Source organism: Larus michahellis, chromosome 13 (genome assembly GCF_964199755.1).
Source record: "Larus michahellis chromosome 13, bLarMic1.1, whole genome shotgun sequence".
NCBI classification, from domain to species: domain Eukaryota; kingdom Metazoa; phylum Chordata; class Aves; order Charadriiformes; family Laridae; genus Larus; species Larus michahellis.
In genome coordinates, this window is record NC_133908.1 from 8,841,544 (window position 1) to 9,418,259 (window position 576,716).

Here is a 576,716-nt window from a genome sequence, read left to right on the forward strand (position 1 = left end):
AATAGCCTGATGTCTCAGCATGCTATGCTTTTTGGACCTATTAATTTCATAAACAGAAACATCAGTGCTTCTCCTCCCTTCAGGCTTTAAAGGGCATGACTATACTCAGTCTCCATCAGCTGTGGCTGCTAAAGCTGTATCTCTGCTACATCACGCGACTGCTTTAGCTCTCAAATGTTCCTGGGGTTGTTATGATGATATTGGAAAGCAGGTTGAATTTATCCAGAGATTCATGAATAAGAAAGAAATCAAGAGCAATAAAGTACAGAGCTGCCTCTTTAATCAAACGAGTGACCTGCATCGTCCTGTAAGTTGAGGATAAATGGCACCGTGTTATGCCATTATCCTCCTTGGCATTGCTACTGGTGCCCTCCGTTAGGATAAACAAAGCCGTTGTTCTGGGAGGTGATAGGATCCAATGTTTTATTATCTTCCCCCTTGTTTCCTTGGCTTCTCTGCCTAGTTGCAGCCTGCCTGGGGAGGAAAAGGGGAGGCACCTCCTGCAGAGCAGCAGGCCCATGGCTGCCTCTTCCTCAGGAAAAGGAACCAAATACCTTGTGGTTTTTCCCCAGATCATCACCAGAGCTGCCCTGTGACAGTGCTGCTTCTTAGGGCAAACTTGTGTTTCACTGCAGCTTCCCTCCTGATGAAGTAAATTTACTTTCACAGGAAAATGTTTAAAATCTTAATCTCATTTGCCGATGATAGTCTTCTATTCTCTAGAAATGCTTTCAAAAATGAGACTTTCCTATTGAGATCCAATACTTCTCTAATTTTGAGTAGAAGAGGGGAAATACTGCTTTTTGAGAGAGAGATTTTTCAGAGTCAGATGATAATTCAGGAATACAAGAAAAGGGAAATTATTTTCATAATCAAGTTATAAATGAAGACTACGTGATTCTTCTGTGCCATTAGAGCCTGCAGAAAGAAGCAGTGTGTGTGTGCGCGCTCTGGGGAACTGACAAATCAATTATCTTTCTTATTTTTATTTTTTTTTTAACCAACAAAACAAAAAAATAATCTTATAATTTGGGTGTGTACACCAACAAAATCGAGTTAAAACAAATGTTGTGTCCTAAATAACTGGTCGATATCAGAATTCAGGGATGCCAAAGCACCTCTGTACAAAATAGGTAATTTGGATATTTAAGGCAACAGACTTTGCATCATTCTTCCTTAGCTCACTCAATAATAAGCCATTTTCTTTACTTCTTTCATAAAAATATTTCTCAGATTAAGCTGTTGGAACAGGGAGGAAAGGGTGGCTAGGCATCTCAGGGAGACCTGTGGCATCATACTGCATGAAGCTTTGATGCTCCATCCTCTTCCACTCCTGTTTCAGGCCTTTTCTCTCATCACCGTCCAGGTGATGGACGCGGTGCCACTGAGCTGGGTCAGTGTGTGCAGGTCTGGGATTTAAACCGGACAAATCCTGCCACGAAGAGGAGCTCAGGCAGGGCCCTCCCACAGCCGCAGCCTTTGGGCTCCTGCCTGAGCCTCCGGAGCTTTTGCCCGTAGCAGCACGGTGGTCCTGGGGACCCACTGAGAGGCTGCCAGGATGGATCCCGGACTCCTGTCCAGGGCCACATGATAAGCACAGACACACATAAACCACCTCCTTTGCCTGTTCCCAGAGCCCAGCCAGGCTGGTAGCACAGGTCGCACACAACCTTTTCCTTTGTGCCATGCCTGCCCTCCTCTGCTATTTCATCATATTGTCCTGAAATAAATTTAAATCATCATAAATTACTAATCTGTGCTATTAGTATCTCCACTGAGGTGAATAAAGTACTACAAAATTTATTAAGTCTAATTTCTTTGCATATTGGTTCTGTCTATATTCCCAGCTCCTGCAGGGTTTAGTAGAGATGCAAATGAGATGCAAATTATGTTTGCTCCATATTTGGAAGTAAGTTTTAATTATTAATATTGTAATAAAACAATTAAAATAATTTTTGGAGTTGTTAAAGATATTTTAAGTTGATGTCATCTTCCTAACTGTACTGCTGGGTATAAATAAAAGCAGTTATTGCAGTCTCCTGACCTAATGGGAGTAACCTGGCAAGTATTATCACTCCAAAAATTTTTTTCAATCTTTCTTTTTTTGCCATCATCTGAGCAAAGATGGATTTTTCCATAATATCATTATAAAACATTCATAAACAATAATGTTTTCCTTATTGTAAGTGATATGTTTTAAATTACGTTTAAAGCATCTGAAAGTAATTTATCCCAGAGCTACGTGGTGTCACTTGAGAAAAGAAAATCAGAATTGCTTTTGCATTTGCTATGACTTCAGTACTACTTAGAGTGGCAGCTGAAGTTGCTGTTTAGAAAACCGAGTCCATAAGCATCTTGAGGTACAATACTTGGGTCGGGGGGAATGGATGTGTAATTTCCTCAACCTCAAGAGAAGTGCTTTAAAGCTTCACTTTCTCATTCAGGTGTCTCTGATTCCCTTGACCTTCTGAGCATTTTAATGTTGTACTTTCCAAAAATGAGTCTTGCAGCTGCAATTGAACAACTTAATTTGTTTTGAGTGCTGTTTTGCAGTGGCTAATGCTATAAAGCCAAATTAGATAAATTACAATGCATGTTCGTAGAAATTAATTATTCCTAATGATTTGCTGCCCAAATATATTTCTTTTCTATGAATGAAATAGAAAGCTGGTTCTTTGCTCTGGGAAAATGTCCATATGTTTATACAGATCTTAACTTACAATCTTATTATAGTTCTAAATTATACAAAAAGTATTTCTGTTACAATTTTGTGGGTTCTGCTTATTCTTTTCACCCTGACCCTTGTCATCTCCCCGCAGCCTCTGGGTGTGAAGCACTTCACTTGCTGACCACCTACCCAACAGATCTGAAATGAGCTCTTTGAAATTTCAGCTAGTTTACTCTTCTGATCAAGGTTGCTTTGATACTGTAGGAACTGATCTGGTTTTCCTTGTGGCCATAAGGGATCTGTTGGCTGTCTTCAACAGAATAAAGTCTTTCTATCCTTAAATCTCCACTATGCATAACGCTTGTATCTGCAGCTCCAGGTAGACATTACATTTCAGCTCATGAAGTGCTGCAAATGCTGGGCAGCTAGGGATTTCAAATACAAAAGACTTCCTCTGCATCAGGAGACTATAAAATATTATCATTATGGATCTGTTAAAAGAAAGATCCTATCATTCATATAGTGATGATATTTTTCTGGCATCGTAAGGCCTTTGCTCCACATTCTGATAATCACTGAAATCACCATGCAAGCCTGCACCACTTTGTCAGTGTTTGTTTGTTTAAAGAAATGGGGTTTTTGTGGTTGTTTTGGTTTTTGTTGGTTGGTGGTTGTTTGTTTTGTTTTGTGGTTTGTTTGTTTGTTTTTTTTTTAATATAGTGAATATTCTTTGTATTACATTTACTCCAGTTTTTATTTATTTCAGAGTACAGTTTGGTAATTAATGGCCTATTGAGCCAACCTCATTCAAACATTTTTAATGTGATCTCACATCCAAGGAATGAGAAGCAGCAGGCCTTAGACCCATGAGGTGCCACACTAGCAAAGTCACTGCTTCTTCCTAGACAAGGTTAGCATTTTATTAGGTACTATCGGTAGAGAAGGAGACACTTCCAGCTTTGAACTGTCTTTGCCAGTCAGAACCACCTATTCTCCCATTTCAGCTCTTCTCAAAGTGTCAGAAAGCACAGTGGGATGGATATACAGCTGAACATGCTTTAGAGAGAAGCAGAAGGATAGGTCAGGGTCTTTTCAGTATTTTTACACTTAATCTATTTGTTTGCATTTTGTACGTACCGGAGAAGGACTGTTTTTACTAGACAGATAGTCATTTGTTGGTCCAGGTCAGGTTTAAGTGAATTAATATTGTTTCCGTGTCTCACAGAAGATAATGCTGTTAAAAATAAAATGAGGTACATATCCATGAGTCATGGCTTCCTTAACTAGCCTTTAAGGAGCTCAGGTTTCACTCATGGTCTTATTTTATTTTTAAAATATTTTTATTTTGGAATATTAAGATGAGAAGCCAGTCTGGCCTCAATCTTAGAGCAAGTCACTTTGCTCCTCTGCACAGACACTATTAACATCCTTTCTTAAGTGCTTTGAGATGCCTGGTTGAAAAACATTATACAACAGCTTGGAGTCCTGATTTCTTCCAGTAAGAGGTCTTGATTTTAGGAAATTGTTTCTGATGTACCACTTGAATTTTTTCTGCTGATTTTTCCTCTCCTTTATAAATACTTCTGTAAACTCCACAGATAAATTTCTCATATTTTGCAGATATTTATTAATCAGTTGTTGTTATTATTGTAAGAGATACAGATAGAAATTGCCGGTCATTTTTACAGCTGGTTAAGGACACAAACTGTTCTACTGGGCAATTTGGGGGCTGCAAAGAATTTTGAATCTCATAAAACAATTAGACTGGGTTTTTGTGAATCAAGATATCCAAATAAAGAGGAGCTAAAATCTCTTATAGTGTACTTCCATTTAAAAGAACTTTTATATATTGGTTGCTTTGTTGTCAAACAAGTGACAGAAGATCTCAAATGAAAAATAGCAAGGGATGGAAGGGATCATTTAGAGAAAGGTACTTGAGAATAGTGAAGATAAAAAAGATTGTACAAAGGTGAAAGCTGTTAAAAAAAAATGCCCAGCAATCAATAACTAAAGATGCCCGTAAGTAAGTTTAGTATCTAAGACATTATTTAATACCAGTTTGATGAAGTAACGTTACATAGTGAGAGCACTGCTACCTCCTCTGCAGAGTGTTTTTCTACAAGACAGTAGTTAAAAAGCCCTATCTTCTTGGCTGGATAGTCTTTTATTAGATCTTGTGTTATATAAATGTGAAAGCAAGTCGCTAGGTATGGAGTATCTTAGAAAATAAAGGCTTGAAATGGCGGAGGAGTAACGGCAATAAACTTTGTGTCTTTCTCTCAGTGGTACGGAGACCTTGGCAGTGGAGCCTGTGCTTCCTCCCCAAGAGGGAACGCAATCGCTTGGATGGTCTTTCCTTGCAGTGCTCAACCTCACATGCAACCCCGGGGAAACATAAAGGGAGGGACTCAGCAAAACCAAAGGGTTCATTAATGTGAATTCCCAGCAAGAGGAAATATATGTCCTTGAAATAAAAGAGGCGGAGGATGTGCTGCAGTGGTAACTGATGCAGAGAAACAACAGGATCAGCTTTGATTTCATGCTGGGAAAGATGCTGATCTCATGCACTTTGAGGAGGGCTGGCAAGTTCTGAAAAACTTGCTGCGATTGCAGAATGAAGCCTCTGCAAAGTGTTTGATTGTCATGGATAGCATCATCCCTAATGACAGAGCAATCTTGTTTAACCCAGTTTAACCCTTCCCTCATTTAACAACCTCATTCCATTCTTGTTAGCTACCACAGAGAGTTGGTGGTGTGTTACCAAGGGGTATGATTTGTTTTTAAGAAGTTAGCAGAAATCTGATTGCATAAAAAATTAAGCCTTTAAGTGTTTCCCAGTCTAGTGTGTTTGAATTTCTCTCAGTTCTCACCTGTAGCAGGGAATATGGTAAGCACTGAAAGCAGTAGGCATTGTAAAAAAGAAAATGTCCAAGCAAAGATGACAGTGAGTGAATATGTAGAATAATTACAAATAGACAGATGGTGAAACCCAGTAGAAACATCTACGTATTTGGAAACAAAGGTGGTACATTTTAATGATGCTATGAGAATGATCAGCAATCCTTTTGAGAAGATTTAAGTATGCCGAGCAAAGAAAAGGGGCAACCTTTTGTTGAGGCCTCAGTTCAGCAAAACAATTACAGGTTATTTTAACTGCAGTGTTAGTGTAGGTTTGTATTCAAATCTTAATGCCCAAATCTTTTCCATTTATAAAAAAGTTCTCACATCTGTCTTGAATGATACTTTAAACCTGGACTAACAGGGGCAGAGGCTACCGCAAGTCTTAATTTCACTGGTAATTGCAGCCTGCCCAGCCTCTCGTGAGGAGGCGAAATTAATCATTCAGGTCCAGATAGAGACTTGTATCTTCCACCGCAGGAGGAGATAGCTACTCTTCCTACAACAGACTGGGAAACAAATACTGCCGGCAGCACATTACTCTTCTCCATGAAGCGCAGCAATGTCTACATAAATGAGTGAAGCAGGCAGAGAGGAAACGTTGACTTGTGTGTCATTGTGATGTAGCTGCTTACCAACACACAACTGGCAAGGGCAAGACCTTTTTGCTGACCATGTTAACACTGCAGTGAACGTAATCTTGTGTTTGCATGAAGACTCTGCTGAAAATGAGGTGCTCAAACCCAAATCAGGATTCAAGCTGACTCAGGATGGAATATCTCCATTAGTCCCAGTTCCAAATTGCGCAGACATATCAGTGATGCATACCTCTGTCCCTCTAACTCAACATGTTATAAGAGTTTGCACTATGAAGATATGAAAACATTCAAAGACTTCATGTCTTTTCTTCCCATTCTTGTTATGATAGGGGAAAAAAGTTACTCGGATTACTCCCAAAGTTGGAGGATTTGTCATAAGGTCCTCTATCTGTTAGTAGTATAGTCTCAAACTCTTGTGCAAAGAGGTAGACACAAAATATTTTATGTTCTTTGAAGTCACCCATCTGACCTCCTGCCTCACAGACCTGGGGTGGGTATTTGGGAAATACCATGTTGACAGTGTCAGCCCAAGGCATAAATTTTGTAAGAGATTTCTTGGGACCCCTGGCTTCTGGCAGAAGAGTCCGTGCCTGAACCACAAGCTGTATCTTTTTTACAAGCTTATATAATTTCAGAGTGAAGGTTTCCATTTTTCAAATACATAAGCCAGACTGAACTCTAAACATTTATGAGCATATTGGCGATGCTCTCCTTGCTCCTCAGCTGTGTCCACTTATGTTAATTAATGTCACTTTTTTTTAGTGCATTCAGTGTTCACCCCAAAGGGCTGAAAACAAGTATTGCAGTTGGGAAGAGCTGGTAGTGTTGTGTGACTGGCACTGACTCGAAAGGATGTCTGGGGAGACAGAGCCCGACTGCAGCCGCGTAGAACCTGCTGCTCGGGCACCGCAAATGCTGCAGCGTTTCCTTCTCTGTCCCTCACTGCTCCCTGGGGAGAGGCTATTTCCCTTGCTGTTGGTTAAAAATGCATGTTGTTGATAGCCAAATAGATGATCTGGAAACGTCAAATAGGAACTAATTTAAAAACAGAAAACCAGCAAACTGCAAAAAGTTCTGGGCTAAAAAAAAAAAACGTGGCATCAGCTACATTTGGAAGGCAGAGGGAAACCAATTAATAGAAGTGTACTTGAAGGAACATACAAAATGAGGCATAAAAACTTATGTAACAGGTTTTGTTTTGGCAAGAAAAACAGAACAGAGCATGGGAAGAATGATGGAAGTGGATAATAATGGTTTGAATGTTTTAAACAGGTTAGGGTTTGTAATATTTTCCACTTGAAGTTAATGCAGCCTTCATGTGTTGTTATTCAAAGGCTTGGAAGTCTTTTTTCTTTAACCAGGAAAAAGAGTAATAGATGTAGGTCAATCTGCTGGATAGCTGGTTGAATGACAAAAATGAATCCAGCAGGACAGTAAAATACCTTCCCCTGACCCTGCCTCCCCTGCAGTGCTGCAATGCTCTTTGGCGACGATGTTGGTTAGGGCATTTCCCTCCCAATTTTACTTCCACCCAGCAAGTGCCATTCCTCTTGTTCTAGTAATAGTGATTGCAACCCTGTTCTGGTACAATAAGATATACTGATTTATGGAATTATAACAGAGATCATTTTTCATGCTCAAACTAGCAGTTATCAGCGATTTGATGATGTGTTGGAATCCACCTAGCTATAAAAGGCTCTTTCCAGTTAAATAAGTGTTGAAGCTAAGTTGAGGCATTTGCTATTGCAAAAATCACTTTATTAGACTGTTTCATAGCTGTTTTATTCCAGTATAAATCCACTTGCCTTTGCTAGAGAAAATCGTCATCCTCAGCAATTTTAAGTCATTGATGGCATATGTGGCCATAACTTGCCCTAACATCAATCCAAAAAGATAATACTTAGTCATCACACTTAATATTTTTTTTTCTAGAGGGATGCTTATGAGCATGAGTGTACAATGCAGCCTGCTAATGTGGATTGCATGTCTCCATGTCCTCGTTCTGTCAAAACTATCACAATGGTGTAAAATGTTGGCCAAGACAGCTATAATTGGTGATTATATTTTGGCATCCAGGTGCTCTATCCAGCATAGTTTTGACCTGACTTGCTCTTGGTGAAAGGCCAGATCCAGTGCAATCAATCTGGCAACCCTGGGAAAAGTTGAAAGATCATAAAAAGTCTAAAGCAAGTAAAGAATCTATCTAGAATGAAACTAACTCAACTCCTTTTGCTTTATAAGTTACATGAAATTAATTCATATTGTCAAAACTAAATGGCCTTCTCCTAGGTTTGGCAGGAGTCAAAGCATGTACCGTGCAGAGAATGAAACACCTCTGCATAGATCACAATGAGCAGGTCAGCCCGTGGTGGTAGAACCGTCCCAGGGTTCTCCATGGGAGGTAATATATTGCTTTTTCTGATGGCTCTGGGAATCTCTTGCTGACAGTCTCCGGCTCTGTACCACCACACCTAGTCACAAATGGACTTTGAAAAACCATGCAGTAGCACATTATTTTTTCGTCTGTACATGTACCCCAAAAAAAAATTCTTGATTGATAATCAATAATATATGGGCTGCCTCCAAGAATATGTTAATACTAATGTCAACATGAGAAAAAGCACCCAATAAAACAGAATATATGGTTGCACCATTCCTGTCCTTGCATTTCTGGCCATTGCACTGTAATGTTTATGAGCATAAGCTCTGTTCTATATCCTTACAGCAACATGTGCCACCACAATTCATCATTTACTACCCATACAAATACTCTTTGCTAGAAATTAATCTTTTTTTTTTTTTTTTTATACATAGTTAGAGATACAAAGCAAGGAAGAGATGGAGAAGTAGCCAAGCAAAGATGCAAATTTTTTTGACTCCTACTTGAAGCTTTTTGGCAACTTTTCTCTTTATTTTTCCTTCTTTCTTTATTTTTTATTTTCGTTGAGGTTTTTTTGTCAGCAGCTCCTACTGCATAGGTACAATACCCTTCACTGTATTATTCCTTATTTAAGAAAACATTCTAGATACTAATCCCTGCAGAAGACAGTGCAATCCTGACACTGGTTCATGATAACCAGTGATTACTCTTAATTTCAGAAGATTTTCCAAGATACTGTCATTGTGCTGTGGGAATAAGATCAGGCCCAGGATCTCTCCCTTGTCCTTCTACCTCATTTCTTGCTATTATTTGCTGCCTTTCATTCTTAGTCCAGTGTTTGAACTGGGACTACCCATGACAACCATCATCGTTATATTGTCATCTATCTGATCCTGTGGGATGCACTATTATGTGTCTTGCAGACTGTCCTCAAAATTTGTCTTTTACCTCCACTGAAATCCTGTCTATCCAACCTGTTTTGCTGCCTGTTTTTCTATCTAAGAGATTGTCTCAAATCTGATTTTTATAGATAGCTGTCCTCACTCAGTGCCCCCAACACCACTTAGCTTGAGGCCATCTGGCAGTATGAAGAGAGATTTTCGAGTCTCCTTCCTCATCCCAGTGCTGTGAAAAAGCAACAGAAAAGGAGCAGGTAAAGATGCTTCAGGAGGCCGAGGCAGATGATGTCCAGTGGTAAATCAGACAATTAGTCAGCTTAGAAAATACCACAGGGGTATGGTCATGTGGTTTGGCCTGGATGAGTGCATATTGGTCTGGATTAGCCCATTCTGCATGGATGCCAGCAGAACACAGCCTGGGCATATAGCGTCCTCCAACTGAACTGCACAGAGAGTTCTGTTTGTGGACAAAAATGAATTTTGAAACCCAGACTAGACCAGAGACTTTGAAAACAAAGCCTGTGAGGCAAACAGTGAGAAAAGTAGCACTGCACGGATACCACAACCATCTGTGTTCAAGTAGCTGCAGGTGGAAGACCAGTAAGTTCTCTACATCCAGGTCCTCTCCCCAGAAATCCGTCATGCATGGAGTAGAGGAGCTTTCCCATCTTTGTTCGCTTGTCTCCCATTCTTTCCTCCCGTTTGTATGTGAAGTTTTCCTTTCCTTTCCTCACCTTTTTCATTCTCTATCTTCCCATGTGATTCAAGCAACTAAGCATTTGGTGAATTCTCTTGTTGAATTGGAAGGGGAAAGGGAAAGATACTAGAGCTAAAGAAACTATGCCATAGGATATGAGAATCCAGATGATAATAAGTAATCTTTTTTTTTTTTCCCCCTAACTGTCTATGGTATTTCACATAATTGCGATTCTGCTGTTGCTATGGTAATGCCAGCATTTCTCAGTCTCTATATTGTCCTCTTTTCTGTCACTTAGATCTACTCTACTACACGGGCCCGCTTCTACCTAACAGATGAATTGTCCCTCCAGAGAAGTGAGTCTCTAGGGGTTTTTTTCTCCTTTTTTTCAAGCCTCATGCAAGAGACTTTCTTTAAATCTACACAGAACTTAAAAATACATATATGCTTAAAGGCTTTGCTGGACTGGTACCTGTATATCTGTGCAGTATATCTCGCGTGATCAAGGTGCTATGAAAGTGATGGGAGCTCTCTCACTCGTCCCAGAGTGTTTAAAAGACCTCTTAAATTAAGGCCAACATTGTGTCTTGAACTGCTTTAGAAAACTGGCATGAGAAAGACTGAAATTAAGTCTACACTATTTTAGCAACTATAGACCTTCCTCATCTTAGTAGTGTTATGTTTAGAACTTGACTGAAATTGAAAGACTGCAAGAGAATGGAGTGGGGGCTGGCTGCTGAGCATTACTCATCATTTCTAGTGCATAGCACGACATAGTGTATAATTCGGGGACAGGTATTTTCCTTAGTTTGGAAGGCTGTTTCCAATAGAGTTTCACAATCCAAATGAGAGAGTTCACTAATAGTGGGCAGACAATTATAACATAACATCACGTAGAAGAGCGTCATCATTTTTCAGGCATAATGGATACTTCGTTTTTGTCTTCTAGAAAATGAGAGCTGTTGACTTTGCTGGAGAAAAAAAAAGGAATAATGAAGGGCAAATTTTTAAGATAAGATAAGCAACTTTTATGATAAAAATGGTTTATTACTGATTAGCCAGAGTAACCCTACTGTGAATAGGTTTGTCCATAGTAGTGCCATGGAGTAGCATAAGAAGAGTAATCTGGAGGTGTCATTTATAGCCAAAAAAATGGTGCATATACTACATGAGGGAGAAAATTAATCCAATACTTCCTGGACAACAGAGCCTATACTGGTTGAGTTTGTTGCCATTTAAATTGTGATATTTGAAACTAAGTTGGTTTGGCTGCCATCTCAGTACAGAGTGAATGACATCCTAGTTAAACTATCTTTGTGGCTCCTGCTCTGAATATGTTCTTCAGGATCTTTCTATCACTTAGCAGAACATCTGCTGTTTTTTTCCATAGGCAAAGATAACTTTGAATTCAGGATCAAAATATCTGTGCTCCAAAACTGGCCTCTGCCTCTGCAGGATATGTAGGAAAAAGCCCACAATGGACAGATGGTAAGATAGTCTTCTTTCCAATATTATCTTGTCTCAGCCTCTCATTGCCTTAACATCTGCAGCAGATTTTATATTTTCTTGGAGAAAATGAAAACATGAGAAAATGCAAATATTATAACAGGATAGACTGAGCTAACAAAACAAATAATGTTATTTTCTTCCCAATTTTCAGATAAACATTAATCTTGTCTTATCCCATTCATCTGAAAAATACAGTTATTGCTATTGCCAGTCGTTAAGTGACAAGCTCCAACTTGTCTAGAGTTCAGCTGGTATCAGACTGGCAACTGTAGACAATGACTGTAATTTCTCTCCTGCCAGTTTTAGTGTGGTTTTTTAAACTGCTCTCCCATGAGACCCACTCAGTTTTTTAAGCTTGAGCTGTACACAGCGCCGTACCCCTGCAGAAGTCACTGGCCATGGCAATTGCACCTGGGGCTTCAACATTTAAAAGCATGGTCTGGCCAAGTTGATACCCATGGGAGCATCTTGTCTCCTGTGTGTGGCCCAGTCTTCTCAAGGAGAGCAAAGCATTGTATGGTTTGAGTTCATACTACATACAAAATGTCTTTTTAAGGTAGTAAGCAATTGTAACTCACCCACAAATTCACGTGGAGGTAGAAACAAGGCACACCACATACTTTATAGTTTTAATGTAAAAAGAATCACAGTAGTTCAGTTAGCTGCTAAAACTGCATATAAAGCTCCAGAGAAATGCTAATGCAAATTTGGCTCTTCTCTACTTTTTTATTACACATTGTAATGGCATTTATGTATAAACTACTATTTGGGTTTCACTCAGTATGGTTTTTAATGTTTATAATTTTTAATGGTTTAACTGGGATGTCACACTCTGAACTGACTGTATTTTTATCACTGTTTCTTTTGTTATTCATATTATGAGGATGATTATCAAGAAATATAGTTCTTTTAAGCTCTGATTCAAAGTCTACAATGTAAATCTGGCTATTCTTGCATTTACCTTTGGGTCAAACTCATAACGACATTTTAAGCATACATCTCAAACTATATTTCAAAGGAAGCTAGACCTTTACCCACATTTATAGACCAAAAATTAGCAATAAAACTGACATGAACAAATTAGTGTGATTCATTCACATGCTTGTGCAAAAATCCAGCTCTGCTGATCATAGCAGCCTGCTGTGGTCCATACTACAGCAGCAACAGGAAAACGTTCATTACCCGAAACAAGTAACGGACTGTCTTAACATCCTGCTGAGGCCCTCTTTCTCTGTCATACCAGCTGATAATGTTTTATTTTACTTCAGTTTTTTCACATAGTAAAGGTGTGTATTGATGATAAATTGTATTTTTCATTGTAATAAAAAGTAATTACCAGTACTCAACAACTGGTTAAACAGAAAAGATACAAATTTCAATAAGTATAATGTATTAGTGATATGAAGTGTGTGGGTTTTTTAAAAAAATACACCATATTTTGAGACATTTATAAGTTCTGCTAAAGTATCCTTATTTTCCCTGAATATTAGAGTGTCTAATACAGCTGCTTTCTACTCAGTGTTGTTGGTATATTTATTTTTACAGCGAAAGATGGGCTAACATTTAGTAATCTATTTTCATATCCCGGATATGAAACTCAATTTATAAAGAACTTTATGCTTAAGAACTCATAAAGTCAATGTCAAAGTGTGAGCTACAGCCACAGGCTCTTGTGATGTGTTAGGAATTAAATAAGATGATTTGGTAAATCCAGAGAGGGCAAGAAATAGAAGTGTCATTTAAAACAAGAACAACACTAAAAAGCCCCCTTTACCTGAAAAGATATGTTTTTTGTCAGATGCTATTTTGTTTTGAAATTATATGATCAACTAGAGTAAAATGTAAATCCCAACTCCCCAGAGACTTCTGCACATACTGACTCGTATGGGATTACTAATGTGATTCAATACAGGCCTGTCTTCTGCCTGAAGGGACCAGGGGCAGTGTGGGACTGCACTGACGCCTCGGGTTCCTTGGGAGACCAGCAGAACTATTAGTCTTCTGGTGAAAGGATATGGTAAATTTGCAAAGAAATTTATTTGGAGATTTCACTTGAGACTGTGAATTACCTATTGGGAAGAGGCCCTAACACACTTCACACTAGATGGTGTTCAATACTATGATTTTTGTGACCAGGAGGAGGTGGATTCTGACTGGTGATTATATAGAGCAACGTGCCCAGCTGATCAAAATTCCACTTTTCTCTTGGATTTCAAGTAATGTGAATTCATTAAATACTGACTCCAGAAGTTACATAGTCCAAAATTACCAATATTTTTTTTCTCATTCCTTCAGCCTTCACCTTTGAGAGATATTTTCTTTGCCATGTTTTTAGGGGAAGCTAATAGTGATATTTTATTTTTTTTAAGTGAAAGTTTATACAGGGTTAATAATACTTTAATGCAAATAAAACTTCCATTTATGGAGTTTCTAGTAAAATATTAACAAATAGCCATGTAAGTCATAGTACCACAGCTTCCAGTTCCCTTCTTCTGATGGCAGAGGAAAGCATTTCGTCTGTGGAAGAATCCCCCATTAGCGATGGGAGCTTTCAGCTGATCCAAATAAAGCGATGCAAAGCAGGTACTTTACTGGAATTCAGCTGTATCGCACTCTGATTAAGATATCAATTTTTAACAATCACCATTAATACAGGCATAGTGTTTACATGTTCTGGGGGTCAACTTTAATGTTTAGACTTAATGGCTCAATGAATGTAACAGAGATTTCTAGAGACTAAGCTCATACATGTTTTCATTTGTCTTATGGCAAAAAGGCTTATCAGCTACAATACTTTAATACTATTTTCTCCTCATTGTTTCCAAAGGGAATTTGATTATTGCAGAACCTGTATCTAAACTTATTTCTGGTAAGGTATTCTTGGTTTCTCCAAGTGTGTCCAGGTTTGTTTCCTGATGCATACTTATCATATTGTGATGCCAAAGATTTTTTCAAAGACTGGGGCCAGCTCTGCTGGGAACTGTGTATGTGTATCACCATCCCAAAGCATTTACAGTTCTTATGTAAGAAGCAAAAAACAGCAAGGAAGAAGAAGGCTTGTTACCTTTCCTGTACCGTAGTGAAATGAGGTACAGAACAGTTTCATTCCTTGCACGGATCAATATGTGGGATAGTGGGGAAATGATCTCAGATCCCCTGTAGTGCTGAGATATAGGTCTATCTTTCTTGTTCAATTTAATTTAGAATAAGTATCCATTTTTAACTGTGCTTCTGTATAAATCATTTAGTAATAATCCATCCTCTTGAAACCAAAGCTATAACAATCAGCTGGATGTGAATAATAGGTACTAAAAGATAGGTAAAAGTGTCTCTTTCCCTATAAAAATGTCTTCCTTTCTGAATCAATTGAGAATTTTCTCTCTCCTACAGAGGGAAGGATATTCAGATTGTGAAAGGATGGAAGAAGAGTTCTGTTTTCATTAAAAGTTCTTTTTCCAAAGATCAATAAGAAAAGCCCCATCTCTTCATTACATTGAGCATACGAAGAAATGGGTTCCTCCAGCAATTCACAAAACATCTGTAGTGTGTTGTCAGATAGCCTAGGGCAATTACGGTGCCAGGCAGACTTGGATTCATTAGTATTACTAGCTTGAATACTTCTAATAATTAGCCAAGTCCCTCTGGGGAAGGGTAGATAGTCTTTATAACTCTAAAGCCATGTCCCAATTATGTAAAAGAAAGTGAGTTGCTGTTCACATAAGGTACAATAGGTGGTTTGGAAATCTGTTTTCTCTAGATGATTAACAAACTCATCTATCAGAGAGCTTTGTACTTTCTTTTATCTCATCTTATTGCACAAAGAGTTGTTTTTAATTATAATTTCTTTAATTTAGTGGCCCTTTGAATCAAATTTATAATTGGAAAACGTGGAAACGTGTACTGATTTCTCTTTTTTTAATGGAAGGGGAGGTGGTGGTTGGTTTTTCTCTTTTTTCATTTCTTTTTTCTTCTTCTTTTTTTTCTTCTCCCTCCCTTCCCTCCAAGATCCCTTGCCATCCAGGAAGCAATGCATTTATTTCCTCTCCTGTGTCATTTTAGGAAGGAACACTTTTGTAAACCATTAAAGCACTTTGTGGAGAAATTAAATTCAATGAGAACTGGAGATCAGGAGGCCTATTTTCAAGTTCTCTAAGCACATTTTAAAACTAATCATCACCAATAAAGCCGAGGATCCTTAGAGGAACGGTCATAATTCTGTATGCTGGGAAAACAGGTCTCTGTAGGTGTGTGCTGGGGCTTTCTCTTCTCATGCAGCTTCGAGTCTCATTCCATATGGCAAAAAAAGAACAATAGGCCATGAAGGACTTACATTCATGATGAGTTTAATCCTGCTGAAATCAAGGGGAGTTTTGCTAGGAACTTCAGCGGGGCTGAGATTTCACCATTGGTTTTGGAAGAGTTGTTGGCTGCTTCCCAGTTTAATGTGATTTATTCTTCACTTCCTTTTAAGTTCATTCTCTGATTAGCTTTACATTCAGGTTAGAGCTTCTCTCCTTCATCTTACAGAGAGCAGCAGTGACAGCCATGAGCTATCAGCAGGGAGTGGGCAATAGCAGCTTGCGGGGAGGGACAAGGGTAAGGCTCTGGTTTCCAGTCTAACCACCACCACCAGCACGCCTGGATAATCTACAATACGCAGCCATGGAATTTCATTTACACTCATCCAAATCAAAGTGCCATTAGGAGGGTGCAGAAGCCTTTGAAAACATTTACATATAAAGATGGTTTCTAAGATCTTTCTTTCAACTCTAAATGTTTCTTAAGCTGCTGAGGCCAATGAAGCATTTAAGATGTGAGCCGTTCATTGCCTACAGTGCGGACTAGCGTGTGACTGCAGCCCAGTGTGTGCTCCAGGCACCTCCCCGGATCGGGCTCTGGGGCAGGAGGGGGTCGGGGGTGTCGCAGGGGCCCTTTGATTTGATGGAGCTCCTTAGAGGATTCCTACAAGGAGAAAAAATATCATCCAGTCAGTTAAGGGAGGCAGAAGCTGAGGAAAGCTTCGACTCCAAGCCAACCTATATGATATTAAATAGAATGGTTTCTGGTGAATGAGTGTTTCTTACTTAAAAGAGCAAACAAAGTGTGGATTAGAGAAGCTGAAAAAGCCAGGCACGCAAGGGTATTTATTAATATTCTCTATTATTAAGTTTATTCTTTCATGTGGTACTCCTACAAAAGGCAAAGACGTACAAATACCTGACAAGGAGAATAATCAGAAGGATGAATAGATCTGAGATGGATTATTTTGCTGTTCAAAAAAGGTATAAGAGGAATTTAGTACTTCAAAGAAATATTAAAATGGTATGTCATGGAAGTGGAGCTGAAAAGCCTAGATACATTAACAATATCTGTGCTGTTCATTACTCCAGCCATGCAAGCTGGTACGGAGTTTGGCAACTGTAGAGCAGATTTTTGCTGGAACAGAGTAGCTGGTATAAAATGCAGATCCAAGGCCCATACATTAATTTTTAAGCAGATGTATAAGGCCATTGACTTCAAGTATCTTCCACAATTTCCTCTATTAATGCACCATGCTCTAAGATACAGGCTTATCATTTGCATCCTGTCATTGGCTCTTTGCCCTTGTGTACACATTCAGTATCAAAACTTGAAATAAAGAAATGCTCTACCTAAATGAATTTCTGCAAGAAAATCATCCATGCGCGTAATAGCATTGCTAATTGTCTGTCATCTTGACAGATACAATAATTTCTTGTTGATACATTTGATAGTAAGGGGCTTAAATCCTGGCTTCTCCTTATTAGCTACTGACAGTTAGCTAGTCTCAGAAACCTTCATGGTTGTAATTTTTACCTATATTTATATAATATAAGCAGGAAAAAAGCAGGGGAATTGGCAGCAATTTGTATGTTTTGTTTCATATTTGTATTTGAATGTGTGATTAACACCTAGCTGCATTGTAAATCATAGCACTGACTAACTGCTTACATGATCTATGGATCTACGTTTGTCTACTGCACTAAAAATAACAAAGGAGCAATCAGTCTTTGGTGTCACAGATGCTTCAGGCCTGAAACAAAATCAGGACTTGTTTCTTTTCTGTCTCAAATACTGGCACTGCCACATCCAACCACCCCCCATCGAGTTCTCTTGACTTTTAGTTCTGGCTGTAGAACAATTTTATCACATTTTTTTTTTTCTAAATATAGTAGCTGAGAAAAATGCCTATTGGGCGATGCTGTGGGCATCACTGGTTTTCACAAGTACACCATGAAGTCTTTTGAAAGAAGTTTCACCCTGTTCTTTTCTCAGATGGGCAAGGGTTACCTATAAGTATTTGTTTTTCCTTCTACCTATTGCTTAACAGCCTTTAGCAGTTGATTGGTACATCTGTTGATAAATACATATATATACATAGATCATGGTGCAAACACGAGAGCTGGAAATTCAAATTTCTATCAACATAATTTTTACATATATTTTATACAAACCTCTAACAAGCTTGGAATGCAGTTTGACTCATTTGTTCTCATGGAATTTCTGGTCCCACTGTCAATAAGCTGTGTACTATTATTTGGAAACCCACTTTTGATGTCCATTAATTATGCCTAGTTAGTGTCAAAATAGTTAATTTCTTTTCTTCATTTTTTTTTTTAACTTAATAGCATGCTATCATCTGGCAGCTTAATCTTTGCTTTAATGAACAGTAGCAACACATTAAAATGATGTGAAAATTACTACATTAACTTTACAGAAAAAATATCATTAGTACAAGCAGTACATTAAATTCCTCAAGGATACCTCAAGTGCATGAATTTTGAAGTTGATTAGAAGTACTTCTGCAGAAATTGTTATTTTAGGATGTTTGCTACCCTTTTTCCTGATTTGCTATAAGTTACCACTGTATGTCATAGACAGACTTATATATTCTGTACAGATATAATAGAATCTTAATGCATATAAGGATATCTCTGAAGTTATAGGTTATGAGTTAAAATACAAATATTCACAGTTTTTAATTATTTTGGCTGGAGGTCTAGTCATGAACTGTCACAACACCTGTGTTTAAATAGATTTATGTGAAATACTAAGAGTTAATACAGAACTTTTAAGAGGTGCCATTTGTGACACCTCTTGTGACACTGTTTCTGACAAGTTAATGTGAACATTTGGACTTCATAATGGGGTTGATGCAATAATAATTTGTCTGATGTATGTGCAAGTGTACGGCAATATGTGTAATATAATGATTATATAATGTTATAATTTAAGTATATGTATGAATGCTCTTTTATGTGCACCGGTCAACTGTTCTCTTTTCCAGCAAGACTTCACTTGTCTGTTGCAAAAGCATACGAGCTGTTCTAGGTGTTGAATTGCTTTGGTGTATATAACTGAAAACCTTTCAGGGCCATTGTACAACTCACTTCACCACCATGAGTTTTATAAACAGCCAGATTTAGCTGCATTGCTGAACTATTTCAGGCTACTACTGCTACACAGAGCAGTTGTACTTTTGGTGTAGCTCAAAATAATGTAAAGCATCCAGAGCTGTGGGTGAAATTCTAACAGTGTCATGTAAGGTTGTGGGATATATATGTATTTTTGGCCTTCCTCTCCTGCAGGCTCATCACTGGCTTTAGTAGCCAGTTTTCAGGGGTCAGATTTGCAGAGCATTCAAGACCTGAAGGCTCAGATAGGCACTGAGTGACATTTGCCAAGTGCCAAGGTGTGTTACCAGTTGTCTCACTCCTCAGTGACGTTCTGTCGACCTGACTCACCCAGGAACTTCTGCAAACCCAGCTAGACATGTGTGTTCATCTTTAGCTATCCAGAGGTTTGCAAATTTGGCCCTAATCCCATGAAGTGATCTACTTGATTACTGCAGGAAAGTTCATTCAAAAATTGTCTTGCAAAAATGGGAAACTGATAAAAAAGAATCAGGAATGTTTCTGTCCCACTGTTTCTCATTTGAAAATCATCTGTTCTTGATTCTGTCTGAGGAAAATGAACTGAATTGTCTTTTAGAGACCTTTCTGACCCATCTAATATAATTACATAAAAAGCCTGTAGCAGGTTGATCTTTCTCTGTTGTCTCTTCCCATGATTTCCAACCTCTCTTCCCTTTTTACTTCTTTCCTGCATAAGGTCATTAAGTAATATGTTTCCAGCATCAATTCTCGTGGCTAAAACCACTTCATGTGAGTCTTTCTCTGCCATTGCCACCTTTGGGTTGAATTTATTATTCCCTCATAGATTTTCAAGCCTGAAGGGAGCCTGAGATCCCGTGGCCTCAGCCGCTGCAAATCAGGCTATAGAATATCACTCTGTTACTCTTCTATTGAGCCCAGTATCTTGAGTTAGATTAAGTCAGATCTTTCCTCTTGTCATGACTCCGCACCAGAAGGATTCAAGACACGGAGGCCCACTGCCTTTCTCGGTCACTCATCCCTCTCTTCCTCTTGGCTCGCTCCTAACGTGACAGCTGGATGAAGCCACTGCTCCATGTCTGATAGTTATCTAAACTGCAGCACCTCGGCTTGTGGCAAAAGGACTTTGCTCACACTGAGCAAATGCTTCAGTCACCCCACTCCCCACCAGAGTGCCAGAGAGGACCTCTCATCGCACGACTCTGCACTGGGTGGGTGCCGTTGCGTTGCAGCATCACGTCAGCTGGCATATTTAAATGAATCTGTCGTAGATAGATGTTAGCAAGTCTGTCATACCATGTACCATACTGCTTTCTGATCTAATTATAATCATACCTTTAGAAAAGCCATTGTCTGACACATTGTTCATCCTCTTTTTCTACAGACGGAGCAATTTCCCTTGATATTTCACCATCTGGGAATCCTTCTCTTCTCTGAATTTAAATGTTCTGCAGTCTCAGAAGGGCAGCTCTTGTTCTCTTAGTTGTTGGTTGTTCTCATTATCTTGATTCATTTTCTTATGATCAGTATCTTTTCTAATTTTCTTCAACATAAGAAGTGACCTGGACCCTGAGCCTGTGATATTGGAGGTCTGGGCCTGGATTTAGGTTTGGAATTTACTGATATCCCCTCCCTCCCTGGTGGGTTAAGTCGGGATCTTCTGGCTACACCTCCTGCAATTTGCAGAACGTATATGTCACACTTGTATCTACATCTAGTTCCAATTAGCCATTGGCATTGCTTTCCCTCCCCTGGCACTGTCATGTAGGCTATAGCATCTACACATTAATAGTCTCTTCTTTTTACCTACACATTTTTTTTTGCCTAGTTAATATGTCCTTTCTAGTTTTTGAAGATGACTTTCTGTCTTGTCTCTGGAGGAATATGACCTACAATGCAATTCAGTATATTGCTTCAAAGCACCCGGAGTGCTATGACCCTGCATCCCACACCTTAATCTTAATTTCTAAAACCGCGGTGAAATGAAACCTACATATAAGCATATTTTTCATGGAGACCTCAATTCTTTTTTATATTTTCACCTTTCTACTAGTCCATGTTTTCACACCCTGAGTTATTATTGTTTATTTTCAGATCCCCTTTATTTGGGGAAAAAAAAAAAAAAAAAGAGGTCTGTTTTGAGTCCCCTGTCTGTCATTTAGTATGGATTTTTATACTGGTAACAGCAGCAGATTGCCAGATGTACTTTTAACTACTCTGCTTCAGAGATAAGATTGATATTAATCCCATCTTTTTCAGTAATCTACTGAAGTATTTACCTGCCTGGAATCATCTTCTTTATTTTTGGATTCTAAATTCTTTTTTTCAATATCCCTTCTATATGCTTTTCATTTCAGGTTGCTTAGATGAGTCATTACTAGTCTCAGGTAGGGAATGCATTTTCTGTGCCCGCTACTGAATAACAACTTTAGATGGTTTCTTTCCCATAGATGATTTTTATGATTATTATTTTTAATCTTAGCTGTGTCTCCTTTCATGATGTGCTGCTGGGTACTAGCAATAGATCTGACTGTAGTTTGCACTGAAACTCTTCTCTGGCCATTTAAAGGAGCATTAAACTGAGAGTAAATTATTTGCTGCTTTTTTCTGATCCTCTTAAACTGCCAACATAGCGAGAAAGGGATTTTGTGTTTAAGACAGCTATATTCTAAATGTCTCTAAAGAAGTAATACAGAGTTTAGTCCCAAATGGATAAAGGTGAGAATTTTGCCTGTATTTTTTTTAATAAAATATTATATCCTAGAAGACCTAATTTAGAAAGGAATTGTTTGAGTAATTCTCCCATTCTCCCCAAGATTACTTTAGGAGAGGCCAGTTCCAAACCATTACAGAAAGATGATCCTTGTCCCAGCATTCTTCTCTGTTTTGCAGTCATGTAAATCATAATAGACATTAACATTTCCTGTATTTTCATCAGAGGATGGTTTTATGGTACTGCCAGTGTAAGGATGTACCTTTAAACTCCTGGAGTGTCACGGGAGTATAAATATAAATAATACAAAACTTGGAGCAGATTTTGCACGAGGGCAATTCCTTCTCTAATTATTCCCAGATCTCAGGGCATGTCTGCCTTTAGCATTTTTCATTGAAAGACAACTGTTCCTGAATAATTTTGTCTACAGGCTCCCTGGTAGGCTCCATGTCACCTAATTATAAATGTGTGACAATATAGGAGTTTGCATCTGAACTAGTCATCTAAGTAGTCAGCGGCAAGAGGGGCGTTCCTGGTGCGTAATTCTCCTGGCACACCTCAGAGGTCCGTGTGAGGCTCAGATAACAAACACTGGTTTCTTTCCCGTGACCGTAAGGGGAATCTCAGCCACAAATTCTGGTTTCTGCATGGCAGATATTTAAATTCAGGTATGTGCTTCCATGCCCTGTTTCAGAAGTGGACTCAGCTCAAGCAGAATAAAGTGGTCATCGTCCCAAAAAGGAGTGTTGTCATGGGCTTGTTTGGGGATCCCTTTTGCAGTTTAAATTCCTACTCCATCAGAATTCATATATATTATTAGATAAATTCTTGAAGGAAAAAAAAAGGTATGAAAGTGCAATACTCTGTGGCTAAACACTGTTTTCTCAGCTAAGTATACACCCTGCTTGCCAAATACTGAGCAATAGTAAGAAAGGTGTCTTGAACATACAAGGACGGAATACCCTTATCAGTTTATCTTGCATTTGCAATTACTAGGCTTTTTCCCTTCTCTTTCCTTTCTTGTTCCTCTGTTAAAGATGTTGTGTATGCTGGCATTGTGTCAGTCATACAGCAGTAACTGCAGCAACAAAATTTCAACTGTCTTGCCTGGATGAATTTTTTATGATAATGTTCTAAGATGTGTCCACAAGAGCTTAAAGCTTCAAAGTGGCCAGGCTCATAATGCATGAAACTGGACTTTGGCACTTTAGAAGAAGCTAAAGGTATGTTCAAAAGTCTGGAAAGAATGGAAAGTACTAATTAAATTGGTTAGCAACAGTCAAAATTAAATGCCTATAAAGCTGAATCAAAAACTGAAAATATGAGAAATGAAACTTGAGGAAACTTCCAATCCATTTCTTTCTACTGGAACATATAAAACGCAGTTTCCTGGCTATTTCTACTGTCACTACATTTTAGCAATAAAACCGAGAGCCCACCAGATTAATGTGGGCTGCAAATAATTTTGAAACCAAAATGAAGCGTTCCTCAATATAAGGGGATGTTTAACGTAAATTGCATGTAAGTCTTAGAATTTTCTTCCCCCGAGGCAAAAACTGTAGGATAGCTGAAATTATATTTTAAATGTAGGGTTTTTTCTTTATAATGCATACCAATTACTCCCACAGTAAGTAGATCTGTTTTCCTCTGCCTGTTTTAAGACATTACTTGCATTATAAATAAGGGTACAATTCGATGTCCAGCATGGCATTAGCAAAGAAACAATTCCTTGCACCTGAGGGCTCTGCCTGCCATCTGTACAGTTCAGTTTGCCAAATTCAGACATCTGTCTTGGAGACGACCGTCAGCAAAAACTCCTATTCAAAAACATCTTCAAGTTTCCTCAGGGTTTCCCCCTTAGTTTTCATAAGCGATACTTCTCACTCACGCACTCAAAAATTATTTCCCACCTGCTTTGTTCAGAGACTGGGACTTCCAAAATTACCATCCTATAGCTCAAAAGCCTGAGTTTCTTCTGCTAGTGAAGTCAGGAGAATTGCAATGGATCTGAAAGGAAACAACTGGGGAAAAGAAGGGGAAAACTAGTTACAGGAGTTCAGAGAATGGATTTCCACAAAATACATTAAAAATCAGTAGACAAAGCTGTTGTTAAAATGGAAATGACACACAGCCTTTATCACTCATTCTGAATCTACTCTCAGATCAGCTGCTAGACTTTGAAGCACTTGTTGATGAAGTGGGTTAGGATTTATGACTGCTGAAGCATCAACTTCCTTTTGTCTTTAAGTTAGTACATGACAAGAACAAAATCCAGTATGGAAATAAGTAACAGTTTGCTTTCTGTTTTTAATTAAGTTTGGCAAAATAAGGTCAGAAGAGGAGTATTTGAAGTTGCCTGGGGGATTTTTCAGAATTGTTCAGTCAAACTGCTGCTAAAAATATAAAATAAAATATGAGATACAGTTGGAGCATCATTGTCATGACTGTAATTGCTTTAGAATCAGCCTGGTAGTCCCTAAAAGAAATGTGAAAAATTTCTGTTGACATTTTTGGAAAATGGATTGACCCAGTGTTTACTCAGTAAAATAATTTGATGTAATCATGATCCACAGCTGGTTTCTAGCATTTGCTGAAGCCGAAACTTGAAGAGAAAAAAAAAAAAGTAAACGTTGAATGCTGGCACTGATGTGTTAAAGACATTAAATACTTATGTTAAATAATAGGTTTTGCATTTTTCTCTCTGAATTAGCTTAAACATTGTGTATTGGTTACAGGTTTTATTTGTTCTTCTAAACTGTACAAGTCTAGATGCTTTCTAAACTGTTTGACACAGACTTGTTAGAGGCCAGGCATTAAGCTATTAATCTTGCCGGGTTCCTGCAAGGAATAGGCTCAGAGTGGGAATTTATTTAGAAAATTCATAAGGAAGAAGTCCAGTGAAACCCCAGCTGAGAAATACTTGCAGAGTATTAGCCAGTTTTGTGCCTCGTCCAGTCTCTATTCTTTTCCCACACCCTCTTTATTATGTTCAGCGTCTTAGCAGTGGTTCAGTGATCTCAAGCACTGAAGGTTTTCAGTCTAATGCAGGAAAGCATCAGCCTCAGTGAACATTAACCGTGTCCCAAAGGCCTGTGCCGGTCTCAGGTGAGCTGCAATGTGCTAAAAGCTAAGTGTTAGTTTAAGTGCTTCATACAATCAGAGTCACAATCAGTGTTCATAAACCACTTTGGAGGCCAAGAAGATGAAAAGCGCTTTTGAAAGATACGTGAAAATAATTTATCATCATTATATTTGTGTTAAAGCAATGACATATGTAACTCTCTAGTTTTCAGTCCTTACATATTTCAGTAAGGTTAACGTTGCCAAGTTTATTCCCAGCAAGACATGACTTTTCCACCCTTAGAAATTCAGTACACATAAGAGGGCTAACAGCTGTATCTTATCTACACCAGGCAGTGAAGCTGCAGCGCTGGAAGTGATGCACAGAGAACTTAGTCCACTAAGCTCAAGTGCTCTGACACAGAGCAAGTAGAGGTGGTGGATACACAAAGAGCAAAGGCTCTCTTCCCCGTGTACCTCCTTACGCTTTGTTCTGGGGATGGAGAATAGCTCAAGCAAAGACTTTGCTTTGAGGTTTCACTAAGTCTTACAACACAGGGCTGCTTGACACCATGCTGTGTGAATGCCATTTACGCTGCAAAAGAGCTGTGTTACAGGCATACGGGCCTGGTTACTTTGTGCATAATGGGTTATAATATTTTGCCATTTTTTTAATTACGTTGATTTGATGAACTACATTTTGATGACCCTCTCTGTGTTAAAGAAAAGCCATTGGTCCAGACTGGCATTACAGAACTAGGTATCACTTCTCATTAGTCTGGCTTATTGCCAAGCATCATGATGGGAAAGGCTTTAAAATCTCTGGTTTTAAACCTTACCAAAGAACCATTTTTCTTCTCCTCTCTTTTACATCTGCGCTACTATAATTATGAAAAGCAACTCATTTCTACCATCACCTATGGGCAGAAGCTATAAGCTGCCATTTCTTTTCCCGTACAGCTGCCTGGTTCAGTAAATATATCTTTGGGGACTCATTTGCGTTAGTTACCAAGAGATGATGTGCAGCAGTGAATGGTGGTTTGTGCTTTATAATGGGCTTCCTCAGCCCTCACTTTCTAACATGATTATGAGCTCTTCTGTCATTAAGGGAGGAGCGCGGATTCAACACTGTGCAGGAGACCTGAAGGTTAAGACTGAGTAGGCAGGAGGGACATCATCTGGCATTCCCTATAGTACCTTTAGCAGCCTGATGCCAGACTGATGCCAAGGTCCAGCAAGGTTTTGCTTTTTGAGGTCTGACAACTGTTTTTCAGAGTTTCATTACAGTTTGGTATTATGGAGCTTATGAAAGAGAGTAAAGTGCACCATATTAATATTTGTAGTTATCAAAGATGTAAAAGAAGAAAAACAAAGGGGTCTGCAGTTAGGTAATTTCAAAATAATTAACGTGTGGCTGAATTATTTGAAAAATAAGATCAATAAAAACCCAGGAGATAAGGCATTTTGGTTTTAGTGGAAAAAAAAAAAGAAGAGACGCTAACCCCTTCATTGAACAGGGGAGCTTTGTCCCTGAGAGGAATGTGCCGGCAAGACACATCCCTGCGTGCAGGTGACAGTGGGGAAGGGGAAGGAGAGGCATGTTGTTTCTCAGCCAGTCTAACCCCTTGTCTCAAAATTAAAGAGTTCAGAGGAACATTTTGGAATATACTAGATCTGGAGGGAACACGTCCCACTGCTTTTGAAAAACACATTGTGCTCATTTGTTTAGATAATCTGCACAGTTGTAATATCAGGTTTCTTAAGTTTTCGGTAATACACACTAGGGCATTTTATTATAAGCCCATATCATGAAGCATTTCTCCTGGCTGGTCTACAAAAAACCATGATGGCATGAATTTACAGTAACAAGTAAACTCGTTAGCTTCCAGTAGGGGCTCTCTTACTGTGCACTTTGCATATTTTTGTCTTCAGACAGCAAGGGCAGTGGAGTAACTGCTTTGCTTATTGTGTACTGATTTCCCAAATAAAAAAAAAAAATATGTTTTCACTGGATAACATATTTTTCAGATTGATGTATGTTTTGTTGTGATGTAAGTTATTCAGGGTTTCCTCCAGTGCAAATCAGATTGAGTGTGAACTAAGGGCTTTGTCTTGCAAATTTTTAACTTAATGGAAATAGAGTATGATAAAATTAAGTGGAATTTATCAGTGAATATAAATGATGTATCTTATTGGATAACACATGTTCCAGATATCCTTTATTCTATTTTGGAGTGAAGGAAAGGGAAGAAAAGAGAAAAGATGCTGAATTGTAAATATAATTTAAAAATACGATTTGAAGTGGCCATAATAAACACAAATGCCTGTGGTCCAAGTTAAGGGATAGGTTTTTTAAAAAAAATCTGAGAAACTTGATTTTTTTTTTTATCTTCAGTGCTATTCTCTCCAGAATTGTTCAAAACCATATTGATAAACAGAAGGCACCCAGTCCTTTAGGATCAGTTATCTTTAGTTACAGCAGTCTTTCCGCTTTATCAGTTAGTGTTCGCTCTTTCCTTCATTTCTCGTTATGCACCTTCATTTCATATATAATGATTATATCCATCAAAGCCCATTTTAATCAATAGGTTCAGCAGTTTATTCTCAACAGTTAAAACTTTTTCCCCCCAGATCATTTATCAGATATATCTGTCAAAAATACTTCTTGGCTACAACAAATATTATTTTGAAGTCATACTCCAAATGCAAAAAGGACAATCTGTTTGCCACCAGCTAGGACTGTTCTGTGGTTTATCAAAAATGAGGGGGTTGTTGTGAAATAATGGTAGCGGGATAGATGATTGATGTCACTAATTGGAGCCTGTGCTTTTAGGCTAGGTAGACATATCAAAGACTAAATGGACATGAAAGCTGGATTCACCTCTCACTCTTACAAATGAGCTACCTCAGCTGGGCTCGGAGCATGTTGTTTAATCAGTGAGGAGCAGCCTCTGCTGGTACTCCCGATGTTGTTCCTATTTGTCATTAAACGCAGGTCATCAGTCTCCGTGACTCTGCCTTCGACCTTAGTATTAAATTTGCTGTAAAGAAAACAAAAGCACTGATTAGTGAGGCCTGGAGATGTTTGTCAGGGCTACAGGTGCCTTTCTCCGCTGGAGATCAAGTATAAACATAAATCTTTGTAAAATCAAAAGCTTCCATTTATCTTGAAGGGTGGGGGGAGGATTATGGATAACTGAAGGAGGGAGAACAAAATTGCCAGATCCGAAACATAAACACATTGTCTTTTTGTCCATCAGAAAGTTGGTTTTGTTTGCTTTTTTTAGAGATAACAAATTTCTTTCTTCCATATCAGGCAACTTGTAGAAATAAAATTTGCTACTTAAATTATAAAGCAATGCTGAGTGTTTAGCAGCATGTTTTTCATCGCTATATTAGCTTGCAGAGAACTGGGTTTGCTGCCAAATATACAGCCATGGTTCTAGTAAGCCCCTTCCTTCATGCAACATCCAGCTATGCATCTTTCCCGTCCTATGCATATCTCCATAGGGTTTCCCTCTGCTCCGTCAAAATGTAATCACTAACATCTGATCAGAAAATTTCATTTAGATGAACCTTTTATCACTTCTTCATGGGGAAGCCAAATATGAACCAATAATGGTGTCCTGCGAGGTATCATGAGTTTTGCTTTTTTTTCTTTCTTTCTTTCTTTCTTTTTTTTTTTTTCTGAGAATCTGTAAGGAAGAAATACTGTTGATTGCATCTAGTGCCTGAAATGTGAACAGAAACAATTCTGCTCTTTAAATTTACATATGAAAGTCATAAGCCAAGGTTAAATGGCTTCTTTGTACCTGTCGATATGATACCCTGTACCAACAGATACCCTTGAACAGATAGTGCCAATTGCCTCCATCAGGAATGCAGGCTGGGGCTCAAGTCGATTTAATTCTCTACACTGTGGCAGTATTACGCACATTTCAAACAATTTAGAGGTAACCTGCAGCGATGTTTACGTATTGTGTGAGCGTTTTATCCTACTGATTTTTCCAGGGCTCTTGTGGGTAAGTCCTGGTTGTATCTGTTCACAAACTCTTCCCTGACATGCCTGGAAATGTGATGACTTCCTGATTATTTAGGCTAAAATGTGCATTTGGTTGCATAGGTGCCTACACATGCAAATTGGTTAGTTATGTTTTTAAATGAAGAAATACATAGGTTTAACTTAATATAAAATCAGAGACAAAATGAATGCGCTTGATGCTATGCATTTGGGAATAATACAGCTGGGAATAACATTCCTTCCTGTTTTGCAATACATAGAAAAGTGTGTTTCTTGATATTGATCAAATAAAATACATTTTATTACACTATAATTGCAGGTGGAGAGACAGAGGTGAACCCTTATAACTGTGAGAATTAGATTTGGAAGAAAAAGAGCTTTAGGACTGAGAACTAAAAGAATCTGGCTTAGATAACATGATAATGTTCTTTGTAGAAAGCTCTGAACAGATCAGACTGGAACTTACTGAGTACCTCAGTGTGTGATTATAGTCCTTGGCGAATTGTCTGAAAGTGTACTTTGAATTGTCTATAGAATTATTTGCTAATCATAGTAGTTTAAGCAATTTACGTGATCTAGCACATTGCAAGCCTTCACCTACCATCAGATTTTATTTCTTGCTCAGATCATTTTGCCTTGTGTGACTTGAATAAAAATTTTCATAAAACCTGTAGGTTTCTCTTCGAGAGTGCATGTTCACCTCTGGGGAAGTCCACCAGCAGGAGAGACGAGTTCATTGAAGAATTAGCACGGCTATAACTTCTGTGTATGTTTATGACCGTTACCTAAAAGCTGATGGGAAAGTTGCACTGGAGCAGCTTTGGCGCCTGTTCAGATGGGCAGAGTTCAGACAGTTCAAAGGGCTTGTTTGCCACTTATTCTCCTGTGAAGAGCTAACCTCGGGGTTTGCTTACGCTGAATTCAAAAGAATCCACTTACACCAATACTAGCCGGTCTGTACAGCTATTGGCACCACTTTAGATACATAGGTTTAAACTTTACAGATAATCCACAAACTCTGCTTTCTTTGTGAACAAATTCAGTTTGCTGGCTGACTGGGGTGGGAAGAAGCAAAAAATAAAATAGTTAAATAAATTACCTTGTAATAAACACATTGGTTTGCAAGGACAGCTGCTGGGAACAGTCATGGCACCAGGAGGATCTCTTCCAGGTGACTATGCTGTAACTCAAGCTGAGGAGTACCGATGCTACATAAGGGACATGGGGCTTGAAAGAGGACGCTGAGCTGCTCCAACCTTCAAGGATCACAGCAGTCAACGAATCAAACCCTCACCTTGAATGACTAAAAATTCCATTAGAAAATCTGTACGAAATCACAACAGGAGCCCACCAACACCATTCCATAAAATGGATGCTTTAGTAGCTGATGATTACATCGCAAGGATTACCAGCAGCCAGCTAATCATCAGATCAGTGCCCTGCCAGTTTCCCCGTATCTGCATATCCTCATTAGGTATTTATGCTGTCTTGTATGTGATTATGGAGTAATGAGCAGCCAGAATTGTTGTGCTTATTCCAGAATCAACTTATTTTAAATGTTAAATGTTTAAATCTTATGATGTGAGAGTATATACCTTAGATATGAAAATTGATCCATTCTATGAGATAGGAAATCTTTGGGCATCAGCGTAGAATCCCATGCAACGTATGTCTGCTCGGAACGGAGGGTGTAGCAGACTGTCTGTGCCACAGTTAAATCCAATTCAAAACTTCACCAAGTTTAAGTGAGATTTAACTTGGCCGTAAGTGTTGTTCTGGCCTTCTGCAAAGATCTGAAAATTTGCCAGAATTTATACCAGGAATGGGCTTGTTACGATAATTAAAATTAAGACAGGATAACATTTTGTTCTTGCAGGTGGCACAGAGGAACAATAGGAGCTGATCTTGTAGCAAAGAAATTAAAATAAAATGTCAGATAAATTAGTTAAATACGTAGCCTGCACTAATGTGAGATGCTTTAGTGCAGCTTAAGACCTTGGGTTAGAAGGTAAAAGCAGACCCGGTGGTCACAGCAGCCGGTTTGTCTGCAGCCCTTTGCTCTCAGCAGCAGGTAGGATATGGCACCATTCTTTGCATTTGATCATTCTGTTTACTGCTATGCCTATTCACTAGTATTTATAATTATTTTAATTAAATTTACAACCACAGAGGTTTATTAAAATAACATGTAATTGTATACATTTTCCTCTTCCCTCTTGCTCTTCCTCCTGAATTTAGCTATGACTCTGATTTTAGCTACAGTTTTGAAGTTGAGTCTGTGTGAAATATGGACCGGGTGCTATACAAGGCCACAGAATAGTTTCTCTTGCTTCCTGGTAGCTGAAAAACAACAGTTTTGTTCCGGGCCAGCTGATAACAGAGAAGCAACGTGTCCCTCCTGGCCCCACAGCCTTCAGATTATAGGTCCTACTCAGAATTGCAGGTAGACATTGATGTTACATATTTACTTTGGAAGAATCCTTGTTTCTTTGGAAGAATCCTTGTTTCTTTGAGCTAATGAAACCACGAAGTGAATAGATTTGTAAGCATTGAAATAAAAATTGAAGTAGGAAATTTCCAGAAGTCCATGGCATTTGTTGGTGACCTCACAAGAGTCCGGGAACCACGCTAGTAGTTAACTGAGGTAACCTATCTCGGAAGTGTGAACAGGTTGCTCTTCGTAGACAATAACAGATCCAGGGGTTCAAACTCCTGCCTTACTCCCAGTTAGTACCAAACGTATTTCTGTGAGTAGGCTCACTCTTTGGTTGTATTGGAGAACATTTCTGTGTGACACCATGGCTTTTATCACATTATTCTCATTGTATAGTCATTCAGGAGCTGTATTTTATATGAAAATGGACATTGTTGCCTTGAACATAAGAAGATTAGGGTTTTTTCCACATTTTTAACCTCTTTTGAGTTTCCAGTTTGTAACGAATGTTAAATCCAACTCAGTTTTGACTGGGCTGTAGTATGGTTCCCCAGGCTTGTACACTACCTCAAGGACAACAGTTTTACATGTATCATTTAACTTTAATTTCTCTGGTCTGAGCTCTCACCAGTTCCTGGGGGAATTGGTTTTTTTTCATGGTTCCAACACACATCTAATGCATCATTTTTCTGTTCTGAAAACCCAGCATCTGGTTATGCTCACACTGAGCAAAATGAAATAATAGAGGCAATGGCATACCAATTAGATCACTAAAGAAATCACAGTCGGTTGCCATTTCCAGGAACATGTAGTACTTCTGCAAGACAATACTATTATTATCTTACATTTGGAAGTACTGCAAACTCTTTCAACAACTTTCATGGATGTTTGCCTCAGAACTGAATGACTCCAGTTTAATTTAAATGTAAATTAAAAGTACATAGTGTTTAAATGTTTAACAGACACACAGAGGATTTTGCACAGAGCAGAATTATTCATTTACTATGTTCTGTAGTGGTTATTATTCATTTATTGCCACATCTGAATTCCTTAATCAGATCCAGATGATATTCTGCAGATTCCCTCCCTCCCTGCTCCATCTCGATGGCCTTCAGGAAGCCTTCCCAAGAGCTATGCCAGCTTGGCTTCTGCAAGATGCTGCTGGTTTCCTAAATCCTGGCTGGAAAATAGCTTCCATGATTGCAGAGCATAACTAATGCCTTCTAATACTTTCTTCGCAATGAGTAGCAAAATCGAAGCAAATGGCAGGCCTTAGTTCCTGCAGCAATTCTGGGTTCTGGCAGACTCTCTTCAGGAGTTCCTGGCCTCATTTGATTGGAATAAACTGCATGTTTGAAAAGAAGGACAACAGGGAGTCTCTTTAGCTTAAAGCTTGCAGAGGTTTTAAACAGACTTGAAAATCACTGCTACAGACTTAGAGCTAGTAAGAAGGTTTCTTCGTGTCTTCAAAGCCTCTAGTACGTTATACTTCGTACAGCTGTTTATTCACAGGTGTTCACTATACTTGTAATGTCTTTATTGCTGGAAATTTACATATTATTCTGGACATTCCATTTAGCGTCATTATGGGTTTTGATGTACTTCGTGTCTATATAGTATCCAGGCAGTTCTTTTGTAATCAGAAAATGTTATTTTTTTAATAAAAGGTCAAGATATGATCAGGTCAACAGTTCTGTTACACGTACCTATGGTACAACTATGCCTTTCTCCCTGGTATATCTCCTGGATATACCTGAGGACATCAAGGTGGGTAAGCAATAACAGTACAGTTATTTTGACCTCCTTCAGCAATGAGATTTGAACATGTTCAAGTTTCTGATGTGATTTTCTTTTCTATGAAATAGCTTCAAAATTGGGATTGCAAAAAAAAGGGTCATCTTGGCTGTCCGAATTGTTGCAGGTTCTTGTTACAGGTTCTTGTTACAGTCTCTTTATTTAATTCATCTGCCCAAAAAAACCTTTCAATTCTTTATCACCTTCAGCCTTGGCCAGTCTGGAGTTTTCCTTATTTCATATATCTGCTCAAATTAATAAGTGTAGAAATGGGTTTTAGTGACATAACATTAAAAATATTTATATTGATTCCTGCTGAATTTCCCATTATTTTTGATATTCTGAACTTGCATGGATATCCCTAGACTGAGAACTTTTGAGTAGTATCGACAATTCATTCTTTATAGTGATTAAGAGCTATGAATTTAATCCTGTATATGGTAAACTTGTCAGATTAACAGGTTCTTCAGTTTTGTTTTGGCTGCTGCTGGTGGCAAGTAAATAGAGATAGAAGATCCACCTATCTCAGTAGGAACTGGCTCCAACCTTGGACAAGATGTTGCAACCACAAAAGTAGGTGATGGTGACTCTACAGTGAACACTGTCAACCAGGTTTTCTTGGGGGGGACCCTGTGCGATGCTGGGCCTCGGCTTTCCCATGAATGCAAAGCGAACGGGAGCGCTCAGGCTGGTTGCAACACACTTTAGCCAAGTGATGCTGGAGCCAGCATGGAAATAGTAATGCAGAAAGTTCGCCAAGATTTTCTGGCTGGCAAATGAATCCAAGCCACTTTCTGACCTCTCAAATTAAAGCTTAATTTTTTTTCTAATGTAAAATGAAACCTATCCGTACTGGTTTGCAGTGTACTAAATGCAAACAGCTTTATATTTATATATTTGTTCTGCCTAGTTCATGCAAAGAGGAGATGAGTTCATATTAACAGGGGCTGGTCGGTAACTATCACATTCACTCAAAATACTGTACTGAACATAGACTACAATGTACCATAGTGCACTTTATGACAACACAACTCCCCAAGTAAATGTACCCTTTGTAGACTATATTTTAGCAAAAAATAATTATTGAATCTACTCTGCGAGCAACTGTGTGATAAATAATTTCAATCCTTTAGTTATTCACTGTAAAGAAGCTACATAAATAATTACTGATTTACTGACAGCAATTAAGTTGGCCTAAGAACCCAGGATTGATAACACACTTAGTCTGCTCATTCTCTGGAATAGTAACTTGAATGCCATTTCTAAACATCATATATCTTTATCTTGGATTCTGATAACTGTCAGCTCATTCGGACCAAAGGAGCAATGAAAATGTAGCTAAGATGGAGATTTCTTTCACCTCAGTAAATCTCTTTTCCTTAGTGCCTGTTTTTGCAATAGTCAGGATTCTAGTGAGGCAATCTTAATTTATCAGTTTAATGTGAGAAATTAGTTGCTGTAGGTTTCGGTTATACAGAAAAATGGACTATAAAAAACATTTTTATTTGAATGAGATTTCTTTTCCTTTTGCAAGGATTCAAAGAGAATACTGAAAATAATTTGAATATTATTTTTTAGAGACTAAATTCAAATGCAAGAGCATACAAAAATATTACATGAAATCTCTGATAATGGGAAGTTTGTTGCTACCTAGCTATAGCTATATGCAATCATGTAAAGACATAAGATATTGGAAGTTTGAATAAGTGACACCTGTTATGTTAGAAACACCCCTCCCAAACATTAGTATAAATTGCATTTTACAGAAAGGAAAAAGAAAACATTTGTGAAAGGTTCTGGCTGATTTAGAAGTCTAAGTCACATCATTAAAAGACATGGGGCCAAAACCACATCGCTGTATCTTCAAAAACATCCCTTGAAAGTAGAAGTTGAACTATAGTTGCTTTTTGAACATTTTGCTAGGTACCCATTTACATTTGAGGAGTTAAGTATATTTTAATGCCTGTGCCTATGTGATTTAGACTTTAAGGCCTGTTCAATGCCTTTTGCTACTTGGGCTTCCAGCTGCCTAGTCGCTTATGAAAGCAGGATTTAGCTGTTCAAATCCGTTAGACTTTGTGATGCTTAGTGCAATGGCATGAAAAAACTGAACCTGGCTGCCTAAAGATACAGCTAAGTACTCAGCGGCATATCATAAAGTGCCTACACAGGTTAGGCTTGAATTCAGTTTAAGCAAAAATCACAAAAGTGGCCATGCTGTTTATTGAATGGGGCCTAATTAGCATATGGAGATAGCGATCAAATGCCTTTTGTCCTTCTGTCAATGAGGAATGATTCTCTGCTTGTATATTGTGCTGAAATGCGTGTATAATTGCAGGAAAGTACCTTCAGAAAAAATAATCAGGCCAAAAAGATAATGCTCTGTCTTGTGCTGTGTGACAGCTCCTGTGCTCCTGAGCCTGTCCAGTGCCGCCACCTGATAATCTACCCATTCGTGTCTCGTGTAAGAGGCACGAAGAGACTAGCTCTTCATGCTCTTTTGAAGTACACCATTGAGTAGCTTGCAGTGCTTGAGAGCAGATCACCCTGTATCCTACACATTGTGCTCCAACTCTAACTGCCCTGCTATGAGCAGTTACAAGAGTCAGAGCAAGTTCTCCAGCTCATGTTGTTGGTAACAGGTTGCTCCTGCCTACCTGGGAGAAGGGTCTCCAGCCAAAATGTCAGGAAGTGTGGGAGCTGCTTGCTCTTTGCTCCAGTAGTAAATAGATTTTAGATTGTTCTGTTAACATTTGACTGTTTGCAGAGGTTGGCTTTTATTCTAAAGGTTTTTGAGTGGGACTTCACTTGACTTTTTAACTCTAGGTTGCGTCTCAGTATACTTGTGTTTTGCAGCGTAACATACAGTCTTTAGTGCTTTTCCCCCTTCTTTTGTTTAGAATAGAAATGAGAAGCAGGGACCTGTTGAATGAGTTGGGAGAAACTCCACTGCTACTCTTATACTCTGCTTCCCATGGATTGCTCAGGCCTTTTGCAGGGGCTTGAAAGAAAGCAAATAACCATTTGTGACTCAGAGCCACCTGGCTAGTTGGAGGTGTAGGTCACAGTCACCTATTAAAATCTGAGAATCACGCTCTTAATCTGAAAAGAGTTGGATCAGTTTTTAATGCTAGGGGAGTGATCAGTGTTCAATGATTGGATTGAGTTTATTCTAATCTTTCTTCAAGTTTGTCACTATTTGGACAAGGGTTTGATTTTTTTATTGTTTAGATTTAGATAGTCTCTCTCTCTCTCTGCTTGAGTCAGATTTTTAAATGTTGACAATAATCCTGAAGTTTTATGTAAATTGAAATCTAGCCTGAGTGGGTAAATAAACGCATTCCTTTACAGTGTCTGTCAACTAATGCAAGCTGTCAGTAATTCTCTTTCCTTTTAATAAAACATCTGAAATTTAGCTTCTCTGGCACCATCAAAAATTTAACTGAAACCCATCCATTGCTTGAAGCCTATTAAGAGATTAAGGAACTGAATGAATCTCAAAGTGTTAACACAGCTACTTTATCCTTTCTAGATCTTTTGATAATGTCACACACGGGTGCCATAACCTTCAGAAATGCCAGTGTTGTCAGATGGAAGATCCTTAAGCATGGTAAGGAAGGGAAAGGCAAACCATTTGTGACCAAAGAGGAATCTTTTCCAAGCACCTATTACCTTTGTTTTTTCAAAAAAAAAAAAACCCAAACAACCAAACCAAACACTATCTGCTGCTTTCAAGGTTCCTCCACGTCTAAATTCCCTGTGTTCGGAAATGTTCATATCCACTTCAATGGCCCAAGCCTGCGTGCGTGCCTTGGCAGTGTGTTCCTGGCTGGGGCAAGGTTGGCCAAGCGGGTGAGCTGGCGCCCGGCACTTGTGGAGCTGGGGAGGGCACACGGGACAGGGGCAGTGGGGAGCGAAGGGCTGCTTCATGGAAAGCAGCAGACCTGCCTTTCTTGAGACCTGGGCTCAAATCTCAGCTCTACTCTTTTAAGTGTGTGACCCTGAGTAAGGTGGGTTTTCCAAGTTCCTCAGCTGTTAGATGAGACTGCATTTTACAAGACCGTTAGGAGGATAAAACTCCTAAAGTTGACTCAAATATGTGAGCTAGTGTAAAGTTCTTTCTCTTTCTTCTGTTTCCTACCTGATCTGCAGCGGTGATTTTAGGGGAAATTAAGTGACCTATTAAACTGTGGATGAACTACCAATAACAATTATTTCTAGAGATACATTCTTAATGTCATTTTGTAATTATTCCGATATTACGGTTGGCTGTACTATTGTAGTACAATAGCACCACAAGGCACTAAGAAGAATTCTGGATTTGGAGTACAATGTGCATATCGTACATATGCAGAGTAAACATTTGATGCTCTAGCAAAAAGTGCATACTTGCATTTTAAAACTAGGTGCGAGAGAGGGATAAAATTAATAAATATAAGAGAAGGAGGGCAATCTGAAGAATAGTATGTGGCAGACATCATTAAATGTGGCAGTTTGGTTCAATTCCTACTTTTTATAAAAATTATTTTTGCACGCTTGTATCTTATGAGAGACAAAATGTGACCTGTGGATGAATCGCTCTCACTGGGCTCACAAGCCTTGCAGTCGTAGAAGGGCAGACGGGAAATTATTTTCCATGAGGTGTTTCAGTTTAGATTTTTTTGTAACAACATTAGGTACCCACTTTTCCAAAGTTTTTACAGCTCTTGGCTGTAAGCTCTTGGCTTTTTGTTTCAGAATGTCCTGGACTGGGCAAGTCTCCAGTGTGTATTTGTTTCATAACATCTTGCTAGGGTAGTGTGACCAAGGTGGGGTTTTTTTCCAGTTTGCCCTGGAAATAAAGACACTGACAAGTGAGGGTAACTACCACTGAGCATTTGGTCTCTGATGTCTATGTGTATTTTTTTGGACCATGCAAGTCTGAGATAAGTAAAAGCACTCATGTTGATAGAAAACATCTTTTGGATTTGAAAAAAAAAAAAAAAAAAGACAAAATGATGAATTTTACATCTGAATTTGAGCAAATATGGAATGGTACAGTTCATTGACAGAAAATCATCTTTATGCCAGACTGATGCTATTTGTTCGGTTCACTTTGTTTCACATTGAGTTTAGTGAGAACAGAGGGGCAGGAGTGACCTTCTTAATACTACTCTCAGTCCTGCCTTTAAGTCGTACCCTTCATATTTCTATTGGAAACATTTCATTTAAATAGTTCTCCAGACAGATTCCTCAGAGTAGGGTAAATCATTTAACACGGATGGACTGCTGTGTAAGTCATGGGGTTTTTTTAGAAAAAGTTAAGGCTTTGCTCCTGAAGCATAATTTTCTTCAGGATAAAATGCAGTGTGAGGAAGAGGTTGTACTTCAGAGAATATATACCTTGCTGCAAAACATTAGTTTTTTCACCTCAGTATTTCCAGATTGCCTGGTAATGTCCCTAATGTATTCATTAGAGAGTGGATGGATCAGTGTGGCACAGAACCAGAATAAGATTCACACCAGGAGATGTGAAAACACAATATTGAGCTAGAGAAAGGAATTCTTTTCATGTGTGGAATAGAAATACTCTGAAGATACAGTATCTGTGCTTGCTTTCCGCAAATGTTTTCCTTCCTCTTCTTACATTTCCATTAGGAAATTGCATTTCTCTAGAAAGGCCCTGTATTTTTTTTCTTTTTTGAAGTGAAATGGCACGTACTATAAACTGATGTCTTAATAAAGACTTGCTCTAGACTCTTGCTGGTGACTAGTGAACCACAAATATATATACTGAAGTGAACAACAGGAACAAAAATTATCCCATTATTTACATGAATTCAGCAGCAAACTTTGATTGAAGGGTGTCTTGTTTCCCAGGAACATTCAAGTGTTTGACCTAGACACAAAAAGTAGTCATGAAAGTGTGGGGTCAGTTCACTCCAATGTTGGAATTTTTGCCAGAAGCAAAATTTGGTACACATCTTTCTAGTCCATTGCATGTTTTATCAAATGAGGAAACAGACCCAAGAAGTGACTAAATGTTTTCTAGCTGGCACAATGTATATGCTATTGTAGCATTCCATTTTTGTAAGTATTCAATATTTTTGCAATTAGTCATTCCACCTGACTCATACAACTAAAAATGACATGTGAATGGCAAACTATGAACATTTGTGACAGGATTTTAGCAAACAGTCTGAAGAATGATAGTTACTGTGAAGTCGTTAATAAATGTCAGTGTCTCATCCAGTTCCAGAATAAGAAATGACATAAATCCTGCTGACATTGTTGGAAGTCTTTCGACTAATTACTCCATTAGGCTTCAAATTGGAGGATTCATCAACTAAAAGGTGATGATATTCGGTTATTTGTATTATTTGTAGCATATTATTAATATTTTTTTATCTTTGACTAATGTCACAGATTATACTTATTCAAAATGTCTGTAGCCTTTCTATGAGCAGAATCTTTCAATCCCAAAATTCCTCATCCTGTAAACTGCCAGTCAAATTATGACAGTCTTATGACATCCTTTTTTTTTCTGCATCACCTTCTGCTCTTGAACTGGAAGATAAGAGTTACAAGAAAATTTAAAATAAAGCAAATGCAAGATAAGAATTCTAGCCAAGTTTTAGGAGGGTTTTTTTGAGATTTGGGGAGTTCCTCAAATAAGATACCATAACCTCATCATGGTCGTGAGAATATTACCATCAGAATTTCCATGCTGTAGACCATCCAGGAATACCAATACTTCAGAGGAAGAAACACGGTAGATTCCAAGTTCCCTTAATGTGGGAAATATTTATCATTCTCATGTATCTGATTCCAATGTGTGTAAATGCTCATATAAAACCAATTATTTTTAGATCTGTGCTGCTACACAAGAGTAGTATTGGACCCTTGTTGCATTTCTATGACCATTAAAACTGAGTTATGACAGAACAGCTTCTGTCATTCCATTGTAGCTTTCTAACTGACTAGATAGTTTTTGGTATTAGTGCTAAAAATCCTGTCTTGTTTTTTCTACTTTTATTTTGCCCCACAAAAAATCCTGCTCACTTTCAGTGATGATCTTAAATGGTTACACCAGGCATATGCTGCTAATGCAGAAATGAGGTGGAAGCAAACAAGGCCTACACCTTTGTACATTCCAGTTCCTGAAAACAAATGGAGTGGGAGGGTATGTTAAATGGCATTTCTCAGCAGCTAAATTATTCCTCACTCACCTATCAAATGCTCCTTCCTGAATACTTAATTGACCAGTAAACTTCCTAATTAGAACACAAAAGCTAGATAGAGAGTGCTTCTGGTTAAGCAGGGTGAGATGGGTACTGTAAGAGTACTGAATACGCCTAGGTCCACATAGCACAGAGATACATTGGTGCTGGAAAAGTAAACAGAGTAAATTTTCAGATAAAATACTGGCTTTTCACCTCTGGGATAAATGCCCATATTCGTACTAAATGTGAAATTAGCCTTATAATATCTCTACCAGGCTCTTCTGAATAACATTTGGCATCTCAGAAACTTTGTTGTCACTCAGCAGAATGTGGGCCACCTGCCCTTTCTACTCAAGGACTGACGTATCTCAAAGCTGTAGTATCAACTGCCCACAGTTGATAAATTTCTTAGGCTGGGTTCTTTCCACTGCTTCAAAGAAGATCTTACGTGGGCAGCGTCCATGTCCTCAATGCACCAGGATAGCCCTTGCATCTCCAGAGGCAAAAGAGCCGCACTGCTGGTATCACGCAAGGGTATAACCCTCTCAGGGGGAAGCCTTCTTGAGTTCGTTCATAAAAAAGTGTAGTTCTGGCATTGCCTGAATGGGTGCCCATTCTGGTACAAATACTGCCCGGGCTGCCCTGCTGTGGTGTGCTGGTTAATGTGGTTTCTCTTTGGTCGTCAATCGTTCTAAGATTCATTTCTTTGAAAAAGTCACGAATGTCTAAGTACTGGCAGCTTTCATAGGCATCCTGACATTTCAAAGCCACGACTGATCTTCTGGATTTGCAGTCTGCAGCAAGGTTGCAGGTAAAAAATTCTGATATTAGAGCCAAAATAGCTTAGATTTTCAAATCTACAAGTTTAAAGGTCTGTATACATATTGATATATACCTATGTGCATACAGAGATCTCTAAGAATAGCAGACTTGCATCTGACTTATTATTTGACTTATAGTCGGGAAACAGGAGTTCAGATGAAATAGACATCTGAGGTTACATTAACTTAATAAAAAATGTAGGGTCTAACTCAAAAAATACAGCATCTTTTAACAGAAGTCAAGTGATTTTCTCATTTATCTGGCTAGCTTCTCTCAAGTTCATTACTCTTTCTTGATTAAATCTTTTCTAATGATTTCTGCCTGAATGAGAAGCGGAGAAAGGGCAGTCACAAATCACTCCTTAGACAGACTCTGACAGCGATATATATGACTCATTTACGTTCAGCTGGATGTAAGTCTTTAATTCTTCTTCTTAACTGTAAGGAAAAGAGTATCATCAGCAACAAATACCCTAAGGATGTAAATTTTAAGAAGGGAAATTTCTACCATGTTATAGCTGGCAGTAATTAGAAAATTAGAAAAAATGTTGCAAGTTTATCAGGAATAAATATAATAGTGAAAAAAACCCCAGTGTAATAATAATAAACATTTGAGTTATTGCAGTCTATTTATCACATAGAATTTATTTATCTGGTGGAGAAAAAAAAAGGCAACTTTTGCCTCTTTGGTGTATTTCTATAATTGGGTTCTATAAACAGTTTGGTCTGTGGGCTGGACCACTTGAAAATGAGTAATAGGCACCTTTTGGCCTGAGTAGAGTGACTTATATAGAAAGAGTATCCTATCAAAGACCAATAGCTACACAAGCTTTTTGATGCAATCAGATCTTTCAGTGAAAGATATAGGTAGATTTTCACTTTATCCAATGGATACTACTCTTACGTTCTAGCCTCACTACAGGCATAGCATTCCTGCAGGTACCTAAGAGTATGCACTTTGCTTAGCTTTACACATTCAGGTGCTACCAAGCGGTGTGAGAAACTTCTTGCAGTGGGAAGCAGAACCATTTCTTATTCTGGAATAGGCAGGTCTTCATGTTGCATTGAGTGAATGTCTAAACGTCAATTAGATTTAAGTACGTGTTAGAAAATAGAGGTGGATGTTACTCTAGTCTGGATGGTGGAGTTACTTTGCATGTCTCTGTTTCAGCATCACAGTATTCAAAGGATGCGCTCTTTGCCGGGCAGTGATAGTTGGGAGACAGAGAAGGGCTATAGCCTCCTTAGCTCCTCTAGCAAACCTGTGCCTACATAAAATTAAACATATGCTAGGTGCAGAATAGCAGCTTCCTCAGTTTGGCCTTCCAAATAGACAGGAGGGAAAAACAGTCTCTTCCCCCTCAACCACCTTTCGACTGTTATTTTTCTCTTTTATCTACTTTTCCTCATAAGGCTGATTGTAAATATCGCCTTTTCTGACAGAGAACTGGGCTGCTCTGAGCAAGATAAGACACGTGCCTTTTCTCCCACTTTCCTTATATAAAATAACATTTCTTATGCTATTTGCTTTGTTGCCAGCTCTTATCCGTAATTTGGATCGTAAACCAGGACTGTCTTTTTCCAGGAACACTGAATAATATAATGGCTGGTAAATTGTGACAGTATTTTTCTTTTTTTTCATCTTTTGTTCTGAATTTTTTGATGCTTCAAAATAGATTTGGTAACTATTCATATTCTAGAGAAAGAGCGGAAACAAAAGCCTTTTATCCTCTTCGTTTCTGACTGCTATGTCTGGTTGTTTTAACATGTTGTCTTTCCCTTCTTTACTAAAAATTAGAGAGGTATTTTTCAGTGATCCTAGTGTGAGTCAAGGCCTGATCCAAAGCTTACTGCTGTTAGTACCAAAGATTTCTCTCATCTTCCCCCAGTGCTGAATACGGCTGGGAATCTTACTGTGCAGTGAGGAATTCGGTCTTTGGGCAGGATTCCTGGCTTAAGGCTCTTCCTGAAAGCAGCTTCAAAAGAAGATGCTCAAATGTTCCTTCAAGACTGATATTAGCAGGGTCTGAAACAGACTGCGCAGAGAGCTGCTTTGGGCAAAGGATGCTGAGAATGGGGACAGAAAGAAGAGGGCCCCAAATATTAAGCAGGAAAACCTGCATATTAATATCTGTATATAAACCTGTCGCTCACGCCTCCCCGCCCCCCCCCACTCCCGATAAAAACCTCTTTCTTTCAAGCAATATCATTAACATGCTGGATGAAGAAAAGCCTTTCCTCTGTGGGTCTGGATTCCTGTCACCTTTTCCATCTCTTGTGGCAGTGTGAACATCCCTTCAGACTATATTCTCTTGGAAAATGACCCCAAAGTTCAAGAATACATAGAGCCACCAATACCATGGGTCTCTGGTTTTGATTCTGGCCTTTAGACGCTTACATTGTATAAATATTTGCAATTAATAGAAATAGGTTATAGAGCCACTTTCAGCCTCTTCCTAATCACAGTGCCTGCACAAGGAGAAGCAAGTAAATTCAAGGGGAGCTGTATCACAAAAGAAAGCGTTTACAGTTTATTGTTCACTGAGTTTGTGTGCTGCCCTTCCACATCCATCCTACTTACCAGTGAGGAGAACAGCTATTGCTTTGTGTTTATGCAGCCTTGTTTCTTGTTAGCCCCTAAACACTACTGTCATCAACAGTATTATTTGTATTTATAATAATAATAATAATAATGAATTACAAGTAAGCACTGTAAATACCGCACACAAAACTGCTCAAGAGAATACTTTTCACAGATCAGGGCACAGTTTACTTGTCTGTCATTAAATCTCCTGATATCTCCTCAATTGCTAAAGGGAAGTGAGTGAAATTTTGATCGAGATGCGAAGGGTTTTACTGCATTCATCAGCCAGTACATCCATCAAGGCGTTTCTGTCATGCTTATTATTATGGTACCTCAGCTCCTAGAACAGCGAAACTTAATTCCTTATCGACTGGGGTTCACAGAGGACTACGATGAGACCAGGAAAGTCGCAGTCTCTGGTAGCAGTTGGAGGCAATTGAGTCCAACTAGTAGAGGAGGTGGAGTACTGCTGGCCTGGGGCAAGCCGCTAATTAAAAGATGTTTTTCTGGTAGCTTATGTCAGAGGAGCTCTGACATAACCTTCAGTAAGGGGCCTCTTTATTTCTCTTGAATGCCAATGAATTTATTAATAAGATCAATTTTAAGTGCTGCTCCCACTTTGGGTTGCCATGGAGACCACTGACCTGCCAATAGAGCAAGGCAGACTTGGGGAGCAAGCCCTCTGTTCTCACTGGTGTCTGAGCATGTTCTGTGACTTGGATGAAAACGCAGCAAATTGCAGCTGCACATAAGTGAGGCAGTGTAAATCCAGATGTCATGAATCTCAGAATCAATGGTTTTCTGCTTCAGATAAATCCTTTTTCGCTGCACCCTTGCAGACTATGAGATAGCAGAGAGAGAAATTCAGTTGGAGAGTAGTGGCAAGAAGCATCCGAGCAGAGCCTGCCTCAGGTCAAGGATGTAGAACAGGGCCTGGATGAAGCCACATTCCCAGAGTGCTCTGCTGGGTTTTGAACGGTAAAGGGGGAAATAACCATTATGGGAGTCTATTAATCTTCCCTTGCCTGTGCCCATTGCGTGGCACTGAGGATAGCAGAGAACTGGACCCAGTGATCGGCCTTTCTGTGCTCCTGCTTACAAAGGGCTTGAGAAACTTCTGGGGCAAAGCATAATTTTTGCAATATTAATTATTGGTAGAGAACCAGTTTTAATAAATTCAAACCAGCTACTTATAAGTTTGTGCCCTTGATTTATCTGTATGGGAAAAATACCTTCCATAGAAACTGGTATCTTCAGAGGCCCAACACCCATCCTATGCCAAATTCAAACAGAAGAGCGAGTAAGGCACCGAGAGGTGATGTTCAACCAGCAGCTGCCTATCAAAACACCCAGCCAGAGCAGCAGGGAGCAGAGGGGGCAGAAAACAGAGAGCGGAAGTAAGGACCAGAATCAAAGCCCTCAGCAGGGCTGCAGGTTGTTAGCTGCTGGAGAAGTCAGCCGGAGACAGGCCCTCAGGTGGCACGAGTTGCCATAACTTAATTGACAGCAATTCACAGCACTTCAGGATCTACTTCACAGAGCCCTCTGGGCTCATGGAGAGGATGTTTTCAGAAAGCTCTCGGCCAAGTATGGATTTCTGTAAATGAGTGTTTACAAATAAGCCACTTACCACCTGGGGTTTATAGATAGCCACAAATTTCTCTTTATCACATAACCTCAGTCTCCCCAGCCAGGCAGAGCAATGTCAGATGCAAATGTTAAAGGGAAGAAGTGAAATGTAGGCATTGCAGAAATGAACATTTACAGTGTCTGCTGCAAGTACTGGCAAGACCAAGTAAGAAATGCCCAAGAACTTAAATAAACTGAAGAGCTCTTTATGGGAAGGGAAGTCACCAGCTTGAAAGAATTAAAAAGGGAGCAAGACCTGTGAACGTGTTTGATTACCATAAACAGAGACCAGCTGCCTCACACATCCTAGACAAATACAGTTTGACTTGTAATTAAGTTCATTGTATAAAACCCACCATCTGTAAGAAGAAACAGCAGAAGGTAGAAGTGTTCCCTATGCCAGTCTCAAAATTAATACTGCAAAAGCAGCAGTACCTGTAGACCGCGTAAGAGAGAAATGCCGATAGTTGATGACATCTGCTCTGCCTTCACTTGACTAGATTATGCCAGATAAGTGAAACACAAGGGTTTGGGGAGTGACTACAGAAGTGACTAAAAAAAAAAAATATTGTTCTTAAAGCATTGTGGGAGGTGCCTAGTGGTAGTGATGCACTTTAAAAAGAATGTTAATTGCCAAAGAAATGAGATACTGGAATTTGTGAGTTTAAAATATGCTTGTTTTAAAATGTCATGGACTAAAAATAAAATTCAAACTGAAAATGCAGTAAGGATTAAAAAAAAGGTTTGCAACTAATGGTCAGATTAGAAATTCAGGTTTCAAATTTCTCAAACCCAGGGTGCTGTCCCTTTGTGCAATTGAAACAAGGGGCCATAGCTCTGGTCCAGGCCTCGTGCTCTGCAGAGAAATCGGCACAGTAATTCACGTAGCTGTGAGGAACACCGAAGTAACATGGACCACACCAAACCTTTCAGCTTTTCTTACTACAAAGTTTCCTAGTTCCCAGCAACTACCAAGGTACTAGGTCTTTAACAGCACTCGGTCTTGAAAGCTGCTTGAACAAGGGTGGCTTAACATGGGTTGGAACTTTATTGGCACAAAGAGACACCATTTACATATTTTTTTATACTTTTCAACTCACTCAAAGTCAGCAGTGCACAGGATCTCTCCATTTGACTGAAGCTGTATCAATGGTAGAAATAAAATAGGTTTAGAAACAGTTACAGCATGGATGATAGAGTTCTGGCATCATACACAGAAGCAGAGGTCCTGGTTATAGAGATGATGTGTTGTTATGGTTTAGTATCACTGTTATCTATGGGAATTTTATGGTTTTCTGGCAGGAATAACCTGAAAGAGTAATAGTGGTTTTGGCCATGACAGGAGATGACCAACTCTACAGTGGTTTATGGGAATTTCTTATTTAGCAGAAGAGTAAATACTGCTCCCTTTGGCACTCCCCTCCCAGGCAGTAGCTCCGTGCCTGTGAGGATGGGGTCAATGTGCCCCCTGACCCATGAGCAGATCCGCTGCATCCCACCAGTTCTGCAGGAATGTTTCTTGACTGAAATCAGTTATTTTTGGTTGGGGTCCTCCTGTGCTGGGAACCAGGGAGAGTTTGAAGAAGTGCATATCAGAGTGTACTTTGTACATCACTTCTCTAGAACAAAGTGAGTTGCTGTCTATGGCCCTTGGCTCAAACAAAGAATAAGGCTGCAGCCTGCCTTTGTGTTACTCATTTTGCATGGCAGTTTTCTGGGTGGTTGGGGTTTTTTTTTTTTCCCCTTTTTCTCCTTAAACTGCATCTCTAAGTTTTTACTTTCTCATCTTGGAAAGTACAATGTTTCACAAATTATAGTACGCAGAAGGAAACTAGAGTTTAGCTGTTTTCAGCTTCCAATGAGCATTTCTTGTTGTGCCATTACTGAGGCTGTTATCCGAAAAATAGCTCTATTAAATGCAGAGCTTTGATATGTAGGAAGAAAATTATCTGATATTTCTGTCCATGGTAAATTATTGTACTCATGCACATCCAGGAGGGACTGTATTTTTCTTGCAGAAAGACCAGTTAGTTGTTCATAGGACCGAACATTTTCTTGGCGGGAAGACGTTATTAAAAGTTGCTCTATGAAATGGTTTGTTGTTTGTCACTGTGAGCTATGGCTAATGTAACAGTTACAGGGGAAAGACAGACTCTTACTTCACGAAGTTTGCTCTGCACACATGCACAAGCTCTGCAGAAGGATTTCAGCAGTTGAAGGAAGAGGAGGGCAGAGTGGGATACAGGGTGTGGGTGAGCAAGGGATGCTCCAGCACTTGGTGACGCTGGAGGAGAGCAGGCACCTGGCACCGCGTCAGGGCTGGGCAGCCCCTTCGAGGTGGGGGCCTTGCTTCAGCCTGCACACAAGGCTACTATGCTTGCAGCAAACAGGACTAAGGATTTTTTCCTTGCCGCACGCTGTCTTCCATTTGCCTTAGGCAAAGCCCTCTCGGTGTGCCAGCTTTTGCGGGGGGACTTCTGTCAGACATGGAGGCGTTGCTGAGTCTGAGCCCCAGAGCAGAGCTGTAATTGCAGAAGGCAGCGAGTCCTGGACTTCAGGCTTTTCAGTGCCTGGGTTTGTAGCGCCTGCTCCTTTCATGCGTCTAGTCTGTTGATAGTCTAGAAAATAAGTTTGATTTCCAAAGTTCCTTTGATTTCACCTGCTGTGGATTCAAAGAGAAATTACTCATAGAAGTGACTTTCTTGAAGTCATGGCACAAATATTACCCTTTCCTGTCCACTGAAATCCTCCTAAGTGGCCACTTCGAGCCAAATAAGCTCTGCTCTTAAGATGGCAGAGCACAGCACGAGTTATTTTATTTTGCAGCACAAATGTATCCTGTATTGAGTGTCTGAGACAGGCAATTCAGTAAGTGTAAATAATAACTGATTTTGACAGAAATGCGTTGTACACTGGAGACCCTTCAGAGAAGCAGCGAGTGGCTTTCACACATTTTTTCCAGCCATATTGTAAAACAGAATGCAGAAATCCAGATTTGTGACACTCTGGGTGATTTCTGCTCCCCTGCTGGAAAAAAATGAAAGGACTGCACTGCTTCACTGGTGTGGCTTTTTCTCTGTGATAAATGCATTGACATGACTTTTTCAGTGATTATTCATTTTCCTTAATGGGTTTGAGAGATAGAGGAAGTTCCTTGCCAGTATTACGGAAAGAAACAGCAACTACACTGTGGCAGAGAGGAGCTATAAGGCATGTGATCTATCCTGCCTGTGCAGCAGTGCTGTAGAATGAAATGCTGTGCTCTTCCCTGCAAAATGTAAGTGATGGAAATTCCATCTACTGTCCGGCAATCTCTCTTTTTAACTGGGGGAGGGTCTCTCCTGAAGATAAGCAGTGATAGAAATAGGACAATACAGTAAATGTAATACATACCATGCACATACAGTGAATAAAAACGTAGCTCTGCACATGAGCGCACATTTAAGGAGGTAATGATGAAGCATTTCCTGATACAAATGTGGGGGTGTCACCATCTGCCCTTGCCTGTCTGGCCCTGCGTCTCTGTGTGTGCCCACCTGGCAACGCAGCGGCTGCAGCAGCTCACTTCGGGTGCTGCTGAGCCCCGTCCAGCGCTGGCAGCAGGAAGGTCTCGGGGGGGTTTGTGCTGACCTTACAGCAGCTGTGATGCTCAGGGTCTCGCGGTGAGAAACGCGGTGTGGTACCGTGCTGTGCCACACGCTCGCTGGCTCAGGGCACGTGGGAGGTCAGTGGGAATGTCTGCCCTTATACGGGATCTGCTGCCGATGCCTGGGCAGTCGGAGCATCAGAGTGATGCAAGTGGATGCGGGAAGGTATCGCTGGGAGCTGCAGCCACCATCAGGGCCTCCCCAGCTGGCCGGGACAAGCCAAAGCAGCACGATGCTTTCTACAGCAGCCTTTGCTGCAAAGACCCACTGAAGCTAAGGGGTATATCTAGTCAAAACTTTATTCTCTTCAGTAGAGGTTAGTGTGCGTGTATAACCACCATATTCAAAAAATGGAATATTCCAAGGAGATTTGGCTGTCAGTATTCCCAGAGCACCTATCAACTCATTCCGGATGTGAGATCTTCAGAGATGGCTCTTTCACATGAGAATGATTTAGTCAATTATTAGATGCTGGTGTTAACATTTTACTCAAACTATTTTCTTCTCCGCACAATGTACAGTTTCTGCATGGTGATACTTCTCTGTGTACTGTTGGCCCTACACAGAAGTTGTGACATCTTAAATTAACTTTTCTTTTTCAGGCAGTTAATGAACACCATTCCTAACAACTGATGAGCAGTAAAGGCTTAGGCAAACTGCTTAGAGAGTTTCCAACATTAAACTAATTTTTTGCCAAATGATAATCAGCCACTAGCTTTGATATGCCCTTAGTTTGAAGGTATAAGAAACTACTTATAACATCATCAAATAATAGATAGTCTGGCTTTTAAGAACCGATTCTGGGAGACCTCTTGCACGGTGTGTGTTGACTTGCTGTCATTAGCAGGCAACATCGAGCAGTCTTTTGGCCGTATAAAAGCATAAGACTGAAAAATATCCCTACATCATGAGGTTGATAGGTAAACTTGCAGTGTATTCTATTGACTACACATCAGAGATTTTAATGCATAATATACAATCTAAATGCACAATAGTCAGCTCACCAATTGTGAAACATAGTCCACAGATACTTCGTTTTATAATTATGCTCTTTGCTGCTGCTGCAGAAAGCTGTCTGCACCAATATTGACAGATGCTAAGCCTCAGATCCTAATAAAGCCTCCCACCCAGTCGTCAGCAGAGAGTGTGAAAGACCCCATGGGTCAGTACGAGGCCTGAGCTTTGCCCTTTTTCCTCTATGGACACATGCCCATGCAATCCCCCCCTTTTTTTTTCTTTTTCAGAGATGGTAAAATATGACAAATTAGTGACATATGACTGGCTAAGTGAGAAGATGTGCTCACATTTAGTTGACCTGTGCAGAATCTGAAACAAAAATGCCAGAAGGAAACACGCTATAGTCAACATAATATGAATTTTAAGTTGTCAAAATCCTACTGTAAAAGGGCCAGATTTTCTGAGGAGCATTCCGTCTTTGCTGCTTAACTTGAGACAGTTCCGGAGGGTAAAATTTTAGGGTTTTTTTTTTTTATTGTGCATTTTCCTCCAGAATATTATGAGCACAAACTAAAACGTAACGCTTTTGCAGTGACAGGGTTTCTCATTGTGCTTCAATTTTATTTTTTTTTGGCTTGAAGTGTTTTATGCATTATTCCATGTTTGTAAGTAGAGATAAGTAAATTCTTAGCTTGGAGAATGCTTAAAGGAACACATTCAATGCCCAGTCAAGCCTGCTTTTGTACGGTAACAGAAAATAACATGGGGAGAGAAAAATTCAGTTGCCTTTGGCATAGGTAAATTAGGCAGCCTGGAACTGCTCTAGTGGGAATTTGCCTTAGCAAATTAGCAACTGGTGGAGGAAGCTGTTTAGTAAAAAATGCAGTGAACAGTGCTTAAAAGCCACCCTTATGACTCAATATTTCTGTCATGTGTCAGTACCTGGTGAAGATGCTGATGTCAGTGGTACATTTAGTATTGTAATCACCCTTGACAAGATGAAATATGGCCTCTGAATTCCAAGAACATATGGGATTATTGAGAAAGAAAATTGTGTGAACAAGGGCAATTATAGCAATAACTATCTATGACATACTACACTGAGTCATCCAAGCATAACACAGATATAATGAAAATATTTTTAAAGGCAAACATGATCTAAACCAGTGCCAAAATTATCTAATTTATTATTCTGTCATGACTGATAAATGTTAAAAATACCCTCTACGTTTCAGAGAATGGCAAGAAAGCATTCCGTTATGTGTGCTTGCTGCGTGATTTGGAGGGATACAAAGGGATGAAGGTTTCTTTGTAAAGGGTATTGAAAGATGACGAAACACCTTTCTCATCTAAATTCCAATCTTTAATTTTTCAGGATATAATTACTCTAGTTATTCTTCATCACATAATTCCCCTCCTATTTAACTTCCCATCATCACCCCACCACATCTACACAGCTATGCAACATAGAGGAGGCAGCTGGCAGCCCATTAATCATAATAGAAGTAGCTTTAACCTTGAAAACATCATCTACAGGTTTGCATCCCTCTGTTGATACGCTTTTAGAGCTGTTTGTTCTTTGAGATGGTACATTTCTGAATTTACGTTATCATTTTCAGATAAAAGTGAAGTAGTAATGAAGTTTGAATACAATATGCATTAGTTAAAAAAAAAAAAATCACAATTTTTGTAATACACTTTATTATGACCCATTGCCCTGCTATCAAGTGAAACTAGTCCCAGAGCCAAAGCTTCCTCCTCTGAGCCACTGAAGTGAGGCCTGAACCTTGTCCTGTTTTTCTGCCCTGGCTGTACTAAATCCCAAAAGATCTCTTTCTGCTGGTAAGGCTACAAGTTGGCTGTCCTGAAGGGCCAGAGGAATCCCACCTGGCTGATGCAGCTCTGGGGCACCATCAAAGTAATTCCCTGCTGTCGCTCTGATGCAGCGTCCGTGGCAGGTGGAGCTGCTAGCCCTACTTCACATGCAAGGATGCTCCCATGCGTATATTAGACTCTGCAGCTATGATAAGAAGGACGTCTCTGCAGCCGTTAGAAAAAATGGAGAAATCTCTGTCCTAATGCTTTCCATTGTAACAGGGGCCAGCAGAGCACGTAACGCAGTGATTGAGGGGCCAGGGTGAGAGCTAGGGGCCACGCCGTACAATGCTTTTGTCCTCAGCACTGGAGCCAGCTACAGGTGAAGGAATGAAATAACCGTGTAGCATCAGTATTTAATAGTAAATGCTCTGTTTGTCAACTGTGAGTTTCAAAGCACTTAGCAAAGAGGACAGTATCGTCTTCATTTCACTGATGGGATAAACACATACTCAGGAAAAGTTACTTGCTGAAGCTCATGCAGCAGGGTAACAGCAGAGCAATGTCAAAACCCCTGGCATTTCAGAAACACCTTTCTGACCATGCCTGTGCTCCTGGGCATCCAAAGCATGGCTAGTTGGTGGCAGTCGATAGTTGCCACAGCTACTCGGCTGCAGGAGAGTGCAAAGTGCCACGGAACATTAGTTGTTGCATGTGCACCCCTCTTCCATCCAGCAAATTCTCTGGCCCCAACCACAGAATATAGCGGAGAAGAAGATGCTGGTGTGGTGACAGAAAGAGACTTCTGAAAGATGTATTTTTTTCAATATATATATATATATATTTATATATATAAAATAGGTGTGTGTATATATATCTAACTCTAAGTGTGTGTGTACATATATAAATACATACACATACACGACACACACACTCTGCCGTATTCAGACATCTGGTAGAATGCGAAGTTTCCCCTCTAAGTCTGAGACAGAATCTGTTTGTCGTATTCATAAATGTCATTTTTTCACCTAGGAACTGACCTTGACCAGGTTGCTGGAATACTTGGGTTAGAAGAAATGATCTGCAGCAGCTGCTTCATAAAATATACTCCTTTCTTAAAGAGGAGGGAATGACTTTCCTCAGTATATTCTGTGGGTATAAATTTTAACACAAAAATATTTTCTGCACATTACCTAGGCACACCTGACACATATAGTACGACTTCTCATATGAGTAAAGCTCTGCTTGTTTAATCACAACAATAGTACTCATGGGAAGCCATAACTGTTGTGCTGTTATTTATAACCCATGTCAAAAGAATAATTTGAACAAATACAAAGTTCTTTTAGGAAATTAAGATTTCTTATTTATTTGGGGGGAAAAAAACAACAAAACTAAATTGTTTTACTACTTACTGGCAAAGTCATTCTTGCTACATTACCTATTTTAAAACTCACATCTCATTCAATTAAGATTTCATACCGTTGACAAAATGATGCTGTCCTGAAAAAAAATATTGCAAACGCTGCTATATACAAGCCCATAAATAAACTGCAAGATTTTCAGGCTTCAAAAGACTGAGGACAGGAAGAGATCGTTTAAAGATTCATTTGAGCATTTCTTATTCAGTACATTTGCTGCAGTCAGTAACAACAAAAACACATTGAATCAAACAATAGGAATGGACTTAGATGGCAATGGAACACATTTGTACTTTGTGGTTTTTTCACTAGTTTATAAAAAAACAGAAGAAATCCCATCCCCAACCTAATATTATAAATACAGTGTTCTAGCTCCTAACCTCGTGTGACATGAACAACAAGATAAACTGCTTCATCACAAGTACCGTCCAAAAGTTAAAGCATGGGATGTAGGTTATCCACAGTGGATCTCCGTACATGCAGGATAATGAATGTTCCCTCAATGTGTAATATATCTATGGCACATTCTAATGTATAAAACCAAAAACATTTTCATGCTCTTCCTATATTTGGTGAACAATTTTAAAATATGGTATACCTGGATGAAAAACAGATGTAGCCCTTTATACCACTGTCGTTGGTACTCTCATTTGTATGTTGCATGTTTTTCTCAAATGGACCGTGGGTAGTGACATAGGTGACAAATATACATCAACACAGGAGGAAATGCAGGCAATGAAAATTTTGGAGGGGCGAATGTTCTTTAAAATTAAGATTTTTTTTTTAAAAAAAAAGCTTTTATACGTCCTCTAGTTCATTCAGGGAACTGTTTGTGCTATAACACAATGATTAGAAGAGGCTGATCAAGGAGGGTTTCAATCTATATCCATGATCACAGTGTTAAAAAAAAACAACCAACCCACAACAAAACCCACATGCTCCAGTATAAAAAATATGTTTAAATATGTTGTCTGCACGCAATACAAAGACGAACTCTGTTATCACAGTACTGTTCTGTTACAATCTCCTCCATACATTCCAAGGGCTCCTTCTACTGTGTCCTTTGGGGAAAAAATAATCGTTCTCAGGACAAGAGAAGCCCATATATTTGCACAGCTGTAAGACAGTCCAATGTAGAAATGGCTCGGAAAAAGCCATAGACAAAAGCCAAAATAGACATAGCCATTTAGATATTTGGCTTTTACTGCCCCGCCTTTTAGAGTTAGCTGTCAACAACTTGAGTTATTTAGCAATAGGAAATTGAGTAGAAGCTTATATATTTCATGCATGTATATGTGTGATATGCAGTATGTCACAGTCTGCTCTGTTGTAGCTGCATAAAGCCAGCATGTATCTGATGAAACTAGGATAATTTCTGTACAATGCTTTAATTTGTAGCCACAGACAAACTCTGGGGTTTCAGTTTGATGCCCATACCAACAAGTCTTGGCCAGGAAGGGGAGAAGGCACAAGAGGTGGAAAAGATTGGTCCAAACTGAAACAGATCATTTTTTCTTAGTGCAGGAAGGAAACAGGGAGAAAACTTGTTTTGGATCAATCAAAAATGAAATGCATTGATGTTTTCTAAACTTTCAACTCCATTTCTTTTGGATGACACATTTCACTAAATTTAGTCCTAATTGATGAATGGTTCCTGTTCCCTAAAGATCAATTTACTTTTTTTTTTTTTTTTACAAATTTACTATCCAATAAGCAATTTCCACCCTGCACATTAGGATGCAAATACCTTTTCTCTCAGAAATCAATAGCAGATTCACTTCGCAAAAAATGAGATTGAAGATTTGCGTATTTCCCTCCTTTTGTAGCATTTTGATAGCCCACTGTATTAGGAAAGCCAATATAATTCCCTCGGTAATTCCTGCAAACCAGTATACCCAGTGCGTTAGGGAGAGAGGTGCTGCAAAGAGGGAAGAGCTGGGGATGCAAAGCCATGGCTGCAAAGCCACCTGCAAAGAGCGGGGCTCGTCTTTGCAATTGCCCTGGAGGCCCTGGCTGCTGAGAAAATCCAAGAGCAAGGCACACCTCGAGGGGCTTTGACCACTCCAGGGCTCGTATTCTGCTTCACCCCCAGCTGGAACGGTGCAGCCGAGATTGCACCCCCTCGTGCTCCAAACACTGCTTCAAAAGAAAAATTACAGTGGTTTTTTTACTCCTGAAAGATACTTCATGGCAGTACTAAAGCAGAAGCTATTAAGTGCTGAGCACAGTTTAAAACCACAAAAGACTCTGCAGAGGCCTATCTAAAAGATGTCTGTAGGTAACAATACATAGACTTATTTGTAGTCTGGCTGTCTTCACAGTATATCATTGTGTTACATTTTTGTGGTTGGAATTCAGTGTCTCGATTTGACCAGTGAAAGGAGACAGATACGTCACAGTGCCAGGTTTTGATTTCCAAAAGCTACAGCGCGTTTGTGAAATGCACTTGACGGATAGTTGATTGCATCCAAAAGCGTCAGGCAAAGCAATACAAATACTTTGTATTGCGATACGTCACCAGAAACAAATCAGCGACAGGAATCCTGTGGACTGCTATGGGACAACCTTAGCCATTTCTACCTTTTATAGATACGGTGTAAATAGGAATATCCAAAATACTAATAGGTCACATACAGGAGTATTACATGTTACATGTGCTGTTTATGTGCATAGAGACATACGAGTATATTAGCTTTGCTAATTCCACGCCTGTGCTGGGAGCTGAGTAGCTGGAACCTGCTTCTCCCTCAAGTCCTGGCTTCCTTGTAGCATTTAAATTAATCACCACACTATGTATTTTGAATAAGCTTCACTTCAATAAACGGATTCTGTAAGGTAATAAATGTAAACAGAGAGTGCACAGCAAGACCAGAATAGCCCCACGACAACATCACAATGGGAAGCATTTCATTTTAGAGCATAAAAATCCATCTTTCCAGAGGCACGTTGCCTTTCCTCAGTTCTGGGAGCTGGAATGATTCAGATAGCAATACGCCCTTTTTGTGTACCTAGTGTTTTCATCATTGCTGACAAAACCATCCAGTGTATATTTGTGCTAGTTATTTTTGCAGACATTGCTAATAGCCAAGTGGTAGAATGCGTTACAGTCCCGAAGGCAAGCAGATGAGGGCTATTTACTCAACAAAACAATATGGCAATTTCCAATTTATTAGGCAGTGATTAGAAAAGCAGTTTTCTACTGGTATTAACAGTGAGAAAAAAAACTGGTGGACACTGTGTCAGAGGTCCTGGATGTATGGCTTGATTTTCACTGAGAAGCTGGTATTACTGTCAGACCGCTGATAAATCAATGCGGTTGGCTGAATTGGTGCTTTTATCCCAGGTGTTCAGCTTTGTGGGGGTTGCGCCTGGCCTATTCCCAGTCATCTGGAAAACAAAATAATATTGAAAATAGATTTATTTATTTTGCTAAACCACTCATGTCTGGATGAAATAAAAGCCTGAAAGCATCTGTTTACATTACAGTGTTGTCACAGTGTCTTGAGAGCATATGCTATAAAGGATTTTTAAACAGTTATTGCCAGGATCGTAGGTGATTGGCAACGATCACTTAATAATACCTATCACTTCAGAAGTCTGGTTCTTTATAAAAACAAATGTCTTTTGCCTCAAGACAATTTAAGGAGAGCTAGAAAAGCATATTCACTTCTTGATTTATTTAAGATTTTATTCCTCGGGCTTAAATGTAAAAGTGCCCTATCAAAAAGCCATCATCATCAGACAAATACATTGCCAAAATGCTGCTTGAATGCGTAATATGAAGTCCATTACGACTGGTGGGAATAGTCTCATTGAACCATACTCCAGAGTTCATAAACCTTTGTTTACTTTTATTTGATAGTTTACCAGGAAGTAGAATTTTGTCCTTTGCTTTCAAAACAGATATTGTAGCTGCAACTTAATACTTGCTGATTCCACCTGTCTACACCATGCATTAGGGGCGGTACTAAAAATACCCATGTGCCTACTTGTGTCCTGTTCCTTCCAACAGAATTTAATGTGGAACACTTTCAAGTTCAATAGGGAAAAAAAAAAGAGAGGAATACTCACAATGTCTGAATTGAAGGGTTTCACATTGATGTTGCGAGTCGAACTACTGGTAAGGGACCAGACCTTGGTTTTGTGCTTAAAGGCGGCTCTAACCTTTGGGAAAAAGAATGAAACCAGATAGAAGATTTCTTTTGAAAAAGTTGTGTTTATTTTCACAGGTGCAGCCTACGATCATTTCCCCATTATCCTTCTTCCATATTAACATCACTGTACTAAAAAACAACAAACAATCCGCCCCTACATTTTCCTTTGTATTTATGGTCTTATTTTAAAATTTAACTTTACTTTTCAAGTATCCGTACTTTAAATACAAAGCATTGTATAACCTCACTTATGTCTCATTTCATTGGCAACATTTTCATGTTATTCCATCCTCCAAGTCATACCTCCAAGGTCTGACTGCATTACCATTCATCTTGTGAAAAATAAAAAACAATCAAAGCAAAAACCCCAAACTGCAGGGCATAGAAGCATACATCCCCAGTATTTGCAGTCCTGGTTTGAAAGAGTTCATAAGGTGCCATTATAGTGATTTTCACCAGCTCACTAGGACTCTTTCACATTTTCTTACTAAATATTCAGCCCCAGGCTGAACCACAAGCTCCCCCATTCAGGCAGGCTCTCCCTGGAGCTCGTGCAGCCCTGGTGGTATCCAGATGCCATGAGGATGTAAGCCAGCTGCCAGCCTTTTGAAAACTGAAATTCCTTAAACATGCTGGATGAATTTCCCTATAGATGTAGGAAGATTCTGCACCAAGGTGAAAATAATCAGCTGCATAAAGAAAAGATGGTGAGACAGTCATTCTTTAGGCAAGTGGGTGAGATTTATCAAGGATTACTGGCTGGAAGTGATTGGCCAGCGTTACGATGTTGTGATAAAGAACATCTCGTCGGGAGGAGCATAGTCTGCAAAACACACAAAGTAGTATTTCCTCCCTATTCTACACTGGCATGGCCTCAGCTATAGCATTGTGTCTGGCATCCCAGGAAAAACAGGGACCAGCAGGAGTCAGCCCTGGAGAGAGCAGTGAGGATGATCACAGGTCACGCAAACACGTTACGAGAAGCTTAGGTTTAAGCCAAAGAAGAGACTGGGGGAAGACAGGCTAAGTCTTACAGTCTTCCCTGTCCTGTGGAGAGGAAGGGAATTACCTACTCTTTATAAACATAGTAGCTAAAACAGTAAGAAGGACAAAAACTACAATTTAGGAGTGGCAGTAGGGAGGCTAGCAAGGCCCAGAGCCACATTGCTGAGGGAAGCTGAGGGGCTTCGATGACTGAGCTGTCAGGGGTGACACTGGCACGTCGGACGCGTGCTGTGGGACAGGCTGCTCAGGTCCCAGACCCATCCTCCCGCGCTGTGGGAGGAGTGGATGCTGCAAGCTCCAGGCCCAGCAGAGATGGTCTCCACAAGCCCATTTACATCAGCCTTGTCTTGCCTTTACCCCAGTTGCTCTGAGACAGCCTTAATGGAAAAAGACGCCTCTTGGTCCACTATGAAATCCTGAACTTTCTGCCAAGAAAAATACCTGGAATATGTTCTATTGTGTTTGGTTTCCCATTAAGGATTGCACGAGTAACTTCCAAAAGCCTGTTTTGCTGGGGAAAATATTTCTTTTCCTCTCTGGAACTGCAGATGTAACAAAGCCAGAGGTGCCCAACGGGGAGCGCCAGAGCGAGTCCTGCTGCCTCTGTTAAGCATCCTCCCTTAGCAGCACAGCCCGTGCCCTGCGCAGCCCCTCCAGCCCTCAGGAGTGCTTCTTCCCTGAGTCTTGAGCTGCCTTCTCTTCTCTTCTCTCTCTTTTTTTTTTTTAAAAAAAACCTTTCTTATGTTAAATAAAATAAATGTCAAGCATTTGTCAAAATGCCACAAGTCATAAAGTCAGTGACAGTCATGTATTAATTGAAAGAAAAAAGAAATCATTGGCGTAGCAGGCAACTATAATAATAAAGTATTTTCTTGTTTTATACTCATGTTACTTGAATTTGGTAACGTCAAATTTGTTAACCTGATTTGGTTACATACCTCTGAATTCAGAAGACAGTGAAACAGGAACATGAAAAATCCCTGAAAACAAATAAAAGGGAGAAGGGTGAAGACTGACTATGGAGAATGAGACACAATGATGTATTTCTCACAGTATTGTGTAAAGCAGGTATTGAGTAGCTGGAGATCTATAAATACAGAAGAGTAGGCCAAATTGAGCCCCATGTTAAACTGGAGAAACCTGCAGCGTTAGGTTACTATGAGGCTTGTCCGGACCTTTTCCTGTAAAACAGCATCTCCTAAACTTTGGGGTGCTAGAGGAGAAATCCGGCTGAAACGAAGCAGGAGTTCTGTTCTCATGACAACAAGAGAACTATTTCTCTGTGCTTGCAAAGGTAAAGGCAGAGGGAAATGCTCTTTGAGAAACACCAAATCACTATTTTTCACATTAGAAAACCAGGGTATTAGCATTAGGAAAACTTTCACAAAATACGTTTGCTATATTTGGGCTTTTTGTCCAATGGAATGTGAAAAAGTCCCATCCCCTTTCCCTCCAAAAATAAATTTATTTTCTTTTGGGGAGTATTCAGTCAAACTTAGTTTTTTTTATTTTGGATGAAAATTGGAAATTTTCTTATCAGTTCATGGGGAGAACCCTGTTGATATAGATTAATGCCTCTACTGAAACACCTGCTTACAGCTAAGCAGATCCTTACATTCCGCCTTGGATGCAGCTATTTTTCTGGATTGGTGTCTTAAGAAGAGGAGGGTGTAATTGCCTGCAGGCAGGAGTCACATGCTGGTTTCTGCAGAATGCAGAATAGCTCCACTTTTCTCCTTTTGCTGCCCCATTCCCACAAACTTCTTTTTGCTTTCATTTAGTCTCAGTAATGAAGCCTCAAACTGACACTGAAAAACTCTTCTGATATCTCTACTAAAGAATCTTGCCTGTGGTACACGGTGCTGGAAGAATGAATTCCATTTCCCAAGCTCACTGTCTCATTTATTTAATTATTGCTACTGGAAACACTAAGGAGTGGGATAAAAGTTCTGTTCATACAAAGACTAAACAATTGCCAGCACTGTATGGTCAGCACAGACTTAAAAGACAGAGGAAGAAAAATAGAAAAAATCCAGCAGACACAAACATATGAAAACTTTACTAATGATCCGCTTATTGGATCTCAGCAGCAGTTTGGTAGCCATAAACTCTCCCACCAGGTACTTACTTGTAGTGAATTGAAAACAGCAAATATATACTGAAATACTAATGCGTGGGCATTGACAGCCAAAATCCCAAAGATCCACGAGCTTCCCAAGATTGGTAAGAGAACCGCGACGGCTTTAGCTGTTAGTCTGAAAGAAAATGAAAACAGGAAATGTGGTGAGAGAGTTAAACAATTTTCAGCGCCCACACCAGGGAGGATATCGGTTATGTCCTGGCAGCAAGGTGGGGGGTGTATGACTCTCTTTGCCATATAGTTCTTTTAATGGGCGAGTCTTTTAATTACTCATTCCTCGTCTGTGAAAATGGGGATAACAAAACTCCAGTATCACATGGGATAAATACAGATCAAGAGTCAGTAACTGAGGGTGCAGGGCAAGAGATGGAGAGATGGTCCTATCACTTCAGCAGCCAGATCTTCAGTTTACAGTGAAGTATCGTCATTTTGTCAGTGAGGAGTCAAGTGTAAGAGTCAAAAACAGAGGGCAGAAACTGAGAACAAAGGCAGCATCACATGGAAAACTAAAACTACTGTATCTAGTATATCCAAAATACATTTGCTCAGCACTATAGTTGAGTCAAGACAACACAGTATTTCTCTTCTAGACAGCGACTTGGGATTTTTAATCACCACAAATGGGAAGAACCACAATGTACCTCTGCAAAATGCAAACCCTCTAATGCCGTGGTATTATTCTGCCACCACCCTGCTTTGTTCAGAGTTGATTCAGAGAAACGTATGCCAAATATTGAAATAGCTTGTGTTTCTCAGAGGTCCCTGCTGATATATGTTCACTCTGCTTAGCTTGAAGTATTTGGCAGAATTTCAATAAAAGGTGATACGACAGATGAAAAACTAATAGCACTGAGAAAATAAGAGGGATTTTTGGTTTTGCTTTAATGAGCTCTGTACAATACGTTTGTTCTAGTGGTAGATGAAAAGAAATTGTGGTATACTAGAGAATTAAATGATCACGGAAAGTTTTCTGTAACAGCTGAATTCTATGGACCAAATTTTATATAAAGAGTAAACAAAGGGAACCACAGAGAAAACAAAGGCATAGCACTTAGAATTGTAAGATCGCAGTTACGTCTCTTCAGTGTGTTCATAGTCTTCTACATTAAAGACCAAAGAACTTTCCACAAGGAGCTGATTTCCTTCATCTACAACAGGAATTAAGGGCAACCAAACCTCACTGAGCACTTGGAACCCTGCAGAAGAGGCATTGGCAATTCTTGCATCCATTTTCTGCTTTGACATAAGCATTGCTAATATCTCTTTCTGCAATTGAATTCCACTCAACCCTTTCCAAGAAAGACGGGCACAATTGATGAAATTTAATTCACAAAGATTATTGCTTATCCCACACAATTGTCTTCTTATGAAGCCCTGAGAGCATCATCTCTGATTCATGCTAATGAATTGCTCTAAAGAATTGTACTTTTGTGTCTGCATATACCCTGCAATATTGACTTCAAGAGTGTCATAGCAAGAGCCCTACAGACTGTTTCTAGTGTAATCACAGAAAAAATAGGAAGACAACCGGATTAGTCTATGGGAGTCCTTGCCACAGGATGCTATGGACATCTAACAAGGCTCCTGTAAGGTCATGCAAGACAGTTTGTTTGTGGATTGTTAAATGTGGCAATTCAGATGCAGTCGCTTGTGCAAGAAGTCCCTAATCTTTTGTGTGCAGAAAGGTGGGAATATGTATTTGGAGAAGAATCACTCTGCTTGACCTTTGTAGTGGGGATAGAGGGTTGGATGGGCCCCCAGTCCATCTGGTTTAATCCGAGATGGCAGTCCTTCTGTTCTTAGCCTAATCCATCTGTCTTTTGATTAAAACAATAAACACCTCTACAGCTTGTTTTCACATCAATTTAACCCAGTAAAGGCAGGTGAAAAACAGAGAGGGCCAGGTGACCAATAAGGGAGTTAATAAGTCATCACTCTCTTTTTCCCAGTAAGTGCTATACATCTAGTTCCCAGCACTGGGCAACTCAAAAGCATTCCTGATGTCCGTCCCCTCTGTCATCACTCAAACACCCCCATGAATCCCACAGGGCAAAACATTCATGTTGTCAAGAGACTACTAACTAGACAGCCCAGTACAATTTTGCCTGTCAAGGATGAATAGATGTCGAACCTTTGCACGTCCAGGCACCACATTTTCAATGACAGCTATCAAAGGACACACTTGTCCTCCTGGGCAGCCGAGTACAATTTCGGTGGTACAAGACAGAAAGCAGGAAGAAGGGACCTGTCCCCATTTGAAACATCCTGAACCAACACAGCACATACATCTAATCCCTACTTACCACAGCAGTTATAAACACTCCCTTAATTCCTGTTGTAGCTCACAGGATTTAAGCACATGCTTACAATTAAATGTGTGTTTAAAATATTTCAGTGAATTTAAGTCTATGGTACAACTATAGATAAAGAAGCCAAGAGGGCAGTAAATGGAACGGGGTAGTGAGAAACTAAAAGTCGGTCCATGCTCACTAAAGCTACATTTTTCAGAAATTAGCAGATTTCTATTTAGTTGGAAACCTATGCAAGAGAGAGAGTTGTTTTAGGGAGATTAATGTCCTACTTGTGCCTTTCACCCCCTCGTACAGATTAAAGACAGGTTCAGGAGAGAACGCGTAGAGCTGCATGACAAGAGACCGCTTGTAATTACAACAAACATAAAATAAATGAGAATTTTGTACAACACAATTCAATGAAGAAATCTTCTAATTAAACTTAGAGACAAGACATCTTGTTCATTTCGGTGACCTGAGCACACACTTCGTTATATATCCTCGATTAAAAGTGGATGTTGAAGAACTGCATAGGCTTCAGGTTTATAGGGAATCCGGGATGGGGAAGAATCTGGCATCTTCTTTTTTTTTTTCTTCTGTATTGATTCTTATATTTATGTCCTTGGCCATGAATATTTCTGCACAATTCAATTTAATTCTGCAAAAAGTTTTTTCCGTCCATAAAATGAAGGAATACCTTAAAGCTTGAGCTCTCCTATTTAATTCAAAAATGCATTTTAAAAGATACAATTTCAAAACAACGGATACAAGTTTATCTTCATGAACCAAGGATGCTTTGATTAAAGATTAAAGTTCATGACCTCAACTCTAACGTGCTCCACTGGGGAGCTGCCAGCAGACCACCTCTTGCAATCAACTTTGTGCAGAAAGACCCGTGTAATCCTACAGAGCCCTTGTGCCTTCAGGAAAGGGCAGCTGTGCAGGACGCGGGGCAGGCTGGGGGGGAAGGCTGCACAAACACCTGGAAGATGGGTTAGGTACCTTCAGATTCCATGACGGTTTAGATGTCCTCTCTAACCTGATGCAGCAGGTGATTAGCATGCCCAACACAGCTACACTTGTAAAACCGTCTTCATTACAAACCACCCTTTTTTCCTTTTCTCTTTTGTTCTCACGCTTTCAATTTTTATAAAATTTGCAGTTTGGAATATAATTTTCCCCATCTGGTTTGTTGCCAAAAATAAGTTTTGATTATTTCTTTTTGAGTCAGAGCATAAAAAGCTTCATCTATAATTTGTAGTTGGGGGCAGAATAGAGTTAGGTACTCAATTTCATTTGTTTTCAAAGTCATTCTTACCGTTTGGATTTTCAGTAGCCTTTAACATCACAAATGCCTTCTGTATTTTTTAAAATAATGTATTAATAAAGACTGCTCACTATTAAGCACAAGGTTCAGCACATGAGGAGCAGAAATACATAGCTAAAAGTGAAAACAAAATACAGATGTGGGATTTTTCATGCCAACATACTGATGTTTCATGCACATCCATTTAGAAGAGCAGCTGTGTGAGGGTGAAATTCATTTAAGACTAAGGGTCAGCTCTGCATACGTATCAGTTAAATCTCATTATGTCTTTTTTTTTGCCTAATTATTGCGTGGCTTTCTATGCTTGGATGCTCTGGATTTCATCCTATATATGAAATTATTAGTTCAAGGTGTTTATGAGCTTTACTCACCAAGCAAAGGACTCAGGTCTATTGTTCTTGACCCTCTTTTATTTTCTTCCACTTACCCCTTCCCTTCCCATCCTTACTTCATTTTGTCTTTGAACTTTAAAGAAGAAAAATACTAAATGTAAAATGCTGTGTCAGAGCACCATTAAGGTGGCAAGGTTAAAAAAATCTTAGAAATACAAAAGTTAATGTTCCACTAGGCACATTAATTCCAACACACTGCACATACTTTATTTTTTTTATTCCCATTTTTCTTTGCTACATGAATATTTTAGTAGATTAGTTCTAGTACACTAAGATACAGAGCACAATCAAAAATGTGTCATTTTTGGAGAAGGAATACTGCACGACTTAAACTGTCAACCTTAAAAAAAAGTCACTACCATCACTTGAGCTTTTTATTGTCCATGAAATTGGTGACAGGAAGAAGCAATACTTTGGGGCAGGGGCAGGTCTTACTTTGCAGATATTGAGGTCCAGCCCCATCAGGACTTCATAAACCTTGCTAAAATCTTTCTTTGTCCTTGTACCCTAATGTGTCAGAAAACAGAATAGCCACTGCCTTACAAAGGACCCTCTGAATTTCTCCTGTGTGCCCCTTCTCATGCTCTGGCCTTGGAAACTAGAAGCAGCCTGACAGCCTGTTTCTTACATACACTTTTAAAAGCTCAAATATCGTTACTCTTCTGCAGTCTAATAGCATTAAGTTTGGTGAGCTTTTTGTCTCTCTGTCTCTATATACGCTGAATGATTTGTCCTGGAATTCATTCATTTGGAACAAAGCAAAACTAGCACAAAAAAATTCTTTTTTCCGTTCTGTTGTTTCCTTTTGCCAATATATATTTTTTAAAGTATATACCTGTTATTACTTTGCAATATAGACAACTTCTGGAAAATACAAAAATATCTTGAGTCTGATTAAATTTTTATATCCAGTGTATATATTTTTATATCCAGTGGGTGTTGAACTAGATGACCTTTAAAGGTCCCTTCCAACACAAACTATTCTATGGTGTTATATGGACTAGCCTTTGGGATAGCTGTACATAGCCTATCTATCCATTCAGCCTACGGTGGGGGTTGTTGCTCGCTCTGCCCCAGCACTAACAATCTCTTCAGCTGGGCTGCAGAGGCTTCTGGAGCACCCCTCACCAAGAACCACTTCGGCACGGCTTGATTTCCTTTGGATTTGTGTGCTGGGGTATTGCAAAAAGCAAGCGGCAAGGAACTAGCACTGCCCAGCACCACCCCCTCGGCCACCAGCCCCGCAGGGGCTCTGCAGACCGTGCTGGTCCTTATAGGCTCGTGCACAGTCCCAGCACCCCTGGATGAGCGCCCGGCCAGGGGATGGGGTGGAGTCCTTCCAAAATCCTTAGGAAATCTTTCTGATACGCTTCTTGCAAGAACAGCGTTAACTTTATTCATTAATTGTTAATCAAGCTGTCCATTTAACATGCACTCACCCTTTAAATCTCCTGTTGAAAAAAAGCATTTTTCTTCCTTTTTCCTGTTCTTACAGTTTAATTCTAATTCCTGAGGAGTAAACCTTGCTCACCAGAGATCTTCCACTCCAAATTTCTTCAATTGGCTTTGTTTGGCTGCTTTTGGCTGCATTCACTTCAGTGCGGGATTTTGATATTTTCTGTGTATCTTGCTCAGAGACAGCCTGATAGCCAGTGTTTTACACCAGTGGAGATCCTGAAGTGTGCGCCAATCAGTCAATAGAGGAAGGGAAGCTTTTTGAGCTGGATAATTATCAGAGCTGTACTGAAGTCCTGGTGTGCAAAAAGTACAGGTTTCAGGACCTCTGAGGCGTATTTTCATTACCAACAGCATATAAAATCATTGCACTCTTACTGAAGTCACTGGGAACATTTTTCCAAGAGCAGGGTTGGGCCTTACAGTTTTATTGTATTTGCAATTGGTTTGGAACAGCTCTACTCAATTGAGATTGCTCCCTTCCCCTTATTTAATCTCTGCCCTTTTCTGCTGTTGCCCTGAGCACACTGTCGATATCTTACACCGATGCAGAACGACTACACTGACAGCTACAAGAAAGAAATTTCACTGCTTTCAGAAGAGAAACTTTATTACTTCTGTGAAGGGGACCCCTAATTCACAAATCAATTTTATTGGTTATATATGGAGCACTAATCCTTTTAAGACTTCTGACATCCACTTTTCAGTCATGATGCCTGCTGAAGTAAGAACTAAATTCAGACCCATACGCCAAGACTATATAATAATTGGAGGAAACACTGCCTAAAAAAAGTGAAAAATCCTTCACAACAATTCATGAAAATTGTTATCCTCACAAATAGGCCATTTAACTGAATTTCCTCTCTTGTTTCTTAAACTCTTCACTAGCCACTGTCAGCAATATCCTTTATAAATACAATTAAATAAATCCAAAAGTCAGTAACTAGGATTTCAGACTAATGCTGGGACAGGTTGAATTTTGCTCCAGTTTCCCATTTGTTACAAGTAATGTTCACTAACGTCGAAGCTGGAAGCTGGAAAGCTGCTGGGAAAGCACATGCAGCAATTCTGACCGGGAACGAAAACGTTTTCCATTCCAGTTCCGCAGTGCTTCCACCACACACCCCCCGCCGCGCCTGCCCCCTCTGCCCAGCACTCGGGCTGCCCCCCCGGCTGCCGTCAGAGAAAGGGCAGCTCTTCTGCCCCCGGCACTCAGGGGCGCTGCGTGCTGCTCCTCGCTTTGTGACCTGGTTCTCCAAGGAGCAAACCCAATACCAAGTGATTTAGGTGGCGAGTCGCCGCCAACATCAAACAGACAAATGGAAGAATGCTGATAACAGCTCACGTTTTTTAGTGAACTAGGCAGCGAACAGCAATGAAAACATACGCACAGCCTTTGGGGCTGATCCAAAGCCACTGATATTGTTTGGAGTCTTCAGGATCAAACTCCTTTTCACTCCTCGGTAAAGAACAGCCAAGTCTCAGCAGAGAAATGTGCTGTGGGTGGTACCAGCAGCTCGGCAGAGTAGCCAAAGCACAGGCTTCATTCCAATCCCTCAGGGCCCCTTCTAACTTAGCAACCAATTTGCTCTGCACACTGCATGCAAGTGGCATTGAGAGTAGGTGTTTGGGGTTTTTTCGAAATGAAATTAATCTCTGAACTCTGCTAGACATCTTGATCTAACAAGTATAGCTCTCATCTCAGAAAGGAAAGATGTGGATTTTAATTCTGCTCCTGCCACTGAGCAGTAGCTCGTGAACTTCTGCAAATATACATGCACCTTTTTCTCCTCCTACGCTTTGTCTCGGCTATGTAGACAATAAAGCTGATGGCACAAGGAATGTCTTTTAATTAGCACACATACAGTTCCTAGCCTAATCTCGGGTGATTCTAGGCACAACTATAATAAATTTAAAAAAAAAAAAAACAAACCAAAAATGAAACCACTGGTAACTGCAGATGCTATTTCCCATATTCCCAAAAGTTATTTGCCCTTTCAAAGTCATTTTGTGAAATTGCATAAGAAATATTTACAGACACTTCAGATCGTTGCTTTCTGGTGTGTGCCATTTATAATCCAGGGAAGATGCTGCTAGTCAAGAGTATTGTAGCTATGAAAAAAAAAAATCTAGGCTGCAACAGCAAGTAAATTCAGACCGAATTTTATCATGTGGGGGGAGGGGGGGGTGGCGTTACTCCTCTTCCGTTACGCTGAGTGTACAATACCCAGTGCTCTCGCCACAGAGCCTCCTGAGAAGGCAGGTGCTGCCAAAGCTGTGGCACTTCTCATAAGTCTCCCCAAAAGCTAAAGCTGGTGTTAGTAGAATAGTGTTTGCCCAGAGTATAGGAGGTCTGGGCTCAAACCACTCTTCTGCCTAAGGCACCGCAGTTCCCTATTTTCCAGAAGAACATTTTGACTCCCTGCTTGGTGGTCATTCTCACCTATTGACCTGTTCCACTTACATTAAATAATTAAATATTCACTGGGTCAGAGGGAGAAGGTGTACTCCACAGATCAGTCGTGAGGCACTTCCCTGAGAGAGGAGCCCTACCTAATCCTTGCTTTATTAAGATTCCTTATTTTATATTAAATACTCAGTGGTGCAGGGACTGAAATCTAAGTCTCCCTTCAAACCCTCATCAAGCCTGACAAAATAATAACCGTGACCAAAACATGGAGGTACCTTAAGAATTTTAACGCTGAGAAGGCAATTCCGGGGGCTAGCAGCATTGACTTTTGACTTCAGCACCTAACCAGGGATTTAGGAATCCGTGCCTTGCTAAGGCCTCCCACAGATCAAGTCCCATATCACCTCCGTCACTTCCTGATCCTAAAACTACAAAAGAAAAAAAAATACTTCCTAAAAAAAAGTAATAAGTACTTAACTAAAACGTGTACTTCTCATTGTCCTTAATGCAAGCTATTAAAAGAATATAAAGAATTAAAATGCAAGCTGAATTTTCAGTGGTTATGATTTTCCCAGGGAAACTGAATTTGCAGTGGGATTTTTCCATTCTCTTTCTAAAATTCCTCTCTCCAACATTTTTGACACTGCTGCTGAGACAGCATTCTCCGCTTCTCGATCCCCAAGCCCTAAGGTTAGAGCTAATTTTCCACTGAACTTTGCCATTGAGTCATCAGAGAAAACAGTAAGAGCTTATTCTCACAGTAGAAGAATGTTCCACAGCCAACCAAGGAGTATTAATGCTTGGGTTTGGATGAGGAGATACAGTACCTGCACCGAGAGGCTTTGTACCACAGGACACCCAGTTGTACGTGTAATTTCTACGAGACACCCAAAAGCTTGTCTGTTCTTAGTGGAGTCATTTTTAAAAGATGACTGGCAGCCTTTGCTAATGAATGGTCTTGTTGCGTATTTGTGCTTTAATCATCAAAACATTGCGTCTCTCTATGCTTCCTTTCATGCTCTGCTTCTATTGGAGCATCACTTGAAGCTCAGGAACAGCTCCAGTGTAACAGAGTATGTTTTCTCTTTTCCTATAACAACCCCTAAAAGAACATGCAATATAAATATTTCCAGTTAGATGATCACTTAAGATCTGTCGAGTACCATCATAGGCAAGTAATGATACAACCCTTTTGGGTACAATCATAATAAATTCACAATCATAGAATCACAGAATGGTTCGGGTTGGAAGGGACCTTGAAGATCATCTCATTCCACCCCCCTGCCCTGGGCAGGGACACCTCCCACCAGACCAGGTTGCTCCAAGCCCCGTCCAGCCTGGCCTTGAACCCCTCCAGGGATGGGGCAGCCACAACTTTTTGGGCAACCCGGGCCAGTGTCTCACCACCCTCCGAGTAAAGAACTTCTTCCTGATATCTAATCTAAATCTCCCCTCTTTCAGTTTAAAACCGTTCCCCTGTCTCTACACTCCCTGATCCAGAGTCCCTCCCCATCTCTCCTGGAGCCCCTTTAGGGCCTGGAAGGGGCTCTAAGGTCTCCCCGGAGCCTTCTCTTCTCCAGGCTGAACCCCCCCAGCTCTCTCAGCCCATCCTCACGGCAGAGGGGCTCCAGCCCTCCATGCCCCAGTGGTGCATTTCGTTAAAATCTGTGTAGACTAAAGGGTTGATTGTTTGTTGCAGTGACACGTTAAAAAAAAATGTGGCTGCTGAAAAAGTGTTTTGGGAGACTACGGTAATGGGTGACAGAATAAATTTCCCAGCAGGTGGTACTGATCATCTCGGACAGAAGCCAAAATAATCACATTCTCAGAAAACCATGTGGCAAATGAAAGCAACTTAAAAGAAAAAGGAAAACAATAAGCCCTAATTCTTACAATAGTGAAGATTTACAGATTTTGTGAATGCAAGTCATTTGCTTCCCTATTTCTGACAGTGTTTGGTTCTTCCTTAAAAGCTGATTCTGGACTTACTTTAAAAGAACCAAGAGGTGGGGAAGAAGACAACGGGAAAACGCCACTTCCACTTCAGGGCTTCTTTAATACTCTCGCAAAAGCAGATTGACTGGGAAGTACGGAGGGATTAATTTGTTGTTTAAAAAGGAAATAAATCGCAATATTCTAATGGATTAGGTCTTTTTTATACAGCATGCTGTTATTAAGCATCAGTTTGTTTCCAAAAGTGGAACAGCCCTCTTGTTTTTTCAGTTTGCACCTTACAGAGAAAGCACCCAAGAAAACATCAGCATTTTTTTCCTCACAACCAGACAACAAAAACTATGCAGAAGGATTTGGTTTTATCCATAGACAGTTAGCCATGAGCTAGTCCTGGATTGGAAAAGGTTATGGTATTACTTCTGTCTCTAGACCAGACAGAGATATCAAATAATTACTTGCCAAATATGACCATAAAGTTAGTTATAGGAGCAATATATTACTAGGATAATCTAGCCTTGGCTGCTCTGGACGCTCTGCATATGTGAAAACAGATGTTCCTTCAGACTCCCTCCTTCTTCTAACAGGGACCTAGTTCCTAGCTCTGCGTTGGACTCAGCCCAGGAGAAGGAATTTGTTACGACAGCTTATTCCCAGAAAACTCATTACCTGTCTCTTCCAAGGACAAGGCAATGGAAATGTCCCAAAGGGCTAGATCCTGCCTCTAGGTGCCAGATGGACCAGTCTAGATGTCATCTACTTCTTTTCTCCAACATTTGCACGTAATTATTTCTTCCACTACAGTCTCTATTGTTTTATCCATTTTCAAAGCTCCCAATGCAGGACCTCTTCCACCTCGTGACAGCTTTCTGTACGGACTATCCCTAGGTATATTGCCAGTGTGAGGCATGAATCTACATTAGCCCAACACTTACTATTTTTAATTGGCTAAACGTCTGCAAGTCATCTTGAAACGATATACTGAAAATCAGTCTTATCGCACTATTTACAGCCATCTTTATCTTTTTTTATAGTTATTATATCACGCGGCGAAAATCTTTGTTTTCCCAGCAGTAAACCAAGATGACAGACTCAGTGCTAATAAAGAGGGAATGTCAAATTACAGATGTTATGAAAAGAACCTCGTAGTGTTCACTTTTCCTTACATTATGGGAGATTTGAGGGAAGAATTCACATGAGTGGAATACTGATATGAAAGGGCACAGCTTGCTTAGAAAGGACATTCAGGGAAAAAGAAAGGGTATATCAAAAATGTAGACCTGCTCAGAGAGCCATGAACTGTAGGCAGACAGACCTTTCAAAAATTTCTGTGTAAAAATAAAGGCAAAGGAAACGGGAACAGTATGGCAGCATACGCCTATTTTGGCTTGCCAAACAAGAAGGCTAATGTGGATGGGGCTTTTTTATCCCTAAATAACTCAAGTGTTGTCCAAAGCACATGATTAGGTGTTAACATGGAGCTAGCTTCATTTAATTAATGGTAATGATAATGAAATACATTTTATAAAACTGGGGGTTTTTTAAGATTTATAAAACTGCAGCCAGTGATGTAACCCCATTACAACTTTTTTTTTCCCCCCTCACTCTGGGATGTCAAACCAGGAACAACATATGTTAAAAATATGAAGTAGGGCCTACTTTGTGCTCCGTGCTGGTGGTGCCTGAGCTGGAGCATCACATTGGGGTTTGGGTATCAGATTTCAAGAAAAGTGTGGTCCTCTAGAAAGACTGGAAGCAAGCAACAAAAATGATTGGTGATCTATCACCAGTCGTGGCCTGACCAATTGTGAAAATGTGGCCTGTCAAAAATGGGACAAGCTTTGAGTATGTAAGTTTGGAGGGAAAGAAAGAAACTGTTGTCACTGTCCACTGGAGAAGGACAGGCTCCTATTTGTCCTTTCTTAAACTGCCCTTGTAGAAACGTCAAGCTTTTTAAGAGAAGTCATTAGGAAAAAAACTTCTGAGCTAGCTACAGCCTGGAGAGACTCAAATTTCCATCACCAGAGGCTTTTACCGGTGTAAGTGATTGTGCTCTACACACAATTCAAACTGGTCGGGAGCAATTACACAGCCAGTTACCACTGTTCAGCTGACAAGCGGCAATGAACTTCATCGCGTGGTAGTTCTTTATGCCTGGGAACACCCAGCAAAAACAGTCAGAGACAGGGTTTATTGGAAATCTGTAGGTTGGCAAATATTTCTGGCTCTTAGCTTGAAGTCAGTGGGGCCCGTAGTTTAATTTAGGATGACAAAGTAACAGTCACATCAGCCCATACGCAAAATTTCTGTGGAATAATATTCACCCCCTGAGGAGCTGAGCTCTGAAAATGATCTCTTGACCTAAACACTCTCAGTGACCCTTAATTATGCAATGATATCAACAGAAAGATCGTTCTCCCATTTCCATGGCAACGGTGCCAGCGAACAGCAAAGCTATCAAGGTCAGGCGTATAAACTGAGAAAGAAAAGTAATTTTCTGTGTAATGGTTCATATGAGCTTTAACTGCAGTAGTGGCAAATAAATAGCCGTATACTTGCTTGATCGCCTGTCTCAAATGTACATAAGGGGAAAAAAAGAATTGCTGAAGTACAGCTACAATCACGCTGCCTTGCTGTCTGGTTTCTAGAAACTGCTAGTGACTGCTGCTTCAGAGGATAACACAGACTGCAGAGAGGCATTCAGCTGTGCAGTGCTGTAATGTGAGGAACTTGATTCTTATTAAACTGGCATTAAAGAAGCCAGGCGACATACGGCTTTTATCAAGTTTATCAAAGTTAATGTCATAGCCGATGCGGTATCACTTGAAGGAAAGCCCAGTCACAGAAGTTCCAAGAAAATATTTTCTAATTTGTCAAAATCAAAATGTTTTACTAACTGGTTTGTTTCCTGCCTTCTCCCAAGGACCTGCTTTGCAAATGGAAAATATGGAAAAACCTGTGTTCTTCCCTACTAACCTCCTTACAGCACCCAGGCCCTGTCGGGCCAGGCTCTGGCCCCCTCCTCTCTGCCCCCTCAGCCCCTCTTTGCGATACCCGTGGGGTCTCCAGGGGCCGGTTTGGAGGCTGCCTGGTGGGGTAGGGGCTGCTGGGGACCTGCCCAGGGCCAGCGCTTGTGTCTGAGGCCCGCTCAGCTTTTTGGAACCCTCTCAAGCCCTTCGCTTTAGTAACAAACTGCAGTACTGGGTATGGTTGCAGTTCCATATACGTTATGAAAACGAAAAATAGATTCTGTGGTCATCTATTTTGTTGTAATTTCTGAGCTGAGGATTTGCTGATTCTCTTGTGTACAGTGGGCTCAGACAATAGCTCATGACAAGCTCCTTTATGCGGCTCCACACATATTTATGTCTGTCTTATTGCTGCTTACTTTTTTGGACAAGAAACCTGAATTTGAACAAGTAATCTGAATCATTACTATCTCTACTCACATGAGGACACACAAGGTTTCTTTCTTTTGTTACTGTATTCAGATGTTCCCTAGTTTTTTAATATCTTTATTAAAATAAGGCAGATAACTTGGGAGGGTGGCTGGAGAAGCTACATGAGACTCACCGGGGATAATAAACGCAGTGCGGATAAAGAACCTTGCTCTTCATGGGGCGATTACAGCACCTCACTTCGAAAATCTCACTATTCCTGACATTCTCATGCTTTCAATTATCATCTGAGCTAACTGCCTTTTGGATTATTTCTAATATCCTTTTTATTCAGATTCTTTCACTAAAATATATTTTTCTGCCTCACATCTTTTTCAATTGAAAAGAACTGGGCAGAATTTCCAATTTTTGTTTCCAAAACACATGTAACATATCTATAGTTAATGGCGTTTTATTACTTACCTGAAGATAGTACCTAAAAGTTTACAAGGACTTATGATTCTAAAATAGGACCTTTCCTTTATTGTAATTACTCATATTTTTCATTTATTTAATTTTATTTTGAGAGAGCATTGTCGGGAAAATATGTAAATCACACTTAGCTAAGAGCCATGTCAGACTGGGTAGTGATTTACAAGGTCGCCTAGAGCTCTGCACAAGGTGCATGTTTAAATAAGCATTTACTTTATGTGATGGCATAACTATAATATTTGTCTTATTATTCTGCATAAAGCTGACATAGACTTCTACGATTATAAATTGGACCAAGGATGTAAATACAGCAGTTCAAGCAAACTCTTGAAGTTATTGCTGTTCACAGTGAATTGTACCATTTCATGATGAACGACCAGCATTTAATTGTTACTGTGGTACCAGGCATAAAGCTATGACTCATAACACTGTCCTCCTCCTACCGGTATTTTCATGGCTTAAAAGTAGATATTAAATGATTGAAACCTAAAAACAATTAGGGAATTTTTAAAAGAAAAGAACATGAACTTTAAAGCTCTTTTTTGCTGGAGATTTACAAAAGCTGAAACTTTCTCTTGTTATCACTCTAAAGTAAAGACAACATGCTATTCTTTAGACAGCTTTGGTGGAGGTGGGGGCAACACCACACCTGCATTGTTCCCATATGTCACAATATCATATCGCTAACAACCTCTTTGACCCAACTCCTCTGTATGCTGGCACCTTGTATACTGCAAAAGAGTGCTCAGGAATGATCCGACCTTAGGCAGAGAGTTTTGTTCTCATTAATGCCGTATAAATCCCAACTTGACTTAAGGAAGCCCCATCTCAACACAGTGCACCCTCAAGCTCCTGCAGAGAACAGCTTTCACCTGCAGCAACTGCTCGGAGCGTCTATCAGGGACTGTTAGGGTGGAATCAAGAAATCGATTCAACCGTAGATCAACAAGGACAGCATCGGCTCCTAGACCCTGAAGATGAGAAATAGCTGAAGGGTGACTTGATACAGCGCCTTCTCTCATACCCTTCCCTTCCATTACTGATTCTTAGTGCTAAGTGCAACGTTTCATCACAGGAATTTAATAACCAAGTTTTAATAAACCTCATTCTATCCTGACATTCAGATATGAAAATAAACTTTACTAAGCACCTCTAATGAAAAGTATTAGATCTTCCTACTCAGAAAATCCAGCATCTCTTAAATATCAAGTTTTCCTAGTATATTTTGTACCTATACGTTGTGTCTTACTGCCCTTCCTCATACAAGAAAGAAATAGGCACACAAGTATCAGAGCTGCTTGCTCTTTGGAGTCCACAATCAACAGGCCCTGATCACCCTGGAACAGTAAATCTTGTTTAAGGAGAAACAACAAACAGAAAACAATTCCCACAAAGGACAATTTTGGCTCAGAAGGAGACAACTAACAAAAAAATAAGCTGTGGATGGACTCACAATGTCATCTTGTCCAGCTCAGCCAGGAGACAGGCACCAGAATTAGCCCTGAGAGACAATTGTGTAACATTTCTGAAAGCCGTTCAGGCAGAATCTCAGCAGCTCCTCAGGTGATCAACTCCATTGCTTTGACATTCCCCTCCCACTACTGTAAGCTTAAAGATATTTGATTTTTTTCATCAGTTTAAGCCTATAGATATTTGTCCCTTTTCCTGTGGTCTCGCAGAGTAAGCTCCTCTCTCCAGCTATGCTTTACATACTTTTAAGCTTTTATTACTCCTCCCAAAATATGCCTGAAATGCGCCTGAACCATCACAACATGGCCTGGAACCTCTCTCCAGTGCTATGACTCTCAGCATCTGCTGTAAAGAAAGCACTACCATTACTGTCATTATGGTTCCTAAAAGATTAGCACTTCCTCATTAATACTCTCATTGGCAACATTCAAACCCATGTATTCTTAGTCTAAAACCCTGAGTCTAATAAGGAGATACCCAAACTGCATTTGTATTTGTCATATTCAATGGGCCAAAAATTTAATTATGTTGAAGACATTATCATTGGCAGTAGCACTTCAGCTCACTAATTGTCAGTGCTTAATACTTTCATTTTAATTGTTTCCTTTATTGCCAGTCACTCTCCTCCTTCCAAGAGTTTCCATGAGGTACATTGCTCATGCTGTTTGAAGCTGTGTTCAGTGAACATGATTCCTGACACACAATTAGAAATAGTCAATAAAAGAAACTGCTGAAAGCAGATTTGACTTGCCAGACTGCTCTTTCTTACTGATGCCTCTCCTTCAGCAAATGGGAAAAGCTCTTCCCTTTTTCAGCAGAACACACAAAAGCAGGGGCTCGGTGACTCTGAGGGTTGCAGCTGCAGCGTCTGCCACCCAGCAACCCACAGGAAGGATTTTCTAGTGCTATGGATCTTGAATCCGCATGGACTTTCAGAAGAGTTTGACTGCAGATTGTAACTTGCTCCTCACCCCTTGTGGAAGGGGGGGAAAAAAAAAAAATAGAAATTCTCTAATGGTATCACAAAGGGTTAGAATTTAGTTATGGTGCGAGACTACGGTACCTCCTTTGGCAGGAGAGCTCTCATGAGAGCTTCGAGTAGGTGCCGTGATTGACAATTATGTTTGTGAAAATGAACAGCTGCAAATAACCCCTAGAAGGACAAGTCTTTGGACATCAAAGGACAGCAAACTGCAACGGAATCGCAAGAACAAAGTGCAACAAATACACAGTATCTTGCAGAATAACGCCTAATGTCAAAAGCACCAAAGCTATCGGCACTAACGCGGAGGACTGGTATCCGAGACAAAAGGTGACTGGGCTGAAAGGCAGGCGGCATGTTTATAAACAAAGTAAAATACTGATGCAGAGTCATGGCGTGGAATGGATCATTGATTAAACGGATGAGCAATTTGCCACAGTGCATTCAGTGTGCTGCAGGGATATAATAGATGGCTTTGCAAAGTGCTTTGGAACAGTCAATTACACGGTTAAACCATACAGATGTCTGCAGCATCATGAGCTGCTGGAGGACAACCCTCTTGTATTTGTATCTGTCAAAGGGAAAATCTTTCTGTACAGCTTATTTTTTCTTCAAATAACCAAAGTAAGGAATGGATTTGCATTAACCTACATAACCCTGTTTTCAGTTCCATTCCAAAGGTGTTTATGCTACATTAAAAAAATGCGGAACAACCTAACACAACAGCTTACATGACTTGCTTGCCCTGCTGAGCTTTCCTTGAAGCCCTGCTTTACTCCCATACACTGCAGCTACTGCCGTTCGTTCCAATTTTCACTCATTAATTTAACTAAACAAAAAAAATGTTTTTCCTTCACTCAATAGAGCACTAAGAGGCTGTTTTATTATTTTACTGAGTGAAGATCAAGCTTTGAGGGATGAAGGAAATGAGTAAAATGAAAGAAAGAATGGGATAAAAAGCTCAGAAATATTTCTGATTTTGCGTAATTGCATTATCCGTGGATGATTACGATAGCTATCACTTCTGGTCCACCAGCTTCTAAAGTGTACACTTTATAAAAAAGAGATTTTTCCAACTCATTGGACCATTTCAGAGCAAGCAGTGAGAAAGTATTCAGTAAGAATCGGACTTGGCAATTTATTCAAGAAAAGTTAATGAAACTGTCTCTCCTGGACAATACGATACAAAAGTGCACTAGCTGGGGAGGTGCCGCGGTATGGCTAGGCACGGTATCTTTTTATAAAGTTTCTAGACTAAAACTACTATTCCTGCAACAGAGACATGCTTTGCATTTCTTCCTCTGCTGCTATTAGTATTACTCTTAGTGCAAAACTAAGATCTTTGAAAACTGTATCATACTTTAACCCTTGTGAACCCAGAGCCAGGTAACTCGCGTAATCAAACGACTATCTGTGATAAGACTTAATCAGGGAAGAGTTCTCCCCACGGGTAATGAAATGTGAACATTTCTAAAACGCTGTCACATTAGGTATCTTTTCTCACTGCAACAGAGAAGTAACTTCCCAAGTAAACACAGCAACGAGATTTTGAAGGGTTAGAGCAGCAAGAAAAAAGATATTTAGGTCCTAATAAGAGTTATTGAATGCACCGAGTGGAATTAAGACTACATGCAGCAGAAATAAGTAACAAGGAGAGTTCAAATGGTCCATAAGTCAGAAATGCAATCATGTGCCTTTTCAAGCACGTGAGCAATTCCATTAACTAATCTGCTTTAATTGCATTAAGCTTAGAGAGACTACTCATATGCTTAAACTCAAACATATGATTAATTATTTCCCTAAAAGAGGGCCCAGTCAAGAAGAATGGATAATGCAAACAAATGTATGTATGCATTTAAATGTTTCAAGGTATTTGATTCAGCAGTCTATAAACTAAACCATTCAAACTAACTTTTTGGTGGAAAATCTGTTCCCTGGATACAAAACATTCTCAGAAAGCAACATCTGAATTATTACACAAAATTATTTTGCTGAGAGTCAATAAGTAATCATCTACTAAAAGGTTCAAATATAATGAACCACAACTAAGTGAAACAGCTCATATTTTATACATGTGTTTGATATGCATCAAAAATCAATACAAAAAGCATGTTAAGTAAATTCAAGTGATAAATAGGAGCTGATAATATTTTTTTGCTCAGCTCTTACCAGTGAACTGCTCTTGCAGAATTAAAAGTTTCAGATGCTAAAAAAGTGACTATTTCCACACACATACAAAAATTTGTACAACAACCAAATACGTACTGCTCAGACTCTCACAGGAGTCTATTATGCACAATCAGCATCTCTGATCATACACTGATTAATTAATTATATTAATTTTGCCTTCAATTATTGGTTATTTTGCAGTTTATGTATCATATAAACTTACTTTTTATGCTGCTCCTTCAATTTATGATGTATTTTATTTTGGGGGTGCTATTATTATTTACTTTAAACAAACAAACAAAACCACATGTCCACAGTGTCTCTGAAACCAGGGTAAAATGTTCAGCGAGATGCTGTCTGATATCTCCACTGTGACAAGCAACATCTGAACCTGCAGAGGTCAATCAGCCCATAATGTACTGCACTTTATTCTGAGTGAAATGTGAATGGGGAAGACGAAAAATAAATTAATTTTATGATAAAAAAGGAATTTTGTTCACAACTTTCTTTTCTGTTTTGGCTTTTAAACATGAAGTTTGATGGACGCTGCCTTCAGAGCAGGGCACTGGCTCACCCCAGTGCATACTCTGCAGTCACATTTGAGAGGACCTGTTGCCATATGGAAAATCAGGAACAATTACTCTAAATAATTACATCAGTTTATTGCTGTCTGTTGCCAAGAGAAACAAGTCTTGTTGGTAATATCCACTTGCGTTGCCAAGTAACTTAATCTTTAGGGAAACTAAATGCTCTCCAGTACTAGCATTTCTCTAACAATAAATATCCTTTCTAACTGATACCATCATGACTCATAACTGCACCTTTGTTATGACAATTTCCTAAGGTAATCTCTACTCTGTTATGGGTCGATGGCCTCAGAGGTGTGAGTTATCACACCTGGCTTGAGATGTGCACAGAGATGGTATCTGTGTACGAGCTGTGCAGTCTAGGCTACCCTCATAGTATCTGGGGAGAAATCAGAACTTTTCACAGAATCACAGAATAGTTTGGGTTGGAAGGGACCTTAAAGATCATCTCATTCCAACCCCCTGCCCTGGGAAGGGACACCTCCTGCTAGACCACGTTGCTCAAAGCCCCATCCAGCCTGGCCTTGAACGCCTCCAGGGATGGGGCAAAGGCAAGTGATAACAGATGAGATCAACTGCATGGTAGAAACACCCATTTCTCCATTATTCAGGAGTCCAGGTGGAGGTGTTTGCTTTACTGAGATCTAAATCCAGGGGAGATGAATCCAGGGCAGGTGCTCTCCCATCCAGGCTGCCAGCAGAAACGGAAGCCAGTCCTTGTCAGTGCAATTAAACTTTTCCTTTGGCAGCAAAGCCTGGCAAGAGGCGAGCCTGACGACGAGCCTGTTCTGTAAAACCTGTAAACTGGGATTTTCAGACTACAGCGGCCATTTGTATTTGAACGCAACAGCAGCTGCCAGTGTGAGGTCTCGTAGTCCAGTGCTTCAAGGCAGGTAGGAATATTGGCCAGAGTTACCAAGGAAAGGCAAGCTGGCACTGGCTCCTCCCTCGCGCGTCTGCCACAGGCACTTCTGTTATTCTCCAGCCAGTTTTGCTATGCCTTTCAGTTCATTATCACTTGTAAACTTCGAAACCCTGCTGTTTAAGTACTATCATCCAAATTGTTGCAGACAGCAACTTACTGTTTCTCATTGTGCTTTCCACTTAAATTTCATTCCAGCTTGAAAAGACAGCACTGAAATCTATGTTTTTTTCCCTCTCAAGTTTATTGGATTGAGCAGGCTTCCCCTGCACAGCTCCTTGTACTGCAGTTCTCGTTGTCTGTCTTTGGCTTTCTAAAACCATGAACATAGCCCTCAAAAAACCACTTCTGCCGTATGTAGCACTTCACTGCAGCAGACAACTGCAGCATGGTGACAAGGTGCTTTCTTGTCTCATCAAAATCACATTCTGACCTTTTAATTCAGCTCTTTTTTTAAGTGCTTGATAATTTTTTTTCTAACTTGTTCCAATTTCCCCCATAGCTAATATCAAATAAAGGCACTATTCAGATGGATGCCTGACAGGCCTTTTATGTAAGGCTCACATTACACAAAGCTTTTTGCAGTCTTCAGTGATTCCTCCCTAAGCCAAGTGAACTTGTTGGTTCAAAAACTACCCTGTAGCCCTTGCTGGCAGCAACTTGACAGAAACTACAGAGCTTATTGCGTTTTTCTGATCTCTCTGTGCTCTCTGCCACTGATTTCGTTTTGCTTGCTTATCCACTCTCACGCGTTAACAACCTCTAATCAACACCTAGGATCCTTTAGAGGTTGGAGGCGTGTTTCTTTTCACTATGAAAAACATTTCCCATGCAGCTGTCAGAACAGAACCCTTCTTTGTTTTGTTCTTCTTGGGAAAACCGTACCACAGACAGAATGATTTCACACTAGGCATATAAACTTCTCACCTGTATAAGGAAGACTGATGACAAGAAAATGAAATCCGATGTAGGAAAGGCCTTATATTTATCTTTTTTCCGCTAGGCCACTTACTTTCTCCATGACATCCTCTGTAGGTGAAACTCTAATTCATCATGCCTCACCACTATGTTGAATCAGAGTTGAATACTCTCTAAGATCTGATTTGGACAGCTATTTATGACTTTCTCATTTCAAATTTATTCTGGACCCATTTCTGTAATGATATCTACAGAAAATGAGTTATTCTCTATGTTCTGTTTACCTTCAATTATATTTTATTGAATTAATTTATTTCTATAAGGAAAGCTGTTCTGTCAAAGCATATTTCTGATTAACCAATAGTTCAATGATTGAATGCTTCCAGATATGTCTTCCCACTGATAATAATTTTTCTCCACCACCGTCACTTTTGTTAGGTCAAATCCTAAAACTGTGTTTTAAAAATTACTTGGCACAAGGAGCATCTCTTAGCCAGGGTGTCTGGAGAAGTCACATTTTCATTACAGAGCTCCACCATTCCAAACCTACAGCTGATAATATTTGAACTAAGAACATATACTCCTGATTAAATGCATTTAGTCTTATTCCTAGACCAACCATTCATAAATTGTTTTACTTATGTACACACACATAGTTTTCTTTTAAAAAATTAATATATATTAGTGTGCGGGGTACAGTGTGTATTGAATCAATTCTTTGTGATACAAGTAAGGAACTATCTAAGTACACAGAGCAATCTGTGAAGCTCCTCTTCTATTTACGGAGGTTGTTCCTTTGTCTTCATAATTCTAATAGTTTATACAAATTGGCATTGACATTTCTATATTTCCCCTGTATTTCTGAAGGTCACAGGGACTCAGCCAAACCTGAAACAGTCATTTTAATTCCCAGTCTTTTAATTTCACTACAATGTAATTATCTTATAGATTTTTGTGTAGACTTATTTACCGTTTTTTTTTCCTGTTGGATAAGTATACAAGAACTAAACTAACTTCAATTAGGTAACTGTCACCAGTATTTAAAACTTAATGCCATTTTTTAAATTACATAAGTAATCCAAGCATAAAAATTATTCTTTATGATACCATTTCAGAGCAGTGGCACCAAATCCTTATCATACAATAGCCTGTGGCTCAGAAACATTAAACACAAACCATCATCACATTTTTCTTCTACCTAAGTTACGTATTCCTTGAGTTATATACAGTGTCCTTTTTATATTTCGATTAAAGCATCTTTAGGAGATAAAAAACACAAAATGGAATATTCAGCATCTTACTTCCAGTATATTAAATTATCTTCTTAGCTACTCATAGGTGATCCTATAGATTTGAGAAATCAGAATTTGTCCTTGTGTATTCAGATGTAGCCGTGTGTCTACCTTACATTTCCCCTCTACCCTTGCTAGTGCAGTATTTTAAAGACGATGCACTCCCAGAGCGGCCACCATCCCAAGGGGATCAAGGCACCTTAATATAACGACACGCTTGAATTTAAATGTGTGACACGCACACATTTAATTCCAGCATAAGTCTGTGTATTTTGCAGTATCAAACAAGTCTTAAATATAAGCATATGCCTAAATATTATGCTGAACTGGGGCTTATCCTCAAGGTTTATCCTCTGAAGGAGCAGAATAGTTGCAATACACCCCAGTACAGATTAATGATGCTCTGTGAGATTTATCTTTGAATATAACAGGAAGAGGAAAGTCTCCATTAATAAAAGGGAAAATCATGAATCAGCAAATTCTGGAAACCGTAATAAGCAGGAAAACACTTTAGTTCACGCTGAACATTAGGTTTCATCCTGTGTAGCATTCAGCTTTTCATAAAATATAGGTTACCCGGCTACGTTCAAGAGAATGATATACTACCTTTAACATTATTTGCTTTTTACTAAAGAGGAATGACAGCAGTGTTCTGGGAGAAGTCCATGATACATGTCTCTACGATATGATATAACATTGCCAGTGTGAGATTATTAACTTGTGATAATATAGTTTGAATGACAAAAACTTACTTGAAGGCATTGGCATCTCCATGGACCTTATAGTTGTCTGCACTGATTCTTGAGATAACTCTTGTGACAGCAACGAGAATACCAATATTGACCTGAAGAAGGAATGAGACTTGGTCAAGAGAACAAGTACTGACTGCGTCAGAGGTGCAAACAGCCCTAGGAGCGTATAGTAAAAATACAACAGAAAAGAGGAACTTTGCATGTTGTATTTATTTGTCATAAGAGGTTTCCAATTTTGGACTAGTATAGTTTGACCCGTGTCAGTGGATTTTGCTCTCCCCACAGTGGGTCGTTCTCCCTTTGCTCTCTTTCTATAAGGAACAGCCTTTGCTTGTTTAGGATAAATCTGCATCGATACATTGCTTCACAGCTAAAGGAGCGCTCAGGATCCCCACTGTACAAATAAATACCCTAATAATCCACTGCCAGCTGACAAATTAGACAAAAACTTCAGTGAACAGGGGCATGTGTCTGCATGCTCTTCGTTTTTGTGCTTGCCTGTGCACGGACTTCAGAAAGCACCTTTCTCGCTAGACTGCACAGTGTACAATTCCTCTTTCCTACCACAGTCTGCTTGCAATTTAAGCACAAGATTATTTTAAAACAGCAATGAGGAAAATATGTTAAACCTGAACTCTGCTCTTCAAAAGCGTGGCTCTTTTTTATGTCAGGCCCAGCAGAAACATCAATAAAATGACACGAACTCCCAGAAAAGTAGGAAATCTTGAAAAGACTAACACTGAAAATATCTAACAAAAGAGAGTTTGCTCTGGAGTCACAGGTGAAGAAAGAAGGAAATCTTTACCACTTAAAGGAAATGTGGCAAAGACCGCCTTGCTGTGCAAAGACCTTGGGTTTAAAGAGAACAAAAGAAGAGAGAATGTGAAGGTGAAAGATGTATTTCCCCTTTCCTGTCCAAAGTTACACATCAGCTACAAAGCTGATATTTAGCATCAAGTTAAGAACAAGGGTAGAACAAAACTATCCTGAACTATAGAACAAAAAGAAAGAGAAGACTTCAAAATAGTGCCGTTCCTCAGTTAAAACTCAATAATCATACTCTGTTTCAACATAAATATTCTAATTCTGAGGATGAGAGGGTGAATTAAAAAATGTTTGTTTGATGATAATAATTTCCTTGGTATTTTTTAAATCTTCTGACCACTCTTCTGATTTTAGATTTCTAAGGGCAGATCATCACCTGTTGTAAGTAGCAGCACAGCTATGATAGTTCATTCCTGCCATGGCTTTCTAGCTCATCCAAAGAGTGTCCTGTGGAACCTGACTGCTTTTCAATGACAAGTGTACTACTTGTTCAGTCAGCTTTACAGAGATGAGTAAGAGGTGAAATTCAATGGTCTTGGGATCATTTTTCCCATTCCCACCAAATCATATTTTGTAAATATCTCTTACAAATTATTTGAGGTTTTAACCAGCATTTTTGAGAAACCCAATTCTACACTAAATACGCATGTTGACTGAACCAGCAAACAATAAACATGAACAAGTTACACTTTCTCTTCTTTTTCTCCTCCAAACTCTCCAATTATCCACTGCATGTCCACCAAATGATCATCACCATTACTCTAGCTTTTCATGGGAATGCACAGAAAATGCCTCTCTGCACCTTTAACTTCTTTCCAGACACATTATCTTTCAGCAGCCTTTTTAGTCTTGCATCCAAAACATCAGTCTCCCTTTTTGACGCTTCCTTGTGGATGTCTCACTGACAGTTCAAGTTCATCCTGGCAGAGTTGCTCCATGATCCCTTTCTCTGATGACTGCAGACAACAGCACACTGCTGCCAGCCTCACGAGCCCTTAACCCTAATGCTTTCTTCCATTCCTCATTCCTTTAGACACTCCTAGATTTTTGCTTTCTGCATAGCATTTTTAAAAATATATCTAAATATTGTATATTCAAACACTCCCCCTAAAATAATTACATAAAAAAAAAAACTTATTCTTCAAATTCTGAATTTCCTACATCTTACAAAGGTCAGTGAAAATTATGAATGGTAACCACCAACAACTGAATACTCAGAATCTTGCAAACTCTCACTCAAACTGGATATGAACCCTAAGATCTGGTCACGAAGACAGCACAAGAAAGATAATCTCAAAGGAGAAAATTTAGATGGCTTTCTAAAACACAAACTGCTCAACATTTCTAGCTGAATTTTTATTTCTTTATATAAAAGAAATTAAATTGGAAATTAATTTCCTAGGTATTTTGCATGGTCTAAAGCAGAAATTTTAAAAGGCCTTGAGCTTCTCCTCCTGCGCAGTCAGTGTGACTATACCTTGTGCATTAGTAGTATGTTTAAAAGATGAGAAGGAAACACTGTGATCTCACTGCTGATGAAAAGCAAGGTACTTGTAAAATTAGCAATGAACCATTACACTCGAGTCCCAAAGTTCTGTATTTAAATTTCCTGAACCGCTTGAAAAATTGTGCTTTGGTATTTTGAGAAATTAGACTAATCTCATACAGCCTAAACAAACAGATTAGTTACAATTGTCTTCCTTTGCTAATATTTCAGTAAGTAAAGTGTGGAGGTATTTCCATTGCCCTTATGACGGGAAACCAAAATACAGCCACTGAATTGTTCCTCCAGTGATTTTTTCTGGCTTCTGATGTAAATACTTTGCCAATGATCTCAACAGGAGAATGCTTAGTTGATGAAACACTCATTATGCTTTAACCTACATCAGAATGTTCAAACTAGGAAAATAAACATTTAGGAACTGTAGGCCCGATTGTCTGACAGTTGCAGTTATTTTGCCTAAAAATTACACAGGATATTTTTGCTCGCAGGTACTGGCCACACTCTACTTTTCAAGGAAATATAGCTAATAATATTAGCGCTTGTTTCCTCACTCACAGGACTCCTTTCAAGGCAGCTTGTCCAACCCCAGGCACTCACAAGTCTCTGCGAAATCAGCAGGAGCTGCCAGTTCCTATTATTGTAGGCTTGATCCAAAGCCCACCAGAGCCCATGGAAAGATCCCAATGACATCAGGGAGCTCTGGCTCACTCCAGTGACAACTTCATCTGACTAAAAATTGTCAGATCAGGAAGAGCGTTAAATGAGTAAAAAGTACCTCTTTCAATATCTTATCTCATCAAAAATTTGTCAGACCAGATACAGTGAGACAAATTCTTTCCCTCGGGTTTTTTTGCAGAGGTTTCACCTAGACTTCCTGCAAGTCTCATGAGATTTTTGTTTCTTCTCTAGTGCAGTGCAGAAATCCCATGTGTAAAACCCTCTGATGTGGTGTGTTACATCCTAGCCAAGAAAAGGCTTGGCAGCACAGAGGAACTAAAAAAAAAAATAAATGTATAAAACATATTGCCTTAATTAAATCCATTGACCAGCTTTCCTCTAAAACCACAAACTATTTTAGGCTCCACTTCAGTTTCAGGCAATGGTACAGGGAGTTATAACTGACTCTTCCAATCTGAGGTTTACCGTACGCTCTCACGGTGGGGGTTAATTTGATCCTTAGCATGACACCATCGGGAGCACACCAAGGCTGCGCGCGGTTGCAGTTGCAGCCCATTGCTGGGTCACATCAAAAATCATTACTGGGTGTTATGCATTTCCAAAGACAGCTAGTTGATTAAATTAGATCGATGTTGAAATCCAGGAGAATGATTTTGGAAAGCCTGATTCCACCCTTAGCTATCCCAGAGCAACTGCACTTGGAATGGACTGAACTGAGTTATTTTAGACTTCTGTGTACATGACTTCATGCTAATGCATGCAGTATCACACCAGTCAGAGCTGAATATCAGAGCAAAACTGAGAGGTTACAAAGGAAATGCACAACAAACAACAAAAGAAATAATAAATAAAAGGTGTAACAGATCCCTGACTTCTACTCTTTCCTAATAATATCCTTAATTTTTAATTTCTTACAGTCTGTCCCCTTGTTTGAAAAAATGTTGCATGCTTTCCTGTTTGTTAACTAAGAAGAAATTTAATTTTAAAATAATGAAGGAATTTAATTTTAAAACAGTAAAAGTGCTCACAACTGAGTGCTAATAAGAAAAAATGAGAAGCTGAGCAGCTGTGGTCTGTTCATTTGTGCTCTAATCCACCACAGCGCGTAAGTACGTACTTGGTCTCAATGACTCTGAGGAATCCTGCTGTTTCAGGGCCTTTAAACACTATGGGTCCAATTCTGTCACCTTTTCCCATGATGAGTGATGTCTAATAAGGGACACAAATTGTCACTTTTCAATCAGCAGGCCTACCTGCAGAGTAAGATACTATTCAACATACGAAAATGATGCTAATTCTGCACTGGTACATAAAGGTACGAATAAATACCATGAGGCATCAGAACTAAATCATGCATGATCAGCAGGTATAAGGGAAAGAATATTTTTTTTTATACATTGAATATTCATAAGCAAGTACCAAGTGAAGACAGTGATGGCAATCTCAGCCTGGGACCCAGGTTCCACAGAGTACCATCTGAAGACGCTGGTTACAAAGCTGATGTCCCCACAGCACAGAACTGTTAGCAATATGCTAATGAAAATCATTTAGCTCCATAAAAATGTTGTTTATCTCAAAGACTTGTGAAAAATCACTGGGAGAATAACCACTTGCAGGGAGAATAGAAAGGACTTGCCACTACGGCCCAGCATCTCCCCCCCAACGTATTGCTCAGTGTCTGCAGCACACCCACTGCTCCGTGTACACAGATGCTTTCCACAGAATTTCCTTAATTCTGCCATATCTATGGAAACACACCAAGGCAGCAGATGGTTGATAACAAACAAAGCCTTCTGCCAAAAGTTTAATGTCTTGTTCCAAAAATTCAGGTGCTTTGTCAAGTTTTTTTTACTTTGAAGACATGTCCCAGGCCCCCTTTGGCTGAGTTTTGGTTTTCAAATTAATTGCAACATATTTTTTTTTGCAAAGCTGATTTAAGAGGATGCTATAGAGGCTTGGGTGTTGTGGTTTGAGGGGTGGGGAGAGTGATCGTGAAACTTTAAGATGCAGGTAGAAGCCAAAATACCTACGCATCCTTTGACTCAAACCCCAAGAAAATAGCAGTTTGGGTATGGGAACCCAAGTAGGGCTGGGAGGTTCTGTGAATTACTCCCTAGAAAAGTATGTGTGAGTATTTTTTCCCAGTCACACTCCCACCACATCATTCTTTTTTAAGGCTCCGTGATGCCAATATTGCCTGCGAGGCTGTGGCAGGACAAAAGCAGACTGTGTCTGCCTCGTCTCTAGGGAGTGGGAGTTGAAAAGAGCAGTCCCTCTGCCTTCTTCACAGCACAATCCTTTTCCTTGGCAGAGAGAAACTGTGGATGGAAGTAGTCAAAAACTGCTTTTTGAGATGTATTTTCAGGGCTAAACGCTAGTTCATGCAACTAGTGGCTAATTTGTTATTTAAAGAGCACAGGCACGCATGCACACACAAAATAGTGTTTAGCCTTGTTATTTCCCTATAGGCACTAGCACATTTTTCAGCTAGCATATTCAATGCCCAGAGAGAATAATTTATCAGCTAGCTTGCTGCTATTTTGGGCAGAGCTGGGTTTAGACTATTTAACAAATTGCTCTACGTGGATCAACCTTGTGAGCTCATTTTTTCTCTTTCTCAAAATATTTTTATCCCTACAAGAATATAACTTGAGCTGCACAAATATTATATATCATAAGTGAGAGCCAGACAGTTAAAACTGTACTTTCATTGGCAAGCAGCTACGCGTGCAAATTGTTGAAGGCTGTGCTCGCTCAGGTGAGTAAGCGCTTCACTATCTGGCATGTTTTGATTAATAACATCTTTGGACAGCAGCTGGGAAAGATTTGATTTTACTGGTTGCATCTCATTTCCTCCTTTGCTGCTGAACAATGGCCAGCGAGAAAGTGCTAATGTCAGAAGGAGACATTTGAATATTAGTTTATTATTTTAATTGCTCTCCAGTCATCAATATCTACATATCTTTGAATATAAACGCACATACAGAAGCTCCAAGGTACAGGCCAACAAGAAATTAAGTCTGTTGGAACAAAGTCCGGAGCTGTTTCGACAGCTCTAACCCAGTGACCAACATTTCTTATTTACATGTTTATGCTTTCACTTAGGTAAAAGAAATTCTGCCCTTCCTGCACAGGGACTTTACAGTGTTGCCATTAATAATTTGATTAAAATGCTAACATGAGACGATTTCTGCCACATCAATCTAGCAACTGTTGTCATTGTTTTCTTAATATATGTTCATATAGCTTAGTTTTTCAGAGGCTGTGCCTTGGGTGGAAGATGCTGGACTGGGCTGGGCTGCCTATAAGATGTGCTGATTTCACTGTCCCAGGCAAATGGTAGGATGTCCACTCAGCTGCAGTGTAAAATTGCCTGTGATGGAAAAGGTCAGCCAAGGAGCCACCTTCTGCTTGCCAAATAGTTACAGAGATATGCAATGCTGAACACTGGCGGTTCTGTACGTGTAGCTCTCCTTCCTTCCTTTGTGAGCAGGATTTGTGGGGGTTTTGTGTGTGATGAAATTTGGGGAAGTTTCTTTGTGTGTTCCATGGAAATCCTAGTTTTCTTAGAGAAGTACAAGGTACAGTCAGTGGCTCCTTTTGGTACTCGTCCATGCAAGCAGTCAGGATCTTATTTTACCTGACCCTCCTTAAAGACCACAGCAGGCAGACTCTGGTCTAGATTTGGGCTCATGCCTTTAAAATCTAAGTAAAGCTTTAAAGACAACCTGTTTTCGCTAATCAGTGAGTCTATTCCATGTTCATACTGTAACTCTGACATTATAACCTGCAGCAAAAATTGTAGATAACCTGATCAATTAAAGTATTGGAAACAGTGTTGAAAACAATAATCTCCCATTTAATCCCTGCAAACACCCCTGGGTACTTAAGTAATCAGAGTAAGTAAACTACAAGTCACCGTAATTTAATGTGTGAGCATAATTAAACTGCTGCAGAGCATTTGTGTAGCAGCGTCCGAGCCGTGAACCTGCACTCCCCCTGGAAAGATGACACTCATTACAGCTGGCAGCGGCGTCTGCAGCAGCCACCTGAACCCGGCAAACTCCCCTAACAGCCCTGCCTCCATCAGCAAACCGCCGTACCTGATGTCGAATTCCAAAACCAGAGGAATAGCACAAATTCCTTGTCATTGTGAGAAGGCAGGTGCAGCTTGTTACCTTCCCCAGAGCTCACCCAAAGGGTGACAGCTCACGCTGTTGTTTTAACCCATTCCTGCCAGCTGATGACTGCGATGGTCACCTTTAGTGAGGGCACTCAGCTTTACCGGGAACAGTGAGCTCTCTGCAAGCACAACCTTCAAATATCAGTGGGGTGGAATCAGCCTTTCAACTTTTACTGGTGCATATGAAACACAAACCACAGAGTTTGTTCTTTTGGGGGATCTTTCTGAGAATTAAAACTCACAAGATTACTCAATTCTATGCAGTTATTAACAGCCCCAAAAGGGCTGTTTCAGGAGAAGGCTCTCCCGGGATTTGAGGTTGTATTTTTGTCTTGGAAGAGTGAAATGAATGGTGTGAGAATTAACATGCATAAACTAATACACACCCATGTAAAACACAAAAATCGGAGGAGGCACAAAAGAATTCTGGACCCTTTGTCTCTGTTGTTTCACAGGCCTGGCCCAATGTCAGGCATCAGCCAGCTCCGCCCTACGGCTGACACAGACGGGCAATAAGAAAACAGCAGCAGCCGTGGGTTTACCTACCAGAATGACAAACAACGCCGGCGCCACAAAAGCCCAGATTGCTCCATTCTCTAGTGCAAGCCAGCAGCTGCAGGGAAAAATCAGAATGATTTTAGTGAAGCACACGGTCATTTAATTAGTAATGTTCTTAATTAAGAAAGAGACTAGAAGAGAGTGCAAAAAGACTGATGAATTTTAAAAGCAAGGGACCTGATAGAGCATCAATAAGACGCTTCTTTTCCCCTCGCACGTGGGGAATCTGAGGCAGGATCTCATTTTGATTTGTATCTTGCAGAGCGCCAGTGACAGCTGTCTGCCCCAGCACGCCTTCAAATAGCATTAGGGGCGGAAAGATGGGAAGAAAGGAAAGGTTTTATTTGCTATTTGTTGTTCTTCTATCCTGTATCCCAGGCAGTCATTTCGGGGCTGGGAGCACTGTCATTGTAGCAAGAGACAAATTGAAGCCGTCCCTGCCCTGCCTGGCGGGGGGTGAGGAGGCTGGAAGACACGCTGTCAGCTTCACACCTCTCCCCTACAGCCGTGACGATACAAGCTAGTTCACCGCACACAGAAAACAACCCTTCCTCCAAATCTTTCGCTTGCATTGTGGTAGGATTGAATCCTACAGTGTTTTCTCAGGTAACTTTGCTTTTCTTTTTTCCAAATTAGAAAGGGACTTAGTTTTCAAAATTTTCAATGATACCCATTCTAGATACTCAGATGTAGTTTTCTTCAAAAGATTAAATGTCCTTAATCAGAGATTATTCTCATCTTGTTAGAAATGTTTCAGCCCGCGCTTTGCTCTGTGCGTGGGGTAGGCAGGGAGCTCGCCACAGGAGGCCCTGCGCCTCCGCAGCAGAAGGCAAAAACAGGCAAAACATCTCGGGAGCTTTTTGTGCATCATCTCAGCAGCGAAAAGCAAACCTGAGGCTTCTGGGTCTAAGAATATGCCTACACAACAGTTGAGCGTTTTCAGGTTATCTGCCCTACCCCTCAGCAGGATCTTGCAGAACTTCAGCCCTGTTATCAGATCCACGAGTTTTTCTCCCCATCAGATTTTTCATCCTTACTGCACCCAGAGTGAAGACAGTTTCATACTCACTTGCCGCTTTCTCCATAGCTGTCTAGGGACGATGTTGTAGAAATTACACAAATCACCAGTGGGCAGCCTGCAAAAAGGCAAAGCCGGCGGCAGTATTAGTAACAAAAGTATGTCTTCAGTAAACTCTGCAAGTTCAGCTGAATTTCACACGGACAACAGAACAGCTCAGAGTAATTTTAGAATTAAGCCTAACCCGACATCCTCCTGCAGCTGTGTGATACAACATGTTTTATTCAATGACTTTTCAGTAAAGCACTAGTTTAACAGTTAAACTGAGTTAGTGCTAATTTCGTTGAGAACCAGAGTCCTTTTTCATCCTGGTTTTTGTTTATGTAATTTCTGTCTCTTGCTATTCAAGCAGTGATATCCCGTGGAGCAAGAGCAGGCTGATTTTAAACACTTTTCCCCACGTAAGTGCACCTTATTCGAGAATTCAAAACAACCTGGAAAACACAGTTGAGTTTCTCTCAGGGGTACGTGATTAGCAGGCGAGAGGACAGACGTGGCGACATGTCGTTACCTGCAGCATCACGAGAGGCAGTTGCGAACACACAGAAGCAAATGCAGATCCCACTCTGAGGCACCACCGGAGTTACTCTGACATAAATATGTAATAGCTCTACAAGATTTCTGCGTTTAAAGTAGACTATGTTTCCAGATGGGTTTTGACAGTTCCAGTGTGCTGCATCCTGGGAGGCGGAGGAGCACTTTACGGGACCATGCGGCAATTACACAAAGGCAGACGATTACAGTCCTGCTGCCAGGGGGCTGCGTGTCTCCGGCCCCCCAGCACCCCGACGTCCTGCTGTCCCACTTCAGCACAGCCCCCCAGGCCAGCAGCTGGAGAGGAAGCGAGGGTTTTCTTGCCAACAGTTATGAATATAGCAAAGCTTCATCCTTTTAAATATTAAATGATTGTCTGCTAATTCCTGTATGATTTAATAAAATGTGAAGGCTTGGGCCTTTATCATCTTATGGAATTTAATAACCAGGTCCCAGACAGAGTATTAGACATGATAGCTTAAAGTTTCAATTTTCTTTTGGATTCTTCAAGTTTTCTGCATGGGGCTTTTACAAAATTCTCTGACAAGCAATTTCTGCTTAATCTTACTAATATCATCCTCACTAAATTCTGTAAAGTTTTCCTGTACTGGCAGAACTATAAATTCTGGAAGAAGCATTTTCATTCTTTAGTGATTGTGGCTAGAAGTGTCTTGTATTTATAAGTAAGAAAGATACTTGGTAGTTCAGAGGCAGTCGCAGTGTCTACAGGCATTGTTTAGGTCACAGACTTTGAAATCCATTCTTCAGGGTGGAGTTTAATATCCCATGAAATTGATTCTCCTCTCCCAGGCTTGTCCAAATCAGGAATAACCCCTTAAATGTAATATTTGTGTAAGACGTGAGTATAGTCAAGATTTTATTTTACCATCTCGTTTGTCTATTTAAGAAAGGAAAATCCTACACATATTTGAGCAAAGTCAAGAATAATTATATTCAACACAGCAGTTAAGCACAGACATAAGCCTATCTGCTGAAACCTGGTCTGCCGTGATATACCTGGACTGCAGGTCCCACAGGTGTGTTTACACATTCCCAATCACGTCTTTGGTTGCCAAGTAAACGTTGTTTATTGGCACAGTTTGTCTTCTGATGTAGGCTGTCTTCCCACTGCAGGGACTTTGTCACATAAGCAAAAATACCTGTGCCCAACTAACTCTCCTTTATACTTTTAGCTGCCTTTTTTTTCCAAGTCAAATGCTGGATATTCAAAGCATTTAGGATGACTCTTTATCAATTTTAAATGGCAGTGAAGAAGAAAATTAAATACAGGGTTCCTTTTGAAGATAATAAAACTTACGCAGATGAAACATAGAGCAGTCATCTGCATAAAAAGAGCTGTTAAGTCAGTGAGAATAAAATGGTCTACAGCCTATAGTGCAGTGTTTGCCTTTTATTCAAATTAACAAGATATTAAACGGATAATAGCAATGGAGGCAGAATCAAGGTTTTGTTACAGTGAAATTGGAGTATTTTTCCTTTAAGAAACAACCATTCAATAAATTCTATAGAGGTTGAAAAAAAATATATTTAGCCTAAGGGGACTGCAAAATTTGATCTGGGCTGAAGAATTTGTATGGATTATATATTACACACAAAAGTAAGTGTGTTTGCTTAATCTTTTGTCAGTAATGATTACACAGGAGCTGTGAAGTTTAGTCTCCACCCACAACAGGTAACGTTAACGTTGTGCTGGCACCGGTTATCATCCATGAAAGAATTACGGTTATGGTTTTTTACTGTATCTGAATGTTTTCTCAGTTAGCAGGTGCTACAAATATGCTCACCAACCCTAATCCAAATCGCCAAATTTATCATGCGGTAGACCATGCTTTCCAGAGCACAGTATCAGATGAAAATGTTGTAGCACACCTTTCCGGCTGCTGATCTATGGCGCTGGTGTCATCTGTGTCTCTGCAGCCCTAGAGCAATAGAGCAGCACGTTCAAATGGGGTAAGTCAACCCACACGGAGCCCTGTGCTGCTGCAGCTCAACCTCTCCAGGTCCCCAAGCCAGCTAATTTAAAGCTACCTCCCAAACTCGGCATCAAAATACAGCCTGCAGAGCAGGCATAAACTCGTAATACCTGGCACAGGAAGCCCAATAACACAGTCCTTGCTCAGAGAAAATTCTCCCTGAATTCAACCCAAATACAGTCGCTAGGGTGAAGTCTAAAATGAATGTCAGCTAGGCCCTCTTCTTCAGCATTAAACTTCATATCTAATCCATTTGCTTTATGTTTCTGAGGCACTAATGATAAATAAAATGGGAAATGCCTGTAAATCTGTGTGCTGTATTTTGAAAGCTTCTGTGTCTTCTATACATAGCAAAAAAACCCCAGACAGGCTATAGAAACTCTGCAGCAGACAATTTGAAGCAATTTTAGGACATTAATTCTAAAATCTCAATTCTATTGAGAAAGATGAAGCATTAGACACAAATGAAAGAATATTTCCTTCTGACACTGAAAAGGTCTACTTTTCTTGATGGGGAAAAGTCCATTCTCCCATTTATTTATTAGAAGTTAATTTTCTAATATTTCCTTTTTCTTCGGTTATGTTACATCATATCTATGCAGAAGTCTGGGACTACATCAAGCAACAGCAAATAAAGAAATTTAGGTCTTTTGACAGCTTAGAACAAAATCTTCATTCTAAGGCAGCCTATAAAGGAAAGGAAATTGTCTGAAATAGGAAAACGTGTTAAGGCCTAAGTGCCACAGCAAAATCTCCAGTATCACAAACTATCATCAGCATCCTACAAATAGGTGGGTGGGAAAAGTTTTGCTGCAATAATCTGTGTGTTATGCTGAACCACCAAGGCAACAAAGTATTTTTTTTCCTCCCCCAGTCAATCCCAAGGTGGTTTCAAAGGTAGGATATTATCACCTCCCTCAAATTGCTCGTCTTTTGAATTCCTGGCAACTGCAGTCTTTGAGGTAATTTTAGCACCCTTGGGACTAAAGATAATACACAGGAGCTTCAATCAACTCTGCACATTTGGTATCCTGTCTCTCTGATTACTGTTGAATTCATTTTACAGGAGTAATATCTCTCAGAAAACTCAGTAGATGTAAGGAGACCAGTGAGAGTGTAGAGTTCCTTGTCCCTGTCTCCTCTCATTGCCTCAAGTTTCGATTTGTCATTAATTTAGACTTTGCAAACTTTTACACATGTACCTAGCCCAGTATTTCTGCTTAAATGAGAATGACGAGTCTGGGTTTTTAAATTCAGGGCTGAGGTTTGTCATTATTGCAGGAACTACGAGTTTGCAAAAGTCAAATGAATTCACACTTCAATTAAAAGCAAAGAATGAAGAAATGAATTATCTGTTTTGACAAACGTGAGATGAAACATCCTTGTCTTCCACTTCTTTCAATCATCTTTGGCCAGTATAATAGTTAGCTAAGCAAAAGTGTAAAAAAGTGGCCATTTTTATTAGATACTGGAAAGTACGTATGTATTGTGGTCTCAGGATGGCACAAGAATGCTCGACTTCCTTTTGACAGTTGCATTCAATGCAAATTTACCCTCATTTTAAGAGCCAATCAAAATAATTTCAGGACAAAACCTTTTTAGCCTTGTTCCCCAGACTTGCAAGACTTCTGTTTAGATGTGGGAATTTTATAGAATATATATAACTTCTCTCTGGTGTACTTTCATCAAGTTCATGAAGGAACAACCCAAACGCTACCCTGTAGGACACGAGCAGACACTGCTGCTGAAGGCAGTACTGATGCTCGATCTCTAATTAAATATTTCTATTCATATTCAGTGCCAATATGCCAACAAAAGAGAAAGCTGGGAACTGACAGAGCCGGGTGTCCTTTTAAGCATTTAAGTAGTGAACACTGCGATGTGGATTTTCTCTTCAAAAACATCATTCTTCAGCAACATCTATTACCAGCTGAATGAGCATTAGAGTTACACACCAGGCAGTGAGTTGCGACGCTGTTGACTGAATGAAGGTTGCCCTGATCCTTATCGAGAGATAAACAATTTGGAATGCAGTTGCGTAGTTAAATTGCTTCAGGGATGTTTAGACACATTTGCAGCAATGACGTGATGTCAGATATGATTAAGGATATGCAACATTTAATTCAAATGTAAATACTTCGAGCTATACAGAAAAAATAAAGAAGTACGAATTACTTTCCCAGCAACTTGGGAGATGTACTGGATTTCAGAATATATTTTTTTTCCATCTCATTGTAGGAATAATAATTGGAATGTGGTTTCCAAAATCAAACTATTTGTCAAAAAAGGGTTTTTGAAAGGTTTACACAGAGAAACGTGTTACTGTTATATGAATAATGTCTTCCACTATCTATCTCCAACAGCACTTTGCGGCATTGAAGAAACAGAGCTTGCCACTGGGTTTCTTACACAATTCTTGACAAGAAGAACATCGCTAGAAGAACTGATATAGAAACTTCTAATGATGGTGCCTCCTGTATTTTGCTATATACATCTATTTTGATGATAAATGCCTACTCTTGGGCCTGAAGGATTATCCTCCAAAGCTCAAAATACCACTGAAGAGACTTTTTAGTGACCACATTTAACATCCCATCAGGTTATGTACCAATAGGTTATGTACTCATTGTGCTAATTACTACTAATTGAGTGATAGCAATCATATTGCAACAAAATGAGGCAGAATGCAACATTTAGTACTAGTCATATCACAGTCACGTGCCATGTTTATCCTTGTGTCTTCTAAATCACTTTGGAGATCACTGCCATTTTACAATAAATAAACCTTACTCAAAATGCCAGAAAAAAAGGGTAAAGGTGCATTGCAGCACATATAAATCATTAATTTGTTTTCATAAGTTAATTAATGATTGATTGTAAATTGAGTTAATCAACACATCTGCTAGCAAATACCCCAGTGAATTAAAAGCCAGTTCTTAATTATTTTATTAACTGTTGTGGCTTTTTACATAATATTTCTGAAGGAGAAAGTTCTCAGGGGTTTATGAGAACATTTTCTTTGGTTTGATGCGCTTGGATTTGTATTCCATGAGCTCCGGATTAAATAAATACACAAGAAACCTCTCCAACATCAGCAGGTTTCTCTACATTTAGCACTGAATCTGGAAGAATCTATAAATCTTCCATGTCTTCAACTCTCAGCCTGTCTAGGTTCCCTTACTTTTGGGACTATGTGGAAAAAGATTAATTACTCCACTTGAGTTATGAGCCTGTTTTGAGTAGTGGTGGGGTGGGGGGGTCTGCGTGTGTGTGTGTCTGTAAATCTTCTACACAGCTTTCAAACATCTTCAGAAACTGAAGCTCTAAGGTTCATAGTGTTGGCATGCAGGCCCTCCCTTAAGAGAAAAAAAATATTTTAAACATGCAGGATAAGGACACATGTATGTGTTACTTTTAAACCTGTCACAGAGAAAAAATGAGGGCAAAGAAAAAATCTAACCAAACTGCAGTTTGTCCCCTCAATCTAGCGGATATCGTGTTCACCAGAGGACTGTATCAGATGGCCTTTAGACAGAACTGCTAAGGAGAGTTCAAAACGAGTAAGAAATGATGTACAGAATAAAAAGGCCGTAAAATAAAAAAGGACAAGCAGGCGGCTGTTGAAATACATATATATAAGTGAACAGCATTACTATCACCCAGCTATGTGGTGCAATAGGTATCGAATATTCCAATTATGACTGCAGACGGTCTGTATTATTGTTATAATTGGTTTTCATTCACCTTCCAAATGAATTTGTGGGGGGAAAGATAATGCATGTTTTAACATATTTTGAAATTAGTCTGGAATTACATAGGTATTCCTTTGCTATCTTTTTACATCTCTTCTTTTGACTCAATGGATGAGGTTTCTAAATGTGGAGGTTTGTCAAGCATCGTTGTGGTACTTCCAGGACACGGAAAGCAAGGTAGCTTTCATCTGCTGTGAAGAGTCTGGAACAAAATATTCGGTTTCGATTCCTCAATAGGCACACAGATTATGCATTCGTTAGTGCCTTTAAAAACCTGTGAATTGTTATCTGTGAGATTAACATGTCATAGGACTACTTTTTTATTCTTAATATTGAGGTTTTGTGCAACCTTTTGCATCTAAAGATTTCAAGGCACAAAACATCAACTAATGAAGTCTTGTGATACTCCTGTACTACTGTGCCAAATTTTTTATGTATGGATTGCAGAATACGGATAGAATAATCCAGTGTTGTGAGTTAGAACCAAAAAAAGAACATACCTGTGCAGTGACACCTCCCTCCGACACTCCTGCTATTGATTTGGTAATTAAGGATCTGATGTGGCCTAGTGAGGTCATGGAATTCACTGCAGTGGAATTAAATTTAATGGACTATACATTTTAAAGTATGATTACAGTCAGAAAAATTATGCATTTTCTTATCCAACAGACCTACTCTCAGTAAGGCAAACTATGATCATAAGATGACAATTTTACATATGCTTCTGAATATAATCTTGTCCTACAGTGAGGAGACTTAAAGCAAGCAGCTACTAAATGCTTACCCCATCCAATTCCATAATAAAATAAGTGCTTGCTCTCTTCTGACCCAAATACTTTGATCACCATACTGTAAAGATGAAATCCTTCCACCAGCATCCATGCAAAAGCACTCAGGAAGAAAAAATGAAGTAGAATAGCCAAGATCTTGCAAGGCACCTAAATTAAGAACAAAAATTAATACATTACTTCTTTGTGATGCAGTCATATTGGTTTTCCAATTTCTTTTTTATTTCTGAATACATTTACACGCTAAATGCTAAATTGCTGGAGTAAATTAGTCTTAAAAGCAAAGCACTAGAGAATTTAATTTTTCAACAGCATTTTCAGGTATCTTCAAAGTAACAAATCCTCTTACCTTTTAATAAAAAAAATATTCCCAAACATGATGTGGAAATCCAAAGTGATTATTTCTTTATAATAGTAGGAACAATACTCCTACTAAAGTCTACAAAACATTTAAGAATTCAAAACTGAAGGGTTGACATCCTGTTGCTGAGCCTGTAGGAAATACAGGAGAGTCAAAGAAGTGGGGGTACAGGCATTGTCCCGTACTCCCTGCTCCATGACGGTAGAAAAACCAGCATAGTTCATGCCTCATTTTCTATGATGAACTGGTAGAAAGTCAGTGGATCAGTTAAGCTCGGGTGAAACATGGAAATTTTAAAATAAGGTGCAATGTGAAACCTGCTCTTGATTTACACTCTGCCATGTGGCTTTTCTACTTTGCTGCTCTTCATATCAAAAGTAGGGCAATGCACAAATTAAACCACATTGTATTCCAGTGTCTGTCTGTCCTGATTAGAAATCCTGTAAAAGTCTCACATGCTCCTCCATCAGCAGTACTAACATAGACACTGCAAAAAATTATAGCAAGCTATCATTGGCTCTTGAGTCCTAATTGCTCTACGGTGGGCAACTAGATTGCCAGCCTGTTTGAATTCTCAATTGCCCGTAGTCTGACGTACCAGCTGTATATGAAGTCATATTTGACAAGAACACATGTAGAGATTAAGGCAAAGAACCAAAAGTCTTCTCTGTAGGGTGTTTACAGACAACATGAATACTCCTTGATAGGCCTTTATTCACTGCGTGCTATCAAGATTCTGGAAATAGGAGCTAATACGAAATTCAAAGCAACAGAAAAATACCACCTAGAAAGTGAGCCCACCTGCTGTAAACTGGACTATCTGTTTCAATTTAAACTATAATATGTTTTGAAGTGAAACAAATGCTGCCCCAAAAGAGAGGAATGTCATGACTAAGGCAATGCAGCAAGAAGTGAAAACACCCTCTTGAGTCCTGTCTACACCTGCCTCGGTGCTTATGGCCCACTGTGGGCTACAGGAAATGCAGACTGGGCTTAAGACCTGGCTTTTCCTTAAATTGCTCCTCAAAAAGGTCTTTACATTTTTCTCTAAGTCTCCTGTTAGCCTACCTTATGAAAACAAGAAAACATAATCCTTTCTTCTTCCCCACTCCTCACGTATTCACACAGCACATTCTCCTTTCACCACTAATTGCTTTTCGAGGATGTCTCACCACAAGTGGTTTCGCTCATCACACAGTAATTGAACAGATGTGGCTGCCAATGATCTTACCACAAGATAACCTTGTTTGGTTTGCTTTCAGCTAAGGCACATTTTAAACACGGTCTTGGACCAAGTCCCAGCTATATCTCTGCTTTGCATCTTGTAGCATACTGATGATGGTCATTCTGCTCCGTAGTTGAAGCATCCCTTCTGTGACACCTACAGAATTTCAGAGGGGTTGCTTGCATGCAGTCCATGTAAATGAGAAGATCTGGTTTTTTTCTTCTTCAAGTTTCCCTTCCTCACCTGCCGAGTCACAGTAAGGTGTCCGGGCAGGTGGAGCCTGTGTGCTGAGGAAGCATCGCCAGTAGGAACCAGTTTGCTGCCGCAGTGGTCTGCAGATGGTAATCATTAGTTCCCTTTGTTGCATTAGCTTAGTGGCCCTGTGCTGGCATTTTGTTCTTTTTGTTGATGGTTCGGGATTTTGTACACTAATGAAAATTAAAACATTGGGACTGGATAGTATAATGAAAATTGAAGCTTTCCTGTACCTTCTCACTCGTACTCAGCCAGTTCTGTGCTAGTGCAAGGACATTCTAATGCAAATTCACCATGACTAGATGTATTAAAGAGCAATAACTTTAGTTTTAAATCATGTAAGTGAGATCTGTAAGTGTTTTAGTATTTTGCAATGTTTGGTGACATATCACTAAACCAGATTTGCTTATTGACAAAAACTGTAAAAACCGTTCCAGTTAATTTTATCGTAAGGCTATGAAATCCATTTTTATGCCTTTTGATTTCCACCAGATTAGTCCACAAAAATATAAACGCAACATAAAGCTGACTTACAAGCTAGTTCTGTCAAACGGATACTTTCCAATTTTTGAGTAGCCAAACAATATGAATCACAAAACAACAGAAAAATGAGACATAGTGAAGTAGCAGGAGGCTGGTCTGTACAGAATTTTGTACAATACTGAGTTGCAGATTTTTACATAAAATGCATAGTAAAGTTGCTATTCATTCTGCATTTCTGACTTAATTATTACTTTGAAGATACTCTTAAATGACAGAATTGCCTTCCTGAAATAGGCATTGAAAAGCTGACTTTACATGTTAAAAACAAGCAGGCTTCCCTTGCTGTATCACGTGATGCACACGACTTTCCGTAGAATACCTGTAACAAGACAGGTCTCATTACTGTTACTCCTACAGCTGACTAATTGTGAGTCTGTGGAAACAGAAAAATCAGTCCAGCCAGTAGCAAGGCCTATCGTGTTATAGTGATCGAGAAAGTAAAGCAGACTCTCAGAAAATAATAGCCATTTGTTTACTGAGGACAGTCTTAAAACAGATCATAAATTTGCATACATTTTCTAAATTCAACTTGTAATAGTGTTTTCAAGTGGCAATCTTACCACATAATGTAGAACCCTCTGAAAATGTCTTTCCCTGCAATCTATACGCTGCTTTGATACACAGTCTTGAGTTTCTGCAGGTACATATATCATAAACAAAAGTAGCTGGTACCATCTCTCTATTTGGAAGTGTTTCAAGCAATGCCATACACGAGTACTGAGTGAGAACCGGCTCAATACACTGAGTAACTGCAAATAGACACATTAAATTTTCCAACTGTACGGGGAAAAAAACCACTGTACTTCAATTTTCATTTTCGTATGTCTAATTAATATTTAGTTTTCTCCCACAAACACGCTCAGGTCTTTGGAAGGCTTTAGTAGCCTAAAGAAATGTTGATGTTCATTATTTTTAAACCGACACTGCTGTTTGGGATTCTGTTAAGAACAATGGTGCTCTCTAGTCTACAGCAGAGAGTAACTAAGAGCAAACCTCTCTGAAAAAACAAATGTATCTATTGCTGAAAGTCTAAGGGAAGTCATTAGACCGGCATGCAGAAAGCAAAGGTATCTTCGGGACTTGGCAGTATAGGAAGAAAATGCTGTGTGCAAAGATATTTTCTTTCTCTAGAGGAAAGATATCCTGGTTTCAGGAATAATTGCCTTCTGGAATATGCCACGATCATTTAGGGCTACTGTTTTAGCACTAGTGATGTTAGGTATCAAGGACCAGCTTTTAAAAAAATAAATAATTAAAATATGTTCTTGGATGTATTAGAAGATCAAAGTTCTATTCATGGAAATAGTTTTGCGATTAAAAATACTCTTACTCTACAAAAGGGAAATGGCTGTAGTATAAATTTTAAGTGATTAAATAACACATCTGAAATTATCAGGGAAATACTGTGTACCATATCTGGAATCAAAAACAAAATATCCCTAGAGACGGAGTGGGAAGAGGATGGAGCCTAAAGGCAGTCGTGCAAGAAGGTGATGTTTCTACGGTGCCGTTCCCCATCGCACTGTATTTCCTCGAGCAAACTGGTACCACTTGTCCTCTCCAGCAAGGGCACTTACAAACTGTTAAGCACTGGATACACCCATTTCTGGCAGAAGCAGAAGATTAAGAAATTTACATTTTCTAGTGTAAATACTGCCTCCCTCTTTTTGTAAACTACCATTTAGCAGTTCAATTAAAGCAGCAATTAAAGGTATTAAAACTGACGTCAAAGCTAGTGAGAGCAGAGCATGCAGAAGGTAAGGACATGAGACTAATAAAAAGATGAATCACAACACCCCTGATCCCAAGAGGTTCAAACAATAAAAATAAAAGTGTAGCAGATGGTATGTACATCATGCTTTTCAACTTTAAGATCTTTACAGTATTGTGCCCTATAATTACTGCTGTTACAGAGGAGAGAGGGCTGAAATGTGAAAGTGTTTCACTCCAGAAAGCCTGTGGTGTAAAACAGGTCTTGCTTTCTGTGTGCTGTTGTTTCAATTTAGCTAAAGTAAGTTTTGAACAGGTTTAAGAGACATGAAAATATACACCTATTAAACAGCAATTTAAATCTATATGAGTGTTTCAGCAGCTCAGCTACATCTGCTTAACTAAACAAGCAAGACGTCTGCGTGCGGACAAAGCACATTGCAAAGGTGGGTGGACACTGGGACAGGTCTCTGGAGAACACAGGCTCTACCTACATCCAACTAAAACCAGGAAATACAACTAGGATTTCATATTTTTTTAAAAGACTGGAGGTGATGCTGGCCTTGATAAGGTGTAAAGAGGCTTTTACGTGTTCTCTGAAGTGACTCAGTTGCATTGTCTGAAAATCTGGAATGGATGAAAAAGGAAAAACTGTGAGAATAAGACACCCTGTTACGCTGAGTGAACCTTTTATTGCCCTGAAGCCTATGTCCTTTCAGCAGTGTTTTAGCTCTATACTCACTCAGAGAGGATTATTTTAATGCCTGGTTTCCATTGTCTTCAGTTTCAAGTTATGTCTTTTGCTGCTCTCCACCGTCTCCATTGCATTTCCCTTCTACACCATTCCCTACATTTTCTCCCTTGCACATTATTTTACTCCTTCAGGACCTACCTGAATGTTAAATGGCAAGAGAGTATGAACTTAGTTTTACAAAGTGCCTTCGCATCCTCAGGTAATAATAGCCTATGTAAAACCAGACATTATTTTTATTTATAAATTTAACAGAAGTCCAAGGGATCTCATTTGAGCTGAATATAAATTTAAGTAGCTGTTGCATTGGCCAAATAAAGAGTGTGCAAACCTCATATTTACTTGTACTGAGAATAAAAAGAAGAGAAGATTAATAGAAACTGTTCACTGCTCGTCAAAAGTAATATGGAGCAACAGCTGGACACCAAGGTAGCCAAGTTTTGACCATTACAAAACCAGAGCACATTGGAAGACTGTCATAAAATCAGGTTTTGTTTCTGCTTTTTGCAGGTGGGACTTTCCATCAACAGACCTTATGTTACTTTAAATGGCATTTTTTAAACACAACAGTGGAAACAAATTGGTTTTACTGGTATGTGATACTGTTAACTTGGCATGTTCATCTTAATGTATCCCGGACATTTTAGATGCCAGTTTTAATGGTTTAGATCCTGGTAGTCTGCATAAGGAATTCCCAACTCCAGTAGCAGATCCATAAAATCAAACTGTAATTTCAAGGTCTGATCTATGTGATCAGGCAGAAAAAGCCTATGCCTGCATAGAGCTTAAGTACCACATAAGCGATATGAAGAGGTTTGTCATTTACTTAAGTGTTTGCCTTAGGTGCCCAGAGAAGTATATACATGTTTTACTGTACTGAGGATCTTGGATTAAATTGTTACACTGCAATACTTGGAGGTAATGCTTTCTGCCACCTCTGGCTAATAAGGAATAGTTGCTATATCTTTCTCATTGATTATTACTCAGGTCAAATAAACATGAATGACACTAAAAAATCATCTAAGTTTCCAGAATAGAGATCATGATCAATAAATCTGCTGTTCAGAAAAACAGTGTATTCTACCACACAAATAAAACTTTATGAGCAAAAAACAAAGACCACCTGTTCTGCCCTCCAAGAAAGCAGAAGAAATTGCCACAGCTTCATCAGGAAGTATAAAATTACTTTTTAATGCGGGAAAAAAAAGGCAAACTGTACTATAGCAGAGAACAAACAATTAAAAAAAACAACCACCCCCCTCCAAAAAAAGACCCAACCCAAAACCCTAACAGAAATACAAATACCTTACCTAAATACAAAATTCATACCATTTTCTCCAATACAGAATTCCTACCGTTTCCAATACAGAGAATGGATGAGAGAAAGCATTAGCCACGTCAGGCCCAAGGCAGCCATGCCATTTGGACACACAAATGTACTCCAGTAGCAGGGCGATTTTTCCCATTTGATGGGTGCATACCTCTCTCAGTTTTGCAAACGTCCAGACACGGCCGGATACTATGATAACACTATTTGAATGCACCAAAGGCTTTATGCAGTGTCGTAGGAAGTAATTTTTGGCTAAGGCATGGTAAAAATAGGAGATCTCACAGTCAAGACCCTTGCATGTGGCATTCATTCCATGGAGGTGCCTCGCAAAAACCACAATCACTCTTTTTAGTGCTTACCGTCCCAGGGCTGAACTGAAAGCTGGTGACAAGCAGGATCTGAGCCACCAAGACAGCAAAGGACAGATTGGCATGGATATGATAGCGCTGGTTGCGGATGGTGCTGACAGACCTGGCAGAAGATAGAAAGACACATGAATAAAACAGCGTTCCAAGAAGCATGAACGTATATATAATTTATCAGCAAGCATTTTGATTGGCTTTTGGTCATTCGTTTTGATGGGGTTATCATGGTATCTTTTGAGCACTCCTTCCACCAGGACGGAGAGGTACCTTACTGGTTTCTTTTGTATTCTGCTGCCGTCCTGAAGGTAGCAGAAAGACTGATTTGCACATTAACTAGCTCTGCTGATGACTTGTGATAGAATATTAACAAAGGGCCTGATCCTGAATGGTGCTGCGCTGTCAAGGCAGTCAGATCTGCACCTCACAGAAAGCATACTGCACCTTGCACCATCTAGCTCACACTGTGCCACAGAGTTTCTGGTTTTATTTTGTTGGTATTTGCCTGCATTAGAATTGAGGGAACATGAATAGACATTGGTTAGGAATTTTTTATTATTATCAGCTTTTGAGCACAGGAACTATAGCTATTTATATGGATGGGCAGTGCCTATCTTGACAGAGACCTGACCTTGATTACAACATCATTTGAACATATCTCTCTTGGCTTCGCAAAAACCATCTGGAAATCTGACAAGAACATGCTTTCCTGGGAGTCTTCTGACCTCGTGTTTCTGTCCTCATCCAGAAATAGGAAGTAGAAAACAAAAACATTTATCTGAACATTTCAGGCCTTTCGCATAATTGTATTCTTCTCTTTAAAAAAAAAGAACAGTACTAATGATAACAGGATTTCTATTTCAATCCATGCTGCCTGCCAGCCCCTACGCTCAGCTTTAATCATTTCAGGAGACCTGAACTGTTTGGCTATGAGAATGGCAGTGCTTCCGCCACACAACAGGACACACTCCCATCTTTTTGTTGTATCACACTGGATGGTGATGACTTTTGGTGACACATCGTGCGTGTCCCCTGCAGCAGGGTGACACGGGCTGGGCAATGCAGACGACAGCTTGTTGTCAGCCCTGTTCCTCCAGCACTGTTGTAGCCAGGGCTCCATTAGAAGGGAGCAAAGCGGAAGATGACAAGAAGTATCGATGTCCTAAAAGTAATTCGAAGAGACGGGTTGCGCTGCCTGGTGCCAACGACTTTCTAATAAGGAACTTCATGTAGTCGCAAACTGGAACATCGTTACCCAGAAGGCAATCAGGACTGCCCTCCTGGGAAGCGGCCGTTGTTGCCAGCACGTGGAGTATCAAAGAACTTGCCAGATTCCTCTCCACTTACCTCATGGTCATCTAACACTACATTGCAAAATTTCACTTCAGTTGTTTAATGAGGCCTGGCTCTCCAGTGAAAACCTAATAAAATTATTTTTAATTGGCAGTTTGAATGATCCTGTATGTAGGTGGGGTGCTTAACCGTGTGACAGTCAGCTGGGTCCAAGCTCTCTTTAGAAGTCTTCTGTTTGCCTCCAGTTCCTTGAGGAGTTTTCAGCCCCGCTGTAGCAATACCAGCTCCTTTTGCTCCTTTTTCTTTTCTAAACACTGTAACATCCAGTTTTGCATTCAGACAAAAGTGGAGCAGATCATTCCCCTTAGCCTAAACATGCCAACAGTGCAATGCCAGATAGGCAGACGTTGGACTTATTTAGACTAGACTTTGCCATGCGTTACGCACTTAATCCAAGTATGACCAACACAGATCTTGAGACTTGGAAATAATATGGGGTTTGGAACAAACAGACATTGCAATCAGTTTGCTGGGTTTCAGCAAGTCCTTTTTCCTAGAAACTGGTCTCCTAACAGGATGTCCAAAAGACATGCTTAGGCACAGAAATAAAAAACTGAACTCTAGATCAGGAAGAACATGGTTTAGTGTGCAAAAGGAGACAAGAATCCCATCCCTTGCTGTGCTCCCAGTCGTCTGCACAACCTCAGACAAGTTACTTCACCCTTTGTCAGGTTTTCTACTTTTTATTTAGACAGAAAACTCTATGGAATTTTTTTCAGAAATGTTTGTATCAAGCCTAGCGGAGCCTCCAACTCAGTTATCGCTACTGGAATATAAACGGCCATAAAGCCCGTAAGTGCCTCGTGGCAGAAACCTTCCCAGTGCTGAGAGCCCTCAAAGGCGCTGCTGTGTGATAGGCATGGTGCTGCAGAGATCCAGAGGATTTAAACATAAGCCGTGGAGTGAATTTCACAGTGCCTATAGCGTCCCTCATCCTACTAAAGCATCACGTTAGAGAACTAGCCTAACAGATAGTTGAAAATAAATGGGAGTTACGTGATGTAACTGTGCACAAGCTGTACGAAACAGAGACGAGACAACTCATGTTGACCAAACCTTCCTTTCTGGGCACACCTGCTTGGCTTTATAAACACACTGCCTTACAGACAAGACAACTGAAAAGCAGAAAGAAGTATTGTTTGTACTCTCCAGGCAATCCAAAGATGTATGCAGGGGGGAAGAGGCGGCGATCCTGCCAGCCTTGCTCATATTGCACTTGCCTTGAGCTCCAGACCAAGCCCTCCTACAGCCTCATTGCAAGATTCCTGAACTATAGCAAAACATGGACAGTTTTAAAAAAATTTAAAAAATCCCTCGTAGGATGGAAATAGCTTGCTATATAAAGACCACCCCATTTCAGGAAATTAAAGTAATTTAGAAATAACCAACCAACTGTTACAAATAGATGTGCAGAGTCTAATTAAGGAAGGTTGTAGAATTAATAGCCTTTGTTTTATCCTGAGCACCTGAAGGGATCCTTACCAGTGGCCTGAAATGCACTGCTTGGCTTGCTGCATGATAGTTGCTCTGCAGGTATTAAGTTAAAATTACTCACGACAATATAGCAAATGTGACCAGGGTGATCGTCAAGCAGAAGATGGACAGAGCGCAGCCAATGTAAGTGATGGAGGAGAGGGCCACCTGGTGTTCTCTTGTTAGCTGCACACAAAGAAAAAAAAACAACAACAAAACGAAATAAAAACTATTAATTGATTTATTACACTACAGAACCACAGGTCAGCGTCCCTGCACACAGCGTTTCCTCCTCCATCCGCCCGTATGTAAGCTGATGTTCACAATCATTCGCTGCTGTTTCTAATACAGGAAATGAAGAGGTAACTCCAAAGTCTGCCACGTAGCCAGGGCATCCACATTTTAGTTCTCTCTTTTATTTCATAAATCAGTATTTCTTCAGATTAAGTTAGTGTCTCTGGTGCTGTGATATCGTCAAGTCTGAGATTAGAGCAGTTTATTGGGCTGCACAAACAATGTCAGCAATGGGATCTTTCACAGCTCGCAGGGCGCTTTGCTAATGCTCTCACGCTGCAATAATTTACATCACTGTGCAAATACCAGAAGTGCTTCACAGCAGTGAGAACTGACAAACCAAGATGACCCATAAATCACAGGCCATTTATAGCCCACTTGTTTTGTTTAATGTATCACGTTTTCAGTGCTTGTTGAAGGAGCTGGACTGACACTACAGAATGGAAAACCACAGAAAAGACCCAGCACGAGCAGTCAGGGTGTAAGCCTCTCCTCTCAGCCTCTGTTTTTATCTACAGACGCATTTTGTAGAAGTAATTCAGTTTTTATGCACGTTCAATCTGTAACTCCAAAGTGCCCGTCACTAGGATCTACGTTAAACCAGGATAGATTCAATGGGGGAGGGATGGTGTGTTTTGACCATTCATCCTAAATTAATCAGAAAGCGTGCTTTAATTTTCCATGCAAGTTCTCATAAAAGAATGACAAAAGCGCCACACCCAACAAAGGGAGCCAGGCAGTATTAATGTATAATAAGTAGAACAGAACTAGGCAGGAAAAAATTTTCTCATCTCAGAAGAATTTTCAAACATTTTTCCTGACTTGAATCTGGATGGAGTTGACACTTTCATAAACTGAACATTTGAAAAAACAAAAACAATGTAGTCAATCAAAAAGTTTTAATTTTGATGTTTGAAATACTGTGGTTTTATTTCAACATCCATTCACTATAAATTCCTTGCTAAAAACTCATTCAAAATATTTATTCTGAAAAAAAACCCAAAAGGAACAATATATTTACCAATTTTTTCATAGTAACTCTATCTAATAAAAAATAACCCTTTCTCACAGTTTGGGATTTTCTATTAGTTTCCACACACAGAATAAAAACTCACCCCCAAAGTATTTCATCTGAGATTATCAAATCCAACCAGTTCTACCAATAAACTTCCCATTAAAATTCCTTTTAAAGGCAAGAAATAACATGCCATGTGGTTATGAGGGGAAAAAAAATCATTTTAAACACAGACAAAAATGATGTGTTGTATATGAACATTTTTCGTGTAATTATCTGCAAACAGCATCAGCTCATGTGCAGTAAGTTTTACAGCGGAGGAGACGGCGGCTCTCGCAGCAATCTGAGAACTATTAAGTGATGCAGCAGCAGTGGCATTGAAAGACAACTGTTGCTATGGTGTTACAGTTCCTAGGAAATATGATGCAGCTCTTTAGCGTTTCTTTCTCTTTCAGCCAAAGACAGATTTCTTTTTCCTGACTTGGGTAGCATCAATTACAGAAACAAAAGGGTTCTGTGTGCTGGACCAGTTTAAAAGGTCCACATAATTTCTGTAAAAGAGCTCCTATCGTTCCTCATCCCCCGGAGAAGCCACGTGAAGCCATTCTTCACAGATATTCCTGAAACAGGAATAACTTGTGTGGTAAATTGGGCAGTTTGAAAGTGATTTCCTCATCAGGGATATTCATGTCCAAAATGCATGGGCCTTATTTCCTGATTGCTCCAATACACATCCCTTTCTCTAGCTACAGGTGGCTTGCAGTTCTACAGAGGGAGGAGGGGAGCAGAGGAAGCTTTTCCAGCTTCAAGTCACTCTGAAATCAGTATTTCTCAGCAGTTCAAGGCTTTCTTTCACTCCTTTCACTCCCAACACCTGCAGCCAGAAAATCTTCCCTACAGAGGTCAAAGCTGCTCCGTGCTCATTTAGATTTACAGTGGTCTATCACAGGGTTTGCATTGGCAAAGGCGGGTAAGATCTGCCAAGGAAAGGTAATGTCTTACTATCACATCCAAGTACAGAAGATACAGGGGATCCATCTAGTGGAAATGGGCAAAAATCAAAGCCTTTGTTTTTTCCCATAATACATCCAAGAGAAGGTAACGATCACAAAAACATCTTTTGCTAACAAATTTCTACTATAATTAACATGCCTCTAAGGAAGTCTTTCTCTGGGTTTTAGCTCAGTCTTCCTCCAGAAACTCCTGCAGGGCAAGAGAAGACATGAATCAAGTTCTCCCAAGTGGAGGCTGTATTACTTAGAAACGAAAAAGGAAAAAAAAAAAAAAAATCTCTTATCGACAAAATGTAGAAGATTCATTCAGACCTGAAATAACCTACACAGGTCCCCACATCTATGAACTGGAAATTGCTCTTGCTCTGGCAAACGCAACCAAAATCTGATGATGCATTAAAGAATGACGCATCTAAATCAATATCCACATTAGTCTGGTAACAACTATTTCAAAAGCAACATCACTGTAGCTCACATTCTCATCTTGCCTAGTGTGAGGGACAGAAAGCCTGTATGTGGTTTTGAACCATTTTTTGTTTATTAAGGAACAGGCGAAGCCTGCGATAGCTGTTCTCAATCTGAACTGTGGGGTTGGAGGGGTGCAAGAGAGCGGTCCCTGTTCCCAGCGGCTCCAGAGGGTGAAACCAGCTCCTTTCTGTGGGTGATCTGAATTGCAGGGGGAAGGAAACAGCATGAAAAGAAGGCCTGGAATGACTCCCAGGGCGTGGGGCCTCATTTCTAAATACAGGTATATGGTGTGGGAGAGAAGAGAACCTGTATTTAAAATACTAACTTCTCACAACCCAGCTATTACAGCACAGCTCGATGTTGTGTGTCTCTGTTCATATTGTAAGGAATAAGAAGCATACAGATTTTTAGAAATACCTGGATTGTCAAAACATTGTGCATCATCAATTAAGAAACAATGTCCTATAAATTCCCATGCTCTGATACGAGCTGATTTCATCTTACCTTGGCTTGTATTTTTGAAAATGTTTAGACTTCGTGCACGATGTGAAATATAAGACAGTAATTTGGGATGATCTTGTAGTCAGCACAAAAATGGTAATCAGGCTGTAATGCTATTACTAAGGAAAACAGCATTAAAAAGTACCAAATAAAACATTGAGCAATCTGTGAAGTAGTCCCATGAGCCTGATTCTCACACTTGTCCCAATCTACATTAAATTATTCTTTTCTTCTAAAAGGTTTTGCTTCCTTGAGTTTATAAGGTCATTCTCTTACTCTGCAGCAAGCCGAAAAGCTAGGAAAAGTGCTCATGCGGTCATGAATGTTAGTAATCATGAACACAGAGACAGATGTTTCTTAGTTTCAGCTCTCACAAACAGACAAATCAAAAATATAAAACTCCCCCCCCTTTTAGTTTAGGCTGTAACACCTTTTACCTTGCAAGTGTCACTAATAGCATGGACAAAGATGTGACGGTTTCAGTAGTTACTGCAATATTATAGTCTATTGTCTTACCCTTGTTTTCCCACGTAAAAGAAGTCAGTCCATTGCTCGTTATTTTTATTTTGGGAACTCACAGGCAACTGGATGGCCTGAGAAATGATCCTGGAAAGATACCAGTTCAGACTCCAAATATGTATTTTTCCTTTATGATGTTGTTAATAACAAGAAAATGAGCGACATCTAACTCCTCTGTTTAAAACTAACTGCGCAGGACGATGAAAATATATTACTAGAATGGGACGGTACTTTTAATCTCTGGAGTATCTGGAAAATGACAGTTGAGGCTGAAAGACTTATTCAGTAGGCAATGTATGAAAAATGGTTTGATCTGTATCTAGAACAGAAAACCTACTTATTTATGTAACATTAATGATCAACTGTATATACAACACAGCCCAACAACCCATCAAAAAGCTAGATGGGCTACAGGAACAGAAAATAGCAACTGGCCAGATCAGAGCATCTGTCTGGGCAGCACAGGGCTGTCCCTGCTCAGCGTCCCCTTCCAGGTGCCCCCTTCTGTCGTGTGAAATTTGCACTCCTGTCCCTTCTTCTCATTATTCATCTCGCAGGCAACTCGCTGCATGTTTTCGGCTTTGCAAAAGGGATGCTTTTGGCTTTCTCCAGAGAAAGGGACATTTTAGGGAAGTACAAATCTAAAATTTTCTTCTTTACATGCTGCAAAATATCTCTTTATGTCTGCCTTTAGAGGCAATACATCAGACAAAGGGCTGAGTTCAAATGCTTAAAACAAGGTTTGTCATAGCTGATCCTGAAAGGGTTTGTCCATATACCAAATTACAACTTCACAATTTCACCACCGAAAGTAGTAATTTCATTGTCTAAACTACTTTTGAAATCCCCTTTCTGAAAAGCAATTCATCTTCTTCCAAAAAAAGACAAGTTCTTGAACCAAAAAAAGTTTTACAGCCTTAAAAAATGATCCCTGCAATCTAAGGACTATATCATACCTATCATTTGTATTTTGGTGTTACTTACCAGTCGCACACAGAATATGATATTTTTGCATTTGCTTATGTAGTGTATACATTTTATGAAACCAAAGTTATTTGTTTACTGGTGGAAATGTAAGACATGACAACTGTATTTTGCCCTAAGTCCAAACGTAAGAGCAAGTTATATTTTAGTCTCCCTTTTGGTAAGCTTTCCAGCTCGAAAAAAGCATTCCTACCGTGAAGTTACTTACAGTGATGTATGGTTTTTACCCTGTTTATCGAACAGACTGAGATCTGCCATGAGATGATCAGCCTGGGCTGAAATCCACTCTCAAACCCTTCTGCAAAGGCCTGAAACAACATCTTATGAGACATTTCTGGGGGGAGGGAAGGGAGGAGAGGTAGGGGTGAAAAATTAAGGCTCAGCCAACCCTATTGAAGCTGCACCTTTAAAATGCAATCTGAATCCAATTAAGAAAAGGATGAATAATTATCTTTGGCAGCCTGAGTGTTTCAGAGACATTAAAACGCTGGCCTTGGCTGATGAAGCTAATGGTTTTAATTGCCTCCAGAAAGGCTGCTGAAATTCAATTTCAGTCCAGTGAGGGCTTTATTTATATATTAAATAATAATAGCAATACAAATCTCTGTTTTCCTTCAGCTTGCCAAGCACTTTGTTAGGTACATAACATTACGGGGTTTTCAAATTAACATCTGTGTTTGGTTCAGGAGGCTCAGTCTACTCACCGAGACCACAAGAACCATTTTGGTGGGGCCATACCCAATGGCACTGCGCAATCACTACTCGCAGAATAAAAAGGTCTAACTTGATTCAGAGACTTCTTTACTCAAGCCACAACGTATCAGATACCACAAGTTTAGAGAAAAAAGGCCTCCAAGAGTCCTGCTTTGCAGCACAATCATCTTTATCAGCCATTTCCAGCAGAACTGCTTTTGAATTCCCATTCTCTATTAACTCCACAACTCCTGGTGATCAGCAATAAAGTGCTACGAAGGGGGCTTTTCAGGATTAAAGGAATATTTTCCTACAGCCAGCCCAGCCTGGTAGCTGCTTATTTAAAACTTTTCACTGTGACATGAAAAAATTTTCCAAATATCTCTGCCAAGGTATTAATTAGTAATTTTAAAAGCCCACGTCGTCTTTTAAAGTAGTTCTGGGCAAGATGTCATCAAACAGTAGGTAATCTGCTCATTACAAATCTCACACAGAAAGTTTTTACTTCAAATGAAGCCTGAAGGAAGCATGGCAGGGAGCAAGGACTCAAGTTGTGAAGTGGTACCAAATGATAATAAAGTTTGGGGATCAGAAAAGCAGATATTTGCAAGCACTTCCTCTGTTTGTGTAACGCAAAGCAGCGTGTTTTTTCTGCCTTCATTTCAGGCCCAAGGCTTGCAGTGTTTCTCAAGAAACGCTAAATGCTGTATTTACAGCAGATTATCCTCTATGAAACTGAAGGATCTACTTTTTCCCCGCACACCTAAGACTTGTACATCTGGTATTTACTTTCTGTTCTAGCAAGAGCAGACTCATCCTGTTCTCCAATTAACAGAGGAACCAAAGTCCATCAGAAGGCTACAGGCAGAATAAAACCCAGCCCGGATCCCGCAGGCTCTCACAGGCAGAGAAACGATGGTCTCTTGCCAGACCCTGAGTCTGAGTTTTTTCAAAGCAGTTGAGGATAATTAAATACCCAGCTCCCAGTAAAATTCAATGAAAATTAGTATGTCTGCCTCCCTTATCCCAGGCTTGGGCTTTGATTCAGAAACGTCCATTTCGATGCAGGGCTGTGGCTAGCCGTGGCTTGCACCGTGGCCAAGAGCGTCCAGGTACCCAGCCCTGAATTTCCCCTACACCACGCTTTGGGGACAAAGGGCATAAAAAGGCCAGTACAGGAGACAGATTGAACTCAAGGGTACAGAATGAACTAAATTTAAAGACATTCAACAGAGAGCAGTGATGGATAAAGGTGCAGTATCACAGCATTTTTGTACTGCATGGGGAAATCCTTTAGTCAGCAAGAAGACCTAGCTGCCAAATGGCTCGGTGCTTTCGTTTTCACCATAGAAAGGAAGTCTATGTTATTTTGTTAAGTATTCTGATTAAAATAGAGTCCTGTTTCATGCTCCTCAAACAAAAAGGTTCTTTTGACCATTATAGCACTCTTAAATATTTGTGCTTTTCCAAAATAAAAAATCATTTTTTGTTCTCCTCTGCTGAGTGAAATTCAGTAACTGCCAAACAATTCTCTAGGGAATTTGAGGGGTTTAGTATGCTGCAGCATTATTCCAACTTTTTCCGTGCAATTCTATGGGATTAAGGACAGAACCAGAAAGTCTCCCATTTCCTCCCATCAAAATCAACAGAGCTGTACTGGCACAGGAGTGGAATAGCAAAAGAATGAAAAATGGCTCTGAGTTAAAAATCAAGATCAGTGCTCAATTTTCAGGAAAGATGAGCATAAGCATAGTAAGGACAAAAGAAATATGATGCACAATCATTCGTGAACACATCAGCGAGATGTGTTTCTCCACGGGGACAACATTCGCTGCAATAAAATGGAAGGGGAAGCGGAGAGAGTGACAAAGAGCAAAGAAAGTTTACAAAGCAATGCTAGAATAAACACATAGGCTGATTTATCTTTGTTCATCTGATGGGTAAGGGCTGTCTAAACTGTCTGTAGACATCTCTTCAGTTAAATAAACTGTCAATGGTAATAAACAAGGACCAAAAAAATTGCAATGCCTATCCAATTTTTAAATATGCAACACAACAGAAAAATTACTGGACTAAGGCATTATTCTTTTTATGTTCCCATCAATGAAAAGCATGCTGAGAAAAGTAATTATATTAAAATTACAAAACAGCAGAAATAGGAGAATGCCGCATTATTTCCATTTCATTGTCTTATTAGAGTACATAATGTGGACCTCAGCTGGCTGAAAAATTTAAGAAAAAAGGTTATCATTTCAGACTGCTCTTTTAATGCCTCCTGAGGGCAATGTTTGATTAATAACTGCAATATTAGATTTAGGAAAACAGGGCTCCAAACTTATAAATTACACACCTATCCCCCATATTTTTAAAGCATTTCACAATATTAGGACATTTTTAAAACAGCCTTTATAAACGTGAATAGATGTACTTTGTTCTCAGTCAGCCATACATTGTCAAAACTTGCTGTCAAACTCAGCTATAACAGTGAAAAATAAAATAAAAACACACATATTGCCCCAAAGAAGGAATTCAGGATGTCTTGCCTTTTGTAAATAGAACCTCGCAGCCAAATCCCCAAGCCTATTCAAAACCCCGGGCTCCCTAAGGATGCTATGGGTTGTCTCTATAGCTCCAGTTCTAAGATCAGACGTTTTCAAACATTTTCCCCTTTATAAATGCTTCTCTGCTTTCAAGCCCATTGGAGGGCAGCTTGAACTATATTGATTGATCCTCCCTTCTGAATTATGGAACAAGAGCTACAAACGGGATGAAAAATGAAGTCATTTCTAGCTTTAGAAATGCTAAAAACGTGTTTAAAATTTGAACAATTTCTACCACAGATTGTACAGCACTATTACTTTGCTGGAAACGTCCATCCACTTGTGAACTTTATAGTAGTCATTTTTATACCCTCACAGTTGGAGAAGATGGAAAGAGGAAAAAACAGTGGAAAAAAAACCCAATTTAAAAGAATGGTCTAGTAGCCATAAATATTACAGTTGTGTCCTGCATTGGTCACCTGGGGGAGGGCGACCCAACCCTCAAACTCTATTTTGCTGTGGGAGACAGTGATTTCCCCTTTAAAAGGATTTTTGAACTCTGGGTCCCCAGGTGTCCACCATCCTTTTGATGAAATGACATTTATGTGGCAGATGGTACAAATAGCCTGGCATGCTTTGTAGTTGTTGGATCACTATAAAAATAAAAACTGCCAGATGGCTGGCATGTTTCCTGGCAGGAGCATAGGGCCCCACTGACTGATGAGAGGAAGTAAAGCTGCCCAAAATAAAATAATAGCGTCTGAATTTTCTTTGGAGTGCTTTTGAAATGCGGCTTACTCCGTGTTGGGTTTGATTCCTGCTGTCTAGGAAGCACCTTGTGACATCCCTCTGTGTGACTCCGCTCACGTCTCTCCTCCCAGTTTCATCTGTCCCCCCCGGCTCCACCAGCCGTCTCTCCTCTAGCGCGAGGCACCGCTGGGTGCTGGTGCGGGAGGTGGCATTGCAGGTTGAGGTCTCCCCAGGCTCTGCGGCTGCAGAGGATGCCCACTTGAGGGAACATCTCCTCTCCCATCTTCTGCTGTTCCTATCCAGGCTCAAGCCTGCAGCACAGCGGAGCACCATCACACTACGGTACTACAAGAAAGCCACCACAGGGAGCATGTCACCCTGGGTGCCCTCTACTTGGACTTTCTCCAGAAGAAGCAAACATAAACCAGTGTAAACACATCAAACTAAATGGATTATTTTCTTTTTTCTACCGCAGCTATATTAATGCACCATTGTCTCCCTAACCATAACACTGCAGGGCAGCTGGCAGTATGGGTTTGTTCTGACTGCACCAGATGAAGCAAAGGCTGGAACGCTGTTCTGTGGGTCACGGAAGGAGAAAGACAGACAAGAACCCCCAAGAGCACAGCTTTAGCAATGATTTGCTGGGAGGGACTTTTTCACTCTGCCTCAGTTTCCCCCATCAGAAAGAGAAGCTTGATCAGAGCAATGAGTTTCCCAGAGGAGGGGTACATGGATTAGTTAATATCTGCACAGCCTCTCAGAATGTCCCACTGACAGGTTTTGTTGGGGAGATGCAATTGTAAAATTCTCAATCTTACTACCTTGATCAGAGTTGTGAAATGACTTCTCAACAGAGTTTCCAAATTCTGATCATGTGCTGACCTTAATTACATCCGTGCAACTTCAGGAAGGCAATCAAGGGCTGAGCATGTCCCTTCAGGAACATTCTGCACATCTTCGGTCACATTTTACCTTCAATTAACTTATTTATTCATTTAAACCAGTTGATGATCACTAATCTCCAAAACTCCAAATAAATGGTGTCATTCCTCAAGTTAAAACCAATATGATAAATGAATCTCAGCAAGCAAGCATGAATTTGGGCCAGCCATGATACAGACATAACAGCAGAGTGATAAAGACACAAATAATTTCGGCCTTCCACATGGGCCAATTCATCAGCAGGCTAACAGGTCAGTGCCAGGCTGACATCTGAGCACCACATGGTCGTAAGTTTTTCCAAGATGGTTATTTCATTCCTGAAATAAACTTGTTACAACCACTAATCCCCTGCATCACCGAAAGCAGCCAGACTGCATCCATGGACCTCAAGCTAATCAGCAGTATTGTTCGTACCATTCTTTCGCAATCACTGCGACTTTAGTGCATTCAAGCTCTTACTGAAACTAATATAAAAACCGTAGTAGTATTCAACTACACTTGTAATCTGAGCTTGGTTTTAGCTAATTCACAGCATTCAGCATTCTTTTTCTTCACACACTGCTGTATAGCACACATATATCAGAGTGGAAGTTCATTTTGTCACATTTAAGTTAAAATTCCAGAATTGAAAATTTTTCTTTGTGACCTCTCTTTCCATTTCTTTCTCTGAAATATTGGAATAAAAATGCTTTTTCATCTCAGCAGATTTCAGTCTCTGGAGATTACTTCCAGCTGGCACACAGTACAATAGTGACTGAATTAATCTAACCTGTTTTGCGTAAAGATCAAGAAGAAAAATCAAGAACTCGCAGCTTGTTCCTAAGAACTTCCTTGCATTTCTATGCTCCCTGGAAATTAGACCCACCTGGCAGCCTGCTCCATAAACATCTAACAATTTGTCAGCATTCCTCATCTCACAATACTTCAAGTATTCAAGAGAAAGCACCGTCAGATGCAAGGTACCCTACAATTTTGTTCCTATGGACGTCTCACTGAAACAAAATGAAATCCATGTGAGGCATTGCAATTCCTCCCCAAGCCAGGTGCATGAATTATTAACAGAGTTCTGTTCCTTTCTAATAAAATCGCGATGATAAAGAATCTTGAAAATATATAAGCGCATTTATGCCCACAAGAAATGCGCAAGCTCTGTAAATGTATAGAGAGTTCTGCTGGATATTGGGGAAGGTGTGAAAATGAGCTGGACCAGCGCTAGAAGGAAGGGAGGCACAGGGGCAGATTCATGGTGTGTTGAGGCTGACAAGGTCTGGATCATGCTATTGTTCTGGAAGTGGAAAAAGCTAGGCTTTACCATGTGTAGGAACAAAAAGAATGAGTTAAACAAGGAGATTCTTTCTCAAATTTAGCATAACTCAGAAGCAAAAGTCACCATCCTTGACAGATAGTTATCATACAAGCTCAGCTCTCTGGTCATTAGAAATGCTCGCCACAAGTATTCATGTGGCAGGTTACTTCTGAGGAAGGTCACTTATTTTCAGTATTTGTTGCTTAGAGACGCCTTGGCTTTGTCTGAACTCAGAGAGTATGCCGAACTCTCCAGTTGTGAACAGCAAACTCTTTAACAAACTGCAGTGTCTCATTAATGGAAAGCTTATGCTTCTTTTTTATTTTTTCTTCTTTTTTTTTTAAGCAAAAAGAAACTCAGTCTCATGAAGAGGAGCTGGGAGAGTCAGAACGCTTATCGCAGTGAACTCATCTGAAGAGTTCATGGATTTCCACATCAACAGCATTCTCCCTAGGGATCTTCTCCCAGGTCTGAAGCTGCTGCATACATACTGGTCTGTATTGCATCTCTTTAGAATTGTTGATATCCCACTCTTTTTTTTTTTTTCTTTTCTTTTTAAAGTTGTTTTCTGTGCATCTGCCTGCCTTTCTGCAAGGGGTGGTAGAACTATTCATACCTGGTTTTACTGACCTGCTGACTGGTGCATTAGGTTAAAGGCTGTTACGGTGCCCTTGGAGCGGATCTCTGCCTGTTTGTGATACCCTGAGAACTGCATTTATCAGTACAATAGAGAGAAAAGGAAACGATACTTTCCATAGGAGAATGAAAGTATAAAGCACACAAAGTAGAATTCCCGTGAAGAATGAAGTCACTTTTTTGAACCAAAATACAGATTTTGATGAAAACCTCTCCAGTTTTCAAGCAATCCATTTCCAATAATTTATTTACATTTTTCATGAAAAGCAGACCCCTTTTTGTAAGAAACGGAATCTAGCCAAAAAAATAAACAGTCTGTCAAAAATAGTGTTCATGTGGAAAAATTTCATCCAGTTCTATTTATACAGCTACAGATATATAATAGCTATATAAACAGAACTGTTCAAATGTGGGCAATTGCATATTCCCACCCTCACTTTTTCTTGTCTCATATTGTCTGTGAATTCCATTTATGAAAAGCAAAATAAAATATGCAAAAGTTCAAGATCGAACATAACATCATTGCAACAATTTCTTAGAGCATTGACAATCTAGTATTCCAGCGGGTGATTTATACGGGCCCTTTGAACCTTGGCTCACGAATTTCAGAACATGGTGAATAAACATGTATATGTGTTTGAAATCCACAGCATTTTAACATTTACTTAACAGGGTTCCAAGGACGCCTGGGAGAGGTTTCCAATTGCCTAGTTGATTCAGTAGGCGCTATTGCTTAGACATGTGAAGCAAATACTTAGCAAATGTTTTAGGAATTTGTAACTGAGTGTACTCTGCTTGTATAGCTCAAAACCCAGGCAGCTTGTCGTAGCTTGAATCTTAACTTCATGCCAGTTACACAACGAAGATACAAGATTTTTTTCACTGGTTAAGAAAGTTACTACCACAAGATAATCCTAAACAGTCAATTTAAAGGGCATATCTTGGTCAAAGATTTGGGATGAGATCTTCTGATGAACTCTGAGAGAGGGACTATGAAATAGCCAAATGAGAGGAACTGGAATTAAAGCACACTGAGGGTATGACATCCTTCATTGGCTTGTTAGGGGCAGTGTTACCTGAGACCCCCCATGGGCCCACTCGCATTGCCACCTCACCATAGTGTCATGCCCCTGCAGGCGACAGGAGGGCAGGGCAAAGCAGCCGCGCCGAGGCATCATTCAGGTTCATCGCTCTGCAGACCAGTGCACCCACATTTCTCCACGCTGCAGTGCATTTGTAAATTGTGCCAATTGAGGTGCATGCAAAAATTGTTTTTAGGAAAACTTCAAGAGGTTAGAAATGAATGCATATTTTCTACCTAGCCTGCACAATCTTTCATTGAAAGCTGCAGCAAGCATTACGAATTCTCATGGACTGGCACTAGGAACACAAGGACTATATTCTGGAAATACTCCTGTCACCTTTCAGCATTTCACTTTTCCTGCCACAAATCTATAAATTCCCTTCTTTTTTCTGTTTAGAAATGGGATTTTAGGTAGAAGGGGTCAAAATTATGTGAAATAAGTTTCATTAAAAAAAACCCCAAAACTATTTTATACAGACTTTTACAGTACAATGCCACATAGGGAATGTTTTTATCCATCAGAGTGACTTGGTCTGTGTCTCACACGTCCATGTAATGTCTCAGCAGCACTTCCATTTTTGTTTCTAAATTATCATATAGAAAAAAAATCAATGCAAAAACATTCCACACAAACTTTGGCAGATGCAAATGCATTGCACCAAGAAGGAAGAAAATATTAAAAAAAGAACCATTAAATGACTGTGAGGAACTGGACAGTCCATTCATGTCCAGCTTTTCCTAGTTATGATGCTAGTTATTTCAGATCTCTTTAGGAAAACTTGATTCCAAAGACTTTGATATGAAATACCTTTGATCTCCAATTATTAATATTTCATAATATTAGAATTTATTGCAGCATGTCATTAATCATGACAATCTCAAATCTGTTTATTTGAAAGTTAGACCTTTCAGAACTATTCCCCAGTGGAAAATCAACTCATCTTTCACCGGCATTTAATTGATGGACAACCTGTTTAATCCTGGCTCAATCCCTGTATACTGCTCTTTACAACAGGGTTAACAATGGTGCATTTCTCCCATTCTACTCTTGTCTCACTAGATGGGAAGCTCTTCAGGTAAAGCTGCACTTTATTATGAATATGAATAGTTCCTAGAAAAATAATACTTGGAAACCAGCTGGGGTCACCAGGTGCTTTACAAGTAATGAAGATAAAAATATTTAGATAAAAACTGGTTGGCCTGAACAAGACACCCCCATTTTTAAATGGTTAGACTAATACAAAGGACTGTGGGTATTAATTAAGCTCTCTGGATAGCAGAGACCACCTTGTTCTACGCTGTGACCCTGACTTGTTGGCATTACACCATCTAACCAGGATTACCATGTGAATAGTTGTGTTACTGAATCAGGAACTTGTAATAGCAGTCTGAGATGATTCATTCCTTGAAAAGACTTTGGAGCTGCTCCGTGGTATAACCCCAATTACAGTTCCCTTATGCTGCAAGCCCACTTTTGTATATATCTGCAAGAAGCTCTGTGCCGCCCTCAGGAGCACGTGCAGCCCATCCTGCAGCAGTAGCTGTCTCAGCAAAGCTGTCTCAGCAAAACTGTCTAAAAGAGGAGCAAACCCATCATTCAAACCAATTGACAGGACCTGAGACATGGCCATACAGTCAATGCATCCATGCCAACAGGGCTGACGAAACCCCTTTAGCTGTAGCACAGAGGACACCATGCTTGTTAGCAGCACACATAAATATGACATTAGGACTCCTACTATTCTGCTGAAGCTCTTCTTCAGTCTGTTAATTTATATTATTAGGATGGTGTCTGTAGAAAGCTGAGAATGTGCCAGAGATTATAAATTTGTCAGACAATTAGTATACATTTCTTTAAATGTATGGTTTGTAAATTATTTCTATTATACATTCATTATTTATTAACTGAGGGTTGTCTGAGCAGGGCTTCATCACTATCTCCATTGGATCCTCCCTGACAGTAGCACACCCAAATTAAGCAATAAAAACATACTTCTCATGCTCATGGCAGTGCTGTCTGCTAAGATCCAGGATGGGGCTGACCATGCCTGGTGCTGAGTTTTGTAGAGGGAATCCTTCAGCAGGCACAAACCGGTACGTCCCTTTAAAGGAGCAGACACTCTGCCCCATCTCTGAGGAAATCTCAAGGCATCATAAGGTATCATGAAGAGAAGAACATGTCTATTGAGGTGAGCAACACATTTGCCATCAAAGGTTCATCGGAAAACAGTGATGAGTATGGACAGCAAGCATAAGGTCCTGGGTAAACAGGGAAAGTGGCACATTCCAGCTGAAAAGAGGCTTGCTTGATAACTCTTTGGACAAAGGAACTGAGCATAGAGAAAGCTATACATAAGGGGTTCACTCTTCAACTCTAAAGCATTATTTTCTTTCTCACGCTCCTTCTACACGAGCCCCTGTTTGGCAACAAGGTGAAGAAACAGCAGCAGGCAGGGACTTGGAAAGCTGGCAGAGACAGCGGTGGGGGCCAGCTGGCAGCAGAGCTTGCTTCACACAGAGTTCAAGCTCGGCTGTTCATATTCCACAAGTCTAGTTACCCAAACCCTCACACAGCCAAATCTCAGCTGTCTCTGTCTTGAAAATGAATCATAAATGCCAGGGTCATCTGTACAATGTCCTCTAGTGCTTTTCCTGCCTACTACTTTAAGAAATCATGCCAAAAGGGTGAAAATAAGGTAAAGAGAATTCCCACCTACCATAGATGTGTTTCATTTCATGCTCCTTTTCAGTTCCCAGAAGTTTTCGAAAATATAGTCAAGAAGTATTAAAACATCATCCCAGAAAGGAAGATGTGGAATAAATCTGAGTTGGGCAAAAATAAGCCCAGTTCCAATCACCTACTGATGTGGTGTGAGGATGCAACTCATGTATTTATGTATTTATTTTAACAGACAGATTTACTCCTTTGCTTTATCTCACCTTCAGAGGCACCACTTGCATCAGAATGGCGAAGTTAGTGAGGTGGTTACAGAGACACACTGAGTAGTTGAGGTCCCCACTCTCACGCACACAACCTTCATTAGACCAAACACCAGTTCCATCACTGCAAAGCACACAAAAATGGAACATGACCTCTATCAAAATGCGTCTTATCAGGTTAATTTCACATGTATTGAACTATACAGGAGATAAAAAGGTTTGAAAGCCATCTCAGGCCGGAGTATCCACAAATACTGCTAGTGTCTTCTCAATTCCACCATGAAAATAGTTAAGGAAAATATTCACCAGAACAGAGCTCAGATCAGACCCCTACATGAATGTCTCTAGAGATGTCTTCTCAGTTTTACAACCAGTGATCAATAACATTTTTCCTTTACATCGCGCAACCCATTTATGGCACTTCGCCTAGACCCAAATTTGTCTGTTCTGAGAACTATAGTATCAGCCAGGTCAATAAGTTTGCAAAAGTTAAAAAAGTAAGCGTATCATATCTGCTGCCTCTTCCTTGTCCACTGTCCCACTCATCTGGTCAAAGTATGTAATTCAGACTGAGCATGATTTCTAGTGACCCACCCATGCCAACTGGTTGCGCCACTTCATCCCCAGGGGCATCAAGAGCAGCTCCTGCTCCACTGAGGATATGGCCGGGCTGGCTGTGTGGCCCGGTCCCAGGGCTGTGCAGGAAAGTCATCCTCATGAGTTTGCTTCTTCCTGGAGCCAGGGACACCCACAAACCCCTGTGCTATCACAGCCCTGAAGTGGAGTGGGAACATAGAAGCCACAGCCACACATCTCGAGGGGCTCCATGGGCTCAGGCATCGTGGGTCACCCACCCAAACTGCCTGCTTCTTAAGCATTTATTACTTTTGATATTATTCTGGGTCCTGAAGCTAGACTGAGTGATCTATATTTTTCTTGGCTCTTATTTTAAAGATAGGTATTACCTCACCCTTCCTCTGTCCTTTGGGACCTCCTTGAGTTCTCAAAGAGGGTCTGTCACAGGGCAAAAACCAATTGCTTATTTTTTAACTACCATGCACTAGGGAATAAGACCATCTTGACATAAAACTCATTTGGAAGCACAGCTTTCATACTTCGGTTTCTGTCCTGAGGCAAAGCCTCGAGGGCCCAAGCCCCAGTGGAAAACAGTACAGGAACAATGCCCCAACCATATTAATTCGCTTCAGTAAAATCTGTTTCTCATTTACTGTAATTTGTGAGTAACCATAACAACGAGTAACTGCCAACAGCTGGGACAGTTCAACATACTTGTAACAAAACTTCAGTAAAACAATTACAGTGACCTTCCCATGTGCATGCCGGGTAGGAGGGATCCCAGCATTGCAGGCTTACACCGTTACGGCTCAAAAACTGGTAATCCTCATGAAATTAAAAATTCAGTATTTGTATTCGTTGTGAAATGATTCAGTAAGAGCAGCACATTTGGAAATCAAAACCAGAAGAAATATATTCAGAACTAAAAAAAACACCAGCTACTGCTTTTCAATAGATTCTATTTTCTGAGTGAAATTTAAGGTGATATTTGTGCCCCTTTGTTCTCATTTTCATTCAGAGGCATAGTATTTCTTCATTCCATGCATTGTCCAAAATTCACAGCTCTGAAATACTGCTCGCACATGGTGTTGTGACATAGGCACAGGTCCAGTAAAAACAATGGCTCTGCTGGAGGTTTGCCATCTTAAAACATCCAAGCATCTGCCCAAGTGGACATACTTATAAACCAAGATAAGCATGATTTGTATCAGTCCCCAGTTCTGATTCCAAAATTTTTCAGTCTCTCAATTACCTACCTAACATGTGAATAACAAGTCTCCTATTTATGGTAAGAAGCCACCATGAGATTGTGTGTTTTGTAAACCAGTGGCTCCATTTCTTTAACTATTTCCATGAATGAAAGAGAACAAGAAGAATACAGGTAGTATATAGCATCACAAACTGAAGCATAATTTAATTAAAGCAAGTTAAATGATTGGAAATTACATAACATACCTATAGTCCAGAAATGCACAGTAAAGATGAACTCTGTTACTCTTATTTAGTGCTTGGCTGTATTGTCTGGGAGTCTGCAAGAAAGAAAATATAAACACTGAATGAATGTTTAAAAGGACTAAATTCCACTATTCAACTACTTTAAATTCTCGTTGTTATAATAACTTCAATAGATTTATTCTAGATTAACATAGCATAAACTGAAAACAAATTTTGTCAGTCTTCGCGGCTTTAACAAAAACTCCAAACATGAGAAGGCTGGTACTCACTCTTAATTTTGCACACTGGGATTAAACTCGTCACTTTGAGTGAGAGATCCGGGTCCCGTTTAAGTAAATAGCAAACCAGGATTATTTATTGTATATAAGCACAAATATGTGTGTTAATTTTTGCAGAATTGTGGCATTATTCTTCCGCATATATTTGGCTCCATTGTGTTTTTTTCTCACCGGGTAATAAGAATCTCACATTTTAGGATTAATAGCACTGAAATATGTGCATTACAATGACCAGCTCACAGACATTTTTCTTTCCACAATAGTGATTATTTTAAAACATACAGTCAAACTGAAAGAGCAATGCCATAATTCAAGATTTTATTTTAACACACCTTAGCATTATGATGACATTAATTTCTATCTTCTATAAACAGATTCAGCCACTAACTCAATCTTCTCTATTCAGGAAGCTTTAAGAGCCCATTTTCCACTCTGTTACACCAGTTTCTTGACAAAATAATTCAAATTATATTAGAGCAAAAAATAATAGTTTGTTATAGACAAAATATGCAAACTAGCGGATTTCCAGAATCTGTTCAATCCTTTCTAATACATAAATCCCCAAAGTCCACATTGTGTTAGACCCTACCTTAAGGCATTTTTTTAATTACAAGAGCCTTCACCATAAACAAATCGCTGGTGAATTAACAGCCCTCGGATTATTGCAACACAATCCTGCTGTCAAGCTGAAAGATAACCAAGTATTGCTTTCCTTGTTTTAGAGAAAGAAGGAAAAAAACCCCACCGCCTCATCATGCTGAAACTCAACCAAGAACAAGAAGTCCCTGATGCAATTTTCCTTCTCCTCACCCACAAGTCCAACAACCAGCGTCAGGCACAAGGTAGCACAGTTCCCTCCTTACTAGCGATAATAAAGCATTTCTGCTTAACCCAGGACATTCACACATTCGTACTGGATTTCCACATACCACAAGTAGCTATGCTGTAGATAAGGTCATTTACTTCTTAACTTGCATATCTGGATAACATAAATGGAATTTTCTTATCTTTCTAGACAAAATTTCTAGTTCCTCGACTCACCCTGTTTTCCCTAAGCCTTCATCATAGAAACAGCCGAGATTGCAGGTCAGGGACCCACAGGAGCAGACCTCTGTGAAGAGCAAAGACGGACACGTATCTGCCAAGGGTGTCTATTTTCCCCTTTGACTCTGGTGACATCCTGTAGCCTTTTTCCATGAGGGGAGCAAAGCAAATGGTAAAACCTCACACTCTTACAAGTGTGCCACACTGGGAAGTGATAACAGAAAAGATTCATGTCCCCCATCACCAGGAAATATCTCACTGATATAACCCCTAATCTGCTCATACCACTTTCTTTCCAGGAGCGGTGAGAGAGATGTAGTAAAACCAAGTATATGACATTAATTAATAAAGAGGAGTCCTTCCTCACCTGTGAAAGCCCTTCCCCATTGCTGGCTGCCCTGCGAAGGCTCCGTGCAAGGCTTCAGGATCAAACTGGTATGTTCCCTGCTAGATCCATCAATACTGAACCTCCCATTCCTTTCAGAAAGTGCCCCACCATAAGCCTCACCTTTAACAATCGCAGGGGTCCTGCACACCTTCCAAATCACAAACCACCTATGAAATATGGAGTGTCTTTGAGAAACTGCTTCCTTCCCTTAATCCCACCTCTTGCTGCTCAGAGTATTCCTGAAGAGCACTAGCTCAGAAACTGCAGAAGACTGATGATCCATAACCCGCGGCTGGAAAACAGCCTTCTGCAACTTCAGTTAATTTAAAGTTTTGCTGGCAGAGTTCATTCTGGTTTACCGGCAGTAAGGGCATGTAGCGTAATGTTTGCCCATTATCCTGTATAATGTTATGTTCATCATGTCTATAGCTTTCCTGAAGTAAGCAATTTAAGAGAATCCATAGTCAGTTTGTATTACAAATTACTTCACTTGTATGACAGACAAACAGTGGCTAAAAAAAGAGAGAGAGAGAGAGAAAGATCTGCTGTAATAACAGCTAAGATCATACAGTAACTGTCATTTCTGATTTGTAAGATATCTCTAGATAAATCTCAATTCTTAATACACTAAATGGAAAGGGCACTGCAGGGTCAGGTTGGAAGAAGACATAGCACTTCAGTTGTGTATCTTTTTACACAAATAAATCCCAGATGTATGTTTTACCCTCAATTAAGTATCTCTGGCAAGAGACAAATTATTGTTTTTCTCCATCTTTAACTCTAAACACAGAGTCACTCATTTGACAAAGAACTACACCAAGTGAGCCTATACAGTCTCTGAGCTGTCCAGAATTGTATGCGTGCCCACATGAAAAAAAAATAGATAAATAATGCCTATACAAGAAGGGTCCATACCAATTTGCCTAATGACATCTAAAACATCCCATGTTTTAACACACACGACATAGGTCTCCCAAGGCTTTCCAGTGGCATTTGTGGTAACTCCATAAAACACTCATCTTCTCAGACTTCATTGAAGTTCTGCAACAAAACCATCACTAGAATAGAAAGCCCCTGAACATACAAGAAACTGGCTAAAATGAGGAATAAACCCTCTGATCTTGAACAGCTCAACTTCAAAGTACTTTCTAATCTATGAAGAATGAACTGACTGTACCTCAATACTGCATTTCTTAAGTTAAACTGTGTGTGACAGCTTATATGTGATTTGGATCCTGGAGCACGGGGGATATTGATTTAATGACATTGATAACAGAAAGCTTAATATACAAGTAAGCTTTTACACTAAAAGATTAAGTCACTTGAGTGTTTATAAAAGCCTGTGAAAGGACAGTTTATGCAGCTTTCAGTAGTGCAGAGAGGGAAAGCACCAGCACGCTAAGTAGTCTAGGATCCGTGCATAAATTCTCCATAACCTAAGTTCTTTTTATCGGTCCTTCTGCATGGAGAGGGGTACGTGCACCTTCTTCAAAAAAAGAATTACATTAAAAGAGGAAAACAACCTCTTGTCACTGAGAGACAGTGCAAATTCTACGTCTGTCTGATGGAGCAGGTATTTTGGGGCAGGACTGTCTCTGTTCATCCTCCCGTACACTAACCACTGACTCAGTAGATCAGTCAGATTTACAAGCAAACCACAGAAACTCCCTGTATGTGTTGAGAGCATATAGAGGATATGCATGGATGTGTGATGGGAATACGCTACTTGCACTGCTGCGAACCAGGCACAAGGCCATGGTTAGAGGGTGAAGAGGCCAAAACAGAGGGGTAGGGGGCTGAAAGGACTGCTGGAAACCTTCAGAAAAACCTAGTGGCAGGAAATGTCGTGAACACAATTGCAGAAGAAAAACAGTCAGCCAGCTGCTGCTGGGAAGGCTTGCCAAGGGAGAGAAGCCAAAGAGAGGGTGGGGTGAACCTTTTTGTGATTAGCTTGTTTCTCCTCCCCTGAATTTAAAAAGCAAGTATTTAGCTACACGGTGGTGGCCACCAAGGGAGGAGGGTGTGCACCTTCTAATTCAGTATGTATTTTTCTCCAATGTGAAAGACAAATCTGTGGGTCAGATCTGCCATGGATCCAAACTCAGTAGCTCCAAGCCCAATGTACTGGATGTTGGGCTTCCTCTCATCCAAAGTAGATGATAATTTACCCTCTTAATTTCAATATGGTGTTTGCTTGTCTCTGTTTACAAAATACAGCATTTTGTCTAATTCAGAGATTTTGAAGCCCTGTCTTCTCAACCCCCAAAAATACCATGGATTATTTTGAATGTGGCAAGAGAAGGCACTAAGACAAACAAGCCTCTTGTCTGTACGCTTGCATCTTTTGTGTAGTTCACAGCCTCACTGAAATATTCTTACGGGTGTATGAATCAAATGCACTTTTGATTCTGAGTTATGGATTAAATGAGACTAAAATGATGCTTCTAATAGAAGGATTTCCTGTCCTTACAGCACCATCCTGACTGTTAGCATGACCTATCCAGGACCACATGGTTTATTAACTTTCCTTTCCACCTTATACGATCCACTTCTCCTAATTAGCTAGAAAATTAAAACTTTAAGGTACATTCATCTGTTCAGTTCCCTGGAAAAAGACAGACAGAAAGAAAGGGAAAGAAAGAATAATCACCTATTTCTACGGTGGCTATACTGGCTGTTATCTTCCAAGCTGTGAGAAAACTGCATTTCAACAGACCTTGGGCTTAGATCACCCAACTATTTTAATTTAGAGTCTGTTTGACTGATTCACCCTAAGGTGTAACTAGCATATGTAATGAAAAAAATGTTACAAATTGTAAAAAAATGAATTTAGCTTATCAATAGGGAATTATAAAAGCCAAACCTTTAGTTGTTCCATTGTTGTCAACAGAGCTATGCCAACACACACTTAATGAAGCAACGAGCAAAATACTGCAGGCACTCAGGGTCAACATGAAAGCCTGATGAATGCATTTCATAATGGTACAATCGTACAGTTAAAAAATCCATGATATGGCAAAGGGTGGAAGACAACTATATTAAGGAAAAAAACAGTGAAATATCAGAGGCTATAAAAGCAACTGAAATTAGAAAAGGTTATCACATGTAACTGAATATGGATTGGGTTTTATCCTTCCTTTGCCTGAGGATAAAAATAGTTGACGTATTATTTTTCTGCAAAAATATTGTTAATCGAATGCTATACCAATGGCCTTCCCCGGTTCTCAGACTTCTCCATTTAACAGCTGCTGTATTGGGCAAGCAGTGTGAGAACAAAAAAAGTAATGAAAAAAACCATGAGCAACTGACTCAAAAATGTCTTGGCTGCTCTAGTAGATAGCATTTTTATAAAGAGAGAAAGAAAAGGAGGAGGAAATGGATGAGGAAATTGTCCTGGTACTTTTTTTTTTTAATTATTGTGCATAGCAAAAAAATTTGATTACTTCTGAAAGTGTACAGCATCAGAAGATCTTGCTATTTTTCTTAGACTAGCAAGTCCACATCCCTTTCAATAAAAATGCCATCCTCTTAACAGGATCGCATCTCTCTTATGGCACCGAACAAAAGGGGCTTCATCCAACAGCTGCCAAGACATCTGACCACTTGCAGATCTCAGCGCGGGCTGAGATTGCTGAATGTACTCTAGGTGCAATGTCATGACAGTGTTGAAAGCGTAAGAGCTCTTCTCTCTGGTTTTGGGTGCTAAATAGAATAAAAGTCATTTTTTTTACAAACTGCTTAAGGAAGGCTACAATTTTGGCAACAGAAACTGACTGCAACCTTTGAGTTAAAATTATAATCTCCCTCAAAACACATGCACAGCTCCCAAATGGCTTTTCTTCAATTTTACAGCTAAAAAATTCCCACCCTAACACAGAAGTTATATTCACGTAGATCCCTCAGGCAGTTAACACAGCAGAGCACCAGCGGGCCAGCGCTGAGGCCTGGACTCAGGAATTTCTGAGCACAAAGTACCTTGCTCAGCCTCACTAAGCCACGTATCCTCTATGGACTATGCTTTCATACATTCCTCAGTTTCGAAGATCTCAAATATGTTACAATATATGTCTTCCCTTTGTCTTTCTCTTTGGCGCGGGTCCGTATGGGCACGGTGAGTGTTTTGTATGTATTTGTTAAACACTGGGCAGTGACGAGTAGTTGCATGCCACATTCTTTCAGCTTGGAAGCCAAAACTATTGAAGATGCAGTACCGCAGTGTAAAACCATGCCAAACTCCCATTGACTGCAATCTGGATTAGTAATACTCACAATATTGTTGTAAATCATGGTAATAAATGAAAAGCACAGAAAGGCTGAAAAATAGCCACAGAGAGAAGGTGGTTCATTTTCATAAGAGATGCACGGAGCTGATTTCAATGGAAAGGATGTACAAATAGAAACTGCAGGATAAGGACCTTTGAAATTCAATTTGGGCAGCAAGCAAGTTACATCAGTAAATATTTGATGTTTAAAAATTTTAAATGCCAGTCAGTGAGAAATGGGGCTCAGTGTGGCAGCCTTTCCTTATGTGAGCACCAATAAACGCAGGATTGAACTAATGATCTGTATGAAAAGCTGCCTTAATGCTTAAGTGAAAAAATTATTTCTCATGCCCCTTAAAGCACAGTTCTGTTCCACAGAACGACAAAGTGAAAATATTAATATTCTCTCTAGAAATAGCCTTATTTAAGTAATTAGCAATATAGCAGTCAGATGGTTTCGATATGTCCTTACAGTTAAACAGTTATATCCGTACGTAAGAAAGACATTTGTACGTACACAGCCCTCTAAACCTGGGACATGTTTTCTCACTTCTTTGAGTTTTCGCAAGTCAATTCAAACAAGAGAGCAAGCGAGAGCTAGTTCCTTTCCAGCATGTTATTGATAGAATTGTTTATGCAGAGCCAGGGCCATCAAACTTGTTGGGACACTCCACATTGCCTCCAGCCGACTCGGGGCATAACCTCCAACTAGACACTACCTCTCCAAAATTAGTGAATGCAGTCTGGCTCCAAACAGATCTAATTTAAATCAGCTAATTTAAAATGCACGTTATTTCACTCAAGGTGCCCGTGTTGAAGCAGTTACTCATTGCTTAAAAGACCTTATTTTGTTTTAACGTAATGTAGAGCAGCTTTTCTGCTCTCCCCATCTCCCCTCCCACCCAGCACGCACTCTGGGCTACCACAACTTCACACCAGGCAGAAGATGAAACCCAGATTGATTGTCAGGGTTCAAGAAGAGTTTGTCCGACTAGCATATAAATAAATAAAAGGAAATCTATCATTGTTTTCATTGGTAGACCTACCTGAAGTGGAGACTGCTGAGAGGCCATACACACCAAATCCCATGGGGCCCTTCTCCCCTAGCCAAGATCTCATTTATGTCTTTTATGCTCTGGCCTGTTTTAACACATCTGGGTTAGATGGTCCAGGCTGAAAGTAATCTCTGAACACGGATGCAGCAAAGCTAAAAATACAAAACTACCCCAAACCCGGGCATTTGGCCTGGTTCTTCCAGGAGGTAATTCTGTGAGATACAACTTGCCAAGGCTGGCTTTTAATGCAACTGGGTGTTGTGTTCATTCCTTTGGTCCAAGACTGTGTTGCTTTACGCTGCTTCTGCACTCCCAGGCTCCTTGAAAACACTATTTTTAATGCAAATAAAGTCAAATACTTATAAAGTTGTCTGTGCAAAACAGCCACCAGCCTTGCAAAATTCGAGTCACATACACTGCTAGAAGCTTACAGGCCTTTTTGGATACATGAATGAAGTATCTTTTCAGCTTTTCCCCACCCCCCTTATAATCGGCATAATAAAGTAGATTGCTTGGTCATGCGGATCCAAGTTCATGACAACTTTCCAAAACTGCTTAGTGAAATAGATGACAGTGTCTTTTGTTAAGGTTTTTTTCTTTCCTTTTGCTGTGCCTTTTTCTGCTACTCTGCATTATTATATTAAAAATGTATTGCTTTGCTAAAACAAGAAGCAGATGTTCCTCCTATACACCCTTTCTTAATCTCCTCTAATTTTCTTAACTCCTGTGAAAGTACCGCTAAAGGAAAACAATTGGTCTGATTGATATTGAAAAAGCTGTTTAAAATTGAACACGTTTTCTAATCCAACAGAACCATAATGAAAGAGGTAAACAAACCTGGTTTTTTCCACCGTTCACCTACAGTATTTTGACATAGGCAGAAATATTTCCCTTTGCCATACAACTGTCCAGGCCCAATGCAGAGCTCTGTAACAGGAAACAATGTCTAGGCAATGACAAGGGCTGTGACAGGGACCAGAAGGCAGGCTTAAAGCATAATCCCTTAAAGGGATGCACAGAGTAGGATCAGTTTTAGGAATACTTTTCCTATTAGGTAATATTTCCACAATTCTTAGTTTCCAAAACAGTGCTTGGACTTTTCCTCCTGATGGCTCTTTTTTTTTTTTTTTTTTTTTTTTTTTTAAGAGGAGAAACATTTGCATCAGATGTGAACCATTCAAGACACTCAGATTTAACATTTAAACTGCAGTTGTGATTCATAATCCCCACGTTACTGGGGCAGAGAGAATTTAAACCAGAAACAAGAAACTGGGACAACTCAGCACTAGCTGAGGGGTTGGGCACTTTGTCGACAGGCGGTCAGTGTCTGCGAGTGGTTTGCTCCCGTTTCTACAGCACAGCCACCCATATCCCAAACAAGTCATGCCTGGTTTTTGATAACTAGATTTCACAAAGCTCAGCTGAAACTGAAACCCCATAAAACAGAGGTTTGGTACCTACAAATAACAAGCATCAGCAACAGCAAGAAGTTGCACCAAACTAAAAACAACATGAAGCTACAAAGCCCAACAGCAATGGCAAGTCTCACTGGTACTTTCTGGTTTCAGTTTTACACACTACTTTGTCAAAACACAAACGAAGTCTGAAGTACCAAACATCTCTGTTTCTTACACGACTTAAAGTCATAATTAGAAGAAAAATCAATCAATATTCCCTCATACTTACCATGGAGGAGGCTTTAGAGACTATTTAGGCAATTTTTCACACAAGGAGCACATAGTAGTTAGCCCAAGATAGATTTCCAAGTGAAGAATCAGCATGCATTACCTTTTCTAAGTAGACCAATACAAAAAGTACAAAGATGTCCTAATTTTCCCGCACAATGACCAAACAAAGTCTACGTCCTCATTTTTGAAGAGCGCAAGGACTCAGACAGCCTGCAGCAGTGAAATGTTAAAATTTCATGGGCTCTGCATGGTAATAACAGGAATAATGGATTGTTTATGGAATAATTTGGAATAATGCATTTATCTGTTTATAAAGACTTCAGTGCCCTGCACTTCACCTCCAAGGACAAAATTAGCTTCTAGGAATGGATAGCTTTGGGCCTCTGGGAATGCAAGAGGTCCGACATGGCCAAAAACCGCCCATGAAACAGGACAAAGAAAGAGGGCACCATGAGAATAGGAAAATGGCAAGGGGGCCAGGGCTGCTGGTCCTGGGGAAGGTTTCCTGCGCCTCCTTTGGCACCCCAGTTAAGCCAGTGAGGTTCTACCCTGGGCTCCAGAGGAAGCGCAGTCCTGGCTCCCATGTACACACCCGCATAAGCAAGGGCTTTAGCAACCCTTGGTGAGGAGGAACAGAGGTGACAGCAAAGCAACAAGAGCTAAGTGAGCACCCAAGGATTGAGGCCTTCAAGGCACAGGCACAAAAATCCTGTGGTTTTGTGTGTGCACAACTGGAATTTAATGGGACTCTGGTTTATGACATAGGTATGCTAATATGAATAAAATTGTACTCCTGAAGGAAAATACCTCAGTGAGAGTTGAATCAGGTCTGTGTTGCATGCTTTGAAAAAACTAAGATTTTGTAAGATATTCAGTTGGTTCATCATTGTACATTTGTAGAGTCATCTTTGCTAACATCTCTTTCCCAACAAAGGACCATGTTTTAAAGGGTGTTTTGAAGATGTGATTTAGAGAGAGCTTTAGGAGGAGTTTTAATAGTTCATGTCAGAAACAGAGTACCAGGCTTAATGGTAAAAATATTTACCACTCAGTAGGTTTGTTGCTAATATTTTTTTCTAGGACTGGATTTATACGTTAGCAGTTTCCATTCTCATTAAAATCCTGGCTATGCGAATGCTGCCTCTGAAAAGCAATGCCTCACATTCTTTGTGAATTATATGTGGCAGCCTTTGTTTTATATTGACCCTTTCAGCTCTTACATCCCTTGACTAGCTGCTAACCATTTATCCTTTCCCTGACTCTGCTAATCTCCAGGGAGCGGGTGGGACAGGCAGTCAATGGAAGCGATGGAGTATAAATAACAACAGAGTACAATAAACATTCCAGTTGCAACGCCACAGCTTATGACAAAGACTTTCAGAAAGATACAGTGCACAGTCCTTCTATGATAAGACTGTTGTAATCAGACTGGAAAACATTACCAAAAATTTATGCTTGCTGAAGGCCAAGATATTCAGGCCCACTAGGTGAGATAAGGGAATGTTTATTCTGTGTAATCAAAAAAATCACTTGGATTCAGGACACTTAGTCTTATTCCCAAATTCACTTTCCCCATGTGACTTCTCACAGTTTCTTTCCTGTCTCTATGTGTTTCGTTTCACATTCATTATCCTACCTATTTAGTCTGTAATGTTTCCGTCTAAAATATTGCTCCCGTATCTTGTTATGCTTTGCATGGTGGGAATCAAGCTAAAGTCTGCAGACACCATTGTAGACACCTGTGTTCAAACACAGCCTAATACTGCGGCATTTTCTGATAACAGCCGTGGATCATCTGAATACCTCCTTAAGTACCCGGTGAACCCAGGGGCTTTCTGCCCCTGACCTCCCTGCCCAAACTCCAGGTGGGGAGATACATGTCCACTGCTCCACTTATTCCAGTTCTAGCAAATATACAGCCACAGAGTGAAAATGATCTGAAAAAAAGAAAACCTCAACACAAAATACAAATTTTTCTATCACATTAATAAGGTGCAGCTGCTGTCTTAAGCAGTACACTCCATAAATGAGACAAGGAATCCATGACAAGGGAGACAAGGACAGGAGCAAGACTGCTCTGTTTGGATACAACCCAGATCTCCACCCAGCTGGGTCTAACGTTAATCCTCATCTTGAGACAAAAGCACTCCTCTGTAATGCTTCTTGAGCAGCAGAGAGATGGAATACCCCCTCTTGCAAGACTCTATTTCTTAGACCTTAATATCCCATTAAGATATTACACTGGCCTGACAGGATCTTTCTAGGATTAAGCTCATCGGTTTCCATTGCCTTTTTTTTTCCCCCCTCTTTTCATTGTGGGAAAAAAAAAACTTCTCTCAAGAACATTTACATTTTTCTTCTTCTGATTTGAATCTTTACTCCCATTCCTGTACATTTGCCAAACATGAGTTGTCTTTTAGTCTGTTGCATGAATGGGGATGAAATTCACACAACTATTTCGTTTAGTGTCATTTTTCATTCACAGGAAGTGTCAGGGTGCCAGAACTATTTGATTTGTGCATCAGCCACATCCAACAAATTGAGAACCAGTCTGGAATTAGGCCTGGTCCATTAACTCCAGCTACAAAGTTGAGTAATATGAGACTAAGCCATTGAGTTCGTTTTTCAGCCTGGAGAAGAGAAGGCTCTGGGGAGAACATATAGTCCCTTCCAGTCCCTAAAGGGGCTACAGGAAGGATGGGGAGGAACTCTTGACCAGGGAGTGTAGCGACAGGATGAGGGAGAACAGTTCCAAACCGAAAGAGGGGAGATTTAGATTACATATTAGGAAGAAATTCTTTACTCTGGGGGTGGTGAGACACTGGCCCAGGTTGTCCAGAGAAGCTGTGGATGCCCCATCCCTGGAGGTGTTGGATGGGGCTTTGAGCAACCTGGTCTAGTGGGAGGTGTCCCTGGCCAAGGCAGGGGCGTGGAACTAGATGATCTTTAGGTCCCTTCCAACCCAAACCTTTCCGTGATTCTATGAAAATGGAAGTTAGCAGAGCTTTGTGTATGCCTCTAGACATAACAGAGATATTGTTGCTGATGCAGCAGCAACGGAAAAATAGCCAACTGCAAGTAAAGGCAGGGCCCCTGGCTGTGCTGTGACAAGGACAGTGCCAGGAGGCTGCAGCGCTGGCACAGCCACCCGCCCGGCGCCCCATGGACCACAGCGCTCCGCCAGCCACGGAGCTCGTGGGGCTGCAGAGCAACACAAAGGCAACTGCAAGGCTGTGTTTGCAGAAGTGAGATAAACACAGCACTCCTGAGAAGCTAGAGCTCTGAATTTTCAGTATACAGGGATTTTTTTTCAGGATAACCAGGATGAAAGTCTTAAAGTAGGGGTACATTCAATCTTTCAGTCTTTCACCGCTTTGCAAATAACACCAGGTTTTCTGCTTTTTCCTCAGCTGAAAATTTACACGAACATTCCACCAAAATAGTTGTGTGCAGGTGTACAAAAGAGGGGGCGAAGCAAACCCGAAGCGCACTGCAGCAAGCTCAGGAAGAGAAACAAGCGGCCCAATAAGGTATTACTGCCTGCCGGCTGATTCATCTGGGTATATCAAAAAGTGCCACATAAAGGCATCTTCTGCTGTAAATTTGAGTACCTCCATAATTACTCAGCTCCCAGTTTGCACTGTTTGTCTGGAGCTTAGTTTTTCCATGCGATTCCCAAAATCAGCAATGGGTCCCTCTGGAAACTGAGCTAATGGTTTGAGGAATGCAGCTATGGTCATTAGAGCTTCGCAAAAGCTCCAAACTCGCTTGTCAGTTACTTAGTACAACAATTTAAAATGGGCAAGGAATGAGAAATCTTACGTACTCCCTTCAATGGCAATGCTGCTTCACCCCTTTCCTTTCTTGCACTTCAGCGACATTTCACTGTGTGGTAACCTGGATTTTTAAGCATCTCAACAAGATGGTGGGCAGTGGTTAAGCAGCATATCAGAGTGTCACATTGCAGTAAGCTCCTGTGACACAGGCACCCTGTAAATCAATTGGTATCTTTTCTTTCTGTGTTTTTTTTAAGTACGATAGATTACGTAAATAGGGGAAATGCTATTATATCTAATAAAACTATAATCATATGCAAAGAGAGATGGCTGACTGCACAATTTAATTTACTAGGATAATTCTATAGAACTTCAGAAAATTACAACCCAAAAAATCAAAAGCCTTCAGCAAACTGCTGCATGACAGTAGCTTTACAGGTCTCAGAGGCACCCGTTCTGTTCCCACTGAACCTAGTAGGGAAACTCCCAGTGACCTCAGTAGGTACAAGGCACAATATTCCTGTTCTGCTGTGATTAAGAGTTATTAAAAAGGAAGATGGTCTAGTTTTAGGAACACAGTGTCTCAGAACATTACAGCAACTATTTCAGTGTCATCTGAGTGCTAGTTCAGGATGCTTTATGCCATCAAGTACGGAGATTTCTTTCTTTTGCTAAACACATTATTTTTGGAAACATTCTTGCTAGTGTTCATAGGAATATTTCCAATGGGGCAACACTTCCAATTAAGAGCTCCTTTTTATACTCTATAAATACTTTAATAAGTGGCTGACAGCCTTAAAAATAAACGTATTTTTTGAAAAACAGATGATGGTTAACCTGTCACAGAGTGATACACAGTCCAAATAAGTCAAGAGACTGCTTCCAACCATTACTTATAACTTAAGAACTTTTAGTATCCTCATAAACAAAAACGACACATGCTGTGCATATCTATCCCATGTCCATATCATCTACTGCTTATTTAGGAATACTTAAAAAGTGGTTCATTAAAAAAATGCAAAGTCATTTCTTGCATAGATGAGAGGCTCTTTCACAAACTCTTGTGGTAAGTAATTCAAAATCAAGTATTTCTAAAAATGGAGAGCGGGAGAAAGAGGAAAAACAACCTTCCCTGGAGATGTATTTAGAGTCTCTTCAGCACAGTAAGTTATCGGGGCATCAGTGCTATCACTGGAATTCTTGGACTGTCCTGCACACAAAAGGCTTTGCTGCAGTTAATGGGAACATCAGACAAGCACTCCCATAAAACTGTACCATAAGGCTGCAATGTGCCTAGTGGAGACCGTGATCACTGTAGGGGATAGCCCAGGTTGTGCCCACTAATAAATCAGAATTTTAAAGCACCAGAGTGAAACAGCCTTGAGCCTCAGTACAAAGAAAAGGAATAGAATTTAAAGGCAATCTTCTCGTTTATGGCCAGCCTTTCATTATGGTCTCCTCATGCTACACAGAATCAAAAAGCAGAAGAGCCTGGGGAAGGGGAACGGAAAGATGGGAAGAGGGAAGGGAAAACACATCTCTTTCTTTCTCTTGGGCTCAGCCATGCGTACGACGAGTTCGTAATCCATCTAAGAGTACTTCACATTAAAGGAATGAAAGAAAATACAAAATTCAAAAGTAGCAAAACCCCACCTGAAACATTATTTACCAGCAGGATTATCACTGATGCCTCTGCAAACTGTGTTGCACAACAGCCAGCTACCTCTGGTGCTACCCAGTACACGTTAGGTACATTTTAAGTGCACACAGTGGAGGGTGAAGAGGAGCTCAGGGAACCTTCCGAGCACTTGCAGCAGGACCTCAGTAGCACAGCCAGGACTCTTACTACTTTTTTACACAGTAGTGATTCATTTCTGCTTATTTCCCACCAGCAAAATATTGATCCAACCAGACTTTTTTTTTGGAGTTTTGTTCCTACTTCTCTTCTCATTGTTTGCCTCGGCAAACTCTCCTTTCCACATTCAACCTCAGGAGAGCGGGAAGAGCAACAAAATCAAAAGGCCACATCCGATGTCTCATGTGGGTCAGTGTGTTTCAGAAGTATCTAACCTTTAACGTCTGCTGTCTGTAAGAGCAGCTTTTAAGAATCTGGTCATTAAGGATGTTAAGTATGACTTTTTAACGGAAGGGGTTTTAATGTCATTTTATAAAGGCACATGTCATCATTGTGCTTAGCCTCTTTATGTGGCACTGGACCTATAAGGAGCTTCAGGGTGAGCACAGCTGTAACCAAGACTGAGCTGTAACATAAATCAACAAATGTCTATATGTCCAACCCAATCTGCCTACAAAGTGAGCATCATTACAGAATTTATGGCTTGATCCCTAATGGATTTAAGCCAGTTACAGTCTTTGGATTTAAAGGAGTTTTGGATCATTGTCTCCATTATAAGGCCAGCAAAATTCCTCATTAACACCCTCAGAGACTTCAGATTCTGCCAGATTTCATTACTGGAAAGTGCTGCCAGACCAACAAGGGCCTTCCAGCACCAGAGCCCTTTACAGCACAAAGGTGGGGGATGCTTCAATGGTACATTTTACTCTTTTTTTGTTTTTCCAGGTTCCGCTGCTTTCTAGTATTTTGGTTTTGGTTGACCCACGTACAGGTTGTCCTAATGCTTACGAATGTGAGCTGCTGCATTCAAAGGAGAAATTTGTGTAAGGGAATATTCAGGACAGAAAAGCAATTGTTGTATGCAATAGGCCTTCCCACTCCTTGATCTCGTCCGTGGGTTCCAGCTGTACAGCTCTTCCCAAAAGTACAATCTACTTTTCTGTGAAGAGGAGTTTGCAGTCTTGCTGGAGAACATTTCAACTGTCTGCACTGAGCTTTGGCATTGCACATTGCAGAAGAGAAACCTGGGCACTGATCCTGCATCACATAAAGATTTGAGCATCATGCCCACTTGAGTCTCCCAAAGAAAGGAAGAGACTACTCAGGCACCAAAATTATTCAAGTCCCTTGGTCTGCACCACGGTAAGGATCTTCTCATTTGCTGTTAGTAGAAGTATTTAGAGGACGCAACATAACCATCACAAGAGATTGCACAGGAAGAAAAAAAGATAAAACACATGCGGAGACATCTGAAGGCAAAATGTAAACATTCCTGCGTACTGAGTAGCCATTTGACACGATATTGAGGACTATTAGATGTAATCTGTATTGCAGACACATGTCTTATGCTGGAAGAATCGAGGCTATTAAAATACTGTTTTTCCCTAAATCCACATGCCACTTGTACTGCTTTTAGCTCCTCTTTCTTCCCTGCCCTCAAGGACTGAAATCATAACAACAATCGCATTATTTTCTAATTTAATAGAAGGAACAGTGAAACTAATTCCAGCCCTGGGCAGTCCAGACAGCAGTAATCTACTCTCCTCCTTGACGTATTGTATATAAATGAGATTGCAGCAAGATTGCACCTTTTTATCAACCACGCGCTGAAGAATGGGAACGCGGGGCTCCTCTCTGTTCTTTTCACTGAGTGCCTAGCAGTCCCTCTGCCTCAGTGGGAACACAGTAAAATACTGAAATATCTAAAGATAAATTAAAGCATACATAGTAACATAGCCCATGTAACAGAACTGCTGTAGATGGCTGTAGACGTGCAAATTGCAGCATACGACTATGCGGTACATGGATATTATAGGTTACAGCGCTCACTAGACTTGGATTCGTCAACTTCAGCTGACAAAAAGTGACATCCCAAATACCTACTTTCGCTTGCTTCTTCCTAGTAATTAACACAAGCAGCCTTTAATGTATGTTACACCAGGGGACTGCTATCCAACCATTAATAATGCACACAGGGCAGCAAATGTACAACCACGAGACTCTGACAGGGCAGGCTCCAGTTCCCCAGCATCAATTACTAAGACAGCTCCTCTGACACAAGCTATATAAAGCAGTTTGCTGGCGTGCTGAGGGCTGAGGCAAGGTTTAAAATATCTTCAAGAAAACTAACACGTGCAGATTTCCCACAATTAAAAGCAATGCTTTTTTCTATTCATTTTGATTTTAACATTAATAATTTTCTTTCCTTAAAAAAAAAAAAACCAAAAAAAACCAAACTTATTTTATCTCATTGGTTGGTTGTGGCTTTTAAACATACTTTTTTTAGAGGGACATTTGATGAAAACAAAAGAAAATTATTGTTTCCCCACACTCCTCAAGGTCACAAAAATTTCTTTGAGAGAATACTTCCATGTTAGGCTGAAACAGGGTGGATAATATTCAAACAGAACTATTGGCATCTAGTTCTAACCCCATATATCTGTAGTGTTTCTTTTTACTCAGTTCTCAAGCTGAAACATAATGTGTTCGGGCACAGCACGCAACTGCAAACTAAAATACGTTCTCTGGACAATGCCAGCAATATTTTGACTGTGGTGGAAATTACGCAAACACATGGATGAACAGGAGAGGGAGTTTCAGAAAATACATTCTGTTCACGGAGCAAACTCTCTCTGATTAGATTAAATTAGACTCCAGTTTATCTATTAGTAAAAAGGATCACATCCAAAAAAGAGCCACAGCTACAAATGTTGAGTGCATTGAGTGCAAGTGTTGAGGCTGTGCTCAGCCTAGTCAGAAGCTTGATGAAATATCAAATTGCCTATTTGGGAGATTTGGATGTATTTCTCGTACACAGACAGCAAAGAAGAAAAAAATCACATATATGCCTGTCCATGAAATTGTTTTGCAGTGTGAAATTACCCATTGCTGAGTTATTCATCGGACAGAAAACTCAAAGATTCATGGAGAATTGTTTCTTAATTTTCCTGAAATTTTACATGAAACAAATATTCCTCTCCATTTTGTTTGGTTGGGGGGGTAGTTTAAATTTTGTTCAGCTTTTTCATTTTTGCTGTAATGTGGGGCTGGAAAAATAAAATTATCATGGAATTCTAAAATTTAAAATATTGAAGAGTCCTAATTTTCTATACCATCTCCCCCGAGAAATCAATGAGTAATAAAAAATATTGACATTTTCAAAACATTTTGCTGTTTCTCTTCTGGGTCACATTCTCTTGTTTTTCAGCCTGTATATAACACAGCAAATTATTAAATTCAATTATACAAAATCTTTGTCCAGAATACATATCTTGGTATCTCAGAGTTACACATTATCACAGTCCAAAGTTTGACAACATAACTGCTTAACATGTTTCCCCATAGCATATAAGCAAAAAAGCCTGCAGGCATTTTTGTCACCTACATTTCTAGGGACACACGTGTCATTTTTCTTCTTGCACCTTTCCCCTAACTGTTATCCTACTGCTTTATCCAGTATAGGGTTTAGATGATTTTGGCGGCAAGAGGATCAAACCCACCAAATTCATGTATACTACAAGATCAGTCCCACTGGGGTGATGACTTCCAGAGATTTTCATTGAAATAAAAGAGAAACAATGTGTTTGGGGTTGGTTGGTTGGTTGGTTGGGGGGCGGGGGCCGTTGCCAGTTTTTTTTTTAGTTTTAGAGCATGAAAAAGCCTGAAGCCGGTAGTGTCATTTATTTACGTGAGTCCTTATGATGTAAAGGTTTTAAAGAGGTTGCTTTCATTATATGAGAAAAGGCAAGAGGAGGGCAACAACACTGCTTTGAGCTTGTTTCTAGTATTTAAGCTTTTAACTCTGAGGACAACTTCAAGGCCAAACTGTAGACACCTAAAATACAGGGTTTCTGAAGAAAATGCTGACAGCCTATGAACTATAAAAGTTATGGAGAACCCTGTAATAGTAATAATAATATCTTTCATTTATATATAGTGCTTTTTCTCCCAAAACATCTCTTAAACTGTAAGTCAAACAATCTCATCTGTGGCAGTAAAAAGGACTAAAATAAGTAGTATTGTAAACTTCTGGATTGGAGAAAGGTTCCACCCCCGGTTCAGTGGCTGGCTAGGACTTTATTTCCCGTAAAATTGAGTTAAACTAAACAAATTAATTTGGGCAGCTCACCTGGTCACTAATGCCTTCCCTGTGAACTGTTCTGAGTGTCAAAATGAAAGCGGGCACGCAGTAAGATCAGATGTCCAGAGATTCACGTGGTGAAGAAAAAGCATTTCCCACAGGGCTTCGAGATCCGAGCAGCCCGAGTCCCAGACCACAGCACAGGGCTGCTAACTCTGAAACTCCTGCGCTTGAGATTTCTCTCCAGAGAGCTCAAGAAGGAACGAGTCACCACTATAAAAATATAACCAGCTCTTTATCTGGGTAAATAACAGTTGGGAAAGAGAAAAAGAAGATAAATTTTTCCAGCAGAAACTAGTAGGAGTGCAATGGCTTTTCCAGTTTCAGTTAAATCTTTCTGTTGAGGTGGTGATTTCAACAGAAAAATAAATTTTCTCCTGAAATTTCTCCAAGAGACTAAAGTTACAATAAATAATAATAATAAAGTAAAACATATGTGAATCCTATATGAATCACAGAAACTAAACACATAGCCGCTTGAGGAAAATAGAGGCTGCTTCTTTAATGTATGTTATTTCCTATCACATTACATGGTATATAAGAGATCTAGCTAAAAACATGAAATCATTACGAAAATAATTTTAGACAGAACTTAGTGATTTATTTTGCGTAATGGTTTCTTCTCCAAAGATCTACTAGCAAGCTGAATAATAAATGTCTGATTCAAATTCATGATGAGAAATGGACACAAACCAAATAGTAAAATATTTGTGGCATATGGCAACCAGCAACTACATGAGCTGCTCAAGTTGCTTTCAGTTAGCTTTGCTTACTTTTATTGAAAAAAAACCATCTATACATAAACAGCCAACTCCTGGCCTCTTTGAAGTCAGGGAGAACTTCACCATTGATTTAGTGGAACCAGAATGTGGCTTCCTCAGATCTTATCTGAAAGGTGGGGGTCGGAAGTTGTTTGTTTTTTGTTAAATATATGTATTAGAACAGGAAGACTTCTCAAAAACAACATCATAAATTAACTTCCAATTAATTTCAACCAGTGATCCAGCAGCCATATATCCTAAAAATCACTGTTCCAAGTCTTTATGTGTGTTAAGCACCAATATGCCAAGCACTGTGCACACACACAGTTTCAGCTCTGAAGAGCCAAATATCTAAATAGAAAAGTACGGTTATGAAAAAAGTTGAAAGATCACCGTGTCCATTTCACAGATGGGAAAACTGAGGCACTGAATTACTAGGGGATATTTCCCTTCTTGAGATAATTCATCATACTTCCTCTTATTTCATCTAAGTGAACCAACTACATTTAAATACTTTGCTCAAAATTACAGAAGCACATTATGCCAGATTCAGAAATTGATTTTAGGTATCAAATGCTTGGTCAGTGTAAAACTACCTTTTCACTCCCCCTTTGTAATTACAATTATTCATTTTATACAATTGCAGTTGTAATGATCAAGGGTATCACAGGATCCCTAATCAAGGGACCATATATAAGGATTTTAAAGGCAGTAAAAGGATGGAGGAAATATATGAAAATAAGCTTCTTATGCAAATAGAGTCATCTTAATATTTATCCTTGCAGAAAGCAGATTTACATATTCAGAACTGCAATTATGAACATAAGCAATTTATACATTAATTCAGCAACACTCTAGAAAACTGCTTTTGTTTCTAAGAGTTAGAACAAACTAAAGAGACTGAGAAGTTATATGCTTAGTTGGAAAGATACGAAGCATCTGAATTTCCCCCACGGAATCAGAACTTCCAGGTGTCAGGTTTTGTATCACAGGATGAAGACAGATTTTCTGATGGCTCAGCTTGATCCAACTATATCACAAGCCCTATTTAAAATTGGAGCAGGCATATCATAGGAAAGGGATAATAATGAACAGCAGTCCATTGGCAGAAAGATGAACTCTACCAGAACTAGATCATTTCCAGTCTTTTTTCTTATTTTAACTTTAGAAAGCTCAGAAATCTGGGACACTGCTCCAAAACTGCATGGTTTACTTATAGCATATCTGAAACTTGGCCCACAAACGGCTTCTTTTTCAATTTCGTGGGAGTGAGTTGCATGAGATTCCCCCCAGTGCCTGGTTAGCCACAAACCAGAATTGCCACATGAAAAGCTATTTTCATAACATATACGTCCAGTTCAAACACAAATCAAGAAGTGTATAGTCTTACACTGTATTTTTAGGTTAGCAATATGTTTTTGACTGTCATTAAAACTCAGGTACTGTTTGGTTCAGAGTTTGAGCAAAGGTTTACATAGTTTTCATTTTTATTAATTTTATTCAAATTTCCTATGTTCTTACAGTCAGTCCTTCAGGACTGAAGAAGTTGCCTTATTCCACAAAACCTTCAAGGTTTGCTGGTACAGCTGGGTTTAAACTTTACCCTTATAATTTAGCTTGCTGGCCAAATCTTTTGTTTGCTTTAGGTTCTTCTCTATGTATCTTTTTTTGTACCTTTCCGAGCTTTTTAGACAGCCATTTGTACATCAGCTTTTTCCCTGCTCTCAGTGTTCTGGATCACCACAATAGGATGATTTTCTCAAATTAAATACTTTGATTTAAATAGATATCTATTGAAGAGAGGTCTTGTATAACAAAGATTTAATAAAAATCAGGATTAAACAGAAATTTAAAGGGCAGATTTAAAAAAAAAAAAAAGGTTAGGATATTTACAGGACTGAAAATGAACCAAATATTGCAAAGGCACAAATACCCAGAGCCTTTTCTAGTCATTTTTATATGTGCAAGGCCAGCCCCAAATGCTACTGAACAGGAACAGAACTGCACCAGTGGCCACTGTACATGGCTCCACGAAGCGCAAGGCAATGGAATATAAGGTCCATGTTCTCAACTCAGTGTGAGAAATCCAAGTTCTTCTGAATTCAGCATATTTTATAGCAGTTTACGGTCATTGAGAACCTTGGCCCCAGGGCAATTCATCTTGTAAAATACTACAGACCCTTCTTGCTTGGGGATTTTCCCCAGGTGCTTCTATCAATTACCAGTCATCAGGGTAGGAATAAGGGGATTCGGATAAGGGAATTTATCACCACCAGAAAATGAAGAAGGCAGCCTGGCGTAGACACTTTGAGCAATTTACCTTGTGGCTAGGTTCCTGGATACAAAAATTCAATATAGTTTGAAATAGTCAAAGACAAGACAAACCTCATTGTAAATAAGGCTACAGAAACTACGATTAACTTACACATATGCGCTTCTAACATCCACTAGTATAAACTTAAAGCTATGTTCCAAATGCTTTTATTTTTGTCAAAAGCTATTTCAGATTAGCTGAATGACATTTCACGATTAATTATTTTTAAAAATATGGAATGTGAAATGAACATCTATTATTTTCTAAAATAAAAGGAGCTCCACTTTTTAAATCAGTCTAGATCATTCAATCTACTTGAAAGTACAAATTACAGCTTGATTTTAGGCCAATTATTCTGGTGGAGAGCACGTGAATGGCTGTAAATGTATTCTTTCAACAGGCAGTATTTGTTATTTGGACACTGATGTTACTTAATTAAAGGATAAAAAATATCTCAGGTACTTCAGGTCAAAAAATCATTGAAATGGGTGTAGTTTTACATATATGCTGTTGTACTTTTCTAGAATGGGCCTTTCAGCCTTTGGAGTCTGAGTCTCAAAAGTAGTTCTGCTGATGTTCATGGAGCTACACACAGGGAAAAGCACGGAGCCAAGCCCATGGCTGATTTTCTTTCACTGATTTCAGGATGCCAGTGCAGCACCTTGTAACAGCAAGCCCACAGCTACACAGAAAGGTGATATCTTTTGGAAAGGACAACTATGGGGTCTGCAGGTTGAAGCAATTTGATACAGCACAAGTAATTCCTTGATGCACTCATCTGCATGGGTTGTATTTCACTCATACTAAACGGCTCTCAGAAAAGACTCAGTCACAAACTTTCTGAGTTGGCCCCCACAGCTTGGTGCATCAATCACTCCGCTATTATAGCCTAGATTGCAATAAAAAAAAAATACGAGCGTGGAGTTTATATTCCGAACAATAAATTCTCTCTCTCCAGAAATGTTATATCTAAGGAACAGTAATGCAGAACTAATTACCAAGAGCTGATTATGCAGACTGTGAACCATGCTCTTGGTTATTATAATCTGATTAGTATAATAATCTATTTTATCCAGCTCCATGACAGTTCAGTACAGATTATCTTGAATACTTCTGCTGGTTGTGCTAACTCACTGAGAAGTCCTTCCAATTGCACTGGCTAACATTAACTTCAAACGAAAATGTTTACTGTGTTAAAAATAACCCTTTCAGCATTTAGGAGAAAAAAAATCCCTTTATTTGTATTTATCTTCTCATTCTTCACATTTTGAGTCATGTCTCAAGATCAACTAAAAGCAGCCTTATTGTGGTTCCAATGATATAAATCCTTGGAGTTTATGCCAATAATTTTGTCATATTTATTGGAACTGACATTTTTCTGGATTCTGTTCACACTATGACTTACGAGCTTAATTGGGTTTCATTTGTTTTGCTGTTTGAAATAAATTAAGACCAGGGTGTGGGGGATTTAGTCTCCCTCATGATCTTTATTTTCTAATGTTGTGCAATGTGAATTCAACATTCTCGTTGCTATTGAATTATGCCTTCTTATTAGGAAAGACCTGACCTAGCTATTTAAAAGATCCTCTTCGTTTCAGAACTACTATTTCATTTAATTCCTGTAACATAAACCAGGGATCTCATCTAGTTATACTCATGCTAAGGATGAGGAGCTGAAGAAGGAAGACCTAAGGCTAAATTCACAGCTGTGCCTGAGATGCATGCGCAAGGGACTGATGTTCAGTCTCCCTAATGTAGTCTTAGGATGGGTTCTTAAAATGAGCAGCAACAGGGGAACAACTGAGCAAGCTAAGGCTTAGAGGATCTTGGAAGGTCTTAAAGGGAAGAAAAAACACAGTAACAATATAGGATAAATTATGCACTCTAACAGATTTAAGTCACAAAATATCACAATTCATGAAAAAAGTTATTTCCCTCTGATACTGCCAGTGGTGGGAACAGGTGCCACATGTCTAGACTGCAAAATTCTTGCCCTTTCCTGATGGTCCTCTGCAGGCACGAGCTGCCCAACAGAGGCCAAGGAGGAAAGAAGGCCATGGAGATGGATTCTGCATGTGCCTTCCGAAGATCTGAGAAGCTGTACACCATTCAGGGCCCCCCTACCTGAGTACAATCCACTACATTTCTTCTTTGGAATCAAGATTCATCCAAGTCAGCTGCAATACAAACACCTCCGAAGCCAAATCATACATCATAAGGTATTATATTAAATAAAAATAAAATAAGACAATACAATTTTTTTTACGCTGTTACAGTTAGTTCCTGCACTACTTCCTCATATCATTAAATTGCAGTTTTAGTTTTGCCTGACTGAAGCCCAGAAGACTTGTTCTATGTAAGGTTTTATACAAAACTCACTGATGTCCAATGAGTTCTTTCATCAGGGAGAATCCTGTATCCAAGGAGTGAGCCACTGCACCAGAAATGAAAGCACACTTAGAGCATGTGTATTTGAGATAGAGAAAAAAGAAAGACTTGCCTAATCGGAAACGCTGAGAGCAGAAAAGCCTTGCATTCTTGATTCCCAAGGCTCTTCACTGTTTCTTGGAGCACTGTTTGGGTTCTTCTTTGAGGTCAGAACATTTCAGAATCTTGTTGTGTAGGGTTTTGAACACACCCAAACAAGGGCCACTGCCTGCTTCTCATCAAACTTGGACAGTGGATTCAGGAGTCAGCATAACAGCAAAGCACAACAACAGTCATTTCTCTTGCAGAAAAGTACAGATCCAAGAATCTTTCACAGGATATGCAACACTTCCCCCCTAGAAAACTCCAGCCCAACAACAAAAAAACCACAAAAGTCCCTCAAAACCTGAATATTGTGAGCATAGGCTAAATGCTTTTGCTGTGTTTAGGTCTGAAAATCGTTCACTGATAAACCTGACTGAAATGTTTGGCATTTTAGGAGAAAGGGCTCACTGAAAAGTCTCTGATGGCCCTTGCGGAACTCAGGGGTTATAAAGCAGAAAGGCAGAAAATGTGCTTGACAGCCACAGGTACGTTATAATTACCACTGCCCATGCACAATTTGTGCTAAAGTCTTGGACAAGGTGGAAAGGAGTGAAAGAGAATGATAATTAAAAAGGTTAGTTTGGTTATCTTCTTTATGTGGATAAATAAAGCTGATAACCATCCAGACACAGAGAACACCACCTCAATTAAACGAACAACTATTAACAACAGAAATTGTTAGGGGATAGTAGTGATAGCCGGTGCTCTGTTAGCAACCCCCATGTCACACACTTACTCCTACATATGAATTAAAGTCTCAAAGAGGGAACCGAAAGTTAAAAACTCTTGATGATTGCCTGAAAAATTAACAGTTGACATGACCAATTTCTAATGAAAAAAACATTGATGACAATAAGGAAGTGTTGTTTAAAATTAAAGCTATGCTATTAACTGAAGTGTTCATAAGAGGAGACACAAAGCAATTCTGCTGGAGTAATAGCAGGGCGTCTCGGGGATAGATGACACAGACAGAAAAGGAGAAGGTTGATGGGGCCCAGAAAATTGTCAGTAACTGTTCTTTGCTCTTCTTTTAAATCACGTTTCAAAGCAGTTTATGAATCCATATCCATTAAGATACAGAGGAAGAGACAAAACCAACCCCAGCATAATACTTTAAGAGAAACTGGATTATCCCTAGCAAGAAACAGGCCCACTATGTCTTTTACACGAGATTTCTCACCAGCTTTTAATTTCTAAAATAGCCTTCTAAGGGTATGGTCCACATACCTTTACCTGATCTAGCAGGTCACCTTCTATGATAGCCTGCTGTTCTATACACCTTAGGTAGTGCCTAGTTTCTTCCCAGCTTTCAACTTGCCTGGTTTATTCCATCTGCCAGCTCTGATAGACAGTTTTCTTTTCATAAAGTCCTAAATTATTTTACTCCTTAAATATCCACTTAATATTCACCCTTTTATTTATGCATTTAGTAAACAGCAAATTTTTTAGCTTTCATTTTGGTGCCTTAAAACACCTTAGACCTGCTTGTCAGTTCTGGGATGACATCTTAAATATCCTGTTTGCCTCCAAAGGAAGGCATACATACAGGTTTCAGCCTGTTAAAGAGGGTACAGGAAGGTGAATACATTTGAAGTTGCTGACACCTGCAAACTCCAGACAGAAATATGAGAACTGATCCGTGGAAATATATTAAACTGCTGGCCTCCACGTACATTTCTCTTTATTATGTATCTTTTCACAAAGTTTTGGCCTTGTACAGTTGCTGCACCTTACCGGGTTTTATTTTCCATTCTATTATTCTTTCAGTCCTATCCATTTTGTAACTTCATACAGATGGCATTGAATAGATCGATCCACCTCATAGTTAATCAACCTACTCCTTTCTCGACAGCAGGGACTGATTACAATACCCCCTGTTTCTCCTGAATTATCTGGCTTACTTAAATGTTCCCAAAGAATTCTCCCACAACGGAATTGCCACTTTATCCCTCTAACTGTGTAATGGTCTGCTACGTCCAACGAGGACTATAAGACAATAACTGCTCAGTTCATTTAGTTTGCATTCTGAGTGTGGAATCTCTTCTTGCTAGTATGAAATCAGATGTCAAACGTACTTGTCAGACAGAAGAGGGTTAGTATCTTTCTGCGCAAACATTCTAGTAAGATAAACAACTCAGACTGTAGATTTGGTGTATGTCCTACAGAGAGTTATGAACAGACTTTCAGTATTTATGTTCTCACTATTTACCTATATAGATACTGTTTCTATGTTCTGCCTTCTAATTCAAGAATCAAGTTATGTTATACATTTGCCATTGTTGATACAGACTAGATCCTGGTATGCAGTACAGAAACTGAAGTTTGTTTTTCAGAGACCTATTAAGAAAATCAGAAAACACTGATTTTCTATATAGAACAGCAAGAGAGAGAATACAAATAGACTAATTTTGTCTTTTCAAACATGCTGTCCCAGGGTTGACAAGAAGAATTGGAGGTGGATAAAAAATGCTATGGAAACACTTTACTAAACTGTTTGTTTCAGTAGAGCTTTCAGTTAAATTCATCATAATTCCCAGAAAACGGAAGAAAAAAACAGACCCAAAAGTGTCAGAAACTGACAAAGAACACTTCAAAAGTAATCTAAAAAGATACCTACTGAATTTCATCCTTATAAAGTTGGGTATCACAATACAAAACGCACCCTGAAAACTTTGCCCTTCAGAGATGTTTGCCCGCGTTTGGTTTCTAAAGGCAGCAAGCGCTCTCTGGTTGCTACTCATGCAACAAGAAACAGAAAAGTAGCAGGAACTCCTGAAGACCAGTAGAAGGTACCTCAGGCATTGACCAAAGTGTAGCAAGGAGCTGAGGAGTTTGGTTACAGCAATCAAGGTGGCAAACAGGCCGGAGAGTTGTGCTGACATAATCTGGGCTGTCAAAAAAATCCATTTAACAAACGTAACATGTAACAAAACATTTACTCTTGTTTCATCTTTGAAACAGAAAACAATCTGAAAAAATTCAAATTCAATGTCATGTTAAAACGAGAATATATATTCCATGTTTAAATACTGAAATAAAATGTTTCCACCTTAAAAATACTACACAGGTTTACAAATTCTTAGCCAAAGCTGTTCAATACTTTCAGCACATGTGACACCTAATGCAGCCCATCCAAAGTTACGAGTTTAGTGAATAAAGGAGTAGTTAAGGAAAACATTCCTCAGCACACAGCACGGTTAATTCTGCATCACCCTGCCTGTCTCAGGAGCCCTGTGCTGCATGGCCAACCCTGGTCCTGCTGCTTTGACTCCCCTCCCGTGCAAGGTAGCACAGGGCAGTGCAGCACCATCTGGCTCCAAAACCCACCCTCTCAGGTCAGGAATACCATTTCTGTTATTAAAGAGAGGGGACAGGAAAAGATCTCTGGAGTCTGTTAAAACAGTGCAGCTGCAAGTCCACTACTCCTTTAAAAAAATTTTTAAGAAGGCAGCTACTTTCATCTGAGCAACTTAAGTAAGGGATCTTAGTTCAGCCTCAACAGAAACAGAGAAACATAATTCCGGGAGATTTCTTAAATACTTCTGTCAACTACTTCACCCCAGGGGCTTCAGGGCATGAAGAACAGCACAGTAAACACAAATTTGGGGATGACAACTTCATTCACGCTGGAAAGGCTTTGCCAACACGCTGACAGCAGAAGAACTTCTTAGTAGACAAGGGATATCATTTATACCAGCCAAATTATTTGTCAGTCAGGCAAACCCAGGTCCCTGAGTGACATAGACTGTTTTTGCACTGACACAGGCAGGCTTGCCTGCACAAGCGTTATTGTTTGGGGTAAAGAGCAAATGATGGTAGGGGGGTGCTGGCCCAAACATTTCTGAGAACCAAGCACATCTTCTGTGCTCTAGAATTTATTGGAAATGGTCTGTGATTCAGTTAACTTCACACTTTAGTCAGAGCTGGACTTTGGCCAGTTCCACTAACATTTTTGGATAATTCTTAAGGAAGCATTAAAGCGCAATCCAGTTTCTTCGAAAAGAATCAGTCCATGTGAATTAATGCCACGCGTTCATTTTGCTGACTTGCTGTACAGTTTGTACGATGAATTGTGGACTCAGAGGCAAACAGGTATAAAGGGAACGCACCTCTCTCCCCTACAATAAACCTGCATGCTAACTCTACTGTAACTTTCCTGCCAGGGAAGCGGCACAGAGACAGAAGAGCTGGTTACCTGGCTCATACCATTCCCCAGTGACTACTCTCGAATATTTCTCCAGCTTACTTTTTCCAGAGGGAGGAATGGAAGAAAAAACCTCGCATTGTCTGGGGCAGAGACATGGTCCAAATTCTCTACCTTGCACCAAAAAAGAGATTTTCTATATTTGTCAGTAGAAGCCAAATACTGAGAAGAGTCAGACCAGTATAGAACATTTCTGAAAATCTTACTCTACGTGCCATTGTTTACACCTGCAAAAAACAGATGGAGCATTTGCGCAAATCAGGGTACTATGTTTTACATCCCTTCTTCACAAATATAAATGAGTCCTGCAGGCAGTACTGAATTCGGTATTGTGGATTTTTTTTTGTCCTTCTTTATCACTATGTCCACATATGACAACAGGGAAAACAGAAGTTACAAATAGCTAAGTTGTTAGTACACTGAGGTAAAATTCACGAAAGACAAAATATATCATCAATCTCCATCAAAATTGTGCTGCAAAGGTTTTTATGGAAACGCTCTTAATAGAATAAATGTATTCTGGACATAGCAAATTACTTTAGCATAAGCAAGCAACCCCTTTGTCTAAAGAATTGTTCCTAAGAAATACCCTGAAAATATTTATAATTTTTAATGACAGAAACCATCCCCCCCAAAATGTTTTAGCGCATGGAGAGATGTAAAGAAGCAAATATACTTTGCACATGACAGGCTATTGCTCTTCTGAGTAATTTCTTGTCTTTTTGTCTGAAGTATATTTGCTGTTGAGCTCTACACAGCAGGTGCAGATGTAATTGAAAGTGGCTGGTTACATCAAATGAGAAAGATTTCATGAGAAACCTGAAAGAGCTAACCTATAGCTTACTTGGGAGAGCTGAATTCACTCATCTGCAAGAGGACAGTCGCAGGCTGACTGCAGAACAAGAGCGCCCATTTGGCCTTCCTCCACCGCTCCTGATGAAATCATGCTATCCAGGGGCCAGTATAGCTCTGCAGATGTGCTCTGCCTTATAAACAATGAGTGAGGCGCCTTGGGAACAGGCGCTTTAATGTATGAAACAGATTGCATTCTGTTCTGCCACAAGCAAATAGTTGACTGAGTGAACAACTGACATCTTTATTTGCAAATATTTCCAATTCTTTCCTTGCACCGGGCCCGAACACCTTCATCACAAAACCGGTTTCTCCAGTTCCTGGAGCTTGGTCCCACAGCCTCCATGACGGCACATTTTGGGAGATGCAGACAGGCCTTCCTTCCTAAATACTTCTTCTTACCTAAGTGGAAACAGGGACTGGTATTTTGTGAATTTCTGCCACACCTACTTAGATTGTTTTGGCCTGAAGTAAAAGGAAAGATGATGGATGTCCTCCCATCTGCAGGTGAACTAGAGTGGATATATCTGTATATTACACAAAACTGCCAGTTTTTTGGCACCTGGATAAAAAAACCCAAGCAATAAAAGAACTTGGAGTAGAGCCAGTGCCAATTTTACAAAAAGGTGAAGTGCATGCCTGAGTGTCAGATGTTTAAGTTACTGCCAGTCAGGGTGCATTTCTGTGACATCTCAGAGTAATACTTCTTAGGATTTCCTTCTCAAAGAAAGTTGAGAAGTCTCTCATTGCAAGGGCTAGAAAAGGCAGAATTTGGCCAAAATGAAAACAGGCTGAGAAAAACTGCCCTCTTTGTTTTTCTTTCTGACCTGAAGGATGAACAATACAGATGATAAACAAGGAAGCGACAGATGTTTTAGTGCCCATTTGGAAAGTCAAGAGATTCATATACCCTAAGAGACTAACTAACAACTGCAGTACTTATGACTTAATGCTTCCACACCATAATCCAGGCTGCATGCTCCCCCTTATTTTCCCAGGTTCGTATTTTAGCACTTGCCTTCCCTGTCCTTCCTAAACCGATTAAAAAAAAAAATCTTACAATTTTTGTTGCCATCCCACATTCAACCAAGAGCCTCCTGAGACCTAGCATCCTGGAAACAGCCTGCAATGTCTGAACCACTGGAAATCTTAAAATCCTTTGTACCTTTGAGATGATCTCTTGTTACAGTTCAAGCGGGTGGAATATGGAATGGGTAATTATTTAAAATTCAATAATTATCCAGGGGCCTTTTTTTTTCCAGATGTTTTAGCCCAATCTGACTGCAGTTCCAATACACCATCTAAGACTCTCTCTAGCCACAGTGGGTGGTCCAAGAAACCTGTAAAAAGGCAGGATTATATCACAGTGAAAAGTGCTTTGTTTTATAGCTTCATCCCCAGCAAGCCATATCTCTTTGCATAACTAATTGGAAAGACCTAGTTCTCATGCAACCTGTCCACTGCCAAAGTTCATAAGAAGAAAAGCTTTCACCAACCTGCTTTAGGTCACATTAAATTTGGGAAAATACATCTTCATGTTAGAATTGTAATATATCCATGTAAGGTGAGACACAACCATTAATGAGTATCCCTTCAGAAAACAACGTCTGAACTGATCTTTTCTCTAAATTAGGGAAACAATCTAATTTTTAAAGCAGCCAAAAATAGAAAAGAGTTGGAGCTGACCTTGGTCTCCTACTATACCATGGCAAATGACAAACAATAGCTGACATATTTTCTAAGTGGTACCAGAGCACGGCTGCCTGCCTCCACCTCTAGCTGGAGGGAGCAGATTCAGACCATCAGATTCAGGGCTGACTCACCAGTCCGTGTTTACACCTCCTGCTCCAAGAGCATATTTTGATAGCATGCAGCGTATGCTACCACCCGCCACAAAGACAGAACATTCCTGGAAGGGAGTTTCTCTCTCTCTTTTGCAACTGATATAACTTTAAAGGTATTTTTCTGTTTTAGCATCTGCATTTCATTTTTTTTTTTTCCTAAAACAGATTTTACAAGGCTCTTGTTTCTTCACAAGCAACAGCTGTTTGATGAGAAGAGGCTCTGCATTTTATGGAATGTGCCCACAGAACAAAGACCTTCAGCCAATGTTTTGGCCACACACAACCAGAGAAAATCTTCCTGTACCTTGAACAAGAATTTATAGGATTAAGAGCCATTGAGTCTCTCATGCAGTTCTTCTGTTAACATGGAAAACGGATACAGTGAAATGGTCTCTTTACATGGTTGTTCTAAAGTTGGGCTGAAAATACCACCCCATCCACATTTTCAGCCCTATTTCCACCCTCTGCTGTATTTTCCATCAACAAACAGATGGAAATATTTTCCAGCCACAAATATAGTACCCCCAACTTCAGGAAATTTTTTACATGTTTAAGTATATACCTATGTTATTCCTTTTGAGATATTCATTGCTTTTACAAAAGCATCTTATTTCTGTTCACGCTGTATTTTAGGTAAGGCACTTCTTTCAGAAGATCTGGTTTTAATTTACATTTGAGTGACTGCCACTGCACAATGGCCATTCATGATGAACACGTCCAATAAACTTAAGAGCCATATGATGTGCTGTTTCCTGAGATTAGTTCCATTCTATAGCATTTGTAGAAAAAGACATTTTTTTTTTAACTTGCTTTTGTTGTCTAAAAGAAATTTAATGCCAGTTGTACTGGAATATAAAGACTTATTAACAAATCAAGTTCTTGTCTCCTTTGTCAAGTTTTTCTTTGCTTAGAGATTCCGACATAATGGCTTGCAAGAAACATTATATATATATGAATGAAAATAAAGCCAGTTCAGAGCTGTACTCCTCAATCTATTTCTGTCCTTAACTTTCAGAAAGCATGCTAACTGATGTCTGATAGTAGTTACGTTATGTAGATTTCATCTGAAAAAAATCCAACAAACTACCAACTTAGATTTTATCCCCATAAAGAATTATGTACATCCATCTTTAAACAGATGATGCTAAAATTATGCTAGTTCTATTTAAAATTAAACATCATGTATGTCTGACTTGTGATTTTCAGAAGATAAAGGTTACTCAAAGTTTAATTAAAACCAAAGCACAGTATATTACAAGATTTTTCACAAGGACACTCTGCTTTTTCAAATGCCATTAACAGAGAGGAACACTAAGGAGATGTGCGTAACCTGTAATCATCTGTGAGGAATTGACACATACAGTAATAGACAGGAACACTAGCTGCATTATTTGTGTATTGGTCTACTCAAATGACACTGCAAAAGCCCTTTCTTAATTCCATAATCTGTACTATAGTTTACGTATAGATCACAATTCTCTTTCATGGATCTTATTCCCATCAGTTTCCAAAACTATGTATCCATAACAGCTTAAATCAAATCATCTGAAGTCAACCTCAGCCCACCCACCATCTTTGATCAAACCCAGCAGAAGGAATGATATTATTGGTTGGAGCTTGGAATCAAGACCATAACCCTCCAAGGTATCAGTTATCTAGAAGAAATGACATATAGGTAGTTGTAGGCTTTCCGTGTAAAAATTGCTTCTTTATTTGCAATTTTTAATTGTAGGAACAAGCACATCTGTTATTATAATAATATCATAGTAGTTTATTTTTCAGGTGGAAGAGACAGGAAATCACTTAGCAGAATGTTAGAAAAAAAGCTTACAAACACCTTAAAAATATCATAAAATGAGAGCACAAGAGCAAACTTCAAAGCACTATCTGACTGTGGAATCTTAAGAGCAGGCAGATTCCTGTGCTTCTATAACCTCCATGCAGAAAACCTAGAGTTTTCACAAATAGGTTTTACTCTGTTACTCTAGGAAACAAAAAGGATTTCAAAAGAGACTTTCTGTTCATAAAGAAAGTTAAAAATAAACAAAAACAAAAAACAAAAACAACACACCAACCAGGGTACTAAAGGGTTAGATGTGCCAGTATCTTTTGCTGAAGGCGACCATTACTGCGGAATTGCAACAGTTAAGCAGATGTGTGTCGAATAAACGAAACGCAGCTCAAATATCACATCTCCAGTGATAACATTTTCAGGAGACAAATCATCTCCATTGCCCAGTGCTCCATCAAGCACATTCCTTCCCCAGCCTGGCCTGACACGGCACTGCCCGGCACGGTGGTGTTGGAAGGCACTGCCTCATTGCTAACATTTTCTTAAAGTCTGGAGTTTTTGTAGCTGGCATGAGCAGGACAGAATGAACCCTGGAAAATACTTACGCAGATTATACGAAAGGAATGTAGGGCAAGGATTAAATAATAAACTGAAGTGATGTTAAATGAAATAACACAGCAGGTTGTGATGACCATTTGATATGGTCATTTAGGACCTGACTTTCAAGATATGCAGAGGAGTAGGTGGTAGATGTGAAAAAGAGGAGGGGACTCCTGGCCTGGCTGAAGGCTTGTATGATCCCAGGTGGGGTCTACATTCCTCCTCCTTCCATTGCTCCAAACTACCTCTTCTTGACTTGGTGCCTAGAAACTCTGGTCACCTTAATATATAGTTGGCAACATATCAATGTAAGAGTCCACACTGACATCTGAAATTGATCGTTTTACTGCCCACACTGGAGGAATGTTTCCCCGCAGGAATAAGGAATTTTATAAGTGTTATAAAAAGTTACTGGCACTACAACGTATTATCACTGTGGTATAAATTACTGATCTGCATGTCAGCTACGGGTCAGCTAGGATGGCAGCCAGAATCATCTCTCTGCTCTGAAAGAGCTGCATGGGCAACTGCTTCCCTTTGCAACCTTCATCTTCAGTGTCACCTGGGGTGTCCCTCCTCACGAGGGATGGATCCAAAGCAGGAGACAGAGAGGGGCAGAGCAGAAAGCTCTTGCGTCACATATTGATCATAATACAACTGCAGAGGCAGACAATGTTTTGATCACATTTGTCTTGCTGACAATAAGAACAAAAATGTAATGCCATTTTTCATCAGTAGATACCAAAGCCTAGCCAAAGTTAGTTTTGCCTTACTCTCAAGCTTGGAGTAAATTAAGTACAGTATACTTGAATATTCTTAGTTATTAAAAATATGAGATACTTAGATCCTCACCAAGCCATATATTTCAGCTGCATAATTTTCTTTTCAAGCACTCTGAAACTTACTCTTATTTTTAGCCAATGTTTTCCTGAAGTTGGCAGACATTCTGTGACAGAAGGAGATATTGTGTACAAAACGGAAAATACTAATATCTGTACTGTCCCTCGTATTCCTAAACTGAACGTGCCGGAGCCATCTCCCAGCCAAGCTGGTACACAGAAACAGCAGGAGCGTGGGGAGGTGGCACCGGGCAGGGGGCAGAGCCTTCCCCCTCTGCAGGGAGCCGAGGGGTGCGGGCAGGCACATGCCATAAACCCTTAAGATAACACAAACACAATCCGTGCCAACCCACACTCAGCCAGTGCAAAAGGAGAAGCCAATTGAGAGCATAGGTACAGTCTGCTTCCTATCCAGTCCTTTACTTTGGGGGAAAAAAACAGCATCCAAGCCCTGATCCATTCATCAGGAGTTATGTAGCTCAACTAATACCAAATTTTGGATCCTGTAACTCAGAACAAACTACAGCTAGATGATGCATCTTTATCCCCTGTTCAGAAACCCAGCGCTACGAGGCAATGTCGTATAAAGAATACTGTCAGACAAATGAGAAAGACTGCAGCTCAGACTGAAACAATTAATTTGTATGCAGGGGTTGGCATCATTTCCCATTAGTTTGGAAGCTCCAGCCTTGTCAGTGATCCATCAGTGGTTTTTCAAGACACATTTTTATTTTCAGGGCTCTATAGCTCTGGGCGGAAATGTCACATTTGTGGTGTCATCAAAACATATAAAATCTGGTTCAGTCATGCAAGAAAGAATATAAGGAAAAATAAAAGACTTTTATAGTCTCAGTACCTTTTAAATTTTTTTTCTCTATCTTTCCAAATGCATTCATTAGGCTTAAAAATTGCACACTACAGAAAATCCAAAATGGGGCAAGTTCTTCTCAGCAAGAAACTTAGTCTTCAGTCATTACAAATCTAAATCTCCATATCTCATCTGTACAGTCTTTACTAAGCACAAATGGTACCTCTAATTCCTTAATGTGTCTCTGTTGCCCCCCTCACCATATTGCCCACAGCAGGGAACTCCCCGGTGAGTGCTGATCTGATTAACTTTGCAGTGAAGTAAGACACATAGGGTGGGCTTTAGCTAAGCCGCTCTACATGTTTATCCCTCCAGGTTCCCTTCATATCAGTGGAGACAAATAGGAGTAATTCAGCCAATACATTTTAAACAAATACTTTGTCATGAAATGGATCATATCCTGGAAGAACTAACACCTCTTCTGGACTGCACAGATAGTCTGTGCTGGTGAGCAAACATGGAGATGTCAATTATACAGAATCTTAAAATACAAAAGTCTTACTTAAACACACTCAGACCCAGGGCTTCAAATGCAAACAGGGTGTAAGCTTCATTCAAATAGAAGGTAAGTGGATATCCAAATACTCGTATGGATCTAGCCCTGTGCGTTTTGTGAACTGCTAGAGGGACCTGCTGGAATACCAGTCAGTGAACAGTCACGGGATTGTTCTTCCTATCTCTTGACCCTTGCAAGTTCCAATAAGAGTTTTGTCTGCTCTTCATCTGGTGTGAAGGACAGCAAATATACGTCTAACATTTTGGCTTAATATTCTATAATTCAGAAGCTAACTAACCCTTTGCTAGCATTAGGATGCAACACTGCAAAAGTCAGTCCCAAAAAGCTGGGGCATGAAAGTAAAATTCCCTGGTGATCTGAAAGAACATAAGACAAGACATAGAAGCTTAAATATCAAGTAATAATATTATGTTGTACAAGACTTGCACACCAGCAAAGATAGTGATGAAATGTAAGAAAGCATAAGCTAAAAACATCTCTTTTAGAAGTAGCACAGGTACACAGTCACTGTATTGATTAATTGCTTTTATACAACTGATCACTATATGTAATCCAGTAAACCTCTGGGGCTTTTGACATGTTATTAGTGAAGACAGATTCATGCAAATACGTGTAAGACATCAAGAAATAGTAGATACCTAGGAGGAAATGTCACAGCTTGCAAGAAATACAAAATTCAGCATTTCTACTTACTCACAACTTGAAGATGTTACACTGAGTTTAGATATGTGTGGCTACTAGAAAAGCTGCCTTTCGGTAACACATCGTACCTCTGCTTTAAAAAAATACTTATGCATTGGTTAAGAACATTATTATACATAATATCTTTAACACCAGGGGAGAAAATCTTGTTAGACCTCAGACTGAATGAGGAGTCTCCATGGACTCTGATCCCACTGAGACAGAAGATTGCAGGCTGGCAGCATAAGGTCCAAACAACATGAGAGAATTGTGGCTTGGTCAGCCACCACCTTTGATCTTAAGGCATAATAAGAGAACCAATTTGAGATGTTTCATAGACTTTCAAAGAAGCAATGAGCAAGTTACCCAGTAACTCTTTCTTTTTATATTCAGGATTTGGCTAGGTTTTCTGGTATTTTTATTTTTTTTTTACTGTACGGGTTTTCAGAATATACAACTGTTTTGAGAATTTCAGCAGTACCCTTGATGATCCCCAAAGTCATGGATTATTCTTTCTCTCTTTCTTGAGGCAGCACAACATTACATCAAGAGCCACAGTTAAAAATTTGGCTTTTTTCAAGTCTGCCTTCCAGAAACAGTCTGCAGTAACTACTCAAAATTTGCTGCTCTGCTAAATATTCTTGCCAGTACATTTATTTTCTGCTGGCTAGTTGATAGTTGCAGGAAGCAAACTTTATTATTTTTTTTCTTAAGTGGAAGAATATTTATGGATTTATTTTTTTTTTTAATAATATTTACTGAGCTCTAACTTTCCTCCAGAGAAAGCCAAAGAATGAGTTAAAACATGTAAAGTCTGTTGTGGGATATACAAAATATTCATGTTGAGGGAAGTAAAAAGCTAATCAACGGTCTGCAGACTATGCCAGAAGAATGGAAATATACAATAAAGAAAAATACCATGTACTGAAGCTGTGCTTTTCTTCCCTTGGGTACAGGCTTTACCACAATAAAGCACTAAGTCCCTGCAATTCTTTTTATAAATTCTACTGGAAATATTTCTATCGTTCCATCAGGTTTGACGTTCGCAGGATATACGTGGGTTTGATATTTCTGTGGTTCGCTGAGAAACACGTGATTTAAAGCAGCATCACATACTCCAAGGTAGTCAGATAAGTGTGAGGTTACACGTTTCTTAAAATATATAATGAGGTGTAGTAACACATTTATAAGGAGCTTGTTCCCTCCGTGCTGCCTTCAAGGGATTGTGCAGGACTTTTACACTGAATGATTTGCACACAGCATGCCATTTCACGCCTCTCAACTCATCATTCCCATGCTGCTTTTTCATCCCTGTATGCTTTAGTGCTAAAGACAAATCTACAAAAAGACAATAAGGCAGAAAATTCGCTGATAGACAAGTTACGTACCTCTAGCTAGGATTTAAGGGTGGGAATTTCATTGTCAGACCCAGACCTGTGCACACTTGCTCCGACTGCTCCAAGCAGAAACATGCACGTGCCAGGTGGATGGCTGGACGGAGAAGCACCCCCTCGCAGCGCTGTACGAATGCAGCCTGTGTGGGTACAAACCTTCCTTGCTCCTGCCAGCTGAGCTATGAATTCAGTAATAAATGGGCCTTGAGCATCTAAGTGAACCTCACTTAGTAAAAGCTTTGACCCGAAAGATTAAGAGTTAATCTAACCTTATCACATGCCGAGCTCTGAAGTGAATGAGTTGACAGCACTCAGCTGTTTTGCAAGAGAACTCAGTCCCGCAGAGGATGCTGAATTTATGCCTATTTTTCTTACGCTGGCAACTGTTCCCAAGAGCAAAGTAATGCTTCTCTGAAACAGAAATGGTGTTTGTGCTATATTTTCTTCTGCTATCTTAAATTATTCCCTGGATAATTTTCTTCCTTCGCCCACACCTCCTTTACCCCCACTAACACTTTGTCTAACTCTTGGCAGATTTCCAATGTAAATATTTCTGGTCCATGAAGGAATTTAGATAAAGCCCACCTGCTTTGCAAAGGAGAAATGCATGAAGTTGTCACAGCTGCTTGGTGACAGTTTAGGACGACTCAACACTGCATTCTCAGGACCAAGAAAGAGAACATTTTCACCTCCTCTCTAAGTGTGCTCTGCCATTCACCAAACAATGTCAGTTTAAGAGTTAGTTTTAAGTTTCAAAGCTTTTATACGCCACTCTGAAATAATGGTCTGAAACACATTTTTACTAATAGTGTTCAACAGGCTTGTAGTAGTCACATTGGTGCAAATTTTACCAGTTTTTGGAAGTACGATAGCTGTACAATAACGCTCCGGGGGCCACTATGGCTGAGTCTGAAAATGTCTTTCCTGGACGAGATGCCCTAAGTTAGTAGAAACTGGCATCACTTTATTAATGTCTGTGAACGCCTGCTCATTGACTCCATATGAGAACCCGGTCCCACTAAATGTTTAGCCAGTTTCTATAACCATGTTTTCTCCCGAGTTTCACCAACAAACAAGACTAGGACTGGACTAGAAAATAGATCATCACCACATCACAAAAAAGTTTCATATATTGAAATCAATGGAAATCAGGACTTTAACAATGACATAAGTCTAGGGGAAAAGTTTTGTGTGAATCACAACACAACCATTACATAGACAGTGAAACTGAGAAATCAGATTAGAATAAAAATTCAATACTGTTCTAGCTTTTTAATTAGTTGGAGTGCATAATTAATGCCATTACATTGCAAGGCTAACTTTCTTGACAAAGAAAAATCAATCCAGTCCTGAGGGCCTTTAATACTCCTAGAAGAATTATCAGTTGCCTGTCATATGCAAAAATCAAGAAAATTTCTTTTTAGGTTGACGAGAAAAAAACCACCAAAAAACCACACAAATCTTTCTCCCAAATCTGAAATTCCCCAACTTGTTGAGGGCAGAATTGTCATCCCTAATAACAAGTGGAAACCGGTACTATTTCATCAGCATAGCTAAATAATTACAAACATCGCTCAGGAAAACCAGATTCCCTGCTGTGTCTGGTGCTTTCTCCAAATTTATTATTTCGCTGGCTATTCAAGCTGTATTTGACATCAATTATCACAGCAGACAGAAACAAGGAATGAAAATACAGACAGCAGTACTCCTGAAATTATCTCCACTGAAATTATTTAAAACGTCTTTAGGGTAATAAGATGTCTATTGTAAAAATTGTTGCCAAAGAGCAGCACAATTCATGCACAGTCTTACATGGACCAATCAATTTCTTAAGTACCACAGCATATTTTTTCCTTTGTAACTATTAATTAGAAATCTCCTTGAGCATCCAGTTCATACAATTCTCTACCTTATAGCCACAGACTATGAAAGGAAAGCATCCACAGTGCACAGGTGCATTGGAAAAAAACGTTAGATCTTATGGATGCTTTTTGTACCAATCTGTAACTCATGGCATAACAATCTCTCCAATGCACGGAGAATAGGCCTTCTGACGCTTTACACCACCTCTCCCCTTCCTCCTGTTTACACAGAGTGGGAGTCCTGAGGTAGCTCACAGCAGAATCTCCAAACTTTTGGTAGTCTCACCAGTTATTACATCATTACACTGAACAAAAAGATACTCTAGAGGTTTAATTTATTTCACAGCTCTTCGGTTAGCATGAATGCAAAATAATGTAGTTAATGACTTTTCACTAGATGATAAACTGTGCATCTAGGGATTAATTCCACCCTAAATCCTAACATGATCTGTCAAAGTACATTTCATCAGCCTAACCACCTAAGTTCTTTCTACAGTGCACCATATATAATATAAATACAAGGAGTGGTTTAATTCTAGGATGAAAGCATTATATTTCCTTCTAGCAGAGTACTCAGACTTTGTTAAAGCCCCGCATTACCTGGCGCAGCACTCCAGCTCTTGCCTGTTTTTCAGCAATATGGAGTTTAATATTAACATTAAGCATACATATGAATAGCAGGCTATAAGATGACTAAATTATGACAGACATAGATATATAGATACAGATATAGCAAGACAAAAAAATAATTACCAGTTGACCAGATTAGACTTGCTGTAACTAAACCTGAGAATTTATTTCAGCCAATATTGGAAATACTTATCTATTTTCTTTCTCTGAAATCAACCACTAGCTTTTTTACTAAAAATATCTGTGCCTCTGAATATTACTTTCTACACTTGTCTTTATAAGGATTTCCAAACTGATCTCTATATAAAGCATATTCTATAGCCCACTGCGTTAGTTATAAGCAGGAAACATCTCTAGGCTCAACCCTGTAAGAACAAATAAAAGCAAAACATCAAAATCCAATAATCTGAGGAAAATAATTCTCAAAGGAAAAAGTGCTTAGAACATTAAAAACCTGGGGAAAACAGAAGGAAATTAAAGAGGAGAATGTAAGGAATTATTTCTTTTAAAAGAAGAGATTAATATTCTGAATTAGAACTTTAAACTTATCCAACCTTCGTTTACTGCAAATTAATTACATTTCTTTCTATTTCATTTTATTTGTTCATGGGATTTGTTTATTTACAACTTTCACATCTTCTCTCTGTCCTTGCTTAGCACTGTCTAATACCCAACTCCAGCAAAGCACTCAGCTATGTGCTTGATTCAAATCACGAGTAATCCCTGTAAAACACGTTGCTACATTCTTTGCTCTCTCTCCTAACTGTGATGCCCTGGCTATCATACTGGAAGTGTTATCGTATAAGCCCTGCCTTCGTCTGGAGTGCACTTTTCCCTCCAAAGCATATGTTAGTCATTAAATGATAGCTTGAACAGATCAAGATTACTGAAATTTATTGCGAGTTGCTGCAGAGGAGGAAGGTATGCAGAGCCAGCTTCAGGGTGAGTCACTGAAATGCAGTTCCTCTTGGCTGGCCCTGTCCGATAGGAATCTTGTTGCTGACCCAGCTTGTGTTAGCCTCTTAAATTGGGAAGGACTGTTTTTTTTTGTTTAAACAAAAAAAAAAAAAGGGAAAATCCCTCCTTAGCAGCTGCACATTTTCTGCTAGAAAAACAACTCCAAGTTTCTATTACTAGCTGTTAATATCATTATCTACCAGCTCCGTTGCAAAGCAGAAGGAGTCGAGTTAAAACGCTGACTGAAACAAGCAAAACCAGAAATTTACCATCCACAGATTTCTCTAAAGTATGACTCCTCTGTTATTTCCGAGCTAAAATTAACACCGTTTTCTAAGCCAAACTTTTTATTTATATTGTGTGAACCAAATACGAGCATTGTTTTAGAGTGGCAATGTTACTGTAAGAGAGCCTATACTTAGCCATACTGCTGCCCTATAATAAGCACGCTCACAGCCACAACGCGATATCAGGTGACTTCGGGTTTGCTTTAGAAGAAACACCACTGCGGAAAGGCAACGGCAGATCACTCTCACCACTGCTGAGCAGGTGCTTTATTCTTCAGTTGCTGGTTAAATGCAGCAACTCAGGAGCATAATAAAAAGAGCACACTTCCTTCCAAAATCTGTGCATTGATTTCTGTACTAATGCCATTAATCACCAGCAGCAGAGCAATTATCTCTGCCTCTATTAGACTGTATAAGTGGTATCTCTCCCCCAACCTTACCCACGTTTCTATTATGGTTGTAAGGCTCCACTCTGGATGTGGATCATATTCTAGTTTTCCCATTCAGTGGTCCAAGGCAATATTCACAGCATTTTTCTGCAGAAATGCTGGGGGTTGGACTAGATGATCTCCAGAGGTCCCTTCCAACCCTATGATTCTATGATTTGAAGGGAAAAAATTCAATTTGCATGCAGTGGACTTGTAGAGTTTTGCAATTCTTCTTCTTACTAACTATAAATTCATTCTATTTGGAAACTGGTGTTCTGTTTTTCAGAACACCAGAAAAGCTGAAGACAACTTTTCAACCCTTATTATCACAAACTAAGCTCTTTCAGTTCCATAAAACCATACTGAATTCCTTCGCATCGGTAACGTCTGATGTGTGCAATGTGCCAATATGCAGCTTACCAAAATTCCTAGTCAGATCCCTCTTCACTGCAGGCCAACATAGATGAGCTTCATGTTCAAAAGCCTTAAGTGTTCTATGATTTAGAAGTACATCCATATAAATAAGTTACCATCCATGCCCTTCTAGATCTTACGCTCTTTTGGACACACACCCCTCCAAAAAATTTAACAAGTGATTCAAGGGACTGAAAAAAAAATAAATATGGTGTGGTCTTTCCACAGCAATGTTCTAAACCAGAGTACGTGCAGAGACCTTATTCTTTCTAAATCATGTTCCATCTTCACAACAGTTAGCCTTTCATTACCTTATCATTTTCAGTACATTTTTGCATATGTTTCCAAGGCAGCATCAGGAAGACAAAAATAGATTTACTGTATTTACCATTTTCTGGACCATCATTTGTTTATACACATTTAAATATTGGTCATTCATGCCACATAAATCATTCCTTAGAGCTTAAGAGGTTTTACAGAGACATGGGCAGACATGCCAGAAGTCTAAAGAACTCGAATACAAGCATGTGATAATGTCTTGGATTGGCAAGAAAGAAACAAACCCACAATGTAATAGGCAAAAGAGAATAAGCAAAGAGTTCAAACTACACACAATTAATAAAAGTAGCTTAACTCCCAAAATACTTAATGCTAATGTTTTGAAGTCACCACCACTGCAACTGCTACAGCAAAGTATCTCAAGGAGAATGTACAACAGGTTATTCAGATCCCACACTACTGAATGCAATAAAAAAAATAAATTAGATTAAATAAACATAGAGTTGCAGATGGCACTTCAGCTGAAATAACTAGTAAGAAATTTTCTAGTGAACTTTCTACTTGTTATTTACTTAATATAACTGCTGACAGAACTTTGCATTTTCAGAAATTATTTGTACAGAGGGCCTTTGCTGTATTCCTCAAATACAGGCCCACTTAACTGCTAGGATTCATCCCGTGCAACAAGTGGTATCATGGCAATTCTGCCTCTCACATATACACATAGGATGATAGAGACAGAAAACTGGCTTAAGAGCCATTCTCAGCACTTAGGCACATGGTCTATTCTGATTTAATTCCCACCATATGGGAGAATATAGTAAAAATAACAGGATTGCAAGTAGTTTAGGAAAACCTAGGTACTAAAAGCTTGCCAGTGTGAGACTTTCAGTAAGAACCCAGACAATGTACAATGTGACACAGCTGATATGCAAAGGATCAAACTGTAACAAACCAAGGAAAACAGAGAACACATTCCTTAAACTTCTCTCCACCACAGTAACTTATCTGGAACCTAATTACATTGATCTGGAAGACAAACTGAGTTGAACCTGCCTAGGGTTAAGTCAAGGCATCCACAGGATCCGGAAAGTCCTTTCTCTTTTTGCTATTACATGGATTGTTCAATATATTACTAATGGAGAGACAGGAATGCGTTAACATTAGATTTCTACTCACTAAGAAACACTGGCTGTGAGTACAATCAACAGACAAACTACCTGAAACAAATACATTGCTTTCTCTTCAAATTGTTATGAATAACGAAGAATGGAGTTGTACCAGTCTGAACACAACATTAGATCACCGTTAGAGTGAGGACTGAAGGCTTGGCCCAATGGGAGTCAGCAGTTCTACCAAGGATTGTAATTAAACCAGAACCTTACCCTTTGTATTTAATATATCTCTTTACAAAACAGTTTTGAAAACACAGTCTCTCCAAGTATCTGACTCCAATGAATTTGAAATTCTCAAGTCATCAAAACTATTTCTGACCTTTTTTAAAAATAATAATTTCGGCATTTTGAAGCTAAACGCAGCTTTTTGGGATCTCAGATTCTACAGTTTGCCTCTGCCACTTCAAAACAGCTTGACGCCATCAAGAGAGATTTTACAGGATCCATTCTCACAGTGGGGATTAAGGGCTGGTGGTATTACTTTTCTATTTAAAATTTTAAACATCGAGGTTATTAACATCTGCATATTGGCTACTTCCCCTCTGCAGTAACTTTTTTTCATAAAATTTAAATACGTATATATTTGTATTAACATTGTGCAGAGAAACAATGTTTTATAGCAGAAACCCTGACATTTCATTAAATGTAGCACACGCAGCTGGAACTGCTGCAATAAGCCAGCACCACATGCAAGGATGTTTTGAGGATGTAGTCACTGATGAGGAACTTAAACAAGAGGAACTGAATTGAATTTAGAAACTGCGTTCACGGCTGGGACAGAACTCTACATCACTGTACCAGATTTGATCATGTCAAATATAAACCCCGTAATTTTCTCTTCTCCTCCTGTGACAAGTGTTCAATCAAAGGCAGAGTGCAAAGTAGCACAAGATGCCTCAGTTCAGTAAAATAGGATAACTCTGGAATTCAGTTCTGGGTTTATAAGTCAGCAAGATTTTCTCAAAGTTTATTGCATGGTATTGACTGACCTCCAACTGCTGGTGCACTGTCACTTGCAAGCAGAAATTTGAAAGAGAAAAAGCAGAAGCTTTTTGCTGTAGATTGATAACACTTGGTTCCAGTCACCAGTGGTTATTTTCTTTAGGAAAGAGATAATTTTATAGATACTAAGTGGAACCCAACATATAAAGTTACCCACATACCCAAAGAATAAAAGTCAGCAACTAAACTTAAAATTGAAAGCAAACTTTACTTCTACACTTCCAAAAACATTCAACCACTTCATGATACTCTCGGTCCTGTTACAATAGCCACCTCAAAGGCAAAGGACTCATTTATAAAGAGGAATTGTTTCATGACAAATGAGTGATAACACATGGAAAGTATTGTGCCTCCAAAGGCTTAAGTCTGCTCTGACATGGAAATGAAACCTTCTATGAATTACAACTTATTCCAATGAAATCCTGATTCTTACAATTCATAATCGTCAATGGGCTTAATGAAAATCTACATTTATTTTTTTTTTGGTTACTGTGCCTTTCTAGGCTTTTAGAATGGATTTCTATGAGAAAATATGTCCTGGGATGTTTCCATTAATATTAACAATACAGCACTATTGTATTTTTAAGAGAAGCTGTATATCATCTTACTGAATATTGGTATTTTAAGGTTGCCCAGGGTCAAAAAAATTAGCTGCAACTATGTTCATTTCTCATTTGAACTCAATGGATTTTCTGTATTCTTTATAGCAAGGATTTAACTTCCGTAACAAAGTGCAGAACTTTGTATTGATTTTTAAATTACAAGTTTTATTATTATTTTCTCCTTTTGCTTCATTGTGGTGCACTCTGTAAGAGTCACAGCTTTAATTGTATTTTATTCAATTTTTTCTGGCAAAGTCCATCCATCAAAAAATTATACCTTTGTTCTGCAGATGTGGGCAAAAGTCATTGTTTTTCCTCGATCGATATATGAATTAGTCAACACTTAACTTGCCATAAAAATAAATTGGCTCCACATTGATTTGTCTCTCTCATAGTAGCACTAATATTTGTGTACAAATGGAAATTGGTTCTTCTCCCATTTTATTTTCCTATCAGTAATGATGTTAAACAAACCTGGCGATACGGCACACTGCTAGCCAGGCAAAAGACAACAGAGAGAAGGCTGTTGTTTCGGTACCTTTTAGAGGCAAAAGTCCCTTTGCCTCATTAAAAGCTCAATGAAAGTGTTCCTTAACCTTACCTCTATCTGCCTGAACTGCAAGAGAAGCCAGCACTTTTTTATAATGGGAGCACAGTTAAGAGAAGAGGAGGTCCATCTTTTCCCTGTGCGTTACCATCTCCAAAAGGAGTTCCCCAAGAGAGCACTTCCCAGACGCGCAGGATGCACTTACAATAATGAATGCTGAGGCTCTCACATGACTCCTGGTTCTGGAGATTTAAGAAACTCATACAACAGAATACGAGATGGGACCAGTCAACAGTAAGGGATCGACAGAGCAGTGAGCACACTGTGCTCTGATGCATCATCCAGGGTATGAACGTTCCCCTTTCATCTCGTCACCTTAGCCAGTCCTTTACCCTCCCTGCACCAAATATGCCTGGATTTACACCAAGCTGGTATTTCTACGTGCTGAAAGATGGTCAGCTGCCTTGTCAGGAAAGACAAGAATTTATAGCTACATTTTCCCCACAACAGTGACAAAGTGACTTCAGTGTGGTCAAATATCAAGGTACATGCTACATAGCCACATGGATTTTACAAAATATTGGTGCAGTTTTCCACCATTTCTGCCCCATTGCCTCTTCTGACACTTGCCAGGGCATGTTGTGTATGCATTTCAGCCTTGACATTCAGGTCTTCTAAATTTCCACCATGTACTGTAATTTCTTGGATCATATAAGTTCTTCTGTAGTTACTCCTGCTATGAAAAACATCTTGCCAGAAGCAGAATTTTTGTGAGGATAATGATTTTACAAAGCATACCGTTGCTTCATTACAAAACATCTGGACAGGTCACCAAGCTGTAACAGTGAGTATGATGTGCGTAGCTATCCAGTAGGAACATAGCCTTTTCTTTTGGTTCAAGTTCATCAAGGGCTCCCATAAATACCATGCTGTCAGATTCTCAGCCGTAAGACACATTTTCTAGAGATAAGCCATGGTTAACACTATTGATCCTCTTACTGTTTCCTTTATTCTCACTCTGATCCTCCTTGAAGGGCTGGAAGCATTGCAGTCTCCAGACCAATAGAGACTACTACATACTACAACCTGACACAATCAGCAGGCATATCAAGGGAGCTGGTAAGTTTAGAGGAAAATGTGTGTTCACACTGAATGTGCTGCAATTACAGGCAATACTAGCTCTCAATGAACATAATTTTCTTGTATTACAGCCTTTGTCTGATAGTTTTTCAGGTGAGCTATAGAAAGAATAAGTATACAGAGAGCAAGCTCTTCACGTTCTTTGAACATGTGTATGTTGACTGGGAAAACTACATTAGGACAAACATTGAATCAACAGTGTAAAATATTTAATGACATTTAAAATCCCACTATTAATAAAACAGCTTAACAGAGTGGCAATAGATCTGAGTCTACAGTGTCACAAAATACTACTGTTTCTCTCTCATCTTCATCTTATACTCTAAGCAGTGAGAAGGGACAGTCATTAAAAAGATCCATGAATGTAATTCTTCAATATGTAACAAGTCTCAAGAAACGAGGCCCTCAGTGATCCCCAAACATCACTAGAAAGCTATCTTCTATCTACAGAGAAGGAAAATGAGAATTGCTTTTCACTCCTGGCTATGTCACTGTATTATAAAAGTGGACACTGTGGATGGAAAGAGCAGTGGCAGAAAGAGCAGAGCGTCAGAATGGCAGAAAGAATAACACAATCATTTTATGTTCTTATACAAAGAAGTTAATTTTAAGTCCTTGATGAAGTCTTCTTGCAAAGCAATCTTTCTAAAGCTGTTAATATTTTCGTAAGATAAAAGAAAGAGTAACAGAAAGAAACGGTTTCAGGGATTGTACAACCAAAACCGTTATTAGAATAGTGACAAAACAAAAATACTGTAAGTAGTAAAACATACATGTCTATCCTATCCACAGGGAGTATTTACTACTTAAAAAGAATTAAGCAAGTAATATTTGTATCCTGTGAAAAATTGGGATGACTTATTCATCCTGATTCATGAGAATTTCTATTGTAAGTCAGAAAACTATTTTCCACTAACAGGAGCTTGACCAGAAAATTTTCTGCCTGCTCTGTTGGTAGAAAGAATGTCAACCAGCAATATTGGTCCTATAAGAATCCAGCTGCCAGCCTGAACATCAAGATCCAATGGCTGTAATTACTGATGCCCTCTTCTTATGTCCTCTCTGACGGAGGTGAGTCTGCAGTCTAGTCTCCCTAGTCCTTGTACCCATGAAATTAAGAGTGTACGTATATGGGGACTTAACTCCTGTGCTCCACAGCACCAGTTTAGTCTCCAGCCCATCCCCCAGGGCGGGCAGCCATCTCTTCTGTGCCCTCGGTGCCCACTGCCCCATAGTGCTCTCTAGAAAAGGAAGCATTATCACGTCATTTATAAATATTCCCTGCATGCACATATAATTGATTAAATATTAGCATCAGTTTGTATTGTCTTATGTTTCAAAAAGAAAGAGAAATTTAATCATCTCACAAGCTCCTAAAAGCTACATAAAAAATGCAGACAATTCCAGAGAAACCCAGAGAATCCTTGCCTAAGAGAAGATTTAACTAACAGTGACTTCGGCTGTGGAATGAATCAAAACTTCACAGAGCATTTATCAAGAGGTGATATTCAGTTCATAGACATTCTCATTGTAACTATTTCCTAAAATAGACATGTTTTATTTTATTCCCTTTTTTTTCCTGTTGCTCAATGATTGGCATTTTTCCTATGTATGTGAGGAGAAAATGAATTGAAGTTTTATTACGCTGTGACAAGTATCACTACAATCAGTACATGAAATCATATTCTCCTTTCTCACCTCATTTTTCTACTTGTGCAATCCAGTAGATTCCACTGGAGTAGCTACAACTAAATCAGATCAACTGAATGATTCTATGATACTGTGAAAAAATTCAGACTCAAATTTAAATTTTAGAGAAAAACTATTTGTTTGGACGTTTTTTTACTTTTTCTTATTACTTCCCTCTCTGTTAAACTGAGAACATTATGTGGAACAAACAGGCAGCTATAAGAATGAAATTGGTATCCGCTTCAAATGTTTCTCTCATTATTATAAGCCAGCAAGCAGTATTTTAATGGATGAAACAGGTTTCTAAGCCAGATTTTATGCTCTTGGCTTAGTCATTATATTCAATCATAAAGTTACATAAATAGCTTGACTGTTATTCTTTATTTTAAATTACATACTTAACACAGTGATCTTGCAGACAGAAATTCTTACACATTTTAAATTCTGCTTTTATTTCATGAGTGATCATACTCAACCGAATGACAGAGTCAAGTAATACGTAATATCATAGAAAGGACCTGTGCTGCTATCCTATGAAAGGTTTCAGACATGCAGTCATTTCCCGATCTGCTTAAGTAACTTCACTTAAATTTACTTGAGTGAATTTGCTTAAGTAATTTATCTAAATAAATTCACAAGTAAATTGTCTAAATTTATATTGTTTAAAATTATTCCATGGAATTTATTGGAGCCTTTTAAAAATCTACAGCAGTGTAAAAGAGAACACTTTTGGCCCACTGTTGCCTTACCTGTGCTTAACTGGAAGGTATCATCTATCAATCCTTTCCCTGATATAAAACATATCCACTAATTAACAGCCAGAAGAGAAATTATATTCCCAAAGCCATGGGTGCCATAAGCAAGTGAATGTAATGTATATTCCTATCAAATTCAACATATATACCACTTCAGCAGAGCTGCACACATTCAACTCAACTCCTTACTATGCACCTTCCCCACAGACAAATATTCAGTGTATTTCCATCTACACTACATCTTTATTTCTAAAGATTACTCACAGAATTTGGAGTCCATGTATAGGATACCCAGTGTCATTTGTGTTGGTTCTGTTGCTCACTGATTAATAGCTTTTCTTAGCAAATTCAAACCAACAACACAAAAAGTCCAAGAAAGGCAGAGCAGATAACTAGATGTATTCCCCATTGCCCAGATCTCAAGCTAATTCTCTTTACAAACTTTTACACCTATTTCTCCTTTTAAACACTTATTCTGACTCTAGATTACACCCTTCCACTGGGAAAACAATATAAATGAAATATGGCAAACAAAAAATTTCAATAAAAAAAATTTTATCATGCCAAAACAGATTTTCTGATTCCAGAAAGTTTTGGTATTTGAAAGTTTTTAGCATTTACATTTTTTACGTGTGATTTGGAATTTTAAAAGGAAGTTTAGAAGCCAAGGTAGGAGATATACAAACTGCTTCATCATCAGATAATACTGAAATTAGGTTCTGGAAGAAGGATAGAAGTATCTCACACAGTTGAATTGAATTTTGATTTGAAAAACATTGGAGAAATAGGTATTTAGTCCAGCAGGGGGCCAGTTTCTAATTCAAGTCCACAAATTGTTCATGGTTAAAAAACACAATGAGATTATGAATTTTCTAAATATACTTGTAGAGGAAAACTTCATTATATCTCAAACTTCTCAAAGTAACAGGACGGTACCAGTTAATAAGATGTAAAAGCCAGACACAGATTATTACTGGAGCGAGTAACCAAGCGGGTAAAGAGTCTTTTAGCCTTTCAGAGGGCGGCGGCTTGTGCTTTATCCGTCTCCTTTCAGGCTTGTATGGGTAACAGCAAGATCTAGCACATTTATTATCCCAGTACAGTTTAGTGAGCAGAGTTTAAGACCATGCTCACTGCACATTTAGAAATATTTCTAATATTTCCCCCCTTGCAATTAAAATTATCAGCACTTTAAACACAAATGCATTGACGTGTATTTATGGACTGATTTCAGACAGCACTAAGCTACTTTTTCAATGCTGTTAACACAATGGGATAAATTTCCCCATTTCCTGTGAGGATCTGAAAAAATAAAATAAATTAAAAAAAAAACAAACAAAAACACAGACACACACAAAAAAAAATCTCAAACACCGAAACCAAGTCACATCTGAACAGGGGTTAGGAGGATTAGTAAGACCTGAACACTCCCTAAAATAGAAGTAACTGTAAAAATATTATGGTACATAATAGATGGCCAGCTGTGAATGCATTGCCAATTAGCAATAAGAGCTCTGGAAGAGCACAGTATAAAGCACACACTGCTCTAGGTAGAGCCTGAAACTCCCAATCAACCTGTATCTGTCATACAGTATGTTAGACAGATGTGTTCATACCACTTTCTCATGGATTCTGCTAACTGAAACAGAGAGAGAGACAGATGATAAACGTAGAATTTCTATCTGTATACACCAAGATCACAGTGATCTTCACAGTGAAAGTCAACAGGCATAAAGGAAAAGACACAGATTTGTTTAACAGCCTGCTAGTAAATCATCATATTAAAGCATGAGGAGGTACCTGAATAAAGAAAGCAAAGTACATTTTATAAATGATTTACACAAAATATGTTCTTCTAAGAGGCCACTAGGGACATTCAGGAGAGTCCTTAGTTTGAAAAACTGTCAGCAAAACAACACTTTTCATTTCTATGCCTTAGGGTTTTTTCATATATTTGTTTTCTGTAGCCTACTCTATCAGAAGCCCAACAGGAGAAAGATAAACCGGTTTGAAAACAGCCGTTAAAAGAAAAATATGATAAAATATTCAGAAGAACATCTAAGATGTTTTCTAGGAAACCCAACTATTCTCCATTCCACTGACAAGACAGAAAGAGATGCCTTGCCTTTTTCTCCAAGAGCAAACAAAACCAGATATTTTTCCAGTTTCTTCCTGAAATACACCAATTTGGTGAAACTGAAATGTCTTACAGTAATCGATCAATTTGAATAAAACTTGTCTCCAAGTTTTCTCAGATTTTCATATTTCTTGTCTCTTGTTTCTCAGATTCAGAATGCTCTGCTCTCTAGAAAGGGCAGTTCACACTAGGATAGGGATTTGAACCTGCTCCACTCCTACCCCAGAAGATGTTCTGCCCATCGTACTTGTATCTGCCCTTGGAGGAGTTCCTTCTCTGGGTTTTTACATGAGAACATTCAAAACACCTCAGTTATCTCAGTGTGGATTAAGACCAAAAAGCAAAAACCATGAGTGAGTTCTTGTTTTTGACAGCTCTAATGAGAAAGCAGTAATTCATACCATCCTATTCTAGATTGCACAAACACATCCATAGAACAATACATACAGAAATGCCTAAAGCTATACTTGTCATTTCACCTTCTTTTACAACATGTGCACTAATCAGACTTTTGCAGTGATGGAAACAGAAGTCATTGAAGCGTAATGGTTAGAAAAACATAATGTTGTAGTCACAAATGCCATCTGAATTGCTACTAAAAATGCCTACAAAAATTATAAGACAAGCCCAAAGTAGTCATATACGCTGAAGTTCTGAACAGCCCTGACAATAGCCTAAACTGTTCACTTACCAATTTGTGGGTGAGCTGGATAGTAATAAGAGGAGATCCTGACAGATTGTGGGACAACTTGGGCAGAGGTTCCACTTTGATAGAGATAAGATAACTGGTTGCTGAGATCATATAACCTTTGTAGGCAGCAGCTTCAGTAATCCTTGGAAAGAAACAAATATATTAAGGAAGTAGAACAACATTTTTTTGCTTACCCACAACACCCACACCAACAGGAACACAGGAACTCCTTTTGCTATTCAAGTCAATTAATTTCTATAGGGGAGCAAGATCTGGCCCCAAAGGATCCTACAGGACTAGAAACAACAGCTACAAAGTATAGGGACGTTAGGAGACTTGGTATCATAAGTATTCCTTCGTTCTGCTCCTCTTTTGCAAATGTTTATAAACCTTGCTGAAAGTGCTTTAGATAATGAGAATCCTACGAAGTAAGGGATCTAAAAATAAACTAAGCAAAGCAATCTAAGTGAGGAGAAAACTTGGGGGATTTCAGGATGTTTAATTAAACATACATATTAGTGTGTAAGACACAGATATAATGCTATAAAAATATACGTAGGAATATATTTAGAAGTAACTTATAGCTTTACTTTGAAAAATGGATTATGTCCAGTTAGGTTTGTTAGAGACTAACTCAGGTCACAATACAAACAGCTGAACCTGACTAAACGTCTGATTAGTCCAGGTAATTTTTTTTTCTAGGCTGAAGTAACTTTGCAATACCTAAGAACCCTTTTATTTCTGCTTTCAGCTAAAACTTATGACTTTGGCATTTTTACACATTTAGGAGTAACTAAGATCTATTTGGCTGTAGGGTAAAGTTTTTTACACCATCAGTAAGAAACTGCGCAGGAGTGAAATGGTCTCTGTCATCCACCTCTTCACTCTGTGAAAGAATGGCATTCACTGTGAGAAACACGAGCCATGGCAAATTAACCATCAGTGTGGGTTTCCAAACATAGCACACCATTGGAAAGAGCCAATTTACAAAGCACATTAAAAAACCCATCTTATTTACATCTGCCACCTGTTTGCAATGGTTTCTTGTTTTTCTTTCAGGGAAAAGAAAAAAAAGCATCAGACATTAAAATAACTTTGTTCAGTCCCTCAGCAAGGTCAAATAAAACAGAACTCATAGAGCACAAGCCCAAGCACCAGTCCTTAGTGCTAACCATGGAAAAACATCAGTATTGGAGATTACTTCTGCTCCCAGTAACCAGCATGTGATTCGAATTTGTTAATCTTAGGGCGGATTTTGCTACTCTTATATGAAAAGTTTAGAGAAGGACTTGTAACATTAAGACTGCTATCTGACATTTTGAGATTTCTCCTACACAAATTAACAGGATGGACGTTTTTTCCATGCCTATAATCTGCCATTTTAACTTTAAATAGGTAGATTAATTTTGAGGTGTGAAAAAACCTCACCACGAGCAAGAAACAGTGTTTTGTGTTTCGTGCTTGCATACACAAGCCTTTCTTCACTGTGGCCTGGGTGTTAGATGGCAGTGAGTCTGTCAGCCGATTACCTTCAGTGAGATTACTACAGCTTTACACAAACTGTGTATAAGCGGGAGCAGAACTGGGCTCAAAACCTTTTGTTTTGATTTTTTTTTTTTAAAGAATCAAAACTAACTCCCCTTAGAAACTGCTATTTATGTAGTCTGAAAATAGAAGTCATCTGTCTGTACAGCACAAAAGCTCCATGAGTTTTGGTTTTAGGTTTCCACCACAAAGGAAAAAAAAATGCCCTTAAAAAGAAAACGGACAGGCTTCAAATTACAGGTGTTCAAGTATCCCAGTGCTAGAAGGAACATAAAAGAAGGTCTTTAAAACAAACTACTCTGGGAAAGTGCTGTTATTCTACTGAAATATAAGCAAAAAAGTTACAGCAGTACAGCATAAAAAAGAAAACCAAGCAGGAGAGAACTGCATACTTATTTTTAAAACATTTTTTGAATACCTGGGGTTTGATTCCGCAGAGGAAAATCACTAAGCAAGCATTCCTTGTATTACTAGTTTTTTAGATTGCTTTTTGGACAGATCTGCATCTAGAATTTTATAGATGTGATTCTGTAGTGCATTACAGACTGCCAGCAGTTCAAGTAGTTTAGATTAGTTATAGAACTCTACGAGATGTATCTTCTTCAGTGTCTTTGTGTTTCGCATTACAGCAGGGCCAGATCCTCCCTTCTCAAAATCCTTCTCAAGATCCATCCGTCTCAAAAATGAGGGATAAAAATACATACAACTTGGTGGAACAGGAATGAGTCTCCAGGTTTTCCTATTCCACAAAGTTCAGAGAATGTTCACGAAGTTGACATAACTTTTATTTTGCTGTATCAGACTCCTAGAAGCGTGGACTCCATGACAATGCATTAGAACAGTGTTTTGACATGCAGCATCTTTAATCATATTGTGTTTGCTAAACTTTGAACTAAGTCAAGACCACATTAATTCTCATTCTCTCTCCGAGAATTTGAGATTATATCTTATTATCTTAATAAATTGCACTGATCCTCCTGTTTGAAAAACATAAGCTGTCATAAATTATTGCCTCTATTTCTTCATGTCGGTAAGAAATATTGCACATTAATGAGATGGTTCCTTTACAGCCACCTACTAAGTTCCCTTTTTTTGAAAGCAAGGTAAACAACAGTACAAGTTGCTACTTGATTAAAAAAATGCTATTTAATAATAGCTGTGTGAATATCTCAATGTGATTAGTCTGGTCATAAACCATGATTTTTTACCCTGAAGATCACAAGTGAGTTCCTGCAATCATGACCTTCCGTGTAGCTGTATGTAAAGAACGGGAGGCAATCCCTGACATTCACGACAGCTGAGATGCTGCATTTTTCCTTCTGCTGTCATAAACAACACACTGAAAATCAGATTGGAAAAGACTGAGAAAAAGTGTAAATTAATCTATGTACCCCAGTATAGATGAAATAAAAACATAAAGTCATACTAGATTAAAAGGAAAGTGTAATGATTTACGTGAATGGCCTTGCAAAATTCCCTGGGGAACTGTATTGCTGAGAGGAATACAGCTCTGCATTTACTTTATCTTATCTGCTAATGATTTCATTGATGCAGCATATAAAACAAAAAGTCTTTTAAGCATTGCCTTGTCTCCTGTTGTAAAATTACCTTGCTGGTTTCTAGGATTAGGATTCAGATTTTATCTAAAGAGGGATGTTATGTTTTCTTACTTGTTTCATTTAAGCACAAGCTTTATCTTTATATGTGTCAGGAGAAAAGATGTGATTTCCTTTTATGAGAGATTAAAATTATGAAATTTAATACCAGATATGATGAATGGAAAGAGAAGACAAAGAAAGATAAACATGTCGCTACGGAAATCTATTTTACTACAGCATAAAGTAAAACATCTAATGTAAGCTCTAATCTCTCTCTAGTTAATGACTACATGTCCTCAATATTGCAGAATCAGGATTATGGCTCACAATTTATTTACAGTCGATAATGACACGTCTGTGGTAAAGTATATCACTAGGGTAATAAACAAGCTGTTAGAGCATTAGAGGTCCGAGATACTTACTTGGTATCCACAGGGTTGATATTATGAAAGAAATAATGCATGTTATGGTAAAGCAGGCCAACAATGGTAATCCAAGCTGTGAAAAGGGAACAGGAGTTATTGCTCAGAGCAATAGTTGTAAGCAAGAGACACTTCTATCCTAGACTGGAAACTCTGTGTTAATTAAGAGCCTTGACTTCTGTAAACTTTCATTTTTTTGCTTTCACAGATTTCTGATTATTCTTTCAAGTATGTGAAAAAGTATGAACACCTTGCAGTAAGGCACGGGAGACAGATATGAAGAGTAAGGATGCCTGCCCTGTGCACCTGTAGTTCCAAAATAAGTTGTTAAAGTAATCAGTTGTCAGCTATAAATCCCCCACCTAGCATCAGAAAGGGTCATATGACATACCAGAGTCAATATCTCAATGGTAGCTACAGTAATCTCAAGGCTATTTCACCACCTCTGTTAACTGGCAATTTGTGAAACTCCGACACAGGCAACCATTTTCCACTTTGGTTGTCTGTTTGCTGCCTCCATTCCAAGTATTTATGGGTTCTCCATCATCTGAGTGAAGAAAGAGATGTGTATTTTCTAAGTGTCAGCCACACAGATGTCTTTCACTATCCCTTTTGCTGGGTTCCAAGTATTTATAGTGTCAACTGTTTGAGGTGGAATAATAAATTTTTAGGTAAGCTCATTTGGACAGCAACAAGTGTGGCCTGAAGGATGAAATTACTCAGAAGCGAACTTTAGCTGGAAAAAGAGTTAAACATTTAATGGGCTGGATCATTTCAGGATACCAACCATAATAATGTTCTGAAGAAAAAAAAAAAAAACAATCTGCATGGTGAGAGACTTTATAAGTGGGAAAGGAAAAAAAGTCCCCCCACATGCTATTTTTGGCATTATAAGTTGGTTTGCAATTCAGTTATTCAAGCCTCAGAGCACTTGCAGTGAAGTCTCCAGACAGAGCCCCCTGCCAGTGCAAAGAAACAAAGCTGTCACCACAAATCAGGTAGACGGTTCAGTAATTATTAGAGTCTTTCTCACTGCAGGTTATCTGCAGCTGACTTCGCACTTTATGAATAAGGGACCGACCCTCCTTCGACAGAGGTGACTGCGGAAAGGTCTCCAGGTGTGTAAATTCCACAGGTTGCAATTCAGGGCACATAGGTCAGATTTGAAGATGCAGGGAAATGTTTCTGTAAATAGGTTCCTTCAATCCCTGATTAAAACATGGATAATGAACTTCAAACAATGTTATTTTAGAGTCCTGACTAAAGCTTCAGATTTTTGCCGTACCTTGCTTTTGAGATTATTAAAGTTTTAGCCTAGGTATGGATTTCTGAGTTCTGCCTTTTTGCCTTGACTGTAGTTTATATCTTCATTCTGTTTCTGTAGTTGCTATTGCTTAAAACTGACATTTTATAGTTTAATTTCATACAACATTTTAAGAGTTATTTTCCATGAAGGGATAAGTAATACCTGATCTGGCATCCTGGAATTTCTTAAAAATAACCAGTTCACATGATTAAGAATAATTTATGACAGTATGGCTTCTCTGGTATAAAAAGATGTCAAATTTAAATGGCTTCAGTCTCCGTGGCCCAGCTGTATTATTCAAAATTAATTCAAGTAATATGAAAATTCCACCACATTTATCATTTATTAGTACAACAGGACAACTGCTGGTTCTTTAGAGCCAGTACGATCAGTGATGATCAATCTAGTTTCTTGGAAAAATAAAGCAAACCAAAACTGTTTTCAAGCAAAATAATTTTTGGATACCCTGTTTACATGACTCTGCTCCTCCCTTTAAATGTTTTCTTACCTTTTTCATGAAAAGCTTCACTAGGAATGGAAATATAACTCTGTCCTCGAGATGGGAATCGATAGTGGGACAAATTCAGAGTCTGAGGATGCATTTTGACCAAGGTGTAATCTGTGTGATAACCCAAACAAAAATATGATAAAATCCATAGCCTCTACATCCTACTTGACTACGTAACTAGACTTCCCTAATAGCTACTGCAAGTCTCAAGTTTAAAACCCCTGATGTTTGCAGAAAATATAGTAAATTCCCTGAGTATAAAATTGCCTTTTATATCTGACTCCTTACTGCTAGTATACCATGGATCACTTCACCCATGCTCAAATACTGAGCTTACCAGGGCAAGCAAGACAGATTGATAACACACACTTCCACTGACATTTGAAGGCATTATTTCAGACCTCCAGTGCTTTATTTGAGAATGCCAGTGTCCAAGAGAGCACATGCAGTGATTAATGGCACTGGTGACTGCTCACGTTATTTGTCACCTCGCATGGATCTCAAAGCAGAGCAGAATGCCAGAACAGATAAATTACCTTTGCTACCTGTAGCATCCAAAGGCGCAGATGCAATTAGGGTGCTAGGCTGCTAAACAATAGTAAAATAAAATTCTCCTAAAAGGTCAAAACTATTCCTATCATTTGCAATCTCTTGCAAAAACCTTGCAAAATTACGGTTTGTAGCATCCAGAGATCTGCAACTTTAAAGTGCTGCATAAGAGCTTTGTGCCCTTTAACTGCCTATTAGTATAGTATTACTAGATTCATTTCATAGAATTCATATTCTAAAACCTTCTCCAAATAACCTCAGGGAGGTTCAAGTACAGTCAGAGTTGATTACCTCTGAATTAACTGCACAGTCGTCCTTCTACAACTGAAACACTGGTTTGATTTCCTCCATGTTGGCAAAGGAGGGGCTGCAAGCTCAGAAGCATTTAGGACACCCAGACAGTCCAGAAAGAAGATTTCTGCTAAATCCTACCTGCCACAGATGACGTGCCCTCAACAGATAAAGGTAACGAGCTTTCGTCCACATTGCGTGTCATGTGAGCCATCACACTGTCAATAGTTTGAATTAAACTTCCAAATACGTGAGCAGTCTGAGGGAAGAAGAAAGAGAAGGCTCTACAACAAAAGAAATGGCACTTCATAGCACAAAATGCCAAGGTGCCATGTTAAATTCCTGTGTGACTCATCATTCAACTCACCATCGTCCAAAGTCAAATATGACTTTCTCCACAACCTTTTCCACATATAGCGGATAACGTGTTACACAAATTGATGCCACCCAGAGCCTGACCTTATAAAATAAGGTTTTATAGAATGTCTCCAAATGACTCTCTGCTCCCACCAGAATTTGACAGTCAGGATTTGATACTCAGGATTCAGCAGAATGAGGACAAGAACTGAGCAAATAATTTTGACAATATATAAAGACTGGTATCAGATCTTTATCGGAATATAAGCTGAGACACTACTGTTTGGCCTTTCTATCATCTTTATTAAAATGGTCCCGAGTACAAAGCTACTTTCAAAGCATTTATATGTCCCCTGGAAAACAACCCTCCATGTTGAAACTTGATCTATGAAATCTCAGAGTGAATGCATGGTTCAGTGAAAAATGAATCTATTTTATCTGGGATCTATTTTTATCAGAGATCATCAAGGATTTTAGGCTCAAAACTTTAATTAATTAGACATCTTTTTGTCTTAAAGGTTTTTTAGGCTTCAGTGAGACCTTAATTTACTTTAGCCTCTCTTTCTCTCAGTTTTTAAAAGCTTTCTGCTCTGAAATCTGTGCTCCCTTAAGACTTAAAACAAAAATCTTGGCTCCTCCTGCAAGTATTTCTCTGCTCTCTAGAAGGTAGACTATAAGAGAAAGAATATTGATACAGGTTACTTTTCCCTATGTTAGGTTTAATCTCTCTCAAAGCTTCAGTTCACTAAACAGGTAAGCACTACTGCATATTGCATGAGCACTGAAAGACATCAATCTACAAATCAAATATATGCTTTTAAATATCAAAGTTCAGTGCTAAAATGGTAGTGATTAAACACTAACTTTAGTGAAAGTATCTGTTATTTTATAAATACAGTTTTGTCTTATTCATCCTGAAATATGTGGAAATAGCAGCAGATAAAGTTCCCTTATTTTAACCCTAAAAAATACATCCTAAAAGAAAATGACATAATTGTTTTGTCTGTGGATCTTTACTGTAAATATGAAAGTGGCATATGAGAAAGTAAATAGCCATTCTGCCAAAAAGTCCTAACAAGAAGAATAATAGAGGCAACCAGTTTCGTTACTATCTATGTGGAATTATGCAACCAAAGTAATCTTCAAATCTGAGCCCATTTGTCTTACCTCTGGTATATCCATCCAGTTGGGCAATAACAGAAAGTCTTCAATAGCTTTTAAAAATGCCTAAAAGATAAATAACACTATGTTATTTGATTATTTATTAATCAGCTACATCTCCTGGTAAGGATCCAAGGCAGATCTCTGCTACGATTTTCTTAGGTTTATTTTTAGATGACAAGCCCATTTTCATTTGGGTCACAGATTCATCTCTACCTGCCAGCACTCTCATCTTGTTCTGTATGGTGACACTTTAAAGTAATAGTTTGTTTATTAAAAGTAACACCACTGTGAAACTCCTGAAGTGCAATCATTATACTACAGCTGAGGTGAGAGCACTGGAACTAAGACTAGAGTGAACTTATTCTCCCATTTTATCTAAACTCATATGACATTAATACCTCTTTTATTCTTAGATGACAGTATTTCAACAGCACTAAATAAATGTCTGGGTCCCATCACTAGTACCATTTATTATCTGCTTAACTTTTGCGCTTAAATGTTGATTTTGAGGTCAAGATCTGTCATGGTGGGAACTGTTCAAGTTCTCAGCCTGATACAGTCCCTGTCCTAAGGAGTCTTGCTGATAAAGACAAATAGAAGGAGTAGAAAAGGGAGCACAGAAAATTAAAAAACCAAACAAACAAAAACCCAAAACCAAAAAAACCCACATCTCCTGCTCAAACTCCTCTGTTAAAATGCCTTAAAAGCATCAACTGAATACAGAAAAGTTCCACTGAGAAACATGGAAGAAAGCTGCAATACTTTTCTGAGCATAATTTTTCAAGCCATAATACAAAGGGTAATCCCAGAGCTTTGCTATATGACCCTACTTTTGGGTAGCACACACCTCGCAGCCCCTGTCAAACATTCAGTGCAGAATTCTACCTGGCATGCACAGACCTTATCCTAAACCCAGGACCTCACATATGCCCTGAGCGTTCAGCGAGTATCACTTTTCAGGTCACAGCATCACTCCAGAGTTACTCCAAAAAGGATGTGTTAGACTGCTGGAAAAGGATGGAAAGCAGAAATGCTGTAGCTACTGAGCAGAGCAGCATTATAACAGAAAACACAAGTCAGATTTGAGAGAAGCAATGCATTATAAATGCGTGGCAGTAATCAGAAAGTTTATTGCATATCACTTAAATCAAATTTTCTTGTGCTGTGAGGCATGTGACAATCAGGACAGAGATAACTTTACAGAAAATAGTGTGCATGCTCAGTGCCTGTCTCTCAGGGAATTAGCTGCAGACAATACAAAGCTTAATCATCAATCAGACAAATGACAGAGTCTGCATGTATGATCAGGACTCTCTTGTGTTTACTTCCTAAAATAGCTTTGCTAAAGATAATCATGTCCCACATTTCTGTCTGCAAATCACTTTCATGGCACACAAAGCAGCATCAGATAGCATGAATGAGCAACCAAATGGCAACTGAAATGATGTGGGAAACAGGTACAATAGCTGACGGGTTGATGTTCCATTTTCGATTCAGAGCCCACACAAAATTTTCAGGAAAACAAAGAAAATGTTGTATTAGAGCTTTTTAGAAGGGTTTTTGCTACATATTAAAATGTGATTCATGAAATCAAAGCTTTACAGTTTGCAAATGCTAAGCTTTTAACATAAACCACCAATTGCTGTCCATGTAGCTTTCAGAAGCATTTATTTATACTGTTTGTCTGAGTAAATAATCCTTGTCACCCTGGTGTTACCCGTAGGCTTAAAGAAACAATCACTAGCGAGACCAGAGCTGATTACTGTAATAATAGCTTTCTAGCCTGCTGAAATCAGGGAATTAGGTGCCCATCATTTTACAGAAGGCTAACTTTATGTTAGCAGAACGTGACCCCTTGTCTTCAGCTCAGACTGCAGAAGACACCTTTTTTTTTTTTTAATTTGTGGTTTAGCTTAAACAAAAATAAATTACTCTGTTAAACTTTGGACCAGATCTTACCATGAACTGGTTTCAGTGGCAATTTGTGATATGTCTACACAGGAGTCCTGGCTGTGGTTGGAATCCAGTGCAAGATAAAGCTATCAACTCACAAAAGCCAAGGACACCCCTCATCACAGACAGACCCTCTCCCACAGCTTTCTACCTCCCACAGCAGAGTGGGATGTGTGCCTCTGCCACTTCAGAGTCCAGCAAGAATAACCCATAGCACAGCTTACCCTCAGCTTACTACAGGAGCAATAAATGCTAACGAAAGGTCAGGCAGACAGCAGTAATTGATAACCTTGGGCAGGTACTCAGGGCCAGACCCATAGAGCCACAACTAGAGTGCTCCCAGCATCCAAGTTAGTTAGTTTGCTATTAACTCATGCATTTTGCTGCTGTCACTACTCTGATTACAGCATCATCATGTCCTGCACCTGTCAGGTGACTGTCAATCTGTTGCATTTTGAATCAGCTGGGCCATGCAGAGAAATGCTGAAAATTTTTTTTAAGAATTATATATTCTGCATTGGATACACTTGCAGCTGAAAAAATTAACAAATTTTTTTCTCCTACTCTATTTCCTGCTCCACTAAATAATTACTTTTGATGTGTGGTCATGGTTCCAGGTATTTACAATTTATGCATTAAATAATAACCCCAAGAACTAATGAGACCCTTAAACTATTTTCTCTGGTTGAAGCTCACCTTCTGCTACTCTGTAAAATAGCTACTGCGTTTTCCTTATGTATTTTTTGCAATCAGCAAAAGCTTTCAAAGCTACATTCGATATTCCAGCTTCTGGAGAAATTTCAAGGTCATCTGGCTCCCCACACAGATGTGAAGGGTACTTACCTCTGTCAGGCTTAGAGCAGTATTTTCTGACAAGGATTTGTTGGGCAAGCTGGAGGACACGTTCTCCAGGTAGCCCAGCATGGTGTCAGGGGAGTGGAAGTTCCCTCTCTCCTCAGTCAGATTAGTTATGATGGGACGATAGGCGTTTGTAGAGAGCTAAGGAAGAGAGATACAACCCATCAGAAATTATTCCAAACAGCAGTCAATATTTCTTGCTTTAGCCCAGAAGGGAGTTTGAGGCACAGCAGACTGCTGTGGTTACACACAAGAGGCTACAAAAGCCAAGGGAAAAGGAAAGCACATGGACAGATAAATAGCATAAACAGCATATCAGGCACAGCTTCATTTTTCTCATTAGCTATTCAGGTCCTATCTGCCATGGTTTTCTGAAAGTCTCTGTGAACAAGAAAAACTAATAAAACCTTGACACTGCAGATAGCAAGAAAGTGAAAACACACTGCCACAGCTAATGGCATGTAGGCTGACTAAAGCTAATTGTATGTATTCTGCATATGAAAAAGTTATTTTAAACCTTTTTCATTAAGCATTTACTAAAGAGATTAGAACTAGTTTCATTACTGTGGTTGGATTTTTTCTCTAATTTTAAAGGAAACAAGTGGAAAAGTTAGCAAAATGTTTTTAAATGTCCTGCATCTTCAGAGTTCATTGACATATTTCAGAAGTTTCTACATTTTTTTTTCCTTTTTTATAATGTAGAAAATATTTTTATTTAACAATGAATTCCCTTTATCTGTCCTACATTAAGAGTTCTGTAGTATTGTCATCTTCCCATAGTGGTTAAAAATTCTCCCTATGCATATCTGAAAGTTTTTATAATTGGGGCACTAAAATAAGTGCCACCAATGAAAACTCTGAAGTGAGCAGGGTCCGTAACTCTAATATATACACATTCTGGCATTATAGAAAAGAGTTACTGTCTAAAGAGGACTGTCCTACCACAGGTTTTGTGGTGGTTGTCATCACAGACCATGGAAGCGTTGAAGAAAGCAAAACTTGCACACCTGGGGAAAATACATATAAGAATGATAGTGTTAACAAATCTGATATTCCCACTGCAGGTTGAATCCGTTCTAACAAAAAGTAACATATTTGCTGTTCTATGCATTTTACTTATTCACTTACAAGCTACACAGGCTTGTTTAAAGCATTTCATTTACTAATTTTCTCATTGATTTTACTTCATCATCATTAAATACATGAGCCATGCAATTTAGTTTAAGTCTTAAACACTTAAAATTAAGCCTTTGTTTGCAAACAGGAAATTCCAAGTGTTATATCCCAATAAATAAAGGACAACTGTACAATTAAAACATTGGCATCCATTTTCCTTCTGTAGCTCTTCCCCCAGCATTTATGCAAAGCATTTATGGAAAATTTAAAAGAAAATCCTATGTCTTATCAGAAATAAATCAACTGTAGGCACTTCTGACAATTTCATGTATGACCTTGCTGTATTTCTGTATACGTGATAAACTATGACTGGGAACATAAAGACACCGGAAAAAGTGAGACTGAAGTCTCAACTATGATCTCCAAATGCTAATGTTTACTTCTATCTTGAGCCCAAATTGCTTGTGTGCCAAATAAAAATCACACCCATGAAGGCAAATTCAGAAACACTTTTCCATATTAAAAGCCTCTGTAAGAAATATTCACAGCCAATGGAAATACTTTTGTTGCTTGCCGCAAAAATAAGGCATCACCCTCAAATAAAAGAACATCAGTAGAAACGGTGCTATACTAAGGCTTTTGGGACATGCTAGTTTTGCCTAAAACAAATAACAGGGGTTAAAGAGTCAGAACACAGCCTTCATTAGCAGTTTGAGTATACTATAGATAATGCCTCCATTAGCTGTTAGTAAGCTGATCTCAAGCAAAGTGAGGTTGGTATTAATCAGATGGGCTTTACTAATAAGAGTCACCCACTAGCACTGTATCCATTGAAAATTACCGTATGAGCATGTCATAAGTGATTTGTCCAGACAGAAAGAAGAAACTCAATTTTGGATAGTTTCCAGTTGCTCCATTTCAAAAATATTGGTTCCTTTCTGTGCAAGGGGATTTATTGGCCATTTATGATAAAGAAATAACATTTTCCTCTCATCTGTGTCTTACCAAGAATTTATATTTGTGAGGAGTGTGGTATTTCAGCACCATCAAAGAGTACTTGCATACATAGGACACATTTTACACATGGATCCAAAAGGAACATGATTATTCATTCTATTATAAAACAGGCTGTCCTATTAAGTTCTTTACGTCAAACCACATTAGCCCAGCTTCAACCCCTCCAAGGTCAATAAATAGATACCAAGAACAACTTTTGTTTATTATGTTGATTAGCATTGTACTATCCAATATCCTCTGAGAATGTTTAACTTCATCCATCAAAAGCTAGCTACAAATATTAACGTCTAGCAATCAGATATTTTTAACCCCAGTAAGGCTCTTTCCAAACCAAAATATAGAGGAAAGAAGTAGAAACTTAAGTCCTGAACAGGATTTGCATGCATAGAAAGAGCTTTCCACGATGCCTTGATTATTTGTTAGAGTGAAGATGGGAGGGTAGAGGGCTTCAGAGGACAGTTGCTGCGAGTTCACAAGAACTCAAGGGGTTAAAAAAAAAAACCAGAGTTCTCTTTGTATTTATACAAGTCATACTTCTCTGACGGTGAAACAGGGCACACATATAGATGGATCAGGTCAATTTGAAAATCTACTGCTCTTGAGTTTAGCAACATAACATTCTTCTCGAGTTACACCAAATCAAAGAATGTGATTTATGGTAGCTTTGAGCTGGATAGTGTTATAGTAACCCTAGATTGTTGTGAAAGATACAACAGCCAAATACAAAAGCATTTTTCTAACAAGACCAGAACATTATGAAGTTAAACTTTTTAAGATTTTAAAACTATTTTCTGTATCAAATGAAGAGTCTCCCAATCAGAATTTTTGAAGACTTTCTTAAGAGTCATCTTTTAAAATAAGAAGGTTTTACTTTAAAAGAGTTGAGGACAATTACTGTTTTTTGTGTGTCAAAGCAAATAGATTGTTCATTATATACCAGATGGAGAATTTTCTTTTTCAGCTACTTCAATTCTACATAAACTAGTTTATATTTTTCTTTTGATAAAATATATTTTGTATATAGTTGATTCCTATAATCAAACATATACATTCTCATTTCCAGGCATGCATCAGAAGTTCTATGTTATTCACAGAGTTTCCATTGTGAAAGTGGTTCCCATGGGTTTAAAAGCACAAGAAATTATGGGTGTAACTGCTTTAGCTCTCAGTAACCTAGTAAGAATAAATTAAAGCAGGAAAACCGCTGGCAAAGCCAAATATTCCAGGTGCCCCATAGCTTTATTCCCCAAGATGGATGTTTTCTAATTGCTACTTACACACAAGCACTTAATAGCAACAGTCTTTCTTGTAGTGAAAATTTTATTATAAGGATCCATAGAATACCTGACAGGGGTTACTGGCCAGTATTCTAAAGTCTTTGCTCTCATCCTGATTCTTTGCCTTTTATGTTACGTTTCAGCCGCTTATTTTTTGTTAGTTCACAAGCATACATGAGTTAATACGTCATTATCGTTCCAGGAACTGGAGAGATAACCATTATTATCCACATCTGCTGGAATACACTAAGTGACTTGGCTCAAAGTTACACAACAGCCAGAGCGCAAGTTAGAAATCCGGAGTCAGTCTTGCCTAATGCTGTTCTCTGCCTTACGTCTAATTATGTCTTCTCTTGACCCTTCTAGGGGATCTAACAAAGGCTGGATAACTCAGATCTTGGTTAATTTTTTAATGACATTTTTACAGAGCTAGAACCCAGGATGAAAAGACTGCACATCAAAAGACAGCTGAGCATTTTGGTGACATTCATACCTGACTTCTGCCTCTAAAAATGACATTCCATAGCCAAAAGATGTAAAATTAACAAATCCTACACATTAAATATTTTTAAGTCAGCATCTTTACAGAAGATGAATTATGACAACACTGAATATACTCACCAATGGCAGCAGTAAAGTACTGCTCAATTTCATTGGGGGTGAGAGCCCTTTCCCATATAATGAATTCGTCAAATGCCCCATTCACGTAGCGCTTAGTTTGATCTCCCTCTGTCCCAGTCAGTAGATTTGCACTGGGGTCTCCGTAATCATAGAAAACTTTCCCATCTGGATCAGTTGTGTTTAGAGTTCCATTGACATAGACTTTTAGTCCTTCTCTTGATTTCCAAGTAAAGAGAATATGAGTCCAATAAGGACCTGCAAAACATTAAAAGTCATAGCAAAATCCATTAATCAATTCCATTTAGAGTCTTTCCTGTTCAGTAAGTTTTTGCTGACTTGTGCAATGTTATAGAGCTGTATAGGAAGTGCTAAGAGTGAATTATGGAATGCTGATGTCATGTATATTAGTCTTTATACCCATGGGGAAGCCCATACTTTGGCAGAATGCCTGTTAGCTTTTGTCTGAACTCTTCCTTGGGCTCACTGCAGTTTCATATATTACACTTGCCAAGTATTATTGGCCAAGATTTGAAGTCTCTTCAATACTTTCTCAAAACTCAGTTCAGCAAGAACTGCATAAAGACAGCAAGAACTGGAAAACAAGCAAATAGACTAATTAAAAGTTGCCACAGTTCCTTTGTTATACTTGAGAGGCTGAAAAAATAATACTACTTTTCACTTCGATTGGATAATCTACAAATGTATGAATTATTCTTACCATTTAGCAGCTTTTCTCTTAAAATAAGAGTTCTAAACTGATTTATTAAGCTTTATAAAACTCTGCTACTACAAGGTGAGAAAGTCCTATTTTACCAATGTAGAGGTAGTCAAATTAAGGCAGGAAAAGATTTAGTCACTGTCACTACTAAAGACAGGAATTTGTTCCCGTCACTAGGTAATACCTCTCCCCAACAATACACAGTTTAGATAGAAGCAGTAAGATATGTGATATACCAAAATGTTTATTAATACTATGCCATGGCATACAAAACTTGACACTCAACAGATAACAAAATGACCAAAGGACTAAACACCCAGTTAGATAGTTACCAAATAAAGTCTTAATTTAGGAGGCAGCAGAGGACAGCACACATATCCAGTTTTAGAATATACTGAGAACTATCAAGGATTGACCTGCATTCTTCACTTGTGTTTCCATCTAAGCACTCATTAATCTATTGATGTCAATAAGAATTCCACTGCAGAAACAACTGGAAATTGGGTCCAAGGACTGTTACTGAATGACAAGTGTTCTATAATACAGTATCACTGGTTTTTCAGTTCATAGTTTCTCTCTCTCTCCCCCCACATCAAGAGAGTTTTTAAGCACAGAGGTCTGTAGCTATTTTTATATATCCACTTCTCTTTCCTGAAGTTGTTCTCTTACCACTACATCTCTCTGCAAGAATAAAGTAAAATATAACAAATAAATTAATTTTAAAAAATTATAAAATTTACCTGGTGGACTAAAGCTTGCTTTCCACTTCATCATTGCATTCCCCCGGGTGTAAAATTCCACTGAGCCTTCACCTTCATTTGAACAGATTTTGAAACCACTGGAAATTACTTGTCCACCAGAGGCAGGCAGAAACTTAGCCTGCTGGTCTTGAGTCTTCCAGAAAAAGGAAAATGTTACTCCTGATGAAAGCAAGTGAGAGGAGATTTTAATGAAAAAAACCCAAGTGCAATTAAAAATTTCCAATACTGTAGAATACAGAGAGTGGGAATGCTTTTGAGGACAGATCATCTGCTAGCATAAACAAGGACAGCATTTTTAAGATCAACAATGTTGTAACAGTTTAAACCAAATAAACATCTCTTCCTTGGTTTCACATCACACGTGCATACCCAGGCCACAGCAGTAATCATTGCTTCCTGAGCAGCTTCTATCAATTAAAACTAAAGTTCTTTGAGCACCAAATGTAATGAAGCCTTTTTTCTTACAGAGTTTTGCTTCCATTCCCTTGGCCTCATCTCTGCAGCCTCCTCACCCTCCTGTGATGACCCCCTTTTCCTCCTGTGATCCTTGCTTATTTCAAAACACAAGTTGCTCTCATATCTCCATATCCTCCACCAGCATCTACATCTTTTCTTGATGTTCCCTAAATGCCATCAGAGCCAGAAATAGTACATTGACTGCTTCCAAGCAACTGATGTGCTAACTGGCTGCCAGCATGCCCATGCTTATAGAGTAGCGTCCATTGCTAACTACACTTTAATTCTTCTGAGCATGTTACTACCTGTGTTTTCACACTTCAGCACTCCAATAATCGCTGAAAGCAAAGAACCAATGTAAAAGACAGGCATGGCGACATATGCAGAGCCACAGTCAAGATTTTGAGGTCACCACTTAAACAAAAATCAAAGAATTCTTCCCAAAATGCAAGTGCAATCCTGCAAGCAAACACATGATTAACTTTATCCACAAATAATCCTGTTCAATTCACAGTAAAATTTACTATTATACTGTAAAATTGAAGCACTCTTCAGATTGCACATTGGTGAAGAAAGATGGTTTATGTAAGTTGGCTTGTTTCTTTAATAACAGTTACCTCAAAAGGCTTCACTGAAACACAAGTAGCAAATCAAACCTCCCTTGCACTTCAGAAGTTCACAGTGGCTCTGCTGCAGAGGTTCCACAGTCAAAAGCATTTACAAAGACTAAACAGCTCCTAAAAATGTTCATCTCAGAATTTATAGTACAAAGTGCTAACAGTAAAATTTGAGTTCAGAGCAGGTTGAGAAAAAGTTTATGAAGTACAGAAATGGAAGAGGTTTTGCCACAAAGAATCATAATGAATTAAGTTGGCAACGGCCCTGAAGATCACCTTGTCTAAACTGCCTGCTCAAAGCAGGGTCAATTTCAGAGCTAGATCTGGTTGCTCAGAGCTCAAATGAGACTTTACTGTCAGCACAGAAGCAGATTGCACAGCCTCTCTGTGTAAGCCATCCTGGTGCTTGGCCATCCACACTGCAAAAAAACTTTTTTCCTTAGATCTAATCAGTATTTCCTGTGCTATAATGTGCCTGCGCTGCCCGTCGCACTTTCATTGTGCATCTCTAAGACTGTTTATGTATCTGCTTCTATAACTACCCATCAGGTAGTTGAAGACAGCCCTTAACATTCTCTTCATGGTGCAAGGCAGAGCCTCAGCCTCCCCTCCCATGTCACACTGTCCAGTCCCTGGAGTCATCTGCTGGACTTACTCTGGCTTGTCAGCATCTCTTTTGTATCAGGGGACAAAAAAATATAGAATAGATCATAGAACAGTTAGCGTTGGAAGGGACCTTGAAGATCATCTAGTTCCAACTCCCCTGCCATGTGCAGGGACATAGCATGCCAGATAGACTCTCATGAACTCTGAACAGAGGGGAATAATCACTGCCCTTAACCTGCTGACTCTGCTCTTTTGACATGTAGTCAAAATATCTGTTTGGATGATTTTGTAGTTAGCAGTTCTGCAGGCCGCCCAGGCAGCACGAACTTTGCTAATTTGCTACCAGATAGCCCAGCACAAGTTAATGAAGCTCTCAAGCTATTATGTACATTTCTTGTTAAAACCATAGATTAATTTTTTATATGTTTAATCATAAAATTATGAAAGATGGAAAAGCCTCAGACAGGTCACTACAGTTATCAGAAATATTCCCCCCCACTACTCTCCGGAACATATATTTTTATATTTCACATATTCTTTTTGTCATATTAACTTAGAACAAAAGTTAAAAGTTATATTACCACACAATAAATAATTTAACTATGTAGTATCCTCCCATTCAACTGATCTTTCTGTTTATCCTTATGACAGCACCCATCAATTTACATAATCTACACATCATTCCCTAAATGCTTTATACATGATAAAGTAACCACCATGGAAATGATAATCATTTATTGGCCTCTTAGAAATCAATCAGTGTATGAACATCATCAATCTCAGTTTGCTAGATCTTAATGGATACGTGTTTAAAGCTATAAATGCTGTGAACTGCCAACTGAAGAATTTGAGGTCTGTTGTAAGCAAGTTGCAATACCTTCATCAGCAGATAAGCCTGAGTTCATATTTCGGCTTCTTTACCGCACTAGTAACAGGTTGAAACACTGACCCAACCCTCTTTCCAGAAAGCCATGCATTGCCCTTGGATCTGGACACCAATCTTCACCACCCTGGTGAAAGGGCCACCAAGGTTGATCATGTTAATCTGTTACTGCTTTTCATGTGATTCCTCTGTCAAAGTGTCTCACAATCTTTTTCCAGCACTCCACCACACTTCTGAAAGGTATGGAAGTGCTGTTATTCCTTCTTTACAGGCTGAAAGATGAAGTTTGAGTTATGCAGCATGTCTGCAGTGGAGCCGGTTTCCCCTGTCTTTGACTGTCTGTTCTACCCTGTAGCTACTGATCGTCCTGTAGCCACAAGAAAACTGTGGATCTAAGTCCTCTTTATGTACACTTTGGTTCACAAAATGCCGAAACTAAAAATAAAAATTAAAGTAAGGCACATAGAAAACACACAGCTTCATGAAATGTTATGTTGTGCATAGGGCTGCTTTTTATTTTTTTATCTTTTTTTAAATTTTGGCTTCACATGTGTTGACTAAATCCAGCTTCTCCTACTGTGTTCAAACTAACGATTCAGAGAACATTCTCTTGCATCTTTCACAAAGGTTTCTTTTGCCCAAAAATATCACTTTAATGAGCCCAAAACTACTTAGAGAAAACCATCATTTAAAAGTTACTTGAGAAAGAAAGATGGGGGAATTGTTCTAATCAAGTCAAAATAACAGTTCTGAAAAGTTATTCAATTTAGGCTAGGAAAAAATACGGGTATTTTTGTTTCATAGGTTGTAATATTTCATCTGAAAAGATCTCAAGACCCTTTCAGGAATCATTCCCTGCTTAAGCGTACTTAACACCAGTTTCACTCAAATGCAACCAATGAACATCAAGGGATGTTTAAGCAATGGTAGGCCTGAATAAAATCACATCTTATCATTGACACAGGTTTTATCTGATTCAGACAAAAACAAAGTCATTCTCTTTAGATAAAGGAGTGTTGGCTTTTCCCCCCCCCTTTTTTTTTTTATACTTGCTACAGTGATTTAGTATTTATTGTTTATATGATTTCTTCTCTTCACATTTTATCTGCTGAACATTTCAGTGTTTTATGTTTTTAATGTTCTTGTTTGTGAGATACTGGGAGTGCTCTAGTACCATAAAAATAATTTATTCTGATTATTATGTTATGCTATAGATGTAGAAATAATATGACTTACTGATTATTTTTATTTCCCAGTGGTATGAAAAAAGTATGAGAAGATACAGCATGTATCAGAAAATATGCCTACAGTGGGATACTGAATTACTTTTTCCAAAACCCTCAGGTAATAGCCGCATACCATCTGCTCTCCAAGTTTCTCCTACTTTCTTAAAAAGTTAATACGCAGCTTTTGCTATAGCAGCTAAAAAAAAAAAAAAATCCTATTTCAAGTAATGTTACCCATTTGAAGAATGGCCTAAAATCAATAAAAAACAAGAAAAAATTCAATGTTAACAATACTACGTAAGCTTAGAGAGACTGCTGGAGTTTATGCATAGAAAGCCATCCTTTTGACTGATCCTTCCATTTCTACTGAATTTTATATCTCTAGTGAATGTTTTATGCTAGTGACTAGTTGTATGTTTGGTTTGACAGTCATACACAGTTTTAGTCGTCTTCTGTAATCAACACATTATGAAACCTTTTCTCCTGGCATTCCACCTGTCATTTTGTGGCCCTAGCCCAAGAAAAGGAAAGGAAGAGAAATAGAACAAAGAGATTTAAGTACCTATGAGAACAAATGGATTCCAAAACACCAGAAACTTAAAAGTTTTGTTATCACCAAAGATAAATTCAAAATAAAAAAAACCCCACAACACAACAAACAAATCATTCCTGCTAAGGGGCCACACCGAAAAACTGTCTCCTAAATTTGAAACCTGTAGGACAACTTCTTTGTCTGTCGAACTACAGTTCTTGTAGGAATTAATCTTGGTGCCATAGGTAAAATTTTGGGCACTGTAAGCTTATTTCTGTTTTTGTTTGAATTAATTTACTGTAGATCATTGATACGTGCAATTGGGGATTAATTCTAATTTAAATTTCAGTTAGAAAAAGACTAAATTTTCAGCAACACATAATTGTTTTAAAAGTCAATAAAAAAAGTGTCAATCTAGAATTTTAGAGAGTTCATTCCAACGAGGAAAGAAACAATGATTATTGAATTACATAATTTGACAGCAAAAGAAAAGCAAGTAGTAATTAATGAGTTTACTAACCTTCAGGTCCACAAACTTCGGGATTACTAATGCAAGAATTTTGATAGCTTCCAAAGAAGAGAAAGGTAACTCCTTTCTTTTCAGTGACATAAATTCCTTTGTTTACCATTCCTTCTACAATATCTAAACGAAAAGCAAAATATAGTTTAACATTTATGTAAATCAATACTTCCTGAAATGTGATTTTAACAGACTCAGACACCTCATATGTTTATCTTGTCCCAACTATAGGTTTGCTTTTGTTGGGTTTTTTTGTTGTTGTTTTTCTTTTTGGTTTTTATTTGAGTTTGGCAGGGGTTTGTTGGTGGTTTGGGTTTTTGTTTGTGTTTTTTTTTCCTTCCTTTTTTTTTTTTTAAAGAACCATACAATTATATCCATCACTCAGATTCTTGATTAACTAAGACTGTTTGACAGAACCCATATACCCCAAAATTATTATTTCAAAGTCTGAATAAACCTTATGTTTTCCGGAGTTGTCACTCCTCTTAATGTTCATATTGAATATATCTTATTATGTGAGAACTATGCAAATGGTATATAAAGCAGATAAGCAAGGACTGAAGAGAATTAGGGTCATTTGAAGTTCATTATTAATAGAGTTCACATTTGCCAGCATACTTTTACTGTTAGAGAGTAGAAAAATAGCGGGTTTAAGTATTCTAATATAAACCTCCTAGTATATGAGCAGCCCAAATGACAGTTCTACCATTTCCATCTTTCTCCGTAGGTCAGATTTTCCAACAACTAGATATGAGTTAATACCTAATTGTAAAGTGGACAAGAGGTCATATTTCAATTGCACCTACACAAGTATAAATCCTAGTGACTTAAATTAAATGAATTTAAGCTTATGCTGATGTAGATGTAACTAGTTTCCGATCTGTCAGGTTTCCGCCTGGAGAATTGTCATTTTCTGTTCTTCTTTTTATCTCCTGGTGTGTTGATGTAAAAGCAAAACAAAAAAAATCACTAAAGGGACAAATATATGGAGATTTTTGCTTGCTTTAAAGAAAAAAACAAAAAACACACAAACAAACACCAACCTGCCCCACTCCCCCAAAAAACCATGTTAATCAAAGATGTCACGATTGACAGGATCTTACTTCTTCCAGGCTTTGCAAATTTACTTGCAATTTGTCTTAATGTGTCCTTCAAAAATTACTATGAAATGGTGAAAAATAGATGGCTTCTCTTTCCTTTTAGCCTTGAAAGACAAGGAAGAAAAAAACCCAACCTATTTGTTCTTATATATTCTCTGAAATGTCATCTCTGTTTCTTTTAAGCTTAATACAAATATTTTAGGTTTTGGAGGACTGCTGGGGCTCATCCTCCCGCAGGCTGCTTAGCACGGAGATGCCTCTCCCAGTAGTTCAGAGTCATTCAGGTAATATTGTAGGAATACTTTTTCGATGATGTATGCCGGTGTAAGCATAAATAGACCTTTAACACATGACCATTCGAACCAAAACTCAGTGTTAATTTTGAATCCAACGTTACAAGAACCATCCAAGCCTGACAAATGCAGAACAAAAAATATGTAAATCCTCACCTACAGTTGCAGAGAAGTTAGAGTAGGCAGAGTCATTGGTATATACAAAGGTAGAGTTATGGGAAGGAAGCACAGTGAAGTTGTGGATTCTTAGAGCTGGGTGGAACAACAAAAGAAAATAAGCAAATGAGCAAAACAATGAATAAACACAATCAGTAATGAATCGGCCAGTTCATATCTCTCAACATAGCACAAGTCACGGGTGTTGGTCAGCGGCCTTTAAAATTATCACACACCACTTCTCCCAAGGACTTGTATGCAATGTGACTTTTACATTCTTTAACTACAGAAGTACTGTATCACTAAAACATTTTTTTTCCTTACAGTAACTGAGGAGAAAAAACTAAAAAAATACAACTGCAGATAAAGGGCTCTGAAATATAATCATGCTGGTAAGAAACTCCAGAATTATAACAAAAATCATTATAGTGGCGCAAATGTTATGGGCAGTTCAACTGCTACGTACTGAAGAGCCACGGACATACTGGAGCAAGTCCAGCAAAGGCTGGGAACACCGGGACTGCTCAGCCTGGAGAAGAGAGGGCTCAGGGATCTTATCAATATGTATAAACACCCAAGGGGAGGTGTAAAGGTAGTGCCAGACTCTCCGCAGTTGTATCCAGTGAACAGATAAGAGGCAATTGGCACAAATTAAAATTCTCCATCTAAACATAAGATAAAACCTCAACATTTTTTATAGCTGACAACACAATTTTATTCCCTAATTATTTTTTTCTTATTTTGATAATTTACAAGTATCTTGCACATTGTAATTATTTACCCTGGGCAGGCAAATAGAGCTTGATGGAAAGCCCATGAAAGTAAATAGACACACATTGATTTGTGCTTTAGACCAACTGAGCTCACAGAAGGGAAAGGCAAATGCTCAAAAAAAAAAAAAGGCCACATGCACCAAAAACCATGCATGGGGGGCCAGATGACCACTTTTTTTTTTATTTGCTATACTTTAAGTTGATAAGTTGATTGTTTTCCTTCAACATGACTATATTTTTTTTTAATTTGCTGTATTTTAAGTTGATAAGTTGTTTTCCTTCAGTTGCTTCTACTGATGAGGTAACCAAAAAATTAATTTGCTGACACTCTCTTACAACACAAATACATTGAGAGATATAAATCTGGCTTCACACACAATGACTTCAACAAATAAAATGGATTAACATGACGGACAGATTATGATGCTTCAAGGATTTAAGAGGAGAAACATGGAATGAAACTAATTGCATGATATGTTGAGTGGAAAAACAAGAAAGACTCTAGCAATAAACAGAAGAGTTGTGTAATCAGAATGGAATAAAAAACAAGCAGATTGTCACCTGCATTAGATTACCACAATAAAGAAAGCTTTTCTTGTATATCAAGCTCAAATATCAGATAGCTACATAAAACTTCTGCTGGAGGCAGTTGAAATAATATTTGTGTATTGTAAGACACAATACAAGCAACTGAGAAGAATTTGAATTATCCACTACAACATTAAGGAAAGAATTTAACACTGTCAGAATTGCACTGCAGAGAAAAAGACTTTTGGCTATCAACACCATCTGAAAATAATAGTGAGACAAAGCCCTCCAAACTTTTTTCAGCGAAGTCATGCAGCTGTCTCATTTATAGTTATTTAACACAATGTCATAATAGGAGTCAAAGGAGATTGCTCATGTGAGCCAGTCCTATTCCTGTAAGTGAAGCTTTGTAGGATCGGAAACTTTTTATATTCTGCTTTATCTCTTCCAAGATACCACTGAAAAGATTCCTGAATTTTGCTGAAATAATGTAATTTAACATAACTTGAAAAACAATCTAACATCAGTTGTCATTTTTCCAAGAGCTATATTTGATATATCCCTTTCAAAGCACTTTCAAAACAACATCTTTGTAACACGAGTGCCAAAAATGTGCTAGATATGGAATGCTTTAGTCCTCTTGAACCACATAAAGTCCAGTGTCAGAAAATTAACACAGTGTCAGAGAACTCATCTGGTAACTCTTTGTAAGCCAAATTATGATTCTATTGAAGTCAATGGGAATGTTGCCATTAGCCTCTAATAGGAAAGGAACATTGACCATATTTATTTCTGGTCAGCCGATTTCATTCCTTCAAGAAACTGTGGAAAGATGGGTCAAAGTTTAAGCTTAAAATACTTGAACGCCTCTGGAATAAAAGGTTTTATATATTTATGGGTCTTTTTCACAATAGGAACAGAGATTGATGTTGCCGTTTTTGTGTAATAAAGAGCAACAACTTTGCACTTTTGTAACATTTTTCACATAAGGTTGTAAAGGCCTCCAACTCCTAATTTCATCTTCTGCAGTGATCTTGCTGGGTAAAGATAATCCAGTCACCAGTAGGAACACAGCAGCTACCCCTTGCACTAGTACAAAACAGTTGAGCTCAACTGCCAATGTGGTCAGCCGTAGCGAGAGAAGTACTGGGAAATATACAGCAGCCCAACTTGGAATTGGCTAAAGCGTCAGAAGAGAGAAAATTCATGTGAAAATTACTAAGGGACCTTTTGGTCTCAAGGAGGCAGAGTGTAGCTGAAAATTTCATGTCAAAGGAATGGCCCTGCAAGCCCGTGATGCTGCGATGGGATACAGTAGTTCAGTCGAAGCTCCATTAACTACATCACCTGCACATCCCCAGGATGCCCAGTCACCCTTTTTGTTCCTGATGAAAAACGTCAGAACCAGAAAACTGCTGAATCCAATCAGTCTGCCTTTTAATACCATTCCCTCTGGGATCCTACAGTCCTGACAGCTGACTCTTTCAAATCAGTGAGAATTGTGCCTTACCAAACCTTTCTTGGGTTTGCCCAATTGGAAAAAACGTTTGATCTAATGCTGCAATACTGCTTTTTAGGAAATATCGAAAAGCAGATATAAAAATGAGTAAGAAGTAATCAGATAAGAGCTAACACTTCTCTTACTATTGATACTACGGGCAATTTTGAAAAGTGCCTGAAGAACTTGGGCATTTAATTCCTTCCAAAAAGCAAAAAGAAGCAGGCATCTTCACTGCTGGCATAGCCAGAGATGTCAGCCACTGACTGTACTAGTTCATGCTATGCATGTACCAAACCAGCTAATAACAATACAATTTCAATGACTCTTTGGATCATAAACCTTTTCTCTTTATAACCTTAACAATGTGTAGACAGCCCATAAAATAGCTGAGAATACTCTATAAAAATCAGTTCACAAATACAATATCATTTGGACATCGGAGCACTGCAAAAACATTAACTGAGAAAAAAAATATCTTCAACTGCTGTGGTACAAAAGCTAACCCCTTCCACTTCTCCTGTTCCCTTTCTACTTACAGACTGCCACAAATACTTATGTTATTGCCATTGTCAATGAATGCTTTGTCTACCTCCATTTGTATCCCGAAACTCATGAATTCCATCCACATCTTCCAGCGGCCAGTAATGGGAAGCCGATGCGAGAACTTTGAACCCTTTCAAGAAACACAGATGAAAAGGTTAAAGTAAGGACCAAGGAGTGTAACACATTTCCACAGAAGAGAACAATAAAGGAGGTCAAGAGGTTAAGTGAAACAAGATATTTATTGTATGTAAATCGCACACAATCAAGATCATAAATCAAAATGGCAGAGTAGATTAAAGCCATATATCTGATTGACCACTGCAGGAAACCTGTTTTAAATAAACTCAACTGATTTTTATTTTAATTGCACTTAAAATGTGCAACGATCTCTGACTAAATCTCTGCTAGCGTATCAGGCAGCATTCATTGAAGTAACAGCTGATCAGTCATACAAGATTTTAGCAAAATTTTAAATGCACAGTGGATAGTATAAAGCACTGAGAAGGGAATGCATGGGGGAATGTTTAGCCTCTATAGCATACTACTTCTGCTCCTGCCTCCTCCATAGGTAACTCAGCTCTGTGCAGTTAAGGGAGTAGGAGAAGATGCTAAAAAGTTCCCAGGAATCTTATCCTCTCTCCAAAACCCACTGGAAAACAAGTGCAACACCTTCAGGTTATATTAATCCAAGCATTTTTCACCTTTGCTTTTCTATGGAAAGACACTAGCAAGGAGCAGTACTCAACAGTGGAGAAGCTGCAACACGGATGAGAGTATAGGTGCCTGCACGGTTGTTACTGCAGAGTTTAGCCTTCCCAATGTCTCCAGATAACTCTCACCTTAGACTGATACAGCAGAACTTACTTTAACAGAAGGAATTTGATGTTCCTCAAGAGAAGGGGGTCCAGAATATTAAGGAACCTATGGAAAAAGGGTTCACTCCTCCCTATATGGCATTAGCCATTCCTTCAGAACCTTCTCCACTACACTAAAACAAGAACAACACCTTGTGGCTAATGAGAACATTTTGTTTTCCTGAATGTCCTCCTTAGCAAGAGGTGGACAAGCTGACAAAAGCAAAACATCTGCTGGTTTCCATTGGCAGATTTATCTGCACAGACTAAATGATGAGTTTGAACAGATTTTAGATGTGACTATTCAACCTGACTAGAAGTGGGCTGCCCAAAACAATCAAATTTTGCATTAAGATAACAATTCTATTTTCAGGGTAGAGCATTAATAAGTACGAAAACATGAATTGTAATTTATTATCTTGTTAGCCGCAAGAAACCCATTTTTCTCAAAATAATTAATTTAACCAGCTGTGCCGAAATCAATTTATAATCTCCTATATCTAAGAAAGTTTTAGAAGGTTGATACAGATACACAGAAATTTTTCTGTGAACATAAATGAGAACATGTTTTGTTCACCATCACAGCATATCATCCTATTAGAGTTAATCTTTTCTTTTGGGAGTGGGAGGGGAATGGCACAACAGAAAACAGGTACAGAGAGAGCAAGTATTTATATTATACCACATCTGCAGGGCTTTGCCCTAAAATAATTTTTCATTCCCAAGCAATCTTTCAAGAACCTGAGGTGCAAAGCTGATAGAGGTAAGTTTGTTAGAAACCACTTCAGCTGCCATACACCATACAAAAGCTCCCCACACCTAGTGTGCAAATCAAAACAAATCACAAGCAGTATCCTTTGACATGGACAATTTATCCCACACCTTTCTTCACTCTTGAGATCAAAACAGCTTGCCTATTTGATAATTATTCTATCATTTTAATATCCTGCATGGATGAAGGTGCAAAAATTTTATTTGCATCCATAAACTGCCTAGCCCACACTGTGGAGATCAGTTTGATGTCCTCCATCCTCATGGTACAGTTTCAGAGCTGTAACACAGAGAAGATCCTAAGACATTTTTAATAAGAGTGCAAAGCTGGTAAAATTGCTAAGCAGCAAAACAAGCAATGGTAGATTGAGAGCATAGAACTAAAAGCAGGTCTGCATCTTGTGAGGATACATCAACTACTCAAACTTGGTTCCAAACTGAACTATACCAAAGATATCTAACAAATTGTTTACAATTGACCAGGATCTATTATTATTGGCCTGCCTAACTAGAAATGCTTGCAGTCATAGAGGTTTTCCCACAGAAAAATTAGTATAACTAGATAAGATAGGCATGTGTCTAGAGAAATGGATGAGATTCTACGGCAACACGTTTCCTTCGAATATTTGGAAGATACAGAGAAAGGCACAACTGCTAACAGAAGGAGAAAGCTACCGCCAACATAACAGAATAATGACACAGAATAAGCACATACAAAACCCAATCTGAAAGTTCCAGGCAACACAAATTCAACTAAGCTGAGCATGGCAAAGCACGCTGAGGAAACAGGATACAGGGACAAGGTTTTTTGCCTCAGTATGTCCTTAGTTCTATCTTCAAAGAACATATTCTGGCTGCTGCAAAAGAAATGGAAGCTATAAATGTCTATGATATTAAGAGCGTCCACATAGGCTACCTGTGCTAACGTACCTCTATCCAACTCTCATCAAACTACCAGTTCTGTTTTGCAGAGCACGGAACATGCCTGCCGTTTCACCATGTGCTTATATGCAAATATCTTGCGCCCATTAACATCTCCCTTTTGTATCAGGTAAAGAAAAAGGGACTAATGTTAAGAGAGGTGGTAGGAAAAAAAAAAGAGAAAATAGAAAAATCCCAAGAGAAAATTATTTGATGCAAAAACCTGTGTTAAAATGTGGCACAAGTATTTTAGCAGTAGTAGTAGCATCACAACAAAGGCATTGCTATGTCTAGCATCGGACTCATAAGAAGCAGCTATATTCTAAGGAGCTTACATTTAAAAGCTGGGAAGGGGAATAGATATATATCTAAGCGAATTGCCTAGAGCCACGCTGCATGTCAGTGGCTTTACCCAACTCCCAGTTCTGAACTATGTAAAGCCATGCTGTTACCCTACTTCTAGCCAGTCACCCCCGAGAAGAGCTCTGAAAACAAATACCTGTTGCCTAAAATTCAACTTGTAATATCCTTTCAGCAGGTAACTACTCTGCATTTAGAAGAAAGTCACAGGACGTGTTTACAGCCTAGTTCAAATCTGGAAAGCATTGCTTGCAGTTATGCTTCCTCACATACACTGTACTGCAAAATAAATGTTGTGGAACTTGCCCCCTCATTACGGGAGGGTTTTTTTCCCCCCCGTTGTTCCATCAACTAGAAGACAGTCACGCTCATCTATAGGAAATGAGACTGTATTTCTTTATTTTTGAGTGAAGGTAGAACCAAAAAAAAAAAAACTAAACGGGCTGAAGCTACTGCAATAGCAGACAACACGGCTTTTCCACATCACTCTATATTTTATTTTGAAAATAATTACATATGGTTAAAGCTTAAAAGCAAAAGCCATACATGAATTGGTAAAGCACTAAAATTGTGCTTGTACACCACCATGAGGCTTGAGGTTAAACTATTTATATAAATGGAAGAATTCTGCAGTTACACACACAGACTCCAAATAAGCTTTGAGCAAGATTTTTCTACATTGAAAACAGATGAGAGGTCCTTAATATGCTCTATAACTGATTTAAACTTAAGCATGAAGGCTGGGAGGAGGGTAGATCACTTGAAGCCATGCCAAAGTACTACAAAGTATACAAGCTGGCATATCTAACTGTAAATCATTGAACTGAAAATGCTGAACGCTAAGACATCGAGAGAAAAAAAGAAAACAGTCTGTGTAGAGGTCTGATTCAGAAACTCGGGCTCAAAAAAAGTAAAACTAAACAAACTGTGTGTATAGGATTTTTCTATGTATCAAATACAAGCCATTTTTCTCCAGATATATTTCTATGCAGAATATTGAGTAGGTATGTTACTGAAATTAAAGTGACTGGGACAGCCTGACACTTTAGACTTTATTACATTTTTAATACAGAGCTGACATTCAAATGTAGGACCACAGTTTCTTCAGAGCTACTAAGAAAATGAAAAATACGAACTGAAAAAGCAAATAAATATTTAAGCACATGTAAATAGAATATTCCTTACCTGGGTGTTTGGGTAGCTGGGAATAGTTTCCATACACCTGCACATAAAACAGTACAGAATGAGACATAGTGAGGCAAAACTTGCTAAGAGGAATCCAAATATATCTCAATACTGACCATATTCAGAATATTACCTGATATTTGTACTGAAATAAAATCAGCAAAGAATAACGACAACAGAGCAGAGATAATAAATTCTCCATGGTCTATTTAAGGTTAAAAGTACAGCTGAACTCAAATTCCTGTAAGATTTCAATCATAAGTTTTTCTTTGTTACTTTTTATATTAAAAGGGACATATTCCATGCAGATTCAAGAAGTCTGTTCCTTCAGTGATGGCAAAATATCCTTCCAGACCCTTTGAGTAGTATTTGCTTGCTTCACACTTTGATCTCTTCATTTAACTATAAATAAATTACCACGATTGGAGGAAAATTAAAAGAAATGTGCATCAGATCCGAAAGTTGTACTGTTCCATGGAAAGAAGTCAAGTATTTCTGTTACAATCTGTGCCAAAAAGAAAAGATCTTGTTTTCAACTTTCTTCCTATGGTTGTCTTTTCCTTTCAATTACTTTCACGTTGTCAGAGATCTGAAGCCAGTTTTGGTTTTGCTAGCAAAAAAAAAAAGTGCATTTCCTTATAGCACATAGGGCATAAAACTCTCTCTCTTTCTTCAGAAACAGAGCTGAAGAGAGTTGCTAACTCCTTGCTTGTCCAGCTCACGTTTGCACCTCCATCCCAGATCTTTTTGGGTGGAGAGCAAGTCTGAGTGATGTCATGCTTTCTTCTCAAACTTTGTCCCATTCTGGTACTCTATTTATATCACGTTGCTGCTGTCTCTTTTCTGGGTCCTAACACCAGCCAGCTAGGAACAAGTGGAAACAAGTCAACGCGCTTCAGCAAACAGAGAGAAGATATTACTGTTCTCAGCGACCTGCACACTTAAAGAAGAATCAAAGCCAGAACAAGTGTTAATAATTCAAACATTTAAGAAAAATAAAACAGGCTTCAGATAGAAATTTTTGAAGGAAAGCTAAGATCTACTTGTTAAAATAACAGATTTTTTTTTTTAAAGGTCACACTTTTTAGACAGAAATACACTGATTTAAATCACATGGCACTCCAAAGAATTAATTTTACTACCATCCCCTGTCAAAAAGGGGAAACTGAGGCATTAGCTGTTTCACTGATTTGCTCAAAGTTGCACAACAAATCTAGTAAAAGAAATAGGAAGATACTTCTATAGTTGCCACTTCATTTTATAATAAAAAAAAATTACACTTAAGTATTTTTATAAGAGCCTCCCCAATTATTCTCTGAACTACATCACAAATATTAACTACCACTTTTTATATAAAAGACAGACAGCAGCTAGAACTAGTTGATATTCTTCATTTAATCTGCTCCTCTATGGTAAAATCTTGTTTTCAGTTCCCTCCAACTTCTTTTTTGTTTCTGGTGAAATAAATTAAGAGTAATATTTTAAACTAAATTTGATAAGCTCTCTATCCCTGTTTGTCTCTCCACTACATTTCTGGATCAACCCCTTCTTTATCCTCACACAAGCCATTTTAAGGTGATATAGCCAAGATCAGAACCTAAAAAATCAGAATCAGACCATGCTAATATCTCAGCAAAATTCAAATTATTTTGTTTACCTTTTTGTCATGGTTTGGGCTTACCTCAAACAAAACCACTTTTCTTTTGCCAAAAGTTACGTCAATAGATTAGATCTGATTTTCAGCCCCAGATGCTTACTTGTGCAGCAAAGCATTCTCTGCCTAAAAATCAATGGACGCATATAGATACTCATCTATAGAAAAATGATCACGCATTCTTGTTTCCATGCATGCCGCGGTGCCTCTGTGACTTATATTCTGACCTTTAGTTATCCTTCCCTCCCACCCATCCATTCCGTGACTCTTGGCCCCATCTCTTCAGGTACCTATATCAGCCGATTTTCGCCTGGTTCCTTTTCTTAGCTCTACTCCTTCCAGTATTATCAGTCCTCTTACTGGTCTACTTCTTAATCACAGCTTCTGCACCAAACTCTTGGCTAGAGTTGACTAGAACTTTTGGGATGAAACAGTTTTCCACTGACACTTCATACAGAGATTATATAGGTGGAAGCCCGACAAGTTTGGTAGTAGCTGTGGCCCTGATTTACCCAGCTTGCTCCCCAGACGTATGCTGAACTCCCAAAGCTTCTGGTGGTGAATACCTCCTTACAGGTGACTGGTGTAGATGGGACTCCAAGGTCTAAGGACTGAAGAGATCAAAATTAATTTTGGAAACCTTAAGATATTCATACTGCATGAATGCTTCAATGTTACCAGTTTAATATTACAAAATTTCAGTGTTGAAATGAAATGTGTATTTTATTTGTAGCCCTGATTTAGGACCTACAAAAAAATAATTTTAAAAATGTTGAATTTCAGTTCCTACAAAAATTTACCTTCCCACTTAGTTATAACCAGTCTGACTTTTGCTTGTTTCCCTTTAGGATTTTTTTCAGACTCCTTACTTCATTACTCTTAGCCACAAACCCCTCTATATCCTGAAGGAAGAGGAGGAATTCTGTATAAACCCTAGAAATTCTGCATCATGTACTAACAAGTAGAGCCACCCTTACAAATAATAGAGAGCTGCAGCTAAAAATCCTGAGAAAAGCTAAAATGTAAAAAGAGAAAGACAGGAATTTGAAATATTTGCCAAGAGGGGCCTGTCAAGGGAAGGAATATGCTTACCAAAACAATTGTGAGAATCCAAGCAAACACGTTCACTGCCAAAAATTTTTGTGGAAACAGCAAATTGCAAGCAGACATTGGAGATTATTTGCAGAAACAAATTCTGAATTTATTCCTGTGATCCTCTAGAAACCTGATCTAGAAAATCACACTGCTCCCACCGCAGAGCAGAGGCAGCGCGTCTTGTGTGCAGACCCGAGTAACTGACCCAATGCTCAGGACACTGACAGTCACAGGGGATTGCCTTGGAGGACCTGCAGATGAAACAACACTCATTTGAAGTACTTGTCTGTCAATAAAAGCACAAAGGTCTGCAGGCACCGGGTAATCAGGGAGCCCACGCTAAGCCTGCAGAGAGGTTTCTCCCCAGTACAGCACTCCCACCCCGGGACCCTGGGAAGGGAGCAAGGAGGGAAAGACCTGGGACCCCCTGTTACAGAAATGGATGGGCCATGGAAAGCCTGTAGATATTCTCTCCCACCTAAGCAGAGAGGGGAAGAGGCCAGCGGGCAGCTCGGACATTTGCTGACAGGTAGAATGAGTTCCCCAAACAGAACAGAATGCCTGATGATCTGTAGCAACAATCAGAGGCTTGCAATTAGCACTGGGAACTATATGCCCCAGGTTTCTCCCCCCCGGCCCCTCACTTTTTTTTTTTTTTGGCAGAGGGTGATGTAGACTTTTTAAGGCAAAGGTTTAATGAAAAAGAAAGATCAATTGTTATGACACACGTTGGTGAAGGTGGTTGCAACACATTCACAACAACATGAGCATGACCCATCATGCAATAATTAAACTTAACTTTCAGTTTCAGCTTTCCTTGTTCATCTCACATTCATTCAGGATGATTATATTATTGAAACAGAAAAATTAGCAAATGCTGTAGCCAAAGTTACCAGGAAATGAAAAATAACCTGAAGTTAAAAGTCTTTATTGCTAACTGCATAAATATAAGCAGAGAAATCAATCCTTTAAATAATGTTTTACATTGCCGAAGACAAACAATCTCTAATACAGTTTTCTTCCTTTGTTTTCATTGGAATCATTAACTTCCCGCAAGAGAGCTGGTGCATAATTAGGATTGAAATGTTTTTAAAAACATCTTAGAAAGGAGTATTTTAAGAATAAATCTAACAGCTAGATTTTGTAAAACTTTTCTAATACCATAGTCTCTACTAAGACACCAGTAAATATTCTGGATTAAAATGACCCCCTGGTCAAACTATTTCTCTGCCAGTAATAGAAGTTATTCACAAGGTGGTTACTGCTGATATATCACCACCTGTCTGCTTAAATTTATAATTTTAGTGTTAACTTTTCTAGCTTGTCACAGACATGCAAAGTAAGTAGTTGTAGAACTGATTTTATTTAACTTCACTTACACAAAAAAAAAAATCCACAAAAAACCCACCACAGTTTTGTAAACTAATTCAGCTGTCCTTTGCCACAGGGAACAGCCAGGGCAACTCTGCCAGCTCTCTTGGAACTATTCGGGAGTATGTAAGTGCAATTTGATTAGACTTGCACAGCTGCAAGGAACCAAAACAAGATCTTGTGAAAAACATACCACCTTCTCAATACACACCTTTGTACCAGCACAGTTATTTTTGTAATGAGTAGAAGTGGTGAGCCTGTACCAAATGAGTTTTGGGGTTTTTATTTAATCATCACTTCTGTGATGAAAAAGTCATTCCTAAGCCTATGAAGTTGGCCTTGCACAGGAGTATAGTAGTGCGAAGAACTAGCACTAGCTCTCAGACCAAGTTTGATATATTCACCACCAAGGCAGCACGTTGTTGCCTTGCAGAAACTCTTGCAGTGCTTACACTCAACAGGAAGGTCAAAGACTTGGTGAACAGAGTCCTCTCCGTCTAGTAACTGTGCAAGGATGAAACACAATGAGGGACGGGGTGAAGAAGCCGTCCCTGCCAATAACTGCACTCCCAACGTTTGATGGAAAAGCAACCTGTCTGGATTCTGCAGTCACCTTCCTAAACCTCAGCTGCTCCATTAGCCTTTTCCCTCCCTGTTATAAGGTTTAACTGGCTGCAACCAAAGCCACTTCACTGTAGTTTAAACATAAACACCCAGGACCAAGAGTTGAATTGACAGTAGTTTACAGACAAGAAAGGGAGCTTGGAACTCTGATTTCTTTCTGCTAGCTACATCTCACATGTTCAAAGGCGGTGGGTATCAGTACCTGCAATGCAGTCTTAAAGCTGCCTCTTCCAGCGTGCGGCTCATTCCAGCCTTTCAAAGGAGCCATGGCTGGGTCTACACCAGCTCTATCCCATTCACTGAAACTATGGCTTCTTCTCTGGTTTTTAAAAGAAGCTGTCCCCATGTCCTGACAGGCAGAGCCATCTTGCCTTTGGCAGCACTTAAAAACTTTGTAGTTTGAAGGGTTGGGTTTTGGTTTTCTTTTCCAACCACTCATTTCTTCTTTGAGCAAGGGAACTGAAAAGGATCATTAGAGGGAACTGACAGAAAACATTTTTCTCAAAGTAGTTTGTATGTAGGTAATGCCTTTTAGCACTCTAGTTAACTAGCTCTCATTTTTATAGTGTGGGAAATTTATGTTATAAATGAAAGTTTATAAGAGGCAAAAAACATTCGATTTGAAGAGAACTGTTCACCCAGGTGAACTGTTTTTCTAGAACAAAATACTACACATTGGTTAATATTTTGATTAGTGATTACAATACATTTATTGTATTCTCACAAGTTTTGCTTATTTAAAACAGCTACTACTATTGAAGCAGCTTCTGTCAATCTTAGCAAATCTCAGGCATTTAACAACTACACACCCCTTTTAATTGTTATCCCTTACACAACGCACATCAGGGCTGTACTTAACTACCAGTGAAAATCTAGTCTACAATAAATTTTATTTAAACTGAAAAATGCATAGCCTCCTGTGCTTTCATAACTCAAGACTCTGCAACTCTAAAAGCAGGTTGGTTTTTTTTCCATTCTTATTTTGAAAACTGTTTGTGTTTATTCTTGTGCACATGCCTCATCTTATGTTACTGTATAAGCTCTCCATAGACAGTGTTTGCTACAGTCCCTGTAACACTCCTTAAATGGTAAGCCATCCACTGAACTGTGGATGCCTATAAATGAATGAGTTTGAAGTACATTGTACCGATTTTCTCAGAATATTAAAAAAACCCCATCATTTAAATCTCTGGTCCATTTTCTTTTAGCACTTTCCCAACCAAACAGCTAGAAAATTTAACATAAGGGTTTTTTTTGTCTGTAACTTTTCTTTAGGACTGCAAAAATGGGCCAGCAGCATCAGTTGCTTCTCTTTACATTGAAACTTTGAAATTAATAAGTCATGTGAACGGGCATTTTTATTAGAAAAGAAGGCTGTGCAGTTGACATTAAGGATATGTTTTCATAACAACAAAAGTGTGGCTGTAGCCCTTATAGTACCAGAAATACTATTGTGGGTGGCACAGGCCAGCAAACATGATCTATTATGTCCAAGGATCCAATCAGTTTTGATTGCTACGTTATGCCAAAGCTTGCTACAGCTTCAGTTCTATTGCTCTTCGTGCAATACTCCATACATTATTGAGCTACAAAACTCAAATACTTATTTTTGCATTTAGAACTAATATAAAATTCAATTTGATTTCATATCCACCTTAAGTAATCTATTAGAAAGATGTTGGGTTGGGTGGGTTTTTTATTGTTATTGTTTTGTGGGTTTTTTTTTAAATCAGAAATTAACGCACAGGCCTGAAGTTCCCTGGAAAAGCCATCATTTCTAAGGTTCATTCACTGTCTAGACCAATAACAGTCTCTTCTGGGTCTCAAACTTAGGTGCAGCTATCAAAATAGTAAACATGAATGGATGTTCATGTTTACTACAGTCATAACTGTATTACTGTGTTCTGTATTTAAACACAAATAACTCATTACATAAATGCAGGTTAAGAAACAGATGACTACACAGGCTGTTCTTGAGGGGAAAAAAATTGGCGTGTTTAGTGGTGGTCACCAGCAGAAGAGGAGTCAAGAGTGACAAATCAGGAAGTACAGAGGGATTTGGTCATATGAAAAGAACGTGTGAAAAGAATCAGATCTGGATTTCACATTCATTGCAGAGGAGTAAGAGGTAACAAGGTTTGGCATTAGTGTAGAACACATTGCAGGAGGGAAGGACAGAGGGCTGTGCAGTTTCCATTATTGGATGTCTTGAAACAGGCTGGACAAACACTTGTCAGGGATACTATGAAAACAGTCTTACCTTTGCAGCAGGAGAATAAGATAAATTAGTTCTTTTGATCCATTCCAACCGTATTTTGCCACGATTCTGTGACTTATGAGATCATTGATGTATTTCTATGTTCTCCTTTTTCATTTTTTCCTCATAGTTAAACAATATTAATTTCGGCTAGTATCAACACTAAGAGTTTCAATGCAAATCCTGAAATATAATAAATTTGAATTTCCAATACATAGCAAAAAATATCCAAACAAAACCCCTCGAGGCATTATAAAGAACAATTTTAAGTTAAAAAAAACAATAAAAGCAAGACTTTCTAGACCTCATGGGAAAGGATTATGTATAAAGATTTTGTACAGGCTATATAAACCAGTACTGCCTTTGAAAGAATGCATGATATGGGAGGGACATAGAAGTTTTACTAGCATGAGAAAGTTATAAATACATACAGATTTTATTAGCATCTGTATTACTGTGATTAACGGTAGGATGATTCTTGACAGAGTGCAGCTTCTCAGAGTTGTGGCCTTCAAAGGCACAAAGAATGCTGAATGAGCAGCTATCATGTGTGATGGAGCAAGCTACTTCATGAGGACTTAACTGGGCCCCCATCTCTGGTAGGAATCCACCTGCACAAAGATAGCTGCAAATGAGCAACTCAAATGCTTCTTAGATCAGCAAAGGACCACAAAAGCTATGAAAAAAGCTTCATAGGTAGAAGAATTTCAGGCACCACAATTCTTTTTGGACAATGCTATCTAACAAAAGACAATCAAAGCGTGGCAGTGGCCATTGCATGTCTCCGGTCCCTAGGGCATATCAAGTCGTAAATGAAACTTTGTCAAAGTTAGTGAGAAAGTAGACCACACTCCTGAAAATAGTGCATGAAGTTTTCTTTTAGTTGATTATACTGAAAAGGACAAACTGAACAGTTCAGACTGAAGAAAGAGCAAACAAGCAAAAATCCTGGAGCTAATTCAACAAGGCTAACACTATTATAGAAAAAATATTTTTCTAATTAAGAAAATGAGAAGTGGCTGGTTGATGCCAGAAAACAAAAATACAGCATTTTGGCAACACAATATAGGCCAAATCAGATGAAAATACTTTTATCATGCTATATATGCAATGTTAAGCTGCTATAATTTATATATTCTTTCTGAAAACATTAAGAGCCTAATGACTCAAAGACCAAGCAGGTGCATAACATCATACAATAAATTATACATTCAAGTTTTCTTTGGATGAGGTCCCACTTGCTAATTAATAGTCATTAGATGACTCTTTTTATTGTTTACTTACTGCATCATCCTGACTTTTTTTTTGTATTGCGGTAGTGACTTGAACATCTCACTCCATACACTGAAGAAATCATTTGATTTTTGTGAAAATCCCAAAGATTTAATTTAATCAAATCTTTGATTATCTGAGCCTTAACATCAAGCTTACATAAAATTGGATAATTGTATAAATAAAACGTTATAGAAATTTTATGTGAGTAAGCCAAATCTTATTTGCCAAAATGCCCCGGCCTGTAACTACAAGTTTTGGGTATCATTCAGGCAGTTATATTTTCTTAATTACAGAATTATTTCACCATGATAGAGTTTAGCCTTTAGAATTTGTGTCAGTTTTTCTCTGACAGACTTACTTAGTTCTCTCTTGCTCTGCTGGGTAAAAGCAACTCCATGAAAGTTTCATTGAACTGCTTCGTGAAACAAGTTTACTAGCACAAATGGAGAACATACCCAGAAGCCAATCTGCAAATTACTTCTCAGTAAGAACATCTGAGCCTATTATAGATATACATATTAAAGACTTTTAATTCTATGGGGAATAGCAAAGTTCCTGTCTTTTGTAGTTTCTTTCTTTAGATCAAAGTGGCAAAAGCAATGAGAGGGTGGGGACAGAAATGAGAGCGCTGGCTAAAATGTTGGCAGCGGCTTCCAAATCTGTGCTTTTATTAAGATCTGAAGAGTCATCAAATCTGAAATGCAACCCAGTAATTTAAAAGCACGAAAACCAAATTCCAGAATTAAGATCCGGACTAAGCCCCACAGTTTCAGGTACCAGTCTTGCAGTTTTAGCTCTCCATCAATAGAAGAGGGCTAATACATAAGCCGAACCTTAGCATAAGTTCTCTTCCATGCACTCTTGACCACTGTGACTGCTGTAAGTCTGTTCCTCACTGTAATGCTTAATAACCTGACTAGAGAAATCACTTACATCTGTTGACTGCAACAGCCATCCCAAGGATCCTAAAATCACAGGACACACCCTGGAATCATAGAGCTAGCTAAAAGCTTAACATATTTTCAAAACAATAAACAAAAGAAAAAGTCACATTTGTTTCTGCCACTGTTCTTAATGCATACTGCAGAAAAGCAGGCTAAAATAAAATCAATCATTCAAAATGTGATTTTGACTATGAAAATGGATGATACAGAGATAAAGAAAATCCCCTTTTCTTTTTCTACAGGATTTCTCAATCTCATAGTGATTTTCATAGGCTCCTTAAATAACTGTCATTTTCACGTCACTTGCAGGTAAAGGTGACTGATGTGACCTTCTTCAGATCGTTTTTAATTAGTTAGAAATACCGATTTTTCAAGAGATTATTTTAAGTGTTTCCCTGCTTTCTCTTGGGCTCTAAGCCTTTTTTAGCCTATGCAAAGTCAGCTGGGGTGAAGAACAGGAGATATACTCAAAGAAATACCGACCATATCAACATTCACAATAAAAGCGTTATTAAAGGGGATAAAAGCGTTAGCCCTCTGCTAGCAGTAAACAAGTAGTGGCAAGTATCCACTCAGAGGCCAACAGCAACTAAAATACAAATAAATTTTGAAAGCGTAACTAACCCAAGCAGATAGCATTATTTTCTTCTATCATTTTTACAAATACAGATGAGTAGGTTTTATATCTATATGTTTCCATTTTCATTTATTCCGCAAGGCTGATATAGAATATTTACATGAAAAAATAAGAGTATCATTTCACATGTTGTACTGAAGCTTCCAGGTCAGAACATGGTCATATTTGTACAAGGCACTATATACACACGTACCAAGAGGACAGCACCTAGCCTATAACCAAAACACTTCAAGGGCACTTGCAGAAGTAGTCAACTGCAGAAACTGAAAGGAGTAATAAAACACGCAATAGAAAAATGCTTGCCCCAGGGTGTAAGTCTTTCAAACTGCAGCACAGAATATGTTACATGCCTAGATCATATTTATCCTTTACATGTTACTGAAAGTCCCTGCTGTTTACTGAAGTAATGCCTGATCTGGAAAAATCCAAGTTATACACCTACAACGAAGTGGCAAAACACTACCTAACTAAAGTAATCTTCCAAGTTGCAGGGTGTTAAGATAGATTGTTTCGGGCAGCTTTCATTTAAATCACAGAAGTTCTAGCAAAGTCAACTGTCATGTGCACAAAGATTAGTATGGAACAAAGTCAATTATTTTCAGTTAGGTCTATTTCTTCTCTTGAAAGCTTTTATCTATGGTATCCTGTCAGCACCACCTAAAGTGCTTTTCAGCAAAGCACAGGTGCATGATCAGCCTCTCATGTGTGGGTACAGGGAGCTCTTGCAACATGTTGGATACCAAGCTGGTCTTATCTTAAGTTCTCTGTGGTGGAGAACCACCTAGTGAAGTTCTCAGTTGCCAGGAGAGTTTGAGTTCCCCTCCCTCTCCAGCCTGCATCATTCTTTCCCCCTACTGCTTTCCTCTATTTGGTTTGATATTTAATAGCAACTTCTATTAAGTATAATTGCTACTAATTAGTTATGCTTTGGAATGTTGCATTAATCACTATCACATTATTAGCATACGAGCACTTCGCTAAGATGCTAAAAGAAAATTGGTTCTGCTTTACCTCAAACCAGGACAGTTCTCTAGTCATAATTTACATCTCTCCACCTATTCTCCATACCTTTTCTGGTTGCTCAACTTGTATGCATGCTTTCTTCTTCCTGCTTATGAGTTCCCTCATGTTCCTTCTCGCAGGCTCATCCCTTTACAAGAGAGGTGTCATCTCACTGCCTCAGGCAACATTTTGCTTGTTGCTTCATCTTATTGACAGTCTAGGCTACACTTCTGAAGATGCCACATTAGCTTTATGCCACACTGCCCAGGCTTCTCCTGTGCTGCCATGAGTTCCAAGTACCATGTCAGCTAGGGATGTGCCTGTGTAGAGAGTCAGAATTGCTTATTCCACCCTCTGAACCAGGGTCCTCAACTGGAAAAGCACAGATGCAGTTTATCACCTATGAAATATGCAAAGTGCATTTGAGGAACTTGTTAAAGTTGGCATTCACCAGCATAATTAGCTAAAACTGTCACAGAGCAGTTATTCCAGCCATCCTAATTTCAAATCTGAAAGTCTGAGTGGAGAAACATCTTCCTCCCTTATTTACATCTCTCTACAGGAAAATAAGAACTGTAATACTCAGGACACTGATCCTTCAAGCTTTCTGTTCATTTCACTACTCATACAGTACCTTGACTACAAGGTCAAACCATGAATTACATGACACAGTGCTGTACTGGGTAAGACTGCTGCATATTCCTCACCAGATTTTTGTTTTGCATCAAGGTTAGGTGATAGCACTTAATGTATTTTTTCCCCCGGCAAAGTTATACGTTAATTCAATGTCAGTTATCAAGATGCTGACCGGTTCCATATAGTAAACTCCTATTTATTTATTTTTTTTTAACCTAAATTTGCTGAAGAGCAAGACAAAGTTATAAAGTACATGATGGCAGTGCCTAGGCTTTGCTATGCTAACAGCATTAGGATGACACACTTAGTGGATATAACTTAGAGAAAAAATAACCCTATTAGAAGTCTAATTATATTTACCTTATTTTGCAACAAACAGGAATATTGTAGAAAAAAAATAACTCTTACCTGTTTTAAATTTTTTATCAACTAGCACCTGCTACTGCACGTGCAGTATAGCCGTTTCCTACTATGAGTAAACCTAAAATCATGCACGCTGCTTCCTTCTTGAAGACACGACTCTCGTGCAACCCCAGCAGGCGCATTTCAGTCCAACAGCCTCTCCCGGGAGCCCAGCCGCCCCAGCGCGGGCGGTGTGCCCCACCGCGTGGCTGAAACTGGTACCACAAAAGCAGTCATTTTATCTCCCATCGGGGAAGTTTCATTCAAGCCTGGAATTACCCCGTTTCTCAGATGCTACACAGTCTGCTTTCTAGCGAGAGAAAAGAATTGTGCAGTAACTGCTCAGTCTCCGTAACAAAGATTTTTTGTAAGCTGTATCAGACTTGTTCAGCTAAGGAGCTAAGAACTCCTGTTTCACCTGGTTTACGCCTCACATACCTAGCAACAACTTCTGCAGTTCTGACTGGCAGATGATATGTGTCAAACAGCTCTTTTATACACGATCCTCAAGGAATTACTGCAGTCATCTACTATAGTTTGAATTAAGTTTTAGCACTAGGTATCAATTCAGGTATTCAAGTGAAACAAAACATCCAGACATAAATAAGAAATAAAAATACTAGATCCAAAATGAAAATTTAATGAATAATGTCAGAAAATGCAGACAGTGATTTCGTGTTTATTATGACCCACCTTTTTATTTATAAATGGAACAAACCTCTTTGGCTTGAGCTAATTCCCTAAATACTTGCCCTGTGAACCCAACCTGAGATCTGGAAGTTTTAGCACCTTTTTTTAATTATTATTTTATGGTGTAATCCATCAAAAAAGCCCAACGGGGAAGTTAACTTTCTTTTATACTCTCAGTATAAGCAACACACACGTTGCTTCCCTCCAGCACTATTTTCAAGTCACCAATATATGAAAAAGTCATCAGCAAGTTACCACTGGTTTTGTGTAGTGAAAAGCTTATCTCGCAGCAGCAATAGGAGTTGGTATTACAACTGGGAAATCAGACTGCAGTGCTGGCTCATGCAAGCTAACTCTCACCTGCAAAAGAAGGTCAAAGCAAACAAGAACCATTTATATTAGTCACTTGATTTGCTGTCTTTAGCTTAACACTTTGTACAGAAGACTTAAATAGCTGTATAAAGAAAAGATCCTGATGCTTCAGAGTGTAATCAGTGATTTTGTCACTTAGACAATCGTAACAGGAAGGGTACTAGTTAAGTACAACCTTATGAGCTTCCTGTTTATGACTATCTACTTCACACTTTCAGAGATTTTGTTTTAGCTGCCCTTTTCAGACTTTATTAATAAAGTGGCAACTGAGAGTAAACTAAGCTAGTTGCCTCCTAGTAACCTTTATCAATGAAATGCAATTTTGAATGCTTGCATTAAACATTAAAACCATGACTTCAGAAATAGTGGCTCAAACATTAAAACTTTTGGTAGTGTTACATAAAATATGAAATTCTGTTTACAACATTATTTGGGGAAATTTGTACTCATCTTTTCAATTTCTTTCCCCTCAAGCGAGTAATAGAAATATGGGAATCTGATTCTTTTTGTCATAGAATTCCAGAATCACAGCAAGACAGACATCAACTACAACTACTCAAAATAAAATTCTGAAAAAATAAAATAAAAATCAAAGAACCTGCACTGAACTAGTGCTCCAATGTGAACATTGGCCCATTTCAGGGATGTAGCTTGTAGCACACTAAAATTTTGGGGAAGTGTAATCCACTTACTGAACCACCTGTTCACTTTGTGAACTAGAAGAGACTTACCCACACAACCCAATTAGAAGTATTTGTCTTGTACACAGAAATCTGCAACCTAAGAAGATTCAGGCCCTGTGCTATGTAGCATTGGTATAAATAACATGCCTTATGTTTCAACATTCCTACAATTATTCAATAACTAGATCTCTAAAGAGGCGATGGTCTGGCTCATTAGCAAAGTCCCAATAAATCTGTTAAACAGGTTATCATATTAAGCCTTCCTTTCAAGCACAAAATTCCTCCAAGTTTAGTATTACATTGTTTGTCAGGCAGGCAAGTGAGCTCTAAAACAGGAAGAGGAATCAGGTTTTTTTTGCCAGAAAGGCAATCGCTTGCACCACACAAACAGTTACACAGAAGCCAGAGGGCAATGAGGACTCAGAATCACTACAGCAGTGTTATGACCTGGGTGTTCTCTGAAAAAGCTACTGGCCCAGAACAGCATAATCATTCATTTTCTCACAAGTCTCCAGCTGAAAGCATTTCCTCAATTTTGGCCACTTGCAGAGATCATCAAGTGTTAGAAGGCACATGGAAGGAAGAACTCCTTCATGGGTTGCTCATATAGCAGCTTGTGCCAGGAAAAAGATTCTTAAAGGCAGAGTTCATCTCAGCACAAAAAAAAAAAAGAAATCAACACACACACACACCAGCAGCCTATAAATCAATGCACCTATGTGAAAACAAACTGATCAAAGCAGCAGGAGATTTAACTTTTCAATTACTTCTAAGACATTGCTATCAATCCTGGTTTAAAAGGGACAAATCAACTGTTGCCAAGACATGGGTGAGAAAGTGATTAGTACTACCAATCCAGGTCTGGAAAACTACTGGCTTCAATCAAATCATGTATTTGTTCCAGGATGGTGAAGGCAGAAGAACAATTTGTCTCAGCACTGTCTTCTCCACTAGTTCAGACTAAGACAACTATATTAGCAACACAACAGAACCACTTCTAAAGGAAGGAGACATTAATGAGGCATAAGAGAGGCAGACTTCAACCTACTTGGCATACAGATTTCCAGCTGCTGCAGAGAAGTGTTCTCCAATGTTTTGAAACAAGATTTTGTTGAAATCCTGAGAGATCCAAGGGCAACCCTAGCTTTCCTAAGGAGGCCTTTAACACTCCTTCATTGAAAGGTTCAGTAATAAGTAGCAAAACTATTTTGCACATGCACTAGTTTTCCAACAACTCTTCTAATACAACCCTCTGGGCTTGCACACGGAAAAACTCAAGAGCTTTAGCACGGAACTAGGAACAGTAAATGTCCCAGCACCTCCTCCTGCTTTTGAAAGTTAAAGCTCAGCATGGTCTGTAATGACAAGTTACTAAAAATGAATCTGAAACCAGAGATCTTAGTGTGGGAGAACTCACCAAATGGTGTGCAAGAAACAAAAGAACTCCTACAATTAATCTGATCTAACCATACAGCAGTCAGGCAATTAGAACCAAGCACGTATTGCAATAAAGGATTTCGGTCTCATCAATTCAGTCCTAATAATACTAGAGCTCTCACACCGACTGATGTGACTATTTAGTACAGACGTACTTAAAATGCAAGTTTTATTTTCCTCATTACTTGACTAAATAGATAAAGTTATTTTGCCTAAACCAAACTAGTGAAAAGCTTCTTGGAAGTTAAGGAACTTCAACTCAGGAATCTGCAAATGCATATTAAGGACACCTGCATTATTTATAATGAACAATTAACAGGGACTAAATGTGACAAGCAAAGTATATACTGCAACAAGCAGACTTAATTCCACTCCCAAAACATTTCACGTTGAAGAGATTACTTTACAGCAGAACTAGTATTACTGCCTACTTCAGAGATTAAGGTTTTGTGGACTTAGAACACTGAAGACTACAAAACAACACTCATAGCATAGTCTTTCTTTCACTTTCCATAATCTCTTCAGATCTTCTGTAGGAATTCATACCAAGGCTAGTACCTGTGCACAGCAGGCAAGTTGTGAAGATAACACCATACACACACTATAGAACAACACAAATATAACTTCAGTGCTGCTGTTTTTTCTTCTTAGTACATATCACTACTATAGAACTACTGAAGTTTTCTAAATCAATTTGTGTTTAACTAGTGCATTTTCAGAAGTGAGACAGCTTGAAGACAAAAAGCTACTACACTTAGTAAAGCAGTAGCAGATAGCCAAGCGAGCAGTATCAACCAAGATATACACAGGTAAATTAGTGAACACTACTGGCAAAAACCTACAATACAAAGTTAGAGCAAGATGATGCAGCAAGATTCAATGGAATGTTAAGTGGGAGTTTGTCTTTTTACAAATTAAGTGTATGACATTCCTTATTTTTGTTAATGAGCATCAAGTCCTAAATACAACTCAGCTTTTCATTAACTAGCTATAAAGAAGGGAAAAAACCCACACACCCCATGCTACAATTCTAACTTCCCCTAACTTTAAAATGATTCCTTTACACAGCGTTGCAGAATAATCACAGTCCATGCTTTTTGCTGCCATGTACCAGAATAGTTGAATAGTACTCAAGTATTCAAATATTCAAGTAGGAGTTACATACACAAACATGCAAATTAAAAGGAATAAATGAAATGCTCCACTTTATTAAGAAACCAAAAATACAAAACTGAAGAGTTCAAGGCTTCATGTACTCAAACACTACTGAAAAATGGTGTCTTAGTTTTGTTTACTAGCAGTACTAATATTGACCAAGATTAATCTCTACAAGATAGTGTTAAAAGTTGACATTTTCCACCATTTGTGCTGTAATAAGCTAGAGTTTCAAATTAAGAACTTGGTGCAGTTACAGTAGTCTAGATATTTTGTTTTGTAGCCAAGAGCTTTTTAGCTCAAACTACAGCTGTTTTCTAGTTAGTGAAGTTTAAGATGCTTAGAGAGAATTTGTTTAATCAGCTATAGTTCTACTGAATGATGTTCCATGCAAAGATACAGCTTTAGAGTCACCTAACGGACCTAGATGCCATTTGTTTTTGGCTACTAAAAATACAGAGCTCTGTGAAGGCATATTGTACTAAAAGTCAGAGAGTTGAGACTGCATCTAATGGTAGCATATGCAAGCTGAACTACACACTTTTCTCTCAAGACACCCTGCAAACCACAAACATTCCCTCTGCATGGGAATGTTGATCCAGTCACACTTACCAGTCCAGTGTTCTCTGCTTTAGTTTAACCTGGCAAGTTAGTTCAGCTTTCCTCAGGTGCTTTAATTATACGCTTCAGGAAATCAAGGGAAGGTTAACTGTTAGCTCTGATTTAGCAAGAGAAGCATAACATGAGAAGCAGAAGGGAAGAGGAGAACAGAGAATGAGAAAGGCAGTAGACAATCAAGTATTAGCCTCAACTGAAGAGCAAAAGACACTTTGAAGAGTTTTCCTAACAATGCATGAAAGTTCACTTGCTTAGAGATACTTGAAATACAACTTTATTATCTAAACAAAAAAGAATGAGAATGACAGAAACAAGATTTACCACTTAACACTCTGATGTGACTGCAGCAGTCTTATATTTGAAACTCAAAAGGGGAAGTAATTGCAGTCCAAAAAACAGCTAAATATGCAGGTCCAAAATATGAAGTTTTTTGTTTTGGTTTTTTTTTCATTTTGTTTGTTTTTTGTTTTTTTGTTTTTTTTTTAAACTGCCACATTCACTCCGAAGCCCATTCATCTCTTTCAGCATCCCAAAGATTAAGCACATGTTCTGCTCAGCTAGATAATAAAGTGGCAAACACGCTGCACCACTGACATCACAGGACAGTTGCCTATAAAACTAGACTTCTGACGCTGGGCTCCAGCTTCATCCCTCACAGGTCATCATCTTCATCTGGCAGTGCAGTAGTTTGAGCAATCTGGAATAAAGAAGTTACACTTAAGAGCCATTCTTCAGTTATTTGCCCCAAGAGTCCAAACACTAGTTACCTGTTCATCATTTGACCTTTGTGCCCTTTCTCGCTTACCTGTAAGTCTTGCTCATACTGTGCTGCCAGTGCTGGGTCCATAACAACTTCAGGTGGTGCAAGAGCAGGCATGGCAACAAACTCCAAGTTAGGATCTCCAATTAGCTTTCTAGCAAGCCAGAGGAAAGGCTTCTCAAAGTTGTAGTTACTCTTGGCTGAAATGTCATAATACTGCAAAAAAGTACATATTATACATTACTAAAAAAGAGACACCTCTAACTGGTATTTAGGGCAAAGATTAACATGCACATTATTTCTCCACTTCTACCTCTGTACTCTTTTTGACTACATGACTTCTGCTTATGCTTTCAGAAACAGCTATGATCTAAGTGTCTAGAAATGTACAATTTCAGTCAAGTAGGCAAAAACCAATAAATGAAAAGTAGAGTATACAGTCTGATCAAAGATGTAGCTTTCAAGAAGCAATAGTGCATCTTTCTCCTGTGACTTCATCTACTTTAGTCTCACTTCTGTGTCATCTGATAAGATTCTGAGAAGTAAAAGCCAAATGTACACACACTTTTTTTAAGAACTTATCAGAGCTTCTGCTCAAGACCAGTGACGATCATCTTTAACATCATCACTTCCCCCTTCCCTGAAGTTAGGGTCAGGCAGCCAACAGAATGTGAAGTTGAAATGTTATAGCCTGTACTGACAAAGGCAGAACAGTTGATTACTGCACAAAACACAATTGCAGTCAACAGACCCAACAAGTTCCATTCCTACAAACTCATGCCAACATACCTGGAGATTCTTCTTCCTGTGGAAGACAATGGATTTTGCCTTGACTTTTCTGTCCTTAATATCCACTTTATTGCCACACAACACTATAGGGATGTTTTCACATACTCGTACCAGATCTCTGTGCCAGTTAGGTACATTCTTGTAAGTAACTCTTGATGTTACATCAAACATTATTATGGCACACTGAGCTGCAAGAAAAGAATAGTCAAAATTTACATAAGCAAGTGCTTACTTTCCTGATAAGATGGAAAGAGAGAAGAGGTACCCCTAGAAATCCCACGTTAGGGTTAAGTGTTTGCATTAACTTCTCCCTCTCAGCTTTGCCGTTCTGAGATACCACATTCTGTTAACAAGGTCAACACAAGTCCATAGAACTCAGCCCACAGCCACATCACCTCACATCTTTAGTGCCCAATCTTAAACACCAGCTAATTTGATCAATGCAACTGTCCCACTCAGTAACATGGTGTTGCATGGTATGAAAACATACAAGGATTACAAAAGCTAATTTCTGTCAAATATTTGTGTAAATCAAAGTTGACTAACACCTATTTAACTAATCTCAGCCATCCTATTGAGGCTTTCAGGTAGGTTGAGAGCTTGTAGTCCACATCTCAGGATACCCTTGTCCAGAACAGTTTTTCAAAGAACGGAGGGCCTTTACTCAATGCTGATACTCCTAAAGGAAAAGCAATAATGTCAAAATCTAATAATCCCTTGCAAAATTTTAAAGATATACAGGTGACTGAAGTACACACAGAACTCAGCCTGGCCAAGCAGAATTTAAGGGACACTACCAATACTTCTTTAGAAAGACAACTAGACTCTGGCATGGAGATGTACAACTTCATCATCGTATCGAAACCTTTACAGTTTGTGTGCTTCAAGTCCTTGCCTCAGCACAGTACATTAATATAGATGTAAATGTGTACTAACTGAAGCACATACTTTCACCTCTTAAACACTGAATTTCATCAGCAATATCTTGTTGTTTAACATGTACCATTACTCTTAATACCAAAACCTGTAATAGCACACTGAATCTTAGCATACAGTCTTAGAACATTCCCACATCAGCACAAGTTGCTCAGCAAAGGAAATTATCACAACTAGATTAAGAGTTTGAAGACCCAGAAGCCAGCTCATCACTGCAAGCAGTACAGACAGCTTTCAAAATGGCCAATGGGAACAGAATTAAGGATTGAACTGTTAAGTAGTAGAGAGTATTCCCACATATAGACACATCTTACCTTGGATGTAGTAGCCATCTCGCAGGCCACCAAATTTTTCTTGGCCAGCTGTGTCCCATACATTAAATTTAATAGGGCCTCTGTTAGTATGGAACACCAGAGGATGAACTTCAACACCCAGCGTCGCTACAGTAATAAGAAAAAGCAGCACACTTAGCAAGTCATGAATTACACTTCTAATTGTAACATAGTAAGTCTCAAATGTTTCTTCAGACATACCTACATACTTCTTTTCAAATTCACCAGTCAAATGACGTTTTACAAATGTTGTTTTACCAGTGCCACCATCACCAACCAGGACAAGCTGTTGACAGATAGACAAAAAAGTCAGAGCAGTATCTTTCCACAGACATTTATTGGTCATTCTAGTGTAAATACTAGTTATTACTACAAAGACCTTAGTCCTACAAGATACTTTAAAGAAAAGCTTGAACTCCCCATGAAGTGACTCGCTGTCCTGGAACCCCATTCGTTACGCCTACCATTCTAAAACTCTAGTCAGACTTATCTAGTTCTATAGCTGAAACCTACAATGCACTGTGAATAGGGGTCTACTAAATTACAAGTGACTGAATTAAGAATATTTGGGGTTTTCAACCTGAATGTGACCATATTTAGAGAGGAACTCATTTAAGCACCCGAACTGGAGAAACCCACCATAATGTTACAAATAAAAAAGCAAACAAAAAAACAAACACCTGCTCTACTAAGAACTGGATTACTCTAGACAAGTATCATAAGAAACACTAACAACAACCTTTCATGAAGCAGTCTGAAGGAATTCTGGCTGTTATGATAACAAAAGCCACACACAAAACACCAGAAAATTCTGTTCTGAAGCATTTTAACGTTTTTTTTCCCCTAAACAATTAATACAAAACAGAAAACAGACTAGTCTAATTCACTCTAAGGACTTTTTGCTATGAACTTTACCTCTGAAATTAAAAATCATTCTATATGCAAATCATCACTAAAATTTATTACACTAAACTACAAACAGCATCAGATTGGCACAGTGCAAGACTATCTTTTTGTACAAGTTACACATAATATTACAATAAACTAACTGCACCGTTAAGAAAAGACTAGCACTTCGAAACCGAACCTACCATCCACGTTGACACTCGAGTCTCTCGTGCTACTTCTCTAGGGAACGAAAAAAAAAAAGAAACAAAAAATCCCTAAACCACTCCCTTACCTTAAACTGCACTTGGGGCTCTCCTTGGGCGGCCATGCTGGGTCTGCAGGGGAAATGGAAGCATGTGAGCTCACAACAGGCGAGCTGATTCAAGGCCCAGCCGGAAGAGGCCGGCCGTCCTTTTCGGTTCCCGGACGCCTCCCAGGGTGCCTGTTCTCCGCGCCACTCGCCGCCGCCGGCGGAGCCCCCCCAGCCCGCCCCCCCTCCCCCCGCCACTCCGGCCCACGTGGTCCCGGGCCCCCTCACGGGGCACGAAGCGACGCCACCTCTCCCCGTATGCGGCGGGAGCGCGCCGTAATGGCGGCGGCACCTCCCCGCCCACCCCCGGAGCCCCGTAACGGTAGGCTGCCGCCGCCGCACCCCTTCGCCTTTCTGGCCCGGAGGAAGCAAGGCAGAGCCGCGGCCTCCGGCAGACACCTCAGTGGAGGCCGACCCTCGCCTCCCTCCTCCCCAGCCCGCCTGGAGCAGGACGCCACCGCTGCAGAGGGCTCACCTGCTCTTTAGGAGAGCCTGGCGCGAGCCCCCCAGGGCTCCCGGATAGAGCCTCCCCCTGGCCGGGCCTCAGCCCGCCCCCCCCCCCAACCCCACCAACGGGCCTAACGACTCTCCCCGCCATCGGCCACCATGACTGAGCAGCGCGCGCCACCTCCCCTCCCCCGCCGGTCAGGCCGTTGGAGGCCCCACTCCGCTCCGCTCCCCCTCCCTGAATTCACCCGCCCTTTTACCCGGGCCGGAGCGCAGCGCGGCTCCGGCCCCTTCAGCTCCCCCGCTCCGAGGCGTGGGGGGAGAACGGACGCCGCACAGGCCAAGCGCCACAGCTGCAACGCTCGCTCGGGCCCAGCCTCGCGGCAACCCAACCCACCTCCTCCCGCCACGCCTCGGCGGGAGCTAACGGTGACCGCCATCCCCACCGTTCACGCTTCACGCAGCAGCCACACAACCCCCCCATCCGCTCCTGGAAGGCGGAGAAGGGTGCCCCGGCCCCGTTACCTCTCCCGAGGCGTCTCTCCGCGTCGCTCCCCTCAGTGACTGGGCGCTGGGAAGATGGCGGAAGCGCGGTTCAAATACCCGGAGAGCGACGCCGCGCGGCCACGGGGAGGGGGAGGGGCCGCCCATCACGTGGTCAGCGGCGGGCGGGAGAGAGGCTGCTGGGCGCGAGAGTGGTCGTACGTTGCTGGGCCGCTGGCGGCGGCTCTGAGGGCATCCGGCCTCCTCCGCCGCGGGTCCTGGCCTCTGCTGGCCGCCTCGAGGGGTCTATCTTCCGCCGGCCCCAGGTCCGCGTACCTGCCGGGTGTTCGAGACCGGACCGAATGCGCGGTTCTAAGTGGCACCGTCTGCCGTAAGGCCCGAGGTTTGCTGGTGAAGGTCGAGGCAGAGCCTCTGGGCTAGGCTGAGCTGCGCGGGGAGCTCGGCAGTCTCTCTGTTTAATCATTAAAATCGCATCAGAAAGCGTTCTAGTTAGCCGATGATGCTCCTTCTGCAGACAAAGTTTAAAAACTGTGTGTAGTTACTTTGAAAACCTATTGAACTGCCTCCAGCACGGTTTAATAGTCTTCAAAAGCAGCAGGAGAATTTAATTGAACAGCTTTCAGGTAAAAGTGGCTGTGTTCAAAAGGACTTTCCTTAAATGTACCTTATGACCATTCTTTTCAGTTCTTCATACAAACTGATTTGCGTTCACTAGGGAGTGCATTAATGAAAATAAAAGTTGTTTTGGAAGCCCTGGATTTACAGTGTTTTCTCTAAGATCTCAAGTCCAAACTTCAGCGGAACAAAGTTATTCAAAAATTGACTTTCAAAGAACCTAGGTGTTTTGCATAGGTCTATAAATACCAAGTTCATGGGATCACACTGATTTTTAAGGTCTTTGATTTTTTCACTCCAGTATGTTTCAAACAGCTTTCATGAGGTTTGCATGCTGCACCCCATGATCAGAATAAATGCATGATTTCTTAAAATATCTCTGGATTGAATTAACACAGAGAATATTTCATGGCAGGTGATGTATACAAACACAGCTTATTTCTTCTATGGCAATGTACACAGCAAGTTTTACAAGAGTGATTGCATTCTGCTGTAATTTTTGCTTATTTGATAGAGTAATGCAAATCCAAATGTTGCATAAGATTTTCTGTGTTGGAAAAATCACTGGCTTGTTGAACTTGCTTTCGCTTTTTTGGACTAGTTGGGTTTGTGGGTTTTTAAACATTTTTGCTGATGGCCTCTAGGTGTCAGAAAGGATATTTTTCAGAATATGTAACTCAAATTTGTCTCAGCACAATGCTATCTTTATAAAACCCTTGTGAATTCCACCTCTCTTCTTGACAAATAGGCATGCATTTATAAATAGGAGCCCATAAACCCACATTAGTGCAGTTTGGCAGTTTTTAAGAATTTAAACACTTCCAGGGGAAAAAAAGCAATCTGTAACTGTTTATAGAACACTCAGTGTACTTTAGAAACTTCTCAATATTGCTACAAATTCATTAGTAAACCACTTTTGTCCTGAAAACAAAATGGTAATGCTATCTAATACGTTATTTTGGAATAATTAAAATAGATTTCTAATAAAAAAGTCCCCTATCATAGCATTTGAGTGCCTGGCAAATATTTATGTTTTTGTTACTAAGGTAAGTTACTATGTGGAATGTATTTTTTATCACCTGTTTTATCATCATGTGTAAGTGTTCAGTTCAGAAGATCCACAAAACATCTCCATTCAGCAGAGGCAACAATAAACTTTCAAGCACTCATCAGCAGTGTTAGATCACTATCTAAAAGATTAGAGTCAATAAGATATCACCAGGTAATCAGCAGAATAATTACTTTTAAAAGATCTTTATATTTCCTATATCTTGACTCAGGTCACCTGTGAAGAAACTTAGCAACTCACTGATGCAGATAAATGCACAAAGTAAAAGGCAGCCCTTAATAACCAAGTGAAGATGCAAATGAGGAACAGTACAAAAGGTCGTCCTGGAGATAAACACAGTCATAGTGCTAAACAGCACGTTTGAATGTGACTGCTGTATTAGTAGGAAGCAAAATAATTTTGCAAACTGTAAATGAAGGCAACAATATGTCCAGGCAAGCAATGAAAAGGAATGTAATTGTACTTCCCAGTTAAAGCCGTGATTGCGGAAATGTCTCTGGAACATGAGCTCAGGCAGGAATGGAGGTCTGCACGCCGGTGTTCAAGGCAACACAGGAAATTACACTGAAAGATCTGAAGAGGAAATTAGTCACTTTCAGCATGGATAGGTAACATGGATCCTACAGTAGCAAAATTCAAGCAGAATATGTATTCAAAAGACAAACTTTATTCATTTTTTCACCAGGTAAAACATGTCTGACTCTAGGTTTAATTAAGAGACTACCCTTCTGGAAGAGAAGCACTTACTAGGTCAATGATGAAGGGCAGATGTAGATCTAAATTTTTTCAGAAAACAAGAAGTCAGCAATTTACTGTCATTAAAGTGGCATACATTGCTAATTCAGGACCTTTAAATTCCTGATCCATCACGGGAATAAAATTCTTTGACTCTGTGAGGAAAATTATGCATTGGATTATTATGTTCAGTATCCAAAAGTAACATTTTTAGAATTTACAGTTGCTGAACATGTGGTCTAGAAGATAAGTCTATATATGATAGAACTGAGATACTAATAATTACAGGTAATTGACTATAGTCTTAAGGAGTACTTTTTGGCACACACCTAAGAACACAATACCACTGAGGACTCTCTGCCTCCCGTAGTATGTGCATGCTCTATTTCCTAGAAAGCCCCAGGCCTTTAAGACACACCTGTTGTTGTACAGATTTAGGACTTTGCCAAAGTTTTGGTGTTTTTACTAGAGCCCTGAACATCACTAAACAGGCAACATGTGTTAACACGTTTTAGTTGAAGAGCTGAAGCCAGTCAATGGGGCTTCAGAGCAGAGGATGGGATGGGAGTGTGCAGCTTTGTCATGGTTTCCAGTGGCGATACAGGTGGCTCTCGGCCATTCCAAGGGCGAACAGCAGACTGCACGCCATGGCTTAGTGCTGTGAGACAGGACAGGGAAGTGCCTATGGCCTGTGAGAAGCAGAAGTGCCAGCAAAGAGAGGACGCCGCCCGTGCGCTTTTTGGACTAAACATGAATTACATTAAGTCTGGTTGCAGCCTGTCCACACCAGAGAAAAATTAAATAAAATTCAACTAAAAAATAAACATATCACAATTTTTTTACAACTCTTTCTCTCACGACAGCCTCCCCAAACTGTGAGTGTAATAATTTCTCGTTGGACACGGCTCCCTCGGGGCAGGGGTTCCCTCACGGGTACCTGTGGTACCCTTCAGCCTCCTCGGCTCTCCAGCGCTCCCTCTGGCGAAGCGCCCCTCAAACACGTCCGTGGCCACACACTGCTCAGCCATACCTTCCCGCACGCTGCTTCGCCAAGCTCAGCGCGGCCGCCCGCTCCCTCACGGCCTCTCCCGCGCCGCCGCCGCCGGCAAGCGGGGGAATTACCTCAGCAGGGCGGCACCGCCGCGCCCGCCCCAACCGCCGGCCTCGCCGTGACGTCAGCAGCGCCAGGCGGGCTCCCCAAGGGGATAGCTGCCGCGCGCGCCCGCCCCTTTCCCCGCATGCGCGGCGCGGCCGGCGGTTGCCGTGGGGTTGGGCGGGGCTGGGGGCGCGGCCGCCGCCGCGGGCAGGGCGGAAGGGGCGCGGGGGGGCGGTGCGGCCCGTCCGCAGCGGCCGGGACAGCGGGGAGGGAGCCCGGGGGTAGGTGGCCCCGGCGACAGCGGGCTGGGCGCGGGCGGCCCTCGGCGGCGAGCGAGGAGGAGCAGCCGGGGAAGCCTCGGTGAGGCGCGGAGCCGCTGCGGGGATGAAGGACCGGCTGGCCGACCTGGCAGAGGTGAGCGTGGGCTGCCGGGGGACGCGGGCGGCGGGCTGAGGTGGGGAGGAAGGGGAGAGAGGCGGCGAGGTGCCGTGGGCCGTTATCCTCGGCTGAGGTAACGGTCAGCGGCGGGCTGGGCCGGGCCGGCGCCTCGGCCCGCGCCCCGGGCAGGGAGGGCCCCGTCCGCCGCAGGCCGCGTTCCAGCCCCCTCCTCGGGGAGGGGGGCGGCTTCCTCCCGGCGGCCGGGGAGCTGGCGGCGGAGCCCAGGCTGCTCCGGTTTTTATAGATCACCTTCCCCCGCTTCCTCCTGACCTCCAGCGCCTTCCGAACGCGAGCGCGCTGGGCGGCAGCAGATAAACGGGATAATAATTTTGTTTTCGAACTGGCTGTGGTGTAGTTGGGTAGATTTATCTGCTTGGGAACTGTTTGACCAGCAATGCGTCAGTAAAGCTATCTGCAGATTTTATTTTCCGTGTGTTTACAAAATGGTAGCTGGTTATGTTTATACGTTCTTTTCCTTTCCCTTATTTGTGCTTTGAAAACAGTGTCCTAACAGAGAAGGGAGAGTTGGAGGGAGATACCATCGTGTCTGTTTTCAACAAGATATGGCTTGGTTAAAATAAAAGGGTGTTTGACTCTCTTTATTCCTGAAAATAAATGGAAATGGAGAGCGCAGAGAAGTCCTGTGATAGTTCTAGGACTCCCCGCATACGTAGAAGTTGGTCTGTGCTGAGCTACATGCAGGTTTGGGGCTCGTTTGTCTTAAAATTAAGGTCCTATGTTCTGGATCACAAAATGCTTTTCTTCTCGTCATCTTTTCCAAAAGGATGAATTGACATCTGAAAAGTTTTCACATTATTAGATTACAGGGTCTTTACTGGGAAAGATGTTTTGGAGTCATGCCAAAGAAATGTGTCATTTCTTTCAGGTATACTTCTTCCCTTTTCCTGTTTCTAAACATGTCCAATGTTGGGGGAATACGTGCCAAATTTCAGTGATGGTCCACACTTCCTGGAAAGAGGAAGCAGCAAACGGTGATCTGAATTTGCTTTTTAATTTATAATCCTTGACACTTAGATCTCATTCTAACTGAGGGGAAGCAGCAGTGGTCTGTTGTATGTTTTTTTTTAATCTAAAAATAAAACAAACCCTAAACCGTAACACACCCCGTTATATATTGTTAGAAGTTTTTAAAGCAACTGTACATAAGGGTTTTTAAGCCAGCCTTAGTATTTGACACCTGAAAACATTACTGTACTGCAGCAAGCTGGTACTTGAACTGAAACACTGCAGCAAGCTACTACTTTAAACACAATGGTCAGTATTGCTCAAGTGCTTCATATGTTCATCAATGTACTTTTCACTGCTTGTAGGCTTAGCAAATAGCTTAGACACTTAAAATTGAAGGCTTTTCTAATTAGAAGAAAATGTTTAAACATCAAATGACGAAGTTATTGAAGATCCGGTCTATGTTTTATCACTTAAAAGTGTGTAGTTGACACAAAGTTTTGAAAAGTTGCATACCCGAGGGAGATGGCTTTTGTAAAACTTGATTTCCACAGGGAACTCATGGAAGTAGCAACTTCCATCTTCCGTCTTTATCTGAAATACCAAAACGGATTATGTTTTTGTGAAGTGCTTTTTTGCCCTTGCTACTATAAATGCTTTGAACAGTGATCCTTGATCCACATAGGTAAGATTACTTTGAAAAGGAATACATAAGCTGAAGAAACAATGTATTAACAACTATTTGCCTGTTTTTTGAACTGCTTCAGTTTGATTAGTGTAGTTCCATTGTATTTTATTTGTCTAAATCATTAAGTGAAGGGTAGAGCATATACGTTGTGGTTTTGAAACGGGCCTGGGCCTGCAGAATCTTCAGGAATAACTATGCCTTGCATCTTTCCCTTGATATAAGAATGTCATTGTGTATTACTTTGGTTGTACCTGACATGTAAGTTGCATCCACCGCGTTTTCCCCCTAAGACCCAATGTGATACACAAGCAGTTTTAAGAGATCCCAGTATTTTAGCTAGTCTACACTGACTCTTTTTAACTAAATACGGCATTCCCTTTAGCAGAAATGTAAATCTAAGTTTGCGTGTCCTCATTTGTATGTTCCTGGATTTTACTTGACAGCAAGCAAATTATTTTATCATTAAAAGTTGTAACGTTTTCCTAGATTTCCCTTTATCTCTACAAAGAAGAGGGAGAAATGTTACTTATCAATGTTTATGGACCATTAACATCAAATTATTACAACTTTTTGACATGTTTGTTGATAGACTGTATTAAGTCAGTTAAACAGCGCTAAAATAATGGCTGGAGAAATTGTTGAAGACATGCAGATTATATAGCCTTCAGATAATGTTGCTTCCTCTTATTTTCTAGCTAGAAAAAGTCTTGTAAAGTACATGCTTTTTCGGAAGATAGCAACCATAATTGCATTTGTCCACTCCTAGGGGATTATTTTAATGTCATTTCTAAATTATCCCAGGCAGGCCAAAATTCTTTCAGCTGTTTGAACTCTCCTTTAATACGATTAATTGGACAATTGGCCAAAACCCGGTCTGGTTTTAGTTATTTTGAGCACAAATGAGTGTAAGATTAACAATAAAAGGTTCTCTCGTATCCGATATGCTGTTTTGAGCAGCGGTTGATAGTAGTTATGTAGGGAAGAAAAAACAACACGGCAAGTACGTAGCAATGATTGTGTAAAATACTCTGCCAGTCTTCAATGGCTTGCCGTTCACGGTTGCAAGTCCACCTTAAAAATTACTTTAAAAAAGCTGTAGGATCTGTGTTCAGACACTTGATTCAGCAATTCAGCTAGTGTCAGATATTAAAAACAGATGTCCTTTTAAAGGTCTCTTAATAAAATTCAGTCAAACTTTTTTGTTATTGTTGTTAAATCATTTAAGAAAGAGGTAGGATGTAAACCTTCTCTGCTTAAGCGTGATGCTTTAGATCTGAATTTTGGGGTGCATTGTTCATATGGCTCAAAAATTACCATCTTGTTGTGTGCTGAAATGGATGCAGAGCTATCTATTGAAATCCATTTTTCATGCTTGATTGGTGAATCATTTTAAATGCATGATTTTTATATTTCTTTACTCTTGAGTGTTATGGAGGATATCTTAGACATAACCTTTGAAAAATACATTTATATTTGATTGTAGCTTCTTTAAAAAAAAAACAACAAAAACAAACAACAAACAAACAACTGTAACTTGAACAGAACTGCATTGACTTTTTTGCAGACTGCTTCTTGGACATTCACTTGGTGTCCCCAAAACTGTTTAGGAATGAGTGAAGAACCACAAAGTCACAGAAGTTAAAATTGGCACAATTGGGTGGTATGGAAAAAATGCAAAAGGAACCTTTCCAGAAGGAGGGAAACATTACTGAGTGTTTCGTTGTTTTTTTTTTCTCCTGAGTTAATCTCTTACATTAGTCTGTGTTCAAACATGGAATTTTCTGAAGATGAGCTATAAGTTTCCCATGTCATAGCAGCATAAAATAATTTCTTTTAGACAGTTACCAGATGATGTTTTTCTGGTTGTACGGTAACGCTACTAAATGCGTGTTAATGATTGACCTGCCAAAGCTGCCTGACAGATCTCCTTGTCCGTCTGTCACCCTTCTTGGCTACTTTGATATAAAAGAATTTCCTGAAATGCTGATGCTATAAGGAGAAACTCTTAACACTCTCTAACCCACTCTTTGGGTCTGATTCATTGGGATGGTGGTGGTCAGTTGTTATCCTTGCAGTCCACCAGACGAATAGACGTCACCTGGACTGAGGAAAAACTAACCTTGATTGGAATTTCAAGGGCAAGTAATAGTCATGTTTTTATCGGTAATTAATTTGGTAAGACATCTCAAGCTAGCCTTATTTCTCCAATTCTATAAGGTATGGGAAATGTCCCAAAGTTTCATAAGCCATCAGGATACCTCCTACTTGGAGCTGAGAAATGATCCTGTCTGAATAGGTGCAGTCTGTCATATAAACCTTTTTAGGGAACTTGATGTATTTTATAAGTCTATGAATGTTTATGGAGTTGCGTGGCCCAGCCTTTCAGTCCCAAGGTCAAGGTATGAGCTGCAAACAGACTTCATTAGGTTGCTCTTGGCGTTGACGTGAAACTTTTTATAAGTTTTTGTGATACTGCTTATACTGAGGAGGTAAGGTCTAGAAGAAACAATGTGTTTCTGCTAAACTTGATGACAAAAGTGAGTTCATGGTTGAATTGTGTGCTTGTCAAAAGAAGGTGCATCGCTTAAGTTGAAGTTAGCAAATAAGCTGTATTTTGGGTAAGTGATGATTTAAGAATGTAGAGAATAGAGATTGACAAGTCATTAGGTGTCTCAAGTGCCGATGTTCAAGGTAGGCTCCATAAATCCTTCAACAAATCGTAGACAGCAAATTGGTCTGTCAATGGTGTCATTGCAATCAAATGTGAATGTCGAACTGACTGCAGGGTGGGAGACATGATTGCTTCCTTCCAGTCTTGCATCTGCAAACAGGACTTCGGAGTAAGATGTTTGTATCTTTCATCTGTTTAAGATTCACTCAGGTGTTTAATGTTTTACTAAGGTCCTCAAGCTAAAAGCTGACATGCTGAATCTCTTAGCTGATACTATTTTCATTATTTTTGGTTCAACTAACTGAATACAGGATGTGGTTATAAACAGTTAGAAAGTTTATTCTGTACTCAGTAAATGTAAGCAGAAGGTGTTCTTTTACATAGATCATAAAATTAAATGTCTTTAAAGTGTAGCTCACTCTTAATATTTAACTTATAACTTGTAGCTTTGTAGCAGTGCAGTCTCTGGTGTGGGTAAAAGTTGGGTAACTTCATTTGGGCACAGTCTTCCTTGCTTATTTGTATTAAGCAAGACTGTTAGTTGATTACATTCCCTAAGGGCAGATTCTTTAATATTAAGTTCTAGCAATCATCTTCCCAAAATTCTAACTGCAGAAAGTCTTTAATGACACATAGCATTATGAGTGGTTGAAGGGTGGTCCAGGAGAGCAATAGCATCTGAATTCCTTTGTTTCATCTGAGGCGTTATGGTTCCCTTGAGCGTAAAAACCAGATGATTTCTTAGAAAAATATTGTCATAGGGCTTTATGCACTCCCTGAATTTGCAGGAAAATAACTGTCACAAAGTATAAATAATAACTTTCCTTGAAGATTTGGGGCAGTCTTGGTGGATTTTGATGCGTAGGTCATCATTGTGTAATAATAGCAATGTTTGACATTGGATTAAGTTGCAGAATTGTCATGCAAATAACACACATCTCGCCTAATTTAATAAAACTAGAAACAAAGGGCTTACGGGATAGTAGGATCAGGGTTTAGAAGCAGAAAGCGAGTGTTAGAAGGTCAAAGGCAGAGGGGCTTGTAAGAAAAAAGGAGTTTTGAACATGAAAATCCCTTAATTTTACCTATCTTTTAGGGTTTTTTCTAACAGATAACCCATTGACTTTATTGTAGAGTAATAGTTTGTTCTAATTTTGATTCAATGCAGTTCAAACAGTCTGTGCTCTACAGAGGGAACTAGAGAACATGGAAGCTGGAAGTCTTTGCCTTTATATGATGCATGTGAATTCTCTCTTCCTTTGTGCAAATTTGAATCTCGGTTACTTTCAAGACCCATATATTCTGCTGGGCTGACTCAAGGGTTAGGGAAGTGTGACTTGGGAAAGATCTTGGGCTGTGTGCCCTGGAGACCTGTGACAGCCTGTCAGCTTGAGCTTTTGTCTCTTTGCTGTTGTAAGGGTCTATCAATGATGTAATGCGTGTATAGTTTAGTGTACTGCAATTACGTCTAAATTCGTTTGGAATGGCAGCCTTGAAAACACCCAAGGGCAAAACTAGTAAGCAGATGTTGATAGCTTGTTGTTCTAGCTTTCATTGGATATTTAGCTTATTTCATCACAAGTCAGTCATCAGCACCCCTCCTAGTATTTCTTTGATTTACTCAGTAAACCAAATGTTATTTTCAGTTCATATGAGATCACCGTGGAAATATCCTATGCTAGGGGAGAACATTTATATGTAAAATTGTATTCTAATAATTTTTGATAGGTAATGAAAACTGCGACATCACTTACAGACTGGTTCTATCCTGAAGTTGTTTACAGAGGAGTACATGCCTTAGCATTTACAACTGTGTGGGAGTTGGGTGACTTTCTTTGACTTATCTACTTATTTGTTTTTAGGTTACAGTCTTCAGAAGAGGAAAACTTACTCTTTTTGACTTTGCAGACTATTGACAAAAATGTGTATGCAGTAGCAATGCAGAAATAGTCATAGTTGTTTGAGAACAGCGTCCTGAGTTTTATTTCATAGATTTGTTTTGTTGTCTTTTACAGTGTAAAGGAAATGAAGATGGGGAGACGGTTATTGTTGAAAAAGACCATTTTATGGATGACTTTTTCCAACAGGTAAGTTACAGTGTTCGCCATACATTAAAGACTTACAGTTTTCTCTCTGTGCCTTTTAATTTCTGTAATTAGGTTTAACAATTCATCTACACACACACCCCCCCCAATATGCTTTGTGATGGTATGCCAAATCAAATGTTGTTAACACTTTTGCTTGTTTATTTCAGGGTATTTTCTGTCTTGACTGCATAGAAGTGTTTTTAACTCCCTGTCAACAAAGAATCTGCATACAGAATTTTAAAATCTTTTTTATTAAGAATAGTAGCACTTACGTTTTTGGCTATACAGAATATATTTGCTATTAAGACTACCATTTTTTTTCTTAAAAAAAAAAAGTGCAAGCTGTTTAAATGCCAGCATTTCTGCTGGGATTTCTGTCAGATACTTATAAACGTTGCAATGAAATACTTTACAATTTTTATTGCCAAAGATTTATTTTAAAAAAAAAATCTTTACCTGGAATTATTCTAATATTTTCATTCCCATATTTCTCCTCCTATAGGTTGAGGAACTTAGAAATAATATAGCAAAAATAGCACAAAATGTGGAAGAAGTGAAGAAGCAGCACAGCATTATCCTGTCAGCACCAAATCCTGAAGGAAGTGAGTATTGCTTTTTTTAGATTTCAGATATGTGTGGCTAGATATTCTGAACTAATTGTTGTTTGTTTTAGCTCTCTGTAGGAATAGAACTCCAGGTCTTCAGAATGCAAAATGTAACACAACTTACTTATTTAAATATTTCCATATTTAGTATCGAATTAATATTTTTCAATTGCTTATTTTTACCGTTTTAAAGTCTCATTGGAATAAATACATTTTCAGAATATTTGTTGCATCATCCAAACCTTTGCCAGGCCAAAACTCAGATTCATATGGTGTCTTGAAATTGATTGTGTCGTTAGAAACTTAGAACTTGCATTTCTTTTAATAAGTGAAAATGCTGAAGTTGTCAATTGGAGACCATCATATGATAGAGCCATCCTCTTCTCTTTACCCTTCAGTAGGAGGAAGATCCTGTCTAACACTAACACTACAGCCAGCTGCTTCAGTGGTAGTAAGAGTTCCATGCTGGAGCCCTATTTTTAGAGGCTGTGACCCCAAAGCTGAAAGCGCAGATGTGCTTTCTGAACAGAGAACTCAAAGTTTAGGGAACTTACCAACAAACGTGGAACCTTCTCTGTTCTCAACGCTTCTTAAGTCAAGGCATGCCTGGGTTTGTGGGCAGGGTTCAAAGAAAAGGGAAGAAAAGATGCTGAGATGTTTTTGTGGAATGTTGCAACGCTAGCTTAACATTTATCTTCTTGTTGATGAAAACTGAACTTTGGATGTTAGCTTTTCTTTTACCCCTTTTTTTTGTTTATGGATGAGCGTATGTTTGTATTCTTACAAACGATTTTGCAGACTGCTTTTTGTCTTAACAATCGTATACAGTCAGTGAATCTCAGGTTTAATAATGGTTCATCTGAATGTTTAAAATCTGTGGGCTCAGCTCGTTTATCAGCTTGTGTTTGTGCTAAAAATTGCGCTCAGTAATGCATCTGAACTGTGTCAGAACATGACATTGCTTTGTAAGTAATGTATGCTCTTGTGAATCTAGTGTCTTCACTAAGCCCAATAACAGAGATCTAGCTGTGTTCTTCATAAATACTCTGCGTAGTATTCCTCAAAAAATATAGGTAGTGCATGGCACAGTTACATTAATAAGGGTAAAAGCAATGAGTCTGTGATAAACAACAGAGCTAAAAAAAACGTGAGATGAATCTGTATTTTCACTTGACAGACTTCAGTGAACTTTCATTTTGACCAGCAAATGAGTATTACCCTGAAAGTGTTACGTTAAGAAAAAATGTGGCATATTTTATGACCTGGTTTAGTTGGTGATTTGGCAATAACATTTCCCAAGTGTAAGGGCCTGTCATAAGAAGCAGGAATTCGATAGCATGCTGTTATTAAAATCATATTTAAAATACTTAGGAGTAGAATAAACTTATTTTCTGCGTGGTTGTACTAAATACCATCATGAGATTGCAAGGTAGAGTTGTAGATGGTTGCTGGCTTACTATTAGCAATCATTAACAGTTCTAAAAAAAATTATTTTTTTTAAAAAGGAACGAAGGAAGAACTTGAAGAATTAAATGAGGAAATAAAGAAGATTGCTAATAAAATCCGAGCCAGGTTAAAGGGTAAGTTGTGAAGAGAAATAAAGCTGCTGTTGCTTGTAATGATTCAGGACGTTGGCAGTGTTATAAACTTAATGCATTGCAACTGAACCTCTAAACTATACAAGCTCCATTATGTATGTATAAATTGTATTGTACAGCTTGTTTAAAAAAAAAAAAAAAGAGAGAACCACCTCCCTGCCAAACATGTACAGCCCACGTCAGTAACATATCGTCCTCTACTTTATTCCTCCTTGGCAAGCTTCACCCCTGAGAAATACCAGGTCTCAGCACAGCCTAGTTTGTGGAACAGGACAAAGAGCTTGCTTTCAGAAATAATCCAGAAAATTAGAATGCAAAGTAATTCCTCTGTGTAGAAATGTATTCTGCAACTGAAATGCTGGGTTTTGGTCATGATGTTTTGGAAGAAGATTAACTTTAACTGGAAAAAGACAGTCTCCATGGCATAAATGTCTACTTAGGGAATTGCTGTGGAGCACTTACTGTATTTTAAATTTAGACTAGCTAATTTTGCTGTGACTTTACCCTGTCAGTATGTCTTAGTTGTTTAGCATAGGTTTTGAAATATATCCAGTGTTTTAATGTTACTATATTACAAATATTGTATGCTTTTGTCCTTCTGTAAACATTAGGGTATGGTGTTTATTGTTTGAACTGTAGGAGCAGTCCATTTTGTTGTATCTTTTGAAATTTTTCCAGAGTAATAGACGGTAGTGTGACTCTGAGAGTACTGAAGTAGTTTTTATGCTTTAAGATCTGTACCAATTATCAAAATTATTTTAAATTTTTAAAAAATATACATCACTACCAAGCCCCACCTTGCCCTGAAATGTTGAACATGTCTATGGGGATCTTGTACATGGAAAAAAGTAATAATTAATAGTATTTACAAAGTAACTGAGCTACACTATTTAACAATTATACTGAACATTGACTCATAATATTCTTGTATCGTTCTTAGCTATTGAACAAAGTTTTGATCAGGGTGAAAATGCTAATCGGACATCAGTGGACCTCAGGATTAGAAAAACACAGGTATGATCATTTAATAAGCTTAAAGAAATTAAAAGGATTCTAGTAAATCGGAGAAAGAGTTTAACTTTTCTGAAATAGTTTCAGAACTTCCATCTTCTGTTTTGTTGGAATGTAAATACCACTTTCAGTTGTTGTGCAGTAGTATTTGCTGTATCAAAAAAAATAAACATTTTTGTTCCACACTTTTAAATCCTCAAAAAACAGCACTCTGTATTAGCTCACAAGTTTGTGGAGGTCATGACGGAATACAACGAGACCCAAACTCTTTTTCGAGAACGCAGCAAAGGTCGGATACAGAGACAATTAGAGATAAGTAAGTGACCTGAATGCACTTTTTAAAAAAGATTAATTGTATTGTTAGTAGCTCCCTTGTTTCTTATTACTTAAAGATGGTAAAAAGCATCATACATACTGGACGTCTTCTTGAAGCATGTGAGGGAAAAGAAACAATTTTATCATATGACATAAACTCTTTGATACTATTCTTCAGAACAGCTGTAAAGAAAATAGAGAAAACTCACTGGATTGGTTTTTCTATGTTGAAAATTACTGAAGAAAACATCTTTTTCCTTTGCTTCATTTATTTCCAATGTTGCAACTTTCAACGAGACATTAAGAAAAGCTGTGTTCTGAAGATAGCAAGTGGTAGTAAAAGCCATTCCAAAATTAACATGCTAAACAGGACAGCATCTCTTTCTATGCTATGCTATTTTTGTCAATAGGTACATTTGTTAAATACAGCTGACATAAAATCAGTGCTGCCGTTAAACTAACTCTAAACGTTTGTTGACTGAAACACATTTGACTTATTTCATCATTGATTATTATGAGGAGTATTTTGAAAGGTACCTGACTCTACTCTGAACTACAGTATCTACCTCGGAAGGTGTCGTAAAAGAATCCATAACATCTTGTACCTGAAATTAGCCTTTTTGAATATCTCCTGTAAAAGCAAATACATATATTGCTGAAATAGGAAATGCAAACAGAAAAGTGGGCAAATTATAAGAAGACTTTGTTTTTCATGTGCTCCTCAAATTTGTCAGTAGCCTCTCATGCTAATGGTTCAGTTCATCATTTCAGTGAACTTTATTGGGCAAGTTAAATTCTTCTTTACCTATATGTTTGAGGGGAGGGACCTGAACACCTCAGTACGTGGTTCTTTTAAATTAACGTTTTTATGACCCAATTAGATCCTTCAGCTTTTCCTCAGCACTAAAAACTCTAAAGTAGCTTGTTTTGGGTATTAACATTAGAAAGTAATACTCAAACTGTAACTTTCATCTGATAGGATAGAATTATGTAAGTTACTACAGATAGTCAACTTATTTTACGTGGGAAGAAGAGGGATTTGATATGTAGTTTTTAAAACTGTGCAATACAAATCACTTGAATGTATTGTGTAACTCATAACACTTGCATTTGTCAGACCAGTGTGATCAGTAGGATTCAGTTCGCTTAAACATGCAATACTGAACTACATAAATTGTTAGATGTATTATGAAAAGTTGAAGTGAAGGTACTCTGTGGGTAATCATCTTCTCTGTGTGGAATATGAATGTAGTCCTATGTTGGTAAAATCAAATTTACATAAAGACGTTATTGCCCACACAGGGGGGGGGAGTGAGTAAATTAGGTGCCAACATTACATGATTGAATAGGTAAATACTGAATGTCATGTAAGTACTCTGTATCTCAAGTTCTTCCTTATGAAGAACACTCCACTTAACAAGGTTCTTATGTACACTGTAAATGCTTCTGATCAAACTTCATTTGACCAAAAAAAACCTTGAAACCAAACAACAAGACGAAACCCCACCAACCAGGAATTCTTCATTGTAGCTTTGAATCTACATTTGTTTTCTGACTATTACTTTATACTTTCTGTTTTTTTCATATGCAAAAGGGCACTTGGTAATGGCTAAGCACTACATTGTTTTATCCTGAAAAATGCTCAATACAAGAATTTTGTTTGAATTGTCATCCTTCTGGTTTGGTAAGATTTTACATTCAGTAATGAATAAGTGATGTTATGTGACATACTGTTCTTTTTATCCTAGCTGGAAAGACCACCACTGATGAGGAACTGGAAGAAATGTTAGAGAGTGGTAACCCTTCAATTTTCACTTCTGATGTATGTATTTCTGGTCCAGTTATGTCTGTCTCTTATTCTCCTGCTTCTGCAATTTAGAGGTGTTTGGCACATACTTACTCATCTCTCTATCTTTTTTTATTCTCCTGAAGATTATATCAGATTCTCAAATAACTAGGCAAGCTCTGAATGAAATTGAGTCACGTCACAAGGATATTATGAAACTGGAATCTAGCATACGGGAACTACATGAAATGTTTATGGACATGGCAATGTTTGTTGAGACACAGGTAAATGAACTAATTCAAACACGTTTACGTAAGTGGGATTTTTTCCCCCAGTCTTCCTCTTTGAAATATGCAGAAACAATTGCTTATATTCAGATAATACAGACTTACAGTGTTTTTTGAGTGTGATTAGAAAATATGAAAGTCAATCACTATAGGTTTGTTGTTTTGTTTTAGACAAACGTACAATCTATTCATAGTATATGCTATGAATAACTAAGCATACCGTTTCTTTTCAGTTGGTATACTTAATATTTTCTTCAGTGTGCTTATATTGCAATATGCTTGAACATTTTGTACATGTTTAAGTAAGAACAACTCTCCTGGAATGCTGGCTAACATCTTGGGAATCTAGGATTCTCATAGACATGGTAAAGGACTACAGTGGTAGAATAAAATGTGCCTTAGCAAGGTTGTATGCAACTTGCACATAATGCAAAGGTATGATTATCCTTATAATTAACATGAATGTAAAGGGATTGACAAGTCGTTCAAGTCGTCTTTTATATTCATAAGCGTTGTCTTGACATGTATATAAATTTGTTCTATTTGTGGCCTTTATGTACCAATTTTCTTATAAAAATATTTTTAACTTCTTAGAATTCGTTGATTTATGCAGGAAAGTGAAAAGAATAATGGTCAGGAGACAAACTTTCCTGAAAAGGACTAGAAGTCCTGTGTTGCTTTGATATTAAATATATAGCCAAGGCAAATTGGTAGCAGTTTTCTTTTGAATTAGAAATGTACAAAAGTTACTTGTGCATCATTCTTTAATGCTTTGCTGTTTACTGCTGCTGATTATTTCTTCTGATGGACAGAAACACAGGTAACAGACTTACTGTAACTTTTCACCAATCCTCCATTTCATTACGAAATTTCATTCATCATAATTAATTTGAATTTTTTTTATGCGTTAACATTCTAAACCATTAATTCTGAGGAACTTTTGAAGTTGCTATTATACAGGTGTTTTTTTCTTAGATAGCTGTTGAACCTTGTGTCAAAATAGTCGATACCCTTTCCCACTTCCAGGCACAAAGGGATTTCTGATCTCTTTAGATGTCAGTTTTAGTTTGGCTGTTAAAACATACCTCACATTCAAAGGTATGTTTTCAGGTGTTCAGTATTTGTTCCTGCAAAAGGGAGAAATGCCTTCCCTGCCCGTGAATGTTCCTTGTTTGGCTAGAACTTTGAACCTTTCCTTCTCATTCCTTTTTTCCTCTACTCATCAAAGCAAAAAAAAAGTCTGCCATTAACAAGTACATTATTCACTTTTTAAAAATAATCGTTGATGTTCTGTAGCCTTTCTTCTCTTAGGTTCATTAAACAAGGATCCATGGATTACAGTAATAATTTTTTTCTTCAAAATTTCATTTTTAGGGTGAAATGATCAACAACATAGAAAAGAACGTGATGAATGCATCAGATTATGTGGAACATGCAAAAGAAGAGACAAAAAAGGCAGTTAAATATCAAAGTAAAGCACGAAGGGTATGCTATCTATCTGTAATTGTGCTAGTCAGTATTTTAACTTAGCACAGTATGAAGCAACCTTCAGTTTTGATTGATTTTGTTGTTCTATTCAGTCCGTCAAGGTAGAATTAATATATGCATTTTACTTTTTTGTAGTTGTGATATTTAAAATTGGTTTAGAAAAACATTGTTATAAATTAGTGTATGACAGAGGAAGATTTACCAAAGGATTTTACAAACAAAAAAACCCACAACCCATAATCCAGAAGAAATCAGAACATTTCCAATGTGAATTAATTTGTTATAGTTAATATTAAAAATTGATATTACTAGTAGAGAGTATAAACTTCTTGTCCTACAAAAACAGATAAGCAATTCATACACAGCTAAGGCTGTGTTCACAATTTTCCATTTAAAAAGCGGTCATTATGAAGTGTAAAACCGTCCCCCCCCCCAAAAAAAAAAAATTAGTATATTACACTAGTAGATAAATTCACAGATTCTTCTCTTCAACTACCATGATACCTTAAATTATTCAGACTCTAAATAAGCTTAAAGGTTTTTGGATCTCTGTCACTTATAAACTTAACTGGAGTAAAAAAGCAGTAAAAGCAAGCAGGCTTACTTTTTTAGAATTCCATCTGTAGTTATTATTTTTACAGATAACTACTTCTGTACTCTTGTAAAAGTACTAGATTAGGGGGATCTTCCCTCTGGAAAGACATTAAAGCACAACATTCAATCTTGTGAAGGAATTGAGTTCAAAGTGACGTTCAGGCATTTTCCATTGGTATGGAAACTTGTTCTGTGTTTCAGTATCTTTCTTCCCATCAGAAAGCCAAATAATTTATTCTGAAATCAAATTACTAAGTAATTTATTTTTATATTTTGTAACTGTATGATTGCAGAGTGAATGAAGTGTTCCTCTGACATTATAAGTCCCCCTTTTGAGATGTGCAATTTTGTGAGGCTTTTTTGGCAAGTTGGATTTGAGGGAATAATGTATCTTTATATAGACAGACAGATACCTACATATAGGTAACACGTGTGTTACACTTACAAAAAATTACTTAGGTATGTGTCCAAAGAGACCACTTCATGTATTTGTAAATGGTAGTTTTCTCATCTTTCATAATTATATAGGTATTAATCACAGTAGCTTACCTGTAAACACTTTTAAAATGTTTATTCTTATGCATGTAAGAGTATACAAATAAATTTATCTTAATTTGAGAATAATATAGGCTTTAATAAAAATGAGTGTGGATCTAAAAACTGAGTATTTTAAAAATTAAAAATAAATGCAAGTCCTAATGTGCTTAATATTAAAATAATAATACCTTGTTTTTTGACAGAAAATGTGGATAATTATCATTGTGTCATTGGTGTTGATTGCCATAATTGGTCTAATTATTGGTTTGTGTGTTGGTGTTCGGTGATGCTTGGATAACCTCAGCATGCATGACTTCCTGCCAGAGTGGCAGTAGGTAACTAATTAACTAATTTTGCTCCTGTTTTGCTCTGGTAACTTGTATTGTTCTACTAACCCTTAATGTGTACAGTTAGTTTTGGGGGGGGAGGCTTGAAAGGCACTGGTGCATCTTGTCTCTCTCTACATACTATAACAGTGCTGTGCATGTGACTATTGAAAACTGACATCTAGTGGTAAGCTGCTAAATTTACAGAATGCAATCACTACATAAGAGTCATAAATGCAGAAGGAAATGAGACCAAAAAATCCGATTATCATCTCGCAGTCCTTTCAATATTTTTTTTTTAACTGAATGTTCACATCAGCAAACAATTTGCATTAAGATATGGAGTACTAGTTACACTTGGAACTTTATCAAATGGTGTTTTCCATGGTTTTAAGTAGAGCTTTCATAAAAGTAGATTCTACAGCCATGAAGTTGGCTATTGTGCCACGCAGAATATCCTAAAATTTCTTACTTCGAAGCTGTTTATTAATACTAGACTAAATGAAACAGTGGGAAATAATATATTTCTAAAAGGAAGTCTGCAAAGATTCCAACTGGAATTTTAGGATATAATTTTGAGGATTCCTTTACTCTTCATGTTTTTGCTGTACTAATCTACAATTTCTTGTCAAAATAACACCTGGCCAGACTAAGTAGAAAATAGCAGTTAACTCTTCTGAGTCCAATAGAAACTCAACTGTTTACATGTAGTATCTTCAAACTTCTATATGAAGCACTATGAGCAGGATGTCATTTCAGACAGCTAATTTTCTCTACTAACACTCTTTTAATATTGAAGTCTTTGGTTTTGATGTTAACAGTTTCTTCTCAGCTTTGGTTTATGGGCAGATAACAGGATTTACGGTATCATTGCTTTTAGTCAGAAAAACCTGACCTACTGTCAGACTTGGCATTTACATACAATTCATCCCTCCCCCCGGCCTTGCAGCTCTTCTGAGCTAGTACCTACACAATGTTTTTACTGATGTTTTATTGAATTCCACTAAGTGTGCGGTTGTAAAGGTTTGAGCAGGCTACAAATATTTGTGCAAGGAGGGTGGCAGTAAGCAGCGTTACTGTACTTAGACTTCACCTTGATAAGTAAACGTTCACTATTACATCTGTTTCTATACGTAGTGGTATTTACAGAAGTTGGGTATGAGTAATAACAATTACTCTGTGAAGCAAAATACAGAAATGTTACAGAGATAGCTCTATCTTATAACTGTGGTTTTATGTATGTATGTTAGAAAAGAAAGACTAACAATAGGAAATCATAGCAGTAAGTATTCTTCAGAAAGAAAATCCAAACATTCAGATTAGGTATCAGTATTATTAATCTTATATGGCTGTGCATGTGTTTAAACAGTTCTGTATCTGACAAGGTATTTCAGTCTCAACTTTTCTCTCTTTTTTGCAGAAATTGATGTTCATAATTATATGTGTAACTGTATTGCTTCTGATACTTGGAATTATCCTAGCAACAACACTATCATAGCGAGCACATTCCAAGAGTTACGAACCTTCAGAAACTCCAAAATGCGTCTTCAGTAAAACCAAACCTTATTTCATAAATGATGCCTTACACAGTTCCATGATGATGACCTATCACTAATGGTTAAAAATGAAAACAAAATCACTCTTAATGTTTACTCATAAAGGAAGATTAGAATGTATTAGGATATGTATGGATTTTCATCATAAACTATACATTTGTAAGACTGAAACTTGCTCTTAATTGTTTTGAACTAAAGTAACTTAGGGCTATTTTCATATCTCAGTGTTACAAACAATTTACATAGGGAGTTGAGAGACTATTGAGTTTTGACTGTGTGGCTTTTTTTTCCTATTGCTAATAGAATTCTAATCACAAATTTTAGTATGTTACCAGTGCTGTTTTGTTAGCACTCTTGCGAATGTTTTTATGAGATGTAGCCTTGTCTTTAAGTGTATTAATTATTTAGTCACCTTAACCTATCTAAGCTTTATACTTAAATTTTTTTCTCCAACAAGCACTAAAATATTTTATCCTGAAAAGACTCCTTATTTAATTGTCTGCCTATTGCATTACACTTGAGAAGAAAAAAAGAAAAACAAACAAAAAACTTTTTTATAGTTTCCAGTTTTGTTTTGTTTTTTTTTTTTTTTCTTTCAGTGTGACTGAGGTTAATTGCTTTACATATTTCCTTGCCTTTTATAATAAAAAGTTAGTTGCAACATTGCTGGTAAAAGAATGCAGTAATGAAGCACAGGGAATTTCAATTTGAGCAGATAATTTTACAAATAATCCTTGAACAAAGGAAACTGATGGCTCAGTTCAGCCGTATTGTTCATATGAATGTGACAAAAATCACAGTTTCTCTAGAAAGCCAAGTCAAGATTTCTTATTCAGAAGCTTGCTTATGTTGATGTGTGACTATAGCACACAGGGATAAACTCCCTCAGAAAAGTCTGAAACATAATACAAACTAAGACACTGATTTGTTATGAAATGTTTGTGTTCTATAACATATATGAAGTGTTTTAGTATATACATATCTGTTGTAACGCTAGCTTGTGAGACTTGAAAGCTTGAAAGACTTCGTATGTAACCAAATAACTGCATTTAATGTTACAGGTTATTTTTGTATTTTGTGTGTAAAATATTTGTAACATGAATTTTTGACTTCTCATTGTTTAAGGATTTCCATGTAGATATGTAGATATATTTACACTGTAAGAGAATTAGAGGAAAATATAACGTGTGCCTTTTTAAATACAGTGTTTCCAAATACTCAGTTATAATGTTAACTGCAATAACTTGCTCCTAAAAGGTCTAAAAGGTTAGAATCCTTAAACTTACATTTTGTTGAAAGTGTCTGAGATCAAACTTACTCAGTAAACTATAATTCAGTCTGTTGACTTAATGAAATTCAGCAAAGTTTACAATTTATGTTGTATGTATGAATATTCCTGCTTTGCTGTCCAAATACACTGTGAATGTGCTGGAGCTATTCAGATGTCAAACATATTTAAATAAGAAAAAATTATTGGTCTTTTGCAAGTCAGCCATAAAGAAGTCACTTGAAAAAGTTCGGCTTCATTAATGAACAAATTTCTTTACCTCTAAGTCCAGAACACTCACCGATGTTTGTGAGGAAGTTTACGTGCAAAGTAAGGAAAGATTGATTGCCTTAATACTCGTTCTAGGAAAAACGTATTTTTATTCTATAGTTTTCTAGATTTTTATTGGTAAATATTATTTATACAGATAAACAAATTGGATTGGGGGGGGAAAAATCAGTTCTGCTGTTTAACAGCTGGTTACCTAAAACGACCCCCAGAATCGCATCATGTTGAATTTTTTATTTATAACGGAATAATTTGCCCATCAAGACCAGAAATTTGAATAGGCCACTCCACGCTTTTTACTTGTTGTTACATAGCTGCCTGAATGAGTTTGTTTTAAAACAAAACAAAACTTGTTTTTCACATGAACCTCTTTGTTAATATTGGAGGGGAGTAAATCTCTAACCTATGCACTAATAAATTTATCTACACAAGTATCTTGTGGCTATTTTTATATTTATGATGGTATTGTGACCTTTGTGAATATTTCCAGGAAGTGTTTGAATAAGGCTGGCATGGTTTTGATCAAGGATATATGTCAAACAACTGATACCTAGGTCTTGAAGGTCTTAATAGTGTATTTCCTGAAACTTTTTACCAAAAAAGGTGTCGAGATGATCAAAGTAGGTGTAGAGATAATTATGAAGACATTAATGGGACTTATTAAACTATGCCCATGGAATTTTGCTTTAATATTAAACTTGAAAAATACGGGAATTGTTTATTTGAATAAAGGCATTCAAGTATTTTCAAAAATTCCTCATAAAAGCGCCTCTTTCACAATGTCGAATTAAGAGAACAACTTCTTACCTGCCTACCACAGAATTGGAAATTCTGGAATAGATTCAGGGTTCTGATGTGCAGGCGGTAACTGGAGTCATTCTGCCAATTTAGATTTAGTTTAGATTTCTGCTCTGGCAGCTTTTTGGGGTGTTGCGTGGTGGTATCCGAAGCCGTGCCCATCCTCTCTGGGTAACCCGGCTCCCTCTGGCTGCAGCAGCTCTGCACGTCCCTGGTGCTGAGCAGGAGCCGGAGCCTGATGGAGCCGCCACCAGCCTTTGACACGGGCAGGAGCAGTGTCAGCGTGGTGCTGTGCAAGGGGAAAGGTGGGTTGTGCCGCTTTTGTTGCGGGGGGGCTTTTTTTGGTGAAACTTTGAGGAAAGAATGCCCAGGGTTTCGTTTGCTTTCATTTGAGTCACTGCTGTCTTAGTACAGAAATAAACTGTCATTGTAACTTTTGTAACAGTCTAACAGCACTGAGGATAATGCCATGCAGAGCTAATAGCAACGCACCCAGGAGTTAGGAATTGGCCAGTTTATGACTAACTGTGAGATAATTGAGCCATTATGTTTAGTTCAGTATGTATTTGTGGTATTGGGAAAATCAGATAGCAGTGGGAATGCTGAACTTAGCAATTAATAAGGCAAACTTGCCCATAAAGGCAAACCAAGAAAGTAAACTCTTCGTGTAGGGAAAATGTTAAATGTTAATGTTACATTCTTACAAAGATCTGTACAACCAAAATCCCTAAGATTATTTGTAAGTGCGGGTGTGTCTGCTGCTTCTCACAGTGGTGCCGTACCACCTGTGGAGAAAGCACCAAGTCAGAACATAAATGAATTCAATACAATGAATTGAAGCTGTTTCAAAAATTAATCCATCTTTATTCTGCTTCTTTTTGCTCTGTAGTGTAAAACACAGAGCAGACATTTCTAGGCAATGCAGGATTTGTTTAGCATAGCACTATGTGAATTTCGCTGAATACAAGCCTGATAAATAAAATAGAAGACAAAGGGAAATGAGGGAACTGCTGCCTATGAGGAAGGATGTTTATCTGTATACAAATGATATTACTAAAAAACAAACACCAACACCCTTTCAGTTAGTTGTGCTTAACGTGGTTTTGAGAGAATGGTTTGGATGTGGGGTTTTTTTTGTTGGGGAGGGTGGTGGATGGGGGTTTAAAGACTTACGTTACCTAATGTTAAATTTGACTTGATGTGTTCATGTGGCTTGTATGCAACTTCTGAAAATAACCATGGCATTCGTCCTTGCACGCAGCGGGGCAGGCCTTGCACCTGTGGGTCAGCTCAGCCTTCCCCGTCATGTACAGTAATTGGCTCCTCGTTACGTAGCACTGTTTGCAGCCGCTTTTAGCCCCCTCTGTCAAACATGCAAAGTCGTTCTGCCAGTAGTAAAGCACTTACAAATGAGTGTTTTGGAATAAAAAAAGAGCATTCTCTAAGCACTTGTAACTAGGTTCTGAAGAATAAAAGTACTTCTGGAATAAAGGTTTTTATGAAGGAAAATATATGGAAATGGTAAGTAATTACAAAATAATTGTGGTTATGTGTTGTAAAGAACAGATTGCTTTTATTGGCTGCATTTGAATCCATTTTAGTGCAAGGAGGGGGAAAGAAGGATTTTGATGTTCAAGAGTAAATAGTTCTTAGAAAATGGCTAAGCTATGATAGAAATAGCTAATTATAGCAGACTGGGTTGGGAAGAAAACAAGGATTATCTTGCATACAAAATTACATTTCCTATATCCATATTTCAGAAAGAACATGAGACTGTTGGGTGAGGCCATGCTCGTTACTGTCAATTGAAAGTAAACTGAGCTGGACAGCATGAAAGTAACATGGAGCGCAGCTCGGTTTCGAGAATAGGTGAGAATGAATAGGGACTCAGCAGAGGTGCCATTTACGCAACAGCTCACCTTATGGTCCTTTTATGTATTCTTACAGAAAATGGAGAGGCAACTGCAATACATATTTGACAAAGTTATTTGCATTTTTGCATAGAATGGTTAACTTTCTGTAGTTACAAGGTTTTTACTTCTTCGAGTCTGCTATTACATAATTTTCATCAATGTTTTTAACATTGAGCAAGTCTGCTAATTTCTGAAATGAGATGTGGAGGCTGGTAGATGAGAAGGCATGCAAGAATTAACGTGTATAATAATATTGGCAGCTTGTTGTAAAGAAATCTTTGGCTTCTTTCTTAAGCTTTCTGCTTTCCTGAATTGTGACAATAGCCTATAGTGAACATCTATATATCGTAGAATTGGAGAATTACTGGGGTTGGAAGCAATCTCTGCAGGTCATCTCCTGCAGCCTCCCGCTCAAAGCAGCATCATCAGTGAGAACAGACCAGATTCTCATACTCTCAAACACCTTTGGTTTTCATTAGCTGATTCTTTTAAACATAAGCATGGATTTATTTTTTTTAAAACCCAAACTTTCTCTATCATGACTGTTCGTATAGTAGAACAGTATCTCTTGATATTCTGTGGATTAATGGAATTGTTTTTCTATAGGGAGTCCATCAAACAAAATAACATTTTGCTAGTTGAAAAATTCATAGGAAGAGAATCTGGCCTTGAGAAGAATTTTTTCCTTGTCCTGCTTGTGGAACAAATTTCTGTTAATTGAAGGATATAAATGGTTATTTTGAAGGGCATACTCTAGACTCAATATAAGCTTTAGACAAAGGGCTGGGGCGGGGGGGGACTGGCTATGATATTTCTCAACAAACATAACCAGATTGTGTTTTCTTCGTTATGAGTAGTTCTGTACTACCTAAAACACGTGTCTGTCCAGTTGGATATTGCTCAGTAGAAGAGGAATTACAACTATGTGAAAGCCTGGTCAAGGGTTCCCTTGGCTCGCATTTGTAGGTCACTGTAGCATCAAACGCTCATCAGAGCTCTTGCAGAGCTGTTCTGCTTGCGGGTGAAACTGGAAGATTGAGTCCTAGTTTGTCCAAGTCACTGATGTGCTCCTTGTTGGAGCTCGGGCAGGGCCGTGTGGCAGAGCACACTGTTGGTACCTGGCTGCCTCTTTCAGCCTACAGGACTGTTTTTGCCTTTGGGATGTGTGTGAAAGAGTGTTAAAAGAAATGCTCCTACGAGACTTCTAAAAGTTCATGCTATGTGTTTACCGTTACTGTAAAAAAAAATTGAAATGGGATTTATGTTTTGCCAGGCTTCTAGATGAAAACTTCATAAACTTTTTATTTGAAAGAGGCATCTGTATTTTGAGATTATTTTAGCCAGAGGAAGAAAATTACCTGTAAGATTTTATAAGATGAGTAACTCTGCTACAGCTGTGATTTATTTTTTTTCAGAGCTATCTGGCAGTGTTGGATTGCCCAGTTCTTATCTAGAGCACGGTTAAGTAGTGGGTGTCCAAATTGATGAAGACAGCTTTAAAATCTCAAGTTTCAAAGTGCTTTAGAGAAATCCACAACACTATTGTGGCAAACATTGTTTGTACTTTATAGATGTGGGAAATGATTCAGGGAAGAAAGTTGAACTGAAAGAACTAGTATTGACACCTCCATTTTCTGTACGTTTTGTTTTTCAATGTGAAAACTTTGGTCCATGTATAACCCTTTGCAGTCATGACTTCATCCACTGCTATAAATGAGGCCTAAAATTGGTTCCTCATTAAAAGTGTCAAAGGATTCCTGCAGACGAAGAGAAACTGCCATTGCAACTGTGCGCTCTGGCATTGGAAGTAGCCTGGGAGTAAGAGATGCCCTGTCCTCCCTGCGGGAGGGAGCCTTTTCTCTCAGTCGTTATAATCTCACATCAATGGAGCATGCAAAACCCCCGCACTGTTACTCCCACTCATTCAGTGGTCTGGAAGAATGCTATTTCACTTCATAGTTCATCTTCTAAACAATTTTATGCAATTGGTTTAATCTTCTTAATCAGCCTTTCTCTCTGCAGAGCTTTTCACAAGGGTTTTCCAGTAGCACACTTCACGCGCACCTCCAGGAATTTGGCCACAACGTAGATGCTGTGCGTTGGCCAGAACATCGACTGACTCTTGGCAGGTTGACTTGTGTTCTGTCACTGGTCCAAAACAGCAGGCTCCTGGTCGTGAAAGGTGCTGTCTTTTAAAAGTATGACTAAACCCTGTTTTGTTTTTAATTTATTGTTAGGTTTTCTATTGGGCAAGTGGAAAGCAAATCCTTTGAATGCTGACGATGGAGTAGACAAAACCATTTCATTTGGAGCTCCCTCACAACCTGGTATATTTAATGCTGTAAATTTCAGCTGGATAGAAATGCTCTCAGAAAACACAATTAACTCCAGTTTTATTCTTTCAGGCCATTCCCTGGGGTTTCCTATTTAAGCACAGCTAGCAATCTGGACCCAAGTCTAGGGAAAAGACCTGATACCTGGTATCTGTGTAGTGTGAGCAATTCAGCTACGCTGCCTCTGCAAAATCAACCCGAAGCTCGTAAAAACCATTCCCAGAAGCTGCCGCAGCAGAAGCAGGTCTCTTGCCTCGTTGGCCAGACTTACCTGAGAGGCCAGGCTTTGTGGTTGCTGCTGATCTCCTTTTTCAAAATGTCAGTAATTGCCTTTGTGACAATTTATTCTCTTTTCTCAGTTTAAAATTTTGCTGATTTGTCTACTGTGCCCCTTCTACCTAAAGGACTGGATGATTGCTAACATGCTCTGCAGACTTACTGTTTTCCTCTTGCTACTTAATGTCTTTAATGGACTTTTGGCAAAGGCCTTTTAAAATATCCTGACTTGTTAGTATCAGCCTTCTGCAATGCTACAGAGTGACTTGGGACCTGACCAGGAAAATATCTGCCACTTTGTCATGCCATTGCTTTAATTACTGGCGGTGCAGTCAGAATGCTGTGGAAAAAAAACCCAAAACGCTTCCAAATGCAGACTTACTTATCTACTGAGCCATCGAACCGCAGGTCTTAGATTTTTCTGCCCATTCCTTCTCTTGGTCTCTGCTTTCCTTTTGTTTAGGCTGTTGCTTTTAGAGGCATAGTCTCTTCTATTATTGAATCCACCTCATGGCGTTTGTAGTGAAGAAAAATGGCAATAGGTATGTTTAGCTCAGGACAGTCATCCATGATATAGACTAATCTGGTTCTATCCACGCTGCTGTCAGCTATTTTAAATGGATAAATATAGCTGCTAGCAAATGAATCTAACTGCACCAGAAAGCAATCTGAAGAAAAAAACCACATGCGTTATTAAAAATAATAATAAACAAACCCCAACCACTCTTAACCTTCTGAACAATTGCAAAAAACGTTTCAAAACATCCTGGGTTTAAATCAGTTCATACAAGTACACGTTCCATTTCCAGCTCACATACTTGCTCTGCTTTTGATTTTCCCTTTTGGCAATTTATTCAGTGTAGAGTTAGTGGATGGAATCTCAGAGGAGAATAAAAGCCAGTGTTTTGAGAACTAATGAAGTAATTATCTAAAGCATTATTTACAATGATTATTTAGAAGATAATGAGACCCTTTAATTATGTTTGTTCTGCATAGCTAGCCTTTCAATAATTCAGGGTATTGCCGTACAATTTCCTCTATACTCACTTTGCACATTTTTGTTTAGAAAAATGTCGCAGCTGCTTGTAATGCACAAACATGGGCCCTCATTCTGGGTATCATCTGTCCCATGAGAATCACCTGCTCACTGCGGTTGGAGTAGGAGGCTTATAGGTTCAGGCTTGTTCAATGTGATGTCGAACAAAATAAATTATAGGTGAAATAAAGCTGAGCCTATTAAAGGCTGTTATGGCTTTATAGGAGTACTACTATTGCATTAACATATATGCATTAGTCTAGCAATGTTTCTGTTAGCATTTCTGTTAGCACTTATTGGAGATGAAATTTGACTTGCAGTTTATTTTCATTTTGGGAATCGACAGCTTTGTTTCTAACTAAGAGACATACTCACTTGTGTATAAGAAATTCAGAGCATCATTAGCATTTTAGTAGCTAATAAAAATTTCACCAGTATTTTCATACGCATTTGTGAATTTGCTGCTAAAGTAGACAATTCTACTTACACACATCATTAGCAATGCCTAAATAGTATATAGTCCCTGAGGAGACGCATCTTTTGTCACAGGCTGGATCTTCATTTGGTACCCCAATGAAGCATTGCTTCACTGACAGCGGTGGCGCTACTCCAGGTTACAATGGCTGATGATGCAGTCCTTGATGATTTGAAACTGATAAGAAAAACCTTAATCTCAGAGAGGGTCCAAAGGCTTGCAGTTTCTATTGCAATATGGCTGGCCATTTATCTAGAATTGAATCAAATCAACTCCTATGGGAATCTTTCCACTGACTTCAAGAGATGCTACAAAGGGCAGCTGATCTCCTACCTACCTTCTGTTCCTTTGAGGCAAGTAGACAGATGAGGAGTAGATTTTAATTTCACTGAAGTATATTTAAAATATATAACACAGGACCATTCTAGAATGTGGTAGAAGTTAAAAGTTCAACAGGCTAAAAACAATGCATTTAAATTTTGGGGAAGACTGCAAGTAAATATGAATAGACAGCTAAGTGAGCTTCTGAAATACCTGTACACGTACAAATGAGCTGCTCCAGTCTAGTTTCTCTGCTGGACTATTTGTCTGCTGAAGGAGGGACTTCTACAGCCTCTCTCATTGAAATTCGCAGCAACACTCCTGTTAGCTTCAAAGGTTCGTGGCTCAGGCCTACGTGCGAAGTAGACTTAAACCTGTGGTTCACAAGATGAATTTGTGCATTAATCTATTGTGCCAGTAAGCACAATTCTAATTTAAATCTGCTAATTCTCCCCAAATGTTTTCCTTCTGCTAACCACAGAAAGCACATCTTTTGCCCTTCTGAAGTGTGTAATTCAAGTACAGACTGCAGATGAATGCCAGTAAGGGTATTCGCACCATCATTAAACAAGCAATACAAGCATTAGCGAAGTTGCATCTTCAGTCTGAATCTTTTAATTTGTATCCTGTAGACACCAGCTTTTCAGTCCCAGCTGGACAACCCAGAATACACGAGATATAGAAAGCTCTGTGTGGCGCTCAGTAGGAGCAGTCACGCTTTTGATTGCTTTCTCTCTTCAACTGAGGCAGGAAGCTTAGATTGAATTCCTCTCCACAAATGTTGCAAGAATAATTTCTCTTAATGTGGGTTTTAGCTGTTACTGAAATACAAGGATCGTAACTAGACATACATGGCTCAGTGGCTTGGTGTCTGACCTGTCATTTTAGATAAGGGAAGTGATTTTTCTTTTGGAACTGAATCATTGATTCTGTACTGAATGGCAGGAATGTATAGCCATTTTTTCCCCAGGAAAAAGTCCTTGTTTCTTTCTTCTTTTTCAAATCTCAATTTTCCCATGCACTTTCCATTTTATTTTTGTATATGCTTGCACAATAAAAGAACACTGATTCAAAACTCCATGAGTTTTGTATGTTTTGCATGTAGTTTGCAGATATACTTTCCTTTCAATCACTTTTTGATGGATTTTTAAACAGTCTTTTGCAAAATGCTCTTGAAACTAAGCAGTCTATGAATTCACTGCAGTGCAAGCTAGATACTTGCTCCTCAGCATATAAATGCATCCCAACTGATTGGGAGCTGCATATTGTACTCTTCACCCTTGAGCTCTTTCTTAATCAAGGAGAAACAAGATGCTCTGTCTGTAGATATTTCTCCTGAAATCTGTTCTTATCTTTTTCATCTCAAATCGGGGCACTGTGTCTGCAGTTCAGAACAAAACAGAAAGGCAAGTGGAAAGCACCAGCTACTTTTGAGGGCAAAACCTGCAGCCATCAGGCTACCCCATTCTGAAACTGTTTGAAATATCAAGTGCGTGTTTTCAGTAGAAATTTACCTTTAATTTTTAAATATGATTAAACCAAACCCCAGAATATGTTGCTAGGTGTTGATACACAGCATTTTGTTTCACCTGATATAAATCTTTTAGATTGCTGGCCTAAGAAAATGTTATTTACCTCTGTCCCAATTCTGGATGGGAGGAAAATTACTCCCTTTCTAAAACATGGCTGAAACTGTAAGATTCACTCTGTGCATGACTATGCCTTTAGCTGGCACGTGCTGCCTTGTTGTATGGCTATTAGCTGTTTATAAACAGCAAAGTAAGAACAATCTATTACTACTGGGTATAAAACACTTCACTGTTCCCATTGGGTGGAGAATCTCCGAGTGCTGACAGGAAGCCCCTTGCTCTCCAGAAGGAAAGGCTCAGTGCTGCTGCTTTTAAGGAGTTTGACCTGTTGCCTCACAATACCTACCAAGTGTCTGGGAGGCTGTCTTACTGAAAGTACTAGCTTCTAAGGTTCAAAAGCACTTTGGCTGCTCATCTGCAATAAAACTCCTTAGAGGAAAAGGGAAACTTTGAGCCATACTTATTTCTCCTGTGACTATCTTGGTTGTCATTAGAAAAGTCTTGGGAGGAGAAAGGGAAAGGCAGTTTACTTTACAGGTGTGTCGGAATACCTGCCCAGTGTCTCCAAAGCTTGAATTGAAGATGCAAGACAGGCCATGAATGTTTTGGAAAGGAAGAAGACAAAAGCATATAGAAAGGAAAGAAGAAACATCCAAGAAATATGTTCGTTACCTTGAAGTTGTAACTAGCAAAATGGTGCTGGCTGACTTGTAATGAAGTCAGAAGTCCTGTAAGCCAATTTAGGCTTCTCTCTAGGCAGCTGAAATGCTCTCAGCCGCTTTTCCTTCTATTACAGAAGGCTGCTATCGGTCGCATTCGAGATCATGGCTGTTCTGTACTGGATTCCCCCAAGGCAAATCAGTCATTTTCAAAAGTGGATAAGCCCTTGACTAAAGAACAAGAGGAAGACAAAGTGGTGAGTAACCATTTTCAATCCAAGACATGTCAGAATCTGTCTGAAAACTTGCCTGGGTTTTTTTGGGGGGGTGTGGGGTTATAAGCAAGTGTTTAAAATAAGCATTTTTTTTGAAAAATGTTAACATATAGAGGAACTATGTAAAGCCTTGTTAATAAAAAGCTTTATATTGTAGGATATGCCTCTAGTATGCAAAATAATTAATTAAAGAACAAAAATGCTACTATTTGTTAGACAGCTTAGAAAGTAGACATGTTTTTCTTAAGCAGAAAGTGGGTAGATTATGAGCATAACCAGAATGCAGCTCCTTTGTGAGCTCTGAGGTCATAACATTTACACACCTCCTCTGGCTACAAAGATGGGGTATTTTGGTTATGCTGTGGCTGTAATCACGATGCCAATTCTGCCAAAAAAGAGCTGCTCTAGAGCGAAGTGAGTTGCAGATCGAGTTTTTGAAAACTAAGCTCGTAGCCCCAGAAGGCCGTGGCTGTTCTTTCAATCTGTCCCTATTTCTTGCACTTCTGTTGAGGAAATATTTTTTATCCCCACAACAAATAACTCACAAAGAATTGTAGTTTAGTATGTATAAACTAGTCATCTAGTCTAAACCCAGCCTAAACTACGTCTAAGCCCAGCAGTCTCCTGGATTTGCCATGAGGATCATAATAATGGTTTATATGAAAGGATCTCCTAGTCTGTCTTCAACTGTATTACCCACATGTGATATCACCATTCGTGGTGAACTGATGTTTCTTTTCCTCCATGCATACATTTTTAGGCATTCATTGTTAAAATAATTGTAGCTTCTTTTCATGTTTGCCACAAAAAAAAAGTCTCCGCTTCCTAAGCTGCCTACCAAGAGGTACATTTATTTTTAAAGAAAGCAATTTGCTTGTGTAAAAGAGTACGTTTAGTCTACTCCTACAATATAAAGCTATTTCTCACAACGGATTTACACAGTTCCTCAACAGTTACTGATGGCAACATTTTTTAAAAAGTTCAACTAAAATTAGGTTCAGAACCAGTATAGGAACTATCGCAAGTTTCTACAAAAGGCTTTCAAAACGCTCAGCAGAATATTGTGTGATTGGCATTTCTGAAATGAAGTTGGATAGTTGACAGCCTACATATGAATTTAGGAAGCTATTTTTAGGTTACAGTAATCTTGCCCTGTGCCTGAAGACTTGATCCACCCTGGAGAGTCACCCACTCTGTCTGCCAGGACAAGCTGGGAGAAAAGCTCTGATGTTCTGCTCAGACCCAAATTGTGACAGCTGGGCACACTTGTGCTCACTTGACTTTGAAGCTATTTATAAGGCTTTTGTCAGAGTTCCCATTTATACAGTTTCCCTTAGTGTATTTTTGGGTCTGATTTTCCTTCCAATACGAGGCAAATACAACCATGGAACAAATCAGTTTTAGAAAGAAAACAGATAAAATCACAGGATGATAAAATTCAGCAAGTGTTGAAATGTATTTTTAATTACAGCTGATATATATATTTTTTTTAATCCCTAGAAGAACAAAAATTACTGTAAACTTCAAGTGCATTTGAAGAAAATAAAGGCAAAGTCTCTGTTTCCCTGTAATCCAACTGGATTCACATATCAACATACAAGAGTTGGTTTTAGATGATATATTTGCTCTCTACATTTTCTGTCATCTGAGTTGGTTCGTTGCTAAGCTATAGGCAGGCATGTGCCACACAGAATGACTCATAGACTTGTAGGCCAGGATGCTTTTCTTGGTTTTCCATTGAGCCTTCTTTTTATCCTACACAGATATAAATAAGTGCCCTCATTGACTTCCCTATCATTTAGTACTAGGAAAGTAAATCTGAAATTATTTTAATTGCATTAAAATATGTTTTCTGTGATTAAGGGAGAACTGTTTCATTACCATCTGTTATAACCTTACAAGTTCTGTTCTTATATACTGATAGACGTAGGGCCACAACAGAATAGACTAACATATGGAAGAAAAATAAAAACTGAATTGCTGTAAAATAGTGGCTATTTAAAGAAAAAAATGAATATGTATGTAACGTTCTTGTTAAAATGAATGATTCTATTGCCATTTGAGAGAGAGCTGACAGCTTTAGGAGGAAGCAGTGAGGTTTCACAGACTTCATTGGTTTGGAAATGAGAGCTCAGAAGGGAGAATGGTTTTCCCATTTTTTACTCTTGGGAGGTGAGATAGGCTATAGGAACAGAAAAGGGAAAAGGAGGTGTGCGCAAGGCCGGGAAATAGAAGGTCTCTTGGAGCAAATCTTCACTTGTGTTTTTCCTAGGGCTGGTCGTCTGGCATCAGTGCCAGCCACTGCTGCTGTGAAGATTGTTCCCGTTAGCATTAGCAGTATCTCCCTTCTGCCCTCACCATCATCAGTCGCAATGAGCTGTGCCGACTTTATCTCCACCTGGGGCCAGCTCAGGTTCCAGCCAAGAGCTCATTCAGTTTTATTTCTATTTTAATCTGGTTTTGTTATCCAGGTACAGTGGTGAACTAAAGAAAATGTATTCATACTTTCCTGCTGTACCAACTGGGTTTCTATAGAGGATCTTATTCAGGGTCCAGGAATGACAGGTTTTTTTTAAAATGCCTAATTCACATGAAAACACTTTGGATGAACATTTAACGTGTACTAAGTTTCTTTGCATATAGCCTCCTGTGCTCTTCCCTCTCAAGTATGTTTGCATTTGTTGTGTATATTTGCTACCCTCCCAGTTTCAGTGTCTTCTTAGACATGGTGGGTTCCCACCAGTGGAACATCAAATGAAAACAGGAAAAAATCAGAGAATATGGGGGAGGGGACATTGTTTTAATTTTTCAGAAAAGACTTGTAGATTCCTCGCAAGAATCCTGGCCTATAGCAGAAATCACCAAAGCTAAATCTCTGACAGATGGCTGATGTTTGTAGTATGAGCAGTTCTAATGACCACCTTTGGTTCACAAACAGTGACTGCAGAACAGCTACGTAAAAGGTTCCTTTTCAATTCCAAGCAGCTATATGCTTTATTAGAACCAATTCACTTTTGCTTTATCTCTGGTTTGTTTTGTTGCTTTTTCTTCCTATCATCTTCTGCTGGTGGGTAATTAGATAATTTTGAAGGACGGTTGCAGGAAAGAATACATTCTAAACTTCCTTTTCCGAAAACAGCTTCTTGCTTGGTATTGCCAGGTTCAAATTTTCTCGAATGCGAAATCCACACCCCAAATGGTACAAAATGCCAAGTCATGCCAGCCAAATAGAGACAGCCTGACTCACCATCAGCAGAGAAAGGATGAAAATAAGGGTAGTGGTGTTTGGGAAAACAGAGATCTCAGTCACTTCGTTTACTCTCTGGGAGCGGTCTTGGTTATCCAAGATTAAATGTTATGTAAAGTAAAAAAAACAGTTGCTTTGCTGGTGCTTATAGACAGCACACAGAATGAGGGACAAGAGGAAACTCCATTATGAAATTTCCTTTGAACATCAGAGAAGAGAGGAAAAGAGGGCTCAACCTTCTTAAAAGACAGAGTAACAAACTACCTTGAACTGAGCAGTATGGTAGGAGGCCAATTCCCTCGCTGCTGTATGTTGTTTATTTAGGTTTGTAAGTTCTGTGAGACAAGACTGTCTTACATTGAATGTAGCATACTGTAAAACTGGCATGTGATTTCAGCAATACCTTGAAATTTTAAAAAAAAGGAATCGATGCTAAAATGTCTAGCATACTTAAAAGAATATTGCATATTTGTTCTGTACCCTGTCATTCTGTATTGGGTAACAGCGGAAGGAACAAAGGTCCCCCTTTGTGTGCTGCTTTGTCCCACTTAATTCAGGGATGTAGCAGAAAGTGCTCTGTTCTGACTGAGTGATCTGATGAAGCAGGGCCATTTACCATTTAAGTACATGCTACTTATATCCCTGCTGTTTTACCCATCTTTCATATAAACCCCATATGAGATTCTTCCTGAGATTGATGAAGAGACAAAACGCCATGCAATGAACAAATCACTCCTAATAATTTTACTGATTTGGATTGCAGTGGTATCTAGTCTCCCATTCTGCAGCATTAGCACAGTCCACACCACGCCAAGCACTGCCCAGACACAGGACTAGTAACTGGGCTCTGCCCTGGAGGTGTTATGTCCTCTGCTGCTGACCGAACGTCACATCTAACTTGTTCCATTAGCCCTGTTGAGCTTCAAGTCTATACTTTGAAACTTGTGCTTTACCATGCAAGAACAAATTGATTTAAGACCAACAGAATCACTGAAACATTTTAGATGTGTTGTAATATATCTTAATGAGCTATTGATGAATTTTGATCCACAGTCCAAAAAGGGCAACAGGAAAGCCAAACAACCATCTGAAAAGCCTCCACACCGCAGAGCTGAGGGCAGAAGCAAACAGAGAGGTAGCTCAATAACTGTGAAGAAGAGCAAGGTGAGTATTACGTGCTCTAAAATCTCTCAGTGGTTTTACTGCCAATTGCTGAAGCAGCTGTCACGGCATTGACACGAATCAGAAGTGCCTACATGTGGGGTGAAACCACCGTCTGTGCCCTCCCTGGCACCTGATACACTCAGATTTATCTCACATTTTGCTTCCGTGATGTGTAAGTACTTTATTCTTTGCAGTTTTAGGAGTTATGCTATGAATGTTAACCAGTTACAGGACTAAACCACTATGATTTTTTTTTCCTTTTTTGTACTCTTCTAATTGCAGTTATTCACTGCTTTTGTGGTAAGATACCCAATTTAAAATATTGGTCAATTCGAAGTAATCCCCCAATAAAAAAATTACATGCTGAAGTTAAATTCCTTTTGTCACGATTACAGCATATTAGTTTGCACACGAGGCTTGTGAAAAAGTGGGATCAACCCCTTTCCAGATAGGAAATCTGAGATGGGCATAAAAGGAAGTGGTCAGGACAGCCTGAGGATGCTGAGACAGAGCACCCCGCGTATCATCCACAGAGAAACTGCTTTTCCAACGGCACTGGGGTGCATTAGAGATTGGGAACTTTATCTGATGTTTACTCTGATTCATCTTTTCTGTTCCCTAATGGATTCGCTCTCCAGAGCTTTCAGTGTTTCTTCCTTCCGTAGGTAAAAACACGATAAAAAATGCTTTAAAAAAAAATATCAATAAACACTTAAGTGTTTGGCAACTCTCAGAGTTTTTACTGTATCATTTACTCAACAGTTTAATGTTTAATAGAAGAAACTTGCCTGTTATATATTCATGTGTGGATTTAGAAGATATAGCACACCACAGTTCGATTCCATTTTCTACCCCTTTTCATTCATGACAAAATTGTTTTAGAGCATGGAAATTGCATTTGCTGGAGAGTAACACCTATTTTACTTGTTTGAGGTCAGTGTCAGGATCTATTTGTGAGAATCTGCCAGTATTCCAGTTTGGGGCAGTAACGTTTTCATCATTCAAAATTTGGAGCCTTTTTGGAACAGGCTGCCCAGGGAAGTGGTGGAGTCGCCATCCCTGGAGGTATTTAAAAGATGTGGACGTGGTTTAGTGGTAACTTAGCAGTGCTAGGTTAATGGTTGGACTTGATGATCTTAAAGGTCTTTTCCAACCTAAACAATTCTATGATTCTATAAAAACGAAAAGTCAGTTTCAGTCGACCCTGTTTACACAGCTGTATCTCGTTTATGTTATGTCCTGTCCCCCTCACCCTGACAGACCCCTTGCTGTGCTGGGGACATACTCTGATACAGGAGATGAAGAATGCTGACCACTTCAGCAGAGGTTGTCCTCTAACGATTAGTTTGTTGGACTATATTTTATATGCACGTACCGGATGCCTGGGCGCTGGCAGAGGCTGTGGAGGTCGACGCTGTGAGGGGAGGCCGGGGCTGCCCCGCCCGGGCACAGCGGGTTCCAGCTGGTTCCAGCGCAGGGCCTGGCCCAGCCCCGCAGCCAGGCTGGTGGGGCCTTGAGGAAAACGCAGCTAAGGAAGGGCAAAACCGGCACGGAATGAGGAAAAAAGTGTGAAAAAACGCCCTGCGAGCACCCAGGCCAGAGCAGGGGGAGCGGGAGGAGGTGCTGTGGGCGCTGGGGCAGAGTCCCCTGCAGCCATGATGGAGAGACACGGGGGAACAGACATCCATGCTGCAGCCCATGCCAGAGCGGATTCCTCCTGAAAGGGAAGGTGGAGCAGTTGGGAATGAAGGTGCAAAGTTGAGTCTGGGAAAGGTAAGGGGAGAAGGTGGTGTTTTAATTCTTGTCTTTGTTTCTCACTACCCAAACCTATTTTAATTGGCAATAAACTAAATTAATTTTCCTCAAGTTGAGTCTGGTTTGCCTGTGATGGTAAATGGTAAGTGATTTTGCTGTCTTACCTCAACCCATGAGCTTTCTCATCTTATTTTCTCCCCCAAACCTGTTGAGGAGAGAAGGAGAAAGGGTGGGCATCTGGCAGCCAGACAAGGTAAACACATCACCCTGCAGTGGAAAGAATTAATATAAATATTTGAACAACCCAACTTAAAAGATATAATTTGACTGTTGTAGCAGTATTTCAGGGTGCTGTTAAAATATTGGTATTTGCTGATACAACTCGCCTGGGACAGCTGCTGTAAATGTTAGTCTTCCGTTTCCTGAAGTATAAGAGTTGTTGGGAGAGACATACCCATGATCAAATTTTGATCCTGCTGAACTAATCCAAAGTTCATGGAATTTTGTTCAGTATGCTACAAATCTAGATAATATTAAAAATTAATATTCATTTTTTGCTTGAGTATTCACCAAGTTTGGGTATGTTTGTATTAGTGATGTGTGTCTGACAAAGTTATGTTTACAAGGTTCACATTAAGTGAATCAAGATCCATACTTCACACCTCTCTCTCTTATTTTTCACACTTCCAATAGAAAACAAAAAAAAAAAAGACCAGGAAAGACAGATGGTACAATAATGTTAGTAGATACAGCTGTTCATTGGTAATACTGGCTCAGTCAGATCTAATCTTAGAGGTTTCTAATGGTTATTACTTCAAAATTAAGAGAATCCTGTTTGTGTTGGTTTTTTTAATTATTTGAATAGTAGTGTTTGCCATTTTACATGTAAAATATGGCTTGTAATGTTTGCTGTAGTTTAATGACTCTGGTTACTCAGGCTCCTGAACCTCTACCACACCACCGTGCAGTGATGCCCCAGCCATGCCCTTGGGGGGTGTCTCCCAGTCCCCTTGAGGGAGTGGGCAGGGCTGGGTTTTTGGGTGAGCTTCACTGAGCTTCACCACCAAGGAGGAGCCATGTTGTGGGCTAGCTTAGCAAACACTGAGAGAAAGGGAGCTCCTCACTGCGAAGCTGTAGTTCACATCAGCTGAAAGTTTAATTTTGTTTTTTCACCTGGAATCAGTGTCTGGGCCTTTATAAAAATGTGGGTTTGAGAAATATGACATAGAATGTGTGTGTTTCTCTAGCCCAAACAGAGGGGGTGGGGTGGGAAAGAGTGGGGGAGAGAAAACCAGGCAAAACTTGCATAAGGAAAATAAGAAAACATACTTTATAGACTTTGGGGATTGCACATCACAGAATAATGAAGTGAGAATTTAGTTGTCCTCTCTAAAAGTAGTTTGTTCTAAAAGAACAAAATTTAAGAAAAGTGGTAACCAAAAGAATGTTTAACTCTGCTATAAGTAAAACCCTGCACAATCTTAAATTGTAATATCAGATTTCAACCACATTAATATTCTCAACTGAATATAACACAAACTGGGACAATTTGTTATTTCTGTATTAAAGCTACACCAAGCTGGTCTTACAAGTAGACTGTGTTGAAAAATTGGTAACTTGTTCAAATGATGTACTGGTTGTAAGTGGCAATACCAGGCTAGAAGTGGTATTCTTGCAAGCATGTCATAAGAAGTTAGCTTTTGGAATACAGCACCTCAGATGTAACTGGAGCACAGCTTCCAAGTGAGGTGTTCAGCAGCAAGGATAACTTCTTAATTAGCTCTGTCATACAATGCTGAGTGAAGGACCAAAAGTAGTGCGTGAGCAGCAGCACTATGTTGCCATCAAGTGGTAAATATGTTGATATCTATATAGTCAGAGTGCTCATGGCTGGCGGGTATCCACTGAATGAAGAAAAAGAAATATATGAAAACAAACTGTCTCCTTTTCATTTATTTATGTTATCCCTATCTCTTTACTGGTGATTGATCAAATGAGATTGTCACTTGCTCACTTTGTGTTTGAATGAAAGATCTGAAGAAGAAAATTTTCAAATAATGCACTTATGGTATGACTTTTGAAAGAATTTGAATTATACTCTTTCCCTCAGACACAGCTTTACCAAAAATGACATGAAAAATGTGTTTTCTCTTTACTAGGCTGTCAACCCTTCAACTTCATTGACGCTGTCATCCAATAACACTGCTGTCATCACAAAAACAATTACCAGAACACTTCCTCTAAAGCAGAAAATGCACTTTGTCAATGTTAAGGCCCAGCACCTGCAAAATATCAACAAACAATCCAAAAGTATAAAAGATCTGGAGATCCAACTGCTGCAATCGGAGTGTGAAGAACTCAAAAATCAGCTAGGATGCCTGAGGGTAGGTAAAAATCCAGTTCTGTTCTTAATATCTAACTGTGCTGGTAACCAGTTACATTGAAAATAGTTTATTCATAGAGGTATTAAAAACAAGTAGAAAAAAATGTTTTTCTGCTCCGTTTTCATCCAAACAGATAGCTTATTGATATTAAATATTTTGTAAATTATTACATGTAGAAGAGAGCTTGGGTCTGAATTCACGATATTTCTGGTTAATCTTCAAGTTAAGACTTTCACTAAGGATATAAATTTATACTTTGGATTACCAAATGGCATTCCTGTACTTTTTAATTACTACACTAGCATCAAACTTTTCTCAGCATTGTCTTGTACTGATTTTGTGCCCTACCAGCAGCATCTCTAAGCCCTTTGTTACAGCAACATACCATGTAAGAGGAACTTCTTCCAGTTCTCAAAGGTTGGAACTGCCCATGTTAAATTCTACGTCAGCCTACCCTGGCTTGATTAATAGCCAGAGGAAGTTTATTAAGCATGAAGTATTAGGGTACTTGAAGTGTAGGATGTTGTGCTGCTAATGCTATGAAGAGGCATTTCGCTTTTTAGGTGACAGAGAATTATTAAATTGAGCACAAAAAGTCACATGCATAGATATAGATACAGTGCTATAGCAGATGTTCGGATAGAAATTCAACTATGAAAAATGCTACGTTACTATCACCATATATCTGAGAAAACAGAAATGGGAAATCTCCTTTCATGCAGGAAGGGCTGATGAGGCAGAAGCCAGGTGACACGGAGGAGTTACTGAAACAATCTCAGAAAGAGCTGTTGTGGCTTCAGAGACAGCTGTCCTTTATCTCCACAGGAGGCCCCGTGTGTGTTTTGGCAGCTAGCAAGGTGAGGTCCTTTATTGGTTTTTTTTAGTCTATTTCACTGTACAAAGTGGAATTAGGAGGGGAAGGATTTATCATCATTTTGGCTTGTTTTATTGAAACAATGCACTGCAAGATTTATTTTTCATACTAAGGGTACCAAGAGGAAAATTAATCTTTTAGGATGTGTTTTAAATAATTGTTTCATGTAATTCAGAAAGACCAGGAAGAACATGAAAATCATTATGGCATGTGAAAGGTTACATAGTTAAAATGGCATTTCATAGAGCCCTATTGTATACAGAAAGATATTTTACATTCTATCTCTCTTTCTAAAGAAAACTGTCTATCAAAAGGTAGGATCATTATACTGGGATTGTTATTATGGGGGGATTTCTTGGCCTGGCATACAGAGCCGTAATTCCCTTTCTTCTCTCAGCAGCACTGTTATAGATGCATTACTAGTTACCAGCAGCCCATCATCAGCATAGCTACATCCAGCCCTGAACAGGCAAAAATTGCTATCAAGCTATATACTTGATAATATTTGGCTATATAAACTACCGAATTAATAAATTGTTTATGTAACAATGTCCTAACATCTTACAATTCCAGTAAAATGTGAGTTCTCATTTGCTGTGGCATAACAAGTTGAATATGTCAAGTTTTGATGACTCAAGTTTCTAAATGTTTACTTGAGATAAAGAATATGTTTTAAAATCTTCATAGCAGTGAATCTGTGCTGGTAGTTTAAAAAATTAGTTCTATTATATTTTCAGAGTGACTTAATTTAATTTATTCATATAATCTTCCATATCTTTAAAAAGAATTCACAGAAAGTTTATGATAATTTACATATTTTACACATACATACATACACACACACCTATGTACAGATACACACATTTTAAATCCACCTATGAAAAGGAATGAGAAGAGTTGGTTTGGTTCAGTGTAACACATTAATAACGCCATTTTACAGTGATCTGACTTACTTTCAAGTATCAGTTTGGTTTAGCAAATTTTTATTTTGTTTGTACAAGTGCACATAAAGCAACAGACATGTTCATCTAGTCTCCAGCCTAGACAAGACAGGCTTACAAAATGCGCCACCTGGAATCTCCTGGTGTCACTTTGTGTCATATAGTGCAGGTCTGTATTTAGTGCTGAAGCACAGTATGGTAGGTGCTGATACAGTCATAGTCATAAGGAACGTTTGGATTTGAAGCTTGCATGTAGCTCAGCTGAGGGGAAAAAAAAAATCTAACTTGCCAAAATTAGACTTTTAAAATAAAAGTGAAAACAATTTATGCCACAAACTGGTTATAAAAGTAAGAGTGCACTTGCTTGATGATTAAAGCCATAATCTAATCTGGGAAGGAACATATGATCCTGAGTAGGAACAGCTTTTCTCTCCGAAAATACCAGAGTTTTGCTGTTCCTGCTACAGTCGTGAGTAATCCCAGGGAAGGTCATCTGGGGCTGAGATTTGCACAAAAAAAGTGGTCTTGGATACCTTATTTTCAGATGTTGGACTTTCCATTCAGAAAACTGTAGTCTTTCTAGAATGTGCCAAGGTAGACCTTCATGGAAGAATGCACACATTGTCTGTTATCCTTTTCCTTTTTTTTTTTCTTCAATATCACAGAACCAAGAATCAGATTTTTATCTGTTTCATTCGTATAATGAGGGACAGATTTTTCAGAAGCAATCAGTTACTTTGAATATCACACTCTGATACTCTGCACTGTACTTTAATTCTAAGCCTCTGAAGAGAAATGCTTTTAATCCAAGTGACAGTGGTGGTACTTGGCATTGCTAGAAGCTTTGGGGGTAACGATCTTTATAAGGTACTCAAATAGATTGATGTTTGGGAAATGGAATATCCTGAAATATAGGCAATGACATTTTGGAAGGATTCCTTAGCTAAGCATCATGCTTCAAGGCTGAGATTTATCATGGACTGGAAATACGGATAAGACAAAACTTGAGAAAGAGATGATGTGACGAGTCCCTCTTCTGTGGCTCTTAATACCTTCCAGTGAAGCATTTGATGCTGACAGTTCCTGGAAATCAGGGTACTCTTCATGCATTTCAACTTCAGAAAGAACTATTAGGCTTTGGGGGAAATCTGGTTCCTTCTGTTAATGCCAGACTTTTCTGAAAATTCTCCTCCTCTTCCTCCTTATGCCTGTTAGTAGAGCTGTGGGGGGAAGACTGATATTTGAAAAGGAGCTGTAAACTAATGTAGAGAGACATTATTAAACGGAGAGATGTGTTTCTGCAGATACTTTAACAGAAATCAATAAAATAGTACCTTGAGAGTGCAATATTTCCTTCCCCTGTTAATTATTGAAAGGAAAATACAGATGTTCCACTCAATATAACTTCATATGCTTTCTTGATAATTTAACCTTCATCAGCCTTGAGAATTCAGTTACATCATAGTGAATGCACTCCCAAAGTAGTCAGATTCTGTGAGACAGATCACCTGCGCTGGGGCGGGGCGGGGGGCAGGGGGAAAAAAAAAAAAAGAAGGGGAAGAAAAGATTGAAGCTAGATTTTTAAAAATGGATTTATTTAAAATCTTTCCTTGTATCCCCTTACAGTGTCTCCCTCTAGCTGCTGGGGAGATGGGCATTGCATACTTAGAAGTTTTTTGTGAATATTGTATACAGTTTTCTTGAGAAGGGGAAAGACAGAATGGTTAGGATGCTCCAGGTAATCTGTCTTAATACCCTTCTGCATTTGAGTTTCTAAGCCTTCCATTGGGCAGGCTTGGGAGCGAAAAAAAAATTGCAGCTCACATTTACAGTTCATTGGTTCGTGCCAGTAGGCCACAGATGACCTACTGAGAAGATCCTGTGATAGCATTACTTGGAGGTAAAATAAAATCTCCCAACACCCGCCTCCCCCCGTGCCCCCCCTCACTGAAACACATCCTTGCTGCGATCCCACTTGCTGCTTGCCAGCTCCTGTCTGTGCTCCCCGCTGCTGTGTCGGGTTAATACTATGTGAAAGAGAAACTGGCAAATAGGGAAAGCCATCTTTGTGTGCGTATGTGTGTGCGAGCACTGCTGTTTCATAGGCTCTGGCAGCTGCTGCATGGCCGATGATGCTTGCTCTCTCTTTTTCACCCTGCCTCCCTGCAGACAACTAATGAATCATTTCTAGCCTGAATACTAGCCGTGCAAACACACCAATGCTGCTGCTGCCGACGCTGCTGCCTTTCTCTACAAGGTTGTAATTTGACACAGTAGACTGCAGTTCTCTCGGCAATGATCTTGCTGAACATCGGAAGCACTTGATTTGAAGGTATGCTGAGATTTCACTATTTCTAAAAATAGCTATTTCTGTTAAATGCTTTTCGGGCAAAATGAGGGTGGGAGGGCTGAAGATTTGTAGGTGTGTGTGGGGGGAGAATTCTCTTTTTAGTTAGCAGTAATGCAGCAGTAACTCTTATCAGAGGCAGACAAACTTTATTATTCTGCTGCAATTTGATGATGATGCCCTTCACTGGGTCTTTTCTTCTCGGTGCTGCTTAGAATAATAAAATGTGTTAGTATTGTGCACAAGCACTAGGTAGAGGGATTAAACTCTTGCTAGATTATTCCATCCTCTCCCCTATTGATGTTTAATCTGATGTCATTTTCCAGTCACTTTTAAGGTTTCCAATACAATAAATAGTATATTGACAGGTTTGATGGTGCCATGTTTGTTTTCTGTATTAGTGTCTTTGGGCAAAGTTAGTAATTATACTGGCTATCAGCTCTTACCTCTCCCCCCTCCCTTCCCCTCCTTCCCCCCCCACCCCCCCAGCCCCAGCATCAAGCCCCCAAGCACAGTGTATATTCACAGTATCTGTTTGCTTTGCAGATGTATATTGTCATGTCATGGCAAAGTCATCAATGTGATCACTCTTCCATAGAAATATTGTTAATGAAATTTTATGGGGTATTTGTCTGGCACCTAATGCTAAATTAGGCCAGTTGCAAGGAAATCTCTCATCCTTTTTTGGTAGAAGAGAGAGATCTCTGCAGATATATGTATATACACACACACACATATATGGACACACTATACATAGCAGTATTTGTGGGAAGTATGTTATGTATAGGAGTATGTAGAACAGAATAATAACATTTTATTATAGCTTATGCATGTAAATACCAATTAATTAGTTAGCACGTACCACTATACTGTGCTCAGTATTATAGGGGATACTGCAGGTATTTTTATTAACCTCTTTTCAAAATTGGCTATTGCCTATAATGTTGGGCAAAGAAGGTACGCCTTTCTGAGAGTGATGTGATGGTTGACATTACAGTTGTACATAGTCTTAGTAAAATTTTAACTGAGGAAAATGTAAGTGCTTAGGAAGGCTTTGTTTTTAATTTTTAAGCTACTGCTGTCTGTCATTTTAGTAGTTAAACACTGACTGGGCTTTTTTTTGTCCAGTGCAGGTAGTGATGCAGAGTTTATATATAAAATAACTCGGCAGAATAACTTATTAATGAGTCTTGTCACTGCATCTAGTAAATACAGAGTCTGTTCCTTAAGTGATTGGATATATTTTGAAGAAATACCTAAAATCAAAGCTATTGATCTTAACCTTAAGAATTGCCAAGTATGCTGAGACAGGGAAAGGATACTATGATTGCCATCATCAAAATACAAGTAAGGACTATTGCTTAGGAAGACAGACGAGCTGCTTTCAGAAAACAGCATGAAATAGTAAAACACAGACCAAGTCGTAGGGTGGAAATTAAAGCATCTCCATAAATTCAATACAATAAAAAATAGCAGATACATGAACTGATATGAAAATTACTGTAGTCACTTTATATTTCAGCTTTTTTGATCAGGAGGTGTTACATTTTTATTAGACGAAGGCTTTCAAGTCTACCTAGCTGACAAATGTGGAAGGCAGTTTGGATCAAATCTTACAGATGTCAGCCAGGATTCACAACTGTAGACAACCTTTGAAATACATATGCATTACCTGCAGTACCTTAAAGGAGGGTGTTGGGTGTTTAGGTGACTCTCTGTTATTTTTGTTAAAGAGATCTGGTGGTCCTGAACAGTGGCTTTGTGCATACTACTTTCTTTTTAAAAGGAAAAAGACCTACTCTAAATGAAATTAGTGAAGTGGTCATGCTGCCTGTAGACTAGAGAGCGACCCTGATTTTTCATAGGTATGTATCTGAATGGGTTCCAGCCTGCTGACATACAGCATGCCTGTATACTAGAGGTAGTGAACAGAGGTGCAGTGTTATTACATACAACTTTATATATTTGGGTATACCTGGAGCACCTTTTTGAGAAATTTAATGTGTTGAATTTTCTAGAATCATAACCAAGTTACAGCTTTAAAATGTCACATGGATTTTAAGGGTAGGAAAAAATATGGGGCAGTGCAGTGCCACAGATTTCTGCTTGAAAATGATCTGAATAGCTGATACATGCTCATTTAGTTAACTGAAAATTACAAGCTCAGAAATTTTAAGCATCTCTATATGTGACCAGTCTCATACTGATACAAGCTAGGTATGTAATTTCACATACATACAAAATATGTATCTCTCTGAATGTCAACTGATTCTGTTTTAGATATGTTAGATGTGCATACTCACTGTAGATTAGATAGGTATGTGATACTGAGGTTGAAATGAATGTATAAGCACAAGAGTGTTCATTCTGGTAGTAGCTTATTACAGAACTCTGAGCCTTTCTGGATTGCCAGCAGTAGAAATAAGATGCCTGCGATCACAGGATAATGAGTGTCTTCCAGTATAAGGGGTTTTCCGTGATGTGTGTCAAATGCCGCACCACCTATCAAAATTGAATATCCAAAATCACACTGACTTTATTCTGAAAGAAGAAACTAGTTGGTCGTGCATCACTGTCCTGTTCATTCAATATTTATATTGAATGAAGTATGGTTTGAGTGTCAAGGCTGTTTTTCATTGAATTGAAATTGTTATAGGCCCTTGTCACTACTACAAAATATGTCAGAGTAGCTGAAATATCTGCTAGTTATGACCTTTTTCCTGGAAGTCATTTTTGGTTTAGTATTCAGCAAAAGCTTCTGACTAAAGTGGAATTTTGTGTAAATCCTTTGTTTCCCCCTTCCATAGCATTAGCTCATCACGTCCCGTGAGCTCTTTGATAAATGGCAAGCTACATAGATGTTTCCTCTCTATAATCTTGAAAATCTTTCCATGCATAATACTAAGTAACTGAAATCTATTTAAGATTTTCTGGAAAACACCTGGTGCCACTAATGCTTATCTGTCTTCTGACCATAGATGTTCTAAGCTGACTGTCCACCACAGATGAGAACTGTCATGAAGCGTTGCTGACAATAGCATTTGCTCACTGCTATTAGAAAACATATAGCACTATCATGATTAAAAATGAATTGGAATATAGCCACAGTGCTGGAAAAATGCAGCTTCTCCAGAGCAACGTGTCATAAAACCAGTTTCTGTTTACTGAAAAAGAGGGCTTTTGTCAGGCTTATTTGCACAGAGTGGACTCTTGGGAAATAGCAGTGATAACATTACCCTGAGAGAACAGTTAATGATCTTCTGGAGCAGCTGATTGACACTGAAGTTTGAATGTGGTCATTTAGGGTTTCTTTGCTAACTGTAACCATCCTGTTCAATACCATGTTGGAGTCATGTTCATTCTGTAAAGTATGATTGTAAAGCCACCTATGGTTGGCATTTTGGTGAGGAAATCAGAGTGACTTACAGGCTTGTGGCTCAACACTTTGGCTTGTGCTTGTGACGTGGCACTTGATAAGGAAATCAGAGCGTGACTTCCAGCTCTGCCATTCTGTGGCATGTGAATGGCCATGGACAAAGCACTTAGTATCTCTTGGGCTCCGTTTTCTTTCTGTAAATGGGAACAATAATGAACCCTTTCCACTACATTCTACTCATTTTATTTCATTAGAAAATTAGATCTTCAGACCAAAGACTCTTTTCTCCATTGGGATGCTAAATCCCAATGGAGGCTTCTAGTTGCTACCTGTAAATCACTTCACAATCCGCATTGTATGTTGTTATCTATAGAAAAATATTTGCAAATTTCAGAAGAATCAGAATTGATTCCACACTTTTTGGAGTAACACTTGATTTGCTAAACTTTCTATTGTGCTCATGGGTATGTTCAGTTTGGAGTGATGGTGGCAGTCCTTGATGGTGGCAGTGGTTTGTTAGAAACATTTACAGTGCAGAAGTCAGGATGGAGGAAGTGGGACTGTAGGTCTGGTATTTTTTTATTTTTTTTAATTGTCATCGTTTTATATTTTCTGTGTTATAAACAGTGTAACACTTGGTTTCTAAGGCAATAAGTATTAAGATGCCAAATGTTTGATCTTGATTAGCAAGCAGCAACGGCGCATGATATTACTGTGAAGAATCAAGGGGAAGGCATTGCAAATATAACAGCATGGCACGGTCTCTATTCTCATCTAATGACAATTAGAGACTGTCTTCCATTTTTGCTTTAAAGGTCATCCTGTAGCAGTGTGATACCTTCCTTAAGGCCTGATCTGAGCACAGCGGGCTGATGGACATTCAGCGTATGCACCCATTTCCTTCCTTGCTCCACCTCCACTGGGACTAGACTGATTTTTATTTATTTACTTACTTTTTTTTTTTCTGAGGAGCACAAATAATTTTTATAGACAGCTTCAATTAAGTTTTGACACTGTGGGGGGATGGGGGGGGGGGGAAATGACAATAATACCCCCTCTTGCCAATTTTGGAAGGATAATAAGCCCTTTTTGAGCCAGGTTAACTTGTTTAGGGTTCTCTCAGAAAAATCCTAAATCGAGACTAAATTCCTCCAGAATCAGGAGGGATTTCACCATTTCAGCTCCTGCTGAATATTTCTGCACCTCCTTTTTATACAGTTGAAAAATGTTATTTGTTACTCCTGTATGGAATATCATGGTGCCTTTTCACTGATGTGGAAAGTGCATCTTTTGTAGGTACATTGCCCAACTTGCTTACAAATATCCTCTGATACTAATCAGCAGGAACTTTTATAGATCTGTCCCAGTTTACACCAGGAGGGACAGCTCAGCTCACTATCTCTGAGAGTGTGCTGATGGGCTAAACTCCTGCTGAAGACGGCTAGAGTTGGTGGTGCTTAAAATTCAGCTGGGGTTGAATCTGTCCCCTGTTTACTGCACTTTCCCTCTTCTGTGACAGTCACAGTTTTACCTATTTGTTAAATCCTCATTTCTGTTCCCCTCACTTCCCTCCCCCCAGTTCTGCATGTAGTTCAGAACATTTAAGAATATTCTCTGTGAATTCCAGGAGCGTATTCTTTCCTTTCCCTCTTGTTTACTGCTTGCTAATTAAATTTTGTAGGTGGCAGTTTGAAATCTTAGTGGGATGTGTCACGTGACTGCTAATGCTCTGCAGATCTCCATTACATAACCTTTAAGTCGTATGGGAAAATGTGCTTGTGTCATACTGGGCCTGACATAAGGCTCTGTCTGAAGCCAACAGTCTGATCGGGTTTTTTTATGTACAGTGACTGTAGAAATCTTGTGGATGGTTTGTTCTGGCACAAGATTTGTGCCCTCAGTTGTCAGGCCAGTTGTCTTATTTCCCTGAATGCTTTGCAGCCTGCACTGGCTCTGCCTTTCCTCCAGGGTAGGAGAGGGGAGGGGTTAGATTTAAACACTCTGACATGCCAGGTAATGATCAAATGAATATTAAATGCAGAATGCTAGAATCCCTTCTATGTTCTTGATAGGTTTGTTAATTTTAGTTTTGAAGTGACCAGAGTACAGAACAAACAAAGAAAACCCCTCAGTCTGTCCCCCCCACCCCTTCGCCTCCTGTGGATCTTAATTGGGCTCCGATGCATTATGCAAAATGAAAACAGAAATCAATACAGAAGTTTTTAAAAATGCCATGTAGAGATGATCAATTTTTAATGCATGGTAATTCATTAGCTTGCTGTTTTGCAAAAGGAGCATTTTTATAAATGACAGCAATGTATCCACTCACAGAATAATAGCTCCTCTCGCTTCTTCTGAATCAACACCATCTTCTGGCCTTTCTTCACGTACAGTTTGACGTTTTTGTTGCCTAAAACATATTTATACACTATCCAATGCAGTTTAAGCACTCCACTGTTGATGGACCAGCTCTGTGCCCTGAAGAAAGTGGGTCTCATTTTGATTTCCTGGCCAGAATATGGGCCTGGGAGGCTGGGTCTTCTTTGTGGCTCTGACATTTGACATGCTGTGTGCTCTCAGGTAAATCACAGGAGATCTTTCTGCCTCAGTTTCTTTATCTGCTGAGAAGGCTCAGTGGCAATGAGCTGCTGTAGCCTTGGAACAAATGTTGCAGTTAAAAACTAGGAACAACTAGATGCGATTTTGGGTGTTTGTTGTTTGGTTTTTTTTAATGAAGTCCGGTTTTCAAGTTTATAATTTTTTATTGAAATCTGTGATTGTATGAACCTGCATTTTGTTCTAGAGTAGCCCTTTGTTTGTAGTAGCAATTTCCGGTGAAATCTTTTTACAAAATGCTTAAGAATGATGGTTGATATAATTCTGTCCATTTTACAGATGAGAAATTTTCAATGTGCTTCAGGTTTATTTGCCCAAGATCATTCTGCAGGATCAATGCAAACCTGTGGATACTGTTTGCAGAGTCCTGTCCAACATGTTATCCATTGTACTGCTTCTCCTAATTAAATAGTGTATAAGAAGGGAGGAGGGGGAAATACTGATGTTCTAAAAAACAGGCTTCCTTTTGTTTCACTTTAAATTTAATGACCTATGTTTGCCTATATGCTACTCATAGTAAAGAGTTTGTCAGTATATTAATTTTCTTCAAAATTACTACTATTATAAATCATGGTGGCTACAGTCAGTTTGTCTGTTCTCCTAATGGCTGCCTGCTTACCTACTGGGTATACTGAAACTACAAATGTTTCATTGCTGGAAGGGGTCTCTGTTGCTCAACAGTCTTAAATCATCTATACAAATGTATGTACCATACATTCCCTGCGATTTGGTAGCTTTGGTTTATTTGAAGATTAAGTGGGTACAGTTACCACTGTGTTATTATGGTTGTTGGCTGCTGGATGAATTAGGATCAGAAGAAAGAAGCAACTGTAAAGCAGTTGTGTGTGTGGTAGGTACAGCTAATACTTTTGTATTTTAAAGGAAACCTGTCATTAAGGCGGTTGTTTCTGTTAATAATATGCATAGATGAGCTCTTTTGGATCTGGACCTGTTCCAGTTAATGTGCTTTACAGTCATAGCGCAAGAGGAGAGCTATCACCCTGGCAGGCTCCATCCTGAATTGTTTCAGGATGCAACAAGTGGCTGACCTGGACAAATGAAGGTATGAAACATGAAGACTTACAATGGAAGAAGATCTTTCCTTGCACCTATCAGCAATAATCCAATGTCTGTTTTATCTGAACTGTCTGTGCACTGTGGTACCTTGCCAGTGATAAGTGTTAGGGAGCAGCAGCTGTGATGGTCTCTTCTTAAGGATTCCTACCAGGGAGGAAATACAAGCACGATTTTATAAACTTTAGAGTAAGATCCTGTGTAAACACTGTTGATAAGGGAGAAGGGATTTGGAAGGAAGGGTAGATCCTTCATGTCATACCAACTGTCATAGCTCTGATGGCTCAAATGGACGTAAGCTTATTTCCTACAATGGTTGTAGGTCAGACCTTTTTTTCGTAGTTGCAAAAGGTGAGGTATCTCATGCAGCCAGAGTGAAGCAACCCTGCTCAGTGACTTCTTTGTAGATATTGATCCCAGCTGTTAGATGCAAATGAGAGTTTTGCCAGCTTTGATATTGATGGGTACTAATTATCGTAACCCATAAGCCTTATGCTTAGCGTGCAACGTTTCCTTTTAGGAAAATTCTATTTCATTTCAGTAAATACTGTTAAAAGGAACTAAAGAGCTCTAAGCTACTGATATTTCTATGATCTAATGGTAGAATTTTTGTAAATATATACTTTTTTCTTCATATATGGATTATGGAAATTGTCTTAAAATAAGGCAGAACAATTTAGAAAACAAAACAAGACAAGAAGAAAAGCTGTCTATGATAAGACCGAAAAGAAATAATGAACGAGGCCATTGTACTGCTGACACCGATGGTGTAACACACTTGTGTTCATGGGGCTTGGGTGGTTTTATTGATTCTTTGTGAAACACTGCTCTGAGCAGAAAGCAGTAACCATTGCTGTAAACATAATATTTGTGTACTGTAAAAAAAAAAAAAGGTTTCATTAAACATAACTGTCAACATTGATGCAACAAGTGTATGACACTAAAAGTGATACTCCACAACTGGAGCACTTCCAATTTCTGATCTGCAGGAAGAGCTGTTGGCCAGGTCCTAAGCATCAGCCTCATTGAATGAGGCACTGAACACTTCTCAAAGAGCTGTCAGTCCAAATAAACAGTTGAACACAGCAGGGTGATGCAGTATTTGAGGGGAGTACAAAGAAGAAGCCTCCTACTTCTTCCCCCTTACCCCACATTTTAGCTGCTTTCTGATGTGACTTCTTTCCGCTCTCTCCCCATATTCTGGTTTGTGTAACTAAACTTTAGTCTGTTAGGTAAAGTTACCAGTGCATTTAGACAAACAATGTTGTTGATTTTCATTATCATTTTATTTAATAGCATTTAAGAGACTGTGCTGCTACTGAAAAGGATATTTTCTCAGTTCTGATTTCCTGTAACTAAGTAACAGGAAATTTTCCCAAACATGACTGAGTTATATACTGTCACGTGTAGATGGAACTGGACTGTAGTTGAATTGGAGGGGATGTTAAGCCTTGTGTGCTTTGGTGTTTTGTTTGTATTTATCATATCTTGTTCCAGGGCCTGTCAGAGACTAGAGAGTATACTATAGGAATTTACTGTGGTTTTCTTGTGCCTTATTCTTAAGCATCTGATATCCAGTTTTGCCTAGGTCTGCGATCTGATCTAGTATGGCTGTTTCTATCTCTTTTCCTTACAATCACAAAGAATGACTATTAGAAAAGAATCTTGATGTACATTGCTGTTTGAACAGGGTTTGTGGATTTTTTTTTAAAAATATTGGAGAAATTATTTAGCCACAATAAGGGGAAACCAAAATCAGAGATTAATTTTTCAGTTTATTTTCTTTCAGGAGCTGGAAGTAGTGGATTTGTGGTTCTGGAGAGGTTACAATGCTGTGATTAGTTTTTAGTCTCCTCACCTACGAGAAATTACCATTTGAAAGATAAAAAAGGTCATGCAACCCCGTAGGAGAAATTATTAATAATATATGCATTTTATTCTGCAAAGGAGAGAGGTTTTTTCTACACAAGGAAAGGTGCCTGGAGCAAAGAATTTGCTTGCATTGATGTTCTTTTTGGGTTTGAACCAGCTTTGTTTGCCTGCTTTGTAGCTCTGTGTACTAGTTCTTTGTAGAAGTTAGATCAAATGCTGTAGGATTTCCCAGGCAATTGAAAGAGGAAGAAAGAAATGGATAGGCTTAAAAAAACCCAAAAGTCAGAGTGGAAAATGAAGGGAGCGAGTAAATTAGAAATCTTCATGATAAACCTACAGAATTAAAAGGTAACATCCATTTATTTTCCATATGTATGAAGAGGTTCTCCTGGTGTTTGTCTAGACTTACATAATTTAATTATTTTCTATATGTAATAGCTTGGTCAATTTAATACTGAGTTCAGAAATGCTCCTTAGTAAAAACTGATGAATGACAGTGTCCACCTTCATTCCTTGTCCTCAGAAATATACTACAGTTTAGCTTTTTGTAAGCTTCTCGTTTGTGGACTACTGCCCCTTCAAAACTAAAATTCACAAGTAAACGAAATGGGATTGTCCTTGACATCAAACCTGCCTTGAGGATAGAAATGATCTTTTGTTTGTGGTGTGTAATAACTGCCAAGAGGACAGAATTTTCATAGCAATCATGACTTAGAAAAATACAGATTTGAGGCATGTAGCACTATGTAATTTGTTTTTATTATCTGCAACATCCATTAAAAGTAGAATTGCTGGCATTAAGTAGGAGGAATCATGCATGCCCGTGAGCTGCAGTGCTTTTAGAGGTCCAAGTTGTTGCTATTAACAGAATTTCTTAATTTGTCGGAATAACTTCAGGGCTGAAAAGGTTTTCTTTCATAATCGGTTGCAGCAGTATATCTTTTTCACATGTGATAGATCTTTTCTCAACGTGCATGAATTCCGCTGTTGTAATCCAGTACAAGTGTGCATGGGAAGAAATACATTTGGATTTTTATAGTCCCATCAAACCTACTTTATGGAAGAAGGCCTGTAAAGTCCCACAGGAACACTTAGCTATTACTATCCATCATTATTGGGTTGGTAATAGACTACTATTACATAAATAATACAAACATCAAGTAAATACTTCAGGGCAATTATCACAACATCCTACTCTGTGTTTATGTCTCTTAAAATTACCATACACATTCAAAAGGGATGGAGAGGAATGTAAGAAATGAGCCACACTATTTCCATCAGGAATAACTAAAACAATTTATGTATACTGTGAAATACTTGAAATACATTTTAAAGCTGTACCTTTTTGTGTCAATGTAGGCTATACGTTCAAGAAAGATGAACTGGAACAAACGAAAGGGCCACATGAATGAACAAGGAACGTGGGCAGCTTATGTTATGAAAGAGCACTAAAAGAGCTTATTCTTTGTAGTCTAATAGTGACAAAACAACTAGGTAATAGGGTGATTTCATCACTAATTCTGCCCCTTAAAATTTTTAAAGTTAAGCCTATACTTAGCACTCAGTGCTCCAATTCAAACACCAAAAGATTGTCAAGATGATAGAAGTGTTCAAAAAAAGTTATGGAAGTGTTCATTTTTAGTGTCATTTGTCAGTAGCATCTGTCTATCTAAGGTTTAACCTAGCTTCTGGTTTTACCTTATCTAAGTGCTTCATGGACTTGTTTGCTCTCTCAATGCAGTAATTCTAATGAACGCTTTCTTCACAGTCCTACATGAATGCTATTTGTGTAAGAAAAAAAAACCAAAAAACCTTTACTTTTGCAGTCTTTACACTGTGCCTGTGTTTCACAGTGTAGGGGACTGAATATTTTAAAATGCAAAGTTCCTAACTAAAAGATACGTCTGCTCTGTAAGCCCTAGGTTTCCCCTAATCTCTCACTGCATTGTGAATAGTTCTGCTGTTCGTTTTTAGGCTTATCCCAAAGGTGTTTGTGGGAAAAGCAGATTCTTATTTCAAATTTTTATTCTCATAGGGTCAAATATATTGGGTTATTATTTATACTGTCTCAAGAATGCCTGCTCAGGGTTTATGCCAAATGAAAGCAAATCATGAAGGGGGAGGGCGGGGGGTGGCGTGGGTGGGGAGTATCCAGAGAAATTTAACACCTTAATAGCAAACCCAGAGGGGAATATCTGTTATTAAATTGAAGAGATGGGGAAGTGATTTAAAGAACGTAACAGTTGATAGAACTCCCTAATAACCATGTAAGGGTAATTTAAAACATGATATGTCTTCATGCCAGCATCTCTCCGGGTACCTTAAGCTACCACCATTCCTTTTTCTGGAAGGCTAGCAAGAAGGGTGGTAGAGGTTGTGCTCTGACCTGTATGGCTTACCCATAGGCTGCATCTTAAATTCAGGCCAGTTCTTGGAGGCCCACATAAGCAGAACTCCTGATAAGTCGATGCCTCTGCTTTTTCATCATTGCAGTGGGTTGTGTCCACCATGGGGCAGCCCCAGCCTCTCCTCACAGTGGCCTCTGCAGCCCTGCTGCCAGCACCTGGGCACGAGCAACCAGTGCATGCATTCCAAAAGAGAAAACTCCTGCATGTGTACCTACTTGCCAGCTTCTCATAACATGTGGCTTGATTTCCACTTCCTTGAAAAAACTTCCAGATATTCCAAGGATGCTTTCAGGAAAGTCATCAGCTGGGGAGGTGGTTAGGTGGATGTTAATGGCAGTAGAGGTCTTGATCCTTTGATTTGAGTAAGCAAGAGTTAAGGGGCCTTCTTTCACTCCATTGATACATGTGAATTTTCCTTTTTAGAAGGGATCTAGGTGTGATTCTGGAACCGAGATTAAAAGAAACCTCCACCACAATACGGTCTTTAAACTGAGTAGCATATAATGCCAACTTTCTTTGATTCAACTGTGAAGAGAAAATTTAAGTTACATCTCTAAACTTAGCAGCAAAACTTCATTGAAGTTAAAATAACAAACAAATAACATGTGTCTCAAAATAAACATGCATGCCATAGTCATATGAAGGGAGGAGGGAGAGAAGGCACAAAACTGAAGACAATTTAGAGGGACATGCATCTGCTTCAAGTAGAGTGAGTTATTAATTTTTCTCCATAAAGATAGAAGAGGTCATGCTAATAAATGGCTACATTTATGGTAAACTTTCCCAGTTAAAGATAGTCTACTTTTTGCCATTAGTTTGTATTCTTTTAGATTTATGTTTGTTACCTGGACTGGCCATTGTGGATTATTGCTGCCCTTTCCAACTTTGCAGTCTTCAGAAGGATTGCAGAACAGTTCTGCTGGAGCCCAACCTGCAGACCAGGTTGCAAATGATTAAGCATACAGAGACCAGGCTTATTTGTTTTCTTAGTTGTAGGGTTGTTTTTGTACATGACCTGCATTTTTGTCTTCAGGCAATTTTGTTTGACACTGGTAGTGTTTAAATGATTTCACCTCAGGGAGGTGAATGAAGATTTGGAGGCACAGAGTCCCTAGCTTTTATTGGCTTCTAGCTCTATGTATGCAAATCTGTTTAGAAAGGGATGGCATTAGTTTTCCTTTTACAAGCACAGGATTAATGGTTAAGAAGTGTTAAATGCATTATTCCATAGATATATTATTGTGTGTTTTATGGATTCAATATGATGCACTTTGTCTTTCATCTTGGGATTTCGAAGTACTTACAGACATTAATTAACAAAGTCTTACTGCACATCTGTTTGGTAAGAATGATTATTATCTCCATTTTGTATGGAAGGGCACATGATTTCCCTAAGTTTCTGCAATGAGTCAGTGACAGAGCTGAGCATGAAGCCTGGATGTTCCACCCACACCATAGCCCTGTTCCACTGAGTAAACTTCCTGGTAAATGTGTAGATTTCTGAAAAATACATATGAAACTTTTTCAGCTTTCAATCATTTCCTGGTGCAGAAATTCAACCAACCAACCAAAAACATACAGCAGTTGTATACTCCTGTATACAACTAGTAGTCATGGAGGGTGAAGTGATGAAACAACATTTTGTGAAAAAGACACAGATACTTTTATTGACTGCTTAACAGGTGCTTGTAGTTCCCTACAGGAAGATAATTACTATGCCTCACTCACTCTGCTAGTACTCCTTTTATCTCCTTTCTGGATACAATGGAGGCAGAAGTCAAGATCTAGGGGTAGCAGAGGGTTGGGTTGTTCCTGTTGCAGAAAAGTAAACTGCATTTATTACAGTTGCTGAAAGAGGTATTCATTGTTGTTGGTTCAGGGAGATTGGTGAAGCAATATGGTTTGCAACACAGTGCTTAGAATTCTCCCTTTGCATTGCTAGCAAACAATTTTGCCTGCTATCCAAATGTGAAGATATTCTTATTTGTTTGTTACGTAACAGGATTCAATTGCTCCCCATCCTTATTTGATAATGTACTAATTTGTAAGATATACTTGGGATTGTGTGCAACTCAATCTGGTCACTTAGGGGTTTGTTTATTTTGGAGTTGGCCTGAAGATTTCTGGATTGACCTATGATGAGTTAAGTTCGTCTCTGATTAGAAATCATTGCTGGTGACCTACTCTGTTATCTGGAATAGTACAGGTATATGCCTTTGGCCTTAAAGTCTTCAAACTGCAATTTGTAGGGATACTATGACTGGGATATGAATTACGCAGATCTGTGATATGTGATGGATAGAAATGTTAGATCTTCTGCTACAACCTTAAAAAGAAAGAAGAAAAAATTCTTTTCTTTGGCTGCTAGGGAGTTCTCCTAATTCTAAAAATCCTGCTGAGAATCAAGAGATTGCTGTAGGTTTCTAAGGAATGATTCTTCCTGAGAAAATCAGGTCAGGATTTGCCTTTTTATTTAGAATTCAGAAGAGATTTCCAGATGTTTTTAGAGATTTCCATTCTCTTCCTACATGAACAGTGGCTAGAGTTTAGCATGCTGCCTGCACTGGAAGTTTATTAATGTAATCACTCAAGCTGCAGATAGTTAAAACGTTGGCTGGCAGCTTGCCTAATCACTGTGCAAAAACAAGCCATACCACAACAATATTAACCTTTACCGTCTGGAGCATTCTTAGTTTCCCTCTAGTGTGCTTATGTAAGCTTGCCAGTAGAACATGCAAGGTAAAGACTTAAAGATGTGGTGTGGTTTTTTTGTTTATTTTTATTCCTGTATTCCAATCTTTGCACTAATGGCTTTCATGCAGAATTAAAACAGAATGTGCAGTAATCTGCTCTGCGGAAGGTAAAGAGGTGGAAGGTCAGTGTAAAGATTGTGCTCTGATTCCTCTGGTCGTATTGTTCTCTTACTCCAGGAAGGAAATGGCAGTACAAGGCTCGGCAGCAAATCACATTGAGATAGTGTAGTGCTCCCTTTAACATACCAGAACTCTGTCCAAACAAGGGCTTCACAACCTATTTACAGACTTCTCAAATCTGTCACAATGGAAGTGAGACTTCCACAAGCTAACTCAGCCTTATTCTTTTCTCTCACCTCTGGGAGTTTCTCTGCTGTTTACAGCATGACGTGAACGTGTTTCATTGATGTCATATGCTAAGTGCATCTTTTCAGCCTGACCTGCTTCTTACTTCCTGCAGTCATGAGTATTTTATGAATGGGACCACGGAGAAGAGGAGGGTCCATGGGCAAACAGGCAACTGGGAATGTGCTAGCTCGGAAGGCCTTTTTCAGGGGAATTGCACAGATTGTACATCAGCCAGCAGCAGCCTATGACTTTGGCCTTTCCTGTTATGTGCCTTGGTTATCTTGCTCTTGTCCCTAAGTCGTGAGAGAAGCATGTGTACATGTGTACAGTCACAACATGGTGGTAATCCGTATTCTGGTAGAGAAAAGGTAATGTCCTGAACTGCTTCAGTACTGACCTACCAGTTGAACCATTGACTTGATGAAGACTTCTTTCAGCCGTTTCAGCATGTGTGAGGTCATAGTTTAAATGCTATCCCAGTCCTTGCACCAGTAGTTAGAAATACGTAATGCTTGTGTTAAGAGAGAGAGAAAGCCAAAAATCTTTTCTAGAAAAGGCTCTGCAAAAATTCAAGATGCAATTTAAGTTTGTGGAACTCAGTTAGCCTAGATTGCTTTAGACAGAAGATTCATTTTAACAACTTATACTGGCAGTGATAAAGAAATAAGATATCCAGGAGAAATAGAATCTGGTTATGAGGAAAAATATTGTAAGCTTCAAGGAATCTTCAAAGTAACTGCATTCCTTAAACGATGGAAAGCAGAAAATTGCAATGAATCTCATTTTCATTAACCAGATCAAAGAGGAAGATAGATGTGACCTGCATATCATCAATTCTATCCTTTCACTTATCCAGGATGCAGATTGAGGCTGGAGAAAAAGAAAATCCTTCAACTAATCTTCATATAACTTAATAGGAAAGTCAAAGTAAATTGATTCTCACTTCCTGAGCTTAATTCTGGACCTGTGATAATTTAGTTATTTAACTTGCCTTTATTCAAAGAGCTCCCCTGCAAAAGGGCAAGTGTCAGAAGCTATTACAGGCACAGTTTCATGTGAAATGAAGGTGTAAGCACAGATGTATGTGGGGTTCAGGTGATCTGTTAAATGACTCATAAGAAAAGCAAGTGGGAGGTCAAGGTAAATTTGCTGTAAGTCTAGGCAGTCAAAGGACCAGTTATAGCACCATCACAGAGAGACCATGACGAATGACTAGTGCTCGGGCAGTAATTTAGTAATAAGTTATAAAAATTAGATGGAGAAAGAAAGCTTTCTATTTTTAGTATCTGTCTTCGAGTGGAGATAAATTATGTCTTGGAAGTGCCCATTTTCCATTGACTGTAAGAGGGCTCAGACAACTAGATCAAATGTAGGTGTTTATATACATACCTCTAATGAGAAATAAACAAATCCCATGAAGATCTACATATTCAAGTTTGTATAAAAATGGGATTAATTTTCAATATTAAACACCTTTAATCTCTATAATTGGGAAAAAATTTTGAAAAATGTTTGATTCTGATAAACGTTGATGCATGATTCATAATTTCTGTGTAGATGATCCAAATTTTTTACTATCTGAATAAACAGTCGTGTTTCTTATACGAAGTGGTGGCTAGGACCTAAAGGCTCGAGTCTGATGCTGACGCATCTCTCTCTCATTTTAGAGTAAAGCAGTCCCATTTTATACTCCACAGGCTGAAAATCTCTTTTGATTAGACCATTAGTGCATGGCCAGAATGACAGATTATTCACCTGTAGAGCTAAAGCTGTGGACTGCAGTGTTTTTGGAATGCAGAGGGAAGCCCGCAGTGCTCAGGTGGCTGTGCTGTAGGGCTAGTCTGTTTGCTAATGTTTTTGGCTGCGTATGTAGGCAAAGATCCAGCAAGGCTTATGTCAAAGACTTGCATTGGGAAAAAAAAGCTTTCTCTCTGCAGGTTCAATTTCTGTTTTGGCAGATACGTTTAAACTTGGTCATGAAATCATTTATAATTATCAACAGAGCCCTGATACCAGGTGATCAGAGAATTAACAGTGGTACTGCTGTTTACCACATAAGCCATTGAAAGTACTACAAATAGGAGAGGATAGAAAAAAATCATGGACTTTACAATGCAGGTTCGAGATGCTGTTTGTCTAGTGATAGGAAATTCTCATTTTGCCAAAATGATACATTTGCTATTGCCAAAATAGGGATGTCAAACTCAGATGGTTTGGCTATTGAAAGATACCAGCTGTTATCAGATGCCTTCTGGCTTTTGTTTGGGTTTCGGAATTCTTTATAGAGATCAATCTTTAGTTCTTGTCCTGTTGTTTATGTCAAAGAGAGTTAGATGTTTTCCTGACTGTCATTTTTCTCATAAAAAGCCACCTCAAATCCTTTTTAAAGGATTTACATTTTATGTTGATAATACTTAGGGCTTAAAGGCCTGATTCTCCTTAGACTTCTGGTAGTATCAATCAGGGATAATGCCAGTAAAAAAGATATTAGTTACATGAGTTCAAATGAAAGAAAAATTGGTCTGGCTGATACATGACTCATTTAAATAAAAATCAACAGCCTCGTGGAAAAGATAGGTATTATTTTTGCCAGCGTGTGGCTTCTGCAGAATGATACAGTAGCTTGTTCATACATGTTGCTGAAAACTGAGGTTTAAATGCTTTGCTGAATGGGGATATAGCTGTGACAGCTCTGATCCACTGTTCATGTCTTGACATGTGGACCATGGAATCCTTTGTACTTTTAGAAAACCTCAATGTGAAGTACTTATTGATACGGGATGTTGTGAATTTTCATATTAAAAGAAATATTTTGGAAGATTTAACATTGATGGATATCTGCTTTTCATAAAGACATTTTTTCCCCTTCTTAGTCAGGAGATTTATACAGGTTTGAATTGATAGCTAATACAGAGCTTCCTTGTAGTCTGTGAAAAATAGTTATGGGCACATTTATCACAAGGGTGATTTCTTATACTAGTTTTCCAGTACACAAAGGTCGTCCATATTTGCGGCATGAATAAAGTTAAGAAATCATCCAGCGTTATGCTAAATAAGCTTTTTCTAATTTGTAAATTAAGGAAATTATTTGATAGTCATACTTCATTAAGGAAATACTTGGTAGTACAGAGATGTCACTTGCGTCTTTGACTTAGTTTATACTTGTAATTTTTATCTCAGAGTATTAAAAAAAAAAAAAAGGGGCAAAAGTTTCATCTAGATAGCCAGGTTGGTATTTTTCCCAAGAATCACATTTCTTGCTCTTGCCACAGTATCTACTGGCATGTTCTGTGATACTGTGGTTTTTGAGACGTATAGTTAAGAGTGCCTTTTTAGATGTAAGACACTTAACACTTGAATCGTTTGCATCAGGATCTCATGTCCAGAAGGTACCAAAGGAAGTGGATCTGAATTTGTCGTATAAACTCTCGCATTGAATTTCGGATAGATTTCTGCAGCTAGGTGTTTAACTAATTAAATTTGGAGCTATTTGGCACAGTACCTAAAAATATGGGAACCCTCAAGAGTGCAGTACTTTGGAGAACTGGTGTCAGCTAAAGCAAGAGCCATTAAGAAAATTAGAGTGATTGAGAATATTTTAAGCTGAAAGGGCAAAACAATGTAATAATGAATGCATAAAGAGGAGTAAAATTAAGGCAAGGATATGAGAAGTGATAAGAGGCTTTTGTAAACATGAGTTTGCTCAGTGCAGGTCCCACCAGTGCTAGTTTTTGCGAAGAGTTATCAGTTTGATGGAGGAAGTGTTTGTGTGCTAAGAAAGTTACAAAAGGATGGTGATCACTGATAGAAAAAAAGCATAGAAGAGTGGTCTGGAGGTTGCATGAATATAGTCGTTGAAGACTTCACTGCTCATGGATCAGTGACTTCAAGTAATTTGTCAGCTTCTTAGGGAAACAGTTGGCTTGTTTAAAATGGTCATTGCAATATAAACTATGGGAAAGGCGGCTTACATAATTGTTGGGCTTGAGATACACAGTGGACCAGGAAATGGTACCAAAATTGAAGTGGGAACATGCAAAGATTTTTTTTGCATCCAGTGGTCCTGTTCTGAAAGCTGAGATGTATCATGTTCTTGGAAGAGTTTTTCAGGGAATACAAAAACTCAGGTCTTCAAAGGTCTTCAGGATATGTGTTTCAAGTGGCTAAGCATCTTCAGTTTGGCATTGCTGTCCTCTTCAGGAACGTAAATGGAAGCTAGCTTTTTTCAAAAGCATTGAGCAGGTATAATGACTTCAGTGTACTGGGCTTTCAGAAAATAGGGCCACAAATAATTGCAGAGTTACACTCTGGTGGGGAATATTACACAGGGAGAATATTTCTGCCCTTACAAGTACATATAATCATCCCAATCAAATGCAAGAACTTGCTTATTGGCTGAAACAGTAAGATGCTAGTGTTTTCCCCAGGGTAATAGAAAGCTGGAACACTTCAGAGAGGATAATGTTATATGCTGAATGCGCTGTCAGGGCTCTAAGTGGGAGGTGAACTAACTGGGTGGAAATGCAGACCAATTCCATATCATTTTATCTCCCATGTACCTTTCCTTATAACAGCTGCACATGCTGGAAAGCAAACATACTGCCTTAGCTGACAAATGTCCTATTTAGTAGAGGAGCTTCAAGCTAGGTTTGCCAAAAACATGACCAATGTGTGATTGCACAGATCACTGTTACTTAACTACCAAGTACCAGATAAATAGGACAAGAGTAACCCCATTGTTATAGATCCTATGTTTATTGGCTGTTAAAATACAGCTTTGGGGCTGGGATTCAATCTTTTGAAACAGTTAAGTAGAAGAGAGATGCCACTTACCTGTGTTATAGGGAGGGTAAGGTAGGAATAGATCCTAGGCCTCCTTTAGTGCCATACCTGGTGTCCTAAACTATACTGCCTTTCTGTTAAAGTTGTATGGTAGCTGTAGGTTGGGGTTTTTTTTTAATATTTATTATTCTTCTTAGAAAAATAAAAAGCCCAACCTTTAGGTAATTTTTATTAAGTTCATGTGGAAGGGACTAGTTCACTTTGCCAGGTAGTTCAGTTATCAAATCAAACTAAATGTTTTTTTCTAGAATTTTTCCCATTGGTTGGGGTTTGCATTCTATTGCTTATCAAGTGTTTTTCTTGTGTCAACTGTCTGTTTTTATTTTATCATTCTCGTGATGATGGGATTTTTCTGTTCCAGTGCTGTGATTGCATGCCTGGATAGCCTCCAGTACAGCCTATTGTTCTTTCTTACTTTGAGTTGCAAGTGATAAGTGAGCTCTAACTTATAAATTTATTTATTAAAAATGCTAAACAACAATCTTCCCATTCACAATCAAGATCTCCATTCATCCAAAGCTAGATCTGTGTAATTACCCTCAAGCTAAACTTAGCATTTTCAGTAATGTTTCCTGTTTTCTGTAATAATAGGAATTGTTCAGTCTGGCTAAGATTGGAAATATATTTGAACAGAGATATGAGAATCAAACATCATCAGTGAATTGTTTTACTGACATGGACAATTAGGAATCACTTTTCCAACTTATATATCATGTACAGGTTCTTTTACTGACTGAGATACTTGTATAATCCATCATTGCTATGGTACTTCTGTGGTTCCATGTCAATAATATCCAAACTACTTGGCTTGAACAATTTTTTTCCTCTTTACAAAGAGGCTGAATGAATTATCTAAGGTCAGAGGCTGAGTCTTTGGAGTCAGGTGGTAGATCCCATTCTTGTGCTCTGATGACAAACATTTGTTACTCATGTATTCTTGATCCTATGAAAGAGGTGAGAGTCATTGAAGTGCTTTTCATTAGCAGCCCAAACTAGTGGGGGAAGCAATATTATTAAAGGTCATGACCTTGTCATAGCTAGGCCAGAAAATGAGTCTGTGATCACGTTCTAAGCTAGATGTTTTGCATATCACCAGAGCTCATTTTCAAAAGCAGGAAACGTGGGGTTTTTTAGCTGAAGTCAACAGAGTCTTCATGTTGTCAACTTTTTAAAAAATTCAGGTTACCTTATTGCCGCTGGTTTGTTGTCACTCTGCCATTTTGTGGTGTTACTATTCTGCATCTCTTTATTGCATGGCAAGCGTAAAAATGAAATTCAAGAACATTACCTTGAAAATAATATTCAAGAGCAGTGGAGTAGTTGCCAGTTTCCTGATAACCCAGAACAGTAGGGACTACAGACATCTCTCCCGTTCTTATCCAGAAGAGGGCAGTGGCAATACACCAGTCGTTTCAGATTACTTTTGCAAAAAATGTATGAGGGTTTCCTTCAAGATGGTAGACCTTGAGGAAGACCTGTCTAAAATACTGAGTACCGAGATGGATTTTATAACTGCGTTAAAGTGTATTTATAGGAGGTGGGGTAGGTGCATTGTCACTGAAATCTGAGCCCATCAGGAGCCCAGTAATTCCTATGAAATGTGGATCCTACTCTATGGAACCTAATGGTAAACTCTGGCACTAGCATCTGCCCAAGTGGAAAAAAGAGTTCCCTGTAGATATCGTTGAGAGCTAGGTAAAATATTGCCTTTTTCCTTCAATCTCATTAGTACCCCATTCTTACTGCAAAAATAGTATTCACAAAAAATAATTTAGATAATCAGTTGCTTTGCTTCAGTAATATTCTGGACTCCTTTTTGTTTGCTTTGAATGACTAATGATATAGGTCATGTTTTATTGAAAGAAATGCTGGCATAAAAGGAAGGTTTTATATGTCTTTACATGAACATGCTTTGAATGGATGTTCCAGGTAGGAATGCTGAAATGGCAATCTTGAAATACTCTCATGCTTCACAAACCCCAAACTGGAAATAGAAACACTGAATAGAATAATGAATGTTTAAGTAATCATGGGTTTTAGAGCTAACAAATGGCATGAGTAGTAATGATGGGTGTAGGAATATAAGGAACATGATATAACATAATTCAAAGAACGTAAAATTACTTCAGAGCAAAGGTCCACTTAGTTCAGTATACTTTCTTCAGCTGTGATCAACATTCTGCTTGGACAAAAGTAAGAGCAAGGCAAATGCATAGTTATACTTTGTGTGCATATTCTTCCAGTCTCCAACAATTTGCTGCTGAGGAGACTTTCTAAAGAAGAGATGGTGTCCGTACTAACTCTTAGTGGGTATTTCGCATACCACGTGCTAAGTAACTTCACACAACAATCTTTTTCTTAAGCAGATTCTTTGCACAAAAAAAAATATTTAAAAAAATGCTTATATAAAAAGATGTGAACTGTTTAATTGGGCTGCTATAAATATTTACCTCAATTTTCATCCTGCTTACACTCCAGATATTAGTGAAGTGTGAGATCTTAACACTTTTTGATGAGCTTGTTCATGAATCAGGCGTTTAAGATTATTTACACTGGATCAAGGGCTTTGCTTGGTAATGATGCTTTACATCTTCCTAACCATGTTCTACATTTTATGCTTTTTTGCCACTATACCAAGAAGTGATATTTGCATGTCGGAATCCTACGGCACACAAACATTTTCCTTTGAAAGGCCATGAATACAAAATGGAATTAAAGACGTCATACTGAATTCAGTGTCTAATGTGGATTCTCACATGACCTGTTGTCTTAAAGACTGATACCCTGCTTCCCTGTAGCCTGAAATGTATTTAGAAAGCTGACAGAAATCGCTATGCAACCCCACCAGGTGTCATCAGTGGAATATTTTGGGATGTTGTCTTGTCTAACCAATGAACATATTTTAGTATATGCTCAAAAAAATTAAGGTAAAATTTTGATACTTTCTTTTGAAATCCATTATATGATTTTCAAAGACAGCTTGGTTTCAAAATGTCCGGTACCACAGAGATAATTAGTTAGAGACTATGCACGTAGTCATCCTTTCTAAAAAGTGGTGGAGTGTGGAAGATAAACAACCAAATACGTTTGATCTCAGCCTGGTGCTCATGAGACTACTTGTTTCTTAAAACTAAGCTAAATACTCATTCTCTTCAGACGTTTAAGAAGTAATCCTATTAAGCTCACTGTACATCCTTTTGATAGAAACAGTTTATATACAATTTATCTTGCAATTGCATCCATTTCAAGCATCCAGTTTATTGCAAGATGGTTCTTTAAGCATCCTTGTCTCAAAACATGATCTCACCTGTATAACCATTTGATATTCTGTCGTTTGGTTGCTGTGGCTTGCAGAACCTCTTTTTGGAGTAATTCTGGGGCTGGGGCTTCACGTGACTGAAAGGTCATTTACTAAATGACCAAAATGGAAATATTCTCCATTGTGTGTTTGGAGCATATTTGGGCTATGGAAATGAAGGGAGCACAGATAAAGGATGGCAGAGTGGACCACAGGCATAGTGCATCTTCCTGGTATGTTGTAGGCTGGTCACCTTGTTTTGTATTATCTGGGGGTTTGTGTAGGAAGAATTGACTGTGAATTCTCTGAGCTTGTTTTTCTTATAGTGCCAAATAGAATAAATTGCTTGAAAAGAATTTTAAGTAAATTGCATTTCAAACTAGAGGGACGAGTATACATTTAGTTTAATTAAAGGGACTAAAATCAGGCAGGAAGGGAGATTATCTAGCAAGAACCCTTAATCTGCTGGGAGACAGCTCTGTTACTAGTAGGAAGCCCAGTTAATAGATGCAGCAGGGTCTGGAACATTTTTGTTTGCTCTCTCAACTTTGTTATGTGTGCAGCTCTTTCTCCTCCCGTTTTTGGTTTTGTTTGTTTGTTTGTTTTATTTAATTAAAAAATACTCACAAGATGAAACATGGTTCCATCTACTGCTGGTTGTTCTGTCATCATGTGAAGCTACTTTTTTTCACCAATTTTCAGTGGCTAGTAAGAGTCTGAATTTCTCTTCTCTTGTGTGTCTGTGTCTCATGACAGACCCCAAAAGTAACAGGTTTCAGATCACCTTCTTATGTATCCTGATTCAGAAATGATTGAAATGCCACAATAGTACTCCTATCCTTCACCCAAATTTTCCTTTGGTGTAATATCTCCTGTGTGTCATGAATATTTTCAGAGTTTCCTGTATTGTACATGCATAGCTGTCTCACAGCTCTCAACCTGCAATTACAGCTCTCCCTTGTAAATATTTAAATGGCAGTTCAGCTTTCAGACAGAGTACACCAGTGACAAAGATCAAGCTTTCTGACCTATTGTTAATTTGTTCAGTGTAATAGGATTCGCTTGGTCTCATTTTTTTGTATTTAAGAGAAGAAATTTGGAAACAGAGAGGGGGTTAGTATTTCTCATTTTTGTTGCTAATTTACTTTTGGTACACCTATTCTAATAGATCTTAAAGAAAAAAGTCACTAGAAAGTTGTATCAGTTATGCATGAGAATAGGAAAGATAGAATTTAAGTACGATAACATTTAGGCTCTTTATCAAGAAATGACAAATTTCTGTTACACCATGATGAAAAAAAAATCAGCAAACAATGCAAAAGTGGAAATGTGTCTAGACCAATCAGAAAATCTGCTATTCCAAATTTATTTGGTGTTTCATAGCCCTTTTTGAGAGATCAGTTCCTGCTTAGCACATCAGAAACCTCCAAAGTAATTTACAAGCAAAGAGTACAGTAACAATAGCTGCTTACTTCACAGATGGAAAAGGGCAAATTCTGTGCTCGGGATGGCAAGGATTCTGCCCTAATCAAGAAACAGTCTGATGAGAGCCTGACAACAAGTTTTAGTAATGACAGAGATTTGGAGGGACAGGAGGCAGGTTAAAAAATGAGTCAGTGTGTGTGATGTCAAGTAGAAAGAAATAGCAAAAATAGCTCCCAAGCTGTAGGATCTAATGATTGGGAGGATATGGCTGTGCTATCTGCAACACTGCAATAAGGAACGAACATAAATTAGCTTTTAGCTCTTTTCTTTGAGAGAGAAGAAAAAAAAAATATTTGGATAGAGCTAGTTAAAGATAATGGAAGGGCAGAGGCTATTCCTCGTCATTCCAATCTCCGCTTTCAATGAAGGTCACTGAAGGCCAGCACCTTTCCCTTATGCCCAGTTAAAAAGTGTCAAATATTTAAAAGTTCATCTTAGAAACTTCTTAGGAGACGGAGCCTCTCATTTCTCTGATCACATGCCTGCCAAATAAGAAAGATTCTCCAGATTAATGGAGAATATTTTCATTTTCTCTTGAAATAGTACCATCATTGCAGAAGGCTTATTAATCTTTTCTATTAAAATACCAACAGTAAAAAAATATATTCTGTGGTTGTTAACTATGGTATTAGATGTTGACATTGAGCAATTCCGTATTGACACATTTCTCTTTGGATCCAGTAAGTATTTCTCACCAAAAGAATGCTTATATGTTATTATATTTCTGGAGTGAACATTTAGTTAGCAACTCCATATCTGCTGTGTATATGCCTTCAAGGGAAGTGAGTTTGCAAGTATTAGCAGAAAGCTGTTTCTTGAAAAATTATATCTGATTTGAGAAGTATGAGCAATGGTTTTGTTTGAATCAGAATACTGTCCTTTTAATTTGAAACAGTAATTTGTTAAAAAAAAAAATACATCTTGTGTAGGTATTGTAGAGATATGAAGGTCTGCAAAAAATTAGATTAAATTTGGGTTTTCCTGGTCAAAGGATGGAGGTCAGGATTTATATACAGCAGCATGATTTTCAGAGTGCATCTGTAATAGGTTTGAAATACCAAAGACATTAGTAATGGCAAATATTCTTTAAGCCAATATGTTTTGGAAACTTTAATTATTTAAATCTTCACACACGATGGAGACAAAGGCATATACAATGCCAAATCAACCTGAATTTCAAGGAAAGTTCAGAATCCTATTGAACAGAAATTCATATAAGATATACATTGGGATCTTTTCAACCTGACGGGATCAGTCAGTGCCTCAAACCTTAACTCCTTCTAAAAATTGGAATTGCATTTTACTGAAAACTGTGTAAAGGGAAAGTACATATTTTCATTCATTAATGAAAAGCACTTACAGATACATATATTTGCATTCTCATGATTTAATAATATTAACAGAAAAAAGAATTGCTCATACAAATATGCACATGTGTCTGTATAGAATATGATAGTAAGTGGGGTGAATGAATCTGAACAACTTCTACTTCTTCCTAGTAGAGAATGGATAAAAAGGGCAGCTTTCAAAGAAAGCAGAGTATTAATTTCATGGCTAACATGTCATAAATTGCAAAGCACTTTGCTGTGGAAAGAACTGCAAACTATTTATAATAATAGTAAAGCATGAAGATGGAAAATCTCAATTATTGCTTTGGAAATGGAATTATCTATTATGAAAAATGTAACACCTGCATACCCTGAAAAGTTAACGTTTCAATTATAAAATAGAAAATTTGTGCAGAAACACAGGACAAAGTTTTTGTACCCATTGAAACAAATCAGTGGAAATTCATAGAAGTATGTGTACGTGTGTATATAGGTAGAGCTCTTTCAGTGAGAAACAGAGAGGCTTATATAAGTCTTTTTAATATAGGAGTATAGGGAGAGTTAATATATCTGAACAGTTCACAACTGTGTTCTTTGCCAAACAGCCCCTACTGATTGTTTCAGATTCAGATGTAGCAGATTTGTACAAGTAAATTTGAACTTGGAGTCATCTTGAAAATAGTTGTGCCAAACTAGCTGCACCTCTCTGATCAGTTTACCTTAAGCAGCTAAGCTTCCTATAATACATTGTCTATTCTGCCATTGACACTCCCTGTCTCAATATTGATTTGTGTTTTCCATGTCAGGACAGGACGTCTAAGTGTATGATAGAAGTGTGATGTAAAAATTCCAGTTTATCCTCACAGTATATAGATAAAAGACCTGCCATCTAAACTTAGCTTTTGGAGTAACTAGAAAACTGTGACCAAACTACAGATTCTTAAAATTAGCAGAAAACTAAACAATGAAGTATGTAAATATAATCCCTAATTCATTGGGTTTTCAGGAACTGCAAAATCAAAACTTTATCAGTCGCAGTTTTGTAAAACCTAGCTAAAATGTTGGTTTTCTTTGTAGTTTTTATGTTTGTTATGGATATTTAAAAGGAAGGAATGCTTGCAATTCTTGGAGCAGAGGTTAAGGCCAGCCAAATACTGGGAAAGCTCTTGTGCTGGCCTTCTAGTTTTGCAAGTTGGTCTTTGTTTCTTATTTTATATGCAGCCATAAAGGAATGGACACAGCTATAAAGTTGATTAAAGAAGGGACTTAATTAAGACTTGTAATTAAACTAGTGGAGAAAATTACAATGGAATTGAAAATTCAAAATGAGCCTGTGTGATGTAAAGGCTAATGGTGTTAAGGCAGTAATCTCTATGAAATAATTGATACTGTAGCCATTAGTCTTTTCTAATGAGATTAAGGACGAGGTGGCACGATCTTGCTAATTAATTTGTTTTGTGACTTTGAAATATGAAGTAATAGTACAAAACTGTTTAATACACCAGAAAGCTCTCAAATTGTAGGACAAATATCATCAAAGTAATTCCATATTCTCAGTTGTAATAAGGATGGAGGATAATATTTGACTTAACACTAGAAAATTAAAACAAACATATATTGCATGATTTAGCCTTACTGATGGACAGACATCAGGAGATGGATTCTCCAGGTGGTATTTGAGATGTTTTGTGAGGACTTCATACTAACCATTACTGGCATCAAACCTGGTGTGTGGACCGTTTCTGAGAACATTAGTGTAGCACTTTCAAAATTTTATTTTCATATTAAATTGAGTCCTTTCCTGCTAGTTGAGTATCACCTTTGAGCTAAATGGAAAAAAAAAAAAAAAAAGAAAGAAAGAAATGCAAGAGTAAGGAAATAAAATTATTTTCATTTCTTCTTAAAGAAACATCAGGTATTACAGTGATGCAGAGGTTCTCTTATTTTAAGTCATTGGTTTCTCAGGCAAGACACATCATATTTCTTTCCCTCCTCTCAGATTTCTCCATGACGGCTCCATGTTTTCAGTGAACTTTATACTGACACTTCTCACCTGCGCAACAACTATTGGAGCACCTGTGTCATGTGTCCCCCATATATTCTAATCTGATGGAAAATATCCCCTCTTTTCTTGCAGTCAAATCCTGGTCTTAGAGTGCAAGATGAGGGGAGTAAGGCAACAGAAGAGCAAAATATATTCAGAGTAGAGAAATTATGGGTCTGCAGTGTTGTGGTTAACAAGTTCAGAAATGATAGTTTAGGGAGCATGAAATGCCATGTTGCTTCACTTGTTGAGTTCTTTGATTAACAGCAACTGTCTTCTTGCAGGGCAGTAATAATTTCGCAAGTGATTAAAAGGTTTTTATTCTTCCTCAAACAGTAACTTTTCCTAATTCCTCAAGGCTTGCTTCTTAGGAGGTATTACTATGTTAAAAACTTTTTGGTGTTGTAGAAAGCTTGTTACCTGTTCTCCAGTCTCTCCCCTGTTCCTGTAATTTCCAGTTAACCTCAGCAATATTCATGTGTCAGTGGCTGTGTAGATTGGATATCTGATTTGGATAAGATTTGGTAATGCAGAATTTTAATAATTTTTTTTTTTTTTTTCAGTGAAAAACTAAAATATGAAGTAAAATTGCAAAGCACATGAAGTGGTTTTTCTGCTGGCACGGCTGTATGAAGTGTAAAGTGTGTTTTTACATGTATTGTTTGTAAAGGTGGTTGCCTGCAGCCGAATCACTGCACTGTGACCCTGTCAGATGCTGTATAAACTACACAAGGTCAGGTGTGGGCCAATGATGTGGTAGGAAACTAAGGAACCATCCCTGGAAGCTGTGGGCAGTTGTGCTGAGAAAAAAAGACAACATTTTATGTTTCCTTGGGGTTTGATTTTTGGATCAGTTCTTTGTTCTAGATCTAGGAGGAACTGTGGGAGAGTTCTGAAAGTAGTGATGATGCTGTCTTTTAGGTAAGATGCAGTACCCCATCTGTTTGGGGTTTTTTTTATGGTTATGAAGGTCACATTAGTTTTTGCATGTAATATAGTGCTATTTCAATGTCACAACACTTTCAGCTTTTCTTGTTGATGAAAATATGAAAGCAGATGTAAAATTTAATAATTTCTAATTTTTAAAAAAGATGCCATATGTGAACTAATACGGACAAATAGAGATTGTAAGATTGTTGAGGCATGCGGTGTTTTTCTGTGCTGTGGGTAGTACAGTGTGCCATGTCCCTTGACTGACACTCTGCAATATTGTATTGCATTACCACAATACAGATAATGAATTTGTTCTCTGTAGTATTTTTAATTTAAAAAATCAAGAGGCATTTCCACAGTGCTGCTAGTCCAGGGTTTGCCTTATTGTTACCTATTTAGACTTAATAGCACAGTAATAAATTGTAATAAATTAATTATAGACAGTAAATAAAATATATTGTCTTGCTTAGCATGTGTATTAAATATATCTTTCTATGCACACATGCAGACACCTACACAAAGTGTAGAGCTGCACAATCTTTGCACATTGTAATGCTACTGATTATTTCACTAATACTGAATATTTCTCTGATTGAGGAAGAAGAAGAAGGGCACGTGTGAAAAGCAGAGGCAGGTCAGGGTGATCCTTTCAATGTAAGAGGAGAGCTTGAAATCTAGTTTGTGAAGGATTTATTGAGGTGTTTTGCGTTACAAATACAACATTTAAGAACTGCTTTAGAAGACTGATAAATTTATAATTGTTGACATTTTGCATTCCATGTTGAATGTTTTTGTCTTTCATGTAACTTGGCTACTGATTCTTCAATCACAATGCATTTGTCATTTGCAATATAAGATCAAAGTCTATTGCTGAATTATTTTGAATGTATAGTTAGAGATTGCAAAATATATGACATGATGACAGCATCTTTCAAATTAGTTTCCAAAACACTGTTTCATAACCCTGTCAAGTAAGGAATATTGATGTAATTTGGTTTTGTAGCTATATTGTTTTACCTTCAAAGTTGTTAAAGTATTTGTATCTCAGCAATCAGAAAAAGTTTAGCTATCATAAAATACATTGGATGTTGTAATCTGCATGAAATAGTGTTTTAGACTTCAATGTGACTTACAGTTTTAAGGAAACTGTAATGAAGGTGTGACTTTATAGATGCTCCTTAGAATGTCAGTATTCAGATTTAGACCTCTGTCTTTTGCTGACATTTGTGTCTTGCTGATTTCAGCTTGAAAATATAAGAAATATGTAAACTGATAAAGACTTAGATCTCCAATGGACCATGACAAAAAGCCTCATGCTGCACCTCTATGTATCAATACTTCATGTCACTGTATTATGAAATAGCATAATAACTAAGTAATGTTAAAATGTAAGATATCACAATGCAGTTTTGGGGACTTGCACATTGCTTTTGCCTCTTACTCTATCTGGAGTCAGTCACCCTAAAGTATTATGGCTTCAGAAGTGTGGCTTATGAAATGCCTACTTTTCAGTTGGTTTTAAATTAGAATGAAGATACCAAAATATCAAAGCCCCAAATCAGAGGATGAAACTTAAAAGCAGCCATTCTTCAGGGTTAAAAAAACCCAGAGGGAATGCACACACCTCAACTCAGCACCTATTTCTTTGTATTTACTCTTTATTTATAATGGAGATGATGTGAAAATGAATGTAAAAACAACTAATTTGCCATTAAGAGCATAACTCCTCTGTATTCTGCTTCCTTTGTAAACCGTTTCTGTGCTCTTTTGGCTCCAAACAGAGCTGTTAAGCAGTGTCCAGCAGTAACTTCAGTCTATTGCTTGACCTCCTGTGCTCTGCCTCCTAGGCGATTTTCCGAGAACGACTCTTTCCGTTCTTGAGCTGACTTTCATATCATGTGTATGCTATAGCAGTGATTTCTGGAAAAGATCTGTTTGTAAAGGGTCAACTATTCTAGCTGTTTCTCTTACCTGAAACTTTCTAGAGTGAAGACTCTGTAAGTATTACCATAAGCATATGGTTCCAAGTGGTCATTTCTTACCTGCATTTATAATAATACTGTAGATAGTAGAGCTGTAGACTTGTGAAACTCCATTTGACTCCTTGTTTATACTCAGATAGCCCTTTGGAAAGACAAGAATTTCAGAAGAATGGTAACAGATCTGTTTGAAAAGCTGTTTGCAAATCCCGTGCTTGAATACCAAGCCTTGAGCACTTCAGAAACTACCCTGTTCCAGTGTTCCTGTAGCTGTGAGCTTGCACTTTCAAGGCCTTTGCCCATAAAACATCCTGCTGCCCATTGACACAATCCTTGCAGCAAAATGTTAGTGTTACAGGTGTGAGTATGCTTCACTTCGTTTGTTTATGTTTTTAAGAAATAATTCGATCTCTCAAAAATGAACTTTGATAAACTCACACTGCATAAAGTAACTTCTCAAAACATACCTTCCTCTAACAAAAGGCTTTGTTGTTATGAAACAGTTCTTTAGCAGTCAGCTTGCACCTTAATGAGTCATTCAGGTAAACAGGTTCCAGTGAAGATTGAATTACGATCTATTCAGCTGACACAAAGCAACCACTAGTTCTTCTCAGGAAACTCATGAATAAATAAAAGATCCTGTGCTCCCAGGCCGAAGCCTAACAGAAATGTAAGGATGCATGCTTTTCAGTGTGATTTCCCATGTCCTACAAATGCAGCCTTGATGTTGCCATCAGAATTAGATTGGTGCTGATGAAGACATCAAACATTATGTAAGTAAAGACATTTAAAAATAGATGGAAATGTGGGGGTATGAGTAGAAGTATCTATCATTAACTCTGAACAATCTGTTAGACGATAACCTCTGATATTTAGCTTGTGCATAGAGGATGCAATTCATATGCTTTGCCATTTTATGTGTGGAGGGGCACTGTCCAAAGTTATTTTTAGAATTCCATTTTAGTGAAAAATGTGAGTTTTAAAGTCTTTGGAAGAACTTTTTCATACTTATCATCTACTGAGGCCAATAAATATGTCAGCTCTTCTCTGTTGTTACATTATGGTTTTTAGCACAAATTCAGACTCCAGAGGGTGTTGTGCTACATACATGTAACAAGAGTAATTTCTGAGGAGTTCACAGTTTAGCAGGTGATATAGGGTTAATAAGACAGAAAAAGCAAGTGAGAGGAAGTCATGGGACAACAGTGCTGAGGATGAGAGTAATCTTGGCGTGTCACCTGGCTGAATATTATTTAGTTTGCATAGGTACTGAAGCAACTGAGAATTTTAAGGGGAACAGTTGAATACCTTTGACAAATGCTCACAGGGAAGCTTTTCTCAGGCTTAAGGAAGACACACAGAGATGCTTTTGTGAAAATGTGGCTTTTGAGGGATGAAAGGTGGGACTGTTGGCTGAACAGAGGTAGGAACTGATACTTTGATAGTTTTTAACAGGATATAGGCAGGACAAGATCTAAGTGCTGTTTACTGGGAGGAAGGAAGCTATTGTCATGTTTCCCCTGCTGACCGCACAGTGCAGTGTGTTGGATCCTGAACACGCTACAGTGTGTGGGCTGCCTTTGAGTATTTCTGAAATTCTTTCCTACCCTCTGACAGTATAGCTGAAATGAAGCCATCTCTGCAAAGATGGGGGCTCATCTGAATTTCGTTTGCGGAGCTTAATCAGCAAATCTTTCTATTCAGATTTTTTATTTTCTAGTTTTTTAAATGCAACCCAAATAAAATATTATGGAAAGATGCCTTATTGCTTCACAGCTGCAGTTGCAACATCATTTATTTCTAAAACTGTTCTTTCAAGAGCTCTGACATCTTTGCACACATTTATTTTGACCTGAATATTGCAAAAAGAGGGATGTGAAGATACAGCATGTGGTTCAGAGTTGTGAAGACTTTGTGCAAAAGTGAGGATACAGCAAACAGTCTCACAGAAATTAGCTGTAAAACACCCTCTGTTTTCTGCAGGAATATGTCTGTGTGGTGGGTTGATCCTGGGTGGATGCCAGGTGCCCACCAAAGCCACTTTATCACTCCCCCTCCTGAGCTGGACAGAGGAGCGAAAGTATAACAAAAAGCTCATGGGTTGAGATAAGGACAGGGAGAGATCACTCACCAATTACCATGATGGGCAAAACAGACTTGACTTGGGGAAGTTAACTTAATTTATTACCAATCAAACTCAATACAGTCTGAAACTGGTTTCAGTTTATGGAGTCTTTCAACTAGAAAAATACTTGAAGATGATTAAATTACTTCCTAACAGACGTGCCATGGTAAAATTTATTAAAAAGATAGTTATAGAAAGGTCAACAAAGGTGCTGATGACCTTAGATTGGAAAATCTTTTCATTTGTGGGCAGAAAATAATCTAATGGTTAGAGAAATTGATCTCCATGAAACATGTGTTTTAAATACATGACTCCCTTCAGAGGAAGTTAGTTTTCTGTTGAGAGTAATGTTTATATGAAGAAATTAATTATCATAAGTAGAATACTCTATTATTAAATACTTATGGGTGTGCTGTATCTATACAAATTATGTATTTATTTATTTTAGTTGTTAGTGCTATAGTGCTGCCTAAAAATCTCATTCAAAAATCAGGTGCTCACTGTACAGATTAGAGTCCCGGTTTAGGGACAAGATACAATACAAAAGCACAGACGAGCAAATGAGCATCTCGGTATAATTTACCTTTTCTATTTAGTCTTAAAAGTGAGAAATTCTGGGGAAAAAATTACCTTTACACTTGTATTTCTTCTGTTCTTTTAGTCAATGCTCATAATGCTGTTGAATACTCCGCCTTTCCAATGCATGTATGTGACAAGTAATGCGCTGTACATGTTTTAATTCAATGAATGGCGTATGAATAGGCATATAAATCTACTGGCCCCATGCGCTGCTCAAATGCTTGATGTTGGACATCTTTTGGAAGTTTTAGAGGGAATTGGAGTTTTAGAGGGAATGTAACCATGCCAGTAGAACTTTTTTTTGCACATATTTGCATGCTGTCCTTCTAGTCAATTCATTCTATCACTTGAATTACAGCCTCGTAAATTAAGTCTTAAAAATCATACTTATATAGTGGAAACAGCCACCTATTCATTACTGTCCGTGAAGTGGACAGTCACATAGGTATCTTTATATGTAATCATCTTAGTGATTTACTAAACTGCTTCTGGGAATAGGAAGAACAAGTTAATTGGACTTCGTGCCAGACTTTACATCAAACTTTGATTCATTTAAAACTGTCACAATGCTGATGCTATGTTACTTTTTTTATAAATCCTTTTTTATTTTTAAAAGATTTTTCACCATTTTTCATGTGTTATATTAAAATTGATTGACTTACAGTGTAAGGAGGGGAAGCTAATTTTGCCTGAGAGGAGAACTGCTTTATTGGATCTTTTCTTGGGTTACAAAGCTAAACCATAAACAATTAGGATCTTCCTCAAAGATCAGTGGGAGTTTTTTCATTGGTTTCAGTGTCTCTGGGTTGTGATTATCTCAATAATTTGTGGTCTCTATTGCATCATTTTGCAAATGGTGTTTGATTGTTGACTGGAACAGAAAATACTAAGCAAAGGATTAAGTAGTTTTGATCTATCCCAAATTCAGGATCTTTTAAGGTTCCTGGGAAACATATGCATTTCAAATTATATTTACATTAAAATGTAGCTTATTTGAGCTAGTTGTTCCCAAGCCTTTAAAAAGCACTTTCAGAATGTTGACATCGCTGACTCCGTCCAAAAGAAATCTGAAATATCAAACCTAATGACCCCTCTTAAGCGAGGGAGCACTGTGAGTTGTGTGGGTAAGCTGGCAAAAAACCCCAAGATTTTAGCAGTACTTTGTATAAGCTTTACTAGAACTTTGTTGTTAATAGAAAGAGATATTCTGACAAACTTGCAGACTGTAATGATAACTAATAGACAGAATTTTTCTGCTTAGTTCTATGTCCTTACATTTTATAGAGGTAATATTGAAACTGAATTTTTTCATTTACTCTCTGAAATTAATTTCCGGCAAGGGACCAGTGACCATACTATTTAAGTCTTATTTTGGAGGTTTATGTTGGACTTCAGTCTTGTTGACTGCCCTGACAAAATGTTTATTCAGCAAGGCTAAATATAGTAGTTTAGATTGGCTTCTATTGTATGTAATGTATATTTAACCATCCCTTTCAAACAGCTTTTGGGGGCATGTGCAATGAAAACATGTTAATGAAACATGTGTTTTAGGAAGAGCAAGTTCTAGTCAGATAGTACAAATGCAGTTTTAACAAATTGGTCACTTGACTTATGTTTTATTTTACAGTTTGGAAATGATCCATCATGTCTGCAGCCTGCAACATCACAGAAAACATTTGATCAGACCCAGTTTTTAGAAGAGACCCAGATTTCTAAGTCTCATGTCACCACCTTAAATCAAGAGCATCTTCACTGGCAGATTTTAGTAAGTCCTGTCTTTGTTTTTACTGTTTTATGGCTATTGATGAATTTAAAGACAAATCTAGTTTTGCAGTCCATGCTCCTGCTTTTGTTTGGTTTGGTGAGGTTTTTGTTTGCATGTGCACTAACATCAGGGGGTTGGGGTTTTCTGTGGGGGAGTGTTTGGGAGAAGGAGGCTTTAGCTCCACGATCTTTACAGCAATACATTTTGGATTAATTTCTTAGAATCATGTAGAACAGTAGTAGTACTTCAATAATATACATATGTATTTGGGAGATAATTTAACCATGAAATGGGAGTTTAATAAACAAAATTGTGATATAAATAGTAATGCCAATGCTTTGTTCTGGATGCATGAATACAAAAGTGCAGGATCCAGTGCTTAATGCTTATGATCAGCACATTCCATTCTGTTTTAGTATATACATCCTGACACTTGATTCTGAATGTCAGCAGGTTTATTCTGGTTGGATTTCTTTGTGTTTGCACACGTTCTGATTTCCAGACACCTTTTGCATTCAGACAAGAACCTTTTAGAAGGGTTCTTTGAATATAAAAGCTATAGGATAATGTTAGAAGAATGTTAGAAGATGTTAGAATGTTAGAAGATAATGTTAGAACCTGAAGACTAGAGATGAATATGTGTGCCAGTGAAGTGCCTTGAATTCTTCCTTTTACATAAAATACTTTCACTTAAGTACAAAGACATTTCAATACATAAATGGAAAAATTTCTGTTTCTTTTTAAAATCAGAGTTGCAGATGGAGCACTACTTTTTGTTTCCTATAATTAACAGCTGGTTTATCTGCTTTTGCTTTCATTACACCAAGGAATTTGCTTCTTTTTGGCCTGGACTATGAAATTATAATGGGGGTGGGTTTTGTTTTGTTTGTTTTTATTTTACTTGATAATGAAAACAAAAAGATTGTGAAAAAGGAAGACAAGCTTTTGGCAGTTTTTGGAGAAACTAGGTTGAACTAGTTGTCTTGAGTTGAATTTTGGAGTCCATTTTCAGTAGTAAATACAGATGGGTGTGTAAAGGAGGAAATCTACTGTGTACATGGTTATCCTCTAAAAACTTGCCAGTTGCCCGAGATAGCTAAGCCGTAATTTCACGGTTGTCCTTTTCATAGAAGTGCCTGCTTAATTAAGCTAATTCTCCCCCTGCCGGCCCCAGGGTTATTTTTAGCACAGATCAGTTCCTCACGCAGTTCATTCTACAGCTGCAGAAGCAGTCGTAATGTCACATTTGGGAAGTGTAGCATGCCTATGGGGAGTAAGCGATGGGCAGGTGACTGGTCTCATGCCACTTCCAGCAGAAACGAATCCTACAGTACCTTTTGCAGAGAGATGGTAGAATCTCCTTCCTTGGAGAGATGAAAACCTCAGCTGGTGAAAGCCATGAGCAAACTGGTCCAGCTCTGAAGTTGGCCCTGCTTTGAGCAGGAAGTTAGACTACGTGACCTCCAGAGTCCTCCAATCTAAATTATCCTATGGTTATATAAATATGAATGCTTACTTACATTGTATAAATTTTCCTTATATATGACTATATACCTGTCCTTACAAAATGGCCCCATTAGATTTCTAGTAAATACAATCAATTCTTGAAAAGTATACAACAGGGAATACTAAAATCATGTTTGGTATTGTATGGTATCCTTCTGTAGACTCTGTTAATGATTAAAGATAATATTCTTAAATTCTATAGAGAAAGTATTGTATTACTTTTAATGTATAAGGGGCAGAGGAGTTGCTAGTAAAGGTTTATTCTGTAAGTGTGCTTTATAGCTGTTAACAGTTTTTACACTCTGCATAGAGTTGATTGCAATTTATTATTGCATAATTGAAGTTACACCTGTATTTAAACAAGACCCGATCCTATAACTGGACCTGCATATATGAATGTTTGCTACTACTGTATCCTCTCCCATTTCTAAAAATGAGCTATTGTGCCAGCCTAAAAGCACATATGTCCATATCTGTGTGAAGAACATGTGCATACTGTAAGTCCTTTAGACCCTTCAGGACTGGCGGGTATTACAAAAAATAAGATACTGTGATTTATTTTCCAATGATAATGAGTTCTGAGGAGCATGTATTTGGTCAGTTACTTGATCCACACCTCTTAGTGACTGAGTTATAACACGCATTTCGTATATCACCTTTGATCTTCAAAGCACTTTGCAACCAATAACTAACAATAATTTAAAGAAAATTCATAAAAAGATACCATTTTTAAACCTAATGTTATCACTGTTCTTATGTTGTACCTCACTGAACTGAAAGTAAAGGCTTAAAGCTTTTCTTTAAGAGCCTGATATTTGAAGCTTCAGGTTCTAAATTTGGTGCTGGATTTATCCATTTGAAGGATATGAGTTTGATTGCATCAGAAGTAATTATATTTAATATGACAAGAGAAGAGTGCATAAATGTGATATTTTGAACGGCTGTTAATGCCTTCTTTGCATCTCTGCTTCTGAAAAGAATAATTACATAGCTGTGATATGAACTGAATGTTAAGGTCTGGTGAAAGACATTTCTGGTAAAAAAAGTGAAGTCAATCTTCTAACGTTGTGTGTTGAAGGTCCCTTAACAGAAGGCATTTGAGAAGTTAGGTGGTTGTTTGTAGACCTAGCCCTAGTACGCTTGCAAAAACCAACTTGTGGCAAAAATGGCATGCCATTGAAATTAGTGGGAATTTTGCTGTTAATTTCATTCACACAGATAATTTATGCTTTCAAGAAGCGTAAAGTTGTGTTGTAAACTTTGGGCACCCGAACCAGCCTCTATTTAAAACACTCTTGTTTGCATAGTATTCTAGTATGGATAGAGAGACAGCTAGATACTCTGATGCCAAGATTAAAATTCTCTAACAAAGTATTAAATAATGTTTCTTTCATACTGTAGTTACAGTACTTTGGGGCTGAATTTTAACTTACTGTTCACTTCTATTTAATTTTTGATGAATTGCTACAGCTATATCAGTAACAATAACTTTTAATCATTTACACTGAAGATCATAAGAAATAAGTGCAATTTTTCATTTTGGTACTACCTGTTTCAGCAGTGGTTTCACTGCAAGAGGAAAATCCTGTGTTTTAGTAAACAGAGACCAAATTTTTTTATCTACTGACAAATGTTCCCTTCGTCTTCTCTCATTAGCTTCCGTGTACATAAATATAACAGACTTGCACCAGTTACCTGTTAGTTACCAGGCAACAGCAGCATTTGACACTGCCTGCAGCTGCAGGGAATGACGTGCAGCTCCCTGATTGTAAATTAAAGTGCTCTGAATTTTGAACTGAGGTTGATAAAAAGGCCATTAGTGTGTGTATAATGCCACTTTCACCATAGTAGCAACATGTCGGCAGAGTTTCTATAACAACAGCAGTTTGCTGAGATATAGCCTTCTGTCAACATGTTCATGATGGAAAAATTGTAATTGCTTTATTCTTTTGCAATACGTAGTTTTCTCTGAAATGCAACTGTACTCCATTTAAGCCTTTTTGCCTCTGTGCAAAGCTGGAATCTGTCATGCTTCCCAAACGTTTGCTTGGATTCATTGTTTACTGAGGTCAGAACACTAGATGTTCATAATAATAGGCACAAACTGGGCTTTAAGAGAAAAAAAAATAATTTAATTTGTAAATATTTTGAGTATTGCTTGCTATTCAGAGATGGTTTGCAGTCTCTTAATGATGGCAGAACAATGAGGCTGGATATCAGTATAAGAATCAAAACCATGAATGCATCTGATAGAATACTTAGTGTTTAGCCTAGATAGCTGGCTCTATGAAAGGAAATTTTAAGGTTACCTGTCTTTCCTGTGTGGGATTTTTAGCAATGAAAGCAACAATATCCGTGGCCAAAACCGGTTTTGATAAAGCTGAAGTTAGTCATAGTATATTTGAATTTTTATCATTTTGTGTCTCTTTTGAGCGTTTTTAAACATATGGCCCTGAGTGGCAATGAGCCGTTTTAATAGTTTATTTCACTTTACCATTCCATCATCGATTTTCTTCTCCATATCAATGGAATGATTTATATAACCTTCCATTTCTGATGATATTTTCTAGATTGACTATTGCCTGTGCAAATGTAGAATTCTGTTTTGATTTTGTTGATACAGTACCAGTATAATAAAAGCCCTTCCTATCTGCAGGCTGTGAATGGGAACTTCAGTCAAAAATAGATCTAATGTAGTTTTAAAAAACACTTTTTTCTAATCAGAGTTCAAGTAGGTAGTTACATTCCTGAATGAGTAAAAGCAGTAAAAGATATTTAAAGCACCAAACAATGAGACATGTCCAGTATAAAACTGGAATAAATTAGTAGCCATGAAAGCAGGCTGACTGTTTTTCTTTCTTGCCTTGAACATAATATTCTTAGTCCCTCAGTTTAAAAAGATTGTTGACGCGAACATGACCTTTTAATAAAAACACTCTTCTAACATAGTTTCCATCTTTTTTGTGGAGTAATGAGAGCCATAATCAGGGTAAGTCAGGAGGGGCACCAGCTAGGGGCAGGTACACTCAAGCGCTGTTGCTGCCCAGGATTGAGTGTTTTACACGCATGATGGTGGCTGTTAAGGGAACTCTGGAGAGATGAAGCGTGCTCAGATGTTCAAAAGAGCATAGGTGAGTCAGGCCTTTAGCAGACTTGGCAGTTTTGCCTGTGCTGGATGCAGTGCTGCCTTGTTAGGATTCTGGGAAAAATATGCTACCTATTTTTCAAGTATGATAGGTCTGTAGTTTTGAGTTCTCTCATGAATACATCCATTAATCCTGCTGGATTATAAAATTCAAATGTAAGGCCTTCTAACAACCTTTATTGTGTGTGATATATTCAAACTGTGCAGATTCTTATGTTCAAAAACAGGCTTTTGGGTTTTGTGACTGGATATGAGACATCCCAGAATGGTGTCAGTATAACTGAGATAACTGAGCAGTGAATCTGGTCTAAACAGACAAGAGCACTGAAACATTCTTATCTCTATTCCTCTATAAGAGACAAAAAAAAAATCAGCTAATTAAAAGTCAAAGATAGATTCAGGAACTGAATGCAGATTTTCTCATTCCCAGGTAGTGTTTGCAGGGTGTGGTTTTTCTTTTTGTGTTTTGTACTCTGTCGCTTAAATGCATCCAACCAACAGCCAGACAGTGACACAAACCTTCAAAGGTTCCACATGCCCTAAAACAATTATTTTCTGAACCTGGGATATTTGGATTCTGCTTATGAGACAATGTATTTTATTTTTTTTAAATCTTGATTTTGTGTTTATGGATGTAGTCTGTATTTTCCTAAATCTCACTAGCTGGTGTTCTGTTCATTGCTCTCCGAAAGCATCAGCATAAGCCTGTGTATATTATCTTTCTCCTAAATGTACTGTCCATGGTCACAGTCCCAGTTTCCTTCTAAATTGTCTCAACAAATGTAATACTTGTATCTGACCAGAAAGTGAAAGAATCTCAATGCGTTATCAGTTATAGCAAAACAAAAGGCTTATGGAGCAAGGTGATTTATTACTTCATTTTTCTGAAACACATGATAAGATTAAAATTTTTGCTTATACTTTTTCCAGTCCTAATTACATTTGCCTCTTGTTTAATCATCTTTAAGACAAAATAACGTGTCTAAGGAGAGAATATGATTTAATTAACTTTTGTCCTAATGAATAAGATTGCAGAGTTTTGTAGGGGCTTCATTTGCAAGGCCTCTTGTCCAGCAGATTGGTTGGAGACAAAGTATTCAGGTGATATTAAAAAATATAAGCCTTAAACTTAAACCACACACTAAAATCTTTAGGCTCAATGTTGTTACTACTGAATTCAGAGGTGAATTAGATGATGGCTCTCTATTTTTGTCATGAGAATTAATTTATAAATAATTTAGGGGACTGATTGACTCTTTTTATAGGATGCATGAGAATTTGTTTTACATTCAAATAGTTACTACATCAAACCCAGATGAAGAAAATGATAGTGCACGTCAAAGCTTTCTCCTGTAGGAACAGCAGTAACACCTCGGATGTTGGTTGTTTCATATTCAGGTCTAGAGCTATCTCACACTCTCTGGCTTCCAAAAAACTAACCATTTAATACTAATTTTGCTCCTGGCTTTTATGTTATGAAACAACTGGTCCTTCAACTTCTAGTTGTCTTCTAGTTCTTGAACTGGACTGAGTCCTTTAATGCATTTCTAAGAGACTCTTTAGCAGCCTTCATATGGCCAAAGATTGCAGTCGCTACTCAAATGAGTGACTGGGTGGCAAAAGAATCTCTGTTCTGTTAACATTGATGACCTAAAGCCAGAAGAGTCTGTATTCTATTTCTAAATATCTGCAAGTCTTTTTGCTAGTATTGGTGGTGTTTTGGTTTTTTTCCACATAATATAGGACAAATTCTGATTACCAGTAGTACCACTGAAGTCAGCAAGGCTTGTAACATGAGTAGTGCAAGCAAGATAGAGCCTTATCTGTATGAATAACCAAATTGTTCTCTAACAGCATATAAAAGTGGACTAGATCATTATTTGACCAAACATTTTACTCTGTTTCCTAGACAAGTACTAGTGATTAGGTCTGCAGCAAGAAGGTTGCTCAAAGCTGCCAGACTTGCTTTTCACTGGCTAAAAAACACCAGAAGTGTTGGATCAAAAATCGTTTATATAAATGCCCTACAAAGTGTACAGTGCTCTGTAAAGGCTGCATAGCTGGGAGAAAGATGTTTTAAATGAAATCCCTTTCTGAATATGTGTATTAGAGCCTATGATGAGCCCATGGCTCAGTGGTGTGCATCAGAGATAAGAGGCATATTGGCAAAAAAGTGTATTGGATGTCAAAAAGATATATAAAACTGTATTTCTGAGCTGTCCTCTTGCATCAAACATAACCAGAAAAACTGAGATGTGTGAACAGGAGCAAATTAGTGTGTGTTGAAGTTTACAAATTCCTGTCTTAACCTGTCCTTAGCACTCATGCATATTTTATATGCACATATTCCGTATTTGCATCTGTGTTTGGGGATCTTAGTACAGATTCTAAATGCAAAGGCGCTTTAGTGACAAATGTTGTTTAAAAAAAAAAATACGCCTTCTATAAAAAGTTTAAAACTGACAAGGTAAGTCATGCAGAATGTTTGTTCACATTGAATCCTTAGATCAAAAGTAACTACAAACTACAGTCCCAGAATTTTTAATCTTATGGTAAATGAACCTGAAGTTAAAATTGAAAGTACAGTAGTACTTGTCATTGTCCTTCAGCAAACATTCCTGCAACTTGGAGCATTCATTTTGTAATGGGAAATAGTGCAGGTTACTTTCTCAGCATGAAGTATCGTGAATAGAATGAGTTTGGGATTTGGACAAAACCAGTTTACTAAAGGCATAGAAACTTGTGCTTATCTGTTTAAGTGGTTTTGAGACTGCATCTCTGATTTGAAGCAGCAGTTGTGATTCTGCCCTCCAAAGAAGCATTCCAGTTCTGTTTCTAATAGATTAAGACTGGGTGTCTTCAGACACTTGAAAACATTCAGGGCGCAGTGGTAGCGTGCAAGATTGCAGTTATAGAGTGAGGTGTGGGAAAGTATATGCAATACTTCAGTTATTTACCACTGTATATAACTGGCACAAACCATTCAACTGATGTTGCAGACAGCTCACAATCTACTTCAGTAAGCATAAGATTTTGCAGAACAGGGTTCTCAACTTGTGTGTATAGTTGTAGCTAACCTGTGTAAATACATTCTAACAGGACCTATTCTGTGTAAAGACATGCTAAGGAGTGTGGAAGTGTGCCCATCAGCCTTACCATTGCATGTCAGGTTGGGAGAGAGGCACCGAGCAGCTATATGCTTCTCTATATAGATGTCCACTTTCTCTCTCCTTGGGGAATATGTATCACTATTGGTGCACCATTTGGGGCCTTGGTATGGCTTATTTTATTTTGGAGGTCCAGAAATTAACTATACTGGTTAAAAGAAACAGTTTTGAAGCAGTCATCACTTGGGATGATCTCTCTTTCGTTATGCATGCAGCTGTCTATAAGGTGCCTGCATTGCTCTTGAAGAAACCTTGATAGGTGATTTTCTGTACTTGGGGGAAAGTTGCAATGTAAGTGCCTTGCTTCTCAAATCTACTGACAGTGAAATCTCAATTTTGGATTTCACTGCATGTTCCTCCAAAGCGGCTCCACTGGTTAATTTTTTTCCTTCTTAAAAAAAGTAATAGTTTCAGATACATTCAAACCATTAGTTCATCATTACCTGAGAGGCAGTGGGTGGACGAGGGAAATGAGTCGTGCTCAGCATAGCAAGGAGATAATGAGCTATATAAATAATTAGCAACACATTTTAAAAATACGCTCCTTTAGAGCCAAAAGTATCTTGGCTGGAGTGCACGGTCTCAAAGACGTAATTGAAACTATTCATTTCGGCAAGGCAAATATGATTTAGCTCTTTCTCTGTGTGGGTTTTTAGAATTCATAAAATGTGAAGTGTAGTCATAAAGGAACAGAATATGATTCAAAGCAAAGCACGCTACATTAAGACCACTCGTGAACATATTTTGAAAACTTCCTGGTTTCTTCTTTAGCAGTAGATGGCATGTTTTGTGAAGTTGCTATGAAGATTTGCAGACCGTTTCTAATAGCTGAAATTCCAGGAAAAAAAGTGGCATAAGCATCTTCACCTGAAGAAAACAGGAATGCAAAAATTTGAAATATACTAGCTGTATCATTTCGGTTAAAAAAAGATAAAATGCAATTCTAGACACTGCCAGTGATGTGGATTCGGAAAGACTAGAGGATTCCTTTCAATGAGATTTGATCTTTTACAAAAATCCAAGGCTAATATTATTGATGGAATTTTATCGAGATGAGAAAACAGCTATATAACTGGATATCTGTTAAGAAGGGGATGACCCATTATCATTTGCTAGCAGCTCCCTGCTTCCCTGTGGCAGGCAGGATTTTACTTGCAAATGGCAGGAGGGTGCCTGAGGAAGCTGTTAGGCTCACAGCTATCATCCTGCAATGAAACACTCCTGTTCCTGGCCACATCACCCTGTTGTGTTCATTTAGCCGTATGACTAAGCCATGTAGCTCTGTTGTAAGTATTCTGGCTGAGCTACTTTCAGTATTTTAAAATGCTGTGTTTTTATTTGTTTATTAATTTCTGTGCTAGCATATTATCCCCTAATTGACGACATATTTGTGTGTCATTAAAAAGGGGCCTTTGTTCTTTAAATTTCTAGTTTAGTTTTATAGATTAGGAGTTAACAGGTGGTTTAGACAAGTGTCTTTCAGAGGTGACACTTGCTGCTATTCACTGTATGGTAGATAAGTAAAATCCAAAATACTATTTTCCAATATTTGGGCTGCATTGCAAATAAATTATATATTCATTTTCATAAATAATAGTGACAAAACTGATAGTTACACACATCTATCTTGCGTAGATTTGTCCTTATTGTAGCAACCCGCTGAGAAACTGTCTGTCGTTCCTGATGGACACCCAGTAGATGAGAACCACTTCCTTTCAGAAAAGGAGTCCTGAAGACAAGTAAGACCCAGTAACTTTACCTCAATGCTTTATTAGATAAAATTCATGTAGTCTTTTAACTACAAACTGAAGATGCATGTGCTGGCCTAAGAGTGATATGTGCTGCTGGATTTAAATGCGTGCTACAAAGCAGCTCACGGGCAGCTGTCCAACCCCAAAAATACATTGCTTTGATTACTTTCTCTGCTAGTAAAAATAAGAAGCAAGGCCAAAGATATGAGCAGACAGAGTCAGACTGTGATTTAGAGTTGTGATACGTATGTTGGGTTTTTCCTTTTTCTCTTACGGATTTAAATAGAGATGTAGTGGAGGGAAGCTGGCCCAGCTACTGCCCTGGCAGTGCCTTGTTTCCTTGTGGATTAACAGGGAGCTCCAATCTGCAAGGCCGTCAGTCTGGCCCCTCTCATCAGCACTGTGTCATTTTAAAAAGACAAACAGTGCATGTGATTATCAAAAGCGTTTCCATTAATAACACATGGTGGCAATTCAGCTCAGTCACCAGAAAATAAGAACATTATATATTAAAAGGATGCTGAAAGTGGAAATTTATGAAATATATAAATGTGGCAATAAAATATACATATGGCTGTCACTTTATGGAGCTGTGAATACCTATTGATACTTTAAATGATGGTGTTCCCTTAGCTTGACTGTGATGTGTGCATATCAGCAAAGACATTAGAGACTGGAGTCCAAAGAAACAGTGATTAGCATATTTTAAAGTCTCCTGCACTGACTGCTTAAATACATTTGCATTAATAGAAAGATGAGACTCTTCATGATGTTCTCTGTATAACAAAGGCTAAAAATAGTTTTATTAGCGCTCTGGCTGCAGTTCTACTAAATTTTAACAGTTTGGGGGAAAGGAAAACACTTTTGAAAGGTTATAATTAATGAGTTATGTGTTGTTGTTTTTTTAAAAGTATACCAAAATAACATGAAGAAATTGGGACAAGCATGCTATTTTATGCCTTTGGCATTTTGATGGTTTGCAGCCTAGCTTCCCACTTGAGATGGGGGCGGGCTTTGCTGTTGCCTGCTCTTAGCAGCAAGTCCTCTGCAGCTGTTTAGTAAGGAATTCAGTGAGTAAATTTGAAGAGGACTGAACAGAAATAAAATTCTGTCCTGAAATTACAAAGCAAAGCGTTATGCTTACCACTCTCTCATGTTGAAAAGAAATCCAGCATGCTGTAACTTTATTTGAGAGAGCTTAAATTGTATTTAAATGGTTGACAGTTTAAAAATTTAGCTCAGAGTCCAGAAAATTTAAGGTTTGAAAACATCCAGTTTCCTGTTGTGATGGGATTAAAAAAAAAAAAAAAATCCCCTGTGGCAATACAGCATGTGTGTAATGCCAGACATACTATTATGGAGAGAAGAGAAACAAACCCAGCTGCGGCCGTGTAAGTGAAAAAAACAGGGTTAGATCAGGCACTGAAGCTGTGATGTGTGGAGTGAATTTCTAGGCCTGCTAGTTCCATAACATGCTGTCTGGGATGAGAAAGACGAGTTTAGAAAGTAGGAGCTGCTGTTTTCAATTCACTGCTGCAAATGTAAATGGTATCATAATGGGCTGGGAGATGATTATTAGAACAACAGCTGGAATCCACTAGTATCATCATTGCCATCATTGCTGCATGTCTAAGATCTGTACATGTCCTCTGGCAATTTGCAGTTTCTGGATGAGCATAACCATCCTAGCACATGCAGTATGTTGACAGAGGAAAGATACAATGCTGTAGCAGAGACTTTTTGCATATTTTTAATGAATGAACATCCTGCTTTTCTGATGAAGTATACGCTTATTTGTTAAGATGCTGAAGAGTTTAACAACTATATTCTTAGCCATATTTGGAGGCAGGCCTACACTTAAAAGTTCAGAAAATAAATGCCGTAACATTTCATAATGTATCCTTGTAATACATGACCTAGAGAATTTAAAACAGAATGTGCAGGAACCTATTAGAATCAGGGTAAAAAAGTAGTTTTCTTGCTTCTGAAGAAGTTGTCATGGTATGAGAAACACGTCATTGCAGATAACTAAACTAAGCAGTGTTGTAGAATATATGGGAACAATGCATTTGTTAAGAAAAAGTCCAGTGATCTATACAGATGTTAAGGAAATGATTATTAGCTGGTAACTCAGTTGAGTGGATGTGAGGGGGGAAGATTAAAGCTGAGTCTTACAAATAAAACCTAATTAGCCTTTTTAATTAAGGTACAAACGCAGTAATTTTCTCATAATTTTCTCCTTTTAGAATGGATGTGGTCAAATGCTTAATGAGACATTTCTGGATGTCTAACTCCATGTTGCAGTACTCTCAACACGCTCGTTAAAAGATTTGCTGTCAATTTATATATTGCATGTAAACTCAACTGAGAAATACTACAGGAATGACTTATTAGGAATGACAAGCTATGATTTAAGACTTTGGGGTTTTTTTTATTTATGGAGATGCATTCTTCATCTCTTCAGCTTACCTCCTGTATTTAAACAATTATATTATACAAGTGATCACTACTAAAACATCTATACACAGTATTACATTTAACATGTAGTTCATCATGTGTGTGCATTTTGGGGTTTTTTGGGCGTTGCTTTAGTGTTTCAGAATTCTGATTGTTTTACCTTTTGTACATGCTTGAGTTCTGACAACAGCATATTCGTTAACTTAAATACTACTACAAGAGCTTGGTATCAGCTCAGATTTTTCTTGATACAAGTGATTCAGTGAACTTAAGCTTGGTATTTTTTAGACTTGTACTGCATCTTCACTTACTTAAGTTTCATCATTTTTAACCCATGAGTTTCATTTAACCAAAAATAGGGAGCATACTCATCCACCACAAGTGCACATATCAGCTTTTGGTGAGGGTGTAGTAGTGCATAGTGGTCCTGTCTGTACAATTCTGAATGGATCCATGTTCATTTTCATACTTAGGAGTTAAGAACCAAAACTTCTGCATCCATATTTCTTCAATTCAGTATAAAACGTATCATTCCACATTGTGATATAGGGCTTCTTTAGAGGTATTCTGTATTGTTCTGTTTTGAGAATAAATAAGGGGGAAGAGCTTTGAGGTTATTTTTTAAAAAGGAGTAAAAGAAAAAAAAGAAGCAAAAAGAGGAAAAAATGGGAGAACAAAACGAAAGAAAAAAGAAGAAAATAAAGGAGTCCTCAGTGCTGCAAAAAGAAGCATTTGGACGTACTAGTAGCATTGTGCCAGATATGATGTAAATATGGATGGGTGACACAATGGGAGACATAAGGATGATTCATAATCTTAGAAGGGAAAAAGTAGTAAAATAGGTAAGCTGCTGTGATGATATGGTGTTCAAAGCACTTCTCGGAGTTTCCCCCAGGATATTTTGACAACCGATGATAATTTGCAGAGAGTTTGGAATATTTCAGCCCAGCTAAACACCCCATGTGAGAAGCTTATTCGTATTTTTTGAAAGGTTGGAGCCACTGAGATCATTAAAATCTGGCCTTGGAAGCTCAAGAGAATAGTTTTTATCCCCGTATTTCTGGCATAACATTTTCTATTTCAGCACTTAGACTTTTATTATTCTGTCAGATGGCTTCTGGCAGAAAAAGTGGATTGATTTTATTTTTAAAAATAATCAAGATCTTTTAAATTTCAAAATTTTAACAAACAAAAGGCTCAGTTCATAGCTAATTTTATCTCAACTGCGATTTCTTAATCTTTTATTTCCATCTTCAGCTGTGCTCCTTTAGAAAGAACTCTGTAATCATAATGCCCACTGTAGGGAGAATTCTGAATAGAGCTAAAAGAAGCATTTCTGTGTTAAAACCTTTTGTCTTCTTTTATTAACAGTTTTCTGTATTTGCATTACAATTTGAAAAAATCAGAGAGAATGTGTTAGTCGCACACTGGCCTGTATTTACATGCTGATCTTGGTATTCATGCAAGTATAGTTTCTTTGGAAGATTTAGCTGAAAGAGGAGGAAAGAGTCAAATGCACGCACTGAACTTCAAATCCATGAGCTGTAACTTTGTAATGTGAGTAGTAAGCTTGCTACAGGCAGTTCCTGATTATATGAAAAAGATCTTGGATTTGCTGGATAATGATTGTGTTATGGATCTCCGAAACCTGTCTTTAGATGCAGCAGGCTCTGGGGCAATATTAGGCTCCAGAGCTCCCTACCAATTTCATAGCAAACTTGATTAAGCCATTAAATTGCAGATCATTGCTGACAGTAAATTAATTCTTTATCCGAGTCCCATTCTGCACTACATTGGGAGACTTTTGCCAGGAGGCCACTGGCTTGAAAATGGGTAATTAAATTTTGCTGTAAATACATTTTTATCTACCCTTCTGCTTGCAGGAGCTGGCAAACAAGCGAGAGCCATTAATTAATACCTGTAATTTGGTTTAGTGGAATAAGCCCTGCTCCTGTCAGATTCTGAAATGTAAACCAAAGCTGTGAAGTGGGTAGTAAGTAAAAGATAAAGAAAGCTGACAAAAATGTATTCCTAAGAGAATCTGTTCTTATTTCTCTCTGTAAAAAATGTTGGCTAGTTTGCAAATTTGGCAATACTTTGGTCTAAAATCAATGTAGAAAAGGAAAGTTTAAAAAAAACCAACCCTGAATATAGGAAAAGTAACAATAGTAGCAAGATGTATTCTGGGCATTTCTCAGTCATGTAATTAAACCCTTATGACCCAACTTTACAACTTCAGGAGATAATTTTTGAAGGTTGATAATCTATGGTGTGCACATAGAGTAGGTACACATTGGTTGTCACACAATGGGTTTTTTTTATTGTTTGCATTTGAACCAAGAAGTAGTGTTTGCAGGTTTTATTCAGAAGTATCAGAAGAAAACTAGAACCCTGTTTGCTAGCAGTGTATTAACACTATTCCATTTCCATTCCTCTGAAAAAAAACTCAGTTTTCCTACTTTTTTGCATAGTTTTTCCATTTCCTTAAAGTTCTGAAACTTGGACAATTATGAAACTCCTTTGCTAAGGAAAGATGCCTCCTTATTCTCGTTAAAGAGAGAAGCAAGCTTCTCCATGTTATTTGCCTATAATAAATAGTTTCTTATGTCTTAAGAGTTCAGCGGTACTTCCAGCTCTTGAAACTGGTTTAAGTCTTTCACAGGGAGTCTGACTTTCATTATGTATTCCTAAGATTCCTATCAGAGGACTGAAACTCATCCCGGGCCTCAAACAGAAAGTGATATAGCAAGAAGGAGGTCAAAATTGTGACACGTCCTTTGGAAAGGATGGTATGAGGGACGAAGGGTAAAAGATACCTAGGACTGACCATGAGCAGTTGGGTTTGTCCATATCCAAACAGTGGAGGGAACTATCTTCATTGCTTTCTAGTACTCTTAAAATTTTCAACTGTTTTGTAATTGTGTGAATAATTTTCTAGAAAAGATGGAACAAGAGCTTGTGGAGATGTTTTAACAGCATTATGGACTGGCTGTCTTTAGCTATGAGTCAATCTGAATTATACTGAAGATGTCTCCTGGCAACGTAATGACATTAGCCTTAGCAGTGCTGTGGCTCATTTACTCTTCTGTGGTTAACATTGCAGACAGAGACAAGTTTTGGAAAACAGATGTTTGGAAACTTCAGAAGGTAAAAGGTGGGCTTGGCAGCAAGCAAGTCTACAAGCTTTATCCAAAATGAGAAGGTCATGTAAAATAAAAGGAAAATTTCAGTTTTCTGGCAAAAATCATGAGAGCAAGAACCGCAGTTCAATAAAAATTAATGTTACTATACTTAACCTACCTCTGCTTTTTAAGGTTAATAAACCCAGAACAAGGGTAGAATTAATTTGAAAATATAGCGTACAAAGTTGGGTAAGTTTGTTAAAATGTAAGTTGGGGAAAGCCCTGAGACAGAGCCATAGGAGAGACAAGGAGAGAACATAGGTGCAGCTTATCTGTTTTGGGCAATAAATGTTAAATTTAATGATCTCCAGTGCCAATTAAAATTGTAGAATTGCAAGAGCAAACTAGTTGTTTGGACAGAAATGCTTTTAAATGGACAAGGTTACTGATAGCTGGCTTTGTACATGAATAAAATAATTTACATCATGTGAGGGTTTTTTTTTGTAATGAGTGCTTTCCACTTGAAGTATGAAATATGTAGTGAGCAAGCCTGTTACACCACGATGTCTGGTAGCCTCACCATTTTCCTAACTGACAAAGTTCCACAAAGTAAATATATGTTAAGACAGGCTTTTTAGGGGTCTGTGCAATCGTTTTTGTTCAGGCCTCTGGAGCGCAAAAACCTTCTGAGCTTAATTTCTTTTTTACCTTCTGAACAGCATGATTTCATTAAGGATATATGCATGAAAACATGTATGTGTATATACATATGGTTTTAAGTTTATATATTTTATATCAAGACAGAATTTTATACATATTTATATCGATAATATTATATCTATAAATACATATGCAGGTAATATTGTGTATGTTTAAACTCCACATTCTGAGATTTGTTGCTTTGCTTTCCAGTGTTATTAAAAATTTAACCGTGTCTCCAACTGAGACACTTTGTCATTTTGAGAGCAATGTAAATGTTAATAATTAAAAGCAATTAAAAAGTGTGTTAAAAGTCATGTAATTTTTATAGGCTGGCTGACTGAATAATGGATGTCTCCTAGATTTTCTGGAGTGACAAAGTATTATTAAACAAAGCCTTTTGCCATACTAGAAGTCCCGTAGAAATGAAATAACCTATTTTGTCAACTTGGAAATCCATCTGAGGTTTTGGAATGAAATTATTCCAAATTATAATCCCTGATAAATCACATAATCACCATGCTGTTGGACTACTCCAAAGGAACTCTTTCTTTCTGTGACTCCTGATGTACAGAATTCCAAGCGACAGGTCAAATAAAAGGAATACATGTAAAAAACCATTCTGAATACATTAAGTTTTACGTATTCTCTAGTGACCATAATGCCTAAACTTTAGCCACAATTTAGCTCACTACTCAGAAGTAAATACTACATTTCTAGCAAAGAGGAAATGTTGATCTCTTTTTCTGAAAGAATTAACTGAAGAGCTAAGAAAACAAAATGCCTCCGCCCTTTATCTTTTTCTAAAAATAAATAAGTACATTAAAAAAGCCACAGCTGCACAATTGGGTCAAGAGAATTTTACAAAGAGTAACAGAATTGGGTGGGTGAATAGAGTTGTAGCAGAGAGCAGTCCAACCAGAAGTTTAAAGTCAGTATTTCTTGATGGCACTGGTGTTTTATAGGGCTAAGCCTTTCGGCACATAGTTTAAGCATGGACCTTGATGAGCCTTAGGTATGTAATCTTTTTGCATTTCCTTGAAATCGCTGTATGAAGTGTACAATATAGGTTACAAGTGCTTCTTACTGCTTGTCCATTACATCTCTGTCTGGCACCAATGAATCTTGGCACACTGAATCTGTGCCGAAGAAGCATTGAGTTAAGCTGTGTTCTAAAGGGAAACTCTTAGCTATCACTACAGGTTCTTCCCCCAAACCTTTCTATTTCACAGTGCTGCATATTCACTATGGTTGCTTGGTTCAAAGAACCGAACAGGACAGCAGGCTGCACACCACCCATCCTAGGGTTAGCACTTTAATCCTGGATTTCCCATGGTGTTTAAGTTCTCCAGGCACATTGCCATCAATTCCAGAATCAACATGCAGACTGCCACTGCACTGTGTCCAAAGTTTTATAAAAATGTGAATTTTACGTCATTTACTACTGCACATATTTTCTACAATTTCAGATTCTTGAAGCAGTTTTTGAGTAAGAATGAGACAACTTCTCTAGGACAGAAATAAATTGGGCTTCTCTGATAAGGAAGAACAGGTGACCTGGTGTGTGGCTTATGCATCTCTTGTAGGGGAGTTCATATATCTGTGGAGAAGTCTTCTTCAGATTAGGTTTGTAAGCAGGACTGTTGTCAAAAGTGTCAATGGCAAAGCACTGACACTCTAACCGTTTCCAGAAAGCAATGTTAAATAGCAGCGCTGAACAATCAGTAAGAGTAGTTTCACTGAGCATACAGATGGATGATATACCATTTTCGTAGTTTATGTTGCCACTGTCTTAAGAAGTATCATTGAAGCTGGATTGGTTCCAGGCTGTAATTGCTTCCGTTATATTCCAAATGAATAAAAATCACTTGATAGTCACCCGTTGTGGATGGCAATTGGAAAAGAAACAGCGTTTACTCTGATTTTCTGAACAGAATTGTTTAAGAGAGTTCTGTAGCCCATTCTCCTCCACTGCTCCTACAGATTCCTTGATGTTGGAGTTTGTACACTGGGGAAGGGCCTTTGGGCTCATACCTTTCTGTGTACTTCTATTGCAATGGTGGGAGAGGACTCAAAGATCTTTACTGGTCTGGGCAGTATTTTGAAAAAACAGAGTTAATATAAAGGAAAAAGTAGTTTCTTTCTAAATTATTTCAGGCCTCTGAACCAACCACATATTTATTCTATTGAAATCTCATCTCTTTCATTTAGTAGGATAGTTTATATTCTGCAATGCAGCTAAGCATTACCTTGAACGAGAAAAATATTCTCTTAGCTCTTCACTTACCAAAGGCAAATGATGGAAATTAGTTCAGAAATCTGCCTGGATTTCTTCATGTCCTTGCAATGTCTGCATGCCGTGTAAATTCTGTCTGCTTTTATGTCTGCAGTGAAACCATTGCCAGCCTTAGAGCTAGAGCCTTGTAGATCATGATTTAGAGAACAGAAAAATTTGGTGAATCAAATGCTTGACTTTGCTGGTTATTTTCTGTGAACTGCAATTTATCTTCTGAAGTGTGTTCCTCCGTGGCAGATAACTGAGGGGGAAAAAAATACTTTTGCAAAACATCCTCAATACAGAAAATTACTGTGAGTTTTCTCCACCCCACTCCCTTTTGCTGCTGTATCAGTGGGGGGGGGGGGGGGTTGTTTGTTTTGTGGGCTTTTTTAACTTCAATTTTAGAATTTAATTTTGGTTCTGTTTCCTGGATTCTAGCCTTGCGAGTGCAGCTTCTTATCACGTGAATCAAATTAGATTGACAGATGAGCTGAGGCATACCTTTGTAAGGTATCAACTATTCAGATTCTGGAAATAATTTTCCTGAAATAGGACTGCGTCCTTATCTATAAAATGAATAAAACTGCAGTCCTCCCATGCAACAGTATTTTTAGCACATTACCATGTAATTAAGTTTAGAAACAGGACAACCCCTTAAGGTGTCGGGGATTGGGAAATCTCTACCTTTGCGAAAAAGTAGCACCATATTTAGTAAACTAAAAAGAATAGTCAGGAAGGCACTGTAAAAATTTTGTTAAATGAGGTTTAAGAGCTGGGGTGTTAGCTAGGTGTGGTGTTTTATCTAATATTATAGGAAGTGAAGCCCTTTTTCTACAGGCTCAATATTAACCTTTTTGAAACCCCTCAGGATTTTAATCTCACTATCTTCTGTGGTGCCTAAGAAAGTCACCTGTGCTTCAGCACACTAGATATTTTTGGACTGCGGTTCCTCTTACAGAAAGCATAGATGTGATAATGTCGGAATTTTCTGTCAGTTCTTGTCAGAAGGAGGAGTTTGATAGAGCTAACAACTAAAAACACAAAAAAGTGTTTAGTCGTTTCAAGTTGACAGTGTTTAGTGAAATATGATGATGTGTGAGTTCAGTGCCAAATTTCATTTGCAGATTCTGTTTTATACAATTCTGGTTTATTTTAAGTAATAGATGTACAACAGTGAATACTGCAGAAAAAAAGTATTATGATGACTTTATAGAAAAGCAAAAGTTTTTTCAGATTTTCATTTTGGAAAATTCAAAATAACTGTTTCAACCTAAATAATAATTAAAAAATATTCTGAGTTCTCTGAAAATACATTTAAAGGGCTTAATTTTGTTTGTATACTGCAAATAGTATAAGTGATGTTTTGGGAATCCTGTATTAATGGATACTTGGTACAAAAATTAAATTTAAAAAAAAAAAGCTCTAGTGTTCTAAAATACTAATAAATAAGAAGGTACAGAAGCCCTGTAATAATGTGTTTATCATAATTTTCCAAGGCCAAGATGCCAACTGTGATCTGTGAATCATTAGAGGTCCTCTGGGCATGTTGCTGATTTCTCCATCTGGTTTCCATCAGTCATGCCCTTCTCCAAACTTCGCAGTTCTAAGAGTGTTCCCGGTTGGCAGTTGCAGAGATCTGATCCAACTGTGAATTGTAGGATCATGGAGAAGCTGGGGGGTAGGGGTGGGGTGTTCCATGCAGCAGCAAATGAATGAGTAGGTTTCTGCCAGAGAATGGTGGTTCGCCCTATGGGAAAGTGTTGCTTGCCCATAGTCTCAGCCTATTAATGGAATGAAAAATACAGACAGTTGATAGGAATGACTACTATGTATAACTAAATTGCACTTTAAGTGGTGCCTTAGAAGAAATGGAGAGTTCATTTTTTTTTTTCAGTTGCAAACATCAACTTAGTGAATAAAAGTGAGATGGTCATTTCTGCTAGCGAACAACAGTTCTAATATTTTCTTTCCCATTTTCTTACCCCAAGATTCCTATTTTGAATCTTTTCTTTAGAATATGTCAATAAAAGTTCTCAAGCAGGTTTGATTCAAGTGACATTAATGTCTCCCACCCTGCAAATGCCTCTTCTGATTCCTAAGCAGGCTGAAAAATCAGACCCTGGCTTGAGCTGTTAGAACACATGCAGAGATCTGTGAAGAAAAATTAACCTTTCTCACAGACTGCAAGAATAGCGAAAAGAAGAATAATCATGAAAACTATTGCTGAACAAAACGAATTATTTTTAGAAGCCCTGTTCTCTTAGCTCAGCCAGTTGAAAAGAGAAGCCATTCTGTGCCTATGTATCTGCCTGTCACTGTATAGTGTAGACACATGGAGTATATGTAATAAAGCTTTTTCAGTAGAATAAGAATATCCCTCTATTACTCTTATACTACCTGTTCTTTTGAAGAGGCACTGATTAAAGAACAGTGAATTTTAGGTCACAGTAACCTACCCTTCTTCACAGGTTTAGAAATGGTCATTTCTGTGTTACAATGGTCTACCAGCACTTTTGTTTCTTTGTTCATGTTTTTGAAATTATAAAAGATTTTGTATCTTAATTAATTTGAAAGTTGGAGCCATTTAAAATGGAGCCTCTCTTTTGCATATTCTTCAAAAATCCATCACCATCCTCATCTTTAGATTTTTAGAATACAAGAGGTTTTAAAGATCATAAAGATTTTAATTTCTGAGGATTCAGGTAAAGTCGCATGAAAAAATTTCCAAGAACAACAAGGGTGGATGTTTCCCTTCTTCTTTCAATACTGAATTCCTGTGCAGTTTTACTTGTGGACTCCTCTGCAGTGTCACAATGCTGCAGTATATCAGAAAGACAAAGTTCTAACGCCATAGAAATTAAGTTATTAGATCCCGGGCCACCAGAGATCGTTGAGGGCAATAGTGAAACTTCAAGCTCCAGATTAAGCCTCATGGGAGCTATGCGATGTACCTCGTCTTGCTGGCAAACAGAGAAGTTATACTAAATCAGGCTGAGAATCCATCTCAATGCCGAATTCAGTCAGAATCTGCTTTGAATCAGAGACAAGTTGTCTCATGGATGATTAAGGTGCTGTATGATAGCAATAACCTCTGGTTAGCTGCCTCTTCTGTGAAGAATTACTAAATATGCAAATGCTTTTGTCACCTTAATCCTTTGTGTGTTGCCTCTCAAACACTTTGTATGGAGCAGGACCGGAGTGAGGCAGTATTTGTTACTCTGTCATTCTTTCCCCTTCTCTCTTTTTCTCTATTTTAGAGTGAATTTCAGTCAGATAAGATTAGAGCCATCCCCCAAAATTGAGGAAGAAAAGAAGTGATTGCATTCATCTGGTAGGAAGTTTTAGGCACGTGCTAATGACCCAATTAAAGATCTTAACTTTTAAGGATGTGCTCTTTGTAGTGGACTGGGGTTAATGCAGATGAATGACACTTGAATGGTCCATAGGTAGATCCTAATATAAAGACTTTTTAGTATAGTTAAAAGAAACTCAGGAGCTCAAAACAAAAAACAAACTAACAAAGAAAAGCCAAACTCCACAAGTCCGGCAGATCCTGAAACAAAGTGGTCTAATACAGTTCTAACTATTTATCACAGGATTTTCTTATCTAAAAATAAACCTTTATATATCCCAGCACTGAACAGCGGTTGGACAGGTTAACAGTTTTGCATAGCTGTTATAGTTACAGTGGACGCAACATGATTATGTGGCCTCAGGTTGTTTGTACATAGTAATCCTCTAGTCTGCAGGCAGATAACACTATTGGTAAATTTTGAAAATAGTGCGGACTAAAGCAAAGAGCGTACTTTAACTTACATAGGTATTAACTATTTTTTAAACTGAGAAAAAGAGAAAGATTTAGAGGAAGAGAGTTAGGGGGTTCTGTGAAACTAGTGGCCTGAAGTTTGCAGTGTATTGAATGATTTCCACTTTCTTTTCTCTACCAAAATGTATGAAAAAAGTGGATAGTTTGGCAAATCATATTTTCTTGTATTTATTTGTGACATCTGTTGAACTCCCTAACACAAAATTACTGTGTAAGTGGGTTTTATTTTAATTTGTTCTACGGATCATTTTGGTAATACTCGTATTTCCATTGGCAATGAACTGAAATGGATTCAATTGAAAATGAAAAAAAAATAATGTAGAATTCTACAAAGGCTTAATCTCTGGTTTTTCGTAGTTCTGTAATAATATTATTTAAGTGAGTGTAGTTTTGTGATAAACAGGAAACATCAAAGAAGAGATTTTTGATAGATGCTTGGATGCTTGTCATATCCTTGATACTTATGTATGACAGTGCATTGCCTAGGCTTACAAGATCAGATTGTACATATATAGTGACACAGACCTACAGGAACCTAAAGTTCCGGTCCAACATAGTAAGAGTTCTCACTAAGAGTGTAAATACTGCTCTTCTAATCTGTGTTGACATTTTACTGCCATAGTAGATGATCATCCTTGTAAAAAACAGTGAAATTCTGAATCCGCAGGACTCAGCTGTGGACTTGCAGGTTTTCTTTCATATGTTTGTTAACAGTTTCCCATGTTCAATGAGAATGCATCAACACCTCAAAAACAGTAAAAAGCATTTTGCCTTTGAAGACTAACCTATGTAGAAAGTAGGGTCATGTCTTGACAGTGACTAGCAAGGTGACTGAATCTGCCGAGGGGGTTTATTGTAGGAGGCAGGAGGTAGTGTACATAGGCACACCATTGTGGAGAGGTCTAAATTTCCTCTCCTTCCTCTAACCAGGCAGTAGTTGAAGGTGCCAAAGTACTTAGAAAGTTTGCTGTGCTTTCCACAGAGGCATCTGCTTGTCACTGGTTGGCAGGACACCCTTCTTTCTCTCTTTAAATTGTCTGTGATTTCAGTTCACAGACTTGTTGGTGAAGTTTCATTCCGGTTTCACCTTGATTCTTTTTGAATACTCACGAAAATTTATTGGAAATTTTGTCTCTGGGGTTTTTGTTTTGCCTTTCTTTTTTTTTTCCCCCCTCCTCCAGCAGGATTGGTGCCCAGTCCTATGAACTGTAAAACCAGGGTTTAAATGTGGAATGTATCTATCATTGAATCTTTTATTCTGTATTAATTCATAGAATATCAAGCATGTGAATCTAAAACCTGTATGTGATATATGCACATAGACCATTGCTGATACTTTCTTAAAATCAGGAATGATTAGCTGGTTGGGGATTTGTCAGTGTGTTGGAAACCCACATTGTAGGGCTACTGAAAGAGGAATTTAAATTAGCAGATCGCAAACTATTCTGTTGCCAACACGTTTGCTTGGTTGTTCACTCTAGTCTCTTTCAGCTTTTAGAAGCTAAGAATTCAGTCCTCTGAAATTCCTGAAATCAAAGACTTGGTGCTCCCAAGATTCAAGTTGGCAAGGAACTGTTCTAGGGCAGCAGTGTCAGGTAGATTGTATTTAAAACAAGAACCTTTCCTTCTTTTCATTTGCACAAAGATGCTTGAAATGTCAAGTTTTTATTCAGAATTCTAATAAAACCACAAATGGGAAAGTCAAAATCCTCCACAAAAAGGAATATTACCCAAGAGAACTGGGTAGTTTTATTTGCAAAGAACTTTGTAACTATGTATTGGATGACATTTAAGCACTGAATATTGTTATTTTAATTGTATTGTGATACAGAGCAAGCACCGATGAAACCAGTAAAATGCAACAATGCGATTGTACAACTTCATTTTTTCCAAAGGTTTATTGCTTGTGTTCACTAAAGTCTGAATTGGTGTTTAAAATGAGGACTTGCCTAGAGGAGATTATTTTTTTAGTGTACATTTCACTGGACAGCAAAGCAATTACTTCCTAAACTTAGAAATTATTCTCTACCACATTATAGCAGGATTAGACACATTTTGGCATTTGAGCAACTTTCAACACACATTTTGCGCATAAGAAGAAATAATGCCATTTGACAATCTGGCAGAGAAAAAAAATGTTCAAAATTTGGGTTGTTTTCCAAGTTGTCCAGGGATTTGCATGTTTTCTATGGCAGAGATGTAGACTGCCGTAACATTCAGTTTGCCATCTTTATTCTGCAGAGGCATATCGCGTCACTGTGGGCAACTGGGCACCCTCGGCGAAAAATACTCTTTCATTTTCCACATCTTCAGCTAGCAATGGTTGAGTTAAGAGATAGAGTTAAGGAGACAGCATTAACTTAAATCCAGTCATTCTCAAAGAAAGAATGAAGTGATGTTAAGTCATTTGGTTAATTATGTAGTTAAAGCCCATTTAAGGTGATATAGTCTTGGCAGCACCAAGACTGAATCATGCTGAATTATGCTGAAAACAGTAAAGAAAAGGCCCAGATTCTGATCCTCTGAATCAAGCATGAAAACTGAATGCAAAACATGCTGGCAGTGAGTTTCATTTCCTCTGCGTAAATAAAGCATCGTCTGAGTGTTTGAGGGCTGCAGTAGTTTGCATTTGGTTGAGCTCCTAATCAAATGGCAGTTTCCATTTTGACAAGGACTGAAACAGAATCATAGATTTGAAGAGATGGAGTTAACAAGCTTCCTTCAGCTGCCGCCTTTTCAGCAGAAAATAAGAGAAAGGTAACATGGATTGTCTAGCTAGTTATGGTGTCAATAAGAGATGTAACAAAATTTCTCCCTTGCAGTTCAATTTTACTACACTTTTTTTTTTAAAAAAAAAATACACCCTGAAGCTGTGTATTTTTTCTCCTGACTCATTTTCTGCTTTGTGAAGAGCTTCACAGGTCTGTTGAGCAGAACTAAACTTTGCATAGCTGCATGAAATCTGAAATGCCTGAGTGAAAGAAATGGATTAGGCTGATAATCTCCTATCATACTTCAAACAATTCGAACCATAGGGGTTTAAAAAGCAATAATTTTGTATGGAGAAATTAAAAAAAATAAAGGAAGGTTATACTAATGACATACTGCCAATAAATAATAATTTTCTTTTCTTAAAATAATTTCAGAGCATTTTAAAATAGTAAAGGAGTATCTTTACGTGTAGGCTCGGCCACAGGTAGATTGCTTGTCTATTATGAAAAGAATTTATTCTACATCTAATTCAAACGAATTATACTGATTTATTTCTAGTTCTTCTGTCCGTTCTCCACCATTTGCTAGTATTATTTGTGAAAGAAGGAAATATGCAAAGACTTCGTGCCTTCTGCCACACGCTGGGTGTAGTGCTGTAAAGGGGAAGTCGAATGGAAAAGAAATCGTCTTTTGTGTAAATGTCACTTTTGGCCTTCACAAGTTGTTCCAGATCAAATCTTTTCTTTGAGAATTAGCCAACGATAGACAGGAGGAATAATCCTTGAACTATAATAAACATATTCATCAGAAATCAATCTTAAAAATAATTTCCGCCATTAAATGTAGTGTAAATTGAAGAAGAAAATATGATTGAATCTGGCATGGGGGAGAAATCCTGTAACATCTTTTTATATGGAATTCAATTTTAGTATTAATTTGCTGGAAGCTTACAAAATAGAACAACAGTAAACCACTAATGAAGGGAAAGGATTGCTAATGAGGGGATGCACAAATTTAAGAGAAAGTCAAAACACTGTGATTGCTGTTGAGGTAAATGATAAATTAAATTTTAGGGTCCTGTTTTCACATCCTGCACTCCAGAAGGTTTCATGAAGTCTTTCATGGAGGGAGAGGAAGCGTGTGTGTTTCATCTTGCAGGTACAGACAGATGTTTGGATTTTGCCTATGACGTATTTTACAACATAATTGCTGTTAGTTTTTCTCAAAATTACTTTCATTGCAAATGCCATTTTTTGCTTTAAGCTGGTAGATAGATGACATTTTTTTCCTTTGTGTACCATGTGCTGTTTCCCTCACGCTGCCGTGAAGAGGTCCTCTTTCCAGTGTTACTTTGCTACTGGGTACATTGGGTCCTTCAAAGACCCATAGTTTTATGTTGCTGAGGTTCACCTGATTTTAAATACAAGACTGTGACTGTCCTGTGACCATATATGCCAGGGCAGGTCTTCAAATTGCTCATTTCAGTATTATCTTGAGAGACCTGCCATCTCTGATTGTGGTTTTTTTTTGTCTTCCTTATTTTTTTTATAGGAAAGTCTGGAGAACATATGCAAAAAGGCAATTCATCTATTTCTAGCTTCTGGAAAAATGAATTGTATGACTGACTGGTAAAATGCTTACACAAGATTTTTACGCTCTTAAATGGTGCTACTCTTTGCAAGTAGGAAAATATTGATTTATTAAGAAAATTGAGTGTGCATTCCTAAAAGCAGATTTTATCCCTGATTTCTATGAGATAGGCTTCACACCAGAATAGCAACAGAGGAAGGAAAGAATTGGCGGGAGTGTCCAAAGTTACCCTTTAATGAGGTGAAAGGCTGACTGTCAGAGTAACAGAGACTTTTAAAGAAACAGCAAAATTGTGGTTTCCTTTGGATGAGGACGATAAGTGATCTCAGAGCTGATCAGCTGGCCAGGCTATGTTTTGGCAGTCGAAAGATAGCACACGTAACTGGTCTTTATGTCTAGAATTTTCTTTTTGATTGGCCCATCAGTGATCTTTAATCTATGAGAACTCTGTAATTGGCAGGTTGCTGACTTTCATTGTTGTTAATTTTTGTTTTTCTGAGTGGAGCACGTGTGTGTGTGTGTATAGTTTGGCAAGAATATGCAAACATACATACTCCTCTCTCCATAACTCACTTTTCTCAGGGAAGGGAGTGGTAGTCAGAAGATTAAAAAGCGTTTGTTCAGACTGTAAATGGTATTTTCTGTTACCACACTGTGAACTGATGGGGAGGGACTCTTTATCAGGGAGTGTAGGGACAGGATGAGGGGGAATGGTTTTAAACTGAAAGAGGGGAGATTCAGATTTGATATCAGGAAGAAATTCTTTATTCTGAGGGTGGTGAGCCCCTGGCCCAGGTTGCCCAGAGAAGCTGTGGCTGCCCCATCCCTGGAGGGGTTCAAGGCCAGGCTGGACGGGCTTTGAGCAACCTGGGCTGGTGGGAGGTGTCCCTGCCCAGGGCAGGGGGTGAGACTAGATGATCTTTCAGATCCCTTCCAACCTAAACCATTCAATGATACAGGAGAGTAAAGCAGTGCAGACTTTGGGTTTGTATGTTGAAATTTCCTTCTGTCATGGGTTCTTTCTTTCATATATAGATTTTAAAAATCACATAAACATTGTGGAAGAACTTTTCTTTTTAGCAACTGAAAATGCTAATAAGTTTTCTTACATGCATGTAAACTGAACAAATGAAACTCTACCTTCCTGTTCCCTGGTGTTTGTGGTAGTTTAGGCTCATTCTTAAGGTCCATGCATTCAGGGAGCTATATAATGTGTTCATGAGAGCCTCTGTTCTAGAGAGGGGAGCTGAAATCAGTATCTGTGAAGGGTTGGAGTGTTAAATCAAAACTGAATATATATGATGAAATGTAAAAGATTTAATCAAAAGCAGCATGTTTAGCTACTGCTTTTCCTTCAATAGATCATGAGATTTTCCCATATTTACGTCAGATTTTCCACGTTCATGGTTTTTCTATTTTAAAATGCACATCAATGCTGAAATGCTAGTTCACCAAAAGGCAGCCTCCTCGCAAAGGTACACAAATGGTGTGCTAAGTAATGGTTGTCATAGATGTACATTCTTGTCAAAATGTTTTTGGGAAAATAGAAGTTAGTTTAGTGCTACAGACAATGGAAATACTATAAATAGCAGTTCTGGAGCTATATGTCCTGCACTTGGAAATTTAGCAGAAATATTAATCCTTTATATGCTATTATGCCTATTAGAATGACAGACATTTTGTTTGTCACTGGAGCAGGGAGATCTGTCAAGACATCTGATCTCTGGTACCTTGGTGATCTCTGGTAATAATTTTTTTTGTAGGCAGGTGTTATTCTTCAGTAGATAGTTGGAAAAAGGAATCAGTGATATGTTTTAGAAAACTTCATAAATGTGCAGCCGTCTGAGCCTATCTTTAATTTTCAGTTTCATTCTTCACTTTGCTGATAGCTGTATCAGAATTCACTGATGCTCACCTTCATTTAAACAGTGTGGTGAGATTTCGTTTAGATCTCAAGAAGAGAAAAACTTGGTATCATTTGCATTTGACGTCCCTACACTACAACATTTAAAATGCGTGCATAACTACTATCACAGTCTATTTTAAAAATGCAGAGGGTAGCTAGCTGCCTTTGCTTCTGTGATAAAGTGACAGATGAGACATCATGCTGTGTCCCTTGGAACAAAGGGGCAGAGTTGATCTTCAGCTAATATTATTGATACTTTTGAATTAATGTGTTCAGAAATGCAGCTAAGCTATGTTCTATTGAATATTCCCTGCTATCTTGTGGTCTACTTTTATTTTTCCTCAGGTTTCCTGATAGCCGTCATATGAACACATACATTTGCACGGTCTTTTTCAGTTCTTCATGTGCCTACAAATGGTGCCTAATTTCAAAATCTTTATTCATAATGGGAGAAAAATTGAACCTTGCCTTTGATTAACCTTCTGTTTTGAAATTCAACCCACTGCAATTCAGAAGCATCACTTAAATTTGTTATCTGTTAATATTTAACCGAAACTAATTTCTTTTGGCTTTATCAGAGCTAATTAGTTTGCTTGAGGACTGAAGATCTCTCAGTATTCCTTGTTACAAAGAAATACATCAGGAAAAAAAAGAGCAATAGTTGAATATTCAATATGAATAAAAATCTATGTCAATGAAATTCATAACAGACAGGTAGAAATATAGTTGACAGTATCTGGTCTCAAGTGTCTCAAGTGCTGGAAGTTTTAGTGTAGTTTCTAAATGTTCTCCAAGGATTTGTTTTGCATAGAGAATTATAATTACCTTGTGAGAGATCCATATCTTACTTCACGAATAGATTTTCAGCTGTAGGCTTGCTTTTAATTGATGCGTTGTGAGAGTTCAGAAATTAGGCTGATATTGTCTGTGTATGGCTTAGGACGTTGCTATACAAAGATGAAACACATGCTTATTTTAATCAAATATAATCTTTTCTCTATTTTTTTTCAGTTGATGATTCATGAGAAAACATAATTTTGATAGTTTTAAGAAACACACATCAAACAAATTTTGTCTTTAATAAATAAAGATAAATTAGTTCTGTTCATTGTTTTCCTGAATTGCACTGATAGTGAACAGCATGTGAGGATGAGAAACTGTGAAGTGAAAATACGTTCAGGTGAAATGAAATTGTAACTAATCTACATCTTCCCAGAATTTAAACTGAATTTATTCTTTTTCAGGTTTTGGGGCGGTGTATATTACTGTAGGTGTTTTTAAAAATGTGTTCATCCCTTTGTATGTCTGTTAATGGAAAAAGAAGAATATTGGTGAAGTAGACAGTACAATGAGTTGGTCTTATTGTTTCGGGTATTGACTGCAGTCCTAAAGCATTAGGTTTTGCACCAAATCAGATCCTTTATTAAACGGAGTAATGATTTCATTAATCTGTTTCTCAAACTGGCCTTGTACTTGCTTTAAACTTGAAATAAATTTGGATACTGGCCTTTTGGTCCAGGCTGTACAGTCTTTGAATTATTTTTGAATTAAGCTTTTCAGTGGCTCAAACCAGATCAGAGAGACATACTCCATCAGTTATTTACAATTTAAAATTATTTTTTTTAAATTATGATCAATTGAACTTTGCGTGATCAGTTGGGCAATGCTGATGCAGTCTCCTGAAAAAGCTTTGCTATTTTGAGGTTTCTAGACCAAAGCTGAATGTTAGCTGAATGAAAGTATAGTTCAGATGAAGAGCCATTCAAATGCAGGTATGGAGAATGTTACTGTTAAAAGCATCCTAATTTCTGTCACAGACGGAAGCCCGGAAGCTAGCATTTGAACGGTATTTGTTAGCATATACTACTTGGCAGTATCTTTCAGTTGGAGTACTGGGAGATTAAAGTCATAATTCATTTAGAAGTAAGTTTTTAAATGCATAAGTATAGGATCAATTTTTTTACATTGTTTTGGTGAGTAGCAATTTGAATTAGGGAAAATAAGACATTCTTTGTCACTAGTGTTTTTCCATTTTTTCTCTTTTTTATTCTATCCTCAAAGCCTTTCCTGAGAACTTCTACAAAGCTTAAAATTTGTAGCTGCCACAACAATTGATTTTTGTGAGCTGAAAAAATTTAATATGACAAGCCCTAAAGCTAAACATTATTAGCATTGGAATTACTTTCTTTTTGATCTTTAATTCAGCATGTGAAATTGTCAACACTTAATTTTGTACAGTGGAATAGTATATTCCAGTAGTAGTAAACCTTTACATTGTCTTACCATTTTCAGAGATTTCCTTGAGTAGGGTTATTTTCACTGTCCAGAGTTTATTTTTTTTATTTCCCCTTTCTGTATCATTTGAGTCAAGATTTATTTTCAGTCAGTTTACAAATTAGAAATATTTTACATCATTATTCCGCCCCTTTCCATTTCTCTGATTAATATTATTTGCTAATCAGCTGGTATTTTACATGGAAGAATTCTGTGTTCTGATGTGACTCTTCCTGGTTGGTTGCTGTAATGGTCTTTGGACTTACGAGCTGTTCTCAGGTTGTTTATATTTTAAATGTAAAACTTTGATTAAATATCAGCAAATGTACAAATCACAACAATGAAGATTGTATATGTTTTTTAGGAGGACATAAAATAATGAGAATTTTATACAAAGTGACAGCAAGAAAGACGTTTTTAAAAGCTATGTTCAGGATATGAGTAGTGCATGCTTATATTCAAAAGGCTTTATGGGCAAAGAGAAATTGAATTTCCCAGTGCTCAGATTGTTTTGAGTGACAGAAGGCAAAATCCTTTTGCGGTCTTTGTAACCGTTTTACACATCTCATTTAATAAATGAGCAAGTAGGAAAAACATAAACTCTGTGCTTCCCTGATGTGTCAAGGTTTTATCTTGGAAAAACTATGAATAAACTTTGGTTTTTAAATGAATGCAAATGCTTTAAGTCCCAGAATGTCCTGGCAGTTTTGGGGATGTAGTAATAGCAAGCTGGATACAGAAACTGGGTGAAAGCTTACAGAATCTTTCTGTTCAGCCTCAAGCAGTTAATTATCAACTTTTAAAGAATAAACCAAAATGTAAATATTTACTGATGTTACAGATCACAAAAAGCTTCCCTGCCTCAGGTACTTACGGAAGCAAGAACTGAGCATGGCTTGCCAGCCTTCCTTGTATAAATAATATTAATCATACCGTACCAAATTACATGTTTTAAAGTGCTTTTGCCTCATCTCATCTGGTGGCTGAGAGGTGTCGGGCACAAGAAGGCCCTCCCCTTGAACAGCCCCCAGGGGAGTGATGTTCTCTTTCCAGGCAGTGGCTAAAAGGTCAGCTCCAACTGAAGATTAATTTTAATTTAAGAGTATGATGTGGTACAGCTTGAATGAGCAGAAGGAAACTCAGACCCTTTCTGTTTGCCTGTGTCATTAAGGAGGGAAGATGGATGCAAGTGCATACATACAGGACTACTTTCTGAGTAAGTGGGGGTGAAATACATTTCATTGCTACCACATGTAACTCTAAGTAATGAAATAATTAATGGTTTAAGACCGAGGGTAATATACAACTAATTAGTCATGTTGAAGCAAATTTAAGATTAATTGGAAATGCCAAATAATATGTTTGCTAAGACTTGGAAATAGCAAAGAAATAGGTCTGATCGCAACTTTAATGCCAATTTCTAGCTGATGATTTTCTACCCTGTTGAAAGCAGTCAGGACTCTCTTTGGATTTGTGTCAGAGTTTAATGAAGGGGAAAATATGAGGGGGTTCAGATAAATTGCTTCAGTATTCTACTGGTCTTAAGCAGTTAATTCTTTGCCTGAATTGGGGCCTTGATGATTTAGTTTTCTTTTGATTTTATACTAAGCACGATAGTATATAGAAATCTTGCTGGCAGCATTAATTAGATTCAGGAAAGAGAAGATAAGGAGAAGTAACATGGCAAATATATTGGTTAGGTTTTGTGTTGTTTCTTATGATATGTTAACACAAAGTATTTTGTCTATTTTCTGCTCTCCTCAAAAATGCCTGGAAAATTGTCCTTCTAGACTACAGAGATGTAGAGAAAATTTATGACAGCAAAATAAGAAGATGTGGTAGTTCTTAAAGGCTTAAAGACTTGTATGTTTGTGTAGAGTGTGATACACTGAAGGCTTTTTGTGTTAGTATCTGTCTCTGACTCTGCTTTCATATTGCTGTTCAGTGCCAGTCAGATCATCTCAGAGCACGTTTCCAAAGTGGTCATTGCTGGTGACTGCCCCGGTGTTTCAGGGAAGTCGACAACCAGCAGAGGTCTTAACTACTGAGTTTCTCTTTGTGAAAAGCAGGTATCATGTATTTCTCCCAGCTTTACTCTACAAACTACTGACATCTTCAGCATGTATGTATGTCAATATATGTAAGTGTTATTCTTGTGGGGATACTGCTCTCATCCTCTGCAGTTGCACTCTGTCAAATAACCTCTCCTAATATCAATTTTTTAACTCCAAGGTGCAAAGTGTCTCCAAGCAGCCACCATTTAAAAACTATAAAGCTACTTTCCATTTCCCATTTGCAGAGAATTTCTTGCCTCCAAAATTCTGTATTAATTAGACTTGATTCTAGCCCCTATTTTGTTTTATGCTGTAAAAAATAAAACGTAATATATTTAAGCAGGGACCTCCTTCTAATTGGGTAGTGCCTAATATGAAGTTTGGTACATTACTGATATTCAAGCTTGAACTAAAGTTCGAGTAATAAAATAATGACATATTAATTGAAAAAATAGTTTTTGGTGAATTCAAGTATTGTCTAGCTATTGTATTTCTGCTTCATGTCCTTGGAATAGGACTTTAGATTATATTGAACAGAAGGAAAAGAAATGGCATTGCTTTTGCGAGGTGATAGTGCTGTCTTCTCTTTTTTGGCACTTAGGAAGGATGAATGCACAGTTCACTCATTGCTTGTCCGAGGACTGTGAGTAATGAATAAATTTCAAATTCTGACTGACAGACGGCTTAAACTCATTGTTTTGTGATGTTTTTTTCCTGAGAATCCTTAGAAAAATTGTAAGTTTTCACACCTGTAAATACACACATAGTAAAACTATTAAGCTTTGTTAAAGTTGTTACATTTTGCTGAATGGATGGAGAAAATGATATCTGTGTTGTTTAGAACAAACGATGTAGCCCTTTCAGATTCAATGTTGGGTTATGTAAGAAATCACATAAAGTTCCATTTTTTTCCTAGTTTTCATATTGTGCTTAAAACGGCTTGAAAACAGCTTTGATTAATAGAATATGATACATGGTGATTTCCCATTGTTTGAGCCCTGCAGATGAAAAGGCTTCCTGACTTACCCAGATGTTTGTTCTCCTGAGGAAGGAATGCAAAGCGTTGTTCCAATCTCTGTAAATGGGAATGAAGTGTATTGAGGTGGGCACTTACTTGTAGATAATCTTAAGGAAGATTTCGTTGGACCACAGAAGGACCAATGTGCAGTTTGAAAAGCTTTTCTTAAAAAATCATGCAGGGAAAGCAGTGGCCCATAATACTTTGTCTTGGTTAACTCATAAATTTGTTTAGTGTTCATATATACCATTTTTGCTTAACAGAAGATGAAAAATTGATTGTACAGTCTTACTTGAAGGCTGTAATATTATCTGTTCTGAAAACAGAACTTGTGGAGCATGAAGAGCTGTTTTTGAATGATGCTTCTGGCATTTAACCCTTAAAGTTATTCACCATATTTCTCTCATATCTGTCTTGAAATGAAAAAATACCTTGTTTTCAAGTCACTTATAATTTTTAAAAATTGTGCTAAACTTTGCATTGAGATTTCCAAAATTATGGAACATAGCAATATAAATTTCTGCCTAATAAAATTACTCTGAGACAATTGAATAATTACTAATGACACCAGAGTTCACACTCTTTTTTTAAAAATATTTGCCTCTCTAAGTGTGTTTCTTAAAAAATATGCCAATCTATGAAAAACATTTAGCTTGTTGAGCTTTAGTTGATGTTACACCTAGGTTCAGTACATTCCATCCTTTTTTAGTGCCACAGGACTGAGCTTTTCACCTGCTGGGGCATGATGTTACCATGACAACAGTTGATCTTTGCTGTTCTCTCCTCTGTGCATGACAAAAAGGAAAGCTTTTTGAGAAATATTTGTGAAAGCTGATCTAACTAATTGCATTTTAATTATCAGTGAAACAGAACAAGAAATGGCTTGCTCTATTTCAGTAAAAATAAGAAATTTCTATTATAAGAAATGGCACAAAGAACTTGAGAATTTAATCAAAGTTGACAAGATCTCTCCATGAACTATTCTTGTATAAAAGTATCTGCAACTGGTTTGTTAGACAAATACTACCGTACATGATCTTTAGAAGATCCTATAAGGCATTCTGACAAGGGATCTCCAAGTTCACGTCGCCATTCACCAGTCTTCTGTGTATGTTCTGTCGGTCAGCAAATGGAAACCTTAATGCCTCAGTACATAATTGAATAGATGCTTTCTGTTGCAGCCTCATCCCTAATGAGCTCCAGTGGTGATCAGAACAACTTTGTTCATGTTTTTTAGCTGATGTATTTTGTTTGTTCTGCCACTAGTGAAATCGAAGTAAGTGGAAAATGTGGATGCAAGCTCCTTGCATTATCACAAAGTGTGAGTGGAAATTCACGTATGTGCAAAAACCACTAAAACCACACTACGCATTTTAATTACTTTTAAATATTTGGTGGCATTTGGATTGACCTACATAAATAAGATAGATCTTTAATACATCCGCTGGACTCAAGGCAAAAGAACAATTTACTACCAATTGGAGATGTAAAACAAAAAATACGTAGTATGAGGGTAAAATAAAAAGAAAATATTTGTTAAGGGGGCAGTAGGGAATATCCCCTTCAGACAGTGCCAGCTTGATACCGGCATTCAAGTGGAGTTTATGTTTAAGCCATGCTGTGTTTCCTTTGTGCCTTACTACAAGACCAGGGACTTTGTTCACCCCTTTCTCCCTTAGCAGTGGAGAATTTAAGATAGTATTTTTTTCTTTCCCTTGGGTCTATGTTGTCCCTGAAGGAACTAGAACTGTAAATGGGAATTAGACCCTCTCTCTCTCAGATACATGGATTAATTTACTGTGTTGAGAAGTGAGTGTAAAAGTAATTGAAAGAAAACCCCCTGAATAAATATTGATTTTGCTTCAGTCCACAAATCAAATTGATTAACTTTCCAATACTGACTGAGGGAAAACGCTGCTGTAATATTAAGTTTAATTCACTACTAAAAGCTTCAGAAATATATTTTTACTGTATCTTTGGCTATGTTTATGTTCCCAGCAGCTGGATGTTGGTTGAAAGGTGGAACACAAGTGTGCTCGTTTTTTAAAGGAAATACCAAGTAGTAGTTTGGCTAACTTGAGGTGAGGGGGTATCTTCAGGAGGGTAGCCTGAACAAAAGCTAAAGCACGTTGTATAGGTGCTCTGGGTGGCTAAATTAGGAACAGCTCTGTTTTTATATGGTCACTGATGAAAGCATTATCAGTATTGCATAATTTTAGTTATTGGAACAGCCTTAGTCTGAACGTATTACGGTGTTAACATACATCAATAACTCATTATGATGAGAATTGACCTCTCCCTTACCCCTTATTTTTCTTTGAGGTTGATAGCCCTAAAATTACAATTGATTCTTCAGTTATCAGCTGTACATTTGTATACTACTTTTCGACAACAAGATTATGTATGATTTTGTCTTTCAGGAATTAAGCAGTTGTCCAATAATAACATTTCACTGTAAATGCTGAGAAGGTTTTAAAAGATGGTACTGAAAACATACAATTCCTGTCTTTGCTTGTTGGGATTGTGTTTGATACTTTCTACACAATTTAACAAGAAAAAAAAGTAATGAAGTGTGGAAAGACATTTGGTCTTTTGCTTCTGAGTATAGAGTCTAGTGGATGCATTCCATGTACCTCATGGAGGAAGCAAGGTGTCATAAAATACAAACATAATAGCCAATACTAAATAATGTTATCGTGGGGAATGTCTGCTTTTTTACTGTCTTCATGATTGCTTCCTTCAGCCATGGTAGGTATAAAGTCCAAAAGCAATGTCTTGAAGAGAACTTGCATATTTGGTAATTCGCTATAAACAGCTGCAGCTAGAATGTCTGTTGTGTTGTTTATTCAGAACTATGGATGCTATAATAAAACTGTTGGACTTAGATATATCTAAAGTTATCACTTTACCCATTTTCATTATTAAAAGAGATAAGAAGGTCTTGTCGTGTTCAAATTATGCACCATAGGGGAAGAAAATAAAATGGAGAGGGTGATAAATGATTTTCAGTGATGGCCATAGTCTGAGCAGCAATAAATCAAATATGGTTCCCTGTCATTCTAAAATAGGGGAATCTTCCAGAAGTTCAGGTGAATCTGATATTGATCTGTCCTTTTCCTCTCCGATACTGCAAAACACGGCAGTGAGTACCTTATCATATAAATCAGTGTTCTTATGGGGGTGACGTATTTGAGGCCATAGAAAAGATTGTGTGGACAAATTCTGAGAAATAGTTGCATGAAAAGCGAACACTCCAAAGGACAACACAAAATGAATGCAAATGAAATGAGTTGGTAGCCCAAAGCTTGTTATCTTAAGAATCTTATTGAAGTGAAAAATAAAACCATGCATTTTTTGTGCTTCCTCCATGACATCTGGTCCTGGTCGCTGTAGTGCCAAGACACTTGTGATTTCCAAGTCCAATAAACTGCTACAGTTCCTGCGTTCCTTATTTAGTAGTGCTTTTAAAGAAGTGCTATTTTTATATAGTGTTTCTTATGCTAAATTCAGCCTACTGATTAGAGGGGTAAAGCTGCATTTGTTTTCCTTTGTTAGAACAAAGTATAATTTGCATGGAAAAGTTCCTATTTTTAAAATGAAGAAAATTGAATTGTGAAGTGATTTTATTTAAAATGCAGCATTTCTGAGTAGATTTTCCTTTATCTTAACAGTGGCATAGAAAAACTTATGTATGCCTGTTAATGTTCTTTGTAAAATTCCTTGGTTTTTAAATGTTAACATCATAAAATGTCAGACTACTTTCCTGTACTACTTGCTAACACATACTTCATCATGACAATTGAGAGGAAGAATCAAATGGAAATAGTAAAACACCTCAAAAAAAAAAGTCTTTGATTATTTTTCATTGCATTTAATAATTTCCCATGTAATTTATTAAAAGTGCAACTTTCTATCTGTCAAAGTTGATAACTGTGGTAGCCAGTACTGGATAGAACTCTACCCTCCATGGGACAGGGAGGGTACATTCAGCATCTTTCAGTGCTTTCTTTCATCCCACCTTTATCTTACTGGGATGCCGCATCCAAAGCTGTCAGATATAATGGAAGTGGTGTCAGAACATTAACTAACAGAACGGCAGCATCCCTATTGAAAGCTGTTTTTCTCTGCTTGCTTCTGATTCCACTTTCCTCAGCGCTATATTATATAGTGGTTAGAATTACGCAGGAGAGCCTGTATTTTTCTTACATCATCCACATGCTAATTACAAGGAGAAAATCAGAAAGGTTTTAATGGCAGTTTGTTGTACAGGCTGTGCCTCTCAGCCTAGCTCTGTTAGCTTGTCCATATTGAGGTTCTTAAATAGTTCTACTGTGTGCTATTCAGGATGAGTCATCTTTGCCTTTAAAATCTAGCTCCTGCAAGAAGAATAAAATAAATTGGTGGTGATGAACCTGACCTTGGAAATGAGTCATTTCCAGGGCAAAAAATACATGAGAAAAGATCAGAAGATTCTTCATTTTTCCTTTTTCTTTAAGTACCTGTGGACCAGAGGTTTCACTTTTCTCTTGGATTAATTCTATTCATGTACCATCAAAGTAGAGAACTATCACAGGGGATTATAATCAGAGTGTTCTAATACAGTCATTCCAGGTTACTGGCAAAAACAAGTCTCAAAGAAAAAGAGCTACAAATAAATGAATAGTGTATAACATTTTTTTAAAACAAAAATAATTGATGGATGAGCAAACTAGCACACAGGGCAACAGATGCCTTTCTCCAGGCAATGTAGAACCTTGTTACCCAGACAGTGGTGTCAGATTGTATTAAATCCACAGAAGTCATCCTCCTACCATGAATTTTTTCAGTCAGTCCTCATATCGGTAGGAGAATTTCTACTTTTGCTCTGTTACGAACACATATTTTTGCCTTCATTTCTGCACTTAAAAAGATGCAACTTATATATAAGGTAACACAATTTAATTTTAATGTATTTTATTTTTAGTTTTTCATGGATGTTTCTTTATTAATTGTCTCATCTTTTGTGAAGTATGTACTGGCGTGTGAGACTTTAAATCCATGTAGTGCTCTGAGCACCCCTTAAAAATGGCACACTGCAGGACTGCTTGTGTTTATATACATTTGGGAGAGCTGGTGTTTTTCTGATTCAGTTTACTTCGCAGATTCTGAAAAGATCATCCTTAGTGTTGTTTTCTTAAATCAAAATGCCTGTCTGAACTGAGAATGCCTGAAGCATTCCTAATATCCAACAGGAAATATCCTTGCTGTTTGGAATTTTGTCTGACATGCTAAAGACATTGCAGATTCTTTTTGCAAATTATGCTACTTATGGTGCTGACATGAACACAGAGTGATTGACACCACCACATATGTAATATACGTAAGTATGGTTTATGCTTCTTGTATTTAACTGGGGAATAAAGCTTAAGCAGGAGCAATCTAAGGTTTATGCAACTTCTGCTTACATACATTAGACAAAGTTTGGATTGGTTTGTTCTGTTAAGTTGATGCTAATATGTAACAATACTTTCATTTTTTTCTGGGGGAAGGTAAAATAGTTCTATGTACAGCTTCTATTGTTTCTTTCCTTATCATTAGTTTTCCGCATTCATTTCTCTGTAAAATTTGTGGATGCATGCTAGACTAGTAATTAAATTGCTTCAAGCCCTTGATTTTTTTAAATGGGTATTGTGTAGCAACATTATTAGAAAGGAGGTGACAGACTGTTCAACTAATAGTTGAAACCCAATGTCAAGACTCTGGAGACTGGCGAGAAGCTTTTTTGGAAATATGAATTACTGCTTCCTTTCCACTTCCACTAGCAGTAGTCTGCTAACATTTAGTCAGCATTTGCCTTTGTACTTTGTCTTGGACTAACTGGCTTGATAAGTTCTTAATCTTCACTCTACTTGTCTTTATTAACAGCTGCAGTGGATTGATTTGCATAGGTTAAATAGTAGACCTCATCTGACTCTAGTAAAACGTTGCTTTTTAGGCACTATTAAATTGTCAGAAATGTTACGTACAGTGAATAAATGAAGAACAGAGGAGAGGGCAACAGGGGAAAAAAGGACAAAACTCTCATTAAATTTGTAAAAAGAAGCCAAAAGCTATTTGTATGAAATACTGGAAAGTATGAGGGAAGAGTGATGCTTTCCACAGGTTTGTTTTTTGGACCAGTACTGGTTTATTTTCAAGAACTTTAAAAATCTGAATCGTGTCAAGCTTCAAAATAAATTGTGAAATCCCACAAAATCTCCTCTTAGGTCCAAGCAATAACAGAGTGATGCCTCTTTGCGTGTTCCCTTTAGAATTCAGCAGCATTATTAAATTGAGAGTGAGGAAGGCTGTAGCGGAGAATCCCTAGCATTCACTGGCAAGCTGGAGGCACGAAGCACATATCCAGCCTACTGCCAGTAAGTCTGTCATTTGTGATGGCTGCCCTATGTATTTGCTGACCTCTTCTTTCTGTTGACTTGGAGGTTCTGTTTGGAATTGGCAGTTGGAAGAGCTGAAGTGAGAAGTGTTGCCCTGTTGTTAATGTATTCAGTGCTAGCTGCCAAGTAAAGGAGAGAGAATGGAAAAATACTCTTATTTATTTCAGTATAGCATCTTAAGGAAGCATAGCTTTCTTGTGCGAGAAGAAATATAGCTGGGATTTTCAAAAGGCATCTGTCTCCCTTAAAATGTTTTTCAAGTTTCAAAGCTCTTTCAGGATCCAACCATAAAATCCTAATGAAAACAACTCACAACATAGTAAAATGAGTATCAAATGTGTTGAATTCCTCGCCAGATGAAAAACACCCTTTTGTGTGCCGTTCTGGCCCCAGTCTAATGGGTGTTTTCACCATGGTGGTATGACAGGACTTCTGAGAAGAGCAGCCATGAACTGGCAACTTTCGGAGACTGACTGTGGGCCAGTAAGAATTTGTACTAAACATTTGAGTTTTATGGTTTGTACCTGGAAGAAAACAGTAAAAATGTCATTTTCCTCTACATGACTTCAATTCTTTTTTTTTAACGTATGAATTGCCTATTTGGTGGAATTTAGCTCCAGAGTAGCTGGGATTAACTTTGATCTTTTTTGTTGGAAGTTTATATTTAACTGATCTGGAAAATATTGAAGTTGATATTGTTAAGGGACCAAATCACTGAAGTCAATGCATTAGACAGAAAATCACAAACTGCAATGATGCGTAACTATCATTTGCAAAAATCCAGGTGGTATTTCACAGCCTCAAGAGAAGAGGAGATGGTGAGGAAATGTGTAACGAGTACTCTAAGTGTGTTTCTCTAAGTAAGTTAGCATTTGGAAACGTTCAATACTAGAGAAACTGGTCATGAGGAGTTTTGAGAGAGAAGCTTGTTGAAGTATTATTCATGTACACTAGACAGAAAGGAGCTTGTGTTCCCCTCGGGGCAGCAGGGTGTGCCGCTTCAGTTGACCACCTCCCAGGTTACTGTCAGGGACGTGACTGATCTACTGTGCAGGAGCTAAACAACTGCAGCTGGATCTACCAGAATTATTCCGTCAGAGCCCTTGTTGTAAGGCTTCATTGTTTTTGAGAGATGACTCAAGTCAGCGAATGATTGAAACTAATATTGTGGGAATTTCTGAGTTGACAGTAATTATGACTTGGATCATTTCCAGGAGACATAGCCCAGTGAAGGAACTTGGCTAAAATTTACAAGACTTTGGTTCAGTTTCTGGCTTTTACCATGTTATTGCTCTGAGACCTGTGATGAGTTATTTATTATTTGTTCCTTAATGCATTTTCTGAGAGCAAGCAATCTAAATATTGTAAGTGAACATGCATTTATGTCACTTCCAAGCATACTGATAATATATACAAATGCATTATATCCTTATTGCGAGTACTGCAAATGGAAACTTTGCACCTGAGTTTTAGTTGCTGGGTTTCTATCTGTGTATTTTTCAGGCTAGAAGTGTGCCAGTAATGCCTGCTACAGTTGCAGGTGATTCTTGATCTTCGTGGATTTAGTTGGGTTGGGATCATAGGTGGTGCTTTATCCTGGCAAACGTGAAAAAATACTGAGAGCCATTAGGATGAACAGAGATATTAGTGAAAAGAAATAGGCTTATAACTATGGACCAATGAAACCGGGACGGTTACTGCCCTACTTTCATTTATCCTTGCAAATAACATGATAAAAATGTGTTTTCTTCAGGTAGGACTAACAGTCAGCCCAGTTGCTGTGCTATCTCTTGTAAACTGTTTTCCTTTCTGGAGAATTTAAGTAGGGTGTGAAAGATGCTGGCCTAGATTGCCATCAATTACTCCTCTCCACTCCCCTCCATTTCTGCTTGAATTCCTTTTAATAACATTATTAAAACCTGGTAACTCCTTGTGGCTTGTTCCCCACTAAAGTCAGCGGAGCAGTATTGATTTGTAACACGCAGATTGATACATTAAAGTCCATGTCAAATCTGGCTTGACAAAAGCCTGCAGTTGTAAGGGTTTCAGTGCTGGTAGTGTGGCTTCTTTTCACCTTGTAAAGTGCAGAGTAGACAGATGATGCTTTACAAGTGACTTTCAGCAATTAACAGGATGCAGGGATTTATTTGCATATCCAAGGAACTGTTCTGTGCAGTTTGTTGATATTATAAAAATATTTACTGATTTAATTCACACCTTCGAAAATGCAATGTGAGCGAAGAAATTCTTCTCGTTTTGGTCCTCAGAACTGTCTAGCATCTCACAGAGCCTGACTGCCACTTTTAATTGCACCCTGAACAACAGATTTAACAGACTTGAGAAATTATAATTGCTGAGCTGCTTATGTGCAAGGTGATAGGTGTATCTGCAGTCAGGAGACTGAATATTCTGCAGTTTGTCGTCTTAGTTTAGTTCAGTGCAGTAACACTTAATGCTTAGTCAAAAGAGCGTCTTCCCACAGATGATGCGATGTTCTGATCTTGTACAATGATGGGGCTGTAACGTGTCATTACTTAAGCTGAAATAATTTTCACTATCCTTTTTTATGTTCAAATTTAACTATCATACTGGCATTCCAGGTGTGGGCAGGAATGCAGTATCTTCTCTGGAATTAATTGATATGTTAAAATCACTGTTACTCCAAATGGACTTTTATATGTGAAATGTTTTATAAAACTGACATTTGATTCTCATTTTCTATGGAAAAAATAATTCACATACTCATACTCTCTGTTTAGCTGACCCTATACATTTTGAACTCAGCGGTTAGTTTCGAGCAGATTTGCATGTCACACCTTCTTAGATATCAGTCAAGTAGCCAAGGCAGAAATCTGTAAGCCTCATTAGTTCTGATGCTCAGGTAATGAGGCTTAGGAAACAATTTAGATAAACAGTTCAGTAACTTTTGTTCATTGAAAACGCTAGTTTTCTATTCAAAACATGGATCTTGTGTGCAGAGAGTTTTGAAATCGATTTAAAGATATGCTTAAAATAGCAAGTTTTTTTGGTTCAAGTAGTATGAAAAACATTTAAATATCAGAATCTTTAAAATCCTTTTTTAGGGCTTACATCAGTAAATAAAAAAATTTCAATTTAATTTTTTTCATACTGAGAATTTTAAAGAGAAATTTTGATAATGCATTACTTGAACAGTTTTTCTTAAGACCTCAACAGAATTAGTAGAGAAATCTGCTAATAGTGTGCATTTTAATGGTGCAAAATCATAAATTATTTGAAATCACTCAAAAGTGGGCCCAGTTTTGCCCACCTTAGTATAGTTTTTGGCACATAAAACCAATGTTTTCAGAAGATAATGTGTAATGCACACTGTAGGATGGAAAGGTTACAGATTGGCAGCATGACTGATTGGAACTTTCATAAGGAATTGCATTTAAGATTTAATCTCCGAGAACTACCTTTGTGAGGTTGTGCAAAAAAGCAACTGTCAGAAAGCAGGATGCTGGTGTTTTTTCCTCAGCTACATGTGATTTGATTTGTGTGACCTGACAAAGCATTTCTACCTCTCTAGTTTGACCTTTGACTGTATATTTGAGTTTTATTTATTTTTCCTTTTTCTCCTCTTTATAGTGCTGTCTAAGTAAATAAAAATACAATCCTGAGGCTGTAGTTAATACACTGATCTTTACTCGTAGGTTACTTACCTTTTGACTTCCATCTGCATTTCTGATTTGCCTCCGCTGTTGTACATAGATGCTCTACCCAGATTCTAAAAATGTTTGTATTAGAATGTGTATATATACATATATCATAAGTAGATGCACAATGTAAGTGAAGTGAAATATGTGAATATAAGAATTTCTACATGACTATACATTCCAGTTGTTGTTTTTTTGCCCTCAAAATGCCTTCTGAAGACCTAAGTTTGATAGCATTACTTTTTTTCTGGGGGCCAAGTCTCTTTATGTTCCCAGCTGTAAGTGAGGCATCCAGGTTAGAGCTCTTTGTTGCATCCACGGGGAGATTTTTTTTTTATTATTATTATTTTTATAGGCGCCAGGCCTGTCAAGTCAGGTCATCTTTTTTTGCCTACACATCTTTAATCAGATCATCTACTGAAAACATGTGGGTTTATGATAGAGCCAACTGTAATTGCAAGCTAATCTGCTGCTTCTGCACCTTCACTGCCTTTGGCTCCGTGCCTGATATTGCTCTTAATAGTTTGTTAATACCAAATAACGCAAAAACATTGCTTCCTTAAGTACTTAATAGGATGTACTGTAATGGAGATAAATGGTCTATAACACTCTTCACTTGTGTTTCAGGAAAATGAACTAAAGGATGCTGTGCAAGAAAAGAATCGCCTGAGCCTTCAGTATGCAAGTGTGTCCCACAAAGCACTGCAATATGACCAGGTAACATCATAAGCACAGAGCTCATGTATTCATTTGTTAAAGAAATCGGACTGCAGAGTGGATAAAAGTGCACATGGAATAGTCTCAGCTATTCTGGTCCTGATATAAAAACTGTTTTAATAATAAGCATTTTTCTTGAATGCTTTTTTGTGCCTGTTGTGGTGGAAGAAACATCATGAACCAGCCACTTTACAAGGTTACATTTAGCTAAAAATAAAACTCCAATCTGGGATTTCTACAGGGCTTAAGTGAGTTGCTCGGCAACCTCATTCATATCAGAAGAGCTGTAACTCACATAGGCTCTGATGAAAGCCCAGCCTCAAAGCGTGCAAAACAGTGGTAGCTGCATGCTTTGGTATCTCTGACGTGCGTGTGTCACAGAGTAGCCCACTGCTGAATTACCAAACCAAAGGAGGTTTGGTGAAGTCCCTGAGACAGTGCAAATAACTAAAATTTAGAGATGGCTATGCATTTTTTGTGTAGCACCTGGTATCAAAGCAGACCTTAAATTTCCTGTTGCTGAGGAATTTAAATTGTTTTTATATAAAAAGGCAGAGTAATAATACTTTATGATAGGAGGAAGCCATGTGTATCATAGCATCACTTAATTTTATTCATCCATCTGTCTAGAATTTCTCCCTTGCCTAATGTGTTTCTGTTCTCTTTATTGTTGTTTACACATTGCCTTTACTCTTTATTTCATGAGGCATATAAAGTCTTACTTTAGGCAGTTTTATATTCTAGCTGACACAGGAATAGCATGCAGCATTAATGCAGTGAAGGCTTAGTACATTGGTGGCAGTAAAAGTGTTAGCGCTCTTACTGTCACGAAGTGAAGAACTATGCAGTTAATAATGCTTTATTATAGGTAATGTTTGTCTTGTACGATAGTGAGGAGCTTGGGGTACATTGAAAAACGTGGTAAAAGCAATTTAAAATATAAAGGTAAAATGTCAACCTTTGACACATTAGCCACTAAGTTAGTAATAGAATTACCTCTTACTATTGTAGTGTCAGAATTTGTCATACTATGGCCGTTTGTTTCTTCAAATATATTAAATCCAGTGAAAGGCAAAATGCCACACTGCTGGATGCCTGTGCTACTAATTTAATATCACAGCCTCAGTAGGATCAAAAACTTGCTTTAAGGGTACCCTCCCACTTTTAACAATTTTAACAGTATGCAATCTTTGTAGCATACCTTGTATGTTAACAAACCTTGTCTTTTCCTTCTTGCATAAGAGGTTTCTGAGGGAATTACTTGGGTTTTTCTGTTTGTTTTTTGTTTTGGGGTTTTTTATTGTCGGTTGTGGTTTTTTTACCATACACAATGAGGTTGAGGATAGATTGTGCAGTTTAGATTACATTTTATTATTCAGGAAGTGTGAAACTACAACTTTGGATGTGGAGGTTGGAGCAGAATTCTAACAGAGTTAGGGCTCAGCCCTGAAGGAGAAAACCTGCCTACAATAATTTATTCTTTTTCACCCTTGAGAGCTGGCCTGAAAAACAGGCCAACTTTATCCAAGCAAATGGGGCCGGAGGAGTGTTTATGCATTCTGTTATGTAGCACAGATAAAACTACTGCTCATTTCTTCACAATGTAGTTGCTGAAATTTGACTCCGGAAAGGGGTAGGTATGATGCTGGCTACCTTGAAATCCACGCAATAAAACTAAAATTGTACATAACTTACATGCTTTAGTTTTAGTACTCTGCATAAGAGGAACAAAGTTGCATTGCTGGAGTGGCATACTTCTGAAAAGATTTTGTGTCGTTAGGTGTGCTACGACACTGGGCACTAACTTGTTTTCGTGCTCATCTGAGTATATATGGGCTAGTGTTTTTATGTAAAAAGAGAACAGGCATTATACATTCAGAATTTATTTCCACAATACCTGAAATGATATCATTTTCATGGTAGTTTCTGAATAATGTTTTCTGAACAATGTAAGTCATTGGCAGGTCACTGAAGTCTAGAATTCAGGCAAATGGTGGGTTATAAGGCTGATGGAGCTTTTCCCAATGAAATGAAGCGTCGGTTCGTTTTGGTGCGCTGGCTTTCAATAACTAGTGTGTGTTCAAGTGTTCAGGAAGTGGAAGACGCTTTAGCAGCATTCTGGCCTTCATAACTGACTCAAGAGGGCGCATTTAGTAAGTGTGAATGTATGGAATGAAAAATAAATTGATTGATGCATTGAATAGAGAAACATCACAGATCAAAATGTTCCCTGTTTCTGTCATTAAATTAGAACTGTTTATGATGGCACTCTATTTAGGTCAACTGTTTTTGCCACTGGGAACATTGATGTTTTGATGTGCTCTGTGTGTAATTCAAGTTCACATATATCCCATATGTTCTTAAATAGCCTGCTTGGAGAGAGCATTGAATTCACATTTAAGAACAAATGTTGTCTAAACAGACAAACAAAAAAAGCAAATTACAGACTCATCAAGTCTTATGCTGCTTTATGGGTTATATAAATGTGTATATCACAGCATTCTGGGTGATACACACTCTTCAGAGGAGAAAGTCCTGGCAAGAATGCCCTGTAGAAATGCTAAAAGTTATCAGTGTTGCTGGAAGTAATAAGCGTAATTATCGGAAGGTGACTGGTACATTTGGTTGAATTCTTTCCAACCTTCAAAGTGAAAATACGCACAGAACTTTGTTTGAAAGCTGGTCTGCCAAAAGAGAGAAATCATCAGAACCATTTGTGTATTCCTAAACTTTAACTAGTTTAGGTATGTGTTTTGATATCCCAAATGGAAGATCCTGAAGTGTGTAAAATATCAACAGTTCTACCTGTCTCTAATTCATCATTTTGTTCCAAAATTACATTAGCAGCCTGGTAGTACCATTTGTTCTGACTGCCCCTTCACTGCCAGCAGGGAAAACACAGCAGAAAGGTACTATGCTCACTATCTCCCAAAAATTACTGAGATTGTGATGACTCGTAAGTTTTAGAAAATTCTTTCCAAAGGTAGTCAGTTGGTATCAATTGTTTTAGAGACAGGGAAAACTAAAGTCGGAGGAAAATAACCTTTTCTTGCAACTTGTTCAAAATATTGTACTTCATTCATCCCCAGTAAATTAACTGAGAATCACAGACAATAACACAACTGCATCGTTGATGGTGATACCTCATTGCTTCCTTTTCCACTCCATTATTCTTCAACAATATACGTTGACTGATCTGAGCAATGAAATACAATACAAAGGATGCAGGAAGTTAATAGATTCTGAAAATCCATTGTTTAATAGTTTCCTTGGTTATAAAGAAATGAGGGAAGAGGAAAAGAAAAATCTGTGCACAGAAAAAAAATCCTGAAGTTGACAATAATTGCATCAGTTCTTGTGGAAAACATGATTTGTTCCATTTTCCTCTTTCTTTTTTCTAGTCCACTGCACTCTAAAGAGCCCTCTTACAAAGATGAATACGAGGGCTGGCTGCAACCATTTAGATTGTTTGGTCCATGGCAAAATTTGCAAGTTAACAAACTGGAGCCAGAAGGCAAATAGAAAGGCTGAATCGGTTTCCAAAACATCGCTTTAGAAAATGTCCAGGAGATATCCATGTCAAAGATTGCTTAATGCCATTCGTTCTTTAAAAAGCCCAAGAAAATACAGTAATTAAATTGGGGGGGGGGGGGGGGGGAGTACTTGTCACTTCCTTAACTGAAGTTAGAAGGAAACACAAGCTGCAGCAAGATTAAAGCCTATGCCTCATCCCAGTGCTTTGTACTGCTTTGCCTTTCCGTAGTCAGTAATCCTGCCAGCATGGTTTATGTCTTTGTGCTGTGTTGCAGTTAACAAAGGAAAACACGCTTCTTGGAACACTGTTCACTAAAAATATTATGGCTCTTTCTTTTGCTTTCTTACCTTTTATCAACATTGCAGGGAAGTGGAAATAGTATGTGAACATTATGTGTTTTTTTACCTAGGTGTTTATTGCTGGTGGGTTTTCATTCTTAATGTAAAAATTGCAGATTCTGGTATGATACAGGCTGGAACAATCCGGTTGTTATACATCAATACAGGACATGAAGCCATAAAACTATGAGGGATAAGAAATCAAATTTTGATCTGAATTTAAGAAGGAACATTACCATGGCACTAGTTAATATACATTTTCTTATTTTCTATGTGTGTTTATGAAGTAGTCACTATCGCTGATGATTCACAAAATCCTGTATAAAAAGACTTAGTCATACTGAAATGGTTAAGCTAGCACCAAGTAAATTAAATCAGAAAACAAATCCTACTTGATGATTATCTGATCCTTTAAAAACCTTCTGTATGCAAATATTTTAAGGGAGAGCAAGGGTTTTGCTGCCAAAGAATACCTATTTTTGAATTGTAGAGACACTGATTTCAAATGTTAGCACAGGCTGATCATGTGTATTTGAGTTTATTCTGAAGTCAATTTAGACTAAAGAATAGTCCAGAAAAATATACATGTGAGTTATATTTCTATATATACATGCTGGATCTCTGTCTCTTTATGTAGTAGACCCATCTTTGATGCCTCTGAGATCCAGAGAAATTAGGAGTTGTTTGATTGTCATTTATTTTGTGTGTCACATAGTATGTTTATGAACTTTGCATAACTTATGCATAACTACAGTTTGCTTGCCAGATTGTAGTCCTTGTCAAAAGAAAATGTGTTTCTTGCATACGTCTATATGAGACACAATTTCCTCGCTAAACATTCCCTTCCATTTTTTACACTTCTTTCCTATTTTCTTTGATTTTTTTTTTCCTTTTTCCATTTTAACATGCAGAAATATTTGTGTCAGATATAGTTTTCCCTTCATTAATTAGCTGTTTGGACAATAATCACATTTTAATTTTTCTAGGTAAAATCAGACTATGACCATCTTAGAGAAACCCTTCTCAGAGTGACCAAAGAACGAGATTTGGCTGTAAAGGGAAAACACCAGCTCCAAGCCAAGCTGGAGAACCTAGAGCAGGTCCTAAAGGTACGTATAATACCATAAAGCCCAACAATCCAGTACTTCTATTGCTTTTTTAATATTCCTGATGTTCATTCAGTGAGTCACAGAAGCATAAGTGCATTGCAGACTAGGGAACTGAATGCCCTTATTGGTTATAATAAAATGTATGGAATACAGTAGACCAAGTACCTACCAGGGATCTCAAACTATCAGAGGAGAGACATCTTTAGAGATCTTTATCTACTAATTTATAAGTAATTGGATGTCGGTTTTCAATATGCAGTTATTGGAGGTAAGTCAAGATGAGAAGAAAATGATAAGTGACTATGCTGTTGAAGGAAATATGACCAACTGCCAGATGTTTTACTTTAAAGAGGGCTATGTCTGCCAGTCTAACTTGATGCACAATGTTATTGTGGCCTTGTGAAACAAGTTGTTGGTACCAGCTCGTATTGCCTGTGCAGACTGCACACCGTTGTCAGGACAGGGTTGCAAAACCTGCTATTGTTTTATCAGAGAGGTCTTATTTAGAAATAATTGTAGTGCCTGGTACATAACCACCTTTCTTTTAATATGCTTCTAGAGAAGCTTACTACGTTGCTGTCTAGCAGTGCTTGTTTTCTAGATACACTGTGGTTTTCACATCATCAGTTTGCTGCTTCCTTTTCAATTTAGAAAAATTCAGTAATCTATTTTGAATCGTAAGTGTATTCTTCAGTAGAGGTTTCACTGTTTAGTTGAAGATGCTGTCCTGCTTCAGTTTTCCTGGTTATTGTGCATAATGCCAGGGGACAAACTGATTCTATGAAATAGTGGAATTCACCAGGTGAATCTAACAGAGATGAAATCTAGCTGAGATGCTGGGGTAGAGTAAGAGTAAAATTCAGTTGGAAAATGGAATAAACTAAGAGATTATTACTTACCGGCTAATTCAAGGGGGCAATAATTTGTATATGTTGAAAGCAAAGTGCAAAAAAAGTTCTAGTAGTGGGAAGGAAACAGTGATTTGCTAGGAAACAGCCACATTCCCAAAGTGTCATTGATTACATAAATATGGAAGTCAGTAACTTGATAAGCCAAGCCTTGATAGATGGATCAGGAGTCATGGAGAAGGGTCTGAGAGGTCCCTTACACACAATGAGGTGGTGTCCAATGTGAACAGGGTAGAGGGAACCAGTGGAAGGAAGCATATGATGTGGTAAAAACAGAAACTGGTTTGAATGGACCACTGTTTCCCGGTTATCTGTAGAAAATATGGAAGTTGTGATGTGGAAAACTGCCACCAAAATATGCCTTGAAGAGGGTTAAGCAACTAAGATTATTTAAAAAAAAAAAAAAAAAAAGGAGAAAAGAAAAAAGGTCATGCAGTTACAGCTGTCTGCATCAGTGGAGAAACTGCACTGGTGAGGAACACAGTGAGAATTTTTGAGAGAAAAAACACTTGTAAACACTTGTATGTATTTCGGACCATTCAGAAAAATGAAGGATGTATTTGTCTGGTTAGAATGGCACGTTGATTCAGTGCTGAAACGTTTTTGGGCAGACTGCCAAAGAGTCGCCTATTTTTTGTCTTCTCAAGCCCAAGGTTTTCCTTCTTCAAACCACTGAAGAGGCTAGTGAAGGAAGGATAGATGTCCTGAGAGCAGAAGGAGATGGAAATGAAAATAGGTGGTCTGAGATCTTAAATTTCAAGCAAGACTTTTCTTTACAGAATGTTTTAATAATGCTAAGTAGCTTCAGCCAGTGCTTGTCATAAGTACAATCACTAATTTAAAATTGGATTAGTTAATGATTTTGACTTGCATTGGACTCACTGTAAAAGGGGAAAATAGTTTTGCTGTTGGCTTCATCAGTTGGCTTCTCTGTTGAGATGCTATGTGTATTGTGCAATATCAGAACAATTATCAACGTCCTATTTACTAGCCAACAGTTAGCACTGATGGAATAAATCTAGAATTATGTGCAAATAAGAAATACCTGTGCTGGGAAAGGAAGATTACAGTGCTTAATTGAACAGAAGAGTGATACACTGTTAACTGTCTTCAGACTAATAAACTTTCCCCAGGAACAAGGTGGAAGTTTTTCTCTAGCAATGGATGCTAATTTACTTTTTTTTTTTGTTATTGCCTTCCTTTTCTTCAGAGGAATACAAAACTGACAGTTCCACAGACCTTTATCACTAATTTGCTATTTTACTGTGAGCCACATGCTAGTACCTATAGAGAGTAGAATCAACACCTAGAAACTATTTCAACAGATATAGCTTGCCAGTGCTCTCTATATAATCATTGGGGATTCCAGCTTGATAGCTGTGGAAATTCACTTCTTCAAGGAGCACATAGTGGAAAGTTAAGAGGAAAAAACTCTAAAAAAGAAACGAACTGTCTATTCATGGCTCATAAAACAGCTAAGGATTAGACTATGCTCTAAGTAAATTGGCATTAATTCTCATTTCGTCAAATCAAAATACAAATTATTATTGTCTGGACTCCCATGCTGCTAAAAAGAACACTTAATGAGCAATAAAACTCCTTTCTTGTACCCTGTTCAGATACTGGCTTTGTTAGGCTTGTATGTTTTTGAACATTTGGAACTCCTCTAATGACAGACTATGTTTTACTTTTGTATAACAAATTAAAGAATGTACTTCCTTCTTTGACCATACCAAACAATAATTTCTCAACTCTTTAATTGGGGTATCTACTGGCATTTAACTTAATGATTCCTCCAAATTTCTTCTGTAGAAGAGCTGAATCTGGTTATTTGACTGATTTTGCCTAACTGCTACTGAAATAATACTTCTGCTTAAGAACTCCTTCAAGAGTTTTCCTTCACTGAAACAAAAATTGTTGGGTGGATATAGAGATCCTGACTTTTCATTTTCAGTAGTGCTCTGCCTTAAGCAGAATACTTCTGAGCTGGCAGAGTACCTTGAACAGTCTTGAAACTCTAAATTTCCTTTTAGCACTAAGCCATGCCCAAGCAGATGCAGTTATTTGGGTATTTCATGTGTGTCCTCATATGCTCAGGAAATTAGTAGATTGAAAAAATGGTTTGCAGCTTTCCAACCACTGGAAAGTTTTGATAAATATTTAGCCTGGTTTCCCTGTCAAAAGAGAAATTCAGCTACACTTTCTGTTATCTCAGGATGTATCAACAAAGCAGAAAAGATGAATAACTGCTGAATTAGTGAATTTCTGAGAATCTTCACAATGCCTCTTGCACAGAACAGTTCTGATTTTCTGATGTGTTCCGCCAGCTTTTCCCATTCATTCCACTGTAATGGTGGCCACCCATCTGCAAGCGCAGATGACAAGTCCTTTGATCAGTGTACTTGGGTGAGAATTAAATTTGTTCCCCATTCAGCATCGTGTATGAGTTCTGTCTCATAAACAAGACTCTAGTACTTGAAAACCATTTCAGTTTGTTCTAGCATTAACCAGATGCACGTTTTCAAACTGCAAAAGTCACTGCTGTAGAAAAGAATGGACTTCTTTGTTTTGTTTGCAGCTGTAGGTAATACAGTGTGACCACCAAAACAGTTGGAGCTAGGATGGGCTATTCATTGTCAAATCCCCCTGCTGCCCATGAGGAAGCTGGAAAACCAAAAACTGTTTGAGCAGGTCCCTTAAGTGCTCTTTCAGAAACAGTTTATACTATACAGCTCTCTAGCTCTGTAGTTTGAAAGAAAACTGAGATATGCACCATGTCCCCGGTTCATTCTCTGCTGTGTAGCAGGATTCTTGCCTTTGATCTGAAAGATACACTGAAAAGGTTCGTTCTTCACGCTTTATTTGAAGGATAGAGCATTATTTGCCAGTTGTTTTGAAATATGAAGTCATTACTGTGTTTTTTCTATGCTCTTTTAGATGTGGATTTGCTTTCTGATGTTCGAGTAACATATTGGGACCTCTAGAAAGGGTGCAAAAAGGGAAGTGCAGATTTACATTTAGAAAGTTCTAACCTGACTCCCGTTAGGGACAGTGATAGCATGGACAAATGGATTGCCACCACCTACACGATCCGTGGTAACGTGATCATTGTGGAAGTCAGTCCTGAAGGAAGGTGCAGAAAGAATTCAGCAGCTCAGAGCTTTCTCCCTGCTGTTCTAGTGATCTCTGCAGTCCTCCTCCACGGCCCTGGCCTGTTCACCTCAGGCTTGGAAGAAGAAACGACAGCAGCTGATGTGCAGATAGGAAGTGCAGAACAGATTTGCAGACAGAACCGATTTGTGAGCAGAGTGGGAGGGGAGGAATTGCTTCTGGTTTGGGGAAGATTTAATTGCTGTGCCAGGGGAGGGACAGATGCTGGGGTGAAGAGATCCTTGCTGCTTTAAATACTAAGTAGATCATGACAATACTAAAATGACTGAGAGATACTTTTAGGTTAATATAGATGAGCAAATGGTCTTTTCTGACCTTAAAATCTGTGAACTGTAGATCACTAAATACATATTTTAGGAAACAGAGAAATTAAAAGCTGGGGAGAAACACAGATCGTGTATCACAATCTGTTTCTTCATTACATTTTCTAGGCTCACTGTATGATCACGGTATTAATTATTTATTAATCTCTGCAAAGGGCTAGAAATGTTCTGTAGTAGCTTTTGTAAAAGTAGTAAGAACTTAATGGTATCAAAATATGCTGTACCAAATCTGGTACTAAGTCTTGAGAGAGGGCAGTAAGAGCTTTGTTTGTTTCTGATAATTAAAAGTTTTCATTAAAGGTGTGAGAATGACTTGATTGCCTCACCATTTCTTGAATATAAGAAATGTGCTGATGCTCCATCGGTGTCAAGTTTTACATAAGGCTTGATGGAAGCTGCTGAGCTCAGTAAATGTAGCTTCATGCTGATTTAAATAATGAGTAATACTCATTAGCAAAATAGGCTATGTTAATTCAGATGAGATGAAATTTGGAACCATTATTTTTGGTCATTATTGAATACTGAGAATAGATATTACCCATGAACAGATCCATTTAACAATATGCACAGTTCGGAAATGTCTGCAGTCAAAATACGGAATCCTCACAAAACTGCTAGAAAACAAGTCATAGCTGAGAGTCAAAATTGATGAACTGGAAAAATCTTTGATGATTTTTTTTGTTGTTGTTTTTAATCAACACATCACATGAAAATAAATATATTCCAAGCAGAGGCCAAATGGAGTATTGGAGACATTTCTGCTTCCTTTGCAAACATACCCAGATTGAGAGAAGTCAGCCTCACTGGGCTGTCCCTCTTTGTTACGAGTAACATGTAGCAGAGAAAAACAGCTCATTAAAGGTTATCAATATGCTTGATAAAATTTTCTTTGGTACACAATAAGAGATATTTTGGGCTGTTCTTGTCAATTTTAGCCACGCATTTGTGCTTCCAAGTGACGATTCCTAATAGGTTTATGTGTAATAACTCGTGGTGCTGCAGATAAGATATTGTGCCTCTGCTCTGAGAGTATTATGGGAATAATATGTAATTTGGAAAATAAAAATCTTTAATACCAGTTTCACCAGAGAAGAGATCAGAATCTATAAAGAGATCTGTCTTAACTCCCATTTATTAACAGGGTGTTTGGAAGTTATAATGCTATTGGGAGAATAATATTAACCTGTAATGAAAAAGATTTCTATCTGCAAAGGATATCTTGACATTGTTCAGCTTGTGCACTTCCCAAGAACCTTCCTCATATTGCTTTGAATCATTAGTAGCAACTGTACTTTAAAAGTTGTTTTTGAGTACTGTATAGTCCCTTTTGTCCAAATCCACCTGTGTTAGTTTTGCTCTCTCTAATTTGCTGTAAATAATAGGCAGAGATTAGCAAAGGTAAGCTATTTCTTTTGGGTCATCGTTTGCAAAACAAATCACAAAACTATATCCTAGATAAAGAGGCATTGAGGGAATTGTCAAGCTAATTTTTTTCCAAGCTTTAACTTTTCAGCACAATGCCACATATGAATGTGTGCCTGATGAATAAAATGGGTACTGTTCATTTGTGCATTACAGAGGCCACATTGCTGGCAATGACAGAGTCCCATATCCTAAAAGAGGCTGCTGTGAAAATACCTGAGTTTAGCGTTGGCAATATGCTCCTAAATACTGACCTAATTAAAATCCTATCCGGTTTCCAGCTTGCCTATCAGTGATAGCAAAAAGCTTTTATGTTTAGATGAATGTCTGCATGCTTGGGAATGGCAGCATGTTTGGCTAAAGGTAGAATATGTTAAAGTCACCTGATAGTTTTTCTGCTTCCTTTGAAACAGCATATGCGAGAGGCTGCTGAACGGCGGCAACAGCTGGAGTTGGAGCATGAGCAAGCCTTGGCTGTTCTCAACGCCAAACAGCAGGAAATTGAACTCCTGCAGAAGGTAAGTGGAGAACGGGAAAGTCAGGTGAAATAGCAAATTGCAGCGACAAAGCACGGGCCATCAAACAGATCTCCTGGTATAAAGGTACTTAAACCACAACTGCCAAATTGGTTCCTGTTCTGGATTGTTCTGCATGATTGCTGATGCAGTTGTAACAAGTGGATGTTTACTGTTGGATTTACATGACTGTACTAATTGATTTATAAATGTTTATGCCAGTGAAAATTAACCTGACCAGTATATGTAAGTCCTTGTATTTTCCAATAGGGAGTGAAATGATACAAATACATGTATTTTCTTTGTATTTACATTACTTCTCTCTATATTGGGCTCAGGAATATCTTTGCATTCCTTAAATGCCAGGAAGGAATCCGGTCTTAATTTCATGATAATCAAAATAAGGGGTATCCGCCATTTCCTTGTCAGTTTGCTGGAATAGTTAATCATTCTCACTGACTTATTAATGTTCTGTTAGGATTTCTTTGGCTTCATCTTCCAGACAATGGTGATTCTTACTACCCTTCTCCACTAAATTAGATTAAAGTAAATTCTTGTCAAGGTATTTACACATCACAGTTGATCTTCTTTTTCATAAATTAAACAGTTTAAGTACCTCATTTCCCAGCTCATTCTCTAATTCACAGATCACTTTGAGACTTCTTTTTTTTCACACTGCAACTTCTCAGTATCCATTATAATATAAAAAACACAGTATTGAGTTTCAGTCTTACCAAAGTCACTGCAGTTGTCTCAACACTAATGTTAATTTTTCCAATTGCTTCACGAGGTCAAAAATATAGAAATAATAATGCTAATGATAATTTGATAGAGAATTGGCATGAAGGGACATTCTCAGCAGAATAAAAAGATGTATCTAAATATAGTTTGCTTGGAATAGAAAGCTTCACTTCAACAAATGAAATCTTCCAGTTAATTTTCTTTTAGCCTTTTGCAATTAATCTGTTTAAGCATATTTCAAAATGCCATTTCTAGTTATATTCAGCTTTTATTATTTGAACTTCCACATAAATTTTGGACTTAATTTTCTTGGCAAAACAAAGAAATCAAAGAAAGGTACAGCTTTTCTTGCTAGATTTTGTTACAGTCTTCTAATAAATCCCCATTACATGGGTCTTTTTGTTACAGATTGGCAACAGGGGACCAATCTCTGTAATACTGTTTTCTCCAGTCATTTTTGCTAAGCTATAGCATTATAAACTTCAAGCACAAACGAGATTGTATTGTATTTCGTATTTTACTCAATGCGACTAGCTCAGCATCTGTAACCAGTGATTAAATTCGGGTTCAGTGGGCTTGAAGTAGCACGGAATACAAACCATTTATGTTAAAAATTATTATCTAATAATCATTTATCACTAAGTTTGACTAGAATTTTTGCTTAGAATAGCTATACTAAAACCACCATAACAATTCATCTATGCAGTACTTAGTAGAAGCATTTAAGAAATAATTCATCCTTCTTACTGGTTTCAGTCATTAGCCTGAAATGTTCCTCCTAGGGCTTTGCATAGACACTCATTTTCACCCTGAAACGTCTAATTTTTTATGTTATTAAATTGCTATTGTGTCTTTTTTAATTATTATTGCCTCTCAGGATAAGTATCTGTGACAAATAAGTATTCTACCTATCACATCTCTTGACAAAATCTGCATGTGATAGTAGTTCCAGATACCACTCAAAAAGAAAAGCATGGTTTTATATATATTTTGATTTTCAGCCCTTCCAAGCTCACTTTCTTTTCCATCGTGATGTGTTGCAATCCCAGTTTGGTTGAGATGTGTAGTTGCTTCTGTAATGCTATTACTAATGGTATAGAATAAGAATGAAGATTAGTACACTGTATGGGTAGAAGAGGGAAAGTATGCAAAACACTGAAAGGTTTCGGGGGGATGTCTGTATTGTGCACTGTTCTAATGTGTAGAGAGATACCCAAGCTACCTGTAGTTCTCCAGGCATGGCACAGACTAATTTGTCCTGCTTTTACCTCTAGGCTGCTGGTATCCAACACATCTCCTTATCAACATAATGATGCAGTGTATATTGTCAGAAAAACAAATAAATCTGTTTCCTAAGTAACTATAGTACTTTGCTTCCATCATTAAACAGGAGTTGCTGGCTCAGGTTCCATACACAGCTGACCTCTAAATGTACCTAGTACATGTGTGTTAAATTCTTTCTTCCTCTTTTTTATTAGAGTCATCTAATTACTTGAAAAAGTACCATGAAATGAAAGTAGTAACTCCAGGCAGTAACAGGATGACATTTCACAGCATATCTTGTTTCTGTTGTAAAGTTCCTGATGAACCACAGAAATGCGCACTTTAAAAGAAAGCAAGTTACTGGTACAATCTGATGTATTTGCTGTCACATTTTGATATTATAAATAAAAGTTCATTGTGTTTTTAATATATGAACAGACTGATCAGATTTTCAGCCTAAAGGAAGGATGAATAATATAATATTGTTCATCAAGGTTTTTTGTTGATAGGGAATCAGATGATCTTTTTCTCCAAGAAAGCCTTAATACAAGACAGTTTGATGTAAAAAGAGAGATAGCTATTGATGCAGGTTTTCTAATCATTTATCGAGAATTCATGTGCTGGGTAGATTTTATTAAACTTGTAGTGATGGATAACACAAGGCTTTCTATTACCTGTCATCCTATGTTTGCTAATGCTTATGGAGCCAATATTTTATCAGGTGCTAGCAATAAAACTTACGACTGCAGTACAGGAAGAAATATGACTGTGCTTGCAGGACTGAAGGAGGCTTTATTACCATGCATGACAGTGAAGTATAGTTTGGGTATATGTTTTTGGTTGTGACTTTATGGCCTGACCCACCTTCCATTGCAACCAATAACGGAGTAGGGTTGACCTCATAGATGAGGAAAATGAAGTTAACATAGCTGTGTCAGTGTCCATCGTGGGAGTATCTGGCCTGTTAAATTAGAAAGTGTGGGGTGTTGCTCTCTGCTAAATTGGAGGGGTTTAAGACTTTTCTCTGATGAGGAATGTGCAGAATGTGGTCTTTGGGCTACAGTAATAAGAAGCCAAGAGGCAAAGTTAGTGCATCACACTGCTATCAGCCTGGTACACTGGTTAATAAAAGTTTTGCTTCTCTTGGCAAGCTTCGATAAAGAAGATGGTGAAAACTTAAATGGAAATGAAGTGAGGATAACAAAAAGTTTTGTTATCCTGTTTTGTTTCTAAGGTTTAGACTTTTCCTAACCAAAATTTGATAACTGAATTTCTGAGCTACAGAAAATACACTTTCCTGCTCTTATTGATTCCCTCTTTTCTTCATTCAGTCAGTAAATTGGACGCTAAATGTTGTGCTCCTTTTTACAGACAGCCTGTCTGGTCGTTGCCTTGAATGTTTTGTGAGGTATTTGCTTAGATGATAAATACTGTTGCTGCATGTAAAGAATTAGCTTAATTTTTGTGTTTCTTTCTCCCAGGTGGTACAGTAGGTTTCTACACAATGAACCTCCTGCAATGTCGAATAACAAGCTAATTTTTCAGTTTTAATTTAGAGGGTTTCAGAGATACTTCTGATGTGTTCTTGCAATGTGTTGAGCATGCACATCTTAGTCCAACAAAATACTGATGCTATTAATCTTCACTGAAATTCAATCTCCAAAAAATAAGCAGTTATTTCAGTGGCTTGGAACCAAAGTGCTACAGTAATATTGATGGAACCATCCCTTCAAGGGTCTAATTGGCTTTGGATTTGAGTAAACAGTATGCTACTTTATGTGGTTAGAGCATACTATATGTAGCATCATTAATTGACTCTCCTTCTCCTCTCCTTCTCCTCTCCTTCTCCTCTCCTTCTCCTCTCCTTCTCCTCTCCTTCTCCTCTCCTTCTCCTCTCCTCTCCTCTTTTTGTTATAAAAACAAGGCTCAGGTTGAAGCTAAGAAGGAACATGAAGGAGCAGTTCAATTGCTAGAGGTAAGAAGATATCCTTTGTGTTACTTTTGCTTGTGGAGGTTCCATTCTGAATGTGATAACTTTACAGTATCATCACTTTTGAAGGTTTCAAGTAATATGTAGACAAATAGGTGGGTTTTTTTGTGGTTTTTTTTCCTGTTCTGAGGTATTGCATCCTTTAAAGATTATAATTCAGTTAGGAGTGCATTAAACTGAGCTGTTGGACATAATGTGTGTATCTCGGTTTCTCTTTGCATAGAATGGAAATTTTGGTACCATTTTTTGTAAAATACTGTGAAATATATAAAAAGGAAGTGATTACTTGTGAGAATTATTATCGTTTAGCCTGGAAATATAGCTGCAAATACCAATAAATTACCTAAAGTTACTAATTAAATGGAACTAAGTAAATGCTAAATAAATTTAGCAACATGCTAAAGAGCCAAAATTTTTAAACCTAACGAAAGAATTTGGATACTTTGAAAAAAACTTTAAAGGGTGTGGTAGAGAGAGAACACTTCATTCTTTTTATTGGAAAACTAGATCTTTTCAAGGTGTCTGAACTGGGCATTTGAAAATCAAGGGTACCAGAAACATACTCAAATTTTAAATTAGAAACACAGAATAATTCTGTTTGGAAGGGACCTCTGGCTATCTGGTCCAACTCCCTGCTCAAAGAAAGGCCCTCTCCAAAATTACTGTAGGCTGGTAAAGGCTTTGCCCGGTCCATTTTTAAATATCTCTGGGAATGGAGATATGGCAGCCTCCGTGGAAAGCCTCTTTAAGTTTTTAAGCACTTTAATTGTGAAGAATAATATTCTTGTATCCTGTCAGAATTTTTGCCTGGATGCTATCCATGTCCATTGCCTCTAATCCTATCGCTGTGTATCACCAGCAGGGGTCTTAGTGTTTCCCATTACTGTTGCAATATGTTTTTAGAATTTGCCAGTGACTGTTGGATTTAGTAAGTAAACACTGTTAAATTAAGTTTTGAGGGATGATTCAAATGATCTGATTTAATTTTTAAGGCTCTAAATACCTGCACATACTGACATCATCCATAAAGGCAACATTATCCATAAAGATAAACCAAAAAATATTAGTATTTTCATTAGCAAGTGCTCATAGCACAGGGTATTACCTGTAAATTCATTAGTAGTTGTGTTTATGGACTCTGTATCACATTTCAAGCCTTCCTTCAAGTGATTAATCCATAAAAAAAAAAATCTAGTAATTTAGTCTTCTGTGCCTAAGGATACAGACTTGTTTGTGTCTTGTATAGAAGTGACATGAAGAATAGGAGAAAATTCTTACTCTCCCATTCAAAAAACATGAGCTTTGCTGTTCAATTTTAGTTGGAATAGGGCAAGGTTTGCAAAGCCTCTTTGTCTTAGGCTGGAGTGAAATTTTTAGAGATTTTAAACCGACTCTTATAATAATGGAACCTTTATAATGGATGCATACAGTTATGGTTAAATTACATATGAAAACACAAAAAATCAAACGGAGAATTGAAATAAATTAATGTTCAAATATCTGTCTGATGCTGACAAAACCTTTTATTCCCTTTGCTGTCTGCTGTTTAGGAATGCAGACTGACCCACAATGTTGTGTAAGATACAACAAATGACAACATGTACCAGAAATTAGAACTCCTGTAAGAAGGTTCCTAAAGGAAGCAATTCCTCATCAGTTTTTCAAAACCAGTCTCAACAGATTCTTTAAGTTCCAATAATATTGTTTGATGTACTTGAGTAAGGTACAGTGTCAGAAAATACAGATGCACAAGTAAATAGAATGCTAACTGCACCCAGATTTCCTTTTGTTCTTTTTTGTTCTTCATTTTTTCACATAAAATAGGTTTTCACTGATAAATACCAAACTAGTTTTTCTGCCTGAGGAAAAGAAAAGGCATTTAATGGTTATTAAGTCTTAACATACCATACATATCATAAAGAACATGCGATACCATAGATTGATTATAGCAAGTGCATCGTCAACACTTCACTTAGACATCTGTTTTGAGCAGAAGGTAATTTCTACCTTCTCACGGTAGTTCTTCTGTCTGTGTGCTTACTGGTCATGCATTGATGGAAGGTATTTTTTCTGGTTCATTGATCGTCTTTAAAAAAAAAATTTAAAAAAAATTGTTTATATCTATAAAACTTAATATTCCAAAATGTTTTACTCATGCTTTCATTATCATCATACATATTGTTTGTTTTGCCTTTAAGAACATAAGATTAAATTATTATTTAATGCCTGGTGGAAAGTATGTGATGCAGGAAAACATAAGTAGAAACAAAGCAGGCAAGTGATTATTTACCCCCCTCAAGCTAATAAAAATTCCTATCTCCCTGCGACCTCTGATTTGCATAACCCCATCAAAGTTTCCTAAGCTTTTGCTTTTTATTGCCATAAGCCCATTAATTTTTAGCATTTTATTTAATCTGCCTTTTGCAATTTAAGACCAGCAGTGGTATTGATTTCTGAAACATTCTATAGTGTCGTTTGCGTTAATGCATGTTTTTACACGTGTTAACTGTTCTAATATATTTTGCTTTGAAATGTAAAAAAAGTGTTCAAAACTGTTTTTATTTCTTTGTTTATTTCACACCTCTTTGTTTACTGTGTCTTGTTTGGAATTTATTGCTTTGCACTTCATCCAGAACACCTTGGACAGCATGCAGGTATTTTAGGGCATAAATTCTCCTTTCTCTGTCCCGAATCCTGCACTTTTCCTTTTAACATGAGTGCGATAGTCCTGCCTAACCTTGCATGGGATGTGTGCTAGAACCATTGTTACGCAAGCATGCTTGGCATTTATTGGCCTAGTACCAAATCACCAAAATCAGAATTTTCCTCTACAAGAGATTAATCTTCAAATATAGCATGATTTAATGAGAACTCAGATACTGGTTTTGAAAGTGAATTTCTTGTGAGCATGCTCAATAAGAATGGTTTGGTTGTTTATTCAAGATTGTAGCTTTCTGACTGTGTGGATTTTGTCTGAATTCAGATTGTTTCTTTGTTAATACGACAGTAATTTTATGTGATATTTTCACCTGAGGTTAGTTTATTGAGCCACCTACTGATAGGCGTTGCTGCTATGTAAACAATTAAACTACAAAATGGTATGTCCGCAGCAGAATTTGTGTGCGAATTACTGGTCTGAATTCAAGCCTGTCCACCTGGAAAGTTGCTCGTCATGTTACCTGTCTTGTGCAAACAGTATCTGTTTGGATGAAGTCTACTTAATTTTCAATTTAAGAAGCTACTTATCTTCTAGAAATAGCACTATGTATTGCATGAGAAACGTGGCAAGTCCTAAGTGAAATACATTCAGTATGGTCTGCAGTAGAGAATGTCTTTTCATACAACCACTGCTATAGGCAGATCCAGTTTTAGGGAGATCTGGTAGACTTGGCACTTTTGTGCCATGATTCTTAGGATAGACTGTATGGGCAGAACCATGATACAGAATAAAAATTCAGTACTTCTGAGAGTGTAAGCATATGCCTCTCTCTTCTGTGACATACACGAATATGTAGATTTTCTACAGTGAGGTGAGTCTGGCTGGCTAACGATGAACCAAGCCCCTGCCTGAAGTCAAGAAACAAAGATGGATGTGAGGATGCCTCCTGTTAGTACTAGCGTGGATCTCATGGCAATTTTTTCTTTACATAGTGCCAGCTTTGTTCTCACTTCTTACTTACAACTTTGATTAAAAAAAGAAAGCGGTAAAGGCATTTTTCTTCCAGGCTTTGTACTGTTGTGAGAGAACAACTTGAAAATGAAGATTTTATGTACTCAAAAGAAAAGTTAAAGATGACATATCCTGAAATGAAAATAAGTTTTAAAATAATAAATAATAATAACATATTAAAATTAATTTCTTTTTTTTCCAAAAATATTTTTTAAGGCAGCCTTAGGATCTTGTTGGGTTCTGGATGATGATGTTTTTATTTTTTATTTTATGCTAGAGTTTCCATAACTGCATGTGGAAAGGTCAGTATATATTCTTAGAGAGCTGAAGAACTTAAACTTTCCATTGGAAAGAGGGGATCTAAAAACCCAGTCCACTTTACTACTTTGTTTGTTTAATGTTCTTTTAAAGTTGTACGTAGATGCCTTATACATGCAGCAAAGTAGGAAAGACTCACATTTTGGTTGCTCAAAACCACAGTGAAAATATGAAAGGCAAAAAACAAAAATCAAAGCATATAATGTTTGTGTAAAACTCCTACAATGTCTCTGTGGCTTACTGTTTTCTGTTTCATAATCAGACAGATAGATACCCTGAGAATTCTTTAACAGAACTAAACTGATTTGTGTTTTATGAATAAAAAGAAATTATACCCTCAAAATTCACTGTACCTTTAAATGTATATTTGTTACCAAAAAAAAGGAACAGAGTACCACTTCCTATAGTAGGAAATTTGGATTTTTGTGTTCTTTTGGGTAGTATGAGTGAGTTGTTTATATTTAGCTGTGCTAAAATCTTTGCATAAGTGGTATGTAATGTATGTCATGTTGTTGATATGTAATATGTGCGATTTTTCTTACATGAACTGAGAACATTTTTCTCTTTCAAGAAAAAGAAACCTTTAGTACAGTTGAATGAATCTAATTGATACCCAGACTTCCTTTGTTAGTACAGTTGTTTAACTAGGCATATACTATTAAAGGGGTTTTTAGGAAGGAAAGTGATGTTTGTTCATCATAAAGCATCAGATTAGGATATAATGCATCAGCTTCTCATATAAGGAGCCTGTTACTGCCTCTGCTACTTCTGCTTGCATGCCCTTTGTCATTCCTTTCAGCCAGGGAACACTTCCATCACCTCATCCATTTTTTCACATCAGGAATTCATAAACTGTATGTAGGCAAATTTCGCAACTCAGCACAGAAGCTTATCTTTTAAGGTCTGTTTTGTTAAAGGCTGATGCCTCAAAATTAGAACACAAATGTTTGCCAACAATGACATTTTGGTACTTCTTACAAGCTTACAAACAATCTCTTGGATGGTGTCTGGATTACCTCTGTGTGGTTTGGCATCTATAGTGAGGAGCGTTATTTTTGAGAGGGAATTCAGCCAGTTGCTAGGCCCACATTCTGCATGAAACACTTGGAGGGGGGGAGGTTGTTGTTGTTGGTTTTTTTTTTTAATACATAAATGTTGATCTAGTATTTCAGGAGACTGCAACTTACTAGCAGAGGATGGGCAAACCTCAGAAATGCACCTGAGGTTTAGGAAAAGTTGGAAAAGCACACAAAAGTGACGTTCAGATATGTGTAGAAGTCACAAAGCTGTAGGATCTGTTTGCAGGTGTTCTTGGCAGTGATTTTTTTAGCACTGCCAAAAAATATGATGAGGAATTTTGCCTTTGGAAATGAGGGATGAAAGGAGTACTTACCTCAATATTACAGGGCTACTAAAAGGTTTCGTCCTAAATATGGGTGAGAACTTAGAGGGAGAAAAGTGCGGTTGTGGGCCTGTTTATCCCAGTTGGCCTATCCTGGCTTCCTGGTACTTAGAAAAATCTGACGCAGTCACAGCTTGCTCTGATCTCAGTCAGATGCCTGTGTTATGTCTTGCTTGTGCAGGCCAAGGTCCGAGAGCTAGAGGAGAAATGCCGGACACAGAGCGAACAATTTAACCTCTTGTCCAGGGAACTGGAGAAGTTTCGACAGCAAGCAGGGAAGATTGATCTCCTGAGCAGTAACTCGGTGGCATCCTCAGATATCCCTGGTTCTCCTGGTAAATCTCTATCCCAGTTAATGAATGGAATAGCCACTTCTATAGGCAAAGGTAAGGACCAGCATTTGATTTGTAGGTATCTGTTCTGCCCTGTAGATTTTAAGATGCAACTCAATGATGTACATAGAGTTTGACTGTACAGGTGGAGGATAGAATTCACTCCTGTTCCTGTTTTGTCGCTTGTTTAAATGTCAGACCCTTCACTGAAGTTGTTACAATTTTATTCAGGTACTGCTGTGAGCAGAATTCTCTCTAATTGTTGTTGGGTGTTGTGATGAGAAACCTCTTCAGTGTTAAAATGATGTATTCCTTATGTATCTAAGAAGAAGACAGAGGGTCTGCATATACAGGCTTTGTTGTAAAACCTTCACTGTTTCAGGGACAGGAGTCGGTCTGCTGTCTTGTCAAAGTAGCAGTTCGTGGGGAAAGAAAGCACAGAGACCCCCACACTACATTAGCCATTCCATAAAAGAAACTTGTATATAGAGCTGGGTAGAAAATGGGAAAACTGAATGGAATATTTTGACAAACATGGAAATGTTTTTAGTTTAGTTGCATTTGTTCAACAGAAAATATGCACTTCTCCGTAAAAACTTGAAAGGCATGCATTATAAAACAACTTCCATTGGAAGCAAACACTGTCTACAAAAACACAAATTCTGTCACAGAGTGATTTTGGTTGGAAAGGAGTTCCATGGGATATATTTTTACAGAACTGAATAGGGATAATATCTACAGTTGCTTACCGAACTTTGCAAAGGTGTGTTTAAATTTTTAACTGTGTTTAAAATCGTATTTGAACAGGGAACTGACAGGTGTTTTAGAAATAGAAAAGGCATGACAAAAATAGTGTTGATTTGAGTTTTAAAAGAAATGGAGAATGTAAAGTAAAAATTAAAAAAATATTATATCTGTATTGGTGTTCTTACACTTATAGTGCCTAGTATCTTCAACACAGTAGGTCTTTCTTCAAGATTTGTGTTGAACTTTCGCCAGGTCATCTCCTATTGCCAGAGGCAACTGCTCCGCCTAAGTACACAACCTTGTTAACAATTCATTATTCATAAGAAAATTTCAAAGATAAGGCAAGAGGTTACCTGAGGACACTTGAAAGTAACTTGCATGTAAATTGCATGTTAGATTGTGTATTATAACTATGTTGTTATCAAGGCTGAGGATTATGCTCAGTATCACCCATGCTGGAATGACGTTAACTATTTGTTCTGCAAAGGAACACTTGTCAGGTAATTTCCGTTACTTACAAATTCCCCCAAAGTTGTAAGTATGAAGAGGAACTGGAAAAATGAAATAGTCTGGACTTTTTTTATTTCATCTTCCTAAGTTTCCAGAAAAATTCTGAGGCATAGGGCCTAGAAATCATAAATCATTTCCGTATCATTACAGGTGAGCAGTTATTTTCAGTGAAGGGTACTAAACTCAATGTGAAACCAAGTCGAAAGGAAGCAAGGTGACATCCTTCTTTCATTTCACTTCAGTAACTTTGTGCTTTGTATGACTCGTGATTTTGAACAAAAAATTCGAGTTGTTTGCAGTCTTGCCCACTGTGGTGTATATTAGTTTATAAGCTTTTCTGGAGCTGCAAGACTCACGTAAGTTGATACTAAAGTGCACTAAATGGAGAATTCAGAAGGAGTGACCTGATAGCTGTAAGAATTTAGTAGAAATTTCCTTAATATCAACAGGATTAAGTCCTCAGGTCTCTAAGTACAGGATTTTCAAAGTAACAATCAATTTTATAGGAAAGGTAATTAGGTATTGAAATGTCCTTTAGGCAGCCAGTGAAGGTCCAATCTGTATCTCCGGAATTGATCTAAATAGGCCCCAATCCTCAAATAAAAATCAATTAAAACTTTTTGAGGTCCTCAGTCAAATTCTCCAAACTAACTTCTATTCATTTTCAAAATACTAATGGCAACAGCTTTAAAAAAAAAAAAAACCTTCAAAACATAACAAGCAGAAATCTTCCAAGAAATCCTTGGCTAGAAACACAGACAACACAGCAAGGTCTGTATTGAACTAACTTAAAGGCGTTGCTCTGTAAACCTTTTCTCATAACCTATTGCTTTTTATGCAACTTAGAATTCAGGGGCTGCAGCACTAGTGTATAAACATCAGAAATCCTTGGACAATATTCATTCTCAGTATGAATGCACTGGTAACAATAAAGTAATGTTTGAGCAAGTGGGCAGGATTTCTAATTATTGAAATCAACCATTTCACAATAATGATGGTAATGCTACAGCGAGTTCTTCAAACCAGAAGTGTAATTATTTTTATTATGTGTGAGGAAAAAAGAACACAAGAGGGAACACAAGGACAGCTTTCAAAGCAAAGCAAATGATGGAAATGAAATCCGTTTATGACCAGCTGCTTTGCCTTAATTGGTGATGTTTGAATGTATCAGGAAATGAAATAAACCTAGCCAGAATAGATTAGAACGTAGAAAGTTCACTCTAAACGTATAATAATGTCACAATCAGATATAGAAACCTTAAGATTTATTATTCATCAGATAAAAGGCTCATTTAAATGGCCTTTCTAGATAATTTAGGTAGTCCATAATGAATCAGCAGTTCCAATAAATAAAATGGAGCGTCTAATTGTACTACAAGTATGGACAGCTTTAATTCTCCTGAAACATTTAAGTCTGGTGCTCTTCCTTGCCTCTTTCCTTGATAGGGTGTTCTTCAGACTTCCTTAAGAGATATTTGCCAGTCATGGGAAAATAAAGGCCAGTTTGAGCCTGTTTGGATTTTACAAGACTTTACAGACAAAAACCCTGTGGCTTTATAAGGTTCTTCTCCAGTATTTAGAGAAAAAAAAAAAGTGATGTTTCTAGAAGCTGCTGTGTGTTCTTATGAACCGACCTCTTGTATTTTTCATTCTTAACTCTTAGTTGTTTCCGGAGTGCAAATATAAAAGGAAAGGTGCATTTTTTTTTTCCTTAGTTTCCAATGAGATAACAAGTTTTAAAACAGACTTTATAGGTCTGATTCCACCACGTTCCTTTGTTCAGGCCCTGGGACATCAGTAAAATTGCCTTGGATAAACAAGAGAACCTAGTTTGAAATCATTTCTTCTTTTAGAGATAAAGTTAGGCCAGTTTTTAAAATGCAGCCATTTTTGTCTGTACTCCTGTATTCACAATCCACAAAAGTAGACATCCTCTAGAGAAATGATCAGGAGATTACAGAGATTCAGGCGGTTTCAGGAGGAATGTGCTTCATGCACAGTGAATCTCAATTTTGCTTTTTGCAAAGGCATTGCTTGATGATGCTTGTGTTTGGCGTTTTTTAATCCAACTGTGGCTCTACATACATAGAATCAGCATGAATTTACATATATTATTTAAGCATCTCATGACCTTTAAAAAAGACTCCTGTACAGAATATACAGAAACTAACTGATAACATTATGATACGGCTCACCCAAAAATCTCTTCTTTCTAATTTATTGCAGATATTAGAATACCTTGAAAATGCAGTATTTTTTAAGCTGCTTTAAGAAATAGATCACATGGTGGTCCCAGATAAAAGCAGTCCCACAGCATGGGAAAGAGCCTTAGAGGATCAGCTTCTGTTATTTCACACACGTTTTCATAGAGACAGGTTGATGGCACCCAGTGCAGATTTTATTGAGCAGAGAGATGCTACATTGCACAAATAGACAAATGAACAGAGATACAGAGGACACTGAAGGCGGCAGCAAGTCTAGTTAGGAAGACAGATCCATTTTCAGAGCTAGATTTGGGGCAGAAACTGTATTTCTACATACATTGATGGATATGGGTATCGACTTACTCTGATGGGAAGTGAGGTATCTGAGTAGGCTGTATCTAGTTATAAGCACCATCTGGAGCCATAGTTATGTCCAGTCACATGATGCAATTACAACTACCACGCAGTTTTCTCTCCTATGCATTAAGGACTCAAGGTAAATTTTATGTACCCTGTTTTACAAGTGGAAAAAATAAGACAGTTGACTATCTTCCAGCATCTTGATATTCCTGGAGTTCTTGATAATGTGTGTTCCTATCTTGCTTAGCATCCTGTATGTATGCAAAGCAAGGGCTATATTGTCCAAGAATCTTTCTCCATGTTTTGTATGTAATGCAACTAATTTAATAAGGGAGCCTGAAAAATCCAGGAGGTATGAGACCAAACAGCAGTTTCCTTTCAATGAATAATCACATTTGGACCAATTATTTATAGGCTTGGCGCTGACAGTCTGATACAGCAAGCACATTAACAGCAAACAGAAGGAGCTAAATTGGCTAAAGGTTTCTGAACAGGGATGGCTTTTCTGTTATATGTGTGAGAAAGGTTCCAAGAATAAAAAATGTGCCCTTTTCCAGCCCGAGGATTCCTGTAAGCGGGCTGGTTGTAATTAATCTTTTGTATGATGACTTGTATATTTCCCTGCTGTTAATGTGCTTAAGCTGTCCTGCTGTAAATTACAGTGATGCAGAGAAAATTAATCATGTTGGACTAAGGAGCACACCAGAAGAACCCTCTGATGATATGTTTTGGAGCTTATTCTCCCCTGCAATATGAATAAAGAGGTTCCACTGGAAATTCCTGGTGACGTGTGTCTGCAAAGCTTGCAATTCAGTAGCAAAACATTGCTGTCCGGACTTCTGGCAGAACTGCAGAGGAAATGCTGAACCTACACATATTCAGGGTCTGAAAAATTAGAGCATAGGCTCATTATGTTAATGAGAGAGAGAGACAGGAGAAGGCACTCTGGATATTTGATTGTGTCAGCAATGCCCTAGACTATGTGCTTTGCTATAACTTCTGCTGATGTTGCAAGTATAATTAGGCTCAGTTTACAATTTCCTGCTTGTTTTCATGTGGTTTGGGGACTAAACTAACAGAAAGGGGGAAAAATGTAGAAGTATTTTGTATTATACTTTATTAGTCTCTCTTGCAACCTTGATGACGTTGTTCTTTTTACTTGTCTCCCCTCACCATTAGGTCTGGTTTTCACTTGAGTCAGTTGGAGATAGGTGTTCAGCCTCTTGTAAGGCTGCCTCCTTAGGGCCTTTAAATGTGCAGTATGAAGTGACTTTTAATTTTCATTTTTAAGTGCTTGAAAAAAGCACAATAAAAATATTCAAAAAGCGTTTATGGATATTTTTCCTTTTTCATAGTCTACGTCTTCCAGTTTTTAGAAACTGGAGAGATGTCACTGTGATCGAATTATGTGTTTTAGTGCTGGTGTTAATGAGGAGCTCTTAAGAAATATGAATCTTGTAACTTAGAGCTGTGCAAAAAGCCAAACCACTTCCCTTCATTTCAAAATTAATATCCTGCTTACTAAATTATTAGCATTTCAGTCGCCTTCTTAGAAGATAAATGCACAACTTGATTCTACTTTTCAGTATATGGCAGAGTCCCTGAAAGGAATAGAAGGGTTCCAACAGCAGCTTTTAAGTGCTGGGCATGTTAAACAGTATGCCAGATAACTTCTTTAAAGATATCAAGATGCTCAGAACAAAGGTGTACTTTTTTTTTTTATTAAAGGAAACTTTAACTTCGATATTTTTTTTTTAAATTAAAATACCTTCACTTTCTACATTCTGTACCATTACATATTGATGATTTGTGTAATTTACCAAAAGGCCGGGAACTAGTAGGCTTAGCTACTTTCATGCTCCGCAGTCTACCTACCTTAGTCTTTCTCTAGAATGATTTCTAACGGGAGGAGAAGATAACTCACTGCTGCTTATTAGTTGGCAGTGTTTCTGCTTGAGAACAATGACTTATTCTCATATGTGTTTTGTTCACTGCCAGGTCATGAAAGTCCTTCTGGAAGTCGTTGTGTGATTTCAGAGTTTATACGACCCCTTCAAATATCTGGAGACAAACCAGAACAATTGTCTGTCAAACCCACATTCCTCTCCAAGTCAAGATCTGGTACCCCAAGATGCAGATTTGATTCAGACGTGAGTTTTTTTAAATTTGTTACTGAAAATGAGTGTTACGGGGCCAGCACCTCTCTTCTCCGGGGGACCGATGCAGGTTGATCCACCTGCTTTTAAAAAGTCATGTCAGAAAATGAGAACATTCATGTCTTAACTTGGGAACATGACCGGTGGGAATTTAACTGGTATTTTCAAAGAAGTCTCAGCTGATATCCTAATCACACAGCATAAAAAATGTGCGTGTGAGAACCTCAAGCTTCTATGAAAACCTCAGCCTTCACTGATGCATTCAGAGCATTGTACTATTTCTGTGCATAAGAAGAGTATGTCAGCATTTCTGTGTCTGTTTTAGCGTTATGCAGGTTTATTACTATTTTATTGTATCTACCAAAAGGTGTGACTTTGATACAGCCCGGGCAAATGGAAGAGAAATTCCATGCAGTGCCCTGTCCAGGCAGGTACGCTCTGACCCGATCAGCTCATCTGCAGGATTTGTTCTTTGCCTGGTTTTCATGATGTGTGAATCTTCTCACTACAACTAGGCTGATACCACCCACTAACAGCAGTTTCCAGCACACTCTCCTAAACTGATTTTGAGCCTGTAACCTGGAAGTGAAAGTTGCAGGATGTTGTCACTAAACTCTTCCACCATTCAACGTTACAGCATGTATTTAATTGTACTTTTGAAAGGTTCTGTTCTTCCTTTCTTAGGAAAGTTTTCTGGTTTCCAGTAGCATTCTAGCAGAAAACCAATGGGAAGCTTGGAAGAGCTTTACAAAGGTGCCATAGCAAGTTGGTTGTTGACATTTAGGACAAATGTTAAATATAAGGAGGTATATGACATATTTTGAAAACTTTATAGAATGGTATTTTCTATGAAATACTGTAAGCTTGTTTTATAGCCACGAGGAAACGATCTTCAGATTTTACCCCTCACCTTACAGTCCTGAATCCCATTCTTAATCTTTACAGAAGTAAATGAATTGAAACTGTTTGCATATTTTCTATCTATTTTATATTCATTGCTACTGAACCAGTGAAAGTTGATAAAATCAAAATGTTTTTAAATGGACCACAAGCCTGAGTATGGTGTAGGATGTTCAACGCATTATTAGATTCGTGTATAGTAGGAATTCCATGGGCGTATCGATATGTATGTAGCAGCATTACTGAAAAGTGGGAACATTCACTGCTTTTTGAAGAGGCCACAGAAAAAGCATCCTGAAGTAGTCAAAGCAGAAAAAGCAGCTTAGCAACGAGACTTGGGGAAGCAGAACTAACAGCAGGGAACAGAAGAAGTGCACGTCAAATTTAATTCCCTTTTTCTATTATTTTTGAGTTATCTCTCGCTGAGAATGTCAAGCCCTCTTTTGCAGAATTGTTCGTTGTGTGCCTTCTAGAGTGTAATTATGTGATACGTACTTACATTATGCAAGCTCACAGGAATTAAGCTCCATCCTTTTTTAGAGGTATCCAGACCCCGGGGGAGAGTGTATGAATAAAATCTAAAAATGGAGCATAATGCTGTGAAGTGTGAAATTAAAAAGAAGATACTCTGCAAAAATATATCTGCAACTTTTGTGATTGTTACTAGTAACAAAGTCTTGTGGAATAAGCGTTATTGAGTTAGTTATGAGCTTTGTGACATGCCCTTAAAAAGCTATCCGGATGGTAACCCTTGAAAATTTGCCTGCATCCCCAAATGCTACACAGGGGAGAATAGCTGTTAGCTGACTATTACTGTCCTCCTCAATGGAAGTGGGTGTTGGCATAGTGTGTGTTGTGTTAACCCAACAAGCTAACCCACCTCTTAAGACTTAATTCAGAGGAAAAGTGACTTGACTCAATATTTTTCTCGTGCTGGGAACCAAAGAGGGACCAGTTTAGGCCTGAAAGTTGCAGTTCAATATTCACTCTGTCCAGTTAGTAAAATTTCAGTCTTATTGTATTTGATCCCACTGTTAAACTTAGTATTTCTACCTTAATTAAAGTTCTTTCGAGCTCAGGCAAAAAGTTGTTCACTTTTCCTAAAAGAGTACACAGCATACTGTAAAATAAGCGGAGGAAAGAAGTGCATCTCTCACTTTAAAAACTCTGCTAGGCTCAAAGCATAACAGAAAGAATTGCTGTTTTACCAGTGAGATTCCTAGAGCAGAGCTAAAATAGATGGAGTCTGTGTTGATTCTGCACCACAATTTAATCTGGCTTTGTAGACCAGATTTGTAATGGAATAAATGTGTGGCTTTGCAGAATTGAATTAAATACGATGGTAAATTCAGAGGAAATATATTATTTCTTTCAGTTAGTGGAAAGGGTGGAATTCAACAGATACTGCTGCTGTGGATTGGATTGGCACAGGGATGTATTTTATGTGATACTCATTGTTTCCAAGTGTTTGGAAGTTGACACTTGCATCAGCTCTAAATTCAGCATTTGTCTTAAATACTTTGTCACTGGTATCAGGTTTCTACTATTGTTTTCTGATCAAAATATTAGGTTGTCTGTGTGATCATAGAGCTCTACTATGCCCAGAAACACTAGGCATAGCACTTACAACAGGTCACTTCGGAGTAGCTGAGTTTACTGTACTTTAATGAAGGCTTTAGTACAAGCTTAGTCAGGAGGGTGGGGTGGTCAGTGAGACTGGTATGGTTAAGTCATGCCCATTTCAGCAGCATGAAAGGGAGTGGTGTGGCCCATATCACATCTCCTTCAGACATCTCCACTGACCAAATGAAAAAGCACCAATCTACTGGTGCTTTGTCAATTTTGCACGCTTCTGAGGAAAACCAACATCCAGTCTCAGACTGGTGATCTGAATCTCTAGCAAGATATCAAGGAATTAGCTCAATTTCTTTGCCCCGTTAGAATCTGAATTGCAGTTCCTTTTTAGCCTAAGCCCTTCTAAGTAAAATTAACCAGTTCTGTTCCATGTTAGAATTTAAATTTTTTTTAGTGTTGCGTGTTCACTGACTGATTTATATTGCCTGTCAGGAAAAAAGTGAATGCATCTTTTTGAAATCACATGGTCTTGTTTTTTTTCCTACAGATGGATAATGATCAGAATTCCAATACCTCAAAGCAGAGATATTCTGGGAAAGTCCATCTTTGCATCGCCCGTTATAGGTAAAAAGCCCCAGCTCATTCCATATATAATACATATTTGTAATATTCAACATCTGGTTTTGCTTTTCTTTTATTCATACATAGAATTATTACCGGGCACCAATGTTATGAATAGCACACCCCTTTCCTGTCTGCACTAGCTGCAAAAAAGTGCCATTTCTGTTTGCTTTAATTGTCAGAAAAAGTTTAACATGGCATGGCTCTTTTACCCACCACTGTATTTCCAGCCTTCAATGTCTAAATGAGGTGAGAACGTGTACCTCCGACTTTATCGAGGATATCTCAATCTGTTCTTATAAATTGCTTTTTCATCAATGCAAGGAAGATTTAAAAGTTCCTCATATCTTTGCTTTACATATTAAAATTTCAGCTATAAAGTTCTATCACAATAAAAATTTCTGTGACTAACAGTTTGCTTTCAGGATGGATATGGATTAAAACACTTTTAAGAAGTTTTTGTCTGTGAGTAGCCTGTTTTAGCTGTAACTCACTGGGTTTTTTTCTTTATTTAACTTGTCTCTGTTGAAGGTAATATACTTGTGGAAAAGACTGCCATATAAAACAAAGGGAATATGGGGGCTAGAAAAGAACCCCACAACTGAGTTTGCTTTAATTCAGTTTAAAAAATAAAGAAGATTTTGGCCAGTGTATTCAGAGAGACCTAAGTGAGAAAAGTGTTAGTACAGAAAAGGACGTGGTTTTACGTGTACAGCGCTTAAGCGAATAGATTGCATTTCATGGCAGCCTGTTGGAGATGCAGTTACAGTTCACAACAACAAACTGACCTAGACTCCGCTCAGAATACATGTTTCAGAAGGGAAGCAAAAAGATTGAACTGAGGAACTACCTTCCTGTGCAGCGTTAGAGCTGTACACCTTTTTCTGATTAGTATTTAGTGGTGTGGGGGTTGTAAGTGAATACACATGTTTTCCATCTGTACTCCACTGCAGTTACAACCCTTTCGATGGACCAAATGAAAATCCAGAAGCAGAGCTCCCCCTTACGGCAGGAAAGTACCTTTATGTGTATGGAGATATGGATGAAGATGGCTTTTATGAAGGTATTTTTTTTTATCTGTGAATTCATGCTAATTCATGCAGATCCAAATCAGTTTGTCTGTCAAACACGCTCCCAGTTCTTTCCTTCATCTACTACCAAATCAGTTGCTAAAATTACCCCTATCATCATTGTGTTAATTAACAGGGTTTCTGCACCAGCAAAGCCGCTCCTTGCAGGCATAGCTAATTATAAAATGTTTTATATTGTCAGCTTTTCCTACCGGCAAGACTTAAGTTGACAAGAAAGCTTACTGACAGTTCTGGGTTTTGCCTCACTGAGCCTTTACATTCTCAAACTGTGAATGTTGTTTGTGCGCAATTTTCACTTATGTCTTCTTCCTTATCTTGTCCACTTGCAAGGCATTCACATGCAAGAGGTACGCTTCTTCAAGGATTTTAATGGCATTGTTCTTTCTCCCCAGGGGAACTTCTAGATGGACAAAGAGGACTAGTCCCTTCAAATTTTGTGGATTTTGTTCAAGACAACGAGACCCGGTTATCAAGCACACTAAGCAGTGAACAAGATCAGAATTTTATCAACCATTCGGGTCCTACTTTGGAAGGAGATCTCTTGGAGATAAGTCCACCAAGTCACATAGACTCTGGTGTAATCAGCAATGGCGCAGGGACTCTGGATGTGAACATTGATGAAATTGGAGAAGACATTGTGCCTTATCCTAGAAAAATCACCCTTATTAAACAACTAGCCAAAAGTGTCATTGTGGGCTGGGAGCCACCGGTAGTGCCACCCGGATGGGGAACCATTAGCAGCTACAATGTTCTGGTTGACAAGGAAGTACGGATGAACATAGCCTTGGGAAGCAGAACGAAAGCTCTTATAGAAAAGCTTAACATTTCTACTTGTACATACCGAATATCAATTCAGAGTATTACAAACAAGGGTAACTCAGATGAACTGCAGTGCACTTTGTTAGTTGGGAAGGATGTCATAGTAGCCCCCTCAAATCTTAAAGTGGACAACATAACCCAGATTTCTGCTGAGCTGTCTTGGCTCCCTACAAATAGTAATTACAGTCACGTAATCTTTCTTAATGAAGAAGAATTTGACATTGTCAAGGCTGCTAGCTACAAGTACCATTTTTTTAATTTGAAGCCCAATATGGCCTACAAGGTGAAGGTCATGGCAAAGCCCCATCAGATGCCCTGGCAGCTTCCCCTGGAACAACGAGAAAAAAAGGAAGCCTTTGTGGAATTTTCTACGTTGCCAGCAGGTTTGATATTTTTCTCCCTACCCCAAAACTCTCCAGTTAAGTTTCTCTGAAAATTCTAGATAAACTAACCTAACCTTTAGCTTTTTGCTGTAGTCCCAGTCATATTCTTGATCAGATTTGTGATTATTAGATTGCTTTACGGTACCTAAAATTAATTCCTGTCCTTCATATTCTCTTCTTTGTTCCTGGGTAAAGAGTGAAGCATTTTTGGGAGATATATAAACAAAGGGAAGTCATGCTTATCATCACCGCAGATCACACACTAGGTGTTTTATCAAATTAATCTCACTTTGTACTTAATTTGTCCAGTTATAGTATTTCTGGGAGTAATTTATTTTCATTGGTGTGAACAACACTGGTTAAAAAACAGTTATTGCTTCTGGCTTGTTATTTGTGTGTCTTAAGGCACTTTTTACAGTGATGATCCAGCCCTTTTCTCTAGTGAAAAACAACACACGCGTCTTGGAGGACCACAGTCATTTAGGGGATGTAAATGCATTTTGATTGTGAAGTTGTAATCACATTGTACAATTTGAATTTGTAAAGATAACAAATTGGTCTTCTTTTGGAAAGGCCAATGTTTTTTCCCACCTTGCTTTTACATTAGGAATGTTGATAATTGTTACCAGTCATTTCCCAGTATTTAAGAACAGCAAAGTAATGTTGAAAACTAGAGCTGAAATAATGCAGTTCATTTAAAGGATTTTGGGCATGTATGGCTGTACCTGAAAAATCTTTCATTATAGATTCATCTAACCAAGGTAATCTAATCAAAGACAAGTAGAAGACTGTGTATATTCAGACTTCCAGAGCACTGAATGCCGCTGAAGCAGGGACAGTCAAGCACAAGTGACTCCTGGCGAGTGAAATTTCAGTAGCATGTACTGTGCTATGGCTTAATTGACTCCCAGCTGGGACTTGATTCTAGCAAAGGGACAGGAATTAGTTCTGGTCTCTTCCTAGGCTTGCGTGACTTATATGTAAGGAGGCATGCGGGACAGTAATGCTGGTTGAGTAGAGAGGGAGTTAAGCTTGTATGTCTACTGCTTTTGATGCTGTTGATTTAGTTTCTGTAAAAATGTCCTCAGCTTGGGCAGTTCCGATTTTGTCTTAAATCGTTTCAGTGAGATAAGTGCTATTATAGGATCTGCTAGGAGAAGGGGCATTTTAAACTCTGTATATGTTCTGTGGGACTGGGGAGATACTGCCTAGATGGTGGCTTAAATTTATTAGATATGTTGACTTTTGAGTGAGGTTTTTTCAGGCCAAGCAGTTAACATGCTGTATCTCCCTCTAGTTGCTGAAGTATGCTAAAGCAATAAATGAGCTGTTCTCTATGGAGGAGCTAAAATGCAGATAAGTCTCTGCTTTTAGATTCAGAGATCCCAGAATCCTCCCCAACGCTTCATTTCACAGAGAGCATTTTTACAAAAGCATGTTGACTTTTCACTTTTATATAGCAAAATAAAATAGCAACTGTTGAAGTGATTAGAGTAATTGAAACAAAGGGAAAAGGATGCCCATGAAATCAGTCAGCGATGAGAGTTACCATCATAGTGTGTCATGTTTTTCTCTTGCAAATGTAACTGGCTTCGAATAATCACATAGCTCTTCATCCAAACCACAGTTAAAAGAAAGAAGTTGAAAGAGAAAAGATAAAATGTTTTTAATGCGACTAATACTGTTTTTTTTCTCACTCTGGATTATTTTTCTACCTTAAATACCTTCAGTTGATCTACATTGTAAGGGACATTTTTCAAAGACTACTTTAGAGTACACTGAGAGAGCAATACAGCTGTTCTGTGTGAAGGAAATCTTTTGTTATTGTGCTTCTCTAGAAGATGCATGGGGTGAGTGATGTCACGTAAACCTTTAGTTGTGAATGTCAGGTTTAGCAGACAGTGCAGCATGAACTGCAACATAACTGGCCACAGGCAGCTGCTAACGTTTGTACTGACATTTTTCTAAGGGCTTCAGAAGTGTTTACAAATGAATACCTAAACTCGCTTTATTTGAAGCTGAGAAGCTCTGCTCTTTACTAGTGGGTTTAGTGATATCCTTTAACAAAAGGATACCATCATCCACTTATACCAAAAAGGGAGTGGAGATTAATGAATATTTTAAAATTTTCACACTGTATCAATCTCAGGGGTTTTTTAGGAATACATTAAGCAAAAACGAACTTGAGATAACTGCTCACATTTCAAAGCTAGAGAGAGCAGTTGCATGAAAAGAACAGGACAATTAGAGGTCACCTTTTCATTTTTCTCTTTGCATAGATGTATCATGTTTTGCATGATTTATACTTGAAAACACATTGCTTCCTATCGGACCAAAGCTGAGTGACAGCTCTTCAGCTGCTGAGTAATTGAACTCCTCCTCTTGATTCATCAAAGCATTAGAATTGCTTAAGTTAAAATAGAAGTGGTTCTCTTTTGGGTGCTCAGATCTAATAGTAGACATAAGCGTTGACAGGATTGGGACCAATGGGACTCTTACGGGTTTTGAACTAATTTAGGTAATAAATTCATGAAGACCAAACAATTCTGAAACAAACATTTATCTTGATGACCGAGACTATCAAAAGTCATCAAGAGTAATTTCCCATTTAATGATGGGGGGAAAAATAGAAACCACACTAAGCCTTGGGCATTACAGTTTTTTTAAACCTATCTCTGCTACAGCCTGTGAAGGTCGTTAGACTCCCTGGGGATTGTTTGGTTTGGGGAGAATGGAAGGAAGGTGACTTCTGCTGCAGGAGCAGATTAACATCATTGTCATTGACAAGATACCAGACTAGATCAGATGCATTCTTTCTTGTAAACTGAGGAGGTTTCCTGGATTGGGAGTGCTGTCTGTCAATAACATAGGATGATCAGAGAAGCTGAAATTCAGTCCTAAGTTAAAATTTATGTCTTGTCCAAGAATAGTATTAGGTCATTGTGCATACTTGCATACTAAGTGCAAGTTAAAAATACATTATACGTGCAAGGGATGTTATAGGCAAAAATTTCATGTTGTGCATGTAGTGTCCTGATCGTGACCATAATTTTATTTCCATACCCACTAGAGGATGAAATTTAGTGACAGCAAACTACTGAAATGCACTGATGGTTTGCCAGCATATCTGGAGGCTGGGGCTTGTGTGATATTTACACTTGTATCATGATCTGTTTGTTAGCAATGAATGCACACAGTTAAATTATTTGTAGCTTTTTTTGGTAGATGAACAGAAATTGGTTGTGCTTAGTTCACTGGTAAAGCAAACTCACAGCAACCAAGGTTTGTATTCTCCCGTCTCTTACACAGAGATGGCTGCAGCTGTACCCCACTTCTCAAATGTTTTAGCATGAAACACTTCTCAGGGTTTGACTGTTAAATTAACACAACAGGATGCCTGGAATATTCATGAACTAATATTCTCTATGGTATTTTTACTTTGGCTTTCTGTCCAACATAGAGCTATTTATAGTAGGGTAATAATGTCTTTTAATTAAGGATGTATTTGGTGTGCTATTACACTGACATACTGTAAATGCCTTAGAAGGTTAGTAGGTGTTTTTTCTTCAGTGCAGAGGAAAGACTTTGAGTCCAGTTGTCCTTTAAACCAGCATGCTGCTTGTTGAAAACGTTAAAGTTTTGGCTTGAAGTCCACATTGCACCTTAGCGTCAGTGTGCTTCTGGTGCATAAATCATGACTTGGAGCCACTGATGGTCCAGAATTTGAAAGTAATTTCTGAGTGTGTAGTATGCATTCAGTGCAGAGATATATACCAAAAAGTCACCTGCTATCACCTGCAGCAGTTTTCCACTAACAGTGTGGCTCCCGGGCCTTTTTCTCCCTGCATTTTTCTCTTAACATCTTCTGCATTTACAGTAAGTAGCAGCCTGGAGGGATAAAAATAGGTCCAGAGCAAGTTACAAGTACAGACCATCTTGCAAAGAAATATAGCTTAGTTAATGGCTGTAAGCCGAGGGTCAGTTCCTGGCTCCATGACCTGCTTGAGCCTATGCTTCTGTTTTTACATAATAACTGCTGTAATGATGTTTTTTCTTCTTTAAAAACAACAGAAAAAGTGCTTTGAGATCTGTAGTTTCCAACTTGCAGGTATATCAGTTGACGTACTTTGGATCTAAAGCTCAACAGTGACCAGTCTTGTCTGTCTTAGGTCCTCCAGCTCCACCTCAAGATGTTACTGTACGAGCTGGGTCTACCCCAGCAACCATACAGGTGTCCTGGAAACCACCAACTCTGACAGCGACAGGGACCTCCCATGGTGCCAATGTCGCAGGCTATGGTGTTTATGCGAAAGGTCAACGGGTGAGTTCTCCTTCCAGCGTTACAGTGACCATCCACATTAGGTGAATTTCAACTGACAGGTAAAGGCAACAATAAACATGTGACAGCACTTGAATGTGTGCAGGGTTTTCTCAGCTTTCAGTAGAACCTACTCTTTTGTTTGTGTATAACTTGCTTATTAGCTTCATTTCTGTAAGCACTTAAGCTTTGGGAAAAACGGGTTGAAAGGTTTAAAGACAATTGGTGCTAATTGGTGTGGAGCCCTAATGTGGGCTCTTGCAGCCCACTCTGTGTTGGCCATAATTCACTCCATGTTAAGACTTTGAAGGTTGTACTTTAGTGGGGTTGAGGGGAGGGAAACAGATGTCTTCATGCTAGTAAGTTGCTTGTTTGTGTGCTCAGGTGGCGGAGGTGATCTTTCCAACAGCAGAGAACACATTGGTGGAGCTGATGAGACTAAGGAGTTTGGAAGCAAAGGAAGTTACCGTTCGAACACTGTCTGCACAAGGCGAATCAGTGGACTCTTCTGTTGCTGCCATTCCATCTGACCTACTGGTGCCTCCAACCCCTCACCCCAGAACTGCTCCCAAATCTAAGCCATTAGCAAGTGCCGGAGCCCCAGAAACCAAAGAAGAACATTTAGGTCCGCATTTAAAAATGGATGAGTCGTGGGAGCAGACTCGTTCGGCATCTCCTATTCATGGACACACGCTTGAGCCACCTGCCCCTAACTTTCACAGCCCGCTTCAGGGGAGGAGGTCTCCATCGCCTAACCGAATACTCCCTCAACCGCAAGGCACACCAGTCCCAAATACTGTTGCAAAAGCCATGGCAAGAGAAGCTGCACAACGAGTTGCAGAGAGCAATAGGGTAAAGGCAAACTTTTTCTTAAGGCTTTTTTGCACTGGTTTTATTCCTTTAGGCACTTTCCGTCAAAGAATTTTTTGTATCATATGCTTTAAGGAGAAGCTAATCATTCCTAAACGCTGAAGATCCATAGTTTGAGAAGAAGCAGTGTGCTAAAATTCTGTGCCATCTTCCACAAATATGCTTGTAACCATAAAGAGCAATTATCAGCCTTTGATCAGCAGTAGAAACCCTATAACATCACTAGAAATGTTGTCTCTAAAACCGCAGAGCCTTACTTCTGAAAACAAACAAAAAAATTGTAATCATAAAGCAAAGCTTGTGCTCGGATCCTGTGGGAGTCAAAAGGGAGGCTTGTGCCTATGTGAGAAAAGCCAAAGTACTGAAGTACTTTGAAAGAGAGCAAAACAATAAAGAGCAGTTCAAAAAGGGTCTGGAAACAGGTAGATAGACAAAAGTCTTGAGCAGACTTACTGTGAGAACTAATCTTTTTGACAGTTTACAGAATGAGGATGGAGTCTCATTTCTATAAGGGAATATAACCAGCAGTCAGACAGAGAAATGTTTGTATTCTAAAACCAGCCACTTTTTCAAAATAGCAAATAGCAGTTTAGGTGCATGTAAAGCACTATTTTATATGCTGTCGTGGATCCACAGGCAATGTTACACATCTGCCCCTCAAGAGTGCCCCTTTCTCAGTGCTGCACCTTCACAGATGTTTACAGCTGCTCCAACATAGCTGCCATGTGAAAGCTTTTCATTACAGTTCCTTTCGTAGCTACAAGAAGCATCACTGCCCAAAGGAGACTCCCTGGTTTTGACACCATTATGACCCATGGCTGCAGTAGTGACTTAGATGCTGGCTAGTTAATTTAAATCCCATATTTGAGTCTCTTTGGTCAGCAGAGCTGATGTGTATGCATCCTGACAACATGCTCTGGTTTTCTTACCCAAGCATACAACTTTTAAATACTCCCAGTGCCTTGGGCAGTTACTTTCTCATCACAAGCTGCTCACAACTGTCCTTTACTTCTTTCAAGCTCTGGTGTCATTTTGTAAATACATTATCTTGATCCTTCATCTGGCAGTCATGAGTTGTTATGTCCAGTCTTTCATCTTCCGTTGTATCTCCAAAATAACTCCATTAATTTTGACAGTTTGCATGTGTCTTAACAGACCCAACTTGCTGACTGTCCCTGTTTTGGGACAGAATTGAGCCAGTGATGATACAGCTTTTGGGAAGCTGAATAGTTCTAGATCAATAAGGTCTGCTTAAATACATGTATATGCACGTGTATATTTCTTCCTTTCGTTTATAAATAAAGCAAAGTGGAGTAAATGTAGTAGAGGGAGAAAAGGCAATTAGTTTCTTTGGCACTCTAAAGTGAAAGTTGATTTAACAACCATATAGGAAAAGATAACTGAAATACATTTTCTGGTTTTGAAAATTGCTGACATAACATATGCTCTGAACCGTGTTTAATTACATTAATTTTAGTGACGCTTGAAAGGCTTAATTCGGGGATCTGGACGGAAGTTTACAGATGGATTCACTCTAAATTAAATCAAATTCTGCCGATGATATTTGTCATGTTTAGTCCCCAGTAGTAGAAATTCTTCCCTAGTGGTAGGCTGCTGCAGAAGAAACCATGTGTTTTCTCCCTGCCCTTCATCCGGCCTGTTAGATGGCTGATGGCTATTGTCATGAGAGTAAGCAGGATTCAGTAACCGAGGGTAAGAGTCACCTCAGAGCAGAGGAAGAGCATAAAGCCTCATTCTGTAGCATTTTTTTGTACTAAGGTCAAAAACGCTGTAGTGGCTAGGTTGTCTGTTAACCCTCCGCCAAGGGGAAATTAGTGTCTTCATTAGCATCCTCTGACTGTAGAATACTGAGAATTTTGGCGTAAGTGGTACAGGGAAGAAAGCTAGCAGCTGCGCTAGCTTTCAGCTAGCTTGTAGCTAGGTCACGTAAAAGCATATAATTTTTTGTGAATGAGAGTAATATGACAAGCAAAAAATTATTGAAAACTCCTAAAAGGTTACCGTCAGGGGAAACTAACATTGCTTTAAAGCGTGAGTGTATTTAAATGTGGTGTTCTTGAGTCCTTATGTCTTATGTTTGCCATTTCTTCCATTGGTTGCAGGAACAAGTCTGCTTCACAATTTTCCATTTTTCTGTTGCTTTGCTAGATGGAGAGGAGGAGTGTTTTTAGCGAAAGGAGTAATGCAGCCCAGTACGCTAACTCAGATGATGAGGAAGATGGCTATGATTCTCCTAATGTCAAAAGAAGAGGGGCTTCAGTTGATGATTTCCTGAAAGGGTCGGAACTTGGAAAGCAAGTAAGTAGCATGGTCTTGTTATTGTGTCAGATGTCCGACATGAAACAAGTGTTTTGTGAAGCTTGGCAGGCTCCCTAGGTCACCATCTGATTGTTGTAGCCATATTGGTAAACTATACTGACAAGCAGGTAAATTGTGGGGAGGCAGATGAATGTCCTGTTGGTGGAGCATAACACTGTCTGATGGGGACTGAATGCTTGGCACCATGCATCTATAGATCATTATCCCAAGCATTGGAAACTGGAAAAAACTGAAGCTGAAAAAAATGAAATGGAAATGTAACTGCAATATCATGTTTGGGCTCTGGGCTTTTTCTGTATGATGTGTTACTAGTGCATATGAAAACATGCTGTGAAGAAAGGGGAAAAGGGAAGGATTTTTGTGTTTCATAAAAGCTATAATCTGTAATCCTAATTAGCAGAAATCCAACAGTGTATATTCTTGGCATGCTGTAATGAATAGAAAGATGTTGCCAGAAGAATTTTGCACATCTGCGCAGCTTTTAGTCTGTTCCCAGTGAAAACAAATATAAAGTAATTTATTATTACTTTCAAGTGAGATGCAAATTCTAGCAAAGACATATTTTCTTATATCTTAGCGTGGTCGAATAATCTTGTTAGCCAAATATCTGACTTCCTATGTTGAAGGGTCCAAGCAACAGCATTCCTTCTCATACCAGTTCTGAGACTTTCTGGAATTTTGGTTCAGTTTATTATAGAAGTTCAAGCATTTGTAACTGTATAAACATAGCTCCAAATTTCCAACATTCTAAATATGTGGCTTTAGGATTTGATTTGGTTCCACCTTCACATACATTTTTAGGATACATAGAATCTTGCTGTTCCTAGAAAATGTTTTTGTGGGTGAAATGCATCTTTACTGTTGTATACAATTAAAATTATTTTAGACACAAAGAGACCAAGATGTTCTAACAGGAGTAGTGATCTTATTAGGAAGGCCCAGCACAAAAGGTTTAGAGTGTTTGTAAGCAACCAAGAACAACTTCATTTTTCTCATAACCATACTTCATATTTAGCCTTGGTAAATAAACTTTGGGATATCTACAATGTAAGTACAAAGTTGCTGCTCCAGGTGGACTTACTATTTCAGATCATTAAAGGGTGGGTTGGAGCGTGTCTGCTTTACCAAGCTCTACAAAATAGAAAAGAAAATATGAACACTGGGAGGCTGGAAACCCTTGAAGTTATATTCCTTGAAGCCTAAAAATATTAAGCTCTTTTATCTAGTAGGTACATCCTCAAAGCTAGATTTGAAATCTCTCTGGCTGTTAAGTATTCTCAGATCTGATTAGGTTTCAAATTTAATTTTCATGTAAGGCTGAAAGAATTCCTCATTGCTTTAAAATACTGTCAAAAGACGCACTTTGAGAAATAGAAGTTAAATTATGTCTGGCAAAACAGCTGTGGTGTGTTAAGTGTAAATTGATTATTGAGTGTTTATTTTATAGCTTCATGAGAGATACCTATTTGTAGTTTAATTGCTCGTTTGCATTGTTTATGAAAGATGATCACTTTTACCACTTGATTTGTTATTAGAGGAAATAAGTGGAGAAAATTGGAGAAACCTAATCTGTGGAGGTTTTCTCCAGAAGAAATGACTAGTTTGCTAATTTCATTACAGTGCTCATGTGCTGCTGGTATCTTCCAGAAGCAAGTGATGTTCTGTATGCTGATTCCCTATCAAAGGCCTTTGGTTTTCTCAGTTGACTTGCCTTACTCCATAGATAAGAGTAAAAAAACTGCAAGCAAATGCAAGTAACATTAATGTTTTTTCATCAAGCTTTTTGTTACTATTAGATATGGCTACTAATGGAAATCCTTCATGCCTGTCTGTTGTATTGTGTTTTGTAGGAAGATACATTGATTTTAAACTCCCCATTTCACAATTCTGAAACAGCGGTGCAGTGTGAGTCTCACAGACCTTCTTTTTGAACTTGGAAAGTTAGTCTTACCCAGATCCTCACAAGTATTTATGCATCTAAATATCTCAGTGCCTCTGAGGATCTGGGTCAGTGGGCCTGTCAACCAGGAACAAAATGGGAATAATAATTCTTCCTTTTGTCACAAAAATATTGGAATATATTGTTTTCCACAAGCTGTTGATTTGTTCTGTAAATAGATAAGGACAAGGGAACTAAGTATCAGAGACAGACCTGAAATTCAAAGGCAACCTGGGACATTTGCAGGAAAGGCAGTGCTAGAAAACACGTGAAATAATAACCGCAGGTGCATGGAATATATGGCCATAGAGGTTTCACAGGAAATACGCATGTGTAAATGCACCCAGGTATTGAACATAGCGCATGCATGCCCTATTCCAGTTAATTGGTTAATTGATTGCAAACAGAATTGCATAATTATTGCTTCTATAATATCTCCTAGTTATGTTTTATACCTTAATTAATGTAGTGCTTGAATTACAAGATTTATTTAAATAATTGAGTGGCTGTTTCGGAAGGCACTGCTGTTATTAGAACCACAATGGATAAGCCTTGGAGACAGTTTGCTATGTCTCGGCAGTCTGATTGCCCAAGCAACCAGGGCTTTATTCCAGCAGTACTGGCCTTTGATAATCTACAAGGCATTGGGCACTTGGGCAAGTTTTGTAGTACTGTGTCAGTGCAAACCCAACTCTACTTGAAAACAGCTGAGAACAGGAGTGCAGGAGTGATTTTCCATGAAAAACACGACCAAGATTCTGCTGGAATGGAACCGATTAAATAATAAAATTGAGTATAAGAGACACAAAGTTTAGATGTGAAAAATGAAGCATTAGAATATAGTCTGATCTTTTAACTTCAAAAAGAAGACAAAAACATTGTGAAACTACAGTGACTTTTTTTATAAGATGATCCTAATACAATGCATCTGAAGGATCAGAAAACATTTATGGGCTTGGCACCAACAATTACTGCTGAGGGCTTCACCCGACAATCGTTTTAGCTCCAGAACAAAGAATTAAAAGAGGAGAAATCATATCTTGTATTTTGAGGGAAAATCCATCTTCACTTTGGAGAAATTGCTTATTGTAGACATTTTCTTCTCATTGCTGGGATTGACTGATATCAGCGTGTTACATAGCTATGGGAATTGATCTGGTACCACAAAAATTATTTCTTCATTAGTATTGCTGGGGGAAGGAATGCAGTAATTTCTAGCATTCTGTACTTCTAGAATGCTTGATTCTTCAAATATTCTACTGCAATCTGACAGTCAGATGACTCCATTTGAAAATTTGTCCTTGGAAATACAATGAGTTTTGTTTGTGATCTGATTTGTTAGATGTAATGTTTAACGGAAGCCACTCCTATTTAACTTTAGCAAGCATTAGGACATACCTTTTCCACCTTATCTTCCAACTAATTGGAAACCTAGAGGAACTTGAAATATTCGGACTAATTTTAAAGGACAATTAAAGTTTTAGCTGGACTATTTTTACAATGTTTAAGGGAATGAAAGCTTCAAATTCCATCAGCTAGCTATGTCGTACAGTGATGGTAACATCCTGCAAGAATTAAATGCTAATCACTTTTAAATTACCATGTGATGTAACAAACAGCTGTGAAGAACAGATGATATGTGAATTATCCTAGGGCTTTTACAATTTGGTCAGCAAGTCCACTGATGCGTGAAGGACCTCTTTAAATCAAGGGAATTTAATCAAGACTAAAACTAGATTTGGTGCTGTGAATACAGACATCCTTTTTTGTATCACCTATGGGATTAAGATTGGATTTGTTGAATTGGGAGCCTAGGGGGGCAAAAAAAACCTATACATGATCTCTCCACTATGATGTAATTTATTAGTGTGATATTCAACGTTATTAGTGTGATATTCAAACCTAGTAAATGCTCTAGTCCTCATTGGTGTTATACAAGGACTTTCAGCTTCACAATCAGTAAAGATTTTTCTCTTTCATGCTGTCAATTAGCCTCACTATTGCCACGGTGAAGAGTACCATACAGAGAGCAGCAGAGGTTCTGACTTGTCTGATATCATGGAAGAAGACGAGGAAGAGCTGTACTCTGAAATGCAGCTGGAGGATGGAGGAAGGCGACGAGTCAGCGTGACTTCACACAATGCACTTAAGGTAAGTGTGACTGCAGAGAAACCGTAGCAGTACCTCCATATTTTGAGTCTTCCTTCAAAGCATTTCTTTTACTCAATTACGGATTTTGCAGACCATTAAAACTCACACTGTCATATAGACCTAGAACTGGGGTGAACATTTTTATGATGTCAAGGCCACTTTTAATACATTTATTACTGGGTTTTTTTGCATTATTGGATAGCTAACCTTTTAACTAATTGAATATTTTCCTATATGTAATTTTTGAAGTTGCAGTTTCTGTTCTGTATCTGGGGACAGATGTATATATGTCTCTCATGTCTATACGACAATATACTACATGTACAAGGAGATTTATATAAACATACATACATACAGAAAAAAAAAACTTTGTTTTTTTCATTTGTCCATGTTTCCAGTGCTAGTCCCATCTCTTCCACAGGCTTTAAAGCATGCTTGTAAGAAGGGAAGTTGGTTCAGCTTTATTTGATAAATGCATTATCAGAAATCCTCGTGCCCTGATTATTAAGGAATCACCAGAGACAGTAGGATATACCTATCAGAAATATTGCTTTAAGAATACATGGGAATATCCATCATGAAAGACAACTTCAGTATAACAATGAAAGCATACATAGAACATTGAACCTACCCAATACAGAGTATGTATTTCCTGTAGTATATTTGTACGTGTAAATTGTATTTGCTTTTTATGTATCTAGCAATTATACTAAATTGTGTTTTCTTAGAATGTTGGATAACTTGAAAGATAACGAAAGCCGCAGGTTGATTTTTTCTTCCAATATGCTGTTTAGTTATGTTTTAACTAAAAAAAAATACTATTTCCTCATGCATACAAGAATTTTGACCATTCTTGTAACTGCTTTCATGTACTATAAATTCAGTCCTTTTATTCTGATACTATCTGGAATGAGACGGGTACTTTTTCAAAAGAAAAAATAATCAGTGTTTCTATTATTCTGCTAACATAAAGGTTGAAACTGAAATTCTTCTGCATGCTGCTTCTGTCCCTTTCCTCTGGAAAAAAGTGAATTATCCCTAGACTGTTCTTGCTCTCTATGCATCAGAAGGTGTATTTCCTTCTTGGTTTTAAATTAGTATTGCCAATGTTGTTATTTAACTAGAAAGGTCCAGACCCTTAATTAATGTAGTAAGTAACTTTAGACCTGTTAAAGTCTGCAGGCGTACTTCTCTTGATGTAGTAGTGTATGTGAAGGGTACGGTTGGTTGACTGATTCTGCAGAAGAGGAATTCAGTATATGAGTACTTCCTGGGGAAGGACTCATGGATGTCTGAGTCTCATTTGGAGAATATAGCCCACCGTGCTGATAAGTTTTCTGATATAAAATGCAAGTCAGATTCCGATCCCAAAGTGCTTGATAATGTCACCCTCTTTCACTAGATCCAATTTCAGTTTGCAACATCAGAAATCAACAAAAAAACGAAAAACATGAATTTTCCATAATGTGATCAGATTCCTGTTCCTCTTGCGTCTGAAAGTATGCCAACCATGCCCCGGCAGCTGTAATTGAGTATTCTCTCCCAACTTAGTAGATGCCCCCAAGTAACAAGAAAACATTTTGCATGCAGATATATATTTGCTTTGGGAGATTATTGTTCCCACCAATGGTTCCCTAAAACAAAGGCTGACACGGGTGATAAAGGGAAGATTCAACTCACCTGATCTGAGCATTCTAGAATGTGGGATATTTGAGCTTCAGTCAAAACTATCCTTGTTCATACTTACTGACTTTTTTTCCGCTTTTATGGCAGTTGGTCTCAAAAGTTTCATAAGTGCGATACACATTTTAAAAATGAATGAAAATAGGCGAACCAAATATAGTCATAAAGTAACAGAAAGTTCCTAATGCCTGAAAGGGGAAAACGTCCAAAACCCAGTTAAGTTTAACATGCTGAAGTCTCCAAGATGATCCTGCCATTGTTTATGGGTGCTGATCTGACCTACCTGATCTGGGCACTGAGTAAAGAACAAGGAGAGGTGATCTCCATGGTGTAGAATCTATAAACCACATCAATCAAAACCAACACCTCCTGCATCATTATTGTCTTGTCTCTTCTCAGAGTCCAGCAAAGATACTGCGTAGGATTCTTCAGTCACACCAACCTGTGTTTTGCGTAAACATAATAGAAAAATTACAAAATGTATCGGTCATGTTCAGAATGCTTATTTCATCCAGGCTGGCATGGTTTTTACCTACTTCTGGTATAAACAGAGACTTTTACTTACTTCTGCTAATAGGCTGATTTTCAAATATTGGTTTTGTCAAGCAGATGATGAGAGATTTGATGACAGTGCAGACCAGGTAGCATCAGAGAGCAGCGTGCTTCTCAGGGTTCTTTCTGTGGAAGCCAAGCTTTAAAAATGGTGCAAGTTTTTTTACAATTTTACAAAGGAAACAAACTCCTTTAATGATGTCTGCAAAATAGGTCTCCTCTGGCAGGAGATTTAGGAGTATTTGTTACTCATACAGGATGCTTTAACAGATGCAAAGCAAGAAAGCTTGCTAGAACAGAATTTTCATTCTCAAGTATGGGTTCTGGTCACACAAAGAAAAATTAAATAGCAATTTGGCATGGGGCAAGGAACATACTAAGCATTAGTGCTGTGTTTTATTGCCATTCTCATTCACCATGCTGGAACCTGTATGCAGCTTTTATTGCTTTGTTTTAAATGCATGGGTTTATTCTTGTTAAGAGCATCACTCAGTTGTTTGTACTGACCTGTCATGTTGTATCTGACACCCAGCAACTTCTTAATCATGTCTTTATTTTTCACAGATTCTCATTCAAAGCATGACATCCTTTTCACTAAATAAGCTGCATGTCTTATGTTTACCATTGCTCTAAAACTAATTCTGTCTTTATTTTTCTTTTCTTCTCCCTTTTCCCTCCCATTTTATTTTTGTCACACGCTATTTGTTCCCTGTCTGGTTTTTAACATTACATAATCTTAAGGAGTGCAATAAGAATAAGACCACTGAAGCCACTTTTTTGGAACATCCTGACTTTTCACAGCAGATACATCACAGTAAAAAGCTTTTCAGTATTCCAGAAGTAGCTGAAGAGGATGGTGAATACTCTGAACTGCTGTACAAGCAGGGTTTAGGTATGCCCTATAAAAAGCATCCCACAATAGCTAGAGACTCTAGACCACCTAGGCCCTACAATCAAGACCAGCAGCACAACTACTGGTACCCAGCCAAGCACAGAATTTCAGGCATGGAAGATTTTGCTGCAGACGACAAAGGATGTAAATATAGCCGATCCTTATCACGAAGCCCAGACAGTGGACTAGACTGTGGAAGTGAAGAAGAAGAATCTCGTTTTAATTTCAGATATACTTGTGATTCAGTTTCTGCCAACGTTGCATCTAGCTGTTGTGCAGAGACTGCTAACTGTTCCTGCAGGAAAAGCATGCGGCCATTGCTTGCTCGCAGGAAAACTTTAACCAGACAAACCAGCATCGAAGAAGATTTTGGTGACCTGGGTCCTTCATTTGTAGAGCCCAGGAGTGAACAGGTCAAGCCCAGTTACGAGAAAAAGTATGAGACTCAGAAATGTAATAGAACAGATAATTTGTCTAATGAAGATGTTCAGGGAGGCTGGAAGACCGACTTTAAAATGGCTGACTCTAGGGCAGCTGGTCTACTTGCAAAGCCATCCCACAGAGATGCAGAAGACTCTCTGGTGTGTGAAATAAATCTTCCTTCTAACATCTGCTTGCCAAATCAGTCTGTTCTCTTTCTTTTGTTTTTTTTCTTTTTCTTTTTTTTTTTTTTTTGGAATTAATTTTTAGAGTCCATCCTTTGGACCTATCTGCTACATTTTTCCCGTTTTTTTTCTCCTCCCCATTCATTTTTGTTTATTATTCTGCATTTTCCTTTACAGTCCTCTTTTGTGTCATGCTGAAATCAGTTTAATTTGCTTTACAATGATTTTCCCACAGAACAAATTACGATAATGGCTGCTTTTATTAAAGGACAACTGAATCTAAATTTTAATTAAGGGTTAGCTGAACTATAATTTTTCCAAAATATTGTTTTTCTTTATTTTGCCCATCTAAATGTTGCTTTAAAAAAAGCTGCATTTTAACTGGAAAAATATTTCATCGGTAATTTTTTTTTTTTTAATGTCAAGGAGTTCATTTTGTCGTGTTGTTTTTATTCACCTCATTCCCAGAATTTTCAGGATATGCTCTTTATCATGAAACATCTCTGGACAAAAATCAAGATTCTCCCCCAGTGTGACAGTGACCCAGATTTATGGAGTCACGGGTTTCATCATATTTCCATTTGCTACCTTATCTTTGCACTGTCACTACTTTGCCTTCCTTTTTAGACCATCTCTTCTTGCCTTTGAAGTTGCAGACTGCATCTCTGCATGAGAATGCAGGCAAACAGCTTCTTCCAAAGGGAGAGGCCAGGGCCATCCCAGATCTTTCAAGGATGTCTCTGCGTGATCTTGCCTATTTGCATTTCTGTCCATTAATCTATAGCAGAGTCTGCACGCTTTGATAGATGCATCCGTAGGCTTCCCTGCTCCCTAAAGACCAGAGCAAGTTCTTTATCCTCTCAGTCTGCAACAGCCCAGAGTGGAAACCTGAAATCTGATGTGTTTCATGTAAGAGTAGAAATCAGCTGCCTGCTCTTCTAGCCTAGCAGTTTATGCTGAAACGATCCTTAAAAATTTCTCCCATTAAAATTGGTGCCCAAGCTGTATTAGTATCAATGACTGCGTGATAAACTCTGGAGAGCATTAAAATAGTACCATTTAGTTATTAAAATAGCACCATTTTCTGCAAGGGTAGTGAAGAGAAAGAGACAGCTGTGATGTGAGACGAAGTGTGTCTACATTCCCTTCGACACGTTTCAATGACCTTTAAAAAGCTTTAACAACCAAAGGCCATTCTAGAAAAGCAGTGTGCTCAAAGACAGAAGGACGTACACTTGTTCACATGCTGCAAACTGGACAAAGCTGTACAGCCGAATACAAAAAAGGCTTGCCCTTTCAGTGCAGTCCAATCTCCACAGCTCTCATGACTGCTTGTACTACGCTTCAGGAGATTATAACGTCATCTTAGCAGCAACGACAAAGGCAAAAGAATATTTCAAAAATTATTCTTTTCTTTTCTTTTTGTTCTGATGTGTGACTGCTGGTTACAAAACTCTGCCATAAATCAGGGAACCATTTTTTCTTTTGCAGGTTTGCCAGGCAACAGTATTTTCTTTTCAGCTAACCTTTCAGTTAAAAACTAAGTTTAGTTGCCTTTAGAGCTTATGCTTCCAAATGTGATTGACCTGATTAATGTCCAACCATATAAGCATAACGTTACCATGCATGTAACTTACAAACCTGTTTTTTCTGTTGTTGTTTTTTAGCTTTTAGGTAATCCATCATCTGCAGGACGGCCTGAAAGGGCGGAGCATGCAGGGCGAAGGTCCTCTCATGGCAGTGCAGTGCCACAAAGGTCTCGACCAATGTTGGTCCCTTCCATTGGTTAGTTGGACAGATTGGTGCATTTCTGTTCTTTGCAACCTCAGAGTTGGGAAGGCGGTCCTTAAAAAAGAAACACCAGACGCTTGTCTTGAACCATGGTTGCTCTTAGTTTAAATGGGATGAAATGGAACTAAAACCATCTCCATCTAAATATGAGCGTTCTGGGGTCTCACAGGGGGCTGAATCAGTAGTCATTGACATCACTGGGAGTCTTTTTGTTGAATTTAGTGGGTATTGGAGCTGTTCTAAGCTTGGTTGAGCTTAGATACTATTAGATCTTAGCTAAGTGGAAATTTGCAGGCAGGTTACTATATGGTCAGTAAAATAAATGTACCCATTCAGCCATCCATTCAGCCATCCATCTTTCCATTCATCAACCATCATTTTGCATTCACTTTCCATTTTCTTGACTACTTTTTGGAATTTAGCAGGAAAAATGGAAGCTGTTAAATGTAACAAGTTAGTAGAACTTGCGTATATTTACTAGATTCGATATTTCTTACAGAATCATCCCTATTCTGGTTTACTTATGACTTAAACTGTATGCTGGTGTATACCAGAAAATCCAAAAAGTAGTGCAGAAAAGATAATGGAATCAAGACACTATGGACAAATACATATCTGTTAAAACTTGCACTCTGTACTGACAAATAAGAAACATTCACACTGACAATCAGGAAACACATTCAAAACAAATGTGGAAACAGTTCTGCGAGCTATTAGCAGAACTTTACTCCATGAAGATGTAAAGTGGGTCCGGTTCCCATCCCTAACCTGGACTTTAATTTGTGAATACTCTAGGAGAAGGAAGCAGTGGCAGGCAATTCTCACCTACGTGACTTTATGTGAATGAGAGACATCACAAATGTGGATTATCAGAAGGAAAGAGACTGATCATTAAGGAACGCTTTTATTTTTAAATATTCAATATTTTTCTCTTTTCATAGAATCACACTGAGATGCCTGTACTGTAAATTAAAAGCAAAACCCCCCAGTGGGCACAACTATTTTGGTATCTACTAGATAGTAATTATTATTGTTATTGAAACCATAGATCAAAAACCACACACAGCTGTAATGCATGAAACTTTCTCAGTGTCTTCGATACAGCATAACTGGTCAGAGACTGATTCTCGTCCCACATCCCGGTGTAAACCAGGCTAATCTCCACAGATGTCAATGGAATTACACTGGTATGAAAATGGTATGGGGGAGAGTCAGCTCCAGGGAGGCTCTTGTGCTTCTGTTGACAGGTTATTGTTAGCTGAACCAGATAGCTTTCAGATGATGGTGTGAAGACTGTTAGATTTTTCTGTCCTTTTTATTTTTCTCTGAAAGCAGACTTTTTTTCTCAGGAGTAAAGATTTCTGGTTTATATTTGGACTACTTAAAGCAAGTTTTGTATCTAAGTTCTTTCTTTTATATTATCTACTAAAGCATTTTTTTATGAGTAGTGTGAGAATACACAGGTTTGCTTGAATTAATCCTTTGGGTTTCCTTTTAATTTTCATTTTAATTAAAAAATATTGTCTAATGCTGGTAACAAGCAAACTGCTGAGCATTATGTACAGCATCTAACAAAAAAATTATTTGCTGTGAAGCTGTTGAAAGGCTTTATGTGTTTTTGAGTTCGAGTCCTAATTTCTGACTAAAAGACTAGCGTTTAAAATTGCTGAAAGATATGTATGCAATATTTCTCACTTTCAGCATCATACTGTAATAATCACTTTGAGGATAAGTGAAGCAAATAGAAACACTTGATAAACCTCTGCACAAAATTTTCTTCCTGTAAGCCTGCAGGAAAAAAAATCTACAAGATATGAAATGTATCAAGAGTTCCAATAAATAAATGTGGTAAAAGTAGGGCATCCAAAACCATACAGCAGAGCATTGTATAAACTTGAACCCACTGTTCAGAACTCCCACTGACAGAGGACGTTTCCCATGAATAAGGGCTGCAAGTACGGTTTTTGAAGAAGGAAGTTACTATAGCTGTGTCATTAGAGTATGTAGATCCACAATGTGAAAAGCAGAGTAAAGTAAAAGGAAAGAAGAAAGTAAATACGGTTGAGGCAAAGTTTAGACTGCTTAAATACATGACGCTGTGTTGGTCTCAGCATATAGCTCAAAAATGTGGATTCCAAAACTCTTGGCAGCAGCTTATTCCTTTACATGTATGCCTGGAGTTTTTACTGAGTTACTCAGCTAAAGGGTCACTTTAGAGATGGAAAGTTCTTAAGGCAGCTCTCGGAGGTTAAATGAGTGGGAAAGACCTTCAAAATTGTAATGTTTTTAGGATTTCAATGATAAAACCTTTCTTCAAAATGTTTCAGAATTTAAATTCTTTGAGGTATTTTCTCCATTAAGCTATAAATACTTTGGATTAGTATCTTATTGCAGGTAGGATTTAAGTAAATTAATTAATTTTTGTTTTTAGGTTGATACTTTAGAAGGTGAAACACAGTTTACAGTGCTCTTGACCTTGCAGATCTGGCAGGTAGGATTGTTTAAACCTCATAATAAAAGATGATTCCTATCCAAAGATCTAACAAACAATATTTACACTGTATGAATTTTAAAAAGTGCAAAACTCAGATGCTTTAAAAGAAGGAGATAACCATTTCTGTGATTCCCCTGCTGAAGAAGGATTTCTAGAGGCTGAGACATCTGGCAAAGCTTATGCAGTGTTTAGCCTTCCTACTATATGCAAGTCAGAACAAAAGGTAGGCAAAGCCTGCCCGCAGGAGCCTCCGCAAAGGCAACTATACAATATGTTTTAATAGATCGTTCCCTTTTTCTCCATAGAAATTACAATGGACAGTAACAGTGAAGGCGGTCGGTCTCGGTCAGGTAGTGAGGGAAATATTTCACCTGTAAAAGAAGAAGCTTATTATCGCAGCATTGGTGGACACAAGAAATGGCCTCAGCAGCGTACCATGGCCTCTGAATATAGATACGGTATGCCGAACATTATTCATCCTTTATGACAGACACATTTTAGAGCTGCGTGTTAACAAGTGCGGTTTCTGTATGACAACATTGCATGCAATGCAGAATGCCAGGGGAACTAGCTCTTAAGTCCTGTCTGCTCTCAGGTAAGTTTCTCCAGCTCAGCTGTAAGGGACAAACAGCCCTTAGTCCTCTGTCCTGAAACTGCTGTGCGGCCACCTTTCCATACTCGACTGAGTCCAAGCACACTGCATTGCATGAACCTCTGTGAAGCTATGCTGCTACTAATGCCAGTCAGTATTTACTGTACACACCTGAACAACCATTCATCAGAATGACCCCATTTCCACTCGGTTCATACAGACTGGACAGGGACAAGCAGTAGCTGGTATATCACAACCCAACGTCCTACAGTAGGAAGCAGTTATCAAACGTTACTCTAATTTACGGCTTGGGCTAAAGGAAGATTCGGGGTCTTTTCAATGACCACACAGGACTTTGGCTGTTCCGCTTGGTGAAGACAAAAATTATTCTTATTTTTAGGAATAATTACATCATAATGACAAACTTGAATTACATGAATAAGGCAATTATACCCACTACTGATAGTATTTGTTGCTTCATCAACACAGAAATCATTACATGATCAACAACTCAGTTTTCATAGTTCATAACACAGTAAATTGCAGTGTCTAACGCTTAACCCATAAAACTGCCCAGGCCACATACAGAGCGAAGAAACATATTAGGGTTTTGTTGCTACCTGAAATGAAACAAAAGGGGCCCTGAAAGTTTAGGTAAATTGTAATTTAATGTTGAATTTCAAAGCAAACATATCTAACAGCTCATCAGCTTGTGTATGTTGGTGTTTATCTAGCGAATTCAATGCAACTGTGGTTGCAACTTTGCATCAGTTGGGACTCTGGCTGGCTGCATCCAAAGACCAAGATTCTACATACACAATTATATATGTGTGTATATATGTATGATATACGTATGTACCTCTTAAAAGAACACGATAAGTGGCTAATGAACTAATCAAGACATTATTTGCTTTCTGGTTCACTGAAGCAAAGGTGATGATGCTGACTCAGATTGTTAAAGGCCAGTGCATTTAACAGAGATACATTTGGCTATAATTCATCTTTGCACCTAACCCCCATTAACTGCGGTTGGAGTTGGATGCAAAAATCGATATTTTTAACTGAAAAAAGAAAACAAAACACATTGCCTGGTGGGCCTGAGTATGAACCCCAGAATGACTGCACCCTGACTGCGGGAGGAGAACAGAACAGAGAAGAATCCCATCTTTTGTGTCCCATTGCTTTCTGTCCCACATGTGCCCTTCTCCGACACTTCCTTTCTGTGCTTTGTGCCTGCCTAAAGCTTCTTGGCTGGAATTTTTCCCTGCCCTTTTGCCGTTCTGCATTTTTCCCTATTCACATTCTTTATTGTGCTCTGGACCCAAGAGTTAGTAGCTGTTCCCTTAAAGCTGTGACCCTCTGGAACTTTTTTTCTAGTAGCTGAAAAATATCAAATGTTGAATACAATGCATCTGATGTTGAGGCAAAAAGAGGAATTTTATCTAAAATGCTCCATATTGAATGTTCAAACTGTTACCAAAGACGGGAGTCACTAGTTTGTAAGAGGTGATCACAGTAAAAATTGTATTAATATGAAAATCGTTTGGAAAAAATTTGATGTAGTTGAACTACACTTTCATCGTAATTCATAACATCACTTTTTCAATTTATTCATTGTGAAAGATCTTGTAAACTGGGTGATAAGTATTGATTCAGCAAAGATCAAAAGTACGTGGCTCCCACTGAAGTTAGCAGGATAAGCCAAGCTTTTCAGAAGCGGTTTGTGGTTTTGAGGGCTTTATTTTTTTGAGACTTCAAACTTCTACGTCTTGAAACAGCCTATTTTTTAAGAAGGCGCTGCTTCATGCTCTTCCAAAACAAAAGTAAAAGCCTTTGAAACCCGTCAATCAAAACACTCATCGTTAGCCATTTTGGCCTAATTTTCTAATTTTAATCCTTAAGTATGTTGTTGAATCATGGACTAAACGCGTTCTCCAGATCATTTTAAAAGCCTGAAAGATGTATGAGAGAAAATGTCAGTTCTCATTTTTTATGTCCTAATTGGTTTGATACCCTGCAGTGGACAGAGTTCAGTGCAGTGTTAAGTGTTGTGACATTCATGGATGATCTTTCCGAACGATCTCGTGGTTAAATGCAGTGCTAACTATTCCTCCTGGATTTTAACACACCTCGTTAGTCTTTGGGTTGGTTTGGGGCACTGCTGGCTATATTAACTATTGACTGTGTTTAAACAAAGTCATAGGCAGTGTAGTTCCAACCCTGGCATAACTAACACTACTTGAAATACGTTTCTTCTTGCCTGTCTGGAGAGAAGAGGTTATAACCATGTTTTAAACCTTGTACCTAAAACATGGTGTGTCAACACAGCTGGGATGTGCTTTCTTGTGTCCATGAAGAGCAGAAGCAGCTGTGCTGGAAAACAGGTGGATCCAAAGCATGGTTATTTTTGCAGTAACGATAAAGCCTATCAGACTCATCATTATGTCACTCTTAACATGCTTCATTACTTTATGGTAAACTCTAGGAAACCTAACAAAAATCGCTTTCTTACCTGAGCTGTATTCACATGTATAAACGTCAGTGTGGTGTGGGAGATCAACACCACATTGAATGCATGCAGATTGTATATGCTTTTTTAAAAATTAACAACTCACTAATTAAAAAAACCCCACCAAACTTAATAGAATATGCATTAAGTTACTGGGGTTTTTTTTTGCTGAAATGCCAGACATTTTTCAAATATTAACTGGAATAGTTGAAAGATGAGGCCAACTTGTATTACTGAATTGTTCTTTTCTGAATTTACTTTCATAGATGGCTATGGTGGTCATGACCATCTTTCTCCCGATATTTACGAAGAATCAGAAACAGATCCTGGCACAGAGGATATATCTACTCGAATATTTGTTGCACTCTTTGACTATGATCCGCTGACAATGTCCCCAAATCCTGATGCTGCAGAAGAAGAGCTGCCATTTAAAGAAGGACAGATCATTAAGGTGGGATCTAAAAACAAAGGACTCAGCTTTACAAACGGTGTCCTTTGTTCCCTGTGCAGAAAGCAACTTGTGTGACTAGAGTCCAAGGTTTTTTTTCCTCCAGAGGGTCAGGGGTTCTGACTTCTACAGGGTCAGGCTGTAAATCTCACTGGGTCTGGAACCTGGTGTCTAGTGCTAGAGGCTTAAAAATAATCAGGGAAAAAGCAGGCAAAAATCTGAAAGTTGCCATAGATACTTATGGCCAGACTGAATTAGAGAGTTAGGTGCTAAGACCAAAATTGTGACTCTGAAGCCCTCTACGTCCATTGTCACAAACCCTGCAGTCCCCTTAAGTGCAAAGCTACCCCAGATGTGCTTAGTGTTGGTCCCTCATACATACCAGAGGTGCTGTAATTTTTTAAATGCTGAACAATCCTAGCTAGGGTACACTTAAGCTTACTGAAAGTCCAGAAGTAAGGTATTTCTCTTCCAGTGTCATCCTCGTCTGAAACTGGGAAAACCGCTCCCTTTTCTGACTGGTTGGTGTAAAATACACAAGCTGCCTTTAAACAGGGTGCGGAAGACAAGTCAGCCCTGTTCCAGGTGCCAGGGACAGCGTTAGGCTCTGACAATGTTTTTAGCCATGCCCTCTATCCGGGCTTGCCTCATCTGATCCTTACGCAGCTGCAAGGCAAATTTGTTCGGTTTGCTGATCCGGTTTTAAAAAGCTAGCAGATTTTTCTGTTGCATCAGCAAATGTAAGTATCTCCTGCAGCCTTCTGTCTTCCTAGTCTGCTGCAAAATGGGCAGAAATGAGAGAGGCAGAAGGAGCAGCTGCTGGTAGTCCAAGGGCAACTGAGATTTCTGCGTGACCTGAAACAGAACCTGAAAAAATGTAGGCTGTTTTGTTACGCTGCCCATTTCAATGATAAAATGGTAACTTAAGCTATTAAAATACTGACAGACTTCCACTGCGTTGGATTGGATCCTAACACGAATGTCTGTATTGTAAATCAGTGTTTTTAAATGTTAAATACTTTGTTAGATGTTTTGCTTACATCCTTACATGATAGAAGATCTATGCCAAAAATATGGAACTTTTTCTCTGCAAGACTATTCATTTCACTCAGATATTTTAATTATGTCTACCCAAACATGTACATGTTTGGCACTGAAAAGTCTAGAGCGATCTCACATCAGATATATATTCTCAGTGATGTTTATTTTATATTTGGGACCACAGTGATTCCTGTGTGATCTGCTGCTTTGAATTTCTCATTAAATTGTTGTGAAGATGGATTAGTTTGCATTTGCAAAATACTTGTCATACGTTACCTGAGCAGTGGGATGGTGGAGGGCTGGTTCCACCAGGAGCTGGATGCAGCCTGTCCCGTACGCGTGTTAGGGTCACATATGCCGTACCACAGCAGCAGTGGTGCCAGGTAAGTCGTGGATATATAGCGATGAAAACTGAAAAATATTCCTGCTCACACAAGTTGAGGCTATTCAATGGTTATTTTTTATGAACTGATTTGAAGTGAAGGGATTAGTTTGGAGGGTTCGTTTGTTTTTAAAGAAAAGGAAAAACAACTGATTAAGCCTAAACAAGGAGCAGTCTAAATTCAGTCATCAGTTTTGCCTTTAGACTGTTAGTACAGTCCTGCATCTAGGCCTCTGTATCATTAGTAGCCTTTATGAATTGACTGCATTTTTAGAATTTAAGAGAAATTTGGGATTTACCTGTTCTCATTGGTGAAAATTGATGCTATTTTTATACCTTAATTCATGTTTTCTGGAAAGACAACAGCAGAGCTTAAGTACATATACCAAGTATATGAAGTACTAGATAGGCGGTTTTGATCAGACACAAGTTGTTCTAGTCAAAGTAACAACACTTGGCACAGTTTTGCAAATGCTTCATTTTGAATGTAGTTCATACGGTACCAAAAATGGTGCCATGTGAATAATTCCATAAGGATGAGTGTAAACCATTAAATATACTTTTGGCTCTGCACAGGGAGAAATTGATGACTTTTAATAGTGTCTCTCACCTTTTGTGCGTTTCACTGCTAACAAAAAAGTCCAAATTCTGCTTAGGTATTTGAAGTCATGATTCAAATTAACATAACAATTCCAGTTTTGTAATATAAGTCAGAGCAGTCCAAAACTAATATAATTCCGCATCCAAGCTGTAGTCATCTGTCTATACTTTAGTAACCATTTAGCCTGTATTAAAATTCCTAAATGCTAAAACCTTTATTGACCAACATTACCACTCTTTGAACAACAGGTTTATGGGGACAAAGATGCTGATGGATTCTATCGTGGAGAAACCTGTACAAGAATTGGCCTTATCCCATGTAACATGGTCTCTGAGATTCAAGCAGATGATGAAGAGATGATGGATCAGCTTCTAAAACAAGGCTTTCTTCCTTTGAACACACCTGTTGAGAAAATTGGTAAGCAAAAATATATACGCTTCTCTTCTAACTTTTGGGTGCTATTAACTTGGCTGGATCTGCTTTGCCTTTTGTTTTTACTATATGCAGATGCATCTAAATTTTACAACAATTTACTACACCATGGGATACATTCTGTGTCAGTATCTGGATGACTTTATTCAACTAATATTTAATCTTGGTCACATCTTTTGCTGCAAATGAGGACTTGTATCTTCACCACTCCACTCCTTACTTTCTTTTCTTATGTAAAAAAAAATGGGTTTTGTCACCTGAAAGATTTCTAGACACAGAACATGATCCCTGTGCTTTGGAGTGTGCTGTGCTGAGGTGCTTTGTGATACGCTCACTGCTGCAAAGCATAAAAAGAATCACTTATTTGTTGTTATTTTTATTCTTCTACATTTTCCTACTTTACCAATAATTTAAAGGGATGGTGGCAAAGGGTTATGTGTAATCTCATTTGGGATAGCACCACATATTATGAGATTTTATGACTATTGCAGTAACAAACCCTTTAAAAAGCAGAGTTCGGCCAAACAATTCTGTGTTATGAACCACTTGTGTTACATCATTGGTTCGATGTTGTACACAGATACACAATGCAAGAATCTGAATTTCTTAGATTTCTTTCTACAAATAAATTTCATACAACTATCTCAATATGTTTTAAAATTTTCAACATAATTCAGAAAGTATAAAGGGCTGGAATTGGTTCGGTCCTGTTTAAAAGTGAACTGTAAAAGTGGTTGCTAAAAAAACCAAAGAAATCTTCCACAATTGTTTTCTTAGATTGAATAAAACCTTATCACTTCCAAAATCGTATTAGTAAATGTGAGACAAATTATTTTTCGTTGTTTTTTTTAAGATATTGAGATATTTTTAAATTCTCCATTGTCCATGAAAGGGAAGGGTGATTTAAGTTCTTGAGTTCTTAGTTCCAACCTGTGTATTTATTTACTCGTGCTACATAAATACAACGAATACTCCCACCCACGTGCCCGTGTGAACCCCACGGCCCATCTGCTCCTGTAGGTCTAGCACAGACACCTACATTTACAGGACAAAAGCTTGGGATGGGCAGAGAGTGGGACCTACAGATGTGCCTGAATAGGTTGGTTGCCGACAGCGTTATTCTGCACAGGTCTACGTCACCTGAGGTCTGTCAGAATGAGCTCCCCTAACCTGCGTTAGGTCCAGATGGAAACACAACCGGGGGCCTGATGGGATTAGGAAGTGGCTAAATATATTTCTACTTCCAGCAACGAGGTCACATGTGGGTACAGAAAATATCTTCCTGAACAGCTACGACTGAAACTTATTGCTTCAAGTCCTGCGCAGCGCAAACAGTTCTTAGGCCAGCAAGTTGTTGATACAGAACACTTGGGAAAATGAGACCACTAATCTACGTAGCTCCCCATAATTTGAATATTTTGACTGTCTCACGGTCATATTTAGCGGATATAGTTAGATATTTTTGTTGTGCCCAACTGGCAGTGTCTCCTGAAATAGCTGAGAAATCAGAAAGTCTTTTTCTTGGAAAGAGGGAGAGGCAATTTGTGACAGAAATGTTGCCCTGCCTTACATTTTTAAGCAATTCTTTTTATTTTAGGATGTTTCTGAGCAAGCTGTTAGCAACCTACCCCCAGCAGTTCACCTTTAAATATTTTAGCACTTAAAAAGCATCATGAATTTTCTCTTTAATATGGATTTAAATTGTTAGCCATTTAAAAAAACAAAATACAACAAATGCTCTTACTAATGGATTTGGAAAGAATAGTTAGTTTGGCTTAATTTTGAACTAAATACGAATTCTGGACAGCAGAGATCCACGTGCTCAGACCCTCGCTGTCCCAGAGGCTGCCCACGTGGATTTTTAGCAGAAACGGGCTCCAATTGCCAGTCTGTCTCGTGTTGTTACTCATATTTTTAATGTCATATCAGACACTTTACATGCTGTGTTCATATGACTACATTTTTCTTAATCCTTTGCCCACATTAAATCCTTAAAAACAGAACTTTGAACAGCTTCATATCTTTTCTTCTTTTATTTGTATGCATTCCTTTCCTGAAGTCAACTGTGACCGTTTCAAAGAGAGCACACGCTCTGTACACCGCAGATCCAGAAAGTCTAAAAGAGGTCTGTGCTAAGAACCAATAATTTGATTCAAGCTGTAAATTAGCTGAAATGATTTGAGCTGTCTAGAGTTATTTTTGCCTTTGAACTTTTGGAAAGCAGAAGTTGGAAAAATAGTCACGTAGCAATTAGGTATAGGATCCTTTTTGGATTATTTTGTTGGTCGTAGCGGGGCCCTGGACCCTGAGCAGTGGGCAAGGGCTTGCCCCAGAGCAGTACTTCAAATTGGAAAGTGAGACAATCGCTTAGGTGTGGGTTGATCCAGGCTGTGGGGAATCAGGGGATCGGGTCCCGCCTCTGTTACAGCCCGTGCCTTCATGTTGGCTCTCTCCTTGTGTTCTGTGTAAATCCCTTGCTTTGGTAGCTGGGAAAATCACTCCAAGCCACCCACTGCAGAAGTAAGTGATCTCCTGACTCAGTGCTTCAGTGGCAGCCGGTGGGTGCTGGGCCAGCTGTGAGTGCATGCTCCCCTCAGCACTCGCTTTAACGTCCCCCCTCCGGCTGAACAGCCACAGGGTGCCTCCGCACCCCGGGTTCCTCTGTCACACTGCCTAACGCTCAGCAGACCTGCCCTCGATGCCTGTCTGTAAGTAGCACTAACCAGCATGTTTCTCTTGCTGCAGCAAAATCATCCGCAAGAATCATGCTAATACCATTCAAATTTGAAATGAAGCCCATTTGGGACTTCTCTGTAAATGTTTAATATCAATCAATAAACATTTCATTTGGGTTTTGGAAACAACAAATTTTACGCCTTTCCTTCTGTTCCCCACAAAGGAAATCTGTAAAATTAAACAGTACTTGAGAATCTGGGTTTTGTAGTCAAGAGTCTTGAAAATATTGCAAACCACTTGCATAACAGGTAGCCTCTTTTGTCTTGGGCCAACTAAGAGTGTCCCTTTCTCCTTCCAGTCTCCCAGCAGAAAGTTGAAAAATAATCCCAGGCACAAAGTTCTTTGTGTTTAGGGGGTGGGGGCGGGGGAGGGGGGGAATAGGCAGTAAACATGGAAGTTTGACTAAAATAAAATGAAACAAACGTGAATTTTGAATGTTTGGCTTCTTGTATACCCTGGTAACCTCTGATTCTTACAACCAAGAATGGCTGAAAATTTCAGAACGTTAGTTTTGCAGATAAATACTGTTCAGAGGGTTCAGTGGTTTAGAATAAAGAGGGCAAGCCACCTGCTAAACAATTCTTTATGAACCATACATGCTGTTCTGAAACCTTTATCTGCGTGAATAGGTTTGGTAATCTGTGACCTTTTATCACTACGCTAGAGAAATACCAACATTGTTACTGCACTGTTGTGAAAATGATGTGAGGAAAAATTGCACCTTGTTTTTCTTTTCAAAATAACTTTGATAGCTTTCCTTCCCTTCCTCTCCCTGTGATCGGAACAGAGAGAAACAGACGGAGCGGCAGGCAGCATTCGGTCTCGACAAGGAGGATGGTGGCGCTGTATGATTACGATCCAAGAGAAAGTTCTCCTAACGTTGATGTAGAGGTATTGGCATAACTCTTCACTGCGGGTACCATCTGTGGAGCCAGAACAACGCTGGTATTGATGAGCACTAGTAGACATTTACAGGGATGTGCAAAAAAAAAAAAAATTAGTTCAAAATTACAAACATTGGTCAAGTGTTTTTGGGCAGATGTCTATGATAAGCTTATGACTTTCGTACAAGTAGATTTATGGTGCTTGCTCAACTAAAATCAAGGAATATCCTTTGTAGGATTTATTTACTATGGCACAATACGTTATATAGTCAGTTATGGGATATATGGTTGTGCAACATATGTGTATGCATTTGTATATAACAAAGGTCTATATAAAAAAAACCCATGGAGTTATATAAAGTAGTAGATTATAAAAAAGTAGATTATTTTTCCAATTGTTTTCAAATTTCCTCTGTATGAACTGGATTACTTTTGAGGAGCATCCCAGCCCGTGCCTTCAAAGGTCTGTACCCTCCAGTGCCTCCAAAAATATACCCAAACCAGAACAATATAGCACAGGAGAACAGCATTCATAGTATATCGTATTTCTTCTCTGAATTGATGCAGCTGAGCTTTTATGAACGTATGTCTTGTCCGTAATCTGTTTTTTGTTTTTATAACAATGTAAGGATATCGTAAACAACTGAGCATTAGCTAGATCTTCAGTTAAAAGCCAGCTGTTAGCTAGAGCTTCCTTATGGGTTCATCTTCCATGTACCTACATGCAGACCCCCCATCTCTCTGTATTTGTCATCAGCGACAAGGGAATCACTTTTTACATTGTCTTTGATGTCACAGGGATTTGGTGCAATTTTCAGTGATATTTGCCTTGTGGTAAGAATGTCAGGGTACACTCAAAGCTCTAAAAAAAAAATACTGCGTACCAAGGAGCTTCCTCAGTTATGCTTTAAAATGGTTGTTTTAATACAATTGTACAACAATTTGGATTTTTTTTTTAAGTGATTTTTTAGGTGTGTGGGACTTGGTGCTTTAAAATACATTGCAAAAATTTTGTTTGTTCTCTCCCTTTCCCATGGCCACAGGAAATTAAAAATAAGTTTAAAAAAACTTATTTAATTACATTTAAACCACAGGCAATTAAAAAGAGCTCAGTACTCTGCAGATCAGAGACCGGAGATGCCCGTTACGAAGCCTTTATTGACCAGAACCCAGTGAAGCTCCACAAGTTCAGTTCGGGCACGTTGTGTTTCAGGAAAGGCTCAGCTGGTCCCTTAGTCCTAGCGCTCAGCTCCCCACAGATCACGGACCTGAACCACGTCCCTCCCCTCGGGCTTGTTCCCTCCTCACGGAAGGATTGACTAAAAGGGACCTTTGAAGCCAAGTAGTTCAAAGCTTCAAAGTTTGCTCAGGTTGTTGAAGGCTTTGCGCAGTTGAGTTCTGACGCTTTCCACGGTCCGGGCTGTTTGTCAGCTCCTTTGTCGCAGGGAGTCCTATGGGTGTCAAGAACTTAGTGGGAGAGGTGTCAGATTTAGCAAGCGAAAAAAAAAAAGAAAATAAGTAAATTTAAAAAGAAAGAAAAGGTTTTGCTCTCACAGTTCCACTTGTTTCACCAACAGTGCCTTAACATAAAGGAGAGGGGAAAATATTTAACGGATTTAGTATGAATAAAGAAAATGCTAACCTTTGCCTAACAAAACATGCACTGTCACCTCTTCCTTTTTCTGCAGGCTGAGCTGACGTTCTGCACCGGGGACATTATCACTGTCTTTGGTGAAATTGATGAAGATGGCTTTTATTATGTGAGTTGGCTTCTGTTTGGTCATGTCAAACTGCTACAAACTGTTAGAGCAATCTTCACTAGCGTGAATTATCAAATGACAGCCGGGGGGGAGCTCAGGTCGCAATTCCAGCTCGTTGTGTTGTGGGAATAGCCCAGATCCTGTTCTAACAAAACCGTCGACCCACTGGCACGCCTGGAAGCACTGGCAAAAACGTCACCCCTCCCCGAAGGGGAGGTCCCTGGGGGACGAAGGTCACAACCTGCCCTGTTAGCGCCAGGCCGGGCTCACAGCTCCTGCTGCTGCACGGCTGTAGCAGAACCGCGGCAGCTCCCTCCGCTGGAGGGGATCCTGTGGGGCAGACAGTTCCCTCTTGCCCCATCAGCACGATTTTCTAGGGAGTGTTGTTCAGGCCCCTCCGAGCTGCCACTGACATTTTATAAGTAGTATTTACCTCATTTAGTTTGCTGGAAAATGTGTATCTTGATCTATGCAAACATGTGAATGACTTCTAATGGGTAAGGCATTTCATGGGGGAGAAAAACAGAGACCCTGTCACTACGATAAAGGGTTATTTGATAAAATAAATCAATAAAATAGTTCAGTATTCTTTTAAGCACTAGGTAACTGATTGTACTACTGTCATTCCTTTAATAAGAGGAAGAGTTTGACGACAGGAGACAGTATTGCGGCAGTGCTTGCCCAGCTGAACTGTCTTCAAGTTGACAGCAGCTGCCCATCCGCAGCTTGAACTCGCCGTTTCCACTCCAGTGTCTTGGCCATAGAAAGAGGCCCAGCTGCCTCTCTCAGATACACTTCAGAAGTGACCCCCTGTTGAGTCCTAAGTGACCTTAGACGGACATTTCCTCTCCCTCACTGGCTTTGCAATAGTCAAAAGTATTTCTTACCTTCTTGGGAAGCGACAGTTGCTTTAATTAAAACATTCTGAAATTTTCATCATGTTGCAGGGTGAACTTAACGGACAAAAGGGGCTGGTTCCTTCCAACTTTCTTGAAGAAGTGCCTGATGATGTTGAAGTCTTTCTGTCCGATGCACCCACGCGATATGTTCACGATACGCCAATGCGTACAAAAGCAAAAAGGGTAAGCAACCGAATACGAAAATCTTAAATTTTTATTTTCCATTCCATTCTGTCTCATATATAATTTAGACATTACTTTTAACATTTTAAATCCATTTGCTCGTTTAAAATTAACTTTCAAATATACAAAAATAAAAAGAAAAATGACTTTACTTAGCCTTCCACTAGCTCATTACATTTGTAAACAAAGAAACTAAATTTACCATCTGATTGCAGTCATTACAGTACCTTCAATTACAATTTGAGTTTAAACAGCTTTTCCCTGGTGAAAGTAGTTACTTCCTAATGCTTCTAAGGTACTCTTGCTACGTGCAGTATCTAGAGGGAAGCAAAAGTCCTTGTGGAGGGAAGCCTGGTACAAGCATTCCTTTAAGGACAAGTCGTAAATGCAGCTGATTGACAGCGCTCATCTTTTAATCCTTATGACTTCCTGTTCCAACTGGCATTAGTTAATTGCCCCGAGACTTCTCTTTTATGAAAGACTAATCTTGTTTAGAGTATCTCATTTTTGGTTTTGTTTCATCACTGCAATACTTTTATATATTATATATTTTATATATATTTTTATTTCTTTGCTCATCTGCTTGGAAACAGAAGAAGAGTGTTCATTTCACACCTTAATAAGGCAATGTAGCCTTCACGTAAGTGAGCAACTGAAGATACCAATAGAGATTTCAATTAAAGCTACCTGGCTCTCTAATGCAAGTCTTGAAACTTAATTGTGGGGGAAAAAAAAAAAAAAAAAGAAATATGTCTCCAAAATCCTTGGCCACAGAACAGGCTGTTTGCTTCTACTCTATCTAGGCAAGCCAATTTAGTTTTTTCAGGAGACAAATCCTTTAAAAAGGAATCTTCAGAAATACATCAATTAGACCTCACTTTATGAAGGTCAATGTTTGGAACATATTTCTTCATGAGCTAACTGTTTATGTTTACATAGAAAGGAGAGTTTGATGTTTAACTACCCTACAAACAAAAGCTGCATATTGCATTGTTAGCCAACCTGGGATGTAAAAATTCCAAGCTCCTCCATCAAGAGAAAAGCACAACACCCCCAACCCTTAAAGAACATACGAATGAAACATAAGCTGATACGTACGGTAGTTTACAAGGGTATAGTTGGTTTTGAAACTCATTACACTCAAATATAGCTCCTTAAATTGTCTGCCTTAAAATGTGTTTTCCATAATCGATTATACCCAGTTTGCCTAAGACCAACTATTCAACAATTCTGAAAAAATCCCTTCATATGGTACAATTTACTTGGATTTTCCTAGGAAGTGCACATTTGAAATATTAGCAACTGTTTGGTTTACCAATGCAATAAACGTCTCAGTATGAAACATGCAGCTCACTGAATGAATGCATTAGACTAAATATATGGTATCTTCAGGTGTACGTTGGGGTGCTTTACCAAGTTGGTTTTGGTTTGTTTTTTTTTTTCATTAGAACTAGACCTTGATTTAAAATCAAAGTAGGCTTGAAGCCCCTTTGCTTAACTCACTGTTGCACAAGCCAGTAAATTGCTAATGTTTTAACTTGAACTACAAGACAACAGGGGTCCCTAAGGCATGGATTCTACTATGAAAATATCATCTTAATCAATAATATCACATTCTGTCAGCCAGGCACTGCAGTTAGGATAGGCTGAGTATAAGTAGTTTTAGCATTTTCATTCAAGTGCTTTTGATGATTTAAAAAAAAAAAAAATAGCTGTTTAAGATATTTAGGAATGCTGTCATCTATCGTACAAGTATTCACCTTCATCAGCAACTTCATAGCTGCAGCACACACATCAAGCAGTCAGGGTCTTTAAGCTTTCTTTGATTGTGATTAAGGTTCATTTTAGCTTTTTCTTTTTCCTTTTTTTTTTTTTTTTAAGCCAGTGTGCCATCTTCTCAAATATGTACATAAAGTTTGCTAGCCAATTTTAAAGAAAAGGCATTTAAACGTCATTAAAAAAATAAGTGATCACATAGAATTTTAAGTCATTTCTTCTGAAAAGTTTGGCTTCTATAGATTGCTAATCTGTAGTAATTAATACACTTATTTTTCTTAAATCTATAGCTAAGAGTATCCCTCTTAATTTTTGTACTATCAGAGTACTGAAATGCAAAACTAAACCCAGTTTTGTGGCTTTTGTGGCCAGAACTATTGCAAAACAAATTCAACTCTTTCTTTAAAAACAGTATAACCAAACCAGGGCGCTATTGGAGTCTTTTCTATTGTCTATCCTTTTTCTCAAAATTTACGTATTTTCCGTAAGCCCATACAGTATTTTAAGCCACAAAGAAGAAAGGAACCAGCCCTTTTGTTTAAGTGGGTAATGGGACAAGTGATGTTACCAACTTTCTTGATGATAATAGCTTTTAAGCTTTCAAACATTCAATAAATTATAACAATGTACCTAATAGGTTCCTCCTGAGAATACAGGTACATCCCGGAGAGCACCATCCCCCACAGTTCATCTCCATTCTGGGTCACCTACGTCACCTATGGGTTCTGGTAGTCCCGGGAGAGGCAGGGATTTGTCCTCGAAAAAGAAAAAGGGGCTGCTTTCCAAAGGCAAGAAACTGCTGAAAAAGCTTGGTGCAGTGAAATGATTCATGTGCTCCTGGACAACTTGTAAAGCTTCCAGTCTGTGTATTTTTTTTTTTTTTTTAAACGTCAAAACTAGGGCTTTCATGACTATGCAGTACAACTTTACCAAACCTTTGCATTTTTAACTCTGACATCAATAGAATCATGTCAATTCCTTAATCAAAACAGCAAGAAAAAAAGGAAATGGATTTGTTGTTGCAAATATTTTTTTCTTAAAAAAAAAAAAAAAGGGATTAATACCAGAAGAACATGGTTTTATTTGAAGTCAACTCACCACCTGCAACTCCATTGGATAAATCTCAGCCTTTAGTCTCCTTTAACCACAAGTGGGGGGAACGCGTGGTTACTCTATGGGAGTGTGGAAATTATTCATTGATTCCTGGTTGAGAGAGATCACCCCACTGTATCTAATCTTTATCACAAACAAAAATGGTCTTGAAACTCCTAGTTTAATCAGCCTTGATGTTTTGCCTTATTAATGCACAATGATTTGTACTGTCTAATAAATATACAGCGTATACTTTGTATGTACTGTGTATTCAACTGTCTTCATCTTCCCTAAAACATGGTAATTTAAGACCAAGTACTATGTTACTGACTCCATTCAGTGTCTCATGTAACTCCTGGGAGTTTGAAAGTGCTGTGCAAAATGCTTTCTTTTTGTTTTCTTGCCTTTTTTTTCCTCCCCAAACCAAATCCCTTGTATTTGTTTCTTTTGTCAACATTTTCACTAAACTAAAATCCAATATGGTGTAAGGTACTCAGAGGCTCGCCCAGTTTCTCCCATACAGCCTCCGGTTTTGGAGTTCCTGGTTCACTCTTCTAAATTACCAGGGGAAAAAACCCCACCACAACAAAAAACCTTTGCTCCCCAACTTTTTTCCTATGGAGGTACAGTCCTAAGTTAAAAGACATTTTCATATTGATGATGTCAGATTCAAGATAAAGTACATGTCTAAAGTAAAAAGGGAAAAACTGTGTTACGTACACTGAGCCGCAGCCAGTAAAGAGGCTGCAACAGCTGATAATCAAATATTAATTGCAATATTGGCATCTCAATAAAAACAATCTTACACATTGATGGCAGTCATTGGCTGTTACTATTTTGTAATTCTTGTCCATTTGTAAATTGTTTTTACTGTTTATACATACTTTTCAGACTGCCTTTTTTTTGTAATTTATGGAAGGTTTATAAATGAATGATCAAAGCTTCCCCATTGTGTCTTCAGATAATAATGTAAATTACTGTAAGATATCGTGTGCTAGATTATAACATTTAATTAAAGAAAATAACTGGCCTAAATTTGTGGTAAAGTAACTGTGTGGGTGTGTGCATGTGTACAACTGTTGTGTATTATATTTTATATAAATAAATAATTTGATATTTTGTAGAGTGCAGTATGTTTCATGAATGTGCTGTATCAGCTGTTTGATGACTGTGTCAGCCTTCCCTCCCCTTCTAAAGGATGAGACACAAGTGGCCAGATCCCACCGGGCAGCGGTTATCAGGGATGCAGTCACAGTGCGGGCACGCGCCCAACGCTGCACCCGCCGGCAACGGGAACAGGCCCCAGCAACCACTTCCCACCTGTCCGCAGCTGCACAGCTCCTCTGCTCTTGACCTCAAATAACAGAAACCCGATCAGAATGAATACTCGTGACAAGTATAAATAAGCGATATGTTACTAGGAAGAAATACAAAATTCTAAATAGTGAATAGGGAAAGCTACCATTGTATGACATCAGGAAGACCAAAATATTTGCCAAAAAACCCCTCTTCCACTCTGTTACAAATTTCACGTGGAAGGAAAAGGTTGGTACAATTCTCTCAGCCTAGGAAAGAAAAAAACCTGAACTAAATATAAGTTATAGAGCTCCCTCATTTTCCAGAGCTGTTGACAGCTGCTGAATAAAGGTTCACCTAAATGCAAGACTCCAGGAGCTTTCCAGAGGTAAGGAATGGTTAGAAAGTTACTCCAGCGTGTGTCACATAATATGCCTAAAGCCCAGCCCTGCGGGATGTACACAAATGCATCTAACAGGATCAAACAAGCAAGGATTACAGAAACAACTTTATTTAAATCTCACGAAGAAAGGAACAAGGTTCACAAGAAGTTAGTTTAAAAAAAAAAAAAAAAGCACCAATCCAAGCACTTCCCTATGCACTAGTTTGACTCTACAAAAAGGCAAAATAAAAACTCTGAAGTCAGCTTCCATCAACACCTGCTGTTTGCTTTACAAATTAAGCTACTCCTGTTGAATAGTTACCAATTAAAGCCTTAGAAGTACAATACAAACCAAGGCCTAAGTGTTTCCCAGTACTTGGAACTGCACAACCAAAAAAACCCATGACAAAACTACTTTTTTGCACATCAGTGCACTGAAATTTTTCTCATTTAACAAGCATGCAGTGAAACAATGTCAACCACGAGTTTTAGTTCCTTCCAGTAATGAATCTGCAGTTGTCTATAACAACAATTAACTCATACTACGTAGTAATTATGAAGTTACAAGACTCAGAAACAGCATGTCAGTAGGACAGTCCATCACAAGTCACAGAGCCTCCCGAACAGCATTCAAGCTTAGACAAAGCCATTGCGTTTTGTGGAGACAATACTGTACCCCTAGATAATAAAGATGTTCCTAAAGCTGTGATAAGATACAGAAATAATTTTGCCTCTGACAGTCATTCCTGAAACTTTGGTAAGTTCCAGAACTTCCTCCCACTCCCCTCTGCCCCTGGGGACACACAGGTGAGCAGAGTTTCCAGTTCGTCTGCAAATCACTCACAAGGGCAAGTTCTGCCGCACTATGCAGCCTTAAAACAAAGCCTTGATAACCAAGAACAGCTGACAGCCCCTTTTAAAGGTACAAAATAGTTTAGGAGACAAACCTGTGCCCTCATTTTAACAGCCAAGAAAAACAAGGAAGCAACGATTGCATTTTTAAAATTAAAAAAAAAAAAAAATGCTAACTAGAGAAATTTGGGTTTTGGTCTGCATAACTGTATCTCTTGTATGCTAAAAATAATTCTGTGTAAGACTTCCCCAAAACATAAATAAAAAAATAAGAACAACTGATAATCTTTTATGAAGAATCCCAGAAACACTTTAGAAAAGTATTAAAAATAATATGGAGTTTTTATAGCAAGCAGAGACCTATTCAAAACACAGATCTCCTGTTTCAATGAAAATAAAGTTCCACAACTGCACATACTCATTATCCACATGTCTCCTGAGAAAAAACACCACCACAACAACAAAAACCCCCATAAAACCCCAACATTCTACATTCTCTAGAAAGGAACCACACTACTTTTTTTAGCTCGTAACTCAACTTCAAAGATAGTAAAGTCTGTCTGAAAGCAACAGGTTTGGTTCTCTGTGAATACTCTGACCTACGAGGAAAGCCAGTTTATGAGCATACTGGCAAGGAGCAGGTACTCTGATAACACCCTGCAGGGGAAAAAAAAAAAAAAAATTATTTTCAAGTCATTTAAATAAGCACGCATTCACTGTAACTGTGTTCGGGAATTCAAATGTTTGGATACATGTAGAATTTCTATTCCCTGCAGTAGTTTATGCAGATTTGTGAAAACAACATTACATACACTGAACACATTAAAAAAAAAGAGGCAAAACCCCCACACCTTATAGAAGAATAAATGCAAAAAACTTCCCATCCTCCTCCTCACTCCTAAAAAGCCCCTTACACAGGTTTACATTTGATGCTGGATTTCACAGAAGGTGGGACATGGGTAAGTCATGTGATGTATTTTCAATTACTAAACTGACAAATCTAAAGCACACCTCAGGCATGAGCTGCCTGCGTGCTGATCTCTGTATGCAACAGCAGCATCGAGGGAAATGGAGGAACACGGTTCCATCTCCGCACAAAGAACTAAGTATTTCTGCAGGTAAGAAATAATCGTTTGCATCGCACTCCCACATAGAATTTGGGAGTAATACTCAAAACAAGTATTTTCTAGTGAGAATAAAGATTAAGGTAATCTTCAGACTTCAGAGGGGTCACATAATTATAAAACACCCAGTTCTCAAACCACCGCTCTAGGTCCAGATGCTTTTTGGATCTGCACAGGTGTTTTAAGGACACCTTTTTCTACCTTCTTGTGGTTTGTTACTGCAGAGATGCACAATCTTAGAAGAAAAACAGTATAATTTCCCAGACAAAATACTTACCGACCAATTATAGTACATGTGGCAAAGTTTGTAGGTTAAACGTTGTAAGTGATCTGGTTTCAGACTGCTAGTGTCATAAATCACATTATAATGAGTGGGTGCAACACAACCATTTCTCACTGCCTGACTCACAATAAAGAAATCATACCTGTAATAGAAAAAACAAAACCCCAGAAGTCTGATACAGAAAGGGCTGTTTGTCTTAGAAAAATGCAGAGCCCCTGTATTTGTCTTACTTATTTTCTTCAAGTCACTTTATGCATATTGAGTAAACCCCAAAAGTATGCCTACGCTTTGGTCAGAAAATAATCAGTTTCCTCTGTTTCTGAAAGGCCAGATCTGAAAGGATGTAAATAATCTTATTATATGGAACAGATCTTACAACCATGAAGACTTTAACCATTCATCATACACAGTTTTCCCCCCCGACAACCCCCCTACACAGGTACCTGGCGTATGCTCCTCAGTTGCTCCAGCACACCCAGCCATGTTTGGGTGAGTATTACCTATCACAACGCTTGGAACACCTTGCGGCATGATAATTGCATAATGAACTCCTAAAATTTAAGCTTCTTCATTTCTTTCAACTACACATTACTGTGATGTCTTTTCAAAAGGACAGAAGCGTGGGAAGTATTCTTCTACTTGATCCCACAGTCAATTTAGTATCAGATATGTTTCATTTATTATCAGGTTGCCAGTAAACAAAAGTTTTACTTCTAGACTAACTTACCATTCTGGTCTGGTAACCTCCACATCAACAACAGTACCAGGGGGTGGGTTTTTAAGTGCTCCACCACTCTGTGCAAAGAATCTGGTATTCACTCGTTTCTTCACAACTATCACAGTAAGTCTTGGACTAAAAGCAAATGAAAATAAAAGAAGAAACACAAAACTAGTGTGAAAACCTGCACTGAGAATATTTCAGGAACAGATTCTCTAGAGCTTCAAATTAAAAGCAATTTTAGAGTTCTCCAGGGCATGAACTTTACATATAAGTCTTCACTGATTCATTGATTTAGATTAAATAGGACATTGTTTGGAACTTTAGATTTTTAGTTTCTGGTACAACTTTGATACTATTTTTCACCAATCCAGCGTACATTTAACTACGTAGGGAGACACAAAACAGACCAAAAAGGGATCTTCTAAAGACAGATCTGATTTCTACTATCTCTCTACCTCATCTTTTCATATAGAAAACACTGTGTTTTAACAGTGTTTTGGTAAAGAGCAAGCCATTAACAGAAGGTAAGCAGAAGCAGTAAGCACTTCGTCTCCTACTAGCTATAACGTGTTTTGTGCTCCGCTTGCCTGTGCTGTCAGGAAATATCTTCATTTTTCAGAGCAGATTAAAAAACCAAGTCACTGCATTTGATAAGCTTTAAAGCAGAATGTTGAAAACTGTGGAACATAAGTGACTGGACAATAGATAGCCCTTTCAGAAGTGGAAAGAAAAAATGGACCTACCGGACACATGTGGTAGTAATCAGGCTATCGTAATTGGAAAAAATATTAATTAGCATATGCATCAAGAGTATATGCATATACACGTGTATTGAATACTCACGTGGTGCATGTACGAAAAACTTTTCCTGTTCTATTAGAAGTTCGGCATCTCAAATCATGTAAATAATCATCAGAAAAGCAGTTATTTGAGCTCAGGTAAAAATAAATGAGGATGAAGAGGCAACACAACCTTCATCTGTAATCACTTTTTGTATCCCAGGGTGTATTTCTCTTGCAGTATGAAAATGGTGGTTGGTGGAAACAGACTTACTTGTAGTCTTTACCAACACTCTTCAAGCAATCCAGGAACTGAGGCACTTCGTAATTAACCAAAGTATGCAGTTGTCCATCTCCTACACCATCACGATACACAATAATACGAGAGGGCAAATACTTATTCCACTTGAACCAGTCTCTTAGAGCAGCTTAAAAAAAATAAATATATATATATATAAAAATAAGCTGTTAACTATAAAGACAATTCACTCCAAAACAAAAATGGATTTTTAATTTCTGAAAAAACAGCAGTATGGTTTGAAACCTAAGGTCCTCACTCGTTCAGTAAGCTGAAAGAGGTATGCATCATGATACACAAGTGGTACCTGCAAGAATAATTCTGGTTTACCTGTGTACTGACTCAAAAAGAAGCAACCTAAGGAGATTATCTACTCTGCTGGCCTCTTACAGTAAGTTGTCATCCTTTAAGTCCATCTCCTTTAAAGCATTCTTTGAAGAGCATTGATAAGTAGTATTTAATTATTGTTAAGAAATATGGGAATTAATGAAAAATTGTACATTAAATGCTGTTAGTTTTCAGCAATATTTACAAATGTATTTTTAATCTGTTTTTTATCTAACTGCAAGTTAGTAATGCCTCCCCCTCAAGGCAGCTGAGGGGAGGTTTTTTGAGGAAGCTAAATTATCATTCCCTAGATCTGACTCAAGAAGAGCAGAAAGCTTCCCTTACTTTGCAAGCAGGCCTTGAGCCCATCCACAATCTCTTGCCCCTGACCTTGAACAACACAGCGGGAGAACCACCTGTGAAGAACAGAATAAAAGATGACTGATGACCTTCATTGAAGTAAGCCTGGGAAGTGCTTTGAAGTGGTTTTTAAAATGGCTACAACCACTTAGTCTTTATGGCTACTGTGGGTCAAGGCAGTTAAGCAAGAGCTAGTGTGCTACGAGAATACCTCCCTCAAGGCCCCTGTGGTAGACAACACCTTAACACCGTGTGCAATTCCTCCCAATCAAAGAACTTCCACACAAGTCAGCTCACCTCACAGATGACCCCGTCACCCTGATACCCTCTATTCATCCCAGCCCTTTCCCCACCACTTGCCCCCTCTCCCAAGCACTGTGGAAGGACAAGGCTATTCCTTAAGGGATGCAGTTGAAAAAAACCAATTCACAATATATAGCTCTTATTAACAGTGTACAGTAAATCAATTTGGACACTTTCATGATGGCCCACCACATCCAAGCTACTTCTCAGTTAAGGGAAAGATAAAGATTCTTTTATTTTTTTAATTTGACATTCAAATCTTACCGTGTCATTGTTTGATTCAGGTTAGCTACAAATCCTGCGATTGAGTGCTTTCCAGACAAAGTGTCATGGTAACAATCAATTCCCACAACCATCACCTGTTTCAGCTTAAAAGGAATCAATATAGAATATGTATTAATACATGAAGACATGCCAAAGCACCTATCCTCTCCATCCTACAGTGAAACAAGATCATGACATAAGCTGTATGGTTTCAGGACACTTAAGTAAACCATGAGCAGCAAATTCTTGAATTAAATGTCTCCTTACATCCTACCTAATGTCATGCCTCTTCTCACAGACACAAAACAAACTACACAGGCAATACTCAAGTGTTTTTTTCGGGAAAAAGGCTTGCTTTTTAAATAAGGCTCAGTAAAGAAAACAGTTACCATTTAAGAAAAAAAGTTACTTACTGGGATCTCAACACTCCAAAGTTCTCCACCCATTTTACAGTTCATTTGTAAGGCAATTTTTGTTGCTACAGCCATAGCAGTCTGAGGCTTGCTTAAAGTGCGAGCAAGCACACATTGACTGGGAATGGGACAATCTGTACATAAGTATTTCTTGATGGCATCATATTTATCCTTTCGGGAACTAGACAAAACACAAACTGCCTTTGAAGAAAAAAAAAAAAGTGTTTTTAAGAAGCTGCATTCTCAGATTTATGTTAACAGCTGTAGTTCTTTAGGAAGAGTTTCTTACGCTCACGAGAAATATTCAAGTGTTCACAGGGAAAGAAATACCCGGAAAGTTTCAGTGTCTACACTTCAATGCCAAGTAAAAAGGCTCTTTTCCAGAAGCCTATTCATAGTTAGTCTGGGTTTGATAAGGAGTATGAGTAGCCATGCAGTAGATACTCAGAGGCCAAGAGTTTTATTTCTGAGAGTGAATCCCACTAGTCTTAAAACACCAATTACAGAGGTTAACATGATTTGAAATTACAGATTCAAATACATACTATGTTTGTGTCAGGGGTAATACATTGCTGTAAAACCCTTAAATAAGCTTCTGTTCTATCTTCTACTTCAATCCTGAAAAGGAAGATGAAAACACGCTTACAGAAAAAAGGAACTAACAGCTATTGAAACTTCAGCAAAAACATAAATGCTCATTATGCATGAGTACTGTATGAAGTGTCACATTTATAGCTGTTAATAAATGTACAATATTCACACATTTTGAAGATTAAGAGGAATCATCCCAACTTAGCCTTCCAAGAGCAATGAAATTCAAAATTAAATGCAAGCACAGGTACTCAAAGGAAGATATTTGCAATGAGAACAAATCAGAATACATCAGACGTCAGCAAGAAAATATATATTTCTTCTTGTATTACACATACAGCTCCACTTGAGAAGGTTTTTCTCAATGGGCATATCTAATACTGCTTGGTTTTGGCATGCTTTAACCCCCAGTGAAAGCTCTCACAAACGAAAGCATGAGTAAGAAAAATCAGTCACTACAGAAAACTGAACAATTTGCATATCAAAAGCAACTTTGTTTTATTAAAAAATCTCACAGATGTCAGTGGTGTGACATACAATACTATCTCCTTATTTAACAAGCCTAAGCATACTAACTGACATACCTTAGCAAATATAATTTTTTCCATCAGTTTTCTAAAGACACTTACATGGTTGCCTTGTTCATTCTGATTCCCATAGATGGTGTGACTTTAAACAGATTCTGAAGTAATGTATTAGCAATCTCATAGTTGCGCCGTGTGTATATTAACAACCAGTTTTCTAGAGGCTTTGCACAGATTAAGGGAGCTCCCTTGGTTTCCTTTGACCAGTCAGCAAACTGAGGATTGTAATCAAACTGTAAGAGATGGTAGAGAAAGAAAATTAACATCCTACCAAACAAGCTGTATCACAGCTACTTCCTGCAACATTTCAGGAACAGACTGTAACACTTCTGCTTAGAACAAATTACTTGATTTTTATCTGTCCTTTTATTGCTATTGCCACTAATTCAAAATGAGCTTTACCTACCCCTTTCAAGAAATCCTACACTCTTCAAATGTTTCACTTATAATTATGCAAAGACACTTATGATTTTTAGCCCAGAGAAGTTGTTGCTATTTGCTCTGCAAGTTTTGTGCTACAAAGACATAGCCGTTTATGTATTGACTTATTTTCCTCCCATTTTTCTTTTTAATAACATAACTGCTTGAGAAAAAGAAAAGTATTACTATAAAGATATCAGATCTTTTCAATAACAAGAGTAATAAAAGCTCTACCGAATACACAGACATACAGATCAAGATACTGTAAAATGCCCTTTTCCATTTCACATCCATTCAAAACAAACAGACCTCTACTACAGAGCAAATATGTAATATTTTATGTCAATCTATGACATCATTGAAATTTAAGTTATTCACACTGAAGAGTCACCCCACCTTTGAGTGAACCGATACTGTATGTGTTTTATCTACTGAACTGAAATAATAAGTGGCTTTTCATTTGAAAGCCTTGGTATTTTAATAAATGGAAACTAGTTAGAAACATCTCTAGTCTCCTAGTCCGTGTATCTGAAGTGACTTTGTTTAGACAGAGGGACTGCTTTGCAAGGAAGACACTAAGGCAAGCCAGAAGAATCTTCAGGAGTTTCTAAACAGAACCTGTAAACAATTTAAGAAATATGCGAGTCTCCTGTTTGGACAGACTTGTGTGTAACGCTTTTGCTCATGATCCTTCATTTATAAACCAACAAGTAGTATTTCCTTCCTTAAGAATGTGCTTCATCAGTGAGAGATCCAGAAGGTTTTAGAAGTTGTTTTATTTACCACATTTCCTGATTGAAGGATCTTTTCTCCTTGAATAACTCTTCCCGAAAAGGATAATAAATTGGAATCAAAGCTTAAACCCCAGTCTCGGAGTTCCTTCTGAACATTGTCATCTCTGTTTAAAAAGATTTAAATTAAAACATGAAGAAATTTGTTCTTGCTGAAACTCTTCTTTTTTAAAACCAGTAAGATTTCCAAAGTTTTGTTGCAACAAAGAAGTTTATCATACAATTTTTCCATGGCAAAGAAGCACAGAAGATATTAAGGTAGCATACTTTCGGATGTAGTCAATAAGTCTTCCAATTTCATGTTTCCTTTGCTCAGGTGGCACTCGTGTATGACTAGACAAGTCTTTCATCATATTAAAATCATTACGCATCTTCTCAGTTAATCCTATTAACAGCAAAATATTTTTCTGAGTAAGGGTTAGACTAAGGACTAAGAAAATTTGCAAGTCATGCAGATTAACTATGTATGTAGCGCAGACACGTAAACTGGTGTCAGTAATCATCAAGGCTTTCAGATGCTCCCTGTACATACATTCACATCTGCACAGAAAAAAAAATCAAGTGGATTTTTGCACTTGAGAAGAAACCACACAAGACATGCAGCTCTTTATTTACATTTCCAAAGCAAAACAAAACAGTGCTGAGATGGACAGGTACTGCCAGTGCAAAGTGAGTGAGTATCTCAGAGCAAAATACATACCTATGTATCTTACAAAATTATCAATTTATCACAAATTTCTCCTTTTTAACAGAAGTTCTACCACCAAAAAACTCTACATCAGTGGGCTAATGTTGAACACCACACGTAAAGACTATGCAACATTAAAACCCCACAAACTTTTCAGCCTCATTTACATAAATAATGTTTTAGCTACAAAACTTGTTTCTAAACATACGTTTATAGAAAAAAAAACATTTCTACTTGGCAAGAGGCTGCTGTCAAAATATCAATTTCAGCAGGCATTATGGTTTGACAGTTCTTTGATATGAAAAAATGCTACAGTACCTGTTAGGAAGCACAGCTCTGGAATTAGAGCCACAGGTCCTGGCATCAGGTTTCCTCTCTTCCTCTTAGACTGACTGATCAAGACAGGCTGGTTCAAGTCGGTAATTTCTTGATTATACTGCTGTATTAGAAACACATATTGTATGTTAGTTTATTCATAATAGATATCTTCACAACAATGCTCATTTTAGAAAATGAGTATTTTTCCTAAAACAAACAAAACCAAAACAAAAGCAACCAGCAAATTTTTTCCACTTAGCACATCTAACTTGAGGAACTGGTTTTGTCAGAAAACACTAAATAGGGAAGCACTATTCTCTCAGTTGGTGCCACCAAATTATTGACTTATAGGAGACAACTGAAACAACGCTTCTGCCTTGCTTGAGGCAGTATCACCCAGAGTATCTAATTCAAGATTAGGATGCTCATTCCAGTTCAGTATTGGATAAAGTTCCTGCCCTATAGAGCAATTTAATTCAAGACATCACAAGAATCAAACAAGATGCCAAGTGAAGGCTCTGAACCTCTCAGGCCTCCTGCAACCTTTCCTTGCATCTGGCAAGAGCTGGTCTGTCTAACAGTCACTAATTCAGTTTAGAAAGAAACAAAACACAATTAAAAAAACCAAAAAGGTGACACAAATTGACAGTCAAAAAACATACCTCACAGTTTAACATTTTCTTAAAGAGAACCACACCTCAGAAACCATCCAAAAGATAGCATTTAAAAAAACAAAAAAGTGAGATCATGGGCAAGGCAGCAGAGCAGATTTATCATTTATAAACTCCATCCTGAACTAGAATGGATAATATAAGTTTTGCTTCTAGTTTATTAAGTCTGATCCTGTTTTACAGTTGAAACCGATGCACAGATTTCACAGTTATGATGGTAGGCCTCAACAGTAGAGAAGGTTAAGCTAAGAGACACACATGTAAAATTTGTTTCAAAGAACCAAAGACATCAAACAGTAATTTCTCTTAAGATGACTGTCAATATATTCTCCCTCCAATAAATTATCAGAAAACTTGCTGAGGGTACATTCTGCCCCATCATCCAGAGCACTACTAAAACACGTTAAGCAGGACTAAACCCAGTATTGACCCCTGGGGTACACCACTAGTTACTGGACTCCAACTACACATCGTGCCACCAATCAGCACCCTCTGGGCCTGGCCATTCAGCCAGCTTTCAACCCACTTCATAGTCTGCTCATCCAGCTCACACTTCATCAGCTTCTCTACAAAGATCTTATAGCAAACAGTGTAAAAAGCCTTACTGAAGTCCAGGTAGACAGTATCCACTGCTCTCCCCTCATCTACCAAGCCAGCCATTTCATCACAGGAGTTTATCACGTTGGTAAAGCATGATTTTTCCTTGGTGAAGCCATGCTGACTACTCCTGATTACTTTCTTGTCATTCACATGCCTGGAAATGGTTTCCAGGATTAGCTGCTCCATCGCCTTACCAGGGGTCAATGTGAGGCTGACTGGCCTGTAGTTGCCTCTGTCATCCTCCTTGAACTTCTTCAAGATAGGAGTGACATTTGATTTTCTCCAGTCCTCAGGCACTTTTCCCCTGTCACCACCATCATGCAAAGATTACTGACAGCGGCCTCACAATGACAAGAGCCAGCTGCCTCAGTTACTTGTAGGTGCAAATCGTCAGGCCCATGGACCTCAGTTATGCCTAATTTGCTTAAGTATTCCCTGACTTGATTGTCTTCCACCAATGGTGTGTCTTCCTTGCTCCAGATTTTCCCCTGGTCTCTTGGGCCTTGGAATCCTGAACAGCAGTCTTGCTAGTAAAGACTGAGATGAAGGCAGCATTAACTACCTCGTCTTTTTCCACATTCTGCGTCACCAGGGGCCCTGCCTCATTCACAGCACCGGGGTCAAATTTTCCCTAGTTTTCCTTTTGTCGCTGATGTGCTTACAGAAGCCCTTCCTGTTGCCTTTAACATTCCTGGCCAGACTCAATTCCAGTTAGGCTTTGTCTTTCCTAACGTCATTCCTGCATGCTGGGATAATGTCTCCATGTTCCTCCCAGATTACCTGTCCTTGCTTCCACCTTCTGTATGCTTCCGAGTTTTCCCAGGATCTCCCTTGTTCACCCAAGCAGGCCTCCTGGCATTTTTGCCTGACCAACTATGCATTGGGATGAACTACTCATGTCGAATCACACTGCAGAGGTTACTTACTGCTCTCAGATTATATAGTATCCATTAAAAATAAAACTCTACTAAAAAAATTATGAATTACAAATCCATGCAGCATAAGTAAACCTCTAACAATGCTCTAATGTTTAAAGTTAAAGCATAACACACACACTGACAGTTAAGCTTCCATACCCTTTTGTAGTAGTCCACATAGCTGATCTCAGAACCATCTGCTTTTCTAAAGGTACACCGTGGATTGGCATCCCAGTCAATGTCATCAACTCTGTATGTTCTGTTATTATACCTAAACAAACAATTTCATCAGTCTTTTTTTAAATCTTAACTCAAATAGAAAAGAAATAGAACTGTGTGACAAAAAAGTTAATAGCAATACTCACATAAGTTGAAAGTTCTGCTCCTGTGAGGAGCAGTAACTTCAAGTTTTCAATTGTAACATGCTATCAATTCTACTAAAAGCTAAATTGTAATAAAACCAAATGAAAACACAACTAATCCAGTAGGTACTTCCTGCTTTTGTAAATGCTGTCACCTTGATTAGTTTGCTACCTTGACAATGATAAAGTTTTCATGCTTTCTGATGCTTCATTATATACTTCGGGACGTGGAACACCCGAAAAAAAAGAAAAAAAAAAATCAGTAGATCTCCAAGACGACAAGAGTCCAAAGAGACTTACTTTGTTAGAACAATTAAACCTATCAGCTCCTTAGCACACGCATCTCTAAATCTTTGCTCTTCAACCTGGTAATACAGACTGTACATAAAATCCAACACTGTTTCACTGCGGAGAACCTTATAGCTCACATCCGTACATAACATAATGCTTTCCTCATACTGGAGGATAGAAGTTGTGAAGCCTGGCCAAACCATCAACCTGTCAAAAGAGAATATACAGAACCTTAGCGTGCTTTAACACATCTCTGTTCTCACCCCTTGAGTTATTTCTGTTCACTTTCCCAGACACCACAAAGCAGTCAAGACACAAAGAAACCATTACCTAAGTATAAACAAGCTCCTGAAAGTTAACAAAACAAAAAATATTTTACACATAGGTATCTTTAGTCAAGATAAAAGGTTACTTGAATGATGTAGCAATATAACTGAAGTGAAAGAAAGGATGCCTCAAAGCCCAAGAAATTCATTTCATGCTATTAGTCCTAAATAACTTACATACAAAATGTACAGGTATTCAAGACACTTTAAAAAGAAAAAGACCAACAGTTTATCTAGTAGAACACAAGTTTCTTCCATTAACCAGGGTATGCAGGCTAGGTTAATGGCCAGGAGTACACCACAGCCATATGATGGGGCCCCAGTCAAACTCAAGCTTACTAATTTGTACGATAGGCCTAGGGCCAGCCAGAAGCATCAGTCACATTGTAGGAGATCCTGGCAGGGAACAGGGACAAGACATGACAGCTCACAATAGGTGAGTGCCAGAACTACCCGTCAAGCGGGGTATGGCCAGGTATGAATTTACACAGCAGACTAAATGGCCTTCAGAATGAAGGCTGCATGCTCCTGAACTTCCCCCCACCCCCCAGCTTTTTTTTTTTTTTTTTTTTTAAAGAATTAAAGTATTCAGAGATCTCAGCCTTACAGACATTTATGCATGGTTTCTGACATCGCAATAAAATGTAATAGCAGAACACACACTGGTAATGAGATCTTACACATAGAAGAAACTGAGGTAGGAGAATGAGGTCCCATGCTTCCCAGAAGTAACAGTTTTTAAATCCATGGTTTTCTTACAAGATGAGCTACCAGAGCAGTATCAAAATATCATCCTTTCTCCCTTCACATCTCCTAAACCCGAGTATACCCTTTGCCAAACCTGTGTTTAGGGATGCTGATTGGGTCACTGGGGTTGTAATAATTACGTCCAATCTGCTGGAAATTCAACATCTTCAACAGCCTGTAATTGAAATATGGATGTCATTTACCATTATTTATCAAACTATGCATGGTCCTGCACTACTATTTGCTTTAAGAGGCAAATCCACAGACACAAAAGGAGGGCAGAACTATATAGGACTAACTGCCTAGAACAGCACTCCAGTGTGAATGTGTTTGCTAAGGGAAAAGGTATAAACTCATTGCACACTAACATGTGCCAGAAACATGCATATAACTGCACATTAAAATGTTGCCACATGTGGTTGGCCACATAGTAACACTAGCTACAAAGGCTTAAAAATTTACATTTGTAATATTGATCTGTAGTCCATTCTTTGGAAAGAAAAAACTTCAGTCAGATATTTTTAGAATGACTTCTTATAAAGACATAACTTGGACAGCAAACCTTCTAAAAATGATGTTGTAAAACTGCAGACACGTAGGTGAAGTGGGTGGCAACTCATTAGTCAATGTGATTGTTATCTTCACATCCTCTCCATTTCGAGTCCTACTAAACACTTCAGTAACCTAAGAAAGTGAAGATAGGTTAATAAAACTAGAGGCAAACAGGGTTATATCTGGCCTTTGCTCCATTAATATTGAATTGAACTCATACATTAACATTATGAGTAATAATTCAACACTTAACTGAAACAGGAATTTGATTTCCTGCTATGACTGTAATCTACAGCCTAAAATCCCTTGTTCATTTGGGTGAAGACGACTAAAGGAGTAGATTGGAGGCTACTCCCAAAGCACCTAAATTCAAGATGAAAATAGAGAGATCGCTTACCAATTACCATCGTGCGAAAGAGACTCAACTTGAGGAAATAAACTTAATATATTGCCAATTAAGATATATATTTAATTACTGATTCAGGTACTGAGAGGCAAAAAGACAAACATTAACACACATAGTGAGAACATCTTCCCCCTCTCCTTTTTCCAGGTTCAACTTCACATCCCCTAACCTCTTCACACAGGGCCCACCCCAGACCTCCACTACCAAAATCTTGCCGCATACGCCCAACACATTCACCCATTCCATTATGTTGGATGTTGAAATACAGAAGTTATGAAAAGATCTAAGCAGAAAGAAAACTAAAGGAAAAATACTGTCTGTACTATCCACTTCTGTGCAGAGGATTACTCTTGCCTGCAGAACCTGTGTAACAGAACCAGAAGTTTACTACCGAATTTCTCTACACAAGCAAATTAGCTTATACTAATACATTTGATCCAACTAGATGTTGCTCACGGCACATCAGTTCTCTAACTTCACCCAGACCAGTAGAAACAAGAAGCACCACAAAATGCAAGTCAAAATAAAAAATAAAATAGCATTCTCATATCACACCTTATTCCCTAGGTTTTTTGGCAAGAATAATATTGATCCATCAAATGCATGTGTCTTTCCAATTAGCTCTTCATGCTGAAAGAGCAAAGCTGATCGAAGACGGCGTGCTTCCATCTCAGGATTATAGCAAACATGGTACTGATATAAAGCCCACTGGGGTCGAGACATCAAACGAAAGTAATTTGTAGTTAATTTTATCATAACACCTGAAGAACCTAAAATGAGAGGCAAGCATATTAGTAGTTACAAATTTTTACCAGTTTATAGTAATTCAACAGCTTTGAGAAATTTAAAAAAACTAAGGCATTCACACAAAGATTAGAGGTCAGCCGTGTTCTGCAACAGTTCAAGCACAGTAAGCTGTAGCAAATGCTCTCATAGATGTAGTGTTAACATAGGCATTCACCCACTTATTAGAGCTTTTTATAATTCCTTCAGTTGTCAGGAAAACTCTCACATCAAACAAGATAAGCATTTTGATCAGTAACCTGTCCCCAAAGGATTAGTACCAGGTACTAGAGAGACGAACTTCCACCAAAACATAAAATTCCTTTGTGGATAAATTAATCTTTCTTTACATGAGTCATAAACAGAACAAAAACTAACAGAGTATCAATCACTAGAGATATCCACATTCCCATTCATATGTGACAAGATGACTTTTTTTGGTATTTCAAGATTTTTCAAGCAAACAAGCAAACAAACAAAAAGCCCACAACAGTAAAAACTAGCTCCAGATCACTCACTTAAAGTATTTCTTCCTATTTTTTCATTACAATTTCTTTTAGACTTAAAGACACAAGTCTAATACAAAAAATACATTGCAGAAAATTACAGATCATTCATTTAGTTTGGTTTTCATTGACCATTTTTTTTTCCTATCGAAATACAACACCCTAGATGAAAACAAACAAAATCCCACCACATACAAAGCGTGTCTATTACGCCTGAAAACTGTACAAAGCTATAGAGAAAACAAAAGACCAGCAATACAGCTGCCTACTAAGTACAGCAATCCGTGATCTAGCATCAACTTGGCTCTAGATAGAAAATCTAGATGAGAAAGGTAAGAACTATATTGCTTCCGGCACAAAGTGACTTAAGCAGAACTAAGCCCTACCATTCCTGGGACCGTGGCACGCTCCTGTTATCATTCAATTAAGCAAAGGTAGACTACAGTTGCTGTTATGTTGTGATGTCTCACAGAGTCACTTGCAGTACAAAACTCATCAGCACAGAACCTACGCTGTTGAACATTAAAATAACTGCATTCTAGCAGGAAGGCAGGACCACCATGACAGCCTCCTTTTACATCTTTTCATATGCATGATTTCATCTCAAGGAAAGAAGCACATCACCTTTTATTTTTAACTAAAAAGTTTCTTCAGGTCTCAAATTCCACATTTATTAGGAATTTATCTTTACAAATTCGGTTAGGTCAACGTGTTACAAACCGGAACTTCTAGAATCAAACCTCGAGTATCCTGCTTGGAGAAGTGGACATCAGGAACATACAAGGATCATCACTTACGCCTAAATAGTTGCAATTCGAAATACCACACAACTTCTGTCTGAAGCACTTTGCCATCTTTGTCATCTTATTGCTCCTCTTCAGATATCGGGAGCAACTTGTAACTTTTCTAGTACACAATTTATTTTTTATTTTTTAATTTGGCTCTCTAGGGCATACTAAAAGCAGAAACAAAGAAAACTATTTTTCATTTCAACTTGCTTATATGTCTATAGTCTAATCTGAACATACCAGTTTTTGATTCTTGAACATGCTCTATGGCTTGACGAGTATTTACCCCAATGTCATGGAAATCTCTACGACGTCCACCCCTGTCTGCTAAAGACAACTCCTGAAATCCTGCCGAAATCTGTAATCCTATTGTTTTGAAATTTGAGGAAGAATTACAATCAAGTTTTATATACCAATAAGAATTAAATACAATTCAATTTTGAAAGTCATATATATATACAAAATTAAGAGAAATCATGCATTGTTAAGTTTCAGATTTTGCTATGTAGTAAATTCATTTTAAAATAACATTCAGGTAACACATATTAGTTTCCTAATATTTACAGACAATTAACTAGTAAGCATATAGAACCAGCTCACTAGGCAGATTGAAAAAAAGATGTAAACCTTCCAAATCAATAATCTCTCCTGCAAACACAGGGATGACTGATCTTTCACTTCAGCTGGCACCAAAATGTTTACACTGTGATGCAAAATAGGCAACACAGTTTAATTTTCTTATTAGTATTCAAGAAAAACAATGACGTATTACCAAAATGAAATTTACTGTTGGTATTCATGTAGTTAATCGTGCCAGCTACTTTCTAATTTATTTCTTTAAACTATTTTGATAGAAGAGAGGGTACAGATGGAGGAGAGCAAACTTAAGGTAGTTTTCAAAATTCCTGGCTCGGTTATACTGCACCTTAGAATGACAGTACTACCATCACAAGGTATGTACAGTGAAAATTTCCAAATCTTAGTAATAAATCTCTTTTTTAAAAGAAAAATTAGAAGTACAGTCTAAAGAATGTCTTAACTGCATTCTCTTCAAAACACTTGCTCTTGTGGGCAATGAACTCTTTCACCCTTTCTGACCTTCTGGCTTTCTCCTGTTCTGGCCTTGTAGAACACTCTGAGGGCCCCTTTGTCGTCCACGGCCACCAGGTTCTTCTGATACTGATGGAGGAACACGTGGCTGCTGAGGTTGCCGAAAGCCAGGTGGCTGACTTGGCAAAGTCTGTTGAACCTGCAATAGTTGGGAAGAACTCTTGTACCACAGCTGCAGAAACAGCATACTTCCAAGAGTACAGCAAAACGAAGTCACTACCCAAGTACAGAACAGTCAAATACCCAAGTGTGGCAGTTACATCAGCTTAAATCTATTTTCCTATGTTAAGTAGCAGAGTTATTACTCTGTATGTCAAATTCCAAAATAATGGGGTTCAGAAATTTTTTTTTGTAAGTTAATACCCATTTAACTAATAGTAAATGCAAATCTTCTCTTTCTAAGCTCTAACTAAAATTTCTGGACTTCTAATTTTTAACAACCCCTCTGATACTTCAAGTAGCTGATTACTTATTGTCTGAAAACAGCTTTTGTAATTTTAGTGTCTAGTGAATAAATAATAAAAAGAGTGTCATGCCTGAAAGAACTGCAACACACAACCTTCAGCCATGAGCGCTCCCACAATTCAGAGTTTCGTGTTACCAGATTGCAGTCTGCCCCACAAATTAATCCCCCCAGGAATAATGAAGTTCCCTACTTTAAGTGTAAGCAAGCAAGAGGCCAACATCAAGGATGATCACGAAACCTGAGCTAGAGGGCCAGCCTGGCTCTGTCTTGTCCTACAACATAGCAGTAGGAACTCCCTGAACCAGTGTCACGCAACCTGCCAGCAATCATTCCTGGAGTTCCTCTACTCCTTTGCTCTCAGAGCTCTTGGTACATGTCCTGTCATTCCCATATGCATGTTCTGACCCTGAACACAAGATCAGTAATTAAGCAGGCCTCTCTGTTCTTATACTCTCCACCTTATTTTTACACGTTATAAGATCTGTCAGAAGTATACCCTAAGAAGTCTGTAAACACCCGTAAGTACTACTGCAAATATCAATGCACACAACCCTAAAGAGGATATGTGAAAATTATCAGAGTCCAGTACTATCAAAGTAACAGCATAGCGTCACAAGTCTTATGAATACTACAGGGAGCAAAAAGCAGTTGATGTGGTTTAACCCCCCAGCAACCAAGCACCAGGCAGCTGCTCGCTCAGTCCGCCCATGGTGGGATGGGGAAGAGAATGAGAAGAGTACAAGTGAGAACGTTCTCTAGTCCAACAGCTAAGCACGGAGCCCCACTATCCTGAGCTGACTAAAGGATCAGAGTAGAGCTCCATGTCAAGTCATAAACCGAAGCAAGAGATTATGTTTGAATAGGGTTCGCTGCATGGGTGAGGGGAATGGAGTTTTCAACAATCCTATCCTTCACAGAATCACAAGGTAATTCAGGCTGGAAGAAACCTCAGTCAGTCTCTAGCTCAACCTCCTGCTCAAAGCAAGGTCAATCATGAGGTCTGATCTGCTTGCTCAGAGATTTATTCCATCTCCAAGGATGCAGACTACACAACCTCAGCGGGCAACCTGTTCCAGTGCTTGACTGTCCTCATCATGAAAACATTTTTCTTTATGCCCAGTCAAAACAACTCTTGCTTCCGTTTGTGCCCATTGTGCCTCAACCTCCCACCATACACCATTACAGTGAGCAAATCTCCATCTTCTTGGCATCCTTCTTGGAGGCTGCAGTGTCCATGTTGGGAAGGACTTCCCAGGGATCGACCAACCCTATCCTCTTTCCTACCTCTACAGCAAGAAAGATCCCAGGCCTGCCAGGACATTTGTAAGGAAAGGCAGGCCCCTGACCTCCTTAAATCTCACTCACACTTTTTGATAAAAACCTCAGTAATAAGAGCTTGGTCTATCATGATACCTCTGCATCAGTCCAATCTAAAAGTTAAATGGTATGGTTCACTTCTACAATACATGGCTAGTTATTCCCATCTTCCCCTGCAACAGAAGGCACGCCTAAGCCCTCGTTTTCCAGGCATCTAATATAAACCCTCTTATTCATTCTGCAACCTCTTTTCAACATGTCTTTGGAAACATTTCTGGAACTAACCCTCTTGGAGGGAGATACATGCAGTCTACAAAGCGGAACAGTAGCAGCCTATATAGAAAAAAAAAAAAACCCAAACTGGATTTTCTCCACTCAGACTGCATCAATATTCATAGTCCATGTAAAGTACCTAAACCTCACTGTTTCCTTCACTTTCCTCCTCACCCCCAGCAGGGCATCGATATCACCTCCCGACTTCTGCTAACAATTCTATTCAAGTCAGAGACCAAGTTTCAACTAATCAGGTCTCTTAGTTCTACAAATTCTGCTCCAGGTTCAAGAGGTGCATCAATGCTACTGCTAATGCAAGACACAATTATTTGAGAAACAGAACTGTAAACTATCTTCTATCACAATTTAAACTCATCTGACACTGGCAAGAAATGGACTAGGAACACTCCTCCAGTCTAATAGTTTTCTCAAATGAAAAACTGACAGTTACTAAAAACTGACAGTATTTGAAGAACTGCTTTAGAGATCTCCAGGCACGTGGCAGCAGCTGCAAATAAAGTACTAGGCAATTTCAAGCTACAATTTGAACAGGGTATATATGCACACAACAAGCCCTAAACACTAGTTCAAAGGCAGAGACAGAAAGTCCTTGATACTAAAATTAAAACCAACAGGAACAGGTCAGAACACCTGCCAGACCCAGGTTCTGCCCAAATATGCAACAGCAGCCTAATATATTCTGCTTGTCTGCAGAGTATCAGAGTGGACAAAGCAGACTATGACAATGCCTTCCTATTTCCACCAGCTCCACATAGCTCTACTGTGAAAACTGTATTACGGTAGAGTACTTGTTTGTAAGTATACAAAAATTTCCTGATATAATATATACATAAACACATATATCATCTAACATATATACCAGATATTAAAATAGGAATTAGTTGAGCTATGACATTTCAAAGCCTAGCTTGCTAATTAAAAAGAGATGCAACTTACAGATGCAGCTCCTACAGAAGGAATAGCAGCCTCCTGTCCTGGAGGTCTTCCTCTTGCTCTGGCTCTAGCTCTTCCTGTCATCTTCTCTTCTATGACAAACCACCTTCAGCATTAGTGTTCAATCTCCTTCCCCATCCTTATTCCATTAAGCACAATGAGCAACACTACTGCCTTTGCCCTTATTTAATTTAGAATCATAGAACTGCCTAGGTTGGAAAGGACCTTTCAGATCATCAAGTCCAACCATTTCAACTGGTTCAGTAAAATATACCCTCCTCTGCAAACTTCCCTGCTCTTGGATCTCCACATTAACACAGCCACAACAAGTAGTGTGGGGAAGTTACAGCTTCTTATAGTCAAGTTTGAACCAACTGGCACAGCCCATTACAAATTCTGGAGCTGTGAAGAAAGTTGACTAGATTGGAGAGCATGGCAGGATCTGAAGCCTCAGCCAAGTGTAACTCGGGCTGATGTTACTTTCAAGTTACACTTGAGACTCAATTTAGACTAATTCATTACATTATTCCAGGCGCAGCGCACACTTCACCCAAAGCACACACCAACCCTGACTGCCTCATCACCTCCCCAACGATGCAAACTGTCCCCACAGACCTGTCCATCCTCTCCTCCCAAAGGGACCTTTCCCTTCCGTGCAGGCTCGGCCCTAACTCCTCCGCCGGCCTCGAGCAGTTTGCGGGGCCAAAACCCGCACCCAGAGGTACTCCCCACCCCTCCACCGCCAGCGCTGCCAGGCCCTCGGCCTTACCTCAGCCCGCCCGCGTGCAGCGAAGGGACTCTGCAGTACACAACACCCCGGCGATACACAACAGGCCGTCTCCTTCACGGCGACCCGACGCCACACCACCCTGTCCCCACCGAACCCCACAGTCGCCGCTGCCGCCGAAGCCGCCCGCAGACCGGCGTAAGAGCGGCCGCGCCACCGCCCCCCCTCAGCCCGATGGGGTCACGCGCAGGCGCAGGACTGCGGGGCGGCACGCGCTGGCGGTGCAAGGCGGGAACGCTCCCTCGCCTCCCATTGGCTCCTGCGCGCGAGCGCGGCCGGACAGGCCCGAGGGGCGACACCGAAGGCGGCTGCGGCCCGGCCCCGCCACCGCCCGGCCCCGCTCCCTACGCCGGGCCGCAACTGAACCCGGCGCTGGGCCTTTCACCGGGCAGTACTGACCCGCAGGTCTCCACACAGCGAGGTTCTGGGGGGTCTCGGCCCCGTCCCGGCCCCTCCCTGGGGTTTGTCACCTTTGTGAGAGGAGGGTTTTCCCGCTAAAAGTTACTTCCTCCTTATGCCACTTCTTGCTTGAAAAATAAATTCAAATCAACCAGAAGGTGGAGCAATAAAACAGGAAATAAAAGTCTGAAGTTGTTTCAGTGCAGGACGGCATTTGTCAGCAGTTTACAGCGATGCCCCTTAAACGTCTTGCTCTTTTCCAGAAATGTACAGAATATAGAGAGAAATGGGACACACCATGCATCCCCTGGGGACTGCCGGCAGGAATGGCTTATAGAATCATCACAATCCAATTAAGCATCAACAGTTCAGACACAAGAGCATCCATCCTTCCTTTGAGATACATTCTCCAGCAGACTAGCAATCAAACAGGAGAAAAAACCCACCTTTTTCTAACTGCCAAGGCTGATGCAATTGCTATGATTGTTATGTAGAGAGAGAATCACAACTTGCATTTTAGATACTCCACAGCAGAACTAGCAAATCTTGTGACTTGGAAGTAGGTGGCCTTAACTGGGAATTAACTCTTACCCAAGGTTTTCCAGGCTTCCCTGGAAGGACGGGGTGTCTGGACAGCACCAGGCCTCACGTGCACATTGCTGTTGGTTTTAAGTCTTTCTGTAGTTTTTAAGCCTTTCTGTAGTTTTTAAGCCTTTCTGTAGTTTTTAAGCCTTTGCTTAAAGATTAGATGGCTGTCATGCATCTGGAGACACTGACTTCAAGGGACAAGAGATAGCATTATCTAATTAAAAACTTAAAAGACCAGTCTGATCTCATGAGGTCGTTTACAGTTTTTCAGGTACCTGCAGTGAATACAGGACAAGGATCCTTTTTCTCATCCTCTGTTACTCCAAGTAGAAATGGGTGCCAGTGTTAACATTAATACTTAACGTAAATAATACAAATATCTCTTTTTGTTTGATTTAGGTTATCCGTTTGTCCCTAAAGCCAGTTTTATTGTGCTTCTCATTGATGTCAGCTTAGCAACCTACTTAGGAAGCTGGATTCTCTTTTACAAGTTAAAAAGAAGAGCTTTTGAACTGTGAAAGTGTGGATCTTGCTGCTGAAAGATAGCTGAAGTACTTTTAGCATGTGATTTTTATCATTCACATAGAAATCTGGATAAATATTTAACAAACTCAATACATACACTTACATGGGGCATGTTCAGTGCTTTCAAGAGCACTGATTACTGCTTGCCACTGGCTCTTCACCCGCAGTGGGAACTTTTATTGCTCTGCAGCCTGCAGAACTCTCCAGTGGGTCAGAGGGTTAAAGCTGCAGAAACACAATATGCAGATTTTTTTTTTGCTTAGCAGTATTTAAAGATAAACAGAATATAAAGATGTTGTCAAAGTCATTTATGTTATGTAAATCATGAGAAAGCAGAATGTGTGTGTTGGAAATAGTTATGTTTGTTTATTCATTTAAAATATCAGCCATACTTAATGTTTATTTTTTTATGCCAAATTCCTAACATTTCACTGCAGAACTTAATTATCTCTAGATGGGAGTTGTTAAAAGTAGTTAATCAGCCTGGCTACCTACAGCAATTCCTTATAAAGTGAAAATAAACATCAACAACAAGCACCCTCATTTTTATACGTGGGTTGTCAGACAGTTAATTAGTACTTAATGAAAGATAGGTTCTAATTTGGTTTTCACAGTCTTTCAGACTTGCTTGGTTTTTTTTTTTTTAGCAATTCAAGCCCAGCTAAAGCTATGACTCTACCGGTAGGCTTAATGAATTCTCAGAGTCGGAGGGAATGTGGACCTGGCAATGCAGCAATGGCAACAGGTGCCTCGTGTCCTTAGTCCTGGCTGGTTTGTCAGAAACAGCAAGAAAAACAAGGTTTTGAAAATGGCAACTGTTTGCATTTGATTTTTAGTGTGTTGCCAAAAAAACCTACCAATGCCAGACTTCAACACATCGAAGTATCACAAATGAAATATTTTTTTCACAGCTACTTGACTTGCACTTTGCTTTGATGTTTGTTTTACCCATGAGGCAATTGGGTTTGCCTTCTGTCCCCTGTTGCTACAATAAGCCATTTCCCATCCATGTCATCTCCAAAGGGGAAAAGACCGCATGGAAACAGAACAAAGGAAACGGAACAAAAGAAAATCAGGGATTTTTCCAAAGGCCCATTTGATGTACAAGTATAAACAGGAAAAAGATGCCTGAGGAGGTAGGAGCCAGGAACTGTACAGGCAGACAGCTGTTAACTTGTGTAGTTAGCAGCACTTTGGGATTCTGAATGGTAAATAAATAAGTGATTCCAATGCACACAGTGAAGAAAACGCTCACGCCAGTACCTTTAGTTTAATATTTAAGTGTATTGCAAACTCCTAGTAATGTAAGTTGAACTGCTACCTTCATGGCTGTCTCATAACACCAAGTCTAGGCATCAATAGCTCTTTTGGTTCTAGCCCCAGAAAAAGCAATAACTCAAAATATCAGAATAAAAAGTATTGTCTGCTGTGATGAAGCAAGAAAAAATATGGAACACTTCACAACAGAACTCAGCAACTCATACATGTGGCTACATTTTAAAAAGCCCAACATGTTGCTCCTGAATCTTATTAAATATTTGTTAAAAAAAAAATTCAAATGGGAATTACTCAAAAATAAACTCGAAAATTCAAGTTCCTGTGGTAGGTATTAAGTATTCACAAATCTGGACCACAGTGTTTTTGCATTCTTAATTAGTCTTTTTCTAAAGTGAGAGAGACAAGGTTTTAAAGACTGACTTACTATCCAAAATAATATCTCCTGAGTTAAGAGTCTTGCTCGTTCCCAATGCAAGTTTTTAATGTCACATTTAATTTACTATAAGTATGCTTGGGATAGAGGAACCAATCTCCCTACAGAGTGGAGCCTGGTTTACTTACTACCTTGGGTAGAGTATGGGGGACAGGGAAACTAGTATTTACATACCAAGACAGAAAGCAAAAGGCACGTTATGGAAAAAAATTGCTACTGAAGAGGTAATATCCAACTCACTGCATAAGAAATATAATGCAAGCATTTTCTCTCAGGAAGAGGGAAATAATATTTTTCAGCTTTGTATTTCTGCTGCTGTTCTCTAGTCTATTTTTTTCATCCCTAATTTCTGTTTTTCCTTCAGACCCTTACTTCTTTTGTCTGAGCCCTTATTCTTTGTAACTCTTCTTTAAAACATCACTCACTCTATTCTTGGAACCTGTGTAGGACTCTCTCCTGTTCCCCTTGACAACAATGTGTTTTGCTTCAACAGAAGCAAACTGTTTTTCCGTTTCATGTGTTCCCTGTTTACCAGGGTATCTAATCACTGCAGTTATCATTGCTGTTCATTCCAAGCACTGTTTTGTCAGACTGTGCCCTGAGCCCTCTTTTCCTGAAGAGAAAATGGCCTCTTATTTACAAACCATCATATCCCTGCCAAAATTTCCTGTGCTGCATCAACGCAACTCTATTTTCTGTTGATTTCTGCCCCTTGCAAACTTGCATCAGTCCTAGCTGACATTCAATTTGCATCCAAATCCTGAGCGAAGTGAGCAAGAAGTAATTTGATGTAAGTTCTCAATAAATAGCCTCTCATTAAATGGAGAGGTCACATTAATTAGATAGGAACAAGGCCTCCAGAAGTTAATACTATAATTAGATTTGTAAAGTGTATTGTATAAATAAGTACGAAATTCTGTACGATGTGGTCCTATACTTCATATTTTTAAAGTAATAAGAGGAGATGGCAAATTAGTGCCTGGAGTATGTTAGAACAGAACTGAAACAGTCTTTTGATTCAGGTACTATATAGTAAAATATTGCATTATTCCAAAACGCGATGGGACATATTTCAGGAGAGAGACTAGCAAGACTGCTCAAGTTTAGCTAGATTGATTTCAGCTCATTTAGCAGCCCAGTTTGATCTAATTGTGTTTTTATTGCTCTGAACATTCCTGAATTATGCAGAGCATTTGGGTTATGTGATTTAGTGTTGGATTAAAAAATGTCACAGCTTAACTTTCTTTAAAATAGTGTAGAACTTTCTTCACAGTCAACGAAGTTCATTATTTTTTTGTTCAAAGCCCAGCTGCAGGCCTGGAGCATTTCTCATAAATATCAGGAAGTACCTGAAGCCACAGTCAGGATTAAAGAGTTGATCTGAACCTTAGATCTCAGCTTTAAAGCTGTAATGTACAGTGAATTTGGTTTCATGGTAAAGGAAATGGTAATTGCTGAAGTATGTTTTCTTAAGTTGCAAAATCATTTTTGAAATGTTTTCATTGAAACCTCTGTCAGCACCGTGCATGAGACTGAGTGGACTTGCAGCACAGTGTTTATGCACGACCACATGAATTTGTATATTGGTGTCACTGATACAGAGACGGAGGCTACTCTGTCCACACTGGTGGCTCCTTTGTGCACAGTATCAGACCCACAGTCATGATCCAGAGGACTATCTAAGCAAGTGGAATAACAATTTCAATATGCTATTCCAATAATTTCTTCTGGAAGATGGGTCAAGTTGTTGGTTATCTGGCAAATATACTCTCAGGAGAAGCAAGAACACAAATCCACAAGTGATACCCCGGGTTACAAAAGTGCAGAGTAAATTCCCCTGTATAGTAGTAAGGTTTTAGAAAAAGCACTTTTCTCCTGGCTCACTACAAATAGAGTCTGGTCTGCGCGGCTGAAAGGAATGGAAGAGCACAACTGACTATCAAACGTGTTTCGACATGTCTTCGACACCTGGTAGCTCCATCAACCAAACCACACACCCTGTATTCTGTTTCCATAGCAGTTTATTTAATCTGAAGATTTTATTGCATGAAGGTGACTGTCTTTATTGCATTTATGAGGAAAATAAAGTATAAACATTTGGTGCTCCCTGACCTTTTTCAAGGGTGTTGCATTTAAACATGTGCTTCTTCCCAGAAGTGGCAGCATTCACTCATACTCTACTGCTTCATTCATGCAAGTGATCCAGATAAAATATAATTCTTAAGACTGACCCCTGCGCTCTTGAAAACTTGGCTTTCTTGAGTATTTTGTACAGCAGGTATGGAAGGTGTACTTTATATAGCACTTGCACAAGTAGGAAGCATCGGCAAAAGTATTATCTGCAGTCTACATAAGCAAAGAGGCATACCTGTTTTCACAGTTTCAGTGAATCTATCAGGAGCTGCCTCTAAAGGTTTTAGTTAGGGTGTTTGTGAACTCAGTGTTGCAATGATGTCAAAACATGGATGGACATCGCAGCCTCTGTTCACCCACCATCACTTCTGTGGGATTCTATATAGATGGATGCTTGAAGATCCTGGCCAGCAGCTGTAGACTTTCTCCAAGGATTTGTAGTTTTCAGAAACTTTGCTAGGTTATGTCAAAGTCATTAATAAGAGTTTCATATCTTTTCCTCCTATATTTGATTGTCACAACCCAAAATCATTTTTTTCATCTTGTATTGCATCCTTTCTATGACAACATGAATATTTCAGTGGTGTCTTAGCACCTAACTTCACTCCAGTTTAGTAAGTACCTTGGAAATTAAATGCGTCTCTCCATATTTAAGGCTGTCATTTTAAATTATTGAACAGCAAAATAATGAAGGCTTAATCTCAATTTTAAACCTTTTCCTTAAATCTTATTTTAGCATCTCTCATTTAGAATTAATCAATGACAATAATCTGATATATAATACAGTAAGTTAAAATTAATAGGGCTCAATCTCTACTGCTACATATTTAAAGGAAGCGCATTTGTCACTATGGAAAGATATTTCTCCTACATGTAAAATGAATTAAAAACGAGCACCACATAATAAAGTGATGCAAAGATTGCATGAGAAATTAAAATGAGTGCCTTGTTTCATTTTGAAATGTTTCAGCCTAGACCCTCCTCTCAGGGCAGCCGAGTGAGGGAATCTGCTCAGCCAGAGCTGTTAAGGAACTGGGAGCACAAGGTAGGAACACGTGTTAACGGAGGCTGCACTGGTGTGCTGATCCCTCCGCAGGAACGGCACCTGTTTCCTTGGTAGTGGTTGTGTTGGGAAGGTAGTGGTGATGAGCAGAATGAGAAAGAACTGGAATGGCTTTTTTTTAGGTGCTTCCAAAGTATGGATGGACGCTCAGATACCAGAGATGCATTTCAGTTCAGGATCTGAATACGTTTCTTACTGCTTGCTATATCACTACTTTGGGTTTCGTATTAGTTCAGTCTTTCATTTGTGTGCATAAATTACTGACACAGATGTCAATAACAGGGGAAGTAGCAGGAGTTATTATCTAGACTCTGATGGGAATCAACTCTCACAACTGAATTAATATTGCTCTAGGTAGGAGGAGCGACTGATTTTTAATTTCCCTGCCTTAACAGTTGGGTCATTCTGGTACCTGATAGCAGGCAGGGCGTCATCTAGCGGGACAGCGGCAGGTTTCTGCAGAGCTCCTAATTTATTCTAAGCAATCCAGAAATAAACACATAGATTTTAATTACCTAAATTGCTTACGTGACAAACTCGCCATTGAGGTACATACGGGAACAGGCTCTGTGTGCTTCTAGTGTACAATAGAGAACTTGGAACACCAAACTGATACTGGAATCTCCTGCTGCCTGTTCTTGAAGGTGCCTAATTTCATATACACTGAACTTTTTATTTATAGATTTCCTCAGGCACTCCAAGTTACTCTTTTGTGCTTTCCCAGAACAAAACTGTCTCAACAAAACCAATCGGGTTCTTTGCACCAAAGAGGCAGCTTGGGAGAAAACAAGACAGATGGGTGCAGTCCGTGGATTACATCCATGACAATACGGGCAAGATACTGAAAGGCCCGTAAGAGAGATGGTAACCAGGAACGAGCAGCAGCCAGGGATAAAGAGCAGTCACTGTCAGAGCATTCACCTACTGACAATTTCTGTGTGCTCTCAAATGCAGCCTAAGCGAAAGATATGTGGGCTACGTGAATTATTCCCATAGGGGCAGCCTAATCTCAGCCATTCTTCATCTTGGGCATCTTTCAAGCATGCAGTGACGTATTTGCATGAATTACCTGCAAACTGGACGCACAATGAGTCCAGTCAAGAAATGAGAAAGCAAGAGAGAAGAAGGGCCATAAGGATCAGCTCTGCCTTTGAACAATCTACATGACTCGTATGATCAAAAAGGGTGGACACCTCTATTTGAAGACAAGAGCTGGAGAGCATTCACTTGAGAGGGGGTTCAAGTGCAGTCTAAGTGGATGACAGTACACTCTTGAAGCCCTGAATAAGGCCAGGAAATAATTTTTGAGAGTGGTGGAGAACAGGACCGTAGCCTCCTTCGTGGCATGTGCTAGTGCGTACACTTCAGGCAGCGTGGTGGGGGAAACTGCTGTAGCTCTGCAGAGCTTTCCTTGCTGAATCGAGCCTGCATCCATCTATAAACACGAAGAAGGGGACAAAGGGATTCAAGTCCAGCATGCAGATGTCAGGCTGGCTCAGTGTGCTGACTATCTGGGACTCGTCCTGAGTCTTATTTACTGTGCAGGGGAACTCTGGCCAGTAGCCAGGCATCTTTATTACATCCAGATCTTAATTGCTAAACGCAGGTGCGAAGTTTGTAATGCTTTGGTAGTTTCTATTGTAGCTATAAACTGCTAGAAGTGGGTCTTTTCAGTGAGAGAAGAACTACAGAACGACCAAATCTGCAGGGCCATCTCTGAGACGGTCTGGGAAACTCTGTAACCATCTCCGAAGGGTGTTGGGGATGGACAAATCCCTGCCTGCCAGCACCCAGCGAGAAGGCAGACAGTGTTTGGCTTTGTGCTATGTACACACAGACAGGCAAGAGTCAGCTCCCAAAAATGTAGGTCAGAAATGCCCACTGCATTCAGACTTCTGTCAAGGGAAACAAAACCCCATCCAGAACAGAGAACAATGTTTTGAAAACAGGTTCTCTTTCACATCGCTTTGTTCTGGTTTTCTCATTCTCAAATGTACAGTTAACTCCTGCCTGACACCGTGCTATGGAAAGGAGACTGGCAGACGCTATAAAAGCACAGTGAAATCTTCCAGCCTCCCAGTAAGATAAAAAGCACCAGCTTCCTGCCCTTAGAAGTTATTAAGTACATTTTTAAAGAAGTGATTTTTTTAGAAGGACACAATTTTTTTCTAAACTTCAAGAGTTTTTAACGGTTCCCACCAAATCTAGCTTGGTCTAAGTCTTAGGTCTCAAATCTAGGTCTTACAGCGACAAATAGGACATCTGGTTGTACAGAGCAAGAAATACAAATCAGTCCTAATACCAAAATATAAACATCTCTGAGCCTTTTGTAATTTTTCTGTGCTGCTAGTGGGAAACAGAAAGTGAAGGATGGAGCAGTAATGCTAGACTGGTCAGCATTAATTTAAAATGAACTACAAAACTAATTCTTAAGATTTATCTTTTACGATTAATGAAGAAAAATTCATGCTGAATTCCACTTTATACCATTTTACATATCACTGGCCCAATCAATAAATCTCATGAGTGCATTTACCCTATTTCAGCCAAAGATGCCTGTGACACTAGCCTTAACGACTGTCCTTGTGACAGCTCCTTAGTCAAAATCAGGTTTTTGCACTATTTTTTTATCCTGTGGTCTCCATATTTCTGTCTGACTCGCTTCTCTGATACATGCTACAAATAAAACTTACTTTAAGCAAAATTTGTACAGGAAGGATGCTTTTCCTGAAACAGTGATGGTCAGTCTTGCCTTGGACCTGTCAGCAATAACCTTCAAGGAAAAATAAAACAACAATCTTGTTTATTACCGGGTCTCCATCAACTGCTGCTGTTACATTCAGGACTTCCACACTGCAAATTCGCTCTACTCAGTTAGACTGTGTTGTTATTTCATCATTGTCACTACTAACCTTTTAATTTCCACAGATTTTCATCTCTAAGTATCTTAATTAAGCAGAAATAATGAGCTAGTGAATTCAGTTGATGGCACCTCCTGAACTAAATACAAGATGGGGGATGATAAATCTGCTTACTCCCTGCATTTTAGATAGGAATCATGAGCTAAATTTCGTTGCTGCTGTTCGGGGGAGTAGAAAAGTTAAAAAAAAATATACACAGATTCACTTCCATTTTTCCTTTCCCCTTGGTTTCCTTTTTACCCTTCTTTCCACTGGAGGGATAGCATGGACCATTTCGTTTGGACCAGGTAACTACTTAAATGTTACCTAAATAATTAGAACTGTAGTTATTTTTTTCCTTAAAACTGTTTAACAGATTCATTATGATGGCTATATTGATATTGCCTGACAATCTGTTTCATTATAGCCTAAACAAATGCTAATCCTTTATTTAATTAAGAAGTTCTATAGATTAAAGCAGATGCAATGTCTTTTTGTAACAAAGAACCTGCCCAGTGTTTTTGGAAGCAGACAAAAAATAAGACATGTCACATTTCAGCCAAATGAGAAAATGCAAGTAGGGCATTAGTCCAATGCTTTTGTATTGTGCATTTCAAAGTTTGCACCCAGTGGGTGGGGCAAAAATAAATCAGGGCCTCCTATGGTGAAAATGTATTTGGGATTCAAGCATCTAGAATCTGACCCTATCTTCTGCTCCCTGGGATTGTCAGCTGCTTCAGGGGTCGTCTGATATATACCTCCTTTTCTCACTTCTGAGAATTTTTAGCTTGGAGTGTGTTTGAAAACACTTCAGAAAAAGGGTGGAAAACACAGAGTGCCTTCTTTGAAATACACTCCTTTGTTAAATTCCTTTCCCAAGGGTAAAGAGACTCTCAAACACCTGAGGGCAACAAATGACTCTATTCAGTGCTCTCACAAATGACCTAATAAACTCCCAAAGGGTTACAATAGCTTATTTGTCATCATTTCTTGTCAGCTATTTATAGCACCAATGTAAATTGAAGCAAAACAATAAATACCTGAGTTATTTTCTTTATTTTGAAGATTCTTCAAAGCCCAAATGGTGCTTTACAATTTAAAAAACCCAATAATTAATTTTGCGATTGAATTTAAATCATTCTCACGCATTTTTTGTTATGTTAAACAAAGTTTGTATCTACCTACATGCAAAACCTCTGCCACCATTTTTCTAACTTCCCTTGGAATATTTGCAGTCAATGGTTTCATAACATTCTGCTTTGGTTAACTTTTAAAATGTCAAATCATAACCTGATGGCCCATGTTACAGATGATCCCGCTGAATGGACTTCCATGTGGAGTTCAGTGAAAAGCATGGGGATGGATATGGTAGCAAAGATCCTGATCTCAGTAACAGTAATTTGAAGATGTGGTAACTCCATTGTATTTAAAATCTGTTCTGGACTGAATTCTCATCCATGGTGCCACCCATTGCATTGCTCTCGCATGTATAAAATATAGATGTACTATCAAATATATTTGATATTATATTTATCCTATCAAGCAGACAATGTACTTATGTACATGGCTTCACTGACTTGAATTGAGTTGGGCAGATACGTGTTAAATTCGTCTAGTACAAATGGCTTTACCACTATCAGTAATGCTTTGTAAGCGATCCTTCTGAAGTATCACCATGCCTCTAGACACAACTGAATAAATTGACTGAGGGCTCATTAGGTTTTCTTTTGGTGTTTCTTTTGTTGCAATTTATTTACCCAAATCAATTCAAGTCAGTGGAGTTGTGCCAAGTTACACTATCCTGTCAAAGTGGCCCTGAGAAATCTAGCCAAATAGTATATTCTCTGAGTTCTCTCTAGAGTATTTTATGTGGACTGCATCATTTGCAATGCAGCACAGTATGTAAAATACCTCTTTCCATCTCTTGCAACATCTTTTGCAATATCCTTTGACTTATCAGCTTCATTGTCATCCCCACCTCCTTCATGTATTTGTTTTGATGTCTGTGATGAAAACACCCATCTCCTGGCTGCAGGAGTCAAACATCTTGGTTACTAGTTTCACTGGTCCACATACATATGCATATATGCATATATATCTACGTATGTATTTAAATTGTGTAGCTATTACATGGATTCCTCCTGTAAAAAAGGGAGAGAATTCACATGAGGCAATTCTGAACGACACTCAGGTACTGGTGTGGTCATGGCTGCAGCAGACACAAAATTGAGAAGAGTAAGGATGCATTAAGGGCTGTCAAAAGAAACATTCATGTCCCCCAAACAAGTTTTGGAAAGATTAAGGCACCTATATCCTCATCTTCAGTCTGCGTAATTTGTTTAGTATATGCCTAACCCTAGATAGGCCTAAAATCGTTCTCCAACCACTTGGTTTCCAGATCCTCACAGTTCTGTCTTCTGGACAGAAGAGCTGGTACAGCTGTGGTTGAGCAGCTGGGTACAGCTCCTGCCTGAGCCCTCCTGGAACAGGACCTAGAGGGAGTACCGAGGTACCAGTTCCCGGAGGAGCATGCCAGACACCTGTCAATAGCCCTGAGCTTGGCACAGTGGGCAGTGGTTGTGGCCATTCATATTTTAAAATAACACATTTGACTTTTACATGCACTGGTTTCATGGTGAGAGAGCTTAGCCAGGAGGTATAGGTTCAAACCAAAAAGTAAGGTAATAAAGGGAGAAAAAGTATCGATAGTTTATATTCACAATGAAGAGGGAACTGTGGGTGCCCGTGTGGGTGTAATGGAGTTCTTGTTTTCGAAGTCTGCTTAGTGCCGTGCTGTGTCTCTTACTCCTGTTAACCTCCTTGTAAACAGATTGAAGATGTCCCAAAGAAGAAATATAGTTCACTAAAGGTATCAAGGAAGATAATTTTTTTTCCAGACTTTTCAGGGATGAGTAGGAAACAAAGGAGAAAATTCAGCTCGTGGTAGCTGTTAATTTTAAGAAGAATTAATAACTGAGCATTGCACCAAGTCATCCCATGTCTTAATAAGTGTGAATCATCTCAGCCAGTCTCTGGTCTCTAAAAGTTAGGAGTTTGATCTGAACTAGTTATCTGGACTTCGTCAGTAAAGATAGTATATGCCGTATCTAGAGGATATTCTTTCCCATCCTAGGTATTGATAGGATGGTCACATTCTGCAGGTGCTGGTTTCTTTCCATCAGCAATAGATTCTTCTAAACTAATCATCAAGATGCATGCCTGGTTTAGATGGCTAAAGCTAAAAGAAAGTAATTCTGCCTTTCTGTAGACATTATAATTTTGTGTGTAGTCACTATGTTCAAAGAAGGATGAATGCCTTTAGGCAGCTGGAGACAAAGGAGCAAAGGAAAATATATATGCTCACAAATGTCTGGAAAAGCTCTTCTTGTTGCAATTGTATTCCTGTATCCATAATGGCTTACGGGACTGAGACCCCAGGTTTGTAGGGAACTCATCTTTTGTGAGATTAGATGACACACAGTGGGTTAGATTTCAGGCACACAAAATTGTCTGCTATTTATTTTTGTTCTGCATAAGGAGATCTCCTTTTCACTGGTTCTGAAGCACTATCTCAGTAGGTACAATTAATAATAACAATCAAATATTACAAACATACACAGGTAGCTGTCAAATAACAACTCTGTAAAAGCCTTTTCAAGGATTAGCCTTTCTGGATTAGACTTGGTACTCAAAACGCTGACAGTGGTGATGATAAATGTTACCGAAATATTGTTAATACAGACACATCCTAACGCATGTCCTCTACATCTTTTCTAACTTAACATATGATAAACAAAACAGCCATCAGACCTAAGGAAACAAAAAAAAGAGATGCTGTAATATGGCCATAATATAGTGATAAAATCAAGTGCTTCTCCAAGTCTTAATTTATGTATTTAAATGATCTTTGCCTTAAACAATGGTTGTAACCAGACAGACATATGGTAAATACGTCCTGATCCATTATGTGCTATTCAGACCAAGAAAGCTGGTTGGGGAGGGGGAGGTTTGGTATTAAAAGTGATCTGGTGTTATGTACACTCAAGTAACCCCTTCATGGGGAAGAAGGGGAAAAAAAAAAACTTTGTGAAAAGGGAAAAAAAAATCTTAAAAAGCAAAGCTGAACACTTTGCTGCTGTGCAGTGAAAGTGAGAAACGGTCCCCCCTGCCGGGGAAGTTGATGAATAATCCGCAGATCTCAAGCTGAGCCTTGGGCTCAGAGCGGCTGGTATCCCATACTAACACTAATCAACCAGTATGAAACATCCATTTTAAACGCAAATGAGGGGGGCCTTTTCAAAGGAGACCCAAAGAGGGGAGGGAGGGGGAGTTCAAAGCTCAAAATGGTTCTTTCTTTCTTTCTCTCTCTCTCTCTCTCTCTTTTTTTTCTAAAGATGACAGAAATATGGTTGGTTATTATCTAAGTTATTGCTACAAAGAATTTTGAAATTAAAAGATAAGCTTTCAGAGGAAGCTCAGTAATTTTCATAAAGAAGGACTTAAAACAGATGTGCCCTCTTTAATCGGGGTGTGCTTGAAAAAATATAAATGCATTTTTGACATAGCAGGGGGAAAAATCATATAGTTACACATTTGTCTCCTGGGCAAAAATAATTAAAAAAAAAGTCTCACTGCATTAAGTATCTCACAAATAGCCACCACTGGAACTTTCTTATCTAGCAAAAAGTCGGATGAATGATTAGCCACTGTTTAGAAAGCAGAAAAATGTCTTATATTGTTTGCTCTATTTTTCCTTTTTTTCACTCTGCCTTTTTCCTATTCAAATAACCACTAAAATGAATTAACATCTTCACCAGAGTCAGGATGTGGCTGCTAGTAGAACCCTGATATTTACTCATATATTAGCGGTTGTCTGTCTTCTCAGTAAACTTTTTCTTATGATTTCTGTGCCCAGTAGCATGCTGCGGCAAATAAATTCTCTATCCAAAACTCTGGTCTCTTCTGGCAATACGGGACTGCCCTTACAGATTCTGCCCAGAAAACAAGGTGCCGCTGAGACCAGAGAAGGTTTCCTTGAATAAAGGCTAGGGACTGAGATGTTAAGGATACAATGTTTTCTAAATGTTCTTCCAGAAGACTACTAGCTTTGAATGAGCTATTCTTGCCTTGCTTTCTTAAGTCCTTGCTGAAGGAAGATGCACTTTCAGTAGGAAGTTACTGCTAGAATATGGAATAGCAAGGAGCTAATTTGATTTTCTGGAATAAGGTAACACAACAATCCTCAGAGCAATTCTCTCGCCAAGAAAACCACATGTCCTGACTGATTGCTCAACTACAGCTTTTAACAAGTCTAACAGCTGCCATGGGGAAGTTTTTGTACAGCACATTACTGACATGTTTTGTTAAGTACACAAAGAGCTAATAATCCTGCAGCATTAAACTCGTGTACCTTTTGGCTGGAGCAGCAAGAAGTTGTAACTTCTTCTTTTTCAAGAACGCCTCTTGAGGAGGGCTATTTCTGAGAAGCCACCCTTACCACATCTCCGCCAGGGCGTCCACAGCCTGGAGTGAATCTCCCCCTGGTGTCAGAGGGAGCAGCAGGTCCTGCAGCTATGGTGTCTCCTTCTTGCTGTCCAGATTGGCTCAGGCTACATAAGACATGTCTAGAATGATCATCCCTGTGTGCCACCCCATGCCTGCTTGCGTGGGGTGTGTCTGTGTCCTTGCAGGACACCTTGTGATGAGTAACCTTGAGCCAGGCAGCTCCTGGTGAAGCCCATGCAACGGCACTACTCCGTCAGTAAGCCCTCATTCCTACCAGGTCCCTTCACCCAGCAAGTAACTGGCACAGCAAGCTTTTCTAGCGGGCACTGGTCTGGCGTCACTACCTGGAGCCTTCAAAGAGGAATGCCAGGATGGGAAGATCCTCCCTCCTTAGTTATCAAATGCAACAGAAATTTTTTGCCCTTCTAAGTATCGCAGGGTTCTATAGAGAGAGTCTGAAAAGGATGGTAAAACATCTTTCAAAGAGCAGCAAGACAGGCAAGGCTTAAATGCCTGTTTGTATTTTTCCTTGGGTGAATATGAATCAGAGCCCTCTGTCTACACATGGATATGCTCCCAACCACCTTTGCAGCTGTTTGGTTTTTTTTTTCCACTTTGCCTTTTAGCAAGTTGGTAAATTATGTTAGTGGTTTACTGCTCCAGATGTCTACTGTGGTGGCTGGGGACCATGGGGCTACTCTTTCCACGGGGCTTCTTTCTCCTTGTCGTGCGCTCTGGGGGCTAGTGTAGGAGGGATGGGAGCAGGGCCAGCGCAGCAGTGTCACACCATGGGGTGACTCCAGCGAAGGGAGAGTTCCCAGCTGGGCAGTGAAGCTCTTCTGTTCTTCTGAAACCACACAAGGCACACTCATAGCTGGATGGAAGGTCTGATCCTCCTTATTTTGTATGAATATAAATTTTTGATGTTAAATACACGCATTTAACAGTGCAGTCACATAGGGTCAGATATTATTTTGCTGTGCACAGCTATAGTCTGGAACCTGACACTGCAAATCTGCTGGCTGTAAATATGCCGTGAATTTTGAAGGGAGTCGTCTAGCTATAAGGAATGTGGTCCTTCCATTACCAGTTATGTCAGCTGACAGCTGTACTCACAACTAAGCCACAGAACAATAAAACAGCACCTAATTATTAGAGGGAGTCAGGCACAGCAGGAGACCTGCTTTGACATTTGCCCATTTATGACTTAAATATTATGGCCACCCAGCAGTAGGAGAAAAGCAATACAACCTTTTGACATAAAAAGCACCTATTATCTAGTTTTCCTTTTGTATAAGCAAAATAATGTTCTCGATACACACTGCAGCTCTTTTAATGAAAAAGTCAGAGGAAAGAAATTCACTGAAAAATGAGATGCCAAATGCAAATGTTTGTGTCCTCAGCATACGGAAATCATAGGCTTGAGGAATGGCAGTAGCCTCAAGATCTGTGTTCACTTTCCTGTAAACATGAATTCTTTGGTTTGGAATTCTTACTTTAATTTAACAGTATCGTAATTTCAGCATAACAGAAATATAATGTTCCTTCTGCTCCTGTGTTCCAGAGCCCGCTTTCAAGGCTGAATGATAACGTCTAATCTCTGTACTAACACTTCAGTTGTTTACACAAAAACAGCTGCTTCCCATAAATTGTTTGTGGATCATAAAGTCAGTCTTCTTTTTGTCCCACATTAGACCTCATTCATGACCAGTAGTCTAAAAATGAATGAAAATTTAAAAAAATCCAGAACATAAATAGCAATAGTGGAACATGATCAGCCTTTGGGTAAACCAGGCAAAGAGGGGGACAAAAATCAAGAGTGCCCACAAAATGGATTGTCGTCACCTCTCAAACCACTGGTTCTCTACTCTGGGCTGTAGTAAACCAAGTTCTGTCATTATTTAATAATAAGATCTTAAAATGCTTTGAAATGCTGATGATAGATGCAAACTCACTGGTTTTTGGGTTTGGTTTTGATTCAGGAGTCTTCCAAGTGGTTCTTTGACCTTTCTATAATATTTCATTTAATACCTTGCCTAGCTGATGAATTTTTGCTGCTATATCAGTGCTATTACAATGGTACATACTCAATATAGATACGGTGTGTCAATCAAGCATGATTTACAACTAAAGACAGGAACTTAAAAGAGTTGGTGTTACTGATGGACCTCTATATTAAGGATTATAATGATGTAGTGTGCTCACTTATGCAAATTTCTCTTATATAGACAGGAATTTGCTTATAGCTTTGCACTTGTAGCCCATTGCAATGTTGACTTTTTACAATTCTGGAAAAAAGGCCAAATCTTGTCTGCTGTACTCCCATGAGATGTCTTATTGAGTGAGAACAGCATTTGTGCCAAAATCCAACGTATTTCAGAACAATCTGCTGTTCGATGTGCCTCTCAAATGTCTTTGGAATACTTATAAGTCAAAATTCTTTTGGCTTCTTCAGCTTCAGCACAAGTTAATCCTATAATAGAACAACACTCATTAAAATTAAGAAAATGTTAGTTACACTGCAGCTGTAATTAAAACCAGTCCTTGATGTCATAAGAGCTGTACACTATTTTCAAGATATAATTGATACCCATGATGATTTATTCAGTCTATGCACACATTTTGCTAAATCTTTTAAACACTTTGCATTTTCTTTTTAGGGAACAGATCATTAAAATGGAGTGATTTCTGCAGTTTAGATTATACACATTTTATGGTCAACTTCATTTCAAGTTCTATTATGTAGCATATTAAATGTCTCTTGATTCTGTTTATGCATTGGTTTGGGTTGATATAAGCTGTATGGTTCTTAAGTGCTATTGATCGCCTTTACAGAACAATAGTCTAGTCCTTGGATGTCCTACATTTGTAAAATAAATCAGTGCATTTAAGCTATATTTGGTTTCTAGTCAGTACAGTATTTGTAGCATTAACTTTTTTGATCTGTCATATCAGTTGTAAAGGAAAACAAGTATGAAGTCTCCTTCATGATTTGCTTTCAAAATGTAATTGAATTCTACAGCCAAGTGCATTAATCACAGTTGGTTATTTAAAAGAAGTTTTCAAATTTGTGAAGTATTTTTTGAAGTTAAAGTTACCACCCTGTTTTTCTTACGAATTATTATTTACAGCCAGTTTGGATGGGACTACCAAAGCAGTGGGGTTTTATCTTCAAGCTAGAGAGAAGTGGGTCATCTGGTCTCTTGATTTCTGTAGCATTTGTCTGACATGCGGTCCCTGGAGAATCCAAGTCAGATCAGAACTCACAATTCTTGCTGAAGTGAATATATTAAAGTTTGCTTTCATATGGTATTTTGCAGTATCTCTGCATGCAGGCATCTCCTTTGGTATTTTTCCCATACACAAAAGATGCTACTGTAAAATCTTCAAGTTTAGACAAAGAAAAAATACTTCCTTATTTTTTGTATTAACGGCACTCAAGGAGGACCTTCTGCTTCTGAATCCAGACTCATCTTTTCCTCCTTGCTGACTCCACTTCATGCTGGAGATGTCACTATTTTTGTGGTCTTTCCCACATGGAATATTCCTTCCTGGCCTAAGACGTAGCTGCAGAGAGGAAGTATAAACTGAAGGAACTGAGGAAAGGAATAGCAGCTTCATTTTGGGTGAAAAAGAGGCCAAGACATACCTATCATCTCTCACATCAAGCGGGCATTAAGCAGAAAAGGCAACACAAAATAGGGATGAAATGATTTTCTCACAAAGTGCTCTCTCAGTATAAAGGAATTTAAAGAAAATTATGTCTGTAGGATTCGGTGGAACAGTGGCAGAGCTGCGCAGCGTGGCAGAAAAAAGCAGCAGTGGGTTCAGAGCAAATTTTGGTGGGTGCATGACCTGTATGGAGACAGCCTCTGCTTGATTTACAGAATTTACTGGGTTCATGTTCAGATTTCACAAACTCTTTCATGAGAAGATAAACCTTGTGTTCAGAGAAAAAACTCATAGAAGCTCAGTGAGAAGACAGTTTCAGCGTTTTTCCTCTCTTTTTTTCCTCTACACAAATTTTTGGTGATCTAAGCAGTGATCCAGTCCTGAGGAAACTGAGAGAGGTGGCTTTCCATGTAACCTACAAACATCCTCATTCTGGTCTCATCTGTGCTTTGTTGATGTTAGCACAACTGGTGGCTCTTCTTTTGTTTGCCTTGCACTGGAGCCAAAGGAAATATTCACTCTTATCTAAGGCAGCGGTATGGAGCAAAAGGAAAAAGAAGCATTTGAATAGCCCGAATAATGGCCAAATATATTCAGGTTGATCAGTGTGGTGGAGACCTGTAAAACTGGGGAAGGGAAGGATAGGTCTGCAAAATCATCAGCTCCAGCTCTCTCTTTCTAATAATGGAAATATTTATTACAAGAAAATGCATTTTAATCTCTTGCATCAGTATTAATTTTAATCAAAGAAACAAAACTTGCTCAACAAGCTTATAAACGTGGGTAGGAATGATGATAGTTCCCCAAAATATGCCTGTATTGTCAATTTTCCAAGACCTAAGTCCCCTAGTGCCAAAAATGTGCATTGCTGTGTGCCTGTGGCCATAATTCTTTATGTATGAGAAGGTACTAAATTGTGCTTCTAACAGGAAAAAATGAAACAATATTAAATGATTCTTCAGCTTAATTAAAAGCATAATTATTAAAGGGACTTGCATACAACTAGATTGAGAGTCGAGATTGTCTGAGAAGAAAAGTTCATAGATGTTTTGCATGTCCTATCCTCCATTCCGACATCAGATCCTCACTGAGCAGCAATGGTACTACACTGGAACCTGTGCCAGGTTACAGCAATAATTGCAAGCCCCCCAGGATCCAAGCTCAGAAATTTTTGTATGTTCTCAGGAGACAAAGATGAGTGATCATCAAAGGCAGAGGAACACAGCATGACTGTCATAAGCCTGAAGTTACAACTTAGACATGCAATAGAAAATATCATTGGTACCTCTCCAGTGCATAGCCTGTAGTAATTAAAAACTTGATCCCTGCTGTTTTATCATCTCATTAGCAATGGGGGCACAAGACTTTTATCCTTGTTTGTCAGGAATCAAACATACCAGAGGAACTCTGATTATAAATTGATGAAAGTAAAGTTAAACTTTTAAATAAGAGCAGTTTCAGTTCGCAATGTTTTTAAAGCTGATTAAAGAGATCTCATTTCAGTAAAAAATAATACCTAAGTCCAGCACAGATAGTAGAGGTCATCACTAGGAATAGAATGTGAAATAGCATTTGAAAAAGTGCATGTACTTTTAAATGATACTGGTTGAGAAAGAAATGCAAGCCCTTCCTGATAGTTTTAATACAACAGGTTTCAAACTTTTGATGAATTTTAACTCTTCAAATATTTCCAAAATCTCAAGTTTGTGGTGGTTTTCATTGTACAAAGTTATCAGAGAGAGAGGCATTGTTATCACATCAGTGAATACACTGTGGTATTTTGTTTCTATTAATGATAAATTCTGTTAGTAACAGTAGTAGTGGTTTCCCCTCAAATACCCTGCCAGCAACCAGTTCAGCATTTGTTTCAACAATTAGGATTATGGTATAACTGAAAGCTTCTTGAAATCAATGCAAATGATCCAATTTACTTTTGTGGGATTTGGATCAGTCCCTTTAAGAAGAATCCTTCAAGTAGTTCCAGGACGGTTCCAGGTTTCCAGAAATATTGTCACTTTATTGCATTTTAATAAATCTCTGACCTGAGCAGTGGTACCAGCATTGAACTGGGCAGAGGCAAATTTGGTGGGAGAGAACTGACGGTAACATTCTTTTCTTTTGTTTGATACCATCTGAAATCACATTTTCCCCCCTTTTTTTCTCCCATGAATCTCTGTTTCTCCTTCCCTTTCTTCTTCTTCTTCTTAAGATCTGTGACTTTCCTGTCGGAGGTCTAACAGGCTAACGTACCTGAACCACTGTGCTGATTTTATTAACAAGTTTTTTATCCCAATCAAAAACCTGGACCTGTGTCTTTTCATAGTGAGTAGGAAGCCACCCTTGATGTTTTGGGTCATTATAAGAAAGGATACCATTCATTATTTCAGAGCAATGGTGAATCAAAAGTAAAGAATCTGAATAATTTTTTTCTTTCAACCTGGCAAAAGACAAGTCCTTTAAGCCAAGAAGACTAATCAAGAACTCAAGGACTTTTTTCAAGTGAAAAAGCCAAGCAATGAGAAACAAAGCAAAAATTATGATACAGTAACTCATTATTTTACTGTGATTACTTTATGAGAAATAAAGTTATCAGATTCAGCAGAATTCATTACGTCTGAGCAAATGATCCATCAAAGACAGAGGAGAATTACATGTTGAACTAGCTTCTTTCGCAGAAAATTGCATCTTTAAAATATTGGTTTTACAGAAGATAAGTGAGATGGTTGCTTAAACAATCTCTCATCAGTGTAAAAACTCAGAACTATTCTGAATGAAAAATAAAGAACTAGATAGGCTATTTTCTGAAAAGTTACAATGAAGGATTTATTTTTCAAGATGGAAAAAATACACTTTAAATTTTGACCATTTAATTAAATTGAAATGGATCAAACAGAAAAGTGACAGAAAGGAAATCTATTTCATAACTGAGCTTAATTGGCTTATGGAACTCATCGTGAAACTGTGGAAGCAAGAACTTAATGGGACCCTATGAAGAAATAGATACCTCACAGAAAGTTTTGTGAAATTATAGCTATTTTTTAAAACTGCAGTTTTGTAAGGGATATAAAACTTTATACTTCAGGGCATAACTCAGCCTCAAACTATGGTAGCTTGGGGAGAAATCTTTCCCCACAGGCAGGTTACCCCTGGGTTACTAACTGAAGCATTCCTTTCCCCTTCCTATGCAGCATCTGTTACTAGCTTTTCTTAAAGACAGGATACTGGGCTAACTACACCACTCGTCTGATCAAGTATGGAATTTTGACTATGCGTCTAAATGAAAACAGCATTCGGCAAAGTAAAAAATTTTTGAGCAGTGGGGTATTCTTTCTCTGCAGGGATGTTTAGTCAGAATTGCGTAGCTCCCAAATGGACAAAGGAATAAGAGGAAACTTGTTACCAAAAAAAAAGATATTTACACTGATGCCTGAAAACATAGTTAAGAACATATGTTAAAAGCTGGAAGATAATGAGCCTAGATCGTTGGAGAGATAATAATATAGGCCTGAGATTTCTATTACAAAAGCAAAAGCCAAAATAATCTTTCTAAATTCTTGACTATCTGGATACAGATATTTTCCTGTGGCAAATGGCAAATCTGAAATCTGCATGACTTCTTCTTGGCACAATTTGACATTATTCCTAGTGGAATACAAATGGCAGTCGTCTTATACTATACAATCTCCCAAACAGAATCTATTTTCTTTTCTATCTACACACATCTAAAACATCCTCAATTTTTTATGCTCTAAGGTATGAATTATTTTTCATAATACTGCTAATAATCTGTTGCACAGAATTCTAATATTAAATCTTGTTACTCTGGATTTTCAGATTGAAGAGAAATAGTAGAGAGAAAAAAGCAAATGAGAGACTTCCACCAAGTCACTTTGAATCCTCAAACTGAAAACGCAGATACCTCAGACTAAGTTAACCCACATGGACCAGCATGACATTTCCAGAATCTCCTTTCTTCAGCCTCGAACCCTTTAAATTAACAACAGTTGAGGAATGCCTCATGGTACGTATTCTGCAACTAAGCAAAGAAAATGGTCTGACAAGATTGCCATTCAATTCTACGTTTAACCTTTCGTGATGTTCAGCATTAGCAGGAATGATTCATTACACTGGGTTTGGTCAGGTCTATGTGAGGGGAACATTGTTAGAAGAAGGAATAGGAAGCCTGTTTAGTCATGTATGTCATTTTTTTCAGGGTGGCTAGCAATCTTCATGTTAGGCTGAGTGGTTTGCTTCATTAACTTTCCATTTGTTTTCCCAGGTTGATAAGAAGAGGATGTGTACAAGTGTTAAGGGTTTTCTAAACAAAATATTAAAATATAAACGATTTCTACTTCTTCCATCCCTTTCTTTAACCCATTAATCCATTAAGCATTATCCAAAGACATGGAGAAAAGCCTTATTTTCTATACATATGTTCTGTGTTCAGGGCTATGTGCTTCTGTAGGGAAATTTGAACACAGGATGGTGAAATGAAATGACTTCTGCAGAAGTCATGGAGCAACAGGATCCAACAGAAAATAACCCTGAAGCACTATAGCAAGTGGCTGGCTTCCATGAAGCTTTCAGAAATAGAAAATCGCTGACAATTTAACAAGAGACTGGAGCAAAGGTAGTGGCGATTGGATCAACATCCTTTTCAACACCTGACAAGTCAGAGGTGGAACCGCTCTCAGCACCGACAGTAACAAGCAGTGCTATTGCAAGGTGGAGCTATACTTGTAAGCATCATACTCTTTTAAATTATTTTTTATCAGTAATGTGCAATTTCCTGTCCCTTTGTCCAAATTTCCCATCCAAGGAGAGTTAGGAATTTTGCAAGTAGCGGCTACTACCATCACCCTTTGACTTCAGCGTGGATAATGTTCTCTGATCTCCATTGTGTGCTTTTCTTATCTTGAAACTGAGGTTAGTGCACATGGGAAAACATGCAAAGAGTTTCCATTAAATTAGTAAAACTAATTGTTTACTCAGGCAACATTCAGTGTGAAGGCAGGAGAAGTGGTCCATTAGAGTGATTCTCTGAATTGGTGTAAATTGCAACAGTTCGATGGACATAAATGACAGCAGTCTGCATCTGCTAAATATCTGGCCTTCTGTATTTAGCCATTAATGTTTGTACTGGTGTAGTTTAAAAAAAAAAGTTTAAACAGTACCAGTTCTATTACAAGCCAAAATGCGGTATCACCACCATTTTAATGGGGTTTTTTTAGGCTAATATAGCTATAGGCGTATGGGTTTTTTCCAAGTGACATAATGATTGATCACCTCAGCAAATCTATTCATTTTTAGTGATGATAAAAACGAGTTATAATTAAATAATGTTAGTGGAAAAACATTAATCTAGCTAATTCAAGTTTGTGTGGATATACCACGTATCTACATTCAGCCCCAAGTCATTCAGAAGTGAACATGGATGTTGTCCCAGCTTGTCCTTAATCACATCATCATTTGGTCTGAAGAAAATTAAGGTAACAAAGATCTCAAGGGTCTTAAAAAAGAAAATATAGAGAAAATGATTCCTGGAATGACACACTCAATTGTATCACATAAGTACAATCTCATTACTGCCAAATATATTGTAGTCTGCTTATAGTGATTGCATCTTCTGATCTGTGGCTGAGTAAGGGAATGGGAGGATGTTATTTCTGTTCTGAGTGGTGGATTCTCCCCAGGTAGTATTCCGTATTGCTATTTTGATTGTACAAGATTCAAAGAGCAACTGCACATGGATGTTACAGACCACTGCTTATATTCTCCATCTGTTCCAAGACCACCTTCTTTCAAATAGCGCACTTGGTTAAAATGAGTAAATTAAAGCTCACAGCAATGTTTCTAAAGTATACTTAACTTGAAATTAATTCTTTCTAGTTTAGCCGTACTATGGTGTAAGAACAAATTGATAGTTCAAATACTAAAGAAAGATGAAGTAAATACTGCTTGCTCTGAGATTCAGAATGTTACGAGTTTCTTACCAGACTACCCTATGCAAGATCCTATATAAGAGAGCGTGGCATTGGCGATACCAGGCATACTTACAGTCCAGTTACTATGGGTACAGCAACGGAAGACCACAGAAGCCAAGAATATTACAAAGACCCTTGTCAGGATGTCTAATACTCACAAAGAACTATAGCCAAGAATAGCATATGCTTGCTCCTAACTATGCACAGCCCTCTGAACAGATCGGCAGCTGCACTGATGGCATGTACTCCTGCCCAAGGGCATAAGCTAGGAGGAGAAAAGAATTTAGACTCTTGAAGACCGTGGAGATACCTGTTAGAGTCTGACAACCAACATGTTTCCAGGGTTTTCAGGCTTCTAAGTGGTTCTGTTTCCACCAAAACTGCAGAAGGAAGCAGGAAAAGGACGTACAGATCAAACCATGCAAAATCTCAGTTTATTCTTTATACGCATTCACATTGTGATGAGCCCTGCATTTGGCTTTTCCCTTGAGGCATCAACAACAAAGCCTCATTGGCCCATCTTAAACTGGGGATTTCAGAGCTGCCTGCAGCATTTGCAGGCCTGCTGAGCTCTCCCTAAAACCCACGTATGGTTCTTCAAGAGGATTGCTCCCTGAATTGGTTTTTTCCTTTCACTACCCGACAAGTGGTCCAGATTAAGGCTTGAGTGCTTCCTGCAACTATGGAATGCCTGCAAAAATAAAACACATCTTAAACAGGGTGAGTATTAGGTCAAGTCTATCTGCTGTAACAACTGTCTGAGCTGAGCAGAGTTTAGAAAAAAATCTGGAATACAGATCTCTTTCTGTAAACAAACTATAAACATTGCCATGGAGAAACTAAAGAAGTCTCTTAAAATCATATATGTACCAGCAACTTATAAATCAGGCCTACTATATAGGAGGTCAAACAAACAGCTATTATTACCTTTTCTCGCTCTTTTTTTTTTTTTTTGGCACTGCTATTATTTAAAATATGTCTCTGTCTTCTGAGATGAGGAGAAAGGCTTCATTCCCAGGCACAGGAGAACTTCAGAGATAAATATGTTTCTGACTCACCCAAATCAAAGCTGACCCTGTGGTTGAAGTTGATGATAAAAAAAAAGAAAAACTGTTCCCCTTCACTATAAGCGGAAAAGAAACTTCAGCAAAGATAGTGTAAAAAAGGAAAGGAAAAGATTGCTCCCCCCCGACCAGCTCTTTTAGGATCTTATCATTAATATAACATTTAACAGACAGCCGTCTCAAGCGTGAACCAGCCATTCCCCCTCTTGAAAAGTCTTTTTGCTTAGCCAAGCTTAAAAAGCCTTCTTTTCAAGATAAACATTACACAAAGTGAAGCATAAATTAAGTAAAAAGTCACAAAGATGCAGCATGCATCCAGACTATATAGGATGTTAAAATACAATCTTTACTTATGCTTACGTCCATGACTCATGCCCACATCCTGATCCAAAGTCCATTGAAGTCAACCGAGCGCACCAGCCGTCCGTCTGCAAGGGGAAAGGTTGCTGACAAAAAGTCAGAATAACATCCCTACTGATGAGTTCACACAGATCCCATGGCCAGGAAGGACAGCCAGGTGATGTTCTTGTTTATGCATCCCTCCTCAGGTTCTGGCAGAGACGCTTCCATAGAATTTATTCCCTGTCCTGTCCAACTGGAAACACCACCAGAAAATCTGGGAAACGTAGAAAATTCTTTTTACAGGGAAGGGATCTATTTTGTTATGTAGGAGACATTCTACCCAAACCAGAAGCAATTCATACAGCTGCTCAAATGAAATAATTACATTTCGGGTTGTTTGTACTAGTCTCTATTATTTATTACACGCACAGAGAAGCAAGTTAAAATAAAATTATTCAGGTCAAACTCAAGCACTTAAAAATAAGAAAATGCCAGGAGATGAGATGCTCATGGAGCAGCATTAGCCTCCTGCTGTTTATACATTTATGGCAGAGTCCTTAATTATGTAATTACATTTTTTTTCCCGAGACACCATGCCTCATTCGGCACACGGAGACAGATCGGTGCTGTTCAGTCCTTCCCTTTATCTCCAGTGTTCAGCGTCTACCTCCCTACCTCACGTACAGCACACCAACTGGCTTTGAGACAGAATTATTAATTTCCTAATGGACCTTTCTGTAGCACTTATCACTTCAGTATCAGTATTTTAAAAACATACTTATGCTTGCAGGCTCTGTGAAGACAAATGACAGTTTGCCACTTTGTCAGAATTTTTTAACACAAAACCACAAATCTATCCTTCATTTTACTCCCAGAAATAAATGACTGAGGCTGTCAGCTGAGATCACGCATTTCAGGACAAACAGATACGGTTTAGTAGAACCACGAGCAACTGAAAGGTGTCTCATAATAGGAAGCACTGGGCAACCTGCCTCACAAACACTGCAATTGGCACCATTTGCTATTTTGTGCAGGAAATGTATGCTTCCTTTCGAAAAAACCCAAAAAGGATAACAGTCATGCCCTTTCCTCCTGCCCCAAAGAATTTATGGGCTAACTCAGACAAATAAAATACATAGTTTATTAGAAGTCAGGGAGACATTATCCATCATAGCAACAGTATAACAGACTTTCCCTGAAAAGGGTTTTAAAGAAGGAATTTAAGATATCCGTCATATTTGGCATATGTAAGAAAGTATATACTCCTTATGCAAACGCTGTTGGATTAAATGTAAGTTTTTTGATGAATGCTGAATCGGGCCCAGAGGGAATAGTTAGAAGAGATAATGGATACGAGCATGATGGGGAGATGTTGGGTGAAATACACTTTGGGGAAAGTAGCCAAATTTATTTGCAGTTGTTATGCATTAATAGCCTGGTGTAAGTAGAAAAAGCTTCACAGGGACAAATGGGATATATCTGCTTTATTCTGTAATATTGGTTTGAAAGGGCAGATCCAGTAGTGGTGCCTTAGGGGAATGAATGACAACAGATCAAATAAAACGGATACTTCCAATTACCCTGTGTTTATATAGTTTGTATTTTCAAACTATCTACTGCCTTTGTATGCAGAACATTTTCATAAACTGTACTGAAATTCTCAGCTGGTACTTTCTCATCCCATTTTATACCCAAGACAGTTACAGCAGGTAAGCAGGAGTCTGGACTCCAGTGCCCATATGTTAGAAGTTCGCATCGCAGCCATTGCCAGCCAGACCTGACCCTGAAAGTCAGCAGGAATAGAACACTTTTAGCTACTATAGGACTGGCCTTTTGCAAATTTTTACTCCAAGGTCTGACCTTCCTTTTGGTCTGTGTAGATGCACATGGGGGTGTTTTTCTCTTCCCAGTGTGCACAGCCAGTAACCCTGGTTGCCGCATGGGTGGGTAGAGCCAAGCTCCTACCGTTCCCTGTGCCCCACACCTGGAGGGGAATCGTGTCTGCTTTCAGCTTACCCACCCAACATCACTGCTTACACAGGCACAGTCTGGCACGGCAGCTATTTGGTGTGGATGTAGGAAGGTTCCTTGGGCCTTCCAGTTACTCTGCCCAAGATGAGTCACACTGAAACCCAGGGAATTAAGGTGCTCAGACTCCTCCGGAGGCCTCACTTTGCATGGTCATGCTGTATTTCTTCACTGTCCACTTAAGGAAGAAGGCTAAGGCTGGCTGCAATGGAGACCAAGCTATTTCCGTAACTAGAAAAGAGAGCAAAATATATTGGAGTGTTTTCTCCCTTTGCCACACACGCACAGCAAGCAGCATGGCTTTACATGAGCCTGCGCCGCACAGCTCAGGCGAGCACATGAAGCTATCAGCACATCATCAAACCGTCACCAGCACTTCCCGCCTGCCTTTTCCTGGCTCCGCGCTATTTACCCTCCGCCAGGCAGCGGCAACCACAATCTGCAGCTTAACAGCTTGCACTACACTGAAAAGAAACCCCTGCACAAAGAAACGTAACCACAAAATTATGTCACTCAGTAGCAATTAGCTTTGTTTTCAATATACACAAACTTTGGGGCCGGGGAGGAATTAAAATGGAGTAGCAATAGTGCAAGGAAGCAGGTGAGTGACTTTGTGGCTTATGGGGGATCTATTACTTCTCTTGGGATGGATAAAGTCCATATTTCACCGAGGCCATTGCAAGTCCAAACACTCTGGCGTACAGGGAAAACTGGTGATTTGTATCTGATCTGAAACCACAGAACAAACAGGAGCACAGTTACAGACTTTTGCCCTCGTGCAGTGACTGACACGATTTTTTGAACAGCTATTACATGTCTGAAAATTGACATATTACTGGTAGCAGCACAAAAGGCACCCTCTTTCAATAGCCGTTACTCAGCAATCAGTGTCCAACCCTTAATGTTTTCTTTTGTTGAAAAAAAAAAATCACAAAAACTAAAGTAAACCACAATCTGGTTCTGTGCCAACAATATTAACCAGCTTCTTTTAGAGCCTTTGAAGTTAGCAGGGGGCATCCAATCTTGTGGTGCAAGTAAAGAATGATACTTTAAGCGATTCCTTTTCATCCCTTTAACTTAATGAAAGATTAATAGCCTTGTTATTTTTGTTTCTGCTTTATTTTTTATATTCGAGTTGGGGGGGGGGGGTTTGGCACTTGTTGAAACTGAAATGCTGCCTATAATGATTTTACGGATCAGTGAAGCACTGAGTTGTTTGGGTGTTGGGGGTTTTTTTTCCCTGTCTGTGAATCCTGTTTAACAATGCAAGGCACAAACAAAGTTACGTACCATAAGCCCAAAAAAATAGGCATGCATATACTTTTGGGAAGTAGGTGGAAGAAGGTGGAAGGAAGCTTTGAGACTGCACAGACCTAAAAGAAAAAGTAGTGAGGGGGGGCTTAGCAAATCTTTTCAGTCAAAGAGCTGCGGATTAGTTATAAAAATGTAATCCACTTCCTAGCTGAAGAAAGCAGCTTTATGTCGCTGCTGGCTGTGAAGATACAATGTGGGTTTTATAACCCCCATTTATTTATATATTTCCAACCAAAGCCAAGAAGGCAGCATTCCGGGCCTCTCGTTCCCATTCGGGGAGTAGGAGATAGGTAGCTTTTATTTTGCCTTTCTGTTTTCATTGCATCTCCCTTTTGGGAGGTGAAGGGGGCCCGTAGGTCTCACAAATATCTCCTAAAAATATTATTGCAGCCATCTATTCCCTCTGCTTCTGTATTCATATTTTCTGGGTTACATTGTGTATTTATGTGTGACCATGTGTGCAGTCCCGTATTGTAAAAGAAACACAGGAGAAGCACGGTGTAATATCATGTCACCTGCAAGTGTGTCGTTTTGCCAGCTGAGGATCTGGCCAGACACCTCTCCTGAGCTTGCGCAGCCACGGAATATGGAAGTGTAGTTGCTATTTTTAGGGTTATACCTCAGACATTTGATTTTGAGCATGGGTAGGATCAATGAGATATGGCCCATGACAATTGAACAAGACACCTGAGAGCGCTCTAAATAAACCCATTATAATTACTACTTGCAATGTGTTTATTAACTTTGGATCTTGTATTCAAAAGCTCTTTACACCTAATAAGCATAGGATAGAGTGTGGACATTTACTCCAGCTTAAGCAAACCAGAAGAAGAATATGTATTTTTACTTTCATTTTATGGAAGTGCTTCACTTCCATCACCAAGGGCGAGGCAGCTTTACCCTGAGTAGACCTTTAATATAATGTATTTATATATTTTTATATAATATAAATTATAGTAATATAGTATAATATATTTATATGTTCATAATATATTGAATTATTATAATAAATATATTACTCTCTCAGAATCATACGGAGATTTGTGATGGAGCCAGGACCTGAGTCCACATTTCTCAACTCCTAAGCCAGAGTTTTATCCATTTATCCAGCATAAAGTTTCGTTCAGAATTCCACATTAACATTACAGTTAATGAGATCCCTGCACCATCTTATAGCCAATATTTACAACATTGCTAAATGTTGTTATAATTCTTTGGTGGTCTGTTTTTCCTCAAATTTCCTGTTTAATCTGGTACCATTTTTTTTGCATCTGATGTCCCCTCTAATTCTTGAGATAATTGAAAAAAGAATGAATTGAATACGTTATTACAATTACTACAAGCAGCGAGTGAACTCCTTTCATCATGAATTGTCCCTCAGTGTCTGACAGAGAAAAAGGGTGGGATCCAGCGTTTCGAAGGGGGAGAAGTACTAAGCATGGTGACGTCCGTTAGCAAAGGGAGTGCAGAAATGCAGTAGTGGATATCGCGTGCACAACTCAACTAAGCTTGCAATCCAAGTTCTGTCTCTGAGCTAGCCTTACGGTTGGCAATTCCACTGAGCCAGCCTACCTCCCTGACATGTAACCGTCCTGACAGGCAGAGCGTTACATGCTTTAAAAGTTGTCTTCATCAGAATTCAGAGGAAAGATGGTCCCAATGTACAAAATGAAACACATCACTGCTCTTGATAACTAGTCTGTTTCAAATGAGAAATCACAGTAGTGTAATACTGTAAAAATTAAACAGAATTTTTCTGCTATTATACCAAACAGCCTACTTAATAAATGGGTAATGAAAAAGAATAATTTATTACAGCTTGTGAATTTTGACAGTTCTAAAAAGATGTTCTTAGAGTTTCCCCAAAGGGAGAAGAAGGATGTTTCTTCCTTAACACACTGGCGTTAGATGTAATTTCTCTGTCTGTAGAATTTTGCTCCTGCCTGGTAGAAAGGATTAGATTTTTTTTCTTACATCATAACCTATTTTAAGCAATTATAATCTATGAGTAATAAATCATTTTCATTCACCTCTCATGGGGAGAGAAAAGATGTGAGAGAGTGTTCTGGAGTTTTAATTTATATCAATGTTTGCATTACTATTAAATGAATTAAATGGGTTCTACAAATGTTCTCTCATAGATCTGCAATAAATTATGGAGCATCTCAACCTAAGACATTTAATTGTCTCTTTTACCAGCTTTTTGTTTTGTTTTGTTTATTTTTTAAACCGGATGGCATAAACATTTATAAAACACACTGAAAAACTCAAAAGACTCTTGGGTATTGCAATATAGAACATAACTTCAATCGTTATAAACACTGCATATCCATCTGAATTGCAGGGATCGGCAGAGACCCAGGTCCTGCCTCAGAAGCAGTACAATCTCTACAAGTACTGACACCGGTGTAAGCAGTTCCAAGGGGGACCATTCCTAAAATGAAACACTGACCCTGGCAGTAATAAACCATCCATGGTTTATTCCTAGCTTATCTTCTGATGACACGGTATAATTATTGATAATAATTATATCTTTTAAATGGCGAGAGAGAATAACTGAACTAACCTGACTAAACATATGAAGGTAGAGCTGGGGTAAAACATACATTATGGGGAATAAATGTTTGAATTTACATTTCACACTTCCTTGTTGGGCTTTTGAAGGAACCTAGAATACATGTACAGGGGTTCCGTAAGAGCTCCAAAGTTTTACTTAGAACACACTGAAGACGATGGGATTCATCAGACCAATTGACCACCTGTGCTGTCTTCTGCTTCTGACTAAGGCCAAGGGCAGGTGTTTTCTAGCACATTACAAGAAATCACATGTTGAACAAAACTGGTATTATCTGCCGATAGAACATTTCCAACTTCATGCATGTATCATGAAGCAAACCCTTTTTAATGTTTTTATTTCAACCTATTTAACAGAACATTAGAGATTTTTGTTCACTTCCCCTTACTCCCTCAAAGTCTTTAGTGTCATTTATGTATCTATTCCAAGGGATAATTGTTCTTGCAGTATAGTGAAGTGGTTTACTTCCTTTAATTTATTCTCTTTCCAATATATTAGAAATTCTAATTTGCCCTCAACAAACCATGTAATACAAATCTAATATTTTTACATTACGATTAGGCCAAATAAATCAATTAACATATTTTAAGGAGTGAAACATAGCACTTACTTAAATTTTCATACTCCAAAACCAGACTTGTCCTGTTTATGTCCATTTTTACCCTTTGAAATTATTCATCTTTGAAGAAGGAACAATTTGACAGAGAATGAAACTGCTAACCTCAGAAATATCTCCTGAGTTCCATTTGCAGTCTCTGTCCAAAACATTCTATTTTTTCAACTTTTCGGAACTGTTTTGCACCAAACTATAGTCACAATGTAACATGATTACTTTTTAACAGCTGAACAGTCTCTCTTCAAGTTTTCCTTAACATATGACTTTATTGAAGGTTTTCCTTTTCTTGCTTATTGGATTTTCTTTATCTGCCACTGCAACACAAATCTTTATACTGAACACATTTTGTACAGGAAAATAAAATAATTCAATTTCAGAACAACCATTTTAAATGGTCAGTCTGACATACAAGAGCTACTTAATCATTATAGAATTTACATGTACACTAACATAAAGCAAAACCCATTGTAAAGCTCATTACACCTAATTACACCAAAACTCACAAATTTCCATTTCAGTTCTAAGTTTATAAAGTATCATCATGAATTTAAAAAAGTAAAAAAATAAAACTGAGAGCAAATGACCAATTTTTCACTGCTTTGCAACAGAACAAATTAGCCCAGGACAAATTAGGAGTCCGGTGCTGCTGAAGTTAGTCCACTCTCAAGCGAATTTTTCAAAATTGCTTTGATATTTCTACCATACATTTCAGTTTGAAGTGTTTTCTGAGTTACTTGAATGAAAGGCTCCATAGAAAATCCTTAGGAAGACCCAGGTGTTCAAGGAAGCCCTCCTATTAAGGACCTCCCGCAACTGAGATTTAATTGAACGTTGGTTCCAGATTTTGTCGTGTTACACTAGTTTGGGATTTGCACATTGCAGTTTATAGGATAAGCACTTAAAAAAATCCCACTTTTTTCATGGACGAGCACAGATTGAAGAGAACTGTTTGTCGTTCATTATTGCAGTTTATTATGGCCCTGATATGCAAAGGCAAAGTCTTTATGAAGAAAGGGTCTGAAGAAATACGGCAGTTGAGGTTAAGCAGGCAACTGCCCTTCAAAACTGCATTGGTTTCAGAAATTTTCATTCTGTTATTAATAACTCCTATATAGCCATTCCCTCCAAATAATCTAAAAAAAATTCCTCTGATCCTAGGTAATATTAGTCAACAGAGCCTAAGCAGCTAATGTACGTAATAGTATTATGTGAATCTGTGCAAATCACGCTATTTGGATTGTCAAGCTGTTGACAAAAGACTGATATTGTTCAGGCAACCATGGCCCACACGTCAGGCTTTTGTAGTTCCACTCCATCAGAATAAGCATCTGGGAGAGCTGATAGAGGGAAGTCGATTGCTCCCTCTACACAGATAAATAATTCTTATTTCCTTAATTTGGAAATTAAGCAAGTTTATCTTGTTTTGGGATGCATTCACAAACACTGCTGCAAGTAGTACTGTAACAACACTTTCTCCATGCTGGCACAAATGTAGGGTTGCATGCAGCTTTCAGCAGTTGATTCTGTAAAACCTAAATGTAAAACTACAATCGTAATAGTAAGCAAGACTTACACCAAATTTTCCAACCTTAAAATGATTTTCAGACATTGATTTGGCATAGTGCTGATGTAAATGATGTACCAGATTTACAGATTTACCTGCTGAAAGCCTAGGCACAGCTTTAACCCGGGACACAGCCTCATGAAAATTGGGCCTGGGGGAATGGAAGAGGAGCCACCTCTGCTAGTCCTCCTGCCCCTTCAGGCCAGAACTCCTCAGTTTTTTGGTCTCCTTCTAGCAGGGATCACATTTAACACTGCAGTTTCTTCCTGCAGTCTTTTTTGTCATTAGTGCCCTGTGTAAAGATACGGTCGGTTTAGACCAGTAAACCCCATTAATGAAATCTGCCTGGTATGCCCTTTCAGCATTAATACCCACATTTTAGAGGTGGGCAAACAGAGGCAGAGAGGTTAAATGATTTCCATAAAGCCTGAGCCGATGTCTGTCTGGAATTAGATAATTTGCTAGTACCTGTAGTTACCTTATTCTATGAATCAAATACCCACCAGGGCTGATGTGTGATATCTTTATGGACTTGCTAACTGCTAGGATGAATTTTGCCCAGCACATGCAATGTATTTAAAACACACTGGATTTTATTTGAAAATTAACCACTTGTTTTGCACTTTGCTGAATCGGGCCCCAAATGAATAAAGACAGATTAAATTCTAAACCTCTCTTCTATTCATTCTTAATGTACAAGTGCAATGCGTTGTTCTTCCCGTTTCAAAGTAAAGGATATACTCATTTGGATCTACGGCAAACATCTATCAATGGAAAAGCCAGAGAACTGGTGGGTTGTGGGTTTTTTGCTTGTTAGTTTAACCAAACACAAAGCTATATACATTCCCAAAGCTGGCAATGGCATTTGGTTCCATTTCAATGTCACATTAGTCTTCGGTGGGTTATTTTTTACTGCAAAATTGAAGGGGAGAGAGGAGACGTAAGGATTTTGAAGCAAGCAAGCAAGCAAGAATAGAAGATATCAGGAAAAAATAGTGATACCAAGGACATAAGGACATAACTATGTAGCATATGATTGAATTAGGAGCAGCTGATCCACATCCACGCAGATTCATGGAGCCATCATGAATGTTCTTAATAATTCAATTCCATCCAGACTGTGTTATTAGTTCAGTAGAGATTTTACCCCCAGAGCATCTGCAGACTTTGATTTGGATCCAGGGAATTGCTTAACAGCTGGAAAATTTTAAAAGCTGAATGGGAATTTTGTGTTATGCAATTTTCTCATCTTGATGAATAGGGGGGTTAGACATGTGACTTTAGTTAGCACTGATGGAAGTTACCCTTGCATTAGTATGTATGGAAAGGAGAAAGCCCCTCAAGATCTTGATATGCGCTAGCTTGAGCCTATTATCTAGGTGTATGCAACAAAGAACGGCAATGAGTTCAGTACTGATATGAAGTCTTATGAAATAGCCTAAGATTTTTAAGCAGACAAGCAATTTAGGTATCAATAGAATTAAATAGAAACTGTTTATTGCAGCCAATATAAGCAGCAGCATTTAACAAAGCTGCCTTAACTGCCTCTGTTGTTGATTGTCACTTTTTTGAGCTAAAATATTAATTGCTGAGTATCTGATTATGGCCATTATGTGAGATGAAATGTTTCAGTCTTTTATAAGGATGGACTTCGGGGAAAAAAAGGTTGCTTTGCAAAAAAAAAAAAAGTCTGGGTTTTTTTCTGAGAAGCTCATATTACTTCACATTTCATGATACAAATTTGACGGAGAGTTTTTGAAGGCAGGACATCCTTTTTTATCAGAACACAAACTTGACGCTTCAATGGAAATTTTACTGAGTGCAAATTGACAAAAAAACACGTATGTGCAAATATTTAATTTGGAAATTAAGATCCCACAGAGCTTATGGATACATTACATTGTCAAAGAAAGTGAGAAAAAAATTTTTGGACTAATCCCTCCTAGTTAGTAGGACCACTGTGGTGGCAGGTACTAGGGATCAACGTGGAGACAATCCTTTCTACAACCTCGGTGCTTCTTCAGAGGCCTGCCTGAATTCCATGTAACAGGACACGGGAAAAAAGATGAAAATTGCTAAGGTAATAAGAAATGATGACCTTAATTCTGACACTTTCTAGTTTCTGAAGGTTTAACTTTTCAACCGAACATTCTTTTAATTTGATAGCTTATTATTATGGGTAGTTCTGGTTGGGAAGCTGCATTGCACAGTAAGGATGCTCACCTACTGCTTGTTCAAAAGTGGACACATCCCTGTCAACCTGAGCTTCTTTTGAGATTTTGGCCTAATGTCGATCAATTAACTTTACTGTGAGACGAGCCATTTTTATAAGATGTTGGCAGCAAATGAGTTTATCTGGAGAAAAAAGTCCTCTGTATTCAATCTAAGTTGTGCACAAAAGCAGGCACGTTTTTTTTGATAGCTCCGTCTTTGTCGCACACAGGCTGTAGCTGTACATTTTAAGTCTCACCATGTCTCCAGCTCTAACCCACCCATTTAAGATAATCACCTGTTTGTCACTGTGGCTTTGTCAGAGATAACTGACCCCTCCACTGAGCTGGCAGAGTAGTCCCCTACACAGCTTCAGGCCAATTAGCCAAGAGAGTTTAGGCAGTTTAAACGGGGAGCTGAGGTTATCTGCCTGGAACAGATACTGCCTGTAGAATGAGTAGCCCCACAAAACATTGCCAGAATAATGGGAGGATTCAGCTTACGCTACATAAGATTTTGAACTGGTACAGTTGTATTGGGGAACTACTTACGAGGACTATGCATGACTAAAGGAACACTTATGACTTGTAGGTCTTTCATGTAACATGAGGATCCATGAAGAGAACGACTGCAGATCTTAATTTGCTGGTCTCTAGCACTGACAGGAAAAACTCTGTGCATTCTATATCCTGTCCCGCTGTATAAATTTCTGACATGGATCTTCAATTAGCACTAATTATGTATTCAAAGGAAGAGTAAGGATGTTCCTGTTTTTCTAGAGGGGGTGAAAAATCATGTTTCTCTGAGCTTAGCTTTAATATCTCTGCATCCTCATTCTCTATTTCAAAAGCAAAGCTGATGCCATGAGGCACTGTAGGAATTTGGAAAATATGCTTTGCTTTTGAAACAGAAGCTTCAAATCCACTTTAAATCCCATATAAAAGTTAGTCCAAGAAAGTCAATGAATGGATCATGATCAAAGTCTCTTTATTGAATTTTCTAACAGCTTCCAACAAAATATGTTTTAAAAGGAACTGACTGCATCAAGTGCTTTCCAGAAAGCTGAAACGATATCTCTCAGTTCATGATAGCTGAGAGAAGTAAGAGATGAAACCTTAGTGCCTACATATGGGTTGTTTTATATGAGTTGCCAAACAGTTCTGAATTCCAAAATATTCTATGGGAAATTTATCATTTCAACTTTCAACAAAGAAATGGAAACATTGTGTTTCTTAAGGACTACTGCCAACCAAAAGTATTCACAATGCGTGGTACCATATTCTGAGGGTACCTTTGACTTACCTCTGCCGTGCTATCACTAAGCAACACTTCGCTTATAAAGAAATGTACTGGTCCTTACATTTATTGAATCTAATTTCTCATTTTGAGCGTTTTACACGTGATCCCTCATTGCTGCTTTCCTTCTGCACAGCAGGACACAGTTAATACAAAATGCTCAGAGTGATCAGGATGGAAGCATCTCACAACCAGTTTGCTCCACAGTGATTGTGCAAGGTACAAAGCAAGGGAGAATCAACCGTGATGCTACAAGTAGCCAAATGCATAGCTGGTTACTGAGCAACCAATTTTAGTCTAAAATCTTACTAAAAAGCCTTAGGATAAAATACTTCTGCGGTATGCGGACTTTGTGAGCCATTCAACAGGGTTCTGTGCCTTTACAGAACTCTACAGAACTGCTGAAAAAAACCCCACAAAACAAATAAAAAGCACAAATAAAATTTTTCACCTGTTGAATTTTGCAGATGCAAGTCCAATGATACAATATTAGTTTCATGCACATTTTTTCAGGACTTGCTAGCTACAAAGAAAACAGGATTTATTCCTGAAAGTTTCCATGCAGAGAACCATCAGTTTAAATTGGAATTAGGTTCACGAAAGGCTTGTGGAGTCAGATACATTTTGTTTAATAATCATAGTTTCATGAGGTTTATTTATTTAGTAGGGGACTTGCACACGGTTGATTATACTGAAGTTCTTTTTTGTTACCTTTGTATTAACGTGGGAAGGGACAAATTTTTTTTGTATTTTGCAGACAACTTTGATTCTCCGAGTAACAAGGCAAAACACTGTAGTCTGCTAAAGAGGTTGTGCTTATCAGTAAGCCTTGGGAAACAATGCCACAAAGTGCTGTCATGGCAGGGCACACAAGCATTGCTGAAGTCATTACAACCTAAATCACCTCAGAAGACAGAGCCAAAGGTTAAAGCAATGGTGTGGAATACAGAGACATCACTGTAAAATGACAGATATTTGTATTTACCTGTACAGAAACTGAAAATGGTAAGACAAAAAAGAGTGAGATGGTTGAAATTGTTCTTTATAAGGCCCCTCCTAAGGTATTGGGTTGAGAAATTCGAGGGCCAGGTATGGTTTTCCAGTACCTAGAATCTGGCTGTGGGTCACTCTGTAAAGTAGGTAATGCTCCGCAGCTCCCACTGTGACACAAATCTGTGAGTTGCCTGTCAAATGAGTTTTCAAGGATTTTTTGTACTGTAACTGTGAACACAAATACTGCTATCTTTCTTCATACAGAGTTGTACTACCCTGAGTAATGTTTTTGTAGCATTCAACAGGACTCTTCATAATGCTAACCAATAACAGCAAGGGTGCCAAAATCCAGTCTTTAATCTTTTGCTAACTGAGTCATTGCTGAGGTGAATAATTTACTACGAGGACAGAAAGTTGAGCAGTGATAGAAGGAATTTGCTGAATTATGATTTCTGGTTCCTTTCTACAAGTCTCCACCAATAAAAATTCTAAATGCTGAGTTAGACAAAGTCAGGTTCAATTTATTGTTTCAAGCCTGTTGTGCCCACAGCATTTTCCTGCATTTAAATCCCAGTCTAGGAATTGTACTGTACAATAAATCTCGTAATAAACATTCACAAAAAAAATCACCTTCAGAGGGTATGGCCCAATGTACGTGAAACTTTCCCTGTATTTAAATCACGTCTGTGGCTTCACAGGGAATTGAAAATACTTCTCACCTCTTAACTGGCACTTAGCATTTCTTGGTGTTTAACAGTAATGCCTCAGTTTCTCTGAATGTTGCCTATCTGTTCCCTAAAGATATCAGAAAACAGACAATTATATTTGTGAAGTGCAGTATTGTGATAAAATGGAAGATATTGTGGAAATGTGAAACATTTTTAGCACTAGATTCAGGGAGAAGCTGTCTGCTAGGCTCAGAGGTACCTCTCCTGTTTTGTCTGGGGCAATCTGCCCCCCCCCTTGTACAACACAACACCTACAGCAAAGGTAGAAGAGCTGGAGGGGCGGCTGGATACCAGTGAGGAAGAGAGTGTGTCAGGGGAGAAAGGCTGGTGAAGGGAAAATGCTTATGGAAAATTCATGAGGGATTGGTATTGGTGCAGTAGCAGGAGAACATGTGCGGGAACAGAGAAAACACAGAGAAAGAGAGGCAAAGACTAGGGAGGGACGGAATGGTCTTCCTGTATAAATTCCAAACAGTATGGATATTCTTGACCACACTTCAAACAAGTTTTAATTTCAGATTGTTTCAGCAATTGATTTTATGTCCCATTTAATTTTCTGTTGTCCCTTGGTTTATATCCTGTCCTGTGTACAATCATCTGTTCCTCGGTTTTTGGAACTCTAACAACATTTGATATAAAAAATAATGTTTACCTTTAAATCGTTTTCCATGTAGCCCTCTTTTCTTCTGTGTATTTTGTATCACCTTCAATAGCTGAGCGCCCTGCATTTTTTAGCTACCACCTCATAGCCCTGACCTATAGCATTCCCCATATTGTATATAACCACAGAGAGGACTGTGATGTTAAATACAAAAGAGAAATAGGAGTGTTGTAAGGTCATATGCTTCTTGCATAAGGGATTTCAAAGGAAGCAATTGTTTAAAGGATTGGAAGATGACAGAAAATAATCTGTGTAATCCAACAATCAAAACCTGTATTCATTAGCACAGGGAACTTTGTTGGGTGCCTCAGAAAATGGAAAGGTGAGTAGTCAAACTGAGAGCAGCTCTTTAATTTCCCACATTTCAAGGCGCAAAGAATAGGCTCTGTGTGTTTGGACTATTGTAGTTTTGACTTTCATATTTCTAAACCTCAGGATTTAGATCTGAATCTTGAAAGTGATTCACACTTTCGCCAGTTCTCCTGTCCTCAGCTGAAATACAATGTCGAGTTTTTTTGAAATAATTGTGCAGCTATGACCATTCCTTCAATAAGGCATTTTCTACATGAGCAGAATTCTTTGAAGTGTGGAGCCATGAAGATGGTGAGGGCCAAAGGTGAAAGCTGTGCAATAGAAGTTTACATTCCAGTCAGAGAACGGGTTGGAGGGGTGAAGGAATTAGTCTATTGATATTCAGTGCTTTGACCTGCTAACAATAACTGTGGCACAGGGGTTATAACAGCGGCACATCCCTACATTGTGTATCAGTGGAGAGAGACAGACCTTATCTGCTTTAGTTCGCTTCGGAGGAAAAATCAGCAGGGCTTTTGCCATGTGGTCACCGGTTGCTGCTACTGGGGAGAACGGGGAAAAAAATGGTCATAATCCGTCCATCATTGCATTGCTTCTAATAATAAGTCAGCTACAGATCTGCAATATGACGGGCATTTTTCAAAATGTGATGCTGGGAAAGAGAAAATAAATTAATAGGGTATTCTGTGCTGGATTTTAAAGGGCATATAGACTAAGGAAAGCAACTCCCTGCTGCTTTTTTCCCCTTTAAGATTAAAAAAAAAAAAATCCTCTTTTTCACTTTGAAAGTATTTTTTCTAAAAAATAATCAAAGCAACACCAACAATTTTTTGACACCAGAGAATACTTTTCCCTTGGTATACAGCACATTTATAACACAGCTCAGCTAGCCCTGCGGGTAAAATTTTGTGCTGGGAATCTGCAATTTTACTAACACAAACCCAACAAGATTTAGCCCATACAGTGGAAAAGGCATGAGCCAGTTGACATTTAGTTAGCAAGGCACGCTGGGCTCTGGCTCTGGATCTGCCTTCAACCTCTACCTCTAGCAATCACTTCCCAAATCTCTGGTTTTGCTTTGTCTCCTGCCGTTTGTCACTACCTTGGCAAGCACGACATATCAGCTAGATGCCAGCATGATGCATATAATAAACCAATAAAATATTGTGTAACAAGAAGCACAAATCAGTGAGCAGTTTAGATTCTGTTTGTTCTGAGGACTGCAAAATTTAGACATGTAGGTACCTTGATTACATCATCTAGTTCATTTCTTTGGTGAGTGTAGGACTGTTTTCAGGGTCTGGTCTGGCTTCTTTTTTATGAATTCAGACTAGAAACTTTTTTTTCATCATATAAAATAAATCTTGAGCTTAGTGCTGTACCTTACCTAACAAACCCTCCTTCATAGCTGCCAGCCCATGGAAGTCACAGGCCCAAGACCAATGGTCTGTCTGGGCTGCTCCATCCTTGGAGGCAGAAGCACTCAGTAGTTACTGGCCAGGGATCCCAGGTGTGGTGGTTAAATACCCTGCCATTTTATTACAGGGCAGGCAGACTGCAGCCATAGCACTAAAGAAATGGTCTGGTGAATACAAATTATATTCATTCCCAAGGATTTTGAAACAAAGATGAAAAAGGGCTTTTTGCTTGGCAACAAGATGCCAACATTTTGGAAAAAAGTTTTAGCTCCGTGGCAGAGCTCCCAAGGCACACCGGGGAGAAAAGTCCTGTTAATTTCTTAAGAATAAATAGTATCCTTTATCTCCAGAAGCTGGTCAGAGATGAAGCAGTGACTCAGAGACCTTGTCGCTACTTTATCTATCAAGTCAATCTGTAGTTGGTCATCTCCAATGGTCCATGGTCATCTCCATGGTCTCCAATGGTCATCTCCAAATGCCTTAGCTTGCTTCTCAATGAATGTCTGAAAATCCAAGGCCAGAAAGCCGTGTAGTGTCTTTTGTTTAACGTATTCAAGAAGTAGCTTAGCAATGCAGACCCAAAGGACAGAGAGATAATTTTTAATTTTATATGTGCTTGTAATTGCAGGTGAGTGCCATCTGGGCACTAACCAGCCTGATCTCTAATGCAACGCCAACTGCAATGCTGACTGCAAAGCTGCTGTAAAAACCTACTCCCAAGCAAATACGAACCAATAGCAGGTTTTCATTCCAAATGGAGATTTTAATCCTGCCAGTGTTGACTTGAATCATACATTAAAATAAAACAAGCCTTACAAGCCCCTCATTAATAATTCCTAAACATAACACTGAGTGAACTAATATGCTGAGCTAGCAAACTGTGAGCTGTTTGAATGGCTGGTGTGGAGCATTCAGCCCAATCTGTACAAGCAGTTTTCTTCAGAAGATCATAAAACCAATCATTTCAATAATCATTTTGATATATTGCTGCAACCACATCTCTCTTTGCAGGGCCTCTGACAGAATGGATGTTAGCTACAGGCACCAGTGGCTCTTCAGCATGCCACGCTGCAGGAGCGCTCACAGAAAATCACATGCTTTGCCCAATGTGGCGTTTTGTTACTTTACCCTGAGGTGAACTTCAGGGAGGTAATTTAGGAGGAGAAACACTTCTGAACTGTTTGAGTAGGGCTCTGATATGCCAAAGGCTATCTCCAGTTAGTTAAGTAGACCCTGCTTTATAAAAGACTAGAGTTGATTCAATTCTCGTTAGCATTTTAAATTACAGATTTTGAATAGTTTTAATTATATAGATTTATTTTATTTTTAATAAAACCAAAGTTGACATAATGGTCAGTATATTAGCCCTGGACGTGTAAAAGCTATATTCAAATTCCTGCTCTGCTCAGACCTCATTACCTCAGCCCCTAGGTAAGTCATTTCACACCTCCCTGCCTCAGTTTCTCATTTGTGTAATGGAGATAAAATTATTTGTCTAACTCCTAGGGTCATAGTGAACATGATGATCTGACAAATCTCAGTCTATTTGGATTTTTGTCTTTTGACTTACTGTAGTGCTGAGGATGTGTTGTCAGGGTTCCATGGAGGGAGGCCTTAGGCAAAATGTAAGAAAATGAGAGACTTTGTCTCAGAGAGCTGCTGTTTGAAATAAGAAACGGATACAGACAGATGGGAGAGTCCAGCAAAATAATGAAACAATATTAATCGTCATGACAGGTTGTGATCCTCAAAAACCAGCAGCCAAATAGTTAAAAATGAAAGTTTTCAGTGGTGTAATGTAGGGCTGTACCGTGAATATTTAAGAGCTGCCTCTCTCAAGAATGAAGGCCAGTGTGGGACATAACACAAAGGTGTTTGAAATTGAACAATTAGGTTGATTAGTTAAAGCTTAGATATTTTTCTACATATGCAGAATAAACAACTACCACAGCAGTGGGAGACAGTGAACAGAACACATCAGTTAAGTCTGGCTTATAATACAGTCATGCTTTCAACTCTGCTATTATCCTTTCATTAAAGTTATTAACAGAGATTTGTTACGAAACTACTGTTGTGAGGACTGTCCAGCACAGCCTGCTCGGCGAGTGGTCAGCTAATGGTGTGAATGAAGTGTGAGAGGAGAAGCCACATCTTTTTCTCAGCTGCCCCTGTTTTACTTCCCCCTCCCAACCCTGTACTGAATTTCTAGTGGTTTTCTTTAATTTCACATGTTGAAAAGACTGAGTGATCCTTTTCCTCAGATGGTCTTTCTAGAACCCCCAACAGAGTGTGAATAATTATTCCCACTCTGTTGGGGCTTTGATAAGACTCTTATGGCTGCCTTTTGCTCAGCCTCTCAGCCTTTGTTCCTGCTAAAGTTATTTTCTTTCTTAGGAAATGAAAAAAAAAAAGGTAAAAACTGTAACACGATCAAGCAAAATTGTAATTATAATAATAGTAATAACAATAAAAATATTTACTTGAAAACTATAAATGCTTGGTCAAATACCTCTAGTAAGTGGGTAATCATCATGTGTTTACTTCTACTTTTATAAAGAGCACCATTTAGAAAAAGAATTGGCTGGAAAGGAGTTTGAGAGGTGTCTGAGTATGAGCTTTGACTTCTGTCTGGAAGCAGTGTCCTGGCCAGCTCGTTTAGACTGAATACAATCTGTAATATTTCACGGATGCCACAGGTGTGAAAGTTTTTACAGCTTTGTTGCGAATATTGAGAAACAAGCATGTTTAGAAACATATGTGAATAAACTGGGAGGCCCTATGATACAGGAATCAAAGCACATAGCTGCCTTCTCTTCCCCATTGAAAAAGGCATAGAAGGTATTACTGTTGACTAAACAAAAACCTTTGTCTGAACGTATGTGTGCTCTGATGCTCATGGGACTCAGGAAAGAGGTTAATCCTAAATTCAAACATCCCTTCAAACACTGATTAGCTATCTTAATACAAAGGACCACACATTACAAAGGAGACCATTTTAACCTTTCTACCTCAGTTCATGTTCTACCGAACAAACAGGCCAAACTCTGTTCGCTGTTACTGTAACTGCAACCCGAGGTAATTCAATGAGGCTTAGCCAGGTGTAACTGTAGGCACATTGCCGCCTAATGCACACACACACAATGACAGAAGGATAAAAGGGGGAATAGCTTCAAGAAAATAGGTTATTCCAGACTTTTCAAAAACAGCCTGTAGTTGATGTGTGGGTCTTTTATTAAAATTAAATATACCTGAAGTCTATATGTTTCCACAGCCATCTTATTTTAGGCATTGCAGTGCTGGGTAGCGGCATGAGATCAAAGTAATGGTGCATACAGATATATTGGCGTTTTGAGATTGGAAGATAAATAATTCATACATTGAAAACAGAGTTGGGTTGGGGATATTATAGATTAATTCCGTCTCACACTTTTTTCCTCTCTCTCCCCCCCTTTTTTTTTTGCTAGTGGGAGACCTACTGCCCTTGTCCCTTTCTTCTGATTTCTGAATCTGCCACAGGCACTGTTAGAATTACAGCAGTGATAAGAAAAAATCAGGCGTGGGATTTGAATTAATGCTTTTAGACAAATCTCCATTCCATCTCTAATTCTAATGCTAATTACATTTGCAGATCAAAGCCTGTTCGTTAAAGTTTTGCTTTTGAATACATGTAAAGATTTTACTTTTTTGTTTGATTTTTTTTCCCATTTTTGGAGAAATGCTTCTTCCAGTAGAGACCAGATGTTCCTAAAATATCCCTTTGGAATAGCACAGCTTTGGGTCTCTGTTTTCCTTTCTTTGAATCTTTTGTATGCACTGGCTATAGCATTGTTCTGTTACTGTATAGGCAATCCATCTTTCTGACTTATTTGGTTTCTGTTTAGAAAAAGCCAGTGATAACTTAATAAGTGAGTGCAAATAATTGCAAATATGTTTACCTGCATGCTCAGTATTGCCAACTGCAGGTATTCAAAATTTGTATCATCTTCAATAAGATTATGAGGTTACAATGGAGAGATTTAAAGTATATATATTTTGACATTTGAGTTATTTTTATTTTCCCTCTGACTCACAGGTTTATATGATTTACACGTGTCATCTGCTTCTACAAACTAGGAGGACTAGAAGATATTTCTAGTTATTTCTCTTCCTTTTGTTTTTTCCTAGGTGAAGAAAAACCTTTCTAACATGGACTCCTTATATTTGGGCTTTTGGAAACAGAAACGTAAATATCATGCAACTCATGATAAAACCATAAAAGCTGGCAGCACAAGCACAAGTCTCATTGCACTCAAATTTAAGCTTGGCATGTCCATACGTGTTTGTAGGATCAGAGCCTATTTTGCAAGTGTCAGATAATGAAAGTCAGGGAAAGTCAGAAATTTTTAACACCACAACATAAGTCAGAGATTTTTAACACCAGAGCCTCAGGGGTTGTAGCAAAAGAGCAGGAGCTCATTTTGGGAGGAAATAAAAGAAGGAAAAAGAGAATGGTGGAATCGAAGTGTGAAAAGAGGGGATTAGGTACTGAAAGGGGCCGGGCTGCATGCAGGAGGAAGCAGAAAAGGTTCAGAGGGTGAAAAAGCCAATTAGCGGAGTATAAATCTAAAAAAGCCAATTTCTGAAATAAAGAGGTGTTAACTTAAGGCAGCTAGAGAGAGGATTAGTCAAGGAAGTGACAGGCTGCAGTTAGGAAAGAGTGGGATTCTCAAAACTGATCAGGACTGAAAACAACTACCCTATATTACATATATTTATAAGGTACTTAAACTGTATAATGAAGCTGGTCCCTTTTCTAGGCACGATGCAGGCTCCTCCCACCACATCCTCCCCAAGAGGTGTGCTGTAGATAGCCGAATTCTGGCTCCGTCTTCTATCTGCAGGCAGCAGCAAAGGGCCTGCTGACTCAGGCGAATTGCTTGCGGAATCTCCTTAGATGTCAGGCACAGTGTGACTCTTCCTATCTTTGCAGCAACAGGAAAACAGTCAACAAGAATCATTACCTCAGCTACGACAGAGCTGTTCAGTGGCCTCCTTTCCATCAGATCTGACAGTCACAGAGTACAAAAGGTCCCTGCTCAGCGTGGGGCAGCCCTTCTGTACTTTTCCCCAAACACCTCGGAGTATTTCAGATTTGATCCTGGTATAGTAGCTAAAATCCTCCTGCATACATGATAGTAATAGCATTATAAATGCCTATTGCCCCTCCAAAAAGCTTTGGGTTCCCGTCACCAGGAATCCTTTCCCTGAATTTTTTTCTCCAACATGTGTGTTAAGTTAAAGCATCTTGGGTTTCTCCCATGGCAGAGTCCGTTACTATCTATTACTATCCGTTACTATCTTCCTGCCACTATTGCAAAAACCTGCAGCTCATCTACTCGGGCAGGCATGACCTTGTTATTCATACCTGTGTAAGGAAAAAGAAGAGTAACAGACATTGCTTCTTGTCCATTTGATATGGACATATTTTTTTGAAATGGGAAACTGAGAAGTCTGGAGGGAAAAAATCAACTCAGAATCAAATTCCGCTCACATGCATCCACATGTATTTGCAACCAAGTCAGTAATTTCCAATTTTAGTCAACGCATGCAGAGACTTTTGGATATAAATTGGCAACCCTGAAAAATCTCTCCCCAAAAGACCATGTATTTGGCAGGAAGCATGCAATTACTGGGTGTTAAAAGATCATGTAAAGTGCTGCCAGAAAAAGCTGCTTGCAATATACATCTAGTTCTACTGATACGCAATCCCCAGGAATTATAGTATTTATTTCTGAATAGCATTTACTGCTCTCTCATCTATTCCCTAGAAGTTAATATACGTAGACATAGAGATCACACTTGCAACTATAGGGATTTCCCATTGACACAAGATTACTGGAAAATATCTAACTAGAAGAAATCCTCTTCCCTTCTGTCTTCTGCAAAGCTTCAGGAAGTTATGTTAGCTAGATTCAATCAGCTATCCTAAAGCCTATGGTTAGGAAGCATCTGCCTACACTTGGAAGATACAGTTCCATGTGGAAAAAGAAAAAATAAAAACATAAAATGTAACAGGCCAAGCTTTCAGCTGCATAAATCAGCATTTCTCCCTTAAACTCACTGGAATCGTGCCTATTTATATCATCTAAGAATCTAGACGGTTATCTGGGCTTGCCGGCTCACTGTAGGAATAAACATAGCTTTAACCAATTAAATGTTCATTAGGGGCAAGACAGAAAGGATGGCAGAAGCCAAAACTCAGAACTAGTCAGCACTTATGCTCTTGTTCTTTTATCAAATGAAACATTAACATTTTGTGGAACATCTTTTTCTGCATGGGTAAGCGTAAAGCCTACTGTAAATACTAGTTTAGATTTACTGGGGAGTTATTTTATCTATGAGTTCAAGGTTTTTTTCCGCCTTACTGGTATGTCAGCCTTCTTAGCATAGCGCAGTTATCTCAGTGTAAAAGTACCTTACACTTATCACTAAAGTTAGAGGAGTCATAGATGTGATATGGATACCTTAATCTGTAAAACTGCTTCATAATAGTTTCAAACTAACATACTGTGATATAAAATCACATATATACAAGACCTAACCTGCAACCTACCTCTAACGTTAATCTGACAGTGAGCACCTGGAAATCAGAAAAGGATAGGAGCGGTTAGCCCGAAATGTAATTTCCACGTTATGCCTAGGAAACTGAAATTTACCCTAGTATAAAGAAATAGCAAAAAGGCTCACACACCATGGATGTCTCATTTAAATCACAGTCAGATTTGGTACCATCTGGCCCTCCACAGTCACCCTTGATTCATGCCCTGCAACTTACGGGTGGATTCTAGCCACAAGGAATATAAAGCAATCTATGCATGAAGTGTCAGCAATGCCTGACATTTACTCTTTTGTTGGTTTTATCACTTGAGGTAGTCTCCCCGTGTGTTGGAGTACTGCCATGATGACTCACACTCAATCGTATTTGCAAACTTGGACACGCATATGCTACATGCTGTTCTTTAAAGGAGTGTAAGAAGGCACCTCATAATCCTTAAGCAAAACTCTTTCAGAAGGTATATGGCCAGAATGCGTTGGCTGGTTTTGTCAAAGGTTTTAGAAGAGGTGACAGAAAGTAATAAAAGTTGATAAAGCAAAATAAACAGAAAAAGAAAAGAACAAGGCAAATATCTTAAAAACAAACCTTTCTTTTAAGGTTGGTGCTCTCTTTTACCCATATAATGTCTGTTTTAGCTGTTGATTAGGTTTTCCCTAATGCTGTGGCTCTAAAGCTTTTTTTACTATGATCACCTAGCCTCTCACACAAGGATGAATAGGCCAGGCTGTTCATAACTCTGTGACACTTAATTGTAGTCATCACCCTTAGGCCATGGCTCTCACATTTAGAATGTCTGTCCTAATAAATTTCTCACTTTTATGGTTCAAAGTTCTGCTTACAGATTTTCAAATATTTTGGGGTTGGAGGAAGACAGGGAGATTTTTGTAAACATCATGCTTCTGAAGAAATGAAGAAACTCAGCCAATAAAGAAGGTATTACAGCATTTCCTGAAGATGGTGGATTGCGAAGAATCTCTCTGTCTGGCTGAGGAATGAAAAGGAAACCTAAGAGGACTTGTCAAGTCTTTAAGTCATTAATTTCTGTGGTTTCTCAACTAATAATGAAGTCTCATTATCAGCATATTTTGATCCAATTATGCAGTCGCTCTGAAATGATGACACAGTACTGCGGACCATTGCTACAGCAATGGCTATCCCAGTCTTGAGCAATAGTACATAGAAGATGTAAAAGTAGTACAGCAGGAACCAGCAGTACTGCCTCCAACACGACACATCAGGGTGTGTCTGCAGGTGTGTTCTGTTACAACGGGATCAAACAGTGAAGTAGCAGCATCGCTACCGAACAAAAAGGGCTTTTATAGAGCCCTCACTCGCCATTAATAGCAGTTGTTACAATGTGAGGCCTATTTTTGCTTGCATATCTTTTTTTTTCCCTATGATCTTTGTCATTCAATACACAGGATGAAGTATTTTTGCAATGTGTTGTTGAGATGAGAGACTATTATCTTTTTTAACAGATGGAGAATTGCACAAAGGTATTAGTCTGGAAGTATTCATTAATTTAAGCTTTGAGACATGGAAGGACAGATTTTTTTCAGAGAAGTTGTTATTATAAAGTGCAAATTGCTCTGCACTTCTGCAAATCAGACTTCAGAGTCTATGGTTAGATGTGGACTGGGGACGACATAAATTAATTACCTTTTCTGAAAAATATGGTTTAAATGTTTGCACTGGCATTACATTCTGCACCTGAATTCAGTTCCCCAGAACAGGATCCTTAACTGAGAAACTATCTTCCCTCTTTCTGCAAGCTTGTGATTAAACAAACTTTAAATTCTTCATGAATTCTTCTTCAGTTCTTGGTGCCATTGACTCTAAGTGCCAGTCTCCTTATGCTGATAATTCCAGTCTTATCAAGATCTTTAAGCAATTAAAATTCTCCAGGGTCTTCATGTCTTCCTCTGACCTTGTGACACTCCTGCTTTCTCCTTTCTCTCCTCTTTACCTACTTCCTCCTCTAGTTTTCAGTATTTCCTTTGTCCAGAGAGTCTCAGGGATGGAGCAGGTGAAAGGATAGCTCAATCAAATCAACTCGGTGAGAGATTCAGGTATTCATACTGCTCATAAGTCTTTAGGGACTTTGGATGATAAACTCCAGCAAGTTCCTGCTGCATGTGTTGAAACTGCAATAGCTCCAACGCTTCTGTGTTCGATAACTTAATGCAAGTTTTCAAAGGAAAAGCAAAAAGCCCATACACAATGCAAAGAACATCCTCCTGCCAAATTTCAAGTCCTCACTCTGAAGTATAAAGTCTCTAGAGTGTTTCAAGTAAATCTTATCAGATTTCTTAGCACAGCATCATATTATGGCTAATGTTGGTCACCTTTAATAATAGGTTGCAATACCAGCTCTGCCTATGATGCAAGCCTTTGAATCTATAAACTAAGGTATACTCCTGGAGGCATATCTGCAGCTTTTATCTACATCTGTGGCTGCCACATGTATGCATCTAAAGACAATTTTTTTCTTTCAAATTGAAGTCAGGATTCCAGTTTGCTTTCTCTTAAGTTTGTAATCTGGCTCTAACATCCCCAAATGATATTTCCCCACATTATCAGTACGGTCTGATCAGCTCATGGCAGCTGCAATATAATTGTGACAGAAGAAATCTTCGTCTTTTGAAGGGTCCGTCCTTTCTGCTTTGCTCATTTTCCGCTTGTAGTAATTTCCTCCACCATTCAAGCACCACGGAAGCCGTAATTGACAAATGGGAAAACTAATCTGGTTATTAGCTGAAGCACAGGCTTTTCAGCAGCTTCCCAGTGTGCGTTGTACAAAGAGCTTTCTTCCTAGGGAAAATACTGACCTGGGTGTTGTCAAATCTCTTGAAGAGACAGGTCAGGTGAGTCTCTGATCACATATTAAACAAAAGTAATTATTTTAATCCAAAGTAGTTTAGAGGAGAGAGAAAAAAAGACTTCCCACTGAAGATTTAATAGCAGAATTCATATTAAGGTCTTTAAATGTGGACTTAAGTTCACGAAGATGGAAAATTATTACGTGGAACATGCACGAAAATTTAAGTTGCTCACAAACCAGGGCAGCTTACCGTTAACTTTTCCAATCTAGGCAGTTAAGGAAAATTTTAAATGTCTAGGATTTCAGGAAAGGTGCCAGTATATAAGGAGTAGAAAAACAGGCCAAGTTCTGTTCTCAGGCTCAAATTCACATCTGCAAAATGTCTATGTATTTCCTAAAATAAAGCTAGGTTGGCATATGCAGGTTTGGCTTGGACTGTACATAATGACCAACTTCTCTTGCAGGGGGGCTTGGAAGCAAAATCTGCAGCAGAATAAACGCCAGTATCTTTTGCTGTAGATTTCCTGTATATGTATTTTCATGCACCCTTTCAACCTGCTCGTGGTCCAAATATACTGTAAAATCCAGAATGAAGTATAAGTACTTTAGTTTATAAAGTCATTACAAATGGACTGATTTCTGCAGTACAAACAATATCTACTATTCTCTAATGTCTTCTAACCTAAATCTTAGTTTCCTCATTTACCATTCTAATTCATTCAGTTCGGTGCTGCAAATGTGAGTATCACTCAACAGCCAAGTGCCTTGTTCTGCCTTTTGTAATAACCAGCAACGACGTTTTGAATCTGGACCTGACATACCAGGTTTCATCTCAATCCTTGTATTACTACAGGAGAAGTGAGAAAATTATTTTCAAGAGAAAAATTAACTGTTTTAAAGTTGATGAATGTATACATAATGAAAGACAGCTGAGCTTGTGCTGACCAAAGAAAGGATGTTTCCAGCAAACCGACAAGCCTCCATAGCTCCCATTACTGTTGCAAGTTATGCACACGTAGAGTGAGGAAAATGGACTCCAATTAATGTGTTTATAAAGGAAAATGCTGCTTCCAGTATACTGTTCCCCAGCCGCGCTGAGAGTGACTTCCCAAGATAAGACCCTGCTGTTACTCGGCTTCTAAATAAGGTAAGAGAAGATTGGGCGATGGGAGGTTCAGATGGCAAAGTGAATTTGCCTTGGTGAATTTGAAGTGCTTACATTGCAGTCTGCAGTTGAGCTGTTTACCTGGTTTCTGGGTGCTTTCTTATTTACTGTCAATTTAACAAACCTTGTCCTCTGTTGATAAGGAGTCTTAGTGCTCAGCTTAGTCCACCAATTTCCCCTCTGCTGCCCCAAGCTTTTATGATGTCACATTTGTTTTGGTGACTACAATATATTTGTTTGTAAGCCCTCACACTGAGCAGCAGTGGATGTTAATTCATTAAGCCTGACAGAATGTAAAATTACAACACAACAATAAGGACGTTATCCCTGTACTGATGTATAATTAAAGCACGGTCATCCAGGGAAACTTGAGTTTCCTTTTTCAGAGAAACCTTTTGTAATTCAGAGCAGTTAAAACCACTAGTTATTCAAGTAGGTTAATTCTCTCTCCAGTATCTTCTCTTAGATAGGTATCTTGTGAAGGATCTCTGATGTGGGCAAATAGTATGATCTGCATCTATTCCACCTCGGGCTCTGATTTCACAAGCTTAACAAAGCTGGATTGACTCCATACTGGATTAATAGACTTCTAGCAAAACCAACTTGTGCTACAGGAAATGTGGTGACATAACAAGCTCAACTTGGTTCTGATCACATACGGTTATCAGAGGATTCGTTGGCACTTTCAGTAGGAACAGAGGTGCTGCACACTCTCTTCTAAGTGAATCTTTTTGGATTCTTTTCATCAAAATGGATGAAGTTACACTGTGCCTGCTTAAAGCTTCCTTGTAGCTTCACTTGGATAAACTGATCTTCCTCATTTCCTATCCTGGGCTGTTACGGCTGTCTAACCTTAAGTAGCTGTCATGCCTTATCTAAGGTATAAATTAAGAAGTATATGAAATGATCTATAATAGATAAATAAGAAAACTATAGAAAGAAATTTAAGTTTGGCTCTTTTTTTATTTCTATAAGTGAATCACATCATTCACAAAGTAATCAAAATAAATATGAATGGGATAGGCCCCTTCTTTCAGAATGATGGTATGAGTTGCTGGTAAAGGTGTGGACTTCTGTTAGCTAAAAGCACATTTTGTTATATCTCACTTCCACTACAGCGTTGTTGAAGGTGGGGGGGCAACATGCAGAAGGATAAAGTACCACTGAGTACATATAGGCGATTTCAGCAGTAGCAGCATAGATGGTTTACAGCCACTTCACCTTCTAGCAAGAAACTGTGCTTCCTTTATGAAATTCACTTCATGTGCACATGAAGCACAAAGGATATATACTACTGAAATTACAACATCTATGATGTATATTAGGGCTTGTCACAGCATGCTGTAAAAGAGGTAGAAGTCCGCAGAAGTACTTTGCTGACACAAGCTAGGAATTGACAGAGTGATTAGAAATGGCTAATTTTTTTTTTCAGCGTCACAAACTCACTTGTAAACTTGTGGCAACAGAATCCCATTGTATAAGGAATCTGCTGCTCTCAGCCTCTACTTGTCACCATTTTGACCCACCTTCTTGGAGGCCAGTGTTTGCTGACCATAATTACTTTGCCTGCACGAGCCCATCCAAAGCTATGGAAGCAGACAGAAGTGGCTGCATGAAGCAGAGGTGCAATGCCACATATCCTCTCTTGTGATATGCCTGGAGACTGGGGGGACAAATGATCCAAAGGAAAAAGAAAGCCTCCCCCCCCCCTTTTCATTTTCTTAATAGCGTGGTATTCCCTTTCTTTTAATTGTACAGTAATCTGGCTAAAGAGTTTACCTGTTATGAATACAGTGACTTTGATTTATACTGGTGGAGTACCAGGTTATAACAGTGAAGTTTCAGGGAGTAAAGAATGAGGAGAAAATAGAAGTAGTTCATGGGGCATCACATACTTTAGAAAAACAGAAACTTCCAAAAGTGTCAGAGCTGTTCCCCTTTATTTGCTCTGACTCTTCAAATTCTTTTTCTTGCACCAAAATAGACTATTTGTTTATTATAGCAGGAACTAATATTTTCCCTGTAGCCAGTTAAAAGAAATACCTCCTCTTTGTGGCTTTGAAAATCCCTACAGGATTATGAATGAATACTTCAAGAGTGTATTATAAATTCAGACATGTCTATTGGGCTTTCAAGTATCACAGCGGGAGCTTCTTACTGAGGCAACCTGAGGGTAAAGGCTTTCCCACCTTTCCAAAGTGACTCCTCCCACAAAATTTTCTTAGGCTGAAGTTAAAAAAAAAAAACCACCACCCTACCTAGTTGAGCTTCTTAGAGCTACTTCGTTCTAAGCAGAACTGAATATAGATATAATTTAGTACAATCACATACCCAGACATTGATTTGGAGCCTGCTCAGTTTTCCTGCCACATGCGATATCTTGCACACTCTTTAATGGCAGGTTGTTGTTTGAAACCAATGTGCTTTTATTTTAAAGTCTAAGCAGGTTAGTTAAAAAACTTGTTTTCCAGCACGTGCTGTGCTAGATGTGCTATGAGCACCTGTCATTATCTGCTCCAAATTCCGCTGTTGCTCCGACTTGCCAACTGGCAGCGTCACAGCATTGTGACAGTGATTACAAAGTAGGATTAGACATAGCCCATTTCTCCCATCCCCTGCTGCGAGTGCTGAGCCAGCAACTTTGCCATGTTTTGATCAGATGCACTCAGCACTGACATATAAATCAGGGACAGTACTAAAGGGAGAGGGGAGGAATCAGCAACAAAGAGGCAAAATCAAGGGCGGCTTGGAAGGAAAAAATGGGACTAAAGAGAATTTAAAAAGCACATAGCTTTGGATCTATATGTACTTACTTCTGAAGAAGATGAGGGGTGTTGCTACTTTCAAAAGAATTCACACTTTTTCAGGTTTTTGAATGCACATTGCCCCAGTAAAAAACCTCCAGTGGGCTGAGCCTCAGAATGAACTGCAAGCTGAAAATGAGTTTTATCTGGAAATTGAAGGGCAGTTGTTAAGAAGTTCTGTCAGACAGTCTTTGAAATTTAAGAACCATCTGCAGCAACTGGTGTAGGTGGTACTTGTAACACTATGCATGATGCTGACTTAATGGCTCAGCAGATGTGCATGGGTGTAACTTCTTCATAAAGATTAGCAAAAAGGCTTAAAGACATAAATACATTATCTTTATGGATGACAGCTAAAAATATAACACAGCATGAAGAAAAAAGTGAAAGAGGATGGTGATCTTCCGAGGATGCTTCTTGATCTGTTAGGTATCAGAAAAGAAAAGCTGGTGTTAAGGTCCTCCAGCATTGTAGCAATGGAGGAAGATTTGGGATTGGCAACTATTATTACAACACACAGGACACAGAGCATGAAGATGAGGAAACATGTTGTATTTGATCATGTCTAGTGCCCAAGTGTGTATTCCTAACACTTCGCTAGCATTTTTGTGAAAGCAGCTGCCATTAAAGAAATTAGCTCTCAAAGAAAGATTTGGAGTAAGAGGCATGAAGAAGACTCCCAAAATAAGACATATGCATTCTTGCATTGTATTGCTTTACCGTTTGCCATACTGCAACTGTAGTTACATCTAAGTATCTGTAGAAATGTTGACTGTCTAAACCATCACTTTACAATGCAAAATCCCATGGGTGCAGAGGAAAAACATGTGTATGACAACTAATACACACACACACACAAACACACTTCTAAATCCTTGCACATATACTCAACTTTAAGCATGTACAAAATTTCTCTCAAGTCTCTTGAAGAACTATTTAAAACTTTAATAGATAATATATGCAGGCACTTTTGCAAGACAATTGTCTAAGACACGGCCAATCCTCAAACACTTTACAGTACAATCTGTGACTGAACTTTGGAAAGGTGTCAGAGAAGAACCATGCATACTGACATGGGTCTATGATGTGATTTAAAATCAGCACAGAAAAATGACAACAAAAATCTCTGATTTGATCCAATCTTAACTAGTAGTCAAAAGTCTTTTAGTTACTCCATTTCACAGTGAACTCCTTGGTCTGAATGCAAGAATTCTACATTTCCACTGGTGAAACTGAAGACCAGCTTTGTCCTGGGCTCTCTGTCTGGCTTACTAAACCTGCTAATTTCTATTTATAACTATAAATACTGACATCATGCCCCAGGTCAAGCACTTCCTAAAATTCTCTGGTGTAGTCTCACCCGGTACGATATATCCCTTAAGTTTTAGTTGGCAAATATAACAGAAACAAGAATGAAGGCAATAAGATCTTATGCACTTGAAAGCACAAGATTTTTATCTCCATTTTTCAATTGCTATTAGTGAGAAAAGTAGCCAGCAATATGTAGGTCATTATCAGTAGCTGCTTTGGTAGTCTGAGAACAGTTCAACGGAAGGAAGAGGTTTCTCTTTGTTGTTGAATAAGTTACTCTATATCCATGAAGTAGCTGTGTCTCACCCCCAAAGGCAGAAGCATTATCAGCAAATGAATGAACAGGGCATTCTGTGTTATGCCAGTGGCACTGTCTTTGAAAACAAGGGAGACAAGAAAAGTAGATTCAGTGTGGCTTTTATTTTCCTGTCTACCATTGTAATGGAGCTCCTCCATTAACTCATTCTTGTCAGGTTGAATTGAAAGTGACAGTTAATAACTTACACCAGCATCTGCTTGCACTCGATGCAATAGCAATAGAGCTCTGCAGTGTCCTCACAGTGTGTGGAGAGACATGGTTCATGGGAAGAGGTAGCATCTAATACTGTTAGAGAATTAGATACAGCTGGAGGAAAAATATGGATGTGCTCTTGGGACAACAAGCTCTCCTTTAGGTAACCTGGAAACTCCAGTTCCTACTGATGTAGCCGTAAAATCTGGTGAATATAAATATTCTACTTCAACTAAGTTATCAGAAGTTCAGTTCCTTACCGATACCACCCCACTCATTCGATTAAGCTGCACTGAGTTTTCCCAGCAGACAGGAGCTGTATCTGAGCTAGGAAAATAATGACTATTTTTATTATTTTATATATTTTATATAATATTTTATATTTATGTGATTCTGTGATATGCAATGACAGATCCAGATGATAGCCTCTTCTGCAGTGTGGGAATTCGGCAACTCCGATCAGTGACAGGGAAAACTCCACTTCAGCCCATGTGGTGGTACTATTACTACAGTGTGACGGTGCCAAACAGTGATCCATCAGGTGGAGACCTGCATTACACTGTCATGACAGCTTGTGAAGGACTGGGTCCTGGGCAGGCGTGTCATCTGGCAGTGAGTGTTTCAATCTTGTCCTAATTATCTTTCTGATCCCTTAGACAATTTATATCATTACCACTGTATATTATACTATCTTCTTGAATGTGTTCTAACCTAGAAAAAAATTACATTAGCCAATACATTGCCCTACCGACCTAGCTGTGCAAGCAGAACTTTTGCATGACTCTAAAATTTGCAATTGGGCTTTTCCATGAGACCTTTTAGTGCTCAAATCAAAGTAACAGATCTGTAATTGGTTTGAAAGCATGCTCAGATTAAGTCATTACCTACCATTGCATAATGAGATATATCACACCCCTCAGTCAAATTGTTTAGGCGTTCCTTAACATTTGCTCTTATCGTTACGCTTTTTTTTTTTTCAAACATCAGAGACTGTTGGTGCCAAATTTTGTATTGTCCTTCCATCAGTGTGTAGGACAGCTGGTTTTGGTACACTCACTTTATTCCCTCTGTCAGGTAGGAAAAATTCTGCCCTTAATTATACCCTTCTCCAAATGAATACTTATGTCCAGAGTGCTGACATCTCCCCGTATTGCTACACTGATTGTCTCAAAAACCATTTGGCTGGGTTTTTTCACATTGTCATGTTGCCATTTTTTGTGGTGTGATGTATAGTATTTAGTATTTCCCTTTCATCTTCACCTGTGCCCTTTTCTGAATGGAGTACATGGAAAAAAACCCTCAAAAGTGGGACATATTTTCCCAGTGATGATCTTTACTGTTTCACTTTCTTTCCTTCCTTTTCCATCCCTCCCCTTATTTCACTAGATTCTTTTGCAGTGGCCTAGATTTAGCACCCTTTTACAGCCAATTCTTGTAGCTGCAAAGCCCTGCTAATATCATATTGTACTACTCAGAAAAAGTTATTTAGGGCAGGGACAGTCTTTGGTCTATGTTAGCACACAGATGTCTTGAGCCAGAACTGAAACTCAGAGTACTGCTACAATATGAATAGTAGCAGGAGACATAAATATATCTATATATCTGTAACTGTATAGAGGTAGGGGAAGATAAATGTATCTAAAATTTGAATGAAAGCTATTCTGTTTACTCAGAAGCTATTTTGTTTACTCTGTTTACTTTATTTATTGCTGACCCATAATGACCCCACTCCCCTTTATTTTTTCAGAGGTCACCTACTTCCTTACTTGCCCTTCTACAAGCCCTATCCTCAGTCTTTTTATTTCCTTAAGATTCTTGCTTCTGAATTATTGATGTATTGTTCACAGCTACTCACCGTAGCAGAGGTAACAATGGTAATGATCCATTGAAACAACTCTTAAAATTGTTAGCTAAAAATTCAAGTCTACGAAAGTAGCCTAAAGGGGACAATTCACAAACATGGCAGTATAAGGCCATCCACGTGTCTGTATTACTATTCCATTGGTCACAAGTCCAGCAAAAGAGAGTCCCAGTTTCCCTTCCAACAGCTGCTCATTTCTGCATGTTCGTCACAGATTACCATCTGTTCCATTTTGCTGATTCAGTGTTTGGATGGTTGTGCTCTATACCAGACCTTGTATCAGTTTTGAAAGCAAAGCCAACAACAACAAAAAAAAAAACAACAAACAAAAAGCCCCCAAACCTCGCTTCTACTTTTTTCTCAGTTACTATTTTTAAATCAGAAAATGTCACAGTCGTGCTTTGGGACACAACAAAAATAAAGCACTTATTCAGAAGAGAAGAATAAAGGGGCCAAGAATGCGCAGGAATGAGAACTTCAATCTGTTCTAACAGGACACAGAACCATGGGCTATCAGTATGCGGAGGCAAAAAAAAAAAAGAAAGCCCCGTTTGAAGAACTTGCAAGTAACTCAAGAGCTGCTGTTCCCTTCCCCTCAATCGAGTGACTGTATCATCAAAGGGCTTTTTGCATCCATAGCATCCAACAAACTAGCTTGAAAGTCTCAGGAATTTAGATAGCATCCTCTTCTTGGATTTTGAATGGAGCCTGCTGGATGTGATACTAAGCTTTGTTCCCTGGTAAGCTAAAGATCCTTTTCTCTGTGTAAGTGCGTGTGTGTGAGACAGAGTGGCTGTGTCAGCATGGATGATCTCAGCTTCTTGAGTGGCTTTAATTGTATAGGCTAATCATCCCATACAGGCTGATTTCATTTATTCTGTCTGTGACACAGTAAGCCTCTATGTAGCACAAACAATACAAGAATAAATAAACCCAAATATTAATCATTCCTGGCATTGTAACTGTTAGGTGTTGCAGAGAACCTATGTGAAAATGCTGACAAGCAACTCAGGGAGGGTTGGAAAGAGACGTGTGTCGCCATTGGTATCACTTCTCTATGCTAAATGATTTTGGACAAAGGAACATTTAATCCTTAAAACGCATATATCTGAAAAGCATGTGATTCATATTCGAAATGGGGTGGACTGCACAGGCGCTCAGTACTTTCAGAATATTTTGCAAGGAGAGAATAGTGCTATCCCAGTTTCAGAGTATGATCAGAAAACCTAAGATTAATCCCCCTGGGGACTCAGACTTCCTGTATCAGAGCGGGAAAGTCATTAATTACTTTCCAAGTACTTCACAGTATTACAAGCAGAAAACCTTTTGAACCTCTGCTCTCAGAATGGTCCATTCGCTTATTCTTTCACGGAGACTGCATGTGTGAAATACATGTTTGTGCATGACAGCAAAGTCTTTTTGGCAGGTATATCAAACATACTTTAATATGTAACTGCTGACTATTATTAGAATGATTTAGGAAACAGATTAATCACAACAGTTTAAAGGGATGTTTGCCCATAAGGATCAGGAACCTGTTAAACAATCCATACAAACACAGCCATTTTGAGCCTCTGCCATTTACTGTCTGGCTCCATCCCAGACTCCCCTCCTCTCCAAACACTCGCAGAAACTTATTCTCCCTCCTCTCAGGCACAACCCAGATGTACAGCTCCCCTTCCTGGGCAGCAGGAGGAGGTAGGGCTCAAATACATTTGTCTTCAGTGGTATCCCACCATACTCATGGTTTGCTTGCTTGCACTTGTCTCCCTAGATGTACAGCAGAGCAGAGACTGTTCTACCTCGGTGCAGACAGTGGGGGTTAATAATACAACTTCTTCCACAAACAGAAACATATTTTGCCTGTAAATAGCTGGAATTACCCTATCTCCAGCAGAACTGCATGAAAAGAGAGCTATCTCAAAGGTAATACTTTTTCCTCCGACAGTGAAGCAAAGCTTGCGAGTTCGTAGGCTGTATTACGGCAACTCGAGAACTTTCTGTTTCTGATCTTAACTCAGATGTTGAATTAATAGAATTTCTTTGCATTAATAACCTCATTTTAACTAAACGGAAAAATGAAATGAAATTGCATGTGCTTAATCATGTTAGTATTTAAATTGTTTTAATTAGACTTTGAAGTTCATGTATAACTTAGGTGAAAGGGATAAAAGATGGCCATTTCGCCATTTTTGTGGGTTTGCTTCTTCTAATTCTTTAATTTTGACCACGGCCAGGCTAACACAGAAGCCAGTGTGTTTACATTGTAATAGCTGCTCTTTGGTAACAATGCTGACTTTAGAGTTAATTAGAGCCTGAAATTTGTTGAATATTGAAAAGTACAAATAAATTATCAAGTTACTCTAAGGAGCTACAATATCTGTCCCTTACTTTCTTTTTTTTTTATCCTTCTTGATTTTTTTCTTCTGATGTTAATGTTCTCATATGGAAAAAAAAAGGCAAAACCAAAACCCCAAAACTTACAGTTTTCTGTCTTCTGTTTTCCCCATTTTTCCAGAAAGAACAAAAAAGCAAGCCCTATGCCTGTCTCTATATTGCCTCCCTCTGTCACCTATAGGTTTTACCTATAGGTAAAAAAACAACTTCAACCCTTGCAATACCTCCAGTAATCCTTCCACTACTGAACCAAGCCATGCCTTAAATCCTGTTCCATAATACACCCTATTTTCTCTCATTGCCTTTATGGTTCCCCACAGCAGATTTTTCCCACATTCCCCAGCTACTTTTGTTTGCCCTCCTGGATAAGCAAGAAATAGGAAAAGCTCTGACAGGCATGAATCTACATGTGCACTGGTTAACCGACTGGTTTGTCTGTACTGCTAGGCCATGAGAGACGCCTGCACTCCCAGGCTGCCTAAACCGAGTGTGTGAGAGCAGAGCCTTCCCTGCCTCTACTCTCTGACGGCTGGGACGGCTGAGCTCTTGAAATGTGGGGGAATTTAAGTTCTTCAAGTCTCCACCCTTCTTTTAAGGTTAGTCGAAATTAGCGGTTAGGGTGAACAGAAACATGAGGAGGGAACAGATATACATGATATACATTGTGAATATATCAGCCTTATTTCCGTAGTATAACAAGTTAAAAATGGGTCTGAAACCCCGTCTACAGTTTTGCCTGCCCTTTACCACTTACAATTAGAATGGCCGACTTCTTACCATATAATAGCTTTTCTGTCTCTTGTATGTATTTATATGGTCTCCGTTACCATAGTAATAGGATCCTCACATCCTGTAATGAATGTGATTCCCCAGTCTCCCTCCAATGAAGATCAACAGGACTGTCATCCCAATTTTAAATGCAGGAATTGGGCCAGAGAGAGACTAAGGCCTTAGAGTAGAAAGGTCTAAGCAAAGGGGCATATGCATTGACACATACAGTGCTACAGCATTTCATCATGTGTAAAACCTTAAAAACCTGTCCTGTGCTGCAGTTCCCCTCAGCAACCACCATCTCAAAAAGAACATCACTTTCTGCTGTGCCAAATTCATGCTGAAGAGCAAACGCAGAGCAAAACTGTAAAGGTAATCACATCAGGTCCTGGTTTTGGTTTCTTGCTCCCCTTCTCGCTCTCCTTTCTTTCCTGTTCCATTTCTATATTTTTCTGCTATTTTCTCTACTTTTCCCCTTCTCTTATTAAACCAGCCATTAAAAAGAGGTATTTCCTATCTATAGTACTTCAGAAAGAGCTTGTTTGAATAGAGCTTGACTCAGAGCCTTACAGCTCACATCTGCGGCTCCACAAAGGCAGGAAATACTTCCTATTAGTTGTTTTCTTGAATTGTTTTATGCTCGAAGTAAATTAGTGGCTCTCCCTTGACTGTGGAGCTCTTTATTCAGAATACTTAGCTTACCACCTTAAGAGGCTGTATTACCATGCTCTGTAAAAAGTTTATACCTTGAAAAACAAAAAAGGCATCCAATTTTGATTAAGTAGGTGAAGGCTTTCATTGTACAGTCCCTCCACGAGCTTCTGATGCACCTGACTGTTATTACAGATATAGATAAGTATACAAAATATCTTTTTTCTGTTAAAGAGGTTTAGCTGTGTAATCAAAAGTAATTCAGTACCTGTTTAGCCTTGGTTCTGGCTAACAAGAGGCAGATTCCACGCCCTAGTGGAAGAAAGATCAAAGGCTTCTTTGGCATTAATGAATGCTAAGCAAAAACCCCAAATATTTAATCAAGAGGGAACAAAACCTTAAGACTCATGCAGCTGTGAGCATTTTTACAAATTTTCATACTTTATACTTGAATCATATCTAAGGGTTTGTTACTATATAGATGAACAGGATTGAAGTCAGGTGACAAAGGGTGGGATTTTCAAAGCGTTTTTAAAACCGCCGTAGAGTTGAATGGGGCCTAGGCTGGGACAATAGGGGAAGAGCTATTACAGGCTGCCACTTCTTAAAAAGCATTTAATGTGATGGAGTGTGATTATGATTATGACTCAGAAACACAGCAAATGCTTTAGAGGGAGGCAAAAAGAAAAGAATGCACCTAACTGGTTTTGTAAGGCTGCTTACAAGTGATAGAATAATTCTTTCCCAACCAAAGTGGCAATCAGCTGGTATCCTGAAGCAGAATTGATTACCTAGCTTACCAAACACAATGCCAGTTGTCACACAATTATAATAATGTATTATTTTCATTGCAGTTATGAAAGAGAGCCTTGGTGATGGATCAGAATCCACTTTGCAGTGCCCCAACACATAAAAAAGAGCCGGGGTTCTTTTCCCAGTTAATGTCCACATGGAATCTGGACATTGATACTGGTCAGCACTACAAGAAGCAATCATATTACACCAGATGTTTAACCAATGCTATTTTTGTATAAACATCACAGCAGAGTAGACATTTTAAAAGGTATTACGGGGATTACAATGCAATTACTTAGGAGATGTTTAAGAGGTGCTCCACCTGTACGCAGATGTAATACAAAAAAAGGGGCTTAACTGAAAAATAATAATTAAGTGATAAAGGTGACATCAAAAGGAGTAGTTGAGGATATGACAGCTAGCCAGTGTGTGAAAGATGTTAGGTAATGAAATCCACAAAGAGCCTTGTAAGTATCTGAAGTGGCGGAGAAGAGGCATCTTGTAAAGGCAAGTCACAAGCAGATCATGCCACAACACAATCCAACCAAGAAATCAGGAAGATAATCCCTGCAGTAATGTGTTGATGATAAAATTGAGATAAGATGGAATCCATTGGTATGGGCAGAAAGAGGTTATGCTATGCCTACTAAGATACAACATGAGGAATCTGCATTTCACCCATGCATATAGGGAAGAAAAGAAGGATGTTAGATGTGTTTTGCAAGCAGAAAATTAAGCCTTTCCATGCAGCTTGGATGTGATGATATAAGGAGGAAAAAACAAGGCAAAAATAGAGTTCAGGCTGTACACCCAAATGTTGGTGAGGATGACAGAAAGGCAGCATCAAAGTTTATAGGCAAAATGTTGTCATAAAGCAGTGTTGAGATTTTAACTTGGATAGGAGGGGAGTTTCCTTTGTAAGAGCTAAAAAGAAAAGCAAACCCAAAAATTAGCATTCTGGATTAAAAAAACAACAAGAAAATGAGATCAATACTCCAGTTAAAAAAAAAAAAGGGGGCGGGGGGAATTAAATCGGATAGTTCATAATTTCTGTTTTGGCCACCCTGCCTAAGTAATGTCAGAGTTGTCATCTTTCTGTCCATCACAGTACAATTGTTTATGCCTGTGCAAAATCATAAATTGCAAAAGAACCTTTCAACTGTTGATGAGATCAATGTAATACAAGGATATTACTAACAGTAAAATCTTGCATATGAGGCTTTAATTACAGTAATGGTTTACAGAATGGAGAGAATCCTGCGTAGCTCTTACAGTCCAAGTTGACTGTGGAGGACTGGCAGTTAAAAAGCATTATTTAACTATGCAACTGGTGCAGTTACTGTGGAAATCAATAGGCCAGAAAAAAAGCAGAAGATTCTATGCAATTTGTAAGTGTCTACTTTCAAAGTAAACCACATGAAAAATTAATTTAAATATTTTGGAGTGAAATATTCAGGTGGTGAAAACTGGGGAATCTCCTACAAAATCAATGAAGCTTTGCATCTGTTGAATATGCTTTGGTTACCTCTTTGCTTTTTTTTTTTTTTTAAATATGGTTGAAACCCAATATTGTTTATGTGGACCACATAATGCTACATTAATTGAGAAATCACCTGGCAGATGAAATTTTAATGTGGATAAAACCAACAAAAAGTGAACTGCTAGAAAAATCTTGTTTACCAAATACTTCTGGGAAGTACTCAGCTTCTTAAAAAAATCGCGTAGATGATGTTGAGTATTTTTATTATTCATTATTAAGAATGATAAAAAGAAGAGACTTTGCTCTCTTAATCCATCAAAGCCCAAAAGGAATCTATGTCATAGGGAAAATGAATAGAAAAAAAACCAGTTATATTCTCTAGAATGAGGTAAACGTACATTCTTGGAGATCCAGAAACTGCACTTTGCAGCACATAATTGTGAGACAAATTGCAGAAGCAGAAAAAATCTCACGGAAGACAGAACATATGCCAAGGTTTCACCAGTACTTTGGGTATCTGTAGGATTGTACACAGAGTTCAGAATTTCCAAAGAAAAGAAATGTAAACATTCTTATTTGCATCTACAAATGCTTGCATCTGAATTTGTAATTGGGGCAATTACCAACTAAATTACCTGCCTGCATACATAACTAGGTAAACTACTTATTTCAATTTGCATTTTTGTGGTACTGACAGTCTTCGTAATTGTGTCCTGTACTTTCACTGAGATCTAGTAATTAATTCAAAGGACAGAGGGCCTAGAGGTTTCTGGATCCTTACACAGGCTGAGTCACCTGTTGATTCTGTTGTGTCACAGGGTAACCTGGGCAGGCAGTTAAATGGAATTAGTAATTCTCACTTGGGAACTAGTCATCTGCAGACACAGATATTGCCATGTTTAAAAATATCAGAAAGGATGGAATTCTGAAGGTTTCTACTGTAGTACTGACCCAGAATCTCTCCCCCTCTCTACTAAATTCTAGATTATCTGAGTTTAAAAACAACAGATTTTATCTGCAAAATACCTCTTTTTAATCTAAAGAGAAACAGATCAATTGTTTAGTTTCATAGCAGTAAAAGTATCAGTATTTGTTTTCCAACAGTTTTTTCTTTCTCATAGGAAAAACTAGAAGAGAGCATCTGAATCATCAAGTCCAGGATCCCTCTGTCAGAGACAACCATGCAAAAGATGCTCATCCAGAAGGGTCCACAAAATTGCTGCTCCCTACCTTTCACAGACACTTCCTACCATCTCATAGTGAAGTTTAGACCTGAAACACTGTAATTGTTAGATGACTCTACCAAGAGTGTGTTGCACGTAACAGGGGAAAAAAAAAAACAAAACAAAAAACCAATCTAAAAAACTCAGTGATCTCTGCCAGTCTGACCTCAGAGAAAATTCCTTCTTTCCGGACCCTGAATCAGGCAATCAGCCTAACTCTGGGTGTGTGAGCAAGAGTCATCAGCCAGGCATTTGTAAGAGTTTAATACCACTTGCCAAATCCACCCTCAAGCTGTGGCCAACCTCCAGAGCTTCAGAGAAAGATAGAAAAGGGGGTTTAGAAGCACAATGCAAAAAGAAATTTTGGTCTTTCCAAAGATGAACTAGAGAGAAACAAAAAAAAAGTAAAAATTAGAGTTCACATTGTACACCCTGAGGATGACACTGTTTCTACTCCATTCCATTTTCAGAAAGAGAAAGAAAGGACCAGAGCTTTTAGGCAAGCTATTGTCAGAAACATGCTATGAGATTTTGGTTTGGATAGGAGGGGAATTTATTTTTGAAGAGCTAAAAAGAAAAACAAAAATTAGCAAAACAACAACATTTAATACCCGTGGTTTTAAAATAGTCAGAATAGCCCAAATTAAAAAGTAAAAATAACCAAATACTGTGTTTTCCAGTGAGTTTTGAGGAAACTCATAGGAAACTGAGGAAAAAAAGTAGTCAAATTGTACATGAAAATGGAAAACATCCTTTCTGTCTCTTACAGTTAGCTAGTGAGAATCCATACATACAAACCATGGTGTTTGTAAAAAATAAACACGAAACAAAGCTGAGTTCAAGCAGCTTTTCAAATCCATTGGGGACAGCTGCAAATCAAACACTCATGACTTAAAACACCAGGTGAAATATCTACCTCAAGATTCCTTCCTAAGCTATGATCTCTTCCATATACTTACTGAGCTCATTTCATTTTACCTCTTCTTTAGCTTCAGAGCTTCACAATGGAAAACAATGCCTGCTTTTTAACAGCATCAAACTAGGAAAGAAGTTAAGAGAAAAGGCACATACATATTTTATGAGAGTACTTTCAAAGGCCATTCTCAGCTGTCCATACATCTATGTACCTTGTTGAAGCTGATGGGATTACTCCTCAATGATACTGCTATCAGAAAGAACAGACAGAATCTGTCCCATCAACTTGAAAATGTATGATCATTCTGTATGGTCCATTATTGACTAAAGCTTCGCCAAGAGCTGATTGGCCTTGATTTACTCAAGCTGATGCATTTCATCTCAAAAACTGAGTATTCAAAGTTGAAATCTGCACTCACTTCTGATAAATGATATGGCCCACTTAAAACTGGAATTGCTTTCTTAAAGCCTGTAGCTCACCGGAGGAAGCCTTTAGCCGTTGAGCTCCTAGTTTAGCTAGGAAGCCAGCCTTGTGTCGTTTGTGGCACTCTCCTTTTTTTAACCTGTTCATTTGTTAGTAAGGCACAATGTGCTGGAAAAAGAAAAGGCAGACAAGTGAAGTATTACTGAACAAATGCTGATTCCACAGAAATTGATTTCAATGGCTTCAAGATACATATTCTTCTGAGCATGATGTGGATATCCATGTCATAAACCAGTCACATCTATCCTGCCCACTCTAACAGGATCGGCGTGAAAGTCAATTCAGCACAGGGGATAGACCAGCTGAGGCCCATGTTTCCTCACTAATAATATGCCTATTTCTTTTGGGTTTGCTCATCTCATATCAGATACGTGTAGCCTGCCTTCTATCCTACCTGCATATACATTACAGTCAGTTGTTAATAGATAAGAATATTGATTATGGCTGATATTGATTTAATTAGTGTTTGGTAATTTCACTAATTTGGTCATTATGTATACAGCAATGCAATGATGAACAGAGCAGTTATTATTCTGGAGGAAAGGCAACAGAAAGTGGGAGGCTGTTTCAGCCGACATGGAGAGATAGCACAAAAGTCATGAGTGGGTGAAGGAAACCAAAGCTTGGGTGGAGCAAAAAGAAATGGGTAGGGTGTGAATTGAGATGATGGTGAAGCTGCAGGCAAGGGTGACACATTCTGTGCAGTTATTACAATGCTTTTAATTATCTCTCATGCCTAACATTCCATTAGCACCATGCTGCCATGGGTGGAGACTGATGGGTGGAAAGGGGCATCATTCCCCTCTACCCTTGTGCAATTCAAACCACAGTGATAACTGGTAAATCCCTAGAGATAAGGCCTTTTTACTTATTCATTCCTCCTAAACATAAGTTGAGTTTTCTCTAAGTGTTCTACATTTCCTGTGTCCATGAATGTCATTCATTTGCTGAAGCCAATGTATAATAGACATACCGGTTTTTGCAGTTATTAAGATCACTGAGGCCAGTCTTTCTTGTCTATAGGATGCTCGCCAAGGGTGTGTGGCCTAATTAATAGGTGGAGCAGTTTAAAGGAAAAATAGAAACAGGCCATTTTTTCCTTTTCCTCACTGACAAAATTCCTAACTGACAGGAAAAGATGCTTTTTCCAGTAATTGCATCAGTCCTGTTTCTGATTGGCACAGGCACTCCCGAAGCATAGTAACCAATAGCAGACTGTGAACAAAGAGAACCTAGTTTAAAAAAAAACGCTCAAATAACCTACAGCATTTTTACAGGCACTGCAATAAAATAGAATGTTGTCACATCATTTTCAATATGCTTTAAAGATTCCTGTTTGGGGAACAAGAGGTAGAATAGAATTCATAAACTTGTCTTATAATTTATTCTTTTCTTTATGAGAATCATTCACTGAGCTGATGGGATCAGCTGCCTCAAATCTCTTTTGTAGTTATCTGACTTTTAGCTGGACAGAGCTTGGACTCCACCGCAGCAGATCTCAGCTACTGTCTTCAATGCCTGTGAAATGGCTCTGAAAACCAGATGTCCTCTTCTTGCAATGAAGACTATTTGTTCACCATCTCTGTTTTTCATCACTTTTTCTGCAAAAATTTTCAGAGAGTGCTTGATTTCTCTCTGTGGTGAGAAACATGACAGTTCCCGCCTGCTCCAATATTTTGGAAATAATCCTACATCTTTTCTTTCCCAACCTTTCTTGGAAATGTTTTACAAGCTTTTTCCGAAGGGAGGGCATGATACTTTGCCTGTCTTTTTGCAATTCTGAACTTGGTTCTAGAGGTACCATCATACCTACATGTACAAAATGAGCGAGTGAAAACTGTAAGTCTTAAATTCCCAAGGGAGATTTCTTAAATAATCTGTGGAAAATGCCAGATTTTGGCAGATGAATCAAACTTATCCAGCAAAAAGGAGTGACTGTAATGAAGAATCTCTTGACTATACAGTAACTATACCCTAGCAGAATAAATCATCAATAATCAAACGTGATATTGTAACATCTAAAGCTGAAGTGCAATAACTACTCCATGAAGTCCTAAACTGGTGCTGCTAGTGTGGTACGTTGCAATCATATTGTCACAGGGAGAACCATCTGCTGTCTTTATTGTCCATAATTCAAAGTTTTCATTGCCCCTAGAACCTCATTATAGATAATATTTTATGAAAGTTTATAAAATAAGCAAATAGAATTTTACACACCCAATAGCATGTTGTATTTTATAAAATATGAGAATTCAGTAAATCACCAGGCATTCACACGTCTTCAATAGACCAAGCTCTTCCAACCTTCTACCATTCAAACTTCCCTTCAACAGCCATATCCTTCTCTTGCTCTGCCTTAGCTTCACTCCTGCATTTTAGACTGGTAATTCAAGGTTTTGTTCTCAGTGAATTTAGGAAGATGAAAGAGCCAGCACAGACGCAAGATATCAGTCTTGCCCTTATACAAAAAAGCTGGTTCCTCATTACCCACAGGAATCCAGGAGGATATGGGAGCCCCGCCAAGATATCAGCTTGCCCCATGACAGACAAGTCTAGTGGCTTCATTAATTTTCTGGAACTGGGAGCACACAGGGCAGATACCATCAGTCAGCTCTAACTCGTTCCTGAAAGACAATGACATTCTGCTCCTGCTGTGTTCCCAAAGCACCTCTTCCACAGCACCTGTGGGAACCACTGCTTCATGCAGATGCAAGATGTTGTTGATGCTGTATCTAAAAACTGTGGCTCCCAGCTCAGCTGACTGCGGGTAATTTACCCCTCCATCCCTGTGTGAGTCAGCTGCTCCGCAGCGCCTGCAGCGATTCAGCTGTGCCTCCCTCCTAACATGTTCATGCCTCACTAGCTGGGAACAACTTGTCTACACTCTGTTGCATTTCAGTTCACTATCTGTAATAGCATGATATAGCTTTGGTATTAATATTTGGATTTACAATCATTACAGTTTGAGGTGATCAGATATTACACAAACTGAAGCCATATAAAAATCTAAGATAGCAGACTCAAATTCATGAAAGTCTGAGCATTTATTTTAGTTACTGCTTCACGATTCTAGGCCTTACTCAAGGGCCCAGCTTGTTATGTTCTCCACTAGAGTGCTACAATATATTTTAAGGGATTACTTTACTGTTGCTTTTACTGTACTAGCATTTATTTTTCATCGGAGGTCTGAGATACGCCATTAACACATTAATCATGTGTCACTTATCCCATGGGAAACACAGAAAACAAATAGAAACCAACCATTCCTTTCCTAACACGAACTGCTCTCATTAACTTGGGAATTTGCTTTGCCGATTGCTTTTGTTGTTTTCAGAAATTACTTCTGCAAATAATCGGTACGAAAAGGGGATAATTCAGGGAGGCCTTCTTTGTAAAAAAAAAAAGAAAAAACCTACTACATAGTTTCTAAAAGTGCTGCTTTTACGTTTAAAGTACAAATCCAAAAGATTAAACCTGCCTTAAAATATGATTTACTGATTTGAAATATCAATATACTCAATATTCTCATGGCGAGAGTCGTATTTATTGTCAGACTGTGATGATAGAAAGGGATATTTTGTCATATACATTTACTAAACTACTCACAGACTACAGCTACCTGGGTACTGTATGTTTTTGAAAAGATATAATGAAAAAATAAGTCATGAATCACTCACTGTAGTGACCTAGGGTTATTACTGGAACCGTATTATGAACTGTATCCTTCTACCTCAGTCACAAGCTGATTCTGTACTTGTTAAAATCAGTTGCAAAACTTGCACTGGATCAGTGCTTTAAAAAGACAACTTTAGGACAAATACATAACGGTAGAGACTCTGCAGTTCTGGTTTTGGTTTGTTTTCGGGTTGGGGTTTTTTTTGTGATTTTGTTCTGTTCTGGGGGGTGTTTTGTTTTTGTTTTTGTTTGGTTGGTTGGTTGGGTTTTTTTCTGTAATGCCCTGGCTTGTGGAAAGAATAGATTTAATTTACTGAAATTTTGCCTTTTGGTGTGTTTATGAAACAAGAGGTTGAGCTCCAGACTAGACAGATCCCTCTCCCATCAGTGACAGAAACAATTGTGCATTTCAAAGGAACCTCCCGGCAAGTCCAAGGAACTTTTTGTTATGTAAATGAAACTAACTTGTTTGTTTTTGTTGATGTTTTTACATGCCAAGTTGTAGATATGTCTGTTGTGTTAAACACATCAAACAAGGAACCAGAAAGTCACGTCTCCTGCATTCTGAGTTCTGCTGTAGACATGGATAGTTTGCTTAAGGTTGCATTTCAAACAGCAGTTCTTTGATGCTTTAAATACCCAGCTGAACAGTGATCATTAACACAAGAAGGTGGGAACATGGAGTCAAATGGAGATTACTTGCAGGAGAGGGACATTAACACGGGCTGCCAAACTGAAACAGCTTCTACCTCAGAATTACTTCAAACTGGTACAAAAGCATACACAAAACCAAAGACTGTCACTGCCAGCGTTGATATTTCAAATCTCCATTGCTACTGTGAGTGATAAAGAGGAAAAAAAGTTCTGGTTCTCCTCAATCTGGAAACAGAATTCTTCCATGGACATGGACTGTGGATTAGGTACTAGAGGATTCACCATAGGATTGGAAATCACAGGACCTGAGCGGTGTTCCTGACTGGCGTTAAAGTGAGTCTGGGCATATCTACATTGCACAATGGAGATCTTCAATGGAGATCTTCAATGGAGATCTTCAATCTGCACAGGTTGCAGTGCAGAGATGAAAGCTGCAAACCCATATCACAACTTTTCACCAAGTTTCACAAAAAGGTCGCTTTGACTTTTTCAGCCCTTTTGAGCTTTTTGATTCCCAAGTTAAAAAGAAAACCATTAGTTTGTCTTCTGGGCTCCAGAGACACACGGACATTTCAGTGGGCAGAGATTTGAGTGCAGGATTTGTACAATGGAAACAGAAGCTCGAATTCTCAAATTAACTTCTGAATTACTGCTCTCAGAATTCTGTTTTTCTAGGAAACATTTCTAGGAAATATTTATAGATAAATTCAATCTGCTTTTTTATCAGAGAGTGTATGATCCACTGAGTACTCAACTCTGGCTGTGATTCTGCTTTAGTGTTATTTGTGTCATGCCTGAAGCCCTGTGGATGATGGCAGTTTGAGGAGGGGAAGACAAACTCACGGTTGTTCCATTTCATCATATTTCCAATATGATGAATACACAGAAGAGGGCGGCTTCTGATTATCAAGGGCTGAAATAAACAAACACTTGGACCCAGTCCAGTCATTCTTAGGCTGATCTCCACTTTATTCTTTAAATGTGTCAACCCCCCAGTCTTATTGGTGTTTCCTGTACTGCTAAATGAACGCAGAACCTGGTTCATTAAGTACCTTGTTCAGAGGTCACTAACCATCAACAGTCCATATGAAGCCAAATTTGGATGTTAAAAAAAGGAGTAAAGAACATACCTTTTTCTACCTTTAAAACTTTGGATTTATCATATCCTGCAAACGAAGGACTTTGAGTAATTTTCAAAACTGATCAAAGAGCTGCATAAAACACCCCTTCACAGCCCAAAGTATGTGGGCTCTAAGGGTGGAAATTTCAAAGCAACATGCAGGAGAACCTGTTGCCCCAGATAAGTTAATTAACAAAGTCAGTAATGGCTGGAGTTCTGAATTTGAGTATTCTTCAAACCTTCTTTTGTAACTGCATTGTGATTTGTTTCAGAAACCATACATTAGCAACTTCAGTTCATCAAAAGACGTAACACTGTAATAGTCTTCCTTTCTAATTGTGTAAAATACTGTGTATAAAATTAGTTAATCAGGTTCCACTGTAAAGATTGCTACAGTTATACACGATAACCAGGGAATCATGGAATCAAAATCTGTGATTGTCATTTCTGTATCTGTGAGGAGAGTAGTGGGTCAGAGCAGTACGATGGAAGCCAAAGCTCCTGGGAACCAAATTATATTAATGTGCAAAAAATAAGCAGTTGAGTTTGTCTGTCTCTAGCTTTAGGACTTACATAATGACAACTCCCTTGAGGCAGTTTGTGCCTTCCTTCCTCCTCTCCCATGATGCTCTTCTCAGTATCTTTAGCCTACTCACTACCTATGCTCAATTTTCTTTCTCATTTCTTTTTTGGAGGAACTCATAATTTGCAAAGTTTCTACTCACTCCACATAGATACGCTCAGTCAGTGTTTACTTTATTGTGAAATTTGCTGTCAAAGACAACCCTACAGCATTCAAGATTCAGAAGTCTCTTTCACACAGTTCTCCCTGTTAGGTATACAAAGGAGACTTCGCACTATTAGAGAGTGTGAAAAGAAGCACAAAATATGTTCCTATGTCAGTAGCAAGACTGAAACAAAGCAAAAAAATACTACCAGGACTGCAGCCACTTCTTTGTAAGACAATTCCCAAATGCTGTGTAGCGGTATAGCTTGCACTGTCTGTGGATGGTGTTATAAATGGCAAAGTACACTACTGAAGTTCTGGATATGTGTTTCAGCAAAGATTTCAAGCACTCCAGTACTGCCCCGGACTAGCTAAACTGGAAGCCAGACAAAACACAAGCTTATCCTTGCTATTTAAATTTTCTGGATGATTCTTTGGTTATGATTGGCCCAGAACTAACAAAATATATCCACTGAGCTGTCCCATGATACCTGGAATTCAGAGCTGAGCTGTACGAAGGTACAAAAGAGCACAGAGGAAAGGGCAAGCTAGATTTTAGATAGCTCCCAAAGAACACTGGCTTGAGCTGACTTTAAGTTGTAGGAAAACGGTTTTGTCTGTCCCTTCTCAACCATGAGAAGGTTGTTTGTAACAACCACTCTTGTGCAAAGCAACTTTACCGCTATCATAAAGAAGGCATAAAGTTTAGATAATCTGGGAGCTGTGTTTGTGAATAAAAATCCAAAGTCAGCAGTAGCGCTGTTCCATAAATGGGCAGCACCTACTACCTTAATTTGCCATATACAGCAGAATGGTATTATTGAATTGTGCTTATGATCCTCACATTATGCTTCAATTCAATTGCCAAAATTTCTGAGGGAAATTACTAAAACCAACTAAACAGATTTGCAAACTCAAAGCCATCTGAAGTTAGACTTGATCTTCCAAACCCCATGGTTCAGATTTATTCTTCTTGGTCCAATGCTCTACCCTTCAAATTGCCTTTACACTTATTGCCATGCCTACGCTGGGAATTGCATCAACTTAATTAAATAGTTTTTTCAATTTGGTTTCAAATTGCTCAAGTTAAGTTAGCATAAAAATCTTATGTAGACACGTAGCTTGGTTTTTGTTCTCCACTAATTGTCAATGAATAACTTATGAAAATGTTACCAATGTGTCTTATGTCAAACACGAAAGGCTCATTGAAGAAACTAAAAGGGTGCATTGAGTTTGATGCAAAAGGATGAGAAGTCTAGGGAAACTGTCATATCTTATTACTAAAATCAGTATCCTAAAGAACAAAAAAGGTTCTTTAATGTAATTTAAAAAAGAAGAAAGGTGACAGGATTCAAAAGAACTTCAACACCTACAGTAATTAAAAAGCCTAAAACCTCAATAGAAAGCTGACCTTTCTTTAAAAATCAATTTACATGACAAAATGCTGACAATATGAAATAAAAATATTTTGACCAAATTCACTAAAATCTTAAAAAGAAGGAAAATGGTATAACTGAAAGAATATCAAAGGTCTAGAATTCAATACCATGGCTTCTAATGTTTTCAAATTATTGTAGTGATCATAGTCTAGTTTTAAAATTTGTTTAACGTTAAAGAACCATGAAGGTCAAAATCAGTCTCATCATTGCTATTTTAATGCAGTTGTAAGTGTAGCATTGCTACAGCTGTCAGGAGCTCAGGATATGAGAAAGATAGGCTGAAGGCAGATAAAATGTTTCTATTAGACCAGTTGGGTATAAATGGGAAAAACTTGCAAGCTTTGAGGCATACAAACCTCTCCTCAGGCTAAAAGCTTTTGAGTGCAAGGTGGGGTTTTTTTCCTGTTTTATCAATTGATCAAACGTTCTTTCTCCCTTTCTGTTTACTATTTCACACAGATAGATATTAGTCACAGATAAAGGATATATAAAATAACAAATATACAAGACAGAACCAAACAATGCTTGGCTTCAACAAAAGAATATTTTCAAGTTTAAGGCACCTGCTCAGAACTGGCAGTCTCTTCTTGACAGTCTCCTGTGTTCATCAGCACCTTTGGTAGCTCAGAACTTTGAACCTCTGTTTCTTATCACAGTCCTTATCCAAAAGAAAGATAAAACACAAGTTTTGAAATATCTTTTCGTTTATGTCGAACAAAAAAGCTCAAAGCAGTCATAGCTACTGGCCAGTACCACAGAAAGCTGTGTGTGGGCAGATTAGAGACTAAAAGGATGGGATCACTTGAGAGGAGGGTAAGAGAAGCAAGTCACATGCAGATGATGAAAGACTGATCAGCAGTGGAAGAGAGGGGAAGGGGAACAGAAGTGCTGATCAGTGAAGAAAGGAGGAAACAAGGAGCACATTGTGGGCTCAACTCAAAATGTTGCTGTTCATCGTTAGCTCCCATGGATGCTATAGGTCTGAGCCCCTTGGAAGAGGTAGACTCATGAACAAAGATGTGAATTGGCTGAAAAATTTTAGATGGGGTATACCGACAGCGGGAAATGCAGATTTATTAACATTGAGCATTCTGCAATAAATATGAGTGCAGTGTTCTCAAATAGGCTAAACAAACTTAGAAGAAAAAAAAAAGGAAAATAATTTCCACTCCATTCCAGCATTATCAACATCCAATATTTCTGAATTTCATTTTGAAATGACACTTGGTTTGCAATGTACTATATTTTGTCCACTCTAACATAGCAGCACATTTTGAAAACATAATTGAAATAATTTCACTCACTGATTTTTTTCCATATCATTAATTTATGTCATATCCAGACTTTAAAAAAAAATAATGCTCTAATGTGGAAAAAAAAAAAGGTAAAAAATAATGACTTTTCATGTAGCACATGTTTTCCCTGACATAGGAAATTTGATTCAAAGCATACACTGAAATTAGTTGGACACCCATTGATTTCAGTGGAGCAGATCTATGAGGAGATTTTGAAGAATAGAAGGAAGAAACTAGTGACAACAAATTGAAGGAATTCCTTTTTAAACAATGCCTTACAAATATACACAATGATCACTCAGTCCTGCCTTTGATGTACAACTCCCCAAAGCTTAAACTTTGCTACTACAGGAAAAGCAGAATTGGGCTCCCAAACCAGACAGGCACGAACCACATCTGTTCTCAGACACACTAGAATTAACTAACGAGATCCCGCTGACTGCAGTGTGCATTTGCATCTAGATAGGCAAGTCCATAGCAAGGTCCTGCACATGCAACACTAAATAGTCAGTGGAGACTCATTTCTGTGATTTGTCGTATGGTCCTTCATGAAGTCAAAGCTTTGTTTTGTGCTTTTCTAGGAATATCATTACATTTCACAAGACAAAGCTGTTTGGAACAACATTTATTAAGCTAAAATCTGATTTACCAAACCAGGACCTGTCTGTTTCACAAACCTGATCCTATGTCTCTTCTGGATAAACATGTAAAGATACAGAAAGCTCAAGCTGAACTTGGGCAATACATACTATTGTTAGGACAGAAAAAGTGAAACCAGGTTAACATTAGCACCCAGGCTGATTTTGACTTGTAGCTTGCTGAAAAGAAAGCTATTGTAATGGGAATGTTGATACAACCTTAACTGTAACAGCACAAACACTGCTACTGAAATACAGTTTTGAGTAAGCTCCATCAGGGAGTGTTTTGTAAATGAATAATGACTTTGCTTAAAGCCAATCAACATCAAGTGTGTTAAAAAAGATGAAATAGTGCTGGAAGGCAGTGGGAGGTAGGGGAGCCTCAAAGTGCAAACAGGTGCTGATCTCCCTTCAGGGGGGATTGAGTGGCACAGACCTTACAGGCCTGTCACTTCTGATCAAAGCAAGCTCCAAGACCACATAATCACCGTCACCCACCTTTTAAAGGATGCCCTGATTTATCATCTGTCAGTGTTAATAACTTGGCTACTCTGTCTAAAATACTTAAGAACATTACACAAGGATAACATTTCAATTTTTTTTAAAGAAATGTGTAAATGTTTTAAACTAAAATGCACTGAAGTTCCTCCTTTGAGGCCATCTGTTGTTGGAGACCACCTGTCATCAAAAGACCACCTGAGCACATAATATCCCATCATTACAGAACTATCCCCTTGAAGCCATGGATTTTAAGTGTTAGAATAAGAAGGGTGTATGTTACAGACATTGTTGTTACTGGGCTTTTAATATAGTTTGAAGCCATGGGATGACAGCCATATGTGAATAATGGCTTCATAATAACATACATATGAAATGCTACTTTGGGAAAAATCTGATAAGAGATCTGAACATTCCTTGACTGAGCTTCTCACATCCTTTCAGCCATGGTGCTTGCACTGTACTGTTCAAACTGTCCTAACATGTCATACCTAAAATGAAACCTCGAAACTACTGAGCTTAATTCTATTTCTCTTTATAAGAAGCATTGGAATTTCACTGAGAAACAAGACTCATATTATTGTAAATAGAATTTTGTGGATTTTTTCTGAATCCCATTTTTCCCTGCTGATCTCATACTCTTACCTCATTAATCTCTCCTGAGGAAATAAAAGTACTCTACCAAGCTACCCTTGCCAAAAAAAAAAGGAACTTCCTGCCTTTCTTCTACCTGGCCCTAACATATGAATCTCCACCTGAATGTTGAGACATAATCTGCATCATCACAGTCTACACAGTTTGAGACAATTTCTACCCTATGGGTAATCCACCCGAGGAGGGAGAACAGAGCACAGACCAGCCTGTGGCAAACATCCGACTCTCAATTTACAGTGTATGTATACATTACAGAATGATATTTTTTTTGAGATATTTTTATCTGATAAATGCCACTGGACTGTGATAAAATATCCTTTCCAGAAGGACATCCTGGACTTGCATTCCTTCCTCAACAAGTTTGCTATGGAGTGACTGAATTGTTAATATATCCACATATAGACACTTTTCTTAAAAGTCTACTGATAAGCAAATACCCAATAGGCCTTGACAGTACCTAGAGAAAAATCCTATAAAATTCAACAAATAAAAATACAAACATGATTTTGCTAAAATATAAAATTATTGTGAAAAGTAAAGAAGTTTAATATGGTTTAATATTTTTGTGATATTTTCTTAATGACTTTTTGGTATTATTATTATTATCATCATTTAATTAATGTGCAGACTTCTAAGACAAGAATAAAGTTCTCTGTTAAATTATTAATAATGTTATATTAAATCACTAAATTGTTGTGAAAATAAGTATAACACTTTCCCTTAACAGTTGTAAGCTTACGATTCCTTCAGTAGCAACTCAACATCAATATTAAACTGCCAAGACTGTTAGGACTTACGGGACAGTAAGAAGTACAATTTCTGAATTAATTCATTCTTAAGATGTCCTTGAAGACAATCTTTATACTCTGCTGCATTTACAGGACACTAGTCCTGATGCAATGAAATCAGCCTCATTTTGTACTTGAAGAATCTAGTTTGCTTACCAGTAAAAAAAATAAAAAAAAAAATTAAAAGTTCCTGAATAACTGCAAAGCTGAAATAAAATCTGAATTATTAGTTTACAGTTTAGCAAGAATCTATTTGTAACATGATGCATCTAGCCAAGCATTCATATTTGGCGTTTTCATAGGAGAACTTGCAGTTCTGCTCTGGTGACAATGAAGGGCCTAAGCTGACAACTGATTAAACTCAGAATGGCAGCAGGAATTCAGCTACTGCTGAACATCTTTCTTCATTTTCTTTCTCTTACAAAATCCTAGTAGCAGACTGTAAAAATACAAGATCAACAACGAAGGCAAATCATTTTCTATATTCTACAAAAATAGTGAGATGTTTATTTCAGTGGCTAATGTATTTTAGAGTGAAGCCTGAAACCATTCCCAAAACAAATCTGTGCCTAGTAAAACCAGTACTAACCTTCACGTCAGAGATGAAATTTGTGTGAAGCAGATACATTACTGGCAAGGTGACACGCATAACAAAACAGATATTTGAAGGATTCCTGTAGCAATTTGTCATACACAGATTATTTTAAAACTTTGTACTTCTTGGGATCTAATGTAATTGATCTTAACTAGAACATATACAGATGCAAAGGCATTAATTCAGTAGTTTCAGAAGTGGATTTGTTTAGTGCAATGTCCTACTTTGGCTCCAGCAGGATTAACTTCCAGGGCATCTAAAAGCTGTGATTCAAACAGCGGCACATAGGCACGAAGGAGGAAAAATATATTTCTTCTTCCCCCAGAAGATAAATTTGATGTTGAAAGCTGCTTTGCATGTATGCATTTTAGACATAAAACTATTAATAATACCTGCAACATCATTTTTGTCATTCAAGTTCCTAGTCATTGCTAGAAACACTTAAAAAGACTACAAGAAGAGAAAAATTCATCTGTAGCACTGCACAGATAAATTGAAAAACCAGACCACTAAAAAAGATCCTTTTGTTATAAAGTTCCTAGCCACAGAATGACTGTCACAGGGATCCTCACTCTACCAAAATCCATTAAGGCCTCTCTTCTTTCTATGATGAGATACCTGATAAAGGGGTTTCTAGAACAGCCTGCGTGAGAAAGTGAGGTTATATTGCTATCACACCAGGTGATCACACAGCCTGTTAGTCAACTGCATGGAAAACTTCAGGTTCATACAAAATCATGCTCCACTAAAAACTTTTTGAAAATGTGTTTACAATTTTAACTGTGTCAGATAGCTTCCCTAAAGTAGTATTCAAATTCTGTGTTTATATTTCCCCTCGTCTTTCTCCCGATCTTCCTGAAGTCTTTTCCTAAATAATAATGATACTTTCAGTAATTCTAGAAGGGGAAAAAAAAATTCCCAGAAGAGTAGAGACTGAATTGTATTCAAACTGTGCTGAAGTGAGCCAGCTACCTTTAACACGCTGAACATACCCTATGCAAATTTTAAAGGGGTGTTAACCAAGGATCATTGTTGTAATCTCAGTGCTTTGTAAACATGGTACTACTCTACATCGCTGCAGCTTTTTTACATCACTAAAGCTTCTTCCCATTCAGTTTTCTCAGTTGCAGAGGTTCACAGAAAGATGCAACTTTAAAATCCATTTATTTAATTCCAACTTCCAATTTCTTTTGAGTAAATTGATGTTCTATCTGCTTATACTTGCAGGCAAGTATAACAACAACTATTATATCCAAAGTGTGCTTTTATCAAATAATGGAGAAAACAAGTTTATTAGCCATAAAGCACATCAGAGAAAGTTTAGAACACACAAAATTATCAAACTAAAGAACATATTTTATTTTTAATAAAATAGTGGAGCATGAAAAATAATTGTATATTACAAATATATACAGCACAAAACTGTGCACCCCCAGCACAGTAAAGAGCATCACTCTATACAAAGCTTCCCTTTGCAGAATCTAGTGCTTCTTGATCTATTCATAGTAAGAATTTGTTTAACAATAGAAAGAGTCAATAAGCCCTTTGGGTCTCTTTGAATTGATCCCCCCTCCTTTTTTTTTTTTTGCACAAATCAGTCCAAACGTGTATAACATTGGCTTGATTTCCATTAAAAAGCCACAAAATGTAACACTAAAGGGTTTCTGAGGACTAGACCTCTTAGTTCTTTTGTTAAGAGATTTCTTTTGTTGTCTTTATGTACAGCAAAATACTTGTTTCTCTTTTCATGTCATGGTAAGAAAAAAAATGTATTGCACATTATTCTTATTCACAAAGTTTGTGTCTGGTGCAGGAAGTTTCTCTTTTAGTGAAAGAATATTGGTGAGCATTATAGATTGAACCTATTTTTAGGCACTCCAAACCCACTAGGCTGAGATGAGTTGTAAAGGATTTCTCTCTCTTTTTTTTTTTTTTTTTTTTTTTTTTTTTTTTTTAAAGTTAGCACAGAAGTTACTTTCCCAGATAGCACACTTACTGAGGATAGGCCTCTGGGACCTTAGTTTCCCTAAAGAGACAATGCTCACTTGAGCACTTTTAAAATAAAATCATTGCTCCGTAAAACTTGACTATACCTCGTTACTCAGAAACTTGTAGGAAATCCAGCTCAGCTACATGAAAACGTTAAATAGGGTGTTGGGGCTTTTAAAATAAAATAAAATAAAATAAAATAAAATCTGGGGGCTGGGTGAAGTACTTAACTACAAATTAGTAACAGAAGAGACTGTTTTAGTTCACAATATTTCTTTCACTGAAAACCTTTCCATAAGTACATTTACCTTCAGTTTTTCACCAGGTCCTGAATTCAGCGTGATACATTTTTTGCCTCGAGATATTAAACAGTTCTCTGACAAAAACCAGCACCATTTATTTTTTAATTTCTGACTTCTACTGTGGATATTTGTAAGTCTGTAAGGTGAGATATAGTCTTTTCTAAAACCTGGTCACACACAAGTGGGTGGCTGTAATGTCGATTCATATTTTGGAAGGTGAGTTTTCTGTGGATGTTGAGGTTTTTTGTAGATTCCACTACTTGTAATAACACTTGCAGGTTTTCTCCTACTTCTCTTCTTTAATCTTCGACTACAAACGTTTTGCCAGGACTGAAGAGTCTTGGAAGTCCAGATCCACATACCACTAGTAATGCCCACAACTAATAACATAAAAATTTTGACCATAAAGATTTCTACTGCTGGAATAGAGTTATTCATCATGCAGTCTAAATTTTTAGTCTGATTGTTCATCTTGCATTTCTGTTGAGTTGCCACAATTTTCCAATAATCCATATTAAGTCTTTCATAAAAATAGCAAGCTATCACACAAGTTGCAGGCACTGTATACAAGACTGAGAAGACACCAATCCTGACCATAAGTTTCTCCAACTTGTCAGTGTTTTCTCCACCTGTTTTCATCACCCTCCTGATATGAAAAAGGGCCACAAAACCAGAAAGAATAAAAGAAGTGCCAATGATTAGATAACAAGCCAAAGGAATGAGTACAAACCCCGTCAAGGCATTCACATCCATGCTTCCAACATAGCACAACCCTGTCAGCTCATCTCCAGCCACCCTTCTCATAACTAGGATCATTATGGTCTTCACAGCTGGAATGGCCCATGCTGCCAAATGAAAGTAGCTACTGTTTGCTTCAATTGCTTCATGACCCCATTTTTTCCCAGCTGCTAGAAACCAAGTTAAAGTCAAGATTACCCACCACAAGGAACTTGCCATACCAAAGTAATACAGAACCAGGAACACAATGGTGCAGCCAGTGCTCTCCAGTCCTTCCTGGATGACATAGAGTTGGCCGCTGTCCCTATCACAGGCAATACTTTCAGCACCTGAAAAGAGGCGAATAATGTACCCCACTGAGTAGACACAGTAGCACATTGAGAGGAAGATAATGGGCCTCTCGGGGTATTTGAAACGCTGAGGATCTATCAGAAAAGTGAGTACAGTAAAAGCACTGGAGAAGAAGCACAGAATGGACCAGATGGCAATCCAAATGACAGCAAATTGTTTGTCATCCTTGCTCCAGTAAACATCAACCCCTGGAGTGCAGAGCGGCGCGCAGGAAGCACTCTTTTCCACATGGTGGAACTTGCCAGGATTTTCACAGGAGGTTCTGCTGAGGCTGTCTTTATGCTGCTGCAGATCGTGGCCACTGCTGGGCCGCTGTGGACGAAACATGGGTGGCAGCATGCTGGATCCTCTGGGTGGTTCATCTGATCCATTGTTGGGGGCTTCCATGCACAGGTAATTGGGGTCATTCTTGTTGGGCAGTTTGCTGCAGTCTAAGGAGTCTGGCCATTTAAAATTGAACTGCTCCATAATGGGAGAGCATTTCAGCCTCGCCTGCTCACACATAACCCTGCAGGCTGGGATCGGTGTAGAAACCTGCTCTGTGCACATAGGGGCATAGAGGGAGCAGAGGAAAAATTTCAGATGGCTGTGGCAACCGTACTCCACCAAGGGGGCAAACTCGTGCAGCTGAATAGCAGCTTCCCTTTGGTTTTCGTGTCCCATCAGGTTCGGCATCCTCGTCATGTTGTACCCTATATCCTTGCACATGGGGATTTCTATCGGCTGGCACCTCCCGTCACCGGGGCGGTCAATGTCTATGGAGCTTATCCCCGTACAGAAGCAGGTCAGCCAGCAGAGCAGCAGGAGCGTCCGGACGAAGTTCCTCGCCGCTGGCCCCATCGCGGCGGCGGCGCTGGCAGCCGGGCGCGGGGCTGGAGCGCGGCTCCCTCCCTCCCTCCCTCCCTCACCCCCTCCCGCCGGCGCTGGGGGCGTGCGGGGCGGGGAGCGGGGGGGGGCGGCGGTCACTTCAGCGGCCGCACGGCTCCTGTCTGGGACAGCATCGCCCCCGACCTCGGCGAGGGAGCTGGGCGGCGGGGGACGGCGGCAGACAGGTCAGCATAGCCCGGGCCGCTCAGCATCGGCCCCGCCGCCAGGGCAGAGAGGCGGGCGGGCAACTTCGCGAACAGCCAGGAAAAGAAAAAGTACCCCAAATCCACAGATGCGCCAAACTTACTGCGGGGAGCCCAGCAACTTTCTTTTCCACGGGCTTCCACTTTTGCGATCCGTCTTTCCACCACCCTTCGTCTTCCTCTTCCTCCTCCCCGCTGCTGCTCCCTCGCAGCGCGGGCAGAGCGGTGCCGGCGCAGTTTGGGTCTGGGCAGATCGGGCGATCACTGCTGCAACTTGCACATGTCCCGGGCGGCTTTTTGGTGCAGCGGATTTCTCCAGGGACTTTCCTCTTCCTAGAACGGGTCACAGGTCCGTACTTTCTTGCCGGGAGGTGGGGATTGGTTTATCCGAGTGTAGAATAAAGGAGGAGGAGGAAATATCTAAGCCATTGAAGAGGGGGGCCTGAAAAATCCCCCCCCCCCGCCCTTCTCGCCGCCCTCTGGTCTGGCTTTGCAATAGGTCGGCTCCGCTGCGCTTTGCAGAGCGGGGCTGGCTCCTGCGTGCTTGTCGTCTCCGTGCCTGCTCCGCTCCCCCCACATCAGCAGGAACTCCTGGGGCTGGAGCAGCTGGGGCTTTTAGGGGGCGGTTGAGTCCAAGGATAAAATAAAAAAAAAAAAGAAAACCCAAACCCAAAAAAACCCTGTGCAGGATCCGCCTTGCATACGACATCCACTTTGCATGAGAAAGGTGAAGCTGACACGGTGATTATTTTCCAATCACTCGGAACGCCTTGAAACCTCCTTAAGGACCCCTACAGGTTTTCCTTGATCAGCACAGATTAGAAAAAGCCCCGTTTGTTTCTCTCTCCTTCTGTCTTTCCTTCCTTTCTCCTTTCCCTCCCGTTGCCCTCCCTTGAAAGTTTAACAAGATCTTTTCTCTAGAAGGTGTCAGCCTCACCTCCCTCGCTCAGGTAGGAAGCCAGGGAGAGCGAGTGCTGCAGACTTCGTGTCTCCTAATAAGAGGGTTGAAGGTGGTGCCTCCTCGCCTGCCTTTATTGGAGGGGGGGGCAACGCTTTAGCAGGGAGGATGTGGGGAGGAGGATGCATTTTATGGCGAGTGCTATAAACTCTTTGCTGCCAGGGTCATAAAATATGGTTGCTTTCAGCCCGGAATCTCAGCTGTTTTCAAATGTCATGCTTTGTCTTGAATTCCTAAATGAACAGGACAGGCAGGATTGCTGAAAAAGTACCTGATTATGTTTTTAATCACAGTATGGCATCACTCAAAAAGTGGCTTGCTTCCTTTTTTTTTTTTTTTCCTCCTTCTTTTTTCTTTTCCTTAAATAAGAATCCCTCAGAGGACTAGAGACATACCCTCAGGAAAGTTATTTCATCCACTATAGAAAAGATACTTACAGATTTTGGAGACAGAGATCATTCTGAAGTGAGTTGTGTTTACTTTTTAAGTTAAGCTTTGAGGTTTATTTTGCTTATTGGTCTATCAGAGCTAGAAGGAGGAAGTTAAATCCCAAGCCAAACTATAACTCACAATTTTACAGGCCGAAAAGGAGCACTGTGATCAGAAGTCAAAAGATTAGCTCTACTTTTTTTTTTTCCTTCTCCTCCTTTGAGCTTAGTTTTAGCGAACGTATTAATGAAGAAGGAAAATCTCTCTTTCTCTTCATTCATGCTCGCCCACACAAACCAGGCTCCTCTCCATTAGTGCCTGTTTCTTATCGAAATGAACACGGATTCTCCTGGAAACTACCAAATCCCGCAGGGTCAGAGTTAATACCCCACCAGGCTCTAGAAAGGAAACTGTTGGCTTCCTCAATTGTGATAAGGGTGAAATGGATCCAAGCAAGGACAACAAACCAGGGCTAATGCTTGCCTTTGAAAACCCCGAAGATGTGGCTAGCTTTTTCCTAGAAGTAAAAGCCGTCATAAAAACGTTTTAAAACAATAGTCCTTCTTTTTGTGGCTTTTCAGTGGATCAAGGAAATTAAACTTATAAAGTATTGGTCTTAGAGGCTGACCTTTCCTTGGGCATTTTTAGATTCCTTAGGGAATGTTACAAAAGTTGGCAGTGTTATGTGCAAAAAAAGCTTTATTTATTTTAGTGTGTCTCTGTGTATGGATGTGCGTGAGAGAGAGTGTGTTGGGGCATTTCCATTCTTCATTAATCTAAGCCTGTTTTCTTAGTATTTGTATGCATCCTGATTCCTCTTCTAGAGGGCTCAGCTGGGGGTAATAGGGAAGCATGGGGAAAGCTTTTACAAGGGACAAGTAAATTCTACTTTAAAAAGTAGAATTTAAATAATAATAAGAAGTAGAATTTAAATAATACGTAAGATGAACATATTCAATATTTGTTTTGTTCAACTTGATTGTTTGGGAGCTTGTTTTTCTTTTTTTTTTTAACAAGTATTTTTGAAAAGCATATTATATCACCATTCACATTAATCTAGAAAAAAATACATTAAATAAAACGTGGCCTGTTTTCTTCTATAGCACTGATAGCAACTTTTCTTCTCCTAAGAGGCAAAAAGAAATAAAAATGAAAGTGAGGGGGGGGAAAAAAAAAGGGGGAAGCCCCAACCTTTGCAGTTGTGTCTCTCTTAATTGATCTTTTATGTGCCAATTTAAATCAGCCTTGTTTTTTTAGCCATTATTTTAGCCAATGCATCCCACTTTAGATCATTTATTTTACTTTCTATATTTTTAAAGAGCTATCTAGGGGTATATCCCATTCAACGAGCTTGAGTCAGTGAAACTAACAAATAGAACATTATTATAGAAAAATGAGAGTGCTGAGAAATCAGCAACTGGAAGATACCTCTGTAACTAATAAATGAAAAGAGCCTTTTGATGGCTCCAGCTGAAAAGATATTTTATTTTATTTTTTTCTCCTGTGTGTGGGATTTGAGATGTGTGATTCTATGGAGCAGCCAGGCACCCCTGCTGCTAGGCCCTGGCTAGGAGTTGGCCCCCCTCTGGCAAATGTTATGGAGAATTGGGAGGAATTTTATGGCTGTCTTTTCCCTCAGCTCTTTTTTCTTTTGTCTTCTTTGAAGAATGACTTTAGACATTTTATTTACATATTTAACCATGGATGAAAGAGGAAAAAGAAAGCATTTGGGCCGTTCTGGGAATAGTGATATGTTTAAATTAATGGAAATCTTATTAGGCTTCTAAAATTTTAAGCAAAAGATTTTTAATGAAACTTTATAATTAAACATGATTTCAAATAATGTGCCAACTCACAGGAAAGATGCATTTCTCCCTCTAGCTATCCATCTCCCCACCTCCCAAAAATGTGCAGAGGAATCATCCGTATCTTAAAGTCCAGCTTTTCTTCTGTCCCGTAAGCAAAAGATTAAAAAAACTGAATATTTAATAAGGCATGTCATAATTCAAACCATAACTAAATATTTTGTAGGTAAAGCAAACCATAAACAAGACAAGAAAAAAGACACTACCACCCCTCATCCCTGCAATGGCAAAGTTTAATGCTGTGTAATCTATTGCAGTGACAGTGTAATAAAATACTTCGATATGGGTAATGGTGAAAATCAAAGTTGCATCTATTCTATACATGTTAGAGTCAATGGAAATTACAGTGCTAGGCAAGGTTTTCTGAAATGGGATTAAAGAAAACCCAAATAATCCATTTGAGATAAAATGTTCTGACACTTCAGCAGTAAAGAGAAATGAAATGATAGGCTTGGGGAGTTGAAGAGTTAATTAATACATTAAAGATTTTTAGTAAAAAAGTCTAAATTACTTATGATTAACAATAGCGTGTTATGACAGAACATGAACTGATATTTACAGTCTTATGTTTAAGAAGTCTGTACTATAACTGGTTTTCAGGTTTAATATTTTTGGCCAGCTATTTATTACACAAAAAATAGAGATCAGTTTAATCACTCCGTAGTCCTACCCTCATCTATATTTGTATTCATTCATTCAGACACTTTTTAACTGCTTACATCTGATACATGTTTCATTCCGGTAACAAATTCTAACCTATATATTAAAAAAACCCAAACAAACCTACGTTAGCTATACAGAAGGTATCATCTGTAAAAGAAAAAGATCACACACAGAAAAAGAAAGCTGATAATTATTTTTGGCGATTTTATGAGCCTGCCCTTCCTACTGAACTTCCATTAGATATTCATAAAATTAAATGGCGCTTAGAAAAATGTTTACTTTTTAAACCAAATGGGCTTATTTTTTCCTAGTAACAAAATCTTTGTAGCCGTTTTCCTCCTATATTTAAATAATAAACATGTCTGCCTAATAGGATAGGCATACTGAGAAATATTCCCATGCAAGTGCAAATATTCACAATGCACAAAAGTTTTAATTACCTCAGAAAGCCACCACCACCAACAGTTAAAAGAATTAAAAACAAAAACAAATCATAAATGGACGAGTGGGTTGTATAGTATTGCTCTAATACAATTTAGCTGGCTATTTTAAGGGCACTTCCCTTGAAATGTGGTTTGAAATATTACCAAAGGTTCGACGGGGTGCATTAGTGTGAATTGCAAATCAGAACATTTCTTTAATCCCCTTTTCATGGCCTGGCTTCGGATCAGTGGCATCTAAGGGACTCCCCACTGATTCTGGCTCAGGAGGAACCATTCACTGGGGCAGCTTCCCTCCTCTATTCCCACAGTCCAGAAAACAACACCACAGACAGACACCCTCCAACTAAATTAGATTAAACTCCTTCTCTTCCACAGCACATTAGCCTTTTCACTGCCCAAGATTCATTATTCAGTTACTCCTAATTTAAAGATACAGTATTTTTCTCCTCTTAGGGATGAAAACAACAAACAAAACTAAAGCCAAAGCAGAATAAAAAAGATTCCCAGTCAGAAATAAACCAGTAATTATAAAATTACATAAAGGTAGGAGAATATAATTTTCACTTACACTCTAATAGTACAGGGATATTATAATTTTAAGGCACAGGCCACAGCAGAAATTTCTATAGAAACTAAAATCAAGGACAGGCCTAGTAAAAAAGAAAATGCACACAGGTTTTCTTTTCTTATATACACCATTCCATAAACTTCATTCATCATTTTTTGCATGCACTGTTTGCATATCTTGCAGCCAAATCTAGACTCGTAAAGGCATAAACAGTGGAAACTGCATACGATAGCAAGGATTAATTAGTTCTCTTCTAGTCACTTCCTCCTCTATTTGCCATCCATAAGTTCTCCCCTCTTACTTCTCAAGATAAAACCAATCTTTTTAAAACTATCTCATTAAGGCTTGAAGTATGTACTTCTTCACAAAGACAAATACAAGCAGCTGACAATAGGCAGGAGCAGTAAGATACCAGGCAAGCTGTCTCCAGGATGTAGATGGCTATTGTTGCCCTCGCAGCATCAGGCATTGCAGGCACATGGACCAGTTCTTAGCAACTCCCAATTCTGGGCACCATTTTATATAACCTACATTACTTGTGTACCACCTGGATGGTACAAAAGGAGGAAAGTGATAATCTCTGGCCCTTAATCTTCCCTGGTTTAAGAAAAAATGAACCGCCCTGCTACAGAAGAATCTTTGCTCCTCATACTGTTTTGTAAAGCATCACTAAAGTATCTTTCCAATAAAATTCCAGTATAAATATTTGCAGCATCTAACTTGAAGACAACAGGTAAAATAATTTTAGTTTTGTTCTTCTGGAAGATCCTGAAAGACACTCTCAGTGCCTGCAGCTCCCAGTTGCAGTTTCAGTGCCTTTCTAAATTAGCATGTAGATTATGGAAAGATGACGGGGTAGATGAAAGCAATCTGAAGTACATAGCAGTATTTCTGACATATGGATGTCAATAGGATTACCTATTCTTTTGGTACTTCAGTAACTGGCCAGATTCGAGAAATCATGAAGGTGATGCACTTATCCTGAAACTAAGAAAAAATTTGGAAATCAGCATATTTTCAGACTTCTAGATTTCTTGAACTTGGTATAATGATTTAAAAACAACAACCTCGAAGCTTTGATCTACAAAACCTGAAAAATCTCCCTCATTGAAAATCAGTGACAGCTACACTCTAATTCTCTTAAATGCTGTTTGCAATATCCCTATTCCATAAGCAGATGGCATTATCTTTCATCGACTGTTCAGCAGCATAGAGTTGGGATGCAATAAACAAATCTGTTTTCTTTATCCTATCTCTTCCAAACCCATTCATTTTTCTGGTATTATTTCTATGGTCTTTTCACTTCAGAAGACTAGTTTATACTTTTACAGTGCTTCACTTCATAATGCCTATGTGTTTGTCCCATACAAGAAGAAGGGAACAACTTTAGAGTTTTATCAGTAGTCTCTAAACTGTCACGCAGGGAAAACTAACGTAGTGGTGAACTTGTGTTAGCCATTTATTTCATGCATTTAAGATGATTTTCTAGTTCGGGAGGCAGGCTAAAATTCCAGACCTTCCTATGTGAACCCTCATGTCTTTTCACCATCTCTAACTTATACCGTTGTCTTAAGGTAATTTTTATTTGCATGATTTAATAACAGTATCAATCTCAACCTTTAACAGTCCTTGACTCAGTTTTATCTACCTACTTAAATGTCAAGTTAATAGTAGTAATCCTCGGAGGAGGGACAAAAGCATATTGGAAGAGAGTTGGAAAGCAGTTTACAATTTAATGCAAGGTCCATTCTGGCCCAACTGCAGCCCCTGAGAGCGTTACAGCAGCTGAAATGCTGCAGCTTTCTGACATATTCTCCCCTTGTCCTTGTCTTTGACACTTCACTATGTGAGCCAGAGCCCTAGGCCAGCTCCTTTGCCCACTGCAGAGGATACCAGGATTCTTACATGTTCGTTAAGTAAATGTTAAAGATCTCTTAGGCCCTTTTATCCAGCAGTTCCTTTATAGCACTGCGTTATATTGTATTGCACTTCACAGTAAAGGTGGTGGTGGCCACAGTAACACCCTTTTCTGAAGTTCTGAATAAAGGTTTTCAAATCATTTTTCAGAAGATGGGTAAGAGACATTTACTTTCCTAATACTAGACTGATTTTCTTTGATTTATCACATTATCTCTTTGGAAAGTTTTTACTCTAACTTCATTTTTTAAAAAAATTGTAAAAAAATCAGTCTGGAAACCAGCCATTGTAATAAAAACATAGCCTGATAGATCAGCCTTCTTAGCATGTAGAAAACTATCCTAGCATAAGTTGCCTTCCTGTCTCAAGTTCAATTCTCTTCATAAGAACCTTTTAAAAGTGACTATCATAGAGACCTGTGTCTCTCTGTGTTTTGCATTAATTCATGCTTTTAAAATCCTTGTCTAGTATTGTAGGTAAGTACTTTTGTAATAAACATAAAGAAGGATAAAATGTGATACAAAATATGTACCCTGCACCAGAAACTGAAAGAAGAGCAAAAAAAAAGAAATTAAATTCTGGCATTCTAATTCAAACCCTGCTCCTTCTCCTAGATTATTCTTTTTCTCTCTCAGATGTTACCAACACCTGTCATTCACTGGACACCCCTCCAAAGCCAGGTCTGAAAGGCACATATGGCATGCATGGTACATACAGAACTGGCTGTCTTGTCTCCCTCAACAGTGGATTCTTTATTGATGATGCAAAAAGGGAGAGTATACCCTGGTAATTGCATGTGAATTTGGTGCTGGACAGTTGCTAGCGTGCTGCCTGGTGTGTGCTTCTTGCTAAGCAAAATGGAGAAAGCAAAGTGTGCTGCTGAAAGTCACTGAATGCCAATGTTAGGGAACAGCTTTTTATAGACAATGAAGGATTCCTCCAACTACTGCAGCCACACAGCAAATTCATGTGCATTCTGCATCAGTGGAGTAGAGGTGTGTACCAAGCAAGTCTCCTAATTTACTACTGCATACACTTGTCTTGCAAACTCAGCAAATAGCCTTTAGCATTTAGAGCAAAATTCAGGTATTTTGGTTAAGCTTGCTTAAAAACAATCAGTGTAAATGGGGAGCTGCCTGAGCACACTAAAGCTTTGCATCAGTGCAGCTGTAAAAGTGCAGGTCTTCAACAGTGACACTGTGAACTTTGCTGGCCAGTTTGGTTTTTTTGGGTTTTCTTTTTTTTTTTTTTTCCAGCTGAATTGGACAGTGTAAAGCAGGCCAGAGCACATACACTTTTGCAGTATGAAATGACATGATGTTTTCATTTTCAGGTGGATAACTACCACTGTAAGGCCCAAATCCTGGTATTATTGGAAGCAAACTCTTTGCTGTGCTGTTCAGTGGAAGCAGTCATTGTCTTTCCAACTACATAACTCTTCAAAACTATTGCTATTGTAGCCCATTCCTATCATGGCACTGGCCCACACTGGGATGGGTTTGTCCGTGCTTTGCTCCTGCTTCTTGTTTTATGTAAATTCTATTTTCAACTGTATTTTTCCTTGTTTTTCACCTCTAGTGTTATGTGATAATTCTTCAGAATATAGGCAGAGAATTCAAGAGAATTACTGTGTAAATTGTCTCGAGCCTAAATTTTGTCCTCACCTATACCAGAAAAAAACAACATCTACTTGAATTTCACTGGTGCTATAAGGAGTATCCAGCAGTTTGGGCCAAAAGAAATGTGACTTCCATGATGCAGTTATGCTTCTGTGATGGATCTGAACTAAAATCTAGTAATTCAGTTTCCCATACGTACATGATAGGTATATGTCATTCCCCAATATATAGTATGATATATTGAGGAAGCACCAATTCCAGAATAGCTTTGTGTTTTCCCATTCTTACACTTTTCCCTGGGCATCTGCTAGAGGGCACCGTCAAAGACAGGATATTGTGCTAGATGGACTTTTGGCCTGACCTGCATTCTTATAGTCTTAGGTACCATGAATATACGATATGGGTTTAATCACTGCTGTATGTTGCTCTTGGACTTTCTCCATCTGGCATTTGAATTTTAACAGTGTGATGGCAATCACACATTCTCTGAAGCAAGCATGAAAAGTGAGAAATTTAAATACCATTGTTTGGAATGTTATTTATTGTTTCCAGATCATAAAAAAGAGATGCTTTGTATATCTCACAAGCAAGAGGCACAAGAGAGACTGATCCAGTAGTTAAGGCAGGCATGTCAAATTTCACCAAATGAGCATAAAGGTCACATATAAAAGTTGGTTCTGTCCAAAAGCCACAGCTAGTGTGTTTGTAGTACAGACTTTCTTTCATCTGATGACACTAAAAACCAATTGTAGCTGGCTGGCAGAATCTCTAATCTAGGATATCAGACTGCAGGCCAAAAGAGACCCGTTTAGCCTGTGTTTTGGGCCAGAGTCTGTGTGGGCTATTTGAGCCCCACATTCACTCACAGCCTAAACCACAGCCCATCCTCACATTACAAAATCCAATCTCGTCTTTTGTCCTGGAACCATGCGCATCATACATAACCTGACAAGGCTGTATTTCCCACGTCAAAGCAGGAATTTCACAGAAATGTTAAAGCACTACACTAAGAGTCAATCTGGCTCAAATCCACAAACTGCCAGCATGGTACAGAATAAGACACATAAAGCTCTCCTATACAGTGGAGTTATACCAGTATATTAAATACAGTGAGGAAATGTTACATTTAGATCACTCACAGATGTTCAGATTTTTTTTTCCTATATAGTTTCTTTATTATTATTATTATTATTATATTAAAACAAGGTGGGAGAAAAGACCCACTTAGTCTGAAATACTTGTATCTGCATAGGGAAGTGCACAGACAACAGCAATGGTTTAAGTATAATGATATAGTATTACTGGAAAATGCCTCTGTGTACACAAGCCCATTGTCTAATTGTGTTTCTGCTGTCTGTAAATGAAGAATATTCTGCTTGATGTTAGTGAATGGGAAGTGCTCACACAGTGTTTGAATACACTATTACTTCATGAGAGAATGATCAGAAAATTCAGACATTTGGGAAGATACAGATAGACCTTTTTAGATCGACTGCAAGTTCACTACACGTAATATTCCAGTTTTGGCAATCTCATGTTTAAGAGTACAGAAACAGTGTTACATGTTGCAAACATTAGGCAACCAAGTATACAGAATCAATTCAAAGCAGCTGTTGAAGATCAGAAAATTTAGGGGAGCTATAGGGTGAATTCTTCCATCTATACATCTTTTTTTGGAAGGGGGAATGCAAAGGAGGAGGGAATGAAAAATTGATACTGCTCTGTGCTCCAGATGAAAGAACAAACATAATTTTATTTTCTTTAATGACTGCACTGGATTCTGAAATTAAACCCAGCGGGTAAAAAGATCCTGTGCAGATTTCAAAAGAGATCATGTAGTCTGTCCATGTGCTAAGGCAGGCACATTTTTTAAGCCCTGCCATGTTCTGTAAAACTGAAAAAGGGTTATCCCTGTAAGCATTCTGCTTTTCAAAGCCATCTATCTCTCTCCACCTACCCCAAGTCAGTGGATATTACAAAATAAATGTCATCCTAACTTTAAATGTCATTTTGTGGTTCCTCCCTCTAACTTTAGAAGGAGAATTCCTGTATACTCTGCATTAAATATTATTAGAGCTCAACATACAGACAGCACTCCTTTTTCTTTTTTTTAACTTCACAGCAGAGCCAGACAAAAAAAAAAAAAAGCCAAAAAACCAACAAAAACCCCAGCCATATAAATAACTGAATATAATCTCCAGTACAGATTTTAAACCAATTGAACTGAGAATAGCTAACCTTCACTCTGAACTCACTCCAGCTGCAGGTTAATGCAGTTAATTGCAGAGCACCTGGTCTAAGCCTCAGGTATATGAATCATCCCCACAGCACACCTTTCAATCTTTTATTCTTATGTAAAGCCCTGGGGCAGCTGACAGTGCCTGTTTAAGCTTTGTTCCTAGTGGGTGTGCCAATACGCTGTCAGAATTCCCTTATTATATGCAAAAGAAAGGTTGTACTTTAAAGCGTATGTGTGTATCTCCAAGGCTGTGGTTTGAGGATACACTGTCTCCAGTAGCAATACTGACTAAACACGTACCTGCCTTCTGTCCAAAGGGAGCCTCTGCTGTGTCTTGCTGCTCCCAGGTGAGGTGTGCATTCCACCAGTTTTGCTAACACAGCTGTTTGTGGGGTTGTGCTGTGAACTGGATCAGGAAATTGAGTCACCTTAAAGATCAACCCTAACAAAATTTACAGCTTTTTAACACCCAAACAGTGCATAACATAAGCTGTATTGCTTCTGGAATCAGCACATTCTCAAATGGTGGCCTGTGAGTGTGGATACATAAAGCAATATGTACATATTTATATGTATACATGTGTGCTTTTATTTGTATGTATTTGTAAGAGAAATACTTTTCAGTGACTATGTACATACACATTACTTCGGACACTCATACAATACACCCTTTTAAAACCATAGCCAGTCGTCTTTAGTTTGGTAAGTTCTTTTTTTAACTCTGTAAGTGAACTGCATATCCTTCATCCATGGAAAGGCTGTTCTTGGACACAGACTTATTTATAACATCAACAGTAAAAAGGCAATTAACTGTTTACCTAAATACTATAATGCATATGCATATAACATGTACAGCCATGTGTGCTTTATAAATAAATACCTAAGTGCACATGTATTGGGGACTGAAATGCCTACAGGGTCTTTTGGTATGGGTGAACTACTTGTAGATACTTGTATGTTCTTGCCAGTCTGGGATTGATTATGTCCTGCTTATTAAAATGGTTTGCAGCTTTACACTGGTAAATATCATTTAAAAAGGGCGGGACAATGTTTTGAAAATAGTTGGTCACTGCCTTATCTTGCACAGACATAACTATGAAAGTACAATCTTATTTATCTTACCATATATTAACTGAATTACATTTCTTTACATAGGTTTAATGCACGTGTCACATGACATCCTTCAACTATAGGTGACGCATAGATAAAGAACATGAAACTGAGGGATACAAAGAAGGTTAGTGGAGAAAAAGTTGAGAAGAGAGGGCAAATGAGCTGCATTGAACAGGTACTTTATACAAAAAATTAATGATAGCTTGTACAAGAATTGTCTTACAAGAATGACAGTCTGGAAATTATAAAACTGCCCTCTCTTTGGCAATACTGATTTCTTGTTTCTTTGATGTGTGCTAGCACAGAAGATTAGGTTACTCCTTATATTACACACAAATAACAATCAGACATTGTCACAACAATCTTGATGTTGTCATCTTTTCCATTATGCCATTCCACTACATTGCTTTGCAAACTACCACTCGAATATCAAAGTACACACTCATAATGGTTATGATTTCAAGCTACTTATTTTCAGTCTGCCTGGTACTAATTTTTTTCCTCTTGCTTCATTAAATGTCCCCACATATAATAGTATGTTGCAAGTGTAAAATACTAAATTTGTGATTTCATAGTATTGGATGTTGCTTTGATCAAGCATAATAAAGGGAAGCGTTTAGCTACATACTGTAAGCTTCCACAAGTAGAAGCCTAGTGAGAAACTGAGATGCTAGCCTTTCAGACAAAAGAGGCCAAATCTGCTTTCACGGAAATCAACATCAAAACTCCTACTGACTTACATGAAGTCAGGACTTTGTAGCTGGAGAGGTCACGTTCAAATGCAACTTTGGAGCCTACAGTGAGACCACACCTCAAGGGTGAGTGAGTGACAGATCCAAAAGAGCAGAGCATTCAGCTACCCTTACAGGCTACAGATGAGTTCCATTATATAGAAACAAAAATTTCTACCTATGATGCCTGGTTTAGGATAGATAGTTATCTTTGATGACCCGTAGAAAGATTAGTGACTTTATCTTAAGCTATGGATAAGATTTAAATAATCCAAATAGTTTCCTTAGTTACACTCTATTTATCATCAGTCACAGGGCATTAATCCAATCAATATTTAGACAATCTGAGGTTATTACGGTGTATCTTCCCCCTTTGTATTGGCTCGTTCAATTGAGTGGGATACTTAATCATACATTGCAATGACACAGATGTGCACCTACCCTGATCTGACAGGAGAATCCAAATCATGCAATTTATTATCTAAAATAATTTACTTGAGTTCAGGCATAACTCATCTACTATAAATCATGATCATCTTTCTGTAAGGGCCTGAACAGGGTCTGTGCATCACCTAACCTCTTTAAGTAATGACAAAATGATCCACAGTGGAGAATTTCACCTTGAGAAATAGGGTCCCTCTTATGTTCTGTCTCTGAAACTGAATATATTAAAAAGTCAGCACTGGTTCAAAGTCCATGATATAAGTGGGAAGTTGTTCCAGCAACTCTAATTTTGTTCAGTTACAGGCTCAGAATTTAGTCTAATGCTTTTAATGTCTTCACTGTCCTTGGCTTTAGTTTTATTAAAAATTCAACTTGAAATTCAATTAGATGATATTTTCTGTTATTGAAGTAATTATAATTTAATCATCAGTTTGGTTATTTACTTCGCATTTTGCTTTTCCATGTCAAAACAGTGAAATAATATAGTTACCATAATCTCCCTGTTTCTACCGGTCCCAGGTATTCCTGCAGAATCTTTTTTCCAATTCTAGAACAAGTGTTTATAAAAATGCTCTGTCAAGGGTAAAGCAGAGAATAGACACATCCCTTGACTGCTATGATGAATGCTTGCTGACATAGGTCATAAACTTGTCCTGGTTTGACACAAAACTTTATAGCATTTATTCCAAACAAAAGCGTGCTATTATGTAGTGGGGGTTATCTGTAACAGGGGAAAGAAAAGAAGAATGCTTTCTCTATAGTTCAGTTTGATTTTATTACTATTTAGCTGATATTACAGTCATTTAAAAAAAAAAAGGGGGGAAGAACAAAAGTGTGGACTTCATTTTGTTTAGCTTCTAATCTCATGCCAAATGAATTAGCTACAAGCATTTTATACTGACAAAACACATTCTAAGCTGCAGCAGTTCTGACTCATCTGTTGCTGTCCAGTCTCCCTTGAGAATTAGGTTACTGTAGCCAAGGAAAGTTTTGGTCCACATCTGTTAGTCTTCCTTATTAGTAGAGATACTTCTTTGAGCCTGGGATCTCACTGCCTTATGAAATGGTAGCACAAGAGAAACCCACCCAAGTTTATGGGCTAAGGCAAGTAATCAATCAATGCAAACAACAGTGCCATGCAGACAAGATTTAATAAGAAGAATGAATGGAACCAGCTAAGCCCCCAGGGAGAGATGAACCTACTTCTCATGTTCTGTTTATTAAAACCATTCATATCAATTTGTCATGTGGAAGCATTTAGTTCATTCAAGCACAAGTGTAATTTAAAAATCCTATTAATAATACTTCAAAATACACACTGTCAAATTCTTTACAGACAGGTGATAAGGGAACCAGAGTGACAACTTAAGATATCTAATTCCAGTATCAGTGCAAGATTTACTAAACAATGGGTCAAACTCACTTTTTCTATAACTTCTCTGAAACTAATGTAGTTAGAGAAGGCACAAACGTAGGAAAACACATCCATTCATTGCCCTCCAAAGGCCAGATACAAACTTCTCTGAAGTTGCTAAATTTTTTTTCCATCAATTTTCTGAGATTTATCTTTCCATTTGCTCTAGCTGGCTGTGAACTGAATTCAAGAAACTTGTAAGAGTTCCTGGAAAACTCAAAAAGCTCTTTTTTTTTTTTTTGTCAGGCATAAGAAACACCTTGCAAGCCCTTCCGTTTTGCATATTCACTGGAGGTCTCCTTATCCATGCTACCAAAAGGAGGCAAAACACAAACCTGCTTCACTGGGCAGAACTAATCCAGGCCATTAGCAGTTGCAGTCATTGCTCTTGGGATAATGTTCTTTGCAATACACTTAATGGGAAAATTTATCCAAAAAGGTAAATTGCTAGAGAGCTAGCCCTGTCACCCTGTTTCTCCACATCAGTCCTTGTGCAAATGTATATATTTTTATGAATTGGAAAGATCACATTTGACTTGGTGTTCTACCTGTCTCTGCAGTGAGTTGTGCTTCTGGGCTTGATCCAAAGCCTGCTGAAATGACAGTCTCTTAATTTACTTGAACTACCTGTAATTCAGACCCTATATATATCAATTTAAGAATATGACAAATGTCTGTTTGTGACCTTGGGAGTGTAACTGCCAAAGAGCAAGTTGAGACACAAACCAGAAGTCTTCCCGATGTGGCCTTGGATTTGCCTTACCCTCTTACTTTCACCACCAATAAGCCAGACACTTAGCCCCAGTGCAACATCCATCTTCACATATGTAATTAGTATCACACCTACAGGCTCTGTTTCTTTTAATAATCTTTTGATGAATACTAGAGATATTAAGCATATTATTAGAAGGAGATGGTGCTTAGAAGAAGCAAAAAATGCTATGCTTCTCGACTGCTTTGTTCTGAATTATTGCATCATAGAAAAAGAAAAAACCTTTTTTCTCTTCCAAAATAATATACAAAATGCTGCTACAGATTTGGCAGAATCATTTCAGGTTCAAGTAGTTACTAATAATCTAAGGCAGGAAGGAGAGGAAAGGCAACCTCAAACTCTCAAAGCATTCAATAAACTCATGGTTCAGGAATAGCTCAATACATGACAGCCTATAAACCTCAAGGCTAGGAATTGAAACAACAGCTTGGTATGAAGTGACCAGACCAGACCTCCCTCCTTAAACTAAGAGACTACAGTACCTGGTAAAGTTTTATAGCCCTAACAAGATCTTTAACAAATTAAAGCCACTGGAACTACGACTTTGTTCTTTCTTTTCAAGCTGCCCACCTTCCCATTCCTATCCAGCAATGCTACTGCCTAACGGATGGTTTTAATTCAGGTCCCAGAATGGTACAAAGCTTGGTATTCATACAATAAATCTTTCAAAGAAGAATTTAAGTTTATTGGAATTCTTTAATTGTTGTAGAAGCTCTGCTATAATTAATAAAGACTTCTGTCATTTTTGTCTCTTTGTTATAATTGACTAAATCTATTAGAATATATTCATAACTGAGGGAAGACTGTGACTACACTTATATTTACATTATTTATGTAGCAACAAGAACTAGATAAGGCAAAGGAATAAAATCCTTGATCATCATCTCCTTTGATCGTCTCCCCCTCCCCCCACCACTTACGCAGAGCATACCATAGAGGTATTTTGATTCATAACTGGAGTTCCACATATCAGTTCCAGGAATACTACATTTACCCAACATTTGAAGGTACATGGGTTTGCTATGTTCTGAGGCTTTACTATAGGATTATCTTTTTGGCTATGACAATATTAGTACCCCATATAATGGCCTGCGAATTGCTGAGCATACACACCTACAGTGTAAGATATCCTGTGTTGCTTTCCTGCCTAGTAAACAGGTAATCAACATGCAGTGCAAGCATAAGAAGGGAACACAAATGATGCAAATACTTCACCAGAAGTCAATCTAAACTGTTTATGTAGAAAAGATCTGGACCAGCAGCAGTTCGGTTTACCCTCAAAGCTACACCAGCTATCAGCACGCACAAGCACACAGCAAGCATTTTCCTTCACTTTCATTTTAAGTTTCAGTTTTAAATCACATTCCATAAACTGTCTTTCCATTCTGTTCAGGGTAGTTCTTGGTTTTAGTATGAGGCTACCAGAAAGTAGCACATTGGTACCAAGACTTTGCATACGTAAAGGAAAGGAAAAGCACATTCATACACATAATAGGATGTAAACCATGTCAGTGAGCAGAAAGAAAATGCTAGGAAAATCCTTTCCTATTACATGTATGGAGATTTGGGTTTAGTTCTAGATAGTCTGCATTTTGAATTCATTGTCAGGTTTGGCATGTGCCCTTCTATTGCTTACATGGGAGTCTAAGAATCAAACAGAAATCCTGAGGATGTTGCACTTGAAATCAGATCCGCATTTGTTAGGGAGCTTTCATGGTCCAGGTGTAAAATCTCCAATAAACATTAGACATAACTCAAACAGAGAAAACCACCCCCTAGTTTGACAAGCTGCTAACCACAAGGCCACAAAGTACAAAGAAGCAGCTTCTGACATCAGGACACATGGTATTCTTAACTGACACCTATAAAACTAAAATTAGTCAAAACACATTCTTCACCAAGGCTTGAAGCTGTGTTTACTGCACACTGAATAAAAATCCCCACAAAAGTTCCAGTTGTTGATACTAAACTTGGAAATCAAATTCCCGAAATATACCCACTACAGGTTTAAATCTTATTTAATGCACTTCGGAAAGCTCTTCACTGACTTTTGTGATTATTCTCAAAAAAAGTAAAACAAGATTTTACCCCTAAAAAACCATAGACAATAACACTATTCAGGACCAAAAAAAAAAAAAAAAAGAAAGGTGTTGCTGCTCATTAAAACTGTAGGACTTACAAGTAAGTTTACTAGAATATGTAGTGAAAGTCTATACTAATACTACACCACTTCCACTTCGCTGAACATTTCTTCATGATGACTAGGAAAACACACTTTCCTATGACAAGTCATTTTCACATTTTCCATAATACATCCCAACCATAAATGACATTTTGCTATGAGATGCTAAATGTCTTATGCAATGTTTTTTTTACACTATAGTTGATTTCCTAGAGTGTAATGTTTTGCATTTCATGACTTGTAAATTTAAGAGACTTTCTTTTCTAAGAGAAATTAATATAAACATTACGGAATCTTTTATGTCCAATTGTCTCTAATTCCTTCCACAAAATTGTTGTTTCTTTGATGACTGCAATAGTGAAGGAACACGTCTGCCAACCCCTAATTGTTTATATTACCACTGAAACTTGCGTTACGATGCTGGAAAAGTAGAAATCGAAATAGAAAATCAAAGCTTAAAGGGGCAAAAAAGTAGAAGCCAGGAGAACCTGGGAAGGAAAAGAGTGTGGAGTCCCAGCCAACACTGCACAGTGCAGACAAGTGTAGTGATTGACTCCTCTTTACTACCTGACATACTGCTTCTAAAATCCATTTCCATTGACTTCACTGGGCTTTGGATCCAGCTGTTTGCAGAGGAGTGTTCTAAGTAAATGCATCTGTGTGTCAAAAAATCTTCATAGCATGATGGTGGATGATACAATATTCTTGAAGATAGTAACTGTCATAATCAGTGACTTCTCTGGCTACTCTGAAATTCTGTTTCTGTATTGTGAGTCCCTAACACCCGAAATGGAGCAGACAATGTGCATGCAGCAGACTGCATTGTGGAAGTGTATACAGTCTTTTACATTCACATTCAAATTATAAGCCGTTAATGAACAAAGTGCTAATGCATTGCAGTTACTGATTATAGAATGTAACAGTTTAGTCTAGTGGTTTATAACCATAGCTTATTAATGTCTATAGGGAATCTTTCTATTTGTTGGCCTTCCCCTGCAATTTCCAAGCTCTGAAATGGAAGTGCTGTGCAGCAGGCTATCTTGATGACTCACAGTGAGAAAAAAGTCTTAGTACTTGAAATTTCACTAGGAGAACCAGAATTGAAAAAGTTCTCTTTCCATCCATCTAACAATATTGACACAGGTAAGACTTCAAAAAACACTAACCATCTCTTCAAATCCAAAATGATGTTTTTTCTTTTCCTATAACTTACCAAGTGATTTAATTCCATTGCATTTTCATTTCATGATTCTACTGTACTTTATTACACTAGTCCAAAGGATGAGAGGAGAGAGAATATCTAGAAGTCAAGTGTGATATAACAGTGATGGTGAAAACTACGGAAATAATGTTATTTGCAAATAACAATGTTATAACATTTGTACAAGCAGTTGTATATATAAAAAAATAACATTCACTTCTTGAATTGTATCCTTTTGCATTTATGTTATTTGAAATTTTGCAAATGCTTTTGTCAGTGTTGGATACTTTATTCTATCTGAATGGTAGCCCATGGACCTCTTTTCACTTGTTCAGGTAGTCAAGCTTGGGTGTTTGTTCTTACTTATCTCTACTCTAATAGATCGTCCATTATATTCCAATTTAAACAAATGATTAATCTCATATTACCTTATAGCAGTGTTTTTGTCCATAAGCAGCACAGTGCCATAAGCACCCAAAAAGAATATTTCCCACTTAGAGGGTTTCATCAACAGGTGCAGCTGACCGTACACTGTTGTAGGAGATCCAGATACATGTGACCTATTAGAAGTAGTCCAGAAATCATGGATAGTGGTGGTCATATACACAAAGGCAACAGTTTTGCTGGGGCACAAGTTAATGCAGGCAGTGAGACACTTTACATGTTTTCAGAAGCTGACTCGGCTTCTGCAAGTCACAGAACCAAGGAAACGCACTGCCCACTGTCAGCCCTTGCACCTGCTTTGACACCAATACAGGGAAGAAGGGAACACAAAATATGCAAAACAGTGGTTAAAACCATGACTTCAAAATGCTATTGAATTCATCCCTAGCTTTCAGTGTCTGTACCTCTGCGTCATAAGCACAAACAGAATCTTGTAAAGTAATTTTGTGTTGGTGCTTGGTCTTGATTGTTTTTACACCTGTAAAGCTGTGACTGTACAGAAGAATCCTTCTAAATATAGGGTCCTATATCAGGGACTGAATACCTGTTGATAGTCAAGCCTTGGACTGTTGCAAAGAAGAAGAATCATATCAGTCCTGCGATGTCTTCCTCACTTGAATAACCTCAGGGCTTTACCAGAGGTACATGCATGGGCTATATAATCATAACTTTCCAAGATAAAGCAGCATGCCAAAAGTTTAGACTTGGTTCCCAGTAAATGGTGTGCAAGGTCCAAGATATGCTCGGCTTCCACTGAGTAGGTGACAGCGCAAAGGCTCATGGTCTATATTCAAACAGAAGACTAATGCAGTTCAGACCCCCATATTAATATCTTGCCACCATTAAGCTACATTCAAATGTTGTGATAGCAGAAGAAGGTTTTATAACACTTAGAAAAAGGTGTTCATTTTCTTACAAACTCCCCTGATACCAAATTTGGTAAGGTAAAAGCTGGAGGGGTAAAGCAGTGTGCCAGTAAAAGTTTGTTTTCTTCTGCCAAGGAAACTGCTGTTTTCAAGGCAGATTCAATTAAAGGGAATGGATGTTACCTTGAGGAGCTACTTTGTTTACATTTCAAAGGCCTAGTCCTCTTGTTAGACTGATACTGTTTCATGCAGCTCCTTAATGAAAAGCATTTGTTTGGTATTATACCTCAACAGCAAATTAGATTCTCCCAAGACAGTTTGACTATGTGAGAAAGCCTTTGTGACTGCCCAGGCTTCTGTGGTGTCATTAAGATAACGACCCTCACATCTGCTCTTTCACATGCTGTTCTCAAGGAAAACATAAAAATTATTCAGATCTATTACAAATTTAGAGGGTTTATCACCCCAAATGGATTTAGATAACTTATTTTCCCCTAAATTGCTGAGCTCAACTTGAAATAAATTACAATAGTGAACATTTTAAAAGTTTTTCTTACCCATTAACTTTAACCAGTGTCTCTTTCAGAGTCTGGCAGTGTCTGATTATAGCAAGCAGCAGTGGCAGCTTTTTTTCAGAGGGTTTTGGAAGGGTTCTTCTTATAGTGAGAAATGAAAATGATGGAAAAGTGGAAAGGAAAATGACTGCAACCATGTTAGATATTTCCTGCCTCTTGCTTCTCTTGTATTGTCATTAAAAAAAAAAGGGTGCTCTCTGCCTCTACTGAATATTTCCACTACCAATGGCTAGAGATGAAAGTAAAATCTACCTCTAAGTTACATTCAAAGAATCCTTCTGATAAGTTCCGAAGAAAGCTACAAGAACTCTAATTAGTTTGAGGAGCAAACTCTGCTGTAATGTAAAATAGCTATAAAATGGCTATTGCAGTCAAGTTTGGAGTGCTCCCTGAACGAAGCATGGAGGATTCATCTCAAAACTACAAACATATTTAGAAGAAAACACCATAGTTAAGATTTATTTATATTCACACCTCAAAATAACTTTGTAATTATTTGTCATATACAGAAACGGAGCACATGTGAGTCACTTGCCAACTTTAGATTCAGTCACTGGGTGTGCTAAACAAGGTAATTTTCACTTTGCCCAAGAAAGCTTAGAAACACTATATCCTAAACCAGAAGAGCTTGAATGACAAGTGACTCATATTAGGAATTCCTTGTGTTCAATCAGCTACCCTTGATGTGAAATAAAGAGAGTTGATGAAAACAGACAGAACCCAGTTTCAGTCTTCTCTTGGGAAGAGTGAAGACTTTTTTTACATAGGGACAAATTCATTCCTGGCAAAAGGCTTTTTACTTTAGTGGAATTATACCAAGGATGAAAACAGGTCATCTTGTTTTGTACTGCATGCTTCACATCAATGATGAAATAAACTGGGTCTCAAAGGAGAGGTGATAAAAAGTCAGCACTCCTGCTTTGTTGTGATTTCTTTTAAACTATAAAACCTTCTAATGCTTAGTTTTTAAAATATATTAGCTTGATTTATCATTGACTTATGCAACACTTGGTGCAATGACAACTAAAAGCTTTTCATGGAAAAAAAGCACTGCTTTCTGAAATCATCTAGACCCAGCAAAGCATATGTACCACAAGCCTCACAAAGAGATCAGAAATCATTTGCCTTACGTATCCAATGGGAAGGAGAGAGAAAAAAAAATAAAAAGAAAAAGAACAAAGGCTTTCTAATTATTCTGGATAGCTCCATTTTTGTATGCTTGATTTGTGATGCTTTAATGAATCTTGATTCTCAAAAAAATGCTGGGTACCTGTTTACTGAGAATTAGGCATATCATATTAGGCATCCAAACAAAGACAGTTTATGGGAAGATTCAAGGAGAGCAAGCCTAGCTGAATATTTACTTTATTTTATGATTCTATCCTGGTCTGAAATACAGGTTTTGTAACCTGAACATCTCTTTTGTACTATTCTGAATGTATTTCTAGTACTCTATAGTAATGGTTGCAAACACTGCAGTCACACTATCATGCAGAGTCGGCTGTGGTGCTTTGATCAGCTATTATTTGGGTTATTTTACAACAGTTTTAAATGGCTGAGAACTGCACAGAGATGACTCAATTGTATCATTAACCATGAATAGGAACTAGATGTTAACAACCTGTAACTACCCCTGAGCAATGTAAACAGGAAGCCTCATGCTGGAAATTCATTTTGAGGATTTCCACTGTTCTTGCAGATAATGTTTCAGTGATCCTAGGTCACAAATAGAATCAGAAATTAAAAATTGTCTTCAAGAAGTGTCAGTTAGGGGGTTTAGCTGTTGTTAGACCAAAAGAATAGACATTTTCAGCAGTTCTTAAAAGAGATTTTATGTCACTACCTTCAACAGAACTATATGAAAAATGTCACAGCATTTTAATTTAATTATATCATAACAAACTCCCAGTGATGTCTGACATAATGTGTTTTAAACCTGTAATGCATTTTTATGATCAAAAAGAAAATATCTAGTAAATGTTAATAAGAGTATTATGTAAATTAAAATCAACCTTAGACCTCAAAAATTATCCTCTCCAAATCAAGGTAGTGATGAGCTATTCTTGTAGTGACCACAGATCTACTAGAAAGTTTTCATGCTACTGTGGGGATTGGTCAGAAATTTGGCTACTGAGCCAGTCAGAATTTTAAAATGTAAGAGAAATGGAGATAACTAGCGCTTACATTACATATATTCAGTAAAAGATGAAAATTTTATTGGATGGGAAAGTAGTTTGAAATCCAATCTAGAACCAAAGCGTGTGGATTTGATCATGGCTCCTTTGTCCATATACAAAACACACTCAAAAATGCACCCTGGTTTCTTGATCATCCAGACCTAAAGAGCGTATACCACAGCTTCCTCCAAGCATTTGCTGGGAATTCGTGGAAAATGGGTCATGGGGTGAGGGGACAGCAAGTGACCTAAACCTGCTGCATGCCGAAGGCCTTGAGAGATGGTTGGAATGCCCCTGTTGTGACAAACTGTGACAAGCAAATGAATTCAAATTAATTCACAGGAAATAAAAATCAGGTAATAGGAAAAAAAATGTGCAAAATACTTCAAAATCTTAAATACTTTCTTGAATGCGGTTATAAACGTAAAAATTTTCGTTCTGTATTTCCATGACTTCAGAGCGAAGTGACTGTGTGACTGAAATGCTGCCAGAAGAATCCTCTCCATTACCCAGTTTATGCAGCAGACTAAGGATATGCCCTAAGCTGTTCTATAATAAGGATATTCTGGAAAAAAATAACGGAATCTAAATCTCAAATTCTGAATATTTATGCAATGTTTTAAAATGCTATGTGTTGCATGTTTTGGGGCTTTGGTTCATTTGGAGTTTTTTTTTGTTTGTTTCTTTTGTTACTGTTTTGGTTTATCTCAAAAATCTTCACAATAAGTTCCTGGGAACTAAGCTATTTAAAGTAATCTTCAGAAACTCTCATGACATCATCTAAGATCAAGCACTTCTACTTGGATAAGAAATATTTGAAACCCACAGTAGAAGAGTACAAATTTATAACTACAGAGTCCATCCAGTATATTTTGTGGAATATGGAAGGGGATAAGGACACAAGTCATACTGATGGCAGCAAGGAAGATATCACTGAGAAAAACCAACCACCTTATATTTCAAGAGTCCCTCTAAAAAGGTATTATATTTTCAATACACTGTCAAAATATCACATTTTAATGTTTGGAAATTGGTCTTCAAATATATATAAGCATTATCATTTTAGGATATCTTTGCATTTTTCTATATTTAGTGAATTTTCCAGACTCTTAGTGCCTCAGAAGACAGCAGTCCAAAAAGGAATCAATATCACTTCAATGTCAGACCAACAGAAGTGCTTTGACCAGTGCTCTGGCTCTCAGAAGCTTTTCCTTATTGGGAAAAGAAAGTCTCCCACTCCTGTAATAGATCACAAACTGCCAGGGTTACTGTTGCTGAAGGCTTTTTCACAGGGCTTGCTCCTGGTATCCGAGAGCAACAGTCAGCCCTGCCCTTATCTAACATGTTCATTGATACCTCTCTGTTCAAATTCCTGCAGACCCCTAATCTCCCACAAATCTTCCTGATTCCACCCACAAAAATCTTTCCTCAAACGTAACTGATCCCTCAAGGTTCCCACTTAACTTATTTTGGGGCATCACCGGCACCTCCACAGCTCCCTCAGACCTCTACTGCCCTTTTTCAGCTTCCTTGCCTGACCCCTCCCAGATCTCCCCTCTTTCTGTCCCCTACAAGGTAATTTGCCACTGCCAAAAAATAGAATTGCATTTATTTTGCTGAGAAGCTTTGAGACAGTTAGATACATTTAGATCCATTTACAAATACTGCATTTGGAGGTTCTGTAATCTCAGTGAGACATCTGTTTAAAGGTCTTGGTATGTCTACTGACTTAATGGACTTTGAATCGGAGTTTTAGTGACCAAAAACAACTAAGAGAAACAATTTTCTACTGTAAGTTCCAGACAGTTTGATATAATCTATAGAGCAGAACAAATTGTGTCAATAATTATATTGGATTTTACTGAAAAGCAACCTCTATATAAACAATAGAATAAATCAAATGAAAACATAGTAATCTGAAGAAGTGTTTTCAGTACTAGAAAGTGTAAGGTGAGCAAATTGCTGCCCTAAGGACAAGGTGAAAATCCCTAGCCCTCCTTTCCAAAGCAAACAAATAGTAGTGAAATGTAATTTGATACACATTTCCACTAAGGGAAAACATTTTGTCAGCCACCTTTTTTTTGAGGTTGCCTTAACATTGTTTTCTTGTAATCTGATACTAACAAGAACTCTCAGTAACTATCTTAATGGCTCTCAGGGGAAAGCAGTTATCAGCAAGTGTACTAACAAGGCTGAATTACGCTGTACATGTCAGTGCTCACCTCACTCAAAGATTCTCAAACAACTTAATAAATATTGAGTTAGATACATTTTACTGCTCTTTGGCCACAACACTCATTTTACATATGGATCAAATGTGGTATTTTTCAAAAGCAACAGTTTCAAAAACAGCAAAATGTTCAGTCTTTAAGAACTCTGCAGAAGCTATAGGTTTTCAGTGACTGAAGATGTTTCACCTCAGATACCTCAAATTTTAAAGCACCAAAAATTGAGGACTTTAAAAAATGCTGGACGTAATTGATTTCTTGAAAATCACATAGAAATCAATAATATAACCAGAAGAAAAATCCAGAAATTTTAAAATTTAGTACTTTGTGCCATCTAGGTTAGTAGCGACCAACTGAGACAGACTGCAAATTTGTGTGTTGAGGACTGACTATGATATGGACTTATTTTTAAGCAGGCTTACAAACAAAGGAAAGCACCACCAAAGCCGTACCAGTTATGGTTTTTTATGCTTTGATGAAGAAACTTTGATTTCAGAGTTTCTTTATAGCTTTTGAGTGACAAGCAGCCCTTTACATTATTAATAAAAGTTTTGAATTTAAAGTCTTTAAACTAAAAAGTTTTTTGGGAGGAGCTTTGAAAAACCTAAAAATAAAACAACTCATCATAACACTTATAAGATAAAGCTTTTTTGCACACTGAACTTTGGTTTAATATATCAGTCATTATTTTAATCACAAATTCTAACTAATGTTGAAATAAACACCAAGGAGCTCTGTCTCTATAAATCTCCCATCAAATAAAATGGGAAGGTGAAATTCACAAGCGTGTACCAGGAGGGATCACTTCATCGTCCCGGAACAAAATTCAGTCCTGTACAGAGGGTAAGTCCAGAGCTTTTACACTGAGCAGTGGAGAGCAATAGCAAACTTCAGTCTAAGAAGCTCCTGCTCAGCTTCATGGCTGAGAGCAGCCTATTTTCCATCAGCGATTATGGAAGGAGTGGAGGAATTCCAATCTTCCAAGCTAAAATTAACCTTTGAAAAATAGCCACTCAAGACCCTGGTCCAGCGTCCAGCACCAGTGGAAAAGCTCTTCTTGAACTGCACAGAAGCAAATTACTGTGCAAGGACTGAGCGATGATGCATCTCACCCTAGGGAGTTCCTCTAGATCTCCTGCTATTTTCTCTTATTGATCTGAATTCCTTTACTCATTAAGTAGACATGCTTAGTGCAGGGAAGAGTTTTCTCTTCCCCCTAGGTCACAAAGCAGCCATAGATCTACTTCTGCTGCGGCCTCTGAACACAGCACAAAATCCAAGCAGCTATATTGGTTCAGAATGAAGGTTCATCTAGCCCAGTATCCCATTCAGCTCTGTGTAAGTGACTCTCCCTGGGCACAGCCAGCAGCATATACAGAGTCTGATCTGCAAGCAAAGCACATTAGATTAAACAAACAAAACAGAATTCTGTGGTCCAGAGGTAAAGAACATCACGTTGTTAATGAAGCAATACACAGTTACAGTAGAAATGTCTTTAGGAGAGTAGGAAAGCTGGGAAGGTTAGCCAGCTAACTAGCCAACTGAGGGCTGGATGAAGTGGCAATAGGAGGCAGCTCTATGAAGCAAAATGAGAGAACGGAGGGAAGAAATTAAAGCCTGGGGTGAGAAGCGGAGTTTTGGAAGTTAAATAAGAAGGCTCAAGGACCAAGTGTGTTTCAAATGTCTTTGTGTAGGTGAATGGAGAGATAACTGAAGTCAACCCCAAAGCAGTCCCCCACTCTTCCATACTCCTGGCTGCTGCCGTCTAATGCCTTACTGGGAAGGAAAGAGAAAGGAAAGGGATGAGCCTGCTCTCGTCTAAAGGAAGAAGAGTGTGTGAGGTGGAACCAAGAGCCCTTGCTAGTGGTGTTTTACTCCTGCAGCTGCTAAAAGATGGAGCTGATGACTGCTACTGCTGCTGCAGAGATGGCCTCCCGATCACTCTCCTCCCCAAACATTATCTACCCTCTGTATGCACCTAACTTAACAGCTCCTTTGGTTGCAGCAAAAGTAATAGGAGGAAACAAATGGTGCTTGAGCAGCTGGTCTCCTCTTACCCAAGGGAGACAATCTGTCACCTGCCACTCTGTTTTCTGCATATGCCTAAAGCACCCTCCTGCATTCAGACACTGATTCATGGGAATGTCATACTTGATACAAGCATGCAGACAAATATACATGTAAAATGAACACAGGTGCCTTAAGTGTCATGAAGAAGAGATTTTAAATAACTGTATGACATAAAATACAAAGATTATATCATCGATCAAACCAGCAATGAACTTTGGAAGAGGACCCACATTTCCCAAATACTCTAGTCTCGCAGCTAAGGGGAGCATTACAAATCACCCTTGCTTATTACCCATTGTGTGATCGTTCAGTATGGTACTCCATCAGTGAAGTTCACATACATTTTCTGTTTTCAGAGGAGATTTCTACTTGAAAAACAGCTGCAGGCTGTCATTCTCATTTATGGTCTCACCTTGAAACTTCTTACATATGTGTAGCAAAGTTTGTAAGTCATTTGAATGCCAGCAGAAGTGTGAATAGCGACCAAATGTCACAGTCCACTGCAAAGTGCTTCGCAATGATTATCAGATAAAGTCAAGTTTCTTGATTTCACTCAAGCAATACATAGCAGCCACAGCATCATTCATGTTAGAACCACAGCTCACATTTAGGTACAGGGTTGGCATTTGACATACAGGAAGTTTACATTTTGGTAATATAAAATCTTAATGTATGGTAATAAATATACTGGAATGGATTTCATAATTTGTTTTGTTTCATCATAAATTGACAGGAACCAGTGAATTAAAGAGACCTCTCTACCTCTTTTCACGTGATAACTCTCTTAATAGTTACAGAGTATTTCACCTTTCATAACATAAGGGTTTTTTAAAGTGCATTTTAACTTAAAAGAGCTTCAGTGTTTATGCAGGGTTTATACAGATTGATCTGCAGTAATCTATCTAGAGTTCTTTGCCTTGATGAGAGATATTTGAAGTGGTCCTTACTGTATTCTGATGCTTCACCCATTGCATAAAGAGCTACTTCTGAAAAAGCCCGTGATGTACTGGGTAAAACATCAAGAGCAATTAGATTTAGCAAAATTATTCAGAAGAGGCCCAAGATCAAATAAACATTGCTTTTCCACAGCATAGGGGAACACTCTCTTACTTTTTGCCTAACAACAAGGTACTGACAGCGGTGTTTCAAGTGGGATGGGGACAGACTTTGATCTCGGCAGGGGGGCTTGTGTTAACCACAACTGCAAGCTGTCTTAAAACTCACAGGTCAAGCAGGTATTTTTAGTTATATTTTGAAGACGTAGAAACGTACTTTCTCTCATTTCAACAGCAGGACTATTTATTTTGGGGCGGGAAGGGAGGAGGAACTGCAGACAGATATATTGTTGAGATAAATCAAAACAAAAGAGACATTCAATATTTATCCATTAAGAAAAAATAGAATACTTCCTGTGTGACAGAATCCCTCCCACCCATTTTAATGGCTATGTCCCTCATAAAAATTAATAGGTAAGAACATGACAGTAACACTTTAAATCGTAGCATTTTGGAAAATTGTTGCAGATCATTTCAGGTGTTATTGAAAGAAACTAAACAGATTAATTCAAAATCTGAAATACTGCCAGGGTGGGAGCAAGCTATTGTTTAATCCAACGCACAAAGATAAAGAAAAGATGTAAATGGAAAAACATCAAAAAAGAGTTGACCCCACTGCCCTAAGTAGTGGTTGGCTGCTCCTGTTCTTTCAGTCTTATAGTCAAAGTAGATACAACACATAGATTATGAAAACACATACATCACTTAAGTGTATATCACCATGTGATGCAGCAGATAGCAAGTTAGATTTTCAAGGTTTTCTGATGCGGTCAACTTATAGGGAATAAACTACAAGGAATGGCAAAGGAAAGCAGAGGAAAACTATAGAGCAGAAGGAAGATTGGAAAAGCTGTTTGAAGTTCAAGTAACAAAACAATGAAGGAGAAAAGGTGGGCTGAAGGTAGCACAAACAGACAGTCACCGCCAGACAGAAGAAATCCTGCCATGACAGCAGAAGTCTTTCAGAATATTCAAAGATCCCTGCAGCATGGACTGGCTGGACTATACGCATGTCTTCTCTCTGTACTTTTACCCCAAGGCCAAACAGCAGTGGGAGACAGAAAGGCACCACCTGTTTCTTCGGTTTCTCCCTTGCAAAGGTCTGAATGTAAAGAATTCTGGTGAAAGCTGTACTGGAAATAGCCTGCATGTGGTTATGGCCCCAAGCCTGCAAAACTTGCACACATGAGATTCCCACCAACTTGGATGGGAATTTTGTGCATAATCATTTCAGTGTCTGACCACAAAAGCCATAATTGGAATTAAAACATCAACTGAATTGTTAAATATCCAGAACCTTGGCACCAAGATAATATGCTTTAACTTCAGACTAAATACATGACATTTACATTTATATATTATCTTATGTGATCCTGGTCATTTTAGTAGATTTTCATTTACTGCACAGAAAGAATAAATTAAAAGTTGCCCTATATGGTGGTAGTAAGGATATTACAAACACATATTTTAAATCAAAGCAATTTGCCCACCCAACACCCACTCACCCATGAAAATTATTTTTAAAAGTACAGTGCAAACCACAACCTTTCCCTTGTATTTATTATAAAAGCTTTCTTTCCCTTAATGTTTGATCTATCTATAAAAGGCAAAAATATTTTGTTAGTAAGCCTCAACCTCTGGCAGCCAACAAAGTGACTAAATTTCTTACAAATAATTTCAGTTACTCTTGTTTACCAATGTGCTTGTTTCCCATAACCCCCATGGGAAGATATAATGTCCCTGTGCAGATGTTCAATGTTATAATTGGGCAGCATTCAGCAGAAATGTCATCAGTGACACAATACTTTAACAATAAAAGAAAATGAAATAGACATCACAGGGGACTCCCATTTCAAAGCAAACCTTCAAGGATCTGAACGGGAAGCATATTTTCCATATTACAAGCTCTCATTTAAATTACAAAAGTACATTGACATTTATTTCCTGAACAGATGAGTTTATCACTAGTTTAGTAACGAATATCAATGGCAACAAAAATTACAGTTCCTTTCATACCGAGTTTCTTTTGATAAGTGCCTTGCCTTTACTTACATTCTCATACAGATTTCTTTTATTCTGACTATAACATCCAATATTTTGCATAAATATAATTTTTCATTTTATTAAAGATAGATTCTGCAATAACACATATTTTTGCGACAGCATGAACAACCCGTTTCAGCCTGGGCTTGTGCCAAATGCCACTTTCCAGTTAGTCCAGCTGTAATTGAGTACCTGATCTCATGGTCTAAGAGACCAAAGGGAAATAGCAATAGTGGCTGCACTATTCCCATGTTTGAGATTGGCTACAGAAGCTGACATGCTAACAAGATTAGTCCCAGTGCACCTAGACTTAGGGAAACTGTGCTGAAATGTTTTTCTGTGCTTCAACAATTCTGTTCACATAAGTGGAAACATGTCAGCAGGACATACAGGGACATCTTTTTCATGAACCATCATCTCACTAATAACCAGCTGCATGGAGATCTAATGTAAGAAGTACCGCATAAGATGGTAAAAGCAATCCTGCAAACTTAGTGAGGGAAAAGATCTAGAAGTATGTCTAAAAAGTTATCATCTTCTTACCATCAGCTTCATCCAGAAGACAAGTAAAACTGGCTTTTCTACATTCTCCCTCCAAACTTATATGATTGTGATCCCTGCCCAACTCACTAGCAGATTAGCCAGAAGTGTATTTAATTAGTTACCACAGGTATTCTACAGGGAAGCTTTGGGGCACATCAAGGTAGATGCTGCAACCAAGGATACTCACGCCTTGCACAGCATAATCCTTTGCCATTTGAGACTGACAGGATACACAGAATAAGTAACTCAATATTGAATAAAATAAAACCCAATTTTTGTCAGGTGCCAAGCAAATACAGTACATAACAATCTTTTGCACTGTCTCACCTCTTATTCCCCAGGTACCGAAGTGCACAATTTCAGATTCTCAGCAGAGGGTTCAGGAGGATGATCCTGAGTTAAACTCTCCTCAGCTGGAGAAGGTTTTGCATTTGGCTGCAGAACAAACAAAAAAATCTAGTGTAGTGTACAAAAGAAAACTTTGAAGTAAATGTCTGAGGCAGTCTGGGGTACAATGTGCTAAAGATGTCTCAAATGAAGAATTGCAGGAGTCCATACCTGAGGGGGAAGGGAGGGAGTATAAATTGGAGCAAGGAATTCACACAGTACATTTTCCTTCAAAGCATTATGTACGTTTGCAAGCCTTGAAGCTATAATTTGCAGTTTTGTCATAAACATTTTGGTAACGTAGTGGAAAAATACCAGTATCCAGTCTATATCCCAGCTACCATGACTAGCTGTGTTGACTGAACTGCGGCTATTAAGTCTGTTACCCAACATGAAGCCTCCAGCACAACAAAACGTTTTCATAGAATATTCTTAGGTAACACAATACACCCCACAATTACCACCACCTCAATGGTACTTCTCAGCTGCTATAACAATTTTCTTCAGAAACAGAAGGATTTCCTTAAAATTTCTGTAACTTCTTTGGACCCTATCTATGTTTGCCATTCTGGAAGTATACAACCAAGCAAAATGCTAATAAAAATTACATATTTATCAGATGAAGCATCATAGGAGGAAGAACTCTTTTCATCTCCAGAATTTCAGTCACCAAACTAACACCCTCTATGCTGCTGCATTCCTCCAGAGTAACAATAGAACTAAAAAATCTAAAACAAACTCCTATCCTGTCTTTCCCCAGCAGAGTTTTGACCTCCCAAAGGAGACATTGTTGAGATTTTAAGAAGTCCAGCAGGAACTTGTTTTTATTACTGATCTTATGTGGAAGTCACACAAATGCTACTAGCCAAGGATGGTGGTTTGAAAAAGCTCTAAAAGAAACAGTCACATACGCACACATGACCTCTAATGACAGGGAAGGAATAAATACAGTACTGTAGCCACCTCCTCTGCCCTCCTCAACTGAAGCCACCTTGAGATTTTGTTCCTTTCTTAAGCTCCTGCTGTTCTGACTGTGTCTTTTCCCACCTTCTCCAATCTTTTCATTCAGTTGCATTTTCCTCTGCACTAAAATCAACTACTTGTTCAAGGGTCTGTGTAGGTGAGGGCAAAATTACGTCTCTTGCTTCATTTTTTCTTCCCCTCCTCAGTCTCTCTCCTGAAGGTTCCCTTATTCTCAACTCAGTCTCCATGCCTTCTCTCCTGCCAAGTTCTTATGCTGACAATAAGGTCAGAGTTTTGCCATCTCTTGTTCCTCTTTCCTGTACAAAAACCATCTACAGACTCTGCAGTGATCTCCATATCCAGTGACTATATTTCCCCCTCATTTTAACTATTGGCATAGTTTCATAAACTATGTCTTTAGTGGCAGAAGCCTATTTCAGCACAAACAACTGTATGCTTCTGATTCCTCTGTTTGGGACTAGAAACTGCTAATTCAGCCATATTGGTGTGTGCCATTTGTGTGACAGTGAGTCAGAGCTCATTGCTGAGGAGGAAATTATTCCATATGGAACCAAACTAAATCATACAAATCCAGAATGCTGAGAGGAAAGGAAACAAAACAAAGGAAGGCAGCAGTGGGAAAAGGTGAAAAATAATAAACAGGAGAAATGTATCAATTTTGTATGAAGGTTCTGATAATGAACAGAACCTACATCCATTACCTACTCTTAACTAAAAGAGCTGACCTTAACACTGACAATCTTGAAATTCTGAAATAAAAAGTGATCAAAAGGGGAAAATGGGACAATATTTTCAGGAAAGCAGTTAAAAAACTGTGTTTTTCCCAGGTAACACTTGTACGTATGAGATACTGAGCTTTACACTGAATTTAACAGTGGAAGTTCCAAAATCAGTGAACGCTTTTTAGAAGTTACGTTGCATTGCCTGTTTTGTAATGAATCAGATCTCAGTTTGTTCATGTATTTCAGTATCCCAACAGGAACACAGCAGCTGAAATAAGGAATTCAAGAGCCTACCCCATTGATTCTTCTGCCATAATCCGCAAACTCAGATTCTGCATTTAGATCCTTTAAAATAAACTATCAAGGCCAGGGGAAGGTGTTGAAAACAGCTTCAGAAAGTTACCTTAAATCCTCTAACATACTACAATGTGTGTACATCTGTGCTGGTTCCAGCAGATGTTGGAAAGTTTGCTTTTTTATTTTTTTAAGTGAAAAAGAGACAACCAGGCCTCTAACAGACCCTCTTTGATCTCACCTGGGAGGAAAGTTATAATCTGTCCCTGAGAATCTCTACAGTTCAGGCTTAAAAGACAAAAGAGAAGAATGTGAAAAGAACAGGAAGCAGCACATAAAATAAAGCAAATGGGCTTTGAAACGCAGCCTGGTTCCTGGGAATGGCACTGTGTCTAGTTATGTCCTTGGAAGGTTGTTTTTTTTAAAAAAGCTGTCTCAGAGATGTGCCAAACCACTTGCTTTTGATTTGTGTGGCAGCAAATGGAACACGACAAGTAGAGAAGAGCATAGTTGTTGCACTGCCCACGGCAAAGAAAGTACCACTTAGAGGATAGCAGGCAAAGGAAAGGTGATAACCCCCGAAATTGCCCATCCACAAGAGAAGGTTTAAAGAAAACAAATGCCTGGAAAGCTGTATTTTAGAAAATAAAACCTATCAGAACACACGCACTATAAAAAAATTAGTATGTCTCTAACTGTGTATTTTGTTTTCCTGCAAACACGAGAAAAAATTGTACCTAGTTATTGTGATTAATTGTCCTTAAATTACAGCCAAAGGAAAGTATAAGAAGTTTAAAATGTACTGAAAACCTGTAATAGAAAATTAACAACAGCTGCCAAACATCAGAATCTGTCAATTAATGCTATTTGGCATGAGCTGCTATTGTAGCCGTCCCATTACAACCCTGACAAATTGCACTGTCCCATGCTATGGATTTTGTAGTGGAAACAATTGTATTTCATGTTTGCAAATCAGTATTACTTCTGGGTTTTATTCCAGTCTTCAACTTTTTCTAATCCTTGCAACAATACAAGTGTATGGAAGTAAATGCTGTCTACCAAAGAACACAAGTGCTGTGTTGAGTTACAGAAACGTGAATTTTATCTGCAGAATACTATGCATCATAAGGCAATGATTGTCACGGAGCTCTATATGTTACACCAAACCACTTATAGGACCTTAGTCAAGGGCTAACACAATTTGTAGTGATGATCTCTGCTATTATTCTGCTGTGGAATTTCACAGAAATCCCATATGCTTCTCGGTTTGTCCATTTAAAACTACGTAATTAACTATTACGTACAGATTGCAAAAACAAGCAAAAGAGGCTCAGAAATTTCCAATTAAGATAGTTAAAAATAGGTCCAAAAATGTTTCTGATTTCCTTGCCAGTTACTGAAGTATATTTTTATATCACTCTTGTATAATTAAATAACAGAGTTAAGCTGGTATAGTTGCAGTCTACCAGTGAGATAAACTCTGACAGTGAAAATATCCTTTTAGTATCTCCATTCCTCCTCAAAAATGGGAAGAGTAATGTGTCTCATACCTTCTGCAGAATAGGAAACAGTTCTGGAGAATGCGAAGAATTCAGAGGTGCTACTGGAATGGGGAGGATACATGACCGAAATGTCCAGTAGCTCCAAGTTCAGTTACAATAATGGAATTTACACAAATCTATCTGTTGCTATTTCATCTCCATGTAGTCTGTAATTTTCTTTGACTTCAGTGAAGCTCATGGATTCTATAGTCTATGGAGAAGAGGAATGAGGGACAGACAAAGTACTGTTATTTTTTTGGGGTGGGAAGGGGAGGCTCTTACTTTTTTCTCTTTTTTTGTTTTAAAGATTTAACCCCAGGTTTTGAATTTTTCCATTAAAGTATTCCTATATTTTGTTCTGTGACCTTAACTATCCTGTTATGCTGTTTGGTTTAAATTCTGTCAGTTTTAGACCCTGGATGAATATGTAGGAGGCAAAGAATCTGAAGACTTAAGGTGAACCAAGTCCTTGTTAAATGGATGAACAACATGTTTACAAAGAGTAAAACAGCACGTAACTATATGGAAAGGCTACTACAAGAACCAAATAAGGATTGATGCCCTGAGTTTTTGCTGTTTTATCAGTGGTGAGCAGTTATATATTTTTATTACAAGAACCTCTATCCTAAGCAAAATTTGAACTCTAAAAGGAGGTGTTATAGAGCGCCTTGAAGAGCAGACCATAATGATCAGGATACAGTACAAAATAAAGCAAATAGAAGTTAGTACAAAGTGGGAGAAAATTTTGATGTAAATGCAGTGAATAGTGAATTACTTGGATTAGATAACTGCCTTATCCTCTCAATAGTCAAGTAAAGCTGAACTACAGCAATTCAGAAGCATTTGTTCAATTTTATTTCTTTAATCCTGATGTCTGTGTTGACTCTCATGGTCCTTCTTTCCCAATGTATTAGAAATAGAAATGCTTTCCTAATGGTTATTTCAATTTAGGCAGCAAAAGGTAGTCTCAGAAACCACACCGGTAAAATTACATATTCTTAGCAAAGATTGTGTCTCCTCTCTCAACCACAGATACGAATGGAAGGTTTGGTACTCCACAGTGTTAGGATGGAGCATTTGTGGCTTTGAGAGAGCTCCACAGTCAAGAAATTATAATTTCTGATTTTGCAGTGAGATAAAACTTTTCCAAATTAGCCTAGCTCTATCAATTAGGTTAGAGTATCCAGCAACTGTATGGACACACAAACTCCTCTTGAGAGATAAAGGAAAGGCAGCACCTTCTTGGATACTTCTTTTACCTTCACATTTTTAAAATGTAGAGACCCTTGAGAACAGAAAATAACAGAATAGAACAGAAAAACAACAATTTAAAAATAAACTCATAAAATGTATCTGTACATCATTGAACATATGCTTTCCTATGACCTTGAGTGTCCATGCTTTAATTTAATCTTACTTTGTTAGTTGAATGGAGTACATTCATAAATGCCCGTGTGTGTCCATTTTTTTACTGTTTCGCACCCTACCGCTGTCCTCAGAACACAGGTGTACCTGTTGGTTTTGCTTTGAGAAGCACTCTCCCCCTTTGTTCATCAGGTAGAGCATCGTGCATGCCACCACATGCCTAACTATTGCAACCGTAGCTTTGCTGGATTGAGACATCCAGTTTGTACTTGCACCCTTTACAAATGTCACTTGACCTGCCTGAAAATAATACACACCCACTTGATATCAACACACAGAATCAAACCTGTGTTTTTGGCGTAAGCTAAAAATAAATCAAGGGAAGATCTCTTACATCATTTTCTATGTTTTTCTGGCATTAGCTTGTTCTGTATAGAATCTTATCAACAGAACTTGTATTTGATGAATGGAATATGGAGTGATAGGGAGTGTTTTTAGGTGGGGCTATTTACCCAAAGAAGTATTCGGTTACCAGGAGTTTCTAAGTATTTACTTTTCAATTTTCCTAAGTGTTACTTAATTTACCATTTTCACTAACAGGCTGGCAGAGAATTTTCTGCTTAGTCCGTAGTTTATCTGTATCAACCAGTGGGTGAGGAACTTGCCTTTCTTTTCACTGCATTTCTCTACAACAGAAGATTTCCTGCTGTCAATATTCAATATTACTTGATGTTTTTTCACTATTTGTATATAAAATGAGATTCTCGCCTCTCTAGCTTGTACAATAAAACCTATCCCTACAGGCCCCTTAGGTACGCAAGTAGTCCTCTTGCAATACAAACATATCAGCAATCACTTCTGTGTCTATTACTAGCGTACAGAACCAGATCCTTAACTGGTGCAAACTGTCTTAGCTCCACTGACTTCAAAGCTGCAGCAACCTACTCTCATTGAAGATCCAGCTCATATACTAGAAACAATTTATATCCGATTCACAGAGACCTCTGCTTAACAGAATGCATGAGGTATCCAAGGCAAAATTATTTCATCATATTAAACCTTTCTTATTGTGCTTTATAACAATATAGGCAATTCTCAGGAAAGGACAGTGAAATTTAAATGAGACTATGGTCTGTGTACTGGGGCACAACTTACAGCAGTAACTAAATATTATAGTGTGCATAGTTCAAACCAGATAATGCCAATCCTGTGTGTTCTTAGCAGCCTTCATTGATGATATGGTACTGATGTATCTCATATATTGCTCCATCACAGGGCTCACAAGGCTGCACATTGCTCTTCCTTCACTGTAAGGAGTTGTTCCTTCTCAGTTTATATAACAGGGAAGGAACTCTACCAAGTTGTCTTTTTCAAAGTCTTTATAGTTCTTTCTTCTAGCTTCGTTAATGAGCTGATGGCCATGGTACAGCAGTAAATTACTCCACCTTTCAAAAGTAGGTTAGCAACCTGAATAAGAGCGATTCCACTCCAGCAATTCTACCTCCTCCGCCCCCATCACACACCCTTTTTAATTGTACATTTTCTAAAATAATCTGAGATCTGGATCAGTAAATGGTCTTTTTGGTGCCAGCACAGAAAATATTAATATGTCAAAACATCCTGCGCAAACTCACACATCTCTGCATACCACAAATGTGATATTTATATGCTTGGTTTTAAACAAATGCATTTCCAAGCACACTTTTTCATAGTAGAACAAGCCACACAATATTCTCTTCTTTCTTTTCTTGTTTTTGGGTGGTATTTTAATATTTTCGTCTTTCTTTTCTTGTTTTTGGGTGGTATTTTTTGTTTGGGTTTTTGTTTTTGGTTCGGATTTGTTTGGGTTTTTTTACTCCTTATTAACAAGGCAAATCCTGTTTTACTTGTTTACCCTCAAGGAATTCTATTACAATTGTTTTCATAATTTTAATTGTAGTGCAAATATATGAAAAATGTCTTTCTAAAATACTAGCTGTATTACAATATCACAGTGGACCATTGCATACTTGGGACCTGTTGTATTACTATATTATTATGCAATGCCAGAATATACGGTAAGTCTCGCTCCATAACATTTACTCTCCATATTCAGAGCAATGAGTGTTTATGATATTCTAGGTAATGGAAATATCAGTACAATACTGCTCCCAGACCCCAGTAAATTCCCAAACCACCAGCCTGTGTTGTACACAGCCCCCCGGTATGGATGTTTCCAGTAAAGCTTACAAGCTTGGGCATAGCGCCATGCAAATGCACAAAACCGGCTCAGTATCTACAACCAACTTCCCAAAGCTTCTGGTTCCAGCTACATGGCACAGGCACCTAAACTGTCTTAATATCTAAGTAGGTTTATTAGCTTGGGCCCAGCCTCACATGAATGGAGATCTGAGCTGACAGCAGAATCAGTGAATCTGCATATTACACACAGTCTGAGCTAACAAGCCTTCTAGGGTAGAATCTGTTCAAAGCTGCTTTGAACAGCTAGGTACCCATGTTTCTACTTACCTGGAAGCTGGACAATCAGGCTGCAGATGTAGAACTGAAGGTAGAGAGTATGGATGAATGGCTGTTGAAGATAGAGAGATGAGGTACAACTGTTTGCCAAGATCTCCACAGCTTGCTTATGGAAATCTCTGCCTCTTTTTCAACTCACAGTCTAGATGTTTAGCCTTATGACTAACCTTTCTCTTATTAAAAAGAAAATAAAAATTGTAATATCTTAACATTTTGCATCTGGCTACATTGAAAATTTAAGAAGTTACAAAGTCATTAGCTGAAGACAGACATATCAGATACATCAACATACATTGTATTTTTCTCACTACAGGGAAAAGTTTTGTCATAAAAATATAGATCATGTAGTTCCACATAATGAAACAGAAAGGAAATTAAACTAGTAATGCATAGAAAATTTACTATATGTATGAACTGACAGGCATTAAATAAACACTCTCTTCTTAGCCAAAATCTTGTTCCAGTTTGTAGGATGTCAACATATGCATTAGCAATACCCCTGAAATTGTCACTCTGTAGACAGGAAATCTAATTTGCATTAGGATAATAAACATTAAACTAATCTTGATTTCCACAGACCAAATTTATATTTTTATTTTGATTTACTGGATATCAAGTGTCAATTTGAAGTGGATGTCAAAGAACATTAATTTTCAAAGCTCTTAAAAGAAGAAAGAGAAATCCCCCAGAGCAGTCAGCAAAATGGATCATGTTTCCTATTCCAAGAGATTCTCGTTATAGAACTTTGATGGTAAAATAAAACTCTTTAATCTGTGGCATAATCCTGAAGATAGCATGCTAAAACTTGAAGTACACCAGCATGCAGATGTTCTGAGAGACATGTTTTTAACCCCTGGGCTACCTTGTTTGCCAAGAAAATTTAATCTTCTAACATGTACATTCATGAACAGTCTACTGCTAAAAGTGTCTATGGGCCAGCAATGTTTCCTGCTGACAACAGTCTGATCCTGAAGCTACTGAATCTGGTATTTAGATATGGTAGAGAATAGATTATTTTTAATTTAGCAGGAGTTTTTGCAAAGACTGGAGTCTGGTTTGTGGAAGTTTTCTTAAAAACCTTTACTGCAAAAACTCCAATCTCTCATATATTCAATAAAAAAGTTAAGAAAAAGATTTCAAATTTGTGCACCTGACACGTATTGAACTTTACTGATGGGGGTAATCACCTTGAAATCAAGAGATGACACTTGCAAGTAAAACGAAGCACACGTACAAGGCTTTATAGACCTGAAGCCTATCAGAGAAATATATTTACTTTCACAAAAAAGTATGGGCTGTATATAATCCTTCTTGTACTTTCTCTTTAAAAAAGGTAAAAAATGTAAAAGTTCACTGTTAAGCAAAAAGCACGTTGCCATATAATTATGGAGACTTGCTTTTGAGAGTAATCAAAGCAAAAATTTTGACATGTAATCTCTTAAAATATTACAGCCAATGCTGAGGGACACACGCATTCTGAAAATCCCACAAGGGCTGTGAATTGGGAATGGATTTGTGCTGGCCACCGTGCTGAAATTAGAAATAAATGGTTCATGGTTCAAATTTGTTATGAATGACTTAGCCCCACTTTTTGTAATGTTTACTGAATCTTCCCATTGTAGAAAGGATGCAGAGTCACCTGCTACCAAGGTGTATATATGCACTCTCATTTAGTGTTGAGATCATTATAGCCAGGGTCCAAAGAATGACGAGATGCTTTGCAGTGCTGCTTTCAGGTGCCTGTAGGATCTGAACAACTACTCCAGATACCTCATCTCCAAAAAAAAGAGAAGGAAGCAATCCTTTAAACTGCACTAGAAAAAAGTGCTCTCAGTTGAACAAATGCAGTTTCCAGCATAATCCATAAATCCATACATAGATTTCAAAAACCTAAGATACTTGGGAAAATGAAAACAAAGCAAATCAAAGACTTTTATTACTTTCTAAAACTTTGAAAGATGGCCTCAGGATTGAATTTTGATCTCACCCATTAGAATCTATACAGTATTTCAGATTCCACCAAAGTATTTAATGTAAAAGCCTAACTTTCAAGATTTCATCATTTTCTAGTGGGGAGTTTTACACTGTCCATTAGTAATCTTTTTAAAAGGGCACATTTCAGGTTATTCCATCTAGCATCCAGACTAATAAAGAGATGGACTTTCTATGGATTTACTAAGGTAAATCTTACAACGGTTACATATCACAGCTGCAACAATGAAATCCATCAGAAAGCCGACTGCTGGAGATACTCAAATTCCTCTGTAATTAGCACATTGGTAAAATCCAAATGCCAAACCCTAGCAACCTCAAGAAGCGTGCAAAGAAGCTAAGTAACACAGCAAAGAAGTGACATCTACATGACCCTGGCTTTTTTACACAATATCACGCAGCTGGAAGACTGCTGCTCCTGGAGGAGGAGGAAGGGGGGAAGGGGAGGAAGAATAACTCAAGTTATTGCTTTGAAAATTTAGTACTTTTATAATTGGGACTTTAGCCTTGAGTAATTTTCCAGAATCTTTTTTGTTACAGGAACTAAGAAGTAAAATAGGAAGCATTTTTATCATATCTCATTTTGATTAGTCAGTATGAAGATACCAGTACAAAACCAGGATTGTACTGAAGATCTACTGTGACCTGAAATTGTCTGCAATTTGAGTTTTATCTCTTGATTTTTCTAAACATGCTCTTCTCAAAGCGGATGCAATTATGCAATAATCTTAGGAAATACCTGGTGGTATGGAACTATGTCCATTTTAAAAAAGAATGCATAAGCTGGGATTCTACACCTGCTATTGCTGATCCAAGTCTAGGTTTTGCATAATATATGTGTTCATTACAACAGACCTGCCATTAGTTTGATAAGCGCAAAAACTCATTTCATATATCCCTCTATTCTTCAAACTCCTATCAATCAGTGGGAGTCATGCAAGGAATACTGGTTCCAGTTGGAGATTCATGTATGGAAAATGACACTGAAGAGGAGTGAAGAGTATGCTTCTCTATAAGCCTAAATCCCCTCAAACCCAGACCACCTCAATACAGATATTGGACCTATACACGTCCATACAGCATCCCACCCTTCATACAGGATCCTACCTTAGAATCATGGACTTTTAAGTGTACCTATATTGTGGAGAGAGAGTAAGTCAGCTGGGAGAAGATAAAAGGGGAAAAAAAAAAGCTTTGCCTTTTTTTTTTTCTTCTCTGTCATATTCAGCTCTTTCTCAATGGCCAGTACAGGTCAGCCAGCATTTGTGTGTTAGGTGTTATAATCTGTCACTAGCACAGACCAGCAGGAAAATTGCTGTCCTAGAAGCAGCAGAAAATCAGGGAGGGAACTGTGACTCAGAGGGATGTGTTTGACTCATGGGGCCTAATGAGGAAAGGGGAAGAAGTTTGTGCAATTCTTGCTCAGGGCTGTGCTTTGGGCATTGTCTAGTCTTTCAGATCACAATGGAATGGAAATAGCAATATATGGGCTTCTAGCAAATATCACAAATAAGCATCTCATGACAGCTCAAGACAGTAAATGCTTATTACATGTTATGAAATTTATACAACATAAAGAATTATATCCTTGTTTATCTAATCTAACTCATTGCTATTAAAATAAATGGCTTACTTAAAGAAGCAAGGAAAGCATGATTTGATGGGGTGTGTAACAAACTATATTGAAGATATTTTTCAAAGCAGACTAGGAGATTTAGATGCTCAGTCTCTTTTAATAGAGAGACTTTGAACCCCAGCCTTGAATTTTTCCCACATATATTAGTAAATGTGAAACATTACAGAAGCCACATGTTTCTGTGGTAGGAATTTCAAATGTATATGTGCACTACAGATTCTAGTATGTGATAGTTGGTCACTCCAAGCAACAGGTTAACTGAGGATCTATAGTAAAACAATAACTGTTTTGGAACTAAACATTGAAGACTTCAATAATTTATTTTGTACTGGGCCTCATAATAGCACCAGAATTCAGATACACTTAGACATGAGTTTCCTTTATTTCCCTGGTCATCGGGCAGTTGGCTGCACAAATACAGTTGGTATAAATAAAGGAACGTGTACTCTGAAATAGAGGAAAGCTGATTCAGAGCTCGTCCAGTGGCAGATCCTAGGCATGTCCTACCAATTCTATTTAAATCTCAAAATTCATCTGAAACTCAGAAAAATGGTAAAGGGAAAACCAGCTTCTTTCCACTGGTTTACATTTTGGGGTGTGATAAAAAATACAGAAGTGATAGTTTTCAGGCTTGTCAGAAAAATGTGACTTATAAGAGCTTCTAGTTATGGTTTGGAATAAATCCACTTTGGACTCACAAAGTTTAGCTTGGGAAACAGAAGTGGTTCCAATTTAGCTACAGTTCAGGTGCAAAATTAAAGCTGTGAACTCAGTAAACATTCTAGCAGCTCCCTCCATCCAGCCACTGTCTGTAACCTCCTGTAGGCTCTGGCTATACTTCTGAGAGACTCTTGCAGCCCACGTACAACACTGAAGCAGGAAGAGGCAGTTAAGAACGTTTTTGTGCTGGTCACACAGACAGTGCCTCAGAGCTGCCTAGAATGATGGAAGGCTGTAACTTCTAGAAGATTTTCTTGTTATTTAACAGAACACACTGTGTCCTTGTTTCTAGATGAGCAGTGACAGGAAAAAGCCTCTCCTAGACTGGCAGGGTTATTTTATATTAGATATTTAAGTCTGTTCAGAGTAATTTCCTAGATTGCCAAAATCAAATCAATCTGTATTGAAGTTGTAGTATTAATCTGTGGACTTGTAACCATGTCCAAATACAGTGGTATTCTACTCCAAAGAGCAAAATAATGCTCCAAGGAACCTACACAGATTTCATTAAGGCTTGCATGCATGTAACTATAATCCTTAAATGGTAATTGACGTCACGTGAACATTTTCTTCTTCAGATTTCTTTCAGTACTTTAGATTACCATTCCGAAGAAGTTTAAGATTTCAAATTTTCATCCTGATTCATGGAAGGAAAATTTTAGATCTACTCTAGACACTTTAGCATGGAGCTAGAGAAAATCAGGAGAGTTACCCCAAGAACAGAATAACTAAATACTGAATTTCATGTTGTTTTTTATCTGGATTTCAAAATAAAGCCAAAGAAAATACCCCATCCTCCAGTAGTGTTTTACAGCTGAACAGACAGTAATGCTCACTTTTCCTTCATCTCTTCCATTTTCTCAATCATGCACCCTTCCTTTGGCAATGACAACGTAGATTGAAGCAACTGGGGCTGTAACATTCAAATATTCCCAAACATCTTTGGTAATGTTATTTTTTATAATATTTTGTATTTTTAAGTAAGTAAATCCAAAAGTCGTCACAGTTAAAATACAGTATGTAGAAGCAACTGAAATACAAATTATGTCTTTGCAATATCAGTGCTTTTTACAACACATTATTTTCATTCTTAACGACAATTTTATTAACCAATGCAAGAAGCAAGACTACCCTTACATAAACTGCCAAAGAAGATATAATTGTGAATCATCAGTGATTAAACACTATGCCTTGAGCTCTTTATCTGAAGCTGGAGTTACAGACCAGTGCAAAGTCTGATATACCAGTAAGCCTCTAACAAAAGCCCGCAGACCACTATATTTGCGTGCAACAGGTTATCACACCAGCTGAAACACTTCTATTAATTTTTAATCTGTAACATTATGGACAAATTTCTCAAGTCTACATGCAGCTCAACATTAGTCATCTTTTCAATAATGCTTTTGCATACTTTGCACTGTGTGTTATGTCATATTATGGAAGACCACTGCTTCGTCTAAGAAGTATGGCATTAGCATAAAATCTGTCAGAATTTCAGGACTGGACACTCAGCTGTCATACCAATACAAACCAGTCAGAGAATAACTTGGAAATCAAACAACTCTATCCCTGCTTTATCTTTCCAGCTATAAAATTAGGATAATTATCAGCTACTTATCAGGTGTGATTTGCAGTTTAATTGATATTTATCACATCCCTTGCTATTCTCTGATAAAACGTTTTAAGTAGTATTTCCATAATTTGGAAGTATTTCCATAAATTGCTCATAATAATGAGCAATATTTAGTAAGTAGAGAACAAATGAAGCCAAAAGCCAAAGGTAAATTATCATCTTTTTAAAGATACATTTTGTAAGAGTTTATTTAGAGGACCAAGTAAACTGTATACCATTAATAAGACAGAATCTGACCCAAAGGAGCTAGGTAGCCCAGCAGAAAACACACACAGCTGATGAAGATGGGGACAGAAGAATCCTTACTGCCACTGACTTGCTATAAGGCTTGAAACAGACGGCTTTATTCCTCTACTTCCACCAGATTCCCTTTTGTATGTCTATTTAGAATGTAATTGTTCTCAGACAGAAATTATCATAGCCTTGATTATAGTCAATAACCAGCCTCTCTAATAATTCTTGAAAATGTCTTTCTGAGGCTATTACATTCTAGAAAATAGCAGGCTTATTCTGCGATAATTATTCCTAGCGTAGCACGACCCTCCTCTTATCACCTCCTTTAATCTAAATAGCAGAAAACATTTGGAGGTAGAGAGGCACAAAGAGATAAAAAGTGATTTGCCCAAGATTACTTAGCAGGTCAGTGACTGAATCAGAGATAGAAATCCTGGTTCCTGACATCCACCAGAGGTTGTACCTGCCGGACTTCATCATCGTTCCACAGGTCCCAACACTTTGCTCTTCTACAATTGCACCATTCATCCAGGAAGTTACAGGCACAGCATTCTACTCTGCAGAACCCATGTGAAGCAGATAAGGATCATATGCTGTACATTTTGAAAACATGAAAGAAAAAACCTCTGTTTAGAATGATGGTATTTAGTACAAACAGCCAGCTGGAATGATTGAAACCAAATCCAGGTAAGAGTGCTAAGTAAAGTGTGCGCTCAGCTCTCCAAAGGTTTAAGAAAAACATTAAGAGAAACTGTTTTCATATATATTTTAGAGAACAGGTCAATAGTTTGCAGGAAGGTTAGAAATAAATGCAACTCTGTGCCAGGAACATTTTAACAGTTTATCCTGTAAAATGGCTATATCCCATCTAAAGGCAAGATGATGTGAAAATATTTCCTAGTATGTTGTCTGTGCTGTTGTGTTGCTTTCCCATGTATAATAATATCAGAAATTCTTAAACTCTTTTTAAAAGAGAGAGAGAGATCAGGTGACAAAATTATCTAAATACTAGGACGAGAGAGCCTGGTCTCAGCAGTGCTGAAATTCTGACCATCCTAGGCATCTTTAGCAATGGAGCCAGCCATTCAGAAACAAGTCACACAGAAAACACCAACAGATAACAGAAACAATTATAAGCTTCGTGCTTGATTTTCACTTCCGTTTTTCCTTAATTATCCTTGAAGGTGGACATTAATTGAAATAGAAATCCTACATTTCACCACAAAATACCAGCAATATCAGCTTCCCATACTATTCCATAAATATCCTCTCTCTGACAAGGCAGTAATATTCTCTTTCTTAGGATATTCGCACCTTTCATTTATTCTACACTCCAACATAAAGTGTGCTTAAAATGCAGCCAATCAAGCAACTTTACTGCCTTAGCTTACTTTCTGCTTCTAGGTTGATGTTCTAGGAAATTTAAAAGCAAGGACTACTTACATTGCACACACCTTTATAGCATGTCATATTATAGAGACTAATAAATACAAGGATGATCTACTTAAACAAAATTTAAAAATCAAGAAAGTAGTAAAGCTGAGGTCAAGAATATAGTTGTCTGGATATTCTTCACAGGTTTGTTGGTTTGTTTTGGGGGTTTTTTTGGGTCTCTTGCCCTTCCACAGCAGAGCTGCAATAATTTAGCCCTTTATATGGCTCTGTAAAGCACTAAGGAATGCTTAGTAAATCAAACAGGAGTGAAGTGGGTGCAATAAGCCTAACCCTTGCTTTCCACATACAGAGATTCTGTACAAAGGAACTCTATCTGAAAAGGAATGTAGGTTTTTAAAATTAGATTTATTTTATATACTGAAGGTAAAAAAATTTAAAGGATGTGAAGTGCTTTCTACTAAGTCTAGATGTCACTGTAAGATTCCTCTGAATTAGAGGATTTCTTGAGGAATGTAGATACTGCTGTATGTGTGAAGAAAAGCTAAACATGTTTCTATACACAATATCTACACTATTCACAAGGCAGCTTCTGATTCCAATCAAAGTCACCTAGGACTAACATAAATGGATGGCATATAACAAATGGAGAAATCAAAAGGTGGCAAAGCTTCTTGCTCCTTTCCCTGGTTCTGTGCAGCTTACCACAGGCATTGTGACACCTTAATGCCATTCAGCAGCTAGAGGTAAGTGATCTTCCTTTCCTGCAGGCTGGGTATGCACTGTAGTTCTGTAGTTTCTTCTCCATCTCTCACATACCATTGCAGTGTATTTTTTTTAAAAAAAAAGTATTTGATTTCTCTTTTGATTGATTTTGTATCAAATTAAATTCTGAAACTGTACTTTAAAAAACATATATTCCAAGGTGTCTAATCGGCACTGTCTCCTGATCCCTGAGGACCCTAGGAGCTGCTAATATTAATATCAATACTATAAATTGACAGTAATCATTGAGCCAGTGCCATGGAGGCTGTATTTAATCCACGAGCATTTTGAACTAGAGCCTTGTCAGTGGTAAGTGGATACAGCTCAATGACTTCAATACAGCTTTGCTAATCAGAACCATAATTGAGGTTCTGATACATAGTACTATTAAGCCTGGAATGATTTTCATTCTAGTTTTCTGCTTTCAGATGTTCACAGGTTTCTAAAAGATTATAATTTAAAGGGAAATTTTTATTTCTCTGGGTGAGCACAGTGACTGCTCCTTGATTGATATAATAGGATACAATTCCTAAATTTAGGAAACACATCGCTTCTGTTTTATAATGAGAGAATACTTGTTTGTGCCTGGCTGAAACCATTAGTATTCAGTAAAGCACAGTTGCTGGATGGATGTGGGAGAAGACGCAGAGGTTATTCTTATTGAAAATGGTTTCATATGCATCCACCACAATAACTCCAGCTCTTCTCCTTATGTTCTATATTGTTTGCCCTTCCTTTTATTATATCACCGGCACAGTATTCCCATTTCTCTGGATTCCCTGTGTGGTCTTTTCACTAGAGGGTTAGTGGTAGCATGGGCTCTTGTTGGTTCCAAATTGTGGGTATGCTGACTGGTTAACCTACAGTAGAAGGGTTCCTGGTTGAAAGGTAGGGCAACGAAGAGAACTGTTGATATTATAGCTAATATTAACATATAAACAAACATTAAAATGCATAATACTAACAAAGATAGCATATAAATGGATACTTTGAAATATACAGTCATATAGCATTGCTTTCTCACAGGTAAGTTTTTGTTGACTTGTTCACAATTCTGCTCAAATTGTAATCACCACAAACCAGCACTGAACTTGCAGGGAGAAGTAGTATCTTTTATTGGATCTGCTGAGTAGAAAACATGCATGGGCCCATGGTCCTTTCATCAGTTCTGACAACAAAGCAACTAAAACAGGTTTAACCTAATTATGTTAATCAGCTAGACAGTTTAAATGAAAAAAGTAAGTCAGTGTGGAGCAAAGAAAATGCTAGCAAAGAAAGAGGTTAAAGTTCCTGAAAGAAATTTAAAAATCTGCCTAATAAAGTCAAACTATATGAAGTTTCTGGGCTCCTGTGAATGCCTGCTGATCTTTCCACTGATTAAATTAGTCCATTTTGTCATATCATATCTCCATTAAACGTTTAAAAAATCCCAACAAACCTCCAAAAATCCAAACAAAAACCCCAACAAACCTCTTTTCTATTTGTCTTTCTGCCTTTGTCTTTAAACTCATTTATAAGAGCAGGTGAACAACAAAAATAAAAGTGCTATGATTTGCAGAATCCCCCTCTTTCTGCTTCTTTACGGCTACTTTTGTAGTGGAACAAACAAGAAAAAATATTCCTCTACTATCTTTTTTAACAAGGCCAATGGAAAATAACCCTTGATCTAAAATAATCATCACTGAATGAACATTTGGCATATAGTCTGTATGACAACAAAATGAGCGACATCAAAGAAAGGACAGCAGGAAAAGGAATGTGGGATGAGGGCAAGGAGCATCATTATAAATACAATGACATTAAACTCAATAGTTTAGGGCAGAAGGGGCGATACAGCCGTGAGAACGCCATCTGAGCATGATAAGAACTTACCTTGTTAAAAGGACCATGCTATTAGTTTCTAAAAAGATAAGAAGATGAGCTCTTAATCTAAGGAATCTGTGAACTAGGCTATCAACACAAAATATGAATTAAGGGCATATTTGGCTGGATTATTAGATACCTAATTTACATCAACTTTATCTGAAATCATGTCACTAACACTGCACAGGAGAGTACAGTATTTGCAATTCACTGACAGGAGATTGGTCTTTCATTTTTTAATTTATAGTCTAAATTTATACTTAATGGAAGTCTCTTTGGCATTTATATCTCTAACTGCAATGGCATATGTATGCTTGAATACTGTTAGATGGAATTCTCCAAGGTATATTTAGATCATATGAATAACAAGAAATTTAAGAAAGGAAAAATATTAATATACATCTTTTTATTCTTA

At 38.5% G+C, this 576,716-nt stretch overlaps 7 protein-coding genes across 28 annotated transcripts; 3 read left to right on the plus strand and 4 right to left on the minus strand.

The window, feature by feature from the left end:
* Nucleotides 1–54,853: 54,853 nt before the first annotated feature.
* On the minus strand, nucleotides 54,854–209,140 carry ADGRD1 (adhesion G protein-coupled receptor D1). Its single transcript, XM_074606508.1, has 25 exons — nucleotides 208,521–209,140; nucleotides 208,388–208,424; nucleotides 204,343–204,426; nucleotides 199,403–199,525; nucleotides 194,542–194,721; nucleotides 193,084–193,338; nucleotides 189,995–190,059; nucleotides 189,038–189,193; nucleotides 186,245–186,304; nucleotides 184,862–184,979; nucleotides 183,881–183,991; nucleotides 182,067–182,142; nucleotides 178,502–178,643; nucleotides 126,222–126,295; nucleotides 124,191–124,314; nucleotides 108,585–108,688; nucleotides 105,674–105,785; nucleotides 99,136–99,289; nucleotides 92,063–92,129; nucleotides 90,982–91,048; nucleotides 83,246–83,337; nucleotides 60,448–60,574; nucleotides 59,258–59,299; nucleotides 57,232–57,324; nucleotides 54,854–56,547 (listed from the first exon to the last, which is right to left on the minus strand). Exons 1-25 carry the CDS (start codon nucleotides 208,587–208,589, stop codon nucleotides 56,452–56,454), a joined length of 2,628 nt encoding a protein of 875 aa, XP_074462609.1. The 5' UTR covers nucleotides 208,590–209,140; the 3' UTR covers nucleotides 54,854–56,451.
* Nucleotides 209,141–225,497: 16,357 nt separating this feature from the next.
* RAN (RAN, member RAS oncogene family) lies at nucleotides 225,498–233,801 on the minus strand. Of its 2 annotated transcripts, none has more exons than XM_074606058.1 (9): nucleotides 233,655–233,801; nucleotides 232,353–232,462; nucleotides 230,227–230,656; nucleotides 229,237–229,279; nucleotides 228,258–228,342; nucleotides 228,039–228,164; nucleotides 226,789–226,976; nucleotides 226,045–226,215; nucleotides 225,498–225,936 (listed from the first exon to the last, which is right to left on the minus strand). In XM_074606058.1, the coding sequence occupies exons 4-9, from the start codon at nucleotides 229,270–229,272 to the stop codon at nucleotides 225,892–225,894; spliced, it is 651 nt and encodes a 216-aa protein (XP_074462159.1). In that variant the 5' UTR covers nucleotides 229,273–229,279; nucleotides 230,227–230,656; nucleotides 232,353–232,462; nucleotides 233,655–233,801; the 3' UTR covers nucleotides 225,498–225,891. The 2 variants fall into 2 exon arrangements, with proteins under 2 accessions (XP_074462159.1, XP_074462158.1); XM_074606057.1 differs by having other exon boundaries at nucleotides 230,227–230,713; nucleotides 233,655–233,787.
* Nucleotides 233,802–233,937: 136 nt separating this feature from the next.
* On the plus strand, nucleotides 233,938–252,662 carry STX2 (syntaxin 2). 5 transcript variants are annotated; one of them, XM_074607030.1, is made up of 12 exons: nucleotides 233,996–234,134; nucleotides 235,045–235,150; nucleotides 240,499–240,570; nucleotides 241,073–241,172; nucleotides 242,681–242,755; nucleotides 243,714–243,787; nucleotides 243,992–244,100; nucleotides 245,848–245,921; nucleotides 246,032–246,169; nucleotides 247,547–247,657; nucleotides 248,995–249,126; nucleotides 250,538–251,183. In XM_074607030.1, the coding sequence occupies exons 3-11, from the start codon at nucleotides 240,550–240,552 to the stop codon at nucleotides 249,076–249,078; spliced, it is 786 nt and encodes a 261-aa protein (XP_074463131.1). In that variant the 5' UTR covers nucleotides 233,996–234,134; nucleotides 235,045–235,150; nucleotides 240,499–240,549; the 3' UTR covers nucleotides 249,079–249,126; nucleotides 250,538–251,183. The 5 variants fall into 5 exon arrangements, with proteins under 5 accessions (XP_074463132.1, XP_074463128.1, XP_074463129.1 ...); XM_074607031.1 differs by lacking the exon at nucleotides 235,045–235,150 and having other exon boundaries at nucleotides 233,938–234,134; nucleotides 248,995–249,043; nucleotides 250,538–252,662; XM_074607027.1 differs by lacking the exon at nucleotides 235,045–235,150 and having other exon boundaries at nucleotides 233,938–234,134.
* A 1,746-nt stretch (nucleotides 252,663–254,408) lies between these two features.
* On the plus strand, nucleotides 254,409–359,140 carry LOC141750572 (uncharacterized). The gene is made up of 8 exons (XM_074605925.1): nucleotides 254,409–254,547; nucleotides 261,766–261,885; nucleotides 266,204–266,314; nucleotides 270,229–270,453; nucleotides 271,176–271,310; nucleotides 353,666–353,755; nucleotides 358,615–358,737; nucleotides 358,997–359,140. Exons 1-8 carry the CDS (start codon nucleotides 254,539–254,541, stop codon nucleotides 359,138–359,140), a joined length of 957 nt encoding a protein of 318 aa, XP_074462026.1. The 5' UTR covers nucleotides 254,409–254,538.
* Nucleotides 274,321–422,251, plus strand: RIMBP2 (RIMS binding protein 2). Of its 17 annotated transcripts, none has more exons than XM_074607008.1 (25): nucleotides 274,321–274,600; nucleotides 309,303–309,440; nucleotides 353,666–353,755; nucleotides 358,615–358,737; nucleotides 364,975–365,079; nucleotides 369,005–369,055; nucleotides 374,642–374,846; nucleotides 380,612–380,763; nucleotides 383,792–383,868; nucleotides 384,819–384,928; nucleotides 385,349–386,158; nucleotides 390,328–390,479; nucleotides 390,861–391,328; nucleotides 393,516–393,665; nucleotides 397,618–397,776; nucleotides 400,753–401,484; nucleotides 403,176–403,293; nucleotides 406,099–406,251; nucleotides 409,161–409,345; nucleotides 411,615–411,783; nucleotides 413,858–413,923; nucleotides 415,322–415,425; nucleotides 417,107–417,178; nucleotides 418,126–418,260; nucleotides 420,674–422,251. In XM_074607008.1, exons 5-25 carry the CDS (start codon nucleotides 364,978–364,980, stop codon nucleotides 420,860–420,862), a joined length of 4,359 nt encoding a protein of 1,452 aa, XP_074463109.1. In that variant the 5' UTR covers nucleotides 274,321–274,600; nucleotides 309,303–309,440; nucleotides 353,666–353,755; nucleotides 358,615–358,737; nucleotides 364,975–364,977; the 3' UTR covers nucleotides 420,863–422,251. The 17 variants fall into 17 exon arrangements, with proteins under 17 accessions (XP_074463109.1, XP_074463113.1, XP_074463110.1 ...); XM_074607012.1 differs by lacking the exon at nucleotides 420,674–422,251 and adding an exon at nucleotides 418,854–419,008; XM_074607009.1 differs by lacking the exon at nucleotides 413,858–413,923.
* A 669-nt stretch (nucleotides 422,252–422,920) lies between these two features.
* Nucleotides 422,921–443,868, minus strand: PIWIL1 (piwi like RNA-mediated gene silencing 1). Its single transcript, XM_074606879.1, has 21 exons — nucleotides 443,761–443,868; nucleotides 442,995–443,083; nucleotides 439,970–440,120; nucleotides 439,112–439,237; nucleotides 437,350–437,564; nucleotides 436,399–436,520; nucleotides 435,931–436,011; nucleotides 434,773–434,970; nucleotides 434,270–434,381; nucleotides 431,923–432,043; nucleotides 431,184–431,301; nucleotides 430,909–431,023; nucleotides 429,751–429,938; nucleotides 429,076–429,148; nucleotides 428,531–428,731; nucleotides 428,118–428,221; nucleotides 427,536–427,606; nucleotides 426,840–426,993; nucleotides 425,793–425,918; nucleotides 425,060–425,207; nucleotides 422,921–424,315 (listed from the first exon to the last, which is right to left on the minus strand). The coding sequence occupies exons 2-21, from the start codon at nucleotides 443,073–443,075 to the stop codon at nucleotides 424,199–424,201; spliced, it is 2,622 nt and encodes an 873-aa protein (XP_074462980.1). The 5' UTR covers nucleotides 443,076–443,083; nucleotides 443,761–443,868; the 3' UTR covers nucleotides 422,921–424,198.
* Nucleotides 443,869–524,682: 80,814 nt separating this feature from the next.
* Nucleotides 524,683–527,467, minus strand: FZD10 (frizzled class receptor 10). The gene has a single exon (XM_074606161.1). It carries the CDS (start codon nucleotides 527,465–527,467, stop codon nucleotides 525,710–525,712), a length of 1,758 nt encoding a protein of 585 aa, XP_074462262.1. The 3' UTR covers nucleotides 524,683–525,709.
* Nucleotides 527,468–576,716: the final 49,249 nt, after the last annotated feature.

What these genes read in the sequence shown, in the direction of transcription:
- ADGRD1 (XM_074606508.1), bottom strand. Translation starts at nt 208,589, where the DNA reads ATGGAGAATTTATTATCTCTGCTCTGTTGTCGTTATTCTTTGCTGATT. An exon ending in CCAGCTACCCAAACACCCAG is followed by an intron (nt 204,427 to 208,387) that starts GTAAGGAATATT and finishes GTTTCTTGAAAG; the next exon opens with GGTTCAAAGTTCTCGCATCG. An exon ending in TCCAGCTCACCCACAAATTG is followed by an intron (nt 126,296 to 178,501) that starts GTAAGTGAACAG and finishes TCTTTCTTGCAG; the next exon opens with ACTCCCAGACAATACAGCCA.
- RAN (XM_074606058.1), bottom strand. Translation starts at nt 229,272, where the DNA reads ATGGCCGCCCAAGGAGAGCCCCAAGTGCAGTTTAAG. An exon ending in AGCCCCAAGTGCAGTTTAAG is followed by an intron (nt 228,343 to 229,236) that starts GTAAGGGAGTGG and finishes ATCTGTCAACAG; the next exon opens with CTTGTCCTGGTTGGTGATGG. An exon ending in AGATGGCTACTACATCCAAG is followed by an intron (nt 226,977 to 228,038) that starts GTAAGATGTGTC and finishes CTTTTCTTGCAG; the next exon opens with CTCAGTGTGCCATAATAATG.
- STX2 (XM_074607031.1), top strand. Translation starts at nt 234,105, where the DNA reads ATGAAGGACCGGCTGGCCGACCTGGCAGAG. An exon ending in GGCTGGCCGACCTGGCAGAG is followed by an intron (nt 234,135 to 240,498) that starts GTGAGCGTGGGC and finishes TGTCTTTTACAG; the next exon opens with TGTAAAGGAAATGAAGATGG. An exon ending in ACAGAGACAATTAGAGATAA is followed by an intron (nt 244,101 to 245,847) that starts GTAAGTGACCTG and finishes TTTTTATCCTAG; the next exon opens with CTGGAAAGACCACCACTGAT.
- LOC141750572 (XM_074605925.1), top strand. An exon ending in AACAAGAGGAAGACAAAGTG is followed by an intron (nt 261,886 to 266,203) that starts GTGAGTAACCAT and finishes TTTGATCCACAG; the next exon opens with TCCAAAAAGGGCAACAGGAA. An exon ending in GTGTTTTGGCAGCTAGCAAG is followed by an intron (nt 271,311 to 353,665) that starts GTGAGGTCCTTT and finishes CTTGTGTTTCAG; the next exon opens with GAAAATGAACTAAAGGATGC.
- RIMBP2 (XM_074607008.1), top strand. Translation starts at nt 364,978, where the DNA reads ATGCGAGAGGCTGCTGAACGGCGGCAACAGCTGGAGTTGGAGCATGAG. An exon ending in GAGTTGCAGAGAGCAATAGG is followed by an intron (nt 391,329 to 393,515) that starts GTAAAGGCAAAC and finishes TTGCTTTGCTAG; the next exon opens with ATGGAGAGGAGGAGTGTTTT. An exon ending in ATCCAGAAAGTCTAAAAGAG is followed by an intron (nt 413,924 to 415,321) that starts GTCTGTGCTAAG and finishes TGATCGGAACAG; the next exon opens with AGAGAAACAGACGGAGCGGC.
- PIWIL1 (XM_074606879.1), bottom strand. Translation starts at nt 443,075, where the DNA reads ATGACAGGAAGAGCTAGAGCCAGAGCAAGAGGAAGACCTCCAGGACAG. An exon ending in CTTCTGTAGGAGCTGCATCT is followed by an intron (nt 440,121 to 442,994) that starts GTAAGTTGCATC and finishes CAACTATTGCAG; the next exon opens with GTTCAACAGACTTTGCCAAG. An exon ending in GCTCAAGGCCTGCTTGCAAA is followed by an intron (nt 426,994 to 427,535) that starts GTAAGGGAAGCT and finishes ATTTTTTTTAAG; the next exon opens with CTGCTCTAAGAGACTGGTTC.
- FZD10 (XM_074606161.1), bottom strand. Translation starts at nt 527,467, where the DNA reads ATGGGGCCAGCGGCGAGGAACTTCGTCCGGACGCTCCTGCTGCTCTGC.